Here is a 576,716-nt window from a genome sequence, read left to right on the forward strand (position 1 = left end):
AGAAATAAACTCAAAATGGATTAAAGATTTTGAGGTAGAAAATACTACCTCAAATATTTCTTCTACTCAGTTTCTTTCCCTTCTGTTACTCCAATTACATATACGTTACATCTTTTGAAATTGTCTCACGTTTATTTTATGAACTGTTCTTTTTCATTCTTATTTCTCTTTGCATTTCAGTTTGGAAAGTTTCTGTTGACCTACTTGCAAATTCACTGATTCTTTCATCAGCTATGTTAAGTCTACTAGCAATCACACCAAAGATATTCTTCATTTCTGTTACGGTGTTTTGGATTTCTAGCATTTCCTTTTGATCCTTTCTTAGAATTTCCATCTCTCTGATTGAATTACTCATCTGTGTTTGGATGTTGTCTACTTTTCCTTAGAGCCCTTAACATAGTAAACATAGCTATTTAAAATTCTCTGCCTGATAATTCCAATATATCTGAATCTAATGGTTGCTTTGTCTCTTCAGGCTGTGAATTTTTTTTTTTTTCCCTGTGCTGTGCCTTTTAATTTTTTGTTGAAAGCAGGACATATTGCATTGGGTAAGAGGAATTACATTAATTTTCTATTGCTGCTGTAACAAAGTATCACAAACTTAGTGACTTAAAATGATACAAATTTGTCTTACGATTCTGGAGGTCAGAAGTCCAAAATATGTCTCCCTGGGCTAAAATCAAGGTGTTGGCATCCCTTTCTGGAGGTTCTTGGGGAAAGTCAGAAGTATTTTCTAGCTTCCAGTGGCCACCTGCATTCCTTGGCTAGTGGCCCCATTATGTACTCCATCATCAAAGCCAGCAACATTTGGCTGAATCCTTACAAACTGCCATCTCTCTGGTTCTCTCACTCTGCTCTCCTCTTTCACTTAGCCTTATAATTACATTGGGCCTACCTGGGAAATCCAGGATAATGTCTCCATCTCAAGATCAGCTACTGACAATGTTAATTCCACTTGCAACCTTATTTCCCCTTTTCCTTGTCACAGGTTCTGAATTAAGACTTGGACATCTTTTGGGAGGGGGGTGCATTATTTTACTTACCACAGGAACTGAGGTCAATAGGCCTCTTATTTGAAGATTTATGTTTATTCGGCTAGGAGTTGGGCTTTGTTTAACGTTTTCTGAAGCTATAGGTGCCAGGGACTTCAATTTCCTCTAGCGTTTTGTTTTGGCTCCCCTCTTGACTTTGACCTTCCCTAAATACCTCCTCAGAGAAAATCTGTGCCTTCCAGCTTTTTCAGCTGTAATCTATAGGAGCCCTGTTGGTGTGGTGATAATGCATGGGAGAGGGGAGTGTTTTATAATTTTTTAATTAAGTCTCAGTCTTTTAATGGACCCATGTCTCTGTCCTGTAACTTTTTTTTTTTTAATTTTTATTGGAGTATAGTTGATTTATGATGTTGTGTTAGTTTCTGTTCTAAAGCAAAGTGAATCAGTTATACATATACATATATCCACTCATTTTTAGATTCTTTTCCAATATAGGTCATTACAGAGTACTGAGTACAGTTCCCTGTGCTATACAGTAGGTCCTTATTAGTTATCTATTTTATATATAGTAGTGTGTATATGTCAATCCCAATCTCCCAATTTATCCCTCCCCTCCCTTTCCCCCATGATAACCATAAGTTTGTTTTCTACATCTGTGACTCTATTTCTGTTTTGTAAATAAGTTCATTTGTATCATTTTTTTTAGATTCAACATATAAGTGATTTCATACAATATTTGTGTTTTTCTGTCTGACTTACTTCACTTAGTATGATAATCTCTATGTCCATCCATGTTGCTGAAAATGGCATTATTTTATTCTTTTTATGGCTGAGTAATATTCCATTGTATATATATACACCATATCTTCTTTATCCATTCATCTGTCGACAGACATTTAGGTTGCTTCCGTGTCTTCTTTATTGTAAATAATGCTGCTATGAACATTGGGGCGCATGTATCTTTTCAAATTAGAGTTTTCTCTAGATATATGCCCAGGAGTGGGATTCCTGGATCATATGGTAAATCTATTTTTAGTTTTTTAAGGAACCTCCATACTGTTCTCTATAATGGTTGTACCAATTTACATTCCCACCAACAGACTAGGAGGGCTCCCTTTTCTCCATACCCTCTCCAGCATTTATTGTTTGTAGACTTTTTGATGATGGCCATTCTGACCTGTGTGAGATGATACCTCATTGTAGTTTTGATTTGCATGTCTCTGATAATTAGTGATGTTGAGCATCTTTTTATGTGCTTTTTGGCTATCTGTTTGTCTTCTTTGGAGAAATGTCTATTTAGATCTTGTGCCCATTTTTTGATTGGGTTATTTGTTTTTTTGACATAGAGCTGCATGAGCTGTTTGTATATTTTGAAGATTAATCCTCTGTCAGTCTCTTCATTTGCAAATATTTTCTCCCATTCTGTGGGTTGTCTTTTCATTTTGTTTATGGTTTCCTTTGCTGTGCAGAAGCTTTTAAGTTTAATTAGGTCCCACTCGTTTATTTTTGTTTTTATTGTCATTACTCTAGGAAGTGGATCAAAAAAGATATTCCTGCGATTTATGTCAGAGAATGTTCTTCTTATGTTTTCCTCTAAGAGTAGTGGAAAATACTCTACTCAAAGAACTTTCCAAACTTAATGGTAAACACCAAACCACAGATCCAGGAAGCTCAGAAAACATTAAACAGAAAAAATAGAAGAGAAAAAAAAAAAAAAAACTCTATCATATTCAAACTGCAGAACACCAAAGACAAAGGGAAAAAAATATCAAAAGAAGCCAGAGAGGGAAAAGCACTTTACCTGTAGAAGATCAAAATTTTAGTGGACTTTTCATCAGAAACCACAGAACCAAGAAGAGAGTGGAGTGAAATATTTAAATACTCGGGGAAAAAACCCCACCAACCCAGAATTCTATATACAGCAAAATTATCCTTCAAAGGTTAACAAAAAATACTTAATCAGACAAATAAAAATTGAAGGAATTCAATGCCAGCAACTGCAAGAAATATTAAAAGAAGTTCTTCAGGGAGAAGAAAACGTTATGTTAGAAACTCAGATCTATATAAAGAAAGGAAGAGACTCAGAGAGGGATAAATGAATAAATTAAATCTTTTATTTTTCTTATTCTTAGTTGATCCAAACAATAACTGTTTATTTAAAATAAAAACAATAATAATAATGTATTGAGTGATTATAGAATATGAATGTTAAATGAATGACAGCAATGTCACAAGGTACAGAAGAGAGGAATCGGGAGTACTCTAAGGTACCTTACTATTCATAAAGCGGAATAGGGTTATTTGAAGGAGGGCTTAGATTATTTATAAAATACATATTGTAAACTCTAAAGCAGCCATTAAAAAAGTTTTAAGAAGTATAACTGACACACTAAGAGAGGATATAAAAATGGAATAATATAAAATGCTCAATTAAAATGAGAGGTAGAAAAAGAAGGCTCTGGCAATGAATATATACAGTTATAAATATGGTTGATATTAATCCAAATATTTCAAAAATTACTTTAAATGTGAATGGTCTATATACACCAATTAAAAGTCAGAGATTGTCAGAGTGGATTAAAAAAACAACAACAAACTATATGTTGTCTGTAAGCAACTCACTTTAGATGTAAAGACACAGATAAGTCTATAAAATAAAGGGATAGAGAAAGATATACCATGGTAACTCTAATCAAAAGAAAGTTGGAATAGCTATATCAATTTCAGACAAAGCTGATTTCAGAACAAGGAAAGTTATCATGGACAAAAAGGACATTATGTACCATTAAAGGGATCAATTCTACAAGACATACCGATTCTAAATGTGTATTCAACCAAAAAGAGTGTTGAAATATAGGAACAAAAGCTGACAGAATTGCAAGAAGAAATAGACAAATCCACTCTTGCAGTTGGAGACTTGATAGATTTAAGTAATTGATAGATCAAGCCAACATAAAATCAGTAAGGATACATTTAACCTGAATAGCTCTATCAATCAAATTGATCTAAATCACATTTATAAAATACTCCATCCAACAACATCAGAATACACATTCTTTTTGAGCTCACATGGAACATTCACCAAGATAGACCATATTCTAGGCCCTAAGATACAGCTTTAAAGAATAGAAATCATGAAAAGTATGTTTGCAGACCACAGTAGAATTGAACTCAGTAACAGAAAGATATTGGGACAGTCTCCAAATATTTGAAAATTGAAGAACAAACTTTTAATGACACATGAGTCAAGAAAGAAATCTTAAGGGAAATTTTTAAATACTTTGAACTAAATGAAAATGAATACAAAATTTATCACGTTTTGTGGGAGGCAGTGAAAGCAATACTTAGAGGGAAATTTATAGCATTAAATACATATTTTAGAAAACAATAAAGGTCTAAAATCAATAACCTATGCTTGAACATTAGTAAATTAAAGGAAGAAGAGCAATTTAAGCCTAAAGCAAGCAGAAGAAAAGATATAATAAAAATCAGAATACAAATCAATGAAATTTAAAATAGGAAAATAATAAAGAAAATCAAGGAACTCCAAAGGTGATTTTTTAATATATCAAAAAATTGATAACCCCTAGCCAGACTAACAAGAGCTAGACAGAGACAGAGAGAGACAGAGAGAATACAAGTTACCAATATCAGAAATTAAAGAGGAGTCATTACTACTGATCTAATGGAAATTAAAAGGATAAACAAGGAATTCTATGAACACTGTAAGACAACCCATCCTTGCCTTTATTCAGGCAACATTTGAATTTTCTCCATAGGCAGTAAGTTGGGTTGCTTTGTGAAACTGCAGAGCAAAATAAAGAATTATTGTTTAACTTTTCAACTTATAAAATATGTTCTTGAAACTCTGTATAGAATCAATAGTCCTGAATGCCAAGGCTTTGGATTGTAAATAGACTTCTTCATAGAAAGCAGTATTTGAATTAAAAAAATGCTAAAAGCATGAAGAACATAGGACATAAATTTTGTACCATAAATGACAGTGTTAGAAAAACTGCATGGTCTTGTAAGAACCACTGAAAAGTTCAATTAACTGGGGGAAGCAGGGAGATGTTTTTTCATTAGTGAAGAATACAGGGAAATTTGTCCAGTGTTGTGAGTAGGGGAAAGTGCTGGGATCCTGCCCCTCTTCAGGATGATTCCCAGAGTGAGGGATCTTAGAATCCTCAGAAAAATTCAGGAGAATCTTGGAACTCTGAGAGTTGGCATGCCTCACAGAAAAGTCTTGGTCCAGTATATTACCAAGTATATTAGTTTTCTTTCACTACTGAAGCAAATTACCACAGATTTAGTGGCTTAAAACAACATGCATTTATTGTCTTGCAGTTCTGTGGGTTAGAAATCCAACACAGTTCTCACTGGGATAAAATAAAGGTCTTAGCAAGGCTATATCTCTTTCTGGAGGTTCTGGGAGAGAACATTTTCCAGAGTCTATAGACCAGCTTCATTCTTTGGCTTATGACTCCTTCCCTCCATCTTCAAAGCTAGCATTGTTTCATCTCTACGACTGTCCTTTCATAGTCACATCTCACTCTGACCTCAGTTGGGAAAGGTTTTCCACTTTTAAGGACCTCTGTGATTACATTTGGCCCAACTGGATAATTCAATATAAACTTCCATCTCAAGATCCCTTAACTTCATCACATGTGCAAAGTACTTTTTGTGTCATGTAAGGTAAATTACAGGTTCTGGGGGTTAAACATGTGGACATGTTTGGGGGGCGATACCTACCAGGCAATGCCTGAGAAAGATGTATAATTAGATGGGCCTGAATGGAGTCTTGAAGTACCCCATATACTATTTTGGGAAGAAGCATATATTTACTTCCTTCTCAGAGGGCATGAAAGTGACTGAGAGAGAGCAGGCTGACTGGGACAGGCTCAAGAATATGGTAAACAGCCAGGTCAGAGCATACAGTGTGGCACACTCTATCAGTGACCATGGAAAGACAAAGGACATAAACAGTAGATATGTGAAAGAAAGGGGCCATTGCCTCATGACTGGGCTAAATAACTTATAACTCAATGGATGCCAGCAATGGACAGAGGATAGCCACAAATAATACATGTCTCCCCCTGACGTCCAACAATGCATAACCCCTGGAATTAGACTTTACTGATATGTCTGTGCATAAATTCTTATTTCACTGAGTTCATATCATGGTATAAATGACCTTACATGAAGGGTACTAGATTAAGTTACTTTCTATAGGCAGATGATAGGCAGCAAATAAGTTTATCAAAAAAATAAATAAATTAGGTGTTTGCTCTCCTAAATGTGACCATGAAATTTGTTTTCACTTTGCAAACATGAGTTTTAAATTCAGACAGACTAGAACAAAATCTCAGTCCCACCATGTTCTAGCTGTGTGACCTTGAGCATATAATGCAATGCCTCAGTGTTTTCAAATGTAGTAAAATAACTTTGTAAGCTATTTAGTAGAAAATTGAGACTCTGGGGGCCTGTGTTGTTGTAACCAAGGAAATGAGAGTGCTAGCTAAATTGCTCTTCTGAATAAAATAAAACAAAACAAAAAATTCAGAGATCAGAACAAAAGAGTACAGAAAATATAAGCAAAACAAAACATGACAGGAGACTAGGGTATAGCTTTGTTACTTTTAGGATCAGGAATAGCTAATATTGAATTTTAAACTGTGTTACCATGATGAAAATACTTTCATATTTTCAACACCTTGAATAAGGTCTTTCACACACACACACACACACACCTTTTGTGTGAATGGTTTGTGTGATAATAATTTAATTAACTCAGTTAATGAGAGGTAGAACAGACACAAACAAAATGACAAAATTAATCCTTAAATTCAACTAATCCAGTGAAAGCAGGTGGAAGGCACAGAGAAGAATAAGAACATAAGCCCCTAGTAATGGGCAAAGATCTTAGAAAGGGTTTATATTTCTTCAGGGTATAGAATAAGGGATTTATGAAATTATTTCTATAGCAATAACTGCCCCCTATCTCCAACCTCTAATTCCTCTTCATTTTTCTTTATATGAATATTATATCTCCATGTATTTTATTTGTGTATTGTCTATGACCCCCTCCCCCAAAAATGTAAGTATCATGAGAACAGTTCTTGTTCATTGTTTTGTCCTTGTAGACTATAACAGTGCCTGGAACCTATCAAGAGTTTTTTTAAAAAGTTGTTGGCTGACTGTATATTCAGATCTTAAGTTATAAGATCTTAAGTTGCTAATCTCTGAGTTATAGGTGTAAATAATTATAAAACAAAATCAGACCAACACTGAATGCTAACACAGAAGGATATGGGTTAGGGGCTTGTAAAAGGGAAGAAAGGACAGCAGAGGAGATGCAGCATAGGAAAAGTACCACAGGAAGGGAGGACTATGGACTGGTGAAGGGCTGGAGATTCTTCCGTGGGAAATGAAATTCTATTAGGGTAGTTCAGTCAGTCAGCTACTGTCACAATAATGCCATACAACAAGCTGCCCCAAAACACAGCTGCATACAACAATAAGCAGACTAGTTGATGTTCAACGGTTCTAGTGTAGACTCAGCTTAACTGCCAATCACAGGTTCAGTTCATGACTGCTCGATGTGTTCCTCATTCTTCTGGGGCCAGTGGCTCCTCTGGTTCACATTTTTTTTTTTTTTTTAATGGGAGAGAAAAAAAATCTCAAAAAATGTTCATTAGAATCACACAAAAGTTTTAAGGCCTAGACTTAGAGCCAGCAAAGTTTTTTCCTGTCAACATTCCATTGGCCAAAGGAAATCACATGGCCAACCACAACATCAATTAGGCAGGAAAGTATATTCCTCTCAGGGAGTTTCAAGAGAAGACAAGGGGAAAGGTAGTGAATATTTGCTGCACAGTGATCTAATCTTACACAGTACACTAGCTGACAACAAACAAACCCAGAAATCTCAATGTCTTAACAAAGGTTTCTTTCTTACTCACATGACAATGTAGATCAGCGGTATATGACACTTCTCCACAGTCATTCAGTAACCCAGGGTTTTTTCCCATCTAATGGCTATGTCATTCTCTCCATGTCACCCCCAGAAATGTCCTAATAAAAGAGTAGCCACTATCCATTTGTCGCCATTGAGCACTTGAAATGGGGATTTAGTCTGGATTGAGATGAGCTATAATTATAAAATAAACATTGGATTTTCAGGTACAGTATAGGGGAATTCAATAGCAGTCCAATGGTTAGGACTCTGCTTTCATTGCCAAGGGCCAGGGTTCAAACCCTGGTAGGGGAACTAAGACCCCACAAGCTGCGTGGCGTGGCCAAATAGATAAATAATAAAAATAAGAAAAAATAAAGGTACAGTATAAAAAAAGAAAAAAGCTATCTAATAGTTTTTATATTGATTACATTTTGAAATGATAAAATATTTGATATATTGTGTTAAATAAATATATCAGTGAATCAATTTTACCCATTCATTTTTACTGTTTTTAATGTGGTTCTTGGAAATTTTTTAATTACATATATACTCACTTTATATTTGTATTGGACAGTACTGCTTTAGGACTAGCCACCAGACCAGGATAATGAAAGTAATAGTGGAGGGACTTCATAAATTTTAGGGACCAGCCTAGAGATGGCATTCATCACTCTGTATTCCATTGGCCAGTACTAACACTTAGGTGCAATGGGGATAGGAAAATAGGGGATCCAGGAAGAAAAACAGAATACAAACATTAGTGAGCACTCTAGTTCCTCATTTGCCTTCCTCCCTCCAGCATCTGAAAGTGAATTTCTTTCTATAAATCAAAACAAAACAAAACCTTTGAATAGGAGCCAAAATGTTGCATCACAGAAGAGGAAAGAAATAGAATGGAGATCATAACAGAAGATCCATTTTAATGGGGGAGAAAACAAATTGTTAAAGAAAAAATAATGAAGGCACCCACCAAAAGTGGATAATGACCCAGGAACACAGGAAACTGTGACATTAAGGACACAGATCACTGGGTTTGAAATTACTGTTCTTTTCTCCCTCAGAGTTTTTCCTTCCAACTCTGATCGGTTAATTTGGTAGATAATGAGAACAGGAATTCTGTGAAACCTTTGCTACTTATATGCAAACTCCAGATTCAATTTTTCATTATATAAATATATAAAATATGCCATATATTTGTTTCATATCTTAAATTTTCACCCAAAATCTTGTACTAAGCATGCTGCTGACAGGATTGTGCTATGACCTACATCAGTTCTCTACAGCATCTATGTCAGGTAGTAAGTAAGCAAATGCAATAATCTTGAGTTTATGATTTGGTGGACTCGTGGGAGGAATATGCCTGACATTACTGTTTACATAAACACTCAGAGACATGGTGTCAACATACTCAAATATCTTTCCTCAGTCAGAAACTTTTCTTCTTAATACAATTTCTGTAAAATTTTCCAATCTTCAAAAAAACACAATTCTACAATATTTATTTCAATAGAGCATATGCCGCAAAGAAACCCTGTGCTTGGTGAGTCTGCAAGTTCATCTCTCCCTAGTCTGTGCTGCTGTCTGGCTGAGTTTTGGTGAAGTCACTCCCAAGCCATTTTTTGATAACTGAAGGTGGCCATTAGCAAACTAATGCTTAACACTCAATGTCTTCTCACGTATTCTTCAAGAAAGGGACAGCAGCTTTATTCTGTTTTTAAAGTTATCTTGATATAAAAGTGAAATTGAATGTGAAATATATCAAATTTTTCTATATCTTATCTGACTGGTTCATTTGGGAGAAAACTGTCTCTAGCATGTAACAGCAGTCTACTCCAAAATAACCCTATTTTCTGGGCATTTCCTATATGTTCTATGGAGCACGTTTCAGGAATGTCTCCCTAGCCTCACACTACCTATTCTCTCTTTCTTGGATTATAGAACAATTTCAAACTGAGAGCATTTAGCATTAGGCGAGTAGATCCATCCTTTTTGCAATTGATAAGGGATATGTGTACATACACACAATATGTGTTTGTATATGTGTATAAAAATACACATATGCCCATACATGCATGTGTGTATATGATATATCTTATTACTTTCTTATAGCCCCATAAACATAAAACTCATATCAGATCAGATAATTTTTCGAAAAGACTCCATACTAAGTCAAATACACTAATTCCTCAAATAAATATTTAAGTAACCATAACGTGCCATTTTGACAGGCACTGAGGATATAGCAGTGAACAAGAAAAATGGGCCCTTGCCTTTATGGAGCTTACAGTCTATCAGAGAAAATCAGAAACTTAAACAAGTAATCGTGATTAGGTGTATGATAGGGTTAAGGCAGGTTGTCCAAGAGACTAAAGAATAATGAGACAATCGTTAAGAGGCAGAGAATAATGTTCTAGTCAGAGAAGTAGCATATATAAAGGTCCAGCGACAAAAGAGAACATCTAAGATTTAAGGAATTACATGAAACATATTTTCACAGGAGTGTGGAGTACAAGGGTGGGTCTGTGAGACGGGGTGCATAGTGGTGGTCCACAAGGGAATAATAAACTGCCATTGACAGAGGACAAGTCATGGCAACTTCACAGAAGTTAAGGTTGAGGTACAACTGGTCTTACATGTAAGCAGTTTTTCAGGTAAAGGAAATAATAGCAACTACTCCAAAGTTCATGCTTTAACCCCATAAACAGGGTTGGAGCCATTGCAGGACAGCAGTGAAGCATACAGAAAGAGTCCTCAAGCAGCTGTTCTGTGTTATACCCTAATGACAATCAGGCTATATTTAGATCTTTACCATTTACAGTGTACTTTTCCATTGAATCCTCACCCCAGCACTGAGCCTCAGTATATTGAATCAATGTGTAAAGAACTCATACAACTCAATAGTTAAAAAATAATAATAATAACCCAATTAAAAATGGGCAAAAGAATTCAGCAGACATTTTTCCAAAAAAGACATACAAATGGCCAAGAGGTATATGAAAATGTCCTGGACATCACTAATCATCAGGGAAATACAAATCAAAACCATAATAAAATGTCACCTTACACCTGTTAGGATAGCTTCTACCAAAAAGACAGGAGACAACAAGTGGTGTTGAGGGTGTGGAGAAAGGGAACCCTTGTGCACTGTTGGTGGAAGGTAAATTGGTACAGTCATTATAGAAAACAGTACAGAAGTTCCTTGAAAATTTAAAAATAGATCTACCATATGATCCAGCAATCCCACTTCTGGGTATATATCCAAGGGAACAAATCAGTATCTCAAGAAGATATCTGCAATCCCATGTGCACTGAAGCATTTTTCACAATAGCCAAGATACTGAACCAACGTAAGTGTCCATCATCTGATAAATGGATATATATGTGATATATATACATATACATCCATTTATACATATATATACATACACACAACACACACACATATATATACTCAATACACTGCATGTATTGAGTATATATATGAATATTACTCATCCATTGGGAAAGAAGGAAATTCTGCCATTTGAAAAAACATGAGTAAACGAGAGAACATTATGCTAAATGAAATCAGCCAGACAGGGAAAGACAAATACTGGATGATCTCACTTATATGTAGAAACTTAAAAAAAAAAGGTCAAACTTATAGAAACACAGAATGATAGTTACCAGGGGCTAGGGCATGAGGGATATGGGAAACTGCTGGTCAAAGGGTACAAGCCTTCAGTTACAAGATGTATAAGTTCTGGGGATCTAAGGTACAGCATGGTGATTATAGTTAATAATATATTGTACATTTGAAATCTGCTAATACAGTACATCTTAAGCATTCTCACCACACATGCAAAAAAGGTAACTATGTGAGGTGATGGATGTGTTAACTAACCTGACTGTGGTAATCATTTCACAGAGCATACATACACCAAATGATCACACTGTATGCTATAAATATATACAATTTTATTTGTCAATGATACCTGGAAAAGCTGAAAAGAAATTTTTAAGCTGTTATCAGGTTTTACCAAAGAAATTGAAGAATGATTAGTTATCCCTATAACCTTTTAAATAGACAGCACTGAGGCCTGTTACCTGCTGTTTATCTGCTTCTTAATTTTTGTATATTCTAGTCAGTTGCCTGTGTAGTCTAATTTTTAGCAAATACCTATGGTGAGTCCACCACACTAGGCACAGTAAGGGGATAAAATAACTAAAGTCATTGTCCCTGCACTAGAATCATTTATAATTTAGTAGAAGAGACATGATATATCAATACAAAGCAAATAGAATCAATAATTAGAGCAGATATATTCAATTAACAGATTCAGCAGAGCCAAGTAGGGTTAACCTGGAATAATATCACCAAGAAATCAAAACTTGACTTGGTAACATTTACTCATCCATCTCTTATTTATAAGTTAATGAAGGCATTTTTAGAGCTAGTCTCCAGAATAAAAAAGACCCAGCATCTCTGTCACTCACTAGCTCTTAGAAGTTGAGAAAGTTACTCAAGCTAGCTGTACCTCAGTTTCCTCCTTTGTAAAATAAGGGTAATAACACCTCATCAGGTGAAGATTAAAAGAGCTAATACAAATAAAATACTTAGCATAATGTCTGGCACAATATAAGCCATTACTAGTCATCAAATATTTATGGGGGATTTAGTAGGTACCAGAGACTCACATTATGCCAAGAATACAAAGATGAATCAAAGAACATTGGACTGCTAAACCACCTGCAAATAATTCTACCAAGGTAATGTTTAAAGCAGACATAACTTCTACATTCAGGTTTCTATGATTTGAAAGCTAATCATGAATTCCGCCAAATTCTTTGTGTTAAGAATAAGAATGATATGATGTTGCGAGGGCAAGTAAAAGAACAGCCTTAAATTAGACCTTTTCGAAAAGAAGAATTAGCCTCATTGTTCTTATTAAAGATATAAAGTAAACTCCCATGCCACTCATAAAGAAATCTCTCATAACCAGTAGCTCCTAGCACCTAGAAAATTATTGTTTAGAGTTTAGACTGTTCAAGCAAGACTAGTCCTTGTAAACATACATTGAGCATAAAACAGGAAACCACCTTGAACTGAAAAACAATTGCCTTAACTGTTTATATGCTACACAGTTCTTTCCTGTATAAGCAAATTACATTGTGCAAAACTAAAAGATACTCCCTTAGTAGAAAAACAAAACAAAACCCAAGTATGATATATGCTAAACTTATATTTATATGTCTTTCTTTGTATAGTGAATGTCCTTTGTTGTTTTCATTTACATAGAATCACTAGAAAAGCACATATAAGACAAAACTAACACAACCCATAATAGATTTCAGTGCCGATATAAGGAATTTAAAGCATTATGTATGTCAATATAGGAAAACTGAGCTGAGAATTTTCTGAAAGATATGTTCCTTATCTATCCTCTCAAGACCTATCCTAAAACTGCCAATCAAAACCTTTAGCAGAAGAGGTATTTTTTTTTCCTACAATAAGTGTATTTTTTATTGAGGTATAAATTGACATACAATATTATATTAGCTTCAGGTGTGCAACATAGTGATTCAACGTTCGTATACATTGATAAATGATCACCATAAGAAGTCTAGTTACTATTTGTCACCATACAAAGTTAATACAATATATTGACATTATTCTCCATGTTGTACTTTACAACCCCATGACATTTATTTTATAACTGGAAGTTTGTACTTGTCACCCTACCTGCCCCCCCCAACTAACTCCCACTAACCTCCCTCTCCTCTGGCAACCACCAATCTCTTCTCTGTATATGTAAGTCTGGGTTGTGTTTAGTTTTGCTTGTTTGTTTGTTTTTAGATTCCACATAAAAGGCAAATCATGCAGTATCTGTCTTTCTCTGTCTGACTTATTTCACTTAGCATAATATCCTCAAGGTCCATCCATGTTGTCACAAATGGCAAGATTTCATTCTTTTTTATGGCTGAGTAGTATGCCATTGCATATATAATATATCTTTTTTAACTATTCATCTGTCAATGAACACTTAGGTTTCTTCCGTAGCTTGGCTGTTGTAAATAATACTGCAATAAACATAGGGGTGCATATACCTTTTTGAATTAGTGTTTTTGTTTTCTTCCAAAAAATATCCAGGAGTGGAATTGCTGGATCATATGGTAGTTCTATTTCTAAATGTTTTGAGGAACGTCCGTACTATTTTCCATAGTGGCTGCGCCAATTTATATTCCCACCAACAGTATATGAGGGCTCCCCTTTCTCCACATCCTTACCAACACTGGTTATTTCTTGTCTTTTTTATAATAGTTATCCTGACAGGTATGAGGTGGTATCTCACTGTGGTTTCAATTTGCATTTTCCTGATAATTAGTAATGCTGTGCAGCTTGTCACGTGCCTGTTGGCCATCTGTATGTCTTTTCTGGGAAAATGTTTATTCAGATCCTCTGCCCAGTTTTTAAACAGATTGTTTGGGGATATTTGGTGTTAATGATATGCATGAGTTCTTTATATACTTTGGATATTAACCCTTTATCAGATATATGATTTGCACATGTCTTCTCCCATTCAGTAGGTTGCCTTCTCATTTTGTTGATGGCTTCCTTCCTTCACTGTGCAGAAGCTTTTTAGTTTGACGTAGTCCCATTTGTTTATTTTTGCTTTTGTCTCCCTTGCTTTGGGAGTCAGATCTGAAAAAACATCACTAAGACTGACGTCAAGGAGCTCACCACCTATGTTTTCTTCTAGGATTTTTAAGGTTTCAGGTCTTACATTCAAGTCTTTAATTCGTTTTGAGTTAATATAGGTGTATGGTAAAAGACAGTTGTCCACTTTCATTCTTTTGCATGTTGCTGTCCATTTTCTTAACACCATTTATTAAAGAAACTGTCCTTTTGAGGGGTCAGTATTTTTAACAATACTCCCAGATATCATTATAAACAAGCATAGATTATTACTGAATCACAAATATTTATTGGATGAGTATAAAAATAATAAGTAGGGCTTCCCTGGTGGCGCAGTGGTTGAGAATCTGCCTGCCAATGCAGGGGACACGGGTTCGAGCCCTGGTCTGGGAAGATCCCACATGCCGCGGAGCAACTAGGCCCGTGAGCCACAACTATTGAGCCTGCGCATCTGGAGCCTGTGCTCCACAACAAGAGAGACCGCGATAACGAGAGGCCCGCGCACCGCGATGAAGAGTGGCCCCCACTTGCCGCAACTAGAGAAAGCCCTCGCACAGAAACGAAGACCCAACACGGCCAAAAATAAATAAATAAATAAATAAATTTAAAATGTCCGCATTCCTCTACCTTTATAAAAATAATAATAAGTAACTAATGCTTTTACCACATATTATTTAGAGGCACTTTGCTCTACCTTTTACATGTATTAACTCATTTCATCCTTATAATCATCATGTGAGCTAGGTTCTATTATTATCCATACTTTACAGATGTGAAAACAGGCACTGAAATAACTTTCCCGAGGCCATAGAGTGAACTACAGTTTCTTCATTTGTTAGTAGTAATGAAACTAACATGCTAACTGTGCTTTACCACTTACAGTGAGATCTTGAAGATATTTTTCTATCTAGTCCCCAAATCACCCTTAAGGTCAGTAATGAAGTTATTACCATGTTTGTTTCACAAATGAAGTCAATTCAGAAATGTCACAACTAGAGTTCAAAGCCAGGTCTTCTGACCATGTTCTCATTTTCTTCACACTCTGGTTTGAAAAGTCCCTTTCACTTTCAGTGTTCTATAATCCTATGAAATTGCAGAACTCTTTTCACATATAAATACAGATACAGCCTATATAGCACTTATTTCTATATCAAGCCCTTTTCTGAGTACATTACATATATTTTAACTCATTTAATCCTCACAGTTCCATGAGTCAGTAGTATTACTATCTGCACTTTATAGATGAGGAAACTGAGGAAATGAGAGGTAAATCATTTGTTTAGCAAAGAATTTGCAGCAGCAAATAGTAAAGCTAGGATTCAAACCCAAGTAGCTGGACAGAGAGACTGTCCTCTTAAACATTACATGGCCCCCTTGTAAGATTACATTATATGGACTCATATGAAAAGTCAATCTTAAATGCTTCTTTTTAAAAAGAAATACAGCATAATGTTTAAAACAGCATTTCTGACTTAAAATACCATTTAGAAGGTGAGGTAAATAAATAAATCAATAAATATTTATTGAACGTTTGCTTTGGGCAAGCATTATATTAAGCACTGCCTAGAATATAAACAAATGTAAGCTGTATCCCTGGTCTCAAAAGGAGTTTAGTCTAGTTGTTGAGAATAGGCCTACATGTATAAAGTAAGTCTTCAACAAAATTGGGACAATCAGTGTTTATTGATTCAGGTACAGTGTAAATATCATACGTGTAACAGATAATAAATGCTATAGAAAACTACTAAGAAATGGAATAAAACCTAAACAAAATAAACCATGAACAGGGAAGTCCTACAGCAGCTTAAACCAAAATGAAAATAAAGATGAATTCTTATGAAAATAGCATCATTTTCATAAAGAAATACAAAAAGCAGGATTTAGCAAGAGATTTACCCTAAATCTCATCAACCCTTTCAAAAATATTATATTACTCTGTATTTCAGACCAATATTTGGAGCAACAGAGAAAGAATAAGAGGTGAAAAATGTCTGACATTTTTTATAAAGACTTAAATTCTTTTAAACACCTGATTACTGAAGAACTGTCTACAGAATTTAATGAAATGCTTTGCTAAATACTAGATAACACAATATACTTGCTTCTTTCTTTCTTTCTTTCTTTCTCTCTTTCTTTCTTTGGCTTAAACAATTTATTTCTCACAGTTCTGAGACTGGAGAAATCCAAGATCAAGGCACCAACAGATTCAGTGTCTGGAGAGACCCACTTCCTGGTTCATAGGCCATTGCCTTCTTGCTGTGTCCTCACATGGTGGAAGGAGCAAGGGAGCTTTCTGAAGTCTCTTTCCTAAGGTCACTAATCTCAATCATGAGAGCTCTACCTTCATGACCTCTAGAAGACCCACCTCTTAATACCATCATTTTGGGGATCAGGATTTTAACATTCATATTTGGAGGGAACAAACATTCAGTCCATAACATCAAGTGAGTCAGATACAAAACAAATGTGGGAACTACTGAATTCTACTCTAAACCCTTGCTAATCAAAGTGTGGTCCACTAACAGCATTCATGTCACCTGGGAATTTATTTGAAATTTTAAATCTCAGGTCCCACCCCACATATACTTAATCTGCACTTTTACAAGATCCTAGATGATTCATATGAACTTTCAAGTTTGAGAAGCAGGCACTGATCCAAACCATTGTGTTTCTAGACCCACAGCGTCAGCATCACCCAGGAACTTGCTTGAAATGCAAATTATCTGGCTCCACCCCATATCTATTGAATCAGAACCCCTCTGGGGATGGGCCTAGTTGCTGCATTATTTCTTGACACGATCAACACTTTATGTCTGTGATATTGGTGATAATATAATGTACTATGCAATGTCCAAAGAAAATGTGCAGTCTTAGCTTATTCCTTCCTTTCTGTGTCAGGCATTTAAGAGCACCTGCCTCCTCTTCCAGTGTCCTCCTCTTGATGGAGTTTGCAGTATCTACAGTATTTACATTATAAATACAAGGTCCACTAGGAACAAAAATAAAGGTGGAGTGGCAATTGGATCACTGAACATCATTAGTAAGTGATGTTCATTTTGATATTAATGAATATCCTAATTATTCATCTTGATATTAATGTTAATTGTGCTGCTGGTTAATTATATTTGAATAAGAAAACAACAACACACACAGGAAAAAAAAAATCTAACCACACTGAGAAAAAAAATGAAATAAATCACACTTGGGCATGGAAATTCACTGTAAAGGGGTAGAAGCTTATAGGAGAAACTTCTGTGTCAGGAGGCAAATAATCTGTCAGAGTCTTTTACACTGAAGGACTTATTTTCTTATAAGAAACATTTCAGAACCACATACCATTATGTAGGTGCTAACTATAGAAATGTGAAAAAAAGACATAGTCCTTGATATTTAGGTTCAAATTTATTGAGAAAAACAAGCACAATAAAGAGATAATTACAATAAACTGTGTTAACCACTGTAATGGAGATTGGTCCCATCTCTGGGAACATGTAAGAATTCTGGAAGAAGCAACTAACCCTCTGGAGAAATTAGGGAAGGCAGAAATGAAGAGATGACTATACATGGCATACTGAAGCTTGAGTAAAAAATGACTACACAAGAAGGAGGAAGGCAGGAAAAATAAAGCCCTAGAATTACACCAGACTTTTCTCCTACAAAGGAGAAAGTTTATTGCCAAGTGACCAAAATGAGTGAGCTTTTCTTCTTAATAAGAAATATTTCCTGTGAAGGGCTGATTAATTTTATCTAATTTGCTAAAACAGCTTCTCTATTTGGAAAAATCTTAAACCTGTCTCTCAGGATCTTCAGATTAGTCAAAAATCTAGTGTGTCAGGAAATGGAAAGGATGCTATCCTCCTGACCACTCCCACCACCACCCTCCACTTGTAAAAACACTCTGTAGGTAAAATTCACAAACGGATTGATAAGATAAAATTTACTGATTCTTTGCTAGAAATTATCTGCAGCAAGCATATTCAATGCTATTCTTTATTGTAATGCAAGTCACAACGCCATCCTCGCTGCAAGAACTACTGTATTTGAACCAGTCAGAATCTCATTTTTTTGACAAATGATAGCACCAACAATCTTCAGAAGAGGATTGTAGTTTTCCTAACAAGGAAGAGCAAAGGTCTCTCTGAAACAGAGAGGCGTATTTAATCAAAATGGTTCACACTCTGCAAAAGCAAAGGAGGTTGGCAAGCATGAAAAGGTCCTCTTTGGCAGTGACCTTAAAGAAAGCCAATATTGAAGAACAGGACCAGACTGTAATTCCCTGAAGACAGCCCCTCAACTCTATAATACGCAAATTCCCTATGGACATACTGAAGTCACCAGGCATCCCTCCATCAAATGTATATTAATGAGTCCTGCAAAGGTTCTCAAACTCTGAGCATTAGTCCCCTGAGTAAATCTGGCTGGGCAGCTAGTGTCACGTAGAATATTTATTAAACCCATTTTCAACCGACCACATGGTATTACTGTTGCCAAAAACAGATCACCCAGTGATTTAACAGAATATAAGATACGTTGGGTTTTTTTCTTCTCTGTCTTTCCAACTACCCCTGGGGTCCTGTTTTGAGAGTAAGATAAACAAGGACAAACAATTTAAACAATACTTTCTGTGGTTTCAGAAACTACTCAAGAAAAGTGGTCTAAGAGACAGATGACAAGGTGACAATCCACTTCTAAAAAACATGAAGAAAAATTCCTGGGAAACCATATTTTAAGTTTAACTCTTTGCCAATGGCAAATGCATTTCAAGAGTAATTTAGTTGAAGAATATGGATTCTCTGCTGCATTTCATAGTTCTTATTTATTACAAGACAAATCACAACTTCCTCTTAATTTGGGGGTAGTGCCACATTCAGAACTATTAGGAATTTATTTTCTTGATATATAATAAGGTAGGTCTCTTCTGAACATATCCCACCTCTCCCTGTTACCAAACCATCAGATAGATTAAAAAAATTTTTTTATAAAAGGCCACTTGCCTTAAAGTGAGATGATTCCTTGATCTCTTCCAAATCCATCCTCTGGAATACAATAGAAATTATCGTGTCTTTAGTTTGAGATTTGAACTTCAAATTTTTGAGACATTAGGAAAAAATGCTATTCTTAAAGCAGTAAATAGCTTTTCTCATTTTCTAGATATTAAGGATTTGATTCACCTCCAAGACAAGACTAGATCTTTGTTTTAGGGTAAGACAGTTTAACACATAATTTGGCTGGGCAAAATAAGGAAAGAACCCATAATGGCATAGGAATGTGTGAGATATTGAGGTGCTTAAGTGCTCCTCATGAAATGTCAATGGCTATGTGTTCATTGCTGGTGATAATTATAAATATCCAGAATGTGTTTCTTCTTCAGGATGCTGTTTTTCCTTTCAGAGAGCCTGAAAATTTGGGCCTGAACTTAGTAGGAAGTGGCAGGATCTCTTCAAGGCATTCTAATTGAAAGGAAGTAGACTCGTCTCTACAACAGGGTAGAAAGACAGAAACTAAAAGATAAATGGCCAGCAGGAGTCTTCTTATGGAGAGTCTTGGTTATGAGGTTGGAAGCCATTATATATGGTAGAGTAGCTAGTTTTAAATTATTTTTCTTCACTGTTGTTCCAGTTACTATGACCACATAACAAATTACCCCCAAACTTAGTGGCAAGAAACAAACCACTTATTTTGTTCATGGTTTTATAGGTGAAGAATTCAAATAGGGCACAATAGAGATAACTTGTCTACACTTTATGATGGCTTAGGTCTCAGATGGAAGACTCAAAGACAGAGGACTGAAATCATCTAAAGTCTGGCATGCTTACATGTCAGGCATTTGATGCCTGCTGTTGGCTAGCAGCTTCTCCTCTCCAATGGCCTCTCCATGAAGTCTCTCCAAATGGTAGCTTCAAGGTCACAGGACTTCTTTCACAGCAGTTCCTGACTCCAAAGGCACATGTCCTGAGAGAAAGATATAAGGAGAAACAGAGAGAGGCCTTATCAACCTCTATGACTTAACTTCAGAATATCATCATTTCTATTGCATTCTAAGGTGATTAGAAGCAAGTCACAAAGAAGGATTCATATTCAAGGGGAACAAACATATGGACCCCACCTCTTGATGGAAGAGTATGTCCACATCGCTATAGTGGACACACTCTAAGGGCCCAGTGAGACATGCACTTGTTTAATTCCCTCCCCTTGAGTGTTAACCTTACAACTGTGCTTCTAACCAATAGAATGTCACTCCTTTGATTAGATTATGTTACAAGGTAACAACAGTGCTACGTTGCTGCACAGGAAGTATTGCTTAAATATGCTATGGTCAAAATGTTTGTGTTCCCCCCAAATTCATACCTTGAAGCTCGAACTCACACTGTGATGGTATTTGGGAGGTAATTACGTATTAGGGTGGGGCCCTCATGATGCGATTAGTAATCTTATGAGAAGAGACATCAGAGAGCTTGCTCTTTCTCTCTCTCTTATGTGAGGGCACAGCAAGAAGGTGGTCATCTGCAAGCCAGGAAAAGAGTCCTCACCAGACATGACCATGCTGGCACCCTTATCCTGGACTTTCAGCCTCCAGATTTGTGAGAAATTCAAACCTTTTTTCATTCCAACATGTCTTCATATTCATCAATAAACAGTTAATAGTCACCTACTGTGTTTTAGGCTAAAAGTACATAGACAAAGCCATCCTTAATGGAGAAATCAAATATGATCAACAAGCATATGGATTTTTCACAGTTCCCATTATTTTACTCAGGCGATTTTCTTATTGCCTTAAAACACATAAAAAATACTGCCTTCATATTTTATCTTTTGGGAAAACATAATAATGTTTATGATAACAATAATAAAAATATCTAGGGAAGTCCCTGGTGGTGCAATGGTTAAGACTCAGCGCTTCCAGTGTTTCCACTGCAAGGGGCGCAGGTTCGATCCCTGGACAGATAACTAAGATCCCATATGCCACACGGTGCGTCCAAAAGAAATTAAAAGAAAAAAAGTGTATATATATATATATATATATATATATATATATATATATATATATATTTTTTATATATATATATATTTATATATATATATATATATATATGTATATATAGCTAATGTTATTGACTATCTTTTAAGTTCCATATGCTGTGCTAAAATTATATTCATTACATCTTTTAATTCTCACAATGCTTCAAGGTAGATACTATTATTATCCCAATTTTACTAGTGAGAAAATTAAGAATTAGAGAGACTGCAAAGGTGGCTTAAGGTAACACAGTAAGTGACAGAGGGAGGACAATTGATATAGAGTTAGAGTATGAAAATGTCCTTTTACACTCAGAATCATGCAGATTAATAAAAGATCTTAAAAGTCATTTAATCTCACTACCTTTCAAAGGATTCTTTGGCAAGGAGGAAATACTCAGTTAACATAGATGTGGTTTCAGAATTCTAGCCTCACAGTGTGATACACCACATCAACAAATTGAATAAAAACCATATGATCATCTAAATAGATGCAGAAAAAGCTTCTGACAAAATTCAACACCCATTTATGATAACTCTCCAGAAAGTGGGCATAGAGGGAACATACCTAAACATAATAAAGACCATATACAACAAACCTATAGCTAACATCATAATCATGGTGAAAAGCTGAAAGCATTTCCTCTAAGACCAGGAAAAAGACAAGGATGTCCACTCTCACCATTTTTATTCAACATAGTTTTGGAAGTCCTAGCCATGGCAAGCAGAGAAGAAAAAGAATAAAAAGGAATCCAAATTGGAAAAGAAGAAGTAAAACTGTCACTGTTTGCAAATGACATGATACTATACATAGAAAATCCTAAAGACACTACTAGAAAACTACTAGAGCTCATCAATGAATTTGATGCAGGATACAAAATTAACACACAGAAATCTGTTGCATTTCTGTACAATAACAACAAAAGATCAGAAAGAGAAATTAAGGAAACAATCCCATTTACCATCACATCAAAAAGAATAAAATACCTAGGAATAAATGTACCTAAGGAGAAAAAAGACCTGTACTCTGAAAACCATATGATGCTGATGAAAGAAATCGAAGATGACACAAACAAATGGAAAGATATACCATGTTCTTGGATTGGAAGAATCAATATTGTCAAAATGACTATACTACCCAAGGTAATCTACAGATTCAGTGCAATCCCTATCAACTTACCAATGGCATTTTTCACAGAACCAGAACCAAAAAAATGTTAAAATTTGTATGGAGACACAAAAGACTCCAAATAGCCAAAGCAATCTTGAGAAAGAAAAACGGAGCAGGAATCAGGCTCCCTGACTTCAGACTATACTACAAAGCTATAGTCATAAAAACAGTATGGAATTGGCACAAAAACAGAAATACAGATCAAAAGAACAAGATAGAAAGCCCAGAAATAAACCTACACACCTATGGTCAATTAATCTATGACAAAGAAGGCAAGACTATACAATGGAGGAAAGACAGTCTCTTCAATAAATGGTGCTGGGAAAACTGGACAGCTACATGTAAAAAAAATGAAATTAGAACACTCCCTAACACCATACACAAAAAATAAACTCAAAATGGCTTAAAGACCTAAATGTAAGAATGGACACTATAAAACTCTTAGAGGAAAACATAGGCAGAACACTCTCTGACATAAATCGCAGCAATATCTTTTTCAATCTGTCTTTCAGAGTAATGGAAATAAAAACAAACTACAAAAAAAAAATGGGACCTAATTGAACTCAAAAGCTTTTGCACAGCAAAGGAGACCATAAGCAAAATGAAAAGACAACCTACAGAATGGGAGAAAATATTTGCAAACGATGTGACCGACAAGGAATTAATCTCCAAAATTTACAAACAGCTCATGCAGCTTAATATCATAAGGACAAACAACCCAATCAAAAAATGGGCAGAAGATCTAAACAGACATTTCTCCAAAGAAGACATACAGATGGCCAAGAGGCACATGACAAAATGTTCAAAATCACTAATTATTAGAGAAATATAAATCAAAACTACAATGAGATATCACCCCACACTAGTCAGAATGGCTATCATCAAAAAATCCACAAATAATAAATGCTGGAGAGGGTGTGGAGAGAAGGGAACCCTCTTACACTGTTGGTGGGAATGTAAATTGGTACAGCCACTGTGGAGAACAGTATGGAGGTTCCTTAAAAAACTAAAAATAGAGCTACCGTATGATCCAGCAATCCCACTCCTGGGCATATATCCAGAGAAAAACATGGTCCAAAAGGATACATGCACCCCAATGTCATTGCAGCACTATTTACAATAGCCAAGACATGGAAGCAACCTAAATGTCCATCGACAGATGAATGGATAAAGATGTGGCACATATATACAATGGAATATTACACAGCCATTAAAAAGAATGAAATAATGCCATTTGCAGCAACATGGATGGACCTAGAGATTGTCATACTGAGTGAAGCAAGTCAGACACAGAAGGAGAAATATCGTATGATGTCACTTACATGTGGAATCTTTAAAAAGTTGATACAAATGAACTTACTTACAAAACAGAAACAGACTCACAGAGGTAGAGAACAAACATGGTTACTGAGAGGAAGGGTGGGAGGAGGGATAGTCAGGGAGTTTGGGATTGACGTGTACACACTGCTGTATTTAAAATGGATAACCAACAAGGACCTATTGTATAGCACAGGGAACTCTGCTCAATATTATGTAACAACCTAAGTGAGAAAAGAATTTGAAAAAGAATACATACATATATACGTATAACTGAATCACTTTGCTGTACACCTGAAACTAACGCAACATAGTTAGTCAACTATACTCCAATGTAAAATAAAAGTTAAAAAAAAAAAGGTCCAGCAAAAAAAAAAAAAGAATTCTAGTCTCAGCCTGATCCACTGGGAAGCTCTGGTGCAAGAATTATACCAGAGAGTTTGTCCTACCCAGAGGCAAGATTACTAGGCTGTTTACACCCCACTTCAGAAAGTCATTGGCTGCAAGGTTGGCGCAGTGGGAGACGAAGGAAGAAGGGAAGGGCATAACCTCCCTGCCATGTCCAGGCAAGATTACTCCCGTTAGGGAAATCCTCAGAATAAGGATGCAGGTATGTGCCATTAACAACCAACACCTGTAGTAGCCAGAATATGGATACAAGGCCTGTTAATCTGGGCATGGCTCCAACAATATCTGATAAATTCGCCAAGTGTTTAGCCAATCCCTGCCTAGATACTTCTAGAGAGAAAGAACTCACCATCACACCCCCTTCTTCACCTAACAAGGCAGCCTGTTATAATCCTTGGACAGCTTAAATAGAAAAGTGTTCCTTTTGTTGGATATGGGAGGATGGAGAGAAGTCATTCCAGGACAGCACATGCAAAGGCACAGAATATGAAAGGGCAGAATGGTATGTGGTGTTGCCACAGCTGGTACTAAGATTTATTGTAGTTAGAATTTAAGGTGTAGAAGTAGAAAGTTAAAAAGATGAGTCTAGGAAGATGGTTATAAGCCAGATAGCCAGATAATAATGAAAGACCTACATGCCTCATTGAAAACTTGTGATGATGCTAAATATAAGATACCACTAAATGTATTTTAGCAGAAAAGGAAAATGATCATCTTTTACAGAAAGCCCATTCTGGCAACAATGCAGAGAGCAACCCTACCTCATTACATTAATGTTATGGGGCTTTCACATCTGTGTTTCCTCTGGGCTGTTGGTTCTTTAAGGAAAGGAAACTTGCCTTCTTTATCCTTCTATTGTGAATGCCTAAAACAATAAATATTTATGGAACTGAAGTGAACTGATCACAAGAAAGAGAAGTCATTACAACTCAGATGAGAGATGTTCTAAGTTAGGAGTCAGAAAACCATAACCCACAAGCCTAATCTGGCTCACCACCTCTTTTTGTCAAAAAAGTTCTATCGGAAAACAGCCACAACCATTTATTTACACATTGTCTATAGTTGTACTCATGCTGTAACAGCAAGAGTTGGGTAATTATGACAGAAACCATATGGCCTACAAAGCCTAAAATATTTAGTATCTGGCCCTTTACAGAAAAAGTTTACTGAGCCCTGGACTAAACTGAAGCAGTAGTCCTATAAATGAATAGGTGGATGGATGCAAATGATATTTAGAAGGCAAAATTGTTTGGTGTAGTCACTACTCTTTGTTCCCAGTTCTATTTCTCAATATCATATACACATTAGAGGCCCACATTATAAATATGTATAAAAAGTTTTCAAGTGTCCCAACGTAACTTTTGACCAGTCTTATTTACTTTCTCAAATTTAAATTGAACTATCATTTCCATAAAGATCCTTAAACTCTGAAGAACACACAGTGGAGTCCACTTACCACACAGGGATACAGATCCAAAGCAGAAGCAGTATCTGTTTGGTCCACTTAGACAAAGATAGTCCTGCAGTAATGGGACAGTATCAGCCCTGGGGTCCCTTATATAAATCTTCTAAAAGGCTCCCAACCTCTAAATTATTGTCACGTTCGTGTTTTCACTGCAGGTCTTCAGAGATGGCCTAAATCTTTTTCACCTCATTAAACTGCTTTGCACCAGAGTCCTCTAAAAACTTTTCACCCGAAAAGTCTCCACAAGGCTTTTTGAATTTCTTTTTCCCTTCTCTATGAGGTCAGAACATAAAAGATTGCAATTCAAAGAAAAAGTAAAGAACTGTCATGGTCCTTTTTGTGGGTGTTAATCTCTGAACAGCAGATTTAGGGTGACTATTTTTTTTCAGTTCCTGGTTCTCCACTTCCTGTTTCAATACACACTACAAAGTGTTGGTGAAATGTATTTATAGGACACAGTCAGCCAGTTGTGAGGCCTTTTTTATCAGGACTTGAAAGATAAAGGTAAGCTCCTTTCTTTAAAAAGAAAAAAAAAAGTAATCTGCAGGCATAGAAACATCTAATCTTAGTCATAGCACCAATACCCCTAGGCAGGCCAAAAAAAAGACAATTTAGATTAAAAGTTGCTTATAAAAAATGGATTTTTAAATATCACACCTTGAATAACAAATCAATGAGAAAAATTTTTCCTACCTTCCATGGAATAAATTTAAGGAAAATGAAACAACAAATAATGTATTGGTACTCTTATATTTGAAGATTATTTGCCTCAACTATTTAGTTGCTGTCATTATTTGGAAGAAAGTAAAGTTTAACCCTACCATACATCATACACCAAAATATTTTTCAATTTAATGAAAGATTTAAGTGTGAAGACAAGCACAAAAAAACAGAACTAGAAAAATGTAAGTAAATATCTCTCTGATTTTAGAGTGGAGAAGGATTCTTTAGGAATACGAGTAAAAGCAGAATCTAAAAGACAAAGTGACAGATTTAAATACATAAAAACTTAAGACTTCTGGGTATCCTAAAACAGAATATTCAAAATTTAAAAACAAATAACCAATATGGAAAATATTTCAATGGGTGTGACTAGAAGTTTTGTCCTCTTTTTCCTGCAAGAAGAAACACGTGAAAACATAATTTTTAAAAATGAGCACAGAATATGAAGCTATTCATAAAGAAGGAATAAAAAATGACTAATAAATATATGAAAAAATTCTCAGCCTTGCATATAATCAAATAAACTAAAACAGCAATAAACTTTTTTTGTCTATATATGAGTAGAGATATCTTATTTAAAAAACAGTACAGTATTAGTAGATACTATTATTATTACTACTATTATTAGTAGATACTACTATTAGTAGATATAAAATAGATGTATTAGTTCAAATGATTTTGGTAGCAAATAACAGAAAATTGATTCAAAACAACTTAAAAACATTGGAAAATTAGTGACCCTTCAAAAATTTTAAACTCCAGAGAGAAGTTTGCCTTCAGGCATGGTTCAATCAGTAGTCAAGCTCTAATTCCCTTCAATTCTTTGGATTTGGTCTATTTATCAACATTGTGCTAAAGATGGCTACCCTCATGAGGCAAAATGACTATAAGAGTTGGCTTTGCACAACACCATTCAGAAAAAAAGAGAGTATTTCTTCTATTAACCAACTCAGTCCTGGTCCTGGCATTCATTCTGATTAAATAAATTTAGGTCATGTGTCCAATCCGTAACTAACCATGGCCAGGGAAATAGCACCTTCCAGTTGGATTAGTTAAGTGCCCATGGCTAAACCCATGGCTAAACCATCACAGCAAGGGCGACAACAGTTTGATGATTGACTTAAAGCATTCAGGGCCCATTCTTGGTGTCCAAGGTGGGGTGAATTCTCTTTAAGTCATGTAGCTGTTACATAATGGAGGAAGCGGGATAGACTAGTTGCACTGAGGTTGTACAGAAAAACAAGTTTAGTTAGGCACAGTGTATGAAGCAATAAATTATTTAAATATTTATGGAAAAATTGGACTAAATATTAAAGCCTTAAAAGTATATACACATTTGTTCCAGAATATCAGATCTTAAAATATATCCCAAGGAAATAATCATGGTTAAATACAAAGATATATCTATTATGTTGGTTTAGAATATCCAAAAATTAATGTACAACAATGGAAAATTAGTTAAATAAATTCTGATACATAAATATAATGGTATATTATACAACCTTTACATATAATAATGTAGGAGAATAGTTACTGACATGTAAAACTGCTCAATATATATTGTACATTGTTAAAACCAACAGAATAATCCATGTTGGCTACCTGGTTTTAAATTTTGAATATTCTGTTTTAAGATATTGTTGACTAAAAGAAAAACACACAATGTAAGAGCTGTGAGTTGAGTTTTATCCAGGGGCTTACTGAGGACCATAGCCCAGGAAACAGCTTCTCCGTACCTCTGAGAGAACTCCTCCAAAGATGTAGGGGGAGAAGCCAGTACAGTATATATACATAAGATTTTGGCTACGGAATACATGCAGTCAAGCATACATCTCGGTAAAAGGTTACTATTAGTCACAAGCAACAGATATCTTGGTTAACGATTTTGGTGCTCTTCTATGTATGGGAAGATGCAAGAATCCGCATTCGTTAAAATTCTTCCTGAAATATACATGTAACTATCTAAGAGGCATATTTTTCCAAAGCACAGAGTACCTCATCCTGTTTTTCATCCTGAATTCCTCTTGGGTGTACTGTTGGTCAGCGACTGCAATGGCTACTGACTTAATCCTTGGAGAACTGGATGGTGAGCAACATTTTTTGTTTTACAATGTTCAGAAATCTTAATAAATTATCCTGTTTTTGTAAAATAATATATATATTCATTGAAAAAGACTTAAATACATCAAAATATAATTCAAATTTACTTTAAAAGAAATAATAAAGCAAATTCACATTTTAAAAAGATTTAATGGGAACTGTGAGTTTAAGAATGTGTTGGTGAAGAATTTTAAGAGTTCCCAATTGCAGGTTGAGAGGAAGCCCACAAAAAGGTAGAGCTCTAGAAATGAAATCTTTAAGTAATCTGCATCTTATCCCTGGAGGAGCACCAGCATGCAGCCACCCTTTAGCTGTAGAGCATTAGCTCACCTGAAACCCAATATGCTGATTTTATCCATAATGATTCTCCTACCCCCTTGGGAAGAGCTTAGGGTAAACAAAGAATTATCAAACCTCTCAAGAGGACTTTCCAGCTCCCTGAGGAATCCCTTTTTTGAGAATAGGCACAAATACTCACATTTATATATCTATGTAAGTGATGGCTAATAGTCCAAAATTGCACTATATGTAGCCCCAACTGCACTATAACAGCTTCAACTTTCACATAACTGATTCATAGAGCAAAAGTTGGGCTGGCCTACCTAAAATTATGTGTACACTGGGCTATAGGACTAACCATCTCAACTGAATTTAATAATTTTTTAGAAGTCAGTTAAAACATAACTAAATTTATTGGTTTCATCTATTAATGTATCACTATATATGCACAGACCATAGAAGCTAAACATGTATCATCTAAAGGAGAGCTGCAAGACTGAACAATGTACGGCCCTGTATGATGTGAGAGGATTCCACACATATATGCTGTCTGTACATAGCTGATCCTAATTCTACTGCTGTAGAATGTACCCTATTCTTCAGTCACCAAAGGCCAAATATACTGCAACAAGTGAAGAAAAGGCACGAGCAGAGCACAAGTATCAGGGAAAAGTTTACTTTTCTGATTTAAGAGAGTAAAATTCAAAGCATTCATTTATTCAACATCCAATTAATACTTATACAGAATAGAGAGATGAGTTAAATGAACAAAAATCCCTGCTTCATGGAGTAAACATTCTAGTGGATACATGGGCATATATACAAAGTCTAAATAGGTTCTTTTCCCTCTTGCACTAAGATTCAGGGAGAATGAAAAATGAAATTGGGTATCTAAGACAGAGGCTGTCAAGGATTGAATGACAGATATCCTTAGCTAAGAAGAAAGCTTGGAGAGCCCATCCTATCTGAATTCTGGGAAGAGGAAGAGGAAAAGGCAAGTCTGTAGGCAAAATCTAGTCAGAAATTTGTCACTGGTGCTCCCTTCTGCCTTTATATTAGGTGACCCTCACCTAATTACTGAGCCCTCTCTTTCCTATTCCTCAATACCAACCATTCTTTCAGATATCCCTAGTCAACAGTGGATAAGAAAAGGATGAACAATGCCATATATATTTCCTCTCTATGGATGCTGCTGTGCCCACCAGTATCTGACCCATATGAAAACTACTAAGGGAAGAAGATGGTGGGGGATGGCTGGATGGATGGATGGATGGAAGAATAGATGAATGGATGGATTCTTTCATGCACATGGCTTACTATGCGAAAAAGTAAGTGAATAGAAAAGTAAAATAATAAATGAAGGCATAAACAAAAGAATAATTATATAAAGTAGGGGAAAACTTAAAGGTGCTCATAGGAAGCTTGTGAAGTCAGTCCCATGGTAAAGATGGGAGAGAAATAAAAAGAAATCACACCCTAAAGATGTGAATAAGGTCACAGAATCTAGGAGAAGAAAAACAATAAATAAAATTGTAGAACTTGTAAGCCCCAGGGAAAAAGAAAAAAAAATCACAGCATCTCTTAAAGATGAGCAGAGGAGCCAGGGGGAGGTTAGAGGATTTGCTCTGACTACAACCTTGAATCTTGATGCAGTGAGAATGTCTCTGCTTCTGGAAACAGCAGGCTCTGAGACTTTCACTGAAAGTGGCAATAGGCTTTCATGAATAGAAGTATGCATAGAAATATTACAAACTCTTGTTAAGGGCTCAAACATTCTGTACACCAAGTTGAGATAAATTCTAGCCATTTATAAATAGCCTTTATATTTTTGATAAAAATATACACCTTCAAAATTGAAAAATACAAATAAGAAAAAAAGAGATTAAAATCATCCATAATATTCTAACAATCAGAAATATTTTTGCAAGTTTTATACCAGCTTAACATGTATGTACAGGCACACATGTGTTTGTATGTGCTTAGTATAATATATATTTAATTAAATTAGCTTAATATAAAATATATTTTATATATTTTATATAAATTGTTTAACAGATTAATATTATATATATGCTTTTAATTCTTTTTTCACATAAATATATTGTAAATATTTCCATGGTAGGAAACTGCCTTCAGTATTGTAATAGTTTATCATCAGCTATTTTATTTTATGGGTATACCAAATTTAATCAAGCAATCTCCCATTGTTAGAAATTTAGTTTTGTTCCCCCCATGTTGTTATTTAAAATAATTTATTTTTTAATACTGATTTTTTTTCCTTCAAAGAAATTTTATCTTCTTTCATTGTAGAAGAAAACACCATGAATTATAATCAATACTTTGCTGCATTTTTGCCACAGCCAGAATTATTTGTTGTATACATTAGACACAATGCCAGGATGGTGCTTTTAGAAACCCTGCATCCCCATATTTACCTAGAAAGAATAAAATTACATATTGTATATTAAGTTTTTTTCTCTCTATTTGCTCTTTTTTTAAAATTTTTCTTGTGGTATAGCTGATTTACAATGTTGTGTTAGTTTCAGGTGTTTTTAATACTGTTTTATTTTTTAAAACAAAGTGCTACATTCTCTAATTATATCATTATTTGAAAAAATTTGCATTGGAATTGCTTGGTCAAATTCAAAATGTTAAGGCTTTTGATATGTGTATCAATTAGGATGGCTTCAGGTGCTATTAATGACAATAAAAAACCAATCAACATTTAAATTATTATTCAAATGTCTTAAATAATAAAGGCTTTTTAATGGATCTCATAGAGTCCAGAGATAATTCAGGTCTCAAAATTGGCTTCCTCCAGTAGCTCAACAACATTACATCCTGCTTCTTTTTGTCTTCTGCTCTGCCTACACTGACAAGAGCCTCCTTCTCACTTACATACCAAATGGCTGCCAACAACTCCTGGGAACACATTTTTCCTCTTTTAGGTTCAGTGAAAGAGCACATCTTCCCCAAACCTCAAACAAAAATCCTAAATCTTACTCTAGATCAGTTTGTGTCATGTGCCCATTCTTGAGCTTTGACAAGCAGCTTAGATATTGTCAATATATAGTCCCACAAATAGTGTGAGTTCAGGTTTCCTCCAGCCTTCACTAATGTTGAGAATTAACCTTTAAAAAAATCACAGTAAAATCAAAAGCTGCCAGACAACTAAAAAGAGTAGGCCATTATTCCCTTTTTTCTTTCTTTTCTTTTCTTTCTTATCAGTGTGGACTTTTTAGTTGTGAAAACGTGGGCTCTAAAATCAGAAGGTCCCTGACTAGGTAGAGTTGTTTCATCTTAAACAAGTTAGAAAATTCTCTGAAAAACAGGAATAATAATAATAGAATCTACCCCTTGAGTTTTTATGAAGACAAATGAAATAAATTTTTAAAAACCTGGTAAATGTTAGTTTTGTTTATAATTATTATATTACTTTTATTACTAAATTGCTGTGATTACCTATTCATTCTTTGTACTCATTTTTCCCTTGGGAGTAGCCATTTTTAATCATAAAAAAGGGAAGTTTTACTTCATTGTTTGAAATGTCTAGTTCCTCATTTAAGACATATATGTAAGTACCCATATTTTCTCCACTAGTCAAATGGCAACACCTACAGACACCAGCCATGAGTATCTGAAAAACTGAAAAAATCAGTGACTTTAGAAACACTGGAAAATCAATCACTGATAAGAGGGTGAGAAAATTTTGGCTTATCTTCCTGCCTTTCCAAGATACTTTGCATATAAGGCATTTGTGCTATTAAAGCTACAACACTGGACTTTCTTCTCTATAGCATTTCAGACAAAAATGCCAGCAATGACAGTTAATGACATGACTAATGCCAAAATGAGTCACCTCAAAGACAGCTGAAATCATATATGATAAATGTTGTTAGACCTTTTATAAATTCCACAAATAACTCCAAATCTCAGCCTCTTATTATGATTAATATCTTTTAAAAATAAAGAGAATTTTTTGGGGAAATAAACAGTGAAAGAAATCTCTCATTTACTAGTTATGAATACTCCTGTCCTAATACAGGAATAGCTTAATTTACCAAAACCTTATACGAAGCCATTCCTCTAACTGGAAATAGAAATGACATTTTTAGTTTGTTCAGTGTGCAGTGAGATTCTTGTCTGAATGGTGTTATTTCTGGCTCCCCTATGAGCCACTGTTAGGATTGGTCAAAAAGGATCTGGGCTCCCTTCTTCCCTTTTGGATGTTGTCTTCCTCTGAAATTGGTTAGAACAGACAGCTTTTTTCTTCCACCTCAAAATTCAGCAGTTCTCTGATTCCTGAACAGATGAGTTCTAAAAAACCAAAACTTATTTCCCTGTGCCCTCAAAATCTCCCTCCCTGCCCCATACATGCAGCATACCATAGCTACATTACTAATGGGTGTCATTCAACCTTCATTGTTCTTCATCTCCCATTATATATAAATGGTGATTGTGGAGAGCTCTCTATCATGCATACAGTCCTTATTATCTTAAGCTAAAAAAAAATGCCTTTTAAGAAAGTGGGAAGGTTTGCCCTATTCTGCAATATTTGGCAGTGTTCATTTTAACTGATTCACTTCTTAGGGCAAAATTACTGTAACCTGTAATAAATGTTAAGATTGTTGGATGCATACTTGTACTGAATTAATATTTTATAGCTTCTTGGCCCTGTGTGGGCTGACTGTTCTATTGGAATGCTCTAGCACCATGGAAACGCTGGGAGATAGTTTCTCTTAATTGTAAGAATGTTTGACAGATAACAGTACAGTACCATGGAATTAAACTCCATTACTGATGAATTCTGATCAGCTTATAACCTGTTTTATTATATTATTTGAGGGGTTTTGCGTTTTATTTTTAAGCTTTGCGACATCTGTCCTTGTCCATATCACTTCTTAAAAGTCTTAGTGTCAGTAAGTATTGTATTGTCTATATAGTTACCATCAGATAAAGACATCCAGTTTCTTTAATTAAATATTTTCTCCATTTAGAAAAAAAATCCAACCTGTTAACTATGATTAAAATCTTTTTGAAGAAATATTTTTTTAAAGAAGAAAAAGTTCTGCTAACACCTCTCTATTGCTAAATTGTAATATAAGTCAATTACATTAACCTTAAATTCTAATGCTAAAAATATCAGTATTTAGCTTAAAAAATTATTTGTAATTTTAAAAACAAAATATAAATAACGTGTTTTATACACTTTTATGTCTCAGAGATACATGCTATGCTTCCACCCTTCCAGTCCAATGAGATAGAATAGAAAATATTTATTATTTTTCTAAGCTCAAGACTTTGAACCAGTTGATTAGAGTTTTACCCTAAACCTCCCATGGCCCTCGAGAATCAAGTTCATAATGGAAGCCAAGCATCCAAATCTCTAGGCAAAGTTTCCCAGAGAAACACATAACTGCTAGTCACATTTTTTTTTTCTTCCTTGCCCTTTCTCAGAAACACTTAATGAGGGTTCAAATAGCTGTTTGTAGCCAACTCATTAAAATGCCTTTTTTCTGCTAGTACAGCACTGTGATGGACATTGGGAGGCTCTGCCTCTCCTACTCTAGAAGAATGAGGTCTTTTATTTCAGCCTTTGGATTCTACCAGATTCCCCTCACTAAGGTCCCTCTGCAGCACCAGTATTCTGACACACCACTACCAGGCCTAACTACAAGCAGAACCCTGGGAAGTGCAGCTCATCACCTGACTCAACTGTCTTCTCTTACGAACCTGCCCCATGTAGCTTTTACCCTTTCCTTCTTCACAGAGTTGAGAAGTGAAGAGAAGCTAAGAAGACAGTACTCAAAGTATTCAGTTGAAGACTGGTGGAGAAAAGCTGTGGACACATTAAAAATGTCTCTCCTAACACAGGGAGTTTACTGAGGGAAGAGATTATTTCCTGTTGGGAGTAATTGGGAAAGATTTTATGGCAGAAAGGATACAAACACACATAATGTGTGCATGTGTTAGGAAAAGTAGCAACCCAAGGTGGAAAGAGAGTACAAGCCAAGTGTGGTAGGCAGAAAAGGGTCCCTGAAAAGGTGCCCATGTCTTAATCCCAAGAATCTATGACCATGTTACCTTAATGTGGCAAACGGGACTTTGAAGAGGGGATTAAATTAGGAAGTTTTGAGATGAGGAGATTATCCTGATTATCCAAGTAGACCCTAAGTGTCACAAGTGTTCTTTATAAGAGGAAGGCAGGAATGTGAGTCAGAGAAGGAGATGTGAGGACAGAAGCAGAGGTCAGAGTGATGCAGCCTCTAGAAGCTGGAAAAGGCAAGTAAATAGATCCCCCCTAGTACCTCCAGAAAGAATGCAGCTCTGCAACACCTTGATTTTAGCCTCCTGAGACCTGTTTTATATCTCTGACCTCTAGAATTATAAAATAGTAAATTTGTGTTGTGTTAAAGCACTAGTTTGTAGCTATTTGTTACAGCAGCAATAGGACACTAATACACAAAGGCAAATGGAAAAATGTGCACTATTTGTAAAGATATTAAACTTCAGAGTGGAGGGTGCACAGGGATATTCAACAGAGGACAAGATGAAAAGAAAAATAACAAAAAGGAATAATGATAATATTTTGCTTTCCACTTAAAGTGCTTTCATATTCATTATTTTAAAAATATGATTCCCATAACAACCTTTTAATCCAGGCATTTAGATACTCTCCAATTTAAAGATGAAGTAGCTATGGCTTGTGGAAGTTCATTGTTTTGCCCAAGTCCACAGTTCTGTAAGTTGTGGAGCTGGGCGGGAGCCGAGGTATGCCAACGCCTCACCTCTTTCCACTGCACCACATCCCTTGTTCAAACCAGGCCACCTGATTTCAGAGGGGTTTAAATGTCAGGTCAAAGGGTGTAAAATTTATTCACCAGCAATAAATTAAAGGTTTTTAAGCAAGGAGTGGTATAATCAATTAATTTAACAGCATAACATGAAGTAGATTATAGAAGGAGGGAAAAAAAATTGTGGGACTGGTTAGGCTACTGGAATAGTCCAGGAGACAGGGAACAAAGGCCTGAACTGAGGCCAGCAGTGGGAAGAGAAAGAGGCGTGTTGTTTTATATAAGATGGGGAGAGGATAGAGGCAGGTGAAAATAGGAGCAGGAAATTCATCTTTCTGGTTTATTATCAAAGGAAAACTTATGGTTTTCTAATATATATCTCTCGGACAATAAACTAGTGTACATTTAAAGTAGGCTTTATTCATAAAAATCATAGTTTCTGAATAAGAATTAAGTTTTTAACCTACATCAGACTATTTAACTTTCTAAATTTCCATTTCAGAAGATTTTTTTTGAATTTGCTTAAAAAATAGACGAATCTCAATACAGTATTTTTTACAATAATACCTGAGTTCTTTATGTCTCATTGAGGTCAACTAGCTGGCCACCAATGAAATTTGAGACTAGAAAAGTACCACTCTGCTCCTCTCACATCAATGGCAATACACTCTCTAAATCGTCACCTTTCTGACAGGGCTTTCTTGACCCCATCCATCTCACACTCTGTTACCTGTTTTCTATTCCCTTTGTATGCTGTTGGTAAGCTACAAAAATATCTTTGGGTGGTCATCCTTGCTATATATCTGAAACATGTGTTGCTGCATTATGACATGTTATTTATTGCTGTTATTCATCCGTCAGTTCTCATCATGCCCATTTTTCAATCTTTGATTGCCTTTTTTGACCTTGATTCTTAGAAACTTTCACCAACTTTTTTTTCCTCTTTTATCACAAATAGTTCAGAATTCTGACATTGGCTTTGATAGGCTGAATAATGGTCCACCAAAGATGTCTATCTCCTAATTCCCAGAACTTAATATGTTACCTTACATGGTAAAATGGACTTGGCAAATTTGATTAAGGATCTTGAGATGGGGAGATTATCCTAGATTACCCAGTTGGGCCTAATGTAATCACAAAGGTCCTTACAAGGCAAAGAGACAAGCAGAAGAGAAAGAGAGATAGAAACAACAGAAGCAGAGATCAGAGAGGAGAGAAGATGTTATGCTGCTTGGTTTGAAGATGGAGGAAGGGGCCACAAAGCCTAAGAATGTAGGTAGCCTCTAGAAGCTGGAAAAAGCAAGGAAACACATCTTCCCCAAGAGCCTCCAAAAGGAGCATAGCCTGGTGGACCCATTTTAGACTTCTGACCTCTAAAACTATAAGAGAGTAAACCTGTGTTGTTTTAAGCCACTATGTTTGTGATCATTTGTTATAGTAGCAATAGGGTAACAATTTCCCAACAGAAAAAGAAATCCTAAATGTCTCACCTTTTTTATATATTTAAATTGAGAGAAGAAATTAGAGTATCCCAATTAAAGTGGTCTCCATCATCTTAATTATTATGCCTTACTTCATTTCCTCAGTTACTCAAGAAAAAGTTCCAGCTAATTATTTCATCTTGCAATGTAAGTGTAGAAAACCAAAGATTGTAATCCATTCCATAATCATTTGAAAAACAAGTAAGTTAAAGTCTATTCAGAACTTCATACATGAAGTCATTCATCCATCCATAAGAGCCATATAGAAAACTTTTGTGAGTAAAAAACTGTGGTGAAACTAAAATGTTGTCTTTTTTGGTCAAATAATGCTATAACTTTTTAAAAATAGCAAAAGATTTAATGTTGTAAAAATAATATATTAGGCAACCCACGCTTCCTTCAACATTACTCAGATGAAATCTTATATTCCCTTGATCCCAACATAACAGGGCAAGATCTAAAGTTTACCTGGAATTCTCTTTGACCGAATGCTAAGAGAAGTAAAGGAAAAAGGAGACAAATTGGAAAGCATGAGGGAGGGTTACAGATTAGTAGGGGAAGAGGGATGAGGAGAGGCATACAGATTCTCAGAAATAACCTGATCTAAAAGCAACATCAGTTTTTACTTACTCCCGTACCCAACCAACAGGAGGGATGAGGTGAAGTAAATGTCCTCACACAGATCAATGTTATTATAGGAAAGATGAGGCAGAGCTACATGACACCCAGCCCTTAGATATCATGTTTAGCTTGGATACGTAGTGGGTGGCAGGTGGGAGTTGACAAGGGTTACTTAACAGTTTTCAAAAGCTAAAATAAACTTTCATTGAAATATCCTGTCACTTTTATGGCCACATTCTGCCAACACCACCCCCACCTCTCACACATCTCCCCACCCCCCAGAATGAGGGCAAAAAGAAAAAAGAGAAAAGGACTTGATGTTTCTGAGTGCCCATTAATGTCAGACAAAATACAAGATGCTTTTAATTTGTTATTACATTTCATCTTCATGAAAGAGCTAAAATTTCTGAGCCTTTAATGTGGGCCAAGCACTGTGCTGATGCTTATGTATAGTTTAATAACTTAAACTATACATTACATAGTTTACCTTATCTCGTGCTAATAACTACTCTCTGTGGTGCATAGTATTGATATCCCCATTTTGTAAATGAGAAACTGAACCCTACCGAGTTTAAGTAATTGGCCCCAAGTCAAGCAGCTGGCAAATTGCAAGACTGGGATTCAAACATAGCTTTATCTACCTCATGCTAGAGCCTAGTTCTTAACCATTTCTCCAAGAGGTAAATACTATTTTTCTTTCTTTATAGATGAAAGAAACATATTTGAGTCAGAGGGATAACAAGAAACTTATATTACTGTGTCTAAATCAAAATTAGCTAATTCTGACTTCAGAATATTAGTTATACACATGATAGTGAGCTTATATTTGTAAAGCAGATAGTTCAGTTTTTGATGGCTTTACAAATCGTGATTTTATAAAAATCACCCCTAAATTTACACTGGACAGCCATCCTATTACTCACGCACTCTCAGTATCTACAAATTGATTTAGAGTAAATCCCAGCTTTCAGAGCTACAAAGTAGGACCTACTGATTCACCTAAGGGCAGAATCAAGATTTGATATAATGGTGTCAAAGTCTGAATTTGGAATAATTAAGTTTCTCAAGCACAGCTGCACTTTTAATTTTCAAACATCCTCTTAAGAGAAAATTTGTGTTACATTATTCCAAGGGCTTATTTCTCTTAGATCCAAATAATTAATGAGATTTGCAGTGGGAAGAAGCCACTAACAGAACTTCACACAGACCTCAAACCAGAATCTCATCATGGTGCATCCATGTTTCATAGGATGCCCCTTTGGCCACCAGGGCTATGTGGAACCCGTATGACTCAGAAATATACTGAGTTTCTTCCTCTTGGATCAGTTTGCTTCAGACAACCAAGTCCAAGTAACAAAATCGAGGATTCTTTTGTACTTCTTTCTTTTGGTTCAGACTTATGTTTCTGTGAAAAATACTCAAAAGGCTATTATATTTTGATTAAATCTTCTAATCTGGGCAAGGCCAGAGCTAAACTTGGATACCACAGAACTCATCCATTTTGTTCCTACCACTCTTTTAAAATGTGTGTTAATTTACCCAGAGCTTGTGCCACAGTAAAAATAAATTCACATGTACCTGTAATACCTCACAGCTTGAGGAATATGAAAACAAAAAAGTTCATGAGAGTCATATGTGTTCTGGTGAGAATACAAAAGAAGCTACTAATTAGGAAAAACAAAACCACCATCGATGGAGCAGCTGCAGTAATTTTCTGTGCCTTTCTGGCATTATGGGAAACTGCATACATTATCACAGTCGCTTGTCACACCACAGAGAGACTGCATTAGCTTATTTTTTCCCCATAAATTCATCCACTTTAGGCTGCAGAAAAGCAGTTCACCAACCTAAGGTTGAAATGCTGAAATTCAGAAAATAATGTTTAAAAAGTGGCCAATAACAGATTTTGAAAACAACTTTTTTGAATAATTTTCAATTAGAGTCACAAAGTATTTAGTTGCAACATTCCTTTTCCCTTGATGAGAATTCAGGAAAACCACTATTTTACTTGCTGAAATGTGGTAGGAATATAGTCTTGGTTGGCAATAAGTAGAACAAGAAGATGGGGAGTTGGGTGGGAAAAGAGGAGAGAAGTAAAGCTGTCAGCCGAACAGAATGAAAGTGTTTACAATACAGTTCTGAGAGAAGTAAAGAAACCTAGTCAAAATCCAGCAGGACTTAGAAGCACACTCCCTTGAGATGGGGGGCGGGGGGGGTACAATGGGAAGCTGAGGGCTCCAGATACTGCAGTGATGCTGAGTTCTGTCACACTCTGGAATGAAGGATAGTATGACCTGAGCCAAAAATGGACACCTCCAAATCTGGACATACAGAGATTCCCTCTTCAAACACACCAAACCAAGAGCACTTATAAGCATGGTAGTCATTCTGGTTTTAAAAGTCATTACTCTATCCAGAGGGGAAACAAGAGTACACCCATTCCACCATACAGAGAACTCTGCTCCCTGTGTGCCTGCTATTTTCCCAGGTAAAATGAGATCTTTGTTAAAGTACAGGGTGTTGTGTAAATAATTTTAAATAGTAATATAATATTTAACTAAATGTGAGCTCAGGATTGAGTTGAGCCACATCCCTTCCTCCCAGAACTGGGAGGCCATGTGGGAAGCAGGTCTGGCCAATCTGTCTTATATAGTTGGCATGGAGAACGAGAACCATGCCTTTCAAGTGCTTTCAACAAATAGTAACTGAGCATCTGCTGTGGCCCCACCCAAATATAATGAGGCTGTAGGATGTCTATGGAATATGGTGTGTGAAACTGAACCAAATAAGCTTATCCAAAATAGAGAGTCAAACAAGGGCAGCCTGGGGAGAATACTGGGAACTGAGATGCAAGGGAAACGGCATATAGCAGCCCTTGAACAAAAGCTGATCTAAACAAATTTGGCAGACAGCTGTTACTGCCCATTGAAGGGTTTTTTACCTGCTCTTGGCACATTCATGTGAGTGTATCAGTACCAAAGGAGCTGGAATGTGAAGATATATCACACTATTTTTAAAAAGCAACATGGTCAAATAAGCAGCTTATGGTAAAGGGTAATCATTTGAGCCTATGTATTTAATACCCACCTTCCTGAATTCTCTTTGAAAAAAAAAGAAGAAACATAAAAATTAGAAAAACAACACCTGTACAAATATGGGAATCAAGCAGTGTCAAGAAATAAACCTTTTTTGATGTAAGATTTGATTGAAATCAATCAAATTTCAATCTTTGATTGAAATCTTGGGAGCTTGTTTGTACCAGCAGCATATTGATATGCTATTTTTCCAATTATAAAATAAATACAATAAAGCAATTTATACAAAGGTATAGAAGTGGGTTGGCAGTTTAAACATCAAATTAATCACAGTTGTTAGCTCTGGAAAAGTAGAAGGAATGATGCTGACGATGGTGGATAAAAGGGACTATTTCTTCTATTAAAATAAGAATTGAAGCAAGTATAGCAACATGATAATAATTACTAATTTGGGTTATGGGTACATAAGTATTTTTTATACTATTCTTTGTAGTGTACTATATTTTAATATATCAAAATTAAAATTAAATAAAATTATATACATTCACTGAAGATAATTTGGGTATGTATAAAAGCATGAAGAAAATTAAAACCACTCATAATTCTACAACCAAGAGGCAAAACTGTACCAAACTGTAAATATATATACATACTATTTTTATAAAATAATTTTATAAAAATGGGGCCTTGTTGAACGGTCAATGCCCTGCTTTTTTCATATAACAATTAAATTTTTTCATTATATTAAATAATATTTTATAACATGATTCTTTTCTTGAGAAAAATACCTATAAAACAGAAGATCAAAGAGTTCTTATTTCCCTCTATCATTTAGTATTATCATTCCTCTATAATTTGTCAACTCAATGAGTGAAAAACATTCCACCTTCTTTATTTTGCATTTCTTTGATTGCCAGTTAGGCTGTACATTTTTATGTGTACATATGACATTGTATATCTGTAGCGGCCACCTGGTCTTTTTGCCTGGCCTGTATCTCCCTTTCTGAGAACTGTCTCTCTCATTTCCCATGTGGTTCTAATGGAGCTGACATGCAAAATATCTTTGCCTGCCCCTAACTGCAGGAATCAGCATAGAACCCGGTTATCCTCCAGATGAGATCCTATTCCCTGACTACTGTGATTACTCCAAGAGGTGGGCTTTTGCCACAACCAACACCAGAGGATCTCCCTGAGATTTAAATTTTGAATGCTGGAGGGTGGCAAGGGGCAGGGAGCTATTGTTTTCTTCCTCAGAGTTGATGATATACAATTTAAAAAGATGAAATTTGTGACATCAAAAATATAAAATGTGGGGGCGGTGGTAAATGGGTAGAGTTTTTGTATGCAATCGAAGTTGTTAAAGCTTAAAATAGACTATCATGTTTATAAGAAGTTTTATGTAAGCCTGAGGGTAACCACACGGCAAAAACCTATGGTAGATATACATAAGATAAAGAGAAAGAAATCAAAGCATACCACTAGAGCAAATAAGCAAATCTTCAAATAACAGAGGAAGCCAGCAAGACAGAAGGAAAGGAACAGAGGAACTATACAATAGCCAGAAAACAATAAGATGGCATTTGTAAATTCTTATCTATCAATAATTACTTTAACTGTAAATGGATAAATTCTCCAATCAAAAGGCATAGAGTGTCTGGATGGATAAAAAAACAAGACCCAACTACATGCTGCCTAAGAGACCCACTTCAGATTTAACGACACACAAAGGCTCAAAGTGAAAGGACAGAAAAGGATATTCTATGCAAATGGAAACCAAAAGAGAGCAGGGATGGCTATACTTATATCAGAAAAAAATAGGCTTTAAATCAAACACCATCAAAAGAGACAAAGAAGGTTATTTACAGTGACAAAGGGGTCAATTCATCAAGAGGATACAACTGTGAATATATATGCACCCAACATTGGAGTACCTAAATATATTAAACAAACAGTAACAGATCTGAAAAGAGAAGTAAACAGCAAAACAATAATAGCATGGAATTTCAGTACTCCACTTTAAACAATGGAAAGATCATCCACACAGAAAATCAATAAGAAAACATTGGACTTGAACTATAGTTTAGGCCAAATGGACCTAACAGACATAAATAGAACATTCCATCCAAAAGCAACAGAATACACATTCTTCTCAAGCACACATGGGACATTCTCCAGGACAGAACATATGCTGGTCACAAAACAAGTCTTACCAAATTTTAAAAAGACTGAAATCATACTAAATATCTGTACAACAATAGTATGAAACCAGGTATCAATAATGGGAGAAAAACTGGAAAATTCACAAGTGAGTGGAAATTAAATAACACACTCCTGAACAACCAATGGGTCAAAAAATAAATCAAAAACAAACAAAAATGGAAACACAACATATCAAAACTTCTGGGATGCAATAAAAGCAGTTCTAAAAGAGGGAAGATTATAGTGATAAATACCGACATGAAGAGAGACAAAAAAATCTCAAACAACCTAACTTTACACCTCAAGCAACTAGCAAAAGGACAAACTAATCCCAACGTTAGCAGAAGGAAAGAGGTAACAGAATTCAGAGCAGAAATAAATGAAATAGAGAATAGTAACCATAGAAAAGATCAATAAAACTTAAGAGTTGGATTTTTGAAAAGATAGAATTTACAAACCTATCTTTGTAAACCTATCTTTGTAGCTTTCTTTGTAAGCTAGGCTTACAAAGAAAAAAAGACAGAGGACACAAATAAAATTACAAATGAAAGAGGAGACATTACAACTCATACCACAGAAATACAAAGGATCATAAGAGACTACTGTGAATATTTATATGACAACAAACTGGACAGAATACAAGACATGGATAAATCCTAAACACATACAAACTACCAAGACTGAATCAACAGAAAATCTGCACAAGCCAATAATGAGTAAGGAGGTTGAATCAACAATTAGAAACCTCCCAACAAATAAAATCCCAGAACCTGATGGCTTCCCTGGTGTATTCTACCAAACTTTTAAAGAAGAATTAATGCCAATCCATCTCAAACTCTTTCAAAAAGTTGAAAAAGAGAAAAAACTCCCAAACCCATTTTACAAGGCCAGCATTACCTTGATACCAAAGCCAGGTAAGGACACAATAGGAAAAGAAAACTTAAGGCCAATATCCCTAATGAATAGAGATGCACAAAAGGAAAGAATGGTGTAACAAACTTCTGTGCAGTCATCACCCCAGTTTCAACAAATCATCAATATACATAAGAGTATAATATACTTTATACTCTTAGTTTAATATGCTTTATACTATTAGTTTAAGTACAAAGGAGCTAGCTATACTGAGTTTTCTGGAATGCTGTCAGGTTTAAGGGTTTGGAGTTCAAGTTGACTATATATATAGGAACAACATTAATTAAAAATTATAGTAAGTTTTCAAGCTATGTAAAATTTAAAACGTATGTCAAAATATCATTAAAATTAAAATGTAAACAATAGACTAAAATTTATTTGGCACAGGTGATATTTTAAAAACCTCTTTATTATATAAAGAGATAATACTTGGTGGAATGTTCTATAAATATCAATTAAGTCCATTTGATCTAATGTGTTGTTTAAGGCTTGTGCTTCCTTATTGATTTTCTGTCTGGATGATCTGTCCACTGATGTTAGTGGAGTGTTAAATTCCCCTACTATTATTGTGTTATTGTTGATTTCTCTTTTTATGTCTGTCAATATTTGCCTTATATATTGAGGTGCCTCTATGTTGGGTGCATATATATTTACAATTGTTATATCTTGTTCTTGGATTGATCCCTTGATCATTTTGCAGTGTCCTTCTTTGTCTACTGTAACAGTCTTTATTTTAAAGTCTATTTTATAGTCTGATGTAAGTATTGCTACTCTGGCTTTCTTCTGATTTCCATTTGCATGAAAAACCTTTTCCCATCCCCTCACTTTCTGTCTGCAAGTGTCTCTAGATCTGAAGTGACCTCCTTTTTGTGCATGTTCTAAATTTTCCCATAAAAAAGCCTAAAACATTCTTTTGTACTTTGGACTTATTTTCTGCTGCCTTTCAAGTTTCATGTACATAAATCCCTAATTTGTGACCTTGGACAAATTTGGAAATCTCTAAGCTTTGGTTACCTCCACTACTAAAAATCAAAACCAAACAAAGAAGTAAAAATATACCAAACGTGTAGGATCGTTAAAAGGATGAAATGACTATGACATAAATCACAGCAAGATCCTTTTTGACCCACCTCTTAGAGAAATGGAAATAAAAACAAAAATAAACAAATGGAACCTAATGAAACTTAAAAGCTTTTGAACAGCAAAGGAAAACATACACAAGACAAAAAGACAACCCTCAGAATGTGAGAAAATATTTGCAAATGAAGCAACTGACAAAGGATTAATCTCCAAAATTTACAAGCAGCTCATGCAGCTCAATATCAAAAAAACAAACAACCCAATCCAAAAATGCACAGAAGGCCTAAATAGACATTTCTCCAAAGAAGATATACAGATTGCCAACAAACACATGAAAGGATGCTCAACATCACTAATTATTAGGGAAATGCAAATCAAAACTACAATGAGGTATTACCTCACCAGTCAGAATGGCCATCATTGAAAAATCTACAAACAAATGCTGGAGAGGGTGTGGAGAAAAGGGAACCCTCTTGCACTGTTGGTGGGACTGCAAATTGATACAACTACTATGGAGAACAGTATGGAGGTTCCTTAAGAAACTAAAAATAGAACTACCATATGACCCAGCAATCCGACTACTGGGCATATAGCCTGAGAAAACCATAATTCAAAAAGAGTCATGTACCACAATGTTCATTGCAGCTCTATTTACAATAGACATGGAAGCAACCTAAGTGTCCATCGACAGATGAATGGATAAAGAAGATGTGGTACATATATACAATGGAATATTACTCAGCCATAAAAAGAAACGAAGTTGAGTTATTTGTAGTGAGGTGGATGGACCTAGAGACTGTCATACAGAGTGAAGTAAGTCAGAAAGAGAAAAACAAATACCATATGCTAACACATATATATGGAATCTAAAAAAAAAAGGAAAAAACAATGGTTCTGAAGAACCTAGGGGCAGGACAGGTACAAAGACGCATATATAGAGAATGGACTTGAGGGCACATAGAGAATGGACTTCAGGACACAGCGGGGGGGAAGGGTAAGCTGGGACAAAGTGAGAGAGTGGCATGGACATATATACACTACCAAATGTAAAACAGATAGCTAGTGGGAAGCAGCCGCATAGCACAGGGAGATCAGCTTGGTGCTTTGTGACCACCTAGAGGAGTGGGATAGGGAGGATGGGAGGGAGATGCAAGAGCGAGGAGATATGGGGATATATGTATATGTTTAGCTGATTCACTTTGTTATAAAGCAGAAACTAACTCACCATTGTAAAGCAATTATACTCCAATAAAGATGTTAAAAAAAAAAAGGAGAAAATGAAATAATGCATATCTAGCATATAATATAGTGCCTGGCATATACCAGATGCTCAATAAAGTTTTCCTTTTATTATTATTATGATTATTATTATTACTACTACTACTACTATATTATTACTATTATTATTTCAATTTCTATGTGTCAGACTTTCTTGCTGCAAGAATCAGAAGCTGATCTTGGCTGATTAAATAGAAGAGAAGTTTATTTCAAAGATATTGGGAATGGCAGAGGACAAGTTCAAGGACAGTTTAGGAATGATGCCGAAGGCCTGACCTCAGGAGAAATCTGCTGTGGCAGCTGCAGGCCAGCTGAGCACAAGCGGAAACAACTTGGCCACAGTCACCCTCACAGAACCAGTCCTGCACCAGAGCTGGACGCCCACCCCCACACTGGTCCACAAATGTTTCTGAGGAGGCCCTGCTTCCTCAAACTGCTCCTTTGGGTGCATTGGACCAGTGAATCCTTGAGGAGTCAGACCCATAAGGCTGAAAACTCTTCAAACAGGAATTTTAAAATGTTGACAACCAGGCATAAAACTTAACAATGTTCTGTACACTTGCCTCGCTAGCTGCCCAAATTTCACATAGACCCTCCTTCTATGCTGGAACTTGACAATGACAACAATTGTTACAACAACAAAAATTCCACAATGGGGTCATTAGGCATGGCTGCCCTGGTAGGTCCTTTCTGGAAAGACGGCTGCCCTAACAACTCAAACACTGGGGAGCTTGACTCCAGGCTGTTGAGTATAAAGTTTACAGTTCTGGGATGGCTGGAGCTTTCCCTTAAAATCCAAATTTTTTTTGGCCACACTGCGCAGCACACAGGATCTTAGTTCTCCAACCAGAGATCAAACCTGTGCCCCCTTCAGTGGAAGCACGGAGTCTTAACCACTGGACCAACAGGGAAGTCCCCAAATCCAGATTATTTTATGCCACTGAATCCCCAAGAGAGCACGTTGCTAAAGAAAATGCTCTGGGCAGTTCTGCTTGATTTGGAGGAATGTGGGATTAAATAAATGTGGGATTAAACAACTGTGTTTGACCACTGAATCCCTATCTGTTAACCTTGGGTGGAAATATATTCCAGGAGGAAAAGACTGTTCCAACACACGGAGGAATACTGCTGTATAGAAACCAGAGTTGATTTTGCAACTGTCAACTACATGGAATTGTTCTGAGGGTATTGATTAAATAACAGATGTTTAAAAAAAGAGAGAAGAGAGGCAAAAATTCTCAACAAAATACTAACAAACTGAATTCAACAGCACATTAAAAGGATCATACACCACAATCAAGTGGGATTTATCCCTGTGATGCAAGGATGGTTCAACATATACCAATCAAACACTACATCAGTAGAATGAAATATAAAAACTATATGATCCTTTCAATAGATGCAGAAAAAGCATGTGACAAAATTCAACGCCCATTTGTGACATAAACTCTCAGAAATTTGGTATAGAAGGAATGTACCTAAACATAATTAAGGCCATATATAACAAACCCAGAGCTAACATAATATACTCAATGGTAAAAAGCAGAAAGCTTTTCCTCTAAGATCAGGAACAAGACAAGGGTGCCAAACTCTCATCAGTTAGAGTCAACATAGTACTACAAATCAAGCCAGAGAAATTAGGCAAGAAAAAGAAAATAAAAGGAATTCAAACTGGAAAAGAAGAAGTAAATTTGTCTTTCTTTGAAGATGATATGATCTTATATATAGAAATTTCTGAAGACTCTGCCAAAAACTGTTAGGACTAGTAAACAAATTTAGTAAAGTTACAGCATACAAAATCAACATACAGATATCAGTTGCATTTCTATACACTAACAATGGAATATCTGAGAGTGAAATTAAGAAAACAATCCCATTTACAATAGCATCAAAAGAATAAAATACTTACAAATAAATTAAACCAAGGAGATGAAAGATCTGTACACTCAAAACTTTAAGACTCTGATGAAAGAAATTGGAGAAGATGCAAATAAATGGAAAGTTATCTATGTTCATGGATGGGAAGAATTCATATTGTTAAAACATACATACTAGACAAAGTCTTCTAAAGATTCAATGCAATCTATGTCAAAATTCCAATGACTTTTTTCACGGAAATAGAAAAAACAATCCTAACAATCCTAAAATTGGTGTGGAACCAGAAAAGACCTTGAGATTTAGCAATTCTGCATAAGAAGAACAAAGCTGGAAGAATCATGGTTCCTGATTTCAAACTAAATTATAAAGCTACCTTTCTCAAAACAGCATGGTATTGGCATAAAAATGGACACACAGACCAATGAACAGAATCAAGAGCTAAGAAATAAACCTACAAAAATATATGATCAACTAATCTTAGACACAGGTGCCAAGAACACACAATGGGGAAAAGATAGTTCCTCCAATAAATGGTGCTGGGAAAACTGGATAATAACGTACAAAAGAATAAAATCTGACCCTATCTTATACTCTCACAATAATTAACTCAAAATGGACTAAGGACTTATATGTAAAACCTAAAACTGTAAAATTCCTTGAAGAAAACAGGGAAAAAGCTCCTTGACATCAATCTTGACAATGATTTTTTTTTTGATATGACATCAAAAGCACAGGCAACAAAAGCAAAAATAAACAAGTAGAATAACATCAAACTAAGAAGCTGCTCAGTAAAGGAAACAATTAACAAAATGAAAAGGCAACCTATAGAAAAAAATATTTGCCAACCATATATCTCATTAGAGGTTATGATCCAAAATATAAAAGTAATTCATACAATTCAACAGCAAAATACAAACAGCCCAATCAAAAAAAATGAGCAAAGGTTGGGCAGGCTCCTGCACCCCAGGCCCACCATGGGGGGCTCCTGCCCCAACCACCTCCTCTGCAGGCCCCGGGAGCAAATGTCAGCAGGTTGCCCATGTACAGTGGCACGGCTGAAACTGCAGCTGAGCCCCAGGGGCCGCATGAGTTAGGAAGTAGGGCTGAAATCTCTCCCCATGGCTGTGTGAGTCACGGATTTACACCTCTGCTGTTGGCTTTGTAAATTCGGCACCTGCAGGACATCTGAACGAACAACAGGTGCTTCTGTGGCTGGGATGAGTCTGGCCTTAGCAGCTGTGGGCTTTGTGGGTGCAGGCACACAAGGGCTAGCCTGGGCCAGGGTCTGAGCTGCCTCCATCGGTCCCACAACAGTTCCAGATGTGCAACTACTGTGGTAGATCTGTGCTGGTGGCCTTGTGAAAACAATGCCTGAGGGACACCAGGGCCAATTGCTGGCATTCCCACAGATAAGGCGAGGCCAAGGGTAGTGCCAGAAACAGTGTACTTGGGGCTTCCCTGGTGGCACAGTGGTTAAGTATCTGCCTGCCAATGCAGGGGACACGGGTTCGAGCTCTAGTCTGGGAAGATCCCACATGCTGCGGAGCAACTAGGCCCGTGAGGCACAACTACTGAGCCTGCGTGTCTGGAGCCTGTGCCCTGCAACAAGAGAGGCCACGATAGTGAGAGGCCCGCGCACCATGATAAAGAGTGGCCCCCGCTGGCCGCAACTAGAGAAAGCCCTCGCACAGAAACGAAGACCCAACACAGCCATAAATAAATAAATAAACAAACAAACAAACAAACAAATACATAAATAAATAAATAAATAAAAAACAGAAACAGTGTACTTTGTGAGTCCACACAATGGGTGAAAAGTGAAACAACACTCATGGGTGAACAGCTCTGGCAGAGGAATACTTAGTGAGTCCTCTCCCAGTGAGAGTACTCCAATCCTGCCTACCTCACAGCACAGCTCAGAAATGGATCTGGGGGCTTCTATTCCAACAACTAGGGAGCAGACCCTGCCCTTGACAGGGCAGTGACAACCACAGAGCAAAGAGAAGGCCCCACCCAATATCCAATGTAGGCTATGGTCCCCACAACACCAGTCACACCTCCTATCAAGGGTATACAGCCAGCATACACTGAGGAAAGAGGCCATAGGCATCCATACTAAAAACAGCCCTTGCATCAAAAAATAATAAACCCCGGCAGGTTACACAGGGATGCTCCCACATAAAAATAGCCCTCCAAGACCACAGTATATAATTGCTTCTCCTAAACTCATAGAGCAAGAGAAATATAAGTAAAATGAAGAAGCAGAGGGACCACTCCCAGTTAATAGATCAAGAGAATTCCCCTGAAAGAACAAACAATGAAACAGACCTCTTCAGTCTAATAGACACCAAGTTCAAAAAGGAGATAATGAAAATACTGAAGGACTTAAGAAAGGCTATTGACAGAAATGCAGATTACTGTAAAAGGAACTAGAAACTATAAGGAGGAGCCAAGAAAAGTTAGAAAATTCATTTGCAGAGATGAAAGCTGAACTAAAGGCAATGAATAGCAGAATGAATAATGCAGAAGAATGAATAAGTGATCTGGAAGATACAATAATGGAAATCACCCAATTAGAACAGCGAACAGAAACCCAAATGAACAAGAAAAAAAGAATGCAATATAAGAGACCTAGGGGATAATATAAAGTGTGCCAATCTGTGCATAATAGGGATCTCAGAAGGAAAGGAAAGAGAAAATGGGATTGCAAATGTATTTGAAGAAATTATGGCCGATAATTTTCTAAACCTAAAGGAGGAAATAGATATTCAGGTACAGGAAGCACAGAGAGTCCCAAACAAGATAAATGCAAACAGACCTACACCAAGACATATTATAATTAAAAGGGCAGAAGTTAGAGATAAAGAGAGGATTCTGAAGGCAGAAAGAGAAAAACAAAGACTTAGTTACAAGGGAACACCCATAAGGCTATCACCTGATTTCTCTACAGAACTGCAGGCCAGAAGGGAGCGGCCAGATATATTCAAAGTCCTGAAAGGGAAAAATCTGCAACCTAGGATACTCTACCCAGCAAGATTATCATTTAGAATAGAAGGAGAGATAAAGAATTTCTCAGACAAGCAGAAACTAAAAGAATACAGCAATACTAAACCTATCCTAAAGGAAATATTGAAAGGTCTTCTATAAATAGAAAAGAAGTAAAAATCTATAGAAAAGAGGAAATCACAATTGGAAAGTAAATCACTTAAATAAACCAGAACACAGATTTTTTTAAAAAATCAAAAATTTTCTGTAAAGCAATAATAACCACAATGAACAGCAAAAGGATAAACATGAAGATGTAAAAGAGGACATCAAAATTATAAAATGTGGGGGAGGAGAGTAAGAAAATGCAGAATTTTTTTTTTCTAGAATGTGTTTGAGCTTATATGACTATCAGTCTAAAGCAAGTAGATATAGGGAAACCAGCAACCACAAATCAAAAACACACAATAGGTCCACAAAAAAAAAAAAAGAAAGAAAGAGAGAGACCATAAGCATAATACAAAAGAAAATCATCAAACCAAAAAAGGAAACACAAAAAGAAAAAGAGAGGGACAAAGATAAAAGATGAAATATAAAACCAATGGGAAAACAAAGTTTAATGTATGGGAAATACAAAGTTTAAATGTCAATGGACTAAATGCTCCAATCAAAAGACAGAGTGGCATGGGACTTCTCTGGTGGTCCAGTGGTTAAGACTCTGTGCTTCCACTGCAGTGGGTGTGGGTCCAATCCCTGGTGGGGGAACTAAGATTCCACATGCCGTGCACTGCATGCCATGCTGCGCATGCCATGCCATACGGAAAAAAAAAAAGACACAGAGTGGCAGATTGGATAAAAAAAAAAAACAGAGCCTATAATATGCTGCCTACAAGAGACCCACTTTAGGGTAGAGGACATACATAGATTGAAAGTAAGGGGATGGAAAAATATATTTCACGAAAATGGAAATGACAAGAAAGCAGGGGTCACAATATTCATATCAGACAAAACAGACTTTAAAACAAAGGCTATAAAGGAAGATAAAGAAGGACACTATATAACGATAAAGGGATCTATACAAGGAGAGGCTATTACACCCATCAATCTATATGGCACCCAAAATAGGAGCACCCAAATACATAAAACAAATACTAACAAGACATAAAGGGAGAAATTGATGAGAATACAATAATAGTAGTAGACTTTAACACCACACTCACTTCAAGGGACAGATCTTTGAGACAAAAAATCAATAAGGCAACAGAGATCCTAAATGATGCAATAGAACAGTCAGACCTACTTGATGTTTTCGGGACATTACATCCAAAAAAAGCAGAACACACCTTTTCAAGTGCACATGGAACATTCTCTAGGATTGACCACAAAACAAGCCTCAAGAAATATAAGAATATAGAAGTTATTTCAAGCATCTTTTCTGACCACAGTGGCATGAAACTAGAAATCAACCACAGAAAAAGAAACTAGAGAAAAACAATTACATGGAGACTAAACAACATGCTACTAAAAAACCAATGGGTCAACAATGAAAATCAAAGAAATTAAAAAATACCTTGAGGCAAATGACAATGAAAACACAACCATACATAATCTATGGGATGCAGCAAAAGCTGTTCTTGAAGGGACGTTCATAGCAATACAGGCCTTCTTCAAGGAACAAGAAAAATCTCAAATAGACAACCTAACCCAACACCTAAAAGAATTAGAAAAAGAAGAACAAACAAAATCTAAAGTCACCAAAAGGAAGGATATAATAGAGATCAGAGAGGAAATAAATAAAATAGAGATTAAAAAGACAATAGAAAAAATCAATAAAACCAAGAGCTGGTTCTTTGCAAGGGTAAACAAAATTGACAAACCTTTGGCCAGGCTCACCAAGAAGAAAAGAGAGAAGACCCAAATAAACAAAATAAGAATGAAAGAGGAGAAATCACAACTGATATCACAGAAATACAAAAAACCATTAAGAGAATGCTATGAACAATTATATGCAAACAAATTCGACAACCTAGAAGAAATGGACAAGTTTCTAGAAACATACAGCCCAACAAAATTGAATCAAGAAGAAATAATTTGAATAGACCAATCACTAGAAGTAAACTAGAATCTGTAATTTTAAAAATTCCCTGCAAACAAAACTCCAGGACCAGACGGCTTCATAGGCAAATTCTACCAAACATACAAAGGAGAACTTATACTGATCCTTCTCAAACTCTTCCAAAGACTGAAGAGGAAGGAACACTCCCAAAGACATTCTATGAAGCCTCCATCACCCTGATACCAAAACCAGACAAAGACACTACCAAAAAAGAAAATTACAGGTCCATATCTTTAATGAATATAGATGCAAAAATTCTCAACAAAATATTAGCAAATGAAATCCAACAACACATAAAAAAGATCATACACCACAACCAATTTGGATTCATCCCAGGGTCACAAGGATGGTTTAACATAGCAAATCAATCAATGTGACACACCACATCAGCAAAAGACAAAAACCACATGATCATCTCAATAGATGCAGAAAAAGCATTTGATAAAATTCAACATCCATTCATGATAAAAAACCCTTACAAAAGTGGGTATAAAGGGAACATATCTCAACATAATAAAAGCTATTTATGACAAACCCACAGCCAATATAATACTCATTGGTGAAATGCTGAAAGCCATCCTGCTAAAACTGGAACAAGACAAGGATGCCCACTCTCACCACTTCTCTTCAACATAGTACTGGAAGTCCTAGCCACAGCAATCAGACAAGAAAAAGAAATAAAGAGTATTCAAACTGGTAGAGAAGAGAAAAATTGTCATTGTACGCAGATGACATGATACTATATATAGAAAACACTAAAGACTTCACACAAAAACTACTAGAACTGATAAACAAATTTAGAAAGGTAGCAGGATGAAAGATTAACATACAGAAATTGGTTGCATTTTTTTACGCTAACAGTGAAATATCAGAAAGGGAATGTAAACAAACAATCCCTTTTAAAATCTCATCAAAAATAAATAAATAAATAAAATGCTTAGGAATAAACCTCATCAATGAGGTGAAAGACTTATATGCTGAGAACTACACTACATTAATAAAGGAAACTGAAGATCATTTAAAGAAATGGAAAGATATCCCATGCTGTTGGATTGGAAGAATTAATATTGCTAAAATGGCCATACAACCCAAAGGAATCTACAGATTTAATGCAATCCCTATCACATTACCCAGGACATTTTTTACAGAACTAGAACAAATAATCCTAAAATTTATTTGGAACCATAAAATACCCAGAATTGCCAAAGCAATCCCAAGGAGAAAGAACAAAGCAGGAGGCATTACACTCCTAGACTTCAGACAATACTACAAAGCTACAGTAATCAAAACAGTGTAGTATTGGCACAAAAACAGACATAGGGATCAATGGAACAGACTAGAGAGCCCAGAAATAAACCCACACACCTATGGACAATTAATTTTTGAAAAAGGAGGCAAGACTATACAATGGGGAGATGACAGTCTCTTCAGCAAGTGGTGCTGGGAAAGTTGGACAGCCACATGTAAATTAATGAAGTTAAAACACACCCTCACCACCATATACAAAAATAAACTCAAAATGGCTTAAAGACTTAAATATAAGACAAAATACCATAAAACTTCTAGAAGAGAACATAGGCAGAACATTCTCTGACACAAATCATACCAATGTTTTCTTAGGTCAGTCTCCTGAGGCAATAGAAATAAAAGCAAAGATAAACAAATGGGATCTAATCAAACTTATAAGCTTTTGCACAGCAAAGAAACCATAAACAAAACAAAAAGACAACCTACAGACTGGGAGAAAATATTTGCAAATGATGGAACCGACAAGGGCTTAATTTCCAAAATATACAAACAGCTCATACAGCTCAATATCCAAAACACAAACCAACCCAATCAAAAAATGTGCAGAAGACCTAAATAGACATTTCTCCAAAGAAGACATACAGATGGCCAATAGGCACATGAAAAAATGCTCATCACCACTAATCATTAGAGAAATGCAAATCAAAACCACAATGAGGTACCACTTCACACTAGTCAGAATGGCCATCATTAAAAAGTCTACAAATAATAAGTGCTGGAGAGGGTGTGGAGAAAAGGGAACCCTCTTACACTGTTGGTGGGAATGTAAATTGGTGCAGTCACTATGGAAAACAGTACAGAGGTTCCTCAAAAAACTAAAAATACAATTGCCATAGGATCCAGCAATCCCACTCTTGGGCATATACCCAGACAAAACTATAATTTGGAAAGATACATGCACCCCTATGTTCATAGCAGCACTTTTTGTGATAGCCAAGACATGGAAACAACCTAAATGTACATTGACAGATGAATGGATACAGATGTGGTATACATATACAATGGAATATTACTCAGCCACTAAAAAGAATGAAATAATGACATTTGCAGCAACATGGATGGACCTAGAGATTATCATACTAAGCAAAGTAAGTCAGAAAGAGAAAGATAAATACCATATGATATCACTTATATGTGGAATCTAAAATACAACACAAATGAACATATCTATAAAACAGAAACAGACTCACAAACATAGATAACAGACTTGTGGTTGCCAAGGGGTAGGGAGGCTGGGGGAGGGAAGGATTGAAAGTTTTGGATTAGCAGATGCAAACTATTATATATAGGATGGATAAACAACAAGGTCCTACTGCATAGCACAGGGAACTATATTCAATATCCTGTGATAAACCATAATGCAAAGAATATGAAAATATATATATGTACAACTGAGTCACTTTTCTGTACAGCAGAAATTAACACAACATTGTAAATGAACTATACTTCAATAAAATTTTAAAAAATAAAATAAAATGGGCAAAGGACCTAAATAGGTATTTATAAGGATGACATACAAATGGCCACCAGGCACGTGAAAAGATGCTCAACATCACTGATCATCAGGAAAATGCAAATCAAAACCACACTGAGATATCACTTCACACCTGTTAAAATGGCTATCATTAAAAAGATAAAAGTGTTCCCAAGGATGTGAAGAAAAGGGAATCCTTGTGCACTGTTGGTGGTAATGTAAATAGGTGCAGACACTAAGGAAAACAATATGGAGAGTCCTCAAAAAATTAAAAGTAGAGCTACCATATAATCCAGCAATCCCACTTCTTGGTATATATACAAAGAAAATAATATTACTATCTAGAAGAGATATCTGCAGCCCCAAGTTTATTATACCATTATTCACAATAGCCAAAACATAGATATATGTGTAAATGGAAAAATACTATATATATTTTCTATTTTTGTTAGCTTTACTTTTTTTATTTTTTTAACATTTGGCCCGGATTTTAATTTTTTCATTGTCAATGTGCTTTTCTTGTATTGCTTCTTCATGAGCTGCTATACGTAGAGAAACCTTCCTTAACCTGAAATCATGTAAATATTTACCTGTGTTCTCTTCTAATCCTATCAATGGGCACTACTTCTAGAAAAATATATATATAATAGTATATATATTCTATTTCTCTGGAGAACCCTGACTAATACAAAGCCCTTGAAATTCTGCATGTTTTCTGCTCCAAAGGATCTGAAGATGTGAGACTCAAATCAGTCACTTGAATTCACTAAATTTCATATCAGTTCTGTATCCATCTTCACTGCTGCATCCAGACATTTTCTCTATTCTCACACTAGCTACAACCTCAGCTATCAAAGCTAGGAAAGCAACTTCATCACTGATGTCACTTAGGCATTATTTTCCATAGATTGGGACTATGCTATTATGGCGTTTAGAGAATGCTACTTCTAACTGCAAAATGCTTTATTACTCTCAGTATGCCTCAGCTATGGAGTTGCTTGATTAATTTTATTCTCAGATGTAGGACATACACTGCCCAGACATATAAGCCCAGGTGCTGTGCCCGTGGTAGTGGTGGTGGTAATGGTGGTGTGTTTGTATACATATGCATACTTGAGAGTCTTTATATAAATATAAAACTTAACTATCTAAATACTAAGATGCTTGTTCCTAGTGTCTCATAACCTTTACTCTTACAAATGTGGTTGTGGGGAACCCTGCTGTGTTAAGCAATTAGTAAATCCTCCTGCCCTGGGCTGGACACTGAGGGGAGGGATATTAAGGAAAACTGACAACTTCTGTCCTATGAGAACTCACAGTAGAATGGAACAATCAGGATCAAGAAACAAACAAACAGAAAAAGACAACTCTAAGTATCAGAAACTTAAAAAAATTAAATATACAAATATCAGCTATAACTTAACAAGACACAGACACCAGAATGGTTTTTACAGTTCATTTCAGCTCTAAATGTCTAAGAAGTGGGAATTCACATTTGGCTAGGACTTGAGACCTTTGTGTCTACATACAGGTGTCATGATCATCAGCTGGTTCTAATGCTGGTCTAGAGGAACAGATTATCCAATTTCCTTAAGACTCTGTGTTAATATCAAATAAGGTGCAAGTTCTCAATACTTGATGAATTATAAAATGTCTCTGCCCCTTCCTCCTTCTACCTCATCTCTTTTTTCACTATTAATTTATGAAAAAAATATTTTTATACTTTCATAAAATATAAAATTCATTTATAATATCTACAATTGAATAGGTTCTATGTTAAGCAGAAGAAATATAGAGATAAAAAAATTCAGTCCCTTCTCTTATAGAGTTCACAATTTAACAGCAGTAGACAAACAACTGCAGGATAGTGTGAAAAATCCTACCAGTCTGGGGAAAAGAGGGACAGAAGAAGACATGGGGGACTCCCCTGGTGGTCCAGTGGTATAAAACACAGGGGACGCGGGTTCGATCCCCGGTCAGGGAACTAAGATCCCACATGCCACGGGGCAACTAAGCCCGCGTGCCACAACTACTGAGCTCAGGAGCCTCAACTAGAGAGCCTGCATGCTGCAAACTACAGAGCCCACACGCTCTGGAACTTGCGTGTCACAACTACAGAGTTTACATGCCCTGGAGCCTATGCGCCACAAGTAGAGAAGAGAAAACCCGCACACCGCAACTAGAGAGAAGCCCGTGTACCACAACAAAAGATCCCGCATGTCTCAATGAAGATCCTGTGTGCCACAACTAAGACCTGATGCAGCCAAAAATAAATAAAATAAATAAATAATAAATAAAATCTAAAAAAAAAAGGAAAAGAAAAGAAAAAGACATGGGAGGCTTCCTGGAAGAAATGTTACTCATAGTGAAACTTGAAAGATGAATAGAAATCTGTAGTGTGTGTATGTAGAGGGTGGAAGGTTTATGTGGTTAGAGGGGAAAGGTAATAAGCATTGTGCACTATCTCTGAGAGAAGCACTATCAAAATAAACAATGATCCACTATGCTTCTATAACTCTTTGCTGGTTTACAAAGCACTTCCTTCTTGGCTATAGACATTGACAGAAATAGAAAAGAAGTGACAGAATCTCAATCTCCAAATCCACAAGGAGCTACCTGCTGGCTTCAGCCACTTCGGCAGGGTTCTGGAAATAAAAATCATGCCGAAATGTAGATCTTTGAAATATAGATCATACAGACCTAGAAAATATATGGTATTTACTAAAAGCCAGGGCTATGGCCCTAAATCAATGAGTATTTTCCTACCCTAGAGAACTGGACTAAGCAAAAAATTCCTTTGGTGTAGACCACTGATTTTCATACTGTGTGCATTGGGGCCCCAGTGTTCTCAAGAAGGGCCACAGAGTGGGACACTGAGCAGGCAGATGCCCAATATTTTACTCAATATTTTATTGGTTTATGTATCAGAATTTTGTCTAACACTTTTCATAAAAAGGGTTCTGCTGCTCTTTTAGCAAAAGTTTAAAACCGTTGTCCCAGTGCCTTATATATTGATTGACTCTATTTTTCAAGAATGGTATCTGGAATATCCTTAATCTCTAATAAAATTTAGAAAGATATAATGGTGGATTCTATTGTCTTAAGGTCTTTCCTGAAATCCTCTTCTTCCTTTGAGCAACCTCTCCCTATATCCAACCCCTCTGGATCCCCATTTCCATATCATTTTTAAATTTTTTATAATAATATCCATTCTTTTTTTTTTTTTTTTTTGCCACACCACACAGCTTGTGGGATTTTAGTTCCCCAACCACGGACTGAACGCAGACCCTCAGCAGTGAAAGCACAGAGTCCTAACCACTGGACCACCAGGGAATTCCCTCTCCATATCTTTTTGATTCATACCGGCCATTGCTAAATTCAGTGTGGTCTCAAGATGCTATTCTTTCCTGTGAGGAAGGGAACCTGTATTTATAACAAGAAATCCTCCAAGTAAAATCTGTGGCTTTGCATCATCTCCACCATCCAAGCCTCCTACTCTTTAGTTTATATTCAATGACTCTGGTAAGTTCCCAGGGCCTTCTTGTCCCATCTGGCCTTTTTCTGCCTGTATAGCTGCTGCCTCTACCACCTCCTCTAGAGGAGGTGCCTGTAACTTTTGAGACCAGCAGATTCACCCTTTGCTCCTATATTTGTCCTGGTTGTAGATTTTCCTCAAAAGATGTTTTAATTGTACTTGCTACTGTTGATGCTTCATAAGCCAGTACATTCATGGGCCCAGAGGAAACTGATGTGTACTCAGCCATGTGCTCTCCTCCTAAACTCTTTTCTCTACCTTAAAATTACTCAGGACTATGTACTTTAAACAGTAGCATGCACATACTTTTCTGCCACTCCTTTCTACTGCTAGACGTACTTCCTCTGTGCTCACCCCATTTCTTTTATGAATGCTCAGCTGGGTTTTAAAAGTTCCAATCTGTTTCTTAATTTGCTTCTGCATTTTCTCTCAGCTTTTTTATTTTTGCAAGTAACAAAAACTGAATGCAAACTCTCATAAGTAAAACAATCTATGCAATTGGGAAGCCCAAGGGATGCTAACTTCAGGCATAGCTGAGTCTAGCAGTTTTCAATTCATGCTTCTTCTCTCTTCCCTCTTCCCTCTTCCCTCTTCCCTCTTCTCTCTCTTTCTCTCCCTCTCTCCCTCTCTCTCTTTCATTTTTCAGCTCATCTTTCTCCTGTATTGGCCAGTTCTCAGGCAAACTCTCTCCATATGTCAACAAACGTGCCCCTTGGCACCTGTGATTTTAGAAGCAAAGGGACTTTTTTTCAGTAACCCTATCAGAAAAGGATACCAGTTGCCCTTGTCTAAGGCACATATACATCCATGGACCAATCATGGGAGAAGAAGAGTGTCTATTGACCAGTCTAGACCCCCGACACCCACCTTCAACTCCCTCTCTCACCCTTGGCCTCATCACAAAGAAGGAAGGGGCTCTGCAATTATCAGTCAACCAGAATTATATGGCCTAGTGTTAAGGCAGTTCACAAAAAGAAGCAAATAAAATAAGAAATAGATATAAGAATTAGCATTATTTGTTGAATTGAATGTCTTCCTTCCCTTGTTAATCCTCTAACAGTTCCTTATTTTATTGCAAAATTTAAAACTTATTTAAGCTAATGCACTTCCACTCTGAGTTTCTGATAGTCTCCCTCAAAACCTTAAGCAGAAGCTTTAATTCTTACACCAAATTCTGAGCCTTTAATCAGCTGATTGTGTTTTCCCTTTGTCTGGAAGCAAACAGTTCTGAGATCCAAAGTGTCCTGGGTGAAATCCTTCTTAAAATTGCTTGCTTCATCTTTGGGTTTGCAATAAATCTGCTAATTTTATTTGGGGGGGGTATAGTTGTTTTACAATGTTGTGTTAGTTTCTACTGTACAGTGAAGTGGAGTTCCCTGTAAATCTGCTAATTTTTTTCCCTCCACTCAGCCCAAGGGAATACATTCTTGATATAATATGAACCCCAACATTTCTCTATTTCTTGTTTCTTCTAGAAATATATATCAGGCATGGATAGATGGTTGACAAATGGTAGATGACAGATGGACAGACATATGTACAAACAAATAAAGAGAACCAAATAGAACAGAAGCCATCCCACTAACCAGTAGTTGGCAATTCCAATCCATACCAGGAGCAAGCCTAACCAGGCTCTAAAGCAGTACATTCCCACTCCCCAGCAACACGCAATGAGATCCCTTCCCAGTGCCAGACACTCTGCCTCTAGCCAATGCTTTTTGAAGCTCTTTGAGCAGATTTTCCCTAAATAGGGAAATGGAGAAATGACTCCCTATACCTCCCAAAGCCAGATTGCTCCAAGTAGATGGTGGTTTTCCAGGTGATCTTACTGCATACATCTCCTGACTGAACCCCAGAAAATAATCCCTCTTCCTATCATCCCATCAGTTAGAGGCCATAATCAAGATGTCTCCCAAATCAGGAATATTTTTCTCTCCACATAAGATATCAACCACCAGAAACTGCTCTAAGTCTTAAAATCCTTAAATAAACTTGCCTCCAAAAATTCAGTTCTTGATACATATCCTAACTCCCATCAGATCAACTATGCAAATGATAGTCATATCTCTGAGAGGTAAGACCAGGCTCAGTCTGATTATATCCTCCCATGAACACAAGAAAGACAAGAGAGGCACCCTTCTTTTTACCCATACCATCTCTCTCCTAAATCATCCCTTCATCTCTACCCTAATCTACTTGATCTTTAAAGGGCCAAGAGACACAAACCAATAAGAGATACCACATGGGAATCACAGAAGAAAAATATAATAGAAATCCAAAAAGGAAGTGGTCAAAGTGAACACATCACCCAGAAAAGGGAGGCCTTCAGGAAGTTTACCGAGGGACATCTCAGGAAAAATATTTGCCCCCGTTATAAAGGTTTTTTCAGCAAAACTCACTGAGCAATCTAGAACTTCCTCAGCCACCTTTGCTTTTCTACACATACAAACAAAAACTACTTTATATAACCCCAACATATAACAGTAATAAATACTGCATAGAGACCCTACAGTAATGAGGTAGAAAGTTTACTTAATTGAAAGAAATGTATGCTTACTTTATGCTTTTTGCTAAAGAAAAAATTATTTTTGTCAGTAATGTAGCCATTAGCATTCTTGAAGACGATAATTTTGGAGAGGTAGAGCTCCATGTTCAAAAAATGATTAATGCTCAATAAATAGTACAGAATGGAGATCAAATGGGTACATTCAGTCAGATCTTGTTTCAAATCCCAGCTTCAAATGGGGAATCCTGGGTAAGTTACTTAATCTCTCTGAGCCTCAATTTTCTCTCCAGTAAAATGTAAACTTCTCTCCTAGGGTTCTAGGGAGAACAAGGTAGAAATATGACACAGAGCACCCAATAGATAATAGATAATAAACAGCAGACTTTTATTATAAGTCTATTGTAGTTGAAGAATTGGAGAGTGGTAACACTTCCTTTTCTCCCTAGACCTAGTAAATAATCTTAAGTGTAAGAATGAACCATTAGTTCATTTAGAATCCACTGCCTAAACAAAAAGTCCAATTTAGCCAGGCAAGAGTTTACTCAAACCAACTCTACTATGAAATTTTATATGGTAATATTTCACAGTCGTGCTATAATAGATTTACCCAAGTCCTATCAATCAACAACTCTTCAATTTCTCTATCCCCAATCTGAAGTATTTCAACAAAATGCATCTTCTTCTACCTTTAGGTGTCAGCACTGTCTCTTCTCTAGATTACAAAATGACAGCAGTAAACAGATAATTGTTTCTGAGTCACTCTAGAATTGTACTTTCTTAGTATATCAGCACTGGAACCAAAAACATGCTTGACCTTAAAACTTTTTCTCCAAGAAAATAATTAGAGCATCCAATTACTAAGAAATAATCAACGTTCTTGCAAAGTAAATTCTCAGATATTTTGCGGTTTTTCATTTTCTGCCCTTCAAGTTAAGAAAACATAAAAATAAAAGGAAATAATAACTCTATGTGACATAGTACTCACTAAAGATACTGAGAACATGCTCTCGAGTATAAGAAAGAAAAATTGAATCAGAGTCAAAAAACCTAGGGTTGAATCCCACCCTCACTGCTCATCAGCTTTCAACCATGTAAGCTCTCTAAACTTCAGTTTTCTCATCTGTAAAATGAGAATAATAAAATGTATCTCAGAGAGTAACATAAAAAATAAACGGAAAATGCCATCTCCATGCTTTCATATAGTAGGTTCTTTAAAAAAAAAAAAAAGTATAAAATGCCTAAATACTCCTGCAATTATCTCTCCTTCCTTAGTCATAAGAAAGAAAATTAAATCAGTTAATCACGGCATTTCCTAGTAGATCACTAGTTTTCCAGTAGTTTTAGTGCCAGAACTATTTTCTCAAGCAAAACTTTATGTAGAAGCGTAAAACATTATGTTAAAATACAGCCAGAAGCAGAGCTGCTTCTTTCAACCACCTACCCACCCATCCATTCAGGCACTGAATATCATTGGTGTCAGGCACTGTGCTAGACACTGGGAATACAAAGAATAAGACATGGCTCCAGCTTTCAAGGAAACTGGCATATTATCATGTTTACTGTCTTCTGGATGAATCTTAGATGCTGGTTGGTTCAAAGTGAAGGATCCTGGATAGCTACACAAAAACTAAGGTCAGAAGTAGGGGTACATGAAATGGGATATTTGCTGCAGACCCAGCATAATATAACCCAGAATCAACATCTTGAGTGAGACTGCTTAGAAACGAGGAACAAGTCTGAAACTTGAGTGCACAAGAACAGATGGAGAACAAGAAGTAATTACCATAGGAAGGCTCAACACTTAAGCCAAACAAGGCAAAGTAAGGATTCCAGAGGCAGACACTGGAAAGATCTCATGTGGTGATCATTTACTGGGGAGGGGTTATAATTCAAGGGGCATGGCTGCTTAAGGGTTGGGTAGAAGGAAGTAGTAAATGGCTTACAGCCAGTTTGGAGGCGAAGGTTATAAAAGTATAGGAAAACACATTCAATAATATAATAATATGTGACATTTTAGAAGTATAAGGTTCAGTAAGGTACTGCATCCTAAGTGAAACATTGATGATTTACAGTGCATTTAGAGGAAAGAACTGCATGAGTAAAATGGTTCAGATATTATTTCAGGCAAGGTTTGTGAGAGGCAACTGAGTTTATTTGGCCTGGAGAAGAAAGGGTTAGGGATGCCATGATAGCTTACTTCAAATATCTAAATGGCTATGGAGGAGAAAGGAAATAACATTCTGAGCAACCCTACAAAAGCCATTCCCAGAGCTTTCACTATGATCCCTAGTCTCTTCTGAGATCCAAACAAATAAATCTAACTATTATATAAACTAAATAATCTTGGCTGTCCACTTGAACTTTAAACATAGTTGCCTAAAACTGACTGTGTTATACTTCTCTCCAAAACTCCTACTCATTCTATAATCCGTATCCTTTTTTATTGGCATGTCCATCTTAGCCACCATGAAAGAAACCTGGAAATTTCTATAGTATGTCCACATCAATTTAACTACTAAATTCTCTTCATTCTGCTTCCTTCACATACAAAGGGAGTTTTCTAAAGAACTATGACCATAGAGTAGCTCCCTACCTAAAACTCTTGAATGGATCTCAGTAGAAAGTAGAGTAGACTTTCCCAAGGCACATGGTATGAAGTATAGTCTTATGGACAGGGTTTGCGTGAGTGGGTAGGAGTGTCTCAGGTAGAGAAGTTTGGGAAGCAGTTTAATCAAAATCTTTCTTAATGATCACAGTCAACATTAGCATACTAAAGTCTGAGAAATATTTCAGTAAAGAATATTGTTCTAAATCTGTGCGATCAGTATCTCTTAGTTGTTTTTTCTTTGACCACAATATCTCTTAATTTTCCAAACAGTTACTATCCTATAAAATATATTTCAGTGAACATTGGACTATAAAATGAAATGGCCTATAAAGCCATTCATAAGAAGTTTTCAACTTTATCTACTACTGTATTTATCGATTAATCAATTCAGGATATATTTATGGAACAGCTACAATATTATGTGCTAAGGATACAGTGGTGAACAACTAGACATGGTTCCTGCCCTCAACTATTTACTTATCGTTTCCAAAAATTACAACAATTTTTATTTCTCCAAGCCTTTGCCCATACCATGCCTACTAAGTGGAATGCCTTTCACTTGACAAACTCTTCCTCATTCTTCATCTACTTACACCCTTAACTATTGCTCCTTGACCACAGAATGTATCTTGTTTATTTCTATTTTTCTATGCTTAGCAGAGTACCTGACACATAGTTCTATTCAATAAATTGTATTAATAGATAGATAAATGAATTAAGATATTAAAATGTCTTATTTTAATATTTTGAGAAATTACATTTTTTAATGAAAACATGTACTTTTGTAATAGTTACTTCAAGTGTAAAAATATTAATAATTTATTACTTTAGGGAGATGCTTATTAGTGTTTCTTTTTAAATTTTATCTTCTGACTTCTTATCATACTTGTTTGGCATAAGTTATAGGTACACCTGTCATGTTCATAATTGTACATGAAGTACTAATTTGCAAGAGTTTTAAAAATTTATGTTACATGGATATTGAAGTAAAATAGCAATTAAAAAACTGAAGTTAAATTTTAAATGATCTAATCTCAGAAAGTCACAAATATACTTGTAAAATTGCTTTGTCTTATCACTAACATACACTAAGTATCACAAATGTTCACCTTTTGGCATTTCATATGCTTGATGAAGCTAATTGGAACCAGCATGATTTGTCAATGGGTTGAGAAGTTGGAGAGGTAAATTATTTTTTTACACTAACAACAGTGAATATGCTAGATTTTTATAGACCATATATGGTTAGAATGTTACCTAAATCTATTACAGTCAACAAATGGATCACTCTGGTGAATGGGGCCAAAAGAATACAGAAAATTTATAAAGACATATTTATACACCATTGAAGATAAAGAAAGAGACATGGTATAAATGGGGAGAAATAAACTTGAAGAGGCTAAAGACTGACAAAAGACGGACAACCGTAGAAACTAGATGACAGATATGTGGGGGTCATTATACCAGTCTATCTACTTTTGTGTATAAATTCTTCCATAATAAAGTTTAAAAGCAGGGAGTGAGGAAAGTAGGGAAGGAAGCAAGGAAAGGAAGGAGGGAAGAAAAGAGAAAGGAAGGAGCAAAAAAGAGGAAAGTGTAATGAAAAAGGAGAAAAAGAAAACAAACACAAGGAAAGAAAAATATCTTCTAACCAAGCCTGACTGTATCATGGAAACATTTGGTTGGCCCATGATTCAGTATACTTGATCATGTGGGTTCCTTTTGAAACATAATAATGGCTAGTATTTATTGAATACTTCTTGTTTGTATGCTGGAGCTTTACATGTATTATCACACTTAGTCTTTGCAAGAACCCCATGAGATTAGTACTATTACTATCCACATTGATCCATGAGAAACTGAAAGTTAGAGAGAAGTGACTTGCACAAGGTCTCACAGCTGATAAGTGACTGCCAAATTTCAAGCCAGAAATGTCTGACTACAGGGACAGAATTATCACATGCTACTGTATGTTTTATATACAGTTCATCTGTACATCTTACTCTAACTTGTATTTTGATTTAGGTTGATCCAAGGCTGTCATGGTAAAGTGCTGTTGAGTAATTGGGGTGTCTGGAAACAGAATGTAAACTAAAATATACTTCATAAGAGAAGTCATTTTACTTTCAAATTAAAACCCACTTATATATTAATGGGCCCAAGAGAATATTTTTATTTATTTACTTATTATAAATTTATTTATTTTATTTATTTTATTTTTGGCTGCATTGGGTCTTCGTTGCTGCACGCGGGCTTTTCTCTAGTTGTGGCGAGCAGGGGCTACTCTTTGTTGCGGTGCACGGGCTTCTCATTGTAGTGGGTTCTCCTGCTGTGGAGCACGGGCTCTAGGCATGCAGGCCTCAGAAGTTGTGGCACGCGGGCTCAGTAGTTGTGGCTCACGGGCTCTAAAGCACAGGCTCAGTAGTTCTGGCGCACGGGCTTAGTTGCTCCGCGGCATGTGGGATCTTCCCGGACCAGGGATTGAACCCGTGTCCCCTGCATTGGCAGGCAGATTCTTAACCACTGTGCCACCAGGGAAGCCCAAGAGAGAATATTTTTAAATGGCATTACATTTAAAAGCTTATTGATGCCTACTGCAAATATTCTATTTTAATAAACAAGTTTTTAAACACACAGCAATGACAAATTTCAATTCAAAATTGAAATGTGCCAGCAATACAGCATTACTTCTATATAACAAGTCTTAAATTATACTTTGGGCACCCATTCCACCATGTGTAGGCACCTATGTTTTCAGATAATTTGAGGCCTCCCCACCCTATCTCTAATACTACATCTACATTCAGAACATTTCTGTAGCATGGCAGCATAGGAAGGAACTAGTGAAGAGGTGTATCTGATCCTTCAATGCCATCAAAAACGCACAACGGCATCCCATGAGATATTCCTGCCTACTCTTCAGTCATCAGTACACATGGATTTCTGCAGCTCTCCTCCATGTCAAGCTCACAAAGCTTCTTCAGGTCCTGTTTACTTTCTCTCGGTGGCTTCTCTGTCCTCTCCAAAGTTTCTTCACTACTCTGGAGCAATAAGAAATTCAAAGGGGCTACCTAAGCATTCCTGTTAAACCACCAAGCAACTCTTTCAACTATACTGTGCCCCCTATCTGCTAGATAATGCGCATTATAAGATTTTGTTAACTCCTTGCACTGTACCCAGAGATAAAGCTTCTCTTGTCTGCCTGTTATACCAGCCCAATCTTAGATCTCAGTCCAGGGTTGAGGTGAGTAGGGCACAAGGCTACTTCACAGTGATCCACCAGCATCTAAGCTCTATTATGCCCCTCAATATAAGAAAACTTTCCCAGTCTCCAGGCGGGGGAAATACTGGCTCTCATTGATAACATATTTTTCTGTGTACGCTGGTTTTACCAAGAGTCTGAATTTCAGACAAGTGTTTGATTCGTTGTTATTTTTACTTTGTGTTTTTCCTTTCCAAAGTAGAGAAAGCAGAATTCCTTAGCTGTTTAGGTTGGGTAAATGTCTGTGGAATTCAAAAAAATCCATAGGAAAAAAACCGTAATTAATATTTCAAAATATTGCACACCACACAAGGAAAATATGCTTTGCTTTGTATATAAAATATATCTCAGTTCTTTTATCACAAAACTTAAAAAGTACATGATATTCTTAAATCTAATCTAGGCTCCTTCTGTAGGTAATAGAAAAGAACTGTAGAAGGAAAAATTAAAATTCAGTAACATACTCTTAATGATAGAGGTGATATACAGTATCATGATGTACTAACTCATTCTGCTGCTATTCCTGCTGTCCTAGTCAATTATGGGGATAGGCATACATGCATATTGCATGTATTAAATATTTTAATTATTGAATGTCTGATATGTGCCGAGTACTCTGCAAGGCACTAGCAATATAAAAATCAGTTGTGAAGAGAATTCTAGCTTCCACTCTGTGACTTAGAGAATTGAAGAGAGTATTCCTTCCATCATTATAATGAAAAAAATTGTGTTAACTTCAAATTTATAACTTTTTTCCCAATCCAACTGAGATAAGTTTTCAGAACAAACAAATGACCCAAAATCTGGAGATATAGGCACCTATTGGAAGAGAAGACATGTGAGCACTTAACTTGGGTAAACGCAACCAGACACCAATAAAAATAGTTTACCTAGAATAATTGACAGGTAAATGAAAGCTGTGTGTGAAACTAGGGAACAGTGTGATGTCCACAGAGACTGCAGAAACTGAGGAAGTCTGTACTCTTTTCCAGGCTCTTTCTCTATGAATACTATGGAACACTCACAGAGAAGATCAGAAGGATCCCAAAGAAGTTTCTGTTGTGGTTCAAACCCAGGAGAGGGAAACAGCAGCCATGCTGAAGGGGCAAGAAATTCTACACAGACCCCTCTCTCCTATGTCATTTATGAAACAATAACCTTAGTCTGTGAGGAGTAGGGCAGCAAACATTGCCACCCTCAGGACAGTGGTAAAAACTCATTGCAGCTAGACGAAGGGACAGAGGGGGGAAAAATCTACTCTTAAATAATGGGTAGTAGAACTGAGAAGTCCTTACCTCCAAGAACAAACAAGAATGCCTAAGAATGCCTAAGAATGAGGCTTAATTTAAATATAAAATACCCCCTATAGCTAAGCTAACAAGCTTTGGCTAACAGCAGAAGAATCCTGGGAGAGGGAAAGGAGAGAAAGAAGAGTAGGAAAAGAAGCCCTTTCTGAGGCACAACATAAAGGAACAACCTACAGCTTAAGGTCTTCCCAATAATGCATAACCCGAACCTAATCATGAGAAAACATCAGACAAACCCAAATTGATAGATATTCTGCAAAATAACTGGCCAGTACTTTTCAAAAGTGCCAAGATCATTAGAGACATTTAAAGAAAGACTGAAGAACTCTCAATATTGAAGGAATAAGAAAACATGAAAACTAAATACTGGATTAGACCCTGGAAGAGAAAAGGAACATCAGAGAAACAACTGATGAAATCCAAATGAATCATGTAGTTAATAATATTTTACCAAGATTAATTTCTTAGTTTTGGTAAATGTTCATTGGTTATGTAAGATTTTAATACAAGAGGAAGCTGGATGAAGTTAGAAGTTGCAGAAGTTTCAACTTTACAGAAGTTGCAACTCTTCTATAAATCTAAATAAATCTCAAATTTTAAAAGGTGAAAAAATAGATTATTGATTAGTCTAGGTCTCAATGAACTCAAAGTCTATTGGGAAAGAAAACACACAATAAAATGTTGTAATGTGGTAAGTGTAACTAGAGATATAAGGTATTAGGAAAGCCAAGGACTAACTACTGAGCAGATGAAAGACTGTGTCTAGGAAAAAGTGTTTGAGATGAGCCTTATACAACGCTACTGATAAGAAAAGGAAGCTAGAATTTCCAGAAAGAATTGTTTTAATGTATGAAAGACTACAGAGTGTCCCAGAAACTACAAGTGGGTTGATACAGTTGAAACAAAGGTGAAGTGTTAAAACTTGAAATACAAGTAAACATTAGGCCTTGAGGAATGTTATCTTCTATTCTAGGTAACTATGAGTAACAAAAGGACTTTCTATCAGGGACATGACAGAGGCAGTTATGTGTTTTAGAAACATCATTTTGACAGTATTGTGGAGAATAAAATGAAGGGACACAAAGTGTTTACTTACTAGTTCAGTGTTCATTCTTCCAATTTAACTTTTATCTAGATTGATATATTAATGCAACCTATGATATCAGTTTCATAGAATCTTAATAGAAATATTTGAAGCCTTCAAATGCCAACACATTAATAATCCTCATTCCTCAAGTGAATCAACCCAGAAATGTCTATCCTTGCTACAGAAAATGCATTTAAAATTCAAATACTATGCCTACTTAATACATCAAAAATATTCTTTATATTTCTTTTGACAACATAAATAATAACATAGCTAACACTATCATTTGTGTAGGCAACAATATTTATTGAGCATCCACTATGTTCCAAGCACTATTACAGGTTTTGAAGATTTAATATTAAAAGAAAGATACAGACCAGAAAAGCCTATTCTTCATGGAGCTCATGTTCTAGGGATGAGTGGTAAGATAGAAAAAATAATTAACTAAATTATATATTTATAGTATATTGGAAGGTGATAAGATCTATGGCGAAAAATAAAGCAGAATAAGGGTGATGGGGAATGCTGGGAAGGAGGAGGATGTAAAATTTTAAATAGGGTAGTTGATTAGTTCTTATTTAAAAAGTGATATTTTGTGGCCAACCCTTGTAAATATCTGAGGAAGCCAGCTTTCCTAGTATAGGGAAAAGGTAGGACAAAAGCTCTGAAAAAGAGTATGCCTAGAATATTCAAGTAAGAACAAGAGCTAGCTCAGCAGGGCTAAAGCTGAAGGAGCAAAAGAGAGTAGTATATAATTTTGGAGCAGTAGCATGAGGCAAGGTCTTATAGGACTTGTTTGGCCATTTTAAGGACTTTGGCTTTTATTTTGAATCAAATAAGGACTATTGGAGGATTATGAGCAGAGAAATTACAGTATTTGGATTATGCTTTTAAAAGAATACCCTTGCTTCCATATTGCAAATAGCCCAAATAGGGGAGGCAGCAAGGACAGAACCATAAAAATCAAATAGGAGGCAGTTACAGTAATTTAGGAAAGAGATTATGATGACTTATACCAGTCATCATATAAGTATATGGGACTGGTGGTCCCACGGGAGAAGTGGTCGGATTCTGGATATATTTTGAAGGTAGAGCCATTAGGATTTCCAGACAAATAGAACACGGAATATGAAAGGCAAATCAACTTCAAGGTTTTGACCTAGGCATCTAGAAAGACAAAGTTGACATTAACTGAGACAAAGACAACTGTAGATGAAACAGATCTGGAGATAAAGATAAGAAGTTCTATTCTGAACATGTTACAATCAAACATATTTACTATTTCTACTATTAGACATCCAAGTGTATGCCTTACCAGCAATTAGATTTATAATTCTGGGGGTTTGAGGGAGTCTGGTCTAGAAATACAAGTTGAAGAGATATCAGTATATAGTATCTGAACCATGCATCTGAATGTATTCATGGAGGGGAAAAGAGTAAATGTAGATTAGGTATTAGCATGCTTTTCCTGAAAAAGGCCATAGAGTGAATACTTTAGGTGTTGAGGGCCATTTGGTTTCTGTCACAACTACTCAACTCTATCTATGCAACTCAAAAGTAGCCACAAATAAAACATAAACAAATGAGCATGGTTGTATTTCAAAACAACTTTATTTATCAAAACAGGCACAGGTTGGATTTAGGCCATGGGCCTTAGTTTGCTAATTGCTGGTATAGATAAACAAGAAAGAAGGATCAAGAACTGAGCTCTAGAACACAACAAATTTAAGAGGTCAAGGAGGAGAAGAACAAGGATCTGGCACAGGAAATTTAAAAGAAGTAGCCAAGGAGGTAATAGAAAAACCAAGAACAAGTGGTGTTGACAGCAAGAAGTAAAGAAAGTATCTGAAGGAAGAAAGAATGATTCAAGTCTATCAAGTGCAGCTAATGGTTCAAGTAAAATGAAGACAGAATTGTCAGCAATTTGAGGGTCATTGGGATCTCAGCAAGAACAGTTTTGGTAAAGTCATTAGGAGCAAAACCTAACTGAAGTGGCTTCACTATAGACAAAGAGTAAAGAATATAAGAATAGGGACTTCCCTGGTGGCTCATTGGTTAAGAATTCGCCTGCCAGTGCAGACAACAAGGGTTTGAGCCCTGGTCCGGGAAGATCCCACATGCCGCAGAGCAACTAAGCTTGTGCACCACAACTTCTGAAGCCCATGCGCCTAGAACCCATGCTCTGCAACAAGACAAGCCACCACAGTGAGAAGCCTACACCACGCAACGAAGAGTAGCCCCCACTCACCGCAACTAGAGAAAGCCCGTGCACAGCAACGAAGACCCAATGCAGCCAAAAAAATTAATTTAATTAATTAATTAATTTTTAAAAAAAGAATATAAGAATATTAAACTCTTGCTGGGAGTTTTGCTGCAAAAGCAAGAGAAGGTGAGGTCAAGAATTTCTTGTAAAAATGGGACAAAACTGGAATATTTTTACATTGATAGGAATGACCCAATAAAGAGAAGGAAATCATTAGTATAGAAGAAGGAGGAGAGAATTGCTGAAAACATGTCCTCCTTATTTTGGAAAAAATAATGGAATATAGCTTACAAATACAGATGCCATCCTTAGATAAAAGTGGGACAGTTCATCCATAATAACAGGCAGCAGTAAAGAAATGGTGGCAGGTAGTTAGAACTGACTGTGGGAGACTATGAAAGCCATGTTCCGAAAGTCAATAGCTGAGAGTGAAGATTGTTGAAGAAGGTTTGGAGATTTGAGGAAAGAGAAGAAGGTACGAATACTTTAAGGAAGTGGGAAAGTGGATGGAAAAGTATTGTGATTGACCAGCAGCATTAAAAGTTCATATAATATGGACTTCCCTGGTGGCACAGTGGTTAAGAATCTGCCTGCCAATGCAGGGGACACGGGTTCGAGCCCTGGTCCAGGAAGATTCCACATGCCACGGAGCAACTAAGCCCGTGCACCACAACTATTGAGCCTGAGCTCTAGAGCCCGTGAGCCACAACTACTGAGCCCATGCGTCACAACTACTGAAGCCCGCACACTCTAGAGCCCGTGCTGCGCAACAAGAGAAGCCACCACAATGAGAAGCCTGCACACCGCAATGAAGAGTAGCCCCCACTCGCTGCAACTAGAGAAAAGCCCACACACAGCAACAAAGACCTAACGCAGCCAAAAATAAATAAATAAATTTATTTTATAAAGTTCATGTAATAAATTCCAAGTGAAAGCAGTCAGCCAGGTTCTTTTGATTTTTTTCCTGCCTTGTTCATCTACAAAGGAGCAAACAAACCTATGCTAAATTTAACAAGTACTCGAGTTTCACAAAAGTATATGGCATAAAGAAGAGCTAATACCTATCCTTCTCAAACTATTTCAAAAAATTGAAGAGAATGGAACACTCCCAAATTCATTCTCTGAGGCCACCATTACCCTGATACCAAAACCAGACAAAGACACTGTTAAAAAAAGGAAAATTACAGGCCAATACCTCTAATGACTATAGAAATCCTGAACAAAATATTAGCAAATTGAATTCAACAATACATAAAAAGGATCATACACCATGATCAAGTGGGATTTATTCCAGGCAGGCAAGGATGGTTCAATACTCACAAATCAATCAATGTGATACACCACATTAACAAAGGGAAGGAAAGATAAAAATCACATGATCATCTCAATAGATACAGAAAAGCATCTGACAAAATTCAACATCCATTCATGATAAAAACTCTCGTCAAAGGTGGTATAGAGGGAACATATCTCAAAATAATAAAGACCATTAATGACAAAACCCACAACTAACATCATACTCAATGGTAAAAAGCTAAAAGCTTTTCCTCTAAAATCAGGAGCAAGATAAGGATGCCCAGTCTCACCACTTCTATTTAACATAGTATTGGAAGTCCTAGCTACACCGATCAGCCAAGAAAAAGAAATAAAAGGTATCCAAATCGTAAGTGAAGAAGTAAAACTGTCACTATTTGTAGATGACATGACACTATATATCAAAAATCCTAAAGTCTCCACCAAAAAACTATTAGAACTAATAAATGAATAAAGTTGCAGAATACAAGATTAATATACAGAAATCAGTTGCTTTTCTATATACTAATAATGAACTATCAGAAAGAGAAATTAAGGAAACAATTCAATTTACAATTGCATCAAAAAGTATAAAATACCTCAGAATAAACTTAGCCAAGGAGATGAAAGACCCATACTCTGAACACTATAAAATACTGATGAAAGAATTTGAAAACAATACAAAGAAATGAAAAGGTATCTCACACTCTTAGATTTGAAGAGTTAATATTGTTAAAATGTCCATACTACCCAAAGCAATCTACAGATTTAATGCAATCCCTATCAAGATACCCAGGACATTTTTCAAAGAACTAAAACAAACAATCCTAAGATTTATATGGAACCACAAAAGACCCAGAATTGTCAAAGCAATCTTGAGAAAAAAGAATAAAGCTGGAGGTATCACCTTCCCAGATTTCAGACTATACTACAAAGCTACAGTAATCAAAACAGCATGGTACTGGCACAAAAACAGACATGTAGATCAATGGAACAAAATACAGAGCCCAGAAATAAACCCATGCACTTATGGTCAATTAATCTACAACAAAGGAGGCAACAATACACAATGGAGAAAAAACAGTCTCTTCAATAAGTGGTGATGGGAAAATCAGACAGCTACATGTAGAAGAATGAGATTAGAATATTTCCTCACACCATATACAAAAATAAACTCAAAATAGATTAAAGGCCTAAATTTAAGCCCTGAAACCATAAAACTCTTAGAAGAGAACATAGGCAGAACGCTCTTTGCCATATATCATAGCAGTATTTTGGGGGATCTGTCTCCTAAGGCAAAAGAAATAAAAGCAAAAATAAACAAATGGGACCCAATCAAACTTAAAAGCCTTCGCAAAGTAAAGGAAACCACTGACAAAACGAAAAGACAACCTACTGAATGGGAGAAAACACTTGCAAATGATATGACCAATAAGGGGTTAATATGAAAAATATACAAACAGCTCATACAACTCAATATCAAAAAAAAAAAACCCAATTAAAATATGGGTGGAAGATCTGAATAGACATTTTTCCAAAGAGGATATCACATGGCCAACAGGCACATGAAAAGATGCTCAACATTGTTAATCATCAGAGAAATTCAAATTAAAACCACAATAAGATATCACCTCACATCTGCAAAATGGTTATTATCAAAAAGCCTACAAATAACAAATGTTGGTGAGGACATGGAGAAATGGGAACCCTAGTACACTGTGATGGGAATGTAAAGTGGTGCACCCACTATAGAAAGCAGTATGGAGGTTACTCAAAAAATGAAAAATAAAACTACCAGAGATCCAGCAACTCCATTGCTGGGTATATATCAAAAAAGATTAATTAATTCAAAATATTAATTCAAAAGATACATGTACCCCAATGTTCACAGCAGCATTATTTACAATAGCCGAGATATGGAAGCAGCCTAAGTGTCCATTAACAGATGAATGGATAAAAGAAGATTGGTATATATATTCAATGGAATATTAGCCATAAAAAAGAATGAAATTCTGCCATTTGCAACAATGTGGATGAACCTAGGGAGTATTATGCTAAGTGAAATAAGTCAGACAGAGAAAGATGAATATTCACGTTATCACTTATATGTGGAATCTAAAAAATAAAATAAACAAATGTATATAACAAAACAGAAACAGACTCACAGATATAGAGAACAAACTAGTAGTTAACAGTGGGGAAAGGGAAGGGGGAGGGGTGAGGTAGAGGTATGGGATTAAGAGATACAAACTACTAGGTATAAAAGAAATAAGTGACAAGAATATATTGTACATCACAGGGAAATATAGCCATTATTTTGTAATAACTTTAAATGGAGTATAATCTATAAAAATATCACTATATTGTACACCTGAAACTAGTATAATATTGTAAATCAACTATACTTCAATACAAAAAAAGAAAAAAGAGGTATATGGCAGAGTATTAAAAAGGCAAGAGAAATAACTGTATGTGCAGGAGGATGACTGTCATGAACCATGTCACTTTCCTTTTTATCTAGGAACGTGACATTATGAAAGGGTGAGGGACAGTGGAAAAGGTGGTAGGATCAAAGGATTGTAGGTCCCAGTAAGGCTGAAAGATTGTTAAATTTGGAGAATTATATGGAGTAACCCAGAAAGAGATGAAGTACTGACCAGAAAGTGGGATGCATGAAATTGAGATTATGGGGGTGTATAATTGCAAGTAATGATAAGGTCACTGCCTTTTTACCAAGACCCAGACCTTATTCCAGGCACTTGATATGTATTCACCCATTTAAATGACACAAAATACTGATGACCTACTTAATATCAACAAGCATGATAAACCATTACAACAAGGAGTAAAGTAGTAATTACTGACTTTTCTTCTCTGTGCAATCCAGAGTTTTCTTCATAGGCAGATCATCACAGTTCCTCCTCTTTTAACCTTGGATAAGCAAGGACAACATTCTGGGGGATTTCTGTGTACCTCTAAAGAAGACACTAATCACTTCACAGCTTGCACAGAAGTATCTGTCTGATCGTTAAGGCTTCCTGATGTTATCAAAGACAGTATTTATATCATTTACAAACAATGATAGTAAATTCTGCAGCAACAGTAGATTGGCTACTTGGTGATTTAATGAATCATCTTCCTTAAAGAAGAAATAAATATATCTCAAAACTTAGAGGAAAACACAAAATTCAACAAAATAACTAAAGAGGTTAATATACATAAAATATATAATTCATGAGTTAACCTTCTTAGAATACCCTCAAGTTTTTCTCTAAACCTACCAAACTTCAGAACACTGTTTACTTCTCAGTAGAGTGTCTGGAATTTAGTTGGAGCTTCGTAAGTATTAAATGAATGAGTGAACACAAAGTGAGACTGTCCTCTCTTGGAAACCAGTGACCATATCCAACATTTATTCATTTTCATTTTCCTTATGATATAAAATGTGTAAGCCTTGTTTTTTCTTTCTCTGGGACTATACTTACACAAGTTATTCTCCAACTCGCATTAGGTAACAGCCTTGCTTCATGAATACAATACTGACAGAACTGTACTATTTATAGTCCCTTGGCTTCAAAAGGTATTTCCCCTCTCATTAATTTGTTTCCTTTTGGTCTCAAACCTCACCCTTTATAGGATGATATGTAATAGGGACAAATCTTCCCCTGCTTTGCTCATGCTCAGGAGGAAGATGAGAGCCTGGAAAGCTATACTTCATATACCAAGATGATGCCAGCCAAGTCCTGGCAAGAGAATGACTGAACATTCTCAGATTAATTTCATGGTTATTTGTTCCATCCTAGAATCACATCAAGCACAGGCTTCCAAGTTGAAATTGTATCTCTGTCTTTGCTGCCCAGGTAAATGAAAAATGAGCATATTCCCCACCCTCTAATGATAAATAATGACTTTTCCCTTCACAACTGAGACACATTTTATAGCATCATCAGAGAAGTCTAATTACCAAACAAAATGATAAGATATATCAGGACACAGGGAGCTTAGATTAAACTCACAAGAAATAGGCATTTGCATCTTCGCCATCCTTCAGACTCACTGCAGTAATAGAAAAGTGGCAACTGGAAGTTGCATCATGAGTATTCCATTAAATATCATTTGGATTGTAAATAACTTAAAAATCTAAACTACCTAGTAAAAGATTGTAAGGGAAAGATGCAAACATGTCCAGCTGCTAAAGGAGAAGTGACAAGCAGAGCTGGAGGGGAAAATAATAGAGGGACATTTAGCATGAACTGGGTAAAAAAATGCTGCTGTGGGCCCACAAAGACAGGAAGCGAAGCATTCACTTTTAAGAATTTGACAGGGCAAATGTGGCTTTCACAAATTTTGATCTGTAATTATCCAGGTGGACTAATATTATGCTTTCTGCAATGGTGTCATTCTTGTAATCACTTTTTTTTACACTAATAGTCCCTGAACCATAAGTGTGGTTTTCAGCATTTAGAGGTTTTCCTGGTTGTGAGTTTATTCCTTGTTTTAGGTTTTCATGACTCATTTTCATGAACTAGGTACTGAATCGAGACTTTGGTTCTAGATTCTTGTTTATTAAGATCAGCCTAGTCATTCATTCCAGCACCAATAAAAGAGAAATGGTAATAATAATGTGTTGGAGACAATGGGGGGGGGAAAAGATTGAAAAAGAAGGTTGAAGACATGGCCTACAGAAGGGATTTAACATTCACTGAATCACAGAGTCCCTACCAAGAACCAGATACCATCTAAGTACCTAGCAGTTATATATATAAAATCTTACTTTTTTCAACAACCACTCTGCCTGGTTGGTATTAGCATAATCCATCATTAAATGAGAAAAATGAAGTTCAGAAAAATTAAGTAACTTACCAAACGTCACACAGTAGGAAAGAGGTAAAACCCAAATATGAACCTATATAAACTCATAGGCCTTATTATTCTCATTATCTCATATAGTTTTATTTGTGCCTGTGAAAGCCATTATAGATCATAATAAAAAATGTAAAAATTACAGGCAGATTCAGGTTGGATTTTGCATACTCAGTGCCTCTTAAAATGCCTGGCAAAAAAGTATGCAACCAATTAATACTTGTTAAAGAAGGAAGGAAGGAAGGGAGAGGGAAGAAGGGACAGAGGAAGAATCATCCTGCCACATTAAACTATTTTAGTAAGATCATAAGTATAAACAGTTAAAGATAATTTTTAAGAAGTAAAACACATGTAAATATAAAATGAGCACATGGGCCCAAGATTTTATTTAACTCATTAAATGAGGGAATGAATAAAATGTTACAAATGGCACAAAAGGGAATTGAAGGAACCACGCATATGTAGACCATAAAGAATGCTGAAATGAATTTGCTTAACAGATGTAAAACTGGTTAATGCCCACAGAGCAATAATCAACTGAATTTCCAGCAGGACACAATTTCCATTTCTATGGACAAGAATCATTTACTATTTGCATCACGCAATGCTAAGAATTGTAAAATAGCTCAAAGAAAATGAAAGGCAGAGATAATCCAGAAGGATACACAAGACAGGAGACCCCCAAAATCTTTTTTTGCCTATTTTAGTCTTTCACAATTTTTTCCTGACAAACTATATACACACACACACACACACACACACACACACACACACAGAGTAATTTCAGTTTTACAAAGTATCTCAAAAGTTTGTCTCAAAGGATAACCAATGTCTTGCTGATCGTTACCATTAACTTGTTAGAAACCATTGGCTATCTATGAAACAAAAGTGCTTAGAGCTATTGTATAAATCTCTTCATAAGGGTATACCATTAAATGGAATATTTTCTCTAAAAATTTGAACTTGTAGAATTAAGCAGCAAGGAATTCTAATGCCAGAGCTAGAACGCAAACTCTGCCAGCTGTCATGGCTGGACAGCCGTTCTTTCATCTTGGGCTCTTTTACCACTGCCAAAGCAAGCTAATGGAGTTCACGTCTGCCTCTAGGTTTGCTGGTTGGAGTCTGTCATCCTTAACTTTTTTGTTTGTTTGTTTTGCTAGATCTCTTTTTTTTTTCTTACCGTCTCTCTCCCTTTCTTCGTGCAGAGCTTATATGCTATACAGGTCTGTATTTCTAAAACCAGAACTCAGGACAAACATATGAATCACAGAAATGTGTTTTATAAGTGACTTTTCAGGAATGTACGTCATCCACAGGTTTAAATATAAGTGTACCATTACCTTAGAGCCTGATGTTAATGCCTAAGATTTAGAACAATTGAATTCTTAAAGTTCATTGCCACTGGCTTACTGGTTGTTACCATACAGTTTTCTTTGTGGGTGGTGCATTAATCTCCCTGTTCATAGATATTTTCCATTCATCAGTGAACATTATATACTGAATGTGGTACATCATTCAAAACTACTTAGCAATTTATTGTTTAGGAATGATTAACAATCATCAGAAAATATCTCCCCTGGGTTTAGAAAATATTTGATAGAGAACCTGTTTAAGTATGAAATGGCATTCACCTACTTAGCATGAATGTTTGTGCTATGGTTGGTCTAGTCTTGCCTGCTACTTCAGATGCAGGAATAGTGTAGGTGGTGGAGTATCTCAGAATGGTGAAAAGAACATCTGTTCATCTACAGCTTACAACACAGTCTAGAAAAAGGCAAACCATGGCCAGCACATGTCAGCACAATACTGAAAGTTATGTATGAGTGGCAATTTAAGGGCTTTTATAGCAGCTACTAGACTGCTGCCCATCTAGGATTTTGCTTTGATGGTTTTGAAAAGGCACTACGAAACTTTATGCCAGAAATCACATTAGGCTATTGGCAGCATAGGTATTATTCTGTCCTAGAAAATAACAGGAGCACAATACAAAGATGCTCTTCTATTTCACCACAGTGCTCTCCTCAGCACAAGAGAAGACTCCAGCTTTTTTTACTGAAGTGTGTCCAGATCTTTGGGTGAAAGATACTTCAAGAGTGTTTTAATTATGCGTGGTAAATGAAAACAATGGTCCTTTGATAACTGAACACCTGGATGATAGGGAAAAACAGCAACATTATTACTGCAACATTATTATTATATAAACAGCAACATTATTATTATTATTACTACAACATTATTTTTATTACCATACAATTTATATCCAGATATGTCCAAAAAGGATTTAAGATGACTCAAAAGTCCTTCAGCTAGCATTTTGCTGAATTAAAATATGACACGGTCTCCCTTTGAAGAATCTATTTGGAAGAGAGAGTCATAAACTAACTAGGTAAAGTACTCAGGGAAGGCAGAGAAGGAAGAGATTAATTTTGCTCAGAGGTAATCCTGGAGGGTTTCACACAATTAATCTGAACCTTGAAGGACGAATCCAAAGACAAAGAGGAAGAAAGGCTTTTCAGGATGTTTTCAAGTGAAGGATATACTGAGGGAATTACAAGTACAAGAACCAAGGGTTCTCCAATGGGGAGCTGGAACAGAAAGGGGAGTGTAATGTCCCAAATCCAAAGAGCATTATTATGAAGGGCATTACATTTCATGTTAATTATTTTGTACCTAACCTATTGGTAATAGAGAGACATCAAGATTAGAAAAGCAGGGGAGTATCTAGAAGTATCTGGAAGTAAAAGATTCTAGAAGTCAGGTAAAGAAAAGATTTCAAGAAGGGAGTAGATAATGGTACCAAGGTCCACAGAGTGATCATGATGTGGACTGTTGTATTTTACTGCTCAACATCTAAGGCACTTTTTTAATGTTGGGGAAAATCCTATTTTATGTGAAGGGTAAAGGGCCATGTATCCACTAGAGAAGGTAAAGAGCAGCCAGGGTTTCTTGAGACAAATGACCCAGGTTCAGGTAATTGGATATTCCACCCAGGATTTTCAGTCTCCAGTTGAGGATGCAAATGTATAGAAACAGCACAGAATGTATACTCAGTGGCTGTGGAAGAGTCCAGTGCTCCCAAGCATTTCGCTGAAGTATGATTTGGCCTTGGTACCTGTTACTCAGTTTCCTTTGCTTCTTTGTACATTGCAAAGAAGTGAGATAAAAGAGAAAGTGCATATATCTCAATTAAGGAAGATGGTAAAAGGTTAGAAGAGTTTAAGACCAAGAAAAGATAATTACTTATGGAGAGTATGAAGAAAATGTTTGTTAAATAATACTCAGATTGAAAAATCAACATGAACATATGATACCAATCAAAAACATTTTACAAATAATGCAGCCATATTCTTCATAAAGCCATTTCTTAGGAAAATCTGTGACCATAATTTTAAGCCAATCCAGTGAAGACTTTTTTGCAGGAAGCTAAGACAGGACACTGTAAGCATTGAGATTTCTGGTCACCTAACTTTCTAAAACATAGAAATTAAAATGAATAGATTAATGAATCATATGTAATATATCTCATAATATTTTCTCCACTCAAAATGTCTTCACTCTCACCACCTAGAAAATGCCTATTCATTCTTCAAGAATCAGCACAAGTGTGACCGCCTCTCTCTAGAGCTTTTCTCTACCCATAAAAGACAATATTCATCCTTCTTCTCTAGTGTTTTTGTGGCACCATGTTCAAGAAATAATTTAATACTTCTCACATGATAGATCATTACTAAGTCTACCTCCCATGACATAGTGTGAACTCCCTGGAGATAGGGATGACATGTTATTTTTTTTTAACATGTTACTTTTTAATGGAACCCCCAAATCTACAACAGTACCCAACATATAACAGGAGCTCAACAAGTGCCATTTGAGTGGGTTAATGGGTATATGAAATTTTATTGAATACCTTTATGCTAGTCAAGTGATTGATAGGATCTGACTAGTTCAAGGCAATCCCTAAGATAAGGATTTTGAGCACAGATTCTCTGCAGTTTGCTAAAGAAGGATCCATACTGCCCCAGTGGTTTTGTTCTCTGAAGTTTTGGAAAGTGCAATAGAGTTTGTTCTGTTAGTTCATATTAAGGACATTAAAATGCTGTAGTTTAAGTAAGGAATGTTACAATTGCGACTCTAACATCTTGGACAATAACTTTATATATCATACAGAAATGGCATATATTCTACTTTTGCTGCAGTGACTCCTGCTTTATATCATAAATAGACTTCCATATAGTAGCAGATTCTGGATTTCTGAATATGAGGAGCTTTGGAGCCGCACTCTGGTTGGATGAGTTCATGTGTGTGTGGTGAGCAGAGAATAGGTTCTGAGGGACTTGCCTGAAGCTGTAACCACATTCCAAGAATATTGTTTTTATGCAGATTGTATGTTTAATGTGGGATGGTTTGGGGGAGACATTAAAAATTGGGGAGGTTATTGCTACATCATTACCATCCCAATGGTAAAAAATAAATTGTCTCCGTTTGGGGACCATAACTTCCAAAATTAAAACCTTGATTACACTGATATGCTAACATACATAATAAGTGCATCTCATCTCTATGGACAAGTATTTATTTTATCTTTAATCATTTAGAACAAAAGGAAGACTATAGAAAAGTATAAAAACATATTGACTAAAATATGCTTTCCCTCCATTATTGAGAAACATAACAGAGAGCTGGGTTAGGAACACTTTCATGTGTATCAGTAGCACCTTGTACTTCTTTATATCCTACTTTGAACTGCCTGTTTAGTTGTTAGCGTCTCCTACTAGGTTGCAAGCATCTTGAGATAGAATCTATGTCTTATTTATCTTTGTCTCCTTCATGCCTAACACAATCCTTGGCATTTAGTAAGCATTTCATAATTTTTTGAGTGAACAAACATATATAAGGTAGATGTCCTTCATCAAGTGAAAAAAGGTCAACACTGATTCTTTATAGAAGAGGTACATTATGTGAATCTTTACTTGGCTTTTAATTTGAAGGCTAAATTAATTGTTATTTAACTCTGGATTCTCACATTACTATTTCATTTTTTCACCCTTTACATCTTATTTAATCACAGTGTCTGCCATATCTAATCAAAATATGAAGAAATTAAAATGTTTTTCCTCCCTTTCTTGATCAAAATGCTATGTAGTAACAAGAAAATAATTACAAATGGCATGCATTTGAAAAATATATGATTCATATTTGATTTCTAGATTTAGACATCACAAAATTTACAATCATAAAAGTCTACATAGTTGTCATAAATAGGTGGCTTCAGGACTCAAGTAAGAATTTGAAGTCAAGGTTAAAAACATAATTCTCTGAAACTATAACCAACAAGCATGAATACAAAGTAGAAGTGACTAGCCATCTGCCAAAGTAGCATATCCCATGAGGCTTTGATTCATCTATACCTGGCACAGTGACCCTCGGGGAGCTGATATTATAAAACCTACTGAAATAGTAGAGCATGGGCTACGACCACTGTCAGGTGCACTTCTCATGGGAAATGTAATAATGAAGCACCTCGTGTTTATATCTCACTCTCTTCTCCAATCAGTTAGTGTAGCGGGTTTCAAAGAGCATAATCAGTCCCTTGCTGAATGGATAAGAGGACATTCCTAAATCTACAAACCTGAGGAATGCATTTAGGACCCCTGGTGACACCCCTGCCATTCAGATCCTTGTAAACTTAGTCTAAATCTTTCCACAAACCTCTCTCTTACCATCTTACCTTCAATAGGTTACAGAGTCACTGGATTACTGGGTGAGGAGAAAAGTGTCCCCTGAGAAAATAGCCAAGGCCCTGCTGAGACATGTGTGCTTTCTCACATACCACCACCTCATTTGGCAAGGTGACAAAGGAACTTATTTCCTCCACTAAACCTGCTGATTGTAAATTTTAATGTTAATGGAAACTGTACTTCTGGGAACAGGGCAACCAAAAATCCTAATTGAATATTTCAGTAAATCCATGATGGTCATGAGGAAAATAAATAATTTCTGACATGTTAAACCCAGATCTCTCAGAGTACAAAATGTACTGTAGCTTGTTATATTTCTTCAATATTTTATCTGTGGACAGACTGTGACTGACTATGGTATGCAGCAAACTACATTTCATAATTTTATCCTATGACTCATTCTCTCAACAAGATGGTTGCCTCTAGACAAATGAAATGGTCTTGAATTCAAGCAAACAGAAGCTTCACAGCTTCCAAGCAACACCACATTCTGTTGAGCATAAAGCAAACAAGTTCCTTTTCTAGGAGTCCTCCAATGAATAGAGGCTGCCTTGAAGGGCATCCTTAGAGGCACTTGAGAAACTGCATGGCCATCTGTTCTGGAGATGCGGAAGAAATTACTGCATGCAAATAGAGGGTCACACTAGACAATTTCCAAGTTGGCTTCTAATCCTAAATCTGCTATAAAAGATAATGTAGATTACAATCAATATAAGTGCCATTTAAAATTTCTCTTCTTAAAAAAAAAAAAATTCTCTTCTTCAAAATAAATATCTACATCAACTTAGAAGGAAACAAATTATACTGGTCAACCCAAGTAAAAGGGGCAGTAATTTGAAAGACAATGCCTAAAACAAGATTCACTTAAGAAGAGAGATAATGAGAATATTCCTGACATGCAAAGATCTGTTTCCTAAGGAAGAAATGGCAATTCTCCTCAGGAAACACTGGCATTGAGGTTTCCTGCTCTTTAAAAATAACATAAATGTGTAGGAGTCTTTTTTCTTTATGAAACTAATGTTTTATTGTTAGATCTTCTTGGAGAAATATAATTTTTTATGATTTTAACTGGCATCTGAAATCTATTTTGGGGGCTTAACAAGAGAAGCAACACTACCATCCTGTGGCAAAAGAGATTAAATTTATTTTTAAAAAAGGAATAGTTCCAGTCAGAGATGAAATTTAAATCCCCAAATAAAAGTTCTAACCAAATCCATATTCATTCTTATATCATTAGCATAGCATTTCTGTCTTTCATTAAAAAATCTGCAACTTATCCAATTTTTTGTAATTAAGGCAAAATTAATATGAAAAAGGAAACTGTTTAAGTTAGAATGTTAATAGTGGCTTCCTGTTTCCTTGTGCCTAATCAGTAAAACAAAAGAAAATATTTGAAGGCCCATAAAAGTATCAGTGACTTTACTGAAATAATGCAAGTCATATATACATAAATAACTCTAGAAAGATAATCAAGCAAAGAACAAAAGCTAGATTGTTTAATATTACCTTATATTTGAAGTACTTTTGCATGAATTATCCTAGTTGATCCTAACAACAACCCTCTGATATCATTATTAACATCCCCATTTTACTCTTGAGGAAACTAAGATCTAAAGATAAAAGTTTACTCCCAATTAGTTCACTCAGCCAGAAGGTGAGATCAGCTCACTTGTCTGTCAAGATTCTCATGACGAATGAAGGAAAAATTGGCCCTTTTCTTCTGCAACCCTGCTAATACTTTGCAACTAACATCTTAGAGCTTACTGCATTGCATTGTAATAGTGTACTTTCTCCCTCAATTGGAAGTAGGATACTTGAACTTGGTGCTATTCATTCAGTAAATATTATGAAACTTTATCTACTCTGAATGAATGCCCTGGAGTGGCATTTCAAATACAGCCTTCTCTGCATCAGTGGTTCTCAAAGAGTGGATCCTGTGGCAGCAGCTGCAGCATCACCTGGGAACATGTTAGATAAGCAAATGTTAGGCCTCTCTCAAGACCTATTAAATCAGATAATCTGGGGAAGGGGCCCAGCAATCTATTTGAAAAAGTCCTCCAGGTGATTTCAATGCACCCTTAAGCTTGAGAGCCGCTGCTCTACCCAGATCACCAAGGTGGCTACAGCTGTGTGTAGCCCAGCGCTGCCTGCAGGATGGAGGCTTTCATTTTGCCAGCCACTAGGGGCATAGACAGCTGACAGCTCTCAGCTGAGTCCTTCTCAGAGCACAACCCACAGAGAAAAGTGTCCCCTTACCCAAGGTCACACTTGAACATCACCTCATCCAGGAAGCCTTCCTTAAAACATATGTTCTCCACGTGGGTTGAGGGTCCCTGCTGTGTGCTCCCATGGCACTTTGTTGATTATTTCATCATAGAACTGTGCCTGGCACATAAATGGCACTTGGCAATAAAGAATTATTTAATGAATACTACCTGTCAAAATATAAGTTGTCTATTGAAGTCTCTGTTAATGATCTTCCTGTCTGGGCTGTATGCTCCTTGAAGGCAGAGACAATACTTCGTTTATACACTAATGTACAGCTCCTGGCACACTATCAGACTGATCAATGCTGCGTGAATACTTGTTGAATTAATAAACATCCTATTTTCTGTGGATTTAAAGATGAAAAATATGGACCTATCAATGAGGAGTTCACACTCTAGTTGAAAAAAGAGATATGTGAATAGATAAATCATGGTGCCACCTGCTACTGGTTACAAAAGAGCCATGAACAAAGTGCCTTGCACTGCACCAGGCATAATCCCATCTCCTTTCCATTTATTTCAACCTTTTCTTTTAAGCTCAGCCAAAGAAGACAGGTCTCTCCCTGCCCTAAATTCCTATAATATGAAGCTCTCTGCTTCACACATTTGACCCGGACAATATGTATACTGCTTAGCAGTGTTTAACACATATGCCCTGCCTACCTATAGAAGTTAAAAACTTACATCAGAAAATATGTTTTTCTATCTCCAATGCCTATCTCAATAACTCAACAACTGTCATACAGTTTTCAATTTAGTAGATGTTTGTTTATGTAGATCAAAAAGAAATCACCCGACTGAGCTCTGACCGCCACAGCAACAGTCAGCTCTACCCACCACCAGAGCCTACCATCAAGCCTCTTAGATAGCCTCAACCACCAGAGGGCAGAGAGCAGAAGCAAGAAAAACTACAATCCTGCAGCCTGTGGACCAAAAACCACACTTACAGAAAGATAGACAAGATGAAAAGGCAGAGGGCTATATACCAGATGAAGGAACAAGAAAAAACCCCAGAAAAACAACTAAATGAAGTGGAGATAGGCAACCTTCCAGAGAAAGAATTCAGAATAATGATAGTGAAGATGATCCAGGACCTCGGAATAAGAATGGAGGCAAAGATTGAGAAGATGCAAGAAATGATTAACAAAGACCTAGAAGAATTAAAGAACAAACAAACAGAGATGACCAATACAATAACTGAAATGAAAACTACACTAGAAGGAATCAATAGCAGAATAACTGAGGCAGAAGAACGGATAAGTGACCTGGAAGACAGAATGGTGGAATTCACTGCTGCGGAACAGACTAAAGAAAAAAGAATGAAAAGAAATGAAGACAGCCTAAGAGACCTCTGGGACAACATTAAACGCAACAACATTCGCATTATAGGGGTCCCAGAAGGAGAAGAGAGAGAGAAAGGACCAGAGAAAATATTTGAAGAGATTATAGTCGAAAACTTCCCTAACATGGGAAAGGAAATAGCCACCCAAGTCCAGGAAGCGCAGAGAGTCCCATACAGAATAAACCCAAGGAGAAACATGCCGAGACACATAGTAATCAAAGTGGCAAAAATTAAAGACAAAGAAAAATTATTGAAAGCAGCAAGGGAAAAACGACAAATAACATACAAGGGAACTCCCATAAGGTTAACAGCTGATTTCTCAGCAGAAACTCTGCAAGCCAGAAGGGAGTGGCATGATATACTTAAAGTGATGAAAGGGAAGAACCTACAACCAAGATTACTCTACCCGGCAAGGATCTCATTTAGATTTGATGGAGAAATCAAAAGCTTTACAGACAAGCAAAAGCTAAGAGAATTCAGCACCACCAAACCAGCTCTACAACAAATGCTAAAGGAACTTCTCTAAGTGGGAAACACAAGAGAAGAAAAGGACCTACAAAAACAAACCCAAAACAATTAAGAAAATGGTCATAGGAACATACATATCGATAATTACCTTAAACGTGAATCGATTAAACGCCCCAACCAAAAGACGTAGACTGGCTGAATGGATACAAAAACAGGACCCATATATATGCTGTCTACAAGAGACCCACTTTAGACCTAGGGACACATACAGACTGAAAGTTAGGGGATGGAAAAAGATATTCCATGCAAATGGAAATCAAAAGAAAGCTGGAGTAGCTATACTCATATCAGATAAAATAGACTTTAAAATAAAGAATGTTACAAGAGACAAGGAAGGACACTACATAATGATCAAGGGATCAATCCAAGAAGAAGATATAACAATTATAAATATATATGCACCCAACATAGGAGCACCTCAATACATAAGGCAACTGCTAACAGCTATAAAAGAGGAAATCGACAGTAACACAATAATAGTGGGGGACTTTAACACTTCACTTACACCAATGGACAGATCATCCAAAATGAAAATAAATAAGGAAACAGAAGCTTTAAATGACACAATAGACCAGATAGATTTAATTGATATATATAGGACATTCCATCCAAAAACAGCAGATTACACGTTCTTCTCAAGTGCGCACGGAACATTCTCCAGGATAGATCACATCTTGGGTCACAAATCAAGCCTCAGTAAATTTAAGAAAATTGAAATCATACCAAGCATCTTTTCTGACCACAACGCTATGAGATTAGAAATGAATTACAGGGAAAAAAACGTAAAAAAGACAAACACATGGAGGCTAAACAATACGTTACTAAAAAACCAAGAGATTACTGAAGAAATCAAAGAGGAAATAAAAAATTACCTAGAGACAAATGACAATGAAAACACGACGACCCAAAACCTATGGGATGCAGCAAAAGTGGTTCTAAGAGGGAAGTTTATAGCTATACAAGCCTACCTAAAGAAACAAGAAAAATCTCAACAATCTAACCTTACACCTAAAGAAACTAGAGAGAGAAGAACAAACAAAACCCAAAGTTAGCAGAAGGAAAGAAATCATAAAGATCAGAGCAGAAATAAATGAGATAGAAACAAAGAAAAAAAAAAAAAAAAAAAAAGAAATCACCCCCACTTAGGGTTCTCTGTGAAATAGATTCTGAACAGAGATTTGCACACAGAAGAGCAACTGAGGAGTGTTTGCCTGGAACAACACCTGTAACTGGGTGACGCTGTCGCAGCAGAGGCCTCAGCACATCCTACAAGGAGCTGTGGAGCCAGGATGGCCCTTCAGTGCTGTCCCACAGTGAGATCTGAGACTTTGTGCCCCCACATCAACCACTGGATGCAGGCTGTCCCCAGGGAGGGGCATAACCTTGGGCAAGACAACCCCCTTCTGCAAAGGATAATTCTTAGAGAGGGACTAACTGAACCGTCATCAGACAGTACTCACAACAGCTGGGGGAAGGAGAATTTTGGTCCTGTAGAGGGGATCTAGGCAAGGCACCTCTGCAACACTACTGTACTGATCAATTCTTTAGTTGTGAGAACTAATTATACATGTGGAGAGACATATTCACTGTTATTTGTACTTTGCTTACTGCTTGATGTATTGGATTCACATCTCCATTAGACAAATTTTGAAAACCAATTTGTCTCAATAATTTAAATAGTAACCACACTCAATAAATTCCTTTATAAAGCAATTTAAACTGCTGTTATTATAGCTGGGTCTCCAAATACTTTCCTTTAAACAACAAACATGCACAGACCCAAAGATTATAAACTCAGCTTTGCAAGATATGCCTAACTTGATCTAAAACATCAACAGCACAGATATAAATTATTTCTTTATTATTCTCATACTTTTCAGAGTTATTGCTTTATTTATATTGAAAGTTTCCTAAGATTTCTGAATTATTTTCATTCCTTCATAAAAAATCCAGGTTGCAGAATCTGGTTGGGACATAAGACCTGGTAGCTAATGTATAAATAATTCAAAAATGCCATGGTCATTAGATTGAGCCCATTCTAATGTGAAGATTTACATGTCACAACATCAATTTTTAAAGTTTCTGTCATTTGGTTTTAATTTTTTGAAATTTGGTATCTTTCCCAAAATGATGTGTTCTTCTAATTTTGCATAGCTTACAATTCCTAACTCATTGTCCTTTTGTTATGATTATCAGTACAAAATACATTTTGTATTTTTTAATACCTGAATTTATTATTAGTGTTTTATTATAATTACCAGAGACATTTAGAGGACTCATCTTTATAGGCCTTAAGGAACTGAGTGTTGTAGTTAGCTCTCCTAGTCAGGACACTTGTCATTTTGGAACACCATATTGAAATTTCTTTACAAAACTGAGTCTTCAACCCATGAACATGGTATATCCTTTTATATATTTAGGTCCTATTTAATAATGTATTTCAATAAGGTGTTCTGGTTTTCTCCATAGTAATCCAACTTTTTGTTATATTCAAAAGACATCGTGTTGCTTTTGCAAGTGATATCTTCTTAAATTACGTAAGATTAGTTTTGATGGGATATAAAAATAAAATTGACTTCAACATCAATATTATATATTACAGCCTTGAAAAACTCTCATTAATTTTAATACTTTATCTGTAGGTTCCTTTTGGTTTTTCAAGTAGACAATTACATTGGCTGAAAATAATTTTGTTTTTTCTATGTATTCCAAATTTCTTTTTTTTTGGCCACACCACAAGGCTTATGGGATTTTTAGTTCCTCAACCAGGGATTGAACCTGGGATCTCAGCAGTGAGAGCGCTGAGTCCTAACCACTGGACCACCAGGTAATTCCCAGATGTTATTCTTTTAATTGACTTATTGAAAAGGCTGGTAACTAGGAAAATGTTGAATTAAAGAGGTGATATCAGGAATCCAAGTCTTCTTTCTGATTTTTGAGGATATACTCTTAGGAGTGATGTTTCACGTGAATTTTTGTGTATATCTTTATCAGCCTAGGAAGTTCTCTTCTATAATTTGCTTTCTAAGAGGTTTTTTTTTAATATTGCTTTAGCGTTACAATTTTCCATTATATTCTTCTTGAGATGATTGTATCATTCTTGTCTTTTAAATTATTAGCATGAAATACATTGATTTTTCTAAATCTGAACCAACGCTTATTCCTAGAATAAATCTAATCTCATAATAATGCATTAGCTTTTAATGAATTATATTCACTAATATTTATGTTTTGTGTGTTTCTGTGTGAAATGGGTCTATAATATTTTTTCCTTTTTTTTTCCCCTCATTTTGTTTTGGTATCAAGGCCTTACTAGCCTCACAAAATGAGTTAAAAAGTGTTAGTATTTCCCAGTAGAATGGTATATTTGTCAGTTCTCTCGTAGCTGTGCCAATTGTTTTCATGTATATTTAAAACTAGATATTAGGTGCACGCAAGTTTAGAATTTAATATTTTCATAAGGAAGAGAAATTTTTCTCAAGGTACACCGGTTATTTTTCCCTCGTAAGGCCTTGTTGTAAATTCCACCTTGTCTGCCATTTAAGTAGCAGGCAGTTTATATGAAAGCTTTTTGATGTGGCATCAACATACAATACACATGAAATTCCAAAGTAACGAGTACATCAAGTCTAGATTTTCAAATGATGGATCTGACAACTGGTTCACATATTTAAAAATTATTTGCTCACAATAAGGATCAAATATATCAAAAGTAACCAATAGGTAGGATTTAACAAGGATGATTTTGAAGTCATTCATTGTACTGCTAGGAGTCAACCCTCCCACTATCACCACAGGCAGAAAAACAACATTAGAAACAATTCTCCATGTATCTTTCATGTTCCTAGGTGTCTAGGCATTAACAGTCCATTTGTTCCACGACTATTTTTTCATGAATATCTGCAAGGGGCCTTGGCAGGATAGAAACAATGACTCACTCTCGAGCATATTTTTTTACATTAATGTATAATAAGATATAGATATCTCCTCTCATGGAGATATTACAAGGTAATATAGATGTCTCCCTCTTCTCCCCAGAGAGATTTGTTTATAGTACAGGGTAAGAAAAATAACCTCTAGCAAGGAGGATGGGTAGACTTACCATCAGCCCCTTATAAGATTTTATAAGATCAGTACTCCTCAGCTTTGACACAGATCCACTGTGGGTGCAGAATCCACCTAGATCTACTTCCAGATCACTTTCTGGGACTTGGAGGAAAAGGGAAACTGATGTGAATGTGGAACGTATGCTGCCTGCTGTGCTGTAAATAATAAAATCTAAATCTATGTGGGCTCATTGTCTCCTGATCAGCCAAAACTATTGAAGACAAGCTAGCATGTCACTATGCTTCTGTTTCAGAGCTGCCTGAGAGGAACTTAATGTCTAATAAAGGAGTTTGCAGAAGCTTTAGTAACTTGTCTCTTACAAGGTTATCAGTACTTGAATCCCAGGGATAAGACATGAAATTCATGGTTAGAATGTTAGTATGGGATCATTTTTAAGGGTCCCTAGTCAAGAGAGCTTATTGCTAGGATAAGATGACCCTAATAGAAAGGAAATGTGGAAAGTATTGTCAGGGACACATGATGAAAGGGCATCATCTGAAGAACCACTGCCCACTGAGAAAGTTGTAGTTCAATGGGCAAAGCAAGTAAGTTTCCACAGAAGCCATGACAGGGCCCCACAAGAGAAACACTGGTCTGAATATCAGTCGAGCCTAAAGAACCAATTTATGATAAAATCAAATAAAAATTTTTATATACCCTTACTTTTCCAACTCCAATACAGTTTTCACAAAATTATTCAATTACAACTAAATATTTAAATGAATATGAAAGTGCTCATTAATGTTTGGAAGGGAATCTGCTTTGCAACTTAATATAATTTTGAATTTATTTTCTAAGAGTAAATATAAAAGTTAAAGGGCCTAGAATTCTCACTAAGTAGAAGGGAAAGGATTAATCCACTTCAAACCACTGAGCATGTTTAAAAAAAAAATAGGTGATGACAAAAGTAAAGTTGGTTTCATGATTAAACTCCATAAATCCTGATTGTTCAATATAGACAGTATATTAACAAGAGTTAAACTAGCTTCCTTTTACTTTGCATTTGCCTACTATAACTTCTCCTAATCTTTTTTTAACCCTAGTTTGAAAATTTTTGTCTTTTACCTAAGTAACTGAATCCATTTACATTTATTGTTTTGTAATTTTTAAATTTTTCTATGTGATTTTATTTCTTCTTTCTTATGTTCCTTCAAACTGATTGAATTGTTTTCTTCAATTTTTGAGTTTTCACTCATTCCACTTTTTCCCTGTTTTGAAGTTAAGTTAATCACTCCACTTTATTCATTTTAATAGTAACTTTAGAAATTTAGAAATTTTAACAAAATCTAGAATTTAAGGAAAAAAGCATACAAGTTTAAAACCTCAACTAACATTTATTGAGTGCTTACTAAATGCCAGGCATTGTGTTAAACACTTTTATACAGTTCATCTTATTTAACCCTCTCAACAATCATGTGAAGCCACTATTATTATCCCTTCCTACCAGATGTGGATATTGAGGCTTAATAAAAGGTAAATTACCTGCCTAAGATTATCTCATAAGCAGCAGAGCAGGAAATCAAACCCAAGTTTTTCTGGAGCTCTTAAGTATTTTGCTTTCCATTTAACCCTCATTCTCCACCTCCCAAAAGGCTGTGGGGGAAGAATTATTGTCTCCATATAAGTTTAACAAATTTCCAGTCAACTTACTGTTATTTTTTTATTGCTAGTATGTATGTGTGTGTACTTGCATATAGAAAAATTGACTATATGCCATAGTATCAAGTATGATGCCTTGAGCATAGTTAGGGTTGAGTAAATACAAGTTAACTGATTTTGTGCTGTGTTGTTTCACGACATCATCTTACACCACATGCAGGGTCAGATTCTACTTCCTCATGCCCCCAGAGTGCGCAATGTGTAGTGTGTACTCCAGGAATCTTATCCACAGCATATGTTTGTTACTTAATCTATTTCTATCTTTGTGATTCGGCTATTATTCTTTAAGTTCTCACCCAGATATTTTGTCTGCTATGAATTTTTTTTTTTTTAATTGGAGTATAGTTGCATTACACTGCTGTGTCCGTTTCTGCTGTATAGCAAAGTGAATCAGCCATACTTATACATATATCTCCTCTTTTTTGGATTTCCTTCCCATTCAGGTCATCACAGAGCACCAAGTAGAGTTCCCTGTGCTATTCAGTAGGTTCTCATTAGTTATCTATTTTATACATAGTAGTATATATATGTCAATCCCAATCTCCCAATTCATCCCCCCCTGCCGCCTTTGCCCCTTGGTATCCATACATTTGTTCTCTACATCTGCGTCTCTATTTCTGCTTTGCAAATAAGATCATCTTTACCATTTTTCTAGATTCCACATATATGTGTTAATATATGATATTTGTTTTTCTCTTTCTGACTTACTTCACTCTGTATGACAGACTCTAGGCCCATCCACGTCTCTGCAAATGACACAATTCCGTTCCTTTTTATGGTGGAGTAATATTCCCTTGTATATATGTACCACATCTTCTTTATCCATTCCTCTGTTAATGGACATTTAGGTTGCTTCCATGTCCTGGCTAATGTAAATAGTGCTGCAATGAATATTGGGGTGCACGTATCTTTTTGAATTATGTTTTTCTCTGGGTACATGCCCAGTAGTGGGATTGCTGGGTCATATGGTAGTTCTATTCTTAGTTCTTTAAGGAACCTCCATACTGTTCTCCATAGTGGCTGTATCAATTTACGTTCCCACCAACAGTGTAAGAGGATTCCCTTTTCTCCACACCCTGTCCAGCATTTATTGTTTGTAGATTTTTTGATGATGGCCATTCTGACCGGTGTGAGGTGACACCTCACTGTATCAATAGTTTTGATTTGCATTTCTCTAATAATTAGTGGTGTTGAGCATTTTTCATGTGTTTTTTGGCCATCTGTATGTCTTCTTTGGAGAAATGTCTATTTAGGTCTTCTGCCTGGCATTTAGTAAGCACTCAATAAATATTAGCTAATTCATTATATTCATTTAAAGTGCCCAGCACAGGCCTGATTTATGTAATTGTTTTTTTTTTTTTTAATGTAATTGTTAAACACATGTTATGTCTTATTCTTTTTTCCCTAAGTGTCAACAAGAAATATTGTTATTAATAAGAAATAACATGCACAGCTATTTTATACAGAATGGATAAACCACAAAGTCCTACTGTATAGAACAGGGAACTATATTCAATATCTTGTGATAAAGCATAATGGAAAAGAACATGAAAAAGAATGTATATATATTTATAACTGAATCACTTTGCTATACAGCAGAAATTAACACATTATAAATCAACTATACCTCAACAAAATTTTAAAAAAACCTTAATTAAAATCATTTTCTTTTGACTTCCATTCTATTGTCCAGAAGCTTAGTCCTTTTTTTAAATGTTCTATAATTTCATCTTTTTATAACCTTAGATGTTAATACATTTACTCACATGGTTATCATTTTCTTCTCTCATTATTTCAAACCACCTTGTCATAATTTTTCTTATAACTGACATATCTTTCAAAGGTTCTTTAGTGAGAGCTTGATAACGGTAAGTCTTCTCTCTCTCTCACTTTTTTTCTATGCCTGAAAATTCCATTATGACGATTATTTTCTCTCCAATCTTTAAACATTTTATTCCACTGCCTTATGGGTTCCCTTGCTGCAACTGAGAAATTAGTTTTCAAGCCAGCTACAATTTTTTTGTAAGTAATCATTCTTTTTCTCTTTGGCCGCTTTAAAGATTTTTCTTTTGTTTTAAAAAATTAGAACTCTGATTAGATACAATTAGACCTTCTCAATCTAGTCACCATATTTCTTAATTTCTCTTTACTATCTACCATTTCTTAGTCTCTTTTGGTTTCATTCTTTAATTTCTTCAGATTTATCTTCCAGTCCTCTAAGCTATTTAACTTATCCACTTTATTTCTAATGTCAAATTCTCCATTTAATGAAGTTTCTGAAACTTTTTTCAAATATGACTGATAATTTTTATAGTTTCTTGTTTTTGTAAGTTCAAAAATATTTGTTCCATTTATCTTTGAAGAATATTTGGGCAGATATATAAGTCTAGAATAACAAAATTCCAGTATTGGATGTTATGGTGAAATCTGTGGCCAGCTCAATATATTTTGTACTTAAATAACTTAATCTCTTTGTGTGCATACACAAAATATTTTGTGTTTATCATTGGCATACATTAAATGTGAAAGAAAATATAAAAGACTTTTTTCTTCATTAAAAATGTGTAAGATAATTGTAATCAAAAATTATATCAGGGGGGATTAACCAAGATGGCGGAGTAGAAGGACGTGCTCTCACTCCCTCTTGCGAGAGCACCAGAATCAAAACTGGCTGCTGGACAATCATTGACAGGAAGAACCTGGACTTCACCAAGGAGGATACCCCACATCCAAGGACAGAGGAGAAGCCACAGTGAGACGGTAGGAGGGGCGCAATCAGAGTAAAATCAAATCCCATAACTGCTGGGTGGGTGACTCACAGACTGGCGAACATTTATACCACAGAAGTCCACCCACTGGAGTGAAGGTTCTGAGCCCCACGTCAGGCTTCCCAACCTGGGGGTCCGGCTACGGGAGAAGGAATTCCTAGAGAATCAGACTTTGAAGCCTAGTGGGAATTGATTGCAGGACTTTGACAGGACTGGGGGAAACAGAGACCCCACTCTTGGAGGGCACACACAAAGTAATGTGTGCATCGGGACCCAGGGGAAGGAGCAGTGACCCTGGGGGAGACTGAACCAGACCTACCTGCTGGTGTTGGGGGGTCTCCTGCAGAGGCGAGTGGTGGCTCTGTTTCACCGGGGGGGATAAGGACACTGGCAGCCGAGGTTCTGGGAAGTTCTCCTTGCCGTGAGCCCTCCCAGAGTCTGCCATTAACCCCACCAAAGAGCACGGGTAGGCTCCAGTGTTGGGTTGCCTCAGGCAAAACAACCAACAGGGAGGGAACCCAGCCCCACCCATCAACAGTCAAGTGGATTAAGGTTTTACTGAGCTCTGACGCCACAGCAACAGGGAGGGAACCCAGCCCCACCCATCAACAGTCAAGTGGATTAAGGTTTTACTGAGCTCTGACCGCCACAGCAACAGTCAGCTCTACCCACCACCTGAGCCTACCATCAAGCCTCTTAGATAGCCTCAACCACCAGAGGGCAGAGAGCAGAAGCAAGAAAAACTACAATCCTGCAGCCTGCGGACCAAAAACCACAGTTACAGAAAGATAGAGAAGATGAAAAGGCAGAGGGCTATATACCAGATGAAGGAACAAGAAAAAACCCCAGAAAAACAACTAAATGAAGTGGAGATAGGCAACCTTCCAGAGAAAGAATTCAGAATAATGATAGTGAAGATGATCCAGGACCTCGGAATAAGAATGGAGGCAAAGATTGAGAAGATGCAAGAAATGATTAACAAAGACCTAGAAGAATTAAAGAACAAACAAACAGAGATGACCAATACAATAACTGAAATGAAAACTACACTAGAAGGAATCAATAGCAGAATAACTGAGGCAGAAGAACGGATAAGTGACCTGGAAGACAGAATGGTGGAATTCACTGCTGCGGAACAGACTAAAGAAAAAAGAATGAAAAGAAATGAAGACAGCCTAAGAGACCTCTGGGACAACATTAAACGCAACAACATTCGCATTATAGGGGTCCCAGAAGGAGAAGAGAGAGAGAAAGGACCAGAGAAAATATTTGAAGAGATTATAGTCGAAAACATCCCTAACATGGGAAAGGAGATAGCCACCCAAGTCCAGGAAGCGCAGAGAGTCCCATACAGAATAAACCCAAGGAGAAACACGCCGAGACACATAGTAATCAAAGTGGCAAAAATTAAAGACAAAGAAAAATTATTGAAAGCAGCAAGGGAAAAACGACAAATAACATACAAGGGAACTCCCATAAGGTTAACAGCTGATTTCTCAGCAGAAACTCTGCAAGCCAGAAGGGAGTGGCACGATATACTTAAAGTGATGAAAGGGAAGAACCTACAACCAAGATTACTCTACCCGGCAAGGATCTCATTTAGATTTGATGGAGAAATCAAAAGCTTTACAGACAAGCAAAAGCTAAGAGAATTCAGCACCACCAAACCAGCTCTACAACAAATGCTAAAGGAACTTCTCTAAGTGGGAAACACAAGAGAAGAAAAGGACCTACAAAAACAAACCCAAAACAATTAAGAAAATGGTCATAGGAACATACATATCGATAATTACCTTAAACGTGAATGGATTAAACGCCCCAACCAAAAGACGTAGACTGGCTGAATGGATACAAAAACAGGACCCATATATATGCTGTCTACAAGAGACCCACTTTAGACCTAGGGACACATACAGACTGAAAGTTAGGGGATGGAAAAAGATATTCCATGCAAATGGAAATCAAAAGAAAGCTGGAGTAGCTATACTCATATCAGACAAAATAGACTTTAAAATAAAGAATGTTACAAGAGACAAGGAAGGACACTACATAATGATCAAGGGATCAATCCAAGAAGAAGATATAACAATTATAAATATATATGCACCCAACATAGGAGCACCTCAATACATAAGGCAACTGCTAACAGCTATAAAAGAGGAAATCGACAGTAACACAATAATAGTGGGGGACTTTAACACTTCACTTACACCAATGGACAGATCATCCAAAATGAAAATAAATAAGGAAACAGAAGCTTTAAATGACACAATAGACCAGATAGATTTAATTGATATATATAGGACATTCCATCCAAAAACAGCAGATTACACGTTCTTCTCAAGTGCGCACGGAACATTCTCCAGGATAGATCACATCTTGGGTCACAAATCAAGCCTCAGTAAATTTAAGAAAATTGAAATCATACCAAGCATCTTTTCTGACCACAACGCTATGAGATTAGAAATGAATTACAGGGAAAAAAACGTAAAAAAGACAAACACATGGAGGCTAAACAATACGTTACTAAATAACCAAAAGATCACTGAAGAAATCAAAGAGGAAATAAAAAAATACCTAGAGACAAATGACAATGAAAACACGATGACCCAAAACCTATGGGATGCAGCAAAAGCGGTTCTAAGAGGGAAGTTTATAGCTATACAAGCCTACCTAAAGAAACAAGAAAAATCTCAACTAAACAATCTAACCTTACACCTAAAGAAACTAGAGAAAGAAGAACAAACAAAACCCAAAGTTAGCAGAAGGAAAGAAATCATAAAGATCAGAGCAGAAATAAATGAGATAGAAACAAAGAAAACAATAGCAAAGATCAATAAAACTAAAAGTTGGTTCTTTGAGAAGATAAACAAAATTGATAAGCCATTAGCCAGACTCATCAAGAAAAAGAGGGAGAGGACTCAAATCAATAAAATCAGAAATGAAAAAGGAGAAGTTACAACAGACACTGCAGAAATACAAAACATCCTAAGAGACTACTATAAGCAACTTTATGCCAATAAAATGGACAACCTGGAAGAAATGGACAAATTCTTAGAAAGGTATAACCTTCCAAGACTGAATCAGGAAGAAACAGAAAATATGAACAGACCAATCACAAGTAATGAAATTGAAACTGTGATTAAAAATCTTCCAACAAACAAAAGTCCAGGACCAGATGGCTTCACAGGTGAATTCTATCAAACATTTAGAGAAGAGCTAACACCCATCCTTCTCAAACTCTTCCAAAAAATTGCAGAGGAAGGAACACTCCCAAACTCATTCTATGAGGCCACCATCACCCTGATACCAAAACCAGACAAAGACACTACAAAAAAAAAAAAATTACAGACCAATATCACTGATGAATATAGATGCAAAAATCCTCAACAAAATACTAGCAAACAGAATCCAACAACACATTAAAAGGATCATACACCACGATCAAGTGGAATTTATCCCAGGGATGCAAGGATTCTTCAATATACGCAAATCAATCAATGTGATACACCATATTAACAAACTGAAGAATAAAAACCATATGATCATCTCAATAGATGCAGAAAAAGCTTTTGACAAAATTCAACACCCATTTATGATAAAAACTCTCCAGAAAGTGGGCATAGAGGGAACCTACCTCAACATAATAAAGGCCATATATGACAAACCCACAGCAAACATCATTCTCAATGGTGAAAAACTGAAAGCATTTCCTCTAAGATCAGGAACGAGACAAGGATGTCCACTCTCACCACTATTATTCAACATAGTTCTGGAAGTCCTAGCCACGGCAATCAGAGAAGAAAAAGAAATAAAAGGAATACAAATTGGAAAAGAGGAAGTAAAACTGTCACTGTTTGCGGATGACATGATACTTACTATACATAGAGAATCCTAAAACTGCCACCAGAAAACTGCTAGAGCTAATTAATGAATATGGTAAAGTTGCAGGATACAAAATTAATGCACAGAAATCTCTTGCGTTCCTATACACTAATGATGAAAAATCTGAAAGAGAAATTATGGAAACACTCCCATTTACCATTGCCACAAGAAGAATAAAATACCTAGGAATAAACCTACCTAGGGAGACAAAAGACCTGTATGCAGAAAACTATAAGACACTGATGAAAGAAATTAAAGATGATACCAACAGATGGAGAGATATACCATGTTCTTGGATTGGAAGAATCAACATTGTGAAAATGAGTATACTACCCAAAGCAATCTACAGATTCAATGCAATCCCTATCAAATTACCAATGGCATTTTTTATGGAGCTAGAACAAATCATCTTAAAATTTGTATGGAGACACAAAAGACCCCGAATAGCCAAAGCAGTCTTGAGGCAAAAAAATGGAGCTGGAGGAATCAGACTCCCTGACTTCAGACTATACTACAAAGCTACAGTAATCAAGACAATATGGTACTGGCACAAAAACAGAAACATAGATCAATGGAACAAGATAGAAAGCCCAGAGATTAACCCACGCACCTATGGTCAACTAATCTATGACAAAGGAGGCAAAGATATACAATGGAGAAAAGACAGTCTCTTCAATAAGTGGTGCTGGGAAAACTGGACAGCTACATGTAAAAGAATGAAATTAGAATACTCCCTAACACCATACACAAAAATAAACTCAAAATGGATTAGAGACCTAAATATAAGACTGGACACTATAAAACTCTTAGAGGAAAACATAGGAAGAACACTCTTTGACATAAATCACAGCAAGATCTTTTTTGATCCACCTCCTAGAGTAAGGGAAATAAAAACAAAAATAAACAAGTGGGACCTAATGAAACTTCAAAGCTTTTGCACAGCAAAGGAAACCATAAACAAGACGAAAAGACAACCCTCAGAATGGGAGAAAATATTTGCAAATGAATCAACGGACAAAGGATTAATCTCCAAAATATATAAACAGCTCATTCAGCTCAATATCAAAGAAACAAACACCCCAATCCAAAAATGGGCAGAAGACCTAAATAGACATTTCTCCAAAGAAGACATACAGACGGCCACGAAGCACATGAAAAGCTTCTCAACATCACTAATTATTAGAGAAATGCAAATCAAAACTACAATGAGGTATCACCTCACTCCTGTTAGAATGGGGATCATCAGAAAATCTACAAACAACAAATGCTGTAGAGGGTGTGGAGAAAAGGGAACCCTCTTGCACTGTTGGTGGGAATGTAAATTGATACAGCCACTCTGGAGAACAATATGGAGGTTCCTTAAAAAACTAAAAATAGAATTACCATATGACCCAGCAATCCCACTACTGGGCATATACCCAGAGAAAATCGTAATTCAAAAAGACACATGCACCCGAATGTTCATTGCAGCACTATTTACAATAGCCAGGTCATGGAAGCAACCTAAATGCCCATCAACAGACGAATGGATAAAGAAGATGTGGTACATATATACAATGGAATATTACTCAGCCATAAAAAGGAACGAAATTGAGTCATTTGTTGAGACGTGGATGGATCTAGAGACTGTCATACAGAGTGAAGTAAGTCAGAAAGAGAAAAACAAATATCATATATTAATGCATGTATGTGGAACCTAGAAAAATGATACAGATGAGCCAGTTTGCAGGGCAGAAGTTGAGACATAGATGTAGAGAATGGACATATGGACACCAAGGGGGGAAAACTGCGGTGAGGTGGGGATGGTGGTGTGCTGAATTGGGCGATTGGGATTGGCATGTATACACTGATATGTATAAAATTGATGCCTAATAAGAACCTGCAGTATAAAAAAACAAACAAAACAACTAATACTAAACTTTCATCGGGTTATTTGTATGGAAATATGTTAATATAAATGTTTCAGACATTACATGAAATTCCTAAAAATCTTATATTTGTATTTGTATGGAAATATGTATGGAAATATGTTAATTTAAAAAAAAAAAAAATTATATCAGGCTTCCCTGGTGGCGCAGTGGTTGAGAATCTGCCTGCTAATGCAGGGCACACGGGTTCACACCCTGGTCTGGGAAGATCCCACATGCCGTGGAGCAACTAGGCCCGTGAGCCACAACTACTGAGCCTGTGCGTCTGGAGCCTGTGCTCCACAACAAGAGAGGCCACAATAGTGAGGGGCCCGCGCACCGCGATGAAGAGTGGCCCCCGCTTGCCGCAACTACAGAAAGCCCTAGCACAGAAACGAAGACCCAACATAGCAATCAATCAATCAATCAATCAATCAATCTTAAAAAAAAAAAAAAGGGTAGGGCTCTATACCTGCACACATACACACAAGTATGTGATTTAAAAAAAAAAAATTATATCAACACATTATGGAAGTTATGCCCTATGTAGAAGTAAAATATATGACAAAAATAGCACAAATGATGGGAGGCGGAATGGAAGTACACTGTTGTAAAGTTTTTACACTATTTATAAAGTGGTCTAATATTACTTGAAGAAAAATGTGATAAATTAAAGATGCATATTTTAAAGTCTAAATCAGCTACAAAAAAGTATATAGCTCATAACATACTAATGGAGACAAAATAGAATATTTATTAAAATACACAATCTAAATAAAGACAGAAATGAAGAAAAAGAACACAGATAGGAAATAAAAAGCAGAAAGCAGACTTAAGTCCAAATATATTGAAAATTACATGAAATATAAAGAGTCTAAACATGCCGATTAGAATGCACAGACTGTCAGAATGATTAAAATCCTGATAGGGATTTTTCTGTAACAATTTCCCTTGGGATATGGTATGACTTTTTAAATTTATTGATTTCAACCTTTTCATTTTAGAAGACTTCTTGAGCTATATTTTTCAATCTTTTTAGTTCTGTTTTTCAGTCAAAATAATTATGGGTAACTGGAATCTCCTTTGTCTCTCTTCCATGCATATAAATTTCTCTCCAATCCTATATTATTTTCCTATGGCTGCTGTAATAAATTATCACAAACTTAGTGGCTTAAAACAATACAAACTTGTTCTCTTATAGTTCAAGGGGTCAGAAGTCTGAAATGGGTTTCACTGGGCCAAAACCAAAGTGTGGGTGTAGTTGTGATCCCACTGGAAGTTTTAAGAGACAATCTGTTTTCTTGCCTTTTCCAGATTCTAGACCTGCATTCCTTGCATTCTTTGGGCCATAGTCACTTCTTCCATCTTCAAACTCAACAACATATCATCTTTAAGTCTATCTCTGCTTTGTTATTACATCACCTTCTCCTTTTCTGTCTCTGTAGTCAAATCTCCCTCTGTCTTCCTCCTTTAAAAACATTTGTGATTACATTCGGGGAGCATCAGGATAATCTCCCCATCTCAAAATACTTAAATCATATTTGCAAAGTCACTTTTGTCATATAAGTAATATTCAAAGGTTACAGGGATTAGGATCTGGATATATTTGGGGCCATTATTCAATTTACCACAAATTCTTTTTAATTATTCGTTTCCAACACATTTTTCTTGCTTCTACCATTCTCACTGTGTTTTCAACAGTTTCTATTCTCTTATGTTATAAGTCACATGTGATCTTCATTTGAGGGATCATTTTATTCTAGTTCTTCTTAAGATCTGAGCTCATGGATTTTTAAAAATTGTTATATAATATTTGAAGCCTTCAAAAAACAGTATGATGATTTTGAAATGTTTGAAAATGCTTCGTTTCTCATCCTATCAAAAGAATCTAATTTCTCTTCCTTTGAATGTGGATTGGACTTGTTGACTCACAACCAAATAGGGTATGGCATAAGAGATACTATGTAGCTCTCAAGACTAGGTCATAAAAAGCATTGTTGGTGCGGAGTCAAGATGGTAGCATGGGAAGAAGTGGAGTTCGCATCTCCTCACAACTAGGGCACCTGCCAGACGCTGGTGGGGGACCTTGATGCCCTAGGAGATGGGAGGAACCCCCAAGCAAACCGGTAGGATGTGGGGGACTAAGAGGGGAGGAGAAGTGGAGGCTGGACAGGACAGGCACCCCTGAGGGGAGGCTGAGGGGGGTGAGGGGTTGCCATGCCTGGAGGGACGCTCGGGGGCTCAGACCAGGGGGTAGTGCACTGAGCGCTTCCCCTGTCCAATCGCCTGGGAAGTCTGCACTGCTCTTCAGCCGGGTCCTACACCCTCAGAAGCCCACTCTGGGCCATGTAGGTCCTGGGGGTGTAGGAGGGAGGCTGGGGGAGAATATGGGAGGCAGACAGGAGGGGCTCTCCAGAACCAGAGGAGCAGGAGGGGAGCAGAGGGTGGCTGCCCCACCCACTCAGGCAGGGAAACCTACTGGGCTCCCAGGCAGGATCCCCTGCCCTCTGAGACCAGAGGCATGCCTGGGCCCCTTATGTTCTGTTGTGCCTAAGCCCCACACCCCACACCCGCCCCGGACCTTTTCCAGCCCTGTGGGTCCTAAGCATAGGCCCGGCACACCGCCCAAACCACTCACTGCCTAAGTACCGCCCTCCACAACCAAGGCCTTTTCCACCTTTTTTTTTTTTTCTTCTCCTCTTTTTTACTATTGTGGTTATGTTTTACTCTCTGGCTGTTGTTTCATCTATATTTTTACTGTAATAATCTTTCTAACATATCTGTTACTTTCTTAGTCTAATTTTATTTTTACTCTTTGTTACTGCTCTCTTTTTATTTTATTTTTATTTCTGCCACCCCACACAGCTTGCAGGATCTTGGTACATGAGCAGGGGGTCGGGCTGAAGCTCCTGCAGTAGGAGCTGCAACTCCAAACTACTGAACTAACAGAGAAACACAGAAACCAGGGAATATTCATCGGAGTGAGGTCTCCCAGAGGTCCTCATCTTGGTACCAAGAGCCAGCTCTACCCAACAGCCTACAGATTCCAGTGATGGAAGCCTAAGGCCAAACAACCAGTGAGACAGGAACACAATCCCACTCATCAAAATAAATAAATAAATAAAATGAGAGGGCAAAAAAATATGGCACAGATGAAGGACCAATATAAAAGCCAACAAGACTAACTAAATGAAGAGGAAATAGGCAATCTACCTGAAAAACAATTCAGAGCAATGATAGTAAAGGTGATCCATAAACTAGGAAATAGAATGGAGACACAGACTGAGAAAATACAAGAAATGTTTAACAAAGATCTAGAAGAACTAAAGAACAAACAAACAGAGATGAGCAACACAATAACTGATATGAAAAATACACTAGAAGGAATCAATAACAGAATAACTGAGGCAGAATAACGAATAACCGAGCTGGAAGACAAAATGGTGGAAATAACTGCCGAGGAGCAGAATAAAGAAAAAAGAAGGAAAAGAATTGAAGACAATCTCAGAGACCTCTGGGACAACAGTAAATGCACCAACATTCAAATTATAGGGGTCCCAAAAGAAGAAGAGAAAAAGAAAGGGTCTCAGAAAATATCTGAAGATTTTGTAGTGGAAAACTTCCCTAACATGGGAAAGGAAATAGTCACCAAAGTCCAGGAAGCACAGAGAGTCCCATACAGGATAAACTGTATGAGAAACACACCAAGACACATATTAATCAAACAACCAAAAATTAAATTCAAAGAAAAAATATTACAACCAGCAAGGGAAAAACAAAAATTAACATACAAAGGATTCGCCATAAGGTATCAACTGATTTCTCAGCAGCAACTCTGCAGGCCAGAAGGGAGTGGCAGGATATACTTAAAGTGATGAAAGAGGAAAACCTATAACCAAGATCACTCTACTCAGCAAGGATCTCATTCAGACTCAACAGAGAAATCAAAACCTTTTCAGACAAGCAAAAGCTAAGAGAATTCAGCACCACCAAACCAGCTTTACAGCAAATGCTAAAGAAACTTCTCTAGGCGGGAACACAAGAGAAGAAAAAGACACACAAAAATAAACCCCAAACAAACCCAAAACCCAAAAACAAAAACAAAAAAATTAAGAAAATGGTAATAAGAACACACATATTGATAATAACCTTGAATGTAAATGGATTAAATGCCCGAACCAAAAGAAACACACTGGCTGAATGCATACAAAAACAAAACCCATATATATGCTGTCTACAAGAGACCCACTTCAGACCTAGGGACACATACAGACTGAAAGTGAAGGGATGGAAAAAGATATTCCATGCAAATGGAAATCAAAAGAAAGCTGGAGTAGCAATACTCATATCAGATAAAATACACTTTAAAATAAAGACTGTTAAAAGAGATAAGGAAAGACACTATATAATGACCAAGGGATCAATCCAAGAAGAAGATATAACAATTATAAATCTTTATACACCCAACATATGAGCACCTCAATACATAAAGCAAATGTCATGAAAAGTGAAATCAATAGTTAACACAATAATAGTAGAGGACTTTAACACCCCACTTACACCAATAAAAAGATCATCCAAACAGAAAACAAATAAGGAAACACAAGCTTTAAATGACACAACACACCAGATAGATTTAACTGATATTTATAGAACAGTACACCTGAGAGTGGCAGAATACACTTTCTTCTCAAGTGCACACGAACCATTCTCCAGGATAGATCACATCTTGGGTCACAAATCAAGTCTTGGAAAATTAAAGAAAATGAAATTTTATCAAGCATCTTTTCTGACCAAAATGCTATGAGACTGGAAATCAATTACAGGAAAAAAACTGTAAAAGACACAAATACATGGAGGCTAAACAGTACACTACTAAATAACCAAGAGATCAATGAAGAAATCAAGGAAGAAATAAAACAATTCATAGAAACAGATAACAAGAAAAACACAAAGACCTAAAACCTATGGGACTCAGCAAAAGCAGTTCTAAGAGGGAAGTTTATAGCAACTCAATCTCACCTCAAGAAACAAGAAAAATCTCAAATAAAAAATCTAACCCTATACCTAAAACAACTAGAGAAGGAAGAACAAAGAAAACCCAAAGTCAGTAGAAGGAAAGAAATCATAAAGATCAGAGCAGAAATAAATGAAATAGAAACAAAGAAAACAATAGCAAAGATCAAAAAAACTAAAAGCTGGTTCTTTGAGAAGATAAACAAAATTGATAAACCATTAGCCAGACTCAGCAAGAAAAAAAGAGAGAGGACGCAAATCAATAAAATTAGAAATGAAAAAGGAGAAATCACAACTGAAACCACAGAAATACAATGGATTACAAGAGACTACTACAAACAACTATATACTAATAAAATGGACAACCACGAAGAAATGGATAAATTCTTGGAAAGGTACAATTTTCCAAGACTGAACCAGGAAGAATCAGAAAATATAAACAGGCCTATCACAAGTAAAGAAATTGAAACTGTAATTAAAAACCTTCCGACAAACAAAAGTCCAGGACCAGATGGCTTCACAGGCGAATTCTGTCAAACATTTAGAGAAGAGCTACCACCCATCCTTCTCAAACTCTTCCCAAAAATTGCAGAGGGAGAAACACTCCCAAATTCATTCTACAAAGCCACCATCACCCTGATACAAAAACAAGAAAAAGATATCACACAAAAAAAATTATAGACCAGTATCACTGATGAACACAGATGCAAAAATTATGAACAAAATACTAGCAAACAGAATTCAACAACATATTAAAAGGATCATATACCATGATCAAATGGGATTTATCCCAGGGATGCAAGGATTCTTCAATATGTGCAAATCAATCAATGTGATACACCATATTAACAAATTAAGGAATAAAAACCATATGATCATCTCAACAGATGCAGAAAAATATTTTGACAAAATTCAACACCCATTTATTATAAAAACTCTCCAGGAAATGGGCATAGAGGGAACCTACCTCAACATAATAAAGGCCATATATGACAAACCCACAGCAAACATCATACTCAATGATGAAAAACTGAAAGCATGTCCTCTAAGATCAGGAACAAGACAAGGATGTCCACTTTCACCACTCTTATTCAACATAGTTTTGGAAGTCCTAGCCACAACAATCAGAGAAGAAAAAGAAATTAAAGGAATACAAATGGGAAAAGAAGAAGTAAAACTGTCACTGTTTGCAGATGACATTGATACTATACATAGAAAATCCTAAAGATGCCACCAGAAAACTACTAGAACCAATCAATGAATTTGGTAAGGTTGCAGGATACAAAATTAATGCACAAAAATCTCTGGCATTCCTATATACTAACAACGAAAAATCAGAAAGAGAAATTAAGGAAACAATCCCATTTACCACTGCAACAGAAAGAATAAAATACCTAGGAATAAACTTACCTAAGGAGGTGAAAGACTTGACTCAGGAAACTATAAAACACTGATGAAAGAAATCAAAGATGTCATAAACAGATGGAGAAATATACCATGTTCTTGGATTGGAAGAATCAATATTGTGAAAATGACTATACTATCCAAAGCAATCTACAGATTCAATGCAATCCCTATCAAACTACCAATGACATTCCTCACAGAATTAGAACAAAAACTTTAACAGTTCGTAAGGAAACACAAAAGACCCAGAATAGCCAAAGCAATCTTGTGAAAGATAAACAGAGCTGGAGGAAGCAGGCTCCCCGACTTCAAACTATACCACAAAGCTACAGTCATCAGGACAGTATGGTAGTGGCACAAAAACAGAAATATAGATCAATGGTACAGGATAGAAAGCCCAGAGATAAACCCACACACATATGGTCACCTAATTTATGTCAAAGGAGGCAAGAGCATACAATGGAGAAAAGACAGCCTCTTCAATAAGTGGTGCTGGGAAAACTGGACAGCTACATGTAAAAGAATGAAATTAGAACACTACCTAACACCATACACAAAAATAAACTCCAAATGGATTAAAGACTTAAATGTAAGACCAGACACTATAAAACCCTTAGAGGAAAACATAGGAAAAACACTCTTCGACATAAACCACAGCAAGATCTTTTTTGACCCACCTCCTAGACTAATGGAAATAAAAACAAAAATAAACAAATGGGACCTAATTCAACTTCAAAGCTTTTGCACAGCAAAAGTAACCATAAACAAGACAAAAAGTCAACTCTCAGAATGGGAGAACATATTTGCAAATGAAACAACGGACAAAGGATTAATCTCCAAAATATACAAACAGCTCACGGAGCTCAATATCAAAACAACAAACAATTCAATTAAAAAATGGGTGGAAGACCAAATAGACCAAGGAAGACATACAGATGGCCAAGAGGCACATGAAAAGATGCTCAACATCACTAATTATTAGAGAAACGCAAATCAAAACTACAATGAGGTATCACCTCACACTAGTCAGAATGGCCATTATCAAAAAGTCTAGAAACAATAAATGCTGGAAAGGGTGTGGAGAAAAGGGAACCTTCCTGAACTGCTGGTGGGAATGTAAACTGATACAATCACTATGGAGAACATTATGGAGGTTCCTTAAAAAACTAAAAATAGAACTACCATATGACCCAGCAATCCCACTACTGGGCATATACCCTGAGAAAACCATAATTCAAAAAGAGACATGTCCCACAGTGTTCACTGCAGCACTATTTACAATAGCCAGGACATGGAAGCAACATAAATGTCCATCGACAGATGAATGGATAAAGAAGATGTGGTACATATATACAATGGAATATTACTCAGCTATAAAAAGAAACGAAATTGAGTTATTTGTAGTGAGGTGGATGGACCTCGAGTCTGTCATACAGAGTGAGTTAAGTCAGAAGAAAAAAAACAAATACCGTATGCTAACGCATATATATGGAATCTAAAAAAAAATTGGTACTGATGAACCTAGTGGCAGGGCAGGAATAAAGACGCAGACATAAAGAATGGACTTGAGGACACAGAGGGGGAGGGGAAGCTGGAGCAAAGTGATAGTAGCATCGACATATATACACTACCAAATGTAAAATAGCTAGTGCGAAGCAGCAGCATAGCACAGTGAGATCAGCTCGGTGCTTTGTGACCACCTAGAGGGGTGGGATAGGGAGGGTGCGAGGGAGGTTCAAGAGGGAGGGGATATATTTATGCATATGGCTGATTCACTTTGTTGTACAACAGAAACTAACAGAGTATTGTGAAGCAATTATACTCCAATAAAGATGTGTTAAAAAAAATAATAAAATAAAATAACATACAAAAAAAAAGCACTGTTGCTTTTGCCATGTGATCTTTGAATTACTCAGCATGAGGGAAGCCAACCACCATGTTGTGAGGACATTTAAGCAGCCTGTGAGGAAGCTCACATCGGAAGAAACTGAGGCCTCCCACCAACAACCAGCACCTATTTTCCAGCCATTTGAGTGGGTTACCTTGAAAGCCAATTTTCTAGTTCCATTTAAGCCTTTAGATGCCTACATCCCCAGCTGACAACTTGACTGCAAACTTCATGAGAAACTTCAAGCTAGCTAAACTGTTCATGAATTCCCAACTCAGAGAAACTGTGAGGAAAATAAATACTTATTATTTTTAAAGTCACTAATTTTTGAAATAATTTGCTATGCAGCAAAAGATACTTAATACATGCATGTAACATATTATAAATTAAGAAATAGAATAAAATGGACATCCATGAAGTAACCACCAAATTAAAAACAGAATATTGCCAATATCATACACCAGAGGTATTGGTGATCCTTCCTCTCTCTTTCAATCTGCCTCATCTTCTGACTGTTTTCTTAAAATACAGCACATCTGTGTAATTCCTCTTTCAACTGTATCTCATGTGATTCCCCTCTGTGCTAGTCTGAATCCAAGAAAGCTTCTGCAGGCAGCCCAACCATCCCAGTCCTTTTATTTAAAAGGGATTATTGATATTTCCCTTCAGGTTATGATACCAATTTTGGAAAATAGTAACCTAATTTTCTTTTTCTTTTTTTTTTTTTTTTAATTTCCTTGCTCTTCAAAAGCCCAGCTTTCAGAGCTGTTATATAAGAGATGTGCACTAAGGAATATGTTAGTTTCTCAATTTTTTTAAGAGTCCTAAAATTTTATCCATGTATTAAGACAAAGCATTAAAAGCAGCAATCCTGAACCACTACATTCTCTATTTTCCCTTTACCCCATCCATTCACCAACTGCTATCTATTTGCAGACCTGTGCTTTCTCATTATTTCATTCACTTTCACTGAAGGCCATCATAAAGAACAGTAAGTGGAGAAACAATGATGCACTTCTTTTAAAGTTGCTCTCGATTTAATTTTCTATTATGCTACTTATGCTTCTTACCCCCAAAGGCCTTTAATGATAAATTTATCATAGGATTCAAGACCAAGGAGGAAAAAATAGTTTTATGATGAACTAGTATATAATTTCTTAACTGGTAAATGAGAATTTTCTGGTTCAGAGTTTATGACAATGGGATCCATGTGCATATATTTAGTGTTAGTATTACATTAGTACCAGGTAGAAAGGAAGGTTTAATAATAGGTATAATAGAAAAAAAATGGAAGAATTGAGTCTTCACAGGAGAGAAATTAAATTAGTAAAAGCTTCCTTCTGTAAACTAAAACGGTTTTCCAGAATAGTGTTACTTACAATAATGTATATCCTATTCTCAATTAAGGCTTTTTATAGTTAGAACAATATGAAACTTTACTTCTAAATCTATGTATCATACTTCTTGCTCCTCCTATCCATTTTGAGATTCTCAAATAGGAATGCACAACAGTAGTCCTGGCATTAGGCATCATCTACACAACACTGTAAGTAAGTCTTTTCATTTAATATCTTTTCATCTTCTGCCCTATTTTGGAGGAGAGAGGATGGGAGAAGAAAAAAAAAAAACAGGTATTACAAAGATACCACACTCAGAAGAACCAGTGTCTTAGTGGTAATACTTCCAAGTTGCAATTTTACGTTAGTAAATGTCCAAAAATACTTTTTTACTGTTGAATTATCATTAATTTATACATTTATTTTTCTAGTTTTATCTATTTATAAGTTCTAAAACACAGAGTACACACTTTGTAAATTTTATTTCAGTTCCATTTAAGTTACATTATGAGGCAGTTAATTTAAATCTTCCTTATGAATCTATGAATATGTTTTTCCTTTCCTCTAAAATACTGATATTGATCATTGTTTTTCCCTCTTTACCCTGGCTGATAAGAAACTCAGAGCTAAGCTTTGTTATCAGTTGCTACTCCATCACAGATAGTTCCCTACACAGTTTTCTTCTTCCTTCCTTATATCTCCATTTCTTTGTCTTTGGTAAATTTTTTTGACCTCATCATATTTGTTTTTTACAAGATTCCTAAAATAAATTTCACACATATACAAAGTAAAAGTAATCAATAAAGTATCTACTAAAGTGCTATGCAAAAATTTTAGTCACTCTATAATAGTACAATCAAATTTAACTTTCTGCAATGATGGAAATGTTCTATATTGTAGCCATTGTTCAGTATGGTAGCCACTAGACACAAGTGCCTACTGAGCACTTGAAATGTGTCTGTGTGACTCAGGAACTGAATTTTAAATTGTACATCATTTTAATTAATTTAAATTTAAATAGCCATACATATCCAGTGGCTACAATATTGGACTGCAAAGGTATAACTTATATTTATGTATTTCTTCCCATAAGATATAAACTTCATGTGGAATATTATATATTTTATATAATGCCTCAAGCACATCAAGGCAAGTTCATAAATAAAAAGTAAGATAATATACTCTTTGCAATGGACTGAATGGTTATACTCCCCCAGATTCATATGTTCAAACCCTAGCCCCAATATGATGGTATTAGGAGAGAGGGTTGAGCACTCATAAATGGGATTAGTGACCTTATAAAAGAACCCCTAGGGAGCTCCCTTGCCCCTTCTGCTATATGAAGACACAGCAAAAAGGCAGCTGTCTATGAACCAGGAAGCAGACTCTTACCAGACACTGAATCTGCTAATGCCATGATCTTGGATTTCCCAGCCTCCAGAACCATGAAACATTCTTCCTGTTTCAGCCACCCAGCTTATGGTATTCTTTTATGGCAGCCTGAACAAACTAAGATATTCTTGTTCTGTGAAAGACCATTAAACCATGAAACATTTTTGAGTTTTTACATCTAATGCAAATCAATACACCACTATGAGTTCTTCATCTATAAAGTCAAGATATAATGTGATTGCTACTATATCTCACAAAGTTATGTTAAGAGTTGATAACAATACTTTATTACTATGTTGGAGACTTAGGAGAAGAAGCTTGGTATTCAGAGGGCAACACTTTTATTGTGTTATGACCTCCCTTTTATGGTTTGAGTAATGAGTTATTTAATTCCCACAATATTAAACAATTTAAATAAAACTTTTGGAGATGGCTAAATTAAATGGGTTGATGGCATAATGTTTATAGTTAAGCAACTGAATAAAACTGTAGGGAGCATGTGTAATCACGCTAGATTTAAGTAGCATCTGATGCACATTTATGGAATAATAGCCTTGATGATAAGCTAATTTGAGAAAAGTCGGTCCAGCTGTATATTCATTAGAAAGAAGGAAAATGCTCTCCGTAAAACATAAAGCAACACACAAGAGGCAATCTAGTAAGATATCCATTAGCTTAAGGGTATGTATAATTTCAACAGCAGTCTTAGTTCCCTCATTGACTAAGCAAGTTCATTTCAGTTCCTTCCTTTATGTTCCAGTGCCTCAGAAAAAGAGGGGAACAATAGTACATTTGTCTTGCATGTTTCATGAATACATTGTGATTATAAGTATACCAATATGGATGAGGAAACAGTGTATACTGAACATTTTAGGCAATGTATAATATTACTTCAATTTATTAGGACAAGAACTTCAGAACTTTTCAAACCATGCAGTGTGAAAGAACAGTATGTTATCGTTAAAGAGTTATTTATATGCAGTCCAAACTTATTTGCACTTACTGACTTTAATAAGTACCTGTAAAATTCTTTTAACACCTGAGCAATTTCATAAAATGTTTTCAGAATGAAGTTTTAAAAATGTTTACAAATCCATGTTGAGGTGTACAGTATTCCTCACTCTGTTCTATGGAAGATCACAATGTGATATATCACAAAGATGGGCTTTATGCGCCCAACAAACCTGAGTTTGAGACTCAACAAATAGTTTGTTACTTAGTAATGTTACCTCTTCATGTCTGTTTTCTCATTTATAAAATAGGTATTATAAAACCTATCAGTATGTTTTAGAAATTAAGCAAAAAACATACGTATTTAGCATCTGTGATAACATAGATGCTTATAAATATATTCTTTACCATTAATTCTGAAGTTATTTGTCAGTTTGTTCTCCCTTACTCCCATTGCTGTGCATATTTAACCCTCTTTCTATAACACAATCTGATCATATGATTCAATCACAAGAGGATGAAGAAAGAACATTAAATCTCCTTTCATTTCCTTTTGGGATTATAATCATAGGTCGAAAAACTACAGCTCGGGCCAAACACAGCCTGCAGCCTGTTTTTGTATGGCCCATGAGCTAAGCATAGGTTACAAAGAAGAAGGAAGAAGAGGACAAGGAGCAAAAGGAGGAGAAGGAAGAAGAGAAGGAAAATGGAGAGGAGGAGAATATGTGACAGACTATATGTGGCCTCTAACACCTAAAATATTTACTCTCTGGCCCTTAAATGAAAACGTTTGTCAACTTCTGGACTATACACTGAAGTCTTTATGATTGAAGGTCTCCTCTTATTGTGTAGTATTGAGAATTCAGCATAATGGTTTGTAAGGAAATAATAAATAAAAAACCTAGACTTGGAAATAACAATGTTCATTAACAATAAAGAAACCAAAGGAAGATTAAAGGTATAACAAATCTGTGATTATTTTTAGATATTAGTAAAGATAATTCTTAGTTTCACAGAGTCTGAGTTAAAATTAAATTCATTTGAAATGTTGCTTAAATTACCAGAGGGCTTCCAGTTTTGCAACCAAAAAGGCTCACTGCATCATGCATTATTTGAATATTATGCCAGTGAAAGTTAAAGATGCTTAACTAAAAAGCCTAAACCGCAATATTAGTAGTTATTTATTGAGCTGTTATTTCAGAGCTTTGGAGGAAATACAATTTATATCTTAAGCAGGCAATAAAAATTCCAGTATCAGAGCGGAGTCAAGATGGCAGTGTGGGAAGACACAGAGTTCACATCTCCCCACAACTAGGGCGCCTTCCAGAAGCTGGTGGGGGACCCCGATGCCCAAAAAGACAGGAAGAACCCCCAAGCAAACCGGTAGGACATGTGGGGACTGAGGGGGAAGGAGAAGCGCAGGCCAGACAGGACCAGAGCCCTGGAGGGGTGGCTGAGATGGCGGAGGGATTCCCATGCCTGGAAGGACCCTCAGAGGCTCAGACCAGGGGGGAGCAAACCCAGCATTTCCCCTGCCCAATCAGCCGGGGAAGTCTGCCAGGCTCTCGGGCCGGGTGCTACATCCTCAGAGGTCCCCTCTGAGCCAGATTGGTCCTGGGGACATAGGAGGGAGGCCGGGGAGATCAGGAGAGGCAGGTGGGAGGGGTCCCCCAAAACAGGAGGAGCAGGAGAGGAGCGGAGGGCAGTTGCCCCACCCACTCAGGCTCAGGGAGCCTGCTGAGGTCCCAGGACAGTCCCCCACTCTCCAAGGCCACCTCCGGGACACGTTGGTCCTGGGGGCATAGGAAGTAGGCCGGGGAGATCAGGAGAGGCAGGTGGCAGGGGACCTCCAGTACCAGAGGAACAGGAGAGGAGCAGAGGGCATTTGCTCCACCCACTTGAGCCCAGGAAGCCTGCTGGGCAACCAGGTGGGGTCCTCCACCCTTTGAGACTAGAGGCAGGAGGCACACCTGGCCCCCTTCTGTTCTGTTGAGCCTAAGCCTCACCCCCCACACCATCTCCCCTGGGACTTTTCCAGCCCTGTGGGTCCTAAGCATAGGCCTTGCCCACAGCCCAAAACTCACACCTGCTTAGGCTACACTCTCCAGAGCCAAGGCCTTTTTCCACCTTTTTTTTTTTTTCTCCTCCTCTTTTTTACTATTGTGGTTCTGTTTTACCTTCTGGTTGTTGTTTCATCTATATTTTTATTTTTATGTTCTTCTAACATATCAGTTATTTTCCTGGTCTAATTTTAATTTTTACTTTCTTATTGTTCTCCTTTTTCTTTTTTTTCTTGCCACCCCACGTACACTGAGGGATCTTGGTTCATGAGCCAGGGGTCGGGCCAAAGCTCCTGTGGTGGGAGCTTCAAGTCCGAACCACTGGACTAACAGAACCTCAGACCCCAGGGAGTATTCATCCGAGTGAGGTCACCCGGAGGTCCTCATCTCAGCAGCAAGACCCAGCTCTACCCAACAGCCTATAAACTCCAGTGTTGGAAGCCTCAGGCCAAACAACCAGTAAGACAGGAACACAATCCCACTCATCAAAAAAAAAAAAAAAAAAAGAGATGGCAAAACAATATGTCACAGATGGAGAAGCAAGGTAAAAACCGACAAGACCAAATAAATAAAGAGGAAATAGGCAACCTACCTGAAAAAGAATTCAGAGTAATAACAGTAAAGATGATCCAGAATCTAGGAAATAGAATGGAGGAAAGGATTGAGAAAATACAAGAAATGTTTAACAGAGATCTATAAGAACTAAAGAACAAACAAACAGAGATGAACAACACAATAACTGAAATGAAAAATGCACTAGAAGGAATCAATAACAGAATAACTGAGGCAGAAGAACAAATAACTGAGCCGGAAAAGAAAATGCTGGAAATAACTGCCGAGGAGCAGAATAAAGAAAACAGAATGAAAAGAATTGAAGACAATCTCAGAGACCTCTGGGACAACACTAAACTCATCAACATTCAAATTATAGGGGTCCCAAAAGAAGAGAAAAAGAAAGGGTCTGAGAAAATATTTGAAGATTTTGTAGTGGATAACTTCCCTAACATGGGAAAGGAAATGGTCACCCAAGTCCAGGAAGCGCAGAGTCCCATACAGGATAAACCCTAGGAGAAACACACCAAGACACATATTAATCAAACTAACAAAAATTAAATTCAAAGAAAAAATAATAAAAGCAACAAGGAAAAAAAAAAATTACATACAAAGGATTCCCCATAAGGTTATCAGCTGATTTTTCAGCAGCAACTCTGCAGGCCAGAAGGGAGTGGCAGGACATACTTAAGGTGATGAAACAGAAAAACCTATAAACAAGATTACTCTACCCAGCAAGGATCTCATTCAGATTCGACAGAGAAGACAAAAGCTATTCAGACAAGCAAAAGCTAAGAGAACTCAGCACCACCAAACCAGCTTTACAACAAATGCTAAAGAAACTTCTCTAGGCGGGAAACACAAGAGAAGAAAAAGACCCACAAAAACAAACCCAAAACAATTAAGAAAATGGTAATAGGAACATACATATTGATAATAACCTTGAATGTAAATAGATTAAATGCCCCAACCAAAAGATACACAGTAGCTGAATGGATACAAAAACAAAACCCATATATATGCTGTCTACCAGAGAATGACTTCAAACCTAGGGACACATACAGACTGAAAGTAAGGGATGGAAAAAGATATTCCATGCAAATGGAAATCAAAAGAAAGCTGGAATAGCAATACTCATATCAGATAACATATACTTTAAAATAAAGACTGCTACAAGAGATAAGGAAGGACACTACATAATGATCAAGGGATCAATCCAAGAAGAAGATATAACAATTATAAACGTTTATGCACCCAACATAGGAGCCCCTCAATACATAAGGCAAATGTTAACAACCATGAAAGGGGAAATCGACAGTAACACAATACCAGTTGGGGACTTTAACACCCAACTTACACCAATGGAAATTTCATCCAAACAGAAAATAAATAGGGAAACACAAGCTTTAAATGACACAATAGGCCAGATAGATTTAATTGATATTTATAGAACATTGTACCCGAGAGTGGCAGAATACACTTTCTTCTCAAGTGCACATGGAACATTCTCCAGGATTGATCACATCTTAGTTCCAAATCAAGCCTCGGAAAATTTAAGAAAATTGCAATCATATCAAGCATCTTTTCTGAGTACAACGCTATGAGATTGGAAATCACTTATAGGAAAAAAACCTGTAAAAAACACAAATACATGGAGGCTAAACAGTGCACTACTAAATAACCAAGAGATCACTGAAGAAATCAAAGAAGAAATTAAAAAATACATAGAAACAAATGACAACAAAAACACGACGACCGAAAACCTATGGGACACAGCAAAAGTAGTTCTAAGAGGGAAGCTTATAGCAATTCAATCTCACCTCACGAAACAAGAAGAATCTCAAATAAAAAATCTAATCCTACACCTAAAGTAACTAGAGAAAGAAGAACAAAGAAAACCTGAAGTCAGTAGAAGGAAAGAAATCATAAAGATCAGAGCAGAAATAAATGAAATAGAAATGAAGAAAACAATAGCAAAGATCAAAAAAACTAAAAGCTGGTTCTTTGAGAAGATAAACAAAATTGATAAATCCTTACCCAGACTCATCAACAAAAAGGGAGAAGACGCAAATCAAAATTATTAGAAATGACAAAGGAGGAATCACAACTGACACCACAGAATTACAAAGGATTATAAGAGACTACTATAAACAGCTATATGCCAATAAAAAGGACAACCATGAAGGAATGGACAAATTCTTGGAAAGGTACAATCTTCCAAGACTGAACCAGGAAGAATTAGAAAATATAAACAGACTTATCACAAGTAATGAAGTAGAAACTGTACTTAAAAATCTTCCAACAAACAAAAGTCCAGGACCAGATGGCTTCACAGGCGAATTCTATCAAATATTTAGAGAAGAGCTAACACGGATCCTTCTCAAACTCTTCCCAAAAATTGCAGAGGGAGAAACACTCCCAAATTCATTCTACAAAGCCACAATCACCCTGATACAAAAACAAGAAAAAGATATCACAAAAAAAGAAAATTATAGACCAGTATCACTGATGTAAATAGATGCAAAAATCCTCAACAAAATAATAGCAAACAGAATCCAACAACAAATTAAAAGGATCATACACCATGATCAAATGGGATTTATCCCAGCGACACAAGGATTCTTCAATATGTGCAAATCAATCAATGTGATACACCATATTAACAAATTAAGGAATAAAAACCATATGATCATCTCAACAGATGCAGAAAAATATTTTGACAAAATTCAACACCCATTTATTATAAAAACTCTCCAGAAAATGGGCATAGAGGGAACCTACCTCAACATAATAAAGGCCATATATGACAAACCCACAGCAAACATCATACTCAATGATGAAAAACTGAAAGCATGTCCTCTAAGATCAGGAACAAGACAAGGATGTCCACTTTCACCACTCTTATTCAACATAGTTTTGGAAGTCCTAGCCACAACAATCAGAGAAGAAAAAGAAATTAAAGGAATACAAATGGGAAAAGAAGAAGTAAAACTGTCACTGTTTGCAGATGACATTGATACTATACATAGAAAATCCTAAAGATGCCACCAGAAAACTACTAGAACCAATCAATGAATTTGGTAAGGTTGCAGGATACAAAATTAATGCACAAAAATCTCTGGCATTCCTATATACTAACAACGAAAAATCAGAAAGAGAAATTAAGGAAACAATCCCATTTACCACTGCAACAGAAAGAATAAAATACCTAGGAATAAACTTACCTAAGGAGGTGAAAGACTTGACTCAGGAAACTATAAAACACTGATGAAAGAAATCAAAGATGTCATAAACAGATGGAGAAATATACCATGTTCTTGGATTGGAAGAATCAATATTGTGAAAATGACTATACTATCCAAAGCAATCTACAGATTCAATGCAATCCCTATCAAACTACCAATGACATTCCTCACAGAATTAGAACAAAAACTTTAACAGTTCGTAAGGAAACACAAAAGACCCAGAATAGCCAAAGCAATCTTGTGAAAGATAAACAGAGCTGGAGGAAGCAGGCTCCCCGACTTCAAACTATACCACAAAGCTACAGTCATCAGGACAGTATGGTAGTGGCACAAAAACAGAAATATAGATCAATGGTACAGGATAGAAAGCCCAGAGATAAACCCACACACATATGGTCACCTAATTTATGTCAAAGGAGGCAAGAGCATACAATGGAGAAAAGACAGCCTCTTCAATAAGTGGTGCTGGGAAAACTGGACAGCTACATGTAAAAGAATGAAATTAGAACACTACCTAACACCATACACAAAAATAAACTCCAAATGGATTAAAGACTTAAATGTAAGACCAGACACTATAAAACCCTTAGAGGAAAACATAGGAAAAACACTCTTCGACATAAACCACAGCAAGATCTTTTTTGACCCACCTCCTAGACTAATGGAAATAAAAACAAAAATAAACAAATGGGACCTAATTCAACTTCAAAGCTTTTGCACAGCAAAAGTAACCATAAACAAGACAAAAAGTCAACTCTCAGAATGGGAGAACATATTTGCAAATGAAACAACGGACAAAGGATTAATCTCCAAAATATACAAACAGCTCACGGAGCTCAATATCAAAACAACAAACAATTCAATTAAAAAATGGGTGGAAGACCAAATAGACCAAGGAAGACATACAGATGGCCAAGAGGCACATGAAAAGATGCTCAACATCACTAATTATTAGAGAAATGCAAATCAAAACTACAATGAGGTATCACCTCACACCAGTCAGAATGGCCATTATCAAAAAGTCTAGGGCTTCCCTGGTGGCGCAGTGGTTGAGAGTCTGCCTGCTAATGCAGGGGACACGGGTTCGCGCCCTGGTCTGGGAAGATCCCACATGCCGCGGAGCAACTGGGCCCGTGAGCCAAAACTGCTGAGCCTGCGCGTCTGGAGCCTGTGCTCCTCAACAAGAGAGGCCACGAGAGTGAGAGGCCCGCGCACCGCGATGAAGAGTGGCCCCCGCTTGCCGCAACTACAGAAAGCCCTAGCACAGAAACGAAGACCCAACATAGCAATCAATCAATCAATCAATAAATAAATCTTTAAAAAAAAAAAAAAAAAAAAAAAAAAAGTCTAGAAACAATAAATGCTGGAAAGGGTGTGGAGAAAAGGGAACCCTCCTGCACTGTTGGTGGGAATGTAAATTGATACAACCAACCACTATGGAGAACATTATGGAGGTTCCTTAAAAAACTAAAAATAGAACTACCATATGACCCAGCAATTCCACTCCTGGGTATATATCCAAAAAAAACAAAAACAAAAACACTAATTTGAAAAGATACATGCACCCCAGTGTTCATAGCAGCATTATTTACAATTGCCAAGATATGGAAACAACCTAAGTGTCCATCAACAGATACATAGATTAAGAAGCTGTGGTATTTATTCACAATGAAATACTACTCAGCCATAAAAAGAAAAAAATTCTCCATTTGCATCAACATGGATGGACTTGGAGGGCAAAATGCTAAGTGAGATAAGTCAGACAGAGAAAGACAAATATTGTGTGATATCACTTATATGTAGAATCTAAAAATACAACAAATTAATGAATATAACAAAAAAGCAGACTGACAGATATAGGGAACAAACTTGTGGTCACCAGTGGAGGGGGGGAGGTGCTTCATAGGGTGGAGGAGTGAGAGGGACAAACTACTGGGTGTAAGACAGGCTCAAGGACGTACTGTACAAAATGGGGCATAGAGTCAATATTTTGTAATAACTGTAAATGGAAAGTAACCTTTAAAATTGTATAAAAATTTTTTTTAATTTTAAAAAAATAAAATAAATTGCTTCCATTTCAAACAGAAATAAAATAGATAAAGTACAGGGTCTTTCTCCCAGGCTTGAACAGAAACTCCACCCACAACTACTTAAGGTGAGAACTTCAGAATATCAAGTCACCTTGGCATCAAAACCAGTTCCTGAAGATGCTTTACTCATTCAACAAATATTTGCTGAGCACACGTACTTCAGCGGAGGATATAGGCTTTATGAGGCCTTAATCTTTCACAATTTAGGAGAAAAGGGCCTCTTTTAAAAAAATAATATAAAATTATAAATACAAAAGCATCTAGGAAGGTATTTATTTGAAATGATAAAATAAATTTAAAAATTACAAATTTTATTAAATTGTAATACCAAAAACATAAAATGAGAAAAATGGCATATTTCTATCAATTAACTTCCTTTACTAAATTAACTTTCAGGCTCAAAAATTGTCATTGGTAACAAGATGTAAAATTTTAGGATTGTTGTCATATTTGGGAAAACCTCTATCAAGAAGAAGACTATTTTGACTAGGTTTAATGAGTACCCATTTCTCTGCTTATACTTTACTCATCCGATGTATGGAAGAATTTTCCAGAAATTAGCTTCTGGCTCTGAACATTTCTAACTTTGTCTCTCCCCACATACTTTAGGTGCTGAGGCTGTAGGACAAATTCATATGATAAACAACTGCCTATGATGCAGTTTTATGTCTCAATCCTAATTGAGTGAACACAACAGGCTATAGTAATATTCCTAAAAATCATCTCTGCATCAACATAGCTAGCAGTGTTTTAACTATATGAGGGAGCAACTGCAAACCACATAAATAAATCTCAGTATTCAAGTGTATTACCAAATCAATTTCCTCTAAGCCAGATCCCAAAATTGCCCACAGCTACTTGAATGCCAACTCAGTACAAGGGGAAGTGAGATAAAGGTGAAGATGCAGTGGACAGACTGACTATAGATATTTTAAAATATTACTTTAAAAAATATTGCAAAATTTTACACAAATATATGAACATTTTTAGGGCCTCTCTCTAGACTTTGGAATGAGCCCAGGCAAAGTAAGGGATCCTAAAACTATGCTTCCTTTAATTCATGCTAAACCTGCCTCTGCATCCTCTCACAAGCAAGACCAGGACTTTATTTTAGAAAAATGGGTGATGTGTAAAGGGTAAATGCTCTGGAATCAAGAAGGCTGGGTACAACTTGCAGGCTCCTATTTAACTGCTGTTGGCAATGGACCGTGCACTTTCCTTTAGTGTCCTCATCTCTAATATGAGGCTGATGACAATAATGTCTCCCAAAATATATAATTTAAGTATATGCAGTTCTTAAACTATAGAGTGCTCTATAACTGTTCATAATTATTCTTATTAACATTATCAGTACTAGTATTAGTACTGTTAGTATGAATAATCAACTTAAGGTTATAAAAATTGCTTTTGCCCTTCTGAATTCTTAGCATCTAGACTATAATGTTTGCTCTTCAGTTGCTAACCTAGATGAAATGGAAGCACAGCAAGATTACAGCCTTGTTATACATGGACTCCTAGTACACAACTATCCTTTACCAGTGAGGAAAAAATTTCCTTCGTAACTTGTCTTACAAAGCCCATTCCCCATAGATACCTGAAATAGCCAAGCAATAGGTTGAGTATGCAAGTTTTTTCTTTAGCAATCTCTATAAATTCCTAGCAATTTTTTGAACAGGACTTCTTAAAAAGATTACATCTTCTTGCCTTTTCTAAACATTGTTGAAATGCGTTGGAATGGCACCTTATGATTATTTTTGTGTTTTTAACAAAGATATGTGTTGATCTGCTCATATCAAGTGATCAAGCAAATGTAACTCATGACGGTTCATGGTTGATCTCCCAGGTAAATCTACTTGGAAACCCAGTAATACTCCCCAAATTTGTAAGAAATTATAAAACACGTCATTTAATACTTTATATCAAGTTTTATTCATATTTCTCTAATGGACTAAATTTAGATGTAATTTTCTCTTGAATACTTTGCTTGGAAATCAAGTTTTCAAAAAAGAAATTTTAAAAGCTAGGAAAATAATCTGGCATTTTAAAGTGAGCATAAAAGTCTTACAAAATCACTTAAGTGCCAAGGGGACTATTTTAACGTGATTTGGAAAAGAATGAACAAAAATAAAAATATTTCTTGGACAGTGCCTTTTAATAATCCTAAGTAAATTTGAGATCATTTCATAGTCATTACATTACAGCAGAACTCTGTAGAAATACAGTAAAGTTTTAAATTTATTCCCACAGTTCTCATAAAGTAATTATTTAACTAATAAATGGAAAGTGAACCAAAGCATAAAAGTATAGAAATCTACACAATAAATACAATGGTATCAAAGGGACCAATTTAAGAACTTAGGTGTTTTAAAGTATAAAGGTGACGTTAGCAATTTCTCTGGGTGCCTATTTCCAGGACTGTGTCTTCTCTAGCTGTTCTGTGTTACAGAGTTTAGGATCAGGTTTTCTGTGTATTATGTTTGTCTTTTAATTCATTCAACAAATATTTATTAAATCCTATTATTTTGCATATAGACCCTGGAGATACAAAATCAGGAGTATAATGATCCCAGATCTCTGGTATTAATTTTCAGTCGAGTGTAACTGAGGTCCATATGAGATTTTGTCCTGTTTTCTAGGAATTGCTGCAAAGACTCAAAATTACATGCAAAACGTGCAAAGTTCTTGCATTCTAAGTTCAGAGATCACTAGGAGTTGGGGCCAGACACATCTTCAAGGTCTAACGAGAGGCAGAATCCAAGCATCTTCTCTTCCATATCTAATGCCCATAACTCTGACAGTCAAAACACATAGAAGACTGGTGGTAAGAAAACGAATTGCCTTTTCGGAAGCAGTGCCCAAGAGGAAAGACTACTTTCTTCCTTTTTCAGCAGGAGCCTATAGGAATGCTTATCCTTCCAAAATCCACTGGAAATGGGGAGCTTCATGAGAATCACTTATTCAATAGTAGGATTTCTGCCAGAAAAGGAGAAAAGTATTTTGTCCCCCAGTTGTACACTGTGTAACCAGCAGACTCACTAATCTGCCCCTGGGTCACCATGAGCTGGGAAAAGAAAAAGAAGACAGGGCTAAAATAGAGGGAAAAGTGAAACTTCACCTACCGTTAAGGTTGAGGCGAGTGAACATTTCAGAAGATAGCTGGGTTTGAGCTATCTTGAAAGAACTTCTCCCAAGAGGAACCTAAGCAGGAAGGTGTTGTGGGAGAAGCCAGGAGCTAAGAGCACAGGAGGTGGAAAATACCAAGTCAGAGCTAGATCTCCCATATCAGGGTCTCAGCAGGAAATCTGAACAGGGCCCTCCTGGGTCCCATGACAGAAATGACCAATGTGAGCCAGACACCTCTCATCAATTAACAAGTAACTGCTTTCATCTGCAGTTCAATAAGGAGAGGTTTGCCTTTTCCCTCTCCTTGCGCTCTACCAGAACCTAACAGAGAAGCTAGCACCTAGAAGGAGGAGGCAGATGGAGAAACTGCTCCAAGCTGCTAAAGACACAGATAATCCTACCTATGCTTTGAAGAGAAGAGAAAGCTTTGAACTGAGTTTCAGACAGAAGTCTTAAAATATACAAGACTGGATGCTAAATGCTGAAATAGGACTGTCCTAATAACTGAAAAGTGCCTGGAATGTGAAAGAGTCTATTCACAATTACATTAGGCAAAGTGAATGGCTTTGCTCTCCCCAGAGTCTGGCCCAAGTCTTAAGTAAAGCTATCAGCAATAAAAACTGAGTTAAACAGATGTTTTGTTGAAAGCTAGATGTAGGGCACAGGCAGGCCTGAATCCCAGAAAAGGTATCTGAACTGAAGGCACAGCATTGGAAGCTCTTAGCACTTAAAAATAATATCACCAATAAATAATATTAACCAAAATATATTAACAAAAATAATAGTATTTACAATAATAATTAACATTTATTGACCTCTTACCACCTGCCAGGCACTATACTGAGAGTTCTATATGAGCTACATAATTTAATCCTTAGGACATCCTAATGTACCTAAGGTACCGCTATTGTGCTTATTTTACATGGAAGTAAAATGAAAATTTAGAGAATTTGAGGAATTTGCCCCAGTTTCCCAACTAGTAAACAACAGAACAAGCATCTAAATAAAAGTAGTTCTGACTCCAATGTCCACTTGCTTAACTGAATTCATTAAACTGCCTTCTGAACATTTTTAACTGTATGAAAGTACATGTTATCATTTAGAGATACGTGAAGTAAGAAGGAAGGGGAACTCTGAAAAACAAAGTAGAAAAGACAGAAAATGAATAAAAATAAGTAAGGTTAATTTAGATACTTTGTAAGATGAGGGCAGTGAGATGATTACAGAAATATAAAAGTTTTTTTCTTCCCAATCAGTGTTGAGAGCCAATTTAGGATGGAGAACATGAATTTATAATAGCACCAACTTTGCTGGTGGTTGCTATGTCTTCACAGGTAAAATGTTTGTTTTCTTTAAGAAATAACACTTCATCTACCAATTCCATTCTGTATTCCTTGATAGCAGCACAGGATAAGTACATGATTAATAACTTCTATATACGTATACCTATATGGAAAAGCTACAACTAGTGGATAAGTATATATACATTTTTAAAAATAGAAGTATAATTTGTGGATCACATTCTTTTAACATAATTCATTTTATGGGTTACAGAACATATTTCCAGTAAGATGCAGGAAACTGAAATAAGACTGTTAAGGTCCATTTCATAGCTAAATATCCAAAGCTATTGCATTCACTATCCCTCTTGTTTTATATAGTCATACCTCATTTAACTGACACTGCTCAGGAATATGGTATGCAACATAGATCAATTTTCCAGATAGCTAAAGCTTACCCACTATAGTATCAAATTGATTCTATTTTAATGAATCTGATAGAAACCTTCTAAAATATATATTTCCTGTCCTTCTTACAGTAGGTATATTATATAAAATTTATCCTTTTCTTGATGGTCTAGAATCTTCCTTATACACATCAGTGTTTGTGCTGCACTATAATATAGCAATGCCCTGAGGAGCTATCCAGGTAGTTTTTCCTTTAGACAAGGACCACTTCAGAGTTGGCATAATTATATTGAATAAAACAAAGCACAACAAATAACACCATGAGCCTTGAATCCAGCCATATATGAATTAAAATCATGGGTCTCCCATTTAAGAGTTGGGTTACTTTTTAGGTAAGTTATTAACCACTTATGAGTCTTTGATTTCCCATTAGCAAAATGGAGGTAAAATAAGAGCTAATATTGAGTATGTGCTAAGTGCTGGCCACTGTGCTACAGTCTTAACTCCACACTGAGAAGCATACAGTGCAGGAATCAAAAACACAGACTATGGAGCTGGACCATTTCCTAGCTCTGTGATCTTAGGCAAATTACTTAACCTCTCCATGACTTAGCTTCCTCATCCGTAAAAATGAGACCATAAAGATACCTTCTTTATGGAGTTACTGTGAAAGTCAGTATATTCAAAACACTAAGAGGAGTGCCTGAATCCTCGTAAGCGTTAAGTAAGTGATGATGATGTTGATGATGACCTCATTTAATCCTCAGAGCAATCTTGAGAGTAACTTAATAACTCCTTATCTTGGAGATGAGGAAACTAAGATTTAGAGACCTTAATTAACTTGACAAAGTAACAACACTAGTAAGGAAGTGCTGACTTCAGACACAAGGATGTAACTACTAAACATGGCCACTAGATGCACACTCCAACACATGCTGTGCACACTGTTGGTAATGACCTGGGACTTATACAGGGCACAACCCAAACAGCAGCTCTACCCCCTAGGCTAACTCTCTGCTTCACGCAACATTTTTTTGAAGATTAAATGGAAGTATGAAGGCACACAACACAATTTTTTGCACATAGCCTTTCAATAAATGATAAATCTTTGTCACCTCAACATGCTTCAGTTTTTTTAGCCCTTTGAGCCGCATCCAATCTAGTACACTCTGAATCTAAAGAGAAGTGAGATAACTTGTCAATTCAATAATTAATTCGAAGCCACTTTCTGGCCTGAAAAATATATTCTTATCTCCTACAAGGAAAAGTTCATGGACTTTTTGACAGATATTTTATTCTGGGTGTTGTAGGTAGTTTCTAAAATGGTCCCCAATGATCCCCACCTCCTGCCTTTGGGTAATCTCTTTCCCTTGAGTATGGGCTCAACCTAGTGACTTGCTTCTAACAAACAGAACAGGGCAAAAGTGATGAATGTGACTTCCAAGATTAAATTATGAAAACTATGACTCCTATCTTGCTTGCACTCCCTCTCTTGTCCTCTCACTTGCTTACTCTGATGAAGTTAGCTGGTGTACTATGGGCTGCCTTATAGAGAGGCACTCCTGGTGAGAAAGTAAAGGTGGCCTCCTGGTAATAGCAGCAAAGAACTGAGGCCCTCAGTCCAACAACTCACCAGAAACTGAATCCTGCCAACAACCACATGAGTGTGCCTGGAAGCAGACCCACTCCTGACAAACCTTATGATGACTACAGCCCAACCTTATTCCAGCCTTGTTAGGGACCCTGAGTCAGAGGACCCATTAAGCTAGCTCCTGACCCACAGAAATTTCCAGATAGTTGCTTTAAGCCATTAAGGTCTGGGATAATTTGCTACATAGCAATAGAAAAGTAATATAAATCTCTGACAAAATTTGCCACATGGTATTGTCATTATCTGACTCCTTTTTTGCCTATCCTACTAGACTGTGAGCTCCTTGAGAGCTAAAATTGTATCTTTTGCCTTTATTTTCCAAAATCAGGAGCCCTGTTATCTAACAATTAAAATATCTAGAGCAAGGTTAAAAGACATAGATGAAGTACAAGCCCAGGAGAAGCAACAATACTGGAAGGTAGGGGAAGGGGGAAGAGGAGGCTGTGATCAAAGAGAGATTTCAGAGTTTGCAATCCTACAAACAAAACAATCAGAATGATGATAATGTGTGAAATATGACAGTACTCTGCTGGGCTGCTGGGCACACAAGCCATTCTTAATTAGCTCTTGAGTAGTAGCTTGTTAAAGGCAATGACCACACGAGGAAGAATTAGTGGTGAGCCAAGCTCCCTCCATTTTGAGAAAGCAGCCTACAGCTAATGCCAACAGCCCAATGCCTCTCTTAACATTTCCTGGCCTCAGTAATGAGATCCAGGATGAGAACATCACACCCAGTTCCATTTCCAGGCCCAGCACGACAAAAGGAGTAGGGGCCCAAACCTTGACACATCACTTAGACTGCTAATCAAAAGAAAAAATTGTCTGTATGAAGTCTCATGAGCAGAACTTTGAAAGGTTACTATTACATTAGTGTATTTTATCTGCCCAAGTTGACCTGATCTTTGATGATAACTTTTTAAGACTAATTCAGAAATGTCATAATCAGTTTTTGTTTAATAACCACTCTACTTTTAACAGCTTAACAAATAGGAAAGAGACTATATGCTATGGAAACAACACAGATCAGAACACAGGAAGTTTGAGTGCAAGTCTCAGATATTCAGTAAACAAAATGTATCCTTAGGTAATACTTGACTTCTTTATGGCTTAGTTTCTTTATTAGTCCAATTGGTATGATAACTGCTACAGAATTTTTGTCTAGATAATATAGGATGATAAATGTGAAAAGCCTTTGATAAGGTTAAATGCAAGGTTCAGTGCAAATTATAACACAAATACCAATCTGCTTCTATGACCTCCTTCAAGAAAGAACTCACTTTCTTTAAGAAACTTTCTCTAACTCATCAGCAATCTCCCTCACTCTAGAATTATTCTGTCCTTCTTGTGTGGTTTATTTTATCATGTGCTTATTTATAGTTACAAAAGTTTTCACTCAAGTTAAAGGTACAAAAGTAGAAAAGGTTTTAAGGTATATATCAAAGTGAAGTTTCACCTTCCTGTTAGCACCAAACCAAACTAAGTGTGTGCCCCCATGTAATTTGTTAACCTCTCCAATAACCTGATTGAACGTTTTACATCTAGCATATTCCACAATGCCATCTCTCACCACCAGCAACAACTGGCCAATACTTTCAGAATCACATTTTTCAGGATGCACAATAACATTTCCAGGAAGTTAGTTTTGTTTATAGGGAATCAAAACCTCCTGGTTTCAGGAAAAATCCCTGCAAGAGATAAAGCCTCATGAAAGAAAGAAATGGAAACAAATGTCTCCACTCTGGCCCTAAGAAGCCCACGTCCCTCTTTCCAACTTTACCTAACTCCTGATTAGAGCTGGGCCACGGTACAACCTTCCAAACACACAAGTCCACCCTGCCTAGAATTCCAGGCCAACTGTGAGCACACCATGCTGGACACTTTTCAATGCCATCTCCAGACACCCAGTGAGGTAAACTTTGCAGGTTAGAGGACCCAACATCAACAGGTCTTTTTCCTTTGCTGCTGTGGCAGGAGCTCCTCATTTTCTCCAAACCTCTTTTCCCTGTATCTAGGGAGTTCCTCTACAACAGGCAGAGGTAAAATGAATTACAAGCATTTCGCAGCTTAAGCAACACTTAGTTGATTCATATATCATCTCTACTCTTTTTTAGGGTTTTACTCCCAGTTCATTGTCCCAGATTTGCTTTCCCCTGTCTTTTGGTGACTGGTGTGGTGGGAGGAAAGGTGAAGAGGAGACAGTGACACATAGTCCACTAACCCCACAAGGGATCCTACCTCAACAGGAACATTCCAGAGATGCTAAATCACTAGGTTGTTAGCACTGCAGTCCCTCAATTGTAATCACAGTGCCCTATCTTTGAGTTACTTCTCTGACGTGAAGGCATCTGCCAGTGCTTTCCAAGTCACCCAGCCTTCCAGTATAGGCACTCTTATCCCAGAGTACACCAGTCATCTCTTACTATTATTGCAGCTTCTACAGAGTATATATACAAGACTCCCCAAAACTGTGCTCTCTTTCAAAAGACAGGAAGCTATTCCTAGAGATGACAGCATATGCCAGATAAGTTTAAGTCTCTCTTACGTGCACCTACAGCACACTGTGCATGCCCTTATTAAAGCACCTATCACAGCATTGTATTGAAATTATCCATTTTCGCAGTTAAAGTGTAAACTCTTTGAAGACACGTACCAGATCTTAGCATTCTTTTCTTAGAGCTATGCATCTGTCTTTTAAACTGAACTAAGTGAGAGCAATGTACGGGGAAGTTGTAAATCTCTGGGTTATCCTTGCTATATTTCATATGATCAAGATAGAAAATGCTCCTAAAACCCTTGTAATGAAAATTTTCAAATATAAAATATGCTCTAGGATATTGAATTTATAAATGTTAAGATCATTTTTTATTCTTTAATTTTTCTGTCATTAAGATTTTCAAAAATGTGTATATTTCTTAATATTGATATATATTAAGATTCTAATTCTTTGGCTTAACTCAATGTTGCATTATTCAACTACCATAATAAGATACTCTCACCAAAACAGAAAATCTAATACTTCCCATTTATAGAACAAATATGATAGTAGTACAAAATTGGATTATAAAAGATTGTGAGTGCTTGGATAAGCAGTGATTAGGAAGCAGAAATATATCAAATTTTCTATACTAATTATGATTTAAGGAGATAATAAAGTCTTGAAACTAAGCAACTGAGTAATTGCATAACAGACTAGAAATTGCTTTAAGTGAAAAGCTAGTCATCTCATTTTTTGTTTTAGACTATTAATCATAGGGTATTCTTACTTTTTGCTTTATATTAATAGATGGTATCATAGTAATAAAAACAACATAAATTCAGCTCTGTGACTCCTGTAGGCTCCTTGATTTCAGAGTAGACAAATCTCAGTTTCTGTAAAACTGGCCATGCTCATAGGGACCAAGTGCTATCCAAGTGTATTTCTCTCTCCAACACTGCCCCAAACCACCCACCTAACCACAAATACACATAAAGAACCTCCACAGGTACAACTTTTATTTTATTTCACATAAGAGTAAACCTAGCTCTCTCTAAAGAGACAAAGCTTGGTATTGCAACATGCCATGTTCCTTGACTCAGTCCACAACATTTACTGAAGAACCACAATATGTCAGCCAACTCCTTCATTGAATGTGCAATCCAATAAGCATATCCCAACACTCAAGCTCATCACATCCTTAAGACTGTGGCCATTCAAGTACAACCTAAGCAACTTCAATTATTCTTCTCTACGCACTTCACTTAGTAGAAGCCCATCTACTTGTACATGTTGTAATACCCAGGTTCTCCATCAGAGTATCTAAGTCCCCATGTGCTGTCACTCTCCCAGAGGTCTGAAGTTCACTTGAAAATAACCTGGAAATAAATTATCTTGACCTCTCAAAGCCCTCTTGTCCATAAAGATAGAAATACTCATTGCCACCATAACCTTTAAGTCATGCTCTTTCTCTCCTGAAGGCTTTGGATTCTACAGTCTATTCTCCTTTAATTTCATTCAATCATCCATCTTGTCCAGCCAAACAAGATTATTTGTTTTTATCTCACTATGCTGTAGGAAAATATTAAAACACTAACTTGAAGGAATAAACTCAGAAATGAAACTTCCAGTGATAAGAGGAGAAAAAAAAGCAAAAGATATCTGAGAACAAGGTAGCAGAGACATTAAATTAACATATACTATACTTTAAAGCCATGCTGATTTTTCTGGAAAACTGAGGATAAACTAGGTAATGAATCTAACAAAAATGGGATTGACATTTCACAAAGGACATTTCTTATCCCTTATCATAAGGGATAAGAAAGAATGGAAGGCCTCTGGAAACAAAACTGCAAGACAAGCAAATAGATACATGAATCCACTGTCAGGTGAGAAAACAGTAAAGGAAAGCTGCTGACAGATTTCATCAAGAATCATTATAGAATGCTTGGTTTATGATGCTTTACCCATATAGAATTATTTATTAGTAACTGGTAATTATGCATGATAACACTTCTTTATGATCAAACATTGTTTTATTCATTTGTATCTGATCAGGATTATATATTAATTAGGTTCATGGCATCATTTAGAGTAGAGAAAAAGTATATAAACTTTTCTAGGTACTGATTCTTTAGGAGATACAAAATAATATTGAATTGGAATAATAAAGCATCACTATTTACAGGCTACAGGTGTCAGGAGATCTCCTTGTGCAAAGTTACTCAAAAATCAAAGACAGCTTCAATCATCTCTTCACTTGGCTGATTTGTTCTTGGCCTTGAGTGTTATCCTAAGCCTTCTTTGAGTTTGATGTTCCTCTTATGTACTCCTATAATATCTTATGCTTCTGTCACAACATCAGTTAAACTTTTTATTATTGGCTTGTATTTCCTGCTAGATTTCAAATAAGTGTGACTGAAACTATGTTTTACTGACTAATATAGCATATCTAGCAAAGTCCCAGAACACAGTAGGCAGTCAATAAATATTTACTGAAGCAATGTATGAAAGCTTACATAGGAATGATTACTTACCAAAGAGTCAAGAATATGTAGTCTAAAAAAAAGTTTGTCATTTCTTGATAGGTACTTCTGGAGAATCTTAGAGAGAATTAATGTTAACATTAAGGCTATGATTGAAAGCATCATGGTCCCTAGGAAATGAATGCCTATTAGAAGCTTAGAATTTGAGGAAGTAGGCATCCAACCTAATTATAGTCTCATGATGATGACAAGAGAAGGCAGATAGGGCCTCCGTGGTGGCGCAGTGGTTGAGAATCCGCCTGCCAATGCAGGGGACACGGGTTCGAGCCCTGGTCTGGGAAGATCCCACATGCCGCGGAGCAACTAGGCCCGTGAGCCACAATTACTGAGCCTGTGCATCTGGAGCCTGTGCTCCGCAACGAGAGGCTGCGATAGTGAGAGGCCTGGGCACCACGATGAAGAGTGGCCGCCGCTTGCCGGAACTAGAGAAAGCCCTCACACAGAAACAAAGACCAAACACAGCCAAAAAATTTTTTTAAATTAATTAATTAATTAAAAAAAAAAAAAGAGAGAGAAGGCAGATAAACTAGACTCATTCCTGCCCTAGCCTGATTCTCAGAGTCCTGTAGTTCATTTTACAGTGTTCATGACACCATGTTTCCTATATTTAGAATTCCTTGTAATGACTAAATTCCAGTAAGACTAAAGTCTCTGATATGCAGTTGAGATAGAACAATATTAAATGTTCACGAGCTTTAAAGTACCAACTGCAATACAATCCCCTTGCAATTGCCTGTAATTGCAACTTACATATGTTTTATAAAGGGACAACCAGAAATAAATTAGAGTTCTAGTAATTTTGATACAAGTAAACACTTTTTCCTCCTCTATACTCAGTAGTTAATATGTGTCCTGAGAAGTGGTTTTCTAATTATAAATCCTTTCATTTAATAAAAGATTAAAGAATGATCTTTACTCCTATGACCACTTATACAAGAATTTCATTTTAAATTTATTTTTTTAAGTTATAATAATGAACCTAATATTTTAATGAAAAGGGAATCAAGTATAGTAACACAAAATTTCATTTATTGCATCTCAAGTTTTCAAAGAACAAATGCTATTGAAATGGTTGAGATGATTTGATTGATGGGATATTTTGTACTATGGTGGTTGGTTTTACATAGTTTAACATTTTGACTGTTTCTTCAGAAACACTTAGGCCTTTGTTTCATTTTGAATTATTAGAACACATTAAGATCTACAAACACTGTGCACTTAAAAATAGTAATCAGACTGAAGAGACACATAAAACATAATTTTTGAAAATCAGTAACATACTAAACCTGTAGCAAATACTTTGTGGAGTAACAATAATGTGAAGAACATTATTTCTTTCAGGATAACAAAAGACAATTTAGTTTAATATCTAAAAGAAGACTTTTACAAGAGAGGAATTAAACTTCCCCTAATAAAAGAAAACAGATTATTTCTAAAAAGTATTTCATTGAAAAATTCCTAAATTGAGAAGTTATGATAACCAATCATCCATAATTAACCAATTATTTATTAATAATTCACTACTGTACCAAATACAGCTATAAAACCTGAACAGAATGCATAGGGCAGCTACTTGAGGATTCTAAGAATTAAATTGTAGCAAGCAGAGGATTAACCAAGATGGAGGAGCAGAAGGACGTGCTCTTACTCCCTCTTGCGAGAGCACCAGAATCACAACTGGCTGCTGGACAATCATTGACAGGATGACCCTGGACTTCACCAAGGAGGATACCCCACGTCCAAGGACAGAGGAGAAGCCACAGTGAGACGGTAGGAGGGGCGCAATCAGAGTAAAATCTAATCCCATAACTGCTGGGTGGGTGATTCACAGACTGGCGAACACTTATACCACAGAAGTCCACCCACTGGAGTGAAGGTTCTGAGCCCCACGTCAGGCTTCCCAACTTGGGGGTCCGGCAATGGGAGGAGGAATTCCTAGAAAATCAGACTTTGAAGCCTAGTGGGAATTGATTGCAGGACTTCGACAGGACTGGGGGAAACAGAGACCCCACTCTTGGAGGGCACACACAAAGCAGTGTGCGCATCGGGACCCAGGGGAAGGAGCAGTGACCCTGGGGGAGACTGAACCAGACCTACCTGCTGGTGTTGGGGGGGTCTCCTGCAGAGGCGGGGGGTGGCTCTGTTTCACTGTGGGGACAAGGACTCTGGCAGCAGAGGTTCTGGGAAGTGCTCCTTGGCGTGAGCCCTCCCAGGGTCTGCCATTAACCCCACCAAAGAGCCCAGGTAGGCTCCAGTGTTGGGTTGCCTCAGGCAAAACAACCAACAGGGAGGGAACCCAGCCCCACCCATCAACAGTCAAGTGGATTAAAGTTTTACTGAGCTCTGACCGCCACAGCAACAGTCAGCTCTGCCCACCACCAGAGCCTCCCATCAAGCCTCTTAGATAGCCTCAACCACCAGAGGGCAGAAAGCAGAAGCAAGAAAAACTACAATCCTGCAGCCTGTGGACCAAAAACCACAGTTACAAAAAAATAGACAAGATGAAAAGGCAGAGGGCTATGTACCAGATGAAGGAACAAGAAAAAAACCCAGAAAAACAACTAAATGAAGTGGAGATAGGCAACCTTCCAGAAAAAGAATTCAGAATAATGATAGTGAAGATGATCCAGGACATCGGAATAAGAATGGAGGCAAAGATTGAGAAGATGCAAGAAATGATTAACAAAGACCTAGAAGAATTAAAGAACAGACAAACAGAGATGACCAATACAATAACTGAAATGAAAAATACACTACAAGGAATCAATAGCAGAATAACTGAGGCAGAAGAACGGATAAGTGACCTGGAAGACAGAATGGTGGAATTCACTGCTGCAGAACACACTAAAGAAAAAAGAATGAAAAGAAATGAAGACAGCCTAAGAGACCTCTGGGACAACATTAAACGCAACAACATTCGCATTATAGGGGTCCCAGAAGGTGAAGAGAGAGAGAAAGGACCAGAGAAAATATTTGAAGAGATTATAGTCGAAAACTTCCCTAACATGGGAAAGGAAATAGCCACCCAAGTCCAGGAAGCACAGCGAGTCCCATACAGGATAAACCCAAGGAGAAACATGCCGAGACACATATTAATCAAAGTGGCAAAAATTAAAGACAAAGAAAAATTATTGAAAGCAGCAAGGGAAAAACGACAAATAACATACAAGGGAACTCCCATAAGGTTAACAGCTGATTTCTCAGCAGAAACTCTGCAAGCCAGAAGGGAGTGGCATGATATACTTAAAGTGATGAAAGGGAAGAACCTACAACCAAGATTACTCTACCCGGCAAGGATCTCATTTACATTTGATGGAGAAATCAAAAGCTTTACAGACAAGCAAAAGCTAAGAGAATTCAGCACCACCAAACCAGCTCTACAACAAATGCTAAAGGAACTTCTCTAAGTGGGAAATACAAGAGAAGAAAAGGACCTACAAAAACAAACCCAAAACAATTAAGAAAATGGTCATAGGAACATACATATCGATAATTACCTTAAACGTGAATGGATTAAATGCCCCAACCAAAAGACACAGGCTTGCTGAATGGATACAAAAACAAGACCCATATATATGCTGTCTACAAGAGACCCACTTTAGACCTAGGGACACATACAGACTGAAAGTGAGGGGATGGAAGAAGATATTCCATGCAAATGGAAATCAAAAGAAAGCTGGAGTAGCTATACTCATATCAGATAAAATAGACTTTAAAATAAAGAATGTTACAAGAGACAAGGAAGGACACTACATAATGATCAAGGGATCAATCCAAGAAGAAGATATAACAATTATAAATATATATGCACCTAACATAGGAGTACCTCAATACATAAGGCAACTGCTAACAGCTCTAAAAGAGGAAATTGACAGTAACACAGTCATAGTGGGGGACTTTAACACCTCACTTACACCAATGGACAGATCATCGAAAATGAAAATAAATAAGTAAACAGAAGCTTTAAATGACACAATAGACCAAATAGATTTAATTGATATATATAGGACATTCCATCCAAAAACAGCAGATTACACGTTCTTCTCAAGTGCGCACGGAACATTCTCCAGGATAGATCACATCTTGGGTCACAAATCAAGCCTCAGTAAATTTAAGAGAATTGAAATCATATCAAGCATCTTTTCTGACCACAACGCTATGAGAGTAGAAATGAATTACAGGGAAAAAAACGTAAAAAAGACAAACACATGGAGGCTAAACAATACGTTAGTAAATAACCAAGAGATCACTGAAGAAATCAAAGAGGAAATTTAAAAATACCTAGAAACAAATGACAATGAAAACACGACGACCCAAAACCTATGGGATGCAGCGAAAGCAGTCCTAAGAGGGAAGTTTATAGCTATACAAGCCTACTTAAAGAAACAAAAAAAATCTTAAGTAAACAATCTAACCTTACACCTAAAGAAACTAGAGAAAGAAGAACAAACAAAACCCAAAGTTAGCAGAAGGAAAGAAATCATAAAGATCAGAGCAGAAATAAATGAAATAGAAACAAAGAAAACAATAGCAAAGATCAATAAAACTAAAAGTTGGTTCTTTGAGAAGATAAACAAAATTGATAAACCATTAGCCATACTCATCAAGAAAAAGAGGGAGAGGACTCAAATCAATAAAATCAGAAATGAAAAAGGAGAAGTTACAACAGACACCGCAGAAATACAAAGCATCCTAAGAGACTACTACAAGCAACTCTATGCCAATAAAATGGACAACCTGGAAGAAATGGACAAATTTTTAGAAAGGTATAACCTTCCAAGACTGAACCAGGGAGAAACAGAAAATATGAACAGACCAATCACAAGTAATGAAATTGATACTGTGATTAAAAATCATCCAACAAACAAAAGTCCAGGACCAGATGGCTTCACAGGTGAATTCTAGCAAACATTTAGAGAAGAGCTAACACCCATCCTTCTCAAACTCTTCCAAAAAATTGCAGAAGAAGGAACACTCCCAAACTCATTCTATGAGGACACCATCACCCTGATACCAAAACCAGACAAAGACACTACAAAACAAGAAAATTACAGACCAATATCACTGATGAATATAGATGCAAAAATCCTCAACAAAATACTAGCAAACAGAATCCAACAACACATTAAAAGGATCATACACCACGATCAAGTGGGATTTATCCCAGGGATGCAAGGATTCTTCGATATATGCAAATCAATCAATGTGATACACCATATTAACAAATTGAAGAAGAAAAACCATATGATCATCTCAATAGATGCAGAAAAAGCTTTTGACAAAATTCAACACCCATTTATGATAAAAACTCTCCAGAAAGTGGGCATAGATGGAACCTACCTCAACATAATAAAGGCCATATATGACAAACCCACAGCAAACATCATTCTCAATGGTGAAAAACTGAAAGCATTTCCTCTAAGATCAGGAACGAGACAAGGATGTCCACTCTCACCACTATTATTCAACATAGTTCTGGAAGTCCTAGCCACGGCAATCAGAGAAGAAAAAGAAATAAAAGGAATACAAATTGGAAAAGAAGAAGTAAAACTGTCACTGTTTGCGGATGACATGATACTTACTATACATAGAGAATCCTAAAACTGCCACCAGAAAACTGCTAGAGCTAATTAATGAATATGGTAAAGTTGCAGGATACAAAATTAATGCACAGAAATCTCTTGCGTTCCTATACACTAATGATGAAAATTCTGAAAGAGAAATTATGGAAACACTCCCATTTACCATTGCAACAAAAAGAATAAAATACCTAGGAATAAACCTACCTAGGGAGACAAAAGACCTGTATGCAGAAAACTATAAGACACTGATGAAAGAAATTAAAGATGATACCAACAGATGGAGAGATATACCATGTTCTTGGATTGGAAGAATCAACATTGTGAAAATGAGTATACTACCCAAAGCAATCTACAGATTCAATGCAATCCCTATCAAATTACCAATGGCATTTTTTACGGAGCTAGAACAAATCATCTTAAAATTTGTATGGAGACACAAAAGACCCCGAATAGCCAAAGCAGTCTTGAGGCAAAAAAATGGAGCTGGAGGAATCAGACTCCCTGACTTCAGACTATACTACAAAGCTACAGTAATCAAGACAATATGGTACTGGCACAAAAACAGAAACATAGATCAATGGAACAGGATAGAAAGCCCAGAGATTAACCCACGCACCTATGGTCAACTAATCTATGACAAAGGAGGCAAAGATATACAATGGAGAAAAGACAGTCTCTTCAATAAGTGGTGCTGGGAAAACTGGACAGCTACACGTAAAAGAATGATATTAGAATACTCCCTAACACCATACACAAAAATAAACTCAAAATGGATTAGAGACCTAAATATAAGACTGGACACTATAAAACTCTTAGAGGAAAACATAGGAAGAACACTCTTTGACATAAATTACAGCAAGATCTTTTTTGATCCACCTCCTAGAGTAATGGAAATAAAAACAAAAATAGACAAATGGGACCTAATGAAACTTCAAAGCTTTTGCACAGCAAAGGAAACCATAAACAAGACGAAAAGACAACCCTCAGAATGGGAGAAAATATTTGCAAACGAATCAACGGACAAAGGATTAATCTCCAAAATATATAAACAGCTCATTCAGCTCAATATCAAAGAAACAAACACCCCAATCCAAAAATGGGCTGAAGACCTAAATAGACATTTCTCCAAAGAAGACATACAGACGGCCACAAAGCACATGAAAAGATGTTCAACATCACTAATTATTAGAGAAATGCAAATCAAAACTACAATGAGGTATCACCTCACTCCTGTTAGAATGGGCATCATCAGAAAATCTACAAACAACAAATGCTGGAGAGGGTGTGGAGAAAAGGGAACCCTCTTGCACTGTTGGTGGGAATGTAAATTGATACAGCCACTATGGAGAACAATATGGAGGTTCCTTAAAAAACTAAAAATAGAGTTACCATATGACCCAGCAATCCCACTACTGGGCATATACCCAGAGAAAATCGTAATTCAAAAAGACACATGCACCCGAATGTTCATTGCAGCACTATTTACAATAGCCAGGTCATGGAAGCAACCTAAATGCCCATCAACAAACGAATGGATAAAGAAGATGTGGTACATATATACAATGGAATATTACTCAGCCATAAAAAGGAACGAAATTGAGTCATTTGTTGAGAAGTGGATGCATCTAGAGACTGTCATACAGAGTGAAGTAAGTCAGAAAGAGAAAAACAAATATCGTATATTAATGCATGTATGTGGAACCTAGAAAAATGGTACAGATGAGCCAGTTTGCAGGGCAGAAGTTGAGACACAGATGTAGAGAATGGACATATGGACACCAAGGGGGGAAAACTGCGGTGGGGTGGGGATGGTGGAGTGCTGAATTGGGCGATTGGGATTGACACGTATACACTGATGTGTATAAAATTGATGCCTAATAAGAACCTGCAGTATAAAAAAACAAACAAACAAACAAAACAACTAATACTAAACTTTCATTGGGTTATTTGTATGGAAATATGTTAATATAAATGTTTCAGACATTACATGAAATTTCTAAAAATCTTATATTTGTATTTGTATGGAAATATGTATGGAAATATGTTAATATAAATGTTTCAGACATTTAAAAAAATAAATAAATAAATAAAAGTTAAAAAAAAAAATTGTAGCAAGCAGACTGGGAAAGAAAAAACAGAAATCAGAGTGCCACTAAACTGACAGTGAGTTTTAACTTTTATTTTACTCTGGCATCCCGTGTCTGGACTCAGTTCAGCCTGAAATTCAGAAATGGAATTTGGTCAAGAACAGCGAATGCCAAGAGAATTCCTGCAGTTCTGGCTCAAGAAATGAGAAAGGCGTCCCCTAACACTCAGAGAGAGAGCAAGGGCTCTATTTTTCTTCCTTTTTCTCCATTCTCTCATGTCCCAGATCCAAGCAAGCCAATGGTGGCTCAGTGACCACGGCAAAGGTGGCAATGAGAGGTATGGGAGCCTAAAACTCTAAGTGAGGGGAACTTTCATCTCCTGTAGATGAGCTGTGGTCCAAAGAGGGTAAGGCAACTCCTGCCCACCCACCCATCTTTGTCTTCTTGCTACTTTGCATCAAATGTCATATTTAGAATTCCTTCCTATGATAGAGTCATAGGAAGTATGAGAGTGGAGTAAATAAAGACATATTTCTGGCCAGAGGACCAAAAAGGGGAGCCCCAAGAAACAGGTAAGTACAGGAAATACTGCAGACTAAGGATTGTGGGAAAGTGACACCACAAATTCTTTATGAACTACAGTGCTCAACCCTAGCTACACATTTGCGTATTTCACCTTAAACAGCACACCAACAACTCTGAGAGGTGAATCAGGATTTAGACCACTGCCCAGATCCCATACTGGCCACTGTGAGTGGTACACACACAAAAAGGACCCTTTGCACTATAAAAACTTTGAAAACAGAACTGACCTTGAAACCACATTCTGCAGAAAGCTGGTTATAATTTGTGGTCTGAACCCAACTTGGCCAACTGCCAGCTAAAACAAAAATATCAATATTTTTCATAGGATTTAAACAAGACCCAGAGTCTCATAACATAATATTCAAAATGTCCTAGATATAACCCCAAATTACTTGGGGTTACCAAGAAATCTCTCACAGGGAAAGAAAATCAATAAATGCCAATGCTGTAATGGCAGATTCTGTAATTATCTGACAAAGATTTAAAACAATTTTTATAAAAATATTCCAACAAGGTCAAATACCTTGAAATAAATGGAATGGTAGAAAATCTTGAAATAAAACAGCAATTATAAAGAATCACCAAATGGTAATTTTAGAACTAAAAATACAATAACAAACTTAAAAACTTACTGAATGGGATCCATGGAGATGACAAAGGAAAAAGATTAGTGAATTTGAAGATAGAGCAATAGAAACTATGTAATCTGAAAACAGAAAAATGATTGAAAAAATTAAATGGAACCTCAGGAAACTGTGGTACAATAATAAAGGGTCTGATATTTGTGTCATCTGAGTCCCAGAGTGGAGAAAGAGTACATTAATAAAACATATATATTTTTTTTTTGAAGAAATAATGGTTGAAAACTACCCAAATGTGCAGGGAAATGCACAAACCTGAAAGTTCAAGAAACTCAGTAAACCCAAACAGAATAAACACAAAAAAATCCATGCCCAGACTCATCATAATCAAACTGCTGAAAACTACAGACAAAGAAAATATCATGAAAGCAGCCAGAGAGAAATAATGCATTACGGATAGGGAAACATTTATTCAAATTAACAGCTGTCTCGTGGAGGCCAGAAGGAAATGGAACATTTAAAAAATGCTGAAAGAAAATAATTTTTAACCCAGAATTCCATATCCAGAGAAAATATCTTTTAGGAATGAAAGTAAAATAGACATAGCCTCAGATCAAGGTAAATAAACTAAGAGAATTTCTTGCCAGCAGATCTGTTCCAAAAGAATTGTTAAAGGAACTTCTTCAGACAGAAGAGAAATAATACCCAAAAGATGCCTGCAGCATTGAGAATGAAGAAAGAGCAATAGAAATGGTAAATATATGGGTAAACATAATAGACTATTCTTATCCCCTGTAGTTCTTTAAAATATATTTGATATTTGAAAGCAAGAATTGTAACACTGAGTTTTAAAATCTGTGTAGATATAATACATAAGATAGTTACAATACAAGGCGAGATAAAAACTATATGGTGGAAAAGTAAGTGGGTGCTTTATAAATGATAACCTATAGGAAGACAAAACTAAATATAAAGATTCCAAATGCAGTGTGAATGTCTACAGGAAAATGACTTCAAAAGTCAGAAGCAAGGTTAATCAGGAATAGATTGGGGAGTGGTATAATATGAAATCCTCACACAGCATATAAGCATGCTCATGATCTTGACCCATCATGAGGACTGCTTACCTCTCCAGCTTCATCTCACTCTTCATTTCCTTGTACTATATACCCTAGTCATATAAAAATTATTTGCAATTCCCCAAATATTCCATACTAACAAACATCCATGACTCTGTATAAGCTATTCCTTCTCATGAGACTTCCTTCATTCCTTTCTTCACCTGGCTAATTCCAATTTATTTGTCAAGATTAGCTCAGGTGTTTCCTTCTCACACAGGACCCAAAGTTAGGTTTCATGACTTTCCTATGCAGTCCACATACATATTATTATATGCATATGTATATTATTATATACACATTATATATGTATATATACATATTATATACACATATACATATAATACATATTATTATATACATTATTATATACATATTAATTATATAATACATATATAATATGTTAATATATACATAAATATTAATTATTTGGTTTAAAATTTCTAACAAATGCTATCAAATTAGCATATAATAAAATTATAAAGCAATAAAACTATTTGGGAAAATAACAAAAGTCCTCTTAAATCAATACATCCGTAGAATAGTTGAAAAATAAATGAACTAATTTAAAATCATTTAGAATCAGTAAAAAATGCATTTAAAATTACCTCTAATACACTATCTTATTTAGTTATCATCTTGCTACCATTATTAGAATGATCTTAACTAATGTATTAAATGCCCTAAGGTAAAATTACTTTTATGAATAATATTTAATGATCCAGAAGAACAATATTAAACCCACAAAAATGTTTTTCAAAACCCATTTTTAAAACTCCGTATTAAAATCACTGTTAAATAAACACGTGTTCTGGCATTTGATAAATTTATTTTAAGTTTGCTGGAACTGAACGAATCTAAGAAATCTACTTCAGCTTCTCTATTTTACAGACAAGAAAATAAAGAACCAGGGAGGTGACTTGGGGAAGTTACATAGCTAATTAATGGTAGAGCTACATTAGAATCAATATTCTTTGACTCCTTCCTAGAGCAGAGTTCTTTTTTTTTTTTTTAATTGGGGTATAGTTGCTTTACAATACTGTGTTAGTTTCTGCTGTACAGCGAAGTGAATCAGCTATATATATACATATATCCCCTCTTTTTTGGATTTCCTTCCCATTTAGGTCACCACAGAGCACCAAGTAGAGTTCCCTGTGCTATTCAGTAGGTTCTCATTAGTTATCTATCTTATACATGTAGTGTATAGATGTCAATCCCAATCTCCCAATTCTTTCTAATACACTACCAAACCTCTCATAGATACAATAAATTCTAAACTTATGAATGGATTGTATTTTAAAAATTCATTTATGATTCACTTTCAGTTAGAACTGGGAATTAATTTTTCCCCTAGAATAATTTTTTATTTGGGTTGAATTCCTAAATTAGTCCCCGAATATAGGTACTCTGAGCAACTAACAGTCCTTTAATTCAACGATCTGAACAGAGAAAAATTAAGTTTAAAGGAGGGGCTATTTTTATGTGTAGATCTTTGACGCTCATAAATTAAACTCCTTGAACATGCCACTAATGATTATTGCTATAGTTGAAAATGCAAGATGACTTTCTAAACAGGTATTACTATAATTCTAGCACAACCTCCTGATTTTCATGATCCAACTTTGTAAAATTATATTTGGGGATTTTCCCCCCTTCCTTATGTTATCTTCCAGATGTTTTGTAGTTGCTAGCCATCTTCAGCTGTGTACCTACCTGACTTCAAAACCCTCTTATAGGAGCTGGAAGGATTTTTGTAGAACATGGCAAATTCAACATACTCATTGGCTTAATTCACCCAACACTAACTGCAACCAGGAGAACTGAATGTTCTTATTAGTTTAAGGCAATTCAGGGCTCCCCTGAGCTGGCAGTAGTCTATCTCCCTGAACTTATGGGTCATGTACCAAAGGGGTGGATGGCCTAAGAAAAATCTGGGTATTATAAGGAAGGTGGGTAAGGGAAAGAGATGTTATGTAATCAATCAATAAATGTCCACTACACTAGGAGATAATGTTCCTTGTTCTATAAAGTTCCTTCAAGGCAGAGTCATTTATAGTCTTCATGCAGTCTTTAATGACCAAAATATTCACAAACTGCCCCTCCTCTATAAATTCCCTTCTACCAATGTTTTTGTCATACCCTGAGTTTACCAGATTTCCCATGTACATAATGTAGTTATGGAGCAGTCCACCAAAGGATTTTTTCTGATTTGGGAATTCATACATACATACATACATTCATATCTTAAACATGTATAATTGTACAGCTAAAGACCAATTGATTATTAGTGAATCACTTTTAATTGAAAAACACAAAAATTCCATTAAACAAAGGGGAACCCAGATATTTGATGGTTGTATATTACATTAGCATTTTCCACATATGCTGACTAAAATTCATTATTAATTTTTACTCCCTGCAGGATATTAAAAGCCCTGACTAAGCAGAGTTAAAAGAGAATAAAGAATTAGCACTAAAGTTCAAAGAAAAGTAGAAGTCTATAAAATGACATATGATATGAAGACTAGAGTTCCCTGTAGCCTCCTTCCTTACTGCTACCTCTCCATCAGATGAGGCAAAGGATGAAGGGGAAAAAAGTAGATAGAATAAAAGAAGACGTAAGAGAAAACTACTTCATGTGAATGGCTGTAAGTAAAAAACTAAAGTTCTGCATTAATGGCAGAATATAATTTATAAAACTGTATTGCCTATTGTCATGCACTAAACAAACACATAAACACACACACACACACACACACACACACACAAATTAGAATTATTCAAAGAGAAAAAACCCAGGGAGGGGAACTAAACACTGTAACATTCAAGTATAGTAAAACTCTAACCGAAACAAAATTGAAAATTACTTAAACGTTTTTCCATATAATTTTAATATGCATTTTTAAGCATTAACAAGACATCAGAGGAAAGTGGTTTATTTTGGAAAGATGTTCAACAATAATATTGAAACCAATAGTATTCTGATTAAATAGAAAATTCTGCTTAGCTAGTATACCCCATATACAGCCAAGATTTTTTTATCTGAATTTCAATTTTATATACACACATGTGCATTCACACACACGATACTTAAGATACAATTTTCACAGAGATTAGCTTAAATTCTAAAATGCAGAATTTCTCCTTGAAAGCTATTAGATATTGATATTAGTTTTTAAGGAAATGTTCAATTCCTTATCTCTGAAGACTTCTAAAATCTGTTGTGGTTTAGGAGCCATCAAGCCTTAATCAGTACACTTACGTGCTGCTAAACAGAGAACTGCAAGGACAGTCCACTAAACAGCTAATATGCAAATATGTGAAAGCATTCACATAAACCACAGGAAGAAATGTAGAAAATGATTCACCATCACCTTTTTACTGTGTTCTCCCATACATGAATGAGGTTCCTCAGAATCATCACTGCTATTTTTATTATGCTATTGTTAACCAGCTCAATTGCAAATTCCTGCTTTTCCTTATAGTTTCCATTAAGTCTTGGCTAAGAAGCCTTCCCTCTCTCCCCTGAACAGGTTTGGGTCCTTCTTCCTTCTATGATCCAAGGCACTTTGAACACATCTCGATTATCAACCTTAAATTCTTGCATTTTAATTGCTTAATTGCATGACCATTTCCGAAGTAGGTTTCAATCTCCTAGAGAAAGATATTCTATCACTGTGCCTAAGTAACTTCTACTTTGTTGGAGTTCAATATATGCCTGTCGAACGAATGGTCAATCAAAATCTGTATCAGAGATTAATTCCTTCAGTTAATTATATAGAGTAGGAGTTGAGATGGCAAGACAGTTTTTCTGACATGTTTTCACTTCCCACACTCTCTGTATTACTAAGGAAAAAGCCTAAATTGCCTTCTTAATAGAAGGGAGGAAGTATTTCCCGCTCCCATCAAAGGCCAGCATATCCACTTCTATTCCATTCCCTCTCAGTCTCTCATGGGGTTTGCTCCCACAATTATCCCTTTCCTGCATCATCAATTATTTTCTTGAGCTTAATTATTCCCATCAGCTTACAAACATAGCCTTGTATCCTGTATCTTAAATTTTTTAATTATAAATACATCAGATAGAAACCCCCCTCTTGCCCTCATATCCTCTCCCAGCTACCTTCACATTTCTCACCTCCTCTTCACTGAAAAACTTCGTGAACCTGTTAGTGATGTTTGTCTTAACTTCCTCACTCCCATTCTCTTGTCAAGTCACTCCAATTGTCCTTCATTCTTCCCCCACTACACTAAGACTGCTCTCATGAAGGTGCTGCTGATCTCTGTTGTCTCCAACTCCCACAGACAACTTCTCTGCTATCATCCTGCTCAACCTCTCAGGTCATTGGACAGCGTGGATCACTCCCTTCTGGAGAGTTTATTCTCTTGGCTTCCTTAACACACAGGCTAGTTTCTTTTCCTATCTCAATGACTGTGCCTTTTCTGACTTCTTTGCTAGCTCTTCTTCCTCTCCTCAATGTCAGGAGTGACTCAGTGATGAGCTCTATTCTCTTCTCTATCTACATCTCTTCCTATAATTTTAAATAGAATCTATATACAGATGCCTCTCAAATTTCATTCTGTAACTCTGACCTCTCTCTAAAACTCAAGAATCTTATGTCCAACTGCATATTTGACATCTGCACTTGAATTTCTACTTGGTATCTCATAATTAACAAATCCAATGCAGAAATCTTGGTTTGTATTTGTTCTTCCCCTAATCTTTTCCATCAGAATAAACTCTACTACCATTTATCCAGTTGATTTCTTAAGAACAATGAGGATCTTTATATTAATCATGTATTGATTGCTGTGTAACAATTCTCCCAAAACTTAACTGCTTAAACCAATGAACATTTATTGTTTTGAACAGTTTCTGTAGGTCAGGAATCCATATATGGCTTAGTAGGTCTGGCTCAGGGACTCTCATAAGACTGCAGTCAAGATGTTGCCCGAGGCTCGTCGTCCAAAGCCTTGACTGGGGCTGGAGGATCCACTCTGGTGGCTCAACAGTGCTGATTGTTAAATAGAGGGCTTCAGCTCCTCTCCACAGGGACCTCTCCAAATGACTGCCTGAATGGCTTCAGAATATGGCAACTGACTTCCTCCAAAGCAAAAGATCCAAGAGATAGCAAGACTGGAGCAGGAATTTCTTTTCTGATCTAGTGTCAAGAGTCACATTGTCATTTCTGCAATATCCTATTGGTTACACAGGTTAGCCATACTTGGTTTGTGATGGGATGACACAAGGACTTAAATACCAGGAAGCATGAGTCATTAGGGACTCTCTTGGAAGCTCGTTAATACAATTTTGCATAGGGGAAAAAAAAATCACATAACTGAATCCTTCACAGTCTTTTCAACCCCAAATGTTTCTTTCCTGTAAATTATTCCATCACACCCAAACACAACACAGAAAAATATGGAATACAGCAGCCTAACTATAGGTCCACATCCTCCTCCTTCTCCTCTCAAACCTCAGTAGACTTGGATCGTGCATTTGAAACCACAAGCTTTACTAGAGGCTTTGGAAAAATAAGTTAGGGACTTCCATCTACTCTGTACTAGGTAGGAGATTAGAGGTCTCAGGAAGTAAAACTCCCCCCAAAAGACAAAACACTATAGGTCATAGAAATAGCTTAGTTGTCAAACACCTGAGAAGCTCCTCAGGAAGACCAGCACCCAACTGTAAGCAATCCGGATAATCTCCCCAATGTAGTCATATGGCTTCTGTTACTATATAGAGTTCTGTAACATAGTGGAATGATATAAAACCTTACCAAGGAGTTAAGTGGCATCCTCCCTAAGAAATATCAACATCATTAGTATTCTTGAAAAATTCTCTTTTACTGGAGATCTTTATGTAACCGAGCAGGACCCTGTGGGTACTTCCCGGGACAGGACCCCCCCCTCCAACCCCATGTCCTCTGCCTGCCTCCTGTTTGTAGAAAAGCCGTAGTTTCCCAGGACTCCCCCTGAGTCACAAAAGCCTGGCTCAAGAATTAATGATTGAAAGAATGTGAACATGTAGTGACAAAAATATTAGTTGGGCCAGGAGAACTGGTAACAATTTAAACAGTTAATCTGCCATATATCAGTCACAGAATTTTTAGTTCCTCCCTGAAGAACATGGGTAACAGTGTCTGATGCACATTCCTGAGTCATTTTACAGATACTAAAACTCCCACCAAATGGAAGTTAACTACTTGATGATCATGAGCACAGAGCCCCCAGATCAGCTGGAGCCTGAGGATTGATGATATTAACCTCTGTGACACCACACTGTTACCTCACCATCAACCAATTAGAGAATTGTGCATGAGCTGATCACTCACCCTGCGACTCCCCACCCTCACCTGGCCTTTAAAACTGCTTCCCTGAAACCCGTCACTGGAGAGCTAGGGGGTTTTGAGCATTAGCTGTCCACACTCCTTGTTTGGCACCTGCAATAAACACTGCACTTTCCTTCACGACAACCCAGTGTCAGTAGACTGGCTTTACTGCACACAGGCGAGTGGACTCAAGTTTGGTTTGGCAACATTTAGATGGTGACAAATATGTAAACAAACTGAAAGAAAAAATTATGAATCATGTAATCAAATCATAGGGATATAACTAGCCTCAGAAAGACTAAAACTAGCACTCTCTAGCTCTCCTTTCTGTTTCTTTTTTGGCATCAGTGCATTTTACCAGACCAGAAGTCTCTATTCAGTTGTAATTATAGTCACCATTGGCTCCTGGCTCATATCTTCTCAGTTCAGTCACCAGAAAGAGAAGGCTCTTCCCTCTTGACCCAGTTTGAAAAAAATCTCATAGGACTCTGCTTAACTCAGCTTGGTCACGTGACTACCTCATTGAGTCAGGGGAGCAGAATGCTATGACCCAGTTGGACATATTGCTCATTCCTGAGAGCAAGGAATATGGAAGAGTTCATTCAGAATACATGCTACCGTGGGAGAAGTAGTGCTCCAAATGAGGAAGTAAGCTATTCTCAAAAGAAATAAGAGTCAGCTGCCAGACAAAACGATGAATGTCAACCATACTTCCAACCCTAAACTATAGCATCTGTCTGCATACCTGAGGATACAGGAATTGAGAAATGAATGGCTGAAAGTAAAAAGTAGTTATTTTTAAATACTTGCATGGACTTATCCAGTCTTCACAGGGACTCATCTCAGTTACTGATGGTAAAATTTTTTTAAAGTCTCTTATAAGAATACAAAAATTAAAGAAAATTAATGTATGCAATGAAAAAACCAGCAGTTCAAAGAAGAGGGTCCTTTGTGAGCATATAGTGAGTTACCATAAAACATAAGAGAGTAAAAGAAATTGGACCAGTGAATTTAAAGCTCAGTTGGAAGAATTCTCTCAGAACTTAAGGGAAAAAAATAATAAAATGAAAACTATGGAAGGAAGGACTTTAGAAAAATAAGATAGCTCCAGGAAATAAAATAATCAATAATCATAAAATAATCAATAGTCAATAATACTAGTTGCAGAAGCAGGGAGGCGAACAGACTGGAACAATATAAAAGAAGAGGAAATTTTCTCAGATCAGACCAAATATTAGTCAATATTCATGTAATCAGACTCACAACTAAACACAGCATGGTAGAATGGCTAAATTTCAAGGATAAATAAATCTGACAAATATGCAGAAAGATTTCATAAAAAGTTTCCTAGGAAAGATAACTGAATTACATCACCTATAGGTAAGCTTTCTTTTTAGTGATAAGAAACTCATCCATTCACCAGATATTTACTAAATTCCTACTACATACTGTTTAGCAGCTGGAGATAGAGCAGTGAACAAACTACACAGTCTCTGCCATAGAATCTTCATTCTAGTGGGAAAAAAATTAAACTGCAAGGCAGAGTGGAGAAAGCTTACCAAGATAGATAATCTCTGTTCAAGGTGGAAAAATTTTGTTTCATCATATTTTATGTCTCATCATATTTAAGAGGTGATGCATTCATTTCATTTTACTTTGAGATATTCATTCTGTCAATTAGGATTAGGTTCAGCCACAAGAGTAAATTAACAGAGGCCCTTATTTCTTTCACATATAAGTCCACAGCTGGGCAGTCTGCGGGCATTTTAGCAGATCAGCTCCATGAAATATACAGAGACTCAAGACTCCTCTATTCCTAAGAATGTACCCTGTACCACCCTACTATGCCCACCCACACACATACACTCCCCCAAAACTGTTTGGGGAATCCAAGGAATCTGCATTTTAACAGGTATCCCAGGTAATCCAAATGCAGGTAGTTTATAACCCACCTGAGACATCCTGATGTAGAAGACTGAGGAAAAAGATGATAAAATGACTCCTAAAACCTTGGTAATGAGAGAAATGAAATTACTTCTAAGAATCAAACTGTGAAATCAATAAATAGTTCCTAAGAGCAGAGATGTGTAAAGTCACCTTAAAGAAAGCCAAACCACCCACATTTGACAAAACCTCAACTTTTAGATATTTTCTTATCTAAAGAAATGGTCGGAGAGAAGGTGGATGATGCAGAGTGAGCCCATAAACAATATGGAAGCAACTAAAAGATAGTCTCAGAGGTCTTCTCAAGACATGACGCCTACATCTTATTGCACACCTTTTCAGAACTCCTCCAACCATTCTCTTATGAAAAGTTTGGATTTACTTTTATTGTTACCTTTTAAAATGTTTCACATGAAACTTTATAATTTTAAATTAATTTTGTGCCATTAATAGTATCCCCTGTCAGATTATGTCTTGGAAACATAGGTAATATTAGGCTGTGGCTACTCATACCAAAGGCTGTATATCAGATAATGTTCAACTAGGGAGCTGGGCAAAAATGCAAGATAAATTTTGGCTTCCACATTCTCATCTTCATTTCATTCTAAAGGGAAATAGGAAACAAAAGAGAAAAGAAAACCCTAGAACAATGTGTCATAAAGCCAGATTTTAAAAAAGGGTTAACACTATTTTGTAACATCTATCACTGTACTTCTTTTCCATAACACAAATGCAAAACTGAGTTGATTGTTCCTGTTCACCAAGAGCTTTTTGAAAATTCCTAGAAGAATTTTAGGTCCTGTTCAGAAAATGTATGTATCTCCAACGAAATAATCCTAAATTCAATAGGTAAGGTAAACTCTGCACGCCATTATACTACTCCACCCTAAAAGATTTTCTCTTACCTCTCCTTTTTACTAAAGCCTATCCTTTCAAATTGCTGTTTAATTTCCAAATTAATTCTTCCACAGCTTCAAATCACTCAGGTAACCTCTCAGTCTCTGAACTAAGGGACTCCCACCACCAAATAGTTTCCGACTGGAGATGGAACTTTTATTAAAAGTACGAAGTATGAGGTCAGCCAACAGGACCTGAGATTTGGGGCAAGTTCTTCAACGCTGGGAAACTTAGCTTTTTCATTTGAAAAATGACGTTTGATGCAGATTTCTAAAATTCCCTCAAATGTATAATGGTGATTTAAACATAACCAGAATTCTTGTTTGATATGGCAGTAGATTTTAAGGGAAGCAAATTGGCAAGTTTTGCATCACCTGTCCCAAGCCCCTTTATTGTGTGCACTTACGAAAACTACTTAAGCTCCATTTTACTACCGAATTAACCGGTGGGGAGGTGGAACGGGGGGCGGGGATGTTAACCTACATTTTATCACTGGGGAGAATGGAACTGTGGCCCCTGCTAAAATCTACGAAGGGGACAGCACTGCAACATACACCCAGGAAGCTTTCTAGAAGCAAAACCAAGGGATCTGTCAGGTGAAAAGTACGCCCCAGGTTTGTTTCACATGCTAACCACTGCCTGAGATCCTCTAAGGCCAGGCAGAAAAGGCTTGTCTGTTCGTTTTTTCTTTGCAAATTTCAAATTCCTTTAACCCAAAGGCTGGGCTCCAAACCATGCTGTGGGGGACTAAACCGCCTCACCCGTTCTGAATGTGGAAACATGACTCCGCCTCGCCAAAGACCGCAAGAGGGAGAAGCAGCTACGAAGCCAGGTGAGGCCGGGCGCCTGTCTCGCCGGCCCCGCCGGGGAGTAGACCTGTCAGCGCAAGCCTCACGGCCCCGCGCGAAAGCCTTGAGAGTCCACAGCCCACGCCGACGGCGGCGGGGTCAGGGCGGCGCGTCACGTGACCCAACGGCGCAGCCAATCAGCGCAGCGCTCTGAGGTATTCAAATCGATGGCGGGGCCGACGGTTGTGCGGGGTTGTGCTGCTGCCGGCGTCTCGGGGGCTGAGTGTCGCCTTCCGCCGCCATGCCGGGCACCGGGCGCTGACAGACCTTCGGGCCCGGTGGGCGGAATGGAGAATCAGGGAGTGCCTCCCGGGCCTTATCGGGCCACCAGGCTGGTAAGACCGCGCGTGAACGAGACTGGCCAGCCGGGGTGATGGCCTCTTTTACGTTAAAACGTTTGTAGTTTTCCCTCGGGCGGAGGGATAGGTCCCAGAACCTCTTGGGTGGCTGAAGAGAATGAGGGGAGTTCACGGGTATCGCGGACCCTTGCAGGACACGCCTGTCCCCCTCCTTTGCTCCGGGCTCCCCGGGTGGGCGCATCGGACTCAGCTTCTTAAGCGACTCCTGTTCTTGGTGCTGTCGGCGTCCCCTGGAATATTCTGAGTTTAGTCGCTTCCCACGCCTGATTTTCTACCCGCATAAGGATTCGAGAAGAGTTTTGAGTTCCAGTGCTTTGTAGGGTCAGACTGGAGGCAAGCCCGATTGTTTGTGACAGCTTCGTTTTGCCGGTCCTGTAGAATTTAATGCAGGATGTACCGACTGAATGCCACTCAGTAACAGCTATTTCATAACTAAGAATATTTTAAGTACCCATCGGGAACCACTGTTGGTAGTCACTGGATTTGTACTTGCATAGAGTGTCTTGTGTATTTGGATCATCAATCCAAGAGGATACTGTGCCACTGGTTTTGTGACATTAGGAGAGTCACTTCTGTGAGCGTCAGTTTCCACCTTGGTAAACTAGAGCTAATGATACATGCCCAGGCTAAGAGATGTCCCAGAGTAGACATACTGTATGTGAAAGTGTGCTGTGATCTGTAGAATAACAAACAACTTATTCTCTGGATAAATTGCAGCTCAGTATAAGTTTCTTGAATAATATATGAAATGTGGAAGTGTGGAAAGAAAAGAATACAGTTATTGTGTTTTCAGCCCTTAAATTCTGCGTTGTGATGTTGGGACCACATAAGTTAGGTAAGTGGTAGCATAGCGAGTAGTAGCATAGTTGGGGTTACAAATCAGATTTCTTAACCTCTAATGTAGGATTTTTTAATTAAAAAGTTATATGTTTATTCTATACCACTCCTCTTAGACCTGCCACGAACCCAAAAGTTTGGGTAATTTGAAAACAGTTTTGGAAAGTGTGAGTATCTTTTGAAAATGTAGATATATCACAGCATCATTAAACAAACAGTAGACTTAAAACTTAATTTACCACATCTGTTCTATGTTAATTATTGGGATCTTCACTAGTAAATATACTAAAGGTATATTAATACTTTAATACTTTAATACTAAAGGTATTTCACCAGTAAAACTATTGCCTGCCAAGAGTTTTGTTTGGCCTGCATAGTTAGTTATGAGTGCAGGTTCTAGAGTCAATCCAATGCCTGGGTTTTAGCTGTGTGACCTTGGTCAAATTATTAAATATCTCTGTGCTTCATATTCCTTATCTGAAAATAGGATAGTAATGGTACCTATTCATAGAATTGTGAGAATTAAAGTGAAATAATGAGTGTAATGCATAGTGTATGACACAAATGCTACTATCATATTATTAATATTAGTTGAGGTTAAAGAAACAGGAAGAAACAGGAATAAATGCTTTTTCTGTTGAGGACTAAAGGCGGGTTCATTGTAGTTCTCCATTATTCCTAGGTTTCCTAAATAAGCCAACCAGCCAGTGAAGTGCTTTTAGTCAAAAACTATTACATAAAAATATTATTACAACACTAGAATTAATAAAAAGAAATCAGTATGAGATGTAAAAATTTCTATAGCACAAATAAGACAAGTGATTTCTTCATGAATTTTAATGATTTAACAAGATGCGAATGAGAGAATTTTCTTTGTCTAATTAAAAAAATTTTTTTTTCTTTCCATTTGCAGTGGAATGAAGTTACCACATCTTTTCGAGCGGGAATGCCTCTAAGGAAACACAGGCAACACTTTAAAAAATATGGCAATTGTTTTACAGCAGGAGAAGCGGTAGACTGGCTTTATGACCTATTAAGAAATAATAACAATTTTGGTCCTGAAGTTACAAGGCAACAGACTATCCAGCTATTGAGAAAATTTCTTAAGAACCATGTCATTGAAGATATCAAAGGCAAATGGGGATCAGAAAATCTTGATGACAACAGTCAGCTATTCAGGTACTAAACAAAGAAATAACTGCAAAACTGAATTACTTAACAATGAAGTTTCACTCCACTTCTAATATACTTTTACTAAAACAGCAGCCTCTTCAAGGGAAGTAATATCTTCTGTAGAAAACTTACTGCTCTTAGTCCAATTAAAACCATTTAAAAGTTAAAGTTAGTTAAAGGTTATTGCTGCACAATTCAAACTTATAATAAAATAAGGAGTTGGGAGGAAAGAATGAGATAGTGTCACTTTTACATATTCTGAAAGCTCTATAACATGTCAAGGACAGAACATTATCATCCTTTAGTTTCATAGATTTAAGAATTACAAGACAAGTTCTCACAGGTCCTTACCTTCGAGTGACGTGTAGTCTATATAATCTAAGAACACGTGATGAAATAAATAATAGCAAACTTTATATAATAACTAACAAAAGAAATATACCACAGGTTGAAGAGAATATTTATTAAGAATTTACCATGTACCAGAAGCCCTACTTTATGAGTTACATGTTTTCTTTATTTAATCCCTAGAATAGCTCAGCAAAGAAGGTATTAACTCCTTCTTACAGGTGAAGAGCCTGAGACCATGCTTCAACAAATTTTATTCCCTCAGTCTGAAATATGTTCATGTACACATTCATCAGACTAGTAAACACGTTTCTTCTCATGTCAGCTGTATTGTAGCCTCTGTGGGGCCTGTCTGACTCCCTCGGGCCAGCATAATTGATTTTTCTCTCTTGCACATGGAGTTCTTGATTATATATCCCTTAAATTAGGTCTTTGGATTCTAATACCCATGTTTTTTTACTCTACAAAATTAGTGCTTTTCAAATGAAATGTTGTAGAAATTGATTCTTGCCTATGTGTCAAAGATGACATATCATACAAGTAAACTGCAATAACAAGCATATGAATATCTTGTATAACACCCTACAAATCTTTCCTCTCTCCACTACTCGTCAGTCACCTTTTGAGTTCCTTTGCTGCTGCTCATCCTTTAGCTTTTACTGTCCTCAAGGTCCTAGGCTTGTCTACCCTTCACCTCTCTCCCTGGGCAATCTCATACCATGTCTCCACTTACTTTTCTTATGACTTTCAAACCTCCAACCCAAATACCTCTCCTGAGCTTTAGGACCACTTTTGCCTATTAAACAGGCACTACAAACATAGTATATGGAAAATCACTACCATCTCTTAACCTAAATTCTGACCTCTTATATCCATATCTGAATGAATGGCACAGTCTTCCCTGTAGTTGCCTTCATTCTTTCCCTTCTCCCCTTTACATATGATGTAATTATCAAACCATGTCTATCGTGCTGCCTCAGTATTCTCTGATCTGTCTACTTCTCTTCATGAATGTTCTTTTCGTTAGACTACTATTCTCTCTTACCTGGAATTCTGCATAACTCTTCAACTAGTCTGTCTACCTCTAGTGCTTTTATAGTGGTAACAAAACTATGACATAGTTAAAAAAAGTATAACAAAAATGTGTAAGACCTTACTGGAGAAAATTATCAAATTGTACTTAAAGTAATAAGTGGAGAAGGATATTCTGTTCATGAGTGAGAAGACTTAGTGTCATAAATAAGTCACTTCTTCCCAAATTGATGTATAAATTCAGTGCATTTTCATTCAAAACCCCTACATAATTTTTTGTAGGATTTAACAAGCAGATTTTAGAGTTCATTTGATAATGTAAAGGTCCAAGTCAATTTTGAGGAACAATGAGGGGAGAATTGCCTTACCTGATTATCTGGGCTTAATTAAATTTAAATTAAGACCATTAAGTGCTGAGAATATAAACCCTTACATATAAAGAAACTTGGTGTGAGTTATACATGAATTAAATACCTAAATATGAAAATAAAAATCTTATGAAAGAATATAAGAAACTATTTTTAGGACAGAGGAAAAAGAAAAAAACTTCTGAGGTGACTAAAAACTTATGTATAAACTTGATGTATGTTAAAAGATACCATAGATATTGTTTATGTATATTTATTTAAAGTATGAAAACATGAACAAGAAGGAAATACACTAACTATAGGTTAATGATTTCCCTCAGGAAGAGAGAAATAGAATTAGCAAAGAATTTCTTTCACTTAAAAAAAAGATAATGGGGCTTCCCTGGTGGTGCAGTGGTTAAGAATCCACCTGCCAGTGCAGGGGACACGGGTTCAATCCCTGGTCCAGGAAGTTCCCACATGCCACGGAGCAACTAAGCCCGTGCACCACAACTACTGAGCCTGCGCTCTAGAGCCCGCGAGCCACAACTACTGAGCCCACACGCCGCAACTACTAAAGCCCACGTGCCTAGAGCCTGTGCTCTACAACAAGAGAAGCCACTGCAATGAGAAGCCTGCGCACTGCAACAAAGAGTAGCCCCCGCTCGCCACAACTAGAGAAAGCCCATGCGCAGCAACGAAGACCCAACGTAGCCATAAGTAAATAAATAAATAAAGTAAATTTGAAAAATAATAAATTAAAAAAAATTTTTTAATTTAAAGAAAGATAATGAAGTCTTGATAAAATGTTAATAGTTGCATTGGTTGGTGGTTACCTATGTGGATGTTGTTTTATATTCTGTACTTTTTTGTATCTTTGAAATATTTTATATTAAATTGAAGGGAGGAAAAGCATTATAATCAAAAGGAGCAAGAGTTCTGGAAACTGAACAATTACAAAGGGTAGAAAATATATACAAATTAGATAACTAATGAGAGAAATTTAGAAAATGTAATATTCTAGAACCATTTATTATGTAAGTGATACCTCTCCAAAAGAATTGATCCTAATAATAACCCTGATTTATACAGGAATAAAGTTAAAATACATACAGTTTACTAAAGAAAGCAGGAAACTATTAAAATTTTTTAAAAGGTTTAATGGGAAAATTAATTTATGTAGAAGATTCATTCCTTGATAATGTAAATAAATCCAGTTTTTTGAGTTATTTTTAAGATAAATGGGCACAAAAAGTTTGTTTACGATCTCACATTATTTAATAGCATATTATTCTTAAACCAGATTTCCTGCAAATTCTCCACTTAAAACTCTTCCACGAAGGCATCCAGAATTGAGAAAAAACAGAATAGAGAACTTTTCCAAAGATAAAGATAGTATTTTTAAATTACGAAACTTATCTCGGAGAACTCCTAAAAAGCATGGATTACATTTCTCTCAGGTAAAATAGCCTTTTTACTAGTTACTAGTTTAAATATAATTACTGCGTGCTTAATAATAGAATCATTAAAAGTGAATGATTAAGATTTGAAGCCAATACTTGGAATCTCTTAACTATATTATATTCTAAAAATGTATGTGTAAATTTGTTTGGAACTCACAGAAACGGTAATAAAAATGGTAGTGAGACATACTTGAAATAGTATTTGTATAATTTAAGCATGTTTTGTTTTAAATTAATTTGAGGGTAGTGGAGGCAGCTGCAAAACCAAAAGCTCTATTACCATATATTGCATTATTTCTTCAAGTGACACCTTACAGCTGCACAATGGGCTGATACTAATAGAATTACTAAATATTAGAAGTGGTGTCAGTTCATTATCTCCAAAATGTGAGCATCCCATATTAAACCAAAGTAATTCTTTTTTCAGGAAAATGCAGAGAAAATGAACTGTGAAATAATCAATGAAGATCAAGAAAACTCAGTTGATAATAGAGAAATAAGCCAGAAAGATGTTGAAGAAGTTTGGAGATATGTTATTCTGATCTAGTAAGCTATAACTAAGCTATAACCAAGTTCCTGAGGTGTTTAGAATGTTAATTTGATATTTTCATCAAGATATGCAATTGAGGAAGAACAGATTAATTCACAAAGCTTAGAATTTAACCTGTATGTTTCTTAATAAATATTCTTGCGATAATTCTGGTACAATAGAAGTAGAATGTTTTCAATATGATTTGCTTTTTCTTTGACTCAAAGTTGTAGCTCTAGTTTGGGGTCTATATTGGAATCCTGCAAAGGTTATTAAGATACTTTAAAGTAGATACTAATATAAATCTTAGAGGTTGATTTAAGAAAAATATTCCAAAAGCTTTGTTTGTTTTCCATTCAAACTCTTTCATATTTATGTTCTAGTCCACTTATTTTATGGAGGAAAAAAAGTTTGTATTCTTTCTCCTATTTAGCCTGCAAACAATTTTAGGTGTATCATCCCTAGAAGAAGTCATAAATCCCAAACAAGTAATTCCTCAGTATATAATGTACAACATGACCAATACAAGTAAGCATGGAGTAGTTATACTGCAAGACAAATCAGGTTGGTATCAATAAAAGAAGTTGGAATCATTTTAAACATGCTAACAAAGCTTGCAGCTATGGTGGGGATAAAGAGAGACCAAAATGTAGAAAGTAGAATACTTCAGTTGAGAGAACATCAGGGAGACTACTGTTTTATCAGAGGCGCTTTAGTAATCATAGTGGACTAATTTTTAAATAAATATTATTCACACTTATTTTAGCTCTTAAGGTGGATTCCTGAATGATTTTTTTTTTAATGACAGGGTTAAGCATCCAAAAGATATGCAAATATGATTAAAACTATTGATTAATCACATTTTATTGAGGACCAACAATGTGCCAGGCACTGTGCTAAAGATTAGTGATGAACAAGAGAGAAACGGTCCATGCCTTCCTGGAGCTTACATGAGAAGTTATATACAAATTTAAAGGGGTCAAGACATACATGCAAAACCAAAGTAACACACTATAAAATAAGTCAAAACTCTCAAGAACAGTATTCTAAAGAACACTGGCTTTGTATTATATATATGTTTATATAATGTACTGATTTCAGATATAAGATCGGAAAATTGGGGAAATAATTTAAGCCAGAGGTATTGGAAAGCTTATAGGAAATGTATTAATAAATTTACTGAAAATGTTGGCTCATTTTTTTATAATCAATTGCTGTCTGTAGAATTAATTGACATGCATTACTTTGAGTTTCTTTTTGTGGGCAAGAACTTTGAGGGTTTAATTGTAGGAGCAAAAAAGTAAATGTTAAAACTTAAGAACTATGTTGTGCATGCCTGTAGCTTGGGACCAGTCGTATCTTTCATTACCTAAAATAACTTGATTATATGCTCTCCATCTAAGCTTTCTATTCTTTATAACTATTAACTTTTCAAGTCAAATGTCTGTGTGGTTTTTGTGTTTGTGTCAAAAAACTGCTACACTTATGTGTCATGTTTCACATAGTGGCAATTGAAAGATTTTAAGCAAGCCTCACTGTGAAAGTACCTTAATATTCAAATATAGCTTGTTTCAATCATAGGTCTCACTCAAATCAGTAATATTCAAATAGTATAGCTAACTTTTTAAACTTGTATTGTAAAATACTGTCTTGGCCCTATGTCTTATTAAATATGTAATCATTTTTAATCCTGCTGGTACACATACATACATATATATATATATATATATACACATACATATGTATAATTATATAATAAGTGTGAAGTTTTAAATATACTATCATCATAATTGTATGATTGAACACTATTAATTTTTTGTGTAGATGACCTTCCTCACTGGGTATTATCTGCCATGAAGTGCCTAGCAAATTGTAAGTTAAACAAACTGTGTGTGTGTGTGTATTATATTGATAATATTTAATAAGAACCAAGGAATTATTTTTAATAATTTATAAAGTCCTGATAAAATTAAATTATATTATTTCTGTTGATGTTTAAATGAAGATCTAGTAGAACTGATTACATTTCTTTGCATGTGGAGTGTGTTATAGAGCCCTTAACTTTTTCTATGCAGATAGTGATTTTATAATCCAAGCCCGTCATTTATGACTCAGTTCTCATAAATCATAAAATCATAGGCTAGAGGATCTCAGAGGATTTTTAGGTATAATTTACATCAATTGCCTTAGTGAGTCCAGAGAGTTCAAATAGCAACTTCTAAGTAAAGCAGCTTGTAAGTTGAAAGTTTCAATCAGAAATGAAGTCTTATAAAACCCACTTCAGTCCCCTTGCCGTTGTACACGGCTTCAACATTTGGTGTTTCATGACATGCTTCTACTCCATAGGGTATATTAATGGGACTTTTATGTTTATGAAAAAAAATGGTCTGTCACTAATCAGATCATTTTTTAGCATTTCATTCTTCAAGCTTTTTCCATAGTGATCAGTGATAAGTGATTTTTATAATTTAAGACCCTAGTTCAAGTACAAAACCCTAACTGCTCTCGAAAATCAATTTTTAAAATGTGCAGAGGTGTATGCTTCTAAATCATCAAAAGTTAAATTATATTTTAATAATTTTGCTACAAAAGTATTTTTCTAGTTTTTATAAAATTAGTATTTTATTAATGTTCAAGATAAGTATATATTCCCTTGTTGTCCACTGGGTGTCAATATGACAAAATAACAGGATAAATAGCAATAAAGTAAATAATATTAGTTATAGAAAAAATTTATCAAATCAAGGTAAAGATCTTGATCAGAAGCTAAAGATTTTTGAGATTCTCTTTCTACCTTCTCGCTACCTAACTGTCCTTCTCTCTCCTACCTTGGCTTATGATTAGCAACTCAGATAGCATACTTCCAGGGATTTCTCTGATGCCCCATCTTTAGGGATTTGTTTCTTTTTCTTCTCAGTCCACGTTATACATAAATGATACCAAGATATAGCTTACTAAATTCCAGTTTAACAACAATATGTCTAGCCAGAGGCAATATTAAGACTTTTACTTAACTTGTTTGTTATTTAATCCCCCACCGTAATCCTGTGACATACAGGAATCAAAGATCAGTATACTATTCGTAATTTTTTTTCTAGAAGAGAAAACTAAGGCTTAGAAAGTCTTTTTTTCTGATACATAAGGAGCTATGTATTCAGACCTAGGTTCTCTAACTGTAAATTCTGTATTTTTAATTCCAGTAAAGTATTTTCTATCTTAGAAAACTTTTAATGATTATCAAATTTTTTATTCTACATATTAAGAATATTTCTTATATCCTCCTCAGAAAAATTGTCTATTTATTTTGTTCCACATAAAATCCTTATTAGCCTTTAAGCTATTAAGTGTGTGTATGTGTGTTAACTTGAAAGATAAGATAGTAACTCTCAAATCTGAGTGCATATCACAGTCACTAGAGAAACTCAGCAAATATTCAGATTCAGTCGATTCAGTATGTCAGGAATTTTTTTTTTTTTTTTTTTTTAAATCGCGTCTCAGAAGATTCTTATAGCAAGATGCCCAGCTCAGTGTTAGGAAACTACTTAATTAGTGAACCAGAAGCAAACATTTCTAGATCAGTAATTCCTAGCTCCACAGGAATTCTGATAGATTCTGGACTATCTAGAGATAGTCTAGAATATCTATCTAGATAATAGATTATCTAGATAATCTATCAAGAGGAGATTATACTTTTAATAGGTGCACTGGATGATTCTGCTATGTAGTCCATGGACCACACTTTAAATGCTATTAAACCTCAAGATCCTGTGACTTGCTCTCACTTTATACTGCTCTAAGTTCTAATTTTAGCTTTGCCACCAAACCTCTTTTACCTTGAGCAAGTTGCTCTGAGCTTCAGTTTCCTCACCTGTAACATAAGATCAGAATTTATTTCTGAGGAAAATACTAATGAGTAGACATGATTATTTCAATAATGTTAAGCTAATGGAACAGTGATGTAAAGATATTATTTAAACTCATTCAGGGTATGCTTCACGTCAGGCAAAATTTAGTCACAAAAATGTAAATTTACAGAAGTTAATTTGAAAGAATTATTTGCATAATCCAAATAATCTTTGCTTTATAAAATGAATTGTGACAAAATCCCATTAAAATAAACTGTCCTGATGCTTTTAAAATATATTTCAAATTTTGCTTTATATACAATTTTTCAGTCATATAAATATTAAAATTAAACAAAATGCTAATAGTTGCAGTGATTTCTAATGAAAAGATAGTGAGAAGGAATGAGATATGCGCAACCCTTTAAATTTTTAAATTGTGACAGAATTTGTTAAACATAACTCCTTCATGAAATAAGTATATGTTTTATGCTTTTTATAAGTATCTTTAAAAATTGTATTTAAAATAAAATATATTTCACCTTTTTTTTAATTTTTTGCCTCTACTTAGGGCCAAGAAGTAATGATATGAATAATCCAACTTATGTTGGATTTGAACGAGATGTATTCAGAACAATTGCAGATTATTTTCTAGATCTCCCTGAACCTCTACTTACCTTTGAATATTATGAATTATTTGTGAACATTTTGGGTATGTATAGATTTTTATTTATTATTTAAATTTATTTTATTAGTTTCCAAGTCACCCATAATTTAAAAGATCTAAAAGTATAGGTAAATATGAAGGTGGCAGGCTATAACTTATTTTAAACTTCAGGAATACTCTGGTTGTTGTTATGTTGTTTTCCAGAATTCAAATACACCATTCCAACACCAATTCTCCACACCAATAGGGTGTCTTACAATTCAGTTCATTTCTGACACTAACTACCCAGAGTTAACCCGGACCCCAAAAGGTTGAGGACAAAGTCTTTCAGCTCTGATACTAACTACCCAGTGCTAGCTCAGACCCCAGAGATCAAGGGCTTAGTTCCACAACGCTGCCCTCACTTCATGCACCAGCTGCAAATGAGGTCCTCAGGTTTACTGACATTTCTGCCTGGCTAACTACCAAGTTAGGGGTTCCCACAACCCCCTGAAGTTTAATAATTCACTGTAACAGCTCACAGAACTCTGGAAAGTGCTTTATTTAATGATTACCAGTTTATTATAAAGGATACAAGTCAGGAACAGCCAAATGGAAGAGATATATAGGGCAAGGAATGGGGGTAAGGGTTGTGCAGAGCCTCTATGTTCTCTCCAGGAATGTCATCCCCCCAAGCGTGTCCATGTATTCACCAACCGGTAAGCTCCCATAGCCGTGTTGTTTCAGAGTTTTAACTCAGGTTTCATTACATAGGCATGGTTGATTAAATCACTGCTCATTGTTGACTAAGTCTGACCTCCACCAACCACCACTACCCCACCACCCCCTCCAGGGAGGTCTGAGGTAAGGCTAAAAGTTCCAACCTTCCCCAAGAAGGGCTAGGCCTACGTCACCTCATTAGCATAAACTGAGGCTAGCTCTAATAGGCTCATTGTGAATAACAAAAGACTCCTGTCACTCTGGAAATTCCCTGGGTTTTAGGAGCTCTATACCAGGTAACAGAAACAAAAACTATATATACGTTTTATTAAACTACAGTTGTCTTAGAATTAAGAACTTTCTAATACTTGTAGACTGAAAGTAGATATTTTTTCATGTATTTGACTGAATCCATTTAATTAGATTGTTGAAATAAATTTTAAAGTTATTTTCATCACAAGTTGGAAAACCTCGAGTCTTGCACTTTGTAACTGAATGTTGCATGTGTCCTATTTAAGTGGCTTCTGAATTAAGCAACTGCTATTTGTACTATACTAACAATATGTACTATAGTGATGCTTTGTTTTTTTAACGTTACTCTTGTTTTTGTTTTATTTTTGTCCACTGTCATACAGTTGCATCTTAATTTTTGTTTCATTTCCTGGTAGTTGTTTGTGGCTACGTCACAGTTTCAGATAGACCCAGTGGGATACATAAAATCCAAGATGATCCACAGTCTTCAAAAATCCTTCACTTAAACAGTCTGAATTCCTTCAAATCAACTGAGTGTCTTCTTCTCAGTCTGCTTCATAAAGACAAAAACAAAGAAGAATCAGATACTACTGAGAGACTGCAGATAAGTGATCAAGGATTTCAAGAAAACTATGCTAAGAAAATGCAGCTAGTTAATTTAAAAAACAGAAGAGCCAGTGTTAATGACATAATGGGAGGAAGTTGTCATAATTTAATAGGCTTAAGTAGTATGCATGTTCTATCCTCTAGCATCAAACCAAGGTGCTATTCATTAGAAGGAATTGTAGATTTACCAGGGAGTTCAAGTAAAGAGGTCTCCAGTGTCTTCCATCAATCTGTTCTGAACATAAAAGGACAAAATAATAAACAATTTTTAGAGTCTGAGACCAAACAGGAATCCCTAATGAATCTTCATTCAGAGGAAAGTATTCAAAAGCCACTCTGTGTTGGTTTTAAAAGAACCTCTACTTTGACCGTTCAAGACCAAGAGGAGTTATGTAATGGAAAGTGCAAGTCAAAACAGCTTTGTAGATCTCAGAGTTTACTTTTAAGAAGTAGTACAAGAAGGAATAGTTATATTAATATGCCAGTGGCTGAAATTATCATGAAACCAAATCTTGGACAAGGCAGCACAAGTGTGCAAACAGCTATGGAAGGTGAACTCGGAGAGTCTAGTACCACAGTCAATAAAAGACTCTGCAAAAGTACAATAGAACTTTCAGAAAACTCTTTACCTCCAGCTTCCTCTATGTTGACTGGCACACAAAGTAAGGTTGATGCTTTCAACGCATGTAATATTAACTTTTAGTGTTTACTAACCCTGTTTCACTTACCTGGCTTTTCTTCTCTGAAATTGCTTTATTTTTTCCCTCCAGAAGGAAAGTTTCATATTGTAAAAGACTTGTCATGGCATAACCAAGATTTATTCTACTTACCTAAAGCACTCCTTTTCTTTCTTTTAAATTGCACTTATTCTGAGTCACTTTATTTGTAATAAGTGAAGGATTTTCAATCCTTCATAATCCAGTGGGTTATGAAGAAAATAATGAGTATCTTACCATGCTTTTGAAGAATGTGGAAATTTCTGGGAATAGTCAAAAGAAATGAAATATTAAAATATTATTTTGCCTTCTTTATATAACTATATGCTGGTAGTATGAAAGCAGCTAGTGTCATTGATGATTTTTTTCTGGGGGGTAATTTGCCTTCTAGGTTTGCTACAACCTCATTTAGAGAGGGTTGCCATCGATGCACTACAGTTGTGTTGTTTGTTACTTCCCCCACCAAATCGTAGACGGCTTCAACTTTTAATGCGCATGATTTCGCGAATGAGTCAAAATGTTGATATGCCCCAACTTCATGATGCAATGGGTACAAGATCACTGGTAAGTTGATTTCTTAAAGAAAGAATAAGTCCAGTTCATAAACTGCGCCCCACCCCCGCGGAAAAAAAAAAGAAAGAAAGAAGACCAAACCATCTAAGCATACTACTCAAGTGATGTCATGGTCTTGAAATCCTAGATTCTTGAGTTAAAAAGGCTCTTGAAAGTCTAACCTTTCCTACCACCAGAATACTGGTGCATTAATCCTTTGTGCCCAGTCTTTTATACTTTCACATCTTGATCTTTACCTCAGGACTTTGCCTCGTCACTCACGCTATATCACTTCATAGTGGTTAACTGTCAGACCATATTATATTGCCTTGTGCCAATTCTGTTTGGTGGGAAAGGAAGAGGAGATGTAGGCACTGTTGAAAGCCGAAGGGCACTATAACCCTGTGAAATAAAGAATTAATGGGAAATTCATGTGTAGTAAGTCAAAGTGTTTCAGATATTGTAGTAGTGGGAAAGTTGTATTTGATGTGTTATGTGAATTAGGATAGCTTGTCATTGTGGGCAGGAAGTTGGTAGAGGTACTGTGAAGCAGTCTTAGGCTCAATATGAAGATGAGGGAAGAGGCATTTATATGCAGATATTGACTGGAAATGAACTCTTGAAATAGTATCTCTAATACCTCTTCCCCTCCCTCTCTTTATCTCTCTCTCTCCCTCTCTGTCTTTCTATAAAGAGCTGCCACTTCCTCAGAGCGCAGTTTCAATTTACAAAATGTTCTTTTAGCAAGGAATCTGTAGCTAAGCTCCGTTCTTCCACTTATTAAGGACAGTTTTTTAACAGAACGACATACCTAATATAAAGAGGAAGAATTATTCTTAAGTAATTGTGGCACCATTAAAAAGCATAGGGAAGTTTGTAGGAAAAGATATTTAAAGAGATATGAGTAGGAAGGAGGTAATTTTGATTTTACACTTTTTGAGATTGAGGTTATAGAACATCCAAGTGAAATTTATCCTACAGACAGAATGTTGGAAACATGAACCTGGTGAAGAAATATTAGGGCAGAAAGTATATTTTTTGGAAAAGTGGTAGTTGAGGCTATGAGAGTAAATGAGTTCTACAAAGCTGAGGAAAAAAAGAATAAAAGCTGAGGACTGAGCATTGGAAGAAGATAGGAAAACCTGCCAGCATGTAGGAATAAGACCAAAAATATTTCAATTCAATAAATGCGCTCACCATCTATTATGTGCAAAATACTTAAAATACAATTCTGATATTCAAATTATTTTAGAATGAGGTGTGTGAGTGTTTATGTGTGCGTGTGTGTGTCTTATATTTGGTGGGTTATATGGATATGAATGAGAGTAAATTAGTTTTGAAACACAAAATTTACCCCAGGATTTGAAGATTGTCGTGATGGAATTGAAAAATACAGTGTATTAATTGTTTTTAAAGACTAATAGAATAGCATTAAAAACTGTTTTCCAGTTTCAAAAGATAAATGGTGCCAGCCTTGTAACCACTTGTGTTTATATGTTATATATTCTCCTAGTCTGTGCTTTTATGGGATTAATTTAATAAGTCACTGTTCTCTAACAGTCTTTAAGCACCATATTTATATGGTATTAATGGAACCTATGGTGTTTAGTGATAAAATTGTGACAAAATTGAAGAAAAAGCTAAGCCTTCTGTAATCATTTGGAATTTATATTAAGGAAATACTTAACAAGTACTATTTAAAAATTGGCATTTTATTCTTTCTAATGTAATAAGTTATTGTCCTCATTTTTTAAGCTGAAGTCTGCTTATCAGTTTATCTCAATCCTTTAGCATAATACTACCTAGAAATTACTGATATTCTAATTTATATAAAACCTTAAGTTTTTAAATTCACATCTTTTAATGTTTCTAGATGATACATACTTTTTCTCGGTGTGTGTTACGCTGTGCTGAAGAAGTAGATCTTGATGAGCTTCTTGCTGCACGATTAGTTTCTTTCTTGATGGATCATCAACAGGAAATTCTTCAAGTACCCTCTTACCTACAGACTGCAGTGGAGAAACATCTTGACTACTTAAGAAAGGGCCATGTATGTATTCTAAGTCTTAAAATTCTCTGTATTAGTCAGTTGCAAGTGGCAAACTCATCTCAAACTAGCCTAATCAGAAAGGGAGACTTCATCAGCTCACATAAAGAACCTCCAAAAGTCTGGAATGTAGACAGAATATGGAGATTCAAATAGCAATAAGACTGTTTCCATCCCTTCATCCCGTATTTCCATTTTGGTCCTATATGTGAAAAATGGCTCCTTCACATGATTGGATATGGCTGATTGAAGCTCTTGAGTCATAGACTTACATTTGCAATCCAAAGGGAAAAAAAGCCATTCCTCACCTCCAATTTGAAAAGTTATTGGTATGGACTCAGAGTGGCCAAATCTAGATTAAATGCACATTCTTTAGGTAGTTGAGGGTGAGTGGGTTGAAGAGAGGGCCCATTCTCTGAGTGGCTCTACATAGATTAGAGAAGAATCTGTTCTTCACAAAAGGTAAGGATAGTTGGAGTAGAATGGGAAGGAACTTTTAGAAGGAGAGAAGGAATCTAAGCACCAAAAACAACAGATGTCTGCTATATTCAGTCCTTGGCTGCCCAACGCGTATATTCATGTTTCTTCCTATACATACTATTCTAATATTGCCATGACTTACTGTAATTATAACTGTCCCCTACAATTCTTTCTCTTGTCTGCAGATTTTTTTTTAATTTATTTTTTTATACAGCAGATCCTTATTAGTGATCAATTTTATACACATCAGTGTATACATGTCAATCCCAATCGCCCAATTCATCACACCACCACCACCACCCCCCCACTGCTTTCCCCCCTTGGTGTCCAGACGTTTGTTCTCTACATCTATGTCTCAATTTCTGCCCTGCAAACCAGTTCATCTGTACCATTTTTCTAGGTTCCACATATATGCGCTAACATATGATATTTGTTTTTCTGACTTACTTCACTCTGTATAACAGTCTCTACATCCATCCACGTCTCTACAAATAACCCAATTTCATTCCTTTTTATGGCTGAGTAATGTTCCATTGTATATATATATACCACATCTTCTTTATCCATTCATCTGTTGATGGGCATTTATGTTGCTTCCGTGACCTGGCTATTGTAAATAGTGCTGCAATGAACATTGGGGTGCATGTGTCTTTTTGAATTATGGTTCTCTCTGGGTATATGCCCAGTAGTGGGATTGCTGGATCATATGGTAATTCAATTTTTAGTTTTTTAAGGAACCTCCATACTGTTCTCCATAGTGGCTGTATCAATTTACATTCCCACCAACAGTGCAAAAGGGTTCCCTTTTCTCCACACCCTCTCCAGCACTTGTTGTTTGTAGATTTTCTGATGATGCCCATTCTAACTGTTGTGAGTTGATACCTCATTGTAGTTTTGTTTTGCATTTCTCTAATAATTAGTGATGTTGAGCAGCTTTTCATGTGCTTCTTGGCCCTCTGTATGTCTTCTTTGGAGAAATGTCTGTTTAGGTCTTCTGCCCATTTTTGGATTGGGTTGTTTGTTTTTTTGTTTTTCTTTTTTAAAGGAGAAATTTTAGGACTGAGATCTTTTTTTTTTTTAATTTTTTATTTATTTATTTATGGCCGTGTTGGGTCTTAGTTTCTGTGCGAGGACTTTCTCCAGTTGCGGCAAGCTGGGGGCCACTCTTCATCGCGGTGCACGGGCCTCTCACCATCGCGGCCTCTCTTGTTGCGGAGCACAGGCTCCAGACGCGCAGGCTCAGCAATTGTGGCTCACAGGCCCATTTGCTCCACGGCATGTGGGATCCTCCTGGACCAGGGCTCGAACCCGTGTCCCCTGCACTGGCAGGCAGACTCTCAACCACTGCGCCACCAGGGAAGCCCCAGGTTGTTTGTTTTTTTAATATTGAGCTGCATGAGTTGTTTATATACTTTGGAGATTAATCCTTTGTCTGTTGATTAGTTTGCAAATATTTTCACCCATTCTGAGGGTTGTCTTTTCGACTTGTTTACGGTTTCCTTTGCTGTGCAAAAGCTTTGAAGTTTCATTAGGTCCCATTTGTTTATTTTTGTTTTTATTTCCATTACCCTAGGAGGTGGATCAAAAAAGATCTTGCTGTGATTTATGCCAAAGAGTGTTCTTCCTATGTTTTCCTCGAGTAAGAGTTTTATAGTGTCCAGTCTTACATTTAGGTCTCTAATCCATTTTGAGCTTATTTTTGTGTATGGTGTTAGGGAGTATTCTAATTTCATTCTTTTACATGTAACTGTCCAGTTTTCCCAGCACCACTTATTGAAGACTTATTGACTGTCTTTTCTCCATTGCATATCCTTGCCTCCGTTGTCATAGATTAGTTGACCATAGGTGTGTGGGTTTATCTCTGGGCTTTCTACCTTGTTCCGTTGATCTATGTTTCTGTTTTTGTGCCAGTACATATTGTCTTGATTACTGTAGCTTTGTAGTATACTCTGAAGTCAGGGAGTCTGACTTCAGAGTTTACTCCGTTTTTTTCCCTCCAGCTCCGTTTTTTCCCTCCAGACTGCTTTGGCTATTCAGGGTCTTTTGTGTCTCCAAACAAATTTTAAGATTTTTTGTTCTAGTTCTGTAAAAAATGCCATTGGTAATTTGATAGGGATTGCATTGAATCTGTAGATTGCTTTGGGTAGTAGAGTCATTTTCACAATATTGATTCTTCCAATCCAAGAACATGGTATATCTCTCCATCTGTTGGTATCATCTTTAATTTCTTTCATCAGTCTCCCTAGGTAGGTTTATTCCTAGGTATTTTATTCTTTATGTTGCAATGGTAAATGGGAGTGTTTCCTTAATTTCTCTTTCAGATTTTTCATCATTAGTGTATAAGAATGCAAGAGATTTCTGTGCATTAATTTTGTATCCTGCAACTTTACCAAATTCATTGATTAGCTCTAGTAGTTTTCTGATGGCATCTTTAGGATTCTCTATGTATACTATTATGTCATCTGCAAACAGTGACAGTTTTACTTCTTCTTTTCCAATTTCGATTCCCTTTATTTCTTTTCCTTTTCTGATTGCCATGGCTAGGACTTCCAAAACTATGTTGAATAATAGTGGCGAGAGTGGACATCCTTGTCTCGTTCCTGATCTTAGAGGAAATGCTTTCAGTTTTTCACCATTGAGAATGATGTTTGCTGTGGGTTTGTCATATATGGCCTTTATTATGTTGAGGAAGGTTCCCTCTATGCCCACTTTCTGGAGAGTTTTTATCATAAATAGGTGTTGAATTTTCTCAAAAGCTTTTTCTGCATCTACTGAGATGATCACATGGTTTTTCCTCTTCAATTTGTTAATATGGTGTATCACATTGATTGATTTGCATGTACTGAAGAATCCTTGCATCCCTGGGATAAATCCCACTTGATCATGGTGTATGATCCTTTTAATGTGTTGTTGGATTCTGTTTGCTAGTATTTTGTTGAGGATTTTTACATCTATATTCATCAGTGATATTGGTCTGTAATTTTCTTTTTTTGTAGTATCTTTGTCTGGTTTTGGTATCAGGGTAATGGTGGCCTCATAGAATGATTTTGGGAGTGTTCCTTCCTCTGCAATTTTTTGGAAGAGTTTGAGAAGGATGGGGTTAGCTCTTCTCTAAATGTTTGATAGAATTCGCCTGTGAAGCCATCTGGTCCTGGACTTTTTTGTTTGTTGGAAGATTTTAATCATAGTTTCAATTTCATTACTTGTGATTGGTCTGTTCATATTTTCTGTTTCTTCCTGGTTCAGTCTGGGAAGGTTATACCTTTCTAAGAATTTGTCCATTTCTTCCAGGTTGTCCATTTTATTGGCATAGAGTTGCTTGTAGTAGTCTCTTAGTATGCTTTGTATTTCTGCGGTGTTTGTTGTAACTTCTCCTTTTTCATTTCTAATTTTATTGATTTGAGTCCTCTCCCTCTTTTTCTTGAGGAGTCTGGCTAATGGTTTATCAATTTTGTTTATCTTCTCAAAGAACCAGCTTTTAGTTTTATTGATCCTTGCTCTTTTCTTTGTTTCTATTTCATTTATTTCTGCTCTGATCTTTATGATTTCTTTCATTCTGCTAACTTTGGGTTTTGTTTGTTCTTCTTTCTCTGGTTCCTTTAGGTGTAAGGTTAGATTGTTTATTTGAGATTTTTCTTGTTTCTTGTGGTAGGCTTGTATAGCTATAAACTTCCCTCTTAGAACTACTTTTGCTGCATCCCATAGGTTTTGGATCGTCGTGTCTTCGTTGTCATTTATCTCTAGGCATTTTTTGATTTCCTCTTTGATTTCTTCAGTGATCTCTTGGTTATTTACTAACGTATTGTTTAGCCTCAATGTTTTCGTGTTTTTTACGTTTTTATTCCCTGTAATTCATTTCTAATCTCATAGCGATGTGGTCAGAAAAGATGCTTGATATGATTTCAGTTTTCTTAAATTTACTGTGGCTTGATTTGTGACCTAAGATGCGATCTATCCTGGAGAATGTTCCGTGCGCACTTGAGAAGAAAGTGTAATCTGCTCTTTCTGGATAGAATGTCCTATAAATATCAATTAAATCTATCTGGTCTATTGTGTCATTTAAAGCTTCTGTTTCCTTATTTATTTTCATTTTGGATGATCTGTCCGTTGGTGTAAGTGGGGTGTTAAGGTCCCCCACTATTATTGTGTTACTGTCGATTTCCTCTTTTAGAGCTGTTAGCAGTTGCCTTATGTATTGAGGTGCTCCTATGTTGGGTGCATATATATTTATAATTGTTATATCTTCTTCTTGGATTGATCCCTTGATCATTATGTAATGTCCTTCCTTGTCTCTTGTAACATTCTTTATTTTAAAGTCTATTTTATCTGATATGAGTATTGCTATTCCAGCTTTCTTTTGATTTCCATTGGCATGGAATATCTTTATCCATCCCCTCACTTTCAGTCTGTATGTGTCCCTAGGTCTGAAGTGGGTCTCTTGTAGACAGCATATATATGGGTCTTGTTTTTGTATCCATTCAGCAAGCCTGTGTCTTTTGGTTGGAGCATTTAATCCATTCACGTTTAAGGTAGTTATCGATATGTATGTTCCTATGACCATTTTCTTAATTTTGGGGGGTTTGTTTTTGTAGGTCCTTTTCTTCTCTTGTGTTTCCCACTTAGAGAAGTTCCTTTAGCATTTGTTGTAGAGCTGGTTTGGTGATGCTGAATTCTCTTAGCTTTTGCTTGTCTGTAAAGCTTTTGATTTCTCCATCGAATCTGAATGAGATCCTTGCCAGGTAGAGTAATCTTGGTTGTAGGTTCTTCGCTTTCATCACTTTAAGTATATCATGCCACTCCCTTCTGGCTTGTAGAGTTTCTGCTGAGAAATCAGCTGTTAACCTTATGGAAGTTCTCTTGTATGTTATTTGTCATTTTTCCCTTGCTGCTTTCAGTAATTTTTCTTTGTCTTTAATTTTTGCCAGTTTGATTACTATGTGTCTCGGCATGTTTCTCCTTGGGTTTATCCTGTATGGGACTCGCTGTGCTTCCTGGACTTGGGTGGCTATTTCCTTTCCCATGTTAGGGAAGTTCTTGACTATAATCTCTTCAAGTATTTTCTCTGGTCCTTTCTCTCTCTCTTCTCCTTCTGGGACCCCTATAATTTGAATGTTGTTGCGTTTAATGTTGTCCCAGAGGTCTCTTAGGCTGTCTTCATTTTTTTTTCATTCCTTTTTCTTTATTCTGTTCCACAGCAGTGAATTCCACCATTCTGTCTTCCAGGTCACTTATCCGTTCTTCTGCCTCAGTTACTCTGCTATTGATTCCTTCTAGTGTAGTTTTCATTTCGGTTATTGTATTGTTCATCTCTGTTTGTTTGTTCTTTAATTCTTCTAGGTCTTTGTTAAACATTTCTTGCATCTTCTCCATTTTTGCCTCCATTCTTTTTCTGAGGTCCTGGATCATCTTCACTATCATTATTCTGAATTCTTTTTCTGGAAGGTTGCCTATCTCCACTTCATTTAGTTGTTTTGCTGGGGTTTTATCTTGTTCCTTCATCTGGTACCTAGCCCTCTGCCTTTTCATCTTGTCTATCTTTCTGTGAATGTGGTTTTTGTTCCACAGGTTGCAGGATTGTAGTTCTTCTTGCTTCTGCTGTCTGCCCTCTGGTGGATGAGGCTATCTAAGAGGCTTGTGCAAGTTTCCTGATGGGAGGGACTGGTGGTGTGTAGAGCTGACTGTTGCTCTGGTGGGCAGAGCTCAGTAAAACGTTAATCCACTTACTCCTGATGGGTGGGGCTGGGTTCCCTCCCTGTTGGTTGTTTGGCCTGAGGAAACCCAACACTGGAGCCTACCTGAGCTCTTTGGTGGGGCTAATGGCAGACTCTGGGAGGGCTCACACCAAGGAGTACTTCCCAGAACTTCTGCTGCCAGTGTCCTTGTCCACACGGTGAGCCACAGCCACCACCCACCTCTGCCGGAGACCCTCCAACACTAGCAGGTAGGTCTGGTTCAGTCTCTGTGGGGGTCACTGCTCCTTCCCCTGAGTCCCAGTGTGCACACTACTTTGTGTGTGCCCTCCAAGAGTGGAGTCTCTGTTTCCCCCAGTCCTGTCAAAGTCCTGCAATCAAATCCCACTAGCCTTCAAAGTCTGATTCTCTAGGAATTCCTCCTCCCGTTGCTGGACCCCCAGGTTGGGAACCTGACTTGGGGGTCAGAACCTTCACTCCAGTGGGTGGACTTCTGTGGTATAAGTGTTCTCCAGTCTGTGAGTCACCCACCCAGCAGTTATGGGATTTGTTTTTACTGTGATTGCACCCCTCCTACCATCTCATTGTGGCTTCTCCTTTTTCTTTGAATGTGCGGTATCTTTTTTGGTGAATTCCAGTGTCTTCCTGTCGATGATTGTCCAGCAGCTAGCTGTGATTCTGGTGTTCTCTCAAGAGGGAATGAGAGCACGTCCTTCTACTCTGCCATCTTGGTTCCTAATCACCTTGTCTACAGATGTTATGGGCCCTGCCCATGCTCTTACATCTCAAAAATAGTAGATGAACACTTTATTACCATTTCAAAACGTTAATGTTTTGAGATGAATTAAAATATCACTTTGTTAGTGTTTTGTAGTTAAAAGAATAAAATCCATGGTTATTGGTGCTAATGATGATAGCTACCTTTGTTTAAAACTTGTGTGCTAAGCATTTTATATACATTATCTCATGTACATTCACATTTTACAGATGAGGAGACAGAGCAAGACCAGTTTAAATAACTTGCTGATGGTTATAAAGCTAGTAGGTTGTAAGGCTGGGATTGAGACCCTACTGACTTATTGCTACTCTGCAGCATAATACAGTTTTCTTAAAGTGTTGAATGTTTGGTGGCAAAATAATAGGTATTAAAACCCATCAGAAGAACCCTTTACCAAATAGGAACATGACCAGAATTAATAGATTTGACTATATGTATCATTTTGTTCATTACAGATTAAAAATCCTGGAGATGGAGTGATTGCTCTTTTGCCAACGTATTCATACTGTAAACAAATTAGTGCTCAAGAGTTTGATGAACAAAAAGTTTCTACCTCTCAAGCTGCAGTTGCAGAACTTTTAGAGAATATTATTAAAAATAAGAGTTTGCCTGTAAAGGAGAAAAGGAAAAAACTAAAACAGGTAAGAGAATGAACAAGTTTCAATCGTAAATATTTTCTAATATGCTATTGCTGATTGTTATTTAATGACATTTAGAATCTAATTTCTCATTTTAATATTTTGAATTTTAAATATCATATATGTAGACTATATATGACTACCTGCCTGGTTTTACTCTGTCCTGAAGTTTTCATAATAACCATAATAACAGATACTCTCCTTTACTTCCAGTGTTTTATATTTAAAGCATGCATTACCCTGGGAAAATAATTATAAACTTAGGATTATAATACGTAACTTTTAGTGACTTATCATTACCATTTAGAATTTTTAGCTCTACATCAAAACCCTGTAGCCACATGATTCTGGCAAGTCCAATTCCTGGTCTGAGACACTCAAAGAAGTATGAAATGTACTAACTAGATCCTTGTGACCTTCATAGGCTTTACCAATGAGAAGGAAGAACATCTGGAATTTAAGAGAATTAACAGCAGAAGAGAATCCTAGAATGTTAATGCTAACTGGAATCTAAGAAATATTACAGGGTACCTTTCATGTGTGAGAAAGTAGAGGGAGAAGCGAGGATAAAGTGAAAGGATACTGATCTCTGTAATACATCTTTGAGGAAGGCACTGAATCCTTATAAAATGTTGACCAGTGGCTTCAGATAATACTGTTAAATATCCTCTAATTCCTCACCTCGTTTTTAAGTTTCAGAAGGAATATCCCTTGATATATCAGAAAAGATTTCCAACCTCTGAAAGTGAAGCAGCACTTTTTGGTGACAAACCTACAATCAAGCAACCAATGCTAATTTTAAGAAAACCAAAGTTTCGTACTTTAAGATACTAATTGAATTGAAAATTATGTAATACTTGTGGAACTTTGGTAAGTGAAGCCATATCTATTCAGCTACTAAAAAGGAAGTCTATTTATAAATAAGGTTTTTCTAAATAAAACATTATGTAAGGAAGTGCCAAAATAGTTTTTATCAATGTGAAACTGCTGAGAAACTAGTGAATCTCAAAGGAGAGCAAGTGACAATAGGTGATACCAAATATTTTAATCAGAAATAATCTTTTGTTTTTTATACAACTATCTGGAAAAGCTATCATGATGTGTGCTAAAGTTTCATTTACTTGAATTTTGAAAAATGACATTTGCTCATCAAGATTAAGCTGTAATTCTTTAAAAAAAACAACAACTTATCTGCATGTGCTTATGGATGTTAGCTTAAAGAACTAGTTGTTTAGGATTACTTTTGTTTCTAAGTGTAAGAATGTGAAGAATATTTGAAAATTCAATGAATTAATTTTCAACTGCTAAATATTGCACTCATATATTCTTTTGCTACTTTTGATCTATTTATATATGTATGTGTTTTTAAAATATGAATATATATAATAAGACTTTGGTTTGCCTTAAACATTTACCCTAACTGCTTCAGTCATTCATTTTTTCAGTAAATATCTTTTGCATTCTTATCTTCATGAATCTACTAGAATATAAAGATATGAAAGAAGTATAAGGCAATCATGTATTCATTTAAAAGATATTTATTTAGCAACTTCTATGTGCCTTTCATTCTTCAAGATGTGGAGAGAAAATGATGAATAAAACAGAAAACCTCTTCCCTAAAGTATTTGCTTTCTAATCAAGGGAGATATACCTACCAGATACTTAAAAAAACAATACACCCCCTGAAATCAAGTCATGAGAATTCATTCAACTGAAGACTAGCCTTTTTAAATGTGGAACAGTTCCCTAAGCTAGTGTTTTTCAAATTGTTGCATATTAGAATCACCTGGAGAGTTTTAAAATAATACATGTTAAGGCCCTACCTTATACTGATTAAATCAAAAGTTTAAGGGATGGCATATCGGCCTCAGTATTTTTTAAACTCTCTAGGTGATTCCAATATTCAGCCACCTTTGAGAATCAGTGCCCTAAATACTTTTTATAAATAAAATGTCAAGCTGGTGTCACACTGGCTTTATTATTTCATTGGAAAAAAATGCCAAGTGTAAATCCCTCTCATCTTAATAGAAGGTTCTAAAAATTTCTGCTTGACTAACTTCATATAAACTTGAAGCAGCTTTTCTTCCACATTTTTCTGAAGATTATTTAATATCTATTTGGTAAGTGTAAAGATATACATAATGCCTGGGATGTAATAGACACTTATTGTTCAATGACTGTTTTGTTTTTTCAGTGTAATATCATACTGTAAAATGACAATGTTCCATTTGAAATTAATATTTTTATTAAAAATATGGACAGAAAATAACTATATCTTTTGCCCAGAAACCTTAGCTATAAAAATATTGAAGCGAATTAGAATTCTTCCCAAGGTGTTTGTGTACTAAAAGTTTTCCTGTTTAAAGGTGTGTAATATGTGAATTATGTTGCATATTGAGATAAAAACTATTGTGGGTTTTATAACAATTTAATTTTGTATTTGTTGATTGATATTAAATATATAAATATTATAAAGACATAGTAAACTTTGATCTCCATTAGTGTGCATGCAACTGAGGTTACAAAATACATGATGTAACACTTTAATAATGTGAACTCTGAAGTCAGATTTGAATCCTACTGTGCTATTTACTGTGTAACCCCAGACAGGTTATTTAACTTCTCTAAATCCCAGTTTTCTTATCTGTACGATAAAGATTATAATAGTACCTGTCCTTTAGGATTGTTGTGAGTATTAAATAGAATAATTCGTGAGAAGTTTTTAGCACAGTGTCTAGCATAGACTAGGCACTCTGTTAAATGTTAGAAATTAATACTAGAAACACCTAGAATTATAACACTAGAAGAGATCTTAGCAAAAATACTGTCCTCTCAATTGCTTTGCACAGAAAGGAACCAAAACAAAATTGTAAACAATTGGTGAGTCTTATTAAACTATTTTCTAGTCATGAAACACAGCTTCTGATTGTACATACTGGTTGAAAATACCTGGTCTAATATAATGAGAAAATTTGATGAGGAAGGAAAGCATTAATATCTTCAAAAGCAATATCCTTGAATATGTGAAAGCAATAAGGACACATTACACAAATAGAAGGCTTATTAACCTTTGACTGGAGCATGGACAGATACCGTTGTATCAGAAAAAAAGGGCAGAGTCTTTAATTTCAAATATTGATGGGTTGATTTGATGTTGAGTGCTTATAAAAAGTATCTTCTAATTGCTTTTGCCTTCTCAGGAAATAAGAATCAGAGTCAACCCTTGAGAGTAAAGCGTGGTGGGGAAGATATTGCAAGTTTGAAGGGAGAGGGTGTGAAATAGTAAATCTGTGGCAACACACAGGGAATTGTAGTTCTGGTCCCAGAAGTTATTGCCACCAACCATTCCCAACAGCTTCTGCTAATTGTTGTCATTTAATGATCCACCCTTCTCATATACTATCTAGTTATCTAGCACTCAGTAGTGGAAAGTATCAATACAAGGAATTTCCTACTGACTAGCTTCTGTCCTTGGAAAATGTAAACTCTGAGTTTCCTCATCCATAAAATATGAATAATAACATGTATCTAACTGGGTTGTTAATATAATTTAAAGCGGCAATATGTTTAAATCTTGATCTTAGCAAGCCCAACCTCAATTTCTAAGTCCTTTCCTCTGATAATGAGTTTAATAAGATTTCTGCTGATTAAAACTCCTTCCCTTCCAAATCTCTGTACTCATATCTCACAATATATTTTCTTTTCTATTCTATCAGTGGTGATATTTTTTACCCCATCTTTGGAAGAATTAAAAATAGATCCAGAATTTTATATCCTGGCAGCCTGTGTACCTCTCCCAAAGATATATCTCCCTTTGATTTTGAAGGTAAAGCACATGTGTGTATATGTGTATGCATGTGGTGTTATTGTTGAAATGAAACTTCTAGGAGAGAAATAAAGGATTGCTGGTTTTAATATTAAGCTCTAAATTTAAAGAAATAAAGTCAGTTCACTGGAATAAATTTAATAGTTCTAAATACAATAAAGTATAGCAACTAAGAATCTTTTGTTAACTCAGAATTAGCTTTTGTGTTAACTAAGAATCTTATTTTCTAAGAACTGGTGGGGGGTGGGGGAATGTACAGAATAACTGTTCTTATCTCTCCTGAAAACCTCTCAGAATGTGTACTGAGGAAACGCAGAATGTATAAGACATTTGAAAATAGTTTTGACTTTTGCTCATTGTAAAAACAATTTTTGTATCATTAGTTGGTCTCTAACTTACCCTTCCATAAGCAACTAGAAAACCAAAGTATATGCAACAACTGTTTCTAGGCATTGAACTACAAGTAATAAAATACTGATTCCCGAGAAAAGGAAAACAAAGGAGGTAAGTCCTATGATTGTCCCCAGATTACTGCCTACAGGCAGTTGCCAGCCCACAGTGCAGGGAGGGGCAGCCAAAATAAAGCCCAGTGTCTCACTGCATTAAGGAGCTAGAGATAAGAGTTCAGGATGACTGAGAGAGATATAAAAAAAAAAAAAGAAGAAGAAGAAAAGAAAAAAACCCTTCAGAGATCTGCAGTGGTCTAAAGGTTTTGTTGAGTACTAATTGGCATGGGGCACGGTGAAGAAAGTCAGTTGAGTACTAAAAAAAAAAAAAAAAACTAGCCAAGGAAAGAACGAGAATGGACTGGAAAGCAGTAAACCAAACAATCTCTGTACCTCATGGATCTGGGAATAATTCATATTCCCTTCAGCCAAAATATAGAGAGCTTCTAATACTTGGGACGTTGGGTAGCATCTTCAGAAGAGTTGTGCTTCAGTAGTGGGGCCAAATTAGCCCTAAAATAAAAACTGCTATAAATTCACCCTAATAAATTTTAAAAGCATCCTGAAAATGTTCAAATTGCTCTTCAAGTAACTTCCTGTGTGCCAGAACAAAGTTCAATACTTTAAAGAAATACAACAAAATCCAGCACTTAACAGTGTAAAAATCACAATGTCCAGCATCCAATCAAAAATTACCAGACATGCAAAGAAACAGAAAAAAATATATAATCCATAACCAGGGGGAAAAACGATCAGTAGAAACATACCCAGAAATGACAGATAATGAAATTAGAGGCACTTCAACAGTTATTATAAACATTATAAATATATTCCAGGATATAAAGAAAATCAGGGATATAGTGATAGAAATGAAAGATACAAAAAAGATTCAAAGAGAAATTCTGGAGGTTAAAAATACAATACCCAAAATGAAAAATACATGGAATGAAATTAAGAGCCAATTAGATACAGCAGAAGAAAAGATTCATGAACTTGAAAACAGCAGTAAGAACTACCCAAAATAAAGTACAAAGAAAACAAAACTGAAAAAGACAAAGAACAGTCTCAGTGAGCTATGTGAAAATATGAACCGAGTAACATGTGGATTGGAGTCTATGAGAGAAGAAAATGAGAAATGAGAGAAGAAAGAAAAAGGGAGGGCATAAAAGTTATTGACCAAAAATAATGGCTGAAGTTTTTCTAAATGTGACAAAGACCATAAACCCACAGAAGCTCAAGTAACCCCCAGCAAAAAAAAAAATAAATCTGCACCAAGGCACACAATCAAGTTGCTGAAAACTAGTGATAAAGAGGAGATTCTTAAAAGCATTCAGAGAAAAAACAGTTTATACAGAGGAACAAAAATAAGAATTATAGACTTCTTTTAAAAAAACTGCAAACCAGAAGACAATTAAGTGATATTGTTTTAGATTTGTTTTCTTGGCTGAGAATTGGTGCCAATTCACTACTAATAAAAATTTTGGCAGGGACTGTCAGTACTCTACCAACCACCAGCGATAGTCTCCTCATTACAAGTCAACCATTGATTGATCCAGATCCAAAATTCTATTTTAGTCAGCTTCCTAAGACTAGTCTTAGTTCTCCCTTAGGTCATGTTACCCATAATATTGAGACAAATGTTTGTATACTGGGTGGTACACTTAGGAGCAGTACTTAAAGTGCTGCAGGGGATGGGGCAAAAGAAAAAGTTGAATTGCCACAGAATTGTAACAGAGGCCTCAACTGATCCAGTGAACAAGCTGTGGAGCTGGGGTGGGCCTTCAGAGTTGTCCGCAATAGAGAAAAGGAGCTGGGCCTTTGTACCTTCATGTAAACCAGTCACTGAATATGGGTTGATTCGGGAGGAAGTGTAACCTTGGGTGAAGCAGTTCCCTTCAGCCAAGCATAGTTCCTAAAAAGGAGTGCAGCCAATATTCCTGACAGCTGGGAAATGAATGACTGAGCACTGAGGGGTTCTATGGAGAACACCTCATATTCACTGCAAAGGATCCCTAGCATTAAAACGAACAAACTAGAAAAGGGATTGTGTTACTATGAGAGAGGTTATGAGAATTGATGTTTTGGGATTATTTTTTACTTTATTTTTTGTTGATTTATTAAAAAGTAATGTCTGTTTATTATAGATGATTTGGAAATGAAAAAGTTTAAATCACCTATAATCTTATCAACCACATAAAATCCTGTGAAATCTTGGAGTATTCTGTGTCTCAACAACTCAAAAGAAAGTGGCTCTCTTTTTGTCTTCTAAAGCTTATATGATTGACTAGCATTAGACATTTTTCTTAAAAGTTCACGGTGAAGCTAAAAATACAGTGAAAAGACCTACATTCTTATTCATTATGTACAGTGTCTCAGACTTTTGTATTTATGGGCTTTGATCAGCTTTCTGATTTATATCTTGGAAGTTCTAAAGACTGCATCCATCTTTAGATTTAGCAGTTTCAACCTGTCTCCTCACAATTAAGTGACCTGATTTGTCAGGCAGTACTTTATGCTCAAGCAAAGAGTCCAAATGTCTTTCTCTTCCCCAGCTTAATATTCATGTATCCCCTCCACTCAGATTTATATTCCACCTATTGCTAGGCTGTAGGGCTATTAAGCATTGCTATTAAGTTCATTAAACAGAAAATTAAATTTCAAAATCAAATCATAAATTAGAAGGAATTACACAATTTATAAATCACAGATGTTGGTGGAAGTTTAACTTTTGGAATCAGTGTTATATAATTCCTAAAATGACTGTGTATTTATTTTTTTAAAAACCTATTAGTAAGTTAGATTTGGATGACTTATGGGCAGCAGTGCCATCTGCAGGCCTCCTCTGTTGTAGTTCTTTTTAGTCTCTGATGTTCTCTTTAAAAGGGATTTGACTCTACTGAATATTTATGGCTTTATAATGTCAAGTACCAAATGGTATTAATCACGGACTGCAGAAGGGTGAACTTATAGCTACAGATCCTCATTAGGGATTTTTAAACCACTGAGCTAATATCAACTGTCATATCCATATTTATAATTCAAATATTAAACATAAGGTGTAAGATCTAGAATATATATGGAATGAGTGTGGGTATTGGAATCAGGCAGAACTGAGTTCTAATTGTGTTTATACTTCTCTGAGTTGCAGGTTTTTTATTAGTAAAATGGGGATAATACTTCCTTCATGACATCTTTGAGAGCTCAAAATAGATAAAATGTATAAAGTGCCTAGCACAAATGTGCATACAATATGCCTCCAATTGATAATAGTTCCCTTTCCCTTAAAATTAGAACAAAACAAAAATCTCAAGACCATTTATTGCCTTTGTACACAGTGCATTTAAGAGTTATAAAATATATCATTACCTTTTTGGATAAAGTGGAGTTTGAAGGAACAGTCTTACTGGGATACTTATTATGCATCCTGTCCTGTATGTCTTTTCATTCTTACATCTTTTAAAATTTAAATGTAGATATATGTTAGAAGCTGCATAGAGTATTTCTGCAAGGTATTTACAAGAAATGATAAACAGTGATTGCTGAATTTTGAGGATATGAAGGAGTGTTATTTTTTTAATGTGTATACCCTTGGAACTGTTTTAATTTCTATCATGTACAACATTGCTTTTTCCAAAATAAAACAGTAATAAATATAAACATTTGGAAAAGGAAAATGTCTGAGATTATCCTTGTATTAAAAATGAATCATAGGGACTTCCCTGGCATTCCAGTGGTTAAGATGCCACCCTCCCAATGCAGTGGGCATGATTTTGATCCCTGGCTGGGGAGCTAAGATCCCACATGCTGCAAGGCACAGCTAAAAAAAAAAAGAAAAATGATAATTCGGTCTCCTCATGCCCACCTCCAAAAATCTTTGCTTCTAAATGAAACAAGACAGAAAGGAGAAGGCTTACCTGAGCAATTCAGATTTTGAATAAACTTTCTCTGAAATTGTAACATTGATATATACTTTCAAGGGAACCTGTATACAATTTTCTTCAAAATTGATAAGAATAGAATGAACTGCCTAAGATCTCTCCTCTCAGGAAGCAGAGGCTGACATATTATTCAACTGCTAGCTCTGTGATTACGTAGTAGACTATGATTTGAATCACCTGACATGCATGTTTCCAGCTGAGGTTGAGCAAGATGAGGCTCTACCTTCTTGTTTTAGCGCTCATGCTATGAACAAGTGTCCTCTTTGCAGTCTATGTAGTGCCGTGTTTTTCTCATTTTTGTGCATTTTGTAGGTGATTTCACTGTTTAAATTGAACCCCAAGCATAGTGCTGAAGTGCTGCCTTTTGTTCCTAAGCATAAGCATAACAAGGTGGTGATGTACCTGACAAGCAAATGTATGTGTTAGATAAGCTTCACTCAGGCATGAGTTACAGTGCTGTTGGCTGTGAGTTAAATGTTAATGAATCAACAATACATATTAAATAATGTGTTTTTGAACAGAAACATACATAAAACAAGGTTATAGATTAGTCAGTTCCTGAAAATGTTATGACCAAAGGCTCGAAGGAACCCAACCCTGTAATTCCCCTAGGAGCAACGGTTCAGGATTTGCTATTTCAGTGTTTGTGGCGACTTTATAGAAACATCACTGCAAATAATGAGAATCAATTGTATTGCCATATGTTTACAAAAGAGTGGAGGTATCATGACTGACTTTTTTTTTCTCCTATACATTTCTGTATTTTCCAAATTTATTCTCATGAACATGCACTAATTTTATTACAAGGAATAAAATTTTTCAAACTATATACATTCTTAGAGACAGTTTGATATAAGTAAAACACAGTTTTACTGTGTTTTAAAAAAAATGTTAGCAGTCAGATGTGGATTTGAGTTACTGCTCTGCCGTTTAATAGCTATGTAACTTTGGGAAAGTTGTTTAACTTTTCACAGCCTATATCCCCATCTATAAAACAGGTAATATTATGTAACTTGGGAAGTTATTCTGAAGATTAGGAACAATGTATCTAAGTTGTCTAGCTCAATATCTGGTATAGGATGGAACTCAAAAAAATTTAACTACTAATATTAACTCCAAAAAAATGTAACTATTAATATTAACTCTCTCCTAGGACTAAACTACAGAAGCCCAACCCTCAGAGACTCACAGGTCTTTGGAAAATCATGATTTTCATGCCAGCTGTTATCCTCGTTCACAAGCACAAATTTTATAGATTCAGTGCTTCAGTTTCTCTATACTTATTCTTGTTCCATCAACTATTTGTTGAGTATCCACAGTGTGCAGGAACTCTTCTAGTGGGGAATAAAGTAGACAAGGTCTCTGCTTTCTGGTGTGTTAAATCATGTAATTTAGGCCTTTGTAGAAGAACTTTAATGACTTTGACTTCCACTTATGTATCTCATCGAATACCTGGATTTGGGGGCTCTGACAATTAACCCTAAAATACACATATTCTGGAAATTGCTTCCTTTTTTAATCAAGTCCATTAGGTATTTGCTTAGGTATTTTTATCCCTAAACTGTTTAATATGTGTGGCATTATAATGCTTGATTTTCCTTCTAGCAATACTTAGATCAAACTTTATTGCACCTGGTCTTCTTTTTTTTTTTGGGAGTTCATAATATCTCCTTTCTCTCTCTACCAACCTGGGGAGATTAAAGTTGCCGAACATTTACACTAGGTTAGTTTGAGATGGTGAATAGAATCTGACTATTATACAAATTTAGAAAGTTTCTAAAATGGAAGCTCTATTTCAAAAATCAGTTTTTGAGAATAACTGAATCCACATCTCAGACAAATTTAATAAGGATGATTTAACTTGGGCATAATTCATAACAGAAGTTATGCTTCTAAAAATAAACTACACAAATGGGAGTTCTATTTGGCTTCCCATACACAGAGAGGTAGCAGTGTATTTCTGTGTCTCTTTGCCCCCAGTCATGATCTGCTAGCTGTGTTGTCCTTTTCCTTAGTATAAGGTGCTGGAATGTCATTACCTGTGTTCCCATGTGTTGTCCAAGTGGCTGGCAAAATCCGTCCATGTGTGGTCCAGTGTCCCATTGTGTCCATTACTAGTACAGCTTAGCTGACCTCACCCATGTGCTGCTGCCCTTTTGCATTTTTGTATTTTATCTTGTCTCTGCTTTTATGTTACGTTCAGCTTTTCTCTTCTGCACACTGCAATGTCCTGTCTGTGCATCCTCTTTTCATCTGCTTCAGCTCTCAACCATGTGGGAGAGACTGTTTACCTTTGGGAAATGATTTTATTTTGTCACCAGAAAAACCAACCCCTTCCCCAAGTGCTTATTTTCTAACACACTCTGGATCTTGGAAACAGGAAACAGTAAGTAGTTTTTCTTCATTCCAGAACATCCTGGGCCATAGCTGCACAGCAGAGATCAAAGCAGGCACACATCAAAAGCACCCCAACCGAGAGGAGCAGCCCTGAAGCTTCAGTGCCTCCGGCTCTTGTTATCATCACTGCCTGTGAGTCGTGTATATCTCATCTTTCCCCTGGCTGCTATTCCTTTTCTAGGCTTAGCAAAGAAAGCTGCTCTTTACCAAACTTTCTTAACAACTCAAGATAAAAACTCCTTCAATGTTTCCCTCCCTCCTTCCTCTCATAATTATTATAGTTAAACAATTTCAGTGATAATCATTTATTTGACATTTCTTAAGCTCTTATTGTGTGCCAAGTACTATGCTGAGTGATGAGGCTAGAAAAAATGAATGCTACACTCCCTACTCTCAAGGAGCTTTCAACTAATGGAACAAGACAAACAACACATAAACAGGTAGTTCTAATATAGTGTGATCAAGTCCACAGTAGAGGCAGGCAAAAGGTCTGTTGCGAGTAAATGGAAGGGGCACAATTTCACAGGTAAGGTGATGTATTGGATGAGGGTTTTGCCAGGCAGAGTGTTAATGGATGTAGGGACAGGGTATGGGAGGGTTAGGGTAGTGTAGACAGAGGCAAATCACAGGGGGTGATATATAGCAGATGTGTTCTTGAGGGAGAGGTAATAGAAGCAGGTCAGGATCGCTGAGCTATGTATTTGAGGCGGGGAGATACTGCTGGGAAGAACATCGTAAAACTCATTTTTTTTTCCCCTTTATTCTGTTCTACGGCAGTGATTTCCACCAATCTGTCTTCCAGCTCACTTATTCGTTCTGCCTCGTTTATTCTGCTATTGATTCCTTCTAGTGTATTTTTCATTTCAGTTACTGTATTGTTCATCTCTCTATGTTTGTTCTTTAAGTCTTCTAGCTCTTTGTTAAACATTTTTTTGTATCTTCTAGGTCTGTGCCTCCATTCTTTTTCTGAGATCTTGGATCATCTTTACTATCATTACTCTGAATTCTTTTTCAGGTGAATTGCCTACCTCCACTTCACTTAGTTGTTCTTCTGGGGTTTTATCTTGTTCCTACATCTGGAACATATTTCTATGCCATCTCATTTTGTCTAACTTTCTGTCTTTGTGGTCTCTGTTCCACAGGCTGTAGGATTGCTTCTGCTGTCTGCCCTCTGGTGGGTGAGGTTGGTCCAGGGGCTTGTGCAGGCTTCCTGGTCGGGGGGACCGGTGCCTGCCCACTGGTGGGTGGAGCTGGGTCTTGTCTTTCTGGTGGGCAGGGCTGTGTCAGGGGGTGTGTTTAGAGGTGGCTGTAGGCTCAGGACACATTAAGCAGCCTGTCTGCTGATGGATGGGGCTGTGTTCCCACCCTATTGGTTGTTTGGCCTGAGACGTCCCAGCACTGGAACCTGCAGGCAGTTGGGTAGGGCCAGGTCTCAGTGCCAAAATGGCCACCTCCAGGAGAGCTCATGCTGATGAATATTCCCAGGGGACTCCACCACCAGTGTCCTTGCCCCAACAGTGAGTCAGAGCTGACCCTCACCTCCCCAGGAGACTCTCCAAGACCCAGAGGTAGGTCTGGCCCAGGCTCCTATGGACTCACTGCTTTGCCGTAGGTCCCAGTGCACATGAAACCTTGTGTGCACCCTCCAAGTATGGGGTCTTTGTTTCCCCCAGTCCTGCGGAGCTTCTGCACTCAAGCCCTGCTGGCCTTCAAAACCAAATGCTCTGGGGGCTCCTCCTCCCAATATCAGGCCTCCAGCTGGGGAGCCTGATGTGGGGCTCAGAACTCTCACTCCTGTGGGAGAAACTCTGCAATATAATTCTTTTCCACTTTGTGGGTCGCCCACTCAGCAGGTATGGGATTTGATTACATCACAAAAGCGCCCCTCCTACCATCTCATTGTGACTTCTTCTTTGTCTTTGGATGTAGAATATCTTTGGTAGGTTCCAGTCTTTTTTGTTGATGGTTGTTCAGCTGTTATTTGTTATTTAAGTATTTTCATGAGAGGAGGTAAGCTCAAGTCCTTCTACTTTGCCATCTTGTATCCTTCCTGAACATCATAAAAATTTATCTGACACACATTCAAGAACTTGGACTTTATTCTATAAAGGTGAACTTTACTAAAATGTGACTTCTTGTGTTAGGTTGAATAACAGGCCCCCAGATAAGTTCATGTCCTAATGCCAAAACCTGAGATTATAATGCCTTATATGATAAAAATATATATATATACTTTGCAAATGTGATCGAAATAAGGATCTTGGGATAGAGGGATTACCCTGGATTATCTGGATCATCTGTGTAAACCCAATATAATCACAAAGGTCCTTATAAAAAAAGATAGGAAGATCAGAGACAGAGAGATGTGAAGATGGAAGCAGAAGACAGAGAAAATGCTGTGCTGCTGGCTTCAAGATACAGGAAGAAGCCACAAGCCAATGAATATAGGTGGCCTCTAAAAGCTGGAAACGTCAAGGAAACGTTCTCTGCTAGAGGCTTCAGAAGAAAAACAACTCTGTGAAACTAGTTTAGACTTCTGACCTCCAGAAACATAAGACAATAAGTCTGTGTTCTTTAGTCACTAAGTATGTGGTAATTAACAGCAGGAAATTAATATGCTCCTTGAGAGCAGAAGTTTTTGGTTTATTGCTGCTCTATCATCTTGAATGGTCCCAGAATAACTTTCAGAGAAGAAAATGAAATAAAAGGAATCCAAATTGGAAAAGAAGTAAAACTGTCACTGTTTGCAGATGACATGATACTATACATAGAAAATCCTAAATATGCTACCAGAAAACTACTAGAGTTCATCAATGTATTTGGTAAAGTTGCAGGATACAAAATTAACACACAGAAATCTCTTACATTCCTGTACACTAAGAATGAAAGATCAGAAAGAGAAATTAAGGAAACAATCCCATTTACCATCACATCAAAAAGAATAAAATGCCTAGGAATAAACCTACTGAAGGAGGTGAAAGACCTGTACTCAGAAAACTATAAGATACTGATGAAAGAAATAAAAGATGACACAAACAGATGGGGAGATATACCGTGTTCTTGGATTGGAAGAATCAATATTGTGAAAATGACTACCCAAAGCAATCTACAGATTCAATGCAATCCCTATCAAATTAGCAATGGCATTTTTCACAGAATTAGAACAAAAACTTTTACAATTTGTATGGAAACACAAAAGACCCCTAATAGCCAAAGCAATCTAGAGAAAGAAAAAGGGAGATGAAGGAATCAGGCTCCCTGACTTCAGACTATACTACAAAGCTACAGTCATCAAAAAAGTATGATACTGGCACAAAAACAGAAATATTGATCAATGGAACAGGATAGAAAGTCCATAGATAAACACACACACCTGTGGTCACCTAATCTATGACAAAGGGGGCAAGACTATACAATGGAGAAAAGAAAGTCTCTTCAATAAGTGGTGCTGGGAAAACTGGATAGCTAAATGTAAACAAATCAAATTAGAACACTCTGTAACACCATACACAAAAATAAACTCAAAATGGACTAAGGACCTAAATGTAAAACTCTTAGAGGGAAACATATGCAGAAAACCCTTTGACAAATCACAGCAAGATCTTTTTCGATCCACCTCCTAGAGTAATGAAAATAAAAACAAAAATAAACAAATGGGACCTAATGAAACTTCAAAGCTTTTGCACAGCAAAGGAAACCATAAACAAAATGAAAAGACAGCCCTCAGAATGGGAGAAAATATTTGCAAATGAAGCAACCAACAAGGGATTAATCACCAAAATATACAAACAGCTCATGCAGCTCAATATCAAAAAAAACAGGCAATGCAATCAAAAAAATGGGCAGAAGTTCTAGATAGACATTTCTACAAAGAAGACATACAGAAAACACATGAAAAGATGCTCAACATCACTAATTATTAGAGAAATGCAAAACAAAACTACAATGAGGTATCACCTCACACCAGCCAGAATGGCCATCATCAGAAAAATCTACAAACATAAATGCTGGAAAGGGTGTGGAGAAAAGGGAATGTTGGTGGGAATGTAAATTTGTACAGCCCAAAGGAGGTTTTGTGGAGGTTCCTTAAAAAACTAAAAATAGAGCTACCATATGATCCAGCAATCCCACTCCTGGGCATATATCTGGAGAAAACCATAATTCAAAAAGATTCATGCACCCCAGTGTTCATTGCAACGCTATTGACAATAGCCAGGTCATGGAAGTAACCTAAATGTCCATCAGCAGATAAATGGATGAAGAAGATTTGGTACATATATACAATGTAATATTACTCGGCCATAAAAAAGAACAAAGTAATGCCATTTGCAGCAACATGGATGGACCTAGAGATTGTCATACTGAGTGAAGTAAGTCAGACAGAGAAAGACAAATATCACATGATATCACTTCTATATGGAATCTTAAAAAAGGGTACAAATGAACTTATTTACAAAACAGAAATAGAGTTACATATGTAGAATACAAACTTATGGTTACCAGGGGGTAAAGGCGGAGAGGAATAAATTGGGAGATTGGGATTGACATATACACACTACTATATATAAAATAGATAACTAATAAGGATCTACTGTGTAGCACAGGGAACTCTACTCAGTACTCTGTAATGGCCTATATGGGAAAAGAATGTAAAAAAGAGTAGATATATGTATAACTGATTCACTTTGCTCTACACTTGAAACTAACACAACATTGTAAATCAACTATACTCCAACAAAATTTTTTTAAAAAAGAAATATTGAAGTAAAATCTACAGCTTGGTTTAGTCAATAAATAAATAAATAAATAAAAATGAAAGCTGGAAAAGTCAAGGAAACATTCTCTCCTAGAGGCTTCAGAAGGAAAACAACTCTGTAAAACCAATTTAGACTTCCGACCTCCAGAAACATAAGATAATAAGTTTGTGTTGTTTTAGTCACTAAGTGTGTGGTAATTAACAGCAGGAAATTAATATACCCCTTGAGAGCAGGAGTTTTTGGTTTATTGCTGCTCTATCTTGAATGGTACCAGAGTAACCACCACAAAATATGCTTCTTTGAGTTAAAAGCCAGTAGAACCTGAACACCCAGGAAAAGCTCTAAAACCAGGGCACAAGATTCCCTTTTGCAAAGGAAATTTACATTTATGAAGGAAACTTACATTTATAAGTAAGATGTCTTATTTTCCTATACCAGAAAGAGGAGGACTCTTTTAACTCTTATCAATGGAGAAGGCACCAAAAAAACTGGTTAACAAACTTTATTAAACAACTCTTGTTTACCATATTTTTCTGGCCGCCTTCCCCTAACTAGCCTCTCTCAGAAGCCCTTTATCCCTTTATCTTACCTAAGATGGTATAAAAACCCAGATTCTAACCACATTTTGGGTTGCTCATCTTTGGGTGCTCTCACGTGTACATTCACAATGCACATTGATAAACTTCTCTTTGTTTTTCACTTGTTAATCTGTCTTTGGCCTGATTATCAGGGCCCCAGCCAAGGAACTTAAAGTGGATAGAGGAAAAGACCTTTTTCCTCCCCTAGACTTCTGGCAATGAGAATGGGCTAGCTGGGACACCCCACTTGCTCTGGAGACTGCAGCTGAAATCCTGGACCCCTGACAAAGCTGGCCTAATGTAAAAATTCTTACCAAAGTCAGCCTCCCAGATTTCTATCTGCAGGGTCCAATCAAATGAGGGTGGTAAATGTCTCTTTGTCTTATCTTTTCCAAATTTAGATTAACAAGTGAAAAACATTTGTAGAAATTAGTTATTTGGATTTTTACTCATGTGAATTTGGTTCTGAGGGACTGATTATTGATCCTTTCCCTCCCAGGGACAGCTATTGCTTTCTTCTTTGTCTAGTTCTGTGTCCTGAGAGTTTGGCTTTCCTCCTGCCAGGGCATGCAGGTTGTCATACCTGCAACTGCAGGCAGCCACCTGTCAGGGAGGTGGGGTGGGGGCCAAGAGTAAGTGGATGAAAAGACAGAAATGTGGGTTGCACTGCATTCACAGCTGTTGTCTTACCATTGCCAGTTCTCAGGGTTTGTTTGTCTAAGGCTTTCTTGCTTTTGGCTACCTTTGAATAGATCATGAGATCTATCATGAGAGCTGCTTCTTTTGCACCTTCTATGGCGATGCCTCTTGTGTCCCTGGTTATGCTATAAGAAAGCTAATGTTTTTGGCTTGAGTCACAATTGGAATAGTATATCTTTGTTTCAAAAAATCTCCAAGACCTAAAACAGTATCTGGAACATAGAAGGTGCTCAATAAATATTTATAGAGGGGTGAAATAGAGAGGACTTAACAATGAGATACCCCAAAGAGAGAACCAGAGGCCTTGTGAATTTTTATCCTTTACTGTATCAACAGTATATAGTTTTGTTTTGTTTTTTGTTTTTTTTTGCTTGACCACCTTAATCTAATGTGCTTTTCCAACAGGAGAGGTCATATGCCAGGGCATAACCAAAGACAAATAGGACTCATCTTTCTGCAGAGTCAGTTTGTCATGAAATTTTGGAGGAGAAAAATATGTATTTATATAAACAATCTATACTATGTGATAGGGTATATGAATATTTTACAAACTTTAAGGAAATTTGGTCCTCCAAGCCAGTAGCCTCTGGTTATGCCCACAAATGCTTAGAGGGTGAGTTCATTCTCATCCAACACTGAGACTATTTGGGTGGAGAGATTTGATAGGCACATATCTACTGGTAATGATGCAAAACACCTCAGTCATGCAGAACTGCTCTCCTAAGCTTTCCATGGTCACATTCTCTTCTCTTTCGTAAGAAGTTCCTGAGCACTTTCCTTTACTTTGCTTCCAAAATCGATATGCATTTGTCCTCATTCTTTTTTATTATTCTCCTAGCATTTTGCAAATCTAGCTTTACAATTACTTATATGACCTTTTACAAATCACTTTACCTCTTTGAGTTACAGTTTCTTCATTTGTAAACTAAGGAGTTTATACCAAGATATCTTTAAAGTCTATACCAAGTTTAAAATTCTATGATAATATGTTTTATAGTATTAACCAGCTGCTAGTAGTTGGCTTAGAGTAGCAAATAAGCCAACATTTATCACTTGACATCCGTCCCTCATCTTTAATTACAAGATATCAAGTAGTTATTTTTGCATTAAACAACCACCCTCAAAATCTAAAAGCTTAAAACGACAACCATTTATTTAGCTCCCAGTTCTGCAGTTCAATAATTTCAACTGGGCTCAAAAGGACAGTTTTTCTGATCTTACCTGATCTAGAATGGCCTTAGCTGAGATGACTTATCTCCATTTCATGCAGCCTCTCACCTTCCAGCAGGCTAGCCTGGGCTTTTTCTCATGGCAGAGTAAAGGCCCAAGACACAGCGTGGAATTTCACAATGCTTCTAGAGGGTTAGGCCTGGAACTGGCATACCTTCCCTTCTACTGCATTCTGTTGGTCTAAGGAAGTCACAGATCGGCCCAGACCCAAGGAGTGGGAAAATAGATTCCATCTCTTGATAGGAGGAGTTGCAAAGACACGTTGCAGAGGGCATGGAAAAGGGAGAGAAATTGGGGTCATCATTGTCCTCAATCTTCCACATAGTTCAATGATTCTTTTCTTTCTTACCCCCAGCATCATAACTACTCTCCTTCTGAAGAGACAATAATAATAATAACTCACATTTATTAAGCACTTGTTGCCAGACACTGTTCTGAGCACATTACATTAACAATTTGTTTTCTTCTCACAAGAACTTGTTGAGGTAGTTATTATTGGTATATTACAATGAGAAAACACAGGCACAAAGAGAAAAATAATTTACAAGATCCTTTCCACCAGGAAAGAAAAGTTCTTAGAGGATAAGCCATGTGGTGTTGATGAGAATTAAGCCAGAATTGAACAGCTCTCCAGGTCATCTGAGGGCATAAACACCTTTCTATTCCTTTTCCACAAGATTCAAAGGCTAGAGCACTCAGGAGAATGAAGTTGTCCCACCATTGTTAAAGAGATATTTGTACATTTACAATCTCAGCCAATGATTTTAAAAAGGCAGATTTTAAAATCACCTTTAATAGAATTCCTCTGTATAAGTTTTCTCCATATCCCTATGGAATCTATTTTGTTTTAATTCCAGCAATCTTTATCAAGTGACAGTGATGCCAGACACTGGGGATATCAAGAACCATGGGGACTTTTAATTTAACATAACAAAATAAACTTCAACTAATTATGCAGTTCTAGAGGAAGCATCAGATAGGTAATTCTAGAGCATTCAGCCTTTCCTCAGAGCCACTAATGTCACTCAATGACCTCAACTTTTAAGCACACTCTAACTGATATGACCAAAGACATCTGCCTCTATGTCTGAACTATCTCTGATCTTCCTCTTAAGTTTTTTCTCCCCTGGTACAGCCATCTAAGCTCTATTGTACATGCCTTGCCTGTGCTAGCCCACAGACCCTATTCTAGTGTTTTACAACGTTGCCTAATCTATCACATCAGACCTAATGAGTCTGAATCTGCAGAGAGGGAATCTGTATTTCTAACAAGTACTCCAGGTGATTCTTATGACTATGTAGGTTTGGTAAATGCTGCCTTATCTTTTATCTAGCATGATTTTAATTAGAATGATTAGTTTAATCTAGCATGATTATAGTCTAATTCTAATTGGCTTGACTGAATCCTGAAATCTGGGTTCATGAAAATTGTTTTCCATGGCAAGAAGTAAACTTTGCCTGGGAACTTAGTCTCATCATTCATACTGGGTATAGCCTAATTGGGAGACAAGATCTGGAGTCTCCACCCATGATAATTAAAAGTGATGTAGAGAAGTACTATCTGGTATCCATTTGGGCCATACATGGGCTGTTGGAAGTAAACATTCTCTGGTGGGGAGAAAAGACTAAGACTGATAGATATGGGGGAAAAAATGTGCTTTAAATATCTCAAATCTAGTTGCTATATCCTATACCAAGGCCATTTCAATTCTGACCTAATTGAGAATAAAAGCAATGAATTCTTGGGCTTTTACTAATATGTTAGATAATTAATCTTTTTGAGTTTTAATTTCCTAACATGTAAAATGGGAAGCTTGCACTAGATATTCTCTAAGCTTTTTAAAGACTAGTGTCTTGGATTCTAGAGTCAGTTTAGTCAAATAAAATATGACAAGTCATTAGATGACTGAAATGTTTATTGAATTTATTATAGCTTTACTATACCGATCTGATTGGTTAATTCAATAATGACTAATAAAGCTATTTGTTTCTGTAAATACAGCTAATGTTTTCCACTTAATCCAAGTTTGGATATGGAGGAGAAAGGAAGAAGGAACTCCTAGTCCCTCCCTTTTCTCTTCACCTCTTCTCTTCCAAGAACCTCTGAAAGGGTCCAGTGGTCCAATGATTGGTTGGAGTATTTGTCACCCATTCCAAAATAGAGAAATTCACTTAATGCCCTTCAGAGAAGAAATGGTGCCCCATTTCTTCTTTTACTCTATTTCAAATGTTAACTTTACTGATTCTTTCAAACCTAGAATCTTCTAGTTAGGAGTATCACAGCCATAAAAATCTAAGATAGATCTTTTGAATGTAACAGTTAAAATTTAATTTCAGTGCAGTTGGAACCTTTCTAAATCCAGTTGTTAAAAGAAATTCCTAATTAAATATAACATCTCTAATTAATGAATGCAAAAAATAATACATTAGGCACTCAAAAATGTGTCCTCATGCAAAAAAAATAAAACAGAAATTTGACTCAACAGTAGATAATTCAGGCAAAAATTGAAAGTGTTCATTCAGAAATATGAACATTACAGGTCAAAGTGATTTTTTAAGACCAAGATTCTTTGAATAATTGCCTCAACTGCACACAACCTGGACAGACATGTTTAACTTAGCTAAAGAACGATTATGAGGAATTTATGTGGGAAAAAATTACTTGCAAATCTGATTAAATGTGAATTTCTGCATTTACAATTAATGCCAGGAAAAGACATTGTAGCAGTCTCATGGAATATCTCACAGCTCTAGTGCACATTTTTGTGCCGTTATCAGCAGTTGCAAACTAATAGACAGAGCTTGCATGGTAAGCAATTAGAATCTACTAATCTCCTTTTTTTCCCACTCAGCTTTTTTTTTTTTTTTTTTGGTACGCGAGATAAGCAGAGTCTGGAAATAAATAACTCAACAAGTCTGATTTGGGCATCTTCAGTGGATTCTTTTCTGATATTTCACCTTTTCATAATTATATTTGATGTCTTATCAAATGTTTGGACAAATTTTTAATTATAAAATATCATTAAAGCCCTATAACTTATGCACAACTTTACCACATTATCTTTGTGCATGGCTTTTTTTCTTCTCTTCCCCTGTGTGCCCTTTTACTGTTCTGCTGATTACATAGAAGTATCTTCTGAGAAGCAAGTTAAAACCTGACAGAGGTTTTCAATCTGACATCTCATTTTACAAACTTGATTGGAATTCAGGGTATTGAATCATGGCTTGAATAGCTTGGCTTGAGCTAAAGCCTTATATTCCACAAATATTCTAAAAAGCAATCTGCTCGCCCATTTTCTGCAGTGGGCCAAGGCCATTTGATTAGAAAATATCTGCTTTTTTGAAGAGGCAGCTTTAGAAGAAACCCTTTGAGAAATGGAAATTCTCTTCATAAACCATAACAATGCCATCCTTATCAGATATAGATATTTGAAAATGAAGTCACCTATTTCTTTTTTTCAGCTATGCTCCCAGAGTCATTTTGTTGATAGTGAATTAACCTTGAGAAGGATGAGATGTTGTTCGTTCATCTCTTCATTCATTTCTAGGCATTGTTCTAGATCCTAGAGACACATACAAAGATCCTGCTGCTGTGGACATGAGCCACAATTGTCTGCTGCCTCTTTTTTTTTTTTCTCTTTACATTGACGATCACAGAACTGCATTTGTCATATTGTGAAGTAAGTACTGAGTAATACTCAAGTGGATACATGACTAGCTTCTCACTTCTTTGAATTTAGGGAGTACTGCTGTTCATTTGTTTAAATTTGAAGGCAAAAAAACTTGAAGTTGTCATAGAAGATTAGTATTAAAACTTTAGAAAAAATGTACTGAGCACTTAACCTATTGTTATTATTACATACCAACCTCAGTTGTGCTTGAGAATAAATGTGTTGGCCATTTTGACTGATGGGTATTAGGGCAGTGGGCAGAAGGCCCATTTATCCAAAATAACCCCCTTGACAATCAACCCTAGTACAGAAAATTTGCACTGTTCATTTATCCATTCATTTATTCACTCATTAGTACCTGCTATGTGCTCTGCATTGTGTACACAATGGGGTTAAAAGACTAAATGAAACACCCTAATCCTGATGTAGAGATGCTCACAGACTGGTTAGAGGAAGAGATGAATAAATTGCCAATTATAACATAACAAGTGCTATAACAAAGGAAGTATAAGGCTATGAGGTAACATATCACATGTTGTGTATTTTTTGGATTACATCGTCTACCCTAATTAAATAAAGCATCTCAATTAAATGAATATAAAAATACTACATTAGGTACTCAAAACTTGATCTCATGCAAACTGGGATGAAGTTTAATGAAGGAAGGGACTTTGTCATTTTATTCACTGCCATATATACAACAGTACATGACACTATTTGTATCTTATGTCTTAACAGAGAAGTCTTTCTTAAGTTTCTTGCCTCCTGCATTATTTGACTTCCAATACCACCATATCATATGTAATGCCTTCAGTCATGAAACTCCATAATCTCATTTTCCCACTTCTAAAAATGCACAACAGAAGCTCCCCACCACTGTTCTGTATGTCACTCAGGCAGTTCTCTGAAATTTATTTCAAAAAAAATGTATATTTATCAATCAGTGAACTTTAGCTCCCAAACAAAATTAAGTACTAAGGACCAGATTAACCCTCCTATCTGAAATAATTTTTAAAAGAAACAACACTGTTCACGATACGGGACATCATCAATAAAAAAACAGTGACCACTAGACAAGGTAAGCCATCCAATTGCACCAGCTTAATGCTATGAAAGGATTCTAGGCTGTGATGCCCAGAAAGTGAATCTAGATAGAGCCTAGAAGATTCCAAGTTAAGGAGATGGAGCTGAGAATTGAGGAAAACAAGGTGACTAGAGTTCATATGAAGGAGTCCTGTAAAAGAGGAAATCTACAGAGAGAGAATTCTGAAGCTCTGCAGAGTGTCCCCCTTGAATATTCAACTGAAATACTTATTAGTGCTTCTGTGTGAGGAGATTACCCAAGGCCAAGAGAATCACCTGAGTAGATTAGAGGTCACAGTGCTAGTCACCCACACAGAGATGAGAATATAGTACCTATTCCTACCACCCAAACTAGAAAGTCTCATGATTCATGGAGAATTTGGTAGAATAATCAAAAGAGTCTTGAACTCAGTATTGGACAGTAATACTGCATAATACAGTGTTGAGGAAAATTGGTCTTACACTGAGCACTGCTTCAACCCAAGCTAACAAATCTTAAAGACAAAACTCAAAAACCAAACTGTTTCCAAAAACAATGAGTCACAGAATAAAGCTCAATATTATTTACAGGAATACAAATAAACCTAGCAAGCAATGAAGTAAAATTTAAAATGTCTGGCACCCACAGAAGGGAGTGGCAAGATACATTCAAAGTCCTGAAAGGGAAAAATTTGCAACCTAGGATACTCTACCCAGCAAGAGTATCATTTATAGTAGAAGGAGAGATAAAGAATTTCTCAGACAAGCAAAAACTAAAGGAATACAGCAATACTAAACCTATCCTAAAAAAAAAATTAAAAGACCTTCTCAAAATAGAAAAGAAGCAAGAATCTATAGGAAAGAGAAAATCACAGTTGGAAAGTAAATCACTTAAGTAAGCCAGTATACGGATTTTCTTTTTAATCAACAAAATTTCTTGAAAGTGATGATAACCAAAATGAACAGAAAAAGGATAAACATGAGGATGTAAAAGAGGAAATCAAAGTTATAAAATGAGGGGGAGGAGAGTAAGAAAATGTAGATTTTTTTTTCTTTTTTAGAATGTGTTTGAGCCTAAATGACTCTTAGTCTAAAACAAGTAGACATAGTAATGGGTTAACATACTTGAAAAACAGGGTGACCACAAATCAAAAACATACAATAGATTCACAAAAACCAAAAAGAAGAGAACACAAGCATAATAAAAGAGAAAATCATCAAACCACAAAAAGAAAAAGAAAGAAACAAAGAAGAAATACAAAATCAACTGGAAAACAAGGTTTAAAATGGCAATAAATACATATCCATCAATAATTACCTTAAATGTCAACGGACTAAATGCTCCAATCAAAAGACATAGAGTGGCAGATTGTATAAAGAAATTAAAAACTAAGAGCCTACAATATGTCACCTACAAGAGACCCACTTTAAGGCAAAGGGCACACATAGATTGAAATAAAGGGAATGGAAAAAGATATTTCATGCAAACGGAAATGACAAGAAAGTGGGAGTCACAATACTCATATCAGACAAAATAGACATTAAAACAAAGGTCATAAAGCAAGATAAAGAAGGACACTATATAATGGTAAAAGGATCAATACAAGAAGAGGATACTACACTGGTCAACATATATGCACCCAATATAGGAGCACCCAAATACATAAAACAAATACTAACAGACATAAAGGGAGAAATTGATAGGAATACAATAGTAGTAGGAGACTTTAACACCCCACTCACATCAATGGACAGAAAATCAATGAGGCAACAGAGATCCTAAATGACACAATAGAACAGTTAGACATAATTGATATTTCTCAGGACATTACATCCAAAAGAGCAGAATACACATTCTTTTCAAATGCACATGGAACAGTCTCTAGGAATGATCACATACTAGGGCACGAAACAAGCTTCAACAAATTTCAGAGTATATAAATTATTTCAAGCATCTTTTATGACTACAACATCATGAAACTAGAAGTCAACCACAGAAAAAGACATGAGAAAAAATAAATAAAATGGCATCCAATCAAAAATTACCACGCATGCAAAGATGCAGAAAAATATAACCCATAATTAAGACAAAAATCAGTCAATTGGCACCAACCCAGAACTGAGACATATGTTGTAATTAGCAGACAGGTACATTAAAACATACAGAAAGTTAAGCAAAGGTATGGGAAATATAAAAAAGAACCAAATAGAAATTCTAGAGATGAAAACTACAATGTCTGATATGAAAAATAAACTAGATGGGATTAACAACAACAACAAAACTTGATTTAATTCAAAAGAAGGCAGAAAAAAGGGAGAAAAAGGAGAACAAAGAACAGAAGAGGTGAACAAAAGACAAATAACAAGATGATAGACTCACGTTTAACCACATCAATATTTACATTAAATGTAAATGGTCTGGTGGCTTCCCTGGTGGCGCAGTGGTTAAGAATCCGCCTGCCAATGCAGGGGACACAGGTTCAAGCCCTGGTCTGGGAAGATTCCACATGCCGCGGAGCAACTAAGTCCATGCACCATAACTACTGAGCCTGCACTCTAGAGCCCGTGTGCCACAACTACTGAAGCCTGCGCACCTAGAGCCCGTGCTCCACAGCAAGAGAAGCCACCACAATGTGAAACCCGTGTACCGCAACGAAGAATAGACCCCACTCGGTGCAACTAGAGAAAACCCACACGCAGCAACGAAGACCCAACACAGCCAAAAATAATTTAAATTAAATTTTAAAAAAATGTAAATGGTCTACCAAATACTATATGATATCACATCTATGGAATCTAAAAAAAATGATACAAATGAATCTATATACAAAACAGAAACAGACTCACAAACATAGAAAACAAATGTATGGTGACCAAAGTGGAGAGGGAGAGGAGGGACAAATTAAGAGTATAGGATTAGCAGGTGTAAACTACTATACATAAAATAGATAAGCAACAATGATTTACTGTATAGCACAGGGAATTGTATCCAATATCTTGGAATACCTATAATGGAATACAATCTGCCAAAAAAAAAAATAAACCTCAAACTAATACAATATTGTAAATCAACTATACTTCAATTTCTTTTTAAAGTATATAGTCTACATAACCCAATTAAAAGGCACATACTGTCAGATTGGATAAAAGAGCAAAATCAAATCATATTTGACCAGCAAGAACTGCCGTTTAAACATAAAGACACAAATAGGTTGAAGATAAAAAGATATTTCTTTGAGAAGATCAATGAATCTGATAAACCTCTAATTAGACCTACCAGTAAAACAAAAAAAAGGAAAAAAGGTGCAATTACACAATACTAGAAATGGGAGATGCAACATAACTACAAATTCTATAGATACTAAAGAGATAATATGGAATTATTATGAACAACTTTATGCCACTGTATTCACTAACCTAGGTGAAATGAACATATTCTTAAAAGGCACAAATTAACATATCTCATGAAATGAATATCTCAAATGAAATAGATAACCTAGAGTCATATATCAACTAAAGAAATAGAATTTGTAGTTAAAACTCCTTCAAAAAAACAAAGCTCCAGGCTCAAATGGCTTCACTGGTGAACTCTACCAAACATTTAAGGAAGAAATAATAGTAAATCTGTACAAAGTCTTCCAATAAAGTTAAGAGCTGATAACAATTTCCAATTTATACTTTGAATCCATCATTACCTTGATATCAAAACCAGACAAAAGCATTACAAGAAAAAAAAAACAAAACACTATAGACCAATATCCTACATGAACACAAAGGCAAAAACTCTTAAAATTTTAGCAAATAGAATCTAAAAGTTGATAAAATATGTTTCTGGTTTATCCCAAAAATGCAAAATTGGTTTAATATTCTAAATAAATCAATGTAATTCACCATATTAACAAACTAATAAACAATATCCATATGATCATCTTAATGGATACAGAAAAAGCATTTGACATAATCTAACATCCATTCCTGATTTAAAGCCTTCGACCAGTAGGAAATTTTCTCAACCTGATGAAGGATGTCTGAAAAAGCCTACAGTTAACATCATCCTTTGTAGTGAAAGACTCAATACTTTCTCCTTAAGATCAGGAACAAGACAAGGATATCCTTTCTCGCCACTTCTATTCAGCATTGTCCTGAAGTTCTAGCAGTGCAATAAGACAAGACAATAAAAGAAATAAAAGGCATCTAGATTGGAAATGAAGAAGTAAAACTCTCTTTATTCATAGCAACATGATCTTTATGTAGAAAACATGATGGCTTATTTTAAAAACCTTCTAGGACTATTAATGAGTTTAGAAAGATTGCAGGATACAAGATCAATATACAAAAATCAAATTTATTTCTATACACTAGCATCAACAAGCAGAAGTTCATGTTAATAAAACAGTACCATATGCAATAGCATAAAATGTTTAATCACTACTTACTAAGTGCTGGGCTTTACGACAAAGTGACAAATAAACAGGGGCACTGTCCTCAAGATGCTAAGTGGGGAAACAAACATAAAAACAAATAATACACTCTGATAAGTAAAGGAATAGAGTTAAGTGTGGACATTCGGTCGAATATTCCTAACAACTTTCTCTTGTTAGGAAACCTATTCTCCCATTGTCTGAGAATAACTCATAAGCAATCCATTAATTCCATAAACTGGATCAGCACAGCCAGAATTCCTAATGCTATTAGAATAGCTCCTTTTTCTGATGTCCATGTGCCTGAAGTTAAGAGGATAAGTCTTCCTAATCCACATGTGAGGTTCTTTTGTCTAATAAACCAGTTCTCTGGCCCAGAGAGGGGTGGGGGGGAAAGTCTATTCTAAAAGATTCAGTTGCTTTTCTTTTTTCTTTTTCTTTTTTTTTTTTTTTGCATTTATACCAACTGGCAGAACCTGAGAACTTAAAAGTGTACTGAGGCCTTCAATAGCTGAGGCACCATAATCCAATGAGGCTGGCCCAGAACCTTCTTTTGTGTGCCTTTTTTTTTCTGTGAATCAAGAGCTGATTAATTAAAATGAGTATAATCAAGATTTTCAAGTAAAAGTAAAATATTTCAAATTCTTTCAAAAAAACAAACCCAAATCCTTAAGCACTCATTTATAAATACAATTTTTAAATTATTCTTGTGTTCAGTTCATTAAGGCAGTTCTTCTAGTGGCCTCTATTGACTTGGTTGAAGAAACATGTTTTATTGAGTTCTTATACTGATGCCCTGAGCATAATGATGCATAAGTGTCACAGTAGGCTGCTGCCGGACCCTAAGTTTTTAAGATATCAGATGTCAAAATACTCCACACTCAAACCAGAGACCACAAGCAATTTAAATTATTACTCACACAGGCATATACAAAGCAAGGGGGATTCCCTGAGTGAGGGGCAGGACCCACCAGCAAGAGGGCACTCTGGTGTCCCCTGTAGGAGAGAGAGAGGCAGAATGTGCATGGTCAGGAGGATATATATACATATATCCCTCCTTCTCTATGACCTTTTTGAATTATGCAAGGGCCGACTAAGTTCTGGTGATAGGGGAGGAGAAAAGAGGGGCAGGGTGAGTTGCCTCACATGTCATTTTTGGGGGTGCAGAAGTAAGTGCAGAGCTTTTGATAGTCTATTGGTTTTCACCCTGGGGGAGCAGCTTGGTGGCTGCCAGTTTCCATCCTGACAGGTGTTGAATGATTTAGCCAAATGCCATTGTGCTAGGGTGATTTAGTTCTCTCTCTCTACAATAAGCAAGAAGCTCACAATCAAAAGTGGAAGACAGACATGCTAACAAATGAAACGACATGATGTGATATATACAAAAATAGACTTATATGTGAGTTTCAGAAAAAGTACAAAAGAGAGCATCCTGTCTGAGGCATCACAGAAAAACGATGCTCTATCAGGGTTGTGATAGGAACTGGGAATTTACCAGGTGGACAAGGGAAAGAAGGGAGTTCCAAGCAAAGGAGCTAGCCTGTGTGAAGAAAGGGAAGCATGAAACAGTTGACAAGAAGCAGTGAACAGCTTGGTACTGCTGGAGCACAGATGAAAGGGGAGAGTGGCAGATGTTGACACAGAAGTAGGCAGGGGTCAGGTGTGTGAGATCTTATATAGCTGTGCTAAAGTGCTTGGACTTTATCCAGTGGTAATGCAGACCTCTTCAACGATTCTAAGTATAGAAGGGACATGATCTGATTTTCCTTTAAGAGGAATGACTCTGACAGTATGGTTGGGGAATGGTTGAAGGCACAGAGTAGGGGCAAGTCAGCTGAGAAGCTTCCAGGAGCATCTGTCTACAAGGAGCACTAAAATATCACTGAGCGTGTAATGATATCGAGAAAATAACATTTACCGAAACTTCCATTTGTGGATGGAAGTAATACTTATAACAGTACAGACCTTAGAATACGACTGCTTTGGTTTGAATCCTATTTCTACTGAACAAGTTCCTTCAGGGTAAGGAGGATCAGGGGGTGCTACAGGAGGGAAGAAGGATAGACAAGTAAGCCCCGTGGAGAAGACGAACGTTTTATAGCATCTCAGATTTCACTGTGAATTCTTGATATACCCATTCCCACTCAACCTTTCCTCCTTTAGTCATAAAGAATAGTGTAATATTCATTCAGCTGCTCAAGCAAAAACCTAGAAATCCAACTTGGTTCTCCCATGTGCCATGCTACAAAAATGGCCTGGGTTTTTCATCCTTTTCTATGTCCGTGGCCTTTGCCATGTGACACTGCAGTTCTCACTAATGACTAAAAAGGCAGAGGCTATTTTCACACCCCTTGATGCATGGACTGGACTCATGACTTGTTGGATTGACCTAATGGAAGATGGTAGAAGTGACAGTGTATTTGTTCTGAGCCTTGGCCTTAGGCAGCTTTTCATGTTTCTACTTGCTCTCTTTCATCTCTGCCATTGCCAGGAGAATATGCCCAGGTCACCCTACTGGAGAGGAGACCTGTGTAGTAAAGCCAAGTTACCCCACTCATCTCAGCTGAGACCTGGATCAGCTGACAGTCAGGCAAAGTCCAGTTACAAGAGCAAGTCCAGCCAATATCATCAAATCTACCTTAATGTTGTATGACGCTGAGGTTTGGTGTTAATTTTTATGCTGCAATATTTGCAATAAATAAATGATATACCCCATTACCCCATTTTCTTTCATCCTAGACATATCAGTTATATCACATGAGTCCTATATTCCTACTTACAAAACAGATCTCAAATCCATTCACTTTTTTCCATCTTCATTGTTCCACTCTAGTTTAAGAACCATCATACCTCATCTGAACTACTGCTTTATCTACTTCCATGCCAGACACTTATAATCTATTCTTCAAATACCAGGGAGAGTGATTTTCCCCCAAATAACATATATTAGATCACCTCAGTCATTGCCCTGCTTAAAATCCTTTAATATCTTCTCATTGCTCTCAGAATATAATCCAGACACCTCATGATGACCTCATGGTCTGCCTAATACCAAGATGAAAAAGTAGCTTTTATTTTACCTTCAAAAATGGTTTCTTCAAAGAAATGTGGGATCAATTCTTATTTAGAAATCTCTGCTTGAAGAAAGTTGATTTACTGTTTCAACTCATGGAATATTATTTTGGTAAAAGTACCAAAATATATCAAAATGAAACAGTTTCTTTGGAAAACACAGAAATCAAACATGATGATTTGATTTTACCAAATAGCAAAAAATTAAGGTGGAGAATAAGAGGAGAGGATGAAAGAAAAAATAACAATCCATTGGTGGTCCAGTGTATCACATTGAAATGACAAAAGGAAACAATTAGACCTGAAAGAGAAGTCTGCATTTGGGGCTTTGGAGCGTATATAACCCAGCTGTTCTCTAACTTCACAGGGACCGGAGAACAGAGGAAATAAGTTACCCTGAGGTAGGAGGTATAAGCTGGAAGATTAGACATGAAATCAAACTCCCTGAGAGTCAGCATTGGTAAGTATTACTTGATACTTAACATACAGTACTTAGCTAAAAAGTGCTTTTGCTTATTTTGCTTCGTTTATACCTGAAGACCTTGGGGTCTAGTGAGGTTCAGTGGATAGTAATTAGTTTTCATTCTGACTTTAATCACACATGGTAACTTGACAATTCACACGATCCATGAGTCTGTAAGCCTTCCGAAAATGAATTGCCATTATTTGTATGTTTAAACCAAATAGCCGTCAAACAGCTGCCTCCTACGATTGAAGCAGGTTGAAAAATAAAGCCTACCAAAGGTGCAAAATAAAATGCAAAAATCACTAAAATCAGTTCCTGTTTTTAAATAATGTGGCTACAGCCCCAGAATACCAAAGGCAGCACAGGAATACCTAAGAAAGGCATTTGGTGCAGTTGTGGGCACCAGTAAGATTGACTTTAATCTCCCTGGAAGTGATATTCAGTATTAAATGCAGTTTGTCAATGCCCTGTCCCTCAGGGCATAATGTTGTGCGGTAGTGTAGTATAGTGTAGTGTAGTTTTCTGGCACCTGGCTACCGCAAAGCCTTCTCCTTTGGCCCCTTGTAATGGGAGGTGTACAGGAAGAAGAGCAGCTGGGTCCTGGTATTCCTGGAATTTCTCTTCAGTGGACTGCCAGTGTACAGGTATCACAACGTGGCACATGGCTGTACTCAAGGAGATGAGACTCCTTCTGAGAAAATGAAATCCAGCACAAGTGGTACAGAAGACAGAAAATCCTTCTAACATGTGCCTCCCAAACTGCCCTCTCTCCCTCTGTTCCCTTCACCAGGAGTGTCCTCTCCATCTTCTCTGCCTTCTCCACACCCTGTCTATCCTTCAGATTCCAACTCATCACACTTCCCTATAAAGCTTTAAAAGTATACAACCCCCAGTGATCTTTCTTTAATAAACATATATCTAAATCAGAATTTATTCTCTCTGCATCGCTGACACATCACACACACACACACACAGACTGCACTATCCCAATGAACTGTACCATAATTCAAGCCAGAAACCTACTTGTAATCCTTGTCCTGCCTTTTATTTCTCCATACCTTCACCAATCACAAAGTCTGATCAGTCTTCCTCTGAAATATCTCTTGAATATCATATCCATCCCCAACCCATCCCCCTACATCAACTACCTTCATTTGTTTGGTCTCTCTCTAATTTATCTTGCCCAAATCTCCCATTCCTACTTATTGTCCACAATGTAATTAGAGTGGTCTTAATAAAAGGCAAATCAGATCATGTCACTCTTCTGGGTAAAGTATTTCAGCGATTCCCTCTGTTCTCGTGATATGGGTGTCAATTTCTTTACATAGTTCACAAGGCTCTGCAAAATCTGGCCTATGATTATCTCTAGTCTAGCTTCATCTCTTGCCATTTCCCCAAATCATGCTCGCTTCCAGACTCTTGTAAATTCCCCCAAGCCGTGCCTGAATACTCTTCTCCCTACACTTTTACTGGCTAACATTTACATATTCTTCCTAGCTCAGCTTAGATACGTCCTCAAAAATCCTTCCAGGACCTCCATATACCAATATAGATGTTCATTATATGTAATACCACAGTATCCTATATTACCATAATTTTCTAGAGACAGAGCTCTTAGCTGTAAACAGTGAAATCAACTCTAGTTAATGAAAGCGGCAAACAGAATTTTTAAATATTAGGTAGCTAACAGAATCTCTGGGATGACTAAAGAATGAGACCTGGAGATCACCAGGCCAGTGACAATGCTCCAGGCTTCACTGTGGAATGGCTGCCTTGGATGAGTGGAGACAACACTGATGCTAAGCACTGGGTGCTACCACTAGGACCTCTGGCCCTGCCTCTTATTGATGGAGCCCAGGTCACATTCCTGAATCCTCACTGCAAGGCATGCTGGGACAGTAAGGTTTTGTCATCTATCTTGAGGAGTGCTCAGATTAATTGTTTTATAGGTTTGTTGAAGAGCTTGAGGGTGACTAGCAGTAACCACTTATTAATTTTTTTATATCAGTTTTTTTTAATATTTCTTTTTTTTTAACATCTTTATTGGAGTATAATTGCTGTACAATGGTGTGTTAGTTTCTGCTGTATAACAAAGTGAATCAGCTATACATATACATATATCCGCATATCCCCTCCCTCTTGTGTCTCCCTCCTACCCTCCCTATCCCACCCCTCTAGGTGGTCCCAAAGTATCAAGCAGATCTCCCTGTGCTAGGTGGCTGCTTCCCACTAGCTATCTATTTTACGTTTGGTAGTGTATATATGTACATGCCACTCTCTCACTTTGTCCCAGCTTACCCTTCCCCCTCTCCATGTCCTCAAGTCCATTCTCTAGTAGGTCTGCATCTTTATTCCTGCCCTGCCCCTAGGTTTTACAGAACCTTTTTTTTTTTAGATTCCATATATATGTGTTAGCATACGGTATTTGTTTTTCTCTTTCTGGCTTAGGTTACTCTGTATGACAGTCTCTAGGTCCATCCACCTCACTACAAATAACTCAATTTCATTTCTTTTTATGGCTGAGTAATATTCCATTGTAGTGCCACATCTTCTTTATCCATTCATCTGTCGATGGACACTTAGGTTGCTTCCATGTCCTGGCTATTGTAAATAGAGCTGCAATGAACATTGTGGTACATGACTCTTTCTGAATTATGGTTTTCTCAGGGTATATGCCCAGTAGTGGGATTGCTGGGTCGTATGGTAGTTCTATTTTTAGTTTTTTAGGGAACCTCCATACTGTTCTCCATAGTGGCTGTATCAACTTACATTCCCACCAACAGTGCAAGAGGGTTCCCTTTTCTCCACACCCTCTCCAGCATTATTGTTTGTAGATTTTTTGATAGTGGCCATTCTGACCGGTGTGAGGTGGTACCTCATTGTAGTTTTGATTTGCATTTCTCTAATGATTAGTGGTGTTAAGCATCCTTTCATGTGTTTGTTGGCGATCTATATATCTTCTTTGGAGAAATGTCTGTTTAGGTCTTCTGCCCATTTTTGGATTGGGTTGTTTGTTTTTTTGATATTGAGCTACATGAGCTGCTTGTATATTTTGGAGATTAATACTTTGTCCATTGTTTCATTTGCAAATATTTTCTCCCATTCTGAGGGTTGTCTTTTCATCTTGCTTATGGTTTCCTTAGCTGTGCAAAAGCTTTTAAGTTTCATTAGGTCCCATTTGTTTATTTTTGTTTTTATTTTCATTTCTCTAGGAGGTGGGTCATAAAGGATCTTGCTGTGATTTATGTCATAGAGTGTTCTGCCTATGTTTTCCTCTAAGAGTTTTATAGTGTCTGGCCTTACATTTAGGTCTTTAATCCATTTTGAGTTTATTTTTGTGTATGGTGTTTGGGATTGTTCTAATTTCATTCTTTTACATGTAGCTGTCCAGTTTTTGCAGCACCACTTATTGAAGAGACTGTCTTTTCTCCATTGTATATTCTTGCCTCCTTTATCAAAGATAAGGTGACCATATGTGCATGTGTTTATCTCTGGGCTTTCTATCCTGTTCCATTGATCTATATTTCTGTTTTTGTGCCAGTACCATACTGTCTTGATTACTGTAGATTTGTAGTAGAGTCTGAAGTCAGGGAGCCTGATTCCTCCAGCTCCGTTTTTCTTTCTCGAGATTGCTTTGGCTATTCGGGGTCTTTTGTGTTTCCATACAAATTGTGAAATTTTTTGTTCTAGTTCTGTGAAAAATGCCAGTGGTAGTTTGATAGGGATTGCATTGAATCTGTAGATTGCTTTAGGTAGTATAGTCATTTTCACAATGTTGATTCTTCCAATCCAAGGACATGGCATATCTCTCCATCTGTTGGTATCATCTTTAATTTCTTTCATCAGTGTCTTATAGTTTTCTGCATACAGATCTTTTGTCTCCTTAGGTAGATTTATTCTTAGGTATTTTATTCTTTTTGTTGCAGTGGTAAATGGGAGTGTTTCCTTAATTTCTCTTTCAGATTTTTCATCATTAGTGTATAGGAATGCAAGAGATTTCTGTGCATTAATTTTGTACCCTGCTACTTTACCAAATTCATTGATTAGCTCTAGTAGTTTTCTGGTAGCATCTTTAGGATTCTCTATGTATGGTATCATGTCATCTGCAAACAGTGACAGTTTTACTTCTTCTTTTCCAATTTGTATTCCTTTTATTTATTTTTCTTCTCTGATTGCTGTGGCTATGACTTCCAAAAGTATGTTGAATAATAGTGGTGAGAGTGGGCAACCTTGTCTTGTTCCTGATCTTAGTGGAAATGGTTTCAGTTTTTCACCATTGAGAACGATGTTGGCTGTGGGTTTGTCATATATGGCCTTTATCGTGTTGAGGTAAGTTCCCTCTATGCCTACTTTCTGGGGGGTTTTAATCATAAATTGGTGTTGAATTTTGTCAAAAGCTTTTTCTGCATCTATTGAGATGATCATATGGTTTTTCGTCTTCAATTTGTTAATATGGTTTATCACATTGATTGATTTGTGTATAGTGAAGAGTCCTTGCATTCCTGGGATAAAGCCCACTTGATCATGGTGAGTTTCTAAAAAAATGTTAAGGTTGCCAGCTGGTATAGTAAGTATCTTGTCTGTTTCCGGGGGACTCCTTTAGTCAGTACCATGTCTGTGCTGGCAAACAATTGAGGCTAAATAAAGGAATGTGGAAATATGAATGAAATAGTGCTATTTACTCTCTGAGTGCAGCACACGTACCAATGAACAGCAAGGTGATGTGGAGATCAGGAAAGCATTAGTAACAAGCAAAGATATGAAAGGGGTTCATCTGCAGCAAATCAAAAGAATGTAGCTGAAGTCCTCAGCCTGGTCGGAATTGGGCCCTGAATGGAGCTGATAAGGTGACCAGAGAGAGTTAGAAGTGCTACAGTATGCTTCCATAACACTCCATACTTCTCCAATCATAGCACTTATAAAATTGTATTGAATAGTTTGTTAGTTTCTTGTTATTCTTGCAGAGTTACAGGATGTGTGAAGACAGAGATGGCTCATTCATGCCTGCTCCACAGACAATGTGTAATAGATATTTTTAAAAATAAGTAAGTGAATGAATAAATGAATGGGGGTAAAGATGAGGGCACAGAAGTGGAAGAGGGAGGTGGGCACCAGAGAATGTTGCCAGGTTCCAGTGGGGTGACACAGATCAGCACAGGCCTGATGCTAGCCACTCCCACACAACTCCTTTCTTTCTAATCCACTTCTCATTCTCTTTGGGAAGGATTGAGGTCTCTGGAAAATAGCCAAAAAACAATTAAGGGAGCGGCCAGCCCAAATTAATGCTCAAGCATCAGGAGTATCTGAGCACTGAAAGCCACTTCTATTCACCCTCTCTCAGCTGAAGGGGTGAGAAAGGGTTCCCAAAGCCATAACTCTTTTTAGGTGGATTTAGAAGGCATATAAAGGCCCCTGGCTGAGGACTTGCCTCCTCATTCCACAACTGGTGCCAGAACTCTCAATCCTCCACTGAGAGAAAATGTCCAGCCAGTAAGTATCTCTGGGAGATTATTTTTTTAATTCTTTAGTGTGTTGATGGTAAATGGTCTATTTCAAGAGCTCCTGAAGAGGACTGATGACCCCTTTAGGGAAGGCCTTGGGTCATGGTCGGGGAGTTTCTTCCTATTTATATATTGAAGCAAATATCTAGAATTCAGGTCTAAATTACAGTGGGATTTGTGTGGCTTGGAATGGGCCTTGGAAGTAGTAGTGAGCATGAAGATTTCAACGAGGCAGACCTGGGTTCCACTTCTTGCCCAGCCATTTCCTAGCTGTGTGATTTTGGGCAAATTACTTTTTGGAGTCTTGGCTTTTCCATATATAGAATGAGTAGTACTTACCCCATTATGGTGTTGTGAGATTTAAATGAACGAATAGCATACAAAGTCCTTTTTATAGTATGTGGCACATGGTAAGTGCTTAATAAAAAATAACTATCATAATTAGGCAGTCTGGTCAGAGCTCTCACTCTAAGAAGTTATAAAATGGAGCCAAAGTGAGAAGGGAGAAAATAATCAAAAATATAAGACCTAAGTCTCCTTGTCTGACTATATTTAAAATGTACTGTAGCTCTTGGAGATTGGTGATGAAATGAGATGATGGGAAGAAGTGATGATATAATATGGGTGAATAACAAAGGATGAAAAACTGACCCCCAAACCTGTGGTCTCCCAGTGCATAAGAGGGAGAGGAATGAGACGGTCTGTGAGGCAAGAGAATAAATGATGCGGACAGGGCAGGCTAATTCTGTGGGAAGGACTCGGTCAGGAAGAGAAGTGACAATGGCGGGATTTGTTGACTTGTCTTCAGAAATATGGGAAAACTGCAGAGGGCAAGTCCACTGTGGCATTAAAAGGGAGGTCATTTTCTCCTTCATCAAAGGAGGAGCACTGACCTGGGCCCCTTTGCCACCCTGATACATTTCTACCACCACACCACACCAAAACACTGTGTGCTCCCAGCCCAGGCTAGACTGGCAGTATGCACCACCATTGAGCAGAGAGCATCTTTTCTCCTGGAGCTCTGCCTCTGTCTCCATGGACTTCCTGAGATTCCACATGAGCTTCCTCCTCATTATTCCACCATTTCAGAGTCGAACATCCTGCTGGTGGTTACAAGAAACTGTTTGAAACTGTGGAGGAACTATCCTCACCGCTCACAGCTCATGTTACAGGTTGGTCTCACCTATCTTGAAGCCATCTTCTCTTTTCTGTCTCAATCTCTCTTCTCTGTCTCCTTATTCATTGGCACCTCTCAGTACGGGCTCCCCCTGTGGGCTACAGAGAGAGGAATCTGGACGTTTGGGCTTTTTATACTAAGAACCCATTTCCTCTTTTCTTTACTTCTCTAATATAGAAAAATGCTACCTAACTGAAATTCCTTAACAACTGGGACTACACCTTTGTCATCTTTAAACTGTCAGTGCCGAGCTCAGTGCCTGGCACATAGAAAATGTCCTGTAAATGTCTGTTCTATCAGTTGCAGAATAAATGAAGGCCTGGTGATAAGCATCTGGGAATATGACAATAAAGGGTGGTTGGTTTCATGCCCATTATATCAGAAGTCTTGGTTCTGGAGTCAGGCAGATGTAGGTGCTAATCGTAGCTCTATTATTTTACTATCTGTGAATCCTTCAACAAGTTACTTAAACTTTCTGAGTCTCAATTCATTCACCTACCATAAACCAAATTTTACCTCATCGAGATGTTGTGAAGTTTAAATGAGATAATGTAAATAGAAAGACTCACACAGTATCCAGCACAAAGTTATCAATAGATGGTTGTTATTATTACTACTGTTATCATTATCCAAAGTCACCACATGACCCACACATAGCATCCTTGCTTAGACATGGTGTTATAGGAAGGTCCAAAGCCTGGGCAGGTCTCTTTCCTCCCAATTGTCTCTTATGCAAAATAGAAGGGATGAGCCCAGTGCTCTTTCTCAACTAGATTCTCATGCTAACAATCTAGGTTCTAGCAATCAAATTAATGCTGTGCCTTTTAGTTAAGCCATGCCTTCTTTTCAAAGTTTTATCAGAAATATAAATCCTTATAAAGTGGGCTGCTGAAATTGAGCTATATGAAATACTACATTTGTTTTTTTTTTTAATGGCAAGGATTATACAAACACTGCCAAATGCTGCACTTTTCAAAGGATCAAAGGGCACAAACCTAACTGTTTAGACTGAACAGACTTAAGGCCTTTCTTGTGTGCCCCTCATTTTGCAGAGAAGGACACGGAGGCCTAGAGATGGCACATAGCAAATCCTGAACCAGAAGAATTCAGGTCTCTGACAGCCCTTTGCACTTTCTGCTACAGCAGGTTGACCTTTATCTGGACAGTAGCCCATATTCTCAAAGGAATATAGCTCTATATTTTAAGAAGCCAGTATTCTTGTTGTTTCATTTAAATGGTTTGTTCTGTAGACACATCTTTGTTTAGTATCTAGATCCCTGCTTCTAATCCATCCCTCCTATATATCAAGAAATTTGAAATTTTTCTTAAAAGTGAGACAGTAAAAAGGCAAATGTATTGGTAGCTGGGGAAATCTGTTAGATGGAGAATCCCATTCCATTCGAGATACTTTTCCCTGTCTCCTTCCAACCCTTTATCTAAACTCTGAGATGTTGCCACATTTCCTACCACTTGGTCTCCTAGTGAAAGGAGAGTAGGCCAGCAGGCATTTCCTGAGAGCTACCCTCCGTGAGAGCTGGGAATGGAAATGACTGCCAGCTTTAGAAGTAAGAGGCTGCCCAATCGGGCTGCTTAGATAATCACTGCTCCTTACCTGGGTGAGAAGGGCAGGGGTAAGAAGCAATGTTCTGAGTCTTGCCTTCATCACAGGCAGGATCCCCCTCTGGCTGACCGGCAGTCTCCTTCGATGTGGGCCAGGACTCTTTGAAGTTGGATCTGAGCCATTTTACCACCTGTTTGATGGGCAAGCTCTCCTGCACAAGTTTGACTTTAAAGAAGGACACGTCACATACCACAGAAGGTAAAGAACACTAGGGCCCACTCCTCCTAGGGGTCGGACCTATCTCAGCTCCTCCCTCCATGTACTTTTCAACCTCCTGAGCCCAAGAGGAGACTTTTATACTCGCCTCCGCTCAGAATCCTCCTGGGCCAGTGAGTCTGTACGGACACCTCGGAGATGTACTACAGGATAAAGAAGCAGCTAAGAACTAGGGCTTTGGGGTCTGACATGCCTGGCTTCAAATCCTATATCCCCTACTACATACCATTTGCCTAGGTGGGTGCCCTTTGGCAAGATGTTAATCTCTAATTCTTTGTTTTGTCATCTATAAAAATGGGAGAAATGAGAATTTACTTCAGGGTTTATTACAAGGATTAAATGAGAACATGGTACCTAGCCCATAGGAAGCATTTAATAATAATAATAGTTATTTTTATTTTTATTAAACCATGGGTCTCTTGATGTCTTTCCTTTTTTATAATCAGAAAGGCCAATGGGAAGGAGGGAGGGGTGTCACAAAGGAGGTAAGGACCAAATATGTCATAATAATACAAAAAAGAGAAGTTTTCTAAAAACAAAAGATTGTTGCTAAAAGGCTTGAAGCCCTAAGCCATCACTCCAATTTCATTACAAAGATTCATTAACACCACAATAAATAGTTTGTCTTATGCCTTAATATTCAGGCCTGTTAGCAGCTTTGTTGATCACCACAGATTTCAGGCATTCTGAAGAGACATCAAAAGAAAGAGTAAATGGAGTCTTGAAGTAGTCAGGATAACTTGGACTGTAATAGAAGAGAAACAGATCAGGTCAAGCAAAAATTTAGTTATGAAAGCATATTTTGGAGGTCAGGCAAAGCCTTTATACGCCTTCTAAAGACCTTGGTACTTTTTTCTCTTCATGAAAGTGCAAAATCAGATTTTAATTGGCTCTCCACATGAGAAATCCTAGGCAACGTATGCCATCTAGTCTGGGAGATATGGTTCAGGAGGTCTGCCTGTGCAAAAGACCGGATTCAAGAATATCTACTTCTAAAAGTAGCAAAATAAATTTTTAAATTGAAGAAAAACACAAGAGGAACATGAGGAAGATTGAAAGGAATATAGTTCAACATAACATGTTCTATACTTCCCCGCTCAGTGTAGATTGGTGAATTATAGGCTACAGGAAGTCAGAGGTCCAATGTGAACTACCCATGGGGCTGCATAGTGTGATATGGAAAAGGCATGTTTTCTGGCTCTGGCCACATATGCCGATCACTTAATTTCTCTGAACCTTGATTTCCTCATATGTCACTGTGAAGTTTATAAGACATAAATTTAAGCTCGTGGCACATTGTCTCTTTCTCCTTCAGTCACCCCAAGAAAGTTACGAGACTCTTCATTCTTCATGTTGTGGATTTATGATTCTGACTTTAGAAGGGCACATGGAATGACCATATTCTAAGCTCCCCATGGACTACACTAATTGCCCTTGTCTGTGACCCTTTCCCGTGTCTCAATGTCCTTCAGGTTCATCCGCACTGATGCTTACGTACGGGCAATGACTGAGAAAAGGATCGTCATAACAGAATTTGGCACCTGTGCTTTCCCAGACCCCTGCAAGAATATATTTTCCAGGTTACTGAAACCCAACTGCATGTTATTAAAGACGTTTTACATTAGCCCTTTTTCTCTCATGGCTTGAAAGTTACTGGACTGAAAAATCCATTTGCTTCTGCAGGTTTTTTTCTTACTTTCGAGGAGTGGAGGTTACTGACAATGCCCTTGTTAATATCTACCCAGTGGGGGAAGATTACTATGCCTGCACAGAGACCAACTTCATTACAAAGATTAATCCCGAGACCTTGGAGACAATTAAGCAGGTAGGACACAGTGCTCAGACGATATCGCTCAGGAATTTAGAATTTGCAACTTAGACTTAAGTCAGCTGTGCATTTGGGTTTGAAGAATATGAGAGCCAGATAGATTAAGTTTCAAATCCCTGCTTTGTCATCAACTACTAGCAATGTGACATAGGGCAAACTTTGTTTCTCCATCTGTGAAATTTCAAACATTTATTATGTGGATTGGAGGAAAACCGTATAAAATGCCTAACATATTTATTTGTGACACAAATATTTATTGAGTCCCTTCCATGTACCAGAACTTATGCTAGATGCAAAAGATATACCAATGAGTAAGACAATATGGTCCCTGCTCTTCATGGTTTTTATAGACTAGCATGGAACTGGAACATTTAATATTGAAAATCCTACCATTCATTGTTCTAGGAAAGTGTGTTGCACCAACCTGCCCCTTCTTATAGACACTTCTTGTTAGAAATAAAGCTATATCTTAAATGAAAAAGCATAGAGAAACATGTCAGCAGTATTAGAAAGTGACAAATTTTGATGAGAACTTAGGCAGTCTCGGTGCAGCATTCGATAAGACATTTTCAACCAATATTTATTAAGTTGTAACTATTTGCAAGACATTGTTCTTGTCTTCAGAAAGCTTAACACCTAGGTGGAGAAATCAAATAAATACATTACTTAACTATAATAGGACACAGAATGTGATGACTTTTTTCACAGAAGGAAAACCTTCTATGAAAGGACAAAGAAAGATAACTTCTGGCAGTAGTTGGTGGATGTGAAGTGGGGCAGATCAAGGAAGGTTTAAAAGTCTTGCATTTGAGTTAGAAGTTAAAGGGAAGGCACAACTTCATTGAATTTGGAGAAAGAACATTTCATATACAGGGAGTACCATGATCAGCTGTATAGAGGTGGGAAACTGGAGGATAAAGAATAATTTATTTGGCTAGATTTGCAGTATTTCTCAATGGAGGTGGCAGTGGCATTGGGCCGGTGGTACTTCGTCATTGTGGGGACTGTCCCACCCACTGCAGAGGTTTGGTATCCCTGATCCCACCTACTAAACACCAGACATGTCCTCAATCATTGTACAAACTCCAAATGCTCCCCAACATTTCCAACTCTCCCCCTAGGGGGCAATAGCACTCCCAGGTGAGAACTAGTGATCTAAAGCATGCCATGTCAAGGGGAATAGTGAAACACAGGGTAGGGTGAAACTAGAAGTTTGAATAATGGACAAAAATTTGGAATAAATCGTTTAGCTGATGGGAAGCTACTGAAAGTTTTTGTTCAGGGAAGTGGTATAAGCAGAGCTGTACTTTAGCTTATTTAATCTGGAAGCCACATGTAAGCTGTATGGGAGGACAAAAGAGATAAGGGATAGCTAGGAGACCAGTTAGTTGGAATTGAAGACCAGAACTAGATATTCGGTGTAGTAGGAATAGAAAGGAAAAGGAGTCCCAACAATGGGTCTCAATATCACAAGCTGATTTGTAATCCCCAACAGACTATTTACTAAGGCTTAACATATTCTCGATAGCTCTTTCTTAGTTTAGATGTATGTTTGAAACCACATATGAGTGTGTATGTAGATCATTTAGAGAAATACTGAAACTGAGTTTCTAAACCATCCATTTGACTTTGGCAGTGAATCCGATTACCATAGTAATTTAATTGGAAGTGTGAAGTTCATGGTATGGCTCCAGAATAGACTTTATTAGGAGTCAGGTTTCATTGTGAGCAGCACTATACCCTGACTTTGTATAAAAATATAGTTTTAAAATTTTGAGTGTTTTTTTTTTGTTTACTATTACTGAAATAGACTTCTAACAAGTTCCTTTGCCTCCAGCCTGATTCCCTTAAATACAGCCTCCTTAATTCAGTTGAAGCATTTTTTTTTTCTAAAATGCAAGTATAAATGTGTTATTCCAACTAGTGCACCCATAGTTTCCAAGATAAAGTTAAAAACACAGACCTTTGTGGCTGGCCCATTTTTATTTCTCCTCCTCCATGTGTGTGTATCACCGCAGCCATACTGAATGACTAGTAATCCCCAAGCAGCATTAACTTTTTGCAACTCTATGCCTTTACATTAGGGTTCCTACTCCCTAGAACACACTGTCATCCTTCTCCATCTGGTAAATTTTACTCATCTTTCAAGCATGTGTCGGAGTCATTGCCCTTGGGAAGCCCTGCCTACTCCCCTAGTCTGGGTTAGATGGCCTTTCTTTACAGATACCATTTTGCACCTATTGCACTGTATACCAGCTTATTGGTCTAATACAGTGCTATTAAATGGAACTTTCTACAGCGATGGAAATGTTCTATATTTTCATTGTCCAAGTGCTATTGAGCACTTGGATGTGGCTAATGTGACTGAGGAACTGAATTTGAAGCACTATCTAATTATGGTTAACTTACATTTAAATTGCTATATGTGGCTACCATAGTGGACAGTGCAAATCTAGACTGAAGTTCTTGAAAGCAGGGGCCATCTCTGTTTTCCTAGACCCTGACACAGCACCTGGCATATAATAGAAGCTCAAGGAATACTTGATGAATGACTGAATGACTGAATGAATGTCTTGCCTTTTATTTAAATGAGGGTGCTGAAAACTCCCTATGCTTTAAAACATACTCTCCTAATCACATAGAAAGAATTTTGGTTAGACAAATATATACTCCATCGATTATTCATTCAATAAATCTTTATTGAGCAGGTTCCAGGTAGAAATTCTAGTGCCCTACATCCTTAGATAAGTCATTTGATCTCTCTGACACCTCAAGTTCTCCTTATGTAAACTGAGAGGTTTGTGGTAGATTAGTGGTTTTGAATTTTTTATGAGAATCCAAAATGAATTAAAGCACTGAATCCTGTCTTCAAAAAGTTTCCATTAATTCCAGGAATTCATGGTTCCCCTGAAGTCTGTTTAGGTTAAGACTTTCTATACTAGATGAATCCTGAAGTTCCTTTCAGTTCCAAATTCATTCTGTATGTAAGACACTGGATTTGGTATTTAGGTTGTATCATAAAAAATTGCCATTTTTATAAAATGAAAATTATTGGCTATCAGCATACAATTCAATGTAATTCAATAAGGGGAATGTAAAGAAGTTCCAGGCTTCAAATTCGTCACTGTTTGAAGACAAACTGCATGTGCAAAAGGAAAGTAACCAACCAGAAGAATGTATGGCCTACATCAATTGAAGAGCTCAACTGGGGAGAACTTGAAGATTTCAGAGGCATGAGGGGTCAGCATGGGGGTCAGAGGAGAGCTCAGCACTAAAGATGGGACTTCTACAGACTTAAAAGAGGGTAAGACCCAGAGAGATGGAAAGAGAGAGAAAGCACACTTAAGGTGAGGGTGCAAGTGGTAACGGTGAGGTCAGACTGAGGAACCAAAGGTGTAATACGATCTTTCTCTTAACATGGGTGATGTTTGTTCTCCTTCCATAGGTTGATCTTTGCAACTATGTCTCGGTCAATGGAGCCACTGCTCACCCCCACATTGAAAATGATGGGACTGTTTACAATATTGGTAATTGCTTTGGGAAAAATTTTTCAATTGCCTACAATATTGTAAAGATCCCTCCACTACAAGCAGGTCAGTTTACCACTTTGACTCTTCTTAAAACAAGTATCTATAATATGAGAAAGTTACTGGAAATACAGGGTGTCAGATTAGAAATATCAGGATAGCACTATGGACAGTTACATTACTCTCAGATTTTAGGACAACTGCCCCTCACCCTTACCCTACCAGGGGACCAATGCCAAAGAGCACCATAGCCGGAAATGACATCTTCAAAAATAAGTCGCCATGTTCTATTCTACAGTGTTTCAAAGATGTAGTGTATATGTGACTTTGATCATATAAGATTTAGATTCGAATCCAGCAAATATTTTTGAGCACTTATCCATGTGCCAGACAAAATTAAGATTTTAAACAAATATGTGTATGTGTAATAGGATACACACATGTATATGAAAGTGTAGTATTTTGTGTGTATTTAATTCCCAAAACTACAAACATAACCTTTTAACTCATATACTATAGAGAAAGAATATTAAAACAGAAGAGAGTACTCTTTAGAATTCTCCATTCATCCTCCATTCCTTGCCAGAAATTTGATAATGATCTTGATAATAGAATTATTTGAGTATATATGGATTTTTATTTATTACTGCTTAGTATGATTCTTGAAGTATAGACCCTGGGCCAGCAGTATCACCTGGGAACCTGTTAGAAATACAAATCTTGAGCCCCACCTGAGGTAGACTGAATGAGTAATTCTAGGGGTGAGCCCATAGTCAGTATTTTCAGAAGCTTTTTATGTGGTTCTTATATACACTAAGGTTTGAAGACACTGCCTTAGTAGTAAATAAACTTTAATGTGCTTAAGAATTATTGTAAAGGGCTATGGACCCAAAACCACATATGCCATAACTTTATAGATAACTTAAGAGATTGTAAAAGGCACTTTGACCATACTAAAATTTTGCCTTACTCCCTTGACTTAGAACCCACCTCCAGATGTAAGATGTGACTCCACTGTACTCTGTCTGCCACACACTGTTTGAGTGTACTTTCCAAATCTGCTGCTATTTGGATTTTCCTGGGTGATTGCAGCTCCACATGAAATTTCTCTAAGAAATGCCAGTGACTGAGAAAATGGAAATAAACTCTTTAAAAAATCAAGATCTGAAAATGTATTTCTTTGCTTGCATAAGATGTTCTAAATGCTTTGTATTTAAAAAAAAAAAAAAAAAGAGGCTGTTCCACAGCCTTTTGAAACCACTTTATTTCAGACAAGGAAGATCCAATAAGCAAGTCAGAGATCGTTGTACAATTCCCCTGCAGTGACCGATTCAAGCCATCTTACGTCCATAGGTAACTTGAAGGCCTGCTATGAATCTTCAGGAAAACTCAGGTTTAAAGATCTGCTTTGCCTACCTTTGATACCAATCCTGATCATGACATTTTCTTGCAGAAACCTAAATTTAAATGTAGTTAATTTCATGTAGGCACTGTTGATTCATATAACTGAGCAAACCTCATGTGTACATATTTCTCTGTGGTTTGAGAATCAACCCTTCCCACTCACAAGTTTATTTCTGTTTCTGAACAGTTTTGGTTTGACTCCCAACTATATTGTTTTTGTGGAGACACCAGTCAAAATTAACCTGTTCAAGTTCCTTTCTTCATGGAGTCTTTGGGGAGCCAACTACATGGATTGTTTTGAGTCCAATGAAACCATGGGGGTAAGTCTTACATTTATTCGTCAGCTTTATGGTTCTGAAGAATATGTCTTTCATAATGCACACTTTTTTTTCTTTTTAAATGCATCAAAATATTCTCTTCACTTTTCAAGGTTTGGCTTCATATTGCTGACAGAAAAAGAAAAAAGTATATCAATAATAAATACAGGACATCTCCTTTTAACCTCTTCCATCACATCAATACCTATGAAGACAGTGAGTTTCTGATTGTGGATCTCTGTTGCTGGAAAGGGTAAGAAAGGACATTGGATAAATGTTACATCTCTAGTTGTTCCTGGAAATTAGGGGTTTTTTTGGAGATGCCGCTCTCAATATTTAATCTGAATAACATCTAAAAAAGCAAGAAGAATGCTTAAGTCACAAAATATGATTGAAAAGGCTGTAGGGAGTTTAGATAATCAGAAACACTAACTGAACCTCAAAACTATGGTTAATGATTGAAAACTGATCAGGTCCGTGAACCAGACCCGAAAATAAAAGATTCTGTGACTTGATGAGTAAACTTAAGCTTAATTTCACTCAAACTTAACAAGATCCTTTGGGGAGCCTAGAACTCCACCTAGTCTGGGTTTGGGAAAAAGAGATATGCTTTCTTCAAAACAGCAGGTCAGGGCTTCCCTGGTGGCGCAGTGGTTGAGAATCTGCCTGCCAATGCAGGGGACATGGGTTCGAGCCTTAGTCTGGGAAGATCCCACATGCCGCGGAGCAACTAGGCCCGTGAGCCACAGCTACTGAGCCTGCGCGTCTAGAGCCTGTGCTCTGCAAAAAGAGAGGCCGCGATAGTGAGAGGCCCGCACACCGCGATGAAGAGTGGTCCCCGCTCGCCGCAACTGGAGAAAGCCCTCGCACAGAAACGAAGACCCAACACAGCCAAAAATAAATAAGTTAAAAAACAAAAAACAAAAAAAACCCAGCAGGTCACTAAAAAAGACAGTAGCCCCTGAAGACACAGACAGAATGGTGATAGAGAAATAGAGCAGAAAGTTTCAAAGGCTGTTGTTATGTAAACATATCCATGAGCAGGATTCTTTTCTCCACCCAGAGTGGGCAGGAGAAATGGCTCCAGTATTCCTGAGTCTTTAGCAGGTTCTGGGTTGGGGTCTGAAGAATAGGTAGGCACTTGTGCTTTTAAAAGGCATGAAGCATGTCTCTAAATTATTTGTAATTGGCTGTCCTCATGTTTGACTTCTTATTTTTGCAGATTTGAATTTGTTTATAATTACTTATATTTAGCCAATTTACGTGAGAACTGGGAAGAGGTGAAAAGAAATGCCAGAAAGGCTCCCCAGCCTGAAGTTAGGAGATACGTACTTCCTTTGAATACTGACAAGGTAACCACCCTCTACATAGATTTCAGATATAACCAGAATGTTTCATCTCGCTCAGCATTTTTTCTCCTGCTGTGTGTTTATACATAAAGTCTTGAAATTTCAGAGCTGGAAGGAACTTTAAAAATTAACTAATTCTACTTGCCTCATTTTATAAACAAGGAAACTGAAGCTCAGAAGAGTCACATGACTTAGCAAAATCCAGCTGTGGCGGAGTCAAAACGAAAACCAGGTTTTGACTCTACACCTGTTGTTCTTCTATTTACAAAATCCTTTAAAACTGATTGCAATCCAACTGGTTAGAACATAAGCAAAAACAGTGGAATAAGTGGGCAAAAAACTTAAAAAAAAAAGTAGGTTGGCAGTCTTTGAAGGCTTTCAGGCCAAAAGGTTTGTGCTTTATTTGACAGGTGATGGGGAGATAGTCAAGGTTTTGAACAGAAGAAAGCCATGTTCAGAGCTGGTGGACTGGGTATCAAGCGTACTGACTACTCTAGTTGTCCCTGCTACTAAATGTCCGGCTTCCCTGAGCAAGTCACTCAGTGAGCAAGCTCCCCTACAGTTCGGTTGCCTGCTCAGAAAGCTAAATAAATTGGACTAAATAATAACTAAGGTTATTTGCAGCTTTGATTTTCTAAAATAAGGCTGTGTTGTGTGTAAGTAGTATTGGAAGTGAAGAAAGGATGATGATAGGGACCTGGGATTGGAGACAATGAAAATCACTCAGGTGATAGAAAAATGTAGTGGTAGTAGGAACAGACAAACAGACAAAAGTGAGAGTTCCTACAGGTAGAATTAAAAGGATCTTACATTTGATTGGATGGTAGAATGAATTAAGTCTTAGACATGCAAAAGACCATGGAGATCCTTTAAGCCTATGTGTCTAGAGTGTTGATACCTTTGGAAATAGGAAATGTGATAGGCAGAGCAGGTTTGGAGATAAACGTGAATTGTAGAACTATGAGGAAGGGGGGTGAATGAGTAAAAGGGCTGACTTCAAGACAGACCCAGGTTGACCAGGGCTTCCAGCTTTCTAGCTGTGTGATTTGCAGCAAGACATTTAACCTTTTTAAATCCCTTTTTCTTTATCTATATCCACCATACAGGATTTTTGTGATCAATAAACGAGGTGACATATGTCAATCACTGAATATAGTCCCTCACACAAAGAAAGTGTTAAATAATATTCATTATAATCATCATCAATAACAAAATCAGCATCAACAACATTTTTGTGAAGACGTCTTGTAGGCTTTCATATGGAAGTGCAGGTCCTTGAGACACAAAGTAGGGTCAGAAGAAAAGAGCTGATAGTTATTGGTATTGAAATGATGATCAAATATGTGAAGACATCTTGTAGGCTTTCATATGGAAGTGCAGGTCCTTGAGACACAAAGTAGGGTCAGAAGAAAAGAGCTGATAGTTATTGGTATTGAAATGATGATCAAATATATGAAGATAGATAAGATTGCTAGCAGGAAAAATTCATACTTTAGAGTAAGTGTTTTAAAAGAAACATACAAATTTGTTTATTTTAAAAATGAGGAACTTGATAGCCATAAAATGCTGAAAGAAAAGAAAAGATGGCCAAGCACAACAGTTGGGGAAACACCCATGTGCAGAAAGTGGTAAGAAAAGAGGAGTCAGAGAAAGAAAGAGAAAAAAATCACCAAAGGGCCCTAGTTACAGCTAAGAGAGGATAATGCCACATGATAAGGTAAGAGAAGGTTTTCACTGGTGCCCACTGCTATATATAGACAAGTTGAAAAGACTGAAGATGAAGAGCCAAAAACCAGATTTAGTGATCTCCAGGGGAGTAGGGAGCGAGGCAGAAATCAGGTTTCAAGGCAATAAAGGTGAGCAATTGATGAGAATGTGGGAGCAATCACTATAGCCTGCACTTTTAAAAGTTTGGCAATGAAGAGAAAAATAAGTCATAAATTAGGGAAATAGATAAACAGATTGAAGGAAGGAGAGGAAAGAGTATGAGTGAAGTTTCCAGTTTAGTGATTAAGATAACAGTGATATCTTTAAAATATACCTTTATTATTTTTGAATAGGCAGTGAATTTAAATGGTCAAAAAATCAAAATGATCTAAAAAGGTACACACTGGAAGTGTCACTCCAACCTCTATCTGCCTCCATTCCATACCATTCCCCTTCACTTCTGTGTGTAACTTTTAATGTCTTTCCTTTTCCTTTGTTTATGCAAATATAAGAAAATATAAATATATATAATTATTATTTCCCATTTTTACACAAAAAGTAACTTTCTATATCCACATTTTTTTCCTTGCTTCTTTTCATTTTAAAATATATATTGAAGATTTGCTTTCTTCAACTGCATGGTATTCTTTTTTGTGAACATACCCAAGTTCCTCACTGCTGGGCAACAGAGTTGTTTCCATTCTTTGGCTGTTACAGATAATGTCACAAGGAATAACTTTGTATGTATGTTATTTTATATATGTGCAGATATAGCAATAGGATAGACTCTCAGAAGTGAAATTGCTGGGTCAGGGGATAAATGCATCTGTTAAAAAAATAGTGAGGGGGAAGAGTGAAAATAAGGAGCTAGTTTGGAAAGCAAAGATAATGTTACAGATCTCTTACATTAAAAACCCTAATTTAATGGTGGAAAAAAATAAGATACGACAGAGTAAAATCATTAAAGTTACAGTCGCATAAGTAATATGTTCGACATCAACATTTGAACTTACTGTATACATGTATAAATATGTATGTATGCACACATGCCGCTCTCTCCTTCCCAAAATCACCATGAAGTGCCTCGAGGCCCCACTTCACAGAATCTCACAAGACCCATCCTCACCTCCCATCTCTTCCCAATCCTGAAAATCTTTCACTATTTCCTTTTAGTTCATTGTACATACCAGAAAAATTCCATCTATCCTCTGCTCAGAAGGTTCCTTCCACCTTCTTCTTTTACCAAAAAATCTGACATTCCCTCTAGGACACTGGTCTCTTCAGCAGCAATTTCCAGGGGTAGCAGTTTCTCCTCTTACAGCGCTTGTACCACCGGGCCTGGGGTTGTGATACACTTATTCCACTTCGCTGCTTCCAGACCATTGCTCCTTCCACCCACCCTTAAAATCTTCCAATTTCAAATCTCACTTCAGCTAAGTATATAGCCAAGTGGTATGTCTACATTTACATATATACACCCCTCATTATTATTCTCACCGATTAACCACCACTCCTTCTCCCTTCTGGCTCAGTGTCACACTACCCTGATCTACTCCTGACTCTCAGTTATTTCAATATACACATCATAGGTGACTCTTCCAACAACTGGCCTCTCAGTTCCATGATGTCCTCCACTGATTCTGTCTTCCATTCTATCTCAGCCACTCACTCCCCACAGTCATGCAACTGACCTTGCCATTACCTTTGACTGTGCTTCTACCATAACCTTGGTTTCATGCATGACACATTCTGACTACCACCTCTTATCTTTTAAGATTACTTGCCCTATTGCAGTTCCCATCAGGAACCTCCAGTCTATTGAACCTATTACCTTCTCACCATCTCTCACTCCCTTGAGGACTTACCTTCCATCCTTATTCAATAACAATTTCATGGTCAATCATTGTAATCACCCCCTTGAGTAGATCTTCATTTCTCTTGCCTCTTTCTTACTTTATAGAATTTATTTGTCAAAATCATAATCCTAGTTAAATTCAACCCTCCACCCACTCCATGCTTGTACCTCTAAGGCTGAAATTAAGTGCTAAAAACACACAATTGTGTTAATTGGCCCATTTTTAAGTACATGACCACAAACCTTACTGCTACATTTCCCAACTTCACTTTCCTAGTTAAATATTTCACACCCTCCTCTCTTCAACCTTCTAACACCTCCCACCTCCACACTCATACTCAACTGATGGCTCTGGTTCCTATTTTACTGAAACAAATGAAAGAGATCAGAAAAGAACGTAGACTCCTGCCACCACATCTACCCACCCACCAGCATCTGTACTCATACTGAATTATCCATCATCCTATTCAGAACTACTCTTTCCCATCCTTCTTCACCCTCTCCAGGACAACACTCTACAATTCTCCCCCTCTCTCATATATCTCACACTCCTCCCGTTTTCATTAAATCATGCATATCATGCTATTATTTTGCCCTCTTACAAAATCCTTCTCTTAACTCTTCTTGCCCCCACCACCTATCCCCTCATTCCTCTCTTGAAGACCCCTTTATGTTGGAGGGCACCAGAACTCAGCCCTTTGTTCTATCTTCTATCTGTACACTCACTCCCTTTGTAAAGACTCATGCTTTAAAGCAGCCTAGAATTTCATCTCCAACTTTCCTTTTAACTCAAGGTTCTTATATGCTACTGCCAATGCCATGTCTTTATTTTGATGTCCAATAAACACTTCAAGTTTAATAGACAAAACCTAAACTTCTCCTCTTCCCCTACCAAAAATTACCTTCAGTAATCCCCATCTTTGTTGTGACAACTCCAACTTTTAATTATTCAGGCCAAAAACCTTGGAGCCCTTCTTGACTCCTTTCTCAGTTTCATGCCTCTTCCCCACCCCATATCTTATCTATCAGGAAATCCTCTTGGCTCTACCTTACACTCCTCACTGACTTCAATGCTACCAGCCTAGTCTGAACCATTGTTTTCTTTTGACTGGACTACTACAAGACAAACTGGTTTCCCTGATTTCACTCTTGAATCTCCCCTACTCTTTTTTTTTTTTTTTTAACTTACATGTATTTAATTAATTTATTTATTTTTGTATCTCTCACATATATATATATATTTTATACAGCAGGTTCTTATTAGTCATCCATTTCATACACATCAGTGTATACATGTCAATCCCAATCGCCCAATTCATCACACCACCACCCCCACCCCCCACTGCTTTGGTGGTTTGGTGGTTTGCTGCTTGGTGTCCATACGTTTGTTCTCTACATCTGTGTCTCAATTTCTGCCCTGCAAACTGATTCATCTGTACCATTTTCTAGGTTCCACATATATGCATTAATATACGATATTTGTTTCTCTCTTTCTGACTTACTTCACTCTGTATGACAGTCTCTAGATCCATCCACATCTCTACAAATGACCCAATTTCGTTCCTTTTTATGGCTAATACTCCACTGTATATATGTACCACATCTTCTTTATCTATTTGTCTGTCGATGGGCATTTAGGTTGCTTCCATGACCTGGCTATTGTAAATAGTGCTGCAATGAACATTGGGGTGTATGTGTCTTTTTGAATTATGGTTCTCTCTGGGTAAATGCCCAGTAGTGGGATTGCTGGGTCATATGGTAATTCTATTTTTAGTTTTTTAAGGAACCTCCATACTGTTCTCCAAAGTAGCTGTATCAATTTACATTCCTACCAACAGTACAAGAGGGTTCCCTTTTCTCCACACCCTCTCCAGGATTTGTTGTTTGTAGATTTTCTGATGATGCCCATTCTAACTGGTGTGGGGTGATACCTCATTGTAGTTTTGATTTGCATTTCTCTAATAATTAGTGATGTTGAGCAGCTTTTCATGTGCTTCTTGGCCATCTGTATGTCTTCTTTGGAGAAATGTTTATTTAGGTCTTCTGCCCATTTTTGGATTGGGTTGTTTGTTTTTTTAATATTGAGCTGCAAAAGTGATCTCGACAGAGCAGTCAGGGTGATTCTTTTAAAAATAAATCAGAGCCTGCCACTGCTCTGCTCAGAACCCTCCAATGACTTCCCATCTCTCGCTCACAGAAAAAGACCAAGACCTCACAATGACCTATCAGTCTCTACCCCTTCACTCTCCTCTCCTGCTCTTCTCCCCCGAGCTCAGTCAGTGCAGCCACACTGGTCTCTTTAATGTTCTTTAAGGACCTTTGGCGTACTCCTACCTCAGGCCTTTGTAGTTTGTTCTCTCTGCTCAAATGCTCTTCCCCAGATATCTGTATTGCTAGCTTCCTTCATCTCCTACAAGTTTTATCCCAAATGTCACCTTTTCAATGAGGCCCACCCTGACCACCTACTAAAATTACAACTCACCTACTCTGCACACTTCTGATCCCCCTTACTCTGCTCTATTTTTTCTCCTCACATTCATGATGTACTAAACACTTTATCTATTAATTATATTTATATTGTTTATGTTCCCAAATTAGAATGTAAACTTCATGATGACAGGGACTCTGTTCTCTGAAATATCCCAAATGGCTAGAATAGAGTCTAACACAAAACATGTATTTAAGTATTTGATGCAGGTATTACTAAATGAATATGTTCTTTGAAAGAGCTCATGATATTCATTCCTTTCATAAAATAATCTGAAAAATCACATGGGAGCAATGTAGGTGACAAGAGATCTTAGAAAACATCTGGTCAGTAGTTTTTCAATTTGTTTTCTTTTTTGACAACATACGAGTATGATTTTGTTTTCAAATAAAATAAAAATATAGCCTAACTATAAAGGAGACAAACACTGTATGGATACCTAGAGGTTGAAGTCTTTGTTGTTCTGCAGAAGAATACTTCTTTTTCCAGAGCCCATCCTCAGAGCTGTAAATTTTCTTCGAGGTCAGTCTCATTTCACTGATGAGAAGACTGAGGGCCTATGAAGTTGTGTGACTTTCCCAGTGACACACAGCCAGTGACTGACGTGGACACAGACAGCTTTCCCAGTCATGTTCCTGGGCTCCCCTTTCTAGAGTTTTCTGCACTGCCTCTCCCTACATGTTGACTTAAGAAATGAAGAACTCAGGAGACAAAACTTGGGAAGACTATATTTATGGCTGCTTGATTTTTCTTTCCTGCTCACTGAGGTTTCTGTTATCCTCTTTCTTAGGCTGACACAGGCAAGAATTTAGTCACACTCCCCAACACAACTGCCACTGCAATTCTGTGCAGTGACGAGACCATCTGGCTGGAACCTGAAGTTCTCTTTTCAGGGCCTCGCCAAGGTGAGATGATTTAGGAAAAAACCTCACATGACAGAGAACAAAATGTTCCATTCAAAGAGATTAACGAGTTTTCCTAAGCACGTGCTCTATTTTGCAGCATTTGAATTTCCTCAAATCAACTACCAGAAGTATGGTGGGAAACCTTACACATACGCATATGGACTTGGCTTGAATCACTTTGTTCCAGACAGGGTAATTAATCCATCTTCCTAATATTCGAACAGTACTTTGAGTCACATGCTAGTCAAGTAGAGCATATTGACTTGATTGACTGACTGATTGACTTTTCTTTCTTACAAGCAGCTCTGTAAGCTGAACGTCAAAACTAAAGAAACTTGGGTATGGCAAGAGCCTGATTCATACCCCTCAGAACCCATCTTTGTTTCTCACCCAGATGCCTTGGAGGAAGATGACGGTAATAAAAGTAATAGATGTGTCTGAACACTCTCTTTTCATTGCAGTTCATATAGTTAGTTAATTAGGAGAGGAGTTATGTTGATTATTCCCTAATGTTCAGAAATAATCCTTTATACTATTGAATGGGACAGCACTAAAGAATTTAAACTTATTTGAAAATAAGTTTTATCTTATGGTCAGGTTTCATTTGGTACTGTTGGAAAAATGCTAAAGCACCATCTGGCGTCACGATAGAACATCAATGTCTGCTCTAGATGAAGGAGAGGAGGAAGAAGGAGCAGCATGCGGCCTAGGTTTTTGCCTTTCCTGACCTAGATACATTTCTGAAAAGGGATAGAGTTCTAAGGAGGGAAATTGAGTATTCTAACAGATCCAAGAGAATGAGGATGAGGCTTTGTGCTTCTAGTTTTGGTTTTTCCTTTTAGTAAGCTGGGGCTAGAAGGGGACCCAGAGCAACAGCCTATAAAACAGCAACTCAGTTACAAAGCGTCAGTCTTAGTTAACTATTGATTATCCGGGACAAGGAGGTAGGTTATCCTCTCTGGGATTAAAATATGGAAAACCACAGAGAAATGAATAAAATAAGGAATTGTAGAGCCGTTTTACGCTAAGTGATTTTACATATACAGCCTTCCCAGTCAAAACCGCAAAAAGTTTGTTCTTATTTTGTTTGAAGGAACTAAGCTTCCAGCTAGGTCTTGGAAATTATAGAAATAATATACCTTACTGTTTTCAAAGTCTTTTTTTTTTGGCCACACCGCTCAGCTTGCGGGATCCTAGTTACCCGACCAGGGATTGAACCCGCTTCCTCAGCAGTGAAAGCGCGGAGTCCTAACAACTGAACCACCAGGGAATTCCCAGAGTCTTTTAATATACATTTTTCACTTGATTGTCACAACATTCTTTTTTTGCCACAGGTAGAACAGGTGTTAAATCGTATGACACATACGATATCTGTATCGTATGATACAGATAAAAACACAGAAACATTCTGTGTTCATTCATTCATGTTCAAAACATTCATTAAATAAGAATTTAATGAATACTTACTATCATTGTAAGTAATCATTGTAGTAGGCTATTGGGATACAACAGTGGGCAAGACAGATAGGGTCACTCCCTTCTTAGAGCTTATAGTCAGGGGACATGAAAAATTTAAAATCCCTTTCAGGGTTGCCACATAGCCAGGTGGTAGAAGAGTCAGAACAAGATATCAAGTCATCTGGTTTTCTTTATTTGTCAATGTAATGCTTCCTTGCTTCCTGTATTATTTCAGTGACACTTAATCTAATGCTATGGGCTTTTTTTTTTTTTTAATTCAACATTGCCTTATTAACTTCTGATTAACAGGTGTAGTTCTGAGTGTGGTGGTGAGCCCTGGGGCAGGTCAAAAGCCCGCTTATCTCCTAATTCTGAATGCCAAGGACTTGAGTGAAGTTGCCAGGGCTGAAGTGGAGATTAACATCCCTGTCACCTTTCATGGACTGTTCAAAAAATCCTGAGCACATTCTAGCCTAATATGTTTCTGGTGACAAAACCCAGAAAAACATAGTCAGGTCTGCAGTCAGATTCTGTTCAGTTTTAGCCTGCTGTATATGAGTTTTAACTTGCAGATGCACACAATTTTGCAATGTTTTACAGAACGCACAGAGTTGAGTAAGCAATTCCTTTTAAAAAAAGTGCATATTTAGGTAATCATACTTTCCCTGTGAGACAGACACATCATAACTAAAAACTCTTTATATATTTATAATCAAAGAGCAAATGAATGTGGATTTATTAAACTTTTATTCCTATTATAAAAGTGTATTTTAGGTACCTATCTGCTCCAATTATTTTTTAACACTTAAAAGCCAGTCCTCTACACCTGATTTGTATGTGGTTTTGCCAAGTCAAAACAGTATCTTGCAAAAAGGCTTAATTATTAAATGTCAAACCAAACTTTTTCTCAAACCAGGGACTATCATCTAAGACAATCAGTGTAATTGTATGCATATATATGTAATTGTTCAAAGATTCTCAAGTTTTATAAACTTTAACATTTCCATTTAATATACTTAATATACTAAATAGCAATTACTACTATTTCTGATTTTATAATGAGGAAACCTATCTCATCCACTGAGGGCTCTCAACCAAATAATTTCTCAGAGATTATCTATTAAAAGCTTACATAACATCCAAGCAATTACATATAGTAGTGACTGTAATTTTTTTGAAAAACAGAGCATAAAATACTTACAAATATAATTTCTATTTAAAATCAGAGTATGGGGTAATAATGTGCGTGGGGGGGGGGGGTTATACTTTGTTGCCTCGTCTGCTTAATTATATTTAAGCACTGTGCAATCACCTGAAAGTGAAAAAAGAGAAATATTGTCATTAACTTTCCAATATTAATATATTTTAAGCACTTTTGTTTTTAAAATTATTCTCTTCTGAGCTACATATTGCAAATAATGAAGATTGACAAAAATGTTTATTCTATATCTTAATCCTGACATCTATTTTATGCTCAAAAGTATTACATATCATTGTATTTAAGATGATCAGCATTGTGTTTGACTAAGTAAAAACAGCTTGAAGGAACAGACTGACTAGTGTACTTGATGCATCCATTTGATTTCTTTATTTAGATGAAATGCAAACTCGTTTTTTAAAATTATAAATACTCATTAAAGCATACTTTTCAAAGAAAATCTAAAATTACAAGAAAGTGGAAATTATAAAGTAAAATCACACACAGCTCATCTAAGCTCAACTACTGGTCTTTTCCATCATTTTTCCCCCTGTGGATTTTTAATGTAATCATTATTTCTTTGTGGATAATTCCTAGGTAGAGCTAGATATCTCAAAAAAGAAAAAGAAAAATGCCAGAAAATAATGTGGAATATGTGACTATAGATAAACATCAGTCTGTTGTTTTTGTCTCTAGACATGGCGCATGAACATAGTTCCACAAAGAAGGCTATTTATCCATTTCTTTTAAAAATGAAGAAAATAAATTACTGAATAATTACTAAGTTTTATACTTATTTAAGTCTTTAAATTTTAAAGAATTCCCAAAACCGTCACTTCCTACACTTGCCAATCAGTCCCTGCCTCCTTCCCATTCCTTTTCCCTAAGCAAGTCTGGCAATTTGGTGTGCCCACTTCTCCTGTTGCAGGATCCTATTTTGAGCCCTGTGCTCTGTGGAGATCACCACAGTGTTAAGAAGGGAGAGAGGCACATCTGACTAAAACATTCTGACAATACCATTTCACCAAAATTGGAATTGTCTATATAATCATTGCTAATATTATACCAAGAAGGCTTAGGAGCTGTTTTCAATTGCAAAGATGGAATATGAGCTTTAAAAACTTACATTAGAATAAGGGAGATTTAAGTCAGGCAAGAAGGATTAACTTGGAAATTCAGATTGAAAAAATAAAGTAACCTGGTTTCTAAGAAGCAGAGGTATTCATCTAGGGGAATCTAGAGAATCATGTCCCATCCATAAACAAATAAATCTGTTTTAAGGGAAAAATTCAATTGAATTAAGATAAATAAACCTGTTAATAAGTAGTTATTTTTAAAATAAGTTGTTTAAAGTCAACTTTTTTCCATTTGGGGCACCTTACATTTGTCATAGCCAAGGAGAAAGGATAATAACATCTTTGACAATATCAAAAAGTAATTAGTAACTGATAACTGCCTCAGGGCAGATAATCTAGATAGAGTTCCTATACTACATGCTAAACCAGAAAAGATCAACAGACAGCAAAGCCAGCCTACCTTCCGACTAGGATTAAGAGAAAAATATCCCCTAAAGGATCCCCTAGGGAATGCCAAATCTGGTACAATTCAGTCTCAGTGGAAAAACAATCTCTGAAAGACAGGAGAAAAGGAAACTTTACTCATGGAGTGCCTTTTACTTTTACAGAAAAGTGGAAATTACCCCTAATACTATACCCACCATGATACTATCTTCACCATTTCAAAGATGAGGAAAGGGAGGACCAGTTACTTTTCTAATAGTAGCAAAACTTAAACTGAAATCTAAGCCTATCATTTCTTCCACTAAAAATTTGGTTTCTGATACTTTCTAAAATATTTCTACTAATTTAAAATTTATTTCAAATACAACCACTATCATACTACTTAGTCATCAAGTCTGGATGCAAATAAAATCTTTGACTGTTCAATACTTCCCACTATTGATTAGTGGGCCAAATGCTTCTTGAATAATAGTAACCAAGTAACAAGTATATATTATGCCAGGGATTCCACTAATTAGTCTTTATGTATAGATTTGATAATTCTATTTTGCAGATGAGGAAAGTGAAGCTCAATAAAGTTAAATAACTTGGCCACCTTTCCACACAGGATGAAAATCTGATTCCAAACATCATCTGTATCTGTTGGGCACTGTGAACTACTACCTTGAGGTAGTTCACAATTTCAACATTAGATCACTACATTCCTTTTGATGACATTTTAAAAAACTAGTCTTCCATTGGTTACTGTGAAAATATAAGTACCATACAAAAATTAATGTGGAACACAAAATAATAATGACTGTGTCCAATCTGATTCCAAACTTTGAGAAGTTCTGCCATGTCCAAAAGGTACTAGGCTATTAGAACAAATGTATATATTATGTTACTTGGACTTAACTATGTAATAAGCAGAGGTGTTACATATTTCTTTTAGAGTGCCATAAAAAAGTTACTCAGACATTAAAGGCTTTGTGAAGCTAGAATGTTAGAGAATCTCTGTTCAAGACTCTGGTTTTTAACTTAGTAGGTAAATCTTTAACCTCATAGGACCTAGTCTACAGGGTTGACTTAAATAAGTTCATAAATTCATCCTCAAAACAAGTCATTTTATATCAGTTCCAACATTAAATTTACATCAAAGAGCTTTACTTATCTAAGAAAAAGAAGAAAGATGAAACAATCATATCCAATATTTCTATGATTAGTTTGTTTGTGGACATTTCTTGTTCTAATATGTTCATAATATTATACTAGATGGATGATAAAATAAGTTTAAGAAGCTACCAACAAAAATCTCAAAACTTGCTGTTTCTCAAGTTTCTTTAACTTGGATTCATCCATATACATATCTTCATCTCCTTCCAGAAGGGGAGCAAAGGGGTATCTATCTCCCATTTACAAGAGCAACCCTTGCATTGGGACATAGGACTAAGAATTCAGGATCAAAGAATCTACCACACTAAAAGAAGAAACATTGCTAAGTGTTAGGGAATTATGTGAATAGTGCATTTGTATTAATGATCAACTAATCCAAGAAGCAATACATTATTGCTGAAGCTATTATAGAGTTGAATAAGTACTTAAAAACCTAGATGTGAAGGCTAAGCTTATGTGAAATGTAGAAGAGACTCAAATATTCTTCATAACCATGACTGGTTATGAGTTATTATTTCAGTGGCATAATGATTTGGGGGAGATATTAAGTACCTAACATAGTGCCTAAGACATAGTAGCTACTTAACAAAGGGTAGTTAATATTTTTAATTTGGGGTTTCAACAAACTTAACAGCTTTCTTTGCTACATGATTTTTCTTTAATATTTAAAGTATTTTATGGGACTTCCCTGGTGGCGCAGTGGTTAAGTCCGCCTGCCAATGCAGGGGACACGGGTTCGAGCCCTGGTCCTGGAATATCCCACATGCCACAGAGCAACTAAGCCCATGCGCCACAACTGCTGAGCCTGTGTGCCACAACTACTGAAGCCTGCGAGCCTAGAGCCCATGCTCCACAACAAGAGAAGCCACCGCAATGAGAAGCCCACGCACCGCAACGAAGAGTAGCCCCCGCTTGCCACAACTAGAGAAAGCCCGCGTGCAGCAATGAAGACCCAACACAAACAAAAATTAATTAATTAATTAATCAATTTTTAAAAAAATAGAGTATTTTATGATATCCTACATGGGAGAGAGTATAAAACATTCTCAACCTTATACAAGGATAGAACCATTTTTATTGACACATATCATGAGACGTATGTTCCAAAAAACAAGCTAGAATGCTGATAAACATCCAGTGCTTTTAAATTAAGATGTTAAGTGTAATCACCAGGGCAACCACTAATAAGGTAACTTAAAAAATGTACTAAATATTAAAATATACTCTAGAAATATTTAACAAAAAAGAACACAAGAGTGGAGGAAGAAGGAACAAAAAAGACAAAAGATACAGAAAGCAAATGGCAAAATGTCAGACAAAAATCATATCTTATCAGCAATTACATTAAATATAAATGGATTAAGCATGCCAATCATAAGGCAGGGATTGGCAGGATGTATTTTTTTTTAATGATCTAATTATATGTTATCTACAAGCAACACATTTTAGATTCAAAGGCATAAATAGGTTAAAAAAAAAAGGGATGGACAAAGATATACTATGCAAAAAGTAACCAAAAGAGAACTGAAATGGCTATACTAATATCAGAAGAAATAGACTTTAAGACAAAAATTGTTACTAGAGATAAAGACATTTTATAATGATAAAAGGGGTAAATTTATAACACATAAGGGAATTCTATGAACAACTCTATGCCAATAAATTAGGCAACCTAGATGGAATAGACAAATTTCTAGAAAGACAATAGCAACAAAAATTGACTCAAAAACAAATAGAAAATCTGAATATACCAATAAGAAGTAAAGAGATTGAATTAGTAATTTTAAAACTTCCCCAAAGAAATATCCAGGCCCACACTGCTTCACTCATGAATTGTACCAAACATTTAAAGAAGAATTAATACCAATTATTTGCAGACTTTTTCCAAAAGTGGACATAGAGGAAATACTTCCCAACTCATTCTATGAGGCCAAATTTACCCTGATAACAATATCAGATAAAAAAATCACAAGAAAAGAAAACCACAGACCAATATCACTTATGAATTTACATGAAAAATCCTCAATAAAATACTAACAAACCAAATTCAACAATACATAAACAGGACTCTACACCATAACCAAGTGGGATTTCTCCTAGGAATTCAAGAATTAGCTTAATATCCAAAAATTAATATAATGCACCATATTAATGGAACAGCAGACAAAGCCACATGATCATCTCAAAAGATGCAGACAAAGCGTTTTGAAAACATTCAACAATCGTTCATTTTAAAAAAATGAAGAAAAAATCACAAATAGAAGGGAACTTCTTCATCCTGATAAAGAATATCTATGAAAAACCCACAGTTAACATTATATTTTATGATGAAAGATTGAATTTTCTCCCCAAGATTAGGAACAGGATGTCTGCTCTCCCCACTACTATTCAACAGTGTACTGGAGGTTCTAGCCACAGCAATTAGGCAAAGAAAAGAAATAGAATGTATACAATTGGAAAAGAAGGAAAACTATTTACAGATGACATGATTTGTATGTAAAAAATTCTAAGGAATTCACTTTAAAAAACCTATTAGAACTAATAAACAAGTTCAGCAAAGTTGCAGGATACAAGATCAATATACAAAAATTAGTTGTATTTCTATATACTAGCAATGAACAACCTGAAAATAAAATTAAGATAGCAATTCCATTTACAATAGTATCAAAAAATAAAATATTTAGAAATAAACTTAATAAAATGTTTCAAGGCTTGTACACTGAAACTACAAAACACCATTGAAAGAAATTAAAGAATTCTCAAATAAATGGAAAAAGTCCCATTTTCTTGCATTGGAAGATTTAATATTGTCAAAATGGCATTACTACCCAAAATGACCTACAGATTCAATGCAATTTACATCAAAACTCCAGCTGTCTTTAAGCAGAAGTTGACGAGCTGATCCTAAAATTCCTAAGGACATACAAAGACCAAAAATAGCCAAAATGATCTTAAAGGGAAGAATAAAATTGAAGGATTCATACATTCCCACTTCAAAACCCACTACAAAGCTGTTGTAATTAAGACAGGGTGGTACCACCATAAGGATAGAGACATAGATCAAATTAACAGGGTCAAGAGTCCAAAAATTAACCCTCACATTTGGTCAAATGATTTTCAACAAGGGTAGCAAGATAATTCAATAGGGAGAGAATAGTATTTTCAACAAATGATGCTGGGAAAACTGGATATACACATGCCAAAGAATGAAGCTAGACCTCACGTCATATGTAAAAATTACCTCAAAATTGATCACAGAATTACATGTAAGTGCTAAAACTTCAAAACTCCTAGAAGAAATCATAAGGGTAAATCTCCATAACCTTGGTTTAGGCAGTGGTTTCTTAGATGTGATACCAAAAGCATAAACAACAAAAGAAAAAGGTAGATAAATTAGACTTTACAGATTTTTTTTTTTTTGGCCATGCAGGGAGGCATGCAGGATCTTAGTTCCCCAACCAGGAATCAAACCTGCACCCCCTATAGTCGAAGCGGGGAGTCTTAACCACTGGACTGCCAGGGAAGTCCCCTATGGAAATTTTAAAAATTTGTGCTTCAAAGAACTCCATCAAGAAAGTGAAAAGACAACCTACAGAAAGGGAGAAAACATTTGCAAAAATATATAGCTGATAAGAAACTTGTGTATCGGGGCTTCCCTGGTGGCGCAGTGGTTAAGAATCTGCCTGCCAATGCAAGGGACACAGGTTCGAGCCCTGGCCCGGGAACATCCCACATGCCGTGGAGCAACTAAGCCCATGTGCCACAACTACTGAGCCTGAGCTCTAGAGCCCATAAGCCACAACTACTGAGCCCACGTGCCACAGCTACTGAAGCCTGCGCGCCTAGAGCCCATATTCTGCAACAAGAGAAGCCATGACAATGAGAAGCCCGCGCACCGCAACAAAGAGTAGCCCCTGCTCACCACAACTAGAGAAAGCCCGTGCACAACAACAAAGACCCAACACAGCCAAAAATTAATTCATTAATTAATTTTTAAAAAGAAACTTGTGTATAATATATACATATATACATTTATATATATTCTAATAATATTCCTAGAAATATTTATTAATAATTGTTATTCACTCGTATTTCAAAGCTCGCTTTGACGAAAGCTTAGTCATTTAAAAATTGTACGTGTCATTGTGTCCGCTTCCCATCATATATTTTATAAAATAGAGAATACATAATACTTGACATCCTTTTAGAATAACAGAATCTTAAAATTGAAAGAACTTGAGAAGTCATCCAGGCCAGCCTTTATCTGGTATAATTCTTTTTCACATTTTAGGGAAGGGATTATCTAATCTCTTTTTCAACCCCCTGGTGACAAGAACCCATTATTTCTGAGACAGTGGGTACACTAATTTACAAATCTATTTGTGAGAAAACTAGTTTTTACTGAGACAAAACCTACTTACATTAGGATTATAAACAATAACTCTGTTACCAAGAGGAAGAGCAGGAAAATCTTGCTTTGTTCTAAGAAAGTGGTGCTTGTGAATATTTTTTATGTTAGCCTTTAGATAACAGGTATATTCAAAGTATATAAACCACAATATCACAAACAGTCCACTAGTAAATAGTCACTAAGATATTAAATTTTGTGGCCTTAAAAATTAAATGGTAGAACCATAATGCCTCAAACTAGAAATGTGTTTAAACGTCATGTAAGAGAGATGTGTCAAATGGAGACATTTATTTTTTTCTGACTTCAGGGGAATTCACTTGCACTAATAAACTTAACATTTAAGAAAAATATTAGTAAATTAACTTTATGGTATAAATAGCTAGAGTTTTACATGAAGTTATAAGTAATCCTTGACAACGTAAATGTTGAAGATAAAAGTTACTATAAGACATGTAATGAAAGAGCTTTGGCAAGGCTCTATTGCTATCCATAGGATTATGAAAGCCTCCTCACCTCTCTCTCTCCAGTGTCCTCAAAATGAGAGGGACTGGACCATATTATCTTTATGGTTCCTTCTAGCTTTGATAATTCTGTATAGGATGCATACATTAGGAGAGCATAGGGGTTATTCTATATTGATTTAGAATTAAATAATATCTTCAGTATTTACTGATAATCAGCTGTATGCCAGGCTCTCTATTCCAAGCACAGTGGTGAAACAAAATAGGCAAATATCCCTTACATCGTGGAGCTCATGTTCTAGTGATTGAGCAGAAAGGCACAACGTAAGTAAGTAAAAATATGTATGTTTGACAGTGGTTAGTGTTAAGGAGAATAAATAAAGTAGGAAGGAGGTATATGAAATATTGGGAAGGGATTAAAACTTTAGATGGGATGGCTAGGCAAAGTCTTAATTAGGTGAAATTTTAGTCATGCCTGAGGAAAGAATCTACAACGGAGTGAACTAGTGAAGTATGAAGATGAAAGCAGAGAGGTCTAGGGACGTGGGAGGTTGGTGAGATCATGTGGACTTTCAGACTGCAAGCCATTGGAGAGTTAAACAGAGGTGTAAGGTGATCTGGTTTACAATTTAACATCATCTTTTGGGTAGCTATTCAGAGACTATACTGCAGTGGAACAAGCCAGAGATAAGGAGGCTGTTAAGAAGCTACTGCAATAATCCAAGTGAGAGAGGATGGAGGTTTGGACTAAGGAAGTGATGAAGGTGATGAGAAGTGGAATTCTGGATATATTGTGAGGATAGGGCCAACACAATTTGCTGACAGATTTGGTTGAGGGGAAACAGTAAAGAATCAAAGATAACACCAAAATTTTTGTCCTTAGCACCTGGAAGGATAGAATTACCATTAATGAAAAAGTCAGTATGAGGAGCTGGTTTAGTGACAAATATCAGAAACGGTTTTTGAAATGTTAAGTTTGAGATATCTATAGGAATCCACATGACATCTCAAGTAAGCTGCTGGTTATAAGTTTCTGGAGTTGAGGAGAAGTCAGGTCTGCAGACAAATATTTGAGAGTCATTACCACATATACGGTATGTAAAGCCATGAAATTAAGTAAGATCAACAAGGCAAAGGATAGAGAAAGGGAAATAAAGAGTTTCAAAGACTGAGCTCTGGGGTGCTCCAACATTTAGAAGTCAGGGAGATGAGAAGGGATTAACAATGAAAATTTTAAAAGAGTAGACAGAAATATACAAGAAAAACAGTCAAGGTGGGTGTTATAGAAGCAAAGTGTTTTAAGAACAAGTGGGTGACCATCTGTGTTAAATACTAGGAGAGGTCAAGTTAGAGAAGGATTGAGAATTGACCTCATCTCCTCATTTAACTTAGCAATGTGGAAGTCATTGGCTGACTTTGTTAAGAGTAGTTTCTGCAGATTGGTGGGAAAAGATACTTGACTGGTATAGGTGCAAGAATGAATGAGGGGGAAAATTGGAGATATAAAGCATAGGAAACACCTTCAACAAGTTTTTCCATAAAGGGAAGAGCAGTGAGATGATAGTGGGGGCGACTGGGAGAAATTTGGATCCAAAAAGCTCTTTTTAATTGAAGAAATTATGGCTTATTTATATGCTGTTAAGAATGATCTGGTAGAGAGGGGAACATGATGATTTGGTAGAAACAGTGGGATATTTCTGGGGCAATGTCCTTGAACAGGCAAGAAAAAAATGGAATCTGGGGCACATATACTTTGGATAGGCTGAGGAAGTTTAGTACTAATGCAAAAAACTTATTATAATGAATAGACATGGAATTTAAGCAGAGTGAGACAGGAAGATAAAAAATGATCATTAGGATAGGGTCAGTGGTCATGTCAGGCCAAGCTATTTTGGGAGTTAGAGAAAATAGAAGGCAATGGTTGTAAAATAGAGTGTGTGAAATTGAGATTATAGTTTGCAGTAAGAGGTATAACAAGATTAAGAATAGGACATGGGAATGAGTGACCAAGGAAGTGTAAAGGAGAGGAGTCAAACAACCTATGATACCAGAGCACAGGTACAATCATCTAAATGAATGTTGAAATTCCCAAGAATTATGACAAAAGTGGCATTGAATGGGAAGAGAATGATCCAATAGCTAAATGTTCAACAGATGAAGGGTAACAACCTAGAAAATGCTTAAATAATTACATTAGGAGAAATAATAGATGGTAAAATCCGATAACATGAGATTTAAGCTGGATGTTTTTTATGGAGGAGAAAGAGAGAAACGGCCTGAAATGCCAGGCCCCATGGTATGTTTCCGGGAACATATGTCCTCTTAATACATGATTCTTCTCTTTGTTCCCATATGCCCCATGTACCTTTCTTCTAAGTCACTTACCATAATTGTTTCATAATTAATTGTTACCCACTAGACTCTAAACTCCTTAAGAGTAGAATCTTTGTTTTATTTATATTTGTGTCTCAGTAGCTAGCACTGTGCCTGGTACTTAATAAGGACTTAAATATTCATTGGGTGAGTGAATAAATGAACAAATGAATAAAGACCAAACTGCTATTTGTATCTATGAATGAAAATCTCACATGAAATTTTAAATGTAAGTTTCTTGACCTTAAATATCCATTTGACTATTTCCAAAGACCAAATGTATAAGGCGTTTACAAAGTTGTCCACATCAGTCTCTAAACATAGACTCAGTATCCATTTGCTATTCTCTTATCATGAGAGTCGCTAATAATCTGTATTTCAGTATATTTTCATTGTATGAAGGAATCCTAGGTTCCTAAGAAAGTGGTGTTAGACCACTATCAGTAGCATCTAAGAAAATAAAAGGTTAGGGTTTAAAAATCCTAAGAAGCAAAATAACTTTCACTATAATGCTAGCCCTGTCTCATTGTGGTTATAGCTACAGGCTTCATGGCAGAACTATTGCAGAACTTTTACAGCCACATCTTTCATCTGAACCAAGCAACCATTGTCTAAACAGCCATTGCAATCAGAGACCAAAAAACTCTAGAGCAGGAGGTCTCCATGGGGGTGAAACAACCATAGGGGAATTTTGGAAATATATAAGGCACATTGTGTCATCAGGAAGATGGAAAAAGGAACACACCGATAACATTTTAAGCCAATCCAGAGATGTCAATTTTCCTGTAATCTAGGGGACTACTGATCAAAGAAGAACTCTGTACTCTTTGTAACTTCAAATATCATGCTAGACATTTAGAAGAGTGAAAAATTTGTTCATAATTATTAGATCCTAGAACATGACTCAATTTTACATTTAAATCTACTATTTTTTCCTTGATTTTAATATACACAGAAATTGCCAGGAATACATGACCATGTGTAAAGAGGGAAAATTATCCTTTATTGGTTTGAGATTTTGATAGTTGACAGTTTCATATGATTATGTCACTGATGGCAAAACCACTCTGAGTTGCCAATACAGCAAAGCTGTGTGAGTTTATATTTGCAGCTGTTGCATTTGTGGTGATTCTGCATAAAGGTGCAAGCCTCTAGGCACTCATGTGTTCTAATGGAGTTGTTCCCCTATATTTCCTACCAAAATACATATTATTTTATCAAAATTTGTTTTTTCACACTTTCTCGTTCATATATATATATATATATATATATATATATATATATATGAATTGTGTGATGTTATTATATAGCTTTAAAATTATGTGTACAATTGGGTTATATCACCTATTTCACTTCAAATTAGTAAAGGTGATGTTACAAAATCTAAGTTATTAAAAAACTTTTCTATAGAAATACTGTTTGAAATCATGAAGGTTAAGAAATTCTGCTGTAGAGCAGCGGTGTCCAATAAAACTTTCTGCAATGATGGAAATGTCCTATATCTGCATTGCTCAATGCTGTTTGCACTAGCTACTTGTGCCTATTGAAATGTGAGTATAAGGAACTGAATTTTTAATTGGCATTTTTATAAGCAAGGAAACCCAGGGTCAATATCCTTTTGAGGATATTGGGAAGGATAAACAGGGCTCATGACAGGGAAAAGTAATGGATATGTTTGGACCAATTCAGAGGGCCCTGTGTAAGGATTTTGGTTTTGATCTGCTAGCATGTGAGAAATCATTGTTGATATGACCATATGAATCAAATTATTAGTATAGTATCAGGCCAAATTCAGCCTACTCTCTTTTTCATTATGGTTGAAGCTATTACTAGAAGATTGATTTTTAACAGAAAAACTGTAGATGAAATTTTATAGTAGAATGTCTTATAGCTATAAATCATCACTGAAAATTCCCATTTCCATAGAATAAAGAAAAACGTTTCCACATAACTGAAGCATGTGTAGGAAATAAATATTGCCTCGGGGATCAAGATTTTCATCACGTATATTTTTTTAAAATACTGGCTTTGTGTTGGATACTTTGAACAGCTAAATAATTTAAATCTCCTACATAGTAGCTACAAATAGCTTTTGTTGGTTATCTGAAGGAATAATATGCTGAAATATGAATGAGAGAAGTCATTAATCACACAAAGTGTCAGTGCACTAGAATTTGGGAGAGCTGTTTCTCCATATGTGGATGATGGGCAAGAAGACTAGGGCAGGTTCTCCTCTAGCGAGTGGTGAAGAGTTAGGTTTGGTGATAGACTTGGGTTTGAATCCTGGCTCTGCCATTTCTGAGCTAGGTCTGGTGCCCCATTGGTAAAAAGGGGTTAATGAAAGCCCCTATTTCACATGTTCACTGTGAGGATGAAACAAGAGGAAGCATGTAAAGTGTTAAGAGCAGTGTCTGAAACTAGAGGAGCACCAAGTAAATGTTGGTTGTCATGGTTAGATGTTTGTAGAGGGGTAGGTTTTGGGGAGGTTTTCTCAGATGTTCTCTCAAGCAGCAAAAAGGGTTTTAGAGTCAGATGGATCTGGACCAGAATCCACATTCTTCCATATATTATCTTTGTGAACTTTGACAGTTTATTTAAAACTTTCATCTATAAAATGGAACAACAAGGGTAAGTACCTTGTTTCCTTCTCTAGAACATAAGTACCTTGAAGGGAAATGCTACATCTTATCATTCTTCATATCATTCTTGACATACTGCTGTACTTAAGTTCTCAATAAACAGTATTTGTTCACTAACTGATAGAGTGTACTCAGAGCCTCAAAGGACAGGAACACAGGCTCTGCATTCTGAGGAGCCTTGCATGGCACATTTTGGGACACATAGTAGATCCTTAATAAGTAGATCTTTTGAGAGCACGTGGACTGCCTAAACTTTATCTGAGATCTGTCATGCACTTTTTAATTCTGAAAGGGAGAGAATGACTGCTGTATTTATAAAAAGCTTGCTAAGTCATAGTATACTGGTAAGGTAGCTAATGTTCCTGATTTGCTAATTTGCTTATTTGCTTTTTAATGAGTAAACCAAAGTTCAGAAAAAGTAACTTGCCCAAATGTACTCAACTAGTAAGTAGTGGAGGAGACATCAGAACTCAAACCTATCTGACTTCAAAGTCCATCCTTTCCTACCATTCTTCATTGCATCTAAATTAAGGAAAGATAAAAGAATGGCAAAAACACAACCCAGTTTAAAGGGTATTAGAGGAAACTGAAATAGGCTCAAGTTAGTGTCTATATCTACTACTACCTACACATGCGTTCATCCCCCTTCATAGTAAACTAGGCTGCAGAGTGTAAAGGAGTAAGTATCAGAAGCCCTGGGTTCTAGCCCTATTTTGCTTCTCATAAGCTATGTAACCTGAAGCAAAACACTCACGTAAAATGCCCTGAAGTTTGTCCACAAAGTTGCAAGAATTATACCTGCCCTAACAGCCCTCCAAGATTATTCTAAGACAAGTGAGATGACATATATAAACATCTTTGGTAAACTGAGGAGACGGATTCAAGTGTAAGGCACTGATTCAAATAATCTAACTGTTCGTTTTGAGAGTAATTAAATAGACCAATTAGCAGTGAAGTTTTAAAAACATAATAAACAAAACCAAATCACAAAGAAGAAGTCAAGTCACTTTTACTCCTGTTATTGAAAGCAGCTTTTTTGTCATCCACAGAGGTTGCTTGGGAAACCACTGCAAGTGGATTACAAATATGTTGACTGCCAGCTCTGCTCACAACCACCACACACACACACACACACACACACACACACACTTCACATTGCTTCCCCAACACAGACTCGCTTCACAAAATGTTCGTAAGAGTGATCCCAAAGGGGTTTTGGAGTGAGAATCAAAAGGTTGAAGAGAAAAAGGAACAAGAACAAACAGGGCCATACAGTTATGTCAAGTTCACCCTGTTTCCTGTAATCAAAAGGGAAGGTTTGTTTAACTGCACAAACAGTGGCCATGAGGAAACACCATTCCTAAAACACGACAAACAGTAAAATTCATTCTGCCTCCATAGAACAAAAGGTCCTCCGCTGAAGTATTTGTTGTTTGGAAGCCACCGTGGAGAGGAAGATTCTTCAGTATGCCCAGATCACTCACCATTTGAAAAGAGCTTTGATTCTCAAAAAACTCTGTGAAGTAGGCAAGGCAAATAAATATTCTTTGTTTACTCAACCCTTTCGCTCAACTAATATTATTGAGCAACCACTATGTTCCAAGTACTGTCTGGACCAGTGAAGGTGGAAATGTTCTATACCATGTTGTCTGATGCTATAATCACTGGCCACATAGGACTGTTGAGCACTTTAAATGTGCCCAGCATTTTTACCCACCCTCCCAAGTTGGGCCCCAACAAGAGTCCAGCCCCGCGTTGTCTGAGCCAAAAGAACGAAACCAAGTTTTGTTCAGAAGCAAAGGAAAGTTTGCTTTGTTGATCAAAGAATGGAGAGGTGAGAGTTGCGCTCTAGAGCACAGGCTCTCCCGGACAGGCCGTGGGCGGGGCTGCTTTATAGGGGTTTCCCGGCAGGGCGGGGGCGGGGGCGGGGCTCTCACGGGTCTGGCCCTGCTGCGCAGCTCCCGGCACTCGCTGCAGACGTCGGGTGCCGGGGGGCGCGGCGTCTCTGCACACGGCCCGCCGCCGCCAGCTTGGGTGGAGGTGGCCTGCATGGAGACTCGGCACAGACCCCTGAGCGGAGGTGCTGGCTCAGCTGTTTAGTACTAGGAACTCTGGTCTGAAGAGCTGGGGGCTAGGCCTCCGCACATGGCACCCTATAAGCAAATGAAACTGGACGAAGCACAAAGGAAAAGAAAAAAAAAAGGTTAGACTTTATCTTATTACCCAAATTCTATTTTATTTATTTATTTATTTTTGGCTGTGTTGTGTCTTCGTTGCTGCGCGCGGGGTTTCTCTAGTTGCTGAGAGCGGGAGCTACTCTTCGTTGTGGTGCGCAGGCTTCTCACTGCAGTGGCTTCTCTTGTTGCGGAGCATGGGCTCTAGAGCGCAGGCTCAGTAGCTGTGGCTCACGCACATAGTCGCTCCGCGGCATGTGGGATCTTCCCGGACCAGGGCGTGAACCCGTGTCCCCTGCGTTGGCAGGCGGATTCTTAACCACTGCGCCACCAGGGAAGTCCCCAGATTCTATTTTTAATTCCTGGGAATTTTTCATGGGTTTTACAGGTGACAGCATAACTGAGGAATTGAATTTTTTTTTTTTTTTTAACCGGAACTGAAGTTTTAATTGGCTTTTTTGTAAGCAAAGAAACGCGGTCTCAACAAGTCAATTAGCTGCTTTCACCAATATCTCCTCTTTCTACCTCCACCCTTTCTTCTCAAGGATCAAAGCACAGTCCTGAAGCAACTCTCTTTGCCTGACTCTTGCCCTGACTTTCATAACTGTCCATGTGGATGGCCAACTGGTTCTAACCAGTGGAGAAAACAACCACTTTACACGCCCAAGGTGGATCTGCCTGCCCCCCTGGATACATGTCTAGTTTCCATATTCTGGTTACACCGAGACTGACTTGTCTCATCATCTACCAACCCCAATATTTCCAATGTGTTGCTGACCATACTCTGGAGAAATGTATAATATACCTGGACAGGTGAGGTATAAATATCCAGGAGCCAGCAAATCATATTTCCCTCAAAAAAGCATCCTAGGATGAGGAGGAAGAGAAGCATGCTAAACTAAGAAAGTATCATGTGATAGGATTTTAAAGATGAGTGAAGGGAAAAAAAAAGGATTTCTTGTTCAGGTCTTCCTTATTCTTTTAAGGGTACAGAACAGATACAATAATATAAATATTAACAGTAACACATTGAGCACTTATCATGCCAGGCTCTATTCTAAGTAAGTGTATAATGTCGTGCAATCCTTCCCCAATACCTATTTCACAGATGAGAAAGCTGAGGCACAAAGAGGTTATGAGACTTGCCTGAGGTCTCACTTTGTTAGGAGCAAAGCTAGGGCTTGGACCAAGGCAGTCTGGCTCCAGAGTTGTCACTCTCAACCACCAGCTCTGCTGCTCCTCAATACTACACTGCTGCTACCACTGTACTAATTCTATCTCTGCTGCTGCTGCTGCTGCTACTACTATTACATCAGGAGTCCCCAACCCCCCCACAGTGGACCCCCCCATACTGGTCCGTGGCTTGTTAGGAACCTGTTAGGAGCACAGCAGGAGGTGAGCAGCGGGTGAGCAAGCGAAGCTTCATCTGCTCCCCATCGTTCACATTACCACCTGGACCATCCCCCGCAACCCTGGTCTGTGGAAAAATTGTCTTCCACGAAACCGGTCCCTGGTGCCAAAAAGGTTGGGGACCGCTGTACTACATTATACTGGTTAAGAGCAGTCTCTGAAGCCAGGTTGTCCAGGGTTAAACTCCAGTTTCAACACTCACTAGTACTGACTTAGCAAGTTACTTAACTATTCTGTGCCTTGGTCTCACCCATAAAATGAGGGTGATTATGGTATCTACTTCATACGATTATTCTGATTTTTAAATAAAGTAATATATATAAAACATTTAGAACAAGTCCTGGCACATAATAAGAGTTCAATAATGTAATGTTACCATCTTGGCTTAGTTGGGGCAATTCATATAGTCATCTGAAAATTTGTTTGCAGTTTATCATTTGTTTCAATTATTTCCAAGAACACCTGACCAGGGGAAACTATTAATTCCTGATCCAACACTCTCTGGTGTCACTCCAAAATAACAAACTAATAAAATACTTAGATAATAAAACTGGATGTAGGGACTTCCCTGGTGGTCCAGTGGTTAAGAATCTGCCTTCCAATGCAGGGAACGCGGGTTCGGTCCCTGGTCGGGGCACTAAAATCCCACATGCCTCGGGGGCAACTAAGCCTGCGCGCCACAACTGTTGAGCCTGTGCCACAACAAGAGAGAAGCCCGCACGCCGCAACAAAAGATCCCACGTGCTGCAACTAAGATCCAATGCAGACAAAAATAAAATAAATAAATACATTTTTTTTAAAAAAACGATGTATTAAACAAGTTGTTCTCACACCTCTCTAGAAACTCAAAATTCATGATGTGACCAGCACATTTAAACATACCCAGTAAATATTCGTTAAATATCTGTGATGATGGTATATGATCTGTATAATTTGCCTCTTAATTACCATGAAAATTTTTAACTCAAGCACTAAACAATGAGCTTCCCTGGAGAAAATGAATTTGCCTGATATAAGCAAAGTATTTTAAAATATTTTAACAGTTTTTTTGTCTGTTTGTTTTATAAATACACTTTATCAGATTAAGGATGTCTCCTTCTATTTCATATTTCCCAAGAGTTTTTATTATGAATAGATGTTGACTATTAACGTGATTTTTTGGTGTTTATCAACATATGATGTGTCTTCTATATTTTGTTGATGTGATGAATAAAACTGATTTTCTAAATTTGCATTATTAGAAATAAACCCAAGTTGGTTATATTTTATTATTCTTTTTATAAATTTCTGGATTTGGTGTCCCAATGGTTTATTTAGTAAGTGTATTGTATCATGTTATCCTTCCCCAATACCTATTTCACAGATGAGAAAGCTGAGGCACAAAGAGGTTATGAGACTCGCCTAAGGTCTCACTTCTTATTAGGACTTTTACTTGGATTTAAAAAGATGGGCCTGAGTTTTCTTTTTTTAAGTTCTTGTCAGGTTTAAGCTTATATAGGTGTCACAAAAAAAGTTGGTAAGTGTTCTTTTTGCCCCTATTTTCTAGAAAAGCTTGTGTAAGATGCATTATTTCTTTCTTTATATATTTTGAAAAACTCATTGGTAATGCTGTTTGAAGTTTTCTCTATGGAAAGCTGTTTAATTATGCATTAAATTTTTTTAGCAGTTATATAATTCCTTGATTCGTATGTCTTCTCTCACTTTTGGTAAGTTTTATTTTCCTAGAAATTTGTCTATTTCATTTAAATTTTCAAATGTTCTAACAAAAATTTGTTCATAATGCACTTTTATGGTTCTTTTTAATGTCCCCTTTTTCATTCCTTCTCACTTTTTTATAACTTCTCACTTTTTGTCTTCATAATTTTCATCTGACACTTATCAGTTTTATTAGTCTTTTCAAAGAGACAGTTTTTTACTCTGTCCATTTTATTATATACTTTTTCTCCATTTCAGTGTTTTCTGCTTTTATTATTTATTTTCTTTCTCCTGCTTACTATGTTTTTAATTTGTTGTTATTTTTGTAACATCTTGGGATGACTACTTAGATTGTTGGTCTGTTCTTTGTATGATTTCAATCTTTTGGATTTTGTTTGAGAAACTCAGGGTCACATTCCTAAACCAGGGTAGGCCCCCGAGTTATGGTTGGTCACTGCATAATGCTCAGCATGAATTGGTCAGAAGAATTGATCCATCTTTATAATGCTCAAATTATAATTACTCAGTCTCCATGAAACTAGCCTGCCGTTTACCTGTGTTTTGAATAGTACCTTTTGAGAACATCTAATTTGTTCATCTCTTTTCCTACTAAGAATGCAGAATGGCTCCTCCCAGGTCTTCAACAGAGATATGTTCTTTTGTAGCAGCTTTTACTAAAGCTGGCCCATCTAGGAACATAGACTCAGTTGTGTTTACAATTATACATTCCTCAGGTTAGGCTAGGAATGTAGGCAACTCCTGCTACACAAGAACCACACACCACTGCTACCTAAACTAAATGAGAGAAGTAAACAAAAGTCATTATTTTTCAGGCCTTAAGATTATATTGTTATATTTATCTTCTATGCCAATGTCTGAACAATTCATCTTATAAAACAATAAAATAAAACTTTTAAGAACATGATAATACCCAGCCTTGGTAAGAATGTAGTGAAATTGGTCCCCTCATACATTTCTGGTGGAATAGGTGAGAGTATAAATTGGTATAAACTTTCTGGAAACAATTTGTAAAAATATATCAAAAGAAATAAGGAAATTAATAACCCTTTTATTCAATAATTTCACTAAGTAATCTAGCCTTTAAAAAAATGTGTCAACATTTCATAATGTGTGCAAATGTCAAATCACTATGTAGCACACTTGAGACTAACATATCATATGTCAGTATTTTCAATAAAAATTTTAAAATTTAGGTCACAGAGAATAAAAACATATCAAATGACTTTACTATAATGAAATATTAGGAATAACCTAAATTTCCAACAAAAGATAAATGACTGAGCAAATTATAATACATCTATAAAATTTAATATTATGAAGCCATTGTTGATGACTATGGAGATAACATAGCAAATGAGGAAAATCCAGATGATGTTGATGTAAAGTTAAACACACAACTTACAAAGATCACGTGCATACCCTGATTATAATTATGTAAACATATGTACACAAAAAGAATAGTAGAAAGGAATGTATCAGAAAAATAATAATGTTTTATCAGTATTATATGGTGATTGTTTTCATTTTTTAGAATTTTGGTTTTTTTTTCAGTCACTATGATAATTTTATAATGAAAACACGAGTTTTCAAAGGAAAGACAAATTCAAATATTTAAAATGATTTGTAAGTAGCAATTTTATAAATAGAACCTAAAATGTTATCTAAATAATTTATTAAATATATATATTTTTTTTAATCCTACATAGTTAAAAATTGTGTAGTTACCTGTGGTATGTTCATTGAAGGTATTAACACTATGTTCTATGTATCAGTCTACCACCATGGAAAAAATGTCTGCCTGAGATGAGAACCAAACAGATATAAAGTAACAAGTTCCTCAGAAGCCTTCAGTTAAGACTTTAAAAATAAGAATCAGTTTCTATTCAAAAATTTGTAAGTTGAAACAAACGATTAACCTTATGTCATACATCTTTAAATTTTCTACTCAGCATTCTAAAACTATAACTAAGGTAAAAATTTTTATTCTAAATTTTAAAATATTAAAATACTTTCAAAATATTACTGACAAGAGTTTTTAAAAATGGGAACAGTCGTAAACATAAGGAAAACTAAGTACTTACACTTTTTCCTTTACTTAAAAATACTTTTTTTTGGATCTGTCTCCCAAAGCAAAGGAAATAAAAGCAAAAATAAACAAATGGGACCTAATTAAAAGCTTTTGCACAGCAAAGACAAGCATCAACAAAACAAAAAGACAACTTACTGAATGGGAGAAAATGTTTGCAAATGATATGACCTATAAGGGATTAATATCCAATACATATAAATAGCTCATACAACTCAACATCAAAAAAAAAAACAACCTGATTTAAAAATGGGCAGAAGAAGTGAATAGAAATTTTTTTTTAATTAATTAATTAATTAATTTTTGGCTGGGTAGAGTCTTCATTGCTGCGTGCCGGCTTTCTCTAGTTGCGACGAGCGTTGTGGTGCACAGGCTTCTCATTGCGGTGGCTTCTCTTGCTGCGGAGCACGGGCTCTAGGTGCACGGGCTTCAGTAGTTGTAGCACGCGGACTCAGTAGTTGTGGCTTGCAGGCTCAGTAGTTGTGGCGCACAGGCTTAGTTGCTCCACGGCATGTGGGATCTTCCTGGACCAGGGCTCGAACCCGTGTACCCTGCATTGGCAGGCGGATTCTTTTTTTTTTTTTTTAATATTTATTTATTTATTTATTTTTGGCTGTGTTGGGTCTTCGTTTCTGTGCAAGGGCTTTCTCTAGTTGCAGCAAGCGGGGGCCACTCTTCATCGTGGTGTGCGGGCCTCTCACTGTCGTGGCCCCCCCTGTTGCGGAGCACAGGCTCCAGATGCGCAGGCTCAGTAGTTGTGGCTCACGGGCCCAGCTGCTCCGCGGCATGTGGGATCCTCCCAGACCAGGGCTCGAACCCGTGTGCCCTGCATTAGCAGGCAGATTCTCAACCACTGCGCCACCAGGGAAGCCCCTATTGTGAACATTCTTGCACGTGTCTTTTGGTGGACATATGTACTCATCTTGGGATTACTGAGCAATAGAATGTCTTTAGCTTTAATAGATATTTCCAAGCAGTCTTCCAAAGTGCTATATTAATCTGCACTCCCACGAGCAATGTATGAGAGTTCCAGTTGCACAATATCCTTCCTAACAGTGGTTGTTGTCAGTCTTTTTAATTTTAGGCATTCTCTTGGGGGCTTGATGATATCTCCTTGTGGCTTTAATTTGCATTTCCCAGATGAATAATAATATTAAGCACCTTTTCATATGCATACTGGTCATTTGAATATCCACTTTTGTGAAGCATCTACTTCTAATAAAATCTGAAATGCACATACACCTTAACCTAGCACTTCCACTTCTAGGAATTATTCTACAAAAATATTCAACCTATTTCTGCAAGAAATATGTATATTGGAGCATTGCTTATAATACCAAAACACTGAAAACGATCCACGTGTTTTGTTTAGGGAAATATGAGAAACTAGGCAGCTATCTGTATAATGAAGCAAATCCATGAAAAACAGAGCTTGAACACTTTTCTTGCTCTACGGATATACAGAGTCCAGCCAGAGATTTTTCGTACTTTTTGAGGTCTACACTTCCTATATATATGACAATCTTCAAAAAAAGATAATACCTTTCCTATCAATCTCACTGATTTTTTAACAATCTGGCCACACCAGACCCTCCAGCCTCATCAGCCATCATTTTCCCTTGCTCTCTCTGATCCAGCTACAGTGGACTACTCTCAGTTTGTCAAATATATATGCTCTCTTCTACCTACGGGTCTGTCCACATACTTTTTCATTAACCTGTAAAGCTCATCTCCATCCGCTACACCTTGTCCTCATCTCCACCCAGTTAACTCCTATCCATCCCTCAATTTTAGCTAAAGTATTAGTTCTTCAGGAAGGACATCTCTGATTCCTAGACTAAGTTAGATATCCTAGTACATGATCCCACAGCTGATTTAACTGAAATATCTAACATATTTATTATTAGTTAATTAATCTGTATCTTTTCTACCAAAATAAAAGCTCCAAACATGCTTACCTTATTCAGCATTATATCCCCAGCCCCCAGCAAAATACCTATCCCAAATCAAGTACTCAGAAAATATTTATTGAAACTGATTGCAGAATTCCAAATAGGTGAAACATTACCACATTATCATTAGTTAGCTCAGTCATATTATTGAAGAAAAAAGACCCCAGAGTTAAAGAAATTAATCCCCTTAATTACTTTCATAGCTAGGAATTAGCATAGCTGAGAGAGAATATCATCAATGTTCCAGAAATCAAAGGTTATGAACCTCCTGCCATGAGTGAAGATCATCAACACTGTCCAATGATAATAACTGATATGAATCTATACAGAAACCAAATGACTGATAGTTCATCATTCTGATTATCACTTACATAGTAGCAAGAATGCTCCTCCACTATCAATGAGGTACAGAATTGCAAGGTGGTTCTTGATTGCATATCTTGTGCTCACAGTTGTTTCTTCACCATAATTGGGTATAGTGACACATCTTTCCCTGTTGCATCATTTGCTACTAACATACACCAGACTCCATATATCTTTCCAGTTCCTGTAGGATAATGTATAATTAGTTCAATCTTAAAACAAGAAAAATGTTGGTGTTCATCCACAAATGCTGTTATCAGTTCTCTCCCTCTATGTTCACCTTTTCTCCCTCAATATAATATAAAGTTGGCTCAGCCATTAACACCTGTTGCAGAAAAGCGTCTGGGCTAACAATGATTTTTCAGGCAGCCTGAATAAGTTCCTTCTACTCCATTCTCTGGCTTTAAGTTAAGCATACTTTTACACTATACTCTTAAAAAACAGAGAGACTATTTGTTGGGTGTGTGGTAGATGTGTGGTAAAAATTGGCAAGAAATTCTCCCTATCCCATTACCCACACCCTTTTGCGAAGCAACTGTGCAGTTTTTCCCATTGAGATGGAGTATTTCTCCACCCTGTAAATCTGGGCTTGGTCCTGTTACTTCCTGTGACCAATGGGATTTTAGTAAACACGATGCAACTAGAGGCCTGAAAGGTGCTTGGGTTTTGGGGCTTGCTCTCTCTTGCTACTTTTAGGAACCCTATCACCACCACCATGTGAACAAGCCTGGCAATATTCATTACCCCTGATGACAGTTAACTGCCAAACAAGTAAGTGAGGCTATATATGATTGCTAGGTGACAACACACTTGTGAGGGAGACCACTCAGACCAAATTGCTAACATACAGAAGAGTAAGCAAATAAATAATTATTGTTTTAAGCCACCAAGTTTGGGATTGTTTGCAACACAGCACAAGCTGATATAGGATTATCAGAAAGAAATAAACAGACTCAGCTGCATGTAACCCTATTTTCCCAGTCCTGGCCCTGGGGTGGAATTGTCCATGGGTCTGAGGGTATTATTCCCCTCAGAGTGACGTAGTGTTCACAGAACCTGAAAGCACAATGGCTTAGTTGTTTGCAGGCATCTTCCCAAGCCCAGCAGGAGCAAGAGAAGTGGGGTTGTTTCACAAACGTAACACCAGAGGCAAAGACATTTCTTTGGTGATACCGGTCTCTCCAACGATAGTATATTAGAAAGGGGGGAGAAGGATTATTTTTCATTAACTAATGAAGAGTAACAGAATATGCCACTTTGGCTTTGATTATTGTGAGCTGTAGGTACTTGAAAAACAGCAAATGCAGGGAGAATCTTTCTTTGAACTCCTCTTATCTGCCTAAAGACAGATCCTCCTAAAGGAACTCCCCTGTTCTAATGCCCCTCCCAGGAACTTTCATCAACCAGGGAAAGGGACTCTGATCACAGGAGAGGAGACCAGAAGTCAACACCCCACCAAGACAAACTTTGCCACAATCTATCATACCTCCTAGCTATTCTTCTGAAGGTCCATTCATCTTTCCTCTAAATCATTTACTCTCCCCTAAGAGGCCTGTATCTCCCTGACCCTTTCCCTATTCAGATGGTACTTAACTCTGAATTCTAAGCCTCCTCAGGGAGTTACTCATTTTTCCTGGGTGTCTCCCATGGGTACATGAAGTAAACATGCTAATAAACTTCTGTTTGTTTTTCTCTTGTTAATTTGTATTTTATTACAGGAGTCTCAGCCAAGAATTCAGAAAGGTAAAGGGAAAGTTATTTTTCCTCCCCTACTCTGACTAAAGGAACAAAATTTGGCAACACTCAATTGAAATATACTTCTGATTGGCTTGTATTAACTAGAAGAATAAAGCTAACTCTAAATCAGAAATTATTTCAAGGCAAAATATATTTTGTTACATGAATCCTTAATATGTCAGTATACTTTTTGCTTCTGTTTTAAGGAGGAAAAATCCGCACTAATATTAAGCAGGAAATTTTATTATACATGTTTACAATTTTTCTCCCCTATCCCTAGTACTTTTTCTGAGAATGGTTCCCTCTAGCACCTCCTCTCCCCCACAGCACTCTGCTCCTCATGGTCTTCACTCTTATTGTAACACTTCATTGCCCTCCCCCACCCATACAATATACTTTGGTGGATAGGGATAAGAACTGATTCATTCCTGATATCATATCCCTCAGCACTTAGCACAATGCCATGACAGGCATGCAATACATATCTATTGAACAAAAATGAATCTGAGAATAACAGAGCAGCAAAGGCCTGGACAAGTAGCCAGTGTTCAAAAACACTGGTTTGTAGATTGCTGTTGCTTGGAATTACTGGTCATTTCACAATGAACTCAATTGTCACATGGTCAACCAGCTTCAGTTTTTTTTTCTTAATTTTTATTAGAGTATAGTTGATTTACACGGTTGTCTTAGTTTCTGCTGTACAGCAAAGTGAATCAGTTATACATATACATATATCCACTCTTTTTTGGATTCTTTTCCCATATAGGTCATTACAGAGTATTGAGTAGAGTTCCCCGTGCTATACAGTAGGTCCTTATTAGTTACCTATTTTATCTATAGTAATGTATATATGTCAATCCCAATCACCCAATTTATCCACTCCCTTCAGTTATTTTTAAGATGTAGTTTTTAATCCTCCCTCCCTTGCCGCTTGGTTCAAGAATGGGTGTGTGACCCAAACCTAAGACAACCAGTACAGAGTATTCCCATGGCCATTGCAATAGGAAGTAAGATGACCTTATCAGAGCAAAGCTCAGGACCCTTGTGGAAAAAACTCCCTCTCTGTCCCTGGTGTGAACAAAGAGGCATGTAGCCCTTATTGCTGAGGGCAGCCATCAGGCAACCATGAAGGAAAACAGTCTGAGGATAAAGAAGATGAGGGCCAAGATAATTGAAAAGAAATATATCCATGTCCTTGATCAAACTACGTTTGATCTCATCATTACTAGTGGAATTTTTAGTTTTGTTAGCTAACATATTTCCTTTATCATTAAAGCCACTTTGGGTTATATTTTCTATTAGTTGCAACCAAAATGATCCTAAATAGTACAAACTCTAAGAGGATTACTTCAAGATCAAAATATCTGGCTATGGCCTTTCTTCTGAGATATTTCAAAGACTATCTCAAGCTTCAACTCCATCATGAAGGATTCTCAGACAACTCCAGGAGAAAGTATTATCTCCATCCAAAGACTCCAGAGTATCTCTTGTTTATGTCCTTTGTTTGTTGTGCACTGTTTTGTAATCTCTACTATATTGTTATATTGTATGATCATGTTTCTCTCATTATTTTAATACATAGCGTTCTCAATAACATTGTAATTTCATTGAGCTCGTGACCATCTTTGTATCTTGTACAACATTTTGTAGTCAGTAGACTGCTGATTAAATTCAATCAGAGGTTAAACAATTCTTTCAATTTCCTATATCAGTAGGAAAGACATACCTATGGTGTTGAAGGAAAATGTCAAAGCCAACCTATTGAGAATGTATATCTGACAACAGCACCTGAAAGCACTTTAAATGCTTGTACTAAGGACTTTACCCAATGCCACATATGACATGAAACACTCTTCCACGTTATAAAACATGACAGAGTACTGAAGCTTTACTGAGTACTAAATTTTACAGAACACTATGTATTACTGTACCAGGCAGTTCCACCTTGCCTCAGAGACTTTTCCCTTGTCTATTGTTTTTTTTTAATTTTTATTTATTTATTTATGGCTGTGTTGGGTCTTCATTTCTGCACACGGGCTTTCTCTAGTTGCAGCGAGCAGGGGCTACTCTTTGTTGCGGTGCGTGGGCTTCTCATTGGGGTGGCTTCTCTTGTTGCGGAGGACGACTCTAGGTGCGTGGGCTTCAGTACTTGTGGCTCACAGGCTTTACAGCATAGGCTCAGTAGTTGTGGCGCATGGGCTTAGTTGCTCCACAGCATGTGGGATCTTCCTGGACCAGGGCTCGAACTCGTGTCCCCTGCACTGGCAGGCGCCACTGTGCCATCAAGGAAGTCCCCCCTTGTCTACTCTTATAATCTGATGTGTCACTACTCATATTTTAGGATTAAGTTTCCCTGAATCTCTAGATTAAGGTAGATTCCCTTATTTTAAATTCTCATTACGTTCTACATATGCCCTTCATTGGATCTATGATATTTGCTATTACATTAATATCTGTTTAAATTCATCTATTCTGCTACACTATAGCGTCCACTAGAAAAAGAGCTAGAGCCATTTTACTCTCCTGTGTATTAACATTGACTAGAACACAGCTGGCAAATCCTCAATAAATACCTGTAGAATGAATTAACACTTTGGGAGATGGTTGCAGGTTAAGAATGGTCCCTCACTCAAGAACAATGCCACTGTGCCCTTCATCTCTGCCATCTTTGGTAACTGGCCAAAAAGCAAGGCTCTGTAATCCACTATTCCCTTATGTGCTATCCTTTCTATACTATCCTATACTCTTCCTCACCTCTGATTCTTCTTTCCATAGCTGTCCTACTTCTCAGTGCTCTACAAAACTCTTGATTTCATTGCAACAATCCTTTTATATTCCCAACCTAGTTACAGGATGTTCCTTCACCTTTCTAGTCTTACCAGAAACCTGAATCCCCCATGAGAACTTGTCTTCCCCTAAGTCCTCTTAAGGCTGCTTATTTTCTCACTCCAAATACCACAGAGTCCAGGTTCTCCCATATCCTTTTGTGCATTGTTACTTTTCCATACTCAGGCTGAATCACTTACCACTTTGATATCCATCTATACCACTCTCTATCCCAAATTATTGATGTCATCTACAGACGTCCTAGCTACTCTCCCTCATTAACTGAGCTCTTTGACTTTTAGTCCAGGTCTTCTTTTTATTTAACTTCTGCCTCCTTTATCTGTAATTTTAAGGTTCACATATAAAATTAATCCACAAAGCCACTGGCAATGTTGGGGACCATTTCAACACACACAATCTTTATTTACCCTCTAGTCCAATGAACCGTCTCTGTACCCATGTATGCAAATGACTCCTAGGCACCTCCACTTGGATATCCATATGTTCATTCAACAAATGTTCATTTAATTTTAGGTGCTGGGGATGCAGTGATAAACAAAATATGTAAAGTCCCTGCCCTGAAGAAGCTTACTCTAGTAGAGAAATCAACAACCAACAAGAAAATAAAGACTTGCTTCTCTTCTCAGTGAAATAATAATTGGGGCAAGAGACATCTCACCAGTGAAGTTGCCTGCATTCTAGGTAGTGTCATAGGTAAGTCACGGCTTGCTAAGGGTGACAGCTCCAGAAAGTTCTCATCATCCAGGAGTAACCTGAGTTGCTCATGTACTAGCAGTTTGTAATTAGTGCCCTTGTGTCTCAGATGTCCTTTTTCTTTCTTTGTCTGGATGCTGTCAGTAATTCTGAGTATCTGGCTTAAAAAAAAAAAAAAAAGCGTGAGAACTAATAATAGCTTTTTAAAATATATTACTACATTATACATTAATATATTACATGTTAATACATTCATTAATTTATAAATACAAGATGATTTTGTTTGGTTGATTGTGTTTTTTTACATTTTTATTTCAATGTTGAAGAGAGATGAAGAAGCCCCTGCTTGTATTTCCAGGATTATTTTTGTTTCTTTATACTTTATGGCTCTAGAGTACCCCAACTACTTGTAATTACCCTATGTAGTGCATAATATTTGTTTTACACCTCCAAATCATTGTGCATCTTGTTTCCTTTGATTGGAAGGCCCTTTTCACCCATTCTAAGCCTAAGTAATTCCTACTGTTTTGTCAAGACTCAGCTCAGCACCATTCTTTCCAGAAATACTAGGAATCTCTCTTATGTGCACTCATAAACATTTTCACATTGTATTAAAATTATGTGTTTCATCTACAAGACTGCATGCATTTATTCACTCACTCAAAAAATTTTATATCTATTACTAGACAGATGTTCATTCACCAAATATGTACTGAATGCGTACTAGGAAACAGGTACTTTTTCTTGGCGTTCAAGATACATAGTGAATAAGACAATAAATTGCCTGCCATCATGAAAGTGGCATTGTTGTGTAACATTTTGGATAACGATTAAGAGTGGGGAAAGAGCAAGTCAATGACTGGGAGTGGGTGGACTCTAATAGGTAGGGTGGTCAGAAAAGGCCCCTTCGAGAAGATGGTATTTCAGAAGAGATATCAAGTGAGGCAAAAGAAGTGCCAGGGAAAGAATCTCACTGGCAGAGAAAAGAGCAATTTTCTAGTTTCAGAGGCAGGAAGGAATTGCTGTATTGTAGGGGCAGCAAGAAGAATGTTGTAGGTGGATGGGAGTGAATAAGGCAGGAAATGGTAAAGATGAGGTTGTGTAGTCAGTAGCCAGATTGCATCACACCTCATAGGAGTTTGGATTTTATTCTGTGAGATGGAGAGTCACTGGGGGTTTTGACAAGGATAGTAATTTGATCTAATGGTTCTTAAATATTACTCTGGTGGCTGTGCAGAGAATAGATCAAAGGGGAGCAAACAAGGAAGCTGAGTGGCCAGACATGATACCCAGTACTAGGGATGCAACGATGGGCAAGAAAGAGACTTAACAGAGAGCCACACAGGAGAGTGATAAGGAATATAGACTCCAGCAAGTCTACGTGAGTTTGAACCCTGGCTCCTCCATCTTATGCTCTGTGACCTTGGGCAATTTTTTTTCCAGCTTTTGCTGTATTTCCAGTCTTTATTATGCTGTACTTTTAAAAAAATTTATGTATTTTATTTATTTATTTTTGACTGTGTTGGGTCTCTGTTGCTGTTCAGGGGCTTTCTCTAGTTGCGGCGAGTGGGGGCCACTCTTCATTGCAGTGTGCAGGCTTCTCATTGATGTGGCTTCTCTTGTTGAGGAGCACAGGCTCCAGGCACCCGGGCTCAGTATCTATGGTGCAAGGGCTTAGTTGCTTCACAGCATGTGGGATCTTCCCAGACCAGGGCTCAAACCCGTGTCCCCTGCATTGGCAGGCGGGTTCTTAACCACTGGACCACCAGGGAAGTCCCTATTATGTTGTACTTTTCCGACCAATACCTTCAGTCCCAAGTTGATAATGACCATCCTTGTCTTGTTCCTCATCTTAATGGGAATGTTTTCAGCATTTCACTATTAAGAATTATATTTGTGGTATTTTTTCTTTTCATTTTTTGAGAATGTCTATTATCAGGTTATGAAAGTTTCCTTTCACTCCTAGTTTGGGAAAAATTTCTTGGGCTATTTATTTAATGTCTCTGTGCTTCAGTTTCTTTGTATATAAAAATAGGGATAATGATAGTAATAAGTACTTATCTCCTAGGGTTGCTGTAAAGATTAAATAAGTTAATACATGTTTAGTGCTTACACCCAGAATCTGGCACAAAATAAATTCAGTATAAATGTTAGCTATAAGCATTACAGACTGTGAGGAGGTTAGATATTCCAGATGGCACTGGAACTGATCATTTATAAAAGCAACAGTGAGTGTTAGTACAAGGTGCTAGGGAAGCTCGTAGGAAGAGTTCCTACCTAGTCCTGGGTAGTCAGCAGAGTGGTTGGGCACATAGTAGGTGCACAAATAAATACTTATTGTGGTCAAATTTTATGGCCTTTCATTTTCAGATAAATCTTTTGGGTATCAGTTTTAATTCCATAAAGTACTATTACTGGTATACAAGAGTCATTAATCTCTATGTTTATTTGCTACAGTAGAATTCATCTCCACTTTTAAGTATTTTTAATTAGTATTTCCTCTTAGGATCTTATTAGTCATTTAAGCCTAGTTATTCTCCTACGAAAAAAGTTACTACTTGATAACAAATAGATACTGAGGAAGATACAATAGCTCTACAGGTTACAAAGTTAGAATCTGCACCAATGGTTTCCTATACGTTCCCCCACCTTTAGCCTGAAAGCACCATTGCCTTCCCTAATTTATTAGCAATGAGTTGTTACAGCACAAAAGTAGCGTCCAGATTATGTATGGAAATAAAATGAACTAAAGAAAATGGCCTTGTAAGAAAATGTAGTGAATGACTCTGTGTAATTACTAAAATACCACCATAGGAGGGCCCAGTGTCTTTCCTTGAGTGTGGTGTGTGTTCTTTGGAAGAAAGACCTCTAAGCCTCCTGACTCGCAAGGACAAGCACATAAAGGAGATGAATCACTTTCCAGTTTTCATCAGTGAATCACGGTTGAGATCACCACTACTTAATTTGAGCTTTTCAAATGTATGAGTCACCACACAAGTCTCTGCATTCTAAATTAGAATGAGAACAGATTTCGTGATGTTCGGTCAAGTAGCTCTTAAGGGGTCTTTCTTCCTGGAACCAGGGCAGTTTGCGTGGACTCGAGGAATGGGGATAGTACATCATATGTATTCCAAACAGCCAGTTCAGGCCTAAATACGCTCTCCCAGCAGCTCTCCGGTAACTGGCTCAATAGAAGTCAGGGGATAAAGAGAACTCTGTCAACGGTATCAACAGTACATGTAAGAGCTCTGCTAGAACCACAGGATCCAGAGACAATCTCAGGCATGGGAATCCTACCAACCAAATTCAGGTATTTCCTTCTTTTATTAAAGATGTTAGTGCTTACTCACACTTGCCTCCTCTAATCCAAGGCATGCTGTCATCCACCCCAGGAGTCCCCATAATCACAGGGATGACTCCCTGGATTCCTCCGTCTGTGACTTCTTTGACCTCCTGACTGCTAATGACCTTCACCTCACATGTCCCTCCCCCATCTCTCATCTCACATCACTCACTCCCACGTCCATCCTGGATTGCTACATATGCTCCTGTTCCATCTCTTAAGGCTTAAATTCAAACTCTCCACTCACTGCAGACTTCCTTCCATCTCTCTCATTCAATTACTGCCACAGTATTATTTCTTCAACTTCATCATGACTTCCAGATACCCTCTGATTCCTCTCAATAGCAGCCCCTCTTGTCTTCACCACTTCTTCAATAATATAGTTGCTACAGCAGTAGTAATTACAATAACAAGTAAGTAATAGCAATTAACAACAATGACTAGCATTTATTGAGTTCTTAGTTTATTCCAAGCACTGTATTAAGCATTTTCGTGCCTTACATCATTTAATTCTCAGGACTACTCTGTGGACTAGGTGTAAAGGGCCTTAGTCAAGCCTTCCATTCTGAGCCCTCTCTAGGTCTCGAACTGAATACATATACACTGCTCATCATTACAATGTATCTGCACACAAGAGATGCACAGCCATCACTCTAAAACCTAGGACAATGTAGCAGGATGGCACTATGGCTTAGTAAGGGATTATACCTGGAACCTATGTTGTTTAGATACAGGTAATGGGACTTGCCAAAGGAAGTTTTTTCAGCCTTATAAAGTAATTATACTAGAGTTTGGGTGTGACATATTATGGAATATAAGAGACTTGGTAAGCTCCCCCTCAGGGCTTCCTGCAACCTGGCAGGATCTCATCCTAGACAGGTGAAACACCATCACCACCAAAGTAGGCAGTTCTGTGAAGAACTAGGGAAACGAGATGCTACACTTACTTCACATATATTAGGTGAGATATCTGGGCATCCTTTGCTTAAAATGTATCCTTTGCTCTTATAACATCCATACATTTATGTATTAGAGTTTGCCAAGCCTCCAGCCTGAATACCTTATACAGATAAGTTGTTATCCCCATTTTACAGATAAATAGCCTAGATTTTATCAGTGCAACCACTCTCTTGCTGACAGTTTCAATCCCTTTCCCAATAGTAATTTCATTGCACCTACTTGTCCAAACCTCTATCTAGACCAGATTTTTCTCCTGACTTGTAGAACAATATCGGCAACTTCCTGCTTAACGTTTCCCCTTGGTGTCCCACGTATATCGCACACTCAACATGTCCAAAACTGAGCTCAGCTCCTCCCCAAAACTGTTCTTCTTCTCGGTGCCCATCTTTTTGACGGATGCAACTAGTTACCCAGCCTCACAAGCCAAATAACTGGACATTAACCTGTGTTCTTCTCCTTCCTCACAGTCCAGGTGCAAACACACACATGTTGCTCTTACCCCTATTACCTCTCAAGTCCATATAATCCTCTTCATTCCCACCATCACTCAGTTCAGGTACCTCTAACCTGGGAGAATTTGGTCTGATGTCCCTGCAATTTGATCTTTTCCCTACAATTCATCTCCACACTGCAAACAGATTTTTCTGAAGGGAAAGTTTGATAACATCCCTGCAATGCGTAATACTTCTAATGATTTTTCCCACTAGGGCTTCCCTTGTGGCGCAGTGGTTAAGAATCCGCCTGCCAATGCAGGGGACACGGGTTCGAGCCCTGGTCCGGGAAGATCCCACATGCCACGGAGCAACTAAGCCCGTGTGCCACAACTACTGGGCCTATGCTCTAAAGCCTGTGAGCCACAAGTACTGAAGACCATCACCATCCCCCTCTCATGTTTGGATTAGGTCATCTTCATATGTGCTCCTGTATTACCCAATTATAGTAGTTAACACATTATATTGCTATTATATAGTTACTTGACTGTTACACCTATCCAACATAAACCCCCTGGAGGGCAAGAAATATTTACCATTCAATCCCCAGTGCTGAGCCCAGTGTCTAGTGATGCATGCAAGATTCTCAATAATTTATTGGAATGATTTGGTTTGATTGAGATCTCAACTCTCTGAGAGTACTTACTACCCAGGTATATTCCTCACAGAATCTCCCAGAAGCATAAAGCAATAAGAAGCTTAAACCTAGAGCTATCTCTTTTTATTAAGGGCTTTTAAAAAATTATTAGAATCATATGTGTACCATAAAATTCATTTCATCACTGACCTACCAAATTGTTCTATAAACGTCTGGCTAGACTGATTCTATATTGTTTGGTAAAAATGTGATCTCTTTTGCTTAAGAGAATACACACACGCACGCGCACACACACACACACATTGGTTTTCTATTGCTGCATAACGAATTACCACAAATTTACAACTGTAAATAACACAAATTTATTATCTCACAGTTTCCAGGAGTCAGGTGTCCAATGCACTTGAACTGGGCCCTTTGCTGAGGGTCTCAAAGGTTGACTAAAATCAAGAGGTCAGCTGAGCTGAGCGCTCCTCAGGATATTCGGCGGGAAGAGTATGTTCCCAAGGCCATTCCTGTTACTGGCAGAATCCAGGTCTTGTGATTGTGGCGCTAAAGTCTCCATTCTCTCACTGGGGGCTGTTGACCGGGTGTCACTCTTGCTCACATTCCTCGGCTTGTGGCTCCCTCTGTCTTCAAGCCAGCAATGACATGCTGAATTCTGACTTCTGCTTTTCCAACGAGAGAAAAACTCTCTTGAGTTAAAGGGTTCATGTGATTAGAACAAGTCTACCTCGCTCTCGTAAATATTTATTTTATTTATTTATTTTGGTTGCGCCAGGTCTTCGTTGCAGCAGGCGGGATCTTCCTTGTGGCATGGGGGATCTTTTTTAGTTGCGGCATGAGGGCTCATAGTTTCAGCATGAGGACTTCTTAGTTGCGGCATGCAAACTCTTAGTTGCGGCATGCATGTGGGATCTAGTTCCCTGACCAGGGATCAAACCCGGGGCGCCTGCATTGGGAGCGTGGAGTCTTACCCACTGGACCACCAGGGAAGTCCTACCCTTGCTCTCTTAAGGACAACCAATTAGTAACTTTAATTACATCTGTAAAATCCCTTTTCTTACGTAAAATCATATAATCAGAGAGTAACACGAGAGGACAGAGATCAAGAGGCCATCTTAGAATACTGCCAGAATACTTAGAATACTATCCAAATTTCCCTCTTCTTATAAGGACATCAGTCAACAGATTAGGGCCCCCTCTAATCCAGTATGACCTCATCTTAACTTGATTATATGTCTATACACCCTATTTCCAAATAAGGTTACATTCATAGGTTCCAGGTAGACATGAATTTGGGGGGGAAACTATTCAACCCATTCTATTGTCCTTGCATTAATTTCACAGGGTTTTGCTCCATTAGACAAGAGTCATACCCACATATCTTTTGGAGAAGGTCTCCTCTCTATCTTCGCCTTCTGCAGAGATGGCTAAGGGATACACCCCTAAGCTTCTGAGAGACCCTCTGGTTTGATTAATGGGATCTATGCATCACACTCTTAATCTCTTAGAAGAGGCTTTTGTATGATTGAATACTTTGACCTGTTGGTCTTTCTGTTGTTTTAGTAAAGACCTGTATAGACACGGAGTCCTTCTTTCCTCTATGTTATGCTTTCAGAAGTCATTTCTGACATTTAGCATCTTTTACCATCTGAAAAGCCTGAGAATTTTCAAGATTATCCAGTCCTCATCTCTTTATGTTTACCAGATTTTCCCTAAAATTATTTCTCTTTTTTTTTTTCACATTTTAGTATAAGCAGTAAGGAGAGACAAACCAGCACCTTTAACACTTTGCTTGGAAAACTCCTGAGATGTATATCTAAGTTTGTCATTTACACATTCTGCTTTTGACATAAGTGCAGGTCACAATTTTTCTAAGGTTTCTGCCACCACACAACAAGGATTCTCCTTCCTCCTGTTCCAATAACATGTTTCCCACCTCCTTCTGAGTCCTCACCAGCATTGTTCTTAAAGTCCAAATTTCTAAGAACAGTCTGTTCATGGTGATTTAGGCTTTCTCAAAGAAAATCTAAGTTTTCTCTATAATGCTTCTCACTTCTTTCTGAGTTTTCACCAGCTGAATTTTTAATGTCCATATTTCTGCAAACAATGTGTTTAAGGTAGTTTGGGTGTCTTTTATCATGTTCCTCAAAATTCTTGTAGCCTCCAGCCACTTCCTAATTCCAAAGCTACTTCCACACTAGGTAGTTGTTACTGTGGGCAGTACCCCACTTCTAAATACCAAAATCTGTATTAGTCTTCTATTGCTACACAACAAATTACCACAAACTTAGCAACTGTAAACAACCCATACTTATTACAGATATATCTTGTTTTATTGTGCTTCACTTTACTGCACTTCACAGATACTGTGTTTTATACAAAATGAAGATTTGTGCCAACCAGGCGTCAAGTGACTCTATCGGCGCCATTTTCCCAACAGCATTATATTTTAGTTTAGATATGTACATTGTTTTTTAGACATGTTACTGCACTCTTAATGGGCCACAGTATAGTATAAACATAACTTTTATATGCAATGAGAAACAAAAAAATCTGTGTGACTTGCTTTATTGCGATATTCGCTTTATTGCAGTGGTCTGGAACCAAACCTATAATATGTCCGAGGAAAGCCTGTATCTGACAGTTTCTGTGAGTCAGAAGTTTGGCGTATCTTACCTACGTCCTCTGCTTGGGATCTCAAAGGCTGAATCAAGGCACTGGCCAAACTGGAGGCTCTGAATAAGAATTTTCTTCCAAGTTCATTAAGGTTGCTGGCAGAATCCAGTTCTTTCTGATTGTAGGACTGAGGTCTCCATACACTTGCTGGCTGTTGGCTGGGACTCACTCTCAACTCCTAGAGGTCGCTCACATTCTTCAGCTTGTGGCTCCCTCCATCTTCCAGCCAGCAATGCTATGTTGAATTCTTCTCATGCTTTGAATCTCTGACCTCTGCTTTTCCAACTAGCAGAGAAAAAATTGCTTTCAAAGGGTTCAAATGATTAGGTTAGGCCCACTTGAATAATCTCCTTATCTTAAGGTCAACTGATTAGTAACTTAAGTAAAATCTCTTTTGCCATGTAACCTAATCATAGGCATAACCTCAGAGGGTGGAAATCATGGGGGCCATCTTAGAATTCTGTCTTTTATACATCCTTACACTGAAAATACTCTAGAAATGTATTCATAGTGGCAGCTCTGAGTTTTCATTTCTTTCTGCTTTTTCATTTTGTGCAGTAAAAAACATATGACTTGGCAATCGGGAAAAATACGGAATGACACCATTATTAATTTAGTTCAAATCACTGTGACCTTACAGAATCTTGGATCTGTTTGCCCATTTGCAATGACTACGACTGCATGAGTTACTGATTACAAAAGATAGAATGGTCAATTTTTAGAAAACTGCTTTTGTTACATTGGAAGGTTTTTCTGCAAACACATACACACACACACAGGCACACACATGCACATATAAGTATTTCTAATAAAACAGATGTATTGTTAATGACAAGCCTTGAGACTAGGTGGTTTAAAATAAGTGTGCCTAACACTTTTATTAGGTCTCACTTTACCTACTTTTATAGCAAAAGAAATACAAATGCTGACGTCCTATTAGCTATAACCAACCAGCAGAGCAGGATTGCATAATACAATTGGCTTTCAGTTTCTCTGTTCATGCACCAAATGTTTATGAACTCCCACTACATGCCAAGCACTTGGGTACAGAGATACAGATGGTATCACCATGAACCCAAATGAAGAGCTCAAAATTTCTCATTTTTCCCAGCAGGCAAGTTTCTTATTTCACTATTTCACTGAAACATGTATACCTTAAATATTAGTTGCCAGATTCTGGAGGGCATTTGAGAGATCCTAAAAATGTTTTCATAATTAAACAAAAATACACCTGCATTACAATCAGTGTTTATTCCTTGTTTCTTAAGAAACTGATGTTTTAAAAACAGAATTTGGCAAATTGTAATTTTTCTTTAAACATGACCCTTGATCAGACATTTTCTTGACTATTTTTTTTAGAATCAGGCAAAAGACCAAGGTCACCTGTCTTTGGGGTCACGTATCTTTAAGGTCACATCTCTTTGTCAACATTATCTGTTCTTTGGAAACATATAGTAGTTGGCCCCAAATGCCACTTACTTTGAAAAGATCTTCTTGGCTTAAACTTAGCCTAACCCAGCCAACCCAATGAATCAACCCAGCAGCAACCCGGGCAGACGCTGGAAAAATGGAACACCAGGCTGCTCATGGGCTGTTTCCACCAGAGCATACTGCATTTTATTGGGTGAAAGGTGATTAGTCATTTAGAAGGTCTACCCCTTGCGGACATTTTAATGCAGCCTGGCATTTTAACACAACTTTAAATTGCTTGGCTATTTAGTTGCTGTTCTTCACCTGCTTACAATTCCCCATCCTGAACTGCAGTTCTTCTGACCAGAAATGGAGCAAGTGGGGAAGGACTACAAAGAGAAACTCAAAAGTGTTCAGTGGCCTGGAGCTGAGAGGAGGGAAAAAGGAAGAACCAAGTCTGACAGATGGGGATTCTTCCACTATTCCTCTTTTCTATTCTCCTGCCCCATTTAACTGTCTTCTACTTTCTTCCATCCCTTTCCTCATCTGAGAGATCTTCCTTGCCACCATTAATTCTCAAACACTACCCAAACATCCCCACCTTCTTATCCTTCTACTAACACTGGTGCTACAGGTGCTAACATAGCCATGCTGGGCTTCCAATGGTAAAAGTTAAAAATCACAGCCTTCCATTAACTTACTGTTCACCTGTTCTTCCATTCATTCAAAGGACATTTACCAAGTGCCTTCAAGGTGTCAGGCCCAGGGCTAGGTGCTGGGGATAAGGAGGGGAACCATACCTGGTCTCTACCTTCAAGGAGATGGAAGGAACAGTCATGTACACAAGGGTCTGTAATACATTGCATTAAGTTTTTATGCAAGAGCATGGAGGAAGAGTGGACTCATCCTAAATAGGTGCACTAAGGGAGGCCAAATTTTAACACTCCTCCCCCCGATAAAACCCTATATGCTAAAACAAACAAACCAGTCCAACTCAATCAGGTACAAAATAATAAGAATTTTCCAAGGATATCTGGGAACTGGGTTGAATTGGTGACAGAAATGCTTTCCAGGGAACAGTCACAGGTAAAATAAGCATATTTCTAGAAAGAGGTTTGTATGCCAGGAGAAAGGGAGGTCAAATTTGTGAAAGACGCGCATTGCAGGAGGATTCAGGATATACCATATATCTGTTTATCTTGGTAAATTTTTTGCTCAGAGAGAAGAAAGAAGTATGAAATGAACTTAAGTTCACAAATATGGGAGGCAGGATATGCATCAAGGCATTTTTTAGAGTGCTTATCTTGGCTAAGCACAATGCAGTGTGGTCTCTTTGCAAATCAATAAGTAGAACCATAGAGACAGAATTGGTGAGACTTAAAAGTCACCCTCTTCCCCAGCCTCCTTGTAAAACATTTGAAAAACCTTGATATTCCCTTGCAATGTTATAAAGACTACTCTTTGTAACAATATCAAATGTCCTTTCCATGGAAAGATCTCCCCATTCAATCTTTTTTTCATTGCTAACAACCAGAGACACATATTTGCAACTTAATTCTAGGCTTGAAGGCCATGATCTTGAAAGATCACTTTCAACATTGCAAGTTTCAACCTATAATAAAAACATTTTTTAAAACTGGGTTGGAAACAGCACCTAGTCCCACAAAGGGTTTGGCAGCCCAGACCAACTAGGGGATGCAGGGATGAGGTAAGAGGAAACTTCAAAGTTTCCTTTGGAGCCTGGCCTCTCTTCTTTCTTCTTTCAGACAGTCCTTATTCATTAATGAAATATTTATTAAAAGCTTTGTCCATGCCAGTCACTGTACATGATACTAGGAGCATAGAGATGAATCAGCAGTTCAGCTCAGCCCCTGAAGATAGTCCTCATCTAAGGCTGAGGACAGTGAGGTATATGATCATAATACAATATGAGGAAGACAAAAACCCAAGATGGGTGCCAAGCCCCAAGGAGTATAAAGGAGAGTGTGCTGCATTAAGGCTAAGGGGGTCAAGGAAGGCTTCTCAGAAGAGGGGGCATCTGAGTTGAATCTCAAAGGTGGTAAAGGATTTCCCCAGGTGAAAGAGAGACAGGATGGAAAGGGGGAGTGTGTGCAAAGGTCTGAAGACAGGACCCATCATAAAAGTGCTGGGAAAAAAAGAGTAACATGCAATGGCTCCCTTCTTTCCCACCATCCTCACATCACTAATGATGATGGTGATGATTTTAACTTTCTCATGACTCAGTTCAGGCTCACAGATCCCATTGGGGGATTTACCAGCCACCACAGAATCACCCCTGTGTGTGAAATTACCTCTTTATACAGGCTTCACTGTTCTTGAGGTTTGATTCTCTGATGGATCTGTGGGCTGGTTGATGGATCCAGCACTGGGAAGGACCCACTGACCCTGGGGTTGCCTTTAGGGAAGCCAAAAGATACAGAATTCCAGGTATCCCGGAGGTTGTCTAGCTGCTATGTACCACACCAGGTTCTCAGCAAAGGCCAGGGCCCCCTGTGGCTGGTAAGGAAGAACCTAGAAGCTGGGCCTTCCCTGGAGAAGTTCTCATGGCAATAGCAGAAGCACAAGATGGCAAGTTCAACCTTGTAATCACACTTTAAGCCTCCGCTTACATCACATCTGTTAACTCCCATTGGCCACAGCAAATCACATAGCCAAGCCCAAGGTCAGGAGTTTAGAAGTACATTCTGCTCAGCTGAGGCCAAAGCAAATCATAGAGTATCAAGCCCAGCATCAATTGAGTTAGGGAAGAGAATTCTTCCCATGAGGTCATGGGGAGGGAATAAATATTTTGAACAATAATATAGTTCGCAACACTTCCTTTTAGAGGGCATCTGAAACTTCACCTCATCTTGGGCTACACTGATTTAGCCCAATAAATTATAGCATTTGGTCTTTAATCAAGTGTTGCATAAATCTTTGAGGTCCCCCCAAAAAATTAATTAATAATTAATTTAATTAATAATTAACAATTGAAGCCCAATAAATTATAGCATTTGGTCTTTAATCAAGTGTTGGATAAATCTTTGAAGTCAAAAAATAATTAATTGAAACAATAATTAATTGAAAAAAACAATAATTAATAATTATATTAATTGTATATCTAAGTTTATTCTCTGAGAGCAATAGTCCTGTCCTTGAAGAACAAACAATCTGAATGGAAAGTCAGGAAATAAACTTATTTATATAAACTGAGCATCCTCTTCAATTTTTTCAGGAAGCAGTTGCCTTTTCTGTGAAATGTTCATATTAAGCTATTGGATCATTGGAGATATGTATTTTTAATGATTTTAAAAATCATTAGGATATTTGTTTGCTGGGTATGCTATTAATCATTAGCTCTTCTGGGGGGGAAAAAAATTGTTTAATGCTTTAAACAGCTTTACTGACACATAATTCACAATCAGAAAATACACTTCCCCCCAAATTTGCCCATATTAAATGTAAAATTCAATGATTTTCCATAAATTTAAATTTACAGAGCCATCACAACACTCCTATTTTAGAACATTTCCATCACTCCCAAAAGTTTCCTCAGGCCTATTTGCAGCCAAACAACTTTCTCACTTCCAGCCCTAGGCAACCGCTAATCTATTTAGTCTCTATAGATTTGCCTTTTCTGGATGTTTCATATAAATAGTATCATAGAACAAGAGGTCTTTTGCATCTGGCTCTTTTCAAAACAATGTTTTTGAGGTTCATCCACATTGTAGCAGGTATCAGTAGTTCATACCTTTTTATTGTTGAATACTATTCCTTTATGTGGACATAACACATTTTGTTTCTCTATTATAAATAGTCTTATCTTAAATTCTATTTCCCCTGATATTATTATAGCTGCTATATCTTTTTTACGTTTACTGCTTGCATACACTCACACAGGTACATATATATTTTTTAAATCAACTATTTTTAATGTTTTAGATTTATAGAAAAATTACCAAGATAGTACAGAGTTACTGTGTAACTCACATCCATTTCCCCCTATTATTAACATGTAGGATGTTAATAATATCCTACATTATTAAGGTACATTTATTAAAATTAATGAACCAACATTAATACATTATTATTAATTAAAGTCCATTCTTTAATCAGATTTCCTCAGTTTTTCTCCAATGTCCTTCTCATGATACAGGATCCCATCCAGGATGACACATTATGTTTGCTCATCGTGTTTACTTAAGCTCCTCTTGACTGTGACAGTTTCTTAGATTTGTCTTGTTTGTGATAACCTTGACATTATTTGAGGAGTACTGGTCAGGTATTTTGCATAATGTCCCTCTATTGAGGTTTGACTTATGTTTTTCTTATGATTAGACCAGGGTTATGGGTTTTGCAGAGGAAAACCACAAAGGTAAAGTGCCGCTTTCACCACATTTTATCAAGGATACATATTATCAACGTGACATCACTGTTGGTGTTGACCTTGATCCACTGATCAAGGTAGTGTTTGTCAGCTTTCTCCACTATATATGTACTCTTTTTTTTCTCCTTTCCACACTACACTCTTTGGAAGGAAGTCACTATACACAGCCCAAACCTAAGGATTGGGGAATTACGTTCCACATTTTTGAGGGAAGAGTATCTACATAAATTATTTGTAATTCTTCTGCGTGGGAGATTGGTCTCTTCTCCCCCATTTATTATTGATTCAATCATTTATTTATATCATTATAGACTCATGGATACTTATTTTACAGTTAGGGTTATGATCCAATAGTACTTTATTCATTTTGTTCCTCAAACTCTTCCAGCTTGGCCACTGGGAGCTCTTTTATTTGCTTCCTGTGCCCCAGACATATCCCCAACATTGTACGTGTAGATTGGTTGGTTGGTTGGTTAGTTTTTTTGAGCACTTTCTTACTTTCTGGCACCATAAGATGCTCCAGGCTCATTTTGTGTATTTCCTGAACCAGTTCTAGAATCAGCCAGTTCTCCAAGGAACCCTGGCTCCTTTGATTGGAGAATAGTTTTAGAAACCAAGATCTGGGGACTAGGTGTGCTCATTTCTACTGGAGTGTTATTGCTTCTGGGCCTGCTCAGCTGACAGAACAAGGAAATATATGTGTATATACTAACCTGTGTATATACACATTTCTATGTGTAAACATCTTTACTGATATTAAGCTAAACCTGAGTTCATACTGACATCTCAAACTCTAACCCATTTCCACTTGAATAATTCTAGCCTCCTCCCTTTGCATATCTCTAACTTTTCAGTGCAACAGTGAGACATCTTCTGACATCATCTAACATCTGATTCCCATCATCTGACATCAATTTACTTAACTGTTCAATTCCAGAATAGCGGTATCAGAACTGTTAAGCTATATGCCCGTGGGTAATAACTTTATCAACTAGTGACAGTGCTTATGCACAGTTTCTTTTGTCATTAGTTTTACAGACTCCACTCATTTCCAAAGTTACTTAGGTTAGTACCTCCTACCCCCACCCCCTTCAGTGAGGTTGCTTCATACATTTGTAATACACACAGTTTGATTGTTCCGTCACATACAGCATTCAATCCTGAGACTCCTCCAATCTCCTAATTGATTTTTTTACATTTTTGTCCTTTTTGTTCTGAAGTTTTGACAAACACATAATGTCACATAACCACAATTATATTATCATACAGAATCCTTTCCACATCCTTAAAAACTCCCTGTGCTTCACCTACTGAATCTCCCCCCAACCCCACCACAGCCTCATGCCAAACCCTGAAAATTACTGACCTTTTTACTGTCTCGGTAGTTTTGCCTTTTCCAGATTGTGATATAATTAGAATCATAGAGTATGTAGCCTTTCTAACTGGCTTATTTCACTTACCAATATGCATTTAAAATTCATCATGTCTTTTTTATGACTTCATATCTTTTTATCACTGAATATAACATTCTATTCTATGGATGTACCACAGTTTATCTCTTCACCTACTGAAGGACATTTTGGTTGATTCCAGATTTTGGTTATTATAAATAAAGCTAGTATAAACATCCATGTGTAGGTTTTATGTGGACATAGTCTTCCAATAAGTTGGGTAAATACCTAGGAGCACAATAGCTGGATCATATGGTAAGATTATGTTTGGTTTTGTAAGAAATTGCCAAACTGTCATCCAAAGTCTCTGCATCATTTTACATTCCCACCAGCAATGTATGAGAGTTCCTGCTGCATCCTTACCAGCAACTGGTGTTCTCAGTTTTTGGATTTTGGCTATTCTAATAATATGTTTTTTCCATGCCTTTGCTTTCAACTTATTTGTTGAAATTTTATTTGGATTTATTTATCTACATATCTCATTTTTTTTCTGTTCTTCCTTTATTGCCTGTATTGTATTAAATATTTTCTTTTTTTTTAGGTTTTCATTTTTTTAAATTTATTTATTTAGGCTGTGCCAGGTCTTAGTTGAGGTACGTGGGATCTTCGTTGCGGCACGCGGGATCTTTTTGTTGTGGCATGCAGACTCTTAGCTGCACATGTGTGCAGGATCTAGTTCCCCAACCAGGGATCGAACCTGGGCCCCCTGCATTGGGAGCACAGAGTCTTACCCACAGGACCATCAGGGATGTCCCCTGTATTAAATATTTTCTAGTGCACCATTTAAATTCATCTGCAGGATACTGTGATGGACTGAATGTTTGTCTCCCTGCAAAGTTCATATGTTGAACATCTAACCCTCAATATGATTGCATTTGGAGGTAGGGGCCTTAGTGAGGTAATTAGGTTTAGATGAGGTCATGGGGATGGGGTCTCCTTGATGGAACTTTTGTCCTTAGAGGAAGAGGAAAAAAGATCAGAGCTCTCTTTCTCTCTGCCACATGAAGACACAGGAAGAAGGCCACCATCTGTAAGCCAGAAAAAAGGCTTTCACCAGGAACTGAATCTGCCAGCACCTTGATCTTGGGCTTCTCATTCTCCAAAATCATGAAAAATAAATGTCTGTTGTTTAAGCCATGCCGTCTATGATATTTTGTTATGGCAGCCTGAGCAGAGTAATACAGATGCCTTTGACTATATATATTTTAGTTATTATCAGGCACAATTTGTTGAATATTTTTTCTTCCCTTTTTTCTCTCTCCTGTACTTCTGGAACACCTGTGTTGGATCACCTGATGATGTTCCTCAGGTCTCTGAGACTGTTCATTTTTCTTTCTGTAATTTATAATTTTTGATACAGCTTCAATTTCATTGATTCATTTGATTCTGCCATCTGAAATCTATTGAGCCTCTCTAGTAATTTTTTTCATTTTAATTATTGTACTTTCAACTCTGGAATATCTATTTGATTTTTAAAATAATCTTTATCTCTTTACTGATAGTCTCTACTTAATGAGTCCTTGTTATACCTCCTTTACTTTAACTATTGTTTCCTTTATTTAACATGTTTACAGTAATTGCTTTGAAGCCTTCCTCTTTTAAGTCCAATATCTGACCCCCTCAGAGATCGTTTCTATTTATTGTTTTTGTAGGGGAGGCAAAAACCTTACCTCTACTCTCTTAAAGTCTCTGGCTGCTCCTGAGAATTAAATTGACAAAAGACATATTAACAGGAGAAAAGCATACACATTTATTTAAGGTTAGTTTTGTATGACGTGGAAGCCTTCATAAGGAAATGAAGGACCCAAAGAAGTGGCAAAACCTGAATGCTTACATACTGGATTGAATAAAGAGTGGCAATTGTGGAAACAACTAAAATAAACGAAGAAACTAAAGGAAGATAAGAGTTATTTTAACAACGTCTGTTAGTACAGCATTCTCCTGGCCTTGACTCCCATTTCTGGTGATAAGAATGTTCCTTTCCTCCTGGCACAGGGAGGGCAGATCTCACATTGGAGTTTTAACTTCTGGTTTCAGGAAGAAAAAGGAGAATCAGAGTGCCTTTCTTGCACCCACTGTTTAAGTGCCTTTAACTCAAAATTATCAATATATCAAGGCAGCTTATTTTGGGTAGCATGTCCTTAACCCCTTCATCTCCCCAATCTGGAAAGTCCCCAGAAGTTTCACATATGAAAAGCTGAGTTGGAGGCTGAGGAGAGAAGGAACAGGTTACTAGCTGATTGGCAAAAGATCTTCAAAGGAAGAGAATAACATAGATAAAACACTAATAAATAAGCAGAAAAGAAAAAAAAAATCTAAGTATGTTTCCCCATATCCCATTAAACCAGTCTCCCATCCCTGGGAATAGGTCAGTACAATTAAAAAAAAAAGGTTGAGACTCATTTATCTGATGATTTATCTGATGGAGAGTGTTTATCTTGTCCTTTAAAAGGACAATAATGTAGATTAGACATTATTTGTTCCAAGTGATTTACATAGAAACCACATTCTCCACAGATGATCACACAAGCTCCTCCTTGTTGGGCTATCAGTGTGTCCAGAGCACAAAGATTTGGGAGTTAAACAGAAGCTAAAGTATTAACTCCAATTGAAGTGCTTCCAGTATTCGCACATTAATGCTGAACTCTTGTTCTATCACTATGAAAAGATTTCAAACTGCCTTTTCCAGCTCATAAGTTCCAAAGCCTGGGCAAAGGGATCTCAATACTGAAAAGAATTTAGAATTGTGATACACAGGTGGGTTTTCTATGACTTCCTGCCTAGTACATTTAGTATGAATATGTGGCACTCTTTTAAGAACAAAGGTGCCTAAGTTTGTAATTTTATTTAAGGTAAAGTACCTGGTGACAGAAGGCATCAGGTATCCAAATCCACATTGTCCCAACTATCTAGATAGGAATCCTTCAAATACCTTGTCATTGCATAAGCCAAAAAGACCAGCAATGCTCATGGTTAAGGTCAGAGTGGAACTTTTGACCCACTAGGGTGGAGTTTGTTGTGTTTTGTCACCTGTCATATTGGCATCTGCACAACTCCATCTTCCATAGGTCCCCATCAGTCTGTAGGAATGGAACAGGTTGCAAAATATCTAATATAGGAGAGCTGCAGTTCAGCTTTGGTAGTTATGAGGCTTGGTTTTGTCACGTGGCCAACCTAGTCCAGAATTTTGGTCTACTTTGGTCTACAAAGACTACCCCATATGTAATCTTTGGCATTGAGCATCCTAATTAGGGGAGCAGCTGAGCTGCTGAGCTACCCAAGATTGCACAAAGGTGTCTTGTGACCTAGTCACAATATTTGATGATTTGGCAAGTGTTTGTACCATAAGTGGCTTAAACATGGCTTAAACAACAGGACCATCTATAACCTTTGTGGGAGGCTTGAGCATGTCACCTTTGTGGAATCAAGCCACAGAGTCTGATTGAAGCATTGCCTTTGTATGTCACCTAGGAAGGGTCAAGCACCATGACTGTTTTCAGTGCAAAGGGAAAAATTCCCTTCTAATGACTTCATCTGAGCAAAGGATGGTCCTTGAGATTCTATGGAGATTTTTTTCATGTCCAATGAACTCAGCAGAAGGAGAAGTAGGTGATGTTGTTTACTTGGTTGTGGATACCATACACCCATTTTCTAGAACTGTTCTACCAGGTGTTCACACTGGTAAGAACAAAAATTAGGTCAGGTTCTTTTGCATGATCTAGATGTTGACATAATGAGTAATTAGATTGGTTAGTTAATGTGGCTAAGGTTTGGAAAAACAATGTAAAGGAGTGTCAGGTCTGTCCCTGACCTATTGAGAAAATAGTAAGGGTTAATAAGAATGAGATACAGTTTGAAAGAAAGGCCCTAGTGGAGGATCAGAGGGAGAACAGGACAGACTGGGACAAGTAATGTCAGTCAACCTTTAATATAATGGCCAAAGAAAGGGGAGGCTTCATTAAAAGGAAGAGGGTTGTTTTTGTGTGTTTGTTTTGTTTTTTTGTGGAGTTGGAAACTTAGTAGAGGAAGAAAATAGGTGGAAATGGAGTTTTTAAATCCATGTTCTTGGGAAAAGCTGTCTAATTCATGATGTCATCTGCTTCCAGGGCTTGCGAATTGATGCTAGAAATCATTACTTTAAGGTCATTTGTAAGAATGGTCCTCCACTGGTCCTGGGGCTGCTGATTTGGGTCTAGTTTGGTGTCACTCATGTGAATTCATCAAAATTCTTCTATTTTGATGGCAGTGTAGGTGGTTAGGAATACTTCATAAAGTCCTTCCCAATGAGGTGACAGTGTGTTCTTTGTTTTAGAAGCCTTGATATACCCCCGATCTCCTGGTGGAAAGGATGGCGAGGCTAGTTAGTTGGTGGAGGCCATGCTTTCTTACCTGTTGATGATGTGCTCCAGGTGTACCAGGCAATTCTTGTATGTAGCTAGTCTTAACATCATATTGTTCTCTTAAGTCTCCATAACATTCACTCAATCTGGGAATGGAAGGTTAGAGATGCCAGTAGGCAAAGGGCAACCAAACATTATTTCAAAATGGGTTAATCCATGTCTACTATTTAGAGTATTCCAGATTTTTATAAGGACAGTGGGTAATGTTTAAGTCCAGTTTCTTGACAGACTTTTCCTAAAGTCCTTTTTATGTCTTGATTTTTACATTCCACTTGCCTTGATGATTGAGCATTCTCAATCATCAGGTAGGAAATTCTGATGAGTATGCCAAAGTTTTTGCAAGTGAGTGGTGTATTTCTGCTGTAAAACTAATTGCTTGATCTGATTCAATTAGTAAAGGAATGCCAAAACAAAAAATAATCTGTTATTAACTTCCTTACCACTATTGTAAAGTGGTAAAGTGGCATCAGCACATCTAATGGATAGCATTCAGTCTATCCCACTGAACATATAGACAATTACCACACAGTGGGAATAGCCTAAACCTTTAAATCCATTTGGAGTAATACAAGGGGCGTGTGGACCTTGGAAGACTTCCTAAGGTATGTTGGCTTCTAAAATTTGGTGAGATTACAAGTAGTGCACTGGGAAATAACTGAGTCAGAAATTTTATGAATGCCAGAGCAGAAACAAGTATCTTTTAGTTCCTTGACTATCCCCCATCTGCACATATGTCCCATCTTATGGGAGATCCGTGCAAGCCAAAAGGTCAGAAGAAAGGGGGCCACACGAAGTCTGTTTGGCCCAATGTAAAATGTGTCTGACAATTGTTTGGCACCTTTTTGTATTCATTTGTCTTTTTTCAGACTGAGGAGTACTTGTCTGATAATCAATAATATCAGCCACGGATAAAGGCAGGTTTATAAATTGGGTGGAGAAAGGGTGGGGATCCGTTTTAGGCTGTGTATGTAGCAGCTTTGTCAGCCCTATCATTCCCTAGAGATGTACAATAGTATCAGTCTCCTTAATACAGACTGGACAATGGAGGTGAATAGCCTCTCACAGGGCAGCCATTGGCAATAGGAGTACCAGCAGGGTTTAAGAATCTGTGGGATTTCTAGATTGTGCCAACAGCATGGCAGACTCGAAAAGCATATCTGCAGTCAGTAAATAGGAGCATTTTTTTCCTCTTGTCAGCATGCAAGCTCTAGTAAGATCCGTAAGCAGCCCAGGCTGATTTTACAGTGGCAAAGGGTACACCTCAAGCATTTCATGTGGGGAAACAGTTATTATGTTTTCCCAGAAATTGTATCTACAAGAGCCATCACAAAATAGAAGTAAGTCTGGGCTGTCTAAAGGGGGCATCTAAGAGGTCTTCTCGTTGCTTTGAGACCATTTATATATGTAGTTGCAAGGCAATCACGTGGAATGGACTGAGGCTCTCTGTCAGCCGGGGGGTGGTAGAGTAGCCAGATTTAAAGTGCTAGAACAATGTAGGATGACGGAGGGATTGCAAATAGGGCTTATTCATAGGTGGTCTGCCACCATGTAGAGAGATGCTATGTCTTACGAACTTGTAAGAGAGTATGGGGAATATGCTTATTCTTACATTAGGCATGTACTGTAAGGGTACTGGCTTTGTCATTTAGGGCAGCAGCTGAGGCTACAACATGCAGGCATGGGGCATCCCCCCTGCCACAAGGTCCAGCTGACATGAGAAATATTCTTTAGGACGTATGAGAGGTTAAAGGTTGTCCTGCAGCAATCCCATTATTTTTTCATGGCAATATCAGTGAAAAGGTTTGTCAAAATTAAATAAGCGAAGAGCCGGGGGTGTGGACAATGTGAATTTTAAGGCTTCAGAAGAAGTTAATGCCTCTAGGGGCCAGGAAATATACTCCGAGGTAGTATCTGGAGGAGAGCATATAGGGGTTTAACAAGGGCAGAAAAGTGATGAATCCCTTGGCAGCAGTAGCCAGCTGCCCCTAGAAATTTATGCAGCTGCTTTCCTTGTTTTGGGAAAGGGGGTGAACAAAAATGATTCAAGGCATTTTCGAGAGAGCTTTTGAGTGCCCTGAGATATTTCCTGTCCTACGTAAGTAAAGGTTATTGAAGTTTAGACTGGGAGGCTTTATGGCCTCCTTCAGCCAGTGCCTTTAGGAGAATGAGGGCGTCTATAACAGCACCCTGTTCAGTCTGGGTATGGAGTGAAAGGTCATCAACATATTGAATAAGAGTGGAACCTTGGGTCAAGGCTACAGAATCTAAATCAGCTTTAAGGACTGGGAAAAGTATTAAGGGAGACCCACACTATCCCTGAGGTATGGAAGTCCATGTCAATCATCTTCCTCTAAATGTAAATGCAAAAAGAAATCGTGGGTCAGAATGCAATGGAACCAAAAAGAAACCTGAGCAGACATCAATTACTGTAAACCAGGCTTCATCAGCAGGAACTGACGTGAGAATGGTACCCGGATTAGGACTATGGGGCAGAGGAATTACAAAGGAGTTTGAGGCTCTTAGATCATATGCAAATCGATACATTTAATTTCCATCTGAATCAAATTTCCCTTCTTTCTTTACTGGCAAGATTGGGGCGTAATAGGGTGAGGAAGTAAAGATAAGGACACCCTGATATAAAAAAGAGTCTATTATAGGTTTAATCCATCACTCTGCATCTCCTGAGAGGGGCTACCCGGCCACGGATGGGAAAGGTTTGTTCCTTTTCCTGGCTCTGCACAAGCTCTGTGCTCCGTAGCAATCCAATCTCATTTGCATGTGAAGCCCAGAGACTAGTTGGGACAATTTTAAGGTTGCCTCCTCTTCAGAGGATTTAAATTGAGATGAGATTTCCTTAGGGAAATTAGGAAGCTTGAGGTTTAGTCTGAGGGCAGGGGGAAAAAAACCTGCCTTTCTTATTACATTGTATGGTGGCATTAAAGTTACATAACAAATCTCTACCTAAAAGATTTGCTGGTGAGGAGTCAGAAATTAGAAAAGTATAATGGGAGTTGAGAGCCTAAGGATATTGGGGTGGCCTGAGACGTGGGCAATAGAACAGGCTGTCCAGGGTCTCTGACACCTAGAATAGAATCAGAGGTGACAGGTAGTATTAAATCCTCTGAGCAGATGCTAGAGAGACTCACACCAGTGTCAATTAAGAAGTCCAGCTTCGAATCCTCTATTTTAAGTTTAATAGTGGGTTCTGCAGTGTGACTGAGGATTGGCTGACCCTGTCAGTTGATGGAGTATTGTCCCAAAGGAAGGAGGAAATGAACCTTCTGATGGTGCTGGGGCTTAGGGAAAAGGTTATTTGAGCTTTTTTTCTTTTAAGTTAAGGATAATTGTCCTTCCAATGTCCTGGCTACCCTTAGAGTCATCATTTTTGTTTTTGTAAAGGCTCAATGTGCCCATCAAGGTCTGCTCATTTTAGTTTCTTTTCTGTCTTGTTTTCCTGAGTGCTATTTTCAAAGAACTATGTAGTTGCTTCCATAATAATGTTAAGAAACCGAACTGCCCAGCCAATGACACTATTTTGGATTCATCTCTCTGTATCAGAGAGAAGATTTCCAACCAAGGCAGAAATTAAAAGATGTTCTAGACTCCAGAGTTTACTGCAGTGTGCCTTTGCAAAGTCTATATAAAGCATTCCACCAGCGTTTTAGGATGTTCCTCTTTCTCTGAGCACATAATTCAACCTGAGACCAATTTACCTTAGAGGGAGGCCTCCATTATCCCCACATCAGGCCCTGAATGTTGGCCTGGCTGAGCCTTTTCCTGTTATTTGCAGGAGGGCCTGGGAGATTCTGGTCACCTGTTTCCTCTGGGGAAGGGTTGGGGGAGGATTTCCCCCCGAGGCCATCTAGCCTGATAATTACAGTATAATCAAGGGTGGAAGAATGTCCTTTAATATAGCCAGTCCAAGTCCCTAGAGTGGGGCTGTGAAAGGTCACTAATCTTTCTAACTCTTCTCTAAATTTGGTAGAATCTTCTGAAAGTGGTGGCAAAAAGGCTTTGGAATTTAAAAGATCTGGTGCTGTCCAGGGAAGCCGAATTCTTTGCTGTGGAGGTCCAGGATGCATCTTCATGGGACATTGCACAGGAAGGCCTAGAGATGACTGAGTTTGATTACAGAGCCCAGGGAAGTAAGAGGGGTTGTAAAGTACCGCAAAGTGATCCTGGCTGTGAGCTCCTGGAACCTGTGCCAGATTTATTTCCTGGCTATCAGTGTTTATACAAATAACCTGTGTATTCCAGGCCTGAAGATCAGGCTACAGTGCTTCCTGTAAATCTTGCAGGGAAAGGCAACTTAAAGCAGGTAGCTGGGTGTTTAAGGGATCTGGGGGGGAAGTTGGAGCAGTTTGGGGGGAAAGTTGAAGGAATTTGCTGAGGAAATGGGGCCAGATTTTGAGGAGAGGGGTTTGAGGCAGGGGTCCACAGATCCAATAGATCTTCTGAAGGGTCAGGGACAGGAAGATGGGGATAAAGGGAGTATAGGTGGGTAAAGAAGGATGATTTATAGTGGGTGTGGATTTTAACTTTTGTTTTTAAATCTGTTTTGTGTTCTTTAATCTTTTTAAGGGAGTCTCTAAGGCTAGCCGTTAAAATCCGTTGTGTCCTCTTTTTAATTTGATCTTCCCGTAGAAACCAATGGGATATTTGTTTAGGATGAGAGCTCTGTAAAATTTTTTGGAATAAAGAAGTTATTCCAATTCAAAGGATCCATCATCTGGTTATTGACAAATAGGATCTTCAAGGGTATGTTTATTTCAATAGCAACTCAATCCAATAAACCTTTTTATGGAAAGACCAGAGGTAATTTTCTAGGCACAGACACAAGACACATCCCCAAAGCAGGTCTAGAAGATGCAGACCGCAAGATCCAAGAAGTTCACTCCCAGAGTTAGCCTAAGAAAGCAGAGCTCTTCATTGTCACGGGAGGTAAGAATAGCGTTTGTGAAAATTGTGACTCCAGTCTCCCACAAGAATTTGAGATTCCTCCAGTCGCAGACCTACTAGTTTGTGACACAGGGTAGGCAATACTAGGAAGGGGCTTTCCCAGCACTAGGGAGACAAAGGTCCCTTAGGGATTGGGATCCGTTATTAAGACAAACTCCCCTGAAAGCTGTCATGGTTGGACAAAGAGACTGCTGCATGTCACTTCTTGTCTTGGGTTCCCAGCCTGTGGGCAGGTCACTTGAGGCAAACCCAACAACCTGTGTCCCCCGACTAGCAAAGACCAGAGGGAGTATTCTCACTGGTCACAAAGCCAAGCTCTCAGGACATAAAACAACATGAAGAGAGAATCTGATCCAGTTGTTGTTGTTGTTTTTATCTGTGACCCACAGCAAAGTTTGTCTAAACAGACACTGATCTAGTGAGAGCTATAAACTAGTCAGACTGTGAGGCCAGTTCAAACAACAGCCTTGTCAGACCTATACCTCTGTTTTACCCTATGAATCTCCTCTTTATGACAAATGACATAGAAACAGAGACAAAGGAAAACTATCTCTGGGAGGCAGGAGATGAACAGAAAACAAGAGTACTCCAAACAGAAAACATTAGAGGTGCTATACACAAAAAACTAGTTCACACCAGTGGTTTTCCCTGCCAATCTGAACTTGAAAAGGGAAAAAGACTCTTATCACTCTCACCCTCCCACCCAGACCCTACAGGTGGAGACTTGGGAGGGAGTGACATAGTAAGAACTCTTACCAACTTCCAGCATTTGTCAAATGTCCCAGGATCTCTCAGCTTCAGCCCCCAGAGTGATAAGCAGTGACCCAGTCAGTACTATCCCATCGTCACCGCCAGAAACGGTAGGGGAGGCAAACGCTGTAGGGGAAACATAACTAAAATGAAGAGACCAAAGGAAGATAAGAGTTATTTTAACAAGGTCTGTTAGTACAGAAGTTTCCTGGCCTTGACTCTCATTTCTGGTGATAAGAATGTTCCTTTCCTCCTGGCACAGGGAGGGCAGCTCTCACATGGGAGTTTTAACTTCTGCTTTCAGGAATAAAAAGGGTAATCAAGTACCTTAATTTCACCTGCTGTTTTTCAAGTGATTTCAACTCAAAATAATCAATATGTCAAGGTGGCATATTTTGGGGTGACATGTCCAGAAATCCCTTCGCTTTTCTTCCTGTGTATGTATGGTCATACCTTCCTAAGCTTTTTTTTTTTTTTTTTTGCATGTAATTTTTTAAATTGGAAGTTTTTAGATAATATATTGCAGCAACTCTGGATTCTTATCCCCTCCGGGGTAGTTGCTGTTGCTGCTTTTTTTGTTCCTGTAATGGCTTGCCTGGATTAACTCTGTAGAGTCTGTCTTCCCGGCACTGTGCAGCCACTGACGCCTTTGTTCAGGGTATTTTTTTGTTTTTTTTTTAAATATATTTTTGTTTTATTTTTAAGCCTGACTCCCTAGGGGTTCAGCCTAACTTAATGGTCAGCCAATGATTGATTAGAGGTTGTACACAAACATCTTGAACCAGTAAGGTTTCCACCCTTTGCTGTGAAGCTGTGTGTGTTTAAGGAATGTCATCAAAGTTCAGGCAGTTTACAGTCTGCTCTAGCTTATTCTTTTTGCATACTCAAGACTTCACATTCATCAGGGACAAGTAGATAGCCAGGGCCCTATCTGGTCTTTCCTCTGTGAGTGCACATCATTGAGCATGCATATACCTGCTTCCAAATCACCAGGGCTAAGTGGACACTTCTGAACCCCTCTATCACTCTCTTGATCTCTGGATTTCCCTTTTAATTTTCTAGCTGGTCTGTCAATCTCTCGCTTGCCCAAGCAGTATTGGCACCTCAGGTAGCCTTCTTAAATTGTTTGCTATTATCCCTGGATTTTCCTGTTATCATTTTTGACAATGCCCTTGTATTTGTGCTTCTCTCCAGAGCAAATCAGCCCCCTCTAGTAAGGAGGCTGCGATTCCTCACAGCTTGCCCGGCCCTTATAAAAGTCCTGAATAGCAGAGCTGGGTGGGGAATGGCAGAAGCCCCAGGATAAAATGCCACAGACTCCCGATACTCTTTTTTTTTTTTTAAGTTTTTTTTTTTTTAATAATTTTTATTTTTATTTTTATTTATTTATGGCTGTGTTGGGTCTTCGTTTCTGTGCGAGGGCTCCCTCTAGTTGCGGCAAGCGGGAGCCACTCTTCATCGCGGTGCGCGGGCCTCTCACTATCGCGGCCTCTCTTGTTGCGGAGCACAGGCTCCAGACGCGCAGGCTCAATAGTTGTGGCTCACGGGCCCAGTTGCTCCGCGGCATGTGGGATCTTCCCAGACCAGGGCTCGAACCCGTGTTCCCTGCATTGGCAGGCAGACTCCCAACCACTGTGCCACCAGGGAAGCCCCCAGTATTGTTAATGATGCTTAGTTTTTCTTGAATGAATGCTTCTCAATTAGATAGGCGCCTTTGGTCAATTTCCAAAATCCTGGAGTGGCTGTTTTTAACAGCTTTGTCTGATTTTATATTTGCTTTTTAGGGAGAGGGTTTGCCTACCGCCTCACTCAACCTTTCCAGAAGTCCCACCTCACATTCAAAATTTTTGCTTTGGGCCAGAGGTCATTGTAACATTTCATTATGACATGTGAAAAAGGAAAAGATATGCAAGACTTATGAATGAGGAGATACATCATATTTTTTTTAATAAAAAGATTCGATATCAAAAACATTGAACTATAGATCCAATGAAATTCCAATTAAAATATTGAAAGAGGAGGGAAGGGGGCAGGGCCCAACCTTTAAGAGAATTACATAGCCGGAGGACATGACATAAACTGATTAGAACCAAATGGGTCCAAGATGGCGGACAAGTCGACTTCCACTAGACCTTGAGCCTCAGTATACGCTCACTGTAACACATCAGTAAGCTAAATGACACACCCATAGGCACCATGACAGTTCCGAAGCCAACCATAAGGATCAAAAAGTGGGCAGTGGCCCAATTCCTGGAAATCCCCACCCCTTCCTGAAATAGCTGGAATACTCCTCCCACTCATTAGCCTATGAAATTACCCACCCCTATAAAAACTGACACCCCCATACCCTGGTGCCTTTCTCACCTTCTGAGATGGCCCATACTCTGTCTGTGGAGAGTGTTTCTCTCTAAATAAATCCACTTCTTACCTTTCACTTTGTCTCTCACTGAATTCTTTCTGCGATGAGACATCAAGAACCTGAGCTTCATTAAGTACTGAAACAAGGTGTGTGACCTCAGTTGGAAGACCTCAATTGGAAGACAGTTTTGACTGGGTTTGAATCCTAGCTGTGTGGGTTCAAGTCCCAATCAGGGTTTTGGCTGGGCTTGAGTCCCAGCACGGGGGTTCAAGTCCCAGTTTGGATTTTGGCCAGGTTTGAGTCCCAGCTGTGTGGGTTCAAGTCCCAATCAGGATTTTGGCTGGGTTCAAGTCTCAATCTGAAGGGCATGGTTTCAATATCAGTGGGGTTCTTGATGGAACATGATTAGACAGTGTAGATATTGACACAGGAATAAGCCAATGGTAGAGGTTAGAAAGGCTACAAACAGATTGTGTAGGCAGAATTCTACGAATGACTCCCCTTGGACCAAGGTAGAATATGAAATGTCCTTCCCATGATTACATTACATTATATGAAAAAATAAAGATTATCTAGGTAGGCCTGGTCTAATCAAATGAGCCTTTAAAAGTAAAGAATTTTCTCTGGTTGGTGGAAGAAGAGAAACTCAGGGATTGGAAGGCCGAGAAGAATTTGACATGGAATTGCTGACTTTGAAGATGGAGGGGGCACAGGCCAAGGAATGTGGGTGGCCTTGAGCTGCTGAGAGTGACCCCAGACTAACAGCCAAGGAAATGGGAACCTTACTCTTATAGCCTCAAGGAACTGAATTCTGCCAACAACTTGAATGAGTCTGAAAGCAGATTATTCTCCAAAACCTCCAGATAAGAGCCCAGCGCAGCCAACTCTTTGATTTCGGCTTTGAACCCAGCCAAGCCTGCCTAGACTTCAGATCTACAGAGCTGTGAGATAATAAGTGGGTGTTGTTTTAACCTGAAAATTTTGTGGTAATTTGTTATGCAGCAATAGACAACTAATACACAGAACAACAGACAACTAATACATAGCCCTATATTTATACAAGTATTTGATAGATGACAGAGCTGGCTTTGCAGATTCTTGGTGAAAGGAGATCTCTTCAATGAGTAATTCTAGGACAAATGGTCATACATATAGAATACAAAAACGTTGGATCTCTACCTCAAAATGTGACAAGCAAATAGAAATTTTTGATGTAAGGAATTCCTTAATGAAAGATGTAAAACATATAAAACGATTGAAAATTCAAGTATGCAAAAATTTTTAAATTCTATTTATCAAAGGTCAACAGTGAACAAAGAAAAAAGAAGGAAAGGACAAGAAGTCTGAAAAGCAGGAGCATACAGTGTCTCAAGAGTTCCGAGAGAAGCATGTTTGTAGAAAGGAAGTTGCCATCTTTGTTGAATTCTACTGAGGGGGGGAATTCGAGGAAGACAGAAGAGTGTGCACTGGATTTGAAGACACAAGGAACACTGATGACCAGAACAACAGCATTTCAATGGAGTAGGAGGAAACCCAGGGTAGTGCGTGGACAGCTGTGTCTCTTGTTCATTACCCTTCCAGAAAACGCCACACCTTCCTAGATGCCTAAAATGCCCTATCACTTGCATATTCACAGCTCTCCTAAAATATCTGAACATGGTAGTGACAGGTTCTATTTGGCTTTTATTCTGTAACAGAACAAGTAGAATTATGATCTGTATCGTGATTTACTTAGCTGATATCACATGCTTTTGAGAATTCTATCATTTTTCTGACATTTCTTCCTCTCTAGCAAGATGAGAAAGAGAGAAACCATAACACAATTGTGGCCATCTCTACAGTCAAAATAGGTCTTAGTTGTTTCTAGTCAAGCCGAACTTTCTGGAGGGTCAAGGGATGGAAATTTGAGGTGCATTTTGCCGTGCTAAAATCTTACACTATATGTATATATATATATATGTATATATATGTATGGTGTAAAAATCCTGAAATTAATCTCCCCCCCTTCTTCCTCTCATTGTACCTTGCAAGGTTGACTTAACTGGTCATTTTGACCCCACTAATTCAATAAAAAAAAACTCAGGGTAAGGGGGCACAGGGGATGGGACAGAGGCCCAGTCCTGTGCTCCCTAGGGACTGGTTGTATCTCAAACCATGGAATCTTGAAAATATTCCCCTTCCTCAAAATTATTGTCCTCCAACCAAAATAGCTCCTAAACTATAGAAGCTCTGGATGTGCAAAAGGATTTCAAGATTTCACTAATGAAGATTATAATTAAAATATTTAAATGGGTTTTTAATTTTCTTTCTGGGCTACGCTATTTCCTAGTCCTCTCGAGGAGCTGCTATTGTTCAGTCCTGACAGAATTCTCTGTTAGAAATTATAGCCTGCTGCCTTTCAGCATCTTCATTAAAATGCAGTGCTGCCAGATATATCTGCATGCATATGAATGAAGCATCTATAGAATAATTAAGTCATGAATAACACATTGCTGAGCATGGCTTTTCCTGAATAGGGAAAGACTATTATTTATGAACCCAGAGATTTTATATTATATGAAAAAATAATTGGCAATAACAAGTATTATTTGAAGACACATTAATTTAAATTATGATTGCCCTTCTATAGACTCCATTTTTAATAAAATGGCATTTACATTGGAAAAATGGGTGTGAATTTATGTGCCATTTTTCTTTATTTTGCTCAAAAGGCCACCTGAAAGCTTTTTGGCAATGGGGATTGCATAATTTGAGAATCTTGAGATCTTTTACAAACAAAAGGTCATTAGCATCACAGCGACTTCATAGGCCTGGGTTCAAACTAATAGCTACATATCAATGGAAAAACATAGATACTGTTCACAAGCAGTACTTAGGCTTTTTCAAGGAACACTGTGGAAGCAAAAGCTGAGCTCCCCTGATCCACCCCTCCCCCATGCAGTGTGTTTGAATCAAGAAACAGTTCTTTTCCAAAAGCCTCAGTTTAGCAATGACCACATGCTAGAGTTAAACTGCACTCTAGCTTCAGCACTGCTTAATGTTTAGCTCTGGGCTCTCCTGAGACCTTTAGCCACGGTTCACTGCGTGCTAAAGTCCAGAGGCAGAGGAAGAATAAGTGAGAAGACATGAGACCAGAGAGGGAAAAAGGACGCAAGGCTCAAGGTGAAAAGAGAAACGAAACATCTCTTCCTTCTTGACCTCCCTCAGGTCCCTTGGTTGAGTCTCTTTCTTGGTCATATCTCTTTGTGATTCATTTCACATTTGGTCTTTCTTCCGCTTCTTTTTCAAAAGACAACACAGCCAGTAAAGTCTCAGTAAAGTCTCCCTGAGGAAGGGTCAGAGTCAAATGTCAACGGAGCAAATAAGCCTACCATCTAGTTGGTCCCCATGGCAGTCAAAGGACCTGTTTCAAATCTGGGGAACACGTTTCCTCCTTTCCATTTTCCCTCACAGGTGCCTCAGTCCACCCTGCTCCCTTTGTACCTGGGTCACAGCAGCTTCCCCTCTAATGCCCTGTCCATAATCTCCCATCCCCCCACCCAATGCCCCACCCTGCCTTTCTACCCTCCCCAGCCCCACCCAAGTACAAGTACACTCCCTAAACCATCTCTGATTAAGTCATTTCTCTGATAAAAATTCCACAGCAGTTTCTCATGGTGCTCAGGATCAATTCCAAACCACTCAACATGATTCAAACGCCCTGCAGGACCTGGCCACAGCCCACCTCTCCAGCTCCTCTGCAGAACCTCGAACGGTCTGCTCTCTCCAGTCTAAATGAATTACTCACCACTTATTGAGTTCATCTGTTCCATGTCCTCAGACATACTGTTTCCCTAACTGACATCTATTCCTCCTTAAACATTCACCTCAAAGGCCCGCTAGACCTGCAAGCGTTCCCTGACCATCCCCACTCCCACTCATTTTTATGTCCCCCATGGCACTCTGAGTATCACATTTATAGCTCAAGGAAAACCCTTTCTTACTCTTTACTATAATTGTTGATTTGCTTGTCTATTTTCCCCACTAAAGTAGAGTCTCCTTAAAAGCAGAAAATATTTTCTTGGACTTTGTGTTCCTACCACCTGTCCCAGTGTATAGTAATAAAAGCCCCTTGAATGAAAGAACTACATATAACATAATGCAGAATGAGGTAGGTGCTGTCACCTTCTGCCTTATATGGCAGTGAGTAAAAGCATAGCTTCTTGGAGACCAGAAGGCTTGGGTTTACACTATGACTCTACTATTTACTAAGTGATGATAAGTTATCTTATTCCTCTGATCCTCTGTTTCCTAATTTGTAAGGTAGATATACACACTTGTTTTTTTACAGAGTTATTCTGAAGATTAAATTAAATAAGAGAAATTAAATGTTTAGTGGGAGGACTGGCACATAGTATGTAATGTGTAGTGGTAGCTATTAGTATTGTCATTACTATTTTTATTACTATCAAAGCACAGCCAATAAAAACTTAAAAGGCCATTTGGGGTGGGGTGGGATATATTTACCTTCATTTTAAAGATTCATTATATCATTAAAATAAAATACAAGACTCCCAGGTAATCCACAGTGAAACATCATAACTAAAATAGCATAAGCAGACTGGCCAGCCAATCTTATTTTGCTATTCCATTCAGTTCCTCTTCATGGTGTGGTGGGGAGAAGGATACTCTACTTTAACTGTAATCATTAAATCACATTTTTTGTTGTTGTTGTTCCCACATTCACCCTGTACAGATCTTTCAAGAGGCATTGCACTTAGCACTGAGTGAGGAGTTTAAACAACACTGAATACTAGGACATATCCTGATCTCTGAGTAGAAGGTCTGGCTTAACTATGGCATTGGCCAGCCGTGTGATCAAGGGTAAGTCACACCTATTCGGGTAGCTGTTGTTTCTTCATCTATGTAGTTAGAAAAGTGGACTATCAGATCTCTAAGGTTCCTCACTTCACCAAAATCATGATTACAAGTGGAAGCGTGGCCCCTACCCTACAAAAAAATTGTAATTAAACTATTAAAGTATAAGTGACCTGGTTTTGCCTATTTTGTCCCCTCTCCCCACTGTTCTCAGGATACTGCCAGACTAATACTCAGTTTTCGTGTAATGGAATCCCCAGAATGTGGAAGGTGGAGAAAAAACAAAAGCTAACTGGGTGGTTATCTGGAGGAGAGCAGAGAGAGCTGCAAACTGATAGAGCTGGTGGGTGGAGAGGAAGGGTGCGGGAGCAAGAGGAGTTGGGGGAGGAGACTGAGAGAGTATAGGGATGGGATGGCATAAATGAGGGCAAGGTTACTGGGCACTACAGGAGGTAGCTGGGGATCTTCATGAGTTGCCATAAAATATAATCTCCATTCCCACTTATGTTCTTCAAGACAGACAAGTAAAACAGAGTCAGAAGGTCTGTACTTCCCTGAATGTAGCACCTCCTGAGGGATTGGCCCAAATGGGTCAGAGCGTCAGTGAACTTACACCAATTAATGAGAAAACAGAGAGCGGTACCAATTGATACGCCCACAAATAGGCGTACTCTGAGTATGTGTTTAATTCTCACAGTAAAGAAGATGAATGAAATATGATTTGAGGTGCCTTCAGAATACTGTAAAAAAATTAAAAGGTTGATATTTTAGAGATGAGGGAAAGAGAAAAGTGGTGAACTTCATTATCATCCAATGATAAGCCGGTCAGGCCTAATGAAATCCATGTAAATGATATAATTGACAAAAGTAAAGAAAGTATTCCAATACTGTGGATGGAAAATTATTTCACAAACGTGAGAATTACTCAAAAAGTTTAACTTTTTTTTCCTCTCTTTTTTTACATATGTTAATAAGGCAAGTAACTTAAGTCTATGTTTTTTAAAAGGTATGGCTACCTTTCTACTCAATAAGGCTGAATTTTTAAGGAGAATAAATATCAGTTAGGGAAACAACATAGTGAGGACATGGAACCTGATATACTCAAGGAACCATAAATCATTTAGTTAGACTAATTAGGGGAATATTAAGTATAATATAACAAAGATTATCCTGGTGGCAGAGTATAGGATGGCATGAAAGGAAGTCTAGTTAGGAAACTGGGACAATAATCCAGCTGGGAAACAATGGGAACGTGAACCAAACAATGTAATTGAGGATGAAGGGGAAACAAAAGACTTGGGCTCAAGTCCCAACATTCTCACCCTCTATACATATGATCTTGGACAAATTACTTCTCTAAATCTTAATTTCATAAATTAGAAAATGTGAATAAGAGTACATAGGACTGCTGAAAGATTTTTTAAAAATAAGGCATGCAAACCATTCAGCACAGTACCTGGACTGAAAAATATAGACATGGAAGTACTCAGCAAATATGTGGGAGTTAAACTATGATGTTGTTCAAGTATTAAGTATGGAGTAGAAAAGGAGACGGCCAAGGTTGCCTAGGTTAAGAGGGTGGATTTCTGACTCCTTAAATTCTAACCCTCCTGCTCTTCCAGAATTCCACTGCTTCTTCATGGAAGATAAAACACATACCACGTAAGTGATGACACTGCCACTACCAACCAGCTATTTGCTTCCTGGTAGCTCTGTCTCTGGCTCATGTTTAGAACTAGCAGCAAGAAACAATAGGAAGAAAGCATAAGTGAAGGTGTGTGGTCTGCCTTCTTGATAAATCCCATTCCCCACCCGGCCTCATGAAACTATATGATTTTTCTCAGTGTTTCAGATAGGATGGAAAAATGAGGCCTGCTTTTTTATGCTGTTTTGATTTTGAGGTTTAATTACTGTTGTTTCTGGGGAATTCACTGCTTTAATTCATGATGTGCCCTGAATCTCTTAAGTGAAGAATGCCATTGAAAACATGAATATGTAATGAGTACAACCTTCTTTATCCCAGCTGAGGAGGGCGGCTGTTACTTGGCCATCACCTCTCAGTGCAAGTACAAGGACCTCAGGTACTAAAAGGAGCTGGGCTTCAAGGTTTTATTTGCATGTCTGTTTTTTTTTTTTAGTTCAAGAGTTCTTTTGTTTTATTTAAAAGCTGGGTCTATTAACAAGGAAACCAGAGAGAAAAAACAATCAGCTTGCTTTGGTGCCCTTTCAGACCTTCTCTTAACTGCTTATAAATCAATAAGCTAATTTCTAAATCAGGGTTTCTCAATCTCAGCACATTTTGGACCAGATAATTCTTGGTTGTAAGAGGTTGTTTTGTGTATTGTAGGATGCTTAGCATATCCCTGGCCTCTACCCACTAGATGCTAGTAGCATGTCCCATTCGCGACAATCAAATAAGTCTCAAGAAGGAGGCAAGAATATACAATGGAGGAAAGACAGTCTCTTCAGCAAGTGGTGTTGGGAAAGCTGGACAGCTGCATGTACATCAGTGAAGTTAGAACACTCTCTCACACTATACACAAAAATAAACTCAAAATGGCTAAAGACTCATGACACCATAAAACTCCTAGAAGAGAACATAGGCAAAACATTCTCTGACATAAATCATAGCAATGTCTCTTAGGTCAGTCTCTCAAGGAAATAGAAATAAACAAATGAGACCTAATCAAATTTATAAGCTTTTCCACAGCAAAGGAAACCAGAAACAAAATGAAAAGACAACCAACGGAATGGGAGAAAGATATTTGCAAACGATGTGACCGAAAAGGGCTTAATTTCCAAAATGTACAAAGAACTCATACAACTCAATAACAAGAAAACCAAACAAGCCAATCAAAAAACGGGCAGAAGACCTAAATAGACATTTCTCCAAAGAAGACATATAGATGGCCAATAGGCACAAGAAAAGATGCTCAACATCGCTAATTATCAGAGAAATGCAAATCAAAACTACAATGAGGTACAACCTCACACCGGTCAGAATGGCCATCATTAAGAAGTCTACAAATAACAAATGCTGGAGAGGATGTGGAGAAAAGGGAACCCTCCTACACTGTTGGTGGGAATGTAAATTGGTGCAGCCTCTATGGATAACAGTATGGAGGTTCCTTAAAAAACTAAAAATAGAGTTACCATATGATCCAGCAATCCCACTCCTGGGCATAGATCTGGAAAAAACTCTAATTTGAAAAGATACATGCACCCCAATGTTCATAGCAGCACTATTTATAATAGCCAAGACATGGAAGCAACCTAAATGTCCATAAACAGATGAATAAAGATGTGGTGTGTGTGTGTGTGTGTGTGTGTGTGTGTGTGTGTGTGTATAAAATGGAATATTCCTTAGCCATAAAAAAAAAGAATGAAATAATGCCATTTGAAGCAACATAGATGGACCTAGAGATTATCATACTAACTGAAGTAAGTCAGACAGAGAAAGACAAATACCATATATCACTTATATGTGGAATCTAAAGTATGACACAACTGAACTTATTTACAAAACAGAAATAGACTCACAGACAGAAAACAAACTTATGGTTACCAAAGGGGAAAGGGGGTGGGGGAGGGATAAAATAGTAGTTTAGCATATACAAACATATATATATACATATATATATATATATGAATCACTTTGCTGTACACCAGAAACTAACACAACATTGTAAATCAATTATACTTCAATAAAAAAAAAAATGTCTCCAGGCCTTTGCAAAAGTCCCCTGAAGGCAAAATTGTCATGGTTTGAGAACCACAGGTCTAAATGAAGGACTTACTTTGCAGGACAGTGAAAGCAAGGCATATTAATCAGCAATAAACATGTCCATTGAGGACTTGAAAAACACTGTGCTTGGTGTTGTGGGAAATACAAAAATGCTAAAGTATTATGTAATATTGGGAAAGTCCTTGGACCAGCAGTCTAGATCCACGTCTGCTGCTTACCAGTCATGGGTCCTTGAGCAATTCATTTATCCTTTCTGAGTTTCCTCATCTTACTAAGGAACAAGTGTGAGAAATGTAGGGTGCAGAAATATATGTATTTGCAACTGGATGAACAGTCTTAATAGTCTTATCTAAAGGTCTCTAGTAGTGAATCCAAAGTCTTTGTTTGCTAATCTGATCTAACATTTTATTAATGACTTAAATGAATGAGGACATAATCGACATGTTGATCAAATATAAACACAACATGCACTTGGAATGGCCATTAGCTGGATACGAGCACCAGAACTGAAGGTGATACTGAAAAGCCACATCTAAGCAAAAGGTATTTGCATACAGATAATGTAAAGTCATGCATTTGGACCCAGAAATTCACACCATAGCACAAATACCATATTGGGGAAGTCAGTGTGTATGTAGGTGAGCAAGAAGGAGAGTAGTAGAAGATGAGATAAGAGATAAAGGAGTTCAAATTATATAGGGTCTCATATCTCATATTAAGAGAACTTTGTCATTTACTTTGAGTGAGGAGGAAAGTCATTTGAGGGTTTGAACAAAGGATTAACAGACTGGACCAAATTTTTATTTTATCAGATTACTTTGGCTGCTGCATTGAGTATAAATTAAATGGGGATAAGAACAGAAATAGGGAGACCAATTAGGAGGCTACTGCAGTAAACCAGGAGAGACACTGCAGTGGCTTAGATGAGGTGTAGCAGGAAGATGTTACAGATTAGATTTGGGTTGTCAGAAAAAGAAGGGAGTCGATACTGACTCTAATCAAACAGAAAGATGGAGGGCCATGAACTAAGATGGGAAAGACCGAGGGAGCAGATTTTGGATAGGCAAGTTGAATGGTATAAATGTAACATGAAAAGAGAATAGCTGTGAAGGAGAAATTTGGCTCATTCTACAAAATATTTGAAAAAAAAACAAAACAAGATGTAGAGTTTACAGGTATGACCATATGATTCTGGATAAGAAAGAATTGGCAAAAATGAAGTGGGTAACCATGTGAAATAGTGACTTAATAATACCAACCTTAGCTCATACTCCCCATGAGCCAGCCACTGTCAAGGACTTTGCAATTATTATCTCATAATCCTCAAATCAGTCCTATTTTACAGATGAGCAAATCATAGCTTGTAAGTGATTAAGCTATGCAAATGTTGGTCTAGGTTCAGATCGGCAAAACTGATAACTCTGGGTGAGCTAAGATTAAATTTCCTGCGGTTTTACTATTGCTTCAACTAGTAAGCAACGCAAAAGATACACAGAAGAGCAAGATGGGAAAGAGATAAATCTCTCTCGTGACAACTTTATTTTTCAAGCACACCTAAAGTGGAGTAGTTTCAGCAGCTCATGTGCTGTGGAGATCCTCCAGGTTGGAAGAATCTGCAACACCGTACTTACCCTTCATTTCTTTTTAGTCTGGGAGAGAACCACATCATTTAGACCCTAGTGTTGTGGTTCCAGAGTCAGAATTTCTGGTTGAGCCACTGTTACCTAATCCAGTTATCTCCCTGTTTTGGCTCTTGCATGGCCAGTGTGCCCACTTGATTCTTCAGTGCAGCTGGTCTGGCCATGGCCTGCCATAGTAGTGAGCTAGGATTTGAACCCAGGCAATCTGATTCCTGAGTCTGGTCTTAACAACTGCCCCACACTATCTGCACGTAAAAGCATTCATGAAGGGACTCAAAACTCATTTGGAAAAACGTAGTGGAAGAAATTTAAACCTCAGATATGGCATGAACTAGGTAACTAATAAAGCAACTTCGAATGTCTAAAACATAATACTACCTCTCTGCTAACCTGTTGGGTTGGTGAACTATAATAAAATGTAGGAAAGAACTGGAGAGGCGTTCTTCTTATATATTTCTGCAGAACGGAAATCTAAATTGTGACTACATCTCTACCATTGGGATGTCCTTCGTTCTATACCTTACTCAAATTTCTTGTCTCCAAGTAAACCATATGTGGTGTCTTCACACATATTGTTTCTGCTTCCAGAATACCTCCTCTTACCCTCTTTTCACCTGGATAACCGCTACTTCAAGACTGGAGTAAGACACCATCTTTTCTGTAAAGCCCTTTAGCATCCCATCCTCTATCCAGTCAGCTTTGACCTCTCCTTCCTCTCTGCTCCCAGAGACAGCCTCTTGGACCTGCCTCTTGCACCTTGCAAAGTGCTTATCTGATTGTCATATATATATTTATTTACTTACAGGTTTCCTCCGACAATATAGCCTCCTTTCCTTGTATTGCTGGTAATATTTTTTCTGAGCTCTTTTCCAAGATGCTGATACAAAATGCTGTTGCTGACCATTTTGCATTTCATTTGTGTAAGTATATTTCTGGCTAGCACATGCAGGATGAATTGGAAAATGAGATGGGGAGTGCGGGAATCCATATTGGAGGTCCTTGCAATAGTCTAAGGTGTAGAGGGTGAGAATGGAAAAAAAGAGGATTAAAGGAAAAATGCAAGAGATGTTGTGGAGGAAGGGTGAGAGAAGTAAACATATGAGAATAAAAAGTCTTTTTTAAATGAATGGATATTTCTGAAAATATGGCTATATAAACATTAAGTGAAATCCCTTCTAGAACAGCACACCAGAAAATGCTAGGAAAGATTTTTCTTAATGCAACAAAATTTTGAATGTATAACTCAGCTAGTGGGAAGGAATAGAATTATTCAAAGTTCAACAATGCACAAAAAATTACATAAGTGCCAGAGCCAAACTTTTCCTTGGAGGCACTTACTGAGTTCTGATGGCCTAAAATCTGAATTTTAATGGGCCACTGGCAGTGAACAGGAGACAGAGCCAGAAGCTAAGCAAAATGGGAGGTTGGATCAAAGACCCCTTTCATAAGTCAGGACCACCAAGGGCAATTCTCTCAATGAGTGAACTAGAAACAGCCTCTCCCTAAAAGAGAGTCATGGAGATACCACCTTTCTCAGCCTTAGCTTTGTCTGATAAGAAAGAAATATAAAGAAAAAAGAAAAATAAATGTCTCCAAAGAAATTCCTCACCAGATCTGCGTTCTCATGGTTTGAGGGCCAAAAGCCACGCTGCCCATGTATTTAAAACCCTAAACCAAAGATAATTTGAGTGACCCTTGGTCAACAGTGTTCCCAGAAACCTGGCAGAAAAATCAACTCTGCTCCAGAGAAATTAATTTTGGGCATAGACTCAAAGAAAATTCTCAGAGATAGAGTTCTAAGGTATGTAAGTTCACAGTCAAAATTATCATACTGAAAAGGAAGCAAATCATGATGAGTGAAAGCTAGCATACAGAACAAACAGCAGGTTAAGACAATAAAGAATAGATATTGAAATAATCAGACCCAAAATATTAAATAAGTATGTTTAATATGTTTCAAAAAATAAAAAAGTAACTTGAAAATATTGAAAAGGCACAAGAGACTATTAGAACTGGCCAACTGGATATAAAACAGAACCAAATAAAAATTCTAGAAATGGAAAAAATTAAAATAAAAAAGCAACAGATTAGATTCAGCAGTGGAGAGATTTAGTGAACTGGAAAGTAGAGATTAAAAACAAATTACAAAACAACGCCCAAGAGAGACAAAAGGAAGATATGAAGTAGAGAACGAGACACATGAAGGAGACAGTGAGAACGCCTGCTACACTCAATCAATTGGTAAAGAAACTCTGAAGGAAATATGAGCAGTAGCAACTGTAAAATTTAGGTAGACTTAAAAAACTGCCCCCTGCTATGTAGATTATTAATACTAAAGGAGCATGGATAATTGCTGAGTACCAAAGCTGAGAAGAAAGCCTGCCAACTTGAGGGAAAATATAGATGAAACGGGAAATCTGACCACCCTTCTCTTCCTTCCTATTCAAATTGATAGTGACACATTAATATAATCCCAAAAGAAAGAGGGAGCTGTGTCTTAAAGGCCACATGCCTAAGAATGAACTTGTAATGGGACCATGGGACAGGGGATAGTAGATTCTCCAGCAGCAGCATTGATTGTTGCTCATTCTCTCTGTTTATATAACACAATTGGAGTAATCTAGAAAATAATTCTATCCCCCCTCCCTCCTCTTCATAAGTCATCAAAGATCTGTCTCTAAGAGAAGGTCTGAGAAGCCACCTGTGTATCCTAGCCATGGACATTCTTCTACAGAAATAATCACACTGAAGAACAGAAGTGGACAAGCTTTCTCTGTAAAGGACTAGATAGGAAATATTTGAGACTTGAGGGCCATATGGTTGGTATCACGGCTACTAAACTCTGCCATTAGAGTACAAATGCAGTCACAGATAATGCATAAACAAAAGAGCTATGTTCCAATAAAACTTTACTTATAAAAGCAGGTGGTAGGCTGTAGTTTGCTCACCCCTGCTGTAAAAGATTACTTATCTAGAAGTACAAATACTGGCAGCATTCAACAATTGGAACTGTTCTAAAATTATTTTCAATGATCACTCATTTTTAAAACTCACATCATTATGATAATTGAGAAAAAAATGTGCTCTAGCATTTGGACATAGTAATAGTATAAAGGGCTGGGAGATATAACCCAGTGCGTCACAGTGGCCCAATTCAAACAATACACCCATGATGCGACGAGGTAGCTGAGTAGTTAAGACAATAACAGACTGCTAAATAACATACACATGGTGATACAGATCATAACAGACAGAATAAAACTTACTCTTTCAGAGGGTACTACGTGTGGCAAAAACTTCATTATTTTCACACAGTGAAAGTCATTTACTTCTGAGCTAGGGACACTCCAGTGTACAGGCTGAGGAGACATTCCAAGGGGAAGCATAGCATTATAAAGCAGATGAGGGGATGTCCCTGGTGGCGCAGTGGTTGGGAATCCACCTGTTAACGCAGGGGACACGGGTTCGATCCCTGGTCCGGGAAGATCCTACGTGCCACAGAGCAACTAAGCCCGTGCACCACAACTACTTAGCCTGTGTGCCACAACTACTGAAGCCGCATACCTAGAGCCCGTGCTTCACAACAAGAGAAGCCACCTCAATGAGAAGCCCGTGCACCACAACAAAGAGTAGCCCCTGCTCGCCACAACTAGAGAAAGCCCACAAGCAGCAACAAAGACCCAATGCAGCCAAATAAATAAATAAATAAATAAATAAATAAATAAATAAATAAATAAGCAGATGACATTGAAGGAAGTTTACCCCAGTACCCTCTTCTCTGGATCTTGTCCCTGCTATTATAAAACGTCATGCACTTCATTTTATCACACCTCTAGCTACAAATAAACAAGGATTTCCCAGTAAATCAGAATTTTATGATTTTTTAATTATAAAAACAACATAATGCTTTCTTTTGCCATTTTGAACAAAATAAGTATGCATACAAATTCTCAAGTTTTTGTTGGGCAAATCAAGAAATATGCATTGTAAGATTTTTACATAATAAAATTGTTTTGTCTTTTCACCTAAATTTTTAATCAATGCAAAATAATAGCTAATATTATTCATTGCTTAACATGTCCAGGCACCATTCTAAATACCCTACGTGAATTATCTTAATTCTCATAACTCAATAAGGTTGGCACCATAACTGATTTGCAAGATATACGTTTAGAGATATACGTTTAACCTGTGATAGCCACTTAAGATACCCATTTTACTTTCCTTTCCTGCTCTCCTCATACCCACTTCAAAATGCCTTAGACTAAGCTCAGTGAAGAACTTACCATATGAGACCAAAAAAAAAAAAAAAAAAAAAATCTGAGCAAACTAGAATGGCTCATCTTCCCAGACCTTATGCCCTTGCTAGAGGAAGAAATATAAAAACAAAAATGAGCTGAAGAATAGGAAGTCTTTTTGGGGTCAGATCCAAGTTCCTGGGTGCTTTAGTTTGTTGCATGAACACTTGCTCCCTCACTCCTGATTTGGGGGAGCTCCATGAGACAGACAGCTGTGTTACAGTGAGACTACAGGAAGAGGAGACCGGCACCTTACTTGCCAATTGCTTATCTGCTGAGCCTCAGGGCTTGCAACGAGAACTTGATGAAAGGAATTTTAGGAAGAAGGGATAGGTATTGGCAAAGTAAGGCAGAAGACAGCAGTGCTCCTCCCCATCACACACACACCATGTTTCCTGAGAGGCGTGAATAATAGGATCACAGCCATACCCACAGAGGTCAAGATCAGGAAGACAGGGACATCAAAAGATGAACAGGAAGGGAAGGAAAGGCATTTGCCAAATGGACCACATTCATCACAGTTGTAGGTTAGATGACTGTCAGGTGAAAGGTGCAGCCAAATACTTCACAGACACCACGCAGATGCCTAGACAGCTGCTCAGAGACAAGTCCATCACCATCCAGATCTGTGAGTCTCCCTCATCAGGAGATTTGGAATGAACTAAATCAAAGGTGATGATCGACTCAGGAATGTGCAGCCAATTAACCATCACCAAATCCTAGTGATCAAGAAAGTATCTTCTCCCTCAACATTTCTTCTACTTCCTTTCCTCCAGATATGGCAAAAGGAGAAAGGAAAACACTCCAGACCCTTTCTCACTGGAATTCTCCCAACTGAATGTATGTGTTATTTCAGATCCTTCAGGAAGCAAATGCCAAGATAGAATTAGATATACATATAATTAATCGGAGGAAACAACTATGAAGAATAAGGGAGAAGGAGCAGGAGTGGATAGGGAAAAACTTCAGACCATGATGTTCACCTGACACTTGTGAAAGGAGAGAAGAAGGAAGGAGGATTGGGTAGGCAGAGGCCCCAGACTGCAGTGCAGACCTCAGAATGGCTTGACCAGGCCAGTGGGGCATTGTAGAGCAAAGTTTGTCCATTAGAGGAGCCCTATGTTGGCCAGGAACGGCCCGGCTCTAGTATACCTGCCTTGCTCGGTTATTGGATTTGAGCAGCCCAGGGAGCATGTAACCTCCTTGTCATGGACACTTCAGAGGATCCCAGAGTTACAGCATCTGGAGGCTGTCAGCTAACTATTCTCTTTGCAGCTTGTTCTCACTTCAAGGGAGATGTGGACAACACACTCCATTAGCTGCCACAAGATCCATTAAGTCTATTCTGGGATGATGATGTGGGCTTCACACTTGGACATTAGAGTGAAATTATAAAGATTTTGCTCTAAGCCAGAGTTAATAAGATCAGTCACAACCTCTTCCCATTCAGCAGGTTATAACAAAGAACTAGGACACCTGGTGCATCTGCTCTACATCAATCGTTTTTCACATTCACCTCCTCCCACCTCACTGCTTCCTCTCACCTTTCAGCTATATGTCTGTCCTATCAACACCCACTCTGGGATCAGGACCACCTTCAGACAAAAAAATTTACCTTCAGTGCAGGTAATAGCTAAGTATAGTTTGGTCACTGCTTTTAATAGTTGACAAAAGAATGTGTGAATATTTTTGACTGGTTTCTGTCTTAGCATCTCATTCTTGTTTAAAGAATAAAAATGTGGTCAAGAAAGAGGAATCACCCTTAATTTGGAATAAATCTCGAATCAAGCACATAGTGGTATGAGAGGCTAGAATAGTATTGTTGAACTTAAAAGGGAGGTTTATTTGAGGAAATGGCTCAGAGTTAAGATCTGAAAAGGGGAGGGAAGAACATTCCAGGCAGAAGAATTAACATGTACAGTGGCCCTTAGTGACTGGCGTAAGGGTTTAAGATGAGACTAGACCAGGTGGGTAAGAGCCAGATGTTCTCACAGGAGTTTTCATTGTCCTAAAAGTAACAGTAGGGTTTTTTTTAAAAATAATTTATTTATTTATTTTTGGCTGTGTTGGGTCTTCTTTTCTGTGCGAGGGCTTTCTCTAGTTGCGGCAAGTGGGGGCCACTCTTCATCGCGGTGCGCGGGCCTCTCACTATCGCGGCCTCTCTTGTTGCGGAGCACAGGCTCCAGACGCGCAGGCTCAGTAATTGTGGCTCACGGGCCTAGTTGCTCCGCGGCATGTGGGATCTTCCCAGACCAGGGCTCGAACCCGTGTCCCCTGCATTGGCAGGCAGACTCTCAACCACTGCGCCACCAGGGAAGCCCAACATTAGGGTTTCAATCAAAGGACTGGGATGGGTGGAGGATGATATGTTAGGATTCGTACTTTGAAAAAAATCCCTCCGGATGAAGAATGGAGAACAGACTGAAGGATGCATGAGGAGATATTAAGAGATATTTAGGAGTTTTGTTTTGTTTTAATAGCCCAGGTGAAAGATGAGGCTATCTTGAACAAAGAGAAGTAGATAGATTAAAAAAAAAAATTTAAATGGCAAAACATCCAAAACTCACTGGTAGATTAGATATGGGGCTTGAGAAAGAGAAGGGTGTCAAGATGTCTCCTAGGTTTCTAGCTAGCACACTGGATGAATGATAATGGCAGTGACTAAAATAATAAATACCAAAAGAGAATCAGGTTGAAGGACAAGGCTGTGAATTCAGAATTAAACAGTTTACCAATTAGGAATCTTTTAGTCACAAGTTATTAAGAAGCCCAATTCAATCTGACTTAAACAAAGAAGAGAAGATACTGCTTCACCTAATTGTAAAATCTATTAGAGAGGCTGGCTTCACCAGTGGCCTCATTTAAGAATCGGATGATATCACCAGGATTCATCTCTCGACTCTACTTCCTCCCGACTGGCTACATTCTCAGACTTTCCATGGTGGCTCCTGTACAATTTCAGGCTCACACCATCACAAGACTAGTTCAGTGTAAGAGGAAATTCTCTTCCCAAAAAGTTGAACAAAAATTCAAAATCTAATCTCTTTAGCCTTTATGGCCTTGATCTGGGCATATCCCCAACCTTGAACCAATACAATTGCTTAGGGTGATGAAGTATGCTAATTGGATCCTGTAGCCTGAGGCTTAAGTCATATTCAAAAAGAAGTTCATGAATGAAAATGGAGGAGAGTTACATATCCCACAACAAAATCATGTACCACTGCCACAAAAAGCATAAGGGGACACAGGGTAGTGAAAACAAAATGTAACTATCTCGTTTAGGTGAACATGATTTCTGAGATTAACAACAGGCAGGATGTGGTGGACATCTGAGAAAATCAAAGCTTCACTTATAAAGAAGGGGTACTTAAAATCAGCTCTGAGCATTGGCAGAGGTCAAGACTATGGGCTTTCAGTAATAACTGGCTTGATACACGAACATAGACCACATGGGACAAAAGCAAAATAAGGCACATCCAAGAAAATCTATTTTTGGTGAAGATTCTCTGGAAGGTCCATCAGATGTCTTGCTGTAAAATAATCAGAATTGAATTTTTTCTGTTTATGTTTAATGCACATCATATGATGTGAGTTCAGTCAATCTTACTTTTTCCATTATTAAAGTATTGATATTCCTCCAGGTATCAATAGAAATATGTAGACTCCAGCACCTAGAATGGACAAAAGCAGGACGGCCACCCTCTTTATTTCCTGTTGTATCAGCCAGACCTGTTCCTGCCTGGGAATGCTAAACAGTACACACACACACACAAAAACCCTTTGGGGTTGTCTTGGTAAGACTGAATGTGAAAAATAGTTTCCACTAGAGGGTGCTAAGCCTCAAAATAAAAATACAAACCAAGTACGTAGGATTTTCCCATACTTTCCAGTATTCATTGAGCAACTAATAACTATTAACCTGGACTCCCCAAAAAGCAGAGCCTGAGGCAAAGCTTATGTGCTACTACTTTATTATAGAATGCAATCCCAGGGAGCAAGAATGAGGGAAAAGGAAAAGGAGGCAGGGAAAAAGTGAGAGTCAGTCCAAGAAGTTGTATTACTGAGCCAGTCGCCTCTTGCTATTAAACACAACTGACTCCTAGATCTTATCGTACCTTCCTCTAAGAGGCCATATAAAAAGTTGCTTCATAGAACAGTCCATCCAGACTGGCTCAATCATCCATTGTTAAAGTTTTACCCAGTGGGGTATTAATTCCCTCCTTACGTCTGAGTTGCGTGTATGTGGACCCTGAGCATGTCTTAGGGGTCTCACTCCAGTGTCTACAGAACAGACATGAGGGATACGCAGAGAGGGCACAAGGCAAAGTGATGTCAGGTTGTTCTGAGGAATTGGTCCCAGTTCATGCACAGCTGGTTGCTCAGTGCCTGGGGCTCAAACAAGTAGTCAAAGGCCTCAGAGACAGATAAGAAGCACACAAAAGGTATCTGATATGATGAACAATTACTCAAAATAAACAACTAAAAGGGAAAAAATACCTTGTCAAAGATAATGTCATGCAAACAGCAGTTGGAGGATGTTTGTCCTTTGACACTAAACATTAATTATCACTTCTCATTTAATAAGACAACTAGTTGTGGGTTTCTTAGGTATTTCTTGGTTGAAAATAATTTCCATTAGACTTGCTAGTCATCTAAGAAATTAGCTTTGTTGTTTATCTTTGAATTAGTCTTGTTTACCTTTGCCAAATGAATGCTACATTATAACTGATTGAATAAGCAATGCTATTTGTTTTGAAGAATGAGAACTTTTTGTTTTTTCAAGTTGATTTATTTTGAAATATTTATAGCTTTCCCCATGGCTTCAGAAACAGACTAGGAAGACATTTAGTTGCTTTTAAACAACTGTTGTATAACACTACAAGCTTGTTTTCTGTTTGTCTACTTAGTAAATCAAGCATATGTTTTCTAGAAGGCTTTGTCTAACTGCCATAATATCAATAATTTGCATCCATTTGTCCTACCTGCTAAATAATTTTATGCTTTAGATCCTTATCAGTTATTCTTAATGTTCTTACAAAATGTGCCATTTTTACATTGACTTTTTATTTGGAAATAATTTCAAACTTACAAAAAATTGAAAAAATAAAAATAGTACAAATAATACCCATATGCCATATACTTTATCCAGATCTATCCATTTTTTAACATTTTACTCTGTTATATATGGTTGTCCATCATGGCCCTTTACCCCTAAATACTTCAATGTGTTATTTCCTTAAAATAGGGATAGTCTCTCAAATAATCAATTATATAATCTACTGTCCATATTCCAATATTACCAACTGATCTACTAATGTTCTTTATAGCATTTTTCCCTCCAATACAGCATCCAGTCTAGGGTCAGGAAGGTATTTAGCTGTCATATCTCTTCAGCCTCCTTTTGTCTGGAATAGTTCCACAGTTCGTCTGTGTTTTTTAAGACATTAACGTTTTTGAAGGATACAGTCCCGCTTCCCTTTTTTAAAAACAGAAAATTTCTCATTTTGTGATTGTCTGATGTTTCCATGTGATTAAATTCTTTCTCCACCAGCAAATGCACAGGTGATGTTATGTCCTTCTCAGGGTATCACATTTGGAGCTTCATGACTTCTGTCTGCCCCTCATTGGAAATACTAGCTTTGATCATCTGGTCAAGGTGTTGTCCAACTTCTCCGCTATTTATTGTTTTTTGTTCCTCCCTGCAACTAATTAGCAATCTGTGAGAAGACACTTAAGACCATACAAATATCCTGTTCCAAAGCAAAATTTCTCTCTAGATTTAGCATGGATTGATTATGCTTGGCTAATCCAATCTTCACTGTGATGGTTGCAAAATTTGTGATTTTTTTCACTCCAGAACAGTCAGTCCTTGGCATTCCGCTGTATGCAAGAGCCCTTTCTTCTCCCCCATTTATCTATCATCAGTATGGACTCATGAATTAATATGCTTTTCAATGGTTTAGATTTCGTTATTGAACTTTATTTTGCTACTTAGATTGTCCCAGATTTGGCCAGTGGGAGCCCTGCAAAGCTAGCTCCCATGTCTTTGTGACATCTTTTTTCCCCAGCATTTCTTACTATCTGGTATAACAAGATGTTCCAGGTCCATCTTGTACCTACCTGGCTCCAGTTCTAGAAACCAGCCATTTTTTTAAAGAGTCCTACTTCCTTTTAGTGGGGAATGGTATTAGAGATCAAGATCTGGGTGATAATGTACGTTCACTCCTACTGTTGGGGGAGAGGGATCTTTGCTTCTTGGCTCTTTCAATGAGAGATAGAAAATCTGTGCATACACATGCATGCAAATGTTCATATATACATAAATATTTAAAAATAAAAATACATAGGCATGCACTCACACACACACATTTATTTTTTTAAAGAAATCAAGTGTTCACACTGATTCTTCCAATTCCAATTCATGCCTACGGAGTTCTTTCTTTCTCTTCTGTATTCCGTATTTGTATGTCCATGCTCCACAGAAAGAATTCCGGTTCCCAACAACATACTATGTATGCATTTGCTCAGTCCTATGATACATCTAAAATGGTTTCAGAATTTTGCCAATACTACTAAAAACACAATACAATAAACAAAACTACTGAAAAGAGTTAAAGATTTATTTCCAATTCTCACCTCCCCTACTGCACCACCCCAACACACACAACTCTACACACCCTGTTCTGGCCACAACTAATGGTGTAGAGTCAAATACTGTGTTCATTAATTAACTTGTGTCTTCCTTTTTCCTCCTTCTCGCCCTCCTTTTGTGTTCCTTTCCATTCCTTTTTCTTATCCTCCTGCTTCGAGATTAGTCACTTAAAATTAGATTTTTTTTCAATTGCTTTCAGATTTAGCCCTCCTCCTTTTTAATAATTATTTTATTTTTCAAATTTGTAGAGCATTAAAATGCTTTCAGAAGTCAAAACCATACAAAAAGGTATACTCAGAGAAGGGTCGATCCCTCCTACAGTTCTTCTAATCCATTGGTCCCTACCCCCACCAGCCCGCGTAGGTAAACAATCTGTTGTTTTCTGAGTCATTCTTTCTATTTCTTATTGAAATAGCAGGTAAGTGTATGTTTTCCCTTCCATCTTGCATGAAAAATAGCATACTCTAAATGCTGTCTTGGACTTTGTTTAATGTCTTTTGGAAGTCACTACATATCTGTTCTTAGAGGCCATCCTCATTCTTTGTTACAGCTGCACAGGACTCCATTGCCTATAATGTGCAATAGTTTATTCAACTAACTCCAAAGCTTGGACGTGTAGGTATTTTCCAATACTTTGTAATTACAAATAGTGCTGTAACGAATAACCTTGTGCATATGCACCTTCAGGGACGATTTCTAGAAGTAGAACTGCTGGGTCGAAGGTTAATGAATATGCAGTTTTGTTAAATGTTGCCAGATTCTTCCCCTTATGACTTGTACAACTTTTCATTCCCACAAGCAATGTGTGAGGGTATTATCTCCCCATAGCCTTGTTGACAGGGTGAACTTCCAAGCTTTGGAATTTTGGCCAATACAATGGGTGAGAAACAGCATCTCAGCGCAGTTTTTATTTGCATTTCTCTTGTTATGACTGAAGTTGAACACCATTTTATACCTTTTGTGTGTGAATTATCTTTGCATGTCTTTCCCCCATTTTTTCTATAGATTTTTGGTTTTTTATCCTTAATTTTAAAATGTTCCTTGTAAAATAAAGATATTAGCCCTTTGCGATATATTATATATATTTTTTTAATAATGATTTTTTTTGTTTTTTTACGATTATTTATTTATTTATTTATTTATTTATTTATGGCTGCGTTGGGTCTTTGTTGCTGTGCGCGGGCTTTCTCTAGTTGCAGCAAGCAGGGACTACTCTTCTTTGTGGTGGGAGGGCTTCTCATTGCAGTGGCTTCTCTTGTTGCAGAGCACAGGCTCTAGGCACGTGGCATGCGGGCTCAGTAGTTGTGGCTCGTGGGCTCTAGAGTACAGGCTCAGTAGTTGTGGCTCATGGGCTTAGTTTCTCCACGGCACTTGGGATCTTCCTGGACCAGCACTCTAACCCGTGTCCCCTGCATTGGCAGGCAGATTCTTTTTTTTTTTTTTTTTTTTTTTTTTTTTTTTTTTTAATATGTAATTAGGAAGTTATGGGTGGGAAGAGTTTTTTTTTTTTTTTTTTAATTTTTATTTATTTATTTATTTTTAATGTTATTCTTGTCTGCTTACATTCTTTTAATTTATGTATGTATGTATGTATGTATGGCTTTGTTGGGTCTTCGTTTCTGTGCGAGGTCTTTCTCTAGTTGTGGCAAGCGGTGGCCACTCTTCATCGCGGTGTGGGGGCTACTCTTCATCGCGGTGCGCGGGCCTCTCACTATCGCGGCCTCTTGTTGCCGAGCACAGGCTCCAGACGCGCAGGCTCAGTAATTGTGGCTCACGGGCCGAGCTGCTCCACGGTATGTGGGATCTTCCCAGACCAGGGCTCGAACCCGCGTCCCCTGCATCGGCAGGCAGACTCTCAACCACTGCGCCACCAGGGAAGCCCCGGCAGGCAGATTCTTAACCACTGTGCCACCAGGGAAGTCCCTATCTGTGATACATTTTTAAAACACCTTATCTCAGTTTGTCATTTTTCTTCTAATATTCGTAGAGTAAATTTTTGTCATGCAAAATTTTTCTTTCTTTTCTTCTTTCTTTCTTTCGTTTTTAGTTAAATTAATCAATATTTTCTTTTATTGCACTGTATTTTTAGTAAGAGTTAGAAATTTTTTCTCTATACTCAGGTGTAGTAAAGTTCATCCATATTTATTCTTTATTACATATTTTGGTTTCGGTTTTATGTTTAAAGCTCTGATTGATTTGGGATTTATTCTTGTGTATGTTGTAAAGAATGGTTCTAATTTTATCTTTTTTCCAAAGCTATCTAATTGTGCCAATTATAGCTATTTATTTAAAAAACTATATTTGTGGGACTTCCCTGGTGGCACAGTGGTTAAGAATCCACCTACCAATGCAGGGGACACGGGTTCGAGCCCTGGTCCAGGAAGATCCCACATGCTGTGGAGCAACTAAGCCCGTGTGCCACAACTACTGAGCCCACGTGCCACAACTACTAAAGCCCGTGAACCTAGAGCCTGTGCTCTGCAACAAAAGAGAAGCCATCACAGTGAGAAGCTCATGCACCACAACGAAGAGTAGCCCCCGCTCGCCACACTAGAAAGCCCGTGCACAGCAACAAAGACCCAATGCAGCCAAAAACAAATAAATAAATTTACTTTTTAAAAAGAACTATATTTGCCCCAGTAGTTTGAGATACTACTTTTATCATATCATATATTAGATAGTTTTAAATAGTTGGATCATTTCTAGACTTTCTATTCTTTTCCATTATCTGTCGATTCATGTGCCAGTTCTATACTGTTTTAATTATAGAGGCTTCATTGTATTTTTAATATCTGTTAGGGCTAGGCTCTATTCAGAAGTTTCCCTTTTCATTCTTTCCCAGCTATTCTGTGTTTACTTTTCCATGAACTTTAGGACCAATTTGTCCAATCCCATGAGAAGCTTATTAAGATCTTTATTGGGATCACATCAGTAATGTTGAAGCATCCTTACCAGAACAAAAAACATTTCCCATTTGTCATGAACTGAATTGTGTCCCCCCCCACCGAATTCATATATTTAAGCCCTAACCCCACCCCCGCCCTCATGCAACTGTATTTGGAGACAGTGCCTTTGAGGAAGTAATTAAGGTTGAATGAGATAACAAGAGAGGAACCCTAAACCAACAGGAATAGTGTCCTTAGAAGAAGAGGGAGAGACACCACAGATACTCAGGCACAGAGAAAGGCCAGGTGAGGACACCGTGAGAAGATGGCCATCTGCAAAATAAGGAGAGGGGCCTCAGAGGAACCCAGAGCTACTGGCACCTTGATCTTGAACTTTTAGTCTCCTGTGAGTAAAAATAATTTCTGTCATTTAAGCCACCTAATCTATGGTATTTTGTTATGGCAGCCATAACATACTAAGACACCATTCATTTGAATTTACTTATGTGTCTTTGAACAGTGTTTTCTATCTCTCATCACACAGGTTTTGAAAAATTCCTGTTAAGTATATTCCCATATATTTTATCTTTTTAAGAAACAGCTCATTATCTAAAGGGAAATTCATATCCTGTTCCACTTTTAACAAAGAGTGTTTTCATCACATTTTATCTTAAATCCTTATAAAAGATTACTTTTCTCTGCATCTTCACGCTCCTTTTTAAATCCTTTTCTTTCTACAAATATATTCAGATCTCTTCCATCATGAAAATGTAAAAACCAAGCAAAGTCAAAATCTTTAGTGTAACATTTCCAAAATTCTGTTGTATAGAACACACCAGTTCCTTAAAAAGTTGATAGCTATTCAGAATTATTTCCACAGGGCAATGCATATCTGCAAACCAAAAGTTCAGAGTAGCCAAATAATGGACACTTAATTTAATCAAATATTTTCCAGCACACTTGACCATAGAACCATTTTTCTGCAGAACACCTGTTAACGTCACATGGAATAAGTACTCCTTGGAATATTACTTAACTTACCATTCATTTGAATCAGCTCTTTTTAAGACTACCAGTGATTCCTTATTACTAAATGCAGTGGGCTCTCTTCAGGTCTTATTCTCTTTGCCTTGTCCCCAGTATTACATATTGTTAACTAAACTTTTGGTTTTAAAAGTCTGCTTGCTTGATTTTGGTGACAATGCATGCGCCTGGCTCTCTTTATACCCCGCTGACCTCATCTTCTCTCCCTCTTTTGCTGGATTGATTTATTAATCTCAACTCCAAATTATGGGTGCTTCCCAAATTTATTAATTCTTTTTTGTCTTTTGTCTATGCCAGTGGTGAGAATTTTTTAAAAATACAGATGCCTGAGCCATACTCCAGACCTACTCAGTCAGAATCTTTTGTAATCTTTTCTCTCCCCCTTTTGACCCACATCCTAAAGGACTAGAATTAGTCAAATCCCAGGAAACTAGTGGATCACAGTTCTGGAGAGAGATTTCAAGGGGTTGAAGAATTGATCTCCCTTATAGGTGGTCAATTATAGTCAGTGGCAGTGTCAAAGGGTAGCTTGGGGTAGGGGCCCTTCATTTCCTCCATAATCTCCATCACCACTCCCACCACACCAATTTTTTTTAATAATAATTTTATATGGGCATTGATATTTTTGTTTATTTTATATATACTGTCAATAAAGGCATATTTTGTAAACTTTGCTATTTTTATTACTCTTAACAAACAAGATATCACATGTTAGCCTTCTCCTTTCCTAGACATGCATATATATCAGCACACCTGTTCACATGACATATTACCCATCCCTTCCTTTCCTTTTGGACTATGCCATTTTATAATCTATCCCATATGCAGCTTTCAAAAAAGAAAAAAAAACTTCCTAAGGTGTAGCTTCACACATGCCATGATCCTGTTCAACAAAACTTTCTATCACTTCCAGTTACCCAAGACAAAGAAACAAGTTCATCTTCCAAGCCCTTTGCAATAGGGCCCCAAACTAGCTCATATATCCTAGCTCCCCAAATTACAGTCTATATCTGATTCTGGTCAAAATGGATTATTTGCTGTTTCCCAGACTGTTCCCATACTTTTTCTCATGCAGTTCACACTTGCTGGATGCCTTTTATTATCAGATCACTTGCCTTTTGAAACCCTATCAGTACTTCAGGGTTCATCTCTAATACCACCAGTTCTCCCATGATGGCTTTTATTTTTCCAATTTATGCTGATTTTAGTTATGGTCGAAACAATAATTTTTTTCTGTATGTATTATCAAAAAGAATTTATTTTCTATCTAGTATTTGGAAGAAAGTGTGACAGAGACCAAAATAACCTGTATCTACTAATATATTCTGGGGTCTTGATGATTTGACCTTGGGGAACCCACCTCATTGTTGGTGGATCCTAATTTCATTACCAAATAGCTGTGTGGCCTTGGACAAGTAATCTCTCTGGCCTAAGTTTATCATCAATAAAATAGTCATAAAAGAAGTATCTTCACTGGAGAATTGCTGTGAAAAACAGAAATAATCTTGCACATAGTAGTCCGTTTTGTCACTGCTGCTGAATGTGCTTAATAAATGTCTCAGATGAACTGGGATCCAAGAGAGACAGAATTCTAATCCCAACTCTACCAACACCTTGGACATATCACTTCATCTTTCTAGGCTTTCTTATCTTCCATCATGCATAAAGCCAAGGGGTGAAGCCCACGCCCTCTGACTGAGTCAACCTGGCTGAGTCCCTAGGTGGCAGTGTCTTGGGTTTAGGCCCATACTCTGTGTGGCCACTAGCTGGCAGGATTGCCACATGGTTGCTTGGCCACTCCCCATCTCCACCTCCATCTCCACCTCCAGGAAGGCCTTGCCTTAGGGACTTTGGACCAAAACAAACAGAACAGTCCAGCCTAGCTACAGCTAAGGCTTCAGGGTGGAGTCTTATGGGGCTATAAAAGGAGAAGAGGAAGCAAAATCTCCAGCACTCTTGTACAAGCCTAGAGGAGGGACTAGGATTCCAAGGACAGCTGACATCTTTCCAGCCCATCTATCACATGGTAGATGCCCCTGTAAAGTGCTACAGGTGACTCAGGCCAACACCAGGGTGCCATTTGGAGAATCAGATGCTGCCTCTCTTGGAAACCATATCTCATGCCTCACGAAATACTTGTGAAAATTTGGGACTTGGGCTTGTAATGTCCAAATGTGTGAGCAACTCACTTTGATTTCTTCTCTCCTCAGTTCCCTTTGTTATAAAATGAGTGTAAACCAGGCCTCTGAACTCCTTGTTTTGTCTTCCATGCTATAGGCAGTGCAGAATCCTGGAAATAATGTGGGCTTTGTGAACACACAGACTTGCTTTAAATCCTGTTCTTTCCATTGGTATAAATCTGAGGAACTTTTCTAAGTTTCCTCATCTACAGAATGGAGATAGAAAACCTATTGATTTCACAATTTTTTTTGATGAATGGAATGAAATAAAGTAAGTGAAAGTGGCACATAGAGTTGCTTAATAATGTTAATTCCCACCCCTGATTATAAAAATACAAAACAGCACGATTTCATAGTCATTAAAAATGGGTACACATGCATAAAAAGGACAAGATCAATATGTACCAAGCTCTTAGGATTTATCTCTAGTGATAAAAATGCAAGTGATTAATATTTTCCTCTTTATACCCCTCTGTAGTTTCTAAATTTTCTAAAATGAACCTTTATCACTGTTGATCCTTTTTTTATTGTGGTAAAACATACATAACATAAAATCGACCATTTTTGAGTGTACAGTTCTGTGGTATTATGTACTTTCCCAATCCACCACCCACTGCCATCCATCTTCAGAGGCCTCTTATCATCCCAAGCTGAAACGCTGTACCCATCAGATCACAACCCGCATTCTTCCCTCCCCTGCCCCTAGTAACCACCATTCTACCTTCTATCTCTATGAATTTAACGATTCTAGACACCTCATATAAGTGGAATCATACAATATTTGTCCTTTTGTATCTGGCTTATTTCTTATTTCACTTAGCTTAATGTTCTCAATGCTCATCCGTGTTGTAGCACGAATCAGAATTTCCTTCCTTTTTAAGATTGAGAAATATTCCCTTGTGTATGTATACATACATATATATATATAAAATATTTTGTATTCATTTATCCATCAATGGATATTTGGATTGTTTTTATCTTTTCAGCTATTATGAATAATGTGAACAACAGTGTACAAATAGCTGTTTGAGTCCCCACTTTCAATTCTTTTGGGTATGTACCCAGAAGTGGAATTGCTGGGTCATATTGTAATCTGTGTTTAATTTTTTAAGCAACTGCCATGCTGTTTTCCATATCAACTGCACCGTTTTACATTCTTATATTTTTTTATATATTTAAAAGCCGTCCTAATGAGCGTGAAGGGGTGTCTCATTGTGGTAGTTACATTTATGTAATGTGCCGATTTGCATTTCCCTAGTGATTAGTGATATTGATCATCTTTGCATGTTGTTAAGTAACTAAAAACAAAACCCTTCCTACTAAACAAATGAATATATTATGAAGCAGAATATAATATTTGTACACATTTTCAAATTGAAACATGAGACTTCAAAGAAATTTCCTGTATGTGGTGGGCAGCTTAGATCTATACCCCTAGACTCCCCAGGAGTCCTCATTTCTTCTTCTCCACCATGGAGATGGGTCAGGAAACTGTTTGAGAAGCCTGCTGGTCCCTGAGTTCACAGGAGGAGAAAGGGTGTAAGAGGCCAAGAAGGCTACATCTAATAAGAGAAAGTTTCCAGAGGAAAGTCAGCCCCAAATTAAAATGAAACCCATTCAATAAACATTGAAGACACCTGAAAGCTACTCTGCATATGACAGTGATCAAGTTACTCCTTGTGAAGTAGTGAGTAAAACAAACATTGAGCACTTGTTACCAGTTTAGTGGGTACTACCGATGTAGAAGTACAGTACCACAGGAGGGTGTAATAGGAGGATTTAAACTATGGAGTACAAGAAGCCCAGAGCCAGACACTAAACTGACATGTCAGGAACTCCAGAGGGAGATGGCCCAGGAGCTAAAAGGAACACATGGAGCAGTTATTCCCAAACATCTGTCTGTGGGCAAAGTGGTAGCTGATCAGCAGTAAAAAGAGAAAAATAAGGATACTCTCATGAGTTTTTGATAAAGCTAAATTTACCCCATACGGGAACGATCACTAGGGATTAAATGTCCTTTCTTTTATAAAATAAAAAATATTCTTAATAAGCCAAAATAAAAGGAGCAAACCCACATTATTTCTTACATTTTGTTGTGACCTTTAACTGGTCTGTGACATTTCCGTACTCTCAGCACTCCAGGAATTCCTGGCTAGGAGCAAGGAGCAGGTGTCTGACATGGAGAAGGGCAAGCCAGTCAGGATGAGTGGAGACCCACAGAAAGCGTGGCCTAGGTTGAATCTCATGGACTCCAAGCCCTTCCAGAGAAGCCACTTGTAGGTCTTGATACATGCAACCCCCTTCCCCAACCCTATCATTCTGAGCCAGGCACAGGGATTTAAAGAGGCAGGAATCTGCTGATGTCTTTTGAACTTGTCTGTCCCAACCTGTAGAGAGGGGTTGGTACACTTTTTCTGTAAAGGATCATACAGTAAATATTTTAGGCTTTGTAGGCCATCTGATCTCTTGACATGACTACTCAATGCAGATGTTGTAGCTCAAAAGCAGCCACAGACAATACGTAAACAAACTGCCATGACTGTGTTTCATTGAAACTTTATTCACAAAACACAGGCAGAGGGCCAGATTTGGCCCATGGACCACAGTTTACCAAGGACTTCTCGAAAGAGCCTCATAAATCCCAGATCAGACTCAGCAATAAAAACAGATCCCAGTCATTTTGTAGACATAAAACTTGTGGCATAGAGGGACTTGTGGTTTTGAGTTCAGCTTAAGCAGATGCCTGCTGAGCACCAATATCATCATCGTTGCTAGAATTTTATATCTAGCTGGTATACGCCAAGAAATATACTAAGTACATCATATGGATTATTTTACTTAATTCGCACAACAACACTATAAAGAGCTATTACTACTGTTTCTACTTTACAGCTAGAGGAATTGAGGATTGAGAGGTTATGTAAGTTTCTGGGGCCCACACAGCTGGTGAGCAGTGGAGCTGTATTGATAAAGCAGGAGACGTGGACTTCTGCTTCCAGCCTTGATGGAGTAACAGGGACTAGATTCACATTCCCACCTTAAACAGCTAAGAAACTGAACAAAAGCTATAAAAAGCTAGTTTACAGACATTCAGCAAGTGGCACAGCGGGACAGTGATTCCTACGAGAAAAGAGGTGAGCCCTACCTAGGATACCCCAACTCACTGTCTGCATAAAGTTTCCTGGCTAATACCAAAGGGAACAGGAACCAAACAGAACCCAGCCAAACAGAACACAGCGTCTAGAGTCTGGGAGGCCAAAGCAGCTAAACTTTCTGGGGCAGAGTACTAGAGAGGAAAGAGTCACACAGAAGGGAGCTCCAGAGACATGCAGAAGGTTTACCTTATGTCTTTAGCTGAGAACTAGTCAGCATCTGTGTGCAAGAAACTACCAGTGCAAGGAGAGAACCATCAGAAAGGAGCATTCCTGGAGCTCACCAAGGATTGGGAATATTTTATGTTCCTGTAGCCAGAGTAAAAAGATCTCCTGATATATACCTACTCAAAAGGTATCACATTAGTAGTGGGACTAAACCAGGCCTACACTAAAGGATACTCTGGACCTGCCTAACAAAAATTAAAAGCAAGTCAAAAGAATCAATTTGTTGGGGCTTCCCTGGTGGCACAGTGGTTGAGAATCTGCCTGCTAATGCAGGGGACATGGGTTCGGGCTCTGGTCTGGGAAGATCCCACATGCCGCGGAGCAACTAGGCCCGTGAGCCACAACTACTGAGCCTGCGCGTCTGGAGCCTGTGCTCTGCAACAAGAGAGTCCACGATAGTGAGAGGCCCGCGCACCGCGATGAAGAGTGGCCCCCACTTGCCGCAACTAGAGAAAGCCCTCACACAAAAACGAAGAGCCAACACAGCCAAAAAAAAAAAAAATTAATTAATTAATTTAAAAAAAGAATCAATTTGTTTCCAAGTAACTCAACTGCATCCCCCAAAACAGGCCTAAAAGATATTTAAAGGATTAGAGAAAAAAATCTGTGCCCAATCACATAAAATTCACAATGTCTCCCACCCAACAAAAAATTAACAGGCATTCAAAAAAGCAGGAAAATATGCCCTAAAACCTGGGGAGGCGGCACGGGGAATCAGTCAATAGAAACAGATACAGAAATGCCACAGATGATACAATTAATAGACAAGGATGTTAAAACGACTTCTATAAATATGCTCCATATGTTCAAGAAAGTAGAGGAAAGCATAAGCATGACGAGAAATGAAGGATATAAAAAAGATCCATATAAAACTTCTAGAGATGGAAAGCAAACAAGAGTAATATCTGAGATGAAAGGTCACACAACTAGCAAGTGGCAAACCTGAGATTCTAACCCTGGACTGACTCCCAAGTTTGGTTCACTGCACTACTGTATCAGTTTTGTAGCAGAGACGACAGACAGAGAAGGAAAATCAGTACCACTTTCTTAATTAAGCCAACTGGTTCACACATGTAAGTAGCATTTTAAAAATTTCCCTGAATGTATTTATTTATTTATTTTAACATCTTTATTGGAGTATAATTGCTTTACAGTGGTGTGTTAGTTTCTGCTGTATAACGAAGTGAATCAGCTATACATATACCTATATCCCCATATCTCCTCCCTCTTGCGTCTCCCTCCCACCCTCCCTATCCCACCCCTCTAGGTGGTCACAAAGCACCAAGCTGATCTCCCTGTGCTATGCGGCTGCTTCCCACTAGCTATCTATTTTACATTTGGTAGTGTACAGGAATAAAGACACAGACGTAGAGAATGGACTTGAGGACACGGGGACTGGGAAGGGTAAGCTGGGATGAAGTGAGAGAGTGGCATAGACTTATATACACTCCCTGAATGTATTTAAACTGTCTTCAGCTTACGCTGCACGCTGGGACGGAGGCTAACTAGACAGCATCTCTGGCAATCCAAGTAGAGAGTACTATAAAAAGAAACAAAAAACAACCATTGCTACCCAGCGTAAATCTAACCATGCCTGGTGAATTTGCTTAGTTCTCTTTCCTGTTGAGAATATTCATACCTCTTTTTTGTTGTTATTGAGACAAACATATATGTGATAAAAGAATGAAAGATCATTCATTGTTCTTCATCTCAGGGACTACTCAGATGCTATAGAGATTTCCCTGATCCATCAAAGACATAAGAGGCATCAAAGAAAGAAAGGACATGATTCTTAATGAGGAAAGAGCCTGCATATCCCCAGGGTTAAGTCAGTCCCTGATTCTGACACCCACATTCCACCACAGTGGGGCTGGAGCTCATCTTTTGGCTTTTTAGGATATTTTCAAGAGCAATATTTAAACAGTAAAAAGGAATAAAGAGTTTTCAAGTCCCTTTGCCACATTTAACTGTATACTATACATTGCTAATTATATCTGAGTTTATCTACTCAGGAAAAGCAGACTAAGAAAGACCATAGTTCCATACATCATATAATAACATCTTAAAATCAGACACAATCTCAAAGATCATCTAATCCTCCCCTGTCATTTTAAAGATGAAGAAACCTAGGCCACACACACAGATAATGGCAGAACTGTGACTAATATCTTTACTCCTCAGAAAACTGGAGTACATGTGGGAAGAAAAGGATCCACCTTTTAGAGGCTGTGGGCTGTTGGGCCAGATCCTTAACCTAGGGGGCAAATACCTTCTGTGGATTAGATAAAATAATGTATGCATGTTGTATTAAGTTTACATTTATTTCAGTGGTTGCCCCATGTAAAGGGCCTACTAAATGGATTTAATGTCCCCAGAACCCATTGACTAGTAACCCTCTAAGAGAGGGAAATCAGTTGGAATCAACACAAAACTGGAAAAAGTCCACCATCCTAAGAGCCTCATAAACATGTATATTTTCAAGGTCTAGTCAAAATAACTGGGATGAAGTCTTAGGAAAGTGTAACTAGAACACAACTTACGAGGGCAAAAGAGCTATGGCCTAATGAATTTTATTTTAATCTTCCTAAAGAAAGATAACAATGGAAGAGAAGCCCTGGCCTGCATGGGAACTACGAAAGGGCAATGAAAGAACATAAATTGGCCATGTTGCTTCCATCTCTGTCCAAGCGAGGCGATGCCATGAATTGGATGACAGTGGCTGTTATTTTCATCCAGAGAACTCTTTCCTTTGTTTCTGTGTTTCCTCTTCTCTTCTCCCCTCTCCTCTCCCTTTATCTTCCTCCCCAACCCGCTCTTGGTCCCATTCAATTTTGGGCGATGTGTATGCAGATGTAAAGCCAATGCATCCATTTTGCTACCATAAAAGAAACCAGCCTTAGAATGAATACAGCATTGCAGGGGGCAGAGATAAGGCACATGAGCACACACACACACACAGAGAACAAACAACTAAAACCAGAACTTGATAATACAGTGAGTGCTTAAATCAGTTCAACTCCAGGTCTCATTCTACTTTGGATTTCCAATTGTAGAAACTACCAAATCCTCGCACTCATTTCACCTATTTTGTTTCTTTTTTTAATTTATTTTTATTGAAGTATAGTTGAATTACAATGTTGTGTTAATTACTACTGTACAGCAAAGTGACTCAGTTATACATATGTTATCTATAAATCACCTATTTTGAACTGTAGTTTCTGTTACTTGCAACAGAATGCAACCTAATGAATCAAAATTGGTTCATCATGAGGACTTTCCTACATGGGAAATAATGTTCTAATCAGCCAGCATATATATTTGGTCCACCTGAAGGATGGTTTTCAAGCAAAATTAACAAACCAACATTAAGTTTTATGTTTAGGTCACATATGAATTTGTTTAGCATGATTCATTTACTTGTTGTGTGGGATGTGTCTTCTAGCCTTGTTGAGTGGATCATTTCTAGCAATACCAATATTTTCACATTTCTGGACCTACAAATCTAAGAGCCAGACCTTGAACTGTGGCCTCCATGCTCCAGTGTTGCATCTTGTGTGACCTAGACTATGTGTCTGCTCTGTTCATCTCATCTCTCTCCTTAATGACTCCCATTACAGTGCTCTTTCCACCATGCCACATGCTCATTAGGTGGTTAATTACATCATGAGCTTGAAGTAATAAAATAGCATTTCATACTATTTGTTAATTCAGATAGTAGGCCTTCCCTCCAATTAGTGTAAATTATTAAGGTTTTATTATATACATACATATGTGTTTATGTCTGTAAAGTTTCATTGATGAATAATGACTGTGCAGCCACCCACAGACCAGATGGAAATGATTGGAGAGCATTAAATAAAACATTGTTAGGTCATTTCCAGTATGTAATCAGCAACAGTGGCTGTGGTTAGACTTGTTAAATAAACAGATGGAGGAAAGGATGACTCACTGAGGACAAAAATTATTGAGGCCTTAGGTATCCCCAACACAGACATTCCAAGAAAAAAGCTTGGAGACTGCTGAGCATGGCTTGGGTGACGTTCTAGGTTGAAGCGTTGGTGAACAGCACAGAATCTTTGCTTTCTGCGTATTGACTATAGTTTGAGGTTATAAAAACAGACTCTCCTTAGCCCTTCCTCCTCCTTCCTCCTTCCCAACTTTCACTCCTTCCTTTATTTTTTTCTTTCTTAGAAACACTTATGAATGTCAAATATGTGCCACTCACTGGGCTGGGTATTAAAAAAGACATAATCCTAATCACCGCCCCTACTATTTCCTGGTTTTGTGGCCTTGGTCAAGTTGATTAACTTCCAGGAGCTCAATTTTATCATTTAAAACTGAAGATAAAGTTGCCTCTCCTGTCTCTACTTTACAGGTTTGCTTTGAAGATCCAATGACATTAGTGAGGTAAAAGGAAGGAAACCCCTAAGAATTGTGATTGCTATTTCATGCCCACTACCACGGCCCTCTAACAGATAACGTCATCCTTGCGCTTTGCTTTTAAGCATATTTTCACTAATAGTTATGTAGTACTTTAAAGTAGAAAGCATATGGCATTTATTATCAGAACAATCAGGCTCAAGTCCCAGCTTCACCATTCAATAGCTGTGTGACATTAGGCAAATCCCTTAAAGTCTTCAAACCTCAAGAGATTGTTGTAAGGAAAAAATTAAGTTTAAAAAAATAATAATAATAGTTAGAAATCAGTTAGATTTGGGGGAGGTGTGTGTGTGTGTGTTGGTTTCAAGGACCACCTTTAAAAAGGGACGGAGTTTATTTCCAGGACTTATATACTATCTGGAGCAGGAACAAGAGGCCATCAGGACTTGAGACTCTCTGGGGACCAGACAAGTTCTTCAGACTTTCTCACTGCATCTCTGTTTCTCTCCACCTGTCTGGTTTGAACTCACTGCACAATCTAGATGGAATCCTAAAGTGAACCAGTCTGAGTGATTTAGCAATCCACCACGGCCTCTGTAACACAGGAGCCCTCCATACAAGGTAATCTCCAAACAAGCCGAGGACTAGCTTGGGGTGGCCCAATCAGTGGTTACTTCTGCTCAAAGAATAGCCAAGCACTAGTCTCCTGATTAGGGGGCTGTGGATGGGCTGAGGGATGTTGTATGCGGCAGGAAACATCACTGACTATTTCAAAGTAAGGCAGGGATGTATGAGTACACTCTATTGGGAAAGAAGTAGCGAATAGAAACTGCCCCCTGAGCACTCTGAGGCTATATTTAAAGATGTTACACAAGGACTTCCCTGGCTGTCCAGTGGTTAGGACTACACGCTTCCACTGCAGGGGGCACATGGGTTCGATCCCTGGTCAGGGAACTAATCCCTCCTGCTGTGTGTCTCAGCAAAAAAAAAAGTTACACAGAAGTTGTATGCTTAGGGAGGAAGAGATTAGATTCCAGGCAGAAAATAACTTTTCTCTCTAAAAGTTTCCCTTCACTGCAGCAAATAGAGAAAAGAAAAATTAACATAGATGTGAGGGGTGGGAAGGGGGATGAGGAGACATCCAGAATGTTGAGATTAAATGAGGGAAGCAAAGATGAAATACACTGCAACCACTCCCACAGTAAAAAGTAAATCAGGCAGCCGGCATTTTGCAGCAGGTTTTGGGGGATCTGGTCTCCTCAGCAATATTGATGACAAATTTTGAATACTTAATGTGAATTCTGAGTAATAACATAAACAATTACTACTAAGTACCCTGAAAAACTAGCACAGAGTAACTTGGGGAAAAAGAATGTGGGGCACCATAGGAAAATCAAAGGAAGCCAGAAGATGATAAATCAAACGGTATCAAAAATCAAAGGTCTTTCCTCAGCAATACCTATCGGTTAGGGGTTGAATTGTGTCCCCTTCCCACACACACAAAAAAGATATGTTGGTACGAACCCCCAATACCTCAGTACCTGAGAATGTGACCTTATTTGGAAATAAGGTCTTCACAGATGTAATCAAGTTAACATGAGGTCATTAGGGTGTCCTTATATGATTCAATACAACTGGTGTCTTTATAAAAGAAGGAAAATTTGGACACAAAGACAGGCATGCGTAGAAGGAAGGAGATGTAAAGACATAGTGAGAATGCAATCTACAAGCCAAAGATTTCCAGCAAACCTCCAGAAGCTAGGAGAGAGAGGCCTGGGACAGATTCTCTCTCACAGCCCTCAGAAGGAATCAACCCTACCAACTTTTTGGTTCTCTACCTCTACCCTAAATTTTTGTTGTTGAAGCCACCTGGTTTATGGTACTTTGTTATGGCAGCTCCAGGAAACTAAATACACCATCTGAGGATGTTTACCCGTTCCTTAAGGAGAAGGAGAAAAGAAAGTGACAGTCAGAACCCCATTGATAAGCACACATTCTCGTTGCTTATAAACAATCCTACCATACCGCTTTTGTAAAATGTATAAGTTCTCAGTCTCCCATACAGATTCAGTCCTTGAATCATCTCCTTCCAGCCCTGAGTTGGATGCTCTCTAGAATTTATTGTAAATATCTGAACTTGGTGTATTCTACCTGAGTACTGCAAACAAGATTGCAGTAGCTAAAACCAGAATTCCTCTTCAAACTAGAATGACTAATTTTTTTCCAGTTTTACTGAGAAATAATTGACACATATCACTGTATAAGTTTAGGCATATAGCATGATGGTTTGATTTACATATATTGTGAAATAATTACCACAATAGGTTCAGCTAAGATCCATCTTCTCACAGAGATGCAATAAAAAGAAAGAAAAAATAAGTAAGGAAAAATTTTTTCTTCTTGTGATGAAAACTTTTAGAATCAACTCTCTTAACAACTTTCCTATATCATATAGCAGTGTTAACTATGGTCATCATGTTGTACATTACATCCCTAGTACTTATTTATCTTTTAACTGGAAGTTTATACTTTTTGACCACCTTCCTCCAATTCCCCCTCCTGCACCCTCCCCCTCTGGTATCCACAAATATGATATCTTTTTCTATGAGTTTGCTTATATATCCCACCTATAATGAGATATGCAGTATTCGCCTTTCCCTGTCTGACTTATTTCTCTTCAAGGTCCATCCATGTTATTGCAAATAGTAGAATTTCCCATTTTTTAATGGCTGAATTATATATATATACACTCACACACATATATCTCACAACTTCTTTATCCATTCATCCATTGATGGACACTTAGGTTGTTTCCATGTCTTGGCTATTGTAAATAATGCTGCTATGAACATGGGAGTGCAGATATCTTTTTGAGTTAATGTTTTTATTTCCTTTGGATATATTCCCAGAAGTGGAATTGCTGAAATATATGGTGGTTCTATTTTTAATTTTTTGAGGCTCCTCCATACTGTTCTCCATAGTGGCTGTACCAATTTACAATCCCTCCAACAGTGCACAAGGTGTTCCTTTTCTCCACATCCACACCTGCATTTGTTATCTCCCGTCTTTTTGATTATGGAAATTCTAACAGGCATGAGGTGATATCTCATTGTGGTTTTGATTTGCATTCCCCTAATAACTAGTGATGTTGAGCATCTTTTCGTGTACCTGTTGACCTTTCACATATCTTCTTTGAAGAAATGTCTATTCAGGTCATTTGCCCATTTTTTAATTGGGTTATTTGGGGTTGTTTGTTTTTGTTTTTTTGCTGTTGAGTTGTATTATACATTTCTTTATATAATTTGGATATTAACCCTTTATCAGATACATGGTTTGCAAATATTCTTTCCCATTCTGTAGGTTGTCTTTTCACTTTGTTGATGGTTTCTTTTGCTGTGCAAAAGCTGTAGAATGACTCTTTAGTATGGCTTTTGTCTTTTTATCCAGATGGGCTATATGATACTGAAGCACTTTACAGACTGTGAAATACTATGAAATAACAAGAACATATATCCTACTGATAAGAATATTCTCTCTGTTTTGTGTCTCTTCCTTCTCAACAAGGATAGCTGCAGGAAAATCCTATAAAACTCCAGGAAAGTCATCTTAGGTACATTGGGCCAGAATACGTATTGTTCCAGCAGGAAACTGATTGCATGTCAGAAACCATGGCAAAAGCCCAATCACACCAGAATTATCCTCACAGTAACCCACAAAATCCCCTCTGAGAATCCATTTCCACTCCACTCACCACCTTTCATCTGGGGGAATTGTGGGGAGTCTCTAAGTGGTAGAGACTAGTAAGCGTACCTCAACATCCCTACTCCTCTTCTTTAGCAATAAGCCCACAGATTGTTATCTGGAAGCATAACCATCCAAAGTACAGTCAACATTTCATGCTTCCACATATGTGTTCCCATGTGATTAAGTTCTGACCAATGGCACACAAATAGAAGTGTCGAATGTGGTTTCTATGTCCATAAAAAGGGAAGACGTGATCTGTATCCTCCTGTCTTCCTGGTTGGAATAGCAACATGATAGCCAGTCCTCGTAACATCGTCTATTTAGAATAGTATAACAACATGATGAAGGAAACACAGGCCTTTGCCACTATAGAGAGTCTACCCTGGGTTGCCAACATCAGTACATTTTTATCAAGAGAGAATTACAATTCTATATTGTTTAAATCACGATTATTTTAGGATTTTGTAAGATGTAGCCCAAATTCTGCCTAAATGATTCAATGCCCTTGAAAACAAAGAACGGAAAACATGTCATGGTGGTTCAAAGAATACGGAAACATCTCACATAAGGAGAAATCCAGAGGTCAGGCAGCCACAGGGCTGGTTAATTCAGCAATTCAAGAAGGTCAAACACCCAGATTTTTGTACCTTTCTGGTCTGTTTCCCACTGTTTACCCACAAATACTATACTTCAGGCTTGATGAACTACTTACTATTGGTTCCCTAAATATGCCATGTTCTTTTAATTCACCTTTCAATGAAATATGCTGTTGCTTCTCCTTGGAACATTCTTCCTCTCCTTTTAGCTGGCTTAATCAGCTCAGGCTGCCATAGCAAAATACCATAGACTGGGTAGTTTAAAGGACACAAATTTATTTTCTCACAGTTTCTGGAAGTCCAAAGTCAAGGTTCTGGCTGATTCAGTTTCCAGTGAGGACTCTATTCCTGACTCACAGAAGGCTGCCTTCTTGTTAGTCCTCACATGGCTTTACCTTGGTTTGCTGGGGTGGGAGGCAAGAGGAGGAGGGTGAGGGAGCTAGCTCTCTGGTGTCTCTTCTTGTAAGGACACTAATCCTTTCAGACCAGGGCCCCACCCTTATGACTTCATCTAACCTCAATTACTTTAGTAAAAGCCCTATCTCCAAATATAGTCACACTAGGGTTAGGGCTTCAACATTTGAATTTTGGGTGGGAGAGACACAAAAATTCAGTCCATAATACCTGGTAAGCTCCTCCTAATCCTCTAAGATATAATCAAACCTTATCTCCTTTAAAAAGCCTTCCCAGACCCCTAAGGTACAGTTAGGTGTTTCTTCCTCAGTTTCCATATTAGTTCCTATCATGCAATGCTAATCACATTGAACAGTAATTAAGAGATGTTCATCCCTCCTTGTTAGCCCACGAGACACTTAAAACTAGGACAGTAGTTTATTTGCTTTGTATTCCTAACACCTAGGGTAATGCCTGGCACAAAGTTGGTGTTAAGAAATGTTTAAGGAAGGGAGAGAGGAAAGAAACATCACAGCTTTGGGAGAAAATGTGATCCTGTGCGCCAAATAACTGAATTACAAATGAACATCAGAATAGCCATCGTCCACTGGATCTGTCTCAATGATACATAAATTCAATCACCAGATTGCTAAACTTGGCTTAGTGGTTAAGAGTGTCTGAGTAATGCTGTCTTCCAACCTATTGGCTATATGACTTGATTATTTACAGTGGCATATTTAAAATGATTCTCAGTTCTTTGATGTCCCTCCTATTCCCTTCTCCTTGAATCTTGGCTCATCTTAGTGGTGGAAGTCACCTTCTGGGGGTTCTGAGGCTGTGCCATAAGAAGCCTTGCAGCTTTGGCTCAGGCCTCTTGGAACACTTGCTCTTGGAGCCGTGGGGCACCATGGAAGAAGCCAACTACCCTGAGGCCACCATGCAATGAGGAAACTCAAGCTGGCCTGTGGGGAGGCCGTGCTGCATGAGAGATGCCTTACCAGCCCCCAGACATTCAACTCATCCCAGCTGTGGTTCTAGACATCTTGGAGCAAAGCAGAGCTGACTCTGCTGTGCCCTGTCTAGTTTCATGACCCCAAAAGGCATGAAATAAGTGTAATAATAGTGTTGGAGTAGTTTTTTAAGTGGTAGTAGATGATGAAATACTTACTCCACTGGGCCTCAGTGTTCTTGATTGAAAATGGAGATATAAACAGATGCTGCCTCTTGGCACTACTGTAAGAGTGAAAGAGTCAGAGCTTGTAAAGCACTGAAAACTACCTGGCTCAAAGTAAGTGCTTATAAATATGAGATATTGTTTTTATTTTACTTTCATTACTTTATTTTGATACTTTTTATTTCTGTAGATCAAAACTATTTTGTTTTGGTGAAATTAATGATTGATCAGAGCTAAGGTACATTGCAATTTTGATGACTACGACTTTGTAGTTAGTGGGACTTGATTCAGACCCCATAGAGGTAAGGCCATCTCTGCTAAGAGCCTGCAGGTGTAGAGGGTGAAGAAACAAGCCCCTGCCCCAATTATCAAATACTAATCATCTTCCTAAGAGGTCAGAGCTATGGCTCGGGCAGAGGAGAGAGGCTCCCAAGCAAGCTTCCAAATCCTCTGTTTACATTGCTGGGTTTTTTTGCCTTCTCCCTCCTGGGATAATTTGACACTAATGGGCAAAGCTCTTGAGGATGGAAATCGTTGGTCTTTTCTCCCTGTGAGCCTAAAATCCAGCTTCAGAGAAGGAAAAACACAAACATGACACTAATGGACTTCCCTTGTTCTCAGTTCTTCTCATTTCAAGACATCAGTCCCCTTGGCATCAAGGCTCCTCATTGCAGATCCATTAGTGCCGGGCAAATGAGCCGCGTGGTTTCTCTCATCTCCTGCCCAGAAACCACCACACGTACCCCTCTCCTGACCCCTCCCTCTAGTTAACATTGTTTAACAGACTCAAGGACACAGTTGTGGTTCTTTTATTCCTAGAAGAGAAAAATGTGCTAATGCTTCCTGAGCTGGCCACCTGGCTTGGTGGCAACTCAAAGCCAAGGCCTGGGCTGTTTGATGCTTTCTATTTTGGGATGTTATTGAGGACCTGGGCCATGAAAAGGGCCCCCGGAGCCCATGACACTACTGTGTTCCTCCACTGACATACCCTGGCACACCCCAGTCATCTGCCCTCTTCTGACTTTCCAGTGTGGCTCTGGTTTTACTGGCCTCCTTTAGGACAGCATCAGGGCCCTGAGGCCCTGGGAGGAGGGGCTGAGATGCACAAGAGGGATTGAGGAAGACTTGCACAACTAGTACCTAACTCAGCTAACTTATGAGGAAAATAGAAGCATTTATGGGCTCAGTTGGATATTTAACCAGCATCTAGGGTAAGGGAAAGTGTATCAGTTTCAAAACTGTAGACTGGGGTCTCAGGCCCTCTACGCTTTGTACTAGCTGTCTGACATTGGGTAAGCTATCTAGATCTCAGCCTACTTATTTATATAAATGGGAATATAATATTTAACTCAGAGGGCTATTTTGACAGTTGGACAAGATAAAGTATTGCCTTTCTGAAATACAACACCTGGAACGGCATGCAGATATCAAACATGACCAGAAAGAGTCCAGTTTTCTTGCAGTTGGGTCACAAACACACTTGGAATCCAGAGGACTCTGTAAATTGTTTTGCTACTCTTCCCAACAGGTTGTATTTCAGTCCACACAGAGTTTGCCTTCTCTATTTCCTCTTTACTTCCTTTTTCTTTTCTATCCTCTGCCCTCGGTCCCAACCAAGGTTAGGGTCTGTCCCTCCCGTCTGAGTCTGGGATGAGCCCTATTCCAGGAGCCTTGTGAGTGGAGCTCCTGAAATGAAACAGAACTCTCTTGCTGATCCTGATGGCCTCTCTTAGCATATCTTTGACGTATAATAATGTTGAAAGGTCTGTCTCTACCATGGATGAGAATGGGAACAGATTAAAGGGACAGAGAAGTGCACCCTGACAAAGGTGGAAAGTGCCTAGCAGAGCAGGTATTCAATAGTGACACTGTTCTCCTTTAATGTTTAACTAATCTTTATCCTAACTCTTCAACTTACTAATTGTGTGACCTGGGTCAAGTAGCTTAACCTCTCATGCCTCAGTTTCCTCATCTGTAAATTAGGGATAATAATCCTTATTATTATCCCAGGTCATAGTGTTGTTATGGGAATTAAGTGAACTTATACATATAAAACTCTCAGAATGATGGCTAGCAAATAATAAATAACATATACATGTTTGCTGGTATTACTGTCATTTTAAACTATTTTGATTGCATTATTTTGAAATAGGCTTTCATCCAGGTTAACGCAATTTAAAATGGGAGGTTCAAACAATACAGTCTCCTCCTTCTCTCTCCTTATTCATTTACAGATTTTTTAAAGTTGTTTCATACTCTTCAAATTCCCATTTGTTAAGGTGCAGGGTGTCAGACTGGGAGCATATGGGTCTGAGGTCTCCAAGCTTGGCCACTGTGTGACCTGGGGCAAAGCACCTGGCCACCTGCTCCTCCCTTTTCTCCTCTCCTCTAAAAAGGGCAGCATTTTCAGACCGGACAACCTGTGCAATGAATTCACCCTCCAGCCAGGAGAACAGCAGGGCCCCTTTGATATGGCATCCTTGTATTTCTCCTTCACCCTGGATTCCAGGCAAGGCTGAAGGCAGCCTGTTTTCAAACTGTTTAACTCCCAAGAGAGGAGGAAAGCCTGCCTTCAAACATAGCTTGCTGCCTTTCCCCAAGATAAGCACTCCCCCAACCAAGACTCCCTGATTATCAAACATGTCAGCATATTCTAAGAATCCTGTATAAAATAAGCAAACCAGTCCTCCGGGAAGACCTGAGGGACTGCTCTGAACAAAGTGAATGAGCATTAATGCATAAATGGATACATCCTCATTAAGCTGCAGAGGCCCAGAATCACTGGGATGGTGACCTCTATGCAAAAGGTGCTGCACCTCTGTGGATGCGGGGTCACCAGGGAGCTTAATTCTCTACCCTCTGCGGAATAGTCACCTCCAACATCTTTATATTCTCATGATGATACCTGTAGAATCAAGACTTTTTTTCTTTCTTTCCTTTAATCTCTCTTTCCAAAGTAGTCTTGAGTCCCTGCTATGCACTAGATACTCTGCTTACTGACAGTTACATAAAGAAAATTAAGACATGCTTCATGCTTTCAAAAAACTTATATATAGGTCGGAAAAACTAAAATATAAAGAATTCTGTAATACATTGCCAGGCTAACCCTGGTTCCTCTGTTAACACTTTGATAGCACTTAATACTTTCCCTTCACTTATCATAAGTCAGTAATTGTATTTGTGTTCTCTATTAATTAATATCTATCCTCCCTCACACTCCTTCACAATGTAGACTGTGATGCTTTGAGCTAACATATACTAGTACTTATTATATACAAGACACTGCTTTAAGTGCCTTACATATATCAACTTTTAATCTTCACAACTACTTCAAGATAAATGTACTAAATATTATTCTCATTTTACAAATGAGGAAACTAAGACACAATTAAGAACTAAGCAATTAAGAACTAAGTAATGTGCCTCAGGTCACGCAGCTGGTAAGAGTCAGAGCCAGGTCTTAAACCTAAGCAGTCTGGCTCCAGACCTCTGCTCTCAATTACTAAGCTCTGTATTAGAGGGATGATACCACGGCTCTTTTTAAGGTAATAGATAAGTACGTGATACAGTCTAGACAAATTTCCTTGTCAAATTATTAAATTTTGATAATGCAGATAAACTTCATTTGTCTGGAAAATTCATTCATATGGAATCCCTAGTGTCAAATCCAAGTAAGTGAGGTATTGGGTTGTATACAAAAGAGGAAGAAGAGAAGGGAAATGGCAGTACTTAGATCAGACTAAGGAAAAGAACATACACTGCAAAGCAAGTCTATTTGTAGAACTGAGAAATGTTGCTACCTAAAAGCAAAGAACTATATACACTGTCAGATTTCTGACTTGATCTAAATTTTAAATTATGGAATCCAAGAAAAATGGCCTACTAGTTCTTAAAGAAAGAACCCCATCCTGACTGCTGTAACAAACCAATCCATTCATCCATGGGCAGCAGGCACTTCTCTGATAGACTCTTATCATCTCATCAGTTAAAAGAGCAAAATGTCTATCAAAAATAAAAGTTAGTTTCCTTTATGCAGCTATGTAATTTAAAGACTTACTTAGATTTCAGGGCTTCCCTGGTGGTGCAGTGGTTAAGAATCCACCTGCCTAATGCAGGGGACACGGGTTCGAGCCTTGGTCAAGAAGATCCCACATGCCGCGGAGCAACTAAGCCCGAGCGCCACAACTACTGAAGCCCGCGCTCCTAGAGCCTGTGAGGAAACTAAGTTGCCACTAGCAATCTCTACAGCTGATGTCCCTATCCCATCTATTTATTGATGCTCTGGGAACCACTTTACTCTGTTGAACACTGACCCTAACTCCAAATTTATTTTCTAAGTGAATTTAGTGTTTTTATTATAGTAAATGTTCATGGAAAGAATTTGAACTGGAGTCAAACATAAGTATTTTCTAACATCATTGCATGGAAATAAAACATTATACAAAGACATAAACACACTGATATAAAAATATATCACCAAATCTCAGAATGTTAGAGGAGAGCGAAAGAGTCTTAAAAACCATCTAATTCAGTCTCCTAATTTTGCAGCTAAGTACACTGAGACCAGAGAGACTACATTACGTGTCCAAATCTCTGTAGATAATTAGTAAGAGAGCTGGGGTCGAAACCTAATTGGTGTGATCTCATGCTTTAAATTACCAACAGGAATTTAACACATCAAGATAGAAAGTCTTCATGTTTTATTTTCAAAAGGCAGAGAACAATTAAACAGTTTTGAAATCTAGTAAGTCTTTTTTTTCATAAATTTATTTATTTTATTTATTTATTTTTGGCTGCATTAGGTCTTCATTGCTGCGCACGGGCTTTCTCTAGTTGTGGTAAGCGGGGCCTACTCTTCATTGCGGTGCACGGGCTTCTCATCATGGTGGCTTCTCTTGTTGCGGAGCATGGGCTTTAGGCACACAGGCTTCAGTAGTTGTGGCATGCAGGCTTCAGTAGTTGCGGAGTATGGGCTTCAGTAGTTGTGGCTCATGGGCTCTAGAGCACAGGCTCAGTAGTTGTGGTGCACAGGCTTAGTTGCCCCATGGCATGTGGGATCCTCCCGGACCAGGGCTCGAATCCATGTCCCCTGCATTGGCAGGCAGACTCTTAACCACTGTGCCACCAGGGAAGTCCCACACTAATGCTTTTATACATCATCTCATTTGATCCTCATAGAAGAACCCTATGAAGTGAATCTTATTATCCTTTTTTAGAGCTGAAAACAAAAAACAAAAAACCTGAATCTCAGTGAGGTTACATAAATGGTCTAAAGTTACATAGTTACAAAAACCAATTAAAATATATGGAATAGGTCAAGATTTGGGTGATAGTTGCATATATTTTCTGAAACTAAAATTAGGCACATGCCATAAGATTTTCTTTTATTTGTGAATTTATTTACATGATGAATCTCACAAAGATTTATAAAATCAAAATACATTTAAGTACATATGTAGTAATTTGTCTTACCTGACAATAGCTACAGTATATGAAATGAGGTCTATCTCAGAAAATCTGGGCTACGACTTCAAAGTATGAGATGGGAAGGATGATGAAATATTATAGGCAGTGGGACTGGACAAAGGATAAAAGTTAATAACACTATTTCAGGTAGGAATTGGACCTGCCATATTTTTAAAATATCCTTCAAGCCAGGAATCCTGAAGCAAATGTCTTTAGTATTCATGGAAGAGTTTAAAAGAAACAACTGGAGTGTGTTGTTTTTTTTTTAAGGGGTGGGGAACCTACTTTATTTATTTATTTTTACATATATATTTTTTATTTTTCATATTCTTTCCCATTACAGTTTATTACAAGATATTGAATATAGTTACCTGTGCTATACAGTAGGTCCTTGTTGCTTATCTGTTTTACTTTTTTAGTCCTAATCTTATTTTATTTTATTTATTTATTTATTTTTATACAGCAGGTTGTAGTGTGCTTTTTAATTCTTGTTTCCTTTTGCCTGTTTGAATATAATGGAAGTAAATCATCAGGAACGACTTGGGAGGGGCCACCCAAAACAGATGATCCAATTTGTGTCACAAACATAGTCTTAGGTCTCAAATGCCTCCGTTTAGCAATGTTCTCCAGTGGGTTCAGTGGGAACAATGGGAAATCCTATTTCAAAGAGTCCTTCTTCTTTTAAAGTACCTATCATCGTGTCTGGCACATCAGATGCCCTTTAGCAAACGTGCATTCCATCCTTTCTCTCCAATTAGAATAGATCAGACCAAACACTCTCTGTCACAAAGGAAGCAGCAACTCAATGACACCCAGGCAAGGCTGGATGAGGAGGCTTAATTTGTTTTTATATTGGAGATCCTTCCATTGGCACTAATTAATCTCTCCCCACAACTTGGGGGGCTAGCAAACGTCTTTTAAAATAGCTGCAATAACTCACTCCCTCTTGCGAGAGCACTGGAATCACAACTAACTGCTGAACAATCATTGAAAGGAAGACACTGGAACTCACAAAAAAGATACCCCACATCCGGGCTTCCCCGGTGGTGCAGTGGTTGAGAATCCGCCTGCCAATGCAGGGGACACGGGTTCGAGCCCTGGTCTGGGAAGATCCCATATGCCGTGGAGCAACTGGGCCCGTGAGCCACAACTACTGAGCCTGCGCGTCTGGAGCCTGTGCTCCACAACAAGAGAGGCCACGACAGTGAGAGGCCCACGCACAGCAATGAAGAGTGGCCCCCGCTCGCCGCAACTAGAGAAAGCCCTTGCACAGAAACGAAGACCCAACACAGCCAAAAATAAATAAATTAATTAAAAAAAATAAAAATTAAAATTAAAAAAAAAAAAAGATACCCCACATCCAAAGACAAAGGAGGAACCACAATGAGATGGCAGGAGGGGCGCAATCACAATAAAATCAAATCCCATAACTGCTGGGTGGGTGACTCACAAACTGGAGAACACTTATACCACAGAAGTCCACCCACTGGAGTGAAGATTCTGAGCCCCACGTCAGGATTCCCAACCTGGGGGTCCGGCAATGGGAGGAAGAATTCCTAGAGAATCAGACTTTGAAGGCTAGTGGGATTTGATTACAGGACTTTGACAGGACTGGGGGAAATGGAGACTCCACTCTTAGAGGGCACACACAAAGTAGTGTGTGCATCAGAACCCAGGGGAAGGAGTGGTGACCCCATAGGAGACTGAACCAGACCTACCTGCTAGTGTTGGAGGGTCTCCTGCAGAGGCGGCGGGTGGCTGTGGCTCACCGTGAGGACAAGGACACTGATAGCAGAAGTTCTGGGAAGTAGTCCTTAGGGTGAGCCCTCCCAGAGTCAGCCTACATCAAGAAACAAGAAAAATCTCAAATAAACAATCTAATGTTACACCTAAAGGAACTAGAGAAAGAAGAACAAACAAAACCCCAAGTTAGCAGAAGGAAAGAAATCATAAAGAACAGAGCAGAAATAAATGAAATAGAAACAAAGAAAACAATAGCAAAGATCAATAAAACTAAAAGCTGGTTCTTTGAGAAGATAAAATTGATAAACCATTCGCCAGACTCATCAAGAAAAAGAGGGAGAGGACTTAAATCAACAAAATTAGAAATGAAAAAGGAGAAGTTACAACAGCATGGCAGCAATACAAAGCATCCTAAGAGACTACTACAAGCAACTCTATGCCAATAAAATGGACAACCTAGAAGAGATGGAAAAATTCTTAGAAAGGTATAACCTTCCCAGACTGAACCAGGAAGAAATAGAAAATATGAACAGACCAATCACAAGTAATGAAATTGAAACTGTGATTAAAAATCTTCCAACAAACAAAAGTCCAGGACCAGATGGCTTCACAGGTGAATTCTATCAAACATTTACAGAAGAGCTAACACCCATCCTTCTCAAACTCTTCCAAAAACTTGCAGAGGAAGGAACACTCCCAAACTCATTCTATGAGGCCACCATCATCCTGATACCAAAACCAGATAAAGATAATACAAAAAAAGAAAATTACAGACCAATATCACTGATGAATATAGGTGCAAAAATCCTCAACAAAATACCAGCAAACAGAATCCAACAACACATTAAAAGGATCATATACCATGATCAAGTGGGATTTATCCCAGGGATGCACAGATTCTTCAACATATGCAAATCAATCAATGGGATACACCATATTAACAAACTGAAGAATAAAACCATATGATCATCTCAATAGATGCAGAAAAAGCTTTTGACAAAATTCAACAACCATTTTTGACAAAAACTCTCCAGAAAGTGGGCATAGAGGGAACCTACCTCAACATAATAAAGGCCATATATGACAAACCCACAGCAAACATCATTCTCAATGGTGAAAAACTGAAAGCATTTCCTCTAAGATCAGGAACAAGACAAGGATGCCCACTCTCATCACTATTATTCAACATAGTTTTGGAAGTCCTAGCCACGGCAATCAGAGAAGAAAAAGAAATAAAAGGAATACAAATGGGAAAAGAAGAAGTAAAACTGTCACTGTTTCCAGATGATATGATACTATACATAGAGAATCCTAAAGATGCCACCAGAAAACTACTAGAGCTAATCAATGAATTTGGTAAAGTTGCAGGATACAAAATTAATGCACAGAAATCTCTTGCATTCCTATACACTAATGATGAAAAATCTGAAAGAGAAATTAAGGAAACACTCCCATTTACCATTGCAACAAAAAGAATAAAATACCTAGGAATAAACCTACCTAGGGAGACAAAAAAGACCTGTATGCAGAAAACTATAAGACACTGATGAAAGAAATTAAAGATGATACCAACAGATGGAGAGATATACCATGTTCTTGGATTGGAAGAATCAATATTGTGAAAATGAGTCTACTACCCAAAGCAATCTACAGATTCAATGCAATCCCTATCAAATTACCAATGGCATTTTTTACAGAACTAGCACAAAAAATCTTAAAATTTGTATGGAGACACAAAAGACCCTGAATAGGGAAAGCAGTCTTGAGGGAAAAAAACAGAGCTGCAGGAATCAGACTATACTACAAAGCTACAGTAATCAAGACAGTATGGTACTGGCACAAAAACAGAAATATAGATCAATGGAACAGGATAGAAATCCCAGGGATAAACCCACGCACCTATGGTCAACTAATCTATGACAAAGGAGGCAAGGATATACAATGGAGAAAAGACAGTCTCTTCAATAAGTGGTGCTGGGAAAACTGGACAGCTACATGTAAAAGAATGAAATTAGAACACTCTCTAACACCATACACAAAAATAAACTCAAAGTGGATTAGAGACCTAAATGTAAGACTGAACACTATAAAACTCTTAGAGGAAAACATAGGAAGAACACTCTGACATAAATCACAGCAAGATCTTCTTTGATCCACCTCCTAGAGTAATGGAAATAAAAACAAAAATAAACAAATAGGACCTAATGAAACTTAAAAGCTTTTGCAAAGCAAAGGAAACTACAAACAAGACAAAAAGACAATACAATCCTCAGAATGGGAGAAAATATTTGCAAACGAATCAACGGACAAAGGATTAATCTCCAAAATATATAAACAGCTCGTGCCACTCAATATTAAAAAAACAAACAACCCAATCCAAAAATGGGCAGAAGACCTAAATAGACATTTCTCCAAAGAAGACATTCAGATGGCCAAGAAGCACATGAAAAGCTGCTCAACATCACTAATTATTAGAGAAGTGCAAATCAAAAGTACAATGTAGTATCACCTCACACCAGTTAGAATGGGCATCATCAGAAAATCTACAAACAACAAATGCTGGAGAGGGTGTAGAGAAAAGGGAACCTTCCTGTACTGTTGGTGGGAATGTAAATTGATACAGCCACTATGGAGAACAGTATGGAGGTTCCTTAAAAAACTAAAAATAGAGTTACCATATGACCCAGCAATCCCACTACTGGGCATATACCCCGAGAAAACCATAATTCAAAAAGACACATGTACCCCAATGTTCATTGCAGCACTATTTACAATATCCAGGTCATGGAAGCAACCTAAATGCCCATCGACAGACGAATGAATAAAGAAGATGTGGTGCATATATATAATGGAATATTACTCACCCATAAAAAGGAACAAAATTCGGTCATTTGCAGAGATGTAAATGGATCTAAAGACTGTCATACAGAGTGAAGTAAGTCAGAAAGAGAAAAACAAATATCGTATATTAACGCATATATGTGGAACCTAGAAAAATGGTACAGATGAACCAGTTTGCAGGGCAGAAATAGAGACACAGATGTAGAGAACAAACGTATGGACACCAAGGAGGGAAAGTGGTGGGTGGGGGTGGTGGTGGTGGGATGAATTGGGAGATTGGGTTTGACATATATACACTAATATGTATAAAATAGATAACTAATAAGAACCTACGGTTTAAAAAAATAAATAAAATAAAATTCAAAATAAAATAAAATAGCAGCAATATAACACTCCCTAAATGGGATTTTAACTAATGTATAACAACTAGTCTTACCATAACAGCATCTCTTTACCACATTCAGAAGAGAACCCTGCCTGTCTGCCGTAAGTGGTGTTATTAGAGGGAAGAGAGTGTTCTTCCTGTCCATTCATGCTCCAGATGCCATTGAGCTGCGTTCTGTGGGGACAGTGATCCTCGTCTTTCACAGAGTACAGATAGAAATGCAGAACTACAGCATTCAGAGATTCTGCTGTCTGCCACAGAATTCTAGTCAGCCCCATTTCTTTGAAAATGCATAATATTTCTGAGCTGAATGAAAACTTTCTTTAAAAAGAAAACTGCTTTCTGAGTCTACTGTAGCCCAGAAAGAGAGGTCAGATACTGAGAGATGCCACAGCAGACCTGGCCTTTAGATAAAATGCCTTTTTCATTTGTTGAATGCAAAGAGAATTTTTGCATGAACCAAAACTTACTTAGTTGCACAAAAATCTAATTGGAGAGCTCACATTGCCCTTGAACACAATAGCAGGAAAGCATCTGCTTAGACCCAGACCCTCTGCAACTTGCTGAAGTAGAAAAACCATGGGCTTTAGCACCATATAGACCTGTGTTCAAATTTTAACCTGCCGTGTAGGAGCATAGCCTCAAAGGCAATGCTATCCAATAGAACTTTCTGCCATCACAGAAATTTTCTGTATCTGTGCTGCCAAATAGAATAGCCACTAGCTACATCTAGGTATTGAGCACTTGAAATGTGGCTAGTGAAACTGGGACACTGAATTTTTACATATTCTTAAAATTTTAATTCATTTAAATTAAAATAGTCACATGGTTAGCGGCTACTCTATTGGACAGCACATCTCTAATATAAGAACAATTTTTGCATCTTGCACCTCCTACCATTATGACAGAGTTACACCTCCCAGCACTAAGTTGGCCTCTTTGGGTTTTGGAGGCAGCACACACTGCACTCAGGAACATTGCTTTGTCTCATTTATCAGGTGAACTATAAGACTGCCAATTTCACATAGAACCCAGAGCAAGAGAGGGGTTTGCAGCAAGTTGAGGCTGCGAACCCGCCTGCCCACTCAGCTACAAACTAAAAGTAACAGTGGCAGATGAGAATGCTGAGTGGAGGACCAAGCAATTTCAATAGGAGAGTTATTTCAATAGGAGAGTTGTTACATCGTTTCCTAGAGCTTGAGAGTAAGGCCATGGCTTTTACAGCGGAGAACAACTTTCTGTTTGAAAATCAACAGCTGGCATTCTACTGGACCCTAGGAGGGACTGAGTACTGCTCTCAAGCACTATGTGAACAGAGCTGCCCATTATATCCTGGATATTGTTTAATTCACTGTGTCACAAATTCAAGCAGGTGCAACACAATCCATTATTCTACATAACGGATTGTGTTGCAATCCATTAATGTACAGAAACGGTACATTAGAGTTTGGGCTTAAGTGATTCGAGAAGGCACAAGTACATTGCATAAACAGCTCAGACTTCCACATCATCTGTCCCTATTGTATCAGTGCCTCTTCTAAAACCCAAACCTATAGCTCATGGGGGATACCCTACAACCAACTGTCAGAAGAGGAAAGAACTTGGGGTTAGTTCACAGATGGGTTGGCACAATATGTTGGTGCTGACTGAAAATGGACAACCGCCATTATAATTCCATTCAGGTGTATTTCTAGAGAACAATGGTGAGGAGAAATCTTCCCAGTGGGCAGATCTGCTAGCAGTACGCTTGGCCATCCAGTGCTAATGGAGGGAGATGTAGCTTGAGGTACTTAGGCTCCTGGTTAATGGTTGCATGACTTGGCTAGTTGTTGAGGGGCTTAGAACAAATAACACTGGAAGGTTTAACACAAGTAGTTCTGGGGACGAGGTATGTAAGCGAATCTATAAAAGTAGGCACAAAGTGTGCAGATCCTTGTGTCTCACAATAATGCTCATCAGAAAGTATTCCCTGCAGAGGAAGCTTTCAATAGTTAAGGGAACAGAATGACTCTATAGATGTTATTTTTCTCCTTTCCTTAGCAACCTAAAGCCTCATGAGATGGGCCAATCAATAGAATGGCCATATGGAGGAATAAAGACACTAAATGGGTCTAACAGCATGTACTTCCTCTAATCAAGACTGATACAGCTACTGCCATGGTGAATATCCATCCCAGGAGAAGAGACCAAATCTGAGCCATCAGTATGGCACCATCCCTTGAGGCAACCTCAATTTTAACAGTAGGTCAATTACAGTGGGCCACTTCTACCATGAAAAGGGCAGTGATTTTTGTCTCACTGGCATAGAAATCTGCTAACAATGTTAGTTTTCCTTTCCTTGCGCTTCCCTCAGCACCACCATCCAACCAGCTCACAGAATGCCTGATCTATCAGCATCATGTTCCATACAACATGTCCTTGGAGCAAGATCCTTATTTATGCCAAAGGAAGAGCTACAATGGATGTACAACCACAGGAACCACTGGTCTTCAATGTACACCCCTCACCAAGAGCATCTGTCTAGAAGAACATTGGAAAGCCATGTTGAAGGTTAAGCTAAGGCACCAACTCAGGATTGATTGCTGTCCTCTAGGATGCAGGGTAAGTTCTGATAAATGGTAGATACACAGTGATGCTTTATCCTAAATAGCAAAAATAAATGCGTCTGGGAAGCACAGGGTCAAAATAGAACTGGGTTCTTTCACCATAATTTCTAAAACTCACAGAATTTGCACTTTCTGATCTTCGGTTCTACGAGATTAGAGATTGTGTTTCCTGGGGATCAGATAGGTAGAGTGGAATGGGAGCATGCATCTATCAAATGACACAGAAAAATTCCTACTTAACTTGAAGGTGTGACCTACCTGTTCATTTTGAGCTCCTTATACCAAGAAACATCAGGCAAAAAAAGGTATTAATGTCTTGTCGGGGTAATTGATCCCTGTTATCATGAGAAGAAATCCAGAATTGCTGCTATACAATAGGGATAAAAAGGGATGTGTCAGCAACCCAGGAATTCACCGAGGTATCTCTTGGCGGTTTTATACCTGGCAAGTGATCAATTGTAGCAACCACAGGCTGACAAAGGCAAGGCCACTATGGATACATACCCTCAGAAATGAGGTCACTCCAGCAGGCAAGCAACTGAAGGCGAGGAAATTCTAGAATAGCTGGTGAAGAAGGGAGATTATATTTATTATACCCTTGGAATCAGTTGAAGCTGACAGCATGTTGTTTCCACCAAGAGAAAAGAAAGAAAAAGAAAAGAGAGAGAGGTCTCTTATTTCAGAATGGTAGCCAGATATAATGAGAGCACGAGTTGAGGTGACTAGTGCAAGGGGGTGAATTGTATCATATACCACTTATGGTTGCTTCAGATTCTCTTGATCTCAGCTGTTTCTGTCATTGCCACACTTGTTCCAGAACCAACAGTCACTGTATTGACACAGTCTGGCTGGACACTAACTCATTTCATGTGGCCACAACCTAACAGCATTTGCCACATGTCTATTCAAAGCACATCTTGCCTCTTGTTTCAGATGATACTGAGGGATAAGATGACATGGGACCACGTATGCTCAGCTCAGAAGTATCAAAGAATTAATGTCCTAGGGAGCAAGCATTTGACTAATGAGAAATGGGAGCTAATGGATAAATTCTCCTTCCTTCTTTTCTTGGAAGGACTGACTTGAGAAGTAATTGTTTTTATAGTCTCTTAGAAGAAGGTCCCATGAATCAGGTAACACCGTCACTTGATACCACATATGGCCAGCTTGATAATGCACCTTTTTATTGGCTCTTCCCCCACTTTCCCTACCATGCTCTCCTTGTTCCTCAGATCTGCTGCCCAGGATTAGGAGAACCCAGGTCAAGAGAGAGTGGAATTACTGAGATTTTCTTGAAAAAAATAAAATCCCAGGTTTATAAAAAGAGGGGGCTATGTTTAAACATCTTATGAAGAATAGAGTTAATAGGCATCTTTTCACCACTTCAGGAGGTCAGCCTAACTCTTGCTTACTGGTTGGCTGTCAGTTTCAACTCATCCATCCTTTAGAACTGACCCAAGTCCTTCAGACTGCAGCACCAGCAGACACATAGAGATACCCAGAAGAGGAGAGGGCCATAAAGAAAAGGGAATTAATATTAACTAAGCGCTGTACCACATATACTCCATATATTATCTCAGCCAATCTTCATAGGTAGGTAACATTATTATCTCTACGTAAAATAGAGAGGAAGGAATGTAAGTTCAGACCAATACTACCCAATTACCAAGTGGCTGCGATCAAACTCAGTTTTTTTCACTAATGTAATTTCTCCATATTAGATTCCTTTATTGAGAACCAGAGTTATATTTAGACATTAGTGTTTTGTGACCTCACTGGACCTAGAGAAAAGGAAGTTGGTATTTAGGGAGCAAAAAAACCAAAACCCCACAAACCATCTTAGCAAAAGTAGAAGTTAAATACAGTTATACGTAAAAGAGAAAAATAAAAGAGAACAGAGAAAGTCAGAATCTTGGATGGCATTTGTCCAGACCAAAGTTTTACAAATATGTGATGCAGAACACATATGTATCAAAAAATTTGGATGTGTTGCTAATTTTTGATCAATATTCCAATATGTTTTGGCTATCACTAAAGATACTCTATTTGACAATGCCTGTCAGATTAAGCATTGCATTCCAGTGGGTTTTGCAACATGGTGTAGGGCAGAGCAAAACTTCCTATGAACCGGGAAGGATTGTATTACAGATTCAAGCATGTGACAAAGAAAGAAGTGTTTAATGGAACACTTGAGAACATTGTCTTCTGTGTATATAAGAAAGAGTAGGGCTTCCCTGGTGGCGCAGTGGTTGAGAATCTGCCTGCCAATGCAGGGGACACGGGTTCGAGCCCTGGTCTGGGAAGATCCCACATGCCGCGGAGTAGCTGGGCCCGTGAGCCACAATTACTGAGCCTGCGCGTCTGGAGCCGTGCTCCGTTACAAGAGAGGCGGCGATAGTGAGAGGCCCGCGCACCGCGATGAAGAGTGGCCCCCGCTTGCCACAACTAGAGAAAGCCCATGCACAGAAACGAAGAACCAACACAGCCAAAAAATAAATAAATAAACAAGCAAATCATTAAAAAAAAAAAAAAAAAAAAAAGAAAGAGTAGTCATGATAGTTGATATTTCTATCAAACATCAACAGTGGTGCTGTGAGATCAAGGGAATGCTGAAAAAAATACTAAAATCTGATGCAACATTATTTTTTGTAGTTCAGACTGATCAGTAATGACTGCTGACTTGTTTACTGTTGTCAGATGAGTCTTTTAATCCTTCCAATTGAGCTGCTAAAAATACCTTGAATGTGAAAAGTGTGAGAACTATCGTTCTAAGAAACTTATTTACCTGACTAGACTTGCCACCCCACCTAAGCTGAGAAACAAATGGGAAGTTGCTGGTTTAATTGCTGGCTAAAGCAATTTATTGTGTTAAAAAAGCACTTTTCCTTACTAGTACAACTGAAATGAAAATAGTGATAGTGATGATATAGACTAGTGATATAGAGACCCACATTCATGGAGCTTTCTATCAGAATCAGCAGCATCTCTTTGAGCCAAGTGACCCATCTGGACCCAAATGACCCAGAAACCATGAAGGGGAGAACACCTCACTCACTGAGAATGTATTTAGGAAGTAGAAAAGCTAAAAATCAAATTCCCTGAGCCTTAGGCATTGATCACAACATGCGTTAGAAAGGACTAGAAAGAGCTGAAAAAGAAGAAAGCCAGGATTTTGCTTTGGCCTGCCTCTTCTCCCTCCATGTTTTGGCATATGAAAGAAGCCTGCAAAGTGGAGAGAATTTCTTCAGTAAACAGCAGACCCCATATCTGCTGAAGAACGGAGGTGAAGGTAGCCCCCCCAAAGCTCCAGAGTGGCTTTGAATGGTCAGGCAGAGACTGAGGAGGCCATTACTGGCCCTGCAGGCCGGCTAGAGCTCTTTCAGGAGAATCAGTGGCAGTTTTCTTTGCAAGATTTAAGGACAAGGAAACAAATTTCACTTGCTAAATCCCTTCTTTCCCATTTTATCAAGATTTGATGACAACTCAATATGTAACACTGGCTTCCACATTTGGCTCCTGATGCTGTCCTGAAAATAATAACCAACATTTGAAGGTGGGCCCATGGTGAAAAGGACATGAATGTAAGGGCCATAAGGCCCTGGATGAAAACCATAACTCCACCACTTCCTGTTTAAGAAGTGAACTCTCTGAGCTGCAGATTGATCCCAGTTAAATGGGAAAATGATACCTGCCTTATAAGAGTGTTATGAGAATGATATTGTGTATAGGGTCCAGCTCTTAGATGGTACTCAATAAATGTTAATTCCCTTGTCCTGACTGCAGTTAAATTCAATGTCTCCTTTAACCCTCAAAACTCTACAAGGAATGCAGTCAGGTATCAGCCACACGTAAAAGGCAGGGAGAAACTGAGTCTCATAATGTGCCTAAAAGCTGATGGCCGATAAATGACAGAATTGAGTTATCTCCATGTCTTTTAAAAATTCCTAATATCTTTGCTCCTTTGCTCTAAGTCACAGGGTTTGATTCATTCATTCAACATTTGTTCAAGTGCCTAACACCCATGCCAGACTTAGAAATCAAGGATTGAAAAAACCAACAAATCTCTTTCCTCATAGAACTTATATTCTAGTGAATGGAGACATATAACAATTAAATATGAAACATGTACAAAGGTGACAATGCTAGAAGGAAATACAGTGACGTAGAGCAGGGGTCCCCAACCCCTGGGGAACCAGGCCACACAGCAGGAGGTGAGCGGCGGGTGCGAGCAAAGCTTCATCTGTATTTACAGCCGCTCCCCATCGCTGGCAGTATTGCCTGAGCTCCACCTCCTGTCAGATCAGTGGCGGCATTAGATTCTCATAGGAGCGCAAACCCTACTGTGAGCTGCGCATGCGAGGGATCTAGGTTGCGCGCTCCTTATGAGAATCTAATGCCCGATGATCTGAGGTGGAGATGAGGCCGTGATGCTAGCTCTGGGGAGCGTCTGCAAATACAGATTATCATTAGCAGAGAGGTTTGACTGCACAGAGACCATAATAAACCAATTGCTTGCAGACTCATATCAAAACCCCATCAGTGAGCGGCAAGTGAAAACAAGCTCTGGGCTCCCATTGATTCTGCATTATGGTGAGCTGTATAATTATTTCATTATTTATTACGATGTAATAATAATAGAAATAAAGTGCACAATAAATGTAATGCACTTGAATCATCCCGAAACCATCCTCCCCGCCCCTCCCCGCCAGTCCATGGAAAAACTGTCTTCCACGAAACCAGTCCCTTGTGCCAAAAAGGTTGGGCACCACTGAAGTAGAGAACTGGAGGGCTGAGTGTGTGTGCACTAATTAAGGAAGCTGGTTGGGAGGTGGTCTGATAAGCTGACCCTGGAGTAGACCTGAAGGAGTGAGAAGTGAGCCATGTGGATATCTGAGGGAAGAGTGTTTCAGATGGAGGGAATCACCAAGTACAAAGGTCCCAAGGTAGGAGCATGCTGCTTTTGTCAAAGGAATATCAGAGAGATTGTGGCTGGATGGAGTGAGGTGGGCGTGGGCCTAGTGGTGGGATATGAAATGAAAGAAGCATGGGGGAGGTAGGCTTATTCAGGGCTTCCTAGGTGATGGTTAGCTCTTTGAATTTTACTCTAAGATGGGAAGCCAGTGAATGTGTTGAACAGAGAGGTAGTATGATTTTAAGTTTTTACAGAGATCACTCTGCTGGGGGGCAAGGGGAAAGCATTAGACCATTCACTAATTCAGGAGAGAGATGAGGGGTGGCTTGCTTAGGATGGTAGTGGTACAGATGATGAGGGGTGATCAGGTTCTGTATATATTTTAAAATAGGTTCAAAAGAAGTTGTTTATGAATGAATTTGAGTGTGAGAGACAGAGGGAGAGATGTCAAAGATAGCATCAAGATTTTGTTGTTATTTTTTAAACACCATAGAAAAATCACCAGTGATTGCTAAAGTGTCAGCTCTTATAAGTAACCTTGAATTAGTCATTTTACCCCTCTAGCTTTAGTGTCTTCATTAGCAAATGTCTTTTGATTGGTCCAGAGGCAGCATCCCTTCCCTCCAACACCCCTTCCCTCCAGCGTCTTTTCATGCCAACAAATTTAATTTGAGGGTGGTGTTTCATCTTCTCATTTCTAAGAGTTTCTCTTCCTCTTCATGCATCATTCTATTTCCCTCAGGTTTTCTTCTTCCTCACTTCCCTTTTCCCATTCAATCTGCCTCTTCCTGAGTCATGGAGAACTGAGGATACATCGTCACAATTTGGAAGAGAAGCATTCCCCTGCCCGTGGATTATGCTGGCCATGCATTCTCAATCCATCAAAGGCTAAATTTTTAGCATCTACAGTGGATTAGGTATCCTGGGAAGATAGCCCATGTCCTCAGGAATCAGTTGCTTCTCCTTGCATTAATATCTTGATTCATGTAGATCCCTTCAGAAGAAAGTAAGGGAAACAGAGTATTGCAGAGATGAATTTTAAATCTGATAAGTCTGGGTCTAGCTAAAAGCTTCATTTTCCAGTTTTGTTACTTGCCTCCCTCAAGCCTATTCCCAGCCCTCCTAAAGTATAAACACTTAACTGATTTGAAAGCTAGATAAATAGAAATTCTACTGGACAATGAGAAATTCTTCATATCTCCTCAGCACTGAATGGCTTATAGAGCATTCTCATATCCTTTGGACAGCACTATGAGAAGGAAGGGCAGGACAGAAATTATTTCCCCATTTCACTGGTGAGAAAATTGAAATTCAAATAACTATTATTGCCCAAGGAAACAACTGCTAAATGCAGGATCTACACTAAAATCACTAGAATGTGGGTCTTCTGATTTCTAAACATAATGCTATTTCATAATAATAGCTTCTATTTATTGAGCTCTGTATACCTAGTGTTCTGTGAATAGTTTTTATAAGTTAGCTTATTCGATGTTTACAAATGCCTATGAAATGCATGTATTGCCCTATTTTACAAATGAGGAAATTAATACTCAGAAAGCTTAAGTAAGTCAATTACACCTCAATAAAGCTGAAATTTTAAAAAATAATGAAGTTCCTATATTTACTTTTTTTTAGAAAAAGGTTAAATAAATTGTCCATCTGACACTCATAAGAGATTTAGCCAAGATCAACCTTGCCCCGATGGGTGGTGTTGTTTATCATATAAAGAAACTTAGGGGTTACAAATGGATTTCAGTACAGTTGACTACTTCATTCCTACAACACTTGCCTCTCCTAGGTTTCTTTTTTTCCTACAGTCATCACTTACGATCTTCCTCCTACCTCAAGGTCATGGCTTTTTGGTTTCCTCGCTAATTCATTTTCCTCTACAATCATCTTAATTTTGGAGTCCCAAAGGCAAATCTTGGGCTCTTTCTTCTTCCTCTGTCTATATGATTTTATCCATCTCCTTAGATTCAAATACAAATGAACTTCCGGAGACTCTCAAACGTCTCTCTCCAGCTTAGCAGTCTCCTCTAAGCTCTAGACTTGCCTCCATATCCAGCTGACATTTTGGCATATCTCCTTGCCTGTCTTGTTGACATCCCACACTTAACATTTCCCAAATGGAACATGTGATTCCCTCTTTACCCAACTCCTAAGCTGATCATATTGAAGTCTTCCCTTTGAAAGGGAAGAAAATGACAGAACCACCCAAATAGTTGCTAAAGCCGGAAACCATGGTTGTTCCCTTTCTTCATTCTTCACAATCTATCAGCAAGTCCTATTGGCTCTGCTTCCCAAATATATCCTGAAACTCTACTCCTATCTGTTTTAAGCTACCCTCCATTTTTATCTATGCCACCTCATAGGTGGCCCACTGCACCCACTCTTGCCCCTCTCCCATCTGCCCTCTCTAAAGTAATTTTTTTGGAAAATGTAAACCAGCTCATGTCATTCCCCTATTTCAAAGCCCTCAGTGACTTCCCATAGACTTAAGAAATCTTCAGACACCTAAAGGCTTGTGTGATGTGGTTCCTGCCTTTCTCTCCCCGTCTTTCCTTCCTTATACACCAGTCATGCCGGCTTTCTAGAAGTTCTTAAAATTTTTCCAGCTCTGTCCCACCTCGGTACTCTTGCTGTTGCCTCTGTCTGGAAAGCTTCTCTCTTGACCCTTCACTTGGCTGGCTTTTTGGTCTCATCTTAAACATTGTCTCCTATGAGAAGCCTTCTCTAACTACTGCTGTTAGTCTCTGTCACAGCACCATGCTTACTTACTTCATCACACTTATCACAACCTGTAATTATTTATTTGTATATTTATTTATTGTCTAACTCTACTTGAGGGCAGAGTTTTGTCTGTCTTGTCATTGTCACAATACAGTGTGTGTACATATGTGTTCCCAGTACACAAAGCTTGGGAAATACTTCTGGAGTGAATGAAAGAATGAATGGATGAAACTCAATTTAGTTATGCAGACTCCCATTTTCATAAATATGATGTCTTGGTTATGTTTATCCTCTGTGTTCTGTGCTCTAAAAACTCAAGGAGGCATCCCAGTGATGAAGTAATATAGAAATGAGCTATGGTCAGGACCTAACTTCTATTAAATAAGAACAAAGAGGACAGGGCTTCCCTGGTGGTGCAGTGCTTAAGAATCCGCCTGCCAGTGCAGGGGACATGGGTTCAAGCCCTGGTCCGGGAAGATCCCACATGCCATGCAGCAACTAAGCCCATGCACCACAACTACTGAGCCTGCGCTCTAGACCCCGTGAGCCACAACTACTGAGCCTGCGAGCCACAACTACTGAACCCTGCGTGCCTAGAGCCTGTGCTCTGCAACAAGAGAAGCCACCACAATGAGAAGGCCACGCCCCGCAACAAAGAGTAGCCCCTGTTTGCTGCAACTAGAGAAAGCCTGTGTGCAGCAACGAAGACCCAACACAGTCAAAAATAAATAAATAAAATAAATAAGTTTATTTAAAAAAACTTATAAAAAATTATTTAAAAAAAAAAAAGAACAAAGAGGACAAACTATATTGACCCAAAAGAATCCAGGCTGTTAAGCCAGGTGCCAGAATTTTTTGGCTTTTTCATTTCCTTAGGTATATAACAGACTTGAATTTCTGAGAAGTCATCCAAAGTATGACCATATATTACAAAACCCATTTCACTTAGCCCTTAAATACATGTCATGCTCTATTTCAATATCAGCCAGAATTCTCATCAGCATTTACAGGGTTGGAGGCCATATTTAACCCAGGCCTTAATCTTTGTCACTAAAAGTAGGCAAATATATAATCATAATAACTATTTGTCTTATTTTAAGAGCCTACTTATGGTAATGACAAGTACTCCCAGGTACTAGGTGCTCTGCATGTTATTTCTACTTAATCTTTGCAACAAACCTATAGGGAAATTTTTTTGCCCAACTAATAGATGAAGAATCTGAGGCTCAGAGAAGTGACATTACTTGCTCTTATGTCAGGCTTATAGCTGGTAAGAGGTAATGCAGAGATTAAACTCAAGTTTTCTGATTCCTAAGTGAACATTATTTAAACTACATTGCCTTTTGAAAAAAAAATCACACCAGTATCTTTTTAATAAATTATTTAAATCATTAAGTATACCATATTTTCTGATCAACTAATGAAATGTGATTCTCTTTAAGAGGCAACCTGTGTAAGCTCTCTGGCTCTCCATTATATCTCTAGGGTGAATCCTATCAGTGACTCTGTCACAGGGAATAATCTTAATTTGCCTTCTCTGAGTAAACAGCTGGCTCACAGATAATAGTGATTCCTCTACCTGAAGTCTCCTCAAAGAGGAAATGAATCCATTTCAGTAATGATCTGTGGAACCCTTGGATTTCATGAAGTTGCTGATGAGGTTCATACAAAGAGAAGAAAATGGCGCCATTATTCCATTGTTTATTTTCTATTTTTGGGCTTTAACTTAAATTTTCATTTGAAGTTTGAAAATCCACTGCCCTTGAGAAAGAGGAAAAAAAAAGAAGGAAGGAAGGATGGGAAGGAGGAAAGGAGGGAGGGAGGAAGGAAGGAAAAGGGAAGGGAAGAAAAGAAGAAAGTGAAGAGTCCTCTTTTTCTTGGAATGGCTTCCACAATTAAGGTATCCTGACACCCTATCTGACTGGAAGAGAGGGAGAGATGGAAGACCAAGGGTAGAGTCTTCTTACAAAGGAAGGTAAAAATAGGTGTGTTCCAGCCCCAGAAAGATAAGTTAGATTGAATGAGAGTATAAACTCCTTCAGCTAGAACATCTGACACAGATGTGAGGAAATAAGAACAACTGATTTAACTAGAGAGAGGCAAAGAATAAATTCTGTGACATAAACAGTCCCCCACTTCTGTAAAGAATTCCTAAAAAACAACAGGCACTAAAGTTATCTGGGTAAAAGTTCGGCAGGAAGTCACACAAACAATGTGAGAGGTGTTCTACCCCCAGGAAGTTAAATGTATTATAAAACTCCTAATTACACTTTAGATGATCTACCACCAGCATGTCTTACATATTCTTAGATTTAGTTTTTCTTCTGTAATTAAACACAGTTGTCCACCTCAAATCCAATGGATGACTACTTGAGACTCAGTATATCTAATGATTTTTCATATTACACTTTGTTACAAGAAGCATCATTTTCAGAATTGAAGTACTCCTCTGCTAGACCTATTAATGTCAGTGTGATCCAGAAAGGGGGAAGTAGGAAGCCTGCTGCTCTTCTCTAGCCACACGTTCTCTCCAGGTAAATACCTGTAGTCCCACGGCTTTAAATAATATCCATGTGCCACTGCCTCTTAAAGCTTCATCGCCAGCTCTGATCTTTCACCAAAACACTCTTACTGATATGTCTAACATCTCCAATAAGATGTATAGGAGGTATAGGAACTTCCCTGGCTGTCCAGTGGTTAAGACTTCGCCTTCCAATGCAGGGGGTGCAGGTTCGATCCCTGGTCTGGGAGCTAAGATCCCACATGCCTCACGGCCAAAAAACCAAAACATAAAACAGAAGCAATATTGTAACAAATTCAATAAAGACTTTAAAAATGGTCCACATCAACAACAACAAAAAAATCTTAAAAAAAAAAGAGGTATAGGAGGTATAGGTATCCTAAACTTGAAATACCCAAAACAATATTCCCATTCCCCAAAATGTAGTCATCCCCAATTTTTCATTTCAGCAAAGGTCTATACCACTCATTGCTAAAAATAAACAACCAAACAACTCTTGGAGTCATCCTTGCCTCCTTTCTCTTCTTCACATTCCACATCCAATGTTGGCTTTACCTCCAAATTTTAGAGTATTCATTCACTTTTCTCAATCTCTTCAGCTACGAAGCCAACATTATTTCTCCTCTAGATGAAATACAACAGCTTCCTAACTGGTCTCCCTGCTGTTACTCTCACCCACCTTCACACAACTTGCTCTCTAGACAGCAGTCAAAGTCAGTTTTCAAAATGTGAATTAAAATGTTACTCTCCTGCTTACAACTTTTCCAAAGGTTTCCAATTATACTGAGAATAAAATCCAAACTCCTTACTATAATCTAGGACAGAGCTTTCCAAACCAAGTCATTACTAGGTTGTGAAACCAATGTACTGGGTAAGGATCAGCATTTTAAAATAAAATAGAGAATGTCAAAGTTTATTGAAAGAACTTCTCTTTCAGGAGTGTGTGTGTGTGTTTGTGTGTGTATAGTGGACTGTAATATAAAATGTATTTCTTACTGTGGGTCACATTAAAAGAGTTTGAAAGCCATTGGCCTACAAGATCTTAAAGATCTGTTAGCTCACATCTCCTGCATAATATCCCACCCCATCCCCTGCTCATCCAAATACCTCAGCCCTTCTAGCAGCCTTATTGTGTCTTCAGAGAAGGCAAGCTTCTCCCCACCTCTGTCCCTGGCACTTGCCTGAATGCTCTACTTCCAATTATTCTTATGGATGGATCCTTCTTACCATTCAAATCTCAGCTCAAATCTCCCCTGCTTAGAAAGCCTTTCCTCCTCTAACTAATCTAAAGCAGTCCCTTCCCTACCACTTCTCTATCACATCAGCCTGGTTTATTTCCTTATGTTGCTAACCATGCTCTTGAATATTTATTTGTTTGTATATTTGTTTGTTTGTTGTCTTCCTCAGCATAATGCAGGGCCCTTAACTGTCCTGTTCACCACAGTTCCCCACACACTTATAACAGCCTCTCAATAAGCATTAGTTGATAGAATGTTGAATATTTCAGTTTTATGTGTGTTTTTATAAAACAGGGACACCTTATGATGAAATCCTTAAATAACTGTAATAACACTGCTAGGAAAACTGCTGCTGCTGCTAAAACTGAACAGTGACCGGTTCGCAGGGCCCGTGGGAGAGCCTGAAGGTTCGCTCGTCGGCGGATGGAGGAAAACCCAGCTGTAGCGTATAAAAGGTAATTTCCGGGCATGCAAGGTATGAACATGCAGATTGGTTGACACTGAGCATAGGTTAGAGACTTTGTCATAGTTTTTGTCTAGTGCCCTGTGGTTTCTGGCAACAAAAACCCTTAAAACCAAAGTGTTCATCTTGAATTCCCTTCAATAGTGGAACCAGGAGCAAAAATCTACATCCAACGCCTTCAGTCCTGAATGAAAGAAGAGGGACCCAGAAAGGCAAGTCAAGAGTGGCAACTGCCAAGAAAGACAAGATGGGGGGCAGGGTCAGAGTGGGAAGAGCCCTCAGGGAGCCAGGCCCACAAGTGGACTCCAGAGTCTCAGGAAAAGAGGCGCTGGTTCCCTTCACAGCCCCATCTAGCAAACTCCCCCAAGAGCGGATTAGGATTATCGCCTCGGTCTGTCTTTAATTCTTTCCAGGTGCCCGTCATAAAGGGGCTTGTGTGCTAAGCTGAGGAGTTTGAACTTTCTTCTAGATACTATGGGGAACCTTTGAGGAGTCTAAGCAAGGGGATGGCCCACTGGGGTGTCTCAGGGAGATTCCCCCCGGCTGCAGGGTGGAGGGGGCTGCGGTCTGCATGCTTGGAAGCGGGAAACTCTGTGGCAGACGCACCTGATGAGAAGCAGTGAGCGTCTAAACGAAGATGAGGTTTGTGGGACCCAGAGGCTGTGCAGAGGGAATCTGACTCCATCTGCCTACTAGTTAGCGCCCCCAGTCCGTGGCCCCAAGCCGGTTAGGAACTCCAAAGCCTTTTTTTCCTCCTTGTGAAAGGAAACCGGAGACTGGCATCTCCTTCAGAGATTGTGTTGAGGATTGACTATGATCATGCGTATAAACTCTAAGTGCCTGACACATAGTAAGTGCTCAATAAATGTCAGCTGGTACTTCTTTAGGCAGGCACTAGCATTATCTTTTAGCACGGCGGGAGACGCTGAAGCGGACAGAAACAGACAGACCCCACATCCAGCAAATCATAACTCACGTTGGACGGTCACAATGCCTTGAACACATGTTCTTGCCAGAGATGAACCTGGAGCTACGAGGGAAAAATAAACAGCATTTTACTCGTAGAAGCAATGGGCTTAGACTGAAAACTGCAATGCAGGAGAATGAAAACCGAGTTAAAGCTCGACTTCACTGGGGCGAGCGTGGGGCTGAGGCGGGAGAGGTACCGCGCAGGCCGGGCCCGGTTAGAACCCAGGCTCCTTTCCCTTCGCCTCCGGCTCCTCCTTTCGGAGACAAGGCTCCCGCCTTAAGCGAGCGGGAGCGGCGGCAGCCATCCAGGCCCACAAAAGGTCGGGGGTTGAGGGCCCCTCGGCACAGGTTTTGTCTGCAAACCCAGTTTCCGAGGTGCCTAAAAGTGTACAAATAGTGAAGCCAGGCCCAGGCGAGCCAATTCATTACCTCGTCTCAGCGCTGCATGCTGATTATCTGCTCTCCATATCACCTCTCCTCAGGGGGCTCAAAGGAATCAGCAAATCCCCCGCATCAGAGCTACGAATCCCCAGCACAACCCATTCACACACAGCGGGGCGGCTGGGGATTAATTGGAGGGGGGATGTTGTGAATTCCAGAGAGTTCTTTCTCTTTGCCTCACAGCCGGTGGCCGGGGATATTGCTACATGAAAGCTTCCCTGTCAGTAGCAATCATCATTGCCCCGGCTGCTACATTCCAGAGAATGAATTGGCCTCATTTGGTAACTCAACTGGAGAGGGGGCTGGGGAGGGGGTCATTCCTCAGGGGTCCCCATTTGTGGTCCCCACTTCTCGCTCCATAAGTGGTTTGCAAAGACAAACAGAAACCCGCAGGGCCCAGCTTTCTTTTCCTGTTTCCCTACTTTAGTGATGCTTGGTACGGAGTGAAGCCGGGAAGGGTGGGAAAGGGCGGGACCTGGGTTAGGGCCCGGGCAGGAAATTAGTTGGGGCAAAGCCGCGTCGGAGGAGAGAAGCAGGCCAATAGCCCCCCAGGGTTCCTCTGATTGCTTTGATGCGAAGCCGACTTCCCCCTCCCATCCCCGGGCTTCTCGGCAGGAGGCCTGCGGGCTCTCCCCCATCTCGCGCCGAATGGCGCCCGGGCCTGGAAGCCAAGGGAGCCCAAACCCCGCGGCGCCCAGGGGCAGGGCTGCTCCAGCAAGGCAGGTAACATGAAATGCAAGACTCAGACGTTTTCTTCGAGGAAGCAGTTTCTGGGAGCCCCGAGAAAGGAGAAGAAGGATTTCATCTCTGAGGTCGGCCGACTGAAACCTTTCGCTAATTCTTTACCTTTTTAAATGCAAGATTGCCAGACTGCCTTCCCCTCCCCCGCACCTTCTGAGTATTTCTCTCCGATCCTCCTAAACCCTCCCGCTGCCTTTTTTGCAGAATTTCCTGAAACTCCCACCAAGTCGAGAGTTCAGAGAATGTACCCTGGGGAATCCATGAGTCTGGGCCTCTGCATGCCGCCGTAAGAGGTGCCTGAACTGAGGGTCCTGAGGGGCTGAATCCCCCGCCGGGCTCTGCTCAGCCGCTCTGGGGCTGTGTGGTGTGGGGCAAGTCGCTGGGCTCCCTCTGTCTCACTTAGTGCATCCATAAGACAGATGATAATAATAACTGCTCTGCCTCCCTAATGACTGTGTAGGGATTAACGGAAGAAGAGATTAAAACGCGTTTTGTGATTTGCAAAGCGCTCAGCATAAGGTATGATTATTATTCAGTTCTCTCATTGGGCTCAGTATTGGGTGTATTCGTGATCTTTATAAAAACCTCATTCTGCATTTACCTACCCCTGTCCCGGAGAGTCCTGGTGACGTATGCCCAGGGAGGGACAGAGATAAAAAGATAAGCCAATATACACAAAGGAAAAACAAAACAAAAAGCAGGAGTGTTAGTATAATTTTCAAAAATAAAAACAGAGTGATATCCCTGCAGCATTTCGAATTACGGACACCGGGAAGGTGACTCTCCCCCTGTGGGCATTATTCTAGGCCATAGTCTGTTTGCTGGGGATTCTTTGGCATGGCAGCAGGCAAGCATTGGCCTGCAAAGCAGAAGACTCTGTGTAGTGTTGAGCAAGTCATTTCCTTTCTCTGGGCCTCAGTTTCCCCATCTCTAAAATATGTGAGTAGGACTGGATTTCCTTAAAATCTTTTCCAATCTGTCTGTTTTATGATTCTTTGTATGCCTTGATAAGGATTTAGCAACAGTTGGGGCTCCAATGTCATTTCATACTTGCTAGAACATCAAAGAGTTTTACTAATCTTCATCCTGGGATGAAGGACTAAGTGAGCAAACAATCCAAAATCATGCCAGCCACTTAGGGACCCTTAAGTCTACTTAATCATAATGAGAATTTTTCAACATTTGGAAATTAATATGGGAAGAAGCATGACATCATGCCTTAGAACATTCCAGTGCAATTGGCACAGGATCTTATCGCAATTGGCACAGTTTCCCCGCCCCCAAATGCTTTACTACTAAAAGTGCCTGCTTCACTTAGTAACTCCACTCCAAAAACTGACACCTGAAAACCACAACCTTGGTGTTGCAAGAATCCTAAAGACCACAAGGTCAGCATTCCATTTCACCTTTCCGTCTGCTAAATCTGAACTCTCATCTAGAGTTCCTCACCCAGGGTCTTTATCTCCCAGCTGCACTCGTCTGCCTTAGAGAGATGCATTTCTTTTCTTCCCAGCTTCTGTCAGCTGGCTTGTCTGTCCTCAGTGGGAGACTTCAGGTTCAACGCTCTGTCTGGGGAGTTCATATACAGCCTTGACTATTATTCTGATAGATCGTTTTAATTCTCCCCACTTTGATCATGTCAGTTTCCACAACAAACAAGGCTCACCAGAAGCATTCCTGGGCTCACAAAGGCAAACATGCTTGGCTTTGCATCACACACCAGAGGCCAGAATTCTTTGGTTTTGGCTTCAAGGCTATTTTAACCCTTGGTTACATAAGTTTCCCAGTTAACGCGTTTAACCTTCACTTCCTGCAACCAAAGGCGTGTTAGCCTCCTTCAGAGAAATGCAATGATTTCCAGCCTTTAATTAAGTAAGGATCCAAGTGGCAGATGCAGTTCACACACACTGGAGCCAAGCCCTGGCTATGAAGATTCTTTTGCTCCAAATGCTCTGCAGTTCACTAACAGTAACTTCAGCTAATAAAAATAACTCTGCCTATTGAGTGCCAGGAGCCATTTCAAACCACTTAAAATATTATCTCATTTAAGATAGGCAAAATGTTAATGTGAAATGGGGATTATGTTGACTTCATAAGTGAAAAAACCGAGGAGATAGAAGCTAAGAAGTCTGTCTAAGATTACACAGCTTGCCCAGGATGGCGCAGAGGTTTTAACCTGGATTTGTCTGACTTCAGGGCAGGCTCTAACACTGAAATGTTAAATGTTAGACATCAGCACTCATCATGCTGTAGCAAAAAGAGCTCTTGACTGAGAGTAAGGAGGCCAGAGTTAAAGTCTCTGACTGTGGCCATCTCAAGCAAGTCGGTTTTCTCCATGCTTTGATTTCCCTAACTGTAAATTGAGGACAGAATTAAATCAGTTTTTTCCCAAACCTCCATCATGCACTTTATTACTCATACCATTCATACTATTATTTAATAACTTTTTTCTTTAAATCCAAATGTTTTAAAATTAAATGTTATTAAATTAAAAACCAAAATGTCGTGCTCTAAGTAGATGGTAGTAATAAAAATAAGATGATAAAAAATATACCGTTAAATTCTAGCTAGATACTGTTGCTTGCCTAAGGCTCTAAGACTTCTTAGGCTAACCTTATGTTAAATTGGAAATATGCAAGCTGGTTAAAGACACTGCAAGTTGGTTAAGTTATATGGAGGACATACTAACAATCAAGCTAAGACGTGGCCTCATTGTAAACACGTGGAAAGAGAAACCAACAAGAGACAACTTTCTCACTCCCTTACTCAATGTTACTTAATGTTTGGCTGTGTATTACCTAAAATGTTTTTTGCATACAACCAGTGGTCCCCATCTCATATTTGACCAGATGATGTTGCGGGTTTCTCTTTTAGCATTTCTAGCTCTAAAATACTTCGATGGTAATGAGGAAAGTTATATTAATTACTGGTAAATTTGAAACTTAATTCATTAGCACCTAGTGAGTATTTCCTGAACTGCAGAGGGGGTAAATAGGAAGGGAATCTGACAGTAAAAAATCACTGTTATCAATTTCTTTGAACAGCAAAATACAATAAAGAAAGACTCTTCTCTGGGAAGTCTGGGAAGGACTTCCAACCCTTCAGCCAGGTAATAATTTTGCATATTTACCATGGTGTGTACAGTAGTATTTCAAAGTGTGGTTGAAGCCCCTGGGGATAACCAACACCCATTCAGGTCAAAACTATTTTCATGATAATACCAAGATGTTCACGCCTTTTTAACTCAGTTTTCCAGAGGCTACATGAAGTGAGATACTGCAACAGATGGAAAGCAGAAGTAGATATGAGAATCCAGCTGTCTTCCATTGACACAGACATTAAGGAGATTTGCAAAATGTTAAACAATGTCACTCTTCTCACTAATTTTTTTTTAACATGGGGAAATATATTTTTCCATAAAAATTAAGTTATTTATGTTAATATATAATGAATTCGTTATTTTAAAATAAATATTTTTTAAATATCTCGATTTACCTTCTCATATGGTAAATATGGTTGATATAATCCACATTAAAAAATCTCAATCCACCAGAGGGCAGACAGCAGAAGCAAGAAGAACTACAATCCTGCAGCCTGTGGAACAAAAACCACATTCACAGAAAGATAGACAAGGTGAAAAGGCAGAGGGCTATGTACCAGATGAAGGAACAAGATAAAACTCCAGAAAAACAACTAAATGAAGTGGAGATAGGCAACCTTCCAGAAAAAGAATTCAGAATAATGATAGTGAAGATGATCCAGGACCTCGGAAAAAGAATGGATGCAAAGATCGAGAAGATGCAAGAAATGCTTAACAAAGATCTAGAAGAATTACACAACAAACAAACAGAGATGAACAATACAATAACTGAAATGAAAAATACACCAGAAGGAATCAATAGCAGAATAACAGAGGCAGAAGAATGGATAAGTGACCTGGAAGACAGAATGGTGGAATTCACTGCCACAGAACAGAATAAAGAAAAAAGAATGAAAAGAAATGAAGACAGCCTAAGAGATCTCTGGGACAACATTAAACGCAACAACATTTGCATTATAGGGGTCCCAGAAGGAGAAGAGAGAAAGGACCCGAGAAAATATTTGAAGAGATTATAGTTGAAAACTTCCCTAACATGGGAAAGGAAATAGCCACCCAAGTCCAGGAAGCGCAGAGAGTCCCATACAGGATAAACCCAAGGAGAAACACACCGAGACACATCGTAATCAAACTGGCAAAAATTAAAGACAAAGAAAAATTATTGAAAGCAACAAGGGAAAAATGACAAATAACATACAAGGGAACTCCCATAAGGTTAGCAGCTGATTTCTCAGCCAAAACTCTACAAGCCAGAAGGGAGTGACATGATATACTTAAAGTGATGAAAGGGAAGAACCTACAACCAAGATTACTCTACCCGGCAAAGATCTCATTCAGATTCGATGGAGAAATCAAAAGCTTTACAGACAAGCAAAAGCTAAAAGAATTCAGCACCACCAATCCACCTCTACAACAAATGCTAAAGGAACTTCTCTAAGTGGGAAACACAAGAGAAGAAAAGGACCTACAAAAACAAACCCAAAACAATTAAGAAAATGGTAATAGGAACATACATATCGATAATTACCTTAAATGTGAATGGATTAAATGCTCCAACCAAAGACACAGGCTTGCTGAATGGATACAAAAACAAGACCCATATATATGCTGTCTACAAGAGACCCACTTCAGACCTAGGGACACGTACAGACTGAAAGTGAGGGAATGGAAAAAGATACTCCATGCCAATGGAAATCAAAAGAAAGCTGGAGTAGCAATACTCATATCAGATAAAATAGACTTTAAAATAAAAAATGTTACAAGAGACAAGGAAGGACACTACGTGATGATCAAGGGATCAATCCAAGAAGAAGATATAACAATTATAAATATATATGCACCCAACATAGGAGCACCTCAATACATAAGGCAACTGCTAACAGCTCTAAAAGAGGAAATCAACAGTAACACAATAATAGTTGGGGACTTTAACACTTCACACCAATGGACAGATCATCCAACCAGAAAATTAATAAGGAAACACAAGCTTTAAATAATACAACAGACCAGATAGATTTAATTGATATTTATAGGACATTCCATCCCAAAACAGCAGATTACACTTTCTTATCAGGTGCACATGGAACATTCTCCAGGATAGATCACATCTTGGGTCACAAATCAAGCCTCAGTAAATTTAAGAAAATTGAAATCATATCAAGCATCGTTTCTGACCTCAATGCTATGAGATTAGAAATCAATTACAGGGAAAAAAAACATAAAAAACACAAAATACATGGAGGCTAAATAATACGTTACTAAATAACCAGGAGATCACTGAAGAAATCAAAGAGGAAATCAAAAACCACCTAGAGAAAAATGACAATGAAAACACGATGATCCAAAGCCTCTGGGATGCAGCAAAAGCTGTTCTAAGAGGGAAGTTTATAGCCATACAAGCCTACCTCAAGAAACAAGAAAAATCTCAAATAAACAATCTAACATTACACCTAAAGGAACTAGAGAAAGAAGAACAAACAAAACCCGAACTTAGGAGAAGGAAAGAAATCATAAAGATCAGAGCTAAAATAAATGAAATACAAACAAAGAAAACAATAGCAAAGATCAATAAAACTAAAAGCTGGTTCTTTGATAATATAAACAAAATTGATAAACCATTAGCCAGACTCACCAAGAAAAAGAGAGGACTCAAATCAATAAACTTAGAAATGAAAAAGGAGAAGTTACAACAGCATGGCAGCAATACAAAGCATCCTAAGAGACTACTACAAGCAACTCTATGCCAATAAAATGGACAACCTGGAAGAAATGGAAAAATTCTTAGAAAGGTATAACCTTCCCAGACTGAACCAGGAAGAAATAGAAAATATGAACAGACCAATCACAAGTAATGAAATTGAAACTGTGATTAAAAATCTTCCAACAAACAAAAGTCCAGGACCAGATGGCTTCACAGGTGAATTCTACCAAACATTTACAGAAGAGCTAACACCCATCCTTCTCAAACTCTTCCAAAAACTTGCAGAGGAAAGAACACTCCCAAACTCATTCTATGAGGCCACCATCACCCTGATACGAAAACCAGACAAAGATACTACAAAAAAAGAAAATTATAGACCAATATCACTGATGAATATAGGTGCAAAAATCCTCAGCAAAAACTAGCAAACAGAATCCAACAACACATTAAAAGGATCATATACCATGATCAAGTGGGATTTATCCCAGGGACGCAAGGATTCTTCAATATACACAAATCAATCAGTGTGATACACCATATTAACAAATTGAAGAATAAAAACCATATGATCATCTCAATACATGCAGAAAAAACTTATGACAAAATTCAACACCCATTTATGATAAAAACTCTCCAGAAAGTGGGCATAGAGGGAACCTACTTCAACATAATAAAGGCCATATATGACAAACCCACAGCAAACATCATTCTCATGGTGAAAAAATGAAAGCATTTCCTCTAAGATCAGGAACAAGACAAGGATGTCCACTCTCATCACTATTATTCAACATAGTTTTTGACGTCCTAGCCATGGCAATAAGAGAAGAAAAAGAAATAAAGGGAATACAAATTGGAAAAGAAGAAGTAAAACTGTCACTGTTTGCAGATGACATGATACTATACATAGAGAATTCTAAAGATGCCACCAGAAAACTACTAGAGCTAATCAATGAATTTGGTAAAGTTGCAGGATACAAAATTAATGCACAGAAATCTCTTGCATTCCTATACACAAATGATGAAAAATCTGAAAGAGAAATTAAGGAAACACTCTCATTTACCATTGCAACAAAAAGAATAAAATACCTAGTAATAAACCTACCTAGGGAGACAAAAGACCTGTATGCAGAAAACTATAAGTCACTGATGAAAGAAATTAAAGTTGATACCAACAGATGGAGAGATATACCATGTTCTTGGATTGGAAGAATCAATATTGTGAAAATGACTGTACTACCCAAAGCAATCTACAGATTCAATGCAATCCCTATAAAATTACAATGGCATTTTTTACAGAACTAGCACAAAAAATCTTAAAATTTGTATGGAGACACCAAAGACCCCGAATAGTGAAAGCGGTCTTGAGGGAAAAAAACAGAGCTGGAGGAATCAGGCTCCCTGACTTCAGACTATACTACAAAGCTACAGTAATCAAGACAGTATGGTACTGGCACAAAAACAGAAATATAGATCAATGGAACAGGATAGAAAGCCCAGGGATAAACCCACACACCTATGGTCAACTAATCTATGACAAAGGGGGCAAGGATATACAGTGGAGAAAAGACAGGCTCTTCAATAAGTGGTGCTGGGAAAAGGGAACAGCTATATGTAAAAGAATGAAATTAGAACACTCTGTAACACCACACACAAAAATAAACTCAAAATGGATTAGAGACGTAAATGTAAGACTGGACACTGTAAAACTCTTAGAGGAAAACGTAGGAAGAACACTCTGACATAAATCACAGCAAGATCTTCTTTGATCCACCTCCTAGAGTAATGGAAATAAAAACAAAAATAAACAAATAGGACCTAATGAAACTTAAAAGCTTTTGCAAAGCAAAGGAAACTACAAACAAGACAAAAAGACAACCCTCAGAATGGGAGAAAATATTTGCAAACGAATCAGTGGACAAAGGATTAATCTCCAAAATATATAAACAGCTCATGCAGCTCAATATTGAAGAAACAAACAACCCAATCCAAAAATGGGCAGAAGGCCTAAATAGACATTTCTCCAAAGACGACATACAGATGGCCAAGAGGCACATGAAGAGCTGCTCAACATCACTAATTATTAGAGAAATGTAAATCAAAACTACAATGAGGTATCACCTCACACCAGTTAGAATGGGCATCATCAGAAAATCTACAAACAACAAATGCTGGAGAAGGTGTGGAGAAAAGGGAACCCTCTTGCACTGTTGGTGGGAATGTAAATTGATACAGCCACTATGTAAAACAGTATGGAGGTTCCTTAAAAAACTAAAAATAGAATTACCATATGACCCAGCAATCCCACTACTGGGCATATACCCAGAGAAAACCATAATTCAGAAAGACACATGCACCCCAATGTTCATTGCAGCACTATTTACAATATCCAGGTCATGGAAGCAACCTAAATGCCCATCGACAGACAAATGGATAAAGAAGATGTGGTACATATGTACAATGGAATATTACTCAGCCATAAAAAGGAAAGAAATTGGTTCATTTGTAGAGACATGGATGCATCTAGACACTGTCATACAGAGTGAAGTTAGTCAGAAAGAGAAAAACAAATATCGTATGTTAATGCATATATGTGGAACCTAGAAAATGGTACAGATGAACCGGTTTGCAGAGCAGAAATCGAGACACAGAAGTAGAGAAAAAACGTATGGACACCAAGGGGCAGAAGCGGTGGGGGTGGGGGTAGTGGTGTGATGAATTGGGAGGTTGGGATTGACATGTATACACTGATGTGTATGAAATGGATGATTAGTAAGAAAAATAAATAAATAAAAAATAAACATTAAAAAAAAAATCTCTTTTGCTCCTCAATAATTCTTAAGAGTATAAAGATGTTCTGCAGCCAAAATGTTTGAGAATGTCTAAGGCCATTACAAACAGGAGGTCTAGAGTACATCAGCTGGATTATGAAGTGAGTGAAGTCAAAAGTAGTTCATCACAGAACTACCTATAACGGGGAGGAGTAGGAAAAAAGTACAGTTAGCAGTAATGAATTATTATGGTTAGTAATAATGAAGTTAGCTTTTCTGAAGTGATCATCAACTCAGTGACATCATTTGTGATTGTGACAAAGGAAAATTAAGAAATTAAGAAGAAATGTAACCAGAAAATGTTTACATTTTATATATTAAAAAACAGAAGCAGAGCTTTGAGTTCCAAACTTTGTGACTGCAGCAACATAAAACATGTCTGCTTTCATGCAGGCCTAGAATAGAATGTGGAAAATGAAGACTTTTTTCGGAAGTTGGCATAGGAAAATTTATTCTTTCACAAATTATTTTTAATGGCGTCCCCAGTTGGCATATATAATCACTACACAGTGGTAGTTAAAGTTTAATGTCTTGTGTAGTCAAAGACTGCTGAAAGGTTGGGATACCACAGAGATGGTTCTCTGGTCACACACTTGATTAAATCAACAAGTTGGGTCAATGTAGCTTAGCTATTTTACTAACTGAATCCCATGAACTATATGGCCATAAATTTTTTTTTTTTTTTAAAGGACTGGAGAGCACCTGCGGGTCTCGAACCACTCTCGGAAGTGTGGTTGAACCATGATGCAGTATGGCCATAAATTGATTGTGATTATCAGCCGAGACCATGGCCAAAAAAATATAATTGTCAATTAGTGTGTTTCACGTAGATAAGGCCAAAGTGTATTTGCACCTACACTAAATGCCTCACTCTCATTTTGATTCTGGGAGCTCAATTTACAAAGAGAATTAACATTTCTCTTTATTTTAAGTGGTTTCTATGGATACCTTCTATGAAACATTTCATTCACATCTATCCAATTTAAGCTTCTCATTTTAATTTAAATACATTTCCATTCCTTCAGAATCTGTATATGATATCCACAGTTCATTTTCTGAAAATAACCTATGAAAAGCATTTATGCACACAAAATTTTAAATTAATATGTTTAAGAGTTAAAAACGAGAAACTCCTATAATACAGAAATGCATAATCTCAGAGTTAGAAGTCTATTTTCATCTGCCTCATACTCACTGAAAATCTGAACTGATTTTCTGATTTCAGTTTTTTGGTCACTATTGGGTGCTTTTTGGTCCCTTTCTTAATCTTTTTTATTGTTGTTGCAGTTTTCTTACTTAGCAGAGGTGGGATTAAAACTTTTAAGGTTCTAGTGCCGTTAAAATTCAATAAGGTTTCTACTTAGTGTAGAAAAATGGAAAAAAAAAAAGGTTTTAAATGACTACAACCTTAGATATATTGCCAGTATTCGCTAATCTAATAAGCACTTATATTGTTAATTTCCTTTTTCCAAGAAAAACTATTATATATAAACTCTTGTTATAGGAGAGGTCTGATGTCATCTCCAGCTACAAATCTTTCTTTTTTTTAAATCTATTATGCAGACTTTATATACCCCAGCCTAGAAACTAAGATCTTCCACATTTTGATTCCAGACTTCTGCCACCTCTGTCCACCACCCCTCCCTGCACAGACCTACTATGCCACAAATAGGCCTACTGAGTTCTCCAGGGCGTTGGTCCCCTTGCCAACCTCTGGCCTTTGTTCTCACCATTCTCCTTCCTGTGAAATGCCTCCTTCAGGACCCTCACTGTCTGTTAATTGAAATTTTATCCAGGCCGCCGAGGCATATGACCAACAACACTTCCCTTAGAAAGACTTTCCTGATCCTCCCAAACAGAGGTGACCACTTTGCTCTTAATGCCAAAGCACTCTTATTACTCAACAGGATACCTGTGTTTTTTGACTCATTTGTGCATTTACTTTATCCTCTACTTCAAAATAAAAACTCCTTTAATTTTTTTTAATTTTTAATAAGTAATGCATGCATACAATAATATACTAGTCAGAGAGCACCAACAGATATTCAAGGAAACATGCCTGCTTCTTACCCTCACCCAGTTCTCCCCACAGGCACCCAATGTTACCAATTCCTTGTATCAATATATCTTCTCAGAGACAGTCTATGCATGTGTGTGTGTGTGTGTGTGTGTACACAAATGGCAGCGTATTTTCATGTTATTCTGCAGGGTGGACACATGATGTTGGGCAGTTTATGCCTTATACAAGGGCACCCAGTGGAAAGGGCATGGACCTTGATATCCAGCCCAGGCTTCTCCTGCAAGCTGTCTGCTCTGTGGCCTTCCTAAATACATTCTAAAGAAAGAGGGCTGTCTTCAAATTTCTGCCAATGCTCCTTAGAGGCTATCAGTCGTCCTACTGTGTATTTTTATTTCATTTTTAATTTTCACTTTATTGTGAAATATCTTTGTTGTTTGCTTTACTTTGCACTCTTACAAGAAAGGACTTGCATTAAAAATTCATATTTAAACACTGTCATCAGGAAAAAATTAACTTGCAAAACCTGTTTTCAAGCACTGGCCTATTTCTTTCAAGACTTGCCAATTTACAAATCATCAGTGAAAATACTAAGTTGATATTATTGTTTTTAAATGAAATATCCATGCAAAGGCTTTCAGAAATCATGAAAATATCAATTGTCATACTTATAATGATTATTCTTCTTTGAAGCAAGAATTTTAAGAATGTTTACTAGATTAGGTTATTTGGAATTTATTAAATCTAAAAAATTTTTAATCTAATAATTATACCTTTTCCTTTTCTCCAAATTAGTCTAAGATATTTTTTTTAAAAGGTACTGTTTTCATACCCTGAGGGCTCATTGGGTGTCAGTTGCAAAACATGTCAAAATCCAAGGCTTTTATAATTCCAGAAAAAAATTTATCTTTAATGCTTCTCACTTCAGGGGTCCCCTTTTGATGTGTTGCTGCCCTCATTTTCCAATAGTTAAATCTAAACCTGTGTTTTTTTCTTAGAAAATTCATCATTCTACTTTGGAGCCTGAGATTTGCAAGCCAAGACCATGGCTCCTTCCTGGATGTGAGAACCCAGGAATTCATTCTTACATCCAACCACCTATTTATATTTTATAAACCTATCTAGATTATAAGCCTTAGATATATCCCTTTCAGAATTGTGTTTTAAATGGCTCTGTCACTCTGCTTGGACATGTTACCTTTAGGTCAGAATCTCTGGAAGACAAAAAGACATTTCCCCATGGCTCAAAAGATGAGAACATAAATATTTGTAATGCCATAGACATTTAGTACTTACTCCTGTTTTATGACCTTAAAAAAAACACTAAGCTTTTAGATTTTTAACATAAAAATCAAATAATGTGCCAATCATCATTTGCAAACTGAAGGACCTTTATGTCTATTCCTCACACTCAGTTCACCTCTGACCTCAGGCTCAGGGAAGAGTGAGCAAGATGATGATGATAAAGTGATGAACAGAAGAAGGAGAAGAAAAAACTATGAAATTAATGATCAGCCTTTTCGGGTCTCCAAATGCCAGGGAGTCAAAAGTATTGTCAAAACATCCTGCTTCTTTTAAGGTAAGATGTATTCTTGGCTTATTTTTCACAAAGCAGTAATAAGTATTAAGACATTATCACCTTTCTCTGCATTGAAGGGGCCCAGAATACTCTGCCATAGCATAAAACATAATGTTGAGCTGATGGGATTTGAAAAGTCTTTTTTCCTTAACACTCTTATCTGCCTAAGAGCAGAGCCTCCCAAAAGAACTCAAGAGAACTAAATTGCCATAAATTCGCTTCCTGGGAGCAACCAGGAAAGTCTGACTGTCATCACTGGCAAATAGAAATAAGCACCACACCTAAGCAGACTGTCATATCTCGTATCTATTCTCCTAAGGGCTTATTTACCTTTCCTTAAAGTCATTTGTTTTCCAATAAGTGCCCTTCCCCTCCTCCCCTTCCTGTATTAAAATAGTACATAAGCCCCAAATTTTAACTATCTCCTTGAGTTACGTTTTTTTTGTGTGAACTCCCATGTGCATTGTACTTAGGTGGATAAAAATCCGTCCTTTCTCTTGCTAATCTTTCTTTTGTCAGTTTAATTTGTGTGCTCCCAGTGACTTAAGAGGGTAGAAGAAAAGTTTTTCCTCCTTGATAGTTTGGCAACGAGGATGGGATGTTGGGACTTCCAGCTTGCTCCAGAGACTGAAGCTGAGACCACAGGACCACTGATGAAGCTGGCAAGGGTAAGCTTTCCTTACTAGTCTGTCTCCTGGATTTCTGCGTGGAGTCCAGTTGAACAAGAGTAAGAGCTTCTCTTTGTTCTTTCTTTCTAACTTTAGGCTGGCAGAAGAAAACACTTGAAGGAACTAGTTTTGGAGCATTATGACTCTTGGGTGACTCTCAATTTCGACTACTCTTGACTATAGATCCTTTCCTTCACATGGGTCGCTACTATGTCCTATTTGTCTCATTTTGTGTCCTCAGTGCTTGGCTTGTGTTTAGTGAGAGCGTGCTTGCTCTGAGAGTTTTCATCTGCCAGGGAGTGCAGATTGTTGGACCTGCACGTGCAGGCAGCCAACCATCAGTTTGGGGGCCCCAGGAATTCGTAGTCAGCTGAACAGAAATGCAGGAACCTGCGGTACAGCTGGCACCGTACTGACCACTGCCAGCTCTCGGAGGGTTTATCTGTCTTTCCTTATTGCCTTGCTAGTACTGAGACTGCCTGTGGCAATGAGAGTCTTTACTCTCTTTCTCTTTGGCTATCTTTGGGGATGAATTTAAATCATGGGGTTTGCATCTTCTACACCCTTTTTGGGGTCGCCTTTTGCATCCATGGTTAAGTCATAAAAAAGGCTTATTGGTTTTGAGTCACATTTTTCTGTGATCTCTCATATATACCTATGTGAATGAAAATCTGTCCTTTCTCATGCTAAACTTCCCTTTTAATTCACAGTTTAATTCACAGGCCTCCAACTACTGAACATAAGAGGGTAGAAGAAAAGTTTTTCCTCCCTGACAGATCATCTTTTCCTAGTGAAATAATACTCACCCTTTAAGACCCAGCTGAAACGCTGCATTATAGAAAGTGTTCTCACCTTCTGACTTTCCAAGAAATTTGCTTATACTTCTTTTAGAGCATTTCTGCAGATATCATAATGATGTATGCATTTATATTACTCTCTCATATTCTTTTTTTAAAAAATATTTATTTATTTATTTATTTGGCTGCGTCGGGTCTTAGTTGCGGCATGCCGGATCTTCGTTGAGGCACGCAGGATATTTTCGTTGGGGTGCGCGGGCTTCTCTCTAGTTGTGGCATGCGGGTTTTCTCTCTCGAGTTGTGGCACGGGCTCCAGAGCACGCAGGCTCTCTAGCTGAGGTGCTCAAGCTCAGTAGTTGTGACACGTGGGTTTAGTTGCCCTGTGGCAAGTGGGATCTTAATTCCCCGACCAGGGATCGAACCCACATCCCCTGCATTGGAAGGCAGATTCTTTACCACTGGACCACCAGGGAAGTCCCACTCTCTCATATTCTAATATATGGTTTTAAAGACAAAGACTGGGTCTACCCTATCTTTGAATTCCCAGCACTACTAAGGACAGTATCTTGTGTATGTAATAAATATCAGTAGGAAGGAAAAAAGAAAACTTATCTAATGACCCCAGCATTATAAATCTGAATAGTTCCTCAGGTGGTCAGTTCTTAACTATTAGTCCTGGGCAAGTTCCTGCCCATTCTCAACCTTAGCTTCCTCCTTAGCAGATGAGAATCATAACACCTATGTGGAAACATTCGTTTTCATGATGGGTAGATGAGCTACCTCATTTAAGCACCTAGCAGAATGTCTAGGACATGAAAGACGCACTGCAAATTTAGTTCCTCTGCTCCCTGACACCCACCTGAACATACCTGTGAAGACTGAGGAGCATAGCAGTCTTCACATCTGGATCGTATCTGAGTCTGCCACTCTCTGTCCCACTCCGGTGAAAATTTCCCCAAATAAGACTTTCTCCTTTCTATTGGGCTTTGCGTATTCAAACTAGAATAACAAAAAACACTAGACTAATTATCTGGAGACCTGGATACTTGTCCCAATCTAGAGTCAATTAGTCCTGGGCACTGTTGTTTGGGGATGGTTGCTTAATTTCTAAGCCTTAGAGTCTTAATCTGTAAAATACAGATAATAACCCTCACCAGTCCTATTTTTCACATCATGAATATTGTAAAGTAAAATGAGAAGTGAAAAAGATGGCTTCACGCTAGACAAACACAGGTATTATTAACTGACATTCAAATTTAGAGGGTATGGCTATAGGGAGTATTAAATGTGATGATTTGGAAACTCAAGAAGCCTGAAAAAAAATGCTGGGCAAAATCCCTTCTAGGGTCATACAGAGTCAAAACACCAGGACTTCTAGAAGCTGCCCAAGTCTTGTTCTAGGCCTACTGTTAGATTATCTTGTCAGGTGGTTCACTGTTTCCTGTGTCAGCTGACAGAGGGAGGTTTCAATGGTGCTGGTGGTGAGAAGGGATTGAGCTGGTTGCACTGGCCTTGAGAGAGGAATGGGGATGGAAGAGGTGGCCACACAAGACGGCTGGGCCAGCAAAGGGAGGGCTTTGGTAACGAAACAGTGTCCCCATCACTCTGGGAATATTTGTGAATTTGTGTGAATCTGTTTGTCCATGCTTATGAGCGCAGGAGAATCACCCAAGAGAAACGCAGGCATCTATTCATTCATTCATCTGTTCATTTTAATCAAATTAAATGAGCTTTTAAAAGTGCTCCAGGTATGGGGGAAAAAAGATAAATAAGATAACCTATACCCATAAGGAGTCCGATTACAATTTATTTACAGTCTGTTGGAGACAGACAAGTAAGTGCTTTACAAGTACTGTTCTAAGATAGGTTAGCGCCAAAGCACTAGGACAGCAATCTGGGAAAGAGCGCTGGAGAAAAGGGGAGAAGCACTAGGCTGGAGTTTTCTTCTCCTCTGCACGTGGTCCATTTACCTTTGTATATTCTCCATCCCATTCCCTCCCCACCCCACCCCAGGATTAGTTTGGAAGTAGAAACAAATTTAATGAGACTTTTTTTGTTTTCTTTTGACATGTGCTGAAAGGCCAGTACTGCACAGCGTTTCCTGTTTGGTTTAGGGACCACCCTTTCCTCTACCAATTTCAAGTGAGCAAATTAAAATGACTTTTAGTTATTGTGTTTCCACTTGTTAGTGTGGTAGATGGTAAACTCTTTGAGGCACCAGCACAAGGCCTACCACACAGAAAAGGCTCAGTAAATGTTCTCTGGTTGGTGAGGGAGTGAGTGAGTGAATGAAACTAGGTCTGACTTGTAACATGGAGATACCGCCTCCTGATTCTCAGTGCTGTTGTGAGAGTAGCTTGATACTGGGCCTGACCTTTGAGAAGCACTCAGTATGTGATAGATAGCATTGTTATTGTCATTATTAATATTAATAATTACAGTTTAGTGGATTATACCCGAACATTTAAAACGTTTATTTTCACTTTTAAAGTAAAGAGAGAGAGAGAAAGAAAAAAAATGTTTGGGCCATAATTGAAGCTGTGTGGGTGCCTCCACTGCTCTGTCTTCCAGAGCTCTACATGAGCACCACATAATGTTCCCTCCTCTTAGTCAAATTCCAAGTCCAAGAGTTACCCCCAGGAGACAACTTGCCATTTTGGCCAGTGGCCATTATCGTGCAACCCTTGCTATCTAAACAGATTGTCTCCTTGGCTCCATTGGATGAGTAGATAACCTCACCTGAGGACAGGTGGCCCTCTGCCATCTCCTGAAGATTCCAGTCCCTTGGGTCACAGCCTTGTGCCTGAGGAACCCAGGCAATGCCAGCTTCCTAGGGCTGCCTCACTCAGGACTCAAGACTTTCACTCCTTTGCCTCCTAGGCATTTGTGACTGCAGAATTCTCCACTGCCAGGACACTGGGCCAGGGTGCAAACCAGTGGGGTTCCCAGGTCTGATCCTAACTCAGCAGCTCACATCTTCCTTTGCTGAGACCTACATGCTAAAGACAAAAGGACTGAGTCATCTGCAAATGCCACAATTGGGTTTGTTATTAATAAGGGGAGAGGGTTACTCATTACCATTTGTGAGAAACGTCTGGAATGCCACCTCAAGCATGGAGACCAATTTAATCCACTCATTCCAACCACCCAGATTTTCATTTTGAAAAGCTGACTTCTGCTACAGTTCTGCTCCCAATTCAGAAACTTCTCCCACATAGTAGGTGCGCAAGAAATATTGTTTCAGCTCATGGAGAAAATGTCATTTGGGTCTTAACTTGAATGAAGACATTTACCTTGTCTGGGTAGAGATTTATGCTTTGCAGGATGGCTAGTCTCTTAGGCTACCCATTCAGAAAGAATACCCCTAAGGAAGTTGTACCTGGCAGGCAGTAGGCATTTATAAAAGTTTTGCTTCACAATGGTAGATCTGGAGGTAAAGAGAGGACAAAAGGGAACATGTGTATATGTATTACTTGTGCAATTGAAAATTTTTATACATAGAAGAAGACTAAAGCAAATATGACAAAATGCTAGCATAAATTAACTTTTCATGTGTGGGAATACGTATTACATCTGTTCCCTTCTATATTCTATTTCTATATATTCTATATTTTTCAAAATTCTCTAAGTTAAAAAAAGTACGTTGCCTGGATTTGGCCATCTAGAGGATGTGGATTAAAGGGCACAAAGGTGGGAGTGGCTTCTGCTGCCTCTTTTTATAAATATAGGCTGGGTCTTGTATCCCTCATACAACTTAAGTGTCAGGTATTACAATACTCATTTTACAAATAAAAAAAAAGAGAGAGAGGTTAGTTAATTAGCGCAGATCACACAGCTATAAATGGTTGAACTCTGCTTCAAACCAAGCAGCCTGCCTCAGAGCCCTGCTCTTAAACCACTATCATGATGAACTGGAACACCTGAAATCGCCGTCATAGCATAGAACACCAAGAGCAGTCCTGTCTCCTGTCTTCTTCCTGGAATAAAAACCTGAGCTAGAGAACTTTATGTTCTCTCTAAGGCAGTGTTTCTCAATCTTTTTTTCCCCCTAATCACCCCCTCCCCATGAACTTTTAATACCACAGGTATACCGTATATCTATTTATGTACTGGGAAGGGCCACCAACCATTGTAGTATCTGATCTGGTTTTTCTCACCCTCTATAACCAATTTTCACCTGCTTGCCAATAATACTGTCCTCTGTTAAGAATGCATGCCCTAAGGAAAGTCTGTAAGACCTTTTGTACTGTCATTGTTTATCCACATATTACAAAACTATGGTATGAAACAAAAGCCTCCATGTAGGCTGACTTCACAGGAAATGCAGTAATGGAAGAATTTTGGTTCTTTCTCGCCAGCTTCTGAGGTTGTGTGTTTGAGGGGTGGCTGCCGGTGTGTTTTGAGAGAACGGGGAATGAGTAACAGCAAAGTAACTGCCTCCAAGCTGGAGATTCCAGTTGTCCCTATTATATACAGAGTCAGTTTTCAATTACGTGTGCTAATGAGGTCCAGCAAGAGGATGGGTAATTGAAATCCACAAAGAATTCCCAAATCTCATTTAGAAAACTATTTCAAGCTCCTTCTTGAGCCTGTGAACATGTAAGAACCAGACTAGGATAACTATTGTTTCCAGCCTCAGATGGAGTGGGAATAACAATCATGCCATGTTCACCTTGTATTCATCCAGGGGAGCCTTCTCTTGACCAGGTAAACTTTGTGAGTTCTGTTCACTGAGGTATCTTACTTAAGCCCTCAGGGTCCATATGTGGTAGGTATCATCTTTCTATTTTAAAGAAATGAAACTGACTTGCTCCAAGTGCTGTCAGTAGGAAATGGCAGAATCCAGGTGCAAACTCAGGTATTTCTAATTCCAAGTAAGTTCCTTTGTAGTATCATCAAAGCCTTATGCAAAAGCTAGAAAGACCTGGAAAATGTTCAGTTCAGGTGAATTCAGTGCATTTTGAATTGTTAATCAATTCAAATGTTAATTGTTTGAGCTTTAAAGTTAGACAAACTGGCTTTATTTCTTTCTAATTACGTGTCCATAAGCAAGTTTCTTAACTACTCTTGTGTTTCCATCAACATTCCAGTCAGTAAAACTGTGTTGTAGGGAAGATTAAATAAGACAGTGTTTTCAAGCACCTAGTACATCATCTGAATCAAAACACCCTGTTTCCTGTCCCATCCATCAGTTTAGTCCTCATGTCACTTATTTGGCTTTTGTCCTACACTTCCCTGCATTGTTACATGTCACTTTACAGTATGTCTGGCCTTTTGTGCTGTTCTCATAAAGGTTGTTCTCAAATTTCCATATTTATATCTTTTCAGTGTATGAAATTGTATACATTGCACATTGATACTCCTAAAAATGACTGTTCTGAGCTAATTTTAGACTTCTTTACATCACCCAGTGAGCAAGAATTTGAACTTTCAAATGGAGGCGCCTCCAGGATGGCAACAATTTTTGTTTGTTCTGTTATATGAACAGTTTATTGCATTTGCCCTTCTAATTTTAGAATGGGTGAAAAACGGTGATGAATAAAATTGTGAGATGATAGAAGATATCCCCTAAGTGGCAGATCTATGGCTTCAAATGGATGTTTATTGAACTTCAGCCTATATCTGTGTTCAGTTGTGAGGGTAAGAATAAAATGAAAGGTCGTCCATGAAACATCGAGGTCTATCTTCTCAGACTGCCTCAGAGGAGAGGAGTAGGGGATATGAAGAAATCTTTAGATTATGAATTGTGAATCTATGTAAAAATTATTGCTATAATTTGAATGCCCAGAGGAGTTCAAGGCTGAGAGAGATATTGCCAGAGGTAAAACTCACACAGATTCCTCCCTCAAGGAGAGAATGCCAGAGTTCAATTCCTTTTGACAAAAACTTCAAAAAGAAAAAAACAGAAGTTGCTACCATAAAGTCATCTTTATAAGCTCCTGCTCAATGTCCTGCACAATCTCATTTTGCAAATCCTTTTTCCCACAATGAAATGATGTGTTTTTTCTGTTTATAAGATGCCATTTTTAGAAAGTAAGTTCCTTACAGGCAGAAATATGTTTTGTTCACTGAAGAGCTCCAAGCATCCAGATCAGTACCTGGCATGGAATAATCACTTAATTATTATTTACTGAATTTAATTCAAGTAAAGTCAAGTTGGAATAAGATATTACTTTATAAAATTATTTGCTATATTCAGTTTTCTCTGTGTTAAACAATCATGTGTGCCTGGCGTAACCCAGGAGTTTAAGGAAAGCTAAAATGGAGAATACAGTTAGGATTTTATTATTTTAGCTCTTTCAGATCCAGAAAAGTTAAGCACCAGGTTAGGTTCTGTCTTGCATGAAAGGTGTAATATTGATCAAGTCACTAAACTTCTCTGAACCTGATTTAAGATAGACAAATAATGACATATTTATGTAGCAAACTATTTGTTTATCTATGTATCCGCCTCACAGAATTAGGACACCTTCTAAGAATACATACAATGGACCAAAACAAAGTAGATAAACTGAATAAAGAAATGTATAAATACATGTGTAAGTTTCAAATAAACTATAGGCTAAAGGAGAAGATATGACAAAGAATAAAGCTTTGTTTTTTTTCAGTTTTAAGTTAAGAAATGGTACCAGCCTTGCAGATTGATGTATTGAATGATTTTATGTGATATTAACTTGTAAGGTTAACACATCTTAGGTCTTTTAGTTGTAATAGTTGTTGTAATTGTAATCTTAAAGATGAGTAGGGTAACTTCATGTTTCCTACCTTCATACCATTTGTGGCATTAATCTCCCCTCTACACTGTGATCTTTGTGACAGCTGTGGATGCTCAGTGGATATTACTGAGGGTGACACAGAATGTGTGGTAGATTATATGCAAAGATGGCCACTAGCAACACCTCCTATTCTTATATGTCTGCTGGACCTCTCGTCTAGAAGTGCAGTTTATTTTCCTTTCTCTTAAATCTGGGGTGACCTTGTGACTTGCTTTGTCCAAAAGAATGGAACGGAAGTAATATTGCACCAAGCTTTGTGAAGTGTTGAAACTTGTATTTTCACTCTCTTGGGAGCCCTCTGAGACACCATATAAAGGAGTCCATCTACCCTGCTAGACAGAGAGGCCATAAGGAGAGAAACAAGCCCAGTCATTCCCGGCCATTCTAGCCACCCGCTCGAGCTGGAGCTCCAGTCATGTGCGTGAAGCCATCTGAGATCCTCCAATCCAGGGGAGCCACCCAGCCAAGACCACATGGGGCAGAGAAGAGCTGTCCACCCGAACCCTGGCCAATTTGGAGAATTGTGGGCAAAAATGTGGCTCTTGTTGGAAGCCACTCACTTTTGGGGTGGCTCTTTATGCAGCAATAGATCAACAGCATGGTTTTCCCTGGGCAGAACCCCAGCCTCAGAAGTGCCCTATCCAATAGTAGTTTGTTTTGTTTGTTTCACCTGTTATCTCCCATCCTGAGCAACTTCCTCTTTATTTCTTCAATTACCACTCCATTAGCTGATCTATCCACTGTCCATGGATTTTCAAGAAAGATCAGTGATGTTGTGAAAAGGGCCTTGACCTTTGATTGGTACCCCAGAGAAGACTATCAGGTGTGAGGACTAAGTGAAGATATTTAAATATTTAAAACTCAGAGTTGTTTAACAATACAGAAATGGAAATCTGGACCTTCTATAGACCAAATACCAGAAACTGGATGTCACAGTGGCTTGTTTGCGTAAGGCAAAAAGGAAGGAAAATGACATTAGTCAGTCCCAGTGGACCGCAATAAGATATTGGTATCGCACAGGAAATGCAACCTCACTTCCCTTATAAAGTGAAAAAGAAGCGTAACACACACACAAACATGCCCTTTTTATTTTCAGTTTTAATGTATTGCACAATCAATATTTTAATGACAAGGAAAAGAATAAAATAAGCCACAGTCTTACCACCAAATGCAACTATTTTCATTTTGCCAAGTTCTTTTCCAGTCATCTTCCATGTGCGTTAACTGTAAGCCCTTATTTTTAGCTGGTTAATTATCCAGCTTCTCTTGCACAAGAATAAAGACCAATAGGAACCGAAAACAGTGAGAGAGGCAGGGAAGGAAAATAAGGGAACTGTACCCTCTGTCTCCATGGAGGCTTGGAGAGAAGGTGTTAACAGTTAATTTATTTCTTTATTTATTCAGTCAATGAACATTATTGGAAGTATTTTAAGTACTTTGCATTTTTTAACATTCTTCAGCTGTGTAACTACTTGTTCATTGGTCTTCTGCCCAATTAGCCTGTGAGTTATACATGGCAAGATCTGTTTTATCTTATTCACAACTATTTTTCTAGCATTTAATATAATGCCTAGCACTTTGAAGATATTAAGTAAATATTAGTTGGATTGAAGCACAGGAATGGCAAGTCTAGAGAATATATTTACCAAACCAGAGATGGAAGGAAAGAAGTAAGGAGGAATGGTGGTTGTTAAATAGTAGGTAAGAGTCTATATGTTAAAAGGAAAACATGCATGCCCTAATGTACTTTAAAATAAATGTGGTCTATTTGATTAATGCTGCTAGTTAGGATTTGGGTCTTCTGGGAAAAAAAAGACGAAACCATCTCCGGAGACATTGTGTATTCAGTTCATTTAATATTTATATGGAGCTTCTTAACTCAGCATCCTCAAGGAGACCGAAAATGATCATTGGAATGTGCAGTGATACTCAGGAGGATGGGGTAAGAGCACTCCCCACTCTCCCAGTGCCAGATAAATCAACATAGATTGAGTTAAATTTAGGTACTTTCCTGAAGGGCGGAGGAAGTACTATAGAATATTCAGAAAGGCAATATCCTTTCTCATCTCTTTCTCCACAAGACTCTAGCAGAGGTTTAAAAAGTAGGTTTGCTATTACGAGGAATTAAAAAATATAAGTTAGAGTAGAGGTCAAAAAAAGACCCCAAAATTCAGTGGCTTTAAAGAAGATACAATTTGATGTGCTCTCTCATAGTAGTCTACAGGTGGGCAGACCAGGCCAGTAGACAGATTTGCTCAACAAAATAACTGACATTTAGATTTTTTTTTCCATGGATGTTGATCTGTCATCCGCTACTGAGGCAGTACTTCTCAAATGTTAATGTGCATTCAAACCACCTGAGGATCTTGCTAAGATGCAGATTCTGGTTCAGTGGGACTAGGATGGGGCCCAAGATTATGCATTTCTAAAAGGCACCCAGGTGATGCTGATGTTGCCAGCCCAAAGACCACACTAGGGGTAGCAAGGCCCTAGGGCGGCACGGTCATTATCTGCATTGTCAAAGCTGGGTGGCTGGCATATTTTGATTCCAGTTTTCAGGAAAGGGAAAGAGAACAAGTCCAGGGCAAAAAGTTTCCTTAAAGTGAACAGTGTAGAAACTATATGCATACCATCTGCTTATATTCAAAATCAGTCTTAGTACGATGGCCATGCTGGGGTTCCAGGGGGCTGGCAAATGTGCTTAGTCTCTAGTTGGCAGCCATGTTGCCAGCAAAAAATGTGGAGTGGAGGAGGAAAGCACTATTACCCTAGGAAAAGAGAGAGTGGCTGTTGGGGAACTGTTATCAGTCTACACACAAAAACAAAGGAGGCAGGAACGTGTAATGAAGCAATAGAGATGAACTGGAACACCAAGAAATAGGATGTATGAGCTAAATATTACCCTGAAACCTATGAAGACAGCTTTAGCAAAAAGCTATTGGATCAGAAGTATATTGGCACTGACAGAATCCCATTTTAAGTTTTCAACCCCTGGCATGCTTTGCTTGCATGTCCTCTGTGACTTATTCTTAGGGGGTGCTGACAATATGATAGGTAACTGGGAATGACTCAGAGACTATTTTATTTTATTTTTGGCTGCAGTGGGTCTTAGTTGCTGCGCACGGGCTTTCTCTAGTTGTGGCGAGCAGGGGCTGCTCTTCGTTGCGACGCATGGGCTTCTCATTGAGGTGGCTTCTTTTGCTGCGGAGCCCAGGCTCTAGGCGCGCAGGCTTCAGTAGTTGCAGCACGCGGGCTCAGTAGTTGTGGCTCGTGGGCTCTAGAGCGCAGGCTCAGCAGTTGTGGTGCACAGGCTTAGTTGCTCCGTGACCTGTGGGATCTTCCCTGACCAGGGCTCGAACCCATGTCCCGTGCATTGGCAGGCAGATTCTTAACCACTGTGCCACCAGGAAAGTCCCCAGAGACTATTTCAGAGACACTGAGTAGACACTGACATCTGCCTATGGTTTGAGAAAATAAATGTAAACAGAAATCAAGAACATAGCTAAGATGTCATTAAAGACATTAGGCTAAATATTAAGAAAATCCAAGCATAAATTAGGAACTTCTGGACATAGTTAACATGACTTTTTATCCCTGTGACCATCAGTTTACCCGGAACGTATTTTGAAATTTGCTTCTGACAGCATCAGAAACAAAATCCATTGCCTAGCCCTTTGATATGATACATTTTCTCAGAACATTCAGTTGCATAATAAATTTGAGAAGCTTCCAGCAAAGAAAATTACATAACCTTTTCTGATAGTCCCACCTCATTTCAACATTTAATTATCCTCTGTCTTACATAAGATCTTGTTTGGATCTAACGTCGTTAGAGTGACCATGTTGGAACACTTCTGAAATTGAAATGGGCATTGTTAACAATTATGCCAGAACAATAGGTATAAGCCAGGACTGTCCTGGGTAACCCAAGGGATATATATTCTTTCTCTCTCTCTCTCTCTATATATATAAATAATTATATAGTATATAGAAATATATTATTTCTTCAGTAGAAGTAGGGAACATTGACTGTATTAATAAGGTTCTTTAAGATTGTAATGAATAGTCAGTTGCAGATTGTCTTTGGTAATGAGAATTTGTTCCAATAAAAATAACAAGAAGGTGTGGCTGGGGAGCTGTGCAATCAGTCACTGTTGACTCTAATCCTGTACTTTCAAGAATGGGATGTTCAACATCATTCAGGACATAGTCTGGGTTCCACTGTCTCTTCCTCTTTGTGTGCCTTTGTTGGGCAGAGATATTGCCAAGTCCAAAGCACTTGGCCTTCTTCACATCAAGCGCATTCAAGTTTGCCCTGTTCAATCAACAGTACCCAGGGAACAAAGACAGTTTACCTCATTGAAAATGTTTTAAACTTTATGTGGACTTTTTGTAGGAAAAAAAAAAAAACTAGTTGAGGATCATTTGCGCTGAGGTCATAGCATGCACATAGAACACTGTGAACAGGACTTCCCTGGTGGCACAGTGGTTAAGAATCCGCCTGCCAATGCAGGGGACACGGGTTCGAGCCCTGGTCCGGGAAGATCCCACATGCTGTGCAGCAACTAAGCCCGTGCGCCACAACTACTGAGCCCACGTGCCACAACTACTGAACCCACGTGCCACAACTACTGAACCCCGCAAGCTCTAGGGCCCATGCTCTGCAACAATAGAAGCCACTGCAATGAGAAGCCTGCACACTGCAACGAAGAGTAGCCCCCGCTCGCCACAACTAGAGAAACCCTGCACACAGCAATGGAGACCCAATGCAACCAAAAAAAAAAAGAACACTGTGAACATTTCTCTAGTAAAACAAATCTGTTGTGTTGTATATTTCCACTTATATTTTTTGCTTTAAATGGAGGAAGCATACAACTGATTGGGATATTCAGAAAGGAAATAACATTCTTTCCTATCTCTTTTCCCATGTGACTTTGTAGAGGTTAAAAAAAGTAGATTGTGGCTTGTGGTCCATTATGACCATAAAGCTTATTTGGTCATTTGATTACTCCTTTGTAGGATTCTGTTACCAGAAGAAGTGGGGAGAGTGAATGTGATGGGCAGACAAAAATACAATCATGCTGGACAAGTGATAAAAGCTGTTAGAGTGAAGTAGAAAATGTGTGGAACTTACCCCAGTGATACTGGCAATCTGAGCAGGAGCTGCCCTCCAAGATGAGAGTTTAGATTGTGTCTGGAGAGGAATGCTATGTAGAAGGTGTGAACTCAGAATCACATAGCCCAGAGAGGGTTTCATAATGAAAGAACACATTATGCAGGAAAGGGAGCTAAGGTTATAACCTGGAAAAAATCAGATATTGCCTTAAGCCACAGAGACTCAATTGGAAGTATAAATATGGTAATGCATATGATAAAGACAGTTAAGTGAGGGATGAGGGGATGAAGGGTCAAGGTCAGGGATTTTTGTATATGGCTTCTTGAATTTTGCGTATGTGGTAGAGAATATTTCTTTTAAATGTGGGTCCTAGCTTGTTTCATGATAGTGGAAAATAATTCTTAAACAAGTTGAAAAGAACCAAATTAGATAAATTTCTCATTTCAAGGAAGTACAAAGCACTGAGATAGAAATTCCCTTCCATAGACACCCCACTGCCTGGGCGAGAAGCATGAAGCCAGCAAGGAGGCCACGAGTGGGCGAGTGTGATGGTATTTTGGCGGCGAGAGCTCCTTGAGCATTCACTCTTTCCTTGTTATACCAAGTGCCAACACTATCCATGGTTTTTAAATGTGCTGCTTCCCAACAGAGTGGAGACATGCAATAAAACTTTATTGGATGAATGTATGATTGGTACTATTATTTCCCTTTTCCCCCTTCAAATACAAGCAAAGCCTGAACGTCCAACCTTCCCTCTCTCTAACCACTGTGAAGGAACCAAGCCTAGAAACAGAATCAAACCTAAGGTGTTCCTTTTAGTATTTTCCACAAGCTAAATAAACTTTAACCTATTCAACTTGCTAATGTCTAGACCCAGTGTATTCTCTTAATTATATTCCTTTTCAGGGCCAACAGGACCAGTTACTAAGGTATAAGAAGGAGCATGTATAGTTAACCAACTTGAATCAGAGACAGGGATACAGAACCCAGCTACTAATCATGGGTCAAGGGCTTATTGTGGCAGAGACTGAGTTGGTATTCACCAAATCTATTTTCTCTTCTCCCTGAAACATTTTTCAGTCTTGTTTGCAATTAAATGTGATTATGTTTTAGCTAATAGAATGTGAACAAAAGTGATATGTGCAAATTTTAGATCTGCTCAATAACCTTCCATCCCTCCATAGCATACAATCTTTGTTTTCTTTTCTATTCCCCTGGCTTAGTGATAATAAGCATGGTGACCTGGGATGCCACAGTTTGAAGATAACAGCATCGCAAGATAAAGGAAGTCCCAAATCTTCACTTGGAGGAGAGCCACCTGCCTATCAGATGTCTGTTTTGGACTTTATATGAGTAAGAAATAAACATCTTTTGTATTATGCCACTGAGTGACATGCTGGTGTCTATCTGCTGTAGCAACTAGCATCACCTAACTGATTCCTATACACATGAAGAAAGAATCATGGAAATTAGAGCTGGAAAGGGCCTTAGAAATCATCAAATCCAACTCTCTCAATATTCAGAAGTGTGGCCCAGAGAGGTAAAATGTTTCCCCAAGACTAATGAGCTAGTGCTAGAATCCATGTGTTATTTATTAATCAGGATGAACTGTAAGTGTACTAAACAAAAAATCGTAATGTATTGGCTCACATAACTGAAAAACTCATGGGTAGGGCTTCATCCAGAGGCTGAGACAATATCATCAGGATTTGGCCTTGCCCTCTTTCTCTGCTGTTCCTTCCACTGGGTGAGCTCTGTTCTTAGGAAGACTCTCCACTTCTGGGAGTAAAATGTCTGCTGGCAGCTCCAAGATACAACCCCAAAAGAATGAGAGTTTTTCTTTACTGCACTTTAAACAAAAATCCTGGAATAATTGCTTCTGATTGACGTAGCCCTGTCGTATGCCCATCTCAGGACCAAATGCTGCAGCCACCAACCTAGATGACTTGCTAGGTGGCATCGACCCCACTCATAAGGTCTAGAAAAGCCAGAGGTCAGTGTTCTTACCTTACATAACTAGATGCACCATCTCTTCCTCACAAGAGCATTGACCATGCATTTACTCATTGTACATTTGCAGTATGCCAGGCTCTGTGCAGGATGCTATAATGGATAACAAGAGAAACAAGACACAGGTCCTTCACTCAAAGAACTATCAATCTTGTGTGTTTGATAAAACATATACACAAATAATTACCTGGCCATCAAGCAACCATACGAGCAAGCTATCAATCATAACCAGGATATGCTTAGAGTTTATGATGGCAATTTCCTACCATGGGACAACATGTTTGTTAAAGTCCACAATCAGTGCCACTAAAAAGAGGAGAAACAGTTGAACTAGGGAATTAAAGAAAGGCCAATTGAAACATACTTGGGGAAAATAGAATAAAGCTGGTTTTCCCTTGTAATTCCAAATTCCAACTTTAGTTACTAAAACAAAAGCCCAATTTATCAAAAGTAGTTTAAACAAGATAGAAGTGTATTTCTCTCTCATAGAACATTTTAACAATAAATGATAATAAGGCAGCTTCCTAGTGTGAAAGGTCTAAATTCCTTCTATCTCCATCATTCCTTATGGCGCTCTCTCCTCGTGCTTGAAGATGGATTGCCAACACATCTCCTCCATCAGCTTTCGGCAGGCAGGAAGAGGGAAAGGTTCAAGGGAAAGACATGCTTTTTGCTTCTAAAGGTACAACCCAGAAGTCGCAAACATTACTTCTGCTCATATCCCATTGACTACAAGGGAGACTGGGAAATAGCTTTTGTAGCTGAGAGTTCTAATAAGGGACAAAGAGAATGGGCACTAAGGGACGGCTAACAATCATGCTACACAGAAGAAATAATGATTTAATCTATCCATGAATGATTAGGCAGAACTTGTAGGTATTATTTAGTCAACTTCTATTATAGGAAACCAAGATTCAGAGAGGTTGAATGATTTAGCTAAGGTCACACAGCAAATTATTGAGGGAGCCAGGACACAAATTGGTGTTAGTTGACTTCAGATGGTAAACCGTTGTTATCACCCTGTGCTGCCTGTATTTTATTTTTATTATTTTTTAAAATACATGCACTTTTTTTTTCTTTTTAATGCTTCTAGTACTCTTTTTTGTTAAATTAATTAATTAATTTATTTATTTTTGGCTGCGTTGAGTCTTCGTTGCTGCGTGCGGGCTTTCTCTAGTTGTGGCGAGCGGGGGCTACTCTTCGTTGCAGTGCGTGGGCTTCTCATTGCTGTGGCTTCTCTTGTTGCGGAGCACGGGCTCCAGGTGCCCGGGCTTCAGTAGTTGTGGCTTGTGGGCTCTAGAGTACAGGCTCAGTAGTTGTGGCTCACGGGCTTAGTTGCTCCATGGCATGTGGGATCTTCCCGGACCAGGGCTCGAACCCGTGTCCCCTGCATTGGCAGGCGGATTCTTAACCACTGCACCACCAGGGAAGTCCTGTACTGCCTTTAAAAGTGCTTTGTCACATAAAGTTGTAAAAAAGAAAGTAGTAGTGTAAGATGTCAATGAGAGCTTTTATAAGAAATGTCAAAAGGCAGAAATACTGATTTTTTTCATTGCATAGTTGACAGAGCTTATATAGATTTTAAGATATTTGGTTGTGTTATTTAATGCAAATTAATATGCAGTCATAAGAATTAAAGTATCACAGAAGTGGTTAAAAGTAAAAATCTTCCCGGGCATGACCGCTGTTAACAATTTGTGCAGAGATCTTCTCAGGTAGATTTTCAAAGGTTCTTGTGTCTATTCCCAAAGTGATGAGACTCCCAGCAATATTTTTTTAAGTAGGATCAAAGCAAAAAGGCAAGTAGATCAGCAGAACAATTCCCAGTCACTGCAAAGTGGGGTGATTCTTTGGTTAGGAAACTTCGGAGGCACCTGGGGTCAGGCCACAGAGAAGTAAAGAGCCAGTATAAGAGGTGGGCACACCTGCAGTTGTCATCTTGCCAACACCAGGACTAGTTGCTTGGCATCAATTCCTCCCTCCATCTCCATAACCCAGCACTCCATCCAAGCTGATATTATCCCTGAGGACACTGCCTTCCTTCCTCCCCAAAGACTGGCTTCCACAGCCACATTCACCTGGTGGAAAATATTAAGTGTAGGGGCAAAGGGAGAGGGAGAGCATGAGTTTTTTGTGTGATTTTCTGACCATTCAGAATGACAGCCCAGAACTGTATTCTCGTTCATTCTGTCTGTCCAAGAGATAGTGTGTGCGGAAAGGCAGAGAGCTCAGCTCAAGGCCTTGTGCCACTATTTACCATACATGTGCCTTGTAACAAGTCACTTAGCTCTCTGAGCCTAAATTTCTTCATGGTGACCAGGGACAATTAATCTTACCGGGTTGAGAAAATTAGTGAGATGCCGTATATGAATGCTGTTGTAACTCTAAGCCTTTGTGGAAGAGAGGTTTAAGGCCCTGCTGTCAATGGGCTACACTACCTTCTTTCTTGATTCAAGTAATTTCTGATATTAAAAAGAGTAAACATGTTCATATACCATTAAAATTTGTGTTGAAAAACCCACAAGTTCTAATTTATAAAAATATTTTGAGAAACAGGACATAACAACAAAAATATTAGACCAAAATCTAATATTCATAATTCTTTAGGGACTTAGCAAGCCCCAGGTTATAGGTTTGAAGTGCCCTGGATATTTTTAGCATTAATTAAAAGATTCTTCTTAATGAATAGGCAGTAGTTCTGTAACATTATTCGTAATCTCAGAACTAGATCAGAGGGGCTAGTCCTTTTATTTTTCTTTTTGTTGTGACTTCTATTACTTCCTTTTTTAGGTCTAAACTTCATATGAAGATTCTCTGGGCCATTACTATGCTGGCAACAAGGGAATGGATTGAGGAAGCCTAACAGGTAGGGGTGATAGCCAGCAGGTACCATTAATTCAGGCTAAAAGTGGTGGTTTAAGGCTGGCCTTTCTTCTGATTAATACCTGAACCAGTGCTAACAGGGACCTTTTCATTAAAGAAGCAAATGTCAGTTTGAAAATCAACTCATTCTTGAGGAGAGTAGAGTAAACTTAAAGCATCTTTACTTTGTTTGGGCAGAAAGGTTTAAATCAAAGGCAGATATGTTTTTCAACTCCCCAAACAAATGTCATTTACAGGTTGACTGAATTGCATAGACTTGCCCTTGAGTTTTGGTCCTGTTTTAAACATAGTTTGGGGTCGCTTATAAAATAAGCAAACAAATGAATCAACCTCCTCCACTGCTCCCCTCCCTGCAAAGAAACCCAATAAACAAAATCAGTGGTGTCAGGAATGCACTAACCCTTTTTGCTCATAGACATAGCAGCATGTGTCTTTCTTCCCAAGATCCATTTTCAACCAAGAATACAAGCAAGTGCATACTCCTAATCCTTGCCATTCCCTTGAAGATATTCCTGAATCTACATTTTCTGTTTAAATCTGAAAAGCTCTAAATAGAGATTTTATATATATATAAATATATTGAGATATATATATATCTCAACCCCAAAGTGTTTGAAGACAGCAATTTGTGAATTGGTATATCTGTTTTCCTTCTTTATTTCTTTCTCTCTTTTGAAACATTTTAAGCTAGTGACTAATAAAACTAAGATTTTCCAGCTTTTCAACCAAAGATTAGAAACCCTACCCATTTCCTGGCCTCTGATAATTTTGCTTCCATTTATAGGACACAAAGAAAAGACAGCATGGGGAAATCAGTTAATTCAGAAATTACTTCTCTGTCAGTTGTGCATATTGAAATCAGATATATAGACATATAGAAACAAAATTATGAGGAAAACAAGAGATTCAGAGAACTCAATCATTTCTATTATGACTGAATCAAAACAATTATTTAAGCCACTATATCCATCAAGTCTAAGCATAGCTTATATAAATGAAGAATAAAGTTTGAATTACTCCAAACTATCAGGTTATTCTATTGATACTTTTCTACAATACACTGAAATATTCACTTGCTGTATTTTAGATTTGAGATTGTGGGTGATCAATTGATTTCTTTTTTCTTCAAAAAAATTTTGACTCACATATACTACCAAATTGGTGTTACTTTTTAAATTAGAAAAGTGAATAAAATATTATAGTCAATTTTTATCATTAGAATACTCTTCTGTTCTAAAATGTTGATTCCACTGCTTTTCAGAGTTTCAAAGAAATGTGAAAAGTAAGAATTAATAGTTGTTGATTTTGCTGTTGTCCTCTACTGTTCAATTAATCTTAGAATTTTTTTGATGGAATCTTTGTTGGCAAGATACCACAATTCTGAAGTCAGTGTACTCTCATAAAATTGAATATTTCTCTTATGTAATAAGTCTCAGGGAGGTAACAAAAGCCAAATTATTCAACCTAGAAAGAGCCTGAATCACCTCTAGTAGAAGCTAAAATTTATAATTTTGTTTAATTTTGCCTTATGCTTATTTTATGAACTTTAGTTTCACCTAAAGAAGAGTCAGGTACCTGATTCTGACCAGGAAATGAAACAAAGACTTAGGCACATTTGCCTTAAACAAAGTAAAGTTTTGAATTTCTGACAGTAATATAACTGTTAATATAATTTATTTTTTATATTTAGCAACCAGATAATTTCTAAAAAAGATTGACTAATGACTGACATTAGTCAGAGGAACTCTAATAGTCAATGAAAATTTCCCAAAAGGAAATATCACAACGGTCTTGCTTGGTTTAATTTATGAAATTGATTAATAAACCTGAAATACAAATTTGCCTCCATGACAAAGATGAGCAGTTTATTGTGACCTCTGAATATTAGCAGTCAATCCACAGCAACATTAGGCAAGGAACAGTTAAAACATGTTAGCTTTCAGCAATTTAATGTGTTCCCACTATTAAAATGATTATTTCAAACCAGTATCCCTTCTAAAGTTTCAATGTCTTAGGAAAAAAAAGCTTCTATTGACTATCTCAGCAAATTCAGATGTTTATGATTTTTTCCCAAATTGAGGTTAGGAGTTATTGGAAATTTTTTAGCAGTAAAGATAATAGGTATGACTGCAAATAAATCATTTTTGTGTATGTGTTGCATTTTTTACTAGAAATGAATTCCGTCTATGAAAAGCAGAACAGCCTGATATTTTAGAATACAGATCTGTGTCAGAATCTTGGAGTCAAATCTTGCCTCTGCCAATTACTAGTGGTAAAAATTTCAACAAGTTATATAACCCACCTGACACTCAGTTTCCTCATCTGTAAAATGGGAACATCTCATTGGAATGTTGTAATGATTGTACAAAATACAAAACTACAGTTTCTTATCCAAAACCCTAAGGCCTAATGTGTTTCAGAATTTAGATAGTATGTTTACAAAGGAAATATGGTGAACATACCGTATATTATGCAATACCCCCACTAGAGTCTGGGGTAGCACTCCAAAATCAAACATGTTGTGTTAGTCAGCTACTGCCTCAATAATTCCTCATAATAAAAAAGACCAAAACTCAATGGCTTACAAAAACAATCGTATGTATATGTTTTTTATTTATAGGTATGTGGGTCAGTTGGCATGACCACTTCAGCTTGTGGGTCACCTGAGCTCAGCTAGGATTGGCTGGGTTTGCTCTAGAAGGTAGCTTGGGGAGGCTCTTCTGCATTTCTTCTCATTCTTCTTGGATCAGCAATTTCCTGGGGCAGGCTTTTTCATGGTGAATCATAGGAAGGCCAGAGGCAAACCAAATTCAAACCTCACAAGCAGATTTAAAGCCCCTGCTCTCATCCCCTTCACTCCATTCCACTGGCCAAAGCAAGCCACATGGCCAAGTCCAGAGTTAGGGAAATACATTTCAGAATGAAGTAAGTGAATTATTTCTGTAAAATACTCAAATCTATCATACATATTAACATTTCTTCAGTAAAATATATGAATATACTCATATTAAGTGGGATAAACACTAATTATAAATAACCTCATTATAGTCTGGTTTTCAGAACTTTTTGAATTTTATATTTGTTACTAAGACATTGTGGATCAGTAATGTAGGCAAAGAAAGCACTTTTACAGTGCCTGATAATAGATAGTCTTCTTCTGTGCTCACAGATGATGTATAATCTTTATGGTACCTAGGGACTTAACTATTGAAAACTTTTCCCCATGTCATGCCAAACATATTAAAATGTATTTCTATCCCCTCTTGCATATATGAATAAAACTGAACTGTAACTAGTTAGATGGCATAATTCTAGATTGTAATGATGCCTAAACATTTATTAAATTTAATTAATTTATTTTAGTTTTCTTCTTGAAGGTTGAAACGAGTAATATGTCTTTAAATCTGAAATACTTACATGTAAACACAACGTAGAGCTTACTATGAGCCAGGCACTATTAAACTTCACATGTAGAGCTAATTTAATCCTTATAACCACTCTGTGAGTTAGGCACTATTGTTATCCTCAGTTTGATATCCCCAGATAAAGAAACTGGAGCATCTTAGATGCTCTAAAACCTAAATCAAGTTCACATACCTAGGAAGCTGCAGAATTGGGATTCAAATACAGGGGGGGCCCACTCTCTTCCCCTTTCTCTTAACCTTGTGCTAAGTGTTTTTGTAAACACAAAGAAGCTTAAGTTTTTCAACAGTGGACCAAGAATCCGTTGTGGATAAAGAAAAGTCCCTGTTTGCACATGAATCTAGGACTTCTCCAGCTATCTTTTAAGATTTGGGAGGTCTAGCTAGTCATTAGTTTACTTTTTGTCAATACCGTTTATCTGTGAGCTCCTGAAAGTCAGGAGGGCCATGTTCTATACCATTATATTTCCAGCGTCTGGCATAATGCCTGGCATATAATAGGCACCAAATATATATTTGTTGAACAAAATGAATGACCAAATGAGTAAGCTATACATAATTAATGCATTTTAAACATGGACCTTTAAGGTAATAGTGTGTATAATTTCCATCAAATCACGTGGTTTTTCCACTCATCCTTTTACTCTGCAATTCCTACTCCTGAGACTAAGAGCTGCATTAAGGATGGCCTTCCCTCTGCTCAAGGCAGGCAAAAGCTACTGCTGGTACCTGATTCCTAATGTTCTCCATGGCACCTTGGCTCTTTCAGATTTCATCTACTTCTTTCGTTGCTCTCACAGGGCCTAACAAAAGCTTCAGACCCATAGGAGGTCCATAAAATAATGCTTATTCAATGGGATTATAACATCAGTGAAGGCTGTAGATGATGCAAGCCAATTGTGAGAAGGCTTGGGGAGTTAAGCCCCAGGGATGTTCCTGCCATTCAGCTAGTGTATCTCATCCACTCCTACTCTGTAATCACTCTGCTTAAAGAACATCTGAACAATTTTCAGGTGGGTTAATTAAACTTCACATTTTCCATTTATTTACTAATTCATATTGCCATGTTTTTAACCAGAGTGAGATAGTTACTTAGACTTCAATAATATTCTCCTAAAATAAAGAAAACAAATCTTGGCAATAAAGTTATACTTAACATTTAAGGCCAGCTAATAATTAGTGACTATACCATTTATGTATTCCCTTAGTTATCTGAGAATCATGTTTCTAAGGGGATTTGAAGTAAAGCTATGGACTTGTATTTAGAGTGGAATATTGCCCAGTAACAGTGCTATCTACCATACATTTATCCCTAACCCTTTTGGCCTAGATTGTAATTAAAAGAGAGGGTTATTACAACAGCATGGTTATTACTTGTTTCATGTTACAGTAGGTTGGTTGATGTCTTCTTGAAAAATAAAGAACTCAACTTTAAGCTGAGGGATTTTTCTAAATACCCTGATGTCATTCTTGAGTGAACAAAATTATGATTTCTCAGGTTTCGAAAGAAGATGAAATAAATCCAAAGGTTCATGAAAGAAAAACCATAGAAAACAATACTGCTGAATTACTGGCAATTGAACCAGACAAAAGAGTCAAAATGAATTACATTTATTTTTAAAGCTAAATCATGAAGAAATAGCAAATCAAAAATAAATAAAACAAGAGAAATTTTTATGCTCACAAAGGAGATTTCTTAGCATTTTTCTGGGACTTCAAAGATTCTCACACACATGCACAATTGACAAAAATTTTCCATTGCTTTTTATTTTTATTTTTTATTTTTTCAAATTTATTTATTTATGTATTTTTGGCTGCGCTGGGTCTTCGTTGCTGTGTGCAGGCTTTCTCTAGTTGCTACAAGCCGGGACTACTCTTTGTTGCGGTGTGCGGGCTTCTCATTTCGGTGGCTTCTCTTGTTGCGAAGCATGGGCTCTAGGGTGCGTGGGCTTCAGTAGTTGTGGCATGCAGGCTCAGTAGTTGTGGCACACGGGCTTAGCTGCTCTGCAGCATGAGGGATTTTCCCAGACCAGAGCTTGAACCCACGTCCCCTGAATTGGCAGGCAGATTCTTAACCACTGTGCCACCAGGGAAGTCCTCCATTGCTTTTTAAAATTAACTATCTTATTACAATAGTAATATAGGCTCAATATTTTAAATATTAACAGAATAGAGAGGTATAGGTAAAACAAAATTTCCCTGCCTTCTATCCTTCCTACTTTGTAATCCCACTTTCTGGAGATAACTACTGGTAACATTTTCTTCCTTTTACAGCTGTTGAAAAGGTTTCACTTTTACTGTTTGTATTAGTTTGCTAGGGTTACCATAACACAATACCTCAGACTGGGGGTAAACAAGAGGAATGCATTTTCTCACAGTTCTGGAGGCCAGAATCCCAAGATTAAGGTGTTTGAAGGGTTGATTTCTTCTGAGGCCTCTCTCCTTGTGTCATACACAGCTGTTTCCTCCCTCTGTCTTCTTGCGGTCTTTCCTCTGTGCATCTCCATCTCTCTGAGTCCTAATCTCTTCTTCTTATGGGGACACCAGTCAGATTGGAGTAGGGCCACCCTAACAGCCTCATCTTAACCTAGTCACCTCTTTAAAAGCCGTATCTCCAAATACAGTCACATTCAGGGGATCTGGGGGTTAAGGTTTCTACATATGAATTTTGGGGAGACACAACTCAGCCCATAACACTATTAAAAGTAATACTACAACAAAACTGTGAAATTCCTGTACATATATCTTCAAAAACCTTTGCAAGTATATGAGTAGGATAAATTTCAACATGGAGGTCAAAGGATATGCTCATTAGTAATTTGGACAAATGATAAATTTCCTAAAATGGTTTATAATAATTTATACTATCAGCAATACATAGAAATTTCAATTTCCCTTTAGCCTTGAACTGACCTAATCTTTTAATTTTTAATTGAATAGAAAAAAAGTGACAATTTATTCCTGTTTTAATTTGTACAATTTAAAATATGAATATGGTTGGGTATCTTTTCATGTGTTAATTGTCTATTAAGATTTTTTTCCATGAACTCCCTTGCCCATTTTTTCTCTTGGGTTATTTATCTTTTATTTACTTATTTGTGAGAATTTCTTGTATATTAAGGATGCTTTTTCATATGTATTACAAATATTTTTTCCAATTTGTCCTTGTCTATATTTTTGCCCTTTTTTATTGCATAGTCTTAAAATTGATAAAAACTTAAAATATTAAGGTATAAATTTAGATATTAAATGTTCTTGAATAGCTTGAGAGGTTTGAAAAATGCTTTAGAAAAGCCTTTCCTATGCCAAAATCGTTTATATATTACTATTATCTCAAGTTCTCATCCAGGTATTTTATGGTTTCTTTTTTTCACATTTAAGTTTCTTTTTTCACATTTTAATATAGAAGGAGAAGAAGAATATTCAGCTTTATGTACTTCAGATGTTCAGCCATTCTCACCAACATTATTTATTCAACAATTCATATTTTCCTAATTTATTAAAGTTGGCTTTTATCACTTATTAAATTCTGAAAATTATTCAAGTTTATTTATGAATTCTCTCTTCTGTCTCATTGATCTGTGTGTCTAATCTAAGGTCAGGGAAATACAGTTTTAAATACTTTACTTGTTACTCTCCTCATGATTTTTCTCTTTTAGAATTTTTTCTTACATGTACATTTTTCACATGAATTTTAGCATCATTTAGTTCAAGCTTAAAAAAAAAAACCCAAAACCTTGTTCATATTTTTGATTGATTCAAAGATAACTGGTGTCTTTTTAAATATTGACTCCTCTATCCAAATTAAGGATATCTTTTCATTTATTTAACTCTTCTTTTAGGTACCTCAGAGGAATTTTTAATTTCTGTGCCTTTTTTGTGATATTAATTCCTAGAATCTCAATATTTCATAGTAATTGTGAATGAGACTTTCCTTTAATTCTACTTTCTGATAGTTAATCATTAAGGTAAAGTAACTGTCTTTTATATTAAATTTGTGATTAACCATATTAATGAATTTTTATTGCTCTAAATAATTTTTATTTGAATTGTTTGTAATTTTTAGGTTTATAATTATATCAATTACAAATTATTGTAAGTTTGTTTCCTTTTTGCTTCTTTTTTAATTCTCTTGTCCAGTTGCACTGGCTAGCATTTCCAAAATAAATATCAAATAATAGTGGTGACTTTTCAATTTTACATTGTACTGAAGGAATTGGCCGTTAACTATAAGGTAAGAAAACAAAATAAAGTTGTAATGTTTGGAAAGGAAGAAGTAAAATTGTCATTATTTGTACATGACATGATTGTTCATGTAAAAATTCAAAAGAATCTACAAATAAATTATAAAAATAACTTAATTTTGCAAGGTCACTGGATAGAAGGTCAATATAGAAATAGATACCAAACTAGAAAATAAAAATTTTTAAATTACCATTTATAACAGCACCAAAAAATCCAATATTTAGGAATAGAGCTAACAAAAGAAGTGTAAGACCTCTTCCCTTAAAATGAAAATATGACTGAGAGAATCTAAAGAAGACTCAAATCATTAGAAGAGACCCCATGATTATTGATTGGAAAACTTAGTATAATAAGATGTCAATTCTTGCCAAATTGGTTCAATGCAATACTCGTCAAAACCCAGCAAGTTCTATTGTGGAAATTGACAAGATGATTCTAAAATTTATTTGAAGTTCATAGAACTTAGGAGAGCCAAGGCAATTTTGAAGAAGAACTAATCTGGTAAACTTAATGTATATCAAGTTTTAGCATAAAGCTTTAATAATTAAAATGGTCTAGTGTTACCACAAATTGAGATAAATAGACAAATGGCAGAGAATACAGATCCCAGAAGAAGACCTGCACAAATATATTTACCTGATTAGCTGCATAGCAACTACTGCAATTCAGTGGGATAGAAGTGGTGCTGGATCAATTGGCTAGACATACAGAAAAATTAATTTCAGGTGAATCATAATCTTTTACATGAAAATAAAACAATCGAGCTTCTAGGAGAAAACACAGGAGAATATCTTCATGACCTTGGAGTTAGACAAGGTTCTAAAAATGGAACATCAAGACAAACTGTAAAAGGAAAGATTGAAACATTGAACCTAAGAATGTTAAGAATTAACATTAAGAATGTCTATTCATGAAAACATACCATTTAAAAAGAGGAAAGACAAGCCATAGACCAAGAGATGATATCTGCAATACAAATCCTGAAGAAGGGTCTGTATCAAGAATATACAAAGAACTGCAAAAATCAACCAATTTAAAAATGGAAAGAAGACTTGAACAGACATTTCACAAAAGAGGATATCAGATGACCAAAAGTCAACAGCATTAGTCAGCAGGGAAATACAAATTAAAACTCCAAAGATATACTCAATCCCACCAGAAAGGCTAAAATTAAAGAGCTGATAATGCTAAGTGTTTATGAAGATGTGGAACAACTGGAGCTTACATTGCCAGTATATGTTGGCACACCTACTTTGGAAAATTATTCTACAGTATCTATTAACATTGAATACACCCATATATCTATAGCCTAGCAATTCCACTTTTGCTATATACCTAGCAGAAAGGAATGATTATGTCCACCAAAAGACATATATAAGAATGCTTACAGCAGCTTTATCATAACAGTCAAAAACTGGAAGCAACTCAAATATTGCATAAATTGGAACATATTTACACAATAAAATGAAATAAAATACTGCTACATGCAATAACATGAATGGATCTCACAAACATCATTTGGGGGGAAAAACAGCAGTCAAAAAGATAACAAACCCATATTATGAGGTCCTGAAACAGGAAAAAACATCAATGGTGATAAAGATGAAAAGGGATTAGCATTGTTGGATTGATTGACTGGAAGAGAGCACAGAAGAACCTTCTGAGATGAAGGAAATGTTCTATACCTTGATCTAGGCAGTATCTTATATATGTATTTTCTACAGCTGAATTATGTCCTCCTTCAAAGTCATATGTTAAAGTCCCACCCCCCAGTACCTAAGAATGTAACTATATTTGAAGATAAGGTCTTTAAAGAGGTGATTAAGTTAAAAGAGACGTTTGGTAGGGGCCCTAATCCAATATGACTGATGTTTTTATGAGAAGAGGAGGGGACATCAGGGGTACAAACACACAGAGCAAAGATCATATGAAGAGACAGTAAGAGAGTGGCCATATTCAAGCCAGGAGAGAAGTCTCAGAGAAATGCAACTCTGCCAGCACTTTAATGTTATATTTACAGCCTCCAGAACTGTGAGAAAATAAATTTGTTACTTAAGTCACCCAGTCTGTGGTATTTTGTTATGGCATCTCTAGCAAACAAATACAGTATTCATTTGTAGAAATTCATCAATGCGTATACCTATGATTTATGTAGTTTACTGTATGTAAGTTATATATACATCAATCTAAATTAAAAAAACAAAGTTTCCTTCTGGCAGACAACCTAACTTATCCCAAACACATCAGTCCTACTCATCATCGGAAACCTGTATCATAATTTATCCAGGATTTTCTGCAGAGCTCATCACTCTATCTGATTATCTTTAGCTCCACCTTAGCCTTTTCAGCTACAACATTTTGCTCTATTTTTCCATGACAAGAAGAGGAATGGGGGGAGAGTGTGGAATTAGCATGATCTTGTTATTTTGGACACTTCAGTGAGCTGCAATTTAGAGTCCCATTTCTAGGTCCATCAGTAACTTTTTGTGCAACCCTGGATTTCTGCCTTCCCTACCTTGTACTTCTGCTTTCCTGTATGGAAAATGGTGATAATTATAATTGGCCAGACCTCCAAGGTTGTGAAGATTACTAAGATAGTATCTTAAAATTGTACAGAATTGGTGCTATACAAACACAGAAGAAGTGTTATTATTCCCAGTCCAATAATAAACATGGTTTCAAATGATAGCTTTTAAAGATCTATAATCATAATGAGAACATCACGTCTCCACCCTTGTTATGTTCCTATTTCCCATGGCTATAGGTCTCCAAAGCAATATGGTGGAGACACAATGACACATTTTACTACCTCTTTTGTATGAGCTTTAGGAGTTACTGTTCTCTGATTTTAATATTGCCTATCTATCTATCTATATATTTTGCCTACTTGGAGAACACCTGCTCATTTTTAAAAACTCATCTAGAGTTATCTTTTTCTCTAAAGACTTATATGAACTCCTTTACTCACTCTTTGTTCTTGCTTCTCAATGCCCATGTTTCCTTATATGGTAATTCCATTAAAACAACAACTACTGCTACTACTACTAGCTACAGCTGCCCTTTACTTAGTGTTGCCATGTTCCAGGCAGTGATCAAAGTTCTTTATATATAGTAAAACTTAAAATCTTGATAGCAATCATATGATGTAGGCATAAGTAATTTAAGTGAATTTCCTAAGATCACACAGGAGGTATGTGGCAAAGCCAGGCTTTGAACAAGCTCTATCTTGTTCTAGAGTCTGTGTTTTTTTTTGTTTTTTGTTTTTTTTTTCTGGCCACACTGCAAGGCATCCGGGATTTTAGTTCCCTGACCAGGGACAGAACCTGTGCCCCCTGTGGTGGAAGCATGGAGTCTTAATCACTGGACCACCAGGGAAGTCCCTAGAGTCTGTTTTCTTAACCTCTTTGTAATTCTGCCTGTTATACTTCATTGTACTTGTTGGCTTTAATGTCCTTTTCATTTTCTAGATTTTTATTTTCTGAAGAGAAGAAACATTCTCTGGAGTATTTAGTGTCTTTCATACAGTAGGTATTCAATAAATGTTTGCTTAATATGTAGATGGTTGACTGAATAAAAGAGACCCTCACTCTCATACTGGAAAGGTACCTAAAAGTTTGTGTTAAATGATCTGAGAAATAGAAAATTCCAAGGAATTCTGAAACAAGCCTTTAAAAGAGTAAAAGTATACTCTTTTGCACTGAGTATTCATTTCAAGGTTTTTATGAGTTTCCAGTTTGAACTTTTATTCATTTTCTTTAAGTTTATCTGTATAGGTAATCAAGGAGAAAAATGACACCTACCTCACAGAGGGTGTTGTAAGGACTGAATGAAGTAATACATGTAATATATTCAGAGCAGTGCCTGGTACATAGAAAACCTTAAGGTATGCTACTATCACTGCTATTTGAATCAAAGGCAGAAGAGAGCATCTATTAAGTGCAAGGACTTTGGTGCTATACTGATTGGGTTCACAGCCCAGCTCCAGTGTTTATTAACTGTGTGATCCTGGGCAAATTACTAATCCTCTCTAAACCAAAGTTTCCCCAGTGTCTAAAATAGAATAATAGCATGTATCTCAAATGGTTGTTGTGAGGATAAAATGTTCTAAGGGATATGTATAAGAGTACACTTAGAACACTTAATCCTCACTACAACTATTTGAGGTATATATTTGTATTATACTCTAGCAGTTCTAAGTGTTATATATTTACACATTCTATCTATCTATCTATCTATCTATCTATCTATCTATCTATCTATCTATCTATCTATCTATCTATCTATCTATCTCCCTAACTATCTATCTCACTTCAGACAGGGTCTGTTATCTAGTAAGTATGATATGAGTATTTTGTGTTATTATAATGATGCATTATTTATGATGCCTGGCAGGTAATATTGTCAGTATCTGTTGACTACATTTACAAATGAGAAGTCTAGGATAATTTCTAGGTTTCCATTGGGTCTCTGGATAGCCAGCACTTTTAAACAGACAATGCAACAGGAAAAATACCACAAAATCATAGCTTGGTAACATTGCCTTAGGGGTCAACTAGTCTATCCCAATAATTATGTCACAAGGAGAAAGACATAAGCTAGACTGTGAATTATACACAGTGAAGTACAAAGAAGTGCCTTGGTGGGTCTGGGAACAAAAGGTAGTACAAAAGAACTAGATCTTAGAGTACTCAGTGGAATTTTGCTAGACAAGGGCTTAAGAAGTAGGCTTTATTTGTAGGCAGTAGGAAGATACCATAGAATTATATTCAGAAAGTGAGCAAAACTGATCTGTGTTTTACAACGATCATACTTGGAAACTGTGTGCAGACTGGATTATCTATAGTAAGAAACCAGAGATTGGAGAACTGATAAGGAAGGTCTTCAGTAGTCCCAATTTGGAGAGATAATGAGGGTCTGGAGTTGCAGAGAAGTGGGGAGGATGGAGATGAAAAGGTAGCTCATTATGAATAAGGAAGACAGAAGAATCTGGTCTGGATAGCTGATTGGATGTGGGGGTAATGAATCAAGGATTGCCTTGAGACATGTAACTTGGGTAATTGGTTGGAAAGTTGGGCTATTAAGTGAGATACGGAAGACACCTGGTTGGTTTGGAGATGCATGTAGGCAGAGATGTCTAGGAAGTGACATCTATAGACTCTATGAGTCTGTAGTTCAGTCAAGAGGTCAGGGTTGAAGATCCAGATTTGCCCACAGATTCTATGGGAAGAGATGAGGCAAAGGAAAGAATACTCAGGGATATTACCATTCAAGGAGTGGGCAGAGGAAATGAAGCTGGTGAAAGAGAGCGAAGGGGATGTTAGAGAAATAGGAAGAGAATCGAGAAAGCAAAGTTATTAAAGCTGAGGTAGGGAGAGCTTTTCCAAAAGGAGTGTTAAATTTCAGAGGCATCAAGTAGGATGAAGACCAAAGAGGTCACTGGTGATCTTTGTCAGATTAGAGAAGAGTAGAGTCAGTGGAATATTGGGTCTGGAATCTAGATCGTCTGCAGTAAGTCAGGGAGGGAATGGGAAATGAGGTTATAAATATGAACCGTTCTTTCCAGAAATTTGATTCACAGCCAAAAGAAAGAAGCCAGTGAAGATAATGGATTAAGGAGAATGCGAAGGATATATTTTACGATGGAGATTTGAGAGTAAGATTGAAGAAAGGTAGGAAAAAAGATCATTAAAGAAGCAAGTTGTAGAAGGTGATGGAAGGTAATTAATAATAATAGCTAACAATTATTGTTTGTATACCATGTGCTAAGTACTCTATCTAGGAAGTGCTTTCCACAGGCTAATTCATTTAATCCTTATTCTCACCCTGGAGGCAGGGGCTAAACAGAACCCACACTCTTAACCCTTAGGCTGTGCTGGCCAGCTGTCTAAAATAGGCCTAAGAGCATAAGTAAAGGTGGATATGCACCAGTAAAGTTGTATGCTTTGCCCAAGAGGGGGTTCATTGCTTCTTTGGAGATCAGGCATCGGAAAATATTGATGAGTTTGGAGGCTAAGAATGTTTATACCTGATGGCTCCTTCCCCCAGCTTCCTCAGTAAAATAGAACAACTGTTTTGAGAGGGAGGTGAAGAGGCAAAGATCAGGAAGAAAGATCTGGGAGAATCACTACAGAGCCTGGGTTTCTAATAGAATTAAATAAAAAGTCTTCTGAGTAAAACACAGTCCTTTTACCTTAAAAAAATGTGTGACTTAATAGAGTAGATATGACAAGTGCCCAAAGAACTACAATATCAGGTAACATGTGTGAAGGGACATAATAGACATAGATATTTGAGGGTTCACCCAAAGGAGATACTGTATCTGCTTATGAGGCAGGAGAATCAAAAAGTATCTCCAAGTATATCTGTGATACTGGAAAAATAGAGTTTCAGCAAGCAGTCCTAGAAGCTTAGTATCCCATTCTTTCCAACAGACAGCTCCACAGCTCCATAAGAGCAGGGTTGTTCCATGAGAGAGTTTTCAACAAGGATTGCAAGGAATTGGAGTTGATGGGAACAAAGCACGGGGGAAGGAAGAGTCTCTGAACAGGGAAGGATGGGAAGGCAAGGGTTGAGAGCACTGAACCTGTTTTCCAACTAAAAAATGTCAGCCACCTCTAAGATTATTCTCCTCTTCTTCCTCCCACTCTTCCTCTAGTTCCTCATTATTGAGTGCTTATCTAATGCCTGGTACTCTACTAAGCTCTCTATACATTGAATGTATTCAATCTTCTCCACAGCTTTTGTGGAGATGTGATCATCTCTACTTTACAGGTGACTTAGCTGAGGCTCTAAGAGGTCATGTTACTTGCCCAAGGAATTCCACCCACATCCGTTTCATCTTTATCCTTGCTTCTCACACTGCCTCCAATAATTATACAAACAGCACGTGGCATATAGGAGATATCCCATATATTAATAATGATGATAATAATAGTAATAATAATTATTAATGGATATATATCCAACAACACGTGGTGCTTTGGGGATATATCAAGATGTTAAAGTGAACAGAATCCAAGGTACATTTGTGGGAGTCATAGAAAAGGAAAAAATTTGTTTATTTATTTTTAGCAAATCCATTGAACTTAAAATCAGGCAGTTTTAAATACTTTACACAAATTATCCCATTTAATCTGCATAATGATCATACTTGGGGAGGGTATTATTATTCCCATTTTACAGGTGAAGGTACTGAGTGACAAAACAATTACCCTAACTGGCCCAGGCACACAACCAGTAATTGGCAAAGCAAGGATTCAGATCCCAGGTAATCTGGCCCCAGATCCGTGCTCTTCACTGCTACACTATGCTGACTCTGTGAAGGTTAAATGGAGCCAGAGTGTGGAGGACCTCGTACATCCAGCCAAGGAAGACACACCCCCTCTCAGAGCACATTCCCTTTCTCTTTCTCAGGTCAGAGTGTCTTCCATGCGTCTTACACCAGTGATTCTTTAGGGCTTACTATCTTGGCTAATAGAGCCATTGCATCACCAAGATCCTTGGACACACCTGAGATTATAAACTTTACGAGAGTAAGAGTATATCTGTCCTTCTTGTATTTGTATCCCAGCACTTGCCAGACACTTGGCAGATGGTAAAGGTATAATAAATCTTTATGAAATAAAAGAAAAAAAAGTATCATCAAATCATTCAGGCTTCAGGTATCAGATTTCCTAGAAAGGTAAGACATATATCAGAAGTAGGAATTTTTACCCATATAAATGATACAGTAAGATGAATAATATTTATGAAGCAACTTGAAACTTTGTGTAGAGACAACACAATATCAAACAAAAATGGTTTAGGACTCAATCTGCAGCTTAGCTAAGCCAAAATTAATTTTGTGCATTGAATGTCTTTTCCTAATGTATATTCTTCAAGGATGTTCTCAAAACACCGTGAAATCATGCTTAACAATTTCTTCCGTGAGTCATTTGACTTGAAAATTGATCTTCAACTTGGAAAAGCCTTAGTGGCAGATCCAAGCAAGGAAAGAATTGCAAAGATTTAAGGCTTTATTGGAGGGAGTTTGACCTGAGTGAGAGTAAGGTGCTGAAGAAAAAAAGAGTTGAGTGTATGAACTAAGTTGTAGCTGAAAAACACTAAAACAGGGCCTGTCTCAGAATTGGCAGGAAAAGGGGTTTCTGAATGATTGTCTACTGAGGGAAACATGGGAAAGCAGGAGTTAGGCCCCTCAGCCCAATGACAACATGATTTCTACTCACTTCCACAGCCTTATGGGGTTCTTTCTTTGATAAGTTCAAAGGGCATGGCTGACATAAAGGAGGTAAGAACCTAGGCTCTGAAGTGAGCTTTCTAAAGTAGGCTGCATGAGGGCAAGGCCTGTGTTGGGCTCACTGCTCTTCCCCAGGGTCTAGATCAGCCCCTGGCACTTAGAGGAGTTCAGTACATATTTGGTGATTGAATGAATGGAGTGTTGCATCTACTTTAGAATCTTAATTCCCCACGTTACTAGCTCTGTGGCCAAGGGAATGTTCATTAACTTCTCTGAACTGGCTTTCTCCCCTTTTAAAAATGATAAAAATAGTACCTACCTCAAAAGTTGTCACGTGCATTAATGGTACGTAAAGCATTTCACGGAGTGCTCGGTACATAGGAAGCAATATAAGTTCTTGTTGTTGTTGCTGTTATAATTATTGGTGTTATTATTAGGGGCTATTTGCTGCCATGTATCTGACATTTGGGGCATTACCTGCCCTCCCTCACTCCCAGTCATCGCAGTTTCCTTTGGCTAGTGGGAAGTAGAAATATGAAGTTCCTTGACTTTCACGTATTTTATTCTCATACAACCTTTACTTTCCCACATTACACATAGATGCCTGAAGCTGTTTTTATTGGAGGTTGTCCTTCATGCTGAGCTGCTTAGCGATGATTCTGAGCTAATTTACAATTAACATGGGGTAAGGACTGGGCTTTGGTCCAAGTCAGGGCCTATTCTCACCCCAGATGGTCTAGGGCTGACGTTAAGCCTGAGCCCCTCTTCTTGCCATTGGCCACCTGTGGGGGGCCTTCTTGAACCCCCGGACAGCCAGGGACTGGGACATGTTCATTTGTCATTCATTCATTCAGCAAAATTTGTGTGCTGACTCTGTGCCACAGTGTTGTGTGTTGTCCACATATCATAGGATCGCCCTCCAGGTCCTCCTCCCACTGCCACTCTCGGTGGGGAGGAGCAGATGGAAAGGAGCTTATGAGCATGACAGAGTACACGGTGAGGTGGGGAGGGAGGGCAGTCATGAGAGGATGGGGAGTGGGGGAAGCAGTCAGCTCAGACCCCATTAGGCTTATACAGGCTACGAAAACAGGCTAAGAGAAAAAGCCCTTTCCTCCACCTCTGCTCCAGGAACCCAGCATGTGTGACCTCTGAGGTTTAAACACTGGAGGCATGTCTGCTCTCTGCCGAAGCTTCTTTCAAGCCTGGGAAGCAGCAGGGTGCTGGCTGGCTACTTCAAGTTGTCAGTTGCCTCCCACCAGAGGCCTCTGGAAACCTATAAAGTTTCTTACCTGCCCTTCCGGGTTGCAACTTCAAAGAGACAATTTCATAAGAGACAATAATTAGGTGTTTCATAGTTCTTTGGGGTTTTTTTGTTTGTTTTTTTCTATCTGGGAACAGAAATCTCCTCCTTTATAGCATGCAAAATGTTTGTTGAGTGCCCACTTTGTGCCAGGCTCTGTGCTAGGCACTTTGTAACATTATTTTACTTAATGCTCACCACAAACTATGAGGTTATAGTATCACTTTTTTAAAAATTTTTTAAGAAATAAGAAAAATAAATATCAAAAAGGTAAGTAATTTTCTCAAGTTTATTTACACAATTAGTAAGACTTAAAGTTGGGCATGAATAAGCCTAATGTCTGAAATGTATGTGGAATGTAAAAGAAAAAGTGAAATGGAGAACTTCAGGGCAGGTGCTGATGTGTAAAAAGGGAGGAGTGGTGGGATATTTATTAATTAAACAAATTCATCTAAAGATCAGGTTGAAATACTGATCTTCCAAGCTCTGGGTTCTACATAGTTCCTACCCAAGGTTAGCCTGTGAAGGGAGGGGCTGGGAAAGGTCTTGTGTGTATACATGAAACAAGACAATGGGACTCAGAGAAAGAAGGGAAGGGTGGTTCCGTGTGGAAAAAAAATAAGCATTTTAAAAGAAACTGAATATATATATATATATATACATTCAGGGAGAGAGACAGAGAGAGGGAGAAAAGTGACACTGAATAATAGAGTGTGAACCCAAAATGCCTGCTCACATTCACAGGCACTAACTGTGAGAAAATACCAACAACGGAGGAGCTGCGGGGATGCCATTTATGGATAAAAGCTATTTATGAGAATGAGAAGCCTCAGAGTGAGACTATTACTCTTGTTAGGTCCCTCTGAGAAGTAAATTACGTGTTTGAGTAGGTAGGTGCAACTCTTTTGTATTTCTGTGTTACATTTACTGCGATGATAATAATGATATGCCACCCTTGGCTTCCAAAGGGGGCTTTCTCAACTTGAGGAACTGAGCCTCGCTCTGTGCAAGTTGCTGTGCTGGGGCTGTGAGAGACACAAAGGCTCAGGTCATATCTCCTTGTTTTTAAGGAGCTTGCCAGCCACGGGTGACAACACAGCACATATATAGATAGATGTGCAAACTTCAGCACAGGAAAATGTGCCAGAAAGGCATTTAGTCAGTGAACGCTATACAGGAATGGGGGTTGGGAGAGGGGGAGGAATTGCAGTGAATCCACCTTCAGTGAGATATTCATTTATTCATACGTTGGTTCATTCATTCATTCATCCATTCAATAAATATGCACTGCAATCTTTATGACCTTCCATATGCCAAACCCTTCAAATAAATCAATGGATAAATCAGGATCCCCAACTTAAAGTCTAGTGACATGGAGTTGGAATGATCAGCTTCAGTTGGCAGAGTTGGATTGCATCCTTGGATTATCTGTCTTTTGGACAATGTACCTAATGACTCCAGAAAAGTGTTTTACTGGTGATTGGGTGCAGTTTTTAGAATAGAATATCTATATTTAAGGTTCACTAAGTGTTGTTCAGAGTTCAATACCAGATGTTGGCCTTATTAGCCCTTTTGTCAAATAGTTAATCACCCAGACTGCTCCTAAAATATGCTTCCAAAAATAATTATAACATGATAAAATCTTAGAGCTGAGAAAGAACCAATTAGTGATCAGTTTTACTAGTCTTTTAACACAAGGTTTTTGTTTTCTTCTAAGGGTTCCTAAATATAATCATCGTTATCATCATCATCATCATCATATCTTGCAAGACTACCATGAGGTAGGTGCTGTTATGATCTCCATTTTACAGATGAGAAACCTGAGCCTCAGAGTGGGTAAATGACTGTGTAATGGTTTATGGTGATCACACACAGCAAGAGGCAGAGCTGGGCTCTAGGCTACACCCCAGATCCAGCGGACTCAAACACTCATGCTCTTTCCTACTCATCTGTGTTATTCCCTTGGGAAATACGGATCTGATAGTCACTTTTAATATTCATAAAGACATAATAGACATTGTGAATTTTTAAAAGCAGTTCATGGTGATGAATATTGCATGTTGTCTGCCCTACACTCAGTTTGGCAATATTGGTAATCTCAGGCAAGCTAGAAGCATTTATTAGCAATTAGAAATATCTCTTTTTAATAAAAATGGTTATATAAGTGCCTGTTCAAAATAGGGGATCATATTTGTGGGGAACCAGTATTTTATCCCAAGCCTCTGGTTTCCAGATGTGGACACTGGAACATAAGGAGTTAAGCCAGTTACTCTGCAGAGATGCATTTGGGAGCTACAGGGGATGGGGTGTGTTGTAGCAGTTGATAGAAAAATGAGTTGAGGACTCATTAATCTTAAATGAATAAACCAATGCAACTAGCCAAGAATATCTTATGGATCCAATTCAAACTTGAAGTGCATGGGACACCCATTTCTTTCTTCTTAAATAGTGAAATGTAATATCAAATGGAGAGTAAATCTTGATATTGAATCCTGTCAACCTTACTTTACAAATATCCCTTGATATTAAAAAAAGGAATTCTAACCCTAAGGCATTATTATTTAAATGTGTGGAAGTTGCCAGCTTGTTGAGATGAGAACACAGAATGTGGAGTTAACTAGCAGTAAGGTGAGAAGGACATTCTTACTTCTTTTTATGATGCTCTGGAACCAATACTGACAGGGAAAAAATAATGATGTAAGATTCTGAAAAGGTAAAGAAGGAATGCAAAAATAACCCACGCTGGTCTATCTATGTTTGGGTACCAAAGTGTTGACCGCTATTGTTCACAACAGTTCTGTCTATTTCTGACCATTTGCCATTTGAGCTGCTGTTCTTTAAAGTAAAGATGGTTAATCACTAGTCAGTGAATAACAGCTAGTCTGGGGCTCCTCCAGGTCAAGGGCAAGTGTCTTCACATCTTGCTATCCTCAAGTACTTAGAAAAGAAAGCTTGGGACAAGTTAAGGGCGCAATATGTGCCTATTGGTTAAAGGAAAGAATAAATAAATAGCAACTGTATCCCCAGAACTGTTAAAAACTGTTAGACTCCAAGGAGATGGAATTTTATATATGTATGGTTTGGCACCTGTCCTTAAGGAGTTCCTAGTCTAGTTGGAGATTAGAATCTAACACTTCTATTAAGTGTATCCTGCATGGCATCTTCTATAAGGGCACCGAGAAATCAGGAACAGAGTAGAGGAGGAGACAGGACTTGGGATATTCTCTTGTCATGAGGAGGGTGTAGGTGGAGGCGAGGGACAAGAAACCAGGTATGTAAGGGGTGGTGGGTGGTGGAAGCTGTGTATGTGTGCGAATAGGGTGTTACCAAACCAAGGGTCTGTTGGGCAATGTGAGTTATACTGGCCAAGTGGCTAGTTTATGTAACATGGAACAGCCAGCCAGGCCCAGGAATTTAGACTTGCTGGAGCAGGAAATCTCTAGAGTCCCACTTACCTTTCCCCCTGGAAGTTAAGCATAAATATAAATATATCCTTACAAAGAGAGGACAAACATTGTAACTTAATATGTGTTCCCTCTAAGGCAAATAAGGTCTCAGGCTTTTGAAATGCACACCGTGGGCTTGCTTTCACATTCACTTATTTATTCATTCCACAAAACTTTACAGAGGACCTACTAGAGCTAGAATTTTGTTAAGCACCACAGGGGGTACAAAGATGAAGAACACTCGGTCCCTATCCCCCAGGAGTTTACAGCTAAATGGTGGAGACAAACGTGTACACACAAGTCCTTGCAATAGAAGGTAAGAACGTAAACACAGGAATTGTAGGGGCTTAACGCCCGGAGATATTAAAAGGAGGTGGTTTCGAAAGTAAGAAAGATTTTTCAGGCGAGCTGGTTTTTAAATGAGGTTTAAAACTCCGATGGGGTAGAATATATTTTCTTTCAAGGCAAGAGCCAGGGTTAAGGCTCTGGAAACCTATGGAGTGGGGGGATAATGTGGTAATGAACAGTGGCCTGATCTGGCTGGAGCGCAGGGTTCCCCAAGGGGTGCAGTGGGGGGGATTTAGCTGGGTATTTGCCCAATAACGAGGCTGGGATCAGGCAGAAGGAAGCCCAGCTGAGACTTTATTCCGCATCTCCGTGCTTTGACTTAAGCATCTATTGGGTCCCTTTAAAAAATTCTCCTCCTCTTTCCTAAAGAGAGTTCTAGCAGTTGGGGGTGGGGACCATTTCCTAAAGTCAACGCGTAAGTTAAAGGTCTGCCGAGCTGCCCACGGGGGATTTAAATCTCGCACCAGAAGAGGAAACGTGTGGGAAGCGGAGTAGGGGGAACCCACTAAACAACAACATCAACCCCCAAACGACACGAGCCCCTGGCGGGACAGGTTGCCTTCCAGACCCGGGAGCGGGACACCAGCACCCGCCAGAGCTCGGAGCCCCGCACTGAAGGGCAAGGGGGAGTGGAAGAGCGGGAGGGAGGGAGGGAGGGAGGAAGCGCGAGAGGGAGGGAGGAAGAAAGGGAGGGAGGCGGCGTCATGTGATCCGCTTCCCTGCTCCTTTAAGCGTCCACAGGCGGCGGAGCGGCCACAATCACAGCTCCTGGCATTGGGGGAGCCCGAGCCGGCTGTGCCGGGGGAATCCGTGCGGGCGCCTTCCGTCCCGGTCCCATCCTCGCCGCGCTCCCGCACCCCTGAAGTTTTGCAGCGCCCAGAAAGGAGGCGAGGGAGAAGGGAGCGTGAGAGGAAAGGGAGCAAAAAGCACACCCTAAAACATTTATTTCAAGGAGAAAAGAAAAAGGGGGGCGCAAAAATGGCTGGGGCAATTATAGAAAACATGAGCACCAAGAAGCTGTGCATTGTTGGTGGGATTCTGCTCCTGTTCCAAATCATCGCCTTTCTGGTGGGAGGCTTGATTGGTAAGTGCGAGAGCTGCAAACTTTTCCCCCTTTCTCTCTTTTCGGGCCCCTTCCCTCTTTGCCTCTTCGGCTACTTGTTACAGTATCACTGCCTTGCTTCTATGATCTAATTAGTCCGGCTATTGTGCTTAAGAAAGCAGAGCTCCATGGGGCTCCGTGGGGCACAATCCAGTCTAGTGGCTAAGAGAAAAGGAGGGGGAAAAGTTTTGGCCTAGTTTCAGTATCCACTTGAAAGGAAGGAGGGGGGTAGCGGGGGTGGGAATCTTAAGCATGGCGACGGATCGCGCGAGGAAGCGCTGGGTTACAAAGTTGATTGCCGCTCCCCCCGCTTTTTCCCGCGTTCCCCCCCTTTTCCTCTCGCTTCCCTCCCAATCAGCTCCCGGAGGGCAACGTAATCGACTTTATTAGGAACAACTGAAGAGTCGGAGAACTGCGCCCGGCGCAAACCCAGAGAGCCCTGTTACAGGGCTGTGATCTCTGCATGTGTAAACGCTTTGGGTTGTCTCAGCTGGGGGCTGAGAGTTTGCATTTTGGGTCCTGACCTTCGTGCCCTCGGCTTCCTCGTCGCACTACCATCCCACGCCCCGCCGTGGCCGTCCGCAAGGTCCGAGCCTTGGCCCGGAGCCTGGATGGGGTGAGGGACGGTGGGAGAAAGTCCTTGGATGGCGCTGCGGGAAGTTGGAGAGGTCGGAGGGGAAAGGCGTATCAGAAAGGTGTTGCTTTTGGCCTCCCGCCCTCTCGCGAATCTCCCCTCCCCCACTTCTTAGAGCTCCGAGAGCCGGTGAGTCTGGAGCCCCGGGTCCTGCCTTGGCGCCTAGGAGGGCGGCCTGCGCCCCCGCCGCAGCCCCCCGCAGGTGACAGCTCCCCCCCTGGGAGACCTCCCCTGGCGTGCATCGCCCGGACCTCTCGAGCCAAACACGCTTCCGGGTGAAGAAGATGGTTTCACGGACCTTCCACTCAAAAATACTCCCTTCTTCTCGCCGTGTCTCCATCTCCATCCATCCTCCCGCCTCTCCGCACACTCGCTTTCCCCTTACCCTCGAGATTTAGGACGTCCCGGCGCAAACTTCAGCGCCAACTTCGCCACGGGTGCGGATGAGAGGCTTGGCTTCCGTATTTCGCAGATCAGTAAAACTTTGCGGAGTGGAGAGTCTACGGAGGGGCTTTCTGCGCCCGTCCCTTTTCCGGAGCCCGCGCGGCGCGGGTGTCGTCGTGGTCGTGAGAGCTGCACAGGCTTGGGCACCTCGAGTCCTGTGCGTGGCGTTTTGTCTCCAGACTTGGGTTTGATGGGAACAAATGAAAGGGAGTCTGGTTCTGTAAATCACCGTAACATCCAAGCTAATTGTTGAAACAAAGGAGAGTGGGTGAAGCTTCACCAAGGAGAGAAATTTCTGGAGGAGATCGTGCCTTTCGCTGTGTGTGTATCCACAAAGCAGAAGGAGGTTCAGAGTTTTCCAAGCTCATATCCTCAATTTGGGTCAAACAGCTTAATCTTTTTATTCCTGGAACCCTCCCCCCACCCCTCCCGTTAGGAGCTCCTGTTTAGCTACGTGCAATCTCCATGTTTCCCTGTATTGGATTTTTCGAGGCTCTTAATACATTCTCTACTGGGAGCTGAAGGCAGCCTTCTCTGTGCCCTCACGGTGATTATGCAGCGGTTACAATTACACCTCTTGTCTCCCTTGATGAGCAGTTGCAGTTAGATGCCATTGGATCTTGTGTGATTTCAGTGGCAGACCATAATTAAAATTTCTTGCACCTTGTGCTTTCAGAATTAAATTGGCCTATTATCCCTGTCTGACCTTCATCCTCTTTGAGGTTTTTGCACAAGCAGTGAACCATTACACATAGTTCCCTGGTATTTGTTGGTGTGTGTTTCTTTTTCTAAAGTTGATCTAGCCCATTATCCACTGTTGTAGGTTTCTTAGGGCACTTCTGGAACTAGCATAATTTCTGGAATCTTAGTACTGTGGAGAAGGTCCAAGGGCACTGGTGAGTGGCTGCTGGACGTTGGAGTTGCCATAGGATCAGAACAGTTGTATGTTCAAAGAGGGGTTTGTTTGGAGTAAGTGGTGCCAAGGGTTGTTTTTCCCCGAGAACTTGATTAGTGACCGTATCTGATAACAATCTCCAAAAGTTAGTGATAGGTCTAGATTCCCCTCAATAAATCAACTGATTTAATTCCATCTTTGCTTGAAAAAGAAAACTATCTCTGTATAAGACTTCTTGGGGGAAATTGTTGTCTACGTTTACCTCTTACCTCTCCTCCTTCCTCAGTTGCCAAGGCTATGTCCCTAGTTCCGGCCTGAAGGCTGAAAAGATCAGATCCATTTCACCGTAACACTTGAATAGTGGCTTAGCCTTTACCTCAACCAGTTATAGAGATAGAGTAATTTTTTTTTTTTTTTTTGCTGTTAAACAAATCTAAGAACTTAGGTATGCTATAAGACCCAAACATGGGAAATAAATATCAACAAAAGGTAAGTGATATGTTTTCCCACCAAACTTCCCTAACCTGGAAAGCAGGTGAAACTAAGCAAAGGATGGAACTTCAAGAAAGTGAGTGGAATCAGTGGCTGAAGGAGAAGTGTGTAGGCTGGAAAGTAAGTAAAGTCCAGAAACCTCCTCTTCCACCCTCCCCAGTGAGAACAGAACTTCTTCACTGCTCAACCCTATTGATCCGTAGGAAGTCCGGTGTCTTGGGTGTGCAGTGTCTTTCTAATTCATCTGCAGAGGCCAAGTGAGAAAGTGAAATCTTCACTTTGAATTGGCCTTGGTATATAATGTTCCTTTTTGATCACTGTTGTCCTAGATGAAAGGAAACATGACAGCCTAGAAAGGGGAGGATCCGAATGGCAAAGCTCCTGATTGTAAGGGTGTAAGTACTCCACGCACGCAGACGCAAAACAAAAACAATCAACCACCACCCCCAAACAATAATGACAAACCACGCACCCAAGGTGACAGGCACTTTTTCAGTTAACCAACAGGCTTCAGTCTCCTCATTGGTAGGTTGATGAGTTTAAGATTCCTTTCAGTTGTGAAATTGTATGAATTTTTCAGTGCTTAAGTTTTATGTGGCATTCAGACTGGTGTTTGGTTGTAGCCTTCTAGAATTGATGGGGAAAAATTTAAACACTAGGTAAAAAGGAAATAAGAGGGATTGGGTTTTGGTTTAGTCAGCTTAAATCCTCCCCTGCTCCAACAGCCTTCTTAGAACCAAGGTTTTGTTTGTTTGTTTGTTTTTGTGCTTGTTTTGTGCCAGGGTCTGTATACTGCTAAGCCTTTAATGGGATTTTTCAAGAAGTCTCTGGAAAGCAATATCTTATGTGGTAGAATTTGGGGTACTTAAGAATTCACTGAATTATGCCATGCTTTTGTAAAAACTTTGAGTCATTATAAAATCATGCATCTGATTGTTTTCTTATGTATTCAGAAGATTTCTTAAGTGGCTAACTTATTCTGTATTTAGAATTCATTTAAAAATTTAAGAACCCCTGAAGGAAAAGAAAATATTTTTAGAGATACAGCTTAATCTTTAGCCTCCCTAAAAATAAGCCTGCAGAAAATTTAAAAAATAATTTTCCTTTGATTTTACGTTTGGTGAGTTTAGTTCACGGAGAAGCAGCTGCAGGGGTGGTAGAAGGGGGGAGGGGAAGGAGACCATGTGTGCTGAAACAAGAGTGCAGCCGACTAAAAATCATGAACTTGATTCCCTGGCCTATTATGTGCAATTTGCTCAGCTTCAAATTAGTCATGTCTGGGAGATATAATGGTTGGAAAAGCAGGTCACCCTTCCCACCTGTTCTAAAACTGGTAAGAGTATAAAGATCAGGATTGGATGAATAGAAAATTATTGCATTGTTTTAAGCATACCCATAAATTAGAATATTCCAAACTTAAACCCAAATAAGTATCAACAAATTGCCCATTATTATTTTTTTAGGAAGGATTGCTTTCTTTCAAAGGCTTAGTATGTGAGCAGCCTTTTCTTGTTTTTTATTGCAGAGAATATTATATGTGTGTATACATGTATAATACACATACATATGCACACATGTATAATCAGTTTTCTCAATTGTAGCATGGACTTATCTACTGCTTTTCAATGATAGAGCCCATATTATAATGATAGAGCCCATATTATAATGATAGAGCCCATATTATAATGATATAGCCCATATTATAATGATAGAGCCCATATTATTGTGCTGTTATTGTTTGAATGGAAACTATGGATGGTTTTGATTGTGGTCCATTCATATGAAGAGTTTTTGTTTCTGCCACTATCACTTATTTGAAAGGGGCAGGATTTTAAGAAATTTAATAAAATTACAGTTATGCAGCGTATATAAGTGTTTGCTTCCCAACACATTAAGTTTTAAACTTGTTGTGGTATTTATTACATTTTAACATATATTAATAGTGCAATACTTGGCAATCCTGCAGTGTTTGGGTATCTGGTGAAAAAAGAACTAATGAACTTGCTTTTGGTTGATGTTACTCCACATTTTTCTGTATTTGATTCTTATTTTGTAAAATTTCATATCTGACTAAACCATGTCATTTTTTTCTTTGTTAACTGTCAGAGTATCTAATATGGCTTGTAGAAGTACTGTGCAACCTCAAAAATTCTTTTGTAAAGAGTGGGAAATTTTTTGTAATTGAAATTACATTATTTGACTTTTAAAAAACTATCTAAGCTATCTACTTGGTTATTGCAACAAAGTCATGCTAGTGCTAACGATCTCTAATCATGCTTTCATCTAATCATTCAGTACAGCCTGTCTAGCCTTCTATTGGAACTTTCCCTTTTCCCTGTTCAAAGTGAGAAACATTTCCTTGAGATAATAGCGTGGCTTTGTAAGGTTTTCAAGTCCCCTGCCTGGAACCCAGATCTAGACTCAAAGCCTTTCCTAGCTAGTTGACATTTTGCAATAATGCAGCCTTAAAAAAATTTTTTTTTTTAATCCATGTAGACTGAGGAAAGATTCTTACCTTATCTTCCTCATAAAGGTGTTTCTATGGAGGTTTAGAATTCGGAATTGTGTGAAAGTCCTTAGCTTAGAGCTCATGTATGTTACCTACCTAATGTGCAAAATATTGATTAGAGCCTAATGTGTACCCAGCATAGTGCTACAATGATGACTAGGGCTTAGGAAAGAGGGGACTTGAAGCCTGAGTAACCTTGGGGAGCCAGAGGTAGAAAAGAGTCCCTCTTAATCCAAGTTCACTAGCAAAAGATTTCTTATGATAAGGTTTTTAATATCATGATAATTCTCACTCATCTACTGGGAATTTGAGAACATGTGAAATGAGAAGCCCTGTTAATTACATCATCAAATAGTTATGTTAATATTTTATCTTAACATAAACATATTAATATAACAATATAAATAATGCTAAACATGTGTTAAATATGTACTGTGTGCCAGACTTTGTTTAATTTGATTCACGCAAAGCCTTGCCACATTGGTACTGTTGTACCCATTTTACATATAAGTAAACTGAGGTACAGAAAGGTCTAGAAAAATTGCTCAAGATTACCTAGCTAGTCAGGGTCAAAACTCGGATTGGATTCCAGTCAATCCAGAATTATCAACCATTAGGTGCTCCTGACCCCACTTCCCAAAGCCTTGACTTCTAGGGCTGAATAGAAATGGTTTGAATGTAGAGAGACATGATAAGTAACACTGCAGATGCAACTAATTTCTCATTTCTAACCAACAGGTAACATGTTAAAAGAAAAAGTATCAAATCTGATGATAGGTGAAATGGAGTCCAGCTGTACTTAATAAAGCAGAGCCTTGACCCAGCTAAGGGAGGACAACTTCTGAGAAGTCTATATATGCCAGTCCAACCAATTTCTTACAGGTTCTAACCAGTCCCCATAATTCTGTGAATAATCAAACTGGCTGAGCAGCCAAGTTCATTAGCCACAAAGTGTTTGAGTTCTGCTACCTTAAGGAAGATTACTCAACTTTATTTTCTCTAGTTAGTGGTTTTAACATATTTATACAGTTATGTAAGTCTGGACTTTTTCAAAGGAAGAGAAGAGAAGAAATTAACTGAGGTTGGAGAGGTTTTTTAGAGGGTGTGGATTGGCAGTGAGAGCAGTTGAAAGAAGAGCCTCTTACTGAAAGTTGAAAATTCAGTTTCCCCAAAGGATAATTTTTGTTTATATATACACCCATGCATAATAATGAGGGCATTTCAAACCGGAGTCTTCCATGCTGACACCATGAATAGGTACATGTCCTATTGGAAAAAATGCTGATGGATTTTCTCTATTGAGAGATTTACTGCCCTCAGTTTTGATAGCGACTCTAAGAGATGAAGGGAGACAGAGAGCATCAAGACGTGAAAAGATCATGTCTATTTTATTTGTCTTCTGTTTTCTCTGAGGTGTTGTAATGGTGGCACAATAGAATAGACAAGTGTGCCAGATGTGGATGGTTCCCAGAAAAAGTGCCTGGATGGGAGTGGAGAGGAGGAACTTGAGGCACTGAAGTTCTCAAACTTGATGATGAAATGTTTTGCATTTTTCCCTTTTCATAATAGGACTAATCAAAAAGAATTGATAAATAACAGAAAAGAGCAACTCATATGTTTTAGAATACTGAAATCCTAAGGTTCTTTAGCCCTTTAGCACTACCTCTCCCTCCCCTCCATCCCTCCCACCCTACCATGTTCCACCCATAATTAAATTTTGTAGAGGAGCAAAAGCAATAATCAGAGCGTCATCTGACCAGTAGTGAGGGATTTGGCTAATTATGATTTGCTGCTTTTTTTAAGATTTATTGGGTGACTATGGAAAACATTTTACATGTATTGAATCACTTAATGAACATAACAACCTAGAGGAGCAGGTACTTTCTCCAGTTTTCAGATGAATGTGAGGCTCACTTAAGGAACTTTTCGGAGTTAACAGAGATGGTAAATAAGAGGGCTGGCATTCAAGCCCATGATCCTGAACTGAATCAAGCCATGCTCTCAAGTCTAATGCCACTCTCCTCCTATTGTTCCTTCAATTTCTATGGGAAACAAAGAGTCAAGTGTGATGAAACATTCTACACAGATTCAATAGAAGATGAAAGCTCAGACTGGCTTTTTCTGCTTCTACCCCTTTCCCAGACCACATACTCCCATCACTGCCTGGGTACTATTCACTGACCTAGTTACTTCCCATACAAATGATCCCAATTCCTAAAATATATTAACCTCTTTCACCAGCTATTGTAAATGTTGGCCAGTGCTTGCAGGCCGTGCTGAAGAGGGCTGAACCTGAGGAGATTACACCCCAGCTCCCCCCCTCACCCAAAAGAAATTATTACACACTGCAAAGAGTAACTGAGAGTTGTAATTGAAAACTTGTCAAAGAGTTGCTTCAACCTGAATGCCAGCTAGACTTAGCATACACAATATGTCCTGAATATAGCTGTTAAATACAAGAGAGGGGAATGTGGGTGTGGAGAAGGGAGATAGGAGTAGAATATGGATTCAGGAAAGGAAAATTAAGGCCCCTGTAAACATATGAGAACGTCTCTTTGGGACATAGCTTATGCCTGGATTTCCAGAATCTACTTCCTATGCCACCCACTCCTCCCAAGCTAAGCTAGTGTTTCTCCCTACTCGCCTGTTTAAATCCTGGGCCTTCAAGTGCAATTTTTGCTCCCTCTTTTTCTTTTCTACTCTATTCTTTTAATATTCCCTGGTAAAGGGTATTCTTTCTTCACTGGCCCACAGGAATTATAGGGCCTTCTTAATCTTCTAGTTAATTCCCTGGGTTAACTAAGAGGCTTTATCCATAAATACACATTTCCAAGAAAGCAGAAGAAATTGAAAGAAGACGCCAAGTTATTACATTTGTTTTGGCAAGGCATTATGATTTTTCTTTATGAAGAAGGTAACCGGTCTGTAAATGATTGGTTCAGTTTTTTTTTTTTCAAGCCCCAGATTAAGGAGGTTAAGCTCATGAGAGCTGGTTGGGGGCCAGTTATCTGCTGCTTTTAGTTTTGGACTGAGACCCTCCCAGGGAGAGAGTGCCTGGTCTCAGGGCAGCATCATGTAGTGGAGAGGAACTTGGCTGTAACTCTGCAGACGATCTGTGGTCTCCGTGATCGCAAGTAAGTCACAAAAGCTCCTTGGCTCCCATCCTCAACTGTGATGTGGGGCAGAGGCCTCCTATTTCATGGATGACTGTAGTGAGGAATCCACTATCATGAGGATAAGGCACCCTTTGGGTTTCTCACTGAGCCAGGCCCACCAGAGATCTGATTCCCAGAGGACATTTTGCTGAAACCATCTGCTTAACCCTTATCCGTTCCTCCTACTTTTCTCTCTCTGTACCTCTCTGCTCTTAGATCTGGAAGAATTTAGCCTTGACGTCGTCTATTTTCTATTCTTTTTCTTTCTTGAGTCACCACCACTTTGTCAAACACCTCCAGATTCATGGATCTATTTAGGCAGAGGGAAGTGGAATGACCCAAAGCATTAGTCATTTTGGGTTTGAAGGTGCACAGAGAGGTCAACCTGCTTTCTAACATGAATTCCCATTATAACTGTATGTCTCAGAATGAGCCTTCCCCAAATGGTAGATATTAATATTGTTGCAGATAACTAGCAAAAAAGAACATGAGTCTAAATCATTGTCCTAAAGCATACACATTTTGCTCCAGGTTAATTACTTTTGCTTTATAGGCAATTTTAATAGAGCTTGGTTATGCCATTTTCTAAGTCTACAGCAGTTGGGACAATTTGCCACAGAAACTCACTGGCAGCAGAGAGATGTAGACGTGTAGTAGGTCACATGAGGACACAGGAAGAGAAAGGGAGCATGCCCCGGGCTCTGGGGTCTCTGGATATAGGCAAGTCATTTCACACCTAGCAGTAGCACCCCTTCCCCCTCCAGTGGCATCGTTACATTATAGGCTGGGGTATGTTAATTGATTCCACTCTAAAGCTTTGCGATCTTATCACTTGCCATGAGTGCAGCTTTTTGGATCCGCTGTGTCTGTCCCCTTTGGTGGTATCTGGCCTTAATGGAAGCCGTGGAGCTTGTTGCTATTAAATTGTAAAGATGAAAGGGCCTTGGAGACCGTCTTGTCCTACCTCCTTTGAGGAGGAATCGGAGTCCCAAGAAAGGGAAGGGGCTCAGTTTACACAGTTAGAGGCAGAGCCTTGGGTTAGACTCAGGTTCTAATGCCAGTCAGCACTCCAAGCATATATCTCTTTCTGCGTTTCAGCATGAAGATCATCTGATTTCCGTCGTAGAGTTAATGTGCAGAAAATTCCCAACTTGTGGTTCTTAAAGCTCTATTGACTTTCCTGTTACTTGAAAATAAAGTAGCAATAACTTTACTGTCTTCTGCTTGCCTTTGTGTACTTAATGTTCTTAGCTAATTTCTGATGAAGCAGTAAGATTATATGGAGTGTTAAGCTGTTCTATGTGGATTCGAAAGAACACCACATAATAATAAAAAACAAAAATAAAGCTAAATTTCTTCCTTGTTTGCTGAGCGGGCGGTACATCCCCTTTCTCCTGCTTGAGAAAATGTAAATTTAAAACTTAAAACAAAACAAAACTGTGCGCTATGGTCCTTACCTATCCAACCAAAAGTGACATCCTCATGTTTAAAGACTTCATCAGTCTAAAGCTTCCTTGTCTAAATGTCTGTGACTAACTTTTGTGCTTTCAGGGGATGTTTGTGGCAGGCATAATTCTGAAGTTGTAGTGAGTTTAGGGGAAGTGACATGCCCTGTATTTTCTGGGTCTATTTTACATACAAAAGAAACAACGAAGTTGCTCATCCTTTGTGTCTGCCATTTCTGCACTCTGAAGGTAATTGCAAGTAGAAAATTCAAATTGCCAAAACAGGGCTTAAAATGTTGAAGGCCTTATGCAGTTGTGTCTGACAAGCATATTTTTGTGATTTCAGAAGTGCCAGTATTACAGGGTAGATTCTTCTACTTCTTTTATTTTTGCTGAAACTAAGCAGAGTCACAAAGCACTGTTTTTCTGCGTCCTCTGATTTAGCTGTAATGAATTCTTTTTTCTTTTAATTCTCTCTTTAACATGCTTGCCTTCAGGTGATCCCAACCAAAAAGTTGGGCTCCATATCTGTGAAACCCAGCCCTCTCTCAAGGCAGATCAAGTCTTTTTTCTGTTCCTTTTACTCCGGGTTCTTATATATTTTATCTGCTCTCATTTAGGTTAGAACTCGCCTGAGAACGGAATGCCTCAAATGTAGAAAAGACACATCCCCACATTCCTTTCTTTGCTCTGCTCTGTTGAGCTAGTTCTGGCGTGTGTGAAATGGGCTCTGACTTCAGCCCCTGCGTGCCTGGGCAAAAGGAAGTTGTAGATAAGATTTTTACTGAGGCTTTGGAAGGACTGCACCAGGGGCCTTGCTGTCACTTAAAGAACACATCTGTACTTAGAAGGGATCAGCTTCTTCCGAATTGTGAGGTGGCAGTGGGTGGGTTGGGGAGGGGCTTGTGACAGGCAACTCCAGGGCCTTGGACATCCGTTCAGTCACCCAGTCTCCTAACTGTACAGTGTTTGCATGTCCATGAGCCAGCCCGTGTTAAATCCTCGGCCGGCATCGTTCTTTGAACATGCCCAAACGGGACAGAGTTATGCTCTATGAGAACGTGGTGTTTCTGGATAATAGTTGATGAAAGAGAAAGAAACAGAATAATTTGTAGATGCCTAAGATTTTTAAACTAAAAGTATGCTAAGGTCCCCTTTCAGTTAGTATCTTATTTTTTTCTAGAGATCGGGAGAATTTCTCTCATGTCACTTCTCTACCCCACCTACCTGTTAAAAAAGACAAAGAGAGAAAATATAGTTTGGGAGAGGCAGTAGGCTTGGGATTTGAACAAAATCAGCACTAGTATATATTTGAGAAGACAACATTTCCAGGTCAGGATGTGGTTAGGTACTGATACCAGCTCTGTCCAGGGAAGCCGCCAACTCTCTGTGCATCTCACGTTAGAGTAACTCTCCCAGCGAAGCAGTGATGCTACAGGAATTTGGAAGTTGCCTTTAACGACTTGGGCTTCTTATAAGATTCCTAGGAAATTGTCACACTGCAAAACAACATGGTGTTGGCTCAAGGTTTTCCATATGATGTTTCTGTTCAGTGATAGACTTACTGATTTAAAGTGATCAGATTTCTAACTGCTGGCATGCGGTTTTTGGGTTGATCAATGGGTGTGATCCGGTTTGTTATCAAACTTGGACAAACCATTTACATTCTATGAGCCAGCCTCAGTTTCCTCGTCTAAACATTTTTCCCTCACAGGAGGTTATGGGTTTAAATGAGAGAACATAAGTTACCTGTGCATATGTGCTAGATCCATCAATATATGTTAGACATTTCCCTGAATTAGAAGTCGTCACTAATTAACTTTTTAAGGATTTTTTTGAGTCATCCCATGTCTAGTTAGGCTCATGGCAGCTTATTTCTGCCTGTTAGTGAATTACATAAAATTAGAGACCCAGCAACCCTGCTTGATAGCCTTCCCATTAAGCATAATCCATGCAAGCCAGCAGTTCAAGAAGCATGTCATCCACACATTTGGTGAATTAGAGCAGTTAACTTACTTTTTGATCCAGTTAGTGATAGTTTTCACCAAGGTTTAGTTTGAATCTTAAATTTTGCCTTTTAAAATGCTTGCCAGTATTCACGGCTCTTTATAGCATATATAGCCCAGGTAGCTTGACTTTTAAATGAATACCACTCAATATGTGGAAGAGAGATTCCATCCATGCTTGCTGCATAGCAAATCCCAGTTGTTCTGTTTTACATTATAAAATTGAAGTCATCATCCACTGGGAAATGTTTTTGCTTCTAGATATAATATAAATGACAAAGACCTTTGAAAGTCAAGCTTCAAGGAAAGAAATGATCTTTTTCTTATAAAATATTAACTACTTCTGAAACTTTAGCTAGAATTATCGTGCTGTATTATAAGGAATTATAAAGGAAAATAAAGTTAAAATATAATCCCTGTAAGACTATAAGCTACATGAGAGCAAGGATGGTCTAATGTGCTCATCTTTATCTACAGTGGTTACCACAGGGTAGTGCAGTGTAGGTGCTTAGTAATACTTTTTGAAGAAATAGATAAATGCCTTGCATTTTGGACCTGTTGCAGGGGTAGCTAAAATGCTTCAACTTTAAGGTCAGCCCTAAAATTTCTAACACTCTATTCTGGGCTATTCTTTTATAATTTAAATGAGGACAGGTTTCTTATTACTTACTTGAACTTAAAAGATTATGTCACCTTCATGGTTTATATGCTTAGATTTATAAAATTGTAAGTTTGAGGAGTTTTGGGAAGGGACCTTTTCTTGTTTTGTTGTATAATAGAAACTAAAGCGCAGAGAAATTGCAATGAGAGAAGATTTGAACCAAGTTTCCTGACTGCTAGGGGAGTGTTTCATTACCTATGCCTAGTGTTACAGTGATTACTGACTGCTAGGTCTGATTTATGTATTGGGTCTTTATTTGACCATAAAGGCAGAAAATTGATTGTGGTTATCCATACTAGCTGATAAAGTTTGCTGAGAAAAAGGAACGCACCCTAGTACATGAATCTTGAATATTCAAATGGGAACGTGGAACCATAATGGAATTTTGTGATTTACTATCTTTAAGAAGTAAGTGTGTTTCTTCTGCTCCCTGAGAGCTGTTTTTTAGGGGCTTCTTTAAGAAGATCACATAATTTGCTTAATTTTCTATAAACTGTTAAAGATGGAAAATTCATCTATCAAAGTTTCCCTTCTAAGAATTTTGCAGATGTATTTATGGTTCTTCTTAGAGATCAGTAATGTATTTGTGATGTCAGCTTTTCTAACTGCCCTTGACAAGAAAGCATAAGACATTCAAATAACCACCTCTGCATTCCATTGTGTTCAGCTTGTTGATCTGGTGGGTGGGAATGAATTCATCCGCACATCCTTCCAGGTTCCTGAACTGTACTGAAACATGCTGTGTGGAATAGGTGCCTGCAGGCAAAGAGGAGCCTGGGCCTGCTGACTTTCCAGTGGAGCCAGGTGGGAAGGTGGGAACAGAGATTTAAGCAGCAGATGTACACTGAAAGGGAAGGAAGCGAAAACCAAGGAGAAAGCTACACAAAAGCTGGACTTGGACTTCTCTTAGCCAGACCTTCCAGGTAGAGGTGGAAGTATTGGGGAGGGGACACAGAGCTGACACAAGAGTCAGGGGAGAGGAGGCGGTGGTGATGGAGAGAAAACGGGCTTGAAAGAGGCGACAGGAATTCCTCCTCGGCTGGGTCATCACATCATCATGCAGGCCTTCCCTCTAAAATAGTGATGTGTGTGTGTGTGTGTGTGTGTGTGTGTGTGTGTGTGTGTGTGTGTGTGTGTGTGTGTGTGTGTGTGCTATGAACCTATCCACTGCTCTAAAGGCTAGGTAAAACCACCGCGGAAATGGAAGTTTGCTATTCTAAATGTAAGCAAGAGCGTTGCGTTCAGAAGGAGGACTGGATAGAAATCCTGGCTCTACCCCTTGGTGCCTATGTGGCCTTGAACAAATTATTTAAACTCAGAGCCAGAGTTTCCTCATCTACCTCTTGGGTAAAATGGGAGTAGTAGTGCTTGTGACATTGCTGTGAGGATTAAATGAAATAATCTGTGAAATGAAAGGTATGTGTATAGTAACTTGCAAATTGTAACCACATAGAATATGCTACATGTTATTTTATTATTAGTCTTATTCTTTTAACCCAAGAATGATTTCCCAGTGTTAAATCACCCAGAGTCCTTTGGGAGCTGACATAAAAGGTTTTCTGCCTGCTCCGAACCTGGATACAATGGTTCAGGGAGATGTAGGTGGTTCTAGAGTCGGGTTTAGATTGCTTGTGTGAAATTATAATCTAGTGACTAGAAACATGCATATTTGTCCCCTCCTAATTTTATTTGTTTTTAAGCAAGAACACAATGATGTTAAAGGAATTAAAAGCAAAGAAAAAAGGAAAAGAATCCTCCTAAAACACACCATTTTAATACAATTCCGTGTTAATTTTTTATTTTTTCACACTTCTGTGACTATTTCCAACTTTATGTAAAAGCCTAGTTAGCAGAGGCTCAGACGTTTATTGTTTATGCCTCTACCAATTATGTGTTTTCTTTGGAAATTCAGCAGTCAGTTCCTCCTCTCCTTCTAAAACTCTTCTCTCATACTTAACTCAAGATTGCTTGTTGAACCATTGAACCATGGGAAATTCATTTTCAAAATCTGCTTAATTGCTGTGAGACTTTTAATTTGTTCTGGATGATGGTGCTAATGTCTGGGAACTGGGACCGAAGCCCTCCAAAGTTGTTAATTCAATCAGCCACTGTGCCCTTGCCATGCCTGATGAAGGGAGGGGGGTATCCAGACCCCTCTCACAAAGAGGCTGGGTCCCTCCTGACCACCTCGTCAAAGATGAATAAGAGGGACCCCACAGTTAGGTCGAACACTTGGGGCAAATTACCAGGGTGTCAGTCCACATTATCCAAAGCCCTGGGTTGTGCTTTCCCAAATAATTATCCAGTAGGTTTTATGTAGGAGCCCAGAGTTTTAAGGCATGGTTTTTGTGTGCATGTGTTCACACCTGCTAATCTGCAAAATTCTTTAATCACCAACGTCTATTTGGCTCTGTCTGCAATCTGTAAGATCATAAACATCACCCCCAGACTATTGATATTCCTGTTAACCACTGAAGTTTTCCATGGCGAGACTGGTGAAAGCTTGCTCTGTCCTCATGATAAATTAGCTTGTTTATTCCTCTTCTGCTTATTTCTATCCTGCTGTTGGTTAGTGTAATGAAGCAGAAGTCCATTGTGTATGTTCATTGGGTAGCGATCCTCTGGCACCAAAGGGGGTAATTGAGTAGAAAGGCAGAATGCTGTTGGTGCCTGGGAGAAGTTAACACCACATGAGGTCACCAGGCTTCAAGCTTTAATCAATGTGGACACAATGCAATTGAGATTTTGAAAAGGGTTTGTTTATAGTGTGAGAGTAAGGGTCAGTAGTTAATTTGAAATGCTGTAGGTGTGTTTTCCTTGAACCAAGAAGGTACAGAGCATGTGTCATAGAGGATTGTAAATATCCTCAAGGGAGGGATGTAATTGGGGTGGAGGCTTAAAAAGAAGGGAATTTAAGAACTTCAGTGTGCTTATTATTGACCCATCCATGTTTCATTTAAACTTTTACCATTCTTCACAATGGGAAAAAGACTGTAGGAAAAAACCCTATAAAAGTCCATAGTATAGAGGCACAGCCCTACCAAGAAACAACTCTTTTTTTTTTTTTTTTTAAAGCAATGCTTTCCTTTGGGAAGATATTTGGAGTGCTATAAAATATTGCACTAAGGGTACTTAGTAGTACTAATATTACTCTTAGTATTAGGTGCTAATTCTCAAAGAATTCCCACTCTCAAAAGTTTACATCTTTTAGGATTTTTAATTGCCGTGGCTTGAATGAGATAATATGAAAACCCTTAACCCCTCTACTCATTTATGCTGCTGCCTCTTTCCATTTCAGGCTCCAGTCTAAACGAGGCATGTCTGTCTGCTTTTTGGATTATCTTTGACATTTCTCCCTATTATTTAATTACCTAAGTTTCAACAGCTAGAAACACCATGCTTTTATAATCACTATTCCAATTTGAAAGTAGAGAGGGCCCTATCCTTTTGTTGCAGGGAAACTCTGCAGGCCAATGTCTGGTTTTCACAAATGACTACAGGAAAAGAACGTGAAGGCTATGGCAGAGCCAAAGACTAGACACAGACTCAGAGATGCTTTGTTAAGTGCATGTTAAACCTAGGTGATGACTTCATACTCCTAATACCTCATATTTGTATAGTGCTTTTATCCTTCTTCAAAGCATGTTCATAGAAATGATCTCATTTGATCTTAATAACAGCACTCTGAGACAGGTCAGTCCACCAGGAATATTCACATTTTAAAGTTATGGAAACTGAAATGGAGAATAGCTGTGTTTGTGATTAGTTTTGTTTGAGAAGGGTTGATTTGGTAAGATTTATTTGTGGTGGAGTTACTCAGGATTTGAAGATTAATTGCTACATGATGATATAGGATAAAGAGTAGTAAAAAGCTTAGTTTTTTAATATAGAGAATTAAGTCTTACAGAAGTTGCTGTATATTAAGCAAACATTACTTTCTGAGCTATCTTCCAGGACAAGTACATGTCACCTGTGGTCCATCATCTTTAACTTCCCCATGTAACACTCACCTGCTCCCTTAAACAATTGTTAAGCAAATATGTCAAAAATATCTCTTTGAAGGAACAACAAATTTTAGCCTGTTGAAGTTGTCCAGATATTTTGACCTTTCCCTGGGCAGATCTGGGTCTTTAGAACCCTATGGAAAATCTTAAAGAAGGAGCCAGGGAGCACCTAGAGATGAGAGTGAAATTAATTTACTAATTTTAGCTAGTAAATGGTGCTGTGGTATGGTCACCCACTTAGTAACTCTTACATAGTATGCCTTTCTCCCTTAAAGTCATGCCAACAAATATGCATTGAAAAGCCATTTTTGGTGTTGGTATGATAGCCCATAGAATGGATTACCATAGTTGGTTTACCTAATCTCCTACTGTTGGACATTGACGTTATTTCCAGTTTGGGGGCTATATAATAGCAATACTGGGAAAACCTCCCTTGTAGTTAAATTTTTATTCATACCCTTAATTATTTTCTTAGCAATTTCACTTCTGTGAATTTATCTGAGGTCAAAAATCATGCCCATTTTTAAAGATTTTGATAACCTCCATCTTGCCCTTCGAGATCAATGATAACCATCACATATACCTCATAAGTCAATCCTGGGAGTGTCCATATCCCTGCATCTTGGCCAGTACTGGGCATTAATTTTATTTTTAAAAATTTTGCTAATGTGCCAAGAATATTTTTTTCTTTTAATTTACATTTCTTTGATTACTAGTGAGGGTGAACCTATTTTCATATACTTATTGGCTACTTATACTCTTTTGTGACTTGCCTGGTTGTTTCCTTCCTTTAGTATACTATTTTCAAAGTTGATCATCCTTGTAATACAACTTGTTAGAGATTAGGGAAAGAGGGAAGACTTCCGGAGGAGGATGATTCAGCCTAATTCTGTTGATAGCAGGATCCTGCATTTCCTTTGTGGTACCTCCCCTTTCCCACTCTCAGACCATGAGCTTTAAGAGAATCTTCATCTCTGACTCCAGTTATGGACATGTGACCAAGCCACAGGGGACACGTGGCTCAATTTAGTCTAATCAGAATAAAGTCTGAGATTTGTTGTGGAAGCTACCAGGAAGAGATGTCTTCTCTGTTTATTACTGAACCTGAACCCAGATAATATGAGCCTGGAACTGCTGGAGCCCTTCCAATGAAGTCTGAAAATGAAGCTAGTAAAATATGATAGAATTCAGTGACTGCAGAGAGATGAGGTCTGTTGATATAATTTGATTTCTCAAAACAACCACTATCTAAAGACCATGCTGTCTCTGGACATTTTTCATCTTCACCTTGCTAATTGATTAATTTAATTTTTGCTCAAGCAGCTTTGTGCAGGGTTTCCTTTCTTTTACAACCAAAAGACCCCAGACTGATTTACTTACTGTGCCTTTGGTTTAAAGATAGGCCAATGGAGACTGCTGCTATATCGTAGAAGGTGTATTTGGAGAGTTTGCTCATCTTAGGTCTTTGGTAACAATTAAAAAATAAAATTAGGTATGGAACCAACTTCTGTTAGGCACAGCTCTTCCAACTATAGCAGTAGTTGAAATGGTGTGTGTGTGTGTGTTGTATCACGGTTGAAGCACCAACTGGCTGGTGAAGATCACTAGTGACAATTCTTGGAACTTGGCCAGGCTGTTGGCTTTGAAGCAAAGCTCATTGCAACATGTACTCCTGCTGAGCTAGATGTGCGTGTGAAATGGATGGCAAGAGGATGTCCCAGCAGCTAAAATGAGGTTCTTGACGGCACCACAGGAGAAGCTTAATGACTGCCCAAGCAGGCTAGTGTTTGGGGGGATGGTTGGGCAACTTGAGTAGGTGTTATGATGACTCGAGGTTTCTTTGGGGCATCCAGAAATCTGTGAGGCAGAACAAAGGTTGAGCTGGCACATGTTACTACAATCCCTGAGCTGGGTTAGTCATGGGCTCCAGAAGGGATGCACACATGGATCTTGCCTTTGGGCAACTTAACTTTGATTAGAGAGATAAGAGTGATAAAATAAGATAGTCTGTTGTCAAGGTCAAAGTGGGTGAAATGGACTAAGTGCTCTAAGTATTTTTTAGATCAGATATAAAGATTTTTTTGAAGAATTAGGGAGTTTGACCTGGGCCTTCGCAGTGTGGGTGGTCATTGGAAGCACAATTTGATATACATAATTCAAGACGAGATTCACATCATTCAAGGCACTGAATTAAGAGCAAGCTTAATAGAAAAAGCTATGAGCAGAGTATCAAGAGATCTGGCTCTAGCCCCATTTGCCTCCTTAGACATATCATTTAATCTCTCATGCTTCTTCTTGCCTTTGATTATTTGCTCAGTAGACCTGGTAATGCTTTCCCTTGGCAAATAAAGACAGAGGCATGTCTTTCTCAAAGCCAAATACGTTGGCTTTTTCCACCCATTTCTTTTCTTTTTGTTAAAGGCATTAAAGTAAGAGTCTTTAGGTTACCGGCAGATTAGAAATTTGTTTAGATGGTGATTAAGGTATATCTTAGCACTTTGTTAAATTCTAGGGAACATAAAGAGGCACAAATCATGATAATCTGCTCATCTGTTGTGTCATGGAGGGAAAGCATGAAGTTCATGAGTTGAGATCTCAGGGAACCTATTTCTCACCAGCTATGAGACTAGGTTTGCTTTTAGTATCTTGTCTGTACCCTACCATAGATCTGTAAATCGGTAAATAAGAGGATGTGTATGAAGGCAAGGCACTTATCTTTTGTAATGTACCAAAGACAAATGAGGTGGCACCGTTTTAGCTGAGTAGACAGGCAGGACATATATAAAAATATCATTAATAAAACAGAGCATGGTGTGGTAAAAATATTAGGTAATATTAATTGAGCACTTACTATGTGCTAGGCAATGTGCTAAGTGTTTTATATGCATTATATGGGCCCACTAACATGGTTGAGCTGGAACTAGAATCTTTGTTTCACTTGCTGTTTTCATGTTTAAAGGTCTAGAGAGACTGAACGATCCTTAAAGCACTGATTTGGACTTCTTTAACTCGATAATTGTATTTTCTTTAAAAACTGTAAGTTTGAAAAGTGGTGGAGTTTTGGGGACAAAACCTGGGGGTGGTTGTAAATTGACCAGAAGGTTTACAAATATCCATAAGGACGGGCATTGTGTTAGACATTGTGGGCAAATCCATTCAGCCTAGGGCCTTCCGTCTGTATTTCCCTTTGTGAACTCTTTTGCTGAATGTCCCATCATCCTTTGTGAGATGAGGTCCTGTTCATCCTGTCTGCTTTCACGACATAAATGTTTTAGGAACTCTCCACAGACTGGCGGGATTGTCTCTTTGGGCTATGAACAGATTGTGTGGGTGATGAGACAAGTAGGAAAAGACTCAGCAATCAAAAAAGGGGGGTGGAAATCTCTTTCTCTGGCTCTCAGAATGGAGCTTGGACACAAAGGGAACTTCGTTAATCATGCCTCCTTTGTAATCAGAATGGTGGAGGCATTTTTTTTTAAACCACTATTATTTTGTCCTTTGTCTCGTCTGAGTGAAACCAATTGTTAATAGCTAATCGAGGGGTTAAAAATTTCCCAGACATGGCCAGGCAGAATCAACTTCACTTGATAAAGTAGTGGGCTGATTCTGGTTGGAAAACCAAGTCAGGTGTGGTGACAGGCTTCTTGCAGACGTGGTGCTGGTCTGATAGGATACCCTTGTCCAAGATCTGCATGGTGGCAGCTTTGTGCTTAGTTGATGAAAATGTCATGCGTGTGTGAGAAATGGGGAAGAGATAGGTAAGACTTGGGGGTTTTGGTGAGTTAGGATTCAGTCACTTTGTAGTACTAAGTCCCTAAGACAAGCACTGAGTGGACAACTCCAAACATCTCAATTTCCTGAGCAACTGGGACAGCTTACTTGTGTAACCTTTCTGTAGTTGCTTTCTTAGAAATCAAAGGAGGATAATAATCTTTGGTACCCACTTAATGGGTGTAAAATAATGAGAATGTAAATGCTTTGAGGGCCCTAGAGATGAAGAGATAGGGAAAATTCTCTTAATGTATTATTCATATATAATATGGTAAGATGAATCAGTATGGTTTTTTTTTTTGAAAACCTGTTATTATTTTAGCACCTCCTCCCTTTTACAAGGGAGGTTGTGTGCCTTAGCAGAAGTTGACTTTGTAACAATTTTATTTTCGAAGACAGGTCCAGCAAATTTACAATGTGGTGGGTTTTCCAAGAGGAAAGGTTGAGGTTAGTTAGCCCTGTCCTATCCATTCGCTGAATCTGGTGGTGAGTTGTTTTATAATGAATTGTTGGTTGAGGGCAAGTCAAGGATAGTGAAACCAAAGGCAATATTAGTGTTTAGAAGAAAGCTGTCAACTGTTATTCTAGCTATTCCTTACCTGGCTGTTTGTCTATTTTCTTCAAAAAATTGAATGGATTTTTAAAATCAGATAGTGACAGCTGGCTGTAAATTCCAAGAAAGAGGCATCACAGTGTCTTAGGGTTGGAAGACAAAAGAAAGAGCTGCTTGATTCTTGGTCCTTTTTTTAAAACCCTACTGCCCTACCCCTTGGTCATCTATTCAGAAGAGAAAAAAATCCCCCACAAGGTCTTCCCCTCTTATCTGGTACCACCTAAATGATATTTTCTTCCCAGGCAAGATGGGAGTCTACCTCTCCTATTATGGCGATGAACTACTGCTGGTGGTTTTTGCCCAGTGGAGATCCCCACCTTTCCCACCCTCCATTTGTCTGTTTTCAGCAGGAATCCACAATTTCCCAATTCTTTAGAGAAACAGAGATTCTTGTTTTGTAAGGGTCCTGGGAATTTGTCTAGTCTAACCTCACCCACACTGGGGTCTCCCCAACACAGACGACCTCCCTGGCAGCATTTTTTCCATTCCAGTGACGGTTGCTCAATAGACAATTAAAATTGTTTAATTTTTCAATCTAGTTGAAACACTATGATGGTTAAATGTTCTTTCTTATAATTCAATGGAAAACTGGTTTCCATTACCACATTGTATTTTCCACTCATGAATCCTGGATTTTCCTTTTGGAATAATCTAGAATATGTGCTGCTTCCCTTTTGTTAGATGGTGGCCTTTCAAATAATTGAAGATGACTATCATTTCTCTCTGACTTTCCCTTTTCCAGGTGAAAACACCGTTGTCTGGTAAGATTCCTTACCAGAATCTTGCTGTCCCTGTCTGGTGATTGTATTCCCAGGCAAGATTAAGTTTACCTCTGCTACCATGGCAACCAGCTACTGCGTGTTGTTTCTACTTAGAGGAAACCACCATTTTCCTGTCTTCAGTAGAAAATCCATAATTCAAAAATCAACTTGTTAGTGTCCTTAGAACAAACACGCCTCTATTACTGGTGATCAGCTTAGTTCAGAGAGCACCGAGTTCTACAACAGTCTATGTGCTGGCCTCCCCATTTTAACTCACGTAACTTACGCCAAATGTACTTCGCATATATGTCTGCACTGGTTTTTCTCATTAGGAGAAATAGGGTGACCTGAGACGGAGAGAGACTCTGGACTCAGATGGATTTAGGTTCAAACCCCAGCTCAACCCTTTATTGGCTGTGACCTTGGTTGAGTTATTTACATTTTCAGAGCCTCATTTTGCTCATCTCTAAATGGAGATAATGATATCTACCACTTACTGCTGTATAAGAATGAAAATCAATCCAGTTAAATCCCCTAGCCTGCTTCCTGGCACATATGAAATACCCAACGATTGGTAGCTGTTATAATCATTTATAATTTGTAGATGACGACCTGATGCCTGATGCAGCCAGTCCAGCATGCAGGCAACTGTGATGGTTATGGATTATTCAGAGCTTGGAATCCCCATAGTTGCAAACTCTGAAAAGGGAGTGTCGCAAATTGGCTTAGTGGGGTATGAATTTTTCTCCGAAGCCCCAGTGATTGGGATAAAGCCGGGGTTCTCAACCAGGAGTAATTTTGCCCCCCAGGGGATATTTGGCAATGTCTAGAGACATTTTTGATTTGCACTACATTCGGGAGGAGGAGAGAAGATGCTCCTGGCAACTAGTGAATAGAAGCCAGGGCTGCTGCCAGATACCCTGTAGTGCCCAGAAGAGCCTCCACATTTATCCAGCCCCAAATGTCAACAGTGCCGGGGTTGAGAAACCCTGGGGTAGAGGGATGGGGGCAGGGTAGCCAGGAGTATTAAGAGGGAATAGGCATGTGCAGCTCTCTGATTGTAAAGAGCCCAGGCTTTGAACAAAATATTGAAATAAAATGATGATGATATAGTGTAGGTGTAGCTGTAACCTCATATGGTCAGCCCCATAATCCTAACCTGCCTTTCTAAAATGTCAATCCTTTCCATCTTCCCAGTGTCATGTGCTGATTAAATAAGTCCTGCCAAAGGTTTAGATGACGTTTTTTGCACCTGTTAATCTGTTTTGTTTGTGTTGCTCCCATGTAAAGACATGACTAGCCTAATAGAACCATCCTGAAGTAGTGATTCTGTCAAAGAAATGGGCAATGCCCCCAAAATGAATTTAAAGTCGTATAATAACTTCAGTTCTCTATTCATACTGTGAAACATGGTAAAGAAGACATATAATCTGTAACACTACTTCTGGAAATCCCCCTTTTCTTCGATGCTTCTGACTTCTCTCTTCCAAAATACCCTAAAACCTCCTCTGGTAAAATTTCCCCCCAAGCCCATCTCTTCCACTTGTCCCTTTTCTCTTGATTGTGTATCATGAAAACTCAAAGAATCCATTTAGCAATAAGTTGAACCCTTGCTGGGGGCTGGTGAGGGCCTGCAACAGAGCAAGCAAAACCAGCGTTCTCTCTATCTGCAGGGAGGAGGAGATGGAGTAGGGAAGACCCACATTAATGCTTTTGGCTATAGTTATTTTCTAATAATTTATGGAAATAACTGTGAAAAAAGATGTTATTAAGCCCATTTCACTGAGGAGAAAATTAAGAGCTAATTCTGTGTTCAAACAACAGGCTGCTTAGGATATCCCTGGGATGTTTCTTAGGGAAAGACATCTTAGATGTTCAAGTTAAAATTCTGATAGAATCATCTCCGATTGCTGAGAACCTCTGTTTTTAATGACCCAAGGTTCAGACCTTCTTGTTCCTTGAATGTTTAGATAAACACATCCCTGGGGGGAGGGAGGGGGAGACAGGATAGAGAGCAAGGAGCATGTCACCATCTCCCACCAGATTATTCTTCTCCATCTGCTGGCAGCTTTCTTATTATCAGTAGTTAACATTCATTAAGGCCTCACTATGTGCAAGGTACTGTGATAGGCTCTTTTTACTAATTATTTTATCTTTACAACAAACTTACGAGGTGGGTACTCATAGTAAACTTTTACAAAGGAGAAACCGGCATTTTGTAAGACCATGAAAATTGCCCAACTAAATTGCTAGTAAGAAACAAGAGTTAGATTTGATCCCAAGTTTTTCTGAGTCTAGAGCCCTTGCTTTTAATTTCTCTTGTTCTGTTTTTGTAGATGCCTACAGCAACCTAAAGAACCCTTTCAGTGAAAGCATTTCCCTTGCTGCACTGTAATTGTCATTTTCTCTTATGGAACATTTTTTTCATAGAGGGTGATTTGGGTAAATTTTGAAATATATTAAGAACCCAGCAGTTTAAATGAAAATCTGAATGAATGTTATGGATTGATGTCTCGTTAGCAAATTTTGTCCATGATCTTTTGGCTTAGGGCAGTGTTTGCCATGACTTCCATTTCTTCTGAATAATAGACTCAGCTCTGTTGAGCCTATTTCTATCAACCTGAAAAATAGAGGCTGGACATACTCCAGATTATTTCATTGTATTGGAATGTCTTTGTGTTGTTATACTGCAAGTGTATGGGCCATTGGCTGGAAGCTGGAATGGAGTTTTGGGTTTTTTTCCCTAAACGTTTTCATTATGATTAGGTTGGACCACCTTCCCATAGTATGTATTACAGGGGTATATTTCATCGTGCTGAATATATCAGTATGAAATTTTACATATACAGTTGGCTCTAGCTTGCCTTTGCTTTCTGGAATAATTTGTTGATGTCAGCAGCTGTTGGAAGATAGAAAACACCCAGAGCCCATTTCAGCCTCAATAAGCAACAGAGAAAAGTAGGAGATTACAGTCTTTTCCTCTAACAGATGTGAAAATACGAGGAAAATGAGGGGAGAAGGGGCTAGATGAGCAAGGCATGGCAGCCTGTAGTGTTGGCATATACATTGATCCTAATTTAAAAGGGTATTTTTCAACCTTAAAAGAACGACTTTCACCATAACATAGAACATATAAATTCCCTTTAGAGTCGAAGAATTTCTAAGTTAGGAGTGTCCAGCAGTTAAAATACTGCCCTTTACAGTTGAGAGAACTGGGGCCCAAGATTGGTTGAATACTTTGCCTGCTTAGTGGCATATCCAGTACTAGAACTCCACAATCCTGATTCCTAGGATACTTCATTCTGCCAAGGTTCTTATCCTAAAACTTGTAGTAATTCAGGATAGCAGACCAATTTGTGGCCCAGAGTTGAAGCTCTAAATGTCTGAAGAGTGCTCATAGAATATAATGATGGAGAAGGCCCTAAAGGCTGTCTTTCCATCCCCATCCAGTGCTCAAATGTCCTCTGCACTCTTTGCACTTACCAAGTGTTTCTAGCAGGAGCATTTGTACTCACACAGGTATGAGCAACTCATTGTCTTCAACTGGTCAGGTTAACTTCGGACCATCTGATTTCTGTTGCTCTCAGATTTCCTTCCTTAGAACTTGCAACATTGGAACCACCTAGAATAAATCTAACTCCTCTTCCAAATATTAGTCATTCATGTATTTGACCTTTTATCTGTAACACCCCCTGCATCATACAGACTGAGCTCTTTAATTTAACGAGCTCTACACCCCCAGCTTCTTTATATTCTGCCTGTCATATGACATATCACTCATTTTCCTTTGATTCCTCTCCTAGCAAATGACATTGCCATCCATCTGCTGCCCATGCAAGGAACTTGGACATCCTTGACTTCTCTCTCTCACTCACGTCCCGCGTTAATCAACAGGGCCCACAAATTCTTCCTCCTAATTAGCTCTTCCCTTCAGTCACAATTGCATTTGCCCGTCACCATTCAGAAGCTCCGTGTGTCATCTCAAGACTTCTGATACCATCCTGTGCTCCACAGTTCCTTCAACACCAGAAGTCTTCCATTGCTTTTCTTTGCTACTCTTTTGTGAACTTTCGTATGTAATTCATTGGACCACAGAGAAAATCTCATTTAGAGCTGCTAGGTAAATAGATCATAATGCCGCAGGAGATTCTTTTGCCCAGGTTTCTGCCTGAGCTGTTTTGTAAATTTGATCTCAAAAGTAGGATTTGATGCCTTTAAAAGCAAGTGACTTGTGTAGGAGATGTTAATGAAATGGCCAAAAATTTCCCTATATATGTTCTTAGGAATATAGATTTTGTTATAAAATCTTCAAATTTGCAGCCATTAATCATATACGCTTAAGTCTAAGATGTGACTATTTTATCTCATTTTGTCTCCTATTTTCTTTCCATCATGCAGGACTTGATCCCTTCAAGGCAGTGCTGGTATAGGGTAAATAACTGTTAAGTCCTACCTTTGTGAACCTCAGTTTCCAGGAAATAATGCTGAAGAGTGGTATCTAAACATGCTCCCACAATTTTAATATTGGCTGCAAACCCTCATAGTAAACAGGTGAAGGCTAATAAGTAAACTGGCAATTGAGGCAATGTAGTGTATTGGAAAGAGCAGCAGATGTGAAGTGAGACCGGGGTTCAAGTCCCAGCTCTGCCACTTACTGGTGGGACAAAGCCACCAATCTTCTGCATATGCAGTGCGGACCATTATAATAACAACTTCACCTGTTTCCTATGAGGATTAGATTATCCAGGTGTCTGAAAGTGCTTTGTAAAATGCAACGTGCAGTTCATATATTAGTTAGTGTTCATGTTTATTGTTAACATTGATAATATTGATAAAAGTAGAATATCTGTAATTTATAAATAATACATGTCTGATAATAATAAATGATAGGTAATAAACATGTGAAATTATTGTAGAATGTAATAGGTACTTCAGAACAAAGCAGCTATTTCTCCTAGGAGATTTAATTTGGGGGTTTTCTAACCCTAAAGTTTCACTCCAAAGTTGTGCCAGTGGTGAGCTTGCTGGTTCATAGAGCCAGGTGGCCACCTTTGTGTCTCCCCTACCCACGGAGCTGCCAAGAGCAGCTTTGGGGGCCTCTACAGGGGCTCTGAGAGATTTTCCACACAAAAGCTTGTTCACCCTCCATGCTGGGTTTCTGAGATCATAGCCAATGTAGTAAATTATAAGATGCTATAATTCACTTTCCATAGGTGGTCTTGGCTGCATTCCACAGCCTTTTGGCTGAATGGTGGCTGATTTTGACGCACTGGCACAAAGTCAGAAATTCAGCCCAGATGACTGGTTTGCTGAGCGATGAGCAATAGTGTCAACAGATGAGCCGTTTGCTTTCTCTGTGGAGGACTTTTGTGTTCACTTCATGTGTAGTTTCTAGTGTTTTGAGTATTTTTGAAGTGATGGAGAAACAGTAATTGTAGGTATTTTTCAGAGCTAGAGGTTAGAAATATTGGATGTACCTGTCAAGCTTCTTAATTTAATCTCTGTTCGTTGCCAGACACCAAAGGTGAGGGTCAGTGTTTTTAATCTGAACTCAGGATTGCTCCCCCAATTAGCATGTCTAATGGTTGGCGGATTTTATGTGCTAAAACTCTGGCAGGGCTCTTTATGTGCATTTTATTATTTTTTCAAAAAGAGGGAAAAAAAACTGGCACTAATCTTGAGCCTAAAGTAACTTCATGTTTACCACAGCATTTCAAATACTATGTAAGAATTTGGCTCTGTGTCCCAAAGCACAGTAATTTTTTTCCTCTTGGTTCCAGCGCTCCTCAATTCCACGGGATCCAAGCCAGACAAGTAATGGAAGCCAAGTGGCGCTTCATGTTTGCTGTGTAGATTCTGACAAATGTAGAGTAATTCTTCTATTCCTCAAAGCTGTTGCATCTTTGGCTCCAGAACAATTGAGGTTGCAGGCTAAGCATTTAAAATCCTCATCAGCCTAAGATGTAAACATACACTATTTTTCAATATTTTTTAAGGAAGGAATGAATTACACAAGTGTTTGCTACAATTTCTGAACCTTTCCTGTCAAAATTTCTGTCATTTAGTCATAAGTTTATGTTGTAGGGAACTGTTTAAAATACGTGTTTGACTTGTGTGTGTACAATACAAATTACTTTGCATTCATCTCTGCTATGTGGGGTGTGTGTGTGTTTGTGTGTTTTGGTGGTGGTAGGTTAGTGTAGAGGAATGTTCTGCTGTGTTTAAAAATTTAGCTTTCTTAGAACAGATGTTAGCATAATTAACTACTACTTACTGAAAACGACTGGCAAGAATGAATTACACGTCACTTAGTGTACCCCGTTACGCCCACTGGGGCATAGCTAGGATAATTCTGAAAATTACTTCTCCAGATCTTGGCCCTGCACACCCACTTTTGGTTCTCTAGTGACTGAGATTGAATTGTGAAATAATATTTTAGTTAGTAATCTCGTAAGATTTAATTGGTATGGTTGAAATATAGGAGAATTTTATCTTCAAAGTCAATGGCAGAGGTAGAGTAAGTGTCTGACCGTTACAACTTCAGAGCAATTTATGTAAAGGAATTAACAGACTGAGTCAGTTAATTCTGAAGCACTCAATTTAACACAAGTATTTACACTTTCTTTAGCTGAAAAGTTTTGAAGTGGTCATTATTATGAGACATTCTAAAACTTAGGTACATGCTGTGGTAGATACTAAGAAATCTTTTTAGGAACTGACCTGGAGGGAACAGTAAGTAGAATTGGTCAAGGAATTGCTAGTTGTCTAAAACCTCCCAACTCAACCAGATAACATGATCTGGCTACTTCAGTTGTATAGTATATCCCACATGTATCCTTTTAACTGGAATTAAGGTAGAAGGTTTCTGAGCTTAAGAAAGGCAGGTGCAATCTCTGAGGGAATTCAATTTAATACATTTAAAAGCTAATTTTTAAATTTAGCTGAAGATTCCTTTATGTTAAATGAGTGTTTGGGGGGGTGGTTTGAATAAAACTTGTAGTTGTATAAATAACAGGTATTCATCTGGTCTCCTTGGTTTCTGTGGCCACCTATGTTCCTCTGCCCCTCTTTTCCCCATGCCCTTCCTTGGGAGGGAATCAAAAATTTCTAAGCAAACCCTGGAATTGTCCAAGGGCCTTAAAGGCCCAATGCATTTCATATAAATTCTCATTTAGGCAAGCGTAGATATTCAGATAGGCAAAGCTTAGAACCAATTTGAGTATATAATCTTTTATGAACATCTTATACATACCATCCATGATGAACATCTTATACATACCGTTCATAGCCAGGCAATGGAAGTTTTCTTTATATTACAAAGTGAAATGGATATTGAGCCATTTAGCTTTGTAGTTCAGGTGAAAACTGTGGGGCTTACATTATCCAGCTATTGCTTTTATTCTCTACTTTCATAGATACAGACATAGGCCAAGTAATTCTTAGTGCCCCAGACATTAATTCCATTTTTTAAATCAGCCTCAACTCTTTTTAAAAAATAAAGTCTAATATTCACTTCCTAGTATCCAAAATCTTTTAGGGAACAAGGTAGAGAACAAATAAACAAATTAAATTGTAAAAAATAAATAAACCAATTATTCATGTTTATACAGGTCAGAGATCATGACAGCAGATTTTGAAGTAAGACCAGATTTCAAGAGTTAAATCAACCTCCCTCTTGAGTCAGTAGAAAGTATCTGCTAGCAATTGTCTGTGTTTTTATTTATTTATTTATTTATTTTCACTTTAATATTTTAATACGTCTCTCTTCTAAATATAATTCTGTCACATATTTTTACACCTATATAAACAGCTTAATAAGTTATTTTAAGAAATAGGAATGAAATTAAAGGAAATAACACCTTAAATTTTTATTAATTAGCAAAAGCAAAATAATCAAAAATAAGAGTAATGAACTCTTATACAAGTGCACCATTTTCTACAACAAAGAAAAATAACACTTTCAAGAAAGTAAATAATTGTAAGAATATAAATAATGTACTTTGTTTAAACAGCTCTATAGTTTACCTGGATCAGACTTATTGCATATATTTCATAACAGTTTAAAAATTTCTCCAGATTTAAATGTTAAGTCCCCAAATTTATAACATTATATATCACATTTCATTCCAGAAGAGAAAATGACCTGGTCTCAGGGATAGTTGCTTACAGCTTGGATATTTTGTAAACTTTTATATGAAGTATTAATACAATTTCTTTCATTCAGACAATTAAAACAATTTTCCTGGAATACAGTAGGGTACAAAATGTGTAGAAATCTTATAGTTAAATGGGATCAAATCAGACAGCAAAGATTTCCCAGACCATAAAATCTATGAAGACAGGAAGCAAGTGATTTAACTTTCAAGATGTTAATTTACAGATCTAACTATTCATTTATGTTTGACATTAAAACAAATTTTGAATAAGTACTGTTACAGCATTTTTTTCTAGGGACAGTCTTATACTGGTTGGGTTATTCTGTCCGTTATTATATATTCATTATTAGATCATATAATTAATGGGAGTCTACTCAGCTTTGTTTCATTTCATTAATTGTAAGGGTGTGTTTTTATTTTTTAAAAATGTTTTTCTTCCAGTTTTATTGAGATATAGTTGACATACAGCACTGTGTAAGTTTAAGGGGTACAGGATAATGATTTGACTTACATACATCATGAAATGATTTTTTTTTTTTTTTTTAGAAATAATCTTTTTTCAATTTTTTTAAAAAAATTAATTAATTAATTTATTTTTGGCTGTGTTGGGTCTTTGTTTCTGTGCGAGGGCTTTCTCTAGTTGTGGCAAGCGGGGGCCACTCTTCATCACGGTGCGCAGGCCTCTCACTATCGCGGCCTCTTTTTGTTGCAGAGCACAGGCTCCAGACGCGCAGGCTCAGTAATTGTGGCTCACGGGCCCAGTTGCTCCGCGGCATGTGGTATCTTCCCAGACCAGGGCTCGAGCCCGTGTCGCCTGCATTGGCAGACAGATTCTCAACCACTGCGCCACCAGGGAAGCCCAATGATTGTGTTTTTAAATCAGTGTGTATAGTTTTGTTTTTTCATTTTTGTTAGCTAAGATGCTATTATAAAAATAAAATTCTCTAAAATATTTCTGAAATGTTTGACTATTTTTAATTAAAATCGTTACCTTTTCAATTAGAGAGGTTCTGGTTATTAATGCTTGTAAACATGAATTACCCTTTTAATTGGTCTGTTTTCCACATTCCTTCCCCTTGGAGCCCAAAGCACATTAATCCTGAAATAACATTTCGGTTGCAAGGAAGACAGTCTTCCTCTCATTTAGGTGAAGGCTATGCTGATAATGGAGACTGCACAGGCTCTTTGGAGACCCCATTGCCTTCTCCCTTCCTTCCGGGGCACCGTGTTGCTCATGTCTGGCCTTGTGGCTACCTATAAGGTGCCAACAGTGTCTTAGAAGGAAAGATTCCCCCAAATAAAAGTTCTTTGTTATCTGTGGGTCTCTTCATGTCGCTGTACAAAGTGAAGCTGAGCCTGTTGGGAACAAAAGCCAAGGCCCCTAGAGAACTAGACCCCTGGTAGAGAAAGCAAAGGGCTGTAACAAGGCTAGGGCTGTGCAGCATTTTCACCTAGTAAATGATCTCTTCTTAAATTTGATGCTCAAACACAGACTGTACAATTGGCCTTCGGTATCCTCAGATCAACCAGCCAGGGATCGATCTGCTGATCAGGAGGGCTGACTATATTGTGCCATTTTATAGAAGGGACTTGAGCATCCTCAGAATCTGGTATCCATAGGGGCCGTGGAAGCAATCCTGCACGGATACAGAGGGACGACTGTATTGTGGTTTTCTAGATAGCCTCTGACCCAGCACATGCTCTTCTTCAGTGCCTTCCCTGCTCCTGTCCCCTTTTCCACCTGGCTAGCTAACACCTGCTCTCTTTGAAGTCTAAGTCCAGGCCTCGGGCAGGCAGCTCTCCCAGCCCCCTTCACGAATAATGCCTCCTGTGCAACATCTGTAAGGGCACGTTTCAATCAGGATGGACTTCTCTGCCAACTTCTCACCCTCCCACACTCGACTGTGAGCAACTCAGGGTCTGGGACTGTCATTTGTCTCTATCTTTAGGTTGCACAGTGCCCGCATAATAGTAATACTCCTAGATAACTGCTACAGGAGTCTTCTTTACTTGTAATAAAGCAAAGAAATAAATAGTCTGTGTTGGCTTAAACGGAGACCATGTGTCATGTCAGCATGTTGTTGTAATTTTATTTTAACTTCTCTAGGAGGCAACCAAGTCTTGTGTCTCTGTCGAACTCTCTAATTAAAGGTTCTGGCGGGAGTAGGGGCTAATGATTTGATGTTGACTCAACTTTGAGCATGATAGCGGTAGTGGTTGGCCAGATAGTAATTTGTAAACTGGACAGCCATTTGAGATGCCATAACAGGAAGCTGACTGGAGTCAATGAATATTCTTCCAAAAGAAGTACAGGTTTAGTCATTGTTCACTTACATTTTTATTCAAGGTTGCATTGTAATGATGACTGGAATTTTTGCCTCATTCTAGTGAATTCATTTCTCCTGCCTTTCAAATATCTGACTATGGCCCTTTCTCAGGTAATGTCAGGGTAAATATAGTATTACCACAGCTATAATTACTTTTTCCTGTAATTATTTATGTATTGTCTGTTTTCCCCATTATTTTTACATTCCACGTGGCTGGTGTCTGTTAGGTTCCCTCAAGCACCTAACAGTGCTTTGTGCATAGCAGGTATTCAAGACATTTTTGGTGAATGCAGTATGAGCCTTAGTGATGTATGTCACTGAAGGGTCACTGAATTTTTAAAGAGGCTTCACGTTGTGTTTGTGCAGTTTTTCACAGCCTCGGATTAGAAGTCTTATTGATTTCACATCACTTTAAATGTTGTGTAGTGTCAGATTTCACAGTTCTCTGCTATTGTGGAGAGACGGAGGCCAAAAATACTGTGTTGAAATACAGATAAAAAAAGGAAAAAAAATGGCCTATGTTTGACACGGTAGAAAACTGGCCTCAAAATGGGGTGGTGTTTTCAAAGAGTAGCTTGTGTTGTATAACTTCTGTGCTTACTCCAAAAGTTGTGTTAACCTACCATAAACTAACCAGTCCATAGTGCCTGGGCATATTCATTTTGGGCCAAACTGCTCTGTCTATGAAATTGTACTGATGTAGAAGTAGTTTTGGGCCACTTGTTTTCAACTAAGTCCTATGAATGGGTAGAGGAGACATTTATAATATGTGCCGAAGCAGCTGGGTGATATTACATTACTATCCTAGGAATACTGAGGAGTGGTTATTTTTAGCTTTCACCTGAGCAAACATGACTCAGTTTGTTGACCTGAATCCATCTAGTTCCTTCTTAAGTACACAAACTATTAATCCCTAGAACCACGCTGGTGACTGAGGCCTGCCTTATGTATAACTGTTGGTTAGTTGACTGTGGCTTGTTCAAAGGTTACAGATAATTTCAGCTTCTCCCATTTCATTCTTTTCTCTTACAATAAAATCCCTCACACTTTTTAAAAATTTAAAGACAGAAATCAAAGTTCTTTTGATTTTAGACACTGCTTTGTGATCTACGTAGTCACATTGTTGGCTATAGCTGATGAAAACACCTTCTATAGTAGGCAATCAGCTAAGAGTTATAGACTTTGTTTTTGGCTTACTTTGATATGCTTTCTACATAAGAAACACCTGGAAATTCACTTTTAGCTGGAGTAGGAAGTTGTCTTGAACTGTAAACATATCCAGGGAACATTAACTGTCCATGTTTGAATATCAGAATGTCTGTTTACTTTCTCAAATGATACAAGGCTTTCGCCTTTTGAGCACTATTAGAAATGGAAAATGTTGAATTATCTTCAGGTTTTTAAAGTTATACAAAAAGTTTTTTAGACTAGATTTATTCAAGTGAAGAAAAATACTTGTGATTCTTATAGTATAGCTTGAGATGCACTTGCGGCTTCCCACGTTCATTGCCATGATATTTATGAAAATATTAGTATTCCTGGGATTTTTTTCTTTATGTAAGAAACACTAGACTAATGAAAGAATGAAAATAATTCAGGCTGCTACAAAGGCAGGCGTTCACCGTGTCCATTAAAAATGCAGCCTTTGTGCCTGTAAAGTGTTCGGCTTCTCTGTTATTAAGTTTGGAATGTGGTTTTGGAGGTTAACTAGGAAGTCAGATAGTTATTTTTCATTTTGGTCTAAGGAGGGAGAGACTTGTTTTTCAAAAGGAAAAAATAAAGAAATGAAAAAAGGTTAGGTTCATTTTGGAAGAATAGAAGTTTTAAAATGTAGTAACTATTTTCTGCAGCAAATAGTCAGTTTGAGTATGTTAGCCAAAAATAGAATTCATGACTTTTGTCTCCCTGTTTATTCTCCAACCACATTAAAAGAAGTTTAGTTAAATGTGCCATTTGGTCTTTGTAATGTTGGTGGGCTATTTAGCAGAGTCAGGATAACCAAAGTTTGATTGGTTCATATTTCTAATAATAAGTGAGATGTCTGATTTTAGATGGATTAGGTGTAAAATGTATTCATGATACAGTTTTGAGTTTTAAAGAAAAACTTCCCTGGCATGGATTAGTGGTGGCTCTGTGTTGTGGTATTGAGGATACTGCATTGAAGAACTTTCAGCTAGAGTTTAGCAGTGCTGTGTTTTCTGGTAAGTTTTAGTAGGCATCGTCCCAACTTTCTGGGAACATAACGTTTTACTACTCAAAATTTACTGTTAGGATTGATATTTAGGGATAGAAAAATGTGTATTTGAGCACTAGAAGTAGGGCAAAGTATTAATAATACACACTCTTGCATCATAAGTGACTTTTCCTCTTGCTTTACATATTCCTCTAGCTGCTATTTGATATCTGTCAAGTAAGAGATGATTTCTGTTCATAAAGGGTCTGAAAGCACTGTATGTCAAGTATCATATGTGCAAAATTAAACATATTTAAACCATGCACATAAACCAGATTTATGTTTTCCTTCCACTACTTTCAGAGAAAAGTTTTATAAATAGATTTAAGAATATATTGTAGAAGAAGGATCTACATGAAGAAAACTATGAAAATTTTCAAAGAGATATTAAAATGGACTGCAGTTAATAGAGAAGTGATCACTGTTCTTGGGTGAGAAAACTAAATGTCAGGAAAGGATGCCGACTCTGTCCACATTCATTTATAGATGTAATGTAATTTCAGTCAGATCCCAGCAAAAAATATAAACATGAAATGGCATGGGGGAGGGGTTTTACTCTATCAGATATTGATATAAACCATCAGTTTACATGACTTAAAACCATGTTGTGTTGGGCCATGAATTTACAGTCCAATACGTGGAAATAGACTAGATTGTCCAGAAATACCTACTTGTATACATAAGATAAAGGTGATGTCATAAAGCAACAAAAAAGGAGAGTTTGTTCAGTAAAGAATAATTTAAATATTTAGAAAAATGAAACTAGATTCTCATCTCATCCCTTATAACAAAACAAATTCCAGGTGGATCAACTATTTAAATATTTAAAAAATGAAATTGTTAAAGATGACTAGAAGGTAAAAGTTTATTGAATTTGGAGATTAGAAAGTCTTTCTATACACAGAAGAATGGGAAAAACATAAAAGTGTGATTGTATATGAAATCTGGGATTTCTCTGTATTAAAATATGCCGTAAACAAATTGAGACAGCAGAGGGAAAAGTTGAGGTAAATCACTAACAAAACATATTCGGCAAAGAATTATTCTTATTTATAGACAACCTTTACAAAACAAGGGGTGGGGGGGTTTATAGGTAAATTAAAAGGGTGTATCGTGTGATTATTTTGCAACCACTAGTTGAAAAATTTTAATTATACAGAAAATATTTATAATATAATAGCTAAAATTAATTTTATATTTTTTCATGTACTTTCAAGCACTGTTCTGAATACTTTTCATATGTTAATTTGTTTAATATATGCGACTCAGAGAGTGTGACAAGATCTGAGACATCGAGGAAGTGATTCCAAGGGAAATCGAAGCCAATGACATTGTGTCTTCTGTCCACAATCCCCTCCCCTCCATGGAGATGAGTCCTTGGTTCCAGTTCATGCTGTTTATCCTGCAGCTGGATACGGCATTCAAGCTATTATTGTTGCCATTTAAGAGATAACAAGACTAATACACAGACAGGTTTAGAAATTCACCCCAAACTTTGCTAGCTTGGATTCACGGTGACACAACCAGAAATGAGGGAGCCAGGCAAGTTGGCTTCACAGCTTGTTTTATTTACCACTGTTCTACTCTACTTTGCTAAGTGATTAAAAAGAAGCTACAAATAGGTATGACCCTATTTTGTAACAATATGTGTTAATATTAGTATGTATTTTAAAGTTATACAAATTAATTCCTCTATAAATTTGTATCTAGTTACACACTCATAGAAAAGACAGATAATACTTTGATATTTTTCCAACAGTGGTTACTTCTCTTTAGTGGGATTTTGGGTAAATGTTGTTTTGAACTTCAACATTTCTGTATTTTGCAAATTTTCTGTTATAATTATGTGACCATTTTATAATCACAAAATTGTGTTGTTAATGTTATATATTTCAAATTTGATGATCCCTCTTGAAATGCATGTATCGTATTTTAGTATACCCTTGAAGTGTCAGTCAGTGTTTGGGTTCCATCCTCTGATAGGTACATTAAATGGGGGCCCAAAGTCAGAAAAATTCTTTCTCTCAATCAAAAGCAGTGTTGTAGAATTTCAGAGTTAAGAAGAATCTTAGAAACCAGCCGTCTTGGTTGAATTTTAGAAGCCAACCATCTTATTTCTCAGATGAGGATCCTGAAGCTACTATAGATTTAACCAATTTATCCAAAATTATCTGAGAGTAAGTCATTCAACCAGGCTTCAGACCCAGGTCTTCTGACTTCAGACACTGTGTTCTGTGAAGCCCCAGAGGTCTCCAAGCCCTCAGGCAGGTGGAAAGTGAAGCACAGTTGATTTTTGTGACATTTGTTTGGAATGAGGAGGTAACTGAACAAAACTGAAGAGAACAAATGTATTCTTTCAATAAATAACAGTCACTGAAAACAGTGGGAAGGCTCTTGGGGATGCTTTTTTTTTTTTAATTTTTTTTTATTTTTATTTTTTTTTAATTTTATTTATTTATTTTTGGCTGTGTTGGGTCTTCGTGTCTGTGCGAGGGCTTCCTCTAGTTGTGGCAAGCGGGGGCCGCTCTTCATCACGGTGCGTGGGCCTCTCAGTATCGCGGCCTCTCTTGTTGCGGAGCAGGGGCTCCAGACGCGCAGGCTCAGTAGTTGTGGCTCACGGGCCCAGTTGCTCCGCGGCATGTGGGATCTTCCCAGACCAGGGCGCGAACCCGTGTCCCCTGCATTAGCAGGCAGACTCTCAACCACTGCGCCACCAGGGAAGCCCCGGGGATGCTTTTTGATGCCTCTGGAGGTCACTGAAGGATCCTCACCTGGATCTGGGAGATCTCTTGGTATTAATGACCTCAAGTTATGGAAGGTGGTGTGAAAAATGGAGAGAGGACAGTAGTGGAAAGAATATTAGACAGAAATAGGCACTTGCGTGGATGATTCTTCTAAAACAGGAAAATATTCTCTTTTCAGCTCCAGGACCCACAACGGCAGTGTCCTACATGTCAGTGAAATGCGTGGATGTCCGTAAAAACCATCACAAGACAAAATGGTTAATGCCTTGGGGACCCAACCAGTGTGACAAGATCCGAGACATTGAGGAAGCGATTCCAAGGGAAATCGAAGCCAATGACATTGTGTTTTCTGTTCACATTCCCCTCCCCTCCATGGAGATGAGTCCTTGGTTCCAGTTCATGCTGTTTATCCTGCAGCTGGACATTGCATTCAAGCTGAACAACCAAATCAGTAAGTGCTTTCTCCCCATCCCTCTCCTATCCTGGAGAATTTCTCTCTTCAGGCTTTTCAGAGCCAGTTATAATAACAGTAAAATAATAGTGTTACTAGTGACAATTATCGACTGCTTTCTACTTACTAGACACTTTTCTAGGTACTCTACCTGAATTAACCCATTTAATTCCTAGAGGTAAGTCTTATTTCATTTTACACATAGAAAACTCAGGCATCAGTGAGACTGCCCAAAGTCAGAAGGCTAGAGAGTGGAGGAGCTGGAATTCAAAGTCAGGCAGCCAGAGCCCTGCCCTAAGCAAGTTTCATCACCTCTCTAGTGCCGAGAGGGAGCTCATCCTAGTGGAGTGATTTGAGGGTTTCTGAAAGGTCCCATCTTTCCAAATGTCTTTTCTGGCTGGGCTTTGTGTGAAGCCATTGCCTTAGAAAAATATACCTGTCAAAATGGGAACACCAACCCACGAGCACCCATTTCCCACAAACCGGGTTATTTTTCTAGCTTACTCAATTGTGATTCAAGACTCCGAGGGCATGAGGCATATAAACATTTTGTGAGGAGGAGATTATTGGGTGATTTTGGAGAGGAAGATCCACTTGTGGCATCTGAGGACAGTATAGGGAATCTGAAAATTGAGAGGGAAGAGAACATTTTTTACTGAAGCAGGATCAGGAGTGAGAGTGAAAGAGAAAAAGGTGTCTTGAAGACAGCTCTGCCTAGTGCCTGTCCATGGATTAAAGCACTTTTTCTAATTCTAATTTTCCTGTATCAACAATTATCTTGATACACAATCATATTGATTTTACTCTGTTTAGGAGTTGGAGCAGTGTATATGCCTGATGGACATTTTATCTGGAACAGATTATGCTAAGATAATTTTTCAGAATGTAGAGTTTCCACCCTACCCCTAATTCCTTCAGTCTCTTACCCATTATTTCAAACTGTTCTTGAGTACCCACTACGGCCACATACCAAATTGATGGCTGGACATGTGGTTGCATGTGAAGACACTGTCCTTCAAGGGGCTTATAGTTAAGTGGAAATGAAAGGCAAATAACCAGTCATTACAGTATAGTGTGCTAGGTGCTGTGACCAAGGTATACCCAGGAGCTGTGGGAGCATAAAGAAAAGGCTTCAGAGCAGAGAAAGGGAAGGCTGCCTTGGTGCGCACACACACACACGTGTGTGTGTGTGTGTGTGTGTGTGTGTGTGTGTGTGTGTGTAGAAGTGAGCAGACACATCTTTGAGGCGAGTGTTAAATAGTGAAAACCCTGACAAGGAGTTGGGATGAGAGTGGGTGCAAGTGGAAGAGCACTTTAGATAGAAGTAATGGCTGATGGGCACATCTGGACCTTCATAACAGCATTCAAGTGGTACTTCCCACATCCCTATTCTCTTGCCTGTTGACTTGCTTACTCATTCATTGCTTGCGTTAACATATTTGTTCATTCAAGCTTTATTAAGTCTCAACCATGTGTTAAGCAGTAGGTACTGAAGATACAAGATTGATCAAAGCACTAGGGAAGAAGTGGTTGGGAGAAAGATACTTAAACATACCATAAGGAAAGATAAGTGCTATAAAGAGAGGAATATGCCATATAATGTGTGAGATTCGGGAAGGAAACTTTGCTATGAGGTTAAAAACTGAGACTAAAACTAATGTATATATCTTGAGGTTTGGGTTTCCATATTCCTAATTCTAAGAATGTATTCAAGAAAAGGAGAATTACAACAGAGGAGCCATGGTAGGCTGACATGGGTAGATTAACTGGCTTATTTATGTTTTGGTGTGAAGGTCAAGGACAGAGTACTCTGTTATCTGGTTGCCTGTTGTATATTTCAGGAATAATGTTCCCAGACTCCTAGCTCCAAGTATAAAGGAAATGATTTACCCTGTAATAGAAATTAAATAATTGTTCTGTATTGACTGTATTAGTGCTGGGTATAACAAATTATCCTGAAATTTAGCAGCATAAATCAATAAGCATGTATTATCTCCCTATTTCTCTGGGTCAGGGATCTGGGTACAGCTTAACTTGGGAGTCTCTGGCTGAGCTTCTCTTTTGAGGTTGCAGTCAAGCTGTTGGTCTGGTCTGCAGTCTCATGAGAAGGCTTGAAGGCTCGACTGGGGGAGATCTGCTTCATGTGGTCACTCGTGTGGTCGTTGGTAGGCCTTGTTCCGTCACCACATGGGCCTTGCCATGGAGCTGTCTTACAATAGGTCCCCCCCAGCCCCCAGTAAGGGCTAGTGATGAGAGAGAGGCAGAGAGAAAGAGAGAGAGAGAGAAAGAGATGAGAGAGAGAGAGAGAAAACTCAGGTGCCTAAGACAGAAGCCACTCAGTCTTAGAAGTGACATCTCATCTCTTCTACTGTATTCTACTGGTTAGAAGTGAACGAGTAAGTCCAGCCCACACTTGAGGGAGATTATATAGGGCATGAATATCGGGAAATGGAGATCATTGAGGACCAATGAGTTGATCATTCAAGCCTATATGATGAAGCCTCCATAAAAACCCAGAAGGAGAGCTTCCAGGTTGGGGAATCAGAATGCTTCCACGTGGCACCATACTGGAACCCAAACTCCATGAGGACAGAAGCTCCTTTGTTAGGGATCTTGCCCTATGTATCTGGACGTTGATTTGTATCTACTTTAATATCTTTTGTAATAAACCTATAATCTAGTGAATAAATGGGTTTCTGAGTTCTGTGAGCAGCTCTAGCAAATTAATCAAACATGAGAAGGGGGTCGTGGGAACCTCTGATTCGTAGCTACTAGGTTAGAAGTACAGGTAACAACCTGGACTTGGCGGCTGGCATCTGAAGTCTAAGGAGGGGATCGTGGTATCCTCCAATCTGTAGCCAGTAGGTCAGAAGCGCAGGTAACAACCTGGGCTTGTGATTAGCATCTGAAGAGAGGGGCAGTTTTGTGCGACTGAGCCCTTAACCTGTGGGATCTGATGATATCTCTGGGTAGATAGTGTCAGAATTAAGTTGAATTGTAGGACACCCTGATGGCGTCAGAATTGTTGGATGTGTGGGAAATTTCACGCCCCATCCTTATTGGTGGTCAGAACCTATTACATATCTTAATAACTTCACAGATGAATTGCTTCCCATCAAATATTAATTCTAAATATCAAAAATGCCTATGTTGGTAAGGCTTTAACTAAAACATTGCTATATGTAAATGAAATGTGAATGCATCTTATGGTTTTTTTTCCCAAGTACATCTTCAGGTTCCAAAATATATTTTATCTTCATCTAGAAAAAGAGTGGACTAAAGATTCTTTATCTTAGAAACATACTTTAATTTCTTATAACGTGAGGGTCTGCACTTAATAGGGGCACACTAAAAAATTTTTTTCCGAGCGGGGGCTACTCTTCGTTGCGGTGCACTGGCTTCTCATTGTGGTGGCTTCTCTTGTTGTGGAGCAGAGGCTCTAGGTGTGCGGGCTTCAGTAGTTGCGACGTGTGGGCTCAGTACTTGTGGCACACAGGCTTAGTTGCTCCGTGGCATGTGGGATCTTCCCGGACCAGGGATCGAACCCGTGTCCCCTGCATTGGTAGGCAGATTCTTAACCACTGCGCCACCAGGGAAGCCCCCCACACTAAAAATTTAACAAGATGAACAGCTAACAGTTCCTTCAATAAATGTATAAAATAACTGAAACCATAGAGTCATCAAGAAAACCAGATCAAAAAATGCTTATTTTGAGCAGTAGCTCTGGGTGGGGGCTGTTGACTTTAATATGAAAATGTTACATTTTGGGTTTATGAGAATATTTTTTCCTTAAATGTATTCTCCTTACCTTTTGCTTATGGGCACTAAGGAGGGCATTGATTAAAGAGGAATGGTATGTCTTTGTTGATTGATATAGACATATACACACATACATATATTTTAATTATAATAATATTTATAAGACATGGCAGGTCTGGGTTTTCCCCTGATCCTTATATTAAAGAGTATGTGCAACTGCCAGTTCACTTTTTATATTTTATCATTGTTTGGATGCCTTTCTGACAGCAAGAGATGGGGCAGAAGAAAAAAGATAAGTGTGGTGAACAAGATCCTGTTATATGTGGATGGCTTTCTGTTTATCAGAGATTCAGCTCTAGCAATATTACCTCAAATGGAAGGAAAAGTCAGGACCAATCCTGTTTTTTCTTTAAACTTTCCTAGACAGTCTGTGAAATGAGTTTCAGATTTCAAGTAATAAGAGATTTCACATTTGGACTATGAAATTAAAGTTAGGATTATATATATATATGTATTCAGAGTTTTCATGTATCTTTGAAGGGTCTTTGAGCAGATAAAATAATCTAAGGACTATATATTTTAAAGGACAGTCATTTGGTGCTAAATTTTATTCCATTTTTAAATTTATTTATTTATTTTAAAAACTTATTTATTTTGGGTGAGTTGGGTCTTCGTTGCTTCGCGCGGGCTTTCTCTAGTTGCGGCAAGCGGGGGCTACTCTTCATTGCGGTGTGCAGGCTTCTCATTGTGGTGTCTTCTCTTGTTGTAGAGCACCAGCTGTAGGCGTGTGGGCTCAGTAGTTGTGGCATGTGGGCTCAGTAGTTGTGGCTCACGGGCTCTAGTGCGCAGGCTCAGTAGATGTGGCGCACGGGGCTTAGTTGCTCCGCGGCATGTGGGATCTTCCCGGACCAGGGCTCGAACCCGTGTCCCCTGCATTGGCAGGCGGATTCTTAACCACTGCGCCACCAGGGAAGCCCTGTTTATTCCTTTTAAACTTTCAATTTAAGATGATACAGATTTTGGCTAGGATTTGAGATCTTGACAATCCGTCAGAAACTGAATAAGCATTGACATTCACTTTAAAAACTGGTCATTGTTTCATCAACTTCAAGATTTCATCAGACTGATGTTTTTCGGAGGGAAATGATGATATTATAGGGTAATTTATAGTAATAAAAGTGTTTAGAGAATGTGTATATTTTATTTGATTGTTGAGAAAGATGATATTCCATGTTTATTATTCAATAAAAGTAATCCATACTTGAAAAAGCAATTCTAAACAGAATCCCTACTCTCATTTTTTAAACATAAACATTTAAAAAACCTACAGTTGTCATTCAATAATAAGTATGAAAAGTAGTAGCCAGTTCAACTTGTAAATGGTGATAGTTTTAAAACTATAGTCTGCAGGATCTGGGAAGGGAAAGCCAGTTGAATAGAATCTAGTTCTAGATGCTTAGAAAGTGGACTTTTCAGTAAATGCCAATTACAGGTGGCCCTCCGTATCTCATCCTTGGATACCGAGGGCCTACTGTACTATGGTACTTTGTATAGGTGACTTGAGCATCCATAGATTTTGGTATTTGCTGAGGGTTGGGGGTGGAGGGTGGTCCTGGAAACAATCCCCTTGGATAACGAGGGATGACTGTACAAATTCTGAGAAGACCTGTCTGTTGAAATCTATGTTTGGGTCACTGCTGACTTTTACCTAAACATTTCAGAGGCATTGAATTAACGTGTTTGTCAGGGCACAAACGTGGTGCTTCTATAGAATTGAAAGAGAGAACTTCAGTTTTTGCTCTGGAGAGTTAGAAAATGGAGGGAGTGTGAGTGGACTAAAAAGTGTCAGAAAAAAGTCAACCTAAACATCTGGTGTCTGGATGGTTGATCATTGAGAAAAATGAATGCTTATCTATGTGATGGGCTTAGATTGTTCTGTAACAGCAAATTCTGTTATTTGAAAATATCCTCTAGAGTGGGTGTATGTCATTCTTTTTAAAGTGTTTTATCAGTCACTTAATTTATGTATGTATTTGTGAAATACAGGTTTGGGTTGGCTAAAATGGTACCCACTTGTAATGGAATTGTCGCTCTACTGATTACAACTGCAAGTCACATACTTAGGATAACCTCAGACTCTCCATGGGGCTTCTTTTGAGGAACTTGGGTGGAGAGATCAAAGAAGGAGGGTTTTTTTGACATGTCTCTACCCAGCTTTCAAATCTACTGTTGAAATAGAATCACTGAAATTCTTTGGCAGAAAGCCTCAAGATGGATTGATCTGTCTTGAGTAGTAAATCTAGGATTTCAGGGGTCTAAAAATCCCTTAGGCTGAAGAAATACTGATAAATGGTGTGGGATGGGGAAAGCCAGAGCGTTTATTCTGTTCTTAGGTAATGAAGTCATTATGTTTTGCCTCGAACCCCGTGCTGTACGCTATAATTGAGTATTGTCTTACTTGCTTGTTTCATTCTTGCAAATGACTACATGTAACGATGGAATTATTTATATAACAAGTGATTTTTCTTTTCTCAAACTGAAAACATTTCTGTAAAACATTTCTAGTAAAAAAAAAAAGTAGAATGATATTATTGCCCAGTCATTTTTCAAGTTAGATGGCTGAGTGTCCTGGGAGGAAATTGCCTAACTTTTTATGAAATGATTGTGTGCTTCCATTTGTGTATCTATTATAGAATGTTAGTTAGACACCACATGAAGACAGTTAGAATAAAGGAACAATCTGCTGACTGTAAAAAGTAAACTGTCATGTTATCTAAAATGATTAGGGGCGAATTTATAGAAGGAAGAAAGACGGAATCCTTTTGTGATCTTATTGTTGACCATCAGCAAGAGTCATGGTTCTTAATTCTATTATATTTTGAGATGCTTCTTGGGAAGAGTCCACAAAGAGAGCTTAATGGGGCAGAGGATTCTGTACACCATAAAACTACAACTACTGTGATGGAACAGACCATTGGTAATATGGTATTCACATAACTGGAATTCCATGCTTCATCAGATAATCCTCTTTAACAAACTATATTGAAGTAAGTCACTGAGAAGAAATCTAATTCTACCCTCCCACTCCCATTCCCCCACCTCCCCTAAAAGAGACCTTCTTTGATTCATGACCATGTTACAGTCTCTATTTATAAGAAACATTTCTGATTGGACAGTTGTTATTACAGGCTGGTGACACCAAGATTTTTTAAGTTACCTTTTTAATTTCTTTACCTGCCCCAGAGTCAAAGTGAGCAGAAGTAAAAACTTCAAAATTTTCCTCTCCTCTCTCCCCTCCCCCTTAAAAAAAGATAAGCTGAAAAAGCTCAAAACACACCAGAAAGATGTGGCAGACCTAAATGGAGTGGGGTTTGAGGTGGCGGGTAAAGGTAAAGAGGTTGTCACTATTCGAGATGGATTTACATGGCCAGTCCTTTTTCTTATGGAGGCGTGTTTCCCCTTCAAACCAAGGCTAGAACCTAGAACTTACAAGCATGACTCAGTCTTATCTACTGACTTGAAACAGAAAGAAACTAAAATCATGGGAGAAGACCATGTTTTGTTGATTAACCCAGGATAGTGAATATTAAGGACATCATGTTTGTTTGCTCTCATTGATGGATTATCTTTCCCTGTGCGGGAATCTTCAGGCACAACTTTGGAATTAACCATTGTGAACGTGTTTATATTGGCGGGCGCGTGGGAACCTTTGGCGTTGTTTTATTTGGGTGTGATGGGTGTAAGCACGTGACTTGGACAGCATCACTATAAAGCTGTCTGGATCTCTATATCTGGCTCAATGGTTTTGTGTTATGTATTTCCAAATGCAAAAATCCAGTTGAGAAACAGAGTTGGGCTCTTTCAAAACCTTCCCAAGATTTTTTATTAATGTTTATAGTTTGCTGTATCCAGTCCCTCCCGCTTCCTTCCATTCATTGACTTACCAGTCAATTTAACATTGGAAGCTAGATCGTTTTGGATTGGTCTTTAGTCTTAGCAAAACACTCATCTATGGTGTTGAATAATTTACAGTAATTGTTACTAAACATCCACTGTGTGATTGCAGACTCTGAGCGCTGGAAGATTGGTGAGAGTGCTGCTGGTCTAATTATCTTCAACCAGGAGTCTATGGGTAGGGTTCAAGGGCCACATGAGCCCCTGATACTGTGTGAAATTTTAGTCATATTTACTTATGTGCATTTTGGGAGTAAAAGGGTTTGTGGCTTTTGTCAGGTTTTCAAATGGGTGTTTGGCCCAAAAATGTTAAAGGACTAAGTCCTTTAGTTTACTAGATGAGGAAACCTTACAATACTTGCCCACTGTAGCACAGCTGGCTGGAGACAGAGCAGGATCTCCTGGTGTATATCAGCCATGTAGGCAGGTGGATGGTACCTATCAACAAGTAGCTACCATATACAGGGCAGTGAGCCTTCTACCAAACAGCGGCCTCTAAGATTCTTGGACAGAAGTTGTGCTGGTCTTTCTAAAATGGTGTATTCTCTATGTTTTTTTTTTTTAAATCTCCCAAGTTCAGGAAATGTAGTGCAGTCTAGAATCTAGACTAGGAGGTAGGCTGGTCCTGTTTATAGTGCCACAGCTGCAGATCACCCACGTGTCTCATTTCCTGCTCTGAGTTTAGAATATAAATGAAGAGATTCTCTTTGCATCCGTAACAAGTATATCCTGGTTACTAAAATAAAAGCCTGGTGACATCAATGAAAAATGGGAACAGCAAAGCCACCAGCAGCAGCAGATTCCTTGGCGTTCCACTATATATAAGGTGTTTTTGTGCTTTTACCTCCTCTTCTAATTTGGGGTATTTTTGTCAATATTTAAATGCCAGTCAATCACCACATAGCTAATATGAGGTTATTTTATGGGGAATCATACCTTTATTTTGGGTAACCTAAGAAAATATGAAGTAAAATTATTTTCTGGATGATGCTTTTCAAAGCAAAAGAAAGTTAGATGGGGAAAGAAAATCCTTTGTTAAGCAAAGCAGAATTCTACTTGCAAAAGTGCCAGGGATTCTACAATGGAAAAACCCACTTTCTTCAACATCTACCTACTGTCTACACACTGATGCTAGAAATGGTTCCGGTTCCTCTTTTGCTTTAGTAAGTTAGTGCTAATGGTATTAGTAGGAGAGGTAGTAGTAATTCTTTAAAAAGGAAGAAGAGGTTCTGGTTTTTTAATTGTTCTGGTTTAGGTTGTTTCCTAAAGTAATTGTCCAATGAATCTATCTTTCCTGCCTTACTGATTATTCATATTATGACCACAAAGGAAAGCCCAGGCCTGACCTAACAAGCAAGATTATGTGTTCTCTAAAGGTAAGGGTTGGGGGAAGATCGTAAACATTTAAATTTAGTATTTTCTAAAAAGTTACTGTCAACATAGAAAAGAGTTTTAATAGTTGAAGTTGTTCAGCAATGAAAAGACTGTCTCTTCAAGTAGTGAGCAGCCTGTCATTGGTAGTAATCAACCAGAAGCTGGTTGAGGAGGGAATCATAATGATGACCCCAAGTGATAACTTGCATTTGGTGGTGATTTCTTTACAAAGTAATTTTGTACTAGGGGTGCAAAAAATGCTAGGGGTGTCTGTGTTGCCAGCCATTTGCTTTGTCCTCATGTCATTTTCCTGAAGAACTTGTCTGTCTCTCCTCTCTGAGTGTGGGCTTCCACCGTGCCTGCTGAGTGGGCACCTGGCCACATGATCAGTCCCCCAGCCACAACTGATTGGATTAGGATGGGCCCTTGCCCCAAGGGGGAACAATCAGATTCTCTCTTATAACAAAGGGGGATTCACTATTTCTAGGCCCACCTTCATTGGCATTTAAACTGAAAAGTCCTGGGGGCTACCTGGGCAGGAGGTGTTGGAGATGTTGGAGAGAAAAGTTGTTTGGCAGATTGGGAAAATCAGATGCAAAGAGAAAAGTGGAGACAAAGGACCATGGGGTATAATTATGATCAACTGCAAATGATGAATCTCTCTCTGACAGTTTTCTCTTCCTGGTTCTGGTTCCTCAAGCTTGTCAGCACTTTGTGTCCTGAGTTTCTTGAGATACTTTTGTATCCTTCCAGCTAATTTCTGCTTAAGCTAGTGTGCATAAAATCCTGTTACTTGCAAGCAAATCATCTCTGATTAAGACTTTATTTCATTTGATCATCTCAATAGTTCTTCTCCCTTATAAAATCAGAGGAAACTGAGGATGAGAGAAGCTAAATGATTTGTCCAAAGTTTCCCAGCTGAGAAATAGAGAGGTTATAAGTGAAAGCAATCTTGGAACTCTAGTGCCTTGATCCCACTGAGTCTATGGCGTGAATCCATCCATAGTGCTCTGGAGAGGCTTCCTGATCTGAATGGGAAATCATACGAGATGACTCCTAAGGTTCCGTCCACTCTACATCTCTTTTGCTGAAGAGTCCATGACTCACTTAAGATTCTTTGGCTCTATAAAAATCTCATGAGTATCCCTTTAGCTTTGTGAATCAGCTACTTCAAAGACCTTTAAGTGTAACCATTTTAGAAGATGCTGCTGAGTGGGGATGGATGCCCCTTTGTTAGTGGGTGAACTTAGTGTTGAAATGAATGAGTTTTCTTGTCTTTTATTTTGTTACGTGTTACCTTGTGTTCATTTCTAGTCCTTGGGTAGGCAGACAGGGTTGGTGTACTGGAAGTGTATTTTTAGTCTGACATTAAAAAATGTATCATAGACACCAACACAGGAAACAGTTTTTAGGTGAGTCAGTATATAAATAACCTCAAAGAGTTTTCATAAAGGGATGGTAGATCTTTTAAATTTAACAGTCCAGCTTCTGAGGCCCCCTTCCCAATGTCCTGCATTCATTTATTGCTTATTTATTGGGTTTCTACTATGTGCTGGCATTTTTTACTCAGGAATTAAGGTATGAAGGTAAGTCTTTATCCTTCATAATACAGTTTCAAAAAACATCATGACCCTTCTTTGTTTACTTCTCTCTATCCTGAAAGACTGAATTTTGAGGGCAAGGACTGTATCTTGTTCATCTTTGGGTCCCTAGCACAGCCCCAGGCACAGTAAATACTTGAGATGTACTCAAAAGAATTAGGCGCTCACTGTCTAGTTCAGAGAGAAAGAAACAAGAATATCACACTAATGTCTTCAGTGCTAAGTGCCCAGAATATTCCATGAACACAGAAGGGGAAATGATGAACTAACTGCGAAGATAGTTTTTTAACTGAGTCTTGAAGGGTGGAGTCTTAAAGGAGATGTTGGAATTTGTGACTCTACTATCTGATGGCAAAGAAACAATCCAAGGGCAGCCTTATTTTGTTCTGGGAAGCCAGAGTTTTTGGGCCAAATCCCCGACCTATCACTTACAAATTATATGACACTTTTGGTAAGTTTGTGAACTTCCTTATACTTCATTTTCTTTATCAATAGAATAGATATAATAGTAGTACCACCCTTATTAGGATTGTTTTAAGGATGAAACTAGAATAAAATACATGTGAGGCTTTTACATAGTAAGTGTACAGAGTAAGTGCTCAGTAAAGGTGAGTTATTATTCTTGGACTTGAGCAGAGAGAAGAAATGTGAGTTCTGGAGAGAATATAGTAGCCCAGAAAGGGAGGCAGCAGGGTCAAATGTGCAGAACAAGGACCTGGGTGGATGATGGCCTTAAACCTTTCATTACTTCAGGACAGTGGTTCTTAACTTTGGATCAAGGACCTTGACCTTGGGAGAAAAATGTGCATAAGCCCCATTCAGATATTTTGTATTCATACTTCAACAGAAGACCTGAAGGTCATCTGTGGAATTTAGAGATTTATGAATCTCAAGGTAAGAGTTCCAACTTCATGGTATAGGTAGACCCCATGAGTGCCAAATTACATGTTGATCACCACTTAAGCAATTGGAGAACACCCTAAAATAGAAGTTATGGGAAATTCTCAGCATCCTTAGGAGAATATGTCCACAAGGGATGATTTAATCTTATTTGACTGTAAACATATGAATATGTAAATTAAAATGTTTGGGAATAGAGTAATAAGTCAAGATGGGAGCGGAGGTATGTGGGTGACAACCTTTTAGAGGTCTGCAAACTGAGATTATAGAAGGTATGTGACTTCTCCAAGGTCATCTGGTTTGCAGCTGAGAAAGGCAGGACTAAGACCCATATTTTTCCACCGTGAAATACTGTGAAATGACGTGTTGTACGCAAAGGACAGTAAACTTACTTGTTAGAAGAATTCTAGATTGGAGAGAAAAGATAAGCTCCTGAAAGATAGAGGGGGCCAGTCGGTGAGTTGCCTTGATGACCGGGCTAAGAAATTTGGAGTTTGATCCTTGAGAAAAGGAATTGAAAATCACATATTTAGGGCTGAAATGAAATGTGGAATTCAGGATTTGAGACTCATAGCTTGTCCTTTGAATTATACAGCAGCTGGAAATTGAATTTCTTTTTTTTTCCATCTGGACTTCTCGCATGGTGGTCTTCCCGACAGGAGGGCATCTGTGAACTTTTTAATGGGAGAAGTCGTAAAGCTGGGTTAGGGCTGTGTTCGCATGAGGCTGGCTTCCGAGGCAGGTAAAATCGAACTCCCCTTTTTCTTTTCAGCTACAGACACAGCCGTTGCTGCCACCACCAGCTGAGTGACTCGGAATCTAGGGGTTGCCAGTAATTGTGGGTTTTAAGTCACAGAGGAGAAAGATAAGAGGCAAGCAAGGCTGGTTTTTTCACAATTAAATGTTGCCTCTCGGGCTTCTCTGTCGGCAGGAATCCAAGAGGTCAGGACCCACCAGCCATATTATTTTTCTCCCTGGCTGCCTGCTGTCATTCTTATCCCCTCCTCATTCATGGGAACGAAGAAAAGGTGGGTTGGAAATAAAAAGCTTGTTCTAGCCTACTTTTTCCTTTATGAAACTTGTAGGAAACAAAGCTTTCCCGTGAAACAGACGGGATCCCTTCTGGTAGCTGGCTTTTCCTGCCAGCAGCACAAAAGTATTTTTTTGGGGGGGAGAGAAACCATTGTTGAAATGCACTTTTGTCCTTTTATAGTTATGACTTTGTTTTTTCTCAAGGACTGCCATGGACTCTGGTATTTTTGTATTTGTTTCTGTTTAACTCATGTTAGTCAAAATCAAGTTTTTATCCCTGGTTGCTCCAACTCCATTATAAGTGCCCTGAGGGCAGGAATTGTTTTACTGTTCTTTGTTTTTACTGCAGTGCCTCAAAGGTAGAAGGCAGTTAAGCAGCTAGTGGTTTAGTTTTCTGCATTCATGAGATGTTAGAACTAGAAGGACCTTAGTCATCATACGTTCAACTTCAGTATTTAATGAAAAAATACAATGTGTACAGTGACTTACTCCAATCGTAGAGCTAATTAGTGGCTTTTCTAGAGCAAGAAACAGGTGTCGTCCCCGAACTCATGACATGATAGGAAAGGCCTGGAGTGGTGGAGGTGGGCAGGCCTGGTTCACAGTTTGCCTCCTTCCCAGTTTCCTCGTTTTGAGATTGCAGGTGATCTTTTATATCTGGCTGGCATCTATGTGCAGCTGAAAATGTCTGCATGTAATAGGCACTCAAAAATGTGAGCTTTAGAGAATCATTGTTTTATTTCTTTTTAAAATACAAGACCTCCTTTATAAGAAAACACATTTCTTTTTTTAATTTTTATTTTATTTATTTTTTATTTTTTTATGTCTTTAGAATATCCTTTATTATTTTTTTTTAACATCTTTATTGGAGTATTGCTTTACAATGGTGTGTTAGTTTCTGCTTTACAGCACAGTGAATCAGCTATACATATACATACATCCCCATATCTCCTCCCTCTTGCATCTCCCTCCCACCCTCCCTATGCCGCCCCTCTAGGTGGTCACAAAGCACTGAGCTGATCTCCCTGTGCTATGCGGCTGCTTCCCACTAGCTATCTATTTTACCTTTGGTAGTGTATATATGTACATGCCACTCTCTCAGCTTGTCCCAGCTTACTCTTCCCCCTTCCCGTGTCCTCAAGTCCATTCTCTACATCTGCGTCTTTATTCGTTTCCTACCCCTAGGTTCTTCAGAACCTTTTTTTTTTTTTAGATTCCATATATATATGTTAGCATACGGTATTTGTTTTTCTCTTTCGGACTTACTTCACTCTGTATGACAGACTCTAGGTCCATCCACCTCACCACAAATAACTCAATTTCGTTTCTTTGTATGGCTGAGTAATATTCCATTGTATATATGTGCCACATCTTCTTTATCCATTCATCTGTCAGTGGACGCTTAGGTTGCTTCCATGTTCTGGCTATTGTACACAGAGCTGCAATGAACATTGTGGTACATGACTCTTTTTGAATTACGGTTAAGAAAACACATTCTGGGATCTCTTTAATGTCAGAAAATGTAGCCCGATTGCTGTTGTGAGAACAACTTAGGAGGGAGAGCAGGCTAATAGGGCTCCTGGTTGGATGCAGCGTAGAATTGACTACAAGTGGAAACTGGTCCTGCGCACAGATAAGAAAGGCCACAAGTGCAATGCCTTTGCCTGGGTCCCATCAGCCCTCGCTGGAAGGGAGTTGGGTTGCTTTGTTCAGCAGTTAGTGAGGGATGCCTGCCGTGCCTGCCTTGCTGAGCAAGAGGCTAGACTGTAGGGGGTGGGAGGGCACGAACGAGAGTCCACGGGCCCAGCTTGCTTCAGGAGCGAGATAAACATAAACGACGGTAGGCGATGCAGTGGGAGAGGGGGAGGCCAGGGGCTGAGGGAACACAAAAGGCACGGGCACAAGGCACGCAAGGGGACGTTGCCCAGGCCTAGTGTCATTCAGAGGCAAGTTTGTGGAGAGGTGCCTAGAGAGACCTACAGAGATGAAGGGGGTGCCAACATTACATGAAAGGAAAGAGGCTTTCAAAGGAGAGACTGAGGGAGATGGCTGGAGAGGAAGGGCAGAAGAAGGAACCTCCTTTTAGTACTGGTGGCTTTTACTGAGGGAGGGGCCGTTGAGGTCTTCGGGGCCCAACCCAGGGTCCTGGTTTTTGGTTACACTTCTTCTCTCTGTCTCACAGACACACACGCCTTCTCCACCCTCTTTGTGGTGTTATGAGTCCAACCGTCTCCTGGAAGCCTGAGCAGCAGCCCAACATTGTCCCGTTGCTGCCCGGAGGTCAGGGGATGCCCTTGCTGATGATCAAGGGGAGGACCTGCTCTGCAAATAGCACCCCAGTCCCGTGTGCAATAATTCCCCACCTAAGCCGCACGAAGCACATACTCTGTGCAAATAACACTGGCCCGACTCCAGCAGTGACACAGCTGTTGAAACAGCTTAGTCACCGGGGCAATGGAGGTGGTGTGGCTCGGGAATGCGGGGTGCAGCGATCTGACATTTAGCTGGCTGGCAGCCGCCCTGAGAGCCAGCACAGATCTGTGGGAGAGCTGCAGAGAGAATCTGCTTCCTGCCCACAAGCATTCCCTTGTTTCTTTTGAAGCCCAACCATAATCCCCTCCCTGGGCAGGGCAGACTGGGGAACAAAACGTTTTGGGACTGAGGAGAGGAAAAAAGAAAGGGTGAACTCCTTTGAGACACCTGGTTTCTTTCCCTTAATGATCCATGTTAATTTCCTGGATAACTTTTTTTTTTTTTTTTTTTCCTGCCTCTGGCTAGGCAGAGTGTGATTTAGACATGGTGATGGTAGGGTGGGGCAGGGGGGGAAGAGCTCATTTATCTAGAAAATGGAGTGAGTTTCTTAGCTTTTAAGGTATCCAGGTGATGTAGGAAAAAGTTAAGAAGACAAATCCTGGCCCTCCTGCCTGATCTTGATTGCATTTCTTCAGCCGTTTCATCTGCCAGAGCTCCTGTCTGAAGGACTCTGGGCAGATCTGGGCACACTACTTCACTGGTTTCATCTGGATTTGAGGAGGACTAGTAAACTGCCACAGAGTGACCCCATTCCTCTTCCAGCCCTTTGAAGAAGTGACCTTTGTGTTTTCTCTTTATCCTGGACTTCTTCTGCACTGTTTGTTTTGGGAGTTGTTAAGTTAAATTAGCCATCCCTTTCCTCTCCTGGTTACTGTATGAGAATGCAGCTGTCAGTCTGTGAACTCCGCCATCGTCTATTTTTAGATTCAGTGTGAATGAAGCTCTCTTCTCTAATTGCATTCAGAGAGAGAGAGAGAGAGAGAGAGACAGAGACAGAGAGAGACAGAGAGAGAGAGAGAGAGGGAGAGGCAGGTAGATTTTCGTAACCATCACATTGGCTATTATTCCAGATGCTCTGTGCACTGATGGTGTCCTGGGGAGAAAGCAAAGAAACCCACTGTGTGTTTCCCTCCCTTGGCTGTCAAGTTTGTTTTCACTCCGCATTTATGTTGATTATGGTCAAATAGGAAAGAGCAGTGTTGCCACATTTGCTCTCCAGTGTTTTAACACTTGCCAGCTTGGATGGTTCTGATTTCTCTAGCTTTTTTAGGAAAAGATTGGTTCATTGTTGAGTTCAAATTCCTTGGAAAATGGGGAAGGTCCTTCTGGTGATCTTTACTATGAGATGAAATAATCTTAAACATGCTGAAAACTGTGTAAGCGCAGCGGGCCGCAGTTTCTTCTAGATCTCTCTACCTCTTCCCCCACCTTATCCCACTCTGCCTTTCACACAGCTGCCAGATCTCTTTGCTTAAACATCCTTCTAAAGAAAATGCTGGGACTTCTCTGGTGGCACAGTGGTTAAGAATCCGCCTGCCAATGCAGGGGACACAGGTTTGATCCCTGGTCCGGGAAGTTCCCACATGCCGCGGAGCAACTAAGCCCATGCGCCACAACTACTGAGCCTGCGCTCTAGAGCCCACGAGCCACAACTACTGAAGCCCTCACGCCTAGAGCCCGTGCTCCGCAACAAGAGAAGCCACCGCAATGAGAAGCCCGCGCACGGCAATGAAGAGTAGCCCCCACTCGCCACAACTAGAGAAAGTCTGCACGCAGCAACGAAGACTCAACCCAGCCAAAAAATAAATAAATAAGTAAAATATTAAAATAAATAAATAAATAAAATGCAGCGTTCAGAGCATGTTTCTTCTCTTTGTCAGAAAATCCTTCCGCCTCTCAACCTTGTCTGTTTTCTCCACTCCTTTTCCCATTCCCTGCCATATTGAATTAGTTGATTTCTCTGACTACACTGTCCTATTTTTTGCTTCCATGACTCTTTAGGCATGCGGCTCCCTCTGCCTATAATTTCTTCTCCTGCTTCCTTACCTAGTGAACTCTTACTCATCCTGTGATTCACAGTTAAACATCATCTCTTCTAGATGAGATAATCTAGAAGATCGTGTGTTCTATGCTGCATTTCTTGTCCCCCTACCTAGCACTCTTGACATCTTTGTGCTGACTGCAGTCATCCCTCGATATCCCTGGGGGATTGGTTACAGGATCCACTGGAATATCAAAATTCATGGACGCCCAAGTCCTTTATATAAAATGGTGCAGTACAGTCAGCCTTGTATATCTGCAGCTTCTGCATCTGTATATAGAGGACTGACTGTATATAACTACTTTAGATGTACTACCCACATGAGATAATACTTATTTATGTATATGCCTGCCATCCCCACCTTACTGTGAGCAATCGAGGGCAATGACTTTGCCTCGTATGTCTTTTTCATCCCCACTATTGTGCATAGAAACTAGTAGGTGCTTAAACATATTTGGTGGAGGAAAAAATGAATTGTATTGGATGGTCCATTTAGAATTAGAGGTTTCACAGGTATATTATTCCATCTTGGTGGCCACACCAGCTGTTATGACTTCCTGTTATGAGTTCCTGATGGGCTTCTTTTCTGTCCTGGAAAAATAGGCTTGAGTAGATTACCAGAGACCTGACGTGTTATACCCAAATGGGTGCTGTACAGTTTTTCGTCTCTGAAGTCTCTTGCCAGTAGTTCCATCTATTCTCTTATCCCTGTAGACCTGGGCAGGCATGATACACACCTCAAAGACCCATCCTTTTATTGCTTTACTTAAACCTTAAACTCTAGAACAGGTCAGAGAACTATTTGGTTTCTAGTCCCTGCGGCTACATCCTTTCTCCTCCTTTACCCCTACTAGTCGTCTCAAGCAGAACACTCCTGCAACCCCATATTATAATTCAGATGGAGAGGGAGGAAGGAGACGGTGCCTCCCTCAGGCTCCCTCCCCTTCCACCCGGTCCCGGGAACAGGCATGTTGCTTCTTGATGGGACCCTTGGCCAAATTTGAGGAACATCCTTTTTTCTGAGTGTGTGTGTGTGTGTGTGTGTGTGTGTGTGTGTGTGTGTGGGAGGGGGGGTGTGGGAGAAGGGAAGCAGGCAGTGGGGAAAAGAAAGTGAATGCCACCAAAACAGAGCAAACTATAGACTACACACGTTTGTTATAGAGGTGATGGAGTGATGGAGGGAATTTTGGATTGTAGGAATATTTGGAGGAAGAAGAATGATATTCATTAATTTGGCAAATATTTAATGACTCTCTGTTTTGTAAAGACATGGGTGATATAGCTGTGACTGAGGTAGTCCCTGGCTTTCAGGAACCTCTCAGTCTAAGTGAGAGGTGGGTAGGGAAAGAGATACAGGTACGTAGTCAGGTAGTTGAACTGCAGTAGGATACGTGTTACAGTGCTGGACACACAGGGTACTGTGCGAGCAAGAGGGAGGGGCACTTCATCCATTTTAGTGGGTGAGGGAAGGTGGGAATGAATCTGTAGAATTCTAGAAGATGAGCAGGAGTTGTTCTGGCATGAGTGGGAATTCCAGGCACTATCTGCAGAGTACTGTCTGCAGCCCAGAGGCAAAGAAGCTCTTTTGTAATTCATCCTCTCAAAGGGGACACCTATTAAAAACCTGGTGTGCAAGCAGGGACCCCCAAGTGCAGTAAGTGTAGGTAACCTTGAGTAGCAGACTTTAAAAAGCAGTCAGCATTTACCGAGTGCTTACTGTATGCCAGGGCTGTGCTGAGTGATTAGCACATTTAGTCCTCACAGCCATAGGAGATGGGCATACTGTTATCCCCCTTTTATAGAGAGAGAAGTTCAGTGGCTTGCCTACTGTTGCACACCTTGCCTACTTGGCCACCGAGTGGCCAAGGTGGGCCGTGATTCCAGGCTGCGTCTCTCCAGAGCCTGAACTCTTACCCATCTTCCAGGCTGGAGGCAGGATGGCGGGCTAAGGTGACTAGTCTGGGGGGGCAGGAATAGGGAAGGGTTTGGGAGATGAGACCCTAGGATGCTAACCAAGAGTCAGATCTTAGTCTCTTATGCCATTTAAGGAGTTTCAACATTAGACTGAGGGTAATGTAAAGACATTGAAAGTATCTCAGAAATCATCTATCTGGCTACAGTGTGAAACACAGGCATGGGGCATGTGTTTGCATCATGTAGACCTGAGATGATGGTGGCCTTGAACACAGGGAGTGGTGGTGAGGAGAGAGACGGGGGTAAATCTGCAAGACTTGATGAGCTGAGAGAATTGACCAGATTTGGTGGTTTGGCTTTCTTTTCTGAACCACAGAAATAAAGCCATCCAGTGGGTAGTGAGCGTGCAGATTTGAAACTTAGGAGAGGAATCTGAACTAGAGAGGTGGCTGGTGTCCCAAGAGCAGATGAGACCCCTCAGGGCAAGTGAGCTGAGTTGGAAGGGGAAAGAGCTACTCTACAACCCAGTGAACACCAGGATGTATTTTTTCTGTATTCTGTGGTCCTGCAGATTCATTTGTTTACAAAACATTCGATGCCCCAGATACTTTTCCAAATGTATAGCCTTTAAGCAGTCCAGTAGGGCGCAATAAGCGTGAGTGGATGTTTTCTAACTGCAAAGGGCCTGATGTGAGGAACATTCCCCCATGCCCTAGTCATGTTTCATAGACAGCTTACTTCAATTAGGAGATACTGCTTCAGAATATAGCAAGGGATCATTCTGATGATGCTTAGAAAAATGTCTTCCTACATGTGGAAAATATTTCTCCACAACGCAAATGCTTGACGTGATGGGGGAAAAATGAGAGAGGTGGTGTGAACTAAACTGTTAGGCTGGTTTGCGGAATAATTGTACTCATTCATTTTATAGCTGCTTACACCCAGGCCTGTAGGGCATCTTAAGAAAACAGCTGAGACCAAATTTATAATTAGCTGAGTCCATTTTTGCCAGACCTAACCGTGGATATAGGACAGGGTTGGTTTTGTTATTTCCTTAATTGAAAACGTCAAGAAAATACAAGCCAGGTCAGGGAGTTTTTGATCAGGGTAGGAATGCTGGCATAAATAACCCCAGATTATATGTCTGCAGGAGGCTGGGAGGAGGCTGGTCTGCGCGGCCTCCTTCTGAGGTTACCCAAACAAACCTGGTGACTGGCAGCTCCCCTATGTAACGTGGGAATGCATGTGAGCATTTTGAAATCTCTTTAATTTTTTCCCAGAACAAGGGCCCAGGGAAATCAAGGTTTCTCAGGGAACTGAAAAGCTTTTGACAACCATAAAATAATTCTTTATTAACTCTTAATGTAACTTGTCCTCCCCCTTTTCCCCTTTATTTCCAGTTAAATGATCAATAATATAACATAACCATCCTAGGACTGGATGGAAAGGGAGTGAGTATTTTTAAGTACCTATGTGCCAAGTGGTCCTGTCAACAGCCTTGGGAAGTAGGTCCCACTATTTCTATATTGCAGAGGTGGAAACTAAGACATTTCAGGTCTCTTAGCTAGGAAGACATAAAGATTAAATTGAAAAGCAGATCTGTTTGGCCTCCAAACTCTTTGTACTATCCTGGCTGGCAAATACCTGTTTCTAAAAGTGTAAGTAAGAAGCATTTTGATTACTTTCTTTCTTTTTCCTCAAGGAAAGCTCATCTTTCATCACTTCAGCCCCCTCCTCCCAGGGGCCATTCTTACATTAAGCAGCTGCCCTAGGTTTCTTGAGGTGCTCACACTGTTTTCCTAGCTATGTGTCCCCCCCACCATTTTTGGCTTATGCTAAGGACTTGCTCACCTCTCTGGCCTTCCACTTGTCTTCAGAAAACTGATTGGCAAACACTTTTCTCATGAAGGGCAGGGCGTTTTAACTCATACAGAGATAAATGCTTCTTAAGGATATGATTGGTCTATACTTCCCAATATGGAAAGGCACAGATCTTTCTGCTTGTAATGATACTCTGCCGTCTGGGTCTGCTCCTCCAGAACCCTGGAGTGCAGGTTCCTCACATCAGAGCACTGCTCCCATAACAGGATGGAAATACCCAGTGTGCCTTTCCACACCTCCCTTCCCGGTATTGAGAATGGATTTTCCCTGCAACCAAAATGTGTCTCCAAAGCCCTTTGAGAAACGCGAGGTTCCGACAACCCACAGGATAGCAAAGCTGCTGGTCTCGTTTAGGTGCGGAAAACCATGCATTTCAAATCTATAAATGCCCTATGCTGATACTTCACAACTTTACCCCATGGAACTGGTATAACCAGCGTCCTTGTTTTATAGGGAAGGTTCTCCAGGTGCCAGAGGTAGCCTTGGCCTTGCTGCCATTCTCCCAGGGAGTTCAAATTGGATGCTTTACTTTCATTATCTCTGTGGGGAGGAGAGGGGTGTCATGAGACCAGTGTTTTATTACATGCAACATAGTCATTAAAGCTGAACTTTGTTTCCGAGTCCATTGGAGACAGAAGAGAAAGTGATTCTGGTGGCTGACTTCAGAGCTTTGCTGCGTTTCTCTGCCCAGTGTTTTCCTTTTTCTGAGTTTTGTGTTCCAGGTTTGGATACGGGTTCATAGTGGGAGGTTCTATGTCCCTGAAACCCGGTAATTATTTTGAATTAAAGTAAGTATAAGACTGACTTTCACTTCCCTAATAAAATGATAAAAACAATAGCTAACTCTTCATGCTTTCTGCACTATTCTAAGGATTTTTCATGTAGTAACTAATTTAATGATCACAGAATCCTAGGAGGCAAGTCCTATTCCAACAGGGTAAGGAACCTGAATGTTCATGGCAGGGTGGGTAGGGGAGATCACAGAGTCAAGCCAGCGAAGGCTCGAGGGCCACTTGAACTGGCCATTCTCCCTGTGGTTTCTGTAAGAACTATACGCCACGACACTCTAGAAGCTTGAGCGTCTGATGTTTCTAGGGGTAAAGCTTTCCGAGTCTTGGCTTCTCTGCCTCACAAACAGGGATGATAACACCTGCCCCCAGATGGCAAAGGAAGGAAGGAGGTGATGTGTGAGGATTAGGCAGAGCATGTGGTAAAGTTCATGAACCAAAATAGAAAGCTTTAGAAAGAACTTCGCCTAATGCTGAAATGGAAAGAAAAGAACGGTGGTGTGGGGGGAGTATGATAAGTGTCCCCCCAAAGAATGACACGGCTTGCCTGATGTCTTATTAGCTGACCTGCGCAGAGGTTTTGTTTCCTTGTATTTTTAGCGAATTGGTTATTGACATTTAAAGATTGAGAGATGTTGTATAGCCATCTGAATTTCTGGCTTCTCTTGAAAGAAGCAGCAGGTCTGGTCGGAAGACCTGTGCTGCCTTACGATGATGGCTGGAGCTGAAAGCAGCTGCCCCCAGTCCACGGGGCTCACTCCTGTCCCTGACTACACACCTGGTTAGGGCCAGATCCACAACATGAGCACAAGCGTCCCCAGGCTTCCAACTCCACGCTGGGGGCGTCGCATCACTCTCCTCCAGTCAGTTTTCTGAAGTAGTGCTGTGTTTCTCTCCTGTAGAAAGTTGTGTTTGGTCAGAGTTGAGTGGTCTCTGCACGCAGTGTGTTTGAGGCAACTGTTAAGTTTCTTTTGAATTCTGTTTCTACCAACAAAGGTAATAGAGGGTGGTGGGGTCTGCGGTGATCCGGACTGAGGTTTAAGGCCCAGCTCTGCAATTACTAGCCACGTACTCTTGGACAATTTATATAACTGACCTCTTCTTTATCGGATGGGTGTGAGGGCCGAAGGGGACAGTGTACACGCGGAGACTTGCTTTTATTAAAGACCTGCCTATTCATATTTTGTGACTAGTTCGGGGGAATTCTTTCATCACAAGTTACCCAGTTTTCTTTAAGCCATACATAAAAGATGGTTGTCTTTTAAGACAGTTTCAAAATACTTCTCTTTCTCATGTTACCAACAATAATACAACTTCAGGCAAGTCACTTCCTATCTGAGGACCTCGGTTTACTCACTAATCAAAAGGAAATATCCATGCCCACTTTATAAGTTGTTCCATGAGGTCATTTAAATGAAAGCACAGAAGTCACGAGGGCCTAACACAGAGTAATTGTACATGAAAACAGTGTTTAAAATTTTTGTTTGTTTTTAACAGCATATTTTAAAACAGTCTGGGGATTCCCAACAGGTGGCAGTAACTTTTAAAGCAGGGAGCAGGCCAGGAGGCCAGTCTGTCTGGCCCTTTCTCTCCCTGAATCACCTGCTCTGTACCAGGCCCACTCCTAACATTTGTGGGGCGCAAGGTAAGAGTACCTATGAAGGCATGGCTGCCACATGTCTAAATATTTTAAAGTGATGAACTTGGCTTAGCAAATTGTTAAGCCAAATAAGTCTTATCATCCAATTGTAACAAATGTACTTTTGTAATGCACTGGAAGTCTGGATGTGAATTTAAGATTCTTGGATGCCTTGGAATTCTTTGCCAAAAACGTGATGGGCCAGGGAGTGTGGGCTTCTAGATGTCTTTTCTTCCCACCCCTGGCTCCGTCCCATACAAAGAGTGTGTTTCTGTGTGGACACCCCACCCTCCAAGCTCAGTCTCTGTCTGTATCCTCCTCCAAACAGCAGCCCTTTGAGCACTCCTGAGCCCAAGGGTACACAAGTAGTTGTGTAGTTCCCTTTGGGAGGCCGGATCTGGGGGAGAGGTCCCCCCCAGTCCCACGATGTGGAAGTAGGCTCAGAGCTGTCTGGGTATGTATTCTGGGGTCCTGAGTTCCTGGACCATGTTCTAAAAATTGGGGGAGGGGATAGGCTCTAGATGGACATGTCCCCTTCACTTCAGGGTCTTCTCATCTGGAGAGGAAGAGAACAGCTGGAAAAGGGCCAGACAGAGCGGGACCCTTTAAAAGTGTGGCGCCCAGATTCGGGGCCCCTCCTGCTGTGTTGTGTCTAAGGCCAGTGCTGCTCTGAACCCTGGTCCTCCAAGGAGTGCAATATGAGAATTGATAACTTCCTTTATACCTTTCAGATTTATACTGTTGAGTTCTGTGGTTCTGGAAGTGCCCTTTTGACAGAGTTGAAAGTCCCAATTCCTAATCACAATGTTAGAAATGAAAAGGAGGTACCCTGGTGCCTAATATGCAACTCACAGACGGGAGCTCTGCTCAGTTCTTTCTTTGGACCACTGAGGCTGCCAAGTGACAAACAGTTGTAGCCATTCTGGTTCCTAACCAAGAGTATATACAAACTCTGAGCATTGCTTCTGCCAAGCCAGGCATCCCACAGTTTCTTATACAGACTCTTATTATCTATTCTCAGCCCTGGGTCTGTGCACAGCCTGGTGTCCTCAAGTCCAGAGTCTCCTGGACTATGTGGAGATGGGAAGATGGATGAGAACTGGGGTTCCAGTGATTCTGTGTACAGACTTTGACTCCGCTACCCTGTTGTCAACATCTTGCCTCTTCTGTCTTATGCAACACCTGGTGCTTTCCAGTTCTGAGTGGCTTGGGGGTCTATTGGACATGTTGGCTCACTTTTCCAAAGTATCCCTTCTGTGGCGTTTCTGCTGTGCCCATCTCTGTGGCTGTCAGGAAATCCTACTCCATATGTTTTTCATCTTCGAAAAAATTGTTGCAGTCTCTGGTTCGCTCATGTCACTACCATTTTTTTCCCCCTTGTGATTTAATATCCTTTGTGTTCTTTTACTGTTTTTTTGTTTGTTTGGTTGGTTTTTTTGTGGAGTTTCAGGAGTGAGAGGAGGAAAACATAAATAGCCAATTCACCATGTTTGACTGAGATTTATTATCTTTAGTTATTTTTTCATTGAAGTGTAGTTAATTTACAGTATTATATTAGTTTCAGATATACAGCATAGAGATTCAGGTTTTCTTTTTTTTTTTTTACAGATTATACTCTATTAACAGTTATTATAAAATAATGGCTATAATCCCCTATGCTATACAATATATCCTTGTTGTTTTTCTATTTTATACATAGCAGTTTGTATTTCTTAATCTCATACCCCTTACATGCCACTCACCCCTTCCCTCTCCCTGCAGGTAACCACTAGTTTGTTTTCTATATCTGTTTCTGTTTTGCTATATACATTCATTTGTATTATTTTTTAGATTCCACATATAAGTGATATCATATAGTATTTGTCTTTCTCTGACATAAGCAAAGCATAATATTCTCTAGGTCCATTCACATAGCTGCAAATGGCAGAACTTCATTCTTTTTTATGGCTGAGTAATATTCCATTGTGTGTGCTTATGTGTGTGTGTGTGTGTGTGTGTATTTATATATGTATATTTATATATATATATTTATACCACATCTTCTTTATCCATTTGTCTGTTGGTGGACACTTGGATTACTTCCATATCTTGGCAACTGAAAATAGTGCTGCTATGAACATTAGGGTGCATGTATCTTTTCGAATTAGTGTTTTCATTTTTTCTGGATATATACCCAGGAGTGGAATTGCTGTATCGTATGGTAGTTCTATTTTTAGTTTTTTGAGGAACCTCCATACTGTTTTCTGTAGTGGCTGCACCAATTTACATTCCCACCAACAGTGTACAGGTTTCTTTTTTCTCTACATCCTCACCAACACTTGTTATTTGTAGACTTTTTGATGGTAGCCATTCTGATGGGTGTGAGGTAATATCTCACTGTGCTTTGACTTGCATTTCTCTAATATTAGAAATGTTGAGCATCTTTTCATATGCCTGTTGGCCATCTGTATATCTTCTTTGGAAAAATGTCTATTCAAGTCTTCTGCCCATTTTTTGACTGGATTGTTTGTTTTTTTGATATTGAGTTGTATGAGCTGTTTGTATATTTTGGATATTAATCCCTTGTCAGTTGCATCATTTGCACATATTTTCTTCCATTCTGTAGGCTGTCTTTTTGTTTTATCATTGCTTTCCTTTGCATGCAAAAACTTTTAAGTTTAATTAGGTCCCATTTGTTATTTTTGCTTTTATTTCTTTTGCCTTAGGGGACAGATCCAAAAAAATATTGCGGTGATTTATGTCAAAGAGTGTTCTGCCTATGTTATCTTCTTTATGGTATCATGTTCTACATTTAGGTCTTTAATCAATTTTGAGTTTATTTTTGTATATGGTGTGAGGAAATGTTGTAATCTCATTCTTTTACATGTAGCTGTCCAGTTTCCCCAGCACTACTTATTAAAGTGACTATCTTTTCTCCATTGTATATTCTTGCTTCCTTTCTCATAGATTAATTGACCACAGGTGTATGGGTTTATTTCTGGGCTCACTATTCTGTTCCATTGATCTATGTGTCTGTTTTTGTGCCAGTACCATGCTGTTTTGATTACTATAGCTTTGTAGTATAGTCTTAAATCTGGGACGGTGACACCTCCAGCTTTATTCTTTTTTTCTCAACATTGCCTTGGCAATTCTGGGTCTTTTATGGTTCCATATAAATTTTAGGATTATTTGTTTTAGTTCTGTGAAAAAGGTCATGAGTATTTTCATACGGACTGCATTAAATCTGTAGATAGCTCTGGGTAGCATGGCCATCTTAACAATATTAATTATTCCGATACAAGAGCATGGGAGAGCTTTCCACTTCTTTGTATCATCTTCAGTTTCCTTCATCAGTATTTTTTATTTGCAGAGTATAGGTGTTTTATCTTCTTGGTTAAGTTTATTCCTAGGTATTTTATTCTGTTTGATGTGATTTTAAATGGGATTTTTTTTTTTTTTTTTTACTTTCTCTTTCTGATAGTTCATTATTAGTGACTGAGGGTTTAAATGATACTAATAAAGGAGCGGGTGCTGATGTTCATGAAGGTTTGGTCTATATCAGAATGGTCTCAAATTCCTTCTTTCCTGCATTATTTCCTTCTCTTCCTAGATTTCCTCAGAGAACCAGGGATTCACCACACTGTCAAATTGTCTTCAAGCCACACTGGGTCAGTGGAAAGAACAGCCCTAATTTTCCAGACAGCAGTTATTCTTATGTTTCCCTTGTGACCTGATATTCAGGTTCCAGAGCCTAGAACTGAGCCCAGTCTCATAACCCCAGTGGGAGCTGGCTCACCAAGGTCATTTTGGAAATGTAGTCTGTGCTTTTTTCCCTCCATTAAGACTCCTCTGTTCTTGAACTTGCTCAACAGAGTATAAAACAGACAAAATGGATAGAGGCAGTTTTTATTACTCTAATCTCCTTAATGAGTTCTATGGTGAGTTAAACCCTTTCATGGTCCTTATTGATATGGAAGTGTATGTGAACGTTCCTTTGCACAATTATGAACTTATTATTATATTCCTGTCTGTGTATAAGTCTTTAATTTGGAAAAACCCGTTACCTCTTATATTAACTTTGTCCATACTCTGAAGAAGGGGTTTTGAGAAGCAGCAGAGCCTATATTTGAGAGCTTCTTGGGGGTAATTTTAAAAAGGTTGCTTTCAGACTAGAGTGTGTCCTGAAGAAAGCACCCAAGGTACTTAAATCATGTCTCTGAGGGGTGGCTGAAAAAGTTGGTCATTTTTATCAGAGAGGAGAGGAAACACAGGCAAATGAGTTGCAGGTTTCAAGTACCTAAGGAACTTTTGTGGAGAAAGGACCTCATCTGCTGTGGGACTCCTACAGGCAGACCTAGGACGAGTGGTGCAAGTTAAGGAGGATGAATGCTGACCGTGAGTTGGAATCCGACCATTTGAACTGCCTCAGAGAGAGTGAGACCCCATCTCTGGAGGAATTTAAGTGGATGCTCTTTGACTCCTTGGCAGAGCAGTTGGTTATGGGAGGGGACCCAACGTCCAGCTTAGACAGTCATCCTATGACTTTTAAGTCCTCAGGTTTGGAGAGTCAGGTTTGGCATTTGATAGGAACTGATACGTCTCTTTTGTCTTATTGGTTTCCATGGTAGAGCCTATAAGAATTTTTAAACTGTTTCCAAAGTATCTTCCCAGAAGCTGTTTCTGAATTGTGCATCCTTTCTCTTGCAGGAGAAAATGCAGAAGTTTCCATGGACGTTTCCCTGGCTTACCGAGATGATATGTTTGCTGAGTGGACTGAAATGGCCCATGAGAGAGTGCCCCGGAAACTCAAATGTACCTTCACCTCACCCAAGGTAGGGTACCTTGAAGTCTCAGTTGATGGGGTTTTTTATTTGGTTTCCAGGTATGTGGGAACATTTGCTCAGACACATTTCTTGTTCCTAAGCATGCATGACCCACAAAGGTTAGTAGTCACCGTCCTTTGTCCTAGAAGAGGGCAGTGTAGATATTTCATGTCCCTGCAAAGGAGGAAAGAACAGAAGAAGGAATGTCTGTTTGAAGTGATTTAGTTGTTTCTCTGAAATACCTCCATAAAAGTAAATTCTTGGTTCTTTGGATATTAACAAAAAGTGTTTGAAGATCATTGCTAAGTTAATTTTAGGTGTACAGATCTGTTCATATTGGTTCAATGCATTCGTCTGCTTCTCTGTTTCATCAGCATCTCTGTTGCCAAAGTCAGTGTGCAGGTGTGAAGACTAACAATCCCAGGGAACAAACACCACAGACAAAAAGAGGACCTGAGGGAGAAATCTAGTTTCCTTTGAGACCTCTCAGTTCTCTTACATACTTTTAGGACTCTCCTTTCTTTGGTTCTTCCAGGAAGACTCATTTAACCACCAAGGGGAGGAAAGCCACTATCCTTCATTGAGAGTAGGGAGACACTTTCTCTTGGACAAAGACGTTAGATTCTCCAGGAATTAAAATACAGGCATGGACTCAGTGACCCTCAGAGGATAGTGGGATTTGTCTGTATAAGGACCAAATCAGAATTAGTGAGGGGCCCTTTTCCAGTGCCACATGCTGCCCTCACACATGCCTCCCCAAGATTCTGTCCCCCTCCCCACTCACTACCCCCTTCAACCCCTTGAAAGTCTCTGTAAAAGTTGAAATGGAGCCGTAGTTACTGTTACTCATGGTTACTCACATTCCTCAAGAGTGTTGACAAGGAGCACCACCAGCTAGGTGATCTCTGATGTCCCTTCATAGACATAAATAGTCTTGTTTTCTTTGCATGAAACGCATGAGAGGCCAAACTGCACTGAAGCACATTCCTGATTATGTCATTTGTCACTTGACATCTTCAGGTCAGTTGCTCCTGAAGGATTTGGGCTACTTTGTAGTACTCGCTCTGTTGACTGATTTAGTTCCTCTCTTCTCCTAACATTGGCCTTTCCTAACTTCACTTTTGCCTATAACTGGAAAGTTGGGGCTCCCTGTGGAATGGTAAGAATAGCAGGTTGAAGCCTCTGAGTACCATGCCCCTGCCCTGTCCATCCTGCCCTGAAGAGGAGTAAGATGGGGCCGGGCAGGTTCATGAACATTAGTTAAAGGCCTGGATTTGGAGCAAAACATACTTGGCTTCACTTCCAGGCTGTTTCACTTACTGACTGCATGACCTCAGGCAAGCTTGCTTCGTCTGTCCAAGCTTCAGTTTCTCCTTTGAAAAATGGGATAATAATACCTGCCCTGGGAATTTTTATAAGGACCAGACGAGATAATGAACCTTATCACTTAAAATCAAGTCTGGGACATGTTTCACTAGTCAGGCCAACAGGGCAAAAGGTATAAATTAAAACTGGGCAAACCATGCACCCTACACATAAGCATCTTTTGGGGCACCTGGTGTTTGTTAATTCTCCCTCCCCAGGTTCCCTATACAAGAGCTATGGAAAGTGTGGTCTAAGGACTAAGCGTCAGCATCACCTGGTAGCTTGCAGGAAATGCAGATTCCCAGGGCACACCCCAAACCTATGAATCAAAATCTCAGCATGTAGGACCAAGGAATCTGTGTTTTAACAGGATTTCAATTCCTTCTCTTAAGCTTGATAAAGTTTGAAAATCACTTCAGTAGACCCTTTGCTGAATGGTCAAATATAGGGTTCCCCCCACCCAAAAGCCATCTGGAATTGTTTTGGGTAGGCCTTTGGGGGCAATCTATAGGTAAAAGTGAATGGTCAAGAGAAATTGGAGGTAGCAGGAGAGAGATATGTAATATTTCTAGACCTTTGTATGCAGTGGAGGAAATAATTAAAAGTTGACCTCATCATTCAGAGTTAAGACTGGTTGGCTGTCTAAGCTAAAGGATATAAAGCTTTTGGATATGGAATTTCAACCTCAGAAAAGGGAAAAGTCATTTCTCACCTTACGTATACACTTAGAGGGCACTGGGAAGCAGAGTCAGGGGGAGGCGGTTAAGAAGACTGTAACTGCTTCTTAATGACAGTTGCTTAATTATCTTTAGGATGTGTTGATGCCTTTCAAGAAAGATATTAAACCTTGAAAAGTGTGAAGGAAATGAATCATCAAATCTATGCTTTTTGATTGCAGTGAAATTTAGACTTGAGTTTGAAGATTAAATGAGAAATTGCTTTAAAGCTTTTTAGTCCCTGGTGGATTGTGAAGTTAAAAAAAATAAAAGTCAAGTTGCCACCTGCTGTAATTTGTCCTAATTAGCCAGGCTTATGCTGGATTTGGGGGAAGGCGGAGGGGCGTGGGGGAAAGGAAAAGGAGGGAGGAAGAGAGAGAAGGAAATCTTTCTTCCTAAATGGCCTAAATACTGGCAGAGGCAGAACCTCAGTGAATAAGGAAAAGTCCCCAGCAGGATACAGTGAATTTGTCTCTGAGACAGGTAGGCCAGGCCAGGATCCCAGGACCCTGTGTCTCTCTCTCATTTGTTGGACTTAGGTAAATTTGTCTCATGTGGTGGTGTTACCCTCTCTGTAAGGACAGGGAAGTGGAGAACACACAGAGACCCATGACGGGGCATTAGAAGGAACCCCAGAGATCATATAATTTTTTTTTAAATTAATTAATTAATTTATTTTTAACATCTTTATTGGAGTATAATTGCTTTACAATGGTGTATTAGTTTCTGCTTTATAAGAAAGTGAATCAGTTATACATATACATATGTCCCCATATCCCTTCCCTCTTGCATCTCCCTCCCTCCCGCCCTCCCTATCCCACCCCTCTAGGTGGTCACAAAGCACAGAGCTGATGTTCCTGTGCTATGCGGCTGCTTCCCACTAGCTATCTATTTTACGTTTGGTAGTGTATATATGTCCATGACACTCTCTCACCCTGTCACATCTCACCCCTCCCCCTCCCCATATCCTCAAGTCCATTCTCTAGTAGGTCTGTGTCTTTATTCCCGTCTTGCCCCTAGGTTCTTCATGACCTTTTTTTTTTTTTCCCTTAGATTCCATATATATGTGTTAGCATATGGTATTTGTTTTTCTCTTTCTGACTTACTTCACTCTGTATGACAGACTCTAACTCCATCCACCTCACTACAAATAACTCCATTTCGTTTCTTTTTATGGCTGAGTTGTATTCCATTGTATATATGTGCCACATCTTCTTTATCCATTCATTCGATGATGGACACTTAGGTTGCTTCCATGTCCTGGTTATTGTAAATAGAGCTGCAATGAACATTTTGGTACATGACTCTTTTTGAATTATGTTTTTCTCGCTTTACTTAGGAAGAAAGTGAGGCCAAATGAGGTGGATGACCTTCCCCAGGTACCCAGCAAGGGGTGAGGTCAGGACTAGAATTTCAGCCTCCTGGCTTGAAGTTCAGCGCCCTCCTTATCCCAGCACAATGCCTGCCTTCAGGCATGTCTGAGGCAAAACAGCATTCCTTTCTTCCTACTGCACTCACGCGTCCTCCTCTGCATCAGAGCTGGAGGCTGGACTTGGGAGACCCACGTCCTCAACCCAATTCTGCCATGACTTTTGGACCTTGGGTGAGCCACATAATCAAGCCAGTGGCATTAGACTAAATAAGTTTTGTTTCCTTCAAACTCTCAATTTCTATAAATAAGACCCTGACTGGAAACACATCAGAAAACCCACCTCTTGCTGTTACCATAGCAGGTAATCAGCCTCCTGAGTGCAGCTTCATCTGAGGCTGAATTAGAGCCTGCACTGTATTTTCAGTAGTTCTGCAGAGTCCTAATAATAGCCTTGATTTGTAAGTATAAGAGAAAGGAGCAGAGGGGAGAGGAAGACAGATCTATACAGGAAGACTCATCCAACCTGCAGCTGAGGTTTGGGAAAGAAGGATCATTTCTACAGAAGAATTTTTAAAATCTTACATGCCGTGTCTAATCAACTGGTAGTTCTGATAAGAGCCCCTTAGACCTTAGAGGATGAAAAATTATCATGATTGATTAGTGATGTCTGCCATGAATGGGAAAGGGAAAAATGGAAGTGCGTAAGCCAGATATTTGCCTGCTCTACCTCTACTTATGTCATGTGTGTCTTCCATTCCTGTACAAAGGTCTGTTTATTGCACTCTAAGCTCTGACTGTCCAGTAAAGAGCCCCCCTCCCCACCCCCCGTCCCCCACCCCAAGATCACAGAAGAAACAGACTCCTTGGTATCTTCCTTTTGATTTCTGCACTGGACTTTTTACTCTGAAGATTTACAAAAAATTTTGGAGGCCCTGAGAATTCAGGCTTAGGAACACCAAATCAGTCCCCCATCACTTCATCAGGAGGTATCAAGCAAACATTGAAGCTGGCATACGAACCCAGCAGTGAAGACAAGACACTCATCTGCTTTATCAGGGAAGAGTCCTCGGTTGCTGAAGCTCCTGCCTATATGTGTCCATACGTACCCACTTCCCCCACCCCTCAGCTGGGACACATAGCCATGTGTCCTGCGAAGGTAGAGCAGAATTTAGTTTTCAAAAGCAAGTTGTACTACTTGCCAATCTCGCACTGCCATGTGCTGGCTGTTACCTCTTAAATTGCTTGGCAGGAAGTCCAAGAGGCTTTTCTAGAAACTGGGCTAAATTTTTGTTTATTTAATTTCTGCTCCCTCTGCCATCTTGTCTCTTGGGCAGTTAGAAAGCTTTAGAGGCAGAGAATTGTGAGTGGTCATCTCTAGCAAGCTAATCTCATTGTTTCCTTTCATCCCTCTGTGTCTTCCCCAAATTCCAAGGGCTCCTTGGGTAGCTTCTTTTTTTGGCCAAATCAATAATAAGTAGATATTTTCAGCTTCTTGTAGCTTCTCCTGCAGGCCAAAACCATGTAAATAAGTAGTCATCATCCAAGAAAGTGATGAACATTAGCAAGGGCTTCCTCCTGAACATTTGAGTTGACTGTTCCACAGAGCCTTATAGGTCTCCGACGGTATGCTGCAAATAAAATTGTAGCCCTGGTAGACCAGGTTAGTCTGACATGAGGCTCTAATGAGGACTGAAGAGCTGAGAAAGGTGTCGAAATAGAAGAAATTTCTGCTTGTTACCTAAAATTTCTGGTTCTATCTCGAATGTGGCTGGGTTTTATTATTATCTTTTTATAAATTTATTTATTTCTTTTTGGCTGTGTTGGGTCTTTGTTGCTGCGCACGGGCTTTCTCTAGTTGCAGTGAGTGGGGGCTACTCTTTGTTGTGGTGCGTGTGCTTCTCACTGCGGTGGCTTCTCTTGTTGCGGAGCACGGGCTCTAGGCACGCGGGCTTCAGTAGTTGTGGCTCGTGGGTTCAGTAGATGTGGCTCGTGGGCTCTAGAGCGCAGGCTCAGTCGTTGTGGCTCATGGTCTTAGGTGCTCTGTGGCATGTGGGATCTTCCTGGACCAGGGTTTGAACCCATGTCCCCTGCATTGGCAGGTGGATTCTTCTTAACCACTGTACCACCAGGGAAGTCCCTGGGTTTTATTTTGGGGGGGGGCAGCTTGTAGATGCCATGCCTCCAGTGTACCCTATTATCTGTACCTCTGAGGTATACCTTTAAGCATTAGCTTTTTAGAATTGGTGATGTGAGGCAAAGGCAAGACAATTCAGACATAGTCTATTGGAAATAGTGACCATGCCTCAAACCCTCCACTCTTCTTCCAGACCGCAGAACATGAGGGCCGTTACTATGAATGTGACGTCCTTCCTTTCATGGAAATTGGGTCTGTGGCTCATAAGTATTACCTTCTAAACATCCGGCTGCCTGTGAATGAGAAGAAGAAAATCAACGTTGGGATTGGAGAGATTAAGGATATCCGGCTGGTGGTAAGTGAATCTGATTGATCCAGGCAGCCTGTCACATCAGAGCACTGGCTAAGAACACTGGTTGTGAGCGTGTGTATTGGAAAGACGCTCCATCTCACTCTTGAATTCTCCATGTCTCAACTATTTCATTAAGAAGTAAGAAGAATAACAAACCCATGGAAATGGAAAGTAATGCAATTATTGTGTCCATTTAAGATTTTATTATGATGATCATGATTATATAGTGAATAACACCAAGATAAAAGTAATTTTATTTTTAACATGTTTCACCTTGCAAGCACAAATGTTAAAGGGAGCAGTCGTGATTTAGGTTCTTTCCATTTTATCTCTTTAGTAGGGGAATAAATAGAATGTGCAGCATGACTTTTTATATCTAATTTAGGTTTTTTTACATCTAAAAAACAAATACATATTTACTCTAGAAAATTAGAAGCACAAATAAGCACAGAGTAGAACATAAGCATTACCTGTAACATCCTGCCATCTAGAGAAATAACCACTTTGAGGTTATGCTGTATCTCCTCAATTTTTTTCTCTGTGTATATACGTATATAATCCTTCCCTCACAAAAAAAAGGCCATCATACTCAACTGACTCTTTCGTTCCTTGCTTTTTAAAATTAATTGTATGTATCTTTCCTTGGAAGAAATTTTGAGAATATTTAAAATGTCTTAATTTGGGATTATTCTACATGAAACCCAGAATTTCAGTGTTTCTGTATCTTCATTAGCAAATACTAAAAGCACTTTGATACAGTGGTTTTTAAGAGTTTCTTCACTGTGAAATACGGTGGCTGGTGCTTACGTATATACCAACTTTCATGGGCATACTATGTCAGTAGGCACCCACAAAATCTTTTTCATTTCTTGAAGAGAGAATGTGTTTATATGCAACTCCTGTGGCAATGACATCCATTCCACCCCTTTCTCTCCACTAAAGGAAGGATATTGTAACACAAGTAAGGTATAATGAAATTTTATGGGAATAACCTGAAAGCCACTCTGACAAATTAAAAAAAAAAGTTATCATTAACAATACTGTATTAATAGAAACAAATCACATTACAACAGTATTCCAACTGTTGGCACAATGTAGGCACTCAATATTTGTCTAATGAGTGTATTAACTAGACACCCACATATTACTGAACGCCCACATATTATTAAAAACGTGATGGAAAATATTTGTGTTGAGATCTGGGATTGATTTACCAATGAATGGCCAGGGTATGTGTAAAGTTACATATGTATTCAAGATGTTGATAATATAATACATTTCTCTGAGTTCATAAAGAGTTTGTGACCAAAAAAAAATTAATGGTGTATTGTGAATACAGTATAAATATACTTTGTAGTACTGCTTAGCATTCCACAGTACAGATTTACCTTAACACGTTTTACCAATGCCAACATTTTGGGCATCTAAGATAGCTCCAATTTATCAATGAAAACCTTACAGACAAATCTTTGATCATGTTCTTAATCATTCACTTAGGATAGAGTGAGTCTATCTTTATGCCTTTTGATTTATATTTCTACAATGCCTGAGGAGGGGCCCAGGGAGGTAGTATTAGAACAGTATATGCTGTGAATGTTAGCTCTCTTGATCTTGAAAGTTCAGCAAAAAAGATCTCCATTTACCTCTCCCCAGAATGCATCTGCTGGTAGAAAATAACACTAAGATATATTGACCTTCAAAATTATGATTGGTCTCTATCTAGGGAATTCACCAAAATGGAGGCTTCACCAAGGTGTGGTTTGCCATGAAGACCTTCCTTACACCCAGCATCTTCATCATTATGGTGTGGTACTGGAGGAGGATCACCATGATGTCTCGACCCCCAGTGCTTCTGGAAAAGTAAGAGCTGATTTTGGAGCACCCTTAAGGAACACTGGCATCCTGTGATTTGCCTGCCATGGACCTGGTTTTGCTGGGGGCCTAGTTCAAGTGGTCAGTGTGTTATGAATACTTGGCCTGGTGATTTGACCGCACATCAGCCTGGACTCCTTTTTCTCCTTCAGCTTTCATGTGCAAATTATTATTAAATCCTAGGGGTTCTACTGCTCTCATATTTCCAGCTCTCTGTTGTATCTTTGCTCTTCATTCCCATGTTCTGCATCAGATACTTCTCTCTATTACAGTGGACGAACTGCCTTGCTGCTAACTGATCCCAACCCCTCTCACTGCCAGAAGGATGATGTTTCTGTAGACATAGCCCCTTTCTCTCCCACATTATTGACTTTTTCCTTTCTGCTGGATTATTCCCACTAATACACAGACACACTCTGCCTTCTCCCATTCTTAGTCAAAACTCTTTGTACTTCCCCCTGAAGCCACCACACCAATTTTCTGCTCCTTTTTACAGCAAAACTCCTCAAAAATCTTGTCTATATATCTTCTCCTCCTGCTTTTTCTTGAGCTCCTTCGACCCCTTATTAAAATTGCTCAACAGAATCACCAATGACCTCCACATTCCAAATCCAATGCTCATTTCTCAGTCCTCGCTTTTCTTGACTTGTCGTTAGCATTTGGCATAACTGATCACTCCCTTTTTCTTCATAGAGCCTCCTCCACATTCTCATTGTTATTCTCCTTTGCTGACCACTCAGTCCCCATGGCTGCTTCCAACGATTTTTCCGACCTCTTAAACTTTGGAACCAGGGCTCGGTCTTTGGACGTCTTCTTTTTCTTAGCTACGCTGCTTTCCCTGGGTGATCTCACCTAGTCTTGTGGTCTTAAAAAATCATCTACACTCTGATTACTCTACATTTACATGGTCAACCTCAGCTTCTCCCAAATCTAGACCCAAATATTCTACCTGTTTACTTAACATCTTCATTTACACAGAAATGTAACACATATGAAGAACACTTGTTTTCCTCTCACTTCAAACTTGCTCCTCTTCGGGGCCTCCTGGTCTTAGGAATTGGCAACTCTATCCTTTCAGCTGCTCAGAAGCAGCTGAGCAGACATGCAGGAGGCATCCTTTACTTCTCTTTTTTTACACGCCTCTTCCAACACACCAGGAAATCTCACCATTTCCATTCCTACCACCCTAATCTAACTCACCATGATTTCTCATTTCTAACCTGGATTATAGGAAATAGCCTCTTATTTGCTATAAGATGCTCCTATTGTTTCCATCATTTTCCTTCCTGAAATCTATTCATACAGCAGCCAGACTGTTCCCTTTTAAGTAGAAATTGGATGACGTCACTGCTCTGCTCAAAGCTCTCTATTGGCTTTTCATTTCCTTTGCTCTGGCCTATAAACCCTCGATGATCCCAGCTCTTCACCACCTCTAATTTTATCTCCTATTCTCTGCACCACCTACCATCCACCTTGATGGTTCTCAGACATGCCCAGCATGTGCCCACCGTAGAGCCTTTGCACTTGCTGTTCTCTTCATCTGAAGTGCTCCTTCCCAGGAATCATTGTGGCTCAATGCCTCATTTCCTTCAGGACCTGATATAATTTCTGTCTTAAAGGTTTTTCCCATCTACCTTATTTAAATTGCACCTGATCTCTCTCCATTCACCTACCTTGCTTTATTATACTTCTTCATAATACTCATTCTCTATTTATTTATTATCATTCCTCCCATACCCCGCCACTCACCCCATCTAAATACAAGCATCACTAGAGCAGAATTCTTGCCTGCTTTGTTTACTACTATATCCCCAGCATTTAGAATAGTGACTGGCACATAGTAGGAGCTCAATAAATATAAATTTGTTGAATGAATGAATGGAATGATGTCACTCCATTGCTTAACCTTCTTATTGGATCCTCAGTCCTTTCAAGATAATTTTCAAATTCTCTAATGAGGTATGCAAGTTTCTTTACCAGCTCAGCCTTTTTAATTTCTCTGGTATCATGTCCTGTCATTTCCTGATATGTGCCACATACAGATCCCCAAATGCTTCAGGCTGTTCTAGACTTCCGTGCTTCCCTCCAGGCTCTTCCCTCTGCTTGGAATGCCCTTCCACCTCCCTAATCTTGACTCACAACTCAGTTCAATTTCTGTCTCTATCAAAGTGAGAAGTCCTGGTAGCAGCCTGTGCACACTTCTGTCACATTACTTATCACACTTTGTCTGGCTCAGCCACTGAATATACCTCCTTGAAGGAAAGAACTGGTCCTATTCATTTAGGTATGTATGTCCCTAACAAAATGCCTGGTACATGATTTGTGCTTAATAAACATATCATGGGTATGAATGAAAGTGTGAATAAGTCAGTAACAAAATGAATGATATTTTGATAGAGAAGTGGAAATCATAGGAGAAAAGCAAAATAAAAAACAAGCAGCTAAAATAATTTGTATTTCATATTGTTTGGAGTCATGTATTATTGAAACAAATATGCTTGTATACTTTCTGGTTGCTGAGGATATCATAATAATGAGTTCTTAATGATCAGGTTAATGATAACCTGAATAGGTAAGAGCAGATAATTATATTCAGTGAGGTCTGTTTAAGAAGGCAAGGGAGGGTGAAAACACTATAGGAAACTCTTGATCTGAGGTGGCACCAAGATAAAGTTCAGAGCATTCAGGAGGTTAGGTTAAGTTACTGTGTAGAAAGATTAATGTAACACTCCTTCATTCTGCAGTGGTGCCAATGAAAGAAGACATTTAGCATCTCCATGTAAAAACTCATTATGAGAGCAAAGAAACTGATCATATGGCTTCAGTCCCAATATGTAACATCTCAGTTCCCAAAACTGGGTTTTGATTTTTAAATCAAAAATGTTTTGCCTCCCAGATGAACAAAGTAGTTTTCCTGATATTTTCTCACCATCAGAGTCATCTTTGCCCTTGGGATTTCCATGACTTTTATCAATATCCCAGTGGAATGGTTTTCCATTGGGTTTGACTGGACCTGGATGCTATTGTTTGGCGATATCCGACAGGGCATCTTCTATGCAATGCTTCTCTCCTTCTGGATCATCTTCTGTGGTGAGCACATGATGGTAAGAGCGCCCTGGGGAAGAGGCAGGGGGTGAGGCAGAATAAGCTAGTGGTTACAGGAGTAGTGAGCTCAAGAGCCCTGGAGTCAGACTCGTGGTTCAGGTTCCTAAATTACCACTTATAAACTAGCTGGCAAGTGACTTGATCACTTTGAATCTCAGGTTCCTCAACTATAAAATGGGTTTTAAAGGCTAATGTATAGGTTTCTCGTGAGGTTTAAATGAGGTAACGTGGATAAGTATTTAGCAGAAAGTAAATGCACAAACATTAATGATTATCACTCTTTCTTGTCCTTTGGCTTCAGCTCTGCTTGTCCCTAGGACCAAGGTAACCGCCAGAGAATGTGGGCCGGGCTCTTTCCAGCTGGCAATTTGTCCAGGTGGCCTAGTAACCCCTATTACCCTGAAATACTGACCTCCCTGGTCTCAGTTTGCACACACACACCAAATCATATTTCAAGAGGGATTGAAGATACCATGGATAAAAATAAGAATGGTGCAGTCATCACGTTGTGGCTAGGAGGATAGGCCAGCTGGAGCTTGGTCCTTGTGTCAGGCACATGGGCCTCATAGTAGAGCGGCCTGTTTTTAAATTCCATTATGGTTTGATCATTGCTTCTGAAGGCTTGCAGCCCTTCCACAAGAGCAGTGAGAGGAGAGAGAGGCTTTTCCTTACAGCTGGGGTGGGCGTGAGGGGTCCTTCAGCCCTCGGCAGCAGGGATGGGAGTTGAGGGGACTCAGGGGCAGCCGCAGGACAGCCAGTCTGGGTGGATTGCCTAACCTGGATGCTACGACATGTCTTTTACCTTTCCCTGTTTTCTCACTTTACATTCCTTCATTTTCTGTCTCTTAGCATCTTTGTATATCTATCAAGAGGAATCATTCTTCTTTTTAATGAAGATAGACTTTATTTCTAGTTTCCTAACCATAAGAGACCGCTTACACTTGACGTATTTTAATGCATTTAAGTCTTTATTTTGTCCTCTGGGAACTACCCCACCTGAAAAAACACAAGTGATAAGTCACATAGGAATTTAATTCTGAATGAGTGATTTTGTGGATCACAGAACTTCCACTATCTAAGGTATGTAGGGGAGCAAAATTTGCCACTCAAAACCAAAATATCTCTTTGGCGTGTGAATTATTTCTAGCTGAAACAATCAAGGTTCAAAAGACTCAGGAAGAAACTTGGACCTTCCGCCTTAACTGCCTAAAAGAATTTCAATAGAGGGCCTGTTCCCTGAATAGAACTATCACCAGAGATATCTGCAAGAATATGGGCTGGGTGTGGTGGGGAAAACTCTAGGCAGGGCCTTAAAAATCAGTTTACTCCATCTCATTGCGTATGCAGGGCCCAGCAAACATTTATTTACCAAACATTTGCTTTTCCATCTCCATGTGAATTGCCTTCCTCCCCTTTGAAGTCCCAAACCACTACCCCCAACATCCTCTTTTGTCTTTAGCTGAAGATGGTATTTAAGAGGTGAGGGTCAGTGGTCTGTTGATTAGGTCAAGGTATTTATAAAAGCTAAGCAAAGTGTGGATCTATTATTTAGATAATTTATGTAAGATGTCAAGAAAGAGTCGATAAGGCTCTATGATGTAATTTTTTTTAAAAAACAAAAAGCTATGTACAACTTAGAGAAATGTTTTCCATTTGTGAACACTATGTTTCTTATCTATGTCATGAAGAAATAAGGAATTATGGAATGGGAGCATTTTTCTCTAAGTAAATTTTCCACTCATTTATCACTATCAAAAAAAAAGGGAGGTGAGGGTTTTGGCCCTTTTGGCAAGTTACTCAGTTTTCCTGGGACTCTCCCATGTTATTAAACTTTTGTTTGATTTTCACCTGGTTAATCTGTCTCATGTCACTTTAATTCTTAGACCAGCCAGAAGAACCTGGAAGGGTAGAGGAAAATATCTTCCTCCCTGACAGGTACAAGGCCTTTCTTTGTGTTGCCTCCTGTAGCATCCTGTTCTTATGAGAACAGGATGAGAGCCCTCATGGATGGGCTCGTATGCTGGTCTAGTGCGATGCTTGATACACAACAGGTGGTCAGCAGGGATTGTTGGATGACTGAGTCACCTATAGAATTGCTTTGCTCTCCCACACCTTTATCTCGTTTTTCAACTTGGTTTTCCTCAGGATCAGCACGAGCGGAATCACATAGCAGGGTATTGGAAGCAAGTCGGACCAATTGCTGTTGGCTCTTTCTGCCTCTTCATATTTGACATGTGTGAGAGGTGAGCAGGGGGCTCGTGGGACCCTGGGCTGAAATGCATGTCACCAGGTCCACTCCCAGCTCTTTTGAAAAAGTATCTGAAAAGGAGAGGGGGTGGTCGGGAGCCTGTAGGATGAAAGCACTGGACATGGTCACATCCTCAGATAAGCACTGGGATTAAATCAGAGACAGAGCTCTTTATAGATACAAAATATTTGAGCTGATTGTATTCTTCAAACTCCGTTTCTCTTTTAAGTCCTCTGTGACTTAGTCTAAATACAGTCTCTGCCCCTCTGGCTGAAAAGCTGAGAGTATGTAAGAAGGAAAGTTCCCCTTTGCCTCTGTATTAATTGTTTCTTGCCTTTCCATCTCGTTTCTCTTTGTAGAGGGGTACAACTCACGAATCCCTTCTACAGTATCTGGACTACAGATGTTGGAACAGAGCTGGCTGTATCCTTTCTTGATGGGCTCAGGGTTTTATTTCGTCCCATAGCCGCCTGGTCCCCAAGATCATTTTCTAAGTCCCGCTGATGCTCTCCATATGTGCTCAGCCAGGGCTTTGATCTTCAGACCAATGATAACAGCACAATTAAGGCAAATAATGAGGAGAATTAATGCTTGCTTTCAAGCCCGGGTGAGAGCAGGCCAAATGAGGAGGTAACAGCACATCCCCACGGCAGAAGGATCAGAGTAGCTGGTCTTACTGCTGCCTGTCTAAATGATCTATTATACACTTGTTTACTGCAGACCGAAGCATGACTAGCTTTTCCCTGGAGCCACGGAGGTTCATCTCTGGGCCCCTGTGGGAGAGCCTGTTTCTGAAGTCGTCTGTGTGCAAGGCTTCTCACAGTGACTTTGGTGTGCTGGCATCCCATGCTGCTGCTATTCATTTCCAAGACCAAGTGGAGATGAGGCTAAGGGGATTAGTTCCAGAGGAGTCGCCCAGGCTTCTGGTTGGTTGGCATAAAGTGTCTGAGTCATCTTTATGAAGCAGAAGCGACAGTCTTAGCTTATCCCTTTTAGGATGCTGGATTTAAATATTTTATCTTCCTCAACAATATGTTAAGTGCTTCAGGAGAAAAAGACTGTCCTCTGGAGAGGGGGCTTGAGTTGTATTCTTTCTTGATAGATAATATCTTGTCATGTGCTGGTGAATATGCTTTGTTTGGCCATGATCAATAATAGTATCATTGCTTTAAAGACGAGAGAGTTGAGCTCCCCCTTTCCGCGCCGCGCCCCCTCAAATGTGAGCTGCACGACACCAAGCATATTTATAATGTTAAGTCTGCCTCAACCCCTTCATTCTATAGATGTGATAGAGGTCTAAGGAGGCAAATAAATTGTCAAGTCTTGCAGCAAACAACTCTTTTCTCTTCATCCAAGGGTACCATTGATTTTAGGAAAGAAAGAGAAACCGCATTAAATATATTATTTAATGAAATATAAATGCTGAGTTCACACTTGTTAAAATTTTTTAAAATATGCAGCTTGGCATGGAGTTGTAGCAGAAAAAAGTTGGAGTCCGGTCACCTGCCTCCCAAGCCAGCTCACTCTACCCCAAACCTGGTTGGTTCTCAGATTAAGCTTTGAAGATCGGCCTCAGAGTATATTGCTCCCACCCTCAGCTCCCACTTTGGCCATGTGTTCTGCTCCTCGTTCCATTTGACAAGATTTTTCTCGTGGTGAGAGAAGATGGCGACAGAACTTCATCCCTGGTTTTACTCGAAGACCTGCAGTCTCAGGCCCAGTATCCCTTGTAGCAGCAGCTGCTACTATTGCACCCAACCCCACTCCATCCCCTCCAGATTCCAGGGTATCTCAATCTCCTTATAAAAATTCAGGGACTAGCCCAATGGTTCCCAACAATGGTTGTACTTGGTTTCCCAGCCCTTGGAAAATCTGATTCTGTAGATCTGCAGTGAGACCTAGGCACCTGTATTTTAACTCTTGTGGTGATTTTAATGCAACTTTCCACTTGATCAATATTTTATGACCAATATCCAATATTTTAGTGCTTTTCAAATTTACTGTGCATATGGCTCTCCTTGGGACATTATTAAAAGGCAGATTCTGATTCAGTAGGTCTAGGGTGGACCCAAGAGTCTGCATTTCTAAAAGCAAGGCTCCATTCCTCTTCTTACTCAGCTTAGAAAGCAATTTGGAACATTCCTCACTGGTACTTTTGTGTCAGAAAACCTCTCTGTTGTTGGTATGAGAATGCCAGGTTTTAAGATTTTTATCCTCCCGAGAACTGCCTAAACATTTGGAGACAAAGAGTATCGCCCACAGAGATGGGGAGAGAAGTACTTGAGTCCTTGGCGATGAGCTGGCCGTTTCCTTGACTGGACGCCGTCAGATGGCCTTCATCATTGTGGCTGGCATCTGCCTCTGCCTCTACTTCCTGTTTCTGTGCTTCATGGTCTTTCAGGTGTTTCGGAACATCAGCGGGAAGCAGTCCAGCCTGTCAGCCATGAGCAAAGTCCGGCGGCTGCACTATGAGGTGAGCACATCTCTGGGCTCGTTCAGGAGCTGGTGCTCACTGTCTCCTGCTTGATGTGAACACACCCCCCCTCCCCCACTACACCTGGAGATGTAGGGGAGATGGAAGCCTTTATTCCAAATACACAGTGAGAGATTCTCATGTAATGTAGAACCTCTGGGCAAAATAAGAGGCTAAATCCTACTCTGAGAGGCATCTAGCTGTCTGGCTTATCTAGATCTTGGAGTTTTCTGTGGTATAAATGTCTTTCTATCCCCAATAAGGAGTAAACTTGTTCAGCAGGTTCTTCAGCTTTGGAATGGAATGTGGGTGTGTACTAGATAGGAGACCTGACTATGGTAGAATTGGGATTTGGCTTGGAGTGAGGCTTTATTTAAAGTTCTCTTGCTGAGAATCAGCCTTGAGAGTGGGGTTCAGCCCAGGTGATCTGATTTCCAGACTTCAATTAACCAACTTTCCCCTAAAATATCCAGCAGGTGCTCACTCTGTTTATAGATCATGTCCCTATTCAAGGGAAACACACTGACAGCCTCACATCTCTAATGCAGGCAACACATTCTTAATTTTTCAAGGATCCCTTAGGCTCATGCCTAAGTGGCTGTCCTGGGAGACATGGGCCTAATTCCTTTGTGCAAAGAGAAACAGAAACTGCAGAACCACAGGGTTTTTATATGCAGCGGAAATAAGAGCCCCTGAATAAGAGACGTCTCTCCCTGAAACACAGGTTCCCTCAATTCCTCTCGGGAAGCAGGGGCACTTTCAGAAGCTTTGCCTGTGTCTAGAGCTGGAGTGACACATGAGAAAATTCAACCAAATCCACTTCATGTTGATTAATATGCACATTTCTCTTTGTTCACTGGAGCAGAGTTTTATTACAACTGCAGAAAACTTGGATTTGGTAACTTTGAACCCTTGCAGAGAAGCATAACTAGCTTAGCAGGGAAATTAGCAGCCTCATGACGTGCTGTGAATATAATTTCCCAGGCTCTGGTATCACTGTTTCATGACAGATAAGAACGTTGGAAATAATTTGGCCCAGTAAATTTTCCAGTCATATTCACCTCTGCAGAAGAAATGTTACTTTGTGAAATTATTTCACTGTTACTCTTAGGGATTTGGTTTTACAGATTTCTTTAAAATTAGCTTTTGATACACTTACATATTGAGAAAAGGATTGGTGGTAGCTGGTAGAATGTTAAACTGCTCTTTCTCTTTCCTAATAGGGGCTGATTTTCAGGTTCAAGTTCCTCATGCTTATCACCTTGGCTTGTGCTGCCATGACTGTCATCTTCTTCATCGTTAGTCAGGTAAGTTGACCCTGAGAGGTCAGGATGAGAATGTCCTGAAAAGGTGCCTCTGCTTTGCACAGAAAATTCTATAGAGCTACTGTGAAAGGAGCGGAGAAGCTGTTATGCTGGGCAGCTGATCAAGCCATTGCTTTTAGGCTGCTCTAATCTGGGACTTGTTATCACCTGGCCAGAGGTAGACTGAATTTTTCTTTCAGTACAGCCCCGTAGGAGAGAAAAGTTGCTAAATAAATTAAAAGCCTGCAGCTAGACTGAAGGGCACTTGTTTCATTTACTTAAGAGAATAACTTTTCAAGCCCCTTAGCAGATTACCAACAAGCAAGTATTAATTTGATTTGATCCTTATCTAGCATTAACATAGATCCTTTTACAGTCCATCAGCCATTCTTTGTAACAATTATATTGCCACTTAAACATGAAATGTAATTCAAAATTCCCCTTGATAGAGCTTTATCTTTCTGCTGGTTATTTCCAAAGCTCAACATTTTGCTCTACTTGAAAATCTCAATAATGGTAATGATAACGATTTTTAAATATTGGTAACTTGCTTTGGAAAGTGGAAAGTACTGTTTAAATCATACATATTACGTACCTATCATGCTTTTGAGCGTCACGAAAATCTGATGGGTAAGTAGGATAGGAATTGCTATGCCAGTTTGCTAGAATATGAAGTCTAATGGCCTTAGAGACATTTCTCATTTATGCTGTTTTCCAACTGGGTGGGACTGTGGATGGATTACTGAACACTTCTAAGGTTTAATTTTCTTATCCGTAAAATGGATATAATAATAGCACCACCTGAAGAAGGCGGCTGTAAGGATCATATGAAGTAATGCTTGCAAAGTGATTTGCAGAGGGCCTGGCAAGCTGTGAGCGTGAGTAGCTGCGCTCTTATGAATAGCAGCAGGGTGAGTGTTGTACCAAAGGACATACAGTGAGTTAGAAACCAGAATCCAGTCTTTTGATTTTCTTTGCCAGCTGCTCTGTCATCCCTATATTTGATTAAAAGTGAGAATGTTAGTAGTGCAGATAGAGCCTTAGGACAAGACTTGCCCCATTCTGCTAGCAAACTTCCTTTTAGGAGAGGGGCTCCTAAGCTTTTTTGTGTCCTGGACCCCTTAGGTAACCTTAGGTGAAGGCCGTGGCCTTCCAAACATCCAAAGGCCTCTTCTTTGAATGTTTTAAAATGAACAAAATACTTCGGATTTCAAAGGGAATCATATAGATACAGAGATAGACAGGTGATGTATATTTGCAGTTATACATATTACAGAGATTTCAGATATATAAGTATAATTGATATGAAAATATGATTTCTATCGGTGACAAAATTACAGGTATTGCTAATATTATGGGGATTTGTTTTTTACATTCATAATTGAAAGAAATGATAACTTTCAGTTAGAGACTGGTGAAAATAAAGACATAATTTTTTCCCCACTCTAGTTCATGGACCCCTTGAATTCTATCCAAGGATACCCAAGGGTACCTCTAATCCCTAGAGCCCTGTTGGCTACGCCCACTGGGCAGTGTTAGTGCTGCTGCTGAAGGCTGATGTGAATAGAAGAAAATAAAACAAATATACGTACACATCTTCAGAGGTTCTGTTCACCACCTCTGCTTTGACCTATAACAGTGCTGTGTTTGTATCAGACTGTTTATAAAACCTTGGAAACTTCACCCTCCACTCCAAATGCAGTAAAAATATTTCAGATTCTGAATGAGTTTTTTATTCAACCAGCTGAGGCTCAAACAAGGGTGTGTGAGGCCAGACTTATCCCTTGGCTGAGTCCCTCATGTGCCCAAAATGCCTTCCGGTCCTCCGGTCCCTCAGTAATGCACTGTGACGCTTAATACAGCCAGTTCTGCAAGGCTGCGAGAGCAGGACCCACTCCTTGGAGAAACAGAACCTCGAAGAAGATGGGCTGAGGAATAAAATGTAATGCCAAGATACGTTCTCAGGGAAGCAGAAAGAAAGGACCCCTTTGCTCCTAACAACGTGCTTCTGCTACTTTAGAAAGCTGAAGTCATTCCCCCATGGCCCCATCCCATCCCACTTACTCTCTTGTTTCTGCAGAGCGTCTCTCCCATCTGAAGGCAAGAGGGATTTTTGGCTGATCTTGAAGCTGGCTACATGTTGCCCAGATTTAATCTTGTACATGTTTCATTAGTACACCTTTCTGAAGCAGAGGAGGCCAACCTTCCAAGTCGCAGGCTTTTCTTCGGAGAAAAAGATTAATATTCTACTGCCCAGTATTTTCTAACACGGCTGCAGCCTGTGGCTGGCTTTTTATATCTGCTGCGACAGTTGGCCTGGAGTGGGTTTCAACTCTAAGGGGGTAGCGATGAGGTCTTTTGGATTCCATTAGCTCCTTAGAGTCCTCCTGCTGGGTTATTTTTTTTTTTTAAGGTTTATTTATAGATATCTAAGACGTTTTCAGGCATAACTCTCAGTGTCCCAGGTACTGTGTTAATACAGTCATCACAGGATTTATTTTTTAATGTCATTTTGGAATGTCTCAGCAATGAGCTCACCTGAAAGAAAACCTATTGGGTAACTTTCTGAAATAGATCCCAGCCTTAGGTACAAGGAATGTATTAAAACTCCCATTATACTCTCAGGCTTGCTGGGAGAGCTTGCATTTAAGACCCATGAAATATAATGCGAGGGGATCTCGCCAGGATATTGAAGCTCTGAGGCCAGGAATGAAAGGCCGACGGAAGCTGTGGAATGCAGTGACCTTGAGGCTTTGTAGTTGGGTACTGAGGTGCAGTCTTTTAATGCCTGCCATTTAAATGGCCTCAGTCATAGCAACCAAGTGATGGCACGTCACAGTCTGGTATTTTAGCCCCTTCCCTCTGGAAAAGAAAGAGGCATTCCATTTAGGGGTGGCAGGCAGTAGGCAACAGAAGTGCAATGCAGGAAAGACGGTCACTGACCTTCACTAAGGGGATTCCAGGTGCCTGACATTCAGGTCGAGCCACATGCAGCAAACTCCCAGAGAGCCTTCCCCAGTTCTTTTTATTGTATGTGATCACTTCATTCTGTTACTTACAGAGGAAATGTTTCCAGTAAGAGAGCCTGTGTCTGGGATTTGGAAATCTCGTTGTAAAGTGGAATGTTGGTTGTCAAGACTACTGGGTGTAAAGGGATTTGACCTTCACTTGGCTACAGGGGTATAATTGGGTGGTTTCACACAAAAGTAAATTGTTCAAATGTGAAATCAGGAAAAACGGGGACTTTTAGAAATAAGACTTCAGGCAGAGGGGAGATTCTTTTCTTTTTTTTTTTTTTTTTTCGGTTGGGGCTACCTGATTTTTCTCTCTGGAAGTTTAAAGGGGGTGACTGTCACCTCTTTGCCTTGCCATTAATAAGATTTTGGATTTACAAGGCCTGCTCTGTTGAGGCTGCTCATTGTGGTACATATTGGTGGGAATGTACTCGGAGCTCAGGATGTCTCAGGCATGAATAATTGAGAGAGAAGAGGGGAAAGCACAATGGGGTCTCCAAACAGTAGAGTGACATTATGTATACAGTCCGTTTATGCAAATTCAACTCCTTGCCCTCAGCAGGAAGTAATGCATTTAGACATTACAAATCAAATAGTGTGGGTAATTCTGCAACTCCATTTTAAACAAGTGCAGGTGTCCCAAAGCAAGCGTGAGATGGGGGCATGAATCTACTGTGTCCTCAGCCAGTCCTGGTTCCAGTGCGTCCCTCATAGTATAAGCATGTCACTTCAGTGTTTCTACTGTAAAACTGTATTTTGCATATATATCTAGCTTGTTATATACCGAACATTACTACATCTGGGATACATAGTTCATATAATTACAGATTTGAATATAAAAACCTGTGTATGTATATGTGTGTATATATATATATATATATATATATATATATATATATATATATATATACACACATACTGTATAAATATGTGCATTGTGCTCAATTAAGTGAATTTCAAAGGAAATTTGACCTGACATAATAGTTGCCTCTTAGTCTCTCTAACTAAGAGACTCATCCTATTTAAGATAATATTCCTACTCTTGTGTTGTATAATGGTTAGGAACACCCACCTTTTTGGTGGGTCAGAGGCACAACTTTCTGGCTGAGCAATCTTGGGCAAGATACTCTGTGTCACAGTTTACCCGTCAGTTGAGTGGAGATATTACCTGCCTACCTCATAGGATTGTTATTAAGACTAAATGATATCTTCCACGTACAGTTCTTAGTATAGTGCCTGGCACATCATTAGCACTGAATAAACGTTAACTATCATTATCCTTGTTATTATTTCTAAAAGCCTTAGCTTTGTTAATATCTACGTTAACGATTTGTTTTAAGTGATAATAAAGGAATATAGTAGAGAGCACTATTTAAATGATTTGACCTATTGACTATTCATTAGGTCATTGACTACTCCTTTTACTTTTAAGTGTAATTATTATGGTTTACTACGGACTGCAATATTTTCTTTTTACTTCTTAGTCAGATATTTCCTAAAAGTGACTCTTTCTATACCCCTTTCTACCTCCCTGTATTTGTGCTGGCATTCTTGCACACGTCCCTGTGCTTTTGCCCATATTGATTCAACAAGTATCTGTCTGTAGAGCGCCATTGTGTACCAGGCATGCAGGGGGGTGTTTCCTTAGATGGGTCAGTTATGCCAGTCCCAGCAAGAATCAATTTCAGCAAAGTTGTCAATACTGAGTATTCCCAGCTTATATTATGGGAAGTAGGCTCTCCTGCAGGCCCTTCCCCTAGCTGAGGGGCCCACTGCCTTAACAGAGTAGAAGAAAATAAGAACTGCCTTACTCCACATTACCTTTAGCTCTCCCAGCCTCATTTCCCCTCCTTGATCACATAAAGAAGAGTTCCCTTTGTTATGATAGCAGGTACATGGATTTCCAAAACCTGTCTTAAGGCTACTTCTCCCCTTCCATTATATACATTAAAAATCATCTTAAGTATGCTCTAAGTATTGTAATTTTTATAAAGATAGGATATTCTGTACTTAAAAGTAAGAAGAGTGACATTTGGAGACGTTTCTAAGAAGCAGTCCTAAATAGCTTGAATGCTGGTACATTTTTCTAAAATCATTGATGGTTATGAAATCCTTCTTTGCCAAAAAAACTTTCCTGAGCATGTCATATAAAGTGAATTATTTTCCAAAGTAAATAAGAGTTAGTGGTGGTGGTTTGTTTATGAATCACAAAAATGAAAAATTATGTATTAACAAGGCCAAACTAAAACTGGCAAGTCTATAATCCATTAACCTGGTTAACTGACACTCCAGGTCTTTCAGAAGGAAATACCTGTCCTTATAGCTTTATTCTGCCTGGGGCCCCTGTGGGTCATGGGTCATACAGAGGGTACGAAATGAATATAGACCCACTGCCTCATAAACAGGAGGTGAAATCAACCTGCTTGTTTAAGTCATTAACATTTAGAGGTAGCTTGCCATCTTACACTTTAGCTCCTAGAAGGAGGGGCTCCTAGATATGGTTTACATAACCCAGCCTCATCACAAGAACGTCTGTCCAATACTTTCTTTTACTCCCATTTAAGATTTCCTGTAGCAAGCAGAAGTGGTCAAAATCATTTCATTGATCTCAGAGCTGGCACAAATTATTAGTTCCTCTGTTCAGCAGTTTTCTTGACAGTTCTTAGTGCAAGCCATATGTCATCAGCCCTTAAAACAATTACCAAGTCATTAACATAGACAAAACCAGCCTCAAAACATTCTTGCCAAATTGTAAAGCATATGAAAGCTTCATAGTTACCTTCGTGAGTGACTTACATAGGGTGACATTATAAAATAAGATTTTTTGAGTGTTTGCTGTGTGCCAGGAAATTTCTAGAAATATTTTTACTTAATTCTCCTTAGTAACCCTGCAAGTTTTTGTTTTGCACTTCAGAAAACTGAAGTTTAGAGTCTTAATCTTACTTCTCTTACATTAAACAGAGAGTGAGTGGTAGAGCCTGGACTTGAATCCAGGTCTCTGACTTACAGCCTGTGTCCTTCGGCTTCTCCATACTGCCCCACTCGGGAAAACTACTCACTCCGAGGACCCATTTGTTTGTTTAACCAACCCTGTGGTATATCAGGTGCTGAAGATACGGCAGAAAACAACCCAGAACTGGTCTCTGCCTGCAGGGAGTTTACATCCAGCTGGGAAGACAGGCAGCAGAGGAGGAACTATAATTGTAGTTAAGCGTTAAGACTCAAATGCCGTTTCATTAAATTAGGGATAATGATGTGCTGCTGTTTTAGGAAGAGACACTACCCAGGTGATGCTGATGTGCAGCCAAGAGGAGAACCACTGACTTTGTGCCTGACACATAGTAAGCCCTCAATTAACCTTAATTCAGACTAGTATGATTCAGATTAAAAGGTGGAATCTTACATGGCCCTTCACTTTCCCATATAGGGAAGAGACTTGGTGTTTGTGTTAGGTGGTTCCTATGTTGGAGTTGTTTCTTCTTGGTTCCAACTGAATGTCACTCCTTTATCCTGTAGGTGACTGAAGGCCATTGGAAGTGGGGCGGCGTCACGGTCCAAGTGAACAGTGCCTTTTTTACAGGCATCTATGGCATGTGGAACCTGTATGTCTTTGCTTTGATGTTCTTGTATGCACCATCCCATAAGAACTATGGAGAAGACCAGTCCAATGGTGAGTTCCAGCCTCTTTGGCATAGCTTTAATCAGGATAAGTAGGCTTCTGTCTCTACAAGACTTAGATAGCAAAGACTCTGGGTTCCCCAGTCGAACGTTCCCTCCAAGTGTGAATGAACACCTCCAGGGACTCTGGGGCCGTAAGACAAAACGCCAGCATAGGGCAGGTATTTCTATAAGTCCTCATTTAAAAAAAATCTTTAAAATACATTGGGAATATTGTATTCTAGTCTACAATATCTCCCAGTCTTAGGACAAACATTAAATTTACTTTCCTCAATTCTTTGAACAAAATTGACTGTTGGAAAGTGTGCTACATTTATTCTTCTAGTTTGAGAACCACAAGCTGAGATATCGGGTGGATGGGGACTGGGCCCTGAGTTGAAGTGGCGCTAGCTTCGTTTTTCCCCTGCTCATTCTCCTGCAAGCCTGTTGACACATCCAAACCGGTAGCTATTCTCCTGTCCGCATAGCCTTCCTCCCCTGAAGTGCTAGTGTGTGCTGTCTTTGGTGCTGCTGCAAGGAGCCTTGGAGAACTTAGTCAGTCCAGTCATTTTATAGATGAGGAAACTGAGACCCAGAGAAGGGAGAGGCTTGCCTGGGGTTTCTCTACCAGCCATGGCAGAGGGAAATGAACACTACTGCCTGGGCCGGTGCTGTTAACATGGCAGAGGTGACCTGGTAAACAGCACATCTGAGAGCTCCTTTTTCTTTGCATACTTAGGCCTACATTGTTTGGCTCCACCCTTATTCTTTCTTCCCTTTTTCATGCCTTCTTTACCCTGGCCATGTGCCTCCTATTCTCCAAACAAAAGATGCTTTTTGTCAAATCAGAGCCAGTGCCCTTCGCTCTGCCCTGAAGCAGAGATCAGGGCTTTAAGGTCTGCATGTCTGCGTGGCACCAACGGTTGGCCTTGCTCATAAGAGGTGCTCAGCAAGTGTCTGCTGAGTCGATGGATTCATATCCCCCCTCCATCTGGGCCTGATAAAACCCTACTCGTGTTTTGGGTCCATTCAAAATGTTTTCTCCTCCTTCAAACCCATTCCTGATCACCCCACTTGGAGTCCGGCAAATTACATTCGATAGAATATTGTTGCCATGGGATGTTGGTAGGCTTTAGTAGTCAAATGAGTTTGAGAATCATTGGGTTTTTAATCAGCATTAATATGATTTTACTGCAAGATATCTTAATGCCTTTAGCACAGTAATTTGTACTATGTCTTCTAAAATGGGTGGGGGTAACAACACTTCCAAATTATTATTTTTTAAAATTATTTATTTATTTATTTGGCTGCACTGGGTCTTAATTGCGGCACACGGATCTGCAGTTGTGGTATACGGGATCTTTAGTTGTGGCATGCGGGCTCCTAGTTGTGGCATGCAGGCTCCTAGTTGTGGCATGCAGGATCTAGTTCCCTGACCAGGGATCAAACCCGGTCCCCCTGCATTGGGAGCACAGAGTCTTAACCACTGGACCACCAGGGTAGTCCCACTTCCAAATTATTAAATCATTTGGCCCTGGAACCCTTTTTCCAGGCATGGTGTCATTTGGAACTAGTGTTCTGAAGAGCAGGCCTGGGGGAACATGACTACACTTTTCACGTGACACTCACTGTGTAGGTGTAGTAGATGAGTTTGCCTGTGCCTTCTCTCTCTTGCTGGAACACTTAACTCCTTAAGGGCCAGGATCGGTTCTTAAGGGTGCTTTGAAAATGTTGAGTGCATTAATGCTTTAGAAATAAGAGTTCTAGATTAGCTTTCTTATTTCACAGATGGGCCAGTGATCTTGAGATAGGTCACCTTGAGATGACATGAGGGATGGAGCAGGGATAGGAGGGCATCTGTGCTGAGGGTCAAGGGTCGTGGAATGGTCTCAGCCACCATCTGTCCCCAGTATTACACCTGCCTCTTCTGTACAAAAGCATCCTAGACACCAGACCTCTCTTCCTTTCTACTCCATGACTTCCTGTCACACTATCAAGTCCATCTCTGGCCATGGGTCCTGGGCAAGAACAAAAGACCTTTGGCTCACCTTCCCACCTGCCCAGCTCTTGGTTTGATTGACTTCCCTTCTTCAAAGCTTGTGAGCCAGGTAGCCTTCAACTTCCTTTCCACTGCCAGCACTCTGTGTTTTACTGTATGCATGGTAATGGGAGCATGTGGTCTCTTAGTGGCCCTCCATAATGCCAAAGGAAGGGATTCTGGACTTGTGAACAAGAATCTTGATTTCATTTCATGGCCATCCTCTTGGACTTTGACAGAAACCATATGGACTTGTCCTTGACTTGGGAGTGTTAAGCAGGAACCTAGTAGGTGGAGTTCCTGCCTTCCAGGGAAATACCACCTAAAGAAATGGCTGGACCTCCTGGGATGTTGGAATAATAATCCTAGCGGGTAACAGTTATTGAGTACTGACTGCGTGCTACAGCACTTTATGGACGTACACTATTCTGGTTGTTTTTGCTGTGTGACTGGTGGCGAACTGCTTCCCTCTCTGTGCACCACTTCTCCCACCTGTACGTGTTCTCTTAAAATCTTTTGGGACCGTAAAATTCTATGGTTCTCTTCATTCCCGTTAGCAAGGAAGGGGCAGAAGAGCACCCCCTTTCATAAAGTGGCAGCCCAGGGGGTGATTCCGTGACACGTAAGGGATTTCTAAACACTGGTGAGAATTCGCCCACGCCCAGCACTTTCAGGCACATGGGAGGCCAGAGCTGTGGCCAGGCCTGCCGAGGCAGGATGACTGCCTGCCACCCTGTGGGGTCAGATGCTTGAGCTGCGAGCCAAGTGTTAGGCAGCTCCCACGAGGACGTCTTACACAGCACAGCAGCGACCCTCCTAGGCTTCGAACCTTGCCGTTGACAATAGAACTTGATTTGTTCCCCAGCAGATTTGTTGCTGTTTTTGAAGTCTACACAACACACAGATCTGTAATTTCACAGAAAGCTCAAAAGCTATTCTCAACAGGAGGTCATATCCACTGAATCCCTTGCAAAGGGGTGTTTGGAAATGTCCATGGCTGTACTGGATTGTCATTTATGACTGGCACGTGCCACTGGCATTTAGTGGCCAGATTCTAGGGATGCTAAATGTCCTACAAGGAGCAAAACAGTCCCTTGTAGTAAAGAGTTATCCCGTTCAAAATGCCAATAGGGCCCTTGTTGAAAAACATTCAAGCAATCTAGCAGGCAGACTCTTTTGGGACCCTGTTCTGATCATAAACACAATTTTTAGTCACACGATTTAGCAGTCCTGCAGTGGTGACATGACCCACTGTGACTTTGCAGAAGCCCATAAGCCCCTAGCAGCTTGTTGTGCCCTTAGCTTACCTGACTGGTGCTGTGCCCTGTGCATTTGGAAAGGGCTCTTCCAAGTTGGGTTCTCCGATCATTTTCCTTCTCTGCTCTCTTCCCTTTTCATCTCTTCATCCGCCGCCAGATCACACAATGTATCGTAGGAATTATGGAGCGTTTGTCAAGATTTTGAAGCTCCTTGGAAAAAGCTAATTTGGAATATTACATGGAAACCTAGAAGATGAACTCTCAGAGGGATACACTGTATTTTTTAAAAAATATCTTTATTGGAGTATAACTGCTTCACAATACTGCACTAGCCTCTGTTGCACAACAAAGTGAATCAGCCACGTGCATACATACATCCCCATATCCCCTCCCTCTTGAGCCTCCCTCCCACCCTCCCTATCCCACCGCTCTAGGTCATAACAAAGCACCGAGCTGCTCTCCCTGTGCTATGCTGCTGCTTCCCACTAGCTAACTATTTTACATTTGGTAGTGTATATATGTCCATGCTACTCTCACTTCGCCAAGGCTTCCCCCTCCCCTCCGTGTCCTCAAGTCCATTCTCTATGTCTACGTCTTTGTTACTGCCCTGCCACTAAGTTCATCAGTACCATTTTTATGTTGTTGTTTTTTTTAGATTCCATATAGATGCATTAGCATATGGTATTTGTTTTTCTCTTTCTGACTTACTTCACTCTGTATGACAGACTCTAGGTCCATCCACCTCACTACAAATAACTCAGTTTCGTTCCTTTTTATGGCTGAGTAATATTCCACTGTATATATGTGCCACATCTTCTTTATCCATTCATCTGTCGATGGACATTTAGGTTGCTTCCATGTCCTGGGTATTGTAAATAGTGCTGCAATGAACACTGTGGTACATGTCTCTTTTTGAATTATGGTTTTCTCAGGGTATATGCCCAGTAGTGGGATTGCTGGGTCATATGGTAGTTCCATTTTTAGTTTTTTAAGGAACCTCCATACTGTTCTCCGTAGTGACTGTATCAATTTACATTCCCACCAACAGTGCAGGAGGGTTCCCTTTACTACACCCTTTCCAGCATTTACTGTTTCTAGATTTTTTGATGATGGCCATTATGACTGGTGTGAGGTGATAACTCATTGTAGTTTGGATTTGCATTTCTCTAATAATTAGTGATGTTGAGCATCTTTTCATTTGCCTCTTGGCCATCTGTATGTCTTCTTTGGTGAAATGTCTATTTAGGTCTTCCATGCATTTTTAAATTGGATTGTTTGTTTTTTTGATATTGAGCTCCATGAACTGTCTGTATAGTTTGGAGATTGATCCTTTGTCCGTTGTTTCATTTGCAAATATTTTCTCCCATTCTGAGGGTTGGCTTTTCATTTTGTTTATGGTTTCCTTTGCTGTGCAAAAGCTTTTAAGTTTCATTAGGTCCCATTTGTTTATTTTTGTTTTTATTTTCATTACTCTAGGAGGTGGGTGAAAAAAGATCTTGCTGTGGTTTATGTCAAGGAGTGTTTTTCCTGTGTTTTCCTCTAAGAGTTTTATAGTGTCTGGTCTTACATTTAGGTCTTTAATCCATTTGGAGTTTATTTTTGTGTATGGTGTTAGGTAGTGTTCTAATTTCATTCTTTTACATGTAGCTGTCCAGTTTTCCCAGCACCACTTATTGAAGAGGCTGCCTTTTCTCCATTGTATGTTCTTGCCTCCCTTGTCGTAAATTAGGTGGCCATATGTGCGTGGGTTTATCTCTAGGCTTTCTATCCTGTACCATTGATCTATATTTTTGTTTTTATGCCAGTACCATACTGTCTTGATTACTGTAGCTTTGTAGTATAGTTTGAAGTCAGGGAGTCTGATTCCTCCAGCTCTGTTTTTCTTTCTCAAGATTGCTTTGGCTATTCGGGGTCTTTTGTGTTTCCAAACTGTAAAATTTTTTGTTCTAATTCTCTGAAGAATGCCATTGGTAATTTGATAGGGATTGCATTGAATCTGTAGATTGCTTTGGGTAGTGTAGTCATTTTGACAATCCAAGAACATGGTGTATTTCTCCATCTGTTTATGTCATCTTTGATTTCTTTCATCAGTGTTTTATAGTTTTCTGAGTACAAGTCTTTCGCCTCCTTAGGCAGGTTTATTCCTAGGTATTTTATTCTTTTTGTTGTAATGGTAAATGGGATTGTTTCCTTAATTTCTCTTTCTGATTTTTTGTTGTTAGTGTATAGGAACACCAGAGATTTCTGTGCATTAATTTTGTATCCTGCAACCTTACCAAATTCATTGATTAGTTCTAGTAGTTTTCTGGTGGCATCTTTAGGATTTTCTATGTATAGTATCATGTCATCTGCAAACAGTGACAGTTTTATTTCTTCTTTTCCCATTTGTATTCCTTTTATTTCTTTTTCTTCTCTGATTGCTGTGGCTAGGTCTTCCAAAACTATGTTGAATGAGAGTGGTGAGAGTGGACATCCTTGTCTTGTTCCAGATCTTAATAGAAATGCTTTCAGTTTTTCACCACTGAGTATGATGTTTGCTGTGGCTTTGTGATATGTGGCCTTTATTATGTTGAGTTAGGTTCCCTCTGTGCCCATTTTCTGGAGAGTTTTTATCATAAATTGGTGTTGAATTTTGTCAAAGGCTTTTTCTGCATCTATTGAGGTGATCATAAGGTTTTTATTCTTCAATTTGTTAATATGGTGTATCACATTGATTGATTTGCATATATTGAAGAATCCTTGCATCCCTGGGATAAATCCCACTTGATCATGGTGTATGACCCTTTTAATGTGTTGTTGGATTCTGTTTGCTAGTATTTTGTTCAGGATTTTTGCGTCTATGTTCATCAGTGATATTGGTCTATAATTTTCTTTTTTTGTAATATCTTTTTCTGGTTTTGGTATCAGGGTGATGGTAGCTTTGTAGAATGAATTTGGGAGTGTTTCTCCCCCTGCAATTTTTTGGAGGAGTTTGAGAAGAATCAGTGTTAGCACTTCTCTAAATGTTTGATAGAATTTGCCTGTGAAGCCATCTGGTCCTGGATTTTTGTTTGTTGGAAGAGTTTTAATTGCAGTTTCAATTTCATTACTTGTGATAGGTCTGTTTATATTTTCTAATTCTTCCTGGTTCAGTCTTGGAAAATTGTACCTTTCCAAGAATTTGTCCATTTCTTCATGGTTGTCCATTTTATTGGCATATAGTTTGTAGTAGTGTCTTGTAATCCTTTGTATTTCTGTGGTGTCAGTTGTGATTTCTCCTTTTTCATTTCTAATTTTATTGATTTGCATCCTCTCCCCTTTTTTCTTGATGAGTCTGGCTAAGGGTTTATCAATTTTGTTTATCTTCTCAAAGAACCAGCTTTTAGTTTTATTGACTTGCTATCGTTTCCTTCATTTCTTTTTAATTTATTTCTGATCTGATCTTTATGATTTCTTTCCTTCTGCTAACTTTGGGGTATTTTTGTTCTTCTTTCTCTAATTGCTTTAGGTCTAGGGTTAGATTGTTTATTTGAGTCTTTTCTTGTTTCTTGAGGTGAGATTGAATTGCTATAAACTTCCCTCTTAGAACTGCTTTTGTGTTCCATAGGTTTTGGGTCATCATGTTTTCATTGTCATTTGTTTCTGTGTATTTTTTATTTCTTCTTTGATTTCCTCAGTGATCTCTTGGTTATTTAGTAGCTCACTGTTTAGCCTCCATGTATTTGTGGTTTTTACAGTTTTTTTCCTGTAATTGATTTCCAGTCTCATAGTGTTGTGGTCAGAAAAGATGCTTGATGATTTCAATTTTCTTAAATTTATCGAGGCTTGATTTGTGACCCAAGAGGTAATCTATCCTGGGGAATGTTCTGTGTGTACTTGAGAAGAAAGTGTATTCTGCAACTTTTGGGTGGAATGTTCTATAAATATCAATTAAATTTATCTGGTCTATTGTGTCATCTAAAGCTTGTGTTTCCTTATTTATTTTCTGTTTGGATGATCTGTCCGTTGGTGTAAGTGGGGTGTTAAAGTCCCCTACTATGATTGTGTTACTGTCAATTTCCCCTTTCATGGTTGTTAGCATTGGCCTTATGTCTTGAGGTGGGTTTATGCACCCTATGTTAGGTGCCTAAACATTTATAATTGTTATATCTTCTTCTTGGATTGATCCCTTGATCATTATGTAGTGTCCTTCCTTATCTCTTGTAACAGTCTTTATTTTAAAGTCTATTTTATCTGATATGCATATTGCTACTCCAGCTTTCTTGTGATTTCCATTTGCATGGAATATCTTTTTCCATCCCTTCACTTTCATTCTGTATGTGTCCCTAGGTCTGAAGTGGGTCTCTTGTAGACAGGCATATATATGGGTCTTGTTTTTGTATCCATTTAGCCAGTCTGTGTCTTTTGGTTGGGGCATTTAATCCATTTATGTTCAAGGTTATTATCGATATGTATGTTCCTATTACCATTTTCTTAATTGTTTTGGGTTTGTTTTTGTGGGTCTTTTTCTTCTCTTGTGTTTCCTGCCTAGAGAAGTTTCTTTAGCATTTGTTGTAGAGCTGGTTTGGTGGTTTTGAATTCTCTTAGCTTTGGCTTGTCTGAAAAGCTTTTGATTTCTCCATCGAATCTGAATGAGATCCTTGCTGGGTAGAGTTATCTTGGTTGTACGTTTTTCTCTTTCATCACTTAAAGTATATCCTGCCACTCCCTTATGGCCTTCAGAGTTTCTGCTGAAAAGTCAGCTGATAACCTTATGGGATTTCCTTTGTATGTTATTTTTTGTTTTTCCCTTGCTGCTTTTAATATTTTTTCTTTGAATTTAATTTTTGTTAGTTTGATAAATATGTGGTTTGATGTGTTTCTCTTGGGGTTTATCCTGGATGGGACTCTCTGTGCTTCTTGGACTTGGGTGACTATTTCATTTCCCATGTTAGGGAAGTTTTCCACTATAATCTCTTCAAATATTTCCTCAGACCCGTTCTTTTTCTCTTCTTCTTCTGGGACCCCTATAATTTGAATGTTGGTGCGTTTAGTGTTGTCCCAGCAGTCTCTGAGATTGTCTTCAATTCTTTTCATTCTTTTTTCTTTATTCTGCTCCTCGGCAGGTATTTCCACCCTTCTGTCTTCCAGCTCACTTATTCGTTCCTGTGCCTCAGTTATATTCTGTCACTGATTCCTTCTAGTGTATTTTTCATTTCAGTTATTGTGTTGTTCATCTGTGTTTGTTTGTTCTTTAGTTCTTCTAGATCTTTCTTAAACATTTCTTGTATTTTCTCAATCTGTGCCTCCATTCTATTTCTGAGATTCTGGATCATCTTTATTATCATTACTCTGAATTATTTTTCAGGTGGATTGCCTATTTCCTCTTCATTTATTTGGTCTTATAGGTTTTTACCTTGCTCCTTCATCTGTGACATATTTTTTTGCTGTCTCATTTTTTTTTTTTTTTTTTTTCTTGATGAGTGGGATTGTGTTCCTGTCTTACTGGTTGTTTGGCCTGAGGCTTCCAACACTGGAGTTTGTAGACTGTTGGGTAGAGCTCGGTCTTGGTGCTGAGATGAGGACCTCCAGGAGACCTCACTTTGATGACTATTCCTTGGAGTCTGAGGTTCTCTGTTAGTCCAGTGGTTCAGACTCGGAGCTCCCACCGCAGGATCTTCGGCCAGACCCCCAGCTCGTGAACCAAGATCCCACAAGCCACCCGGAGCAGCCAAAAAAAAAGGGGGGGGGAGAATAATAACAAAGTAAAAAATAATATTATACTAAGAAATTAACAGATATGTTAGAAAGAACGTAAAAATAAAAATAGAGATGAAACAACAACTGGAAGGCAAAACAGAACCACAATAGTAAAAAAGAGGAGCAGAAAAGAAGAAAAGGTGGAAAAGGCCTTGGCTATGGAGGGTGGGACCTAAGCAGGGGTGGAGTTTGGGCAGTGGGTGGGCCCTATGCTTAGGACCCACAGGACTGGAACAGGCCCTGGGGGTGTTGGGGGTGGGGCTTAGGCTCAATGGAACAGAAGGGGCCCAGGCGTGCTTCCCGCCTCTGGTCTCAGAGCACTGGGGACCCCACCTGGGAGCTCAGTAGGTTTCCCGGGCTCGAGTGGGTGGGGCCAACGCCCTGTGCTCCTCTCCCGCTCCTCTGGTCCTGGAGGCCCCCTCCTGCCCGCCTCTCCTGATCTCCTCCCGGTCTCCCTCCTTTGCCCCCAAGACCCACGCAGCCTGGAGTGGGCCTGTGAGGGCATAGGACCTGGCCCAAGAGTCAGGCAGACTTCTCTGGACGATTGGGCAGGGGATGCGCTGGGCGTGCTCCCCCTGATCCAAGCCTCCAAGGGTGAACCCCTTCCCCCTCTCAGCCACCTTTCGAGGGCACTGGTCCTGTCTGGCCTCCACTTCTCCTACCTCCTCAGTCCCCCCACGTCCTACCAGTTCGCTTGGGGGTTCCTCCTGTCACCTTGGGCTTTGAGGTCCCCCACCAGCATCCTGCCAGTGCCCAAGTTGTGGGGAGACACAAACTCCTCGTCTTCCCACACTGCCCTACACTGTATTTTTAAATTCTCCTACTCTCTGGATGGCATTCCTCCTCCTTCCTCAGCCTTCCCATGCTCCTTTTCCTTTCTTGTGGAAAGTTTTTATTTTTAAATGGCTTGGACTCCCTCGCCACTCTAGCTTTTAAGGTCCAGAGCCAAGAATTTGGATCTCTTGCTATGGAGAATGAATCCTAGATGTGTGGCTCTTCTTGCCTTCGTGAGATGGATCCTGAGTGGAGCTCTGGAAAAAAAAGCTCATTTCCAGGAACTTGGCAAGCAGTTTCTGATGCAGCAGAGGCCAGAGGGGCTACAGAAAGAGAAAGAACCATTGAGAAGTGTTGTTTTGTTTGGGACATAGAGAGAGATGCCGAGAAATGTGTGTGTGTGTGTGTGTGTGTGTGTGTGTGTGTGTTGTGTGTGTTGTGTGTGTGTGTGTGTGGAGGGGGAGTGGATAGGAAGGAAATAAAAGCAGAGAGCACAGACTTTTGCTTCTCCCTTTTGGTCAAGGAATGGACAGAGAGAAACAAAGCGGGCAGCAGGTTTGAGAAAGGGTCAGTTTCCAAAGAACATTTTCTCTCACATAATTCTGTTTATCGTGTGGCTCGGAAAATGAGCCTTAAAAATGAACCAGTGAGCGCTTCACTGCTTCGCACTGTGCTGGGTTTGAGAGGATGAGTGACAAAGACTCATGCTTGCTCTCACAGAGCTAGTAGTCTGATCTAGGAGACAAGACTTCCTCCTCTGCCTCCTGAAACATGGGACGTGGCGGGACAACTCCAGCCAGGGTGTCCAAGCCAGAATGTTTTCATGTTGTCAATGGCTGAGTGGTGCCACAAGGGCGTGGTGCTCCACGTTCCTGACTGTCGGTTGATCCACCATAGCTGCAGCGTTGGTATGAACACATTCAAGTCAGTCTATATATATATGGTCGTAAAATTAATTTACGTCCATGTTTACTAAATGATTACCCTTAGTTTTGTAAACCATAGAGATCCCAATTCTCAGATTCTTATATCAGAAGAACAGGAATGTTTTTGAATGCTTGTAATCTGTATTTTGATTGAGGATCATACAGTGGATTTTGAAAGGCTTTATTTAGACTATGTGTGTACTTAATATACGTTAATTAATAAAACTGAATAGTTTTTAATGTGTTAAAAATATAGAGAGAGACTAGCAATGTATACATATGTATCTGTTTACATATAATCATTTTATGTGTATATATGTATATATGTGTATGCATATATAGATATACATATACTTTTTTTTCTTTAATTTAGCAAAGATACTTTAGACCTTCTCTTTCAAGGACCATTCACATTTTCTGCCGTGCTCCTGATGCCTTTTCATTAAAGCTTTTCCTTTTACCTGTTTGCATAATCAATCTGCGAATCATTCTGGATGTCTTCCCAGGCACAAACAAACTGCAACACAGGCTGATGTTAACCCTTAGCCCGGAGCAAAGGCTTCATCTCTCAGGGGTACACCATTGATGCCCTGCACACAGGACACACTGTCCAGTTCCCCTCAGTCACCAGTTCATGTAGGGAAAAAAAGTTGGAGTTGCTTATGAAGTCAGTTCTTGATACTAGCTTTCATTTTTGTGTTATTTCGTTTATAAAATTCTTATCAGAAGGTTTTAGAAAAAAAGTGAGAAATGGAATTCCTGACTGGATGACTATGACAGAGGGAACAGGAGACACTCTAAGTGCCAACAGCTTCCTTTCTATTTCTATTCCCACTAAATGTCTTCTGTCTGTTACATTCTTTCTGCTGGAAGCCACAGCAGCAACCCCAGGCCCTGTGTCTTGGTAGCTACCGTTCAGTGTCAGTTTTGCTTCTGGAGGCTTCTGAGGTCTCCTGCTGCTTGTTTCACAGGAAAGGTGGCTTTGGCTTTTGTTGCCTCAGTAAATGTTTGGTTTGAGTCATGAGGCTTTGACAGTGGCTGCCTTTTGTTGCAGATCTTTCCCCTGCTTGTGTGTTAAGTGACACGCACCTACCCATGGCCAGGCTGGCTTCCCCTTGATGTCTGTGTGTAGCGATGGAATCGGTCTTCCCTCCAGGGCTGGACTCAGATTCTGAAGTGGGTCTTGATAGCCTGTGTCTTCACATGGTCTTCCCTCTGTGCATGTCTGTATCCTCATCTCTTTTTTTCTCAGAAGGAGAAATTATGGTTATATTGGATCAGGGTTCACCCTAATGACTTCATTTTAACTTTATCACCTCTTTAAAGACCCTGTGTCCAAATACAGTCACATTCTGAGGTACTGGGAATTAGGACTTCAACAAATGGATTGGCGGGGAGGTACAATTCAAACTACGACGCTAAGATTTCATGCAAAATGTCTGGGATTTATTGTTCCCCTCCTTAGAGGTGCCTGGCACTGAGTGTCTGGAGGTACCTTGGAGGTAGATGGGAAACGGCTCACTTCAAGCCTGGTATAAACCAATCTGATCGTTGAAAGGGATTGAGAGATCCCTGAACCCTTCCTGCCAAGGCCACTCTGCCTTATCCCCCAGAAGGGATCACAAAGGCTGAGTCATCCCAAAGCACACGTGTTTTCTAGCTGAGTGTTTGTCCCTAAACCCCAGTGGGGAATTCCAGTGCTGGGGTGCTGGGCTAGATGAGCCGTGTAGAGCAGAGCAGAGCAGGGAGGAGCTGGACCGGCCCATGTGAGGAAGTATTGGTGGGTGTTTTTAATGATCACTTATTACATAGCAGATACTGTGCTGGTGATTTACATTCTTTAAAATTTTTTTTTTTTATTTTTAAAGATTTAGAAAACCTACCATCCAGTATTTTGTTAACACCCAAAATGTAGAAAGGATATAATTGTAGAGTAAACAACAGTCCTTGGCATGGAAATAATTTAGCTTTACAAACAATACGCTCTCCTTGATTTTCTCATTTTGCCATGAACCAGGGATATCATTACAGAGAGTTATCATTTGAGCTCAGCTTTGGAGGTGAAAATGGGAAGAGGTTTGTTGTGGGACTGTAAAAAATTCCACAGAAAGGTCAGGAGTGTTATAGAAAGAACATAATCTTTGGAGGTAGACACAGATGGTTTGGAATCCTGGCTCCAATGTATACTGTGTATGACCTCAAGAAATAAATACAAACTCATAGTGTGAGAGCTTTCTGACTTCCACATCTGGGTAATGAGGTTATTAATTTGCCTTAGTGGTTGTGAGGACAGAATTAGGTAGCCCTTATTAATATTAGAAGAATGTGGGGGGCTTCCCTGGTGGCGCAGTGGTTGAGAATCTGCCTGCTAGTGCAGGGGACACGGGTTCGAGCCCTGGTCTGGGAGGATCCCACATGCCACGGAGCAACTAGGCCCGTGAGCCACAACTGCTGAGCCTGCGCGTCTGGAGCCTGTGCTCCGCAACAAGAGAGGCCGCGATAGTGAGAGGCCCGCGCACGGCGATGAAGAGTGGCCCCAGCTTGCCACAACTAGAGAAAGCCCTCGCACAGAAACGAAGACCCAACATAGCAATCAATCAATCAATCAAAAAAGAAAAAAAAAAAGAAGAATGTGGATCTCTCCCAAATTCTGTGAAACAGCCTTGGAATTAAATTAGAAGTTTCCCTTCTTTGACTAAAGTAGCCACATTTACACAAATAATTGTCATTAAAATGCTGCCAGTCTTAGGAAGCTGTGCTCATCATTATATCATTAGAGTGCAGTTTATGTAGCTTTCTGCATCCCCAGTATGCATTCCAGCAGTTAAAATCAAGCAGCAGCTGCATATCTGTGGATGTCATACCATAGATGTGGATCTATTGATAGTCCTTTGAGATTAAATCCCATGGCAGAGATTGGTCTCATTTCACAATGGTTAGAAACAAGCCTTCATCTTATTGTTAATTAGCTGAGATGAACTGACATCATAAGTAGGAAAAGAGACTTACTGCAAACTGAAGAAATCTTTTCCTTTCATAATTTATTCTTTTCCATTTATTCTGCCCCTACCCCCTAATAAGAAACGTATCACATTTTCAGAAGGGTTTGTTTTGTTTTGTTGTCTTGGAAGGGAAGAGACTTTGAACATGTTTTTGCACTGGAGCTGAGAGAGGGAGGGTAGCAGATGGAGTGAGACCTTGGCAGAAGAGGAAGTCTATGGAGTTTGGAGACAAATGGCGGGATCCCTACTCCTGCTATGTCACTGTCATTTTCCCATCCGTTCCCTAAAGGGAAAATGTTGGTCTTCAAGGTACAATGAAACCACACATGAATCATGGATTTTCCTAGCCAGAGTCTCATTGATCCAGGTCCTCATTCCGGCTCTGCTGGGAGCAAGCCTGGTCACACTAGAGAAATTCATTGCCTATTTGAGCCTTGGTGTCTTCACATCTTATTAGGAAATACAGGGCACGCTAAGCCCCTAAAAGTGCATATGGTAAATACTCATAAATAATAGCTCTCCTTACTATCAGTGCACTGATGTTGTGTGCTATAAACTTCCTTTCATCAGATGCAAATGCAAAATTAATATGCTGAACAATTCATCCAAATTGCTGTATATATATATATATATATATATATATATATCTATGACAGTAACGTATTGCATGTGGATTTGTACTTCACCGGCAGTCTCAATGGGTGTTGGGAACTTGAATATTTACACAGAGTCAGCATAACCTAAGGTTGAGGAGCCTCATTGCTCCGGTTTCAACCCCACATCACTATTTATCAACTTGGGTCTTGGGAAAGTTACTTGACCTCTCTGTGCCTCAGTTTCTTCTTCAAAAGAATGGAAATGATGAAATAGTACCTCTCTCAAAGGGCTGGTAATGAGGATTAAATGCATAAATATTTGTAAAGTGTTTAGAATGGAGTCAGACATAGGACAAGCACTATAATATAGGTACCTGTTAAAATTAAAAAGCCCAAGTAGTTTTGGCTGTTTTTTCACGTGATGTGATCTGTACCGTCATACACATTTTCCAGGACCTGCTGATTGGAATCACATTTTAAGCTTAAATAATTGGTGCCTTTGGTTCAAAACCTGAGTAGAATTACAATCTAGTACCTATTTCTATGAAGTCTTCAGTGAAAGGGATTCCTTAGGTAAACACTTGGAGGCACTAATGGGTCTACTGGGATGCTCAGGACTCTCTTTGAAATTTTGATGACTCTCTCAGACATGCAGATCAGGAAATTGGCTTTGAAGTTTTGGTTGGCTCACCCAGATATGCAAATCCAGAACTAGCTTTGACCAAGAAATTTGAGGCTTAAGCCCGTTCTTGACTGAGGAGAGGACTAGAATTTGCAGCAGCGAGAATGTAAGTTAGTGACCTGGGAAAACTCGCTCATTGTATAATTAATGGTTCCGGGTGGCCCCAGGCAGCTCTGTGTAAAGCCTTTAAGCAGCCTTGCCACCCTATTGGTGCATGCCGAGGGCCGTAGCATTGGAGTCTGGGCTGATACCCCTTTGGTACCTGCTCTGCCCCCTGTCCTTGGATTGGACACTTGCTAGGACAGCCCCAAATTGCTATTAACAGTCTCTGCAACAGCCAATGACCCTGCTTCTGGGACTAAAGAGTCTCCTGGGTAGAGAGCTGCAATTCCAGCATTTCATAAGACTGATTTAGTTGCACAGCTGCTGAGGGTCTACAGTGAAAAACGAATACCCCGTGGCACAAATGAAGGGCACCAGCCAAGCAGCCTGCAGGGCCAGTGAGTTGGGTGACCCCTAGGGTCCTAAGGCCATCAGATTAATGGATGCCCAGCAATTCCTAAACTAGTGACAAGATATTAGTTGGGCCAGAGCTTTCTTCTAAGTAATAGTATGGAATCCCAATTGAAAACAGCGCTTGTGTGTTTAATTCCATGTTTTGAAGTAGGAAAAATTTCAATTCCAGAAACTATGAAATCATATGTGTACAATGTAAGTAAAAAAAAAAATCCCAGACATAACCTTAACCTTTTGTTCTCCAGCACCCCTCTCTGCAAATATGCCTGTACATGTGCACCCCATACACAGTCTTAATTGAGAACCATTGGGTCTTGGTGTTTTTCGTTTTCCCTTTGCCAACTATATATTCACTTGATGGTCTTACGTCAGGTAGCAGACTTTAAGGGTTTAACACAGAAACTTATTTTTCTCCTGCTAGTTGAGAAGAGGCCACATTATTCCATTTTAGCAGAGGAATACCTTTGTCCACTGGTGATGACTCCAGAACACTGATGTGTAGAATCCTGGGGGCAACAGAAAATTCAGAGCACGTTTCTAATGCTTTTTTCCTGGAGGAGAAAACCCCTAATTATTCCTAAAGGCATTACACGTAGTGCCCTGTCCAATCTGTTGGTAAATATAGGCAGGTCTTCTTTACCTTCACATGGCCGCAGCTGCTTTGTAAATTATTCACAGCGAATGTGTACGCGATTTTGGAGTCAGACCTACCTTCCTTGGCCTAGTTCCCGGCTCCATCGTGTGTCTGCTCCTCTTCCTGACCCCCCTTCCCAGCTTCCTCACCTGTAAAGCTGGCAAGACCAGAGTTCCTGCCTCGGAGGGCTCTCGTGAGGATTAAATACGGCAAAAACCGCATGGTCGTGTCAATAGACGCAGAAGACGCATTTGACAAATTTCAACCATCACGTATAAAGCATCAAGAATAGCGTCAGGCACAAAGTAAGCTCTATTAAATGTTAATAATTATTACGAATAATGTAGGCAGTAAGCTGACTCATCTATCGTTCAAATGTCTTCTCTGGGAGACGGAAATGCTAAGAAATTACTGGCAAGTCCGAGTGCAAAGGGTGGGAGTCAGCCCTAGTTTCAGGTGTCTGTGCCCTGGTTTTTTCTCTAAGCTCAGAATGTGAAAGAGCTCTGGCGTTGGGCGGTTGTTACTGAGACGAATCCCAGCTTTCTCCTTGATCACATCTAACACCAAAAACCCTGTTTCAGGCGATCTGGGTGTCCACAGTGGGGAAGAACTCCAGCTCACCACCACTATCACCCACGTGGATGGACCCACCGAGATCTACAAGTTGACCCGCAAGGAGGCCCAGGAGTAGGAGGCTGCAGCACCTGGCTGGGACTGTCCCCCACGCCCCAGCCCCTCTAACTAGAGTGGGGAGCGTGCCAGAGAGCTCCACGTGCAAATGAATGCTCTGTCTCTTAGCTGTGGTTTACTTGGACCAGCAGTGTGGATGTTTGTCAGCTTGCCTTCTGATGGTAACTCTTGGAGGAAGATTCCTGCAGCCACTGATGCATTGTGTATGATAACAAACCCTCTGGTATGACACATGTTCTGTGATCATTGTTAATTAGTGACATAGTAACAGCTGTAGCGGGTGGTTAGTAAACCTCATGTGTTGGGGGTGCACTCCTTGGGGGATGGTTTGGGCCAGATGGGGTCTATATGGAGTGGAATATTTGATTCTTTTTTTTCCTGTTTTAGATTCTAGGATAGAGTTTAACATTCTTTGCTGTCCGAGATGGGCTGGTGTCATAGTCTTCTTTCTCCTAGTCCATGACCACTTTTTTTTTCCCCTATTTATATCACCAAGTAGCCTATCGAGTTAATATTTAAGTTGTCAATAGATATGTGCCCTTATTTTTTATGGCATAATATAAAATAACTGAATTTCATGAGAAGGTCTGTTACACCAGGGGCATTTCAGCTTTGAAACCAAATCTGTATATTCAATACTAACCAGTCTGTTGGATGTGGGTTTTAAAAAATGTTTGCTAAACTACCCAAGTAGGATTTATCGTATTAAATGGCCTCTGGGTCTGAAAAGCTTTTTTAACCTCTTGCTTAAAATGTGTTTTCTTTTGATAAGATGCTTCAAACAGCCTCCGAAAGTGTAGATCCGATCATTTAAATAAACCTGTATGTATATGCATATATGTATATGCACACCTCGCCCTCATGCTCAGCCAGAACACGTGCATGCAGATTCTTTTCCGTGTTGCGTCTATGAGGTAGGGGGGAAACAGCTCTATGAAAAATTAAAGTATTTTGCCATCAAATCAAAGTGTTTGGGGGTGTTATATGTTTCTGGAAATAGGGTAACATTTTCTTCACTGGATGGTTAACCTACCTAGGCTGGCATGTGTGACAGAAAGGGTGTGGGGGGAAATGTACATGATTTAGAAGTAAATTATGACCCTCCTACCTATGCCCACTTCCCCAGATAGCCTGTTTCATTGTATTTTAACTCTGCCATTGGAGAGACAACATGGTGCAGCAGAGAGAAAGAATACTGGATCTGAGATTAGAAGGCAGAGTTTCCTAGCAGAGGCCCAACATTTATTACATAGCATGACCTTGTTGAAGCCACCTGACCTGGCTGTTCCCTCACCTACAAACTGGCATTCATAAACTTTAACTGCTTCACGGGGTGGCAGTGCAAATTAAGCCAGTTAATGTGTATGGAAATGCATTTTAAACTCTGAAGCTGTGTAACTATGTTCTTTCTGGATTTTAAAGACAATTTTGTGAGTGTCCTGTTTTTCAGACATTGATGCCTGGAGGTTTGGGGCACAATCCATTTAATTCGCCTACTCGGCACTCCTTCTCCGTCCTTTCTTTTCCCTGATTTTGGCTAAATCCATGGAAAACAGTGATGGGAGGAAATACTATGGCTTTGGCTTTTCTCTCAGGCCTTTTCCTGTCCTGGTAAACATTTGATGATGTTTAATCCAATGCAGTCAACATCCACTTCTGATCGACCACTGTGATGCCAGGAATTAAATGTAGCCCATGCCTCACAGTCTGGAAGGGAAGATGAACTTAAAACACAACAAGTAATCTGCCCCAGAGGATGGAGGGAGAGTTTCTCCTAAGGAGATGGGGAAAAGGCCTGAGATAGGCCTTAAAGAAGAAGAAGTAAGATTTTACGAGGGCTGAAGGACAAAGGGAACAACAGTAAAAACTCATAGAGGAAGTGAAGAATAGAGAATGTTTGGACAAGGCTGGTCATCAGGCCTGACTGGCACATAAAAGGAGTGGATATAGCAGAAGACGGGCCCCATGCATCTGTGAGCCAGAATGAGAAGGGTCCTTAATGCTGTGGGAAGAGCTATCAGACTGAGCCTAGAGTTTTAGGCAGAAAAGTGGTATGATCAGAGTTACTGCTGGAGCAACAGAAAGGCTGGACAAGCCCAGCAAAAAAGATCACAAAGCCTGGAACCAGGGCAACAGTAGAGGACATGGAGAAGAGGGGATTAATTTTGGAGATAAAACCAGCAAGGTCTGAGCATTCTGAATGTGGACCTCATGAAAAGCAAGAGCAGAGTCAAAGTTCAAGCCCTCCTAGGTGAGGGAACGTTAGGGCCCTTGACAGAATTAGGGATTTTTGGAGAGGAAGTATCAGTGAATCTATTACCTAAGGGTCTGTAAGTACTAGAAGCCAAGTCTAGCAAGCTTAACTAAAAGAGGGACTTTAGTAGAACTTTCCGAGAGCACCCAGCACCAGGAATTCATGGACCTTTCCCCTAAAACAATACCATTGACTAGTCCAAGTCTTTGTCTCTCTCGCTTCAAAACTAGGGGAGGGTGCGTGAGCGGCTCAGTCTCAGGCAGGTGTCTGCCCCTGTGCAGATCACCTGTGATCAGGAAGCCAAGTCAAGTGGCTGCGAGCAGCGTACCCTGTGGATTGACATCAGTTTCTAAAGAATGGAGAATCCATTTTGAGCTGGGCACACAATCAGAAAAGATGAATTACAGTGGGCCAGATGAGGAGTTTGGAGTTTTGGGTTTTAAAAGCCATCTTCTGGAGGAATTGACAAGCTAGCAGTTGGAAATAAGAGAAGAAGCGGACCAGTCAGGGCAGGAGACTTTGCAGCCATCATCATTGAGAATGAAGTTCAGCTTGGCAGAACAGCAAAGCGTCAGATAGCTGTGAGTGATGAACCGGGCACAGCCCATTCAAGAGGTGAGAGGAAGAAACTGAGGTAGATGACTCACAGGAACGCAAGGTGTCAAAGAAGCCAAAGAAAGAACCAGACCCAAGGGAAAAAAGTTCAATACCCCGAGAGATTCAACAGCATTTAAAGATTGAATAAGGCCTGTTGGATTTGGTGGTTTGGACATGTGGGACCTCATGGCAAGGGCAGACATTAGAGTTCTCATGATGGGAAGGAAAGAGGTAGGACGGTGGTACAGGAGGAACCAGAGTCTGGGGAGAGAATGGGACTGAGCTTGTAAACTCTGAGAGGTGAGAGTCAGCCATGAAGTCAAGACAATGATGAAGTAACATAAGCCCCAAGGAAGGTCAGAGACTTGGGATAAAGGACACAAGCTGATGAGTTAGCTTTGAAAGAGTGAAAGGTCACTTCTATCCAGAGACAGGAGAGAAATAACTGATGGATGTTAGAGGAGAAACTTTAGGTCAAAAGGAGAGAAGTTGCAGCCTGTCCCTCTGTGTGTTCTGTTTTCTCCACGAACATGAAATGAGCCTGGAGTTCTGCTGAAGAAGTTCTCGGTTTCAACAATGCAGGTTGAACACAATTGTTTTCAATCAGTTGGAAACTTCAAGAAACCCTTCAAGGGGTGAGAAAAAGCCTTTATTAAGGACTATCAACCTAGAGCAAAAGTTAATTATTGGCCATGTATGCATTTTACAAATTATCTTAAATTTTTAAAGTAGTTTTGAAGAATATTATGGAGAAGAAGTATAAAATTCCCCAACTATCTGCCTTTAAAAAATAAGAGAGTTTACGATTATATTCATCAAACAAGTAAGGTACAATTGCTATTTCCCGTAGAAAACAATCAGTTTTCTGTTGGTTAAGCCGTTGGGTTCACGAGGTGTTAGTCCTACATTTTCCCCTTAGGGGAAGAAGACGTCCATAAAAATGAAATAAGTGGTTTCTCTCACGACCTCTCGGTAGTTCTAATCATTTCTCAGAACTGAGATGATGTCTCAATTCTGATATCTAAGAGCTGGTGAAGCCTTTGGAAGTCAGACCCCTCGGGGTTCTGGCAGGTACCTTGAGAAGCTCTACAGAAGTGTCAGAAGGGAGGTTGGTCTTGGGTCTCATCCTCATCTTGGCAGTTCTAGAAACTCTATTTTGTCAACTCTTTCAAACTGATCCAGCTTTGAGAGGCTGCCTGGTCACATCGGGGAGTCTCAGTGGATGACAATTCCCATGCAGTCTCACAGTGAAGCGTTCGACACGCCTTGTGTCTCCATCATCAAGGACGTGTTCTTCCTTGCTATTGTTGGGTAGCCATGGAGGCTAAAAGAGGAAATGGGAGGTTTTTGGTGCACAGGGGATAAAAGCACAGAGAAATGAGAGCCCTTGAAAGAAATAACATCTCGACCATGATGAAGCATGAGGGATCATCCCTGGACCTCCAAAGAAAATACACACAGCTCCCTGAAGAGTGCTTAGCACAGTGCGGGAGTCCAGCTGGGGAGCATTGGTGGGTGAGCCAGTGAACGCACCTCAGCCCACCCCATTCTCTCTGACTGCTGGGGATGCCCTTCTTCCCTTGATTCAATCAGACCCTGCTCCTTTCACTGCCATTCAGCATCAGCATACGTTAGTGCAGGTGATTAGGCTTAATGTGTGGGTGTAGCCTGGCTTCCATGAGCCTATGCCTCACTCCCTGTATTTCAAGGTCCTCTCGTACTTTTGTGCTACGGGAACCATTCTGACTTCAGCTGCTTGCTCTCTTCTGTCACATTTTGCTACAGGGATGACTTGGTTTCTGAGACAGTGTCAGTGGTGCGTTTCTTTTCTCCTGACATCAGAGGGCTCTTCCGGGCACTCCTTGAACCACTCCAGTGTCCAGAGCTTCCTGTCTCTATGATCATGCACTTAGCTCCGGTGGTTAAGACCCTTCAGTATTGAGAGCAGGCCCCCTTTGCGACTTTGGCCTTTTTGTTCTGACTGCAGTTCCTCCCGCAGGTCCTGTCCCACCCAGGACTGCTCTCCTCCAGGCTCACGTCTTGATTCCTCAGTTCCTCCTCCAGGTGTGGTTTCTGGACCCTTGCCTCATGACTGTTCGCCTATTAACTGCCTTCTAGTTCCTCATTGTTCTAGAATTTGATACTCAGACTGCAGCATTGCTCCAGCTGGCACAGATTAGTGTGAAAATAATACTTCTACTAGGGCTCGACATCCTAAGAAAATGGCACTAGATTTGAAAAATTATCCACTTCTTACCTTTTTGTTTCTCATGAACATGTAACCACTGAAACACTTAAAAAGAGTTTTAAAAATTAATACAGGCATACCTTGTTTTATTGCACTTTGCAGATACTGCAATTTTTACAAATTGAAGTTTTATGGCGACCCTCTGTTGTCAGATGGTGGTTAGCATTTTTTAGCAATAAAGTATTTTTTAATTGAGGTATGTCCATTGTTTTTTAGACATGATGCTACTGCACACTGAATAGACTATAGTATGGTGTAAACATAGCTTTTATGTGCATTGGGAAACCAAAAACTCCATGTGACTCCTTTTAGTGTGGTATTCACTTTATCACAGTGGTCTGGAGCCAAACCCGCAGTATCTCCAAGGTATGCCTGTATCGCCAATACCCGCCTTTGTATTCAGCAATATTTTTCAACTAAATTGTAGGACTTTACAAGTGTATCTGTGAATTTCACTTTTTCCCACACACAGATTCAATAGGTAAAGCACATCTTCAACTTTTAAATAAGCACAGTTTGAAATGTAAATAAAAGTAGTTAAGACCTAAGTGCAAAATGGGTTGGTTTCAACTGCTGCGGAATTTCCTCCCTCAGCCTGGATCTCTCCTTTGTCCAGCTCTCTACACACACACACACGCGCACACACACACACACACACACACACACCATTACTGTTAAACTCCTTTTTTCATGTGCATGTGTTTTGTAATATGGAACTTTATAATTTACATATTTTTCCTTTAATATCTCCTCTTCATAGTCACATAGTGACTACATAATAAAGGAGTGAGGTTCAGAGAAGTGAAATGACAAAGTTGGAACTAAGAAGAGATCTTCAGTCTCTGAACCTGCCTCTTCAGTGGCATATTTGCAGCAGAAGAGTCAAGAATTTTGTTTTGAGCTGCAACTCTCATTAGAGCAGAATGACCTTATTGGGAGATGTTATTCCAGCCTAAAAAAATATCTGCTTCCTCTCCACTTCCATCGATGGCAAGTGTCTGCCCTCTTCCGGCCAAAGGGAGGATGACAGCTACCACTGAGCAAATTCTTAGAACAAAAGTCAGACCTTGGAATGGGGGAATATGCAGCTGCTCCATGATAATTATTGCTTTTTAGTGAGTTCTTGTCATAGCTTTGCATATGACTTTGCTCTGGGACCCTTAGGGCAGTTGCCTACACCCCATCCCCCTTGAACTAGGTGATCTTTGAAGTCCTCACCAGCCCTGATTCTAAGAACGGTAAAGGAGGCTATGTGTTAATGACATCTTACAGCAACGCAGGGCACTTGATCCAGATCCGCTGTGGGCAGATGTGCTGGCATCGCAGCCTGGGGGGGTGCTAGTGTAAATAGATCCCCTGCATTTATTGATTCAGAGGCCCCTCCGATCCTTCTCACTGTGCTTCTGAGCTCCTCTGAAGCTCTGAGCTCCCTCAGGTGGCTGCTCTACCCAGCAACTCTTTCCAGGGGGATGAGTCAAGGTCAGGATGGTCTTCACTCCCATGATGAACTCTTCTCAGTTCAGGGACACTGAGAGACTGAAAGTGAGCCAAAGACAGGAGCGGCCAATACATGAGATCTTTCCATAGCACGTGCTTGGCGGACGTTCCTCACATGCTGACCGGATGGAAACTGCACGGCCAGCACGAAAAGGCCAGAAGCCGGTCAAGACTCACTGCGAACTGAGAATCCGTTTTAAAGAGACTCTTCCTTTGTTTGTGAAATGCTTCACAAAGGGAGCTGTTCCTAGGAATGGGCAGGAGTGTTAAATCACGTTTGTGTGGCTTAGCCTGGTCCCCCGAAAGGCAACTGCTGAGACAAGGATTCGTGTGCAGGTTCGTAAGGCGGTCCGAGGAGACACTGAGAGGGAGCGCGGAACTTATGCTGAGAAAAGGGAAAGCTCGGAGCGGTCACCACTGCGCTGCTCACTCAGGCGTCTTCGGGCTTCGGGCTTCCTGCTCCCTAGAAGGGTGAGCGGCAGCCCCGCTGAGCAAGGAGGCGGGGCCTAGCCAGCACCCGCCCTCTGTTGGTGCAGGGTCACCCCTGAGCTGTTAGCTACCTGGAACCAGAGTCAGCTTGAGTAATATGGGTGCTACGGTGTGTTCTTACCTGATTCCCCAAAGCAAAACAGGCCCTTGGAAAGATGCACGAGTCAAGGAAAAAAGGCAAGCTTTTCATTGATCACATCAAGTATTAGACATAAATACTTAAAATGTCAGTGTTCTTACACAAGTTTTTATATGCATGTATGCATGTGTGTATATATATGCATAGATCATATTTCCTATGTTTATATATGCATGCATATATCATATATGTGTGTATATATCAAATATATGTGTATATATATAACATATGTATTTTATATATATTACAATGGTATTATATACAAAAGATTTCTGGAGAATCTCTCCAGAAATTCTCTAGAAAACAGTATTATGTAACCTGCCTTCTTCACAATACACTATATCTGGAAACTCCATATCATTATATCATCTACAACATGATTTTAATGACTTTTATTATTGTAGTCTCTAATAAGGATGTGTCATTTGTTTATTAAGCCCCTATTTTGGACATTTAAATGATTTGCAAAATTTGACTATTATATGCTGAAATGAACATCCTTGGATATAAATCTTGTTGTAGATCTCTGATGGTTGCCTTAGGATCAGTTCCTAAGAGTAGAATTACTGGGGCAAAAGTTCAATCATTCATTCATTAGGTGTATGTTGAGCGCCCTAGTTATGGGCTAGTGCTGTTCTAAGTACTTGGGACAGACAAGTAAGCAGTGTCCCTGTCACCAAGGTGCATATTGACCTGGTAGGGGGAACGGTGAGGGAGAATAAGTAATAAATAAACACAGTGATGGTGATAAAGACTATGGAAAAAAGCGTTCATGATGGACACCTGTAAGCTTACCATGGCCCCCAGAAATGTGCCACCAGCAGAATAGGGGCCTGTGGCCTCACATCTTCACTGACACTATGCAATTTTGACATTTGCCACTTTAAGATGCAAAAAAAGTTGCATTTTACATATATTTCATGACCAGTGAGATTTGAACATGTTCTATATTCCTGTGAGTTTATATTTTTAGGTTGTCAGTTCAGATTCTTCATCCGTTTTCCTCTGATATTCTGGTTTAGGATATTCATCCTTTGTCTCTCATACATGTAGCCAAGCTTTTCCCAATTGTTACTTGCTTTTGATTTTGTTTTTGATGTTTCTTGGGGGCATGGAGCTTTTTAATTGTATATAATCAATTCTGTAAATCTTTTCCTTTATATTTTCTACCTTTGCTGTAATGCTGAAGGAAATCTCTCTAATCTGAGATAATAGAACAGGTCAACCATATTTTTTTCTAGTTTTCTCAATTTTCTTTTTAAGTTTTCTTTCTTTAATTCATTAATTCGTATGGAATTTGTTTTTCAGTAGGAATCTCAAATACTTTTTTCTAAAGTTTTTTTGGATAATGATTGGGAAAGGCACTATCTTAAGCAAACTGGGGAGGCTGTAGCAGTGGGCCACCCGTGAGCTGAGACTCTGGGACAGCCTTGAGGCTGAAGTGTGGGAACCGTTCCAGCCGCCAGGCACGCTAGAAGCTGCCTGTGAGAAGTAGAGCTCTCTGTGCTCCGCTACCCAGGTGCCACCCAGGTCCTCACCTTGACTTTGCCGGTGTGGGCCCTGTCACTGGGGAAGATGGACTTGCACTGGGTCATGGAGGAAACTTGAGAGCTGTGGGCAGGGGCCGAGTTTGTTGAGGGACAAGTAGGCAGTGGTTGCTGACTGCCCCCTGTGCCTGGACCTCCCGGGGGGGTGCCCTGGGAAGCTGTCAGCTCCTCCATTGCAGAGCTCGGGAATAGCATCTGGGGTCAGAAGCTGATGACCACATTGATTGGATCAATAAATGGGGACCGCTTGAGTCTTCTCTGTGGGTAGAAGGGGAGGTGAGGGATGACCTGGTGGGATGGACAGAGCAGAATGCCCTGGTTTATACTCTAACTTTGCAACTAATTGCTGTGTGTCTTTGGCCAAGTTACAGTACCTCTCTGGGTCTAGTTTTTAATCTATCAGATGTTCTTTCTATTATACTATATCTAGCAACACTAATTGATTGGGAAGAATATCCACTCTAGACTTAATGGTTTGGAGTACAAGGTGCAGTAGTTCAGATAGAATTTGGGAATGTGTACAGTATACTAGCTTGATGCATTGGAGTGAGTGTGTGTGTGTGTGTGTGTGTGTGTGTGTGTGTGTGTGTGTGTGTATGAGACAGAGAGAGAGAGAGAGAGACATAATTAGAGAAAGAGAAGGGAGGAGGGAAAGAAGGGAGGGAGAGAGGGAAGGAGGAAGGACAGGAAGAAAGAAGTTGAAAATAAGTTGACCCTGTGAGAATATCGAGCCAAGGTTTGTCATGAGTTGGAATTTCTGCCAATCATCTAACTGCATAAAGGTAAGTGGGAGGGGTGGGGCCACTCATACAGGTGCAACAGCATCCTTTCAACCCACCAGCTGGCTCAGGAGGGGGCAGTCCTGTTAGCCTTCAAAATGAACATTTAAAAACCCCCTTGTCCAGAATGACTGTCAGTCATAGCTACTTGCTGCCCTCTGCTGGTCAAAATAAATAATGTCTGCATTACAAAAGAGTTTTAACTGATTGTAATAATGATATTTATTTACCCCCAAAGTATATACGGAGCACCTATGAAGTGCCAGGCACTGTTCCAAAGCAGACCAGTAACCAAAACAGACAAATATCCCTACCTTCATGGGATTTAATTCAATAACAACAATGATAATATCTAACATTTATAGATCCCATGCTACGCATGTGCCAGGTAGCATTTTAATTCCTTGATATTTATCAATTCATTTCCATCCTCAAGTCAGTCCTAAGAGGTAGGTATGACTATTTCCATCGTTTTAAAGCTGAAGAAACTGGTGCACGTCGAGGTTAAACGATTTCCCTGAGGTCAGACAGCTGGGAAATAACTGAGCCAGGTTTAATTCATTCTGCTTCTAGAGCCTGTTCTTAACCCCTCCATTCACTGCCTTTACTGGCATTTCTGGCAGATACGCTTCTCCTCCTGTCCCAAATACTGTGCAGGCGTCGGCATTACGAGGTGGAAAGGCAAACACCCACCTGCTCCTTTGGCTCAGCCACTCTCATCCATCTCAGCCCCTGTGTGGCCTCGGGCCAGTCCCTTAGCCCGTGCAGCTGTGGGCAGATTAACACATGGCGAGGGCATGCTCACAGCAGGGTCCTGCCAAGTGTTTTCCCTGTCTTCCTCCACCCCCTAAGCGGACCCTCAGACGGGAGGGTCAGGGAAGCCACTGGAGGGGTGGAATCTCTAACCTGCTGCTCCAGGCTTCTGTCTTGAGGTCCCAGTGAGTCCTTCTCCAGTTCAGCACTAAGGGCAGGAGGCAACCTGGAAGTTAGTGATGAAACTCAGAGTTCTTTCCTGCTTGGCCTAGATTTCTGGGGCAAAGGGACAGCATACAGCGAGAGGGCTTCAGGTCAGCTCCAGGGGAGAGCTGGCACCTACTGACCTGGGAGGTGGAGCTCCCCCAGTCTCCAGGGAGAGCTGCACTAAAATGCCAGCGACTGCTGCCAGGAGGGAAAGGGTCCAGAGCAGTGGGGCACAGGAGGAGCGAGGAAGTCCTCAAATTTTGCAAACCCTAGATTTCTACTTGTTAATTTTTTTGTAATGTGTGCCCAACCTCATATAAAATGTCTCTTTTATAGGGAGAGAACATATTTTTTAATTTTATTTTTAAAAAATCTCTTCAGAAATTTGATGTTTTTAAAAGGCAAATTTAAGAAGTATTCTGTTATTGTATACCCCAGAATCCCCTCTTGTAACCAATGTCTAAATAACAACATTATAAGAGCTACTCTTTAGGAAGCACTGAAGATGTGCCAGCACCTCACAGTAGCCCCATGACATAGGTACTTTATTCACATCACTTACAGATGAGCAAGCTAAAACTCAGAGAGGTTAAGTCATTTGTTCTGGGTCACACAGCCAACTCTCAAGGCTGTGCCTGGATGACTCCATTACCACCACCCTATACTAATGTCCGAAAGTGAGGAAAACACCATAAACTGAGCGATTGACTTCTAGGTCCCAGGGACTTCTAAGTGTCACCCCAAGAAGCAAAGATGATTTATCTGTGGGTTTTGTCTGAACACACAATAGGGGTTTTATCCTCATCTCTGGGGTTCTCTCATGTGATTTGGAAGCAGCAGATCTGCATGTCCGTGGGAGAGAGGTGACTGGGCCAGCTCTCATGTGATCCGGATCTGCCAGCCTGGAGCAACCACAAGCCCAAGGGAGCCCCGGAGAGGACCTCGTGAGAAGCAGTCAGTGAGTTGAAACAGGAGGTGCCAGGGACTGTCACACACACTCGGTGAGAAACTTTCAGCAGCTTCACGTGGGGACGGGGAGGAGGGGTATCATTATTCTGAACACTAAAGAGAAGGGACTAAGGCCCAGGGGAAGAGGCGTGCCAGAGGCCCCGCAGAAGCTGGGGGCCAGAGCGCGTAGAGCCCAGGCCTTACAGAAGCAAGCTGAGTCCCACCTTCTGTCCTGCCTTCCAGGTCTGCCCCAGCAGCACTGGCACCACCTGGGGCATGATAGGAACGCAGAATCCCAGCCCTGGCCCACTACTGAGGCTGCTCCGGTCTGCACCTGCCCACTTAGGGCTACCTCACACCTGAAGTGACACCCCCAAACTGCAGACAGGAGAGACATTCTCCCAAAGGGGGTTCGACTTTCTTGGTTTACACTATTTCAGTAGGAAGGAGACCATAGCGTGGTAACTGGAAGTTTTGGTGAGGCACAGATTTGAGTCATGGCCACTGCCAGGCTGGTGCTCTGGGCAAGGCTCTCAGCTCTTGGGGGCTGGCTAGGAGGATAGAGGGGACCCAGGGACCACTTCATTCTCTGGCTGGTTTGGTCCTGTCACCTAGATCTCAGAAGTTGCATTCAGAGTAAAAGGGGTTGAAGTGAGGAACCAGCTCTGCGCCTCAGTTTCCTAGTGTGTAAAATGATTCACACTGTGTATCTCATTGTGTTGTAAGGAAACGTGAGTTAGGACAGTGCTTGGCGTGCCAGAAACTCTCCATAAATGTTAGCTGTTATCATCATCGTCATCGCCACGGATTCTTGACACCTGTGAGTATATGTAGCCCAGACCCTTTTCCAGTTCCCTAAATGACAAATAAGGAATGCTTATATTGGCTCCTGGGTTTCTCCAAATGACATGTTCCATCTAGAATGCAGTGTTTCCTATGTACATCCTCACAACGCACGTTGACCAGCAATTTAAATTATCTCGAAGGCTTATCTCTCATGCAGTGGTGGTATTCATTGAGATGCAGTGTTTTTATTACCCCATGAGCTTTGTCACGGACTCAGTCATAAGCAGAGACCAACCCAGCCGCGTGAAGGAGCAGTCCCTGGGTCCCCCCACCCTCCACCCTCCCAAAAGCTCCCCAGAGCTGAGACTTTTGCCCAGAGCCCCAGCAGTAGGCATGATTCAAATCTGTGCCTCAGCAAAGCTGCCAGTTATCGTGCTATGGGCTCATTCCATCTGGAATTGTTTAAACCAAGTAAGTTGAAACTGTGACTGTCAGAGAGCCATCACGGTATTTCCCAAGGTAGGTTTCACAGGACACTAGTTCCGTCGAATGTTTACAGGTGCTGAATCATTGCTGAGCTGTCAAGTGAGTTTGAGGAACATTGGCATTTTAAACAAGTTCCTTTTCTGAGGACATCTGCACCTTTCGCATGCCAGCTTTCTGAGTCTGTGAGGGAGGGACGGGTAGGCCCTTCCTCAAACTTATTTGACCATCTACTCTTTTCTGTGTGGGGCATGTTCTATCGCAGTGCTTTCCAAACCTTCACCTGCACATGGTTCACCTGGGAGCTTAGTCAGGTGCAGTTTCCCACTCAGAAGGTCTCGGGAGGAGCCTGAGATCCTGCGTTTCTACCAGGCTCCCAGGTCGCGGGGATGCTGCTGGTCCACAGACCACACTTTGAACAGTGGGGTTTGAGAAGATATTTCTGAAAGGTGTGTGCTGTGGTCCCTACCCCAGGGGCTCCTGTGACCTCCCCGTCACAGCCTTAACACCTGCTCAAGGGCTCGGATCCTGTGAAAAGTGAGCTGGGCCCTGAGCTGGAGTGGAAGCTCGTGAGAGCAGAGAGTTCCATCTGTTTTGTTCCCAGCTGTATGTCCAGAACCTAGAGCTGTGCCTGGATCGCAGAGGGGCTCAGTCATACCTGCGGAATGATGGTGTTACTAGGGAAACTCAGCAAAGATGCCCGTTTCCAGGGATTTTCTGAAACATGCTGTGCTGAGTTGTGGTGGATTTGAGTTTTTAAGCGGTCTGAGATTGCTGCAAACTCACCAAAGAGTTTGAAAACCATCCAAAGCATCTCTTTCTTAAGCTCATACATCTGACTGGGCCAACATCTAGGTGAGTCCTCCACCTGTGATGCACAGTTGCTTTTCTTGTTATGGGAGCTTCAGCCCATGTGGCCTCCAAGAACTCATGAAGAGCAAGTGCTTCCCGCTCTGGCATTCAGGGGTGTGAGCTACAGGCGGGCCAGTATCTCCAGAACGAAGCACTTTCTGTGAGATGGGACCAAAGTAGCCCAGGCCGAGTTCATGGGCAACTTATTAAACCAGGTTCACGGATTTGGCCTCAATCTTGTCCTGATGTTCTCATTACGGCTCCAGGCAAGGAGCCGAATTCCTTGTTCTTCAACGGTTTGTTTGTTTGTTTGTTTTGATCTGAGAGAATAGGAGAAGCTATTTGTTACCATGGTAACTGTTCAGTGAGATTCTTATTTATTTAATTTATTTTTTTATTGAAGTATAGTTGACTTATATTAGTTTCAGGTGTACCACAGAGTGAGTCAGTATTTTTATAGATTATACTCCATTTTTAGTTATCATAAAATATTGGCTATATTCCCTGTGCTGTACAATATATCCTTGTAGCTTATTTTATACATAGTAGTTTGTGCCTCTTAAACCCCTACTCTCATCTCACCCCTCCTTCCATCCCTTTTCCTACTGGTAACCACTGTGAGTCTGTTTCTGTTTTGTTATATTTGTTCATTTGTTTTATTGTTTTTGGAGTCTACATGGAATTGAAAATATACAGTACTGTCTTTCTCTGACTTATTTCACTAAGCATAATATCCTCCAGCAAGTTTCTTAAGTTGGGGAGCATAAGTCTCCTCAAAACTTCCTACCTTTGAGAAACTTATGATCTTTTTTAGGGAGCTAGGCTCTCAGTACATGAGCTGTGCAGTCAATGACCAGTGGGAAGGGAAGTACAGTGGGTGCTTTTCAGTGGTTTCTGAGCTGGGGCAATTCGGGACGGCTTCTCAGAGAAGCGAAAATGAGCTGAGTCTTCAAGTGGGTGGATAACAGAGCAGGATAAAGGAAGAGTGTGAGAGTGTGAAGATGAAATTTCACAAGCATTTTTTGGAAGACAGTGACTAGAGTAGCCTGCCTAGAAGAAAGTCTGATGTGTAGTGGATAGAAAAGCAAGTTGGAAGCAGAGTGTAGAAGGCCTTGAATGTCAGGCCATGGGGGCTGGACACCTGGACCCATCTCTTTAGAACTGGAGTCCAGTTCAGGCAGCCACGAAGCAATCACAGAAAGGCAGGCTCCTCCTGAATGAAGCCAAGTCTGGGTCACCAGACTGATAGGGAGCAAGAGGGTTTGACTTCTAGGTACAGTGGTACAGCATGTGCACTGCACAAGAGCACCTGGGCAAGGGAGCAGGTTCTCACTCCTCATCAAGCTATGTACCCTGGCATGGGGCTGCCTTCTTCTAGAGGGGCCCTCCATCCAGTGTTCATAAAGTCACTCCTACAAGCTGGCAGTGGTCTGATCCTCTAAAGCCACAGCCATGGGTGTTTTCTCCTCACGGCAAGGCATTTTCTCAGAGCAGCCAGGCGTGTACATTCCCAGGGTGTCCCAGGGAGGGCGCTGCTCAGCTTTGCACAAGACGACAGAGCCCAGAACACAGAGCTGTTCTGAGAATGCAGCTAGAACTGGAGCAAGCCAGTTTTCTGCTCCTGGGCAGACAGACCAGCGAGCAAGTGGTCTGTAACTGTCCCCTTTAACCGAATTTAACCAAATCTTACTGCAAGGACGACTTACTGCTCCCAAGCAGGAAAGGAGTGAGGACAGAGCATCTGCAGCCCTAAAGATTCTGAAGTTAGGACCAGCAGCCCTCTGTCCTGAGGGGTCTGGGCAGAGACTTGCTTGCTTCCCAGAGGCCAGCAGTTACCAGCTGGGCAGGAGTGAACATCACATATACAGACGAAACAGAGAGACGCAGAGGGCTCCGAGGATGGGAGAGCTGGTGTGTCTCACCAGGGCCACTGCTGGCCTTTTGGTTCCCAAGTCCCTGTGACAACCAGGAACTTTCCCCTGCATGATTCAAAGGCTCTCTAAGGAGGGTTGAATCACCCCCAAATGAGAACTGAGCTAGCATCATGTGGATAGAGGCAAGGGTCCCAGCCTCAGTCAAAGGCTGCTGCGTGAGCAACGCCACTACCTCCCACCAGGTCCTCAGCTAGCCTCCTCAGAAGAGTGAGTTTACTCACTGGGACACAACCCCCAGCAAGGAGGGGGTTCCCCCAGTTATTTTCAGGGAGGTGAACCCAATGGCAAATCACCACTTAGATAGAGAAGGTCATGTGTGGCTTTGGTTGTTTACTGTTCCTTTGCCTTATTTTCACATTTTATCACATTCTTTTTTTTTTAAATTTTAATTTTTATTTATTTTTGGCTGCGTTGGGTCTTCGTTGCTGCATGCAGGCTTTCTCTAGTTGTGGCGAGCAGGGGCTACTCTTCGTTGCGGTGCGTGGGCTTCTCGTTGTGGTGGCTTCTCTTGTTACGGAGCACAGGCTCTAGGGTGCGCAGGCTCAGTAGTTGTGGCGCACGAGCTTAGTTGCTCCACGGCATGTGGGATCTTCCCTGACCAGGGCTCAAACCCGTGTCCCCTGCACTGGCAGGCAGATTCTTAACCACTGCACCACCAAGGAAGTCCCTATCACATTCTTATGAATGTTTAAACGATGTATTGTTTCATCTTGCTCGTTTTGGAATGTTAGAAAAAGATCATACCCTAGGTGAGCTACATTTTTTTAAAATTCAAGGCTATGTTTGTGAGATTCTTTTGAGTTGATGCAAATAGCTGTAGTTCATTCATTTTCACATTCTCGTTACAGGTCTCCCAGTGCACGTGTGCAAGAGTCTCTCCAGGTATGTATTTAGGAATGGAATTGATAGGTCATAGAGTTAGCAAATTTTCAACTTCACTATGCAGTACCAAATCATTTTGCAAAATGATTGTGGATTTCATACATAGTTATTTCATATTTATATATGATTATTTTAATATTTAAAGTCCTTGAAGATCTAAATCTGGTGTACTTTGTTTCTGCTGCCTCTGGCCCAAAGTGGTTTGACTTCTTATGTTTTGGTTTCTTAAATTTTGTTAAGAGCTTATATTTTGTTGATCTTAATCTGTGGAAATCCTAGAAACCCTAAATGAGGAAGCTTTTCTCCAGAGCAGAATTGTATTGACATTTGCTGAGAGTCAGAGTCAGTGTTACCCAGCTTATACTTTAGCCCCCCTATAGAATCCCAGACTTAATCTCTTCACCTTGTTACTTAGCTTTGATTTTTGGTTTTAATATCAGCATTTGCCTGCAGGGCAGCACTACCTTTCTCCCACACTTATCACTTATCACTGTGAGTTCAGGTCTTTGGGAAAGGGTGAGTGTGGGTGTGGAAGAGTCATACATCCCTTCTCGCAAGCCTGGGAATGAAATAAAAGGTATGTTTTATCAGGTTGTGTTCATTTCATAGTAGTGGAGACTCCATAGCATGTAGTTCTCCATAGTGCCAGAAATGCTTATTAGCACTTCACTATTGGATTCTATTAACAGGGAATTTTGGTGTAGATGGTCAGGATAGAAACTATCTGGTCTTCACAGTCATCTCTACCTCCCAAACACCTTTAGGCAATACCATTTGTTTCCTTTGTATTTCTTTGGCCTTTCTCTGAATCTGCAGCATCTTTGGTGTGCGAATTTTTCCCATGATAAGAAAATCTCTTCAATTTTTTTCAGCTCTTTGGTTTCTGTTTTACCCTCTCCAGAGAATAAATCTATAAGCCTGCACTGTTCAGTATGATAGCCACTAGCTCCATGTGGCTATTTAAATTTAAATTAATCAAAATTAAATGAAATTAAAAATTCAGTTCTCAGTGAAAAATCTCAAAAGAGAAAGGTGTTCCAAGTGACTCCGTTCAGCATGTTGATGGATTTCTTTGAGGCCAGCTCACCACTCTTTGGTGTAGCTGCTCACCTCATTCTAATCAACCCCAATAGAGAAGGGAGTTGGGGGCTGGGGGTAGATCACAGAACACAAAGCAGGGCGGGAGAGGTGAGTGTACTGCCTTAGAGGGAGCAGGGAGACAGTGGTGGGCATTTCTAATATCCTCCATGACTTCATTTGGTTCTCAAGAAAATCCTGGTACATTATGACCCCTGTTTAAGCCCCCTTTTAAAAGATGAAGAAACTGAGAATCTGAGAAGTAAAGTGAGTTGACCAAAGATGCAGAGCTATGAAGTGTAAAGCTACACACACACACACACACACACACACACACACGATTTATAGAATAATCCTTTTCCCACTTTCCTACTGAACGTCTTTGTGTGTTCCTCTGACTTTCAGTGTATAGTACTAAAAGGTTTCCCATAGATGTAGCCTCAGAATCCAGTCCTGCCTTCCCACCCCTGCTTCCTAAGTCAGACTCCTTGCTCTAAGACTGAGGTTACCCACACCCTCCACATTCTAATAAGTATAATTTTCCAGTTTTACATGGTAGCTAGTTTCTTAGTAATTCTTGAGCAGAATTCAGAGAGAAAACTAGGATCCTTTCTTGTCTGAGATTTGGACTTTCTGGAGAGCCCAGGGCCCCTTTGACAGTGAAGTCTGCCATAGTTTCATAGCTTGAAATTTGCAAAGTTGCCACTCATGACCATTTATTTCTTCCTGGATTCTTTCTCTCCAATGAGGCAGACCTTGGTTATGGTTTTGTGGCACATTAAACTAGATTTTCCATAAAAGTGACTGAACTGAATGTGTCCATTTTTATAGACCCGGGAACTCTTCGTTAAAACAATTAAGTAGGGCTTTCCTGGTGGTGCAGTGGTTGAGAATCTGCCTGCCAATGCAAGGGACACGGGTTCGAGCCCTGGTCTGGGAAGATCCTACATGCCGCGGAGCAACTGGGCCCGTGAGCCACAATTACTGAGCCTGCGCGTCTGGAGCCTGTGCTCCGCAACAAGAGAGGCCGCGATAGTGAGAGGCCCGCGCACCGCGATGAAGAGTGGCCCCCGCTTGCTACAACTAGAGAAAGCCCTCGCACAGAAACGAAGACCCAACACAGCCATAAATAAATAAATAAATAAATAAATAAATAAATTAAAGCTTTAAAAAAAAAAAAAAACAATTAAGTAGGGACTTCCCTGGTGGTCCAGTGGTAAAGAATCTGCCTTCCAATGAGGGGACATGGGTTCGATCCCTGGTTGGGGAACTAAGATCCCACATGCTGCGAGGCAACTATGCCCGTGTGCTACAACAAAAGAACCCACAACGAAGATCCAGCATGTCGCAACTAAGACCTGACACAACAAAAAATAAATAAATAAAATTAAAAAAAACCAAACAATTAAGTAGCACAAAAACAAGCAATACTAAACAATGTGAAAGGGCTACACAAAATATAAACATTCAGGCTGGAAGTCTTTTTCCAAAATCCTAAACTATTACCTCTCACATGGATAATATATATATATATTATCAGATAAACTAATTATGATGCTTCAGTAGGTCAGAGAAGGAGCAGGACTCCTCAGCCCCTGCCTTTCCTCCAACTTTTCTGTCAAGGAATTGGAAAGAGAGACTAGACATTGATAAAGGGTGGATTAGATATTTAGTTTCATTAAACATACTGGTCTGGATAAGTTAGAGCTGAGGAGAACGGGACCATGCCAGTGAGATCGATTATCCACAGGCAGTGACCTCCTGGGACCTTAAAGACCAGGAGAGGTGCCAAAGAGCCAGAGACAGGAGGCTGCCACCCCTACGATCCTGAATTTTCCAATGCTGAAGGTGAGCTCATAAACTTGACAACAGAAGCAGACAAGCAGCTAGGAGCCCTGGACATCCACGGTCCCAGTGAAGCTTCATTTGGGGGCCATGTAATGTTGCACCAGCAAAGGAGAAGCAGTCTGGGGGTTCTCACTGATTGCAGACTCCAACATGAATCACCACTGGGATGTAGCAGCCATGAGCTAATGTGACCTTCAGCCGCATCCACGGAACTATGGTGTTTCCAAAAGAGAGCACAGCGACTCCCCACACCCGCCCCCAGACTTAGCGACATCTGAACCACCGAGTCATCCTCTGTTGATGCTGATATTGTATAAAGAAGAGTTTCATATGACATTTACGCTGGGCAACAGGGTCTGTGCTTTGATTTTGGTTTTTTATCGCAATGAAATAAACATCCCGGGGCCCTAGAGACAGTGGCTCTTCTCTTTGATCTTAATCAAGTGTTGTATCAAGGAACATTCTGTTTTTTCCCCACTGCTGCTCCCCTCCATCTGAAGGTAGGCGTCCCCAACTGAATGGATGGGCCTGGGCCCCAGAGCCAGTGTGGCTTGTTGATGATGAGCATATAGGACAGAGGAAGGATATGTCTCAACTTATAAACAAGCCTCTGGGAACTTAGCCAGTCGACTGCATCAATCAGGGAAAGTGCCACCCACCCCGCATCCCATTTTTTGACACACTAGAAGGCAGATTTCCTAACAATCGGGGCTGTTTAAAAGTAAAATCGGCTGTCTTGGGAAAGAGTGAGTTCCTCATCATTGGAAATGTGCAAGAGCAGAGTGTGGGTGACCCTCTGAAAATGAACGCGGATCGAGAAAAGGCTTGGCAGAGCTGATGCTGGGCCCTCCTCCAGACTAACACCATGATCTTACATTTAGACCACCCTGCTTTTTGCTGGTGATAAAATTTTCCAAGTAGCTTGATCCTCCCCGTTTGGAGTTAGCAGTCCCCTCTGAATTACAGTGTTAGGATTCTGAATCCATTTTAAAATAAAAAGTCTTTGCAGACATTCCTTAACCTCTCTCCATCACTATCGGTGTAACCCTCAGTCCCTCTGCTATGACCACCTGAATTCATAAGAAGGGAGAGACTGCCCTCTTGGGTTTTCTGGATTTCCGGGTCCAGTAGAAGGACACCATGGTGTTCCCTCTGGCCTCCTCTCTAATCCCCATAGCCTTTTTGGCAAAGCGATGGAAAAAACACTTCATAAGGAGTGTGAACAGATTGCCATGGGAGCCAACCTGTGATCATTCTCTCCTCACCTGCTTCCCAGCCAGCTCAGTCCAAATGCCTTTGAAGCGAGAGCATGAATTTCTCTCATTTAGGGCAATTATAGGATTTACAAATTAAACATATTCCCAGTGGTTTCCCTGGCAACCATCTCTGAATCACACAATGAGATAAAACTATTGTTCTATTTAATAGAGTCCACTGTTAAGAGAAGTCCAGCTATAATTCACAGTGCGTACCCACCTGGTGTGGGCAGAAACAACACTGGGCAAGGGGGCAGGAGACCTATATGCAGGCTCCAGTCCACGGGGGTCAGATCCAGAACAGGAAGACATCCCGAGACCCTGGTGACAGCGCCCCAGCAAAGCAGAGGGGTCTGAGCAGGGCGAGGAGAACGAAGACTCAGGTGCTTCTGAGTGAGTGGAAACGAGCACAGAACAGTTTGAGGCGAGGAGTCTATGTGAACGATGATGAGGTGTAGTAGGGTCCAGTGCAGAGCAGGCTTATGCAGTGGCGCAGGGCTCAGGCGGTGCTTAATGCAGCAGGGCCAGGCCAGGCAACCCAGCAGTCTTGGGCAACATACTTCATTACGCTGCTAGCCTCGGTGGGGTCTGGGAGGGCCAGCCAGCAGGAGGGCATTCAGGTCGCAGCTTCTTACCTGTACGATAGAGACTTGAGCCATATCCCTTTCAAGCCCCCTTCTAGCTCTTCTGGGTAGTAGGACTTATCTGGTACTGGAACAATTTAAAAAAATAGTCATACTTATAGTCAGATAGAGATGAAAATAGCAGCTTTATTGGTGGTCATGTTGGAGCACTTCAACTGGACCTACAACCAAATGACCTTCAAAGTGGCACAACCCTGACCGAGTCTGGACCTGCACGTGGGCAGAATTGGGGCTACAGCTCAGACACATGAGAGCGTGCAGCTTGCCTCGAACCCATGAATTCTGGAGAAAGACGTGTCCCCCTTGACTGTGGACTGGGATCCAACTGCTGTTCCTACAGGGAAGCAGAACCAGTGAAAAAACTCTCCATCCAGCGCACAGCCAGCCTAACAAAGAGAGCCCACGTTTCAGGACGCTTCTCCAATCTCACCAGAAAGAGAAGTCTTTCCCTCCCCTGGGAAGAAATGAAGGAGAGGGAGAAAGATGGGTGTGAGCTAGCTCTCCAGTACCCCAAAGAGGGCAGAGATTCCTGTTTTGCGGACTGGCAAGAATGCCGGAGGGGAGAAAAGGATTCCCTAACACAGGGCCGGGGGGTGTTGAGTGAAATACTAGAGGCACGTAGCTGGCTCCTGGTGGACGCACTTCGCCTCTTCTTGCTTCCCAGACAAAAGACGTCTGGCCACCTGCACCCCTGTGTGTGCACGGAGAGCCTGCAGCTCCCAGCAGCTGCCACCCATACACGGACAAGTCAAAGTCCCTTTGAAAATTAAAATCTGCAATAAGACACGTCATTTCTGTCCAATGACAGGTTTGAGTAGAGTGGCGCTATTGAGTTACTGAATTTTTAAGGGTATAACATTATTTTTTCATTTTCCAGTATTTCTCACTATGACCGAACTGTAGAGTTTCATAACGTTCCTTGGCAAAGAAGGAGAGCGTGTCAGCATGCATTTTGCAAAGTCCCTTGTTGCCAGTCTTTCTGAACTGTCACCAGTGGGAGATTCATCCCCAATTCACTGCCTTTCTAGATCTCTTGTATGATTTTTCAAAGTTCCTCATTTAGGAACAAGCACTTTAGTAACGGCAAACACTGACATGTGTTGTATTCTGGACAATGAACAAATGTTCGTCTAAGGGTCAGAGGGGGAAGAGAACATGCTCAGGAACTCACTGCAGTGAGTGATCGAGTTGGGTTCCAGCCCACACCCGTGCTGCCTTGCATTGCTTCTCATGGGCCTAGAGTGACTGGGCTTTCAGGTGCTTTCTTTCCAGGCACCGCCCCGCCCCCCATTCCCCTCCACGAGATAACTGGGTTCATGGAGGAGGAAAACACTGAAATAAAATCTTTCTGGGGTGGAATAACATGTGGCCTCCTTTCTTCGGAGCGTGAAGGAAAAATCTCTCTCTTCCGGTAGGTTGCTGATGCCTGATAATATTTATCGGCTCCTGACCTTGTGCCGGGCATGGTGCTGGGCAATTTACGTTATTTCATTTAATCTTCACAGCAATCCCATGAGCAATGATTATCATCCTCACGTTACAGATGAGGAAAAGGAGGCTTGGAGACCCTTAGGTAACTTTCTGTGCAGTCTCGCTGGAAAGTGGTGGAACGTTGCCAGCTTAGACAATTTCATTTTAAATTCTTGCCAAAACCTTTACCCTCTACCTATCCATTCCTCCTCCTCCCCAAAGTTGGAGATTTATTCAAAGGAAATCCACTTTGAACGTGCATGTGCCTTGAGTGTTTGAGTTTATGGGTCACTCACACTTGATCTGTTTCATTCTTTGCTCTCTGTACTTAGGGACAAATGGGAGTCTGGAGAGTAAGAGGACAGTTGGGGGAAGGCGGGATTTTGGAACCTGCAGACACGCTGGGTGCAGAGATCACAGGCCCATTCTCTGCATCCTCTCCCTGGGCCAGCTCCAGCCATGGAGTATTGGGAAGAGCAGCAGACTGGAGTCGGTGACCTGGCTCTTCCAGTATCTTAGCTACATGAGTTCGGCCACTAGATTTCCACTCTCTGCTAACAGTTTCCTGCACTGTAGCACAAGCAGGTTGGGATTGATGAATGTTGAGTTTCCCCTGAGCATCCGAGCTAAGTAATTCAATCTCACATCACTCAGTGAGAGAAACTGCTAGGAAAAGCTGTGTTTTCTCTGAGCAACTGTTTTAGCTTGTTTGTTTGGCAAATGCTTATATAACATGTACAAGTAACTACTGTGTACTGTTTTAGGTACTTTATGAATATCAACTTATCTCATCCTCCCAATAGTCCACGTGGTAGGTATTCCAGGTATTATTATTATTATCCTGTTGATGGGCAAGGGGACTGAAGCACACAGAGATTTACTCAAGGTCCCAAAACTAGTAAGCATGGAGCCAAGTTGAATCGAAGCAGTCCAGCTCCAGAGTCCATGTTCTTACCTTGTGTTTATCTCCTGGACAGTGGAATTGTGTAACTGATCCAGTGCCCCTCTTTAACTTGACAACCCAGGCTACCTCTTACGTTTAGCAAATGTACAAGCCCTGAGAGTGTGTGCTTTAGGTACTAGGTTCACCCGCAGCTTCATTCTGCCTGCCTGTTTTCCTCTCATTCTTCACCCCACCAAATTTTTTCCCCCTGTTTATGAGTATACCTCTTTGCCACTCACCAAAACATCCTTTTGGGAAGATGGTAAGAAATTTTAAGAATAATAATAAAGATAAATATAAAGATGATTCAGTGATGCAAGTTTGGAATCCTTCTAAGGGGCTTGCTGTATCCTCCAGTGTCTGTGTGGTGCTTTCACAGAGTTTGGGAGGGAGAGTTGGGGCGAGGAGGCAGCTCTACTTCAGGGGAACAAGGTTCAGGTTCTCAGCAAGGATGACAGTACTTCCTGGCGGGGGCAGGGGTTGTCGGAAAATTTATTGTGGGAGGGGATTGATTATTGCAATAATTGGGGGGGTTGCTATTGGGATAAACTGGGTGAGGGACAAATCCACTAAAGTCCTACAGTGAGGGAGACAGCCCCACACAAATGACAAATGCCCCATTGGAAATATATGTAGGTAAAAATCTCTATGGTTACCAGAGCCTAACACCTAACTCCATTTTACATATGTTTAAAAGGATATTTTACATGGTTTTGACATATACTGAATTTTCCAGGAATGCAACTCCCATGTAAATCAAGAGAAGATTGAACTTCGTTTCAGAACTTTACCAAGAATTGTTCACCACTTGGAAATATTCCATCATCAACAACAGCACTTCTGGTATCTGAGTCAACAATGCAATATACTATATCAGTTTACACTTGTAGCTGTCACATTCATATTGATACTACTTATATATATACACATACAAATATGCTCATTTAGCGTTTATCTCAAAATGTTCAATATAAAGAAAAAGTGTCAACAATAAACATTATTTGAGTATTGTCTTACTTCTCATACATCCAAATTTGCTCATTATAACTAGGAGCAAGCATCTGCCAACTTCAACATGTCTCTAGTGTAATCATGCCTAAACATCTCCAGGTTGAAATACACACTCCTTTTATTATAAATTACTTTTCATTTATTGATTTTCTATTCAAGAGGATATTGTATTATCTTCTAAAAATTTAGACTATTTGTGAATTTCTTTTCAAGATATCAAAGGGGGGAGTTACAAATGTATATTTACAATGATGGTGTTGTGTCTGATAGGTTTGGGAACCACTGACTAAGGCCTCAAATATACAGCCTCCTGGCATGCACAAGGGTCTTCTTCAACTGTGTGCTTCCCAGCTTAATGTGACAGTAAGTAGTATTTGGTCATTGTGTCTTCATGTGTTTCTGTTTCACTCAAATTTATTCATTCATTCCTCAAGTAATTTATTGAATGCTACCAGCTGATAGACACTGTGCTATGTGCTAGAAGGGCAGTTTGCTTAAACTCAACAGATGCTACAAAATTAACAAGAGAATAATATAAATAATTTTTGCCAATCAACTTGAAATTTTACATGACATGGATAAATTCCTTAAAAGTCATTACTTACTGAAACTGACCCAAGAAGATATAGAAGATATGAATTAGTCTTATAAATATTTTTTAAAATTTAATTCCAAGTTTCTTTCCCAGAAAGAAAAGTTGGGCTTCACTGGTGAATTGTACCAAACATTTAAGAAAGAATAATTCTAATTTCACAAAAACTATCTCAGAGGATAAAGAGGAAAAGCTTCCAATTTGTTTTATGAGGTCCTATAACCTTGAAACCATAACCTTGATATCAAAAATCATAGGCCAATATTATTCATGAACTTAGGTGCGAATACCCTAAAGAAAATATTAGCAAACTCAATCCAACAATTCATCAAAATCAAGTTGGATATTTTCTAGGAATGCAAGACTAGTTTAACATTGGAAAAAAACAGGCAGTGTAATTCACCATATTAACATTAAGAAAGCTATAAATCTTTTGGACATTTCAATAGATGAAGGAATATTTAATTATATTCAACATCTATTCATGAGAAAAAACTTCTTAAAAATTAGAAATAGAAAAGAATTTCCTTAGTTTCATAAGGGGTTGCTAAAAAAAACACAACGTCATACTAAATGGTGCAATGCTGAAAGCTTTCTCTCTGCGACTAGGGATAAGACAAGTATGCCCAGCATCACCACTTCCATGCAGCATTTTACAGAAAATCCTAGCAAGTACAACAAGAACAGAAAATAAACAAAAGATATAATGAATGTAAAGTAAGAAATAAAACTATTATTGTTTAAACAAATTATTATTGTTTACAAATAGTGTTGTATGCAGAAAAAATTCATTTACAATTAAATTATCAGAAATAATAAGTGAGTTTAGCAAAGTTTGTGGATACAAGGTCAAGGTACAAAATCAATTAAAGCAGCCAAAATTAGAAAATACAAATTTTAAGCAGATACCATTTATAGTAGCAACAAAACACCAAATACCTATGAATAAATCTTACAAAATACGTGCAAGATTTCTGCACAAAAATAACACAATATTGAGAGAAATTAATGAAGACCTATATAAGTAGAGAAATAGCTCATGTTTATGGATAGGAAAACCCTGTAAGACATAAACTCCATGGTTTATAATCCTGATAAAAATCACAGGGTTCTCAGCTCGGTGCTCTGTGATGACCTAGATGGGTGGGATGGGGGGAGGGAGGTCCAAGAGGGAGGGAATATACGTATACATATAGCTGATTCACTTCACTGTACAGCAGAAACTAACACAGCATTGTACAGGAATTATACTCCAATTAAAAAAAAGAAAAAAACTCATGAGCTGCTTCTAAAATATATATGGAAATAAAAAGGGATACTATGAAAGAGTAAGGTCAAAGAACTTACACACTAGATATCAATACTTATTATAATGCTATAGTAATTAAGACCGTGTGGTATTTGTGTAAAGGCAGACAAACAGACTAAGAAAAAAGTCCTCAAACAGGTCCACACATATTTGGACATTTGATCATACAAGTTGGGGAAAGGACAGTTCAGTCAATGTTTTGTCTATTGAGTAACTGTATGGAAAAAAGAAAAGAAACTTGATTATTATGTCACAGCATACATAAAAATCAATTCTCAATTGATGGTAGGTCTAAATGTGAAATTTCTTTAAGATAAAATAAGAAAATATCTTCATGATGTGAAGATAGAGAAAAGTATTTATTAAATGACACACATACTCACCAACAATAAAGGAAATATTGATAAATTGGACTACATTAAATTAAGAACTTTTGTTTATCAGATGACATCACTAAAAGAGTGAAAAAGTAAGCCACATAGTAGGAGAAGATACTTGTGACACATAATTGACAAAGGACTTATGTCCAAAATATGTGAAAAACTTTTTATAAATCAGTAAGTAATACAGATAATTCAATATATCTTCTTTACAAAAGAGGATATCCAAATAGCTGATATATCTACAAAAGGTGCTCAACCTTATTAGTAATCAAGGAAATACAAACTGAAACACACCTACCCTGTGACCAGCAGCTCCACTACTAGGCATATACCCAACAGAAGTGCAAGCATATGTGTACCAAGACATTTACAAGAATGTTCATTGCAGCATTATTTGAAACAGTCCCAAACTGGAAGCAACCCAAAAGCCCATTCATAATAGAAATTGTGGTGTACTCATTCAGTGAAATACTCTTCAGCAATTATGATGAAAAAAACCATGGAAACATAAAACATGAGCAAATCTCATGAACATTATTTTTAGAGCAGAAATCCAACACAAAAGAATATATACTGTATGACTCCACTTATATAAGGTCAAAAACAAGCAAAACTTAACTATAGCTTTGGAAGTCTGTGTAGTAACTGAATAGGGAGAAAGTAGTTTTGGAAAGGGGACCTGAGCTTGGCTTTTGGAAGTGCTAAAAATGTCCTATTGGTTATGATGATGGATTATATCAAGTTGTATGCTTATGATTTGTACATTCTTATTTAGTGAGGTACATTTCAATAATTTTTTAAAAAATTCAGCAATGCCCTAATCAGACTAATCTTATGGAATTATTTATTTATATTTTCAGTTACAATAACATAATAGTTGATGTGACAATTTATAAGTGACATTGATGAAACAAAAGTGAGAAATTATGTATGGTTAATAACTGCTAATAAAAAATAAAGTTGAACTCATGGAAGGAAAGCTACACACACAATGTAACCTGAAGATTTTGAAGAAGGAAGTTCAACAAAGATCAAACACCTTAGAAGAAGGCTTCTTGCCTGACTCAAGACTTTGGGCCCTGCTGGCATTCAAGCACACTCTGTCCTGGCCTATGAGGCTCTTGCTGGTTCATACCCAACTTACACCTCCTCTGGTCCCAGTGAGTCTTTTGTCTTAATCTTGGACCAGATGAGGACAGAACTCTTTGAGCACTGATTGGTTCGTAGAACTGAAATGTTTCCAACAACACAAAGCTGCAAATTGCTATGATTCATCCTGAGTGCATGCAGCCCTCGGAGGGCTTTATTGTAAGAGGAACACACTTGCCAAAACCCTTCTGTATGGCCACAACCTCCCTCGTCTACACGTGGGATGCTGAGATTTGGGTTTTAAATTTTAATCGGAGAGCACAGATTGGTATCTGGGCTGTTTTCCTCTGTGAGGTTTTGTCTTTGCTGTTGCCATTGTTGTTATACGAGAAAGGGAAGGAGGGAGTGAGAAATCTCATATTCTCTTGCCTGGATTTCAAGACCCTTATAATGGTTCCCAAAGCTACCTTTTCAAACATATCTCCCACTGATCCCCTGGTTGGTGCCTATATTAACCGAACAAAAGTCACTACTGCAAAATACTGTGTGCTTCTTGCTTTTAAGCATTGTTCCATACTTGCCCCACTCATTTCTACTTAGATGAATCAATTCCGCCTTCAAGGCTGAATTCAATGCAGCTTCCACCAGAAGCGTTCACTGACCATTCCCAGCCCCTGTGAGTGCTCTTTCCTGCTCACTCTAACGGCTATTTAACTGACCCTATTTTCCATACCCTAAATCAGAATGCATAGTCTGCAGGGGACTTGTCAACCATTTATGGGTATGAACAGCCATCTATGAGACGTTTGAAGCTGGGAATAATGGAATTTCACATCAATAAATTTTTTCCTGCTGTTAAAGTATATATCATGTGCCAGGCACTATGTGAAACACTTCATCTACATTATTTCATCGAATCCTCATGATAATCCTAGTTGGTAGATATTATTATGTATCTGCCCAAGGTTATTCTAGAGACAATAAACTGCAGAGCCAGAACTCAAACCCAGAACTGACTCGTCAGGATATGCTCCCCACTCTGCCACAGAGCTGTTCACAGATGTGGAGAGGGCAGGGGTGCAGGGTGTAGGAGGCTGAGGCAGCGTTATGGAGAGAAGCTGGGAGAGATGAGGCTGGGCCTGACCATGTTTGGTCCATGTCAGATCAGTGCGTGCTAATCTGGAGCTCTGTCCAACAGGCAGCAGGAAGACAGTGCGTGTGAGTACGAAGGCTTCAGCGAGCTGCCTGGAAATGCAGATCTGGTAGATCCTCACTAGTTTCAGAGCTGGTGTAGTACAGTGGCTGCAAGCAAAGACTCTAGAGCCGGACTGCATGGATTTGAATCCTGGCTCCGTCACTTATTAGATGTACGACTTTAGGTAAGTTACTCGCCCTCTCTGAAGTCACTTGTCCACTCTGCCCCTGTTTTTTTATCTGCAAAATGGAGATGATAGTACTTATCTTGTAGTGCTGTTGTGAGGATGAAATGAGTTAATATGTGGGAAGCTTTCTGCAGGGTGCCAGGCACACAGTAGGTCCTGTGGGAGAGCGGGCTCTTCCTCTTCTTCTCTGTTTGGGCCCCTGTAAATGAGAGTTGGATCAGATCGTCCACAGTACGGCCACCGTAACATCCATTTCTGCTCTCCTCTTAGATTTCATGAGTTCTAGGAAAGTCTAAACTCTGCTTCTAATTTGCTGCACCATGCTGGCAAACCATTTAAATGGAGAAGCAGCTAAATGACCCTGAATAGGTTACTTGGTGTCTCCAGCCATCACTCCTGCTTAACAATTCTAGGACCCCAAACAGAATAGTGCACACCTCCTAGCTGAAAAGTGTTTCTGGGTCCCCCAGACCTGTGGAGTGTTAGAAGCGGGACTGTTTTCCTCTTTTAGCACCCATCTGCCACCTCCCAACTTGTGGGCAAGTTGCCCTTGAAGGTAAGGTCCAGGTGAGGCATTTCTGAGGTTAGCTCTGTGAGGGGGGAAAGCCGAGAAGACCGCCTCCACAGGCGTGTGGGCAGCAGGGAGGGCTTTAGGCCCTCATAACTCTGCCGCCTTCTGCACCCCATTCTTGCATGAAGACAATTGGCATTTTCAACATCTGATATAAAGTACTGTATGTATGCGGTTCAGGCTTCACTCCAGCCCAAGGACTGCCCCTCAGCCCCTTAAATCAGGGGTTCAGGAGCCACTGATGCCTGCAGGCTTCCTGTGAAGGTTCACCAGTGCACACCGCAATCCCTTGCACGGTGACTCAGGCAACAGTTTTATCAAATATTTTGCCATAGCAAAACAGGACTCCCCAGCCTGCCCGTCCCCAGTACCTGCTTCCTCACACAGTCAGTGTCACATGCTTTAGTCTTCTGTTACGGGAGCACGCACTTCAAAGTACCAATTTCTAATTTGGTTAGGGTAGTCTAAGCAATGCTGTGATTGCAGACAGGCCCAAGCATGTCATGGCTCAACAGGAAAGCAGCTTACTTCTCACTTGTCTCAAGGTCTAGCAGGTTGGATCTTTCTTTTCGAAGCAGTGATTCAGGAAACACAGCTCCGTCTACCCGGTGGTTCTACCAATTAAGTCTACAATGCATGGCTCTCAGAGTTGGGAACTTGGGAGTTCACTCCATTCCAGTATGATGGGGAAGGAAAAAGAGAAAGAGAGAGAGTGAGATGGGCCTGGAAGTGTCATCCCTGACTTTCATCAGTAACCTTCTGTCCACCTGGAACTCAGTCACATGATGCCAGCTAATAGAATGGAGGCCGGGAATGGAGTCCAGCTGTGTGCCTAGGAAGAAGAGATGGCTTTGGTAAGCATCCTGCCGGTCTCTGCTACTGTTAACTACGGTATTGGTCCAAGTCCTGTCTATTCTGTCTCCAAAAGTTTTCAACTTTTCTCTATTTACAGTATCACATTTTAAAATTTCTATCCTAAATCTTATAACTCCTTTTTTTTTTTTAATTTTTTCCTCCTACTATTTTTTTTTAAACATCTTTATTGGAGTATAATTGCTTTACAGTGGTGTGTTAGTTTCTGCTTTATAACCAAGTGAATCAGTTATACATATACATATGTCCTTATATCTCTTCCCTCTTGCATCTCCCTCCCTCCCACCCTCCCTATCCCACCCCTCTAGGTGGTCACAAAGCACCGAGCTGATCTCCCTGTGCTATGCGGTTGCTTCCCACTAGCTATCTATTTTATGTTTGGTAGTGTATATATGTCCATGCCACTCTCTCACTTTGTCCCAGCTTACCCTTCCCTTCCCCCTCGCTGTGTCAAGTCCATTCTCTAGTAGGTCTGTATCTTTATTCCCGTCTTGCCCCTAGGTTCTTCATGACTTTTTTTTTTTTTTTTTAGATTCCATATATATGTGTTAGCATACGGTATTTGTTTTTCTCTTTCTGACTTACTTCACTCTGTATGACAGCCTCTAGGTCCATCCACCTCACTACAAATAACTCAATTTCGTTTCTTTTTATGGCTGAGTAATATTCCACTGTATATATGTGCCACATCTTCTTTATCCATTCATCTGTTGATGGACACTTAGGTTGCTTCCATGTCCTGGCTATTGTAAACAGAGCTGCAATGAACATTTTGGTACATGACTCTTTTTGAATTATGGTTTTCTTGGGTATATGCCCAGTAGTGGGATTGCTGGGTCGTATGGTAGTTCTATTTGTAGTTTTTTAAGGAACCTCCATACTGTTCTCCATAGTGGCTGTATCAATTTACATTCCCACCAACAGTGCAAGAGGGTTCCCTTTTCTCCACACCCTCTCCAGCATTTATTGTTTCTAGATTTTTTGATGATGGCCATTCTGACCGGTGTGAGATGATATCTCATTGTAGTTTTGATTTGCATTTCTCTAATGATTAATGATGTTGAGCATTGTTTCATGTGTTTGTTGGCAATCTGTATGTCTTCTTTGGAGAAATGACTATTTAGGTCTTCTGCCCATTTTTTGACTGGGTTTTCTGTTTTTTGATATTGAGCTGAATGAGCTGCTTGTAAATTTTGGAGATTAATCCTTTGTCAGTTGCTTCATTTGCAAATAATTTCTCCCATTCTGAGAGTTGTCTTTTCGTCTTGTTTATGGTTTCCTTTGCTGTGCAAAAGCTTTTAAGTTTCATTAGGTCCCATTTGTTTATTTTTGTTTTTATTTCCATTTCTCTAGGAGGTGGGTCAAAAAGGATCTTGCTGTGATTTATGTCATAGAGTGTTCTGCCTATGTTTTCCTCTAAGAGTTTGATAGTGTCTGGCCTTACATTTAGGGCTTTAATCCATTTTGAGTTTATTTTTGTGTATGGTGTTAGGGAGTGTTCTAATTTCATTCTTTTACATGTAGCTGTCCCATTTTCCCAGCACCACTTATTGAAGAGGCTGTCTTTTCTCCACTGTATATTCTTGCCTCCTTTATCAAAGATAAGGTGACCATATGTGCATGGGTTTATCTCTGGGCTTTCTATCCTGTTCTATTGATCTATACTTCTGTTTTTGTGCCAGTACCATACTGTCTTGATTACTGTAGTTTTGTAGTATAGTTTGAAGTCAGGGAGCCTGATTCCTCCAGCTCCATTTTTCTTTCTCAAGATTTCTTTGGCTATTCGGGGTCTTTTGTGTTTCCATACAAATTGTGAAATTTTTTGTTCTAGTTCTGTGAAAAATGCCAGTGGTAGTTTGATAGGGATTGCATTGAATCTGTAGTTTGCTTTGGGTAGTTGAGTCATTTTCACAATGTTGATTCTTCCAATCCAAGAACATGGTATATCTCTCCATCTCTTTGTATCATCTTTAATTTCTTTCATCAGTGTCTTATAATTTTCTGCATACAGGTCTTTTGTTTCCTTAAGTAGGTTTATTCCTAGATATTTTATTCTTTTTGTTGCAATGGTAAATGGGAGTGTTTTCTTAATTTCACTTTCAGATTTTTCATCATTAGTGTCTAGGAATGCAAGAGATTTCTGTGCATTTATTTTGTATCCTGCTACTCTACCAAATTCATTAATTAGCTCTAGTAGTTTTCTGGTAGCACCTTTAGGATTCTCTATGTATAGTATCATGTCATCTGCAAACAGTGACAGCTTTACTTCTTCTTTTCCCATTTGGATTCCTTTTATTTCTTTTTCTTCTCTGATTGCTGTGGCTAAAACTTCCAAAACTATGTTGAATAATAGTGGTGAGAGTGGGCAACCTTGTCTTGTTCCTGATCATAGTGGAAATGGTTTCAGTTTTTCACCATTGAGGATGATGTTGGCTGTGGGTTTGTCATATATGGCCTTTATTATGTAGAGGAAAGTTCCCTCTATGCCTACTTTCTGGAGGGTTTTTATCATAAATGGGTGTTGAATTTTGTCGAAAGCTTTCTCTACATCTATTGAGATGATCATATGGTTTTTCTCCTTCAATTTGTTAATATGGTGTATCACATTGATTGATTTGTGTATATTGAAGAATCCTTGCATTCCTGGAATAAACCCCACTTGATCATGGTGTATGATCCTTTTAATGTGCTGTTGGATTCTGTTTGCTAGTATTTTGTTGAGGATTTTTACATCTATGTTCATCAGTGATATTGGCCTGTAGTTTTCTTTCTTTGTGACATCTTTGTCTGGTTTTGGTATCAGGGTGATGGTGGACTCGTAGAATGAGTTTGGGAGTGTTCCTCTCTCTGCTATATTTTGGAAGAGTTTGAGAAGGATAGGTGTTAGCATTTCTCTAAATGTTTGATAGAATTCGCCTGTGAAGCCATCTTGTCCTGGGCTTTTGTTTGTTGGAAGATTTTTAATCACAGTTTCAATTTCAGTGCTTGTGACTGGTCTGTTAATATTTTCTATTTCTTCCTGGTTCAGTCTCGGAAGGTTGTGCATTTCTAAGAATTTGTCCATTTCTTCCACATTGTCCATTTTACTGGCATATATTTGTTTGTAGTAATCGCTCATGATCCTTTGTATTTCTGCAGTGTCAGTTGTTACTTCTCCTTTTTCATTTCTAAATCTATTGATTTGAGTATTCTCCCTTTTTTCTTGATGAGTCTGGTTAATGGTTTATCTTCTCAAAGAACCAGCTTTTAGTTTTATTGATCCTTGCTGTCATTTCCTTCATTTCTTTTTCATTTATTTCTGATCTGAACTTTATGATTTCTTTCCTTCTGCTAACTTTGGTGTTGTTTTGTTCTTCTTTCTCTAATTGCTTTAGGTGTAAGGTTAGGTTGTTTATTTGAGATGTTTCTTGTTTCTTAAGTTAGGATAGTATTGCTGTAAACTTCCCTCTTAGAACTGCTTTTGCTGCATCCCATAAGTTTTGGGTTGTCATGTTTTCATTGTCATTTGTTTCTAGGTATTTTTTTGATTTCTTCAGTGATCTCTTGGTTATTAAGTAGTGTATTGTTTATCCTCCATGTGTTTGTATTTTTTACAGAATTTTTCCTGTAATTGATATCTAGTCTCATAGCATTGTTGTCAGAAAAGACACTTGATATGATTTCAATTTTCTTAAATTTACCAAGGCTTGATTTGTGACCCAAGATATGATCTATCCTGGAGAATGTTCCATGAGCACTTGAGAAGAATGTGTATTCTGTTGTTTTGGATGGAATGTCCTATAAATATCAATTAAGTCCATCTTTTTAATGTATCGTTTAAAGCTTGTATTTCCTTATTTTTTTTCATTGTGGATTATCTGTCCATTGGTGAAAGTGGGGTGTTAAAGTCCCCTACTATGATTGTGTTACTGTCAGTTTCCTCTTTTATGGCTGTTAGTATTTGCCTTATGTGTTGAGGTGCTCCTATGTTGGGTGCATAAATATTTACAATTGTTATATCTTCTTCTTGGATCAATCCCTTGATCATTATGTAGTGTCCTTCTTTGTCTCTTGTCTTTATTTTACAGTCTATTTTGTCTGATATGAGAATTGCTACTCCAGCTTTCTTTTGATTTCTATTTGCATGGAATATCTTTTTCCATCCCCTCACTTTCAGTCTGTATGTGTCCCTAGGTCTGAAGTGGGTCTCTTGTAGACAGCATATATACGGGTCTTGTTTTTGTATCCATTCAGCCAGTCTATGTCTTTTGGTTGGAGCATTTAATCCATTTACATTTAAGGTATTTATCGATATGTATGTTCCTATTACCATTTTCTTAATTGTTTTGGGTTTATTATTGTAGGTCTTTTCCTTCTCTTGTGTTTCCTGCCTAGAGAAGTTCCTTTAACATTTGTTGTAAAGCTGGTTTGGTGGTGCTGAATTCTCTTAGCTTTTGCTTGTCTGTAGAACTTTTAATTTCTCTGTCAAATCTGAATGAGATGCTTGCTGGGTAGAGTAATCTTGGTTGTAGGTTTTTCTCCTTCATCACTTTAAATATGTCCTGCCACTCCCTTCTAGCTTGCAGAGTTTCTGCTGAAAGATCAACTGTTAACCTTATGGGGATTCCCTTGTGTGTTATTTGTTGTTTTTCCCTTGCTGCTTTTAATATTTATTCTTTGTATTTAATTTTTGAGAGTTTGATTAATAAGTGTCTTGGCGTTTCTCCTTGGATTTATCCTGTATGGGACTCTCTGTGCTTCCTGGACTTGATTAAGTATTTCCTTTCCCATATTAGGGAAGTTTTCAACTATAATCTCTTCAAATATTTTTCTCAGTCACTTTCTTTTTCTCTTTTTCTTCTGCGACCCCTGTAATTCGAATGTTGGTGCGTTTAATGTTGTCCCAGAAGTCTCTGAGACTGTCCTCAATTCTTTTCATTCTTTTTTCTTTATTCAGCTCTGCAGTAGTTATTTCCACTATTTTATCTTCCAGGTCACTTATCCGTTCTTCTGCCTCAGTTATTCTGCTATTGATCCCTTCTAGAGAATTTTTAATTTCATTTATTGTGTTGTTCATCACTGTTTATTTGCTCTTTAGTTCTTCTAGGTCCTTGTTAAATGTTTCTTGTATTTTCTCTATTCTATTTCCAAGATTTTGGATCATCTTTACTATCATTATTCTGAATTCTTTTTCAGGTAGACTGCCTATTTCCTCTTCATTTTTTAGGTCTGGTGGGTTTTTGCCTTGCTCCGTCATCTGCTGTGTGTTTCTCTGTCTTCTCATTTTGCTTAACTTACTGTGTTTGGGGTCTCCTTTTTGCAGGCTGCAGGTTCGTAGTTCCCGTTGTTTTTGGTGTGTGTCCCCAGTGGCTAAGGTTGGTTCATTGGGTTGTGTAGGTTTCCTGGTGGAGGGGACTAGTGCCTGTGTTCTGGTGGATGAGGCTGGATCTTGTCTTTCTGGTGGGCAGGTCCACGTCTGGTGGTGTGTTTTGGGGTGTCTGTGGCCTTACTATGATTTGAGGCAGCCTCTGTGCTAATGGGTGGGGTTGTGTTTTTGTCTTGCTAGTTGATTGGCATAGGGTGTCCTGCACTGTAGCTTGCTGGTCGTTGAGTGGAGCTGGGTCTTGGCGTTGAGATGGTGATCTCTGGGAGATTTTTGCCGTTTGATATTATGTGGAGCTGGGAGGTCTCCTGTGGACCAGTGTCCTGAACTTGGCTCTCCCACCTCAGAGGCACAGCCCTGATGCCTGGCTGGAGCACCAAGACCCTTTCATCCACATGGCTTAGAGTAAAAGGGAGAAAAGAAAGAAAGAAAGAAGATAAAATAAAATAAAATAAAATAAAGTTATTAAAATAAAAAATAATTATTAAGAAAAATTTTTTTTAAGTATTGAAAAAAACCAAAAAAAACCCCAGACAGACAGAACCCTAGGACAAATGATAAAAACAAAGCTATACAGACAAAATCACACAGAAGCATACACTCACACACTCACAAAGAGAGAAAAAGGGAAAAAATATATATATATCATTGCTCCCAAAGTCCACCTCCTCAATTTGGGATGATTCATTGTCTATTCAGGTATTCCACAGGTGCAGGGTACCTCAAGTTGATTGTGGAGATTTAATCCGCTGCTCCTGAGGCTGCTGGGAGAAATTTCCCTTTCTCTTCTTTGTTTGCACAGCTCCCAGGGTTCAGCTTTGGATTTGGCCCTGCCTCTGCGTGTAGGTCGCCTGAGGGCGTCTGTTCTTCGCTCAGACAGAACGGGGTTAAAGGAGCAGCTGCTTCGGGGGCTCTGGTTCGCTCAGGCCAGGGGGAGGGAGGGGTATGGATGCGGGGTGAGCCTGCGGCAGCAGAGGCCGGCGTGACGTTGCAGCAGCCTGAGGCGTGCCGTGCGTTCTCCCGGGGAAGTTGTCCCTGGATCACAGGACCCTGGCAGTGGCGGGCTGCACAGGCTCCCAGAGGGGAGGTGTGGATAGTGACCTGTGCTTGCACACAGGCTTCTTGGTGGCAGCAGCAGCAGCCTTAGCGTCCCATGCCCGTCTCTGGGGTCCGCACTGATAGCCGCAGCTCGCGCCCATCTCTGGAGCTCCTTTAAGCGGTGCTCTGAATCCCCTTTCCTCGTGCACCAGGAAACAAAGAGGCAAGAAAAAGTCTCTTGCCTCTTCGGCAGCTCCAGACTTTTTCCCGAACTCCCTCCCAGCCAACTGTGGTGCGCTAACCCCTTCAGGCTGTGTTCACGCCGCCAACCCCAGTCCTCTCCCTGGGATCCGACTTCCGAAGCCCGAGCCTCAGCTCCCAGCCCCGCCCGCCCCGGCGGGTGAGCAGACAAGCCTCTCGGGCCGCTGAGTGCTGGTCGGCCCCGAGCCTCTGTGCGGGAATCTCTCCGCTTTGCCCTCCACACCCCTGTGGCTGCGCTCTCCTCCGCGGCTCCGAAGCTTCCCCCCTCCGCCACCCACAGTCTCCACCCGCGAAGGGGCTTCCTAGTGAGTGGAAACCTTTCCTCCCCCACAGCTCCCTCCCACTGGTGCGGGTCCCGTCCCTATTCTTTTGTCTCTGTTTTTTCTTTTTTCTTTTGCCCTACCCAGGTACGTGGGGAGTTTCTTGCCTTTTGGGAGGTCTGAGGTCTTCTGCCAGCGTTCAGTAGGTGTTGTTCCACATGTAGATGTATTTCTGATGTATCTGTGGGGAGGAAGGCGATCTCCACATCTTACTCTTCTGCCATCTTGAAGCTCCTCTCCTTTTTTTAAAAAAAATTAATTAGTTTATTTATTTTTGTCTGCATTGGGTCTTTGCTGCTGTGCATGGACTTTCTCTAGTTGCGGCAAGTGGGGGCTATTCTTCGTTGCGGTACACGGGCTTCTCATTGCGGTGGCTTCTCTTGTTGTGGAGCACGGGTTCTAGGTGTGCAGGCTTCAGTAGTTGTGACATGTAGGCTCAGTAGTTGTGGCTCACAGGCTCTAGAGCGCAGGCTCAGTAGTTGTGGCTCACAGGCTTAGTTGCTCCATGGCATGGGGGATCTTCCCGGACCAGGGCTTGAACCCGTCTCCCCTGCATTGGCAGGCAGATTCTTAACCACTGTGTCACCAGAGAAGCCCTTATAACTCCTGTTTTTCTCTAAGTTTTTATTCTTCCAATTTCCTTTAAACAGTTGCCAGTTACTTTTCTAAAACTCAGACATGATCATATTACTCTCCTTACCCCAAAATCTCAATGTCCCCCACACCTATGCTCATAGAATAAAGTGCAAACTCTTTAGCCTAGCATAAAAGTTCTGCCCATCCTGTGTGCTCACATAGTAGAGCTCTCCATTTCTTATGCCTTGTCCTTTCCTTTTCCGTGTTAGTGCATGTGATGTTCCTTCAGCCTCCTGTATATCTTTTTTTTTTTTTAAAGTGCAAGATTTTTAAAAATAATTAATTAATTATTTATGGCTGTATTGGGTCTTTGTTTCTGCATGAGGGCTTTCTCTAGTTGCGGCAAGTGGGGGCCACTCTTCATCGCGGTGCGCGGGCCTCTCATTATCGCGGCCTCTCTTGTTGCAGAGCACAGACTCCAGACGCGCAGGCTCAGTAATTGTGGCTCACGGGCCCAGGTGCTCCACAGCATGTGGGATCTTCCCAGACCAGGGCTCGAACCCGTGTCCCCTGCATTGGCAGGCAGACTCTCAACCACTGCGCCACCAGGGAAGCCCCCTCCTCTATCTCTTAAAACCATACTCACATGACCTACCCTTCATGAAACTGTCCTCAAGTTGCCTGGTTGAAATTGTTCTTTTTTCCAATATTCTCATAGTCCTTTGTTAATCTCTGCATTTGATTCCTACATTATTTCTATGATATGTTACAGTATTCTCACATTATGTGGCCAAGGACAAATGTACATTAGCAAAGAGCAGAACCAATTGGAAAGTTACACATATTCACATCTCCATATTGTACAGGAAAACAAAAGTAACATTCTTGTGAGTCTTGTCATTTTAAAGCTTTATCAAATCAGATTCTTCATGCAATCTTCATGAGTCAGAAGGAAACAGCTCTCCCACAGTTGGTACAGTGGAAGGGAAACCTCTTCTCGCTCTTTTCTAAGAATCCTTTTGCTAATTGTAAAGACTTCATTTTTAAGACCAGCCTCTGGAATTTCATTAATTAGTCTTAACATTTAAAAGCAGGCTTGTAAGTATAGGATGGAAAGGGAGAAAAAGAAGAATAACTTTACAGTGAATAAACCTGACAAACACCATCTCAACCAGGTGATCAAGGATAATATCAACAGTGATGAGTCATGTTGATGGTGTATCCCTTGATGTGGTATGATGGGAATGATACTGTACCTCTGTGGTCCTCCTCCCAAAACATTACCCTAGTCTAATTATGAGAAAAACATCAGACAAGCCCCACTTGAGAGACTTTCTTCAAAATATCTGACCAATAATCCTCAAAACTATCAAGGTCATCAAAAACAGGGTAAGTCTGAGAAACTCACAACCAAGAGGAAACTAAGGAGATAACTAAATATAATGTGGTAAACTGGCTGGGATCCTGAGACACAGAAAGGACATTAGGAAAGAAAATGAGGCTATCTTAATAAAAAATGAACTTGAGTTAATAATCATGTATCAATAGCAGTTCATTTATTGTGACAAATGTACCATACAAATGTAAGATGTTAATAATAGGGGAAACTGGCTGTGGGGTATATGGGAACTCTCTTTACTATCTTTGAGATAATTCTGTGAATCTAAACCTGTTATAATATTTTAAAATCCTTTTAAAAATTCAGTCTTGCCAAATTCAATTTAACTGGCAGAAATATGATTTTGTTTGAAAACAGTGAAACAAGGAGTATATACCATTGTGTTCCACAAAAAAAATAGCATTCAGAGTCCTGCTGAAATAACACAATGGGGTGAAAACTTATTTCTCTTTATTGACTTGTACAAAGAATGCTTTTGTTTAGGCAATGAGTATTTTACAGTGGAAATACTGTGCACGTGGAAAAAAATCAAAGGGGAATATGCTGCAAAACTAAACTTTTTTACTTAAAAAGGGCATAAAATGTGCTTCTTGTTTTTAATGGGGATAATTATTTTCATTCTTTAATAATTAGTCCTCTCTTTGTAGGCAGCTCTTTCCTGCTACTTTAATAGAACTTAGTGGCACAGAGAGAACTGGGAGCAGGGGCAAGGGAGGTGTTGGGAAGAAAGGTCTTTGCTCTGTCTGGCAGGTACTGCTCAGAACATTGGGGAAGTTGAAAATGAAGCCATTCATTCAGAAATATTTGTTTGCCTACTATAAACCAGGAAGTGTGAGGGTTTCTAAAATGAGTCATTTACAGATGCTGCCCTCAAGCACCTTATCATTGTTCAGGGTTGTAATATACACATGCACACACGATTTATATAAGGAGATAAAATTATATATATCCTTATATAAATCAAGTATGTATAAGAAATGTAAATATGTAATATATATATGTGTATGTATATATATATATATATATATATATATATATGTCCTGTATAGCTCACTGTCTTTCCTTGCCTCCCATATGCAGCTATTCTAATGTGTTAATATGTATCTTGTATGTGTGTGTTCCTGCAAAATGTATAATATTGTTTTGTGGGCATATATCTTTAATTTATATAATTATGTAATTATGTAATCCCACTTTCTTACTTTTTTACAGTGAGCACTGTTTTTTTTTTGTTTTTATTTTTTTATTTTTTTAATTTTTTTTTATTTTTTAAAAAAATTTTTTATGTATTATTTATTTATTATGTTTATTTTTGGCTGTGTTGGGTCTTCGTTTCTGTGTGAGGGCTTTCTCCAGTTGCGGCAAGTGGGGGCCACTCTTCATCACGGTGCGTGGGCCTGTCACTATCGCGGCCTCTCTTGCTGCGGAGCAGAGGCTCCAGACGCTCAGGCTCAGTAGTTGTGGCTCACGGGCCCAGTTGCTCCGCGGCATGTGGGATCTTCCCAGACCAGGGCTCGAACCCGTGTCCCCTGCATTGGCAGGCAGATTCTCAGCCACTGCGCCACCAGAGAAACCCCGAGCACTATGTTTTTAACACCCATCCTTGTTGTTATGTGAATACATAATCTTTTACCTGTAATACTGCAAGAAAGAAGGAAAGACCTCCTCTGCCAGTCCCATTGTGGTGTCTGACACTCTTCTCCCACCAACCCCCTCCTCAAGGAGCCTTCATTTGGTTGGTGCATGCCCTTGGGTCTAGGGTATAAGTATTCACTTACATAGACCTGATTGTCTAGGAAAGTTTCCAAAGGATTCTGGCTCGTTTCATTAAGAAGACTGCTTTGTGACCACCTGAAGGGGTGGGATAGGGAGGGTGGGAGGGAGATGCTAGAGGGAGGGGATATGGGGATATAAGTATACGTATAGCTGATTCACTTTGTTATACAGTAGAAACTAACACAACAATGTAAAGCAATTATACTCCAATAAAGATGTTAAAAAATAAAAAAAGAAAGTAAAAAAAAAAATAGAAGACTATGCTGGCAGCTTATTCAAAGCTGTAATGAGTGAAACTCTACAAATCCTCTCTGCCTCCTGAGGATGTGTCATTTCTGATTCCTTTTTTAACCTTGACCCCAGAAAACTGTGTTAACCTTGACCCCAGAAAACTATGTTAACCCCAGAAAACTATGTTAACTCTCTAAAATCCCCATAGTTTTTCTGAGTATTAATTGTGTTTCAGGATACGTACCTGTGGGAGAATGGAAGGTGAGGGTCTGGGAGACAGGGACTAAGATCTTGTCCTGGCTGTGTCTGATTGGCTGAGACACCTTGAGCAGGTCCTTATGTCCTTCTGTGGTTAGAATAGGTGCTGAAGTCACTCTTCCAGGGTTTGAATCCCAGTTCTGCAACTTTCTAGCTGTGTAAACTTCGGCAGATTACTCACCTAGGAAATGAGGTAATTAAACCACAGATGATTTCTAGGAGGGATTCCAATTCAACTACTGTTTCATCCATAGATGCTTTCTTGGCTCTGTGCCCTTTTGGCATCATTCTTCTGTCCATCTTTTCCCCAATAGCCTCTTCTCCCTTCAAGGTTCTCTCCAGACAGCATGTTCTCTAAAGCCTTTCCTCAGATTTCAGATTTAAATAAAGACTAGAAGAGCATTAGAGATGGAATAAATAAAAGTAAAATAAAATTTTTTATTTTTTTAATTAATTGATCTAATAGATAACTTCAAAGTGATAATAGTAACAATGTATTAGGTGATTATAGCATATGGATGAGTGAAATGAATGACATACATTTATAGGGGATGAGAGGGATTAATTGGGAATATTGTAGGTCACCTGCCTTTCATCTGAAGTGTTATTTGAAAGTGGACTTAAATTTGTTATAAATGTATGTTATAAATTGATATGCTAAGAGTAGAGAAAATGGAATTATATAAAATGCTCAGTTAAAACCAGAAAAGGCAGAAAAAGAGGGAAAAAATAAACAAAGAACAAGTACAATGAATATAAAACAGCTACAAACATGGTAGATATTAAACCAAATATACCAATAATCGCATTAAATATGAATTATCTAAATATACCAATTAAAATACAGAGACTGTTAGAGTAGATAAAGAAGAAGACCCAACTCTCTCTCTCTCTTTATATATATATATTTACAAGAAATCCATTTTAAATATAAAGACACAGATAGGTTAAAAGTAAAGGGATGGAGAAAGAAAGATATTCTATAGTAACACTAATCAAGAGAAAGCTGAAATAGCTGTATTAATTTCAGACAAATTAGACTGCAGAACAAGGGAAATCATCAGGGATAAAGAGGGTCATTACATAATGATAAAGGAGTCAATCCTCCAAGAAAACATAGCAATCCTTAATGTGTATGTACCTAACAACAGAACATCAAAACACACGAGGCAAAAACTAATAGAACAGCAAGGAGAAATAGACAAATCCATTATTACGGATTTGGAGACTTGAATACCCCTTCAGTAATTAATAGATCCAGTAGGCAAAAACTGAGTAATAACACAGTTGAGCTGACACAGCACCATTAATCAACTAGACTTAATTGACATTTATAAAATACTTTATCCAACAATAGCAGAATACACAGATACCATGCCATGTTGATCACTGTAGCTTTACAGTAAGTCTTGAAGTTGGGTAATTGCAGTCCTTCAACTTTGTTTTTCTTCTTCAGTATTGTGTTGGCTATTTAGTTTTGATTTTTTTTGTTTGTTTTGCCTTTCCATATAATCTTTAGTTTGTTTGATATCCAAAAAATGGCTGCTCAGATTTTAATTTGGATCATATTGCATCTATAAATCAAGTTGGGCAGAATTGACAACTTAACAATATTGAGTCTTCTAATCCACGAACACAGAATATCTCTTCATTTATTTAGATCTTTTTTGACTTTTTTCATTAGAGTTTTTTATTTCTATGCATATAGATCTTATATATATTTAGATAGATTTATACCTAAGTATTTCAAGGTTTTTGATGCTAATGTAAATGGTACTGTGTTAATAATTTCAAATTCCAGTGTTCATTGTTGGTATGAAGGAAAGCAGTTGATTTTGTACATTTACCTTGTATCTTGTGACCTTGCTGTAGTCATTTACTCATTTCAGGTGGGTTTTTTATTTTGTCAATTCTTTGGGATTTTGTACATAGACAATCATGTAACCCTCAAACAAAGACAGTTTTATTTCTTCCTTTCCAACCTGTACACCTTTTATTTTTTTTAATATTTAGCCCTATTGTCCCCATAAGTGGGAATAGCTAACATTTACTGAGTGATTACTATGTCCAGACACTGTCCCAAGCATTTTGTATTTATTTACTCATGAAATACTCATTATTTACTCACAAGAACTCTATAGAGTAGGATACTACTATTATCCCAATGTTACAGATGAGGAGACTGAGGATAGAGAAGTTAAGAAAATTGCCTAAAACACTGAAATATCCCAAGAATGTCGACACTTCGTTATTAAAATGTTCTCTCTTGAATCTGGGAGAAGCACAGAAATCCACTGCAAACCATGGTTTCCAGTTCTTGTTTCAGGAAATATAATCATGAAATCTGTCTAACCACTGATAATCATATTAAATATGAATTGTCTAAATATACCAATTAAAATACAGAGACAGAGTAGATAAAGAAGATCCAACCATATATATATATATATATATATATATATATATATATATATATATATATATATTTCAAAGAAGATCCAACCATATATATATATATTTCAAAACTCTAATATATATATATATATATATATATATATATATTTACAAGAAATCCATTTTAAATATAGTGGATTTATATCCATCTTTCCCTGGAGTTCTATTCAATAGTTCCAACTGAGTACTAGAAATAGTCTCCTGTGTGTCCCACAGGCATCTCTAATTCAACATATTCAAAATCATACTCAAAATTTTCTCCTCCAGTTTTGCTTTTCCTCTTGTGTTTCTTTTTTCTTGTTATCTCTTCTTCCTTTTTACCTTTTGACCCCCCTTCACTCATTCTGTTAGGTTAGAGATGGGATGATGGATCAAGCAAGGTGCTAAAGAAGTAGTTTCAAGCTTTCTTCTGTATCAGAATCACCTGAGGGCCTTGTTAAAATGCAGACCCCCAGGTATCACCCATAGATTCTCATTCTGTAGATGTGGGTTGTGTATTTTTTTTAATTTAAAAAATTTGACATGTAGCATCGTGTAAGTTGGGTTGAGTATTTTTAACAAGCATCCCAGTTGATGCCAATTCAGGTGATCCTAGGACCACAGGTTGAAAAGCACTCCAGGGCTCAGATGAAGGCATCAGCCTTGGATGGAGGAAAGAGAAAATGCTGCAGGATATGAGTGAGCTAGGGGCTGCTGGAGTTTTATCTGATGTCCTCCTTTCTTTATGAGGTAGGAGCTAATGTCTCTATGAACAAGGAGCTGTTTATAGCGTCAGGGTGCTAGGAGAAAGCAGTCAGGCTGGGAATAGAAGTCATAGGAATGGGAGAAGATCCTTGCAGGGATAAAGGAAGAGAGTCTGAAGCAACACTGATCTTGGAAGTCAAAACTGTAAAGAAGATACTATTTTCTGGTGAAGGATGGGGAACACAACTGCCATTAGTTGTCTACAGAGCTTAAAAGAGGGGAAGAACCCAGAAAGAAATGGAAAGAAAAGAGATTCCCCAAATTATGATTGTGAGGGTCCTAAACATCACCACCTGTCTCTGCTAGAGAGGCAGCATGGTGTGAAATACACAAGTCCGAGAGGTAGCCAGAATTCCTAGCCTCTACCATGCAGTTAATCTCTCTATGCCTAGTCTCCTCATTTGTAAAATGGAGACAGTATTAGTTCCACTTCATGGACTCATAATATAAGTTCCAAATGAATAAACACATGTAATATATTAGGCTCATAGCAAAGACTCAAATGGATGTTAGCTTATTCACATTCCACAAGCAATACCCTGCTTGAATTTTACACACATAAGTCAATCTTACTTCAAACAGGGGTACTTTTGACCCCTTTTTACAGATGAAGAAACTGAATATAAAAGGAAAACAAGTTATTTGTCTAAGTCCAAAAAAGCGGTATGTGAGCAAACAGGAACTGGAGACCAGGTCTCCAAACTCCAGCTGCATTTTGAGTGTCTACTTGTTGCCAGGTATTGAGGAAGGTGCTTTTAACATGTCAGCACTTGCCATGTATTTCTCTATTATCAGTTGAGGATATTAAGGATAGAATTAAAGGCCAAATTATAAACAGGTGGTGGAACCACAGCTGGAGAGAAGCCAGCTGGCTCCAGAGCTGGGAACTCCTACAGTGACTTCTACCCCTCTTGATGGAATCTATATTACCCCACACCATCCTGGTCACCTCTGAGAGCTACATGCCGGTGCTTACTAACATCTGTGAGGGAATCAGAGATAAATGAATCTCAGTTCGATCTGAGAAAAGCTCATAGCTTTGTGGAGAGTATAAAACAAGTATATGCAAGGCTATAATACAAGGTGAAAAGGTGAGTGGGAACTCAGAGGGAGGAATTCCCTCCAGCTGGATGTGCCATTTGGAGGTGAACCTAGAAGGAGGGCAGGATTGGGGCATGTGGATGAGGGAATGGGGTTGGAGGATGAACTGAATGGAGAAGCAGACGCAGGAACTCCCAAGAATATCCAGTTATTAAGCCAGTGTGTGCAGACTTGTGGAAGGTAAGATTTGAAAGGGAATGTGGGATCTGTTTGCAGGGAGCTGGAAATCTGAAGATAAATAGTTTGAACTTTAATTCTGTAGGCAACAGGGAGCCACAAGAGATGTGTTGTTTTTGGCTTTTTTGCAAATGCCTCCTTTTTTTTTTTGTATATTTGTAATTTAATGATTTGTACTAAAATCACACTAATGTAAAGTTAAGTTTTCTTTTAGGTAAGTTACTAAATTTAGCTGGACTTCAGTTTTTTTTTTTTTTTTCACACACACACACTGTATTTTATTTTTACAAGAGATAAATAGACTGACACCAAGCATTGTACATGGATGACCACAACAAAAGCAACAATGATTGCAATTACCAAACACGAAACACACTCATACTATGTCATAATATTGACATTCAGTCCAGTAATCCTCCACTGTAACAAGTGCCTCTTAAAATTAATGATTTTACTTGGAGATAACTGAAGACTGACATGCAATTGTAAGCAATAATACAGAGAGAGCCTGAGTAACTTAGTCTCCCTCGATGGTAATATCTTGCAAAACTGTAGTCAATATCACAACCAGGATGTTAACATTGATACAATCCACTGCTCTTATTTAGATTTCCCCTGTTTTACTTGTACTCATCTGTGTATGCATTTAATGCTATGGAATTTTATCAAATATATAGGTTTGCATATCTACAACAGTCAAGATACAGGACAGTTCCATCACCATGAGAATCTCTCCTATTGCCCTTTTACAAGCATACCCACCTTCCTGCCATGCCCCTTCCCTCATCTCTAAGCCCTATTACTAGCACCGTTTCTGTAATTTTATTTCAAGAATGTTTCATAAATGGAATCATAGAGTATACAACCTTTGGTGACTGGCTTTTTTTTCACTCACCATAATTCTCTTGAGATTCATTCAAATTGTAGCCTGTATCAATAATTCTCTCTCTCTTGCTCTCTTTTTTTTTGGAGTAGTATTCCATGATATGGATATACCATAGTTTAACCATTCACCTGCTAAAGGATGGCTGGGTTGTTTTCAGTATTTTACTACTATGATTTAAGCTGCTATAAATATTTGTGTACAAAATTCACACATAAAGTTGTGTGCATTTTGTGTGAACATAAGCTCATTTCTCTGGGATAAATACCCAAGAGCTCTGGGTATGTATGTTTAGTAGTAGTAGGTATGTACGCTGGGTTGTATGTTTAGTTGCATCATTAATTTTATAACAAATGAATATATATATATATAACTAATGTATATATATCATATATATTCTTTTTCAGATTCTCTTCTATTATAGGTTATTACAAGATATTGAATATAGATCCCTGTGCTATACAGTATGTCCTTGTTGTTTATCTACTTTATATGTAGTAGTGTGTACCTGTTAATTCCAAATTCCCAGTTTATCCCTCCCTCCCCTTCCCCCTTTGGAAGCCATAAGTTTGTTTTCTATGTCTGTGAGTCTATTTCTGTTTTGTAAATAAATACATCTGTATCATTTTTTTTAAGATTTCATGTATAAGCGATATCATATGATATTTGTCTTTCTCTGTCTGATTTATTTCACTTAGTATGATAATCTCCAGGTCCATCCAGGTTGCTGCAAATGGCATTATTTCATTCTTTTTAATGGCTGAATAATATTCCACTGTCTCATTGTGTTTTTAATTTGCATTCCTCTAGTGGCTTATGATGTTAAAAAAACTTTTCATATGGTTATTTGTTCTTTGTATGTCTTCTTCAGTGAAATGTCTATTCATGTCTTTTGCCCATTTTCTAATTGGACTTTGTATTATTGAGTTTTGAGACTTCTATATTTCTGGCATACTAGTCGTTTGCCAGAAATGTGGCCTGCCAATATAGCTCCCAGTGTATTCCTTCTCTTTCCATTAATTTTACAAGGTCTTTCACAGAATAAAGGTTTTTAATTTTCCTTTTATTCATCAAATTTTCCTTTTATGGACTGTGCTAATGGCATCATGTCTAAGAACTCTTTCCTTAGACTTAAATCCTGAAGATATTCTTTTCAAAAACACAATTTTGTATTTTTACACGTTATGTTTAAGTCCATTATCCATTTTAAGATAATTTTTATATAAGGTGTGAGATTTAAGTTGACTTTTTTGTTTGCTTGTTTGTTCTTGTCTATGGATATCCAATTGCTCTAGCACCATTTGTTGAAAAGACAGCAACAATCCTTCCTGCATTGAATTGCTTTTGCACCTTCATCGAAAATCAGTTGGTTGTATTTGTGTAGGCCTACTCCTGGGTTCTCTGTTCTGTTCCATTGATCTATATGTCTATCCCTCCACCAATATGACACTTCCATGATTATTGTAGCCATATCGTAAGCCTTAATATCAAGAAGAGTGATTCTTTTCACTTTATTCCTCTTTTTCAAGAGTGTTTTAGCTATTCTAGATACTATGCCTTTTCATATAAATTTTAGGATAAACTTGTTTAGGCCTACAAAATCCTTGCTGGGATTTTGACAAGAATTTCATTAAACCTATAGATCAGTTTGGAGAGAATTGACATCTTTACTAAGTTGTCTCCTAATCCATGAACACACTGTGTCTCTCCATCTATTTAGGTCTTCTTTGATTTCTTTTATTAGCATTTTATAATTTTCAGCATTCAGACTATTTATGTGTTTTGTAAATTATACACAAAGTATTAACTTTTCTATAGAGTGATTGTAAATAATACTGTGTTATTTTTATTCTGGTTTCCATATATTCTGTCTTACTATATAAAATCATGCTTCTATTTTCAACCTACCTATGTCATTGAATGTGAAGTGAATTTCTTTTTACTTCAAACACCATACAGTTGGCTTGTGTTTCTTTTGTTTGATTGTTTGTTTGTTTGTTTGTTTGTTTTATCCACCCTGCCAATCTGCCTTTTTAATTGGTGTATTTACACCATTTACATTTAAGGTGATTCTTGATATATATGAACTTAAGTATGAAATTTTATTATTTGTTTCCTGGTTTTCCTCTGTTTCTCTTTTATCACCTTCCTGTGGGTTACTGTAATGTTTTATAGGATTCTATTTTGATTTATTTTTAGTGTGTTTGAGTATATCTCTTTGTATAGAAAGTTATTGCTTTGGGTATTATAATATGCACATATGACATCATAATCTATTACCATTTGAGTGAAGTATGAAAACCTTACTTGTATTCAGGTCCCTTTGCCTTCCCCAATTTTTAATATCATTGCCTTGAGTATCAGGTGTTATAATTTTTGTTTTGATCATCGTGATTGTAAAAACTTATGAGAAGAAGGATTGTCTATCATATTTACCCCTACTTTTTCTTTTACCTATCTTGATATTCTACTTTCCTTTATGAAGTTCCAAATTATCTTTTCCTTTCTGTTTATAAAACTTCCTTTAGCCACTCTTTAAGGGTAGGTTTGTTAGCAACAAATTCTCTTAGTTTTTCTTCATCTGAACATGTCTTTTTTCATGAAGGACCATTTTGTTGAATATAGAATTTGCAGTTGACAGTTCTTTTCTTTCAGCACTTGAAAAATGTCATGCCATTTCCTTTGGCATCTGTGGTTTCAGATGAGATGTCTGCCATCGTCTGAAATAATGTTCCTCTGACAGGTAATACATTGTTTATTTCTAGCTGCTTTCAAGAATTTTTCTTTGTGTTCAGTTTTCAGAATTCAATTATGTGTCTTGGCATGGATTTCCTTGGAATTATCCTAGTGGGGTTTGCTCAGCTTCTTGGAACTGTAAGTTTGTGTCTTTCACCAAATTTGGGAGATTTTCAGCCATAATTTCTTCCCATACTCATTTAGATTTCTTTTCCTCTCCTTCTGGGACTCTGATGATACAAATGTTGGGATTTTGGTTACTGTACCACAGGTCCTTGAGACTCTGTTCATTTTTTTCCCCAGTCTATTTTCTCTCTATTGTTTATATTGAGTAAATTTTATTTCTTTATCCTCCCTCAAGTTCACTGATTCATCCAATGTCATCTCCATGATACTATCAAGACCATTCAGAAAATTTAAAAAATTTCTATTATTGTATTTTTCAGTTCCATAATTTCCATTTAGATCCTTTTTATACATTTTATTTCTTTGCTGAACGTTTTTTTAAATTTTATGTTATATTGGAGTATAGTTGATTAACAATGTTGTGATAGTTTCAGGTTTACAGCAAAGTGACTCAATTATACATATACATGTATCTATTCTTTTTCAAATTCTTTTCCCATTTAGGTTATTACAGAGTATTGAGCAGAGTTCCCTATGCTATACAGTAGGTCCTTATTGGTTATCTATTTTATTTTTTATTTTTAAAAATATTTATTTATTTATTTGTTTTAGGCTGTGTTGGGTCTCAATTGCTGCATGCGGGCTTTCTCTAGTTGCAGAAAGCGGGGGCTACTCTTTGTTGTGGTGTGCGGGCTTCTCATTGCAGTGGTTTCTCTTGTTGTGGAGTGCAGGCACAAGGTGCATGGGCTTCAGTAGTTGTGGCATGCAGGCTCAGTAGTTGTGGCTCATGGGCTCTAGAGTGCAGGCTCAGTAGTTGTGGCACACAGGCTTAGTTGTTCCACGTAAGTGGGATCTTCCCGAACCAGGGATCGAACCCATGTCCCCTGTGTTGGCAGACGGATTCTTAACCACTGTGCCACCAGGGAAGTCCCTGGTTGTCTGTTTTAAATATAGCAGTGTGTACATGTCAATCCCAAACTCCCAGTCTATCCCTCCCCACCCAACCCTTCCCCTCGGTAACCATAAGTTCATTCTCTAAGTCTGTGAGTCTGTTTCTGTTTTGTAAATAAGTTCATTTAGTATCATTTTTTTTTAAGATTCCACATATAAGCGATATCATATGTTATTTGTCTTTCTCTGTCTGACTTACTTCACTTACTATGATATCTCCAGGTACATCCACGTTGCTGCAAATGGCATTCTTTCTTTCTTTTTAATGGCTGAGTAATATTCCATTGTATATATGTAGCATATCTTCCTTATCCATTCATCTGTTGATGGACATTTAGGTTACTTCCATGTCTTGGCTACTGTAAACAGTGCTGCAATGAACACTGGAGTGCATGTATCCTTTCAAACTATGTTTTTCTCCAGATATAAGCCCAGGAGTGGCATTGCTGGATCATACGCTAGCTCTATTTTTAGTTTCTTAAGGAACCTCCATACTGTTCTCCACAGTGGCTGTACCAATTTACATTCCCACCAACAGTGTAGGAGGGTGCCCTTTTCTCCACACCCTCTCCAGCATTTACTGTTTGTAGACTTTTTGATGATGGCCAATCTGACTGGTGTGAGGTGATATCTCATTGTAGTTTTGATTTGCATTTCTCTAATAATTAGCGATGATGAGCATCTTTTCATGTGCCCCTTGGCCATCTGTAAGTCTTCTTTGGAGAAACGTCTATTTAGGTCTTTGCTGAATGTTTTTATTTTTTTATTTGTTTCAAGAAAATTTGGAAGTGCCTGTTGAAGTATTCTTATGATGGCTGCTTTAAAGTCTTTGTCAGATAATTCCAACATCTGTTTCATCTCAGTGTTAGTTTCAATTAATTGTCTTTTCTCCCTGATATATCTCCAAACTGTGGATCCTAACTAGCCAATATTTGCTCCAGAACTCTGGTCTGGCCCATTCCTTTTTTTTTTTTTTAATTTATTTTTATTGGAGTACAGTTGCTTTACAATGTAGTGTTAGTTTCTGGTGTATGGCAAAGTGCATCAGTTATACATGTAGCAAGGGGGAAGAGGGGGTGGGATGTATTGGAAGATTGAGATTGACATATATCCACTACTATATATAAAATAGATAACTAATGAGAACCTACTGTAAAGCACAGGGAACTCTACTCAATGGCCCATTCCTTTGACACTTCTGGCCCACCACAGTGCTGGTTTCCTGGTTTAGCGCTCTTAAGGTGAGATATTTTATACTGGCTTTTGAGGTGCAAGACTCAGTTTGGATGTAGAAGCTATGGTTTCAAATTTTCATCATTCCTTGTGAGTTCTATTTATAATCTCTTAATTTCATCTCTCTGGCATGTGAAGGCTTTAGCTTTGGAATATATATTTCCACACCCCCTAGCTTTTTTCCTTCTTCTTCTTCCTCCTCCTCTCCTCCTCCTCCTCCACCTCCACCTTCTGCTTCTCATCTTCTTTTTGGGTGTTTCTTTGTTTTAAATGTCTTGCCTCCAGAGGCACCTTCATTCATCTTCCATATCAGTGTTTTCAGGAGCCTCTTTTCTTTTGCTTTTTTATGTTTAAAACATGTATTTTTAGTTTTTTGTGTTTTTTTACTGTAAAAAACAAATGTGCATTATAAAAATTGGAAAAATCTAAAAAGCAGTGGAGAAAAAGACACCCATACCCCACAAGGAACAGTTGTTTTCAAACAGAAGACGAGGCTGAGGGAGAGAAGAGTAAGCTTGGTCAGGAGTCGGGGCATGACGTGGCCTCTGAGGTTCAGTTTCCTCATCACCAAAACGAAGGACTTGGCTAGATGGTCCTCAGGCCACTTCCAATGTTATGAATGACTTAGTGATGGGACATGACTGTCTTCAAATGGCTGAAAGGATATAAAGTTATCCAAGGGAGCAGATTGATCAATGCAGTTCCAGACTCCAGAAGATGAAACTAGAATCAGTGGGTGGAGTGACAGGTAAACTAAGAAAACTTCACTAATAATTAGAACTACCCCCCAATATAGAGGACAACTTGTCAAGCACCAAGTAGCCTGCTCTGGGGTAAACCGATGCCTGTCAGTTTCAGTTTCTGGGGCCTCTTTTCTAGTTTTTCTCATTTCTAAAGACTTTTTAGTTGCCCTAATTTCAACAGACAGAGTGATTCTTGTGGTTTAGGAGGAATGTGCAAAGATTTCATTAATGCTTAGAATTCTCACCCTACTTCCTCCCTGACCCAAGTTCTTCTATCAACTTATTTACCCCCAAACCTGCTATGTTTTCCAGACTGAAATCTGCTCTTCTTTGGATTAACTAAAAAGATCATTGCCACTTCCAAAAAAGTCACTCTTAAAATGCTCAAAGACTACAGGATTATGTGTATACAGACTTCTGTATTACTATGTGAAGGTCAATAGCTGTCATTTATGTTACCTATTGCATTCTATATGCCTTCTAATTAGTCTTCAGGCAGTAGCTCCTTGAATCCTCCCCACAATTCTTTCTCACAGGTATCAGTTCCCCTTCTACAGAAAAGTAATTTCTCCAGGACCCCACAGCTCAAAGGCATATTAACATGTACTCAAAAGAAGGAAAAGGGAAAAAAACCCACAAACATTCTAAACCTAGTTTTCTGCCTCTAAAACGTGTGCTCTTGATCTCTACCTAACACGCATGAGCTTTTGGGTAAGAAAGAAAAGCTATAAACATGTTTTCACTAGTGAGTAAAATATAGTGTATCAGCTTAAAGACACAGAATGATAATACCAGAAAAAAAACAAGACTTGGAGTGAAGAGAACTAGGTTTGGGCCTAGGTTCATCATTTATGAGCCCTGTAGCCTTGAACAAGTAACTTTACCTGCTGCATTAGTTTTCTTTTGCTGTGTAACAAACTACCAGAAATTTTGTGGCTTAAAACGACTCCCAACCGCAGAACCCACAATTCTGTAAGTCGGAAGTCTGGATGGGCTCAACTGGATTCTCTTCTTAATTAAGCCTAAAATCAAAGTGTTGGCGGTCTGATCTTATGCGCAGTTTGTAGAGAAGAATCTGCTTTCAAGTTCATTTAGGTTGTTGGGAAAATCCGGTTGCTAGCGCTGCGGTCCATGTTTTCTTATTGGCTGTCAGCCAGGGGTCGCTCTCTGCTCCTAGAAGGCTGCCCACATTCCAGTCTCGATTCTCTTATGAGGTTTTTGTGATGATGACTAAATGAGACGTATTGTACACATAGTGATGATGGATGTGATAGCTGCTTAATGTCGCTGGGTGCAGAGGATACCCCTCAACCCTTAAGCACAGCACATGTCTATACAACAGGAAATCCTACCAGGGGGCAGGTTCCGAAGTCTCGTGTAACAGAAGAGACTTCTGTTGGTCTTCCCCTACAAAGACAGAAACTGGGTTTTGCGCTGGACAAATGTTTACTAAGTGAAGTGGATGAGATGCGGTGAAGTGTCTGGCACCAGTAGTGGGAAGAATTCTAACTGGCCATTCCGCAGTGAAAAGAAGGTGGCGAGGCTTGGGAAAGGCTAACCCCGCAGGGGGCAAAAGCACAGAAGTGGTGAGGAATGCAGTAGGTGAGAAATGCCTGCATCGCCAGCGCTGTAAGCAGAGCCCCCTCAATGGGCGGGCGCCTGGGAACGCAGGACCGCCTCCCACCCCCGCCCCCGCCCGGGCTGTGGGTACCCGTGTGGGGGACGCCGGGGGGACTGCGTGGGGGGCGCGTCTGGGCTCGGTCAGCCCCTCATAGCCCAATCCCCCCTCCGTGAGCCATGCAAGTGGAGTCTCCCAGCCTGCGCCCCCTGGCTCTGGCTAACCAGCCTCAGTCCCCCCGTTGGAGCATTTCGCCCCGAGCCTCCGAGCGCGCTGGTTGCCAGCTGCAGCTCGGAGCTTGGTTACGCAATTACTTGCCGCGGCTGCGACCGCGGCCAAAGCCCACCCCGGCAAGGAGTGAATTTGCCGCGAGGTTCCCGCCTCGGAAAGAGGTAAACGCTATCTTCCGCCTTTTTTTTCGGGCACATGAACGCGCGGCGTAGCGGGCGAACCAGCCTGGGTTATCGTGGGGTGGAAACCGGTGGGTGCGTTGTCAGGGAAGCGGGTACCTGGGGACAGTTGCTGCAGGTAAGGGGTCTCTGTTAGCGCCACGAATCCTGGACTCTGTGGGCTCCCTGGGCACCCCTCGCTGCCCCGTGACCACACCCTGGATCGCGATGTCTGCAGCAACCTAACCTTGCCCGCAGTGATCAATCCATGTCAGAGACGCGCACGGTTTTTCATACCGAAGGAGGGAAGACAACAAGGGCTTATTTGGGGGAAAAATGTTTGGTAACATCGCTCAGACGTGCGTGTTTTAAGGGTTGGCAAGCTGTCCATTATTGCGGCATTCTCTAGAGTGGAGTAGTGTGGCGTGAAAAATAAAAATGAAATAAAAATGGGTGCGTAGCCACCGCGAAAGTAACAGTAAGGTATCATTGGAAGAGGTGCGGGGCGAGCCTGCCCTCCTCCCCGCCAGCATTGCCTTCCGTAGGTGCGTGGGGTGGGTGGCGGGCTCGCCGCAGAGGAGGGAGGAGGGAAGGGGGAGGAGGGTGGGGTTAGGGAGCGAGATGAGGCAGACACCCCTCCCACCTCCCCCGCCCCCAGTCCCCAGGGAGCGGCGGGCCGGGCAGGCGCTGCGACAAGACACCATTCCGGGTTAGACTCCCATCGCTCACTCTTCCTCTCTTTCTCTCTTCCTGCCTAGGCTTCCCTCACTGCTGGCCAAGTGCCAGAGAAGGTGTGCACGCATCTCCCCGCCAGTACCCAACCATGGGCAACTCCTGCTTTGGCCTCAAGGAACGGCTGATGAAGCGGCTGCGGCCTCTGCCTACCGTGATCGTCATCCGTACCTGCCTGCCCCAGAGGAGGAGCAGAGATTTCCGCGTGGTGGTGCTCGGCTCGGCCGGCGTGGGCAAGAGCGCGCTGGTGCAGAGGTGGGTGCGCGGCAACTTCCGTGAGGCGTATCTGCCGACCATCGAAGATACCTACCGCCAGGCGCTGGGCTGCAGCCACAAGGCGGGCGCGCTGCACATCACCGACACCACCGGCGGCCGCCGCTACCGGGGCCTGCAGCGCCTCGCCATTGCCAGGGGTCACGCCTTCATCCTGGTCTACTCCGTCACTAAGAAGCAAACCCTGGAGGAGCTGAAGCCCCTCTATGAGCTGATCCGTCAACTCAAAGGCAACAACCCGCAAAAGTGCCCCATCATCCTGGTGGGCAACAAGTGCGATGAGAGCCACCGGGAGGTGAGCGAGAAGGAAGGTGCCGCCTACGCGTCGGAGTGGAATTGCGCCTTCTTGGAGACCTCCGCCAAGATGAATATCAATGTGCAGGAGCTGTTCCAGATGCTGATCAACTTCGAGAAGAAGCCCGCCGCCGCTGCCGCCGCCGGCGCCCAGCCTCCCCAGAAGAAATCCCAGATCCCCAAGACCGCCGAGAAGCTGCTGGGCAAGTGCATCATCATGTGAACCCTGAGCCTTAAGGAGCCCGACCCTCTTCTCCTTCAGTGTGCTGAAAACATGGACCGACCCCATTGTGCTCTGTCACCTGTACATGACTGACTTTTGTGCTGTGGTTTGGGTTGTAACAATTAAATGTCAATAAATGTCCCTTGTGAGTTAGTAACTTTTCTTTTCCCCAGGCAAGAGAACTCGAATTGTTGAAATATGGACATTGGAGGAGGAGAGGAAAAAGGAACAGGATGCATTTTAAAGGATGGGACTTGGACGGACTTTAGAGATTAATGTTTAAGAAAGAGAATGGAAATAGCAAAATGAATTGAAAGATGTCACTGCCTTTCTTGTAATCCTATTATTGTGTATTATTCTTAAACATTTCAAGTCCTGTAAATGTCTGATCATATCTTCCCATTGTGTATTTAATTGTTAAGAGAGATGTTTTTGCAACAAAATCTCTGACAGATGACTGTGAGACAGAGATACTAAACATGATAAATAAATGAATGTTCTATAGTTGAGCATTGAGTGTGGGAGCAGAGAAAATTGTGATAGTGGAACTTGCTTACTAAATATATGCCAATTGTTTCCTAAGTCATTTAAAAATGTTTGAGTATTCTACACTGCAGTTTAAAAAAATTGTATAACAGTTCCGTGACTTAATAAAGCTTTTCCTGCATGCAATCAGCTGTAATAATTTCTTTTTCACTGAACAACAACAAAAATCACCCATTGCATTATCCATTACCCATTGCCAGTCACATCTGGAGAAGATTTCTAATAAGAATTTTTCACACTGATGCCCCTGCCCTCTTGAAATTAGCCAGTGGCGGGGGAGCGGGGGTGCTGGTTCATGGGTCCCTGCAATGCAGAGCTGGTCTGTATCCATCACCGTTCCTGGACTGACATCCAGAACTCCAGGCATCTTTGAAGAGGTTGCTTGTTCATTCTGCTGCTGTCTTGGAGGTAGGTGGGGTGGTGAAAAGCAAACCTCAGCCTTTGGCTGCCTCAAAAGTCTTTCCTCAACAAGTATTGGATCCAGGGAATGGGGAGTGGGATGGAAGGTAAGGGGAGAAACAGGTGGGATTTGAAATCTGAGAAACTTCTCCTTAAGAGAGTTTTTTTAAAGACTCATTTTATATTTGAATATTTAATTTTTTGAGTGAGGGAATCCATATCTATACATGTTCTTGTTTTCAAGTTTTTGGGTTTTTTTTCAGTTAAGGGGAAGGGGGGAGGCTTTTAGTCTGGTGGGTTTTTTCCCCATAAAATATCCCTTATTGGATAAGTATTTATTGAACAACTTAAATGTGTTTTTTTAAAATGGCTTCTTATAACTTGATTTTTAGGGGAGAAGTACATCATTGAGAAGGAATCATAAACATCTATCTCATAGTAGTAGAGTCAGAGTTTTGAGCTCAGAAAATTCATTCAGTGGATTCTTTTAAATAGTTATTTAAAATTTTTCCTATTTACTTTCAAAGCAGTTATTCTCAACCACTAGAAAATACCTAAGTAGTTCTTCCATATTGCTTTTTAATGTAGTCTATTTTTAAAAAATATTTCTTAGCTAACATCCCAAATGGAGTAATTCCATTTCTAAAAGAAAACACTCTATCTTGGCTATTGTCCAGGTGAATTTTCCTTGAAAAAATATATGCATTCGTTGTTGTTCTTTGTAGATGAGCAAAGGGATTACTAAGTGGCAAATACTACCCTTTAGAAAGGGGAAGGAAGAGATTTAATGTTGCAAGTAATGCTTAGTAAAAAATATTTTAAATTATAGCAAATATATGTACAGTCTATCTACATGCCAATGTTTCTAGATTACATTAGAGCAAATATTTATATAATCTTTCTACATTATATTATTTAATCCTCACAACACTTCAATGAAGTAGATACTGTTATGCCCATTTTGCAGACGGATAAATGTTACAAAACCAGTAAGTGACAGAGCCAACATTTAAAGCCAGGTGTTCTGCTCCAGAGTCGGTGCTCTTGACCACCATGATGTATTTCCTTTCTAAGATGACTAGTCCAAGGACAAGTGCATTGACTTTTCTGTTCTCTATTTGTGCTATACAGATGTGGAAAAGGAAGCTGTCTCAGAGCCTCCCTAGAATCCAGAAGGTAGGCAAAGAAGCAAATTGACAATTACAAAATGCTCAGGGTGGTTTAGAAACAGGGAAGAGAGCATTTTATACGAGGTGTTAGAAAACTTTTCCCTGAAGGGATTACATGGTTGGAATCTTTTATGCCTAGAGACTTAGTAGGGCTCTCCCAAAAATAATTACAAGCAAGAAAGAAGCTTTACATTATTACTGCTTGGAGCAGCAAAGATATAAGCCATTCTAACCATTCTTCGAGCTAATAGTGTTATTCAGAGGAGCTGGAACCTATAGCTTCTATTTTTGCACTATACAGTACAGTAGCCTCTAGCCTTACGTAACTTCTGCACTTGAACTATGGTTAGACCAAAGTGAGATGTATTGTAAATATATCACACATTATTACAAAAAGAACGAAGGTAGAGTATCTCATAATTTTTAATATTTATTACATGTTGAGATAATATTTTAGATATAGTGGGTTAAATGAAACATACTAATTTGGTATTTCTTTTTACTTTTTTAAATGTGGCTACTGGAAATTTTAAAATTGTATTTGTGGCTGATCTTTGGCTCACATTATATCCCTGTCGGGCAGTGCTGGTACATAGTAAGAGTGGCTAGAGGAACTCATTTCTAATTTGAATTTTATTACATACACTTGCTAGGATCAACAATCAAGTGCCGAAAAACGTTAGCATGTAGTTAAAATAATATATGTTGTCAGATGTCTATGTAACTTCATGAAATTCAAGATTAACAGAAATGTAGCAAAATCCACTGAGAGGTATGTCTGCATATAAATGAATGTGAATAGTACATCTATAAGCTACATCTATAAACCTGGACCCACAGGCCCAGAACTTGGAAAAATAAATATTGAAGAGAGTGAATTCAGGGAGTTGGTGAGGATTAAAATAAATGAAAACTGACAATATGCCCACTGCACTGATATGATGTTTTTTCAGGCTACTGATGCTGAAAAACCTGCCATCCGTTTGATGTCGCGAAGTGAAAACGTGGAGGAAAGAAACCTGGTATGGACATAAATACAATTTTATAAACTGAGATTCAAAAAATGTAACTATTTGACACCAATATTGTGGGTCTATGTGGGTGCATTCATAGATGTTCATCTGTTTTGTCCTTCAGGGTAATGGACGTGGCCTAGAAAAGATCTCAGAAACTTAGCATAGCATTAGAATCCCCCATGTCTGCCTCCAAATTTCCTTTCCAGTCTCCTCTGTGAGCACATCACACCATGTACCCTTTCCCCAAACAGCCTAGACAGTTTTCTGTTCCCTCAAACATCCTATGTAGTCATTCCTTTGTTGTTTCTTCACACAAAGAAGAAACATTTTCTGCCTATCAAAGTTTTATTCACCCTTTAAAACCCAGCCCAAATACCAAATACCAGTCCCATTGAAGGCTTCCTTATTTTTCAATACTAATTATTC

General features: G+C 38.8%; 6 protein-coding genes and 2 long non-coding RNA genes across 25 annotated transcripts; 6 read left to right on the forward strand and 2 right to left on the reverse strand.

Annotated features, from left to right (window-relative positions):
- Positions 1–9,107: 9,107 nt before the first annotated feature.
- LOC309641507 lies at positions 9,108–154,629 on the reverse strand. Its single transcript, XR_014252647.1, has 2 exons — positions 154,496–154,629; positions 9,108–20,578 (listed from the first exon to the last, which is right to left on the reverse strand). It is a non-coding gene; the product is annotated as an uncharacterized lncRNA (long non-coding RNA).
- On the forward strand, positions 154,626–214,330 carry DEPDC1 (DEP domain containing 1). 9 transcript variants are annotated; one of them, XR_014252260.1, is made up of 16 exons: positions 154,626–154,917; positions 156,692–156,957; positions 159,982–160,138; positions 160,569–160,687; positions 161,104–161,234; positions 162,495–162,542; positions 165,084–165,224; positions 166,547–167,398; positions 167,844–168,016; positions 169,878–170,054; positions 177,455–177,640; positions 178,331–178,507; positions 181,354–181,463; positions 188,258–188,376; positions 208,102–208,194; positions 213,165–214,330. XR_014252260.1 is itself a non-coding variant. In XM_082419213.1 (13 exons), exons 1-12 carry the CDS (start codon positions 154,750–154,752, stop codon positions 178,469–178,471), a joined length of 2,559 nt encoding a protein of 852 aa, XP_082275339.1. In that variant the 5' UTR covers positions 154,626–154,749; the 3' UTR covers positions 178,472–178,507; positions 208,102–214,330. The 9 variants fall into 9 exon arrangements, 4 of the variants coding, with proteins under 4 accessions (XP_082275339.1, XP_082275340.1, XP_082275338.1 ...); XR_014252259.1 differs by having other exon boundaries at positions 208,102–214,330; XR_014252261.1 differs by lacking the exon at positions 188,258–188,376 and having other exon boundaries at positions 208,102–214,330.
- Positions 213,596–241,718, forward strand: RPE65 (retinoid isomerohydrolase RPE65). Its single transcript, XM_082420537.1, has 14 exons — positions 213,596–213,690; positions 214,791–214,873; positions 216,547–216,697; positions 218,188–218,295; positions 218,399–218,540; positions 221,989–222,136; positions 223,342–223,423; positions 223,662–223,794; positions 223,905–224,044; positions 225,014–225,143; positions 231,981–232,095; positions 232,193–232,287; positions 232,399–232,510; positions 233,863–241,718. The coding sequence occupies exons 1-14, from the start codon at positions 213,680–213,682 to the stop codon at positions 234,012–234,014; spliced, it is 1,602 nt and encodes a 533-aa protein (XP_082276663.1). The 5' UTR covers positions 213,596–213,679; the 3' UTR covers positions 234,015–241,718.
- Positions 241,719–241,805: 87 nt separating this feature from the next.
- Positions 241,806–346,308, reverse strand: LOC309641364 (uncharacterized protein). 3 transcript variants are annotated; one of them, XM_082421264.1, is made up of 7 exons: positions 344,346–346,308; positions 341,533–341,655; positions 338,231–338,352; positions 287,726–287,845; positions 282,000–282,096; positions 254,935–262,449; positions 249,510–253,554 (listed from the first exon to the last, which is right to left on the reverse strand). In XM_082421264.1, the coding sequence occupies exons 1-4, from the start codon at positions 344,351–344,353 to the stop codon at positions 287,742–287,744; spliced, it is 357 nt and encodes a 118-aa protein (XP_082277390.1). In that variant the 5' UTR covers positions 344,354–346,308; the 3' UTR covers positions 249,510–253,554; positions 254,935–262,449; positions 282,000–282,096; positions 287,726–287,741. The 3 variants fall into 3 exon arrangements, with proteins under 3 accessions (XP_082277388.1, XP_082277390.1, XP_082277389.1); XM_082421262.1 differs by lacking the exons at positions 249,510–253,554; positions 344,346–346,308 and adding an exon at positions 241,806–249,479 and having other exon boundaries at positions 262,254–262,449; positions 341,533–342,616; XM_082421263.1 differs by lacking the exons at positions 249,510–253,554; positions 254,935–262,449; positions 344,346–346,308 and adding an exon at positions 268,579–280,719 and having other exon boundaries at positions 341,533–342,616.
- On the forward strand, positions 262,242–298,263 carry LOC309641504. Its single transcript, XR_014252646.1, has 2 exons — positions 262,242–262,288; positions 294,814–298,263. It is a non-coding gene; the product is annotated as an uncharacterized lncRNA (long non-coding RNA).
- A 9,715-nt stretch (positions 346,309–356,023) lies between the features above and the next one.
- LOC309641384 (uncharacterized protein) lies at positions 356,024–405,399 on the forward strand. The gene is made up of 4 exons (XM_082421352.1): positions 356,024–358,084; positions 361,147–361,211; positions 370,161–370,992; positions 383,585–405,399. Exons 1-3 carry the CDS (start codon positions 358,010–358,012, stop codon positions 370,321–370,323), a joined length of 303 nt encoding a protein of 100 aa, XP_082277478.1. The 5' UTR covers positions 356,024–358,009; the 3' UTR covers positions 370,324–370,992; positions 383,585–405,399.
- A 4,892-nt stretch (positions 405,400–410,291) lies between these two features.
- Positions 410,292–517,158, forward strand: WLS (Wnt ligand secretion mediator). Of its 6 annotated transcripts, none has more exons than XR_014252464.1 (13): positions 410,293–410,655; positions 447,702–447,974; positions 475,857–475,981; positions 481,753–481,914; positions 483,635–483,771; positions 486,719–486,887; positions 489,034–489,131; positions 489,496–489,559; positions 491,466–491,609; positions 492,833–492,916; positions 499,444–499,597; positions 515,821–516,034; positions 516,311–517,158. XR_014252464.1 is itself a non-coding variant. In XM_082420455.1 (13 exons), exons 1-12 carry the CDS (start codon positions 410,550–410,552, stop codon positions 516,019–516,021), a joined length of 1,668 nt encoding a protein of 555 aa, XP_082276581.1. In that variant the 5' UTR covers positions 410,293–410,549; the 3' UTR covers positions 516,022–516,034; positions 516,311–517,158. The 6 variants fall into 6 exon arrangements, 5 of the variants coding, with proteins under 5 accessions (XP_082276584.1, XP_082276581.1, XP_082276583.1 ...); XM_082420455.1 differs by having other exon boundaries at positions 515,870–516,034; XM_082420458.1 differs by lacking the exon at positions 447,702–447,974 and having other exon boundaries at positions 410,292–410,655; positions 515,870–516,034.
- A 21,821-nt stretch (positions 517,159–538,979) lies between these two features.
- On the forward strand, positions 538,980–573,832 carry DIRAS3 (DIRAS family GTPase 3). Of its 3 annotated transcripts, XM_082421195.1 has the most exons (5): positions 538,980–541,426; positions 545,635–545,815; positions 546,935–547,243; positions 566,498–566,585; positions 572,397–573,832. In XM_082421195.1, the coding sequence occupies exon 5, from the start codon at positions 572,462–572,464 to the stop codon at positions 573,158–573,160; it is 699 nt and encodes a 232-aa protein (XP_082277321.1). In that variant the 5' UTR covers positions 538,980–541,426; positions 545,635–545,815; positions 546,935–547,243; positions 566,498–566,585; positions 572,397–572,461; the 3' UTR covers positions 573,161–573,832. The 3 variants fall into 3 exon arrangements, with proteins under 3 accessions (XP_082277321.1, XP_082277322.1, XP_082277320.1); XM_082421196.1 differs by lacking the exon at positions 566,498–566,585 and having other exon boundaries at positions 538,981–541,426; XM_082421194.1 differs by lacking the exons at positions 538,980–541,426; positions 545,635–545,815; positions 546,935–547,243; positions 566,498–566,585 and adding an exon at positions 571,304–571,641.
- The last annotated feature ends 2,884 nt before the right edge of the window (positions 573,833–576,716 follow it).

This window comes from Balaenoptera physalus (assembly GCF_965194825.1).
Source record: "Balaenoptera physalus genome assembly, chromosome: 1".
Lineage (NCBI taxonomy): Eukaryota > Metazoa > Chordata > Mammalia > Artiodactyla > Balaenopteridae > Balaenoptera > Balaenoptera physalus.

Bases quoted from the DNA above. Each gene is read 5' to 3' on its own strand.
- DEPDC1 (XM_082419213.1), top strand. From the start codon at position 154,750: ATGGCGGGGCCGACGGTTGTGCGGGGTTGTGCTGCTGCCGGCGTCTCG. The intron at 160,139-160,568 runs GTAAAATAGCCT...TTCTTTTTTCAG, and splicing joins ATGGATTACATTTCTCTCAG to GAAAATGCAGAGAAAATGAA. The intron at 167,399-167,843 runs GTAAGGTTGATG...TTTGCCTTCTAG, and splicing joins TATGTTGACTGGCACACAAA to GTTTGCTACAACCTCATTTA.
- RPE65 (XM_082420537.1), top strand. The intron at 222,137-223,341 runs GTCAGTTTACCA...ACTTTATTTCAG, and splicing joins GATCCCTCCACTACAAGCAG to ACAAGGAAGATCCAATAAGC. The intron at 223,424-223,661 runs GTAACTTGAAGG...GTTTCTGAACAG, and splicing joins AAGCCATCTTACGTCCATAG to TTTTGGTTTGACTCCCAACT.
- LOC309641364 (XM_082421262.1), bottom strand. From the start codon at position 341,759: ATGGGGCTGACTAGAATTCTGTGGCAGACAGCAGAATCTCTGAATGCT. The intron at 338,353-341,532 runs GTAAGACTAGTT...TTCTTGATGTAG, and splicing joins GGTAAAGAGATGCTGTTATG to GCTGACTCTGGGAGGGCTCA. The intron at 287,846-338,230 runs GTAGGTCTGGTT...TTTCCCCTACAG, and splicing joins AGACCCTCCAACACTAGCAG to CGTTTGCCTCCCCTACCGTT.
- LOC309641384 (XM_082421352.1), top strand. From the start codon at position 358,010: ATGGCGCCCGGGCCTGGAAGCCAAGGGAGCCCAAACCCCGCGGCGCCC. The intron at 358,085-361,146 runs GTAACATGAAAT...TTCTTTGAACAG, and splicing joins GGGCTGCTCCAGCAAGGCAG to CAAAATACAATAAAGAAAGA. The intron at 361,212-370,160 runs GTAATAATTTTG...CCTCACACTCAG, and splicing joins ACTTCCAACCCTTCAGCCAG to TTCACCTCTGACCTCAGGCT.
- WLS (XM_082420455.1), top strand. From the start codon at position 410,550: ATGGCTGGGGCAATTATAGAAAACATGAGCACCAAGAAGCTGTGCATT. The intron at 410,656-447,701 runs GTAAGTGCGAGA...TTCTCTTTTCAG, and splicing joins TCTGGTGGGAGGCTTGATTG to CTCCAGGACCCACAACGGCA. The intron at 489,560-491,465 runs GTATCCTTTCTT...GGACGCCGTCAG, and splicing joins ATGTTGGAACAGAGCTGGCT to ATGGCCTTCATCATTGTGGC.
- DIRAS3 (XM_082421195.1), top strand. From the start codon at position 572,462: ATGGGCAACTCCTGCTTTGGCCTCAAGGAACGGCTGATGAAGCGGCTG.